The sequence below is a fragment of the Jaculus jaculus genome, chromosome 7 (genome assembly GCF_020740685.1).
Source record: "Jaculus jaculus isolate mJacJac1 chromosome 7, mJacJac1.mat.Y.cur, whole genome shotgun sequence".
NCBI lineage: Eukaryota > Metazoa > Chordata > Mammalia > Rodentia > Dipodidae > Jaculus > Jaculus jaculus.
In genome coordinates this window covers 55,242,940-55,819,655 of record NC_059108.1, presented here as the reverse complement: position 1 = coordinate 55,819,655, position 576,716 = coordinate 55,242,940, and the positions used below count along the sequence as shown (strand labels likewise).

The following is a 576,716-nucleotide window of genomic DNA, read 5'->3' as shown; positions in this document are numbered from 1 at the left end:
ACATCATTCCATACATGAAGAAACTATATCAGTATATAGGCTACCACTCCTACTTACACATGGGTATGTTCATAATCCCCATGGAACTGCAATGAAATGAACTTCAGGCAGGCTTGGGCTGTTCTTCATGACACAGTAGTAATTTTCAAATACTGATTTTAATGTTCTCCATTGATAAGAACAAAGTCATTTTTCTGTGGGGATGACAAAAAACTGTAGGAAAACTGCACCAAAAATTGACTTCACAGGTGCCTAAGTGAAGAGTGACGTTCTGGACATGTGGGAAAGTATAGTTTCCAGATCTCAGACTAAGTCAAGTATATATAGAAAGCTTTCCCAGCCGTGAAAGTTTCTCTAAGTAATTGTCTCAATAGGTTCACCTCAGGAAATTAACAGACCCCAGAACCAATTGAAATTCTCATCAATTAAATTAATTGACCCAGCAGGTTTAGCCTATTTTCCAATGGTGAATATAAAACATTTGTTCACAAAGAACTCCTTAAATCTGTTGAATACCTTACCTAGTCAACTTGTTGTAGGCTAAAACTGAAAGTTATTCATATGGAGAGCTTTACTAATACCAAACACCCTCCAAACAGGCAAACAGTCCTGAGTTGCTGTCAAAGGATTTGTCAACCAAACTTGGGCTTTGATATTTGAAATGTTTAAAATTTCAGGCTGGAGAGATGGCTTTGTGGTTATGCACTTGCCTGCAAAGCCTAAGGATCCATGTTTTACTCCCCAGGTCCCACATAAGCAAGAGACAATATGACACAGCACCAGGATACGCATACACAGAAGGTGATACGCACATCTAGAGTTTGACTACAATGGCTAGAGGCCCTGGTGTGCCAAATTCTTTCTTTCTCCCTCTCTCTTTCTTAAAAAGTATATCAGCTTGTCTACTCTTTATATTTGGAAATCGATATTCTGTTGCAATCTTCAGACTTCTAGTAACAAGAACTAATTAATACAAACTGGTATTATTTTAAGCTTTCTGCTCAAATTGAAAGTAATTATTAAGTTCTAACTCAGATTCTTTTACTTTTATTATACTTTTTTTGGTCAAATAAGGCTTTGCTGATGAAAATTAAGGAAAATGGATGGAAATTAACAGTACAAAGAATGTCAAGTTACAAGCAAAGTGTTCACAACCTATTCCACAATATAGAAAATGAAGGAGCACTTCCAAACTCATTCTGCAAAGCTAGCATTACCCTGATCCCTAAACTGAATAAAGATACAACCAGAAAAGAAAATGGCAACCCAATTTCCCTGATGAACATAGTGGCAAAGATTCTCAAGAAGATTATTGCAAAGAAAATTTATGAACACATTAAGAAGGTTTCCTATTATGTCCAAAAAGGATTCATTCTGAGGGTAGAAATTTGGGTCAACATATGTAAATTAATAATTGGGTGTAATTATATTTGGTGTAATAACACCCAATAAGTAAATATAGAGATAATATGATCATCTCAATTGATGTAGAAAAAAAAAACATTTAAAAAGTCCAACACGCATTCCTGATAAAATTCCTGGCAAAAAGTTGGAATAAATGGGACATATCTCAAAATAATACATACCATGCATGACAGAACCAATAACATTATACTAAATGGAGAAAAAACTTTGAATATTTTCTCTGTAAACAGGAATGAGGTAAGGATGTTCACTCTCCCCGCTTCTATTCAATATTGTGCTCAAAGCCCTATCAAAAACAGTAAGTCAACAAGATATTAAAGGAATAAAAATAGGGAAGAAAGAACTACCCTTATATTCAGATGACATTATTCTATACTTGAAAATCCCAGTAGAATGTATAAAAACTCTGAGAGTTAATGAATAATTTCAGTGACTTTCTAGATACAAAATCAGCATACAAAAATCAGTAGCTTTTATATACACCAATAATAAACTCACAGAGAAAGAAACAAAGGAGATTGTTATTATAAAACATCTTAATGACCTTCCTTTGGGTCTCTTTTTAGAAAAGTACAACATTCCCTCAGGGCATGAGATTTATTCTTGTTTTCTGTTTCACTATAGCATTATCTTACTGACTGGGAAATTTAGTCAACTTCACTGTTTCTGTTTTTCATATGAGTGAAATCAACTTAAAATTAGTATCTACTTGAGAAGTTTCTTGTGAATTTTTTTTTTTTAAAGAGAATACTTTAGTACCTTCCCTGTAGTTGGTGAGCACTTAGTAAGAGTGAGCTATTGTCACAAAAAATTAGAAGAGATAAGAGGGGACAAGAGGAATTCAAGGTGAAAGGAATATTGTATGCCAAAATATAAAAATGCATATAATGTAACACATGCAATGTAATGCCTGTTTCCTCAAATGTTTATAATTTATTTATGGAAGAACTGTTAACATTCTTTCTCCCAGCTTATTTAAATTTAAGCCACATTATCATTGTCCATGGTCATTCTCCTGTGCTCACCAGAGTGTATTAACTGTATTTATCTTACTGCTGGAATGCCTGTACATAAACCCTTTTCCTCTGGTTAATCCGCTAGCCTCTCATAACCATTATCTCTATTTTTGTGAGATCTTATTTTTAGATTATGCAAATGTGTGAGGTTATGTTGTTGGTCTTTCTGTAGTGGCTTATTTCACTTAGAATAATGATCTTCAGTTTCATCCATCCCATCACAATGTCAGGATTGCACTGTTTCTTTGTCTGGATTGCCAGTCTCCCCTGGTAGTGCTGAGGAAGGACCAGATCCACTGGTTCCTCCCAAGGGGTTGAGGAAGAGGGTGAATGTCGGACAACTCAGAACCTCGCCTAGTCACTGGAGAAAATCCACACTGAGTCGGGAGTCTTGTCCAAGCAGGAACTTGCTTTATTGTTACAGGTGGTTGCCTATATAATGTTGAGAACAAAGGCAGGAATTTTAGGATGGGGGGAGAGGTAAGGGCCAATAGTAAACTGTGACTATTGAAATGATAATTCCAACTCTGATGTGGAAGTAGCAGGCAAGATGCCATTAGGCATCTTGCTGAGTCCTAGCTGGCCATAGACAGGTCGCCAAACTTCCGCTAGGCTCAGGAAGTTCCACTAGGCCTCACATCCAGGCCACTCAAGGCCCAACATCTCCCCCTTTTGTTTTTGTAAGCATGGTGGAAAACATGGCCCCTATCTTAGGTTGTTTCCCTCTGGGGATCTTACCTATCACTGGGTACAATGTATCCAGCTCATTGAGAATCCACTCCATGACCTGTCTTAGGTTGTGCAGCCTGTCTGAGATCTTACCCATCATTGGCCAGATGGAGGGCGGAGGAGGGATGCTAATATGAGGACAGCCAGTCATATGAAGAGCCTGACACCTGAGTAGCAAGCCTATGATAACGTATTTCTACCTGATGAAGTTTTATTGCCTCTAGCCATTGGTGAATAAATTGTGTAATCTTATTAATTACATAAGGCCCAACAATGAGGAGAAGAAGGAGAAGGAGAAGGAGGAGGAGGGACCCAAGTATAGGGAGAAGGTAGGGTAAGAAGTAAGCCTGTCCAGAGCAGATTGTCCTGGAGGTCCCACCACCTCCTCTCCAAGACTTCCTGGAGCCTCTTAATCTTGTCCTGGATGATTCCCCATTTACTGGCATAAAAGCAGCATTTTTCATGTAAAAACAAGCATATGCCTCCCTTTTCAGCCATTAGTAGGTCTAGTCCACCCCTATTTTGTAGGACTATCTCAGCCAGGGAATCTAGCTGTTGTTGGAGATAGGTCTCCCTCTGATAAAATCAAAAGAGGGAATAGGGAGGGCCTCATTTCCAGGAATGATATCTATATCTGGGATTAGGGTGGCTGGGGCACAAAGGCCCATCCAATTGGTGGGTAGAAAGTCATAGGCCATCCCACCTCCACAAACATAAACCATCCAGAAGGTGGGCAGTGTCAAGCACTGGGCTCAGTTGTGGTAAAAGTACAGAAGGAAGGATGAATGTATCCCACATCTATACTGGAATTATTAAGGGAAGGCAGGGCCAAAATGCAAGTTCCAGCGAAACATTGGGAAAAGCAGCATGGGGATGGGGAAGGTGGATGAGCAATTTTTTTAAGGTCTTATGGGCAACTGTACTGTAAGCAGCCAGGGAGGCCCAGATTGGAGGCAAGGCCAGAGCAGGGTGAAGTCCATTTTATGAACAGTCCTCAGGGATGGTGACACTCCCTGGAGAAGTGATTGTCAGTGTCCCCTTGTTAGGACAAATATTTTAGGTCTGTCGCTGGTAACCAAATGGGTCTTTTTTCATCTTGAGGGAAGACACATTCAAACCCTCTCCCTGCTGTGAGGAGCGAGTCTGGTCCTCTCCAGGCCCCAGTCAATGGGTCCCTCCATCTTACCCAGATAGAACTGTAGGTAACAGATGCAGACCAATGTTTTTGAGAAGGGGAGAACTGTTTATTTTCTTTAGAAAAATTTAAAATATTTAGGGTAATAATGCCTTTTTTTAGTTGGTTGTGTGGGGGTAAGGATTCCCCTTTTGTTTTTGTAGTTGAAACTTGAGAGTCTGATTATATCTTTTAATGGTAGCCTGGCCCTGGGGGTTGTATGGGATGCCTGTGGAATGTGAGATTTTCCAGGTCTGGAGAAAATCTACAAAGGCCTTTTTTATGAAGCAGGGGCCATTATCTGTTTTAATTTTCTCAGGTAGTCCAAGGGTGACAAAGCATTGAAGCATATGGCTAATTGCATGTTTAGATTTTCCCCCTGCATGTGCCAATGCCCAGCAGGCACAGGAAAAGGCATCAACTAAAGAAAAATATATTTAAGCTCTTCAAATGGAGAATAGTATGTGACATTAATTTGCCAAAGATGATTAGGGCGGAGCCCTCAAGGATTGCTTCCTGTAGTTTGAAGTGGGGGTACTTGGAGGAAAGACTGACAGGACTTACAAGTCTGGACAATTTTTTAAGGTCCTTGACTGGTACCTGTAGAAACCTGTGCTTGAGACCTCTCCAGTTGACATGGGTCCATAAGTGGAAGCATGTAGCTTCTATAATAGTATTACACTGAGGCATAGAAGCCATTTTATCAGCCAAATTGTTTCCTCGTGAGAGAAATCCCGGTAAGTTTGGATGACCCCTGAGATGTTGAATAAAACTGGGGTTAATTCTTTGTTTGAGTAGGGAATGAGCTTGAATCATCAGAGGAGATACAGGGTTGAAGTCCGTCTAATATAGGCCTCAACCAGGATGGGTAATAAATTAACAACATAAAGGCTGTCAGAAAACAAGTTAAGCAGCTCTTGAATAGTGTCCAAAGCTAGAATGACAACAAATAGTTCTTTGAATTGTGCTGACCCCTCAACCTCATTGGAGACTGACTTTATGGGTATAGGCTCTTTTTCTTGTTTTAAGGGAGAGTAAATGACTAGGCAAGCCACCAGGCACCCTCCATTGGTAAACACGGTAAGAATGCCAGGGTTGGGTTGAGACATAAAAAGCCTGGGGGGCTTCCATTGTAACCTGGAGAAAGAAATCATCCATTTGTTGGGGCCATCATGGCAATCAATTTTACCTAGAAACCCCTCAAGAGCAGTAGCAACTTTGTTATTATTTCTCTGAAGCAAGGTGAAATCTGTTATCTTAAAGGGAGTGATGATAAAACGAGGTTCTGTGCCAAACAACTGGACAGAGGTGTCTCTGCTCTCGATAATGCAATCAGCAACCTGGTTGGTTATAGGATAAACTCTGTTGACCCCACCAATTGAGAGGTGGACCCATTGGATGGGCTCACCTTCCTGGACCAACAGTGTGGTGTATAATGTTTCCCCAGAGAAAATGTAGAGGGATATGGGCAAATCAGGATTGAACCTCTTTAGGGTAGTAGCATTTATAGCCTGTTATACCTTATGGAAAATTTGTTGATGACAAGGGTACAAAATTACCTGAGAGGAGAAGTTAAGATCCTTTACAAGGTCAAACAAAGAGGACAGCTCTTCAGTAGTTATGAGTATGCAAGGCCTTATCCAATTAACTTCTCCCAAGAGCTTCGGGAGTTGAAGCAAGGTGTAAGAATACTGAATATAAAGTTGTGGTTTAACAGGTGAAACTGTATCTAAGGTAAGGATCGAGCCCAAGATCTTAAAGGGAGGCACAGTTTGAACTTTCTCTGGAGCTACATTAAAGTTGTGAGTATGAAGGATAGTTAGACATTGGTGTGTAAGGTCCTGGAGTGTGAAGGAATCTAGGCACCCAAGAATAATATCATCCATGTAAATATAAAACACGGTATTGGGCAGATTGATAAGAGAAGAGAAAATGGATGACAGGTAATATTGACAAATGAGTGGGCTATTAGCCATGCCCTGAGGTAAGATAGTCCACTCAAATCTCCTATCTGGGCCACAAAAATTAACAGCAGGTACAGAGAATAAAATTTTTTTCATGTCTTCTGGATGGAGAAGGATAGAGAAGTAGCAATCTTTAATGCCAATGATAGTAATATGGTATATGTTGGGAATAGCTGGGATCCATGGGAGTCCCCTCCAGGGGGTTCTGAAAAGGATCATGCATTCATTGATCTTCCTTAAATCATGTAAAAATCTCCAGAACCCATTATGCTTTTTTATGACACAGACAGGAGAGTTCCAGGGACTAGTGGAAGGACGGATATGCTCGGCCTCCAATTGTTGATCAATAACTATGTGGAGTTGGTGTAACTTAGAAGAAGGGAGAGTCTACTGCTCAACCCATATAGGATCCCCTGGTCTCCACTGGATTTTAAATGGGGGGCGGTTGGCAGTAGCCTTTAGAATTGGGGGTATCCATTGGAGTACTTTTGTCTGAGTTGCTCAAAGTAGGGGTCATCTCTATAATTGGGATGACATTCCCTCTTTTCCTCAAACTGTTGTTGATATTCTTTTTTATCTAACAAATCATTATAAAAGGCTTTATGGTCAGTACTGATGAAATCCTTGGCATCTCCAATGATGTTTTGCCCCAGTAAGTTAGCAGTGATCCCAGTCACCATGAGAGGGCGGACTTTTCCTCTGTCCCCACCTGGGTCAGTCCAAGGGAGCCATGTGGCAGTCTCCCAGGAGGTTGACTGCCCTCTAACTCCCAGTAGGGGAGGGCTGGGCACAAGCTGTCACAAGAAAGGCACTTCCTCCTTTCTCAGGACCATTTGGTCTGCACCAGTGTCGATGAGAGTTTTGAATTTTTTTATTGCCAATATTTAAAATATTTGGGGTCTAAGGCTGGGGACCAGAGGGATGGTCCAATGGGCTTTGATGATCTCTTTCCCCTTATTTAATGGGACTGGGTGAAGCCCTGGGAAGAGCTTAAAGGCTTTCCCTATATGTCAAACTTCAACTGACACTCCTTAGCCCAATGAAACCTCTTTTTGCATTTAGGGCAGTGGATGTAAGGGGTGTTGGTTTCCCACCCAAAGGGCAAGGGAGGCTTTGTCTTGTTGGGGTGCTCCTTTTTAAAGTGGTCCTCATCCCTGCACCTGAAACATGTTGATTTTTTTTAGGATTTAACTGTAATACACAGATTGTAGTGGGCAAATCTTTCTGTTTATTTTCCTGAAGGGTGGCAGCCATGGCCCTAGCCTGATGGGAGATAGTGCCAACGTCCTGGGTAGCTACAATCCAGCTACTCATGGAGTTGTCCTTACAACCCGCACTGGTGAGGCTGTGATCGGCTGTCATCCTGTCCCAGACCAACATTCTAGTAAACTGATCGCATAATGGCCCTGGGGGAAATTTTCTTTGGAGTCTTTTTTCCACCCTATCTATAAATGTAGCCAGGTCCTCAGATGGTGTCTGAGTAATACCCATAAGGGGGGAGTTCAGAGGGTTCCTCATCAAGACTTTTCCATGCCGCCAAGCCCAGTGCCCTGACCTGGTCCCTATCCCGGCCAGGGATAGCCGCCTGTTGAGTGCCTGTAGCATATTGATCAGAGGTAACAGAAAGCATCCCAAAAGTTATTGGCACAGGGGGCTATTGATTTTGGTTTCATTTTGCTTGTGTATGGCACTCATCTTTAAAAAAGGCACACCACTTAATGTATAGGGTACCCGACAAAACAGCCCTGACTAGATTTTTCCAATCTTGGATTGTACAAGGGTGATGGGCAAGTCTGTGTAATAGGGTCTTAGCTCAAGGAGAGTTGGGTCCCTCCTCTGAGACTGACTTTTTAAGCTCCTTACGGTACTGAGTTTCCCACAGATACCAGGCAGCAGGGCAATTGCCCCCAGGATTTAGATTGATGGGAAATAAAAATGTAGCTTTATTTTCTGGCAGCTTGGAGGCTGAATATGAAGGAGGAGCCAAGGGGGTCTTGGTGGCTGAATATGAAGGAGGGGCCGAGGGAGTCCAGAAAGGGTTAGTTGGAGGAGGTGGAGGAGGTCCCCCAGAAGGCCAGGGAGCACTCTCAAAGGGATCGAGTGAGGAGTATAAATATGTACCCTTTTATGGGATTTTTAAAGCTGTATCTCCAGGAGGAGTGGCTGGATCAGGCTGTATGCTATCTTTTTCCTCTGTCTTTTGTTTATGTTTGGATGGCCTTGGAGGGAAGCAGTCCTTGAGGGCCAAGATCCTAGGGAGGACCCTTGAGGGGGGTATTTGACCCTTTTCCACATGCGCCCTACAAACAAGGGCCTCTACCTTATCCCACATGTCCCAATCAAAGAGATTTCCTTCTGGCAGCCATGGCGCCAGCTTAAGAAGGCAATCCCAGGTCTGTGGAGCCTGATTATCAATCAAATTAAGCCCACTATTCTTTAGGAGTGCCCTGAGAGATTCTAAGGAAGGATTGGATTTAGAAGTAGACTGTCCCATATTATAAAGTTGAGAGAGAAATGTCCATAAAATTAGGGCTATAGCAACCAACAGACACATGAGTACAACACAAACACAAGGATCCAAAAGATAGGTAAACATGTTGTACAAAAGCCACAAGTGCAGTTTGCCTGCAAACTGAAAGTGAAAGGAAACAGAAAGAGAATGAAGAGATGTTGACAAGCAAGTACAGGTTATAGAAGCAAAATTTAGCACATTAAATATGAAGACTGCCTTATAACTTATGAGGGTACACTCACCCGCACACCGATTGACCTCCTCAACAAATGCTTCTCACAGTCTGCCGGGTTCCCAGGGACCTATGTTGGGTGCCAGATGCCCGGCTTCCCTGGCAGTCAAGAAGCAATTAGGCATCTTGCTGAGTCCTAGCTGGCCAGAGACAGGTTGCCAAACCTTAGCTAGGCTCAGGAAGTTCCACTAGGCCTTGCATCTGGTCCTCTCAAGGCCCAACATCGATAATATCCTGTGACATATGTGAATTATGATTTCTTTTCCATTCATAGCACTTTCTGTTTTCCATTTGCCTACTGTGAACAGGGCTGGAAGAAACAGTGGAGTTTAAATTTCTCATTATCCTTTTTTTTTCTTTTTTTTTAACCCAGAATCAGGACTGACGAATCATAAGGTGTTTCTAGTATTAGTTATTTATTATTTTATTTATTTACTAGACAGAGAGAGAGAGAGAGAAGGAAAGGCAGATAGAGAGAATGGGTGTGCCAGGGCCTCTATCCACTGCAAATGAACTCCAGATGCAAGTGTCATATTGTGCATCTGGCTTGGGTCCTGGGGAACTGAACCCGGGTTCCTGGGCTTCACAGGTAAATGCCTTAACTGCTAAGCCATCTCTCCAGCCCACTACTCTTAGTTTTTGGAGGAACCTCCATACTTTTTTTTCTCCCATAATGGTTGTACCTGTTTTAAATTTGAAGAGTATAGATTAGTCTAGAAATTATTGTAAGAATTCGAATAAAAATAGGATCAAGGTATTTAATGGATTGTACATCAATTTAAATCGAACACTTTAAGAAATTAATAACCTTTGTAAAAAAATTTAAGAGAGAGAGAGAGACTGAGAAAGAGGAAGAGAGAGAGAGAGAGAGAGAGAGGCAGAGCCAACTTATGCATCAGGCTTATTTGGGTCTTGAGGAATCAAACCTGGGTCCTTTGATTTCACAGGCAAAGGCCTTAACTCTTAAGCCATCCCTCCAGTCCACAGAGCATTTTTCAGTTAATTTAATATTTAATTTTTCCAACCCTGAATTTTTTTTATCTGAGAAAATCAACGTACAATGTCAAGTAATGAACATTCAAGTTATAACACTAAGTATATTAAGGCTGGAGAGATGGATTAATGGTTAAGGCACTTTCCTGCAAATTCTAAGGACACATTTGGATCTCTTTCCAGATCCTTCTTAAGCCAGATGCATAAAGGTGAGGCAACTGCAAGGTCTCATATGCCCACAAGGTGGAGCAAGCATCTGGAGTTTGATTGCTGTGGCTGAGGCCCAAGTGTGCCCATTCTCTCTCCCTCTCTCTCCCTCTCTCCCTCCCTCCCTCTCTCTCTCTCTCTCTCTCTTTTTATCTCCCTCTGTCTCTCTCTCCCTTTCAAATAAATAAAAAATTAGAGTTAAAAAATAAAATAGAGCCAGTCATGGTGGCCCACACCTTTAACCCCAGAACTCAGGAGGCAGATGTAGGAAGATCGTTATGAATTCAAGGCCTCCCTGAGACTACCTCAAAAAATAAAGAAGAAAATAAAATAAAAGAACAGGTAAACATAATATAACAGTATCAAGCACACACACACACACACACACACACACACACACACACACACACACACACAATATCAGTACCAGAGTCAGAGGGCTATGTGGGTTATAGACAGTAAGATAGACCAGAAGGCAATGGACCCATGCAAATTGGCAGATAGTTATTGGTCTTATGGTCCAGCCCATAGATGAACTATGTCTTTAATAAAAGGTTACACTAGCGCCAGGCATGGTTGTGCATGCCTTTAATCCCAGCACACCCAGAGACTTCATAGTGAATTCCAGGTCAGCCTGGGCTAGAGCAAGACCCTACCTTGGGGAAAAATAAGTGAGGTTAGAGAAGGTTCTCTTGACCAGTATAAATACATTTCTATTTATTTGCAATCACCAAGATCTTTTAAAGAATGGTTTAAAAAAGGTTAATATTGCAGACTAGTTTTCTGAACTGGGAAAATTATTTTTCCCCCTTCATTTCTGTTTTAGTGAAAGCCAATCATGGTAATTAAGGAAGTTCTGTAGTATATGAAAAAATGTTATACCAACACCATTGTTCTTCACAGAGATAGAAGAAATGATATCAAAATTCATATGGAAAGGTAGAAGCCCTCAGATATCCAAATATATCCTGAGCAAAAGAAACACCTCTGGAGGCATCACTATACCTGATCTAAAGCTATATTACAAAGCCATAGTAATAAAAACAGCATGGTACTTGCATAAAAACAGGTGTATAGACCAGGGGAACAGAATTGAGGACCCAGACTTTGGGTCAATTAAGTACTGTTACTCGATATTTGACAAAGACCCTAACAATATAGGCTAGAAAAAACACAGTATCTTCAACAAATGGTGCTGGACAAACTGGATATCCATATGCAGGAGATTTAAACTTGATCCACACATCTTACCATGCACAACAATCAAGTCCAAATGGATCCAAACCTCAATATAAGACCAGAAACTCAGTTGCTACTGGACGAGAAAATAGGAAGAACTTTCCATGATATAAGACTGGGAAAAGACTTCCTGAACAAAACCCCAGTAGCATAGGATCTTAAACAATCACTCAACCATTGGGATCTCATAAAGCTGAAAAGTTTTGTTCATGGACAAACATACAATAAGCAGAGCCAATAGATTACCCACAGAATGGGAGAAAATGCTTGCTGCATAGCCAACTGACAGAGACCTAATATCTAGAATCTACAAAGAACTCAAAAACCTAAAAAATAAAAAGTCAAACAACCCACTCACAAAATGGGTCAAAGAACTGGACAGGCAATTCTGAGAAGAAGAAATACAAATGACAAACACCCACTTAAGAAAATGTCAAGAGCTGGATTCATCCCACATGTCCATCATTAGAGGAATAGATAACCAAGATGTGGTATATCTACATGATGGAATTCTATACAGCAGTAAGGAAAAAATACACAAAGAATTTTGAAGAAAAATGGTCGAATCTGGAATAGATCATTCTCAGTGAAATCACCCAGTCACAGAAAGATAATTATCATATAGTCTCACTCATATACAGCTCCTAACCTGAATCTACCTGAGATGCTGATATACCTAATAAGCATCTCAAGGGCTGGACAATACAGTGGGTTGGGCAGGAGGGGTGGGGATGGGGGACACAAAACTGGACCCAAATAGCAATGATACCATAAAATTCTACATCCTAAAAGACAGACTAAATGGTTGAACCTTCATTAGGCCCTTAGAGGGAACACCTCAATCACATGGCCCTGTAGAGAGTATGATGAAGACTGACCCTAATCTTCTCCTGTTTCTCTCTCTCTCTTTCCCTCATCTCTCTCTATCTCTTTTATATTACTTATCATTTTCTTCCTTCTCTTCTTGAGTACTGACCTGTAATTCCCAGTATAAGCATGTGGATAACATCCACAATGAGCTGTTGATCAGAGAAACTGTATTAGTCAGGATTCTCTAGAGGAACAGATTTACAAGAATGAATTATTTTAAAAAGGGGATTTATTGGATTATCTTACAGTAGTACAATAGCAGTTACAGGCCCGAGAATCACTGAACCTAGTAGCTGCTCAGTCCACGTGGCTGGATGCCTCAGCAGTCCTGACCCGGCACTGCAGATGGCACCGGAAAGCCTGGAGGCTTCCTGAGGAGCCGGAAAGCCTGGAGGCTTCCTGAGGAGCCGCTGGGTTTCGATCCACATGCGTCTTCAGTTGAAGTTGGTCTTTAGTCCGTATTGGTCTTCAATCCACACTAGAAGGTAGGGAGCAGCTCCGGCAGCCAAGTGGAAGGAAGGAAGGGAAAAAAAAGGGAACTCTTCTACCCAGAGCTTCCTTATATCAAGTCCCTCTCTGAGCAGGGCTGCCTACTCTGGGGGAAGGGCTCACCCTGGGAGAAAGACCTCCTCCTTTAGTTGATCCTTCCTAGAAGCAGCCTGTGGATTACTAAACAGATCAAGTTGACAACACCTTAACTATCACAAGTCCACCCCTTGTCAACTTGGCATCAAATCATGTCTTCTTACATCATACTTAATTTCCAAATGAAAACAGTAACAAGCTCATAATTCCACCTAACATCGCATAACTATCCCACGTACAACCGGAACCGCAAAATCTTCCCCCCAACACAAGCTTAGTCTCTAATACAATGGGTCTAATATAAATTCAACAGTTTAGCTAATGATACAATCTTAATATTGGTGTAGATACAAACACTCTGTTATCAAGGCAGGACAGAAACATTGCAATCACAGTCCTCATTTCTGTAACTGATCACGTGGCCTTAGCTGATATTTGTAACTGCCTTCTTCTACTACCCATTCTGTATTCCCTCCACCTTCAGCAAGCACCTCGGCAGGTCTTGGTTCTTTACCTGGAGGGGTAACCCATACCTTCATTCCTGAAGGATCTGGGCCATTTATCACACTACTTCTATTGGGTTGTTGCAGTCGTCCATTGACTTTGACAACAGGAAATGGTAACACTAACAGACACCCTAAAGGATCTCCTGCACTCCAGGCATACTCTTCCTTACCGCCATTGTGGAGGAGCAGCCCAATTTCCCCCTGGTAATCTGGATCAATCACCCCTGCAATCACTGTAACTCCTTTCTCAGCCTGTTCACTCAAGGGCATTAGGAGCCCAAAGTGACCAGGGGGAAGTCTTAGCTTCCAGTTCAATAGAATGTTCTTTGTGTCTCCTGGCAAAAGCACTCCCCCCTCTGGGACCAAGACTTGTAGTCCAGCAGAGTGTAAGGTTGCAGGAACAGGAAGCAAAAATCTAGCTAACGGGTCACTTGGGGTGATGGCAAGTGGGACCATTCCCATTTCCACCCCTTGATTCCTGGACCCGTGAATCCGGGCTATAGGAGAAACAGTACCATATATAGGACGCTGATTCAGAGCATATACAGCCTGCTGGAGGACACTCCCCCAGCCCTCCAAGCTGTTGCCACCTAGTTGGCACTGTAGCTATTTCTTCAAAAGGCCATTCCACCATTCTATCAATCCAGCTGCTTCAGGATGGTGGGGCACATGGTAAGACTAGTGAATTCCATGATCATGAGCCCACTGCCGTACTTCCTTGGTGGTGAAGTGAGTTCCTTGGTCAGAAGCAATGCTGTGTGGAATGCCATGACGGTGGATAAGGCATTCTGTAAGCCCACAGATGGTAGTTTTGGCAGAAGCGCTATGTGCAGGAAAGGCAAATGCATACCCAGAATAAGTGTCTATTCCAGTAAGGACAAAACGCTGCCCTTTCCATGATGGAAGAGGTCCAATGTAGTCAACCTGCCACCAGGTTGCTGGCTGGTCACCTCGAGGAATACTACCATATCGGGGGCTCAGAATTGGCCTGTGCTGTTGGCAAATTTGGCACTCAGCAGTAGCCGTAGCCAGGTCAGCCTTAGTTAGTGGTTGGGCCCTTGCATAGCCTGCATCTCTGCCACCATGGCCACTTTGTTCATAGGCCCATTGGGCAAGGACAGGGGTGGCTGAGGAAGGAGGTTGACCACTATCCACAGAACAGGTCAGCTTATCTACTTGATTATTAAAGTCATCCTCCAGTGAGGTCACCTTCTGATGAGCACTGACATGGGACACAAGTATCCTTATATCCTTTGCCCATTCAGAGAGGTCTATCCACATACACCTTCCCCAAATGTCCTTTTCACCAATTTTCCAGTTGTGCTCCTTCCAAGTCCCAGACCATCCAGCCAAACCATTGGCCACAGCCCATGAGTCAGTGTATAACTGCACATCTGGTCATTGTTTCTTCCAAGCAAAATGCACAACCATATGCACTGCCCGAAGTTCTGCCCATTGTGAAGACTTCCCTTCACCACAGTCCTTCAGAGTTGTCCCAGAAAGGGGCTGTAATGCTGCAGCTGTCCACTTCTGGGCAGTGCCAACATAAGGTGCTGAACCATCTGTAAACCATGCCCTAGATCTCTCCTCCTCAGTCATTTGATCATAGGGCACACCCCATGATGCCATAGGTGCATGCTTGGGGACAGAAGGCATTGCAACAGAAGTAGTAACCATAGGCATTTGGGCAACTTCCTCATGTAACTTACTCGTACCTTCAGGGCCTGCTCGAGCCCGATCACATATATACCACTTCCACTTGATGATGGACTACTGCTGTGCACGTCCAACTTTATGGCCTGGTGGGTCAGACAACACCCAGCTCATAATGGGCAGCTCGGGTCGCATAGTAATTTGATGGCCCATTGTCAAACGTTCAGTTTCCACTAAGGCCCAATAGCTGGCCAAGAGCTGTCTCTCAAAGGGAGAATAATTGTCTGCAGATGATGGCAGGGCCTTGCTCCAAAATCCCAAGGGCCTCCGCTGTGATTCACCTATGGGGGCCTGCCAAAGGCTCCAAACAGCATCCCTGTCTGCCACTGAAACCTCAAGTACCATCGGATCTGCTGGATCATATGGCCCAAGGGGTAGAGCAGCCTGCACAGCAGCTTGCACCTGTTGAAGAGCCTTCTCTTGTTCTGGGCCCCAATGAAAACTAGCAGCTTTCCGAGTCACTTGGTATATGGGACGGAGTAAGACACCCAAGTGAGGAATGTGCTGTCTCCAAAATCCAAATAGGCCCACTAGACGTTGTGCTTCTTTCTTAGTGGTAGGAGGGGCCAAATGCAACAACTTGTCCTTCACCTTAGAAGGAATATCCCTGCATGCTCCACACCACTGAACTCCTAGAAATTTCACTGAGGTGGAAGGTCCTTGAATTTTGGATGGATTTATTTCCCATCCCCTGATGCGCATATGCTGTACCAGCAACTCCAGAGTGGTTGCCACCTCCTGCTCATTTGATCCAATTAGCATTATGTCATCAATATAATGGACCAACATGACACCCTGTGGAAGGGATAGGCAATCAAGGTCCCTGCGAACTAAGCTATGACACAGGGCTGGAGAGTTAATATAACCTTGAGGTAAAACAGTAAATGTTTACTGCTGACCTTGCCAGCTGAAGGGAAATTGCTTCTGGTGGTCCCTATGGACAGGTATGGAGAAGAAAGCATTTGCAAGATCAATAGCTGCATACCAGGTACCAGGAGACGTGTTAATCTGTTCAAGTAAAGAAACCACATCTGGTACAGCAGCTGCAATTGGAGTCACCACCTGATTAAGTTTCCGATAATCCACTGTCATTCTCCAGGATCCATCTGTCTTCTGAACAGGCCAAATAGGAGAGTTAAAGGGAGATGTGGTGGAAACCACCACCCCTGCATCCTTCAAGTCCTTTATAGTGGCATTAATTTCTGAAATCCCTCCAGGGATGCGATATTGTTTTTGATTCACTATTTTCCCTGGTGGTGGGAGCCTCAATGGCTTCCATTTGGCCTTTCCAACAATAATAGAACTTACTCCACAAGTCAGGGAATCAATGTGGTGGTTCTGCCAACTGCTAAGTATATCTATCCCAATTATGCATTCTGGGACTGGGGAAATAACCACAGGATGCGTTTGGGGACCCAGTGGACCCACTGTCAGTCTAAGATTTGCCAAAACTCCATTGATCACCTGACCTCTGTAAGCACCTACTTTAACTGAAGGGCCATGGTGCTTTTTGGGGTCTCCTGGAATCAATGTCAATTCAGAGCCAGTGTCCAGTAGGCCCCGAAAGGTCTGATTATTTCATTTCCCCCAGTGTACAGTTACCCTAGCAAAAGGCCGCAGGTCCCTCTGAGGAAGGATAGGTGAAAGTTTAATATTGAAACTTTTGGCACTTGCAGGGGGGTCCTTCCCCGAGGGAACCCGGCCAACCCTTCAATCAAGGGGCTCAGGATCTGTAAACTGGCTCAAGTCTGGAAATTGATTAAGAGGCCTTGATTCTCTGTTGCTATAATTCAAAGTGGCTTTATGTCCCCTTGCTGTGGAACTTTTCTACTTATACAGATCAAGAAGAAACTCAGTAGGCTTCTTATCTATTTGACTTCTGGGAACACCATGATTAATCAGCCAACGCCAAAGGTCCATGCGAGTCATACCTTTATGTGCATAATTTTGCCTACACTGTCTATTATGAAAAACACGTTCACCCCGCCTTTGGTGATTCAGCTCTGCCACTTGGCCCTTGTTACCCCGAGATCCAGTTATGCTCATTGCATCTAAATCACCTAATGCAGCAACCGCAGCTCCCACTGTGAGGTCTTCTTTACATAAAAGAACAATGATAGAGGACTTTAAGTATGCTGGCACTCCCCTCACAAATCTGTTTCTTATGGTCTTAGTGAAGGGCACATCTTCTGGTCGCTCCCATTGTCGGGGCAAAGATGAGTTTACATGGCAAATCCACTCCAGCATTCCAAGTTCTCTGAGCTTTTTAATCCCTTCATCGACATTAAGCCAAGGGATATCAGACAGCTCAAGCGCATTCACAGTAGGCCATCTTTGGAGCCATACTTCAGTCAACCAATCAAATAAACTCTTGGCACCCCTTCCAACTGCATGACCTGCATTGTTAAATCTAAAATCTCTGCTCAATGGGCCCATTTCAGTAAATTCAGCCTGATCTAATCTTATGTTCCTTCCTCCATCATCCCATACCCTTAAAATCCATTCCCACACATATTCCCCATGCTTCTGCCTGTACAAGTTAGAAAACTCCTGAAGTTCTTTAGGAGTGTACCTCACCTCCTCCTGTGTCACACTTTCTATTTCACCTTTAGGAGCCTGCCTAGCCTTTCCTCTGGTTATAGGCCTAGAGGCAAAGATGGGTGGGAACTGAGAATCATCAGCATTTTCTGCTGATTCCTCAGACAAAGAGGGATGAATTCCCTCAGGCAAGGGTGGGGAAGATAATACTTCAGGGTGTGGGGGTGGGGATACAACTGCTTCTAAGGGAGGGCAGGTCATATTTTCATCCAAAACACCTTCTTCAGAATCTAACACTTCAATGTCCCCAGGTTCTTCAGGGTCTTCCCACACATCAACATCCCAAGTCACAGGATTCCCACTCTTTTCCAATCAGTGCCCTCACTTTAACTTCTGATAGTTGGTGAGGCTGGGATTTAAGCTTACGTTTCAAGTTAGGTAATCTCACAATGAGAGCTTGGGTTTGGTTTTCTGCAATTTGAGCCCTGTTCTGGCTAAAGAGGAGACTCTCCTCCAGGGCTCCCTTAGAAACCTTCAGATCATGTATGTGGGTCTTAAGCTTGGAATTTTCCTTTTCGAGCTTGTGCTGTTCCCTCAGTAGTTTGTCCAGAGATGCTAGAAGCAACCAACCAGCCTCATCATTGGTCTTACTTTTCCACAAATATTCAAATGTTTTAAATACAGAGTCACTAAATTCCTTGCTCTTCACAAGACATGAGTCAGGGTCAGCAAACACATCTATCTCATGGAGTTCTTTAAATAGTTCACACCATGAATTATTAGTGCCCTCTTTATTTCCAGTAAAGGCGCTCTCCTTATCACCAGTAGGGCCTTTAGTAGCACTGAAATTGGAGAGCCAACCCCAGATAGCACTAAGCCCACTAGAGAAATCCATCCTTACAATTCTGTTTCTCTAGAACCACTTCTGGTACCAAAATCTGTATTAGTCAGGGTTCTCTGGAGGAACAGAATTACTAGAATGAATTATTTTAAAAAGGGGATTTATTGGATTAGCTTACAGTAGTCCAATAGCAGTTGCAGGCCCGAGAATCACTGAACCTGGTAGCTGCTCAGTCCACGTGGCTGGATGCCTCAGCTGTCCCGACCCGGCACTGCAGATGGTGCCAGAAAGCCTGGAGGCTTCCTGAGGAGCTGCTGGGTTTCAATCCACGTGCGTCTTCAGTTGAAGTTGGTCTTTAGTCCATATTGGTCTTCAATCCACGCTAGAAGGTAGGGAGCAGCTCCGGCAGCCAAGTGGAAGGAAGGAAGGAAAAAAAAGGGAACTCTTCTACCCAGAGCTTCCTTATATCAAGTCCCTCTCTGAGGGGGACCACCCACTCTGGGGGAAGGGCTCGCCCTGGGAGAAAGAACTCCTCCTTCAGTTGATCCTTCCTAGAAGCAGCCTGTGGATTACTAAACAGATCAAGTTGACAACACCTTAACTATCACAGAAACCTACAAGTTTTCCCAAAAGAAGACAAATTTCTGTCAGAGTACTTGATGACCCACCAAAGTTTAGTGGTAAGACCCTACTGCGGAAGACACCATATAATGTTGGTATGTAACATGGAGTGTCCTGGCTGGAATCTGGAAGAGAGTCAGTTCCCAAACAGTTAACTTGTTTAGTGTAGAAGGTGCTACATGAGTGACTTGGGGAAAATGACCAACATCTGTCCAAGCAACTCGTGGTCTAAGCTAATCAGCAACAAACAACCTGATGTGATGCTCACACAAGGGCAATAGTGGCACACAACCATGGAGGGAAACCACGTGCTCTTGATTTGGCTAACTGATCCACTCAGTGGAACAGAACCCATAGCTAGAGCTGGGGGAATCAAGTCAGAACCATATCCAAAAATGAGCCTGCTCTCCATTATCAAGCTCCCACCAATTGTGGGCAATAAGATGTCCTACATGTATTAAATTCTCTCTAAAAAGACAAATGTCATCACTTTCTGTTGGAGAATCTGCTTCTCTTTTTCAGATGGATGCATATTCTAAGGAAAGAACCAGCCCATCACACCTCAAAAGGGCACCAGCTGAAACTAAGAGTATTTGGGGGAAATAAGCAAGAGTGCTGCTTCCTTGGTGAACCTGGTACCAGCACAAGGGTGAAGGAGACAGACACAGAGAGTAATCAACTCTTACAAAACCAGATATCCAGAGACACAGAGGTCCCAAGACCTCATCACTGAAGCAGACCTAAAATGAATCCAACATGGCTCAGGGAAATTTGTGGAAGAGGGGATGGAAAGAATATTAGATTCACATGTTGGGTCATTATTCACAAAGACAGTGCCTCGTAGCCATAACTGACAGCTAACCCTACAATGCACAATGCATATTCCGCAAAGAGGAGGGTCCCTGGGAAGGGGAGGACAGGAATGAGGCTAACAATGGTACCAACATGACTCTATACACTGTGCACATAACTAATTAAAAAAGTCACAAAATAAACTCTAAAATTATCAAATAAAAAAAGTTAGAAAAACACAATTAGCTCCTTCAGAATTTCATAGTGTCTATGTGTATGAGAAATTGACCCCACTAGCAGTGAGTAGATGTCTTTTTCCAATTCTATAAATCCCTTGTTTTTTCTGTGAAGTATCTATTTAATTAAATATATGCTTAGAAGAATAAGGTAATTTTAAGAACAATATGACTTAAGAACTACAAACAAAAAATAGAAAAAAAAATATTTGTCCTGATTTTCTGTTATTTAAACACCTTTAAAAGTCAGTTATTTAAATGCATATTATGTTATTGTCTTCTGGAATTATGTTTATATTACATAGTTAACACCATAACCTGGATAATTATTCACAAATTCCATTGATAATCAGTATTGTGGAATTTTTTAGCAAAGATATTATCTGTCCTTTGTGCTACTGAGAATTACTAGAACACATTGAAAAATATTGACAATGTAGTATTAATAAATTCAATTTTAAAATGCATACTGATTGTACCTATCATACAGTGAATGCGTAAGGTGCACTAACTTCTGAGGTCTCTTTCATAAGTGAAGATTATGTCAGTGACCTGAGTGTGCACAGCACCTGCAATTTAGCTGTTAACTTGGATGTTTATTCTTTTTGTCTTGAATAGTAGGGTATATCTTTTTTGTTCAAATAGAGTACTCATTTTAGTTTGACATCTGACCCAAAAGGTGTAAAGCTTAAATAGATCCAAATGAGAAGTGTGTTCTCATTTATGAGGGACCTTTGGTCTTGGCATTAGTAAGCTGTGATCATACCCATCCTGGAAGTGAGAAGATACTCACCAGTGGAGACATACACTAACAAACTTCTCCAGACATATCGCAGGGAGGGGAATACATTTAGTCTTACTGGATATTGCGATTTGTTTTCTTCTGTAATATCCAAATACCACTTACCCCTATCTTGTGAGTTCTTTATCTTGTGTTAAATTCTACAGTGTGTACTCACCCTATACACTATATTTTTCATTAATCATACCATCATGATCAACTGTATTCTTTATTTTATATGTGAATAAATGAAACAAATACTATAAAGTCTTTAGCATAGTGATTGAGAGTACCTAGTAAAAGTCAAATGGTATTATAATTGTTCTAATTTACATTTTATGATAATATTTTACAAAATAGGTTATATTAGTTAAAGAAATATGAAAATTATTTTGTCTAAATTATTTAAGTAAAGTGCCTTTTGTCCTAAGTGCTCTTTAATATTATCTCAGTTTTCTTATTAATACATCTGTATATATGATTATCAAAATAGGTACAAGTACACAGTCAGTTCAGCATAAATTTGATTCCTCCTCCATCTCCTCCACTTCTTCAAGGAAGACCAAACCATAGTTCAGTCAGCTCTCTAGGCAGAGTGCATGTAGAATTCTTCTCACATGTGAACTTCCCCCACAAATATATGACACACTGGCTTGGGAGCTGGACTGTGTTTTACTTGCTGGAGAGGCATGGAAACAATGTGACACCAGTATGCTACAAAGTGGGGAGAAGCCAATAAAGGTGAATGAAAATAACTCCATAAAATGAACTATTTAAATGAAATAAAGCAGAGATTTTGGATTCTAGCCATGTGCTCCCTGCCGTGTTAAAACTACCCCTAGAAACCAAGTTAAAATAAACATTTTCCTTCCATAAGATGCTTTAGCTTCATTTCTTTTTGTCAACAATGAGAAAGTAACTGCTACAGACACAACACAACATCTTTTAAAAAGCACTCCAAAGAAGGCTTAAAATGTGAAAAAAGTATCTTAATGTATTATTCTAACTCAATCATTAATTAAACTTGTTTCATTGGATTCACTTCTCAAATGACATTTTCTTTTGCCCACCATTTCCACACAAGAGTTCACCTGTACTGTCACAGCTCACAGATACCATATAGGCCTCCATTAGCCAGCAAGAAAATAAACAGCAAGTATCCTAGATTGAATTAGATATTGAAGGTACAAATTAAAATAGAATTCAAGATTCTAGGATCCTGAATTCAAATAACTTCTGATCTTACTAAGGTAAACAAAGCACACAAAAGTGAGAAACTTACCTGTACAACATATACTCAACTTCAAGACTGAGGGGTTCCCTGTGGAACTGTGGGAATTTTCAAAGACAGCATGTCTCTGTATATGTAGCAATTTAAGGCACAGCTTTCTTTGACTCCCGTTTATGGTGCTGCTCTGTAATCTCTTCATTTCTCCTAAACTCAGCCCCATCCCTCCTATGTCTTACTGTCTCTATTCTCCTTTTTGTCCCAGAGTTTCACTGCCTTTTGTAAAGATGAAGCATACATGAAAACAGCCTATTTTCAAGGTTATTCTTAAGGTCAGTTTTGAAAGTAGTTCTGAGAGTGTTCTCCTGAAATCATGCTCTGGATAGGGCGTGTTTAGTTATTCCACTAAACATGCTAGTTATATTACTTCACTTAATCCTTGACTGTGAGGTAGAGTGCTATTCCTATGTCCACTTAATAATTGAGTGAACTGAGTTTGAAAAAAAAGTTTTGTCATTTGCTTCAGATACATTGGTGAGCTTCTCAGGTGTCCTTTTTTCAGGTCCTTATGCTCACTTCCTCAAGGAAAGAGTCTCCATTCTCACTGGCAAGGTTGGCCAAAGGACTGGGAGGAAATAACAACAAGCAAGAACAGTTTGGGGGCTCCCATGCAATGTCTGCACATGTAAAATCCAGAGATGAGCTAGGACAGAGTCTTCACTTTACAAAAAATCTTTTTCTACTTACGAAATAGAAAATGGCATTATTGATTGAAGTTGAAGCATGCCATTGTGTGTTACAGACCACTGGTATTAAGACAAATAAGAACACTAACAGATTTTTTTCTCTTCTCTCCCCTCCTCTCTTCTCTTCTCCTCTCCTCTCCTCTCCTCTCCTCTCCTCTCCTCTCCTCTCCTCTCCTCTTCTCTTTCTTTCTTTTCTTGTGTTTGTGTGTGTGTGTGTGTGTGTGTGTGTGTGTGTGTGTGTAATGTGGTATATACTCTATGCACATGCATGTGGCCATGAGAGTGTCCCATGATCTCCCAGTTTGTTGTTTTAGGTGAGCACCTTACCAATACAGGACTGGGTTACAGATGCATGGAGCCAGGCCCAAGTTATGTGTGTTCTGGGGAACTAATTCAAGTAGTCTCTTGCTTCCTCAGATCCTCATGATGCACAGGAAGCACTTTTCATTGCTGAGCCATCTCATTTGTTTCTTTTCTATGATCTTTTTTCACTCTCTTCCTCTTAATTCACAATGATAAATTTTACCTAGCCTCCCAAGGGCTTTATCAGTAAGGGGTTGGGTCTGGGGTTTGGTCACAAACACATGAGGCTATGAGGACATTTTATATTCTACAGGAATAGTAGCTCTGAATAAGAAACAACAATGAAAATGAAACTCGTGTTTTAAGTTTAAAATGGTATAGTAGCTTGAGAAAGCTTGTATTTTCTGAAATTTAAACATCTTAACGTATCTGTTGACCATAGGGATATTTGAAAATGCTGGATCCATTAGCATTTCAGAGCTGTGCCATGGCTTTGGTGCATAGAATTTCTGGTTTCCTTAAGACAGATAATCTCAGGTACCTGTGCATATAAAACCCATCTGACAGGTGCTACTAGAAATGAGAATAAATGAAAGGTAATTTTTCTAGGACAAATCATGGAAAAACTTCCAAATTAAGGGTTTTAAATTTTCTTTGGGAACAAGAAATTACCTGCATAGTATTGCCTAGTGTTACCTGTCAGATAGCATGACTGGCATGGTGGTATTTTAAACTCTGATGGTACCTGGTATGTACCAGAAATTTTTGTTCTGCAAGCTTAGTTGAGTAGCAAAAATTTTTGAAGTGATATTATATTTATCTTTCTTTATCAAAAGGCAAACTTACTTTTCTTTCATGATCTTTAAATGGGTCCATACACTTTCTGCTTTTCTCAAATTTGAGTTTGAAGTAAGTCCAAGATTTGGAGAGGATGTAAGCTGAGTTTATTTTTATCTCAGCCTATTTCAATGTAACTATTTTCAGAATGCACTATTATCTTTTTTTCCTTTTTAAAAAATTATTTATTCTATTTATTTGAGTGAGAGAGAGAAAAAAAAAAAAAGAAGCAGATAGAAAGACAGGACAGATAGAATGGGTGCACATTGGTCTTCAGCTGCTGCAAAAAACTCCAGATGCATGAACCACCTTGTGCATCTGGCTTATGTGTGTCCTGAGGAATGGAATCTGAGTCCTCTGGCTTTGTGGGCAAGGGCCTCAAATGCTAAAACTTCTCTCCAGCTCTGCACTGTTATACTAGCACTGTTTTTTTTTTCTAATTTTTTTAATTTTTTTTTATAGTGCACTGTTTTTACTAGCCCCAGAAAAAGTTACAAAGGATACAAAGTGAAGGTCTACCTGTGGTAAAATGGTAATTTTGTTTTGTCTAAGTGTACTTTTCTTTTAGGAGGCCCCTGTGAAATAATGTAATGTTCTAAGCTATCCTTACATATGAGTTCCAATGTCATTTTAAACCTACTTTAATCTAAGCTCATCCTGATGTTTCTGGACTTAGTCGCTCGGTATTGTTATGTCTGTCTTTAGAACTTATACATATGAAATATCAGGACTTGTCTATCCTTGCTGTTCTTACTCTTATTTCAGCTTCAGTCAAAGCCTTGGCTTATTGTAATTCACCAGGTATGATAAAATAGAGCAGAATCTTGTGAACTTTTGCCTGGATATATTGGTGCAAATAAAATGATCCTATGATTTAAGACATGATTTGAGAACTTTTAGTCAAGTGAGTTACTCAGTGATGTCAAAAGAGTCATGCTATGTTTAACTACCCATATGACTAATATGACTCCAAATGACCTTATAAAATGCAATTGATGCAGCGTGTATGCATATGAAGTACCTATTTCCCATGCCCCTTTCAACATGGTTTGAAACTCCAACTTCATGAGAAATTAGTAATTGAGCTTAGGTTCTGAAGCAAATCTGATTGATTTCCTTTAGGCTGCTGATGAAGTTTTAACCTAGGCACATATTTGTAATTACTAAGAAAAAATAAAAGCTTCTTTCATATGGGTATTGACAGGGAAAAGAGTTTTCATTAGGATCTCTTGTAGCTCATTTTTATCTGTTATTTATAATTGTGGAAAACAATCACTTGCTTTACAGAGAGGGCATTTTATAACATCATGCATTTATCTATCATATTATCATTGAAGACTGCAAAATAAGACAGCTTGGCTTTGAGTTGAATTACAGTACATGCTCCGTGAAAGGAGCTGGCTCACTTTTCATAAAGAAACCTCAGGCACTGCAGAAGAAAAGGGCAAGTTTTTCACCTAATCATATCAACATGGTTTTAGAGGTTTACTATATTATTTTGCAGAAATATATGTATTCCATTGAAAAGATAGTCAAATATTAACTTTAAAAGCTAAATTTATAAAGCACAGAAATATTATTTATAATCTTTGAAGTCAATATGATGTTATTAAAGTAATTTAGGGTTAGTAAAAGGAAGGTATAAATAGCCCTACAGATCTTTGATTATGAAATATTTGACACATTACATTTCAGATGATGGGATAATTGTATCTGGAACACCTAGCATTTTAATTAAAATAACAGTAGTTCATTCTCTATGTTTTATATAGAAAATTCCTCTTTTTGTGTGTTTTTTCAAGGTAGGGTTTCACTCTAGCCCAGGCTGATGACCTGGAATTCACCATGTATCTCAGGGCGGCCTTTAATTCATGACAATCCGCCTACCTCTGCCTCTCAAGTACTGAGATTGAAGGCATACACCTCCACTTCTAGCTCATTAAATTCCTCTTGGTTTGGTAGGAGAATTAATATTAAGATAGCACATGGTTAAGTGTGAAACAAACTGGAATTGGAGACTGCTGGAATCAAGGATTTTAATATCTTTTTTTTTTGTATTCTAAGACTTTATTTTGATGATATTTACATAAAATATACTTTCAATCACTGAGTTCTTCCCCGTCACTTAAGTACGTGCTCTTCTTTATCCTTGGACGTTTGGAATCATCAGAAGCTGAGGGACCCCCAGGACTGGGCCTCATCTATTTTGCTCTTCTTCAATTTTGGCTTGCTGGAAAGCAATGGCTTGACTGAGACTGTCCAGAGCAGGACCCTCCCCATCTTCTTCACTTACTTCTACTTCTTCAATTTCTTCTTCTGGTACTTTTTTTTTCTTTTTTTCTTTCTTTTTTGGGGGCTCCCTTTCTCCAAGCATATTTTTGGGGCAGGCATAACTTAAGTGTCCACTTTCCCCACAGTCATAGCACTTAGATTTATCAAAGTAGTTTCTCCTGCGGATGAATTCAGCAGCTCTTCCATTATTAATAGCAATACTCGCTTTTATCACTCTACCAAATAACTGCTTGTTGTTTATTGCTCTTGTACAGTTTTGTGCAGAGTCTTTATCCAAGAATAAAATAAATGCAACCCCTTTATTCTTCCTGGTATCTTTGTCTTTCATTATAGTAACCTTCACAACTTTGTCATACTTGGAAAATATCCAGTACAAGTCGTTGCTTGTTAGGGAGAATGGCAAGCTGGATACATAAACTGTGCTCCTACTGGGAGCCAAGCCACCACTCATTTCTTCATTGGGGCCAAGGAGCACGAGCCAGGCCCGCTGTGGCTCAAACTGGACAAGTTCTCGGCGGACTCTGGCCGTCATCCCGAACCCAGGCAGGCAGGCAGGGGCCAGTCAGGAGACAACAGCAGTGGCCGCGCCCTCCCTGAGACCTACGGCCGAGCCTGTTTAATATCATTTTTATGTGATCTTGGAGAGAGGAAGTTAAGGCGATGTATGGAACAGTTAAGATCTTGCACTTAGCCGGGCATGGTGGCACACGCCTTTAATCCCAGCACTCGGGAGGCAGAGGTAGGAGGATGGCCGTGAGTTCGAGGCCACCCTGAGACTACATAGTGAATTCCAGGTCAGCCTGAACCAGAGTGAGACCCTACCTCGAAAAACCAAAAAAAAAAAAAAAAAAAAAAAAAAGATCTTGCTCTTAAGAAGAACCAGATTATTATATGTGACACTCTCTATGTCCTCACACAAGCTAGAAGACTTTGAACAAATCACTTAAATCTGGGTGCTTTAGTCCCTTTTTTATAAACCTGTAACAGTGAACATATCATAAAATGTACTGTTAAAAGTCAAAGCAGTATAAGTTCTAGCTGTTACTTAGAGTTCTGTCTAAAATGACACCAAAATATTGAAGAGAATTTCAACCTAGCATTTTGAGTTTTAAGTTCAAGTTGTTTGGCTCTGGTGCCCTCTGCTCCAACTTCATATTAACCTCACATAGTTAAATAAATATAAATGTAGTATAGGCTTTGTAAGGAATAATTGCACACGAGTAATTTGAATATACAATAGTATTATTTTGCTCAACAATAAAATATAAAGCAGCTGTATTTATTCCAAAGTACTGGCCAATCTGAGTTAAAATTACCAGTAACAGGGCTGGAGAGATGGCTTAGCGGTTAAGCACTCGCCTGTGAAGCCTAAGGACTCCGGTTCGAGGCTCGGTTCCCCAGGTCCCACGTTAGCCAGATGCACAAGGGGGCGCACGCGTCTGGAGTTTGTTTGCAGTGGCTGGAAGCCCTGGCGGGCCCATTCTCTCTCTCCCTCTATCTGTCTCTGTGTCTGTCGCTCTCAAATAAATAAATAAAAATGAACAAAAAAAATATTAAAAAAAAATTACCAGTAACAATAGGCCAGGCCTGGTGGAGCATGCCTTTAATCCCAGCACACAGGAGGCAGAAGTAGGAGGATCACCTTGAGTTCGAGGACCCCCTAAACTACATAGTTAATTCTAGGTCAACCTGAGCTTGAGCCAGAGCCAGATCCTACCTCGAAAAACAAAACAAACAAACAAAAAAATTTTTACCAGTAACAGTAAATTTATGGTTTCCAAAAAGTCACTGCAATGACAGAATATGCCAACCAGCCTCTTCTTGAGATATTTCTTGTGCTGTTAATGAGGATTCAGGATCATTGACTCCTCAAATCTCTGACTACAATACTCTCTGCTAGCATCTAGGTTCCCAGTGGCCCCACATCCAGTATGAGGGGAAAGCAGTCAACAGGGCAATAACTGGGGCTGGAGAGATGGCTTAGCAGTCAAGATACTTACTTTCTGCAAAGCCAAAGGTCCCAAGTTCATTTGCCCAGTACCCACGTAAAGCCATATGCACAAGATGGCATATGTACCTGGAGTTCATTTTCAGTGATTTTTTTCTTTTCTTCTCTTTCTCTCTTTCCTTAAAAGTTACTAGCTTTCAAAAACCTAGTGATCTGCTTGACCAGGAAATGTCACAAGCATAATTATACATGGTTCATACAGTGAAGTTCAATTTCTACTTCTATTCACATATCAAGTTGGCCAAATTTACCCAGGGATGGTAGAGAAGATATGGATAAAGATACTTCATTGATTTAATTTTGAAAATATATTCATTGTTTTTGAGATAAAGGGATTTATTCTCAATTTTTTTAGTAACTCTCTGAGGCAGGATTTCAGTATGTAGAGCAGGTTGGCCTCATACTCATAAAAACCACCTGCCTCTCTGCCTACAGAGAGCTGAGATTACAAAAATGTAACACCACTTTCCCCACCTAATTAAAAAAAAAAGAAAATAATTCCCATATCAATTATTCATTTAAAAGAAGCAAAGAAAAGCTTTAAGAGTTTTCAGAGTGCTGCTGATTTTTATTGGGTATTTTTTCAAACTCCAAGAAAATGTATAAAGTGAAACCTATACATAACAATTGCTTTGAGCAATAATATGGAATAATTTGTCAGGTTGTTGAAAATGATTATTCACCATCTAACTCATGAGAAGTTGAAAAGTATGATGTGAAAACAATATTTGAAATAGATAAGAAGTGGAAACAGTCTGTTTCTATCCACAGACCATTGCATTTAAAGCCTTTATAGGCATTGTCCCATGAACTTTTTAGATCTGATATAAGTGATGAGACAGCATGTATAGGTATAGATATGTTCATTGAGTTAGGTTGTGAGAAATGGAAATTCCATTAAAGATGGTTCAGTCTGATGGTGAAAGGATTTCATAGGATAAAATTTTCATGGAAGAGAATATCTGAGGTATATTTCATGGATTTCTAGGACAACCAAAATGTATCATAAAAATTTACTGAGAAATTTTTCTTCCCTATTTAGTTACTTTTGTATGTTGGATCATCCCAGGAAAGGAGTTAGAGAATGCATGGTTATCTAGGATGTAGAACTCACAGATTGAAAATAGACATCAACAGTCCATATATGCCATCTTCTATAGCTTGTCTGGAAGGTTGGTAATTCATCTTATTTAGAAACTATGCAACTAAGATCAACCATTTCCCATTAACTATGTGCTACTTTGTTTTGTGCACTGGGTAGAGTGGATGGAATAATTGGTGATCTTCCTCCATTACAACAACCTTATGAAGAAGGCAATATTATTGTTATATTTGAGGCAACTGAAATTTAGTTTTCACTTGTTCAATGTTAAAGACTTAACAGGTATTTCAAACTGTGAACTTAATGTGTTTGTATTCTGAATGTGAGCTCTTATTACCAACATGATATGGCCTGAGCAAGAAAGATAGGGAACTGCAGTTCTTAGAATAAGTCATGCTTATATTGAGCTGAAATCTGAATTCCTATAAATTTCCATAGCAAATGTACTACTTCTTTATCTGGCTGTTATATTGGGCAAAACAACAATCAGATTTCATTGTAACTTTTTTGTGTAAACATTTTAAGTATAACTTTAAATAGCCTTGAATAAAGCAATGAGTTTTCTGAACGATCACTCAATAAGGAATCTAGAGTAAATAAAATCCCCATCAAAAATATAACAATATTCTTCATTGAAATAAAAAAAAAAACCTAAGATTTATATGGAAGAGACCTATATTCAACCAGAGTAAAGGAGGTAGAGGTATCACCAAGCCTGAATTCAAGCTACAGTAAGATCATTAATAACAAAATAGAAATGAAGACTAATCAAATATGATGACTCAGAAATGATGCCACATATTGTTGATCATTTAATTCCTGACAGAGGTTAGAAAATGGAGAGCCTCTTTAACAAGTATTTCTGGAAAACTCATTATTCCCATGTAGCAGAATGAAGTCATATCACTATCTTTCACCCTGGATAAAATCTCAAAATGTATCATAACCTTAATGTTAGATTTGACACTTTGAGACTTGAGAAGAAAGTAAAATAAACACTTCAAGGTACAAGAATAGGCAGTCACTTTCTATAAAAGATCCCACTAGCTTGGAAAACAATAGCAAGAACTGACAAATAGGAGTTTGTCAAATTAAAAGCTTTTGCATAGCAAACAAACAAACAAAAAAAAGGTAACAAGGGGAGGAGACAACCTGTACAATGGGAACAAAATCTTTGTCAGCTAAGTATTTGATGATATCCAGAAATATAAACAACTTAAAATATGAATACCCAAATAGCAATCAGTCCAGTCAATGAATGAATTCAGCAGATACTTTTTAAATGAAGATATCAAAATTAAAAATACATTTACTAAAATATTTGCCATGTTTAGCTAGCAGAGAAATGAAAATCAAAAATACACTGAGATTCTATGATAGCATCATAAGAAGATCATCAAGAAAAAAAAATAGCTGGGCACTGTACATGCCTATAGTCTCAGAACACAGAGGGGGAGGCGGGAAGATTGCTATAAATTCAAGTTCAGCTGCACATACACAGGAAACTCTGCCTCAAAAACTGAACAATAAAATGATTAAAACATGAAAAGCCAACAAGAAATGTCATTGAGCATGTGGAGGAAAAGGAACCATTTAGACACCATCAGTGGGAATATAAATTAAACTAGAATTATGAATTCAGTATGAAGGTTCCTCAAAAGGCTAAAAATTGAATTAATTCTTACCCTTCTATACTTTTTCTGAGCATATACCTGAATGAATCTAAGTCAGCTTTCCATGGAGATACCTACACACCCATATTCATAATGGTACATCGGTAGTACTGGGGAATTGAATCCAGGCTGTCAGGTTTTAAAACAACTGCCTTTCACTATTTTACCATCTCTCCAGCCCAATTTTTATATATTTTAATAAAAATATTATAGCCATAGAGTCATGAAGAGATAGAGCAATTTTTTCTACCTCATCAGTGTGCTATCTTACCTAGATTTATCCAACACATAGGGTTGGGGGAGAAATCAATAGACAAGTTCTGGAATTGGCCTCCATATCCTTTAACAGATGAATGGATAAAGAAAGAATGTGATATATACATGTGATAGGGTTTCAGTCAACCACAAAGACAATTATGTAATTATTATGTAATATGTATGTATTATGTATTATTATGTAATTATGAAATTATGTAATTTGCTGTGAGGTATGTAGAACTAGATATCATTATTTTAAGCAAAAGAAGACAGACACACAAAATGCAAATTTTATACATTTTATTTCACATATGGGAATTAAGTAGAAAATATACCCAAATGATGGACATGAAAGTAAATGTGGACACCTAAGGATATATAGGAAGGATATCAGGGAATGTGATGGAGGGTAAGAAAATTTAATATAGGAGAATATGATAAAACTATTATACTCATGGATAGAAATATTATAATCAAACCCATTACTTTTCACAATTAATATGCTTTGAAATGTTTTTGTTTATTTGAAAGCAAAAAAAAAAAAAAAAAAAGAATGAGAAAGAGACAGTGTGGACATTCCAGGGCCTTCTGCCACTGGAAAACAAACAAACAAACAAACAAAAAAACTCCAGATGCATGTCAGGCTTTATGTAAGTACTGGGGAACTGAACCCAGGCTGTCAGGTTTTAAAAACAACTGACTTTAACTATTTAACCATCACTCCAGCCTGGTTTTTATATATTTTGGGAGCAATATTGTAACCATAGAGTAATGAAGAGATAGAACAATGTTTTCTACCTCATCAGTGTGCTATCTTACCTCAATTTATCTAACACATAGGGTTGGGGAATAATTTTTTTTTTTTCCTTTTCACCTGTGTGTGTGTGTTTGTGTATGTGTGGTGCATGAATGTATGCCTGTGTATATCCCCTTACAGGACCCTGTATTCTTATATGTAGCTCAGTGAGTTCATCTGCAGCCAGGTGCACTTGCCTTTGGTGACTGAAGCAGAAAGCCAGGTATCCCATTCCATAGTGCTTCCTCTTTCATCCATTCCTATTTAGCCATAATCTCTTACTCATCTTGGAGCTTGCTATTTTTTTCACAAACTAGGATAGTTCCCAGGTTTTTGCTCCTCTCTAAGACTTCAAAATCCTCACTACTATCTTGAAGTGTACAGTGTTGCTGTTATACTCACCCAATTACATAACAAAACCAGGCATCATTCTTCCTTTTTAATTACAACATTTCACCTGTAGAAGAATCATTCCACTTCTCCCCTTCTCCTCCTTAATCTCCTTAGCCTCTGACCAGTACTATTTTTAACTTGTTCCAACATATGTCCATTGTTGATATTGTTTTCTTTTCTTTGGAGAATTTGTAAAGCTTCTTTTCTATTTTTCTAATTTTAAATTTATCAATGATCATATAAATATGTGTATATATATGTCTATATAAAATTTACTTTGAGCATATTAACTCACATTCATTTCTCTTGTTCCCCACACCCACTGACTCCATTCTTCCCATGTAGTGCCCTTTCTACATTTGTGCTATACTTCTTTTGTGACCCACTGAGTTTAATTAGGGTTGTGTGCATAAACATGGGTAGGGGTTGTTTATCTACAAGAGCATGGGCAAATTACCACTGGCTATACCACCTCCAGAAGAATCAATTATCTTCCTCCACCTACAGCAGCCGTTAACTACCTTTAGTTTCTTACTGCAGAGTGGTGAAATAGTCCCATGTTATAAAGCACTTCTATATTTCCCTCTAGTAATTTTATAGTGTTAGTCTTGCATTTCAGTCTATTAGCTATGTTTTTGAAATGCTGATAGGTTTCACTATTTTGCATATGCATATTGATTTTCCTAGCATAATTTGCTTACATAACTATTCTTTCCTAGTGCATGTTCTTGACACTTGTGAAAAAGAATCAACAGCTGTTTGTACATATGCAGACTTTTTTAGGTTTTCTTTTGTATGAAAAGGCAAACTTTATGTGTTTGTGTTTATACCAGTACGATTCTGTTTTGGTATCTCTAGCTGTGTGCCATGTTTTGAAATCATGTAGCTTTAGTATTCTTGCTGCTTTCTTTATTTTTTTTGCAGGGAGGGTGAGATAAGGTTTCACTCTAGTCCAGATTGACCTGGAATTTACTACGTAGTCTCAGGGTGGCCTCGAACTCAAGGTGATCTTCCTACCTCTGCCTCCTGAGTCCTGGGATTAAAGGTGTGCACCACCACACCCAGCATGATTTCCTATTTTTGTTCCATTTAAGTTTTTTAAAAGTTTTTGCCGAGTTTTATTAAGAAAATTACTGGTATGTTGATAGAGATTTCCTTGAAAATGCATATCACTTTCAGTAGTGTGGACATTCTAACAATATCCCATTTATTTGTGCCCTTTTCAATTTTTCCAAAAATACTCTGTAATTTTTATTGCAGACTATTTACCTCTAATTAAAGTTATTTCTAGGATTTTTTGGGTGTGTACATGTGTAGTATGTGTGGTGATCTGTGTGTGCCGTTGTGTATTCATGTGAGTTTGCAGGTGTATGCATGTGTACAAGCTAGGGTAGAACATCAGGTGACCTCTGTTGCTTTCATGTTATTTCCTTGAGACACTCTAAGTGAACCTGAAGCTGCCATTGTTTCAATCAGACAGGATGACCATTGGGCTACAAAAAGTCTTCTTTATTCTGTTGCTGCTCTCTAAAGACTGTGTTTACAGGCATGTGTGGACATACATGGCTGTTTGATGGGATAATTTTGAACATGGGTACTGGGGATCTCTCTCTCACCATATATCTGTGTGTGTGTGCATGTGTGTGTGTGTGTGTGTGTGTTTGTTATCTTTCATATATATATATATATATATATATATATATATATATATATGGAGAGAGAGAGAAAGTAAACAGTGACAATTGCTTGTGCCTTTACAATTTAGATATTCTTTTTACTTTTGTTTTCTTTGCCATGATTCTGTCTATATACTATGTTCAGTAATGTGTCAAAAGTCTCTTCCTTCTGTTCTAAGAAATATTTCAACATTTCCCTATTTGTTTGAATATTGTCTGTTAGTTTATCATTTATAGCCTTTCTTGTGTTGACATGTAATTTTTCAGTACACAATTTGCTGAGTTGTTATCATGAGAGATATTGGATATGTTAAATATTTTTCTGTATCCATTAAAATGATAATGTAGTTTTTAATTTGTTCTGTTAATGTGAGCTCAGTAAAATTTGCATAAGCAGAATCATCTTTGTGTCTATGGAGTGAATACTGCTTCATCAAGTTGAATACTGTTTTTAATGTGATATTCAATTTGTTTTGCTAGAACTGTGTTGAGAAATTTTGTACCTAATTTTATCAGGCATATTGGTCTGTCATTTTCTTTGTTTAACTTTATTTGGCTTTAATATCAGAGTAATATTCTCAAAGACTAAGTTTGAAAAATTTCTCTTTTAATATTTGAAACACTTTCAAAAAATAAATAGGTTATTATTAAAATATCTTGTGGAATTCAAAAGTAACTCTACTAAATGTATCAATTTTCTTTGATAAGAAACATTTTATCATTTATTTAATCTTACTACTCAGTTTTGATCCATACATGATATCATGATGTCCCTAACATATTAGCATGACTTAATTTAACAGATTCCATTCTTTTTGTAGGAATCGGCAACTGATATGGGAATGAGAATTTCATTGGTTCCCCAATATTTTCATGCCCTGGAAGCATCTGGAGGAGTATAGTACTATTATTTCCAACTTAAGAGATTGGGGAAAAGCCTAAACTTTTGCATTTTGGTACAAGATGACTTGTGGGAATATTAACTGGTAGAGTAACTATAGTATGGAATTTCCTTAAAATTTTGAAATGAACTATCATATGCTCTAGCAATCTTACTACCTAGTGTATATTCAAATAAATTGAATCAGTATGCCAAGAAGATACATGACATAAAGTTTTTGTAGCATTACTTATGTAGATTTTATATATATATATATATTTACATATATAACTAAGATTTGACGTCATCTGCAGTATGTATAAACAGATGATAGATAAATAGTATTGTGCATTTATGTATGTCCTATACACATAAATATGTGTGTATTGCTACCTAATTACGTATTTTGTATACATATATGATACAATGCTATCCTTTCCTATGTAGCTGCATGCATGGAACTAGGGGCCATTATGAAATGCAAAATAAGCCAGGAACAAAAAGAAAAATACAAAATGAGCATATCCATATATGAAACTAAAGCAATTGAATTAATATGAGCATAGAATAATGTCACTAGAACCTTGGATATATAGAAAGTAATAAGATAGAAACAGGTTTGATAATCTATACAAAATTACAGTTATATAGGAGAAATGCTAGTTTTCTTTAGCATAGTAGGGTGACTACAGTCTAGAACCACTTATTCCATATGTTATAAAGTAAAAGAAAGTAGTTTGACATTTTTAACACCACAAACAATAAATACTTAAATAAATAACACAGATAATTACCCTGATTTCATTATTACATATTGAATACATATATTACATTTTAATACTGTCCCGAAAAATGACAATTATGTGTCATAATATATTTTAAATTCCTTTGTTGTGGAAAAAATGGAAAACTTCCTTTTTAGCAAATTCCTAGCAATGTTATTTCTAGTCTCAGCACAGCATTTGAGGACTACTGAACTAAGGAAGAGTATGGAAAAGGAAATTTCAAAGAATGCACCAGATCCTCACATAACACTATGTAAAGCCTTGAGGCTTGATTTATAATGTTTACTTTATCTCCCCACTTCCTTGGTGCTAAGAAGTGACAGAGGAGTGCTCAGGACTGAAATAGCTCAATCATACTTTCCATTGCTCAGGTTCCATTGCAGAAGAGATGGCGGAAAGAATGTAAGAGCCAAAGGAAGGGCAAGACTCCTTATAACGTGCTCCTCCAGACACAAAATGACCTGAATATCCATGACCTCACAGTGCCTGACACTACCTACACAAGATGATCATAATAGGAAGGAAAGATCAAAAGATCACGACATCAAAATAAAAGAGAGACTGATTGAGAGTGGGAGGGGATATGATGGAGAGTGGAGTTTCAAAGGGGGAAGTGGGAGGGAGGGAATTACCATGGGATATTGTTTACAATTATGAAAGTTGTCAATAAAAAAAAAAAGATGAATGCAGATGCTGCATACTCGTGGTTTAGGATCAGAATCTCTTGACTATCCTTTGAATTTTATTCATGAACAGTCATTCCAATTTGAGGTTATTAAGAACTAGTTGAAGAGCTTATGAAAATTATATATTCCTAGACCCTATTTGGACTCATTATACAAACATTCTTCACTTTGTGAGTTCTCTGGGCTACTCCACTGTGGGTCCCTGGCTCCCCAGAGGCACCCAGGCAACTATGGAGCAGGGTCTTGAGTGGCTCTGAGTGTGAAGGGAAGAAACATCCGGGTTACAGCTTCAGAAAACAGCTCATTTATTTGTCAAGGGACTGAGTTTTTATAAGCAGTTGAGAGAGAGCAGGAAGAAGGTCCTAAGTGGATTGGTGGGTTCAAAGGTTGCTTGCTGATGCCTAGAGATGTTCATTCCATCACATAGGGAGAGAATCAAGTGGCCTATGTAGTGGCGGGAAAAGGTATGGTGTACCAGTGGCAGGGGGTTTGGCTATGTGAAGGCTGCTTGTTGATACCATATAAGTAGTTTCCTAGGCAATTGACAAAAGGTTACAGAGCTATGAGCAAAACCTAAGTCTTATCAAACATTGAGGTGGCCTGGGCTGGAGATGGAGTGGCCCTACTTCCTGCCAATCTTGGGGCCTCATATTTTTGTCCAGGGGTCCAGGCTCACTGCGATTCCCAAAAATGGGGGGAGGAGCCTCCCTGCTAGTCTGGGACCCAAGATGTTTCAATGGTTCAGGTTGCTGTGACCTCTCCATAGCCTGGGGTCCTTAGTCATGTCTGACAGCTTAGACTTGCTTTAACCCAGTGTCTGACACTCCACTGCAGGTAGTATAGGACCAATATCCTGAGATAGATATGTCTCACACAGAAGCAGAAACCTACATGAACCTAAAGGCAAATTGTGTCCCAGAAGAGCTGAGTCAAGAGGAGAGACCATAAGATACCTATTTTCTCTTCAGATTTATTCAAAGTAGATACTGACTTTGGAAGAAGAAACAAAAATTAATATACTTCTCAAAAAACACCCAGCCCTCCATATATAGAAAAATACTAGATCTACATTATCTGAACACAGCTTAATCTGTGTTTGCCCATGTCCAATTTTACTTTGACATAATTTTCCTCTAGTGAGTCATACTAAAGAGTAATTGTCTTCCAATAGGGACTTATAAATGTTTTGCACTAGAAAGTAAGTGGGAAAAACCAAAAGAAGAGTGAGGGCTTTCAGTTCCCTATTATACAGTTATAGTGTTATTCTTCAATGCCAAAGATTCAACTCAGGGACTTGTGTATGTGAGGGAGTATTCAATTCCTCAGCTATATCCCTATCCACAGTTATACTCTCAACAATATGCCTAATTAAAAAAGCTACAAACATCAATTTTCTTCTTATTTTGTTATTCTGTCTGCCCATAGGTTTAAGAGGTTAGTAATGAATGCAGTTGTCATCAATGAATCATATCATAACTTTTCCTTAGTTATCCTATTATTTTCCCAAATGTAATTAAAATTAAACCACTTTTAAAGAAAGATAGGGAAAAATAAAAATTCTCTCAAAGTTCTTTCTGCTGACTGCCCATGGCTTTTTAAGGGCATGGAAATGATAAATACATTTTTTATGAGCACTGTAGGCAGACTTTGAACTCCTATCATAAATCAACTTACTATTTATACTACACATTAGTTTGGAGTGGAAGTCAAATCAATATCTATATAAATGCACATTATACTTTAGCTTTTAGAAAAAATAATGTCTCTCTTCAAATCATTTTCTGAGTGCTTTCTATTATAAGAAAATAGGTCCCGAAATATAAAATTACTTCTCCAAACCCTGTGTAGGGGCTTTCAATAAATAAATCCAAAAGAACTTAGTTTTCAAATTTCTCATGTTTAACTTCACATTCCCCATATCAGTTTTATCATTTATAGTCATATTCAAATCTTCACCAACTCCTACACTTGTTCCATGTTTCTCTATGCATATTAAGTTACTAGTTTTAATCATAGCTTGGTTTATCATCAGCCAGATCAACTTGATATACCACGACCTTTACTCCCAGAGGTCCATGAATGCTCATATTTGTTGAACATTCCAGAGCTTTCTAAGTAATGACCTAGAGATTAGTTTAAAATTGGAAGCATTTCTAAGCATTTACTTCTTTTATCTTGCAAGTGTCTTTGTGTATATAGTGTGTGATGGTGTGTGTGCTTATTCACATTTTTAAGCATGTGTGGACACATGCATGTGGGTACAAAAGGACAATCCTAGGTGTCATCCTCAGAACTGCCACCACTTTCTTTGAGACAAGATCTCAAAGACTAGTTTGCTCAGCCAGTGAGTTGCAGTCATCCTTCTGTCTCTATCACTTCAGTATTTTTTCATGTGTTTAATTGGCACATAATATTATACATACTTATATGTATTGTTTAATGAATGAATGTATACATTATGTAATGCTCACTTCTGGGTTAAAATATCTATCCATGCAGACCTTTATTTTTGGTGTGTTTTTAAAATATTTCAAAAGCAGTATGATTTTTGGAAATATGTAGTATGTTATTACTATTTGTTATATATGTATAATTATATATATAATAACTATATGTTATTACTACTACTATTACTGCATGACACAAGATTAACATGTAATTTCTTCTGCAGCATGATAATATGACATTTACCATCTGTAGCAGATTCCTTTTCATTGCTGTGTCAAAACACCCAACCAACAGTATCATATGGAAGGAAAGGGTTTATTTCAACTTATAGTCTTGAGGGAAAGTTTCATCATGACAGGGAAGGCTTAAATGAGCAGAGGCTGGCTTCCACACGTTGTCACCTTAGCTGGGTGGTAGCAGCAAAAGTGAGTGAGCTAGTAAACATCTACTAAGGCATATTTGCCGAACATCTTCCTTGTAGTAAAAATCAGCACCACAACAAGACTTACTTAGTACAGACTGATGGTATTCCACAATAGTACAAGGGTGACTGCTACATTGCATGCCAAATCATTAACAGAAAATACAATGAATAAGGACCTTGTTTCATAGTCTACATTTAAATAGAAGATGGCATACAGTGAAAAAGGAATTGGAAATTACTAGGTACTAGAGGACATTATATAGAAAGCCAAGCAACTTGATACTGAAGGCAAAACATCAATTGACAATGGGTGAACTTTATGGTTGAGGTATCCTTTCTGAGTAGGTAACATATAAGGTCAGCTCTAAATTACATGCAGAGGCAAGATAGTAAAAATTGGGAGTACAAAAGCATCCTGGAGCTTGATGAATGCCACATTCTCCTTAAGAAATTTATCTTCCTTTAAAAATTAGGACTGGAAAGATGGCTTAGTGGTTAAAGTTTTTGCCTGAAAAGCCAAAGGATCCCAGTTCAGTTCTCCAGGAGCCACATAAGCCAGATGCACAAGGTGTTGCATGCATCTAGAGTTCGTTTGCAGTGGCTAGAGGCCCTGGCATGCCCATTATCTCTCTTGCTTGCTCTCTCTCTCTCTCTCTCTCTCTCTCTCTCTTTCTGCCTCTTTCTCTCTCTCAAATAAATAAATAAAATACTTTAAAAAATTATTTCTAATTTATTCTTCACATTTCAGTAAAAGCAATCTTACTAAGTCTAAAGAGATTCATCCTTAACCTTGGAACCCTTTGTGAGTTCTCAGTACAAACACTTATCATGGCTTATGGAGATATCCATGGCCCCTGCTTAATTCTCCATTCCCAGTATTTGCAACTTCTTAGTTTTGAGCTCTGCTTTAACCATATTGAAGTATTTAGATTGTGCTTACAATTTTATCCAAAGTATTCCTTAGTTTTTGAAGTGTTTAATATCTGATGGCTTGAATTCAATTCCCCAGTACCCATGTAAAGCCAGATGCATAAAATGGCACATGCATTGGAAGTTCTTTTGCACTGCATAGGTCCTGGGTATGTACACTCTCTCTCTATTCCTCTCTTTGTTCTTACAAATAATAAATGACTACATTTTTTAAAAAGATTATTACAATGTGATAGAATATTATGTGAAAGGATTATTTCTGAGTGAAAGCTACACAGAGCCAATAACAATGTGATGAGAAGAAAAGTGATGCTTGGGTTTTAAATTGGTGTACAATATGAACCATACCAGGTGAGTAAAATAACCATGTTTTTAACAGCTTTGGAAGACTGAGAATGATATAAATAAAGTAAAGATATACATAAAGTTAATTACTTCAAAGCATTAAATTTAAAATATTATACTTCTAGAGAAAAAGTCTGACCAGGATAAAATGGTAAATTGATTGTACTGTTAAAAATCACCAGCTTCATTTCATTACTATTGCAATATATTTAGCACTCTCTCAAGTGTTTTAAGAGGCAAAATGCATTTAATCCTCATAAAAAATCCATGAAATCCCACCATTACCACTACTTTACAATTAGAAAAAGCAAATAATTGACTTAAATACCCAGTATCTCTTAGCAAGTAAGGAAAGCAAAACAAGCTCAGCTTACAAAAATTCACAAATTAGGGCTGGAGAGATGGTTTAGCACTCAAGGCATTTGCCTGCAAATCCTAGGGACTCAGGTTTGATTCCCTAGTACCTATGTAAGCCAGATGCACAAGGTGGCACATGTGTCTAGAGTTCCTCTGCAGTGGCTAGAGGTCCTGGCGTACCCATTCTCTCACTCTCTTTCTCTAATAAATAAAATAAAATAATTCCACAAATTAGACATGCAAACTTAATATTTTCTTTTTAAAAGGGTTAGTGTTCTTCACATAAAGCTGACATGAGACAAGATGTGCAGCACAGTGTAGTTACATATATTTTGGAACTAGGAATTAGAGACCAGGTCAGGTTACTATTGAAAAATACTACTGAATTTTTTCATCTAGGTAGAATAATATATGAGGGAAGCAAGACTGCATTCATTGCCTAACTAAATTGTTATTTTTATAGGTATTTTAAGTCAAATTTTATTTTAATAACTTAATTTCTTTAGCATATATTTCCTTTAATATTAATATTTAGGTTATATTAATATGTTAGGTTATATTAATCTAATAGTACATTTATTTTGGTATTTTACTGTGTAGGATTGAATATATCAAGTAGATAAGAATGACTTAAAATATTTGATATAAGAAATAGCAGCAGCACAAGCATTGCTCCCGATGATAGCCTGACAACTGCCTCCAGGAAAATAGCAACAAATACTGTGGTGAACCAGTGAACATCATAACAAAAATACAGAGAACTCAGCACTAATGGATAACACGCCTTCCAAGGCTCAGAGACTGTTGAGAAAAAGAGTATGGGTAGACTGTAAGAGCCACAGGGCAGGTCAAAATACCATGAGGCACAGCCCCACACCCAGACTGACAGAAGCCCTAATTATCCTACTGTGAACACCAATGATCTTACTAAGGAGGGCCCACAAGGAAATTCAGAATGGGTGAAAGGGGATGTAATATTATAACATATGTTAAAACTAACTAAATAAGAAGAATCATAAAACTTGTTGGATAAATTATTGGTTGAAAACACACTGAGTCAGGAAAATTAGATTTAATTACTACCTTATCTACATGATTGCAGTACAGAGATAATCTGGTATCTCATTCTTTTTTTTTCTCCTGAGGACTTCCCTCCACTTGTTGTATGATGCCCACACATTTGCTGGGAAATCTGGTTTATTCCACCAACTAAAATAGTAATTTCATTTTCAAAAAAAAAAAAAAAAAATATTCCTTAAGGTCTGCTTACAGCATTTTCAGGTTTCTCTAGTAAAAAAATTCCAAACCCTTCCACATTCCTCCTGCCAAACCAGTTTCAAATGCCTACAAACTGCAGGGTAAATTTCATCAAGGAACAGTCCCTCTTCTCAGTACCAAGTTTCTATATTGCTTACTTTCTCAAGGCCCCACTTCCTGTTTGCCCTCTACTTTCTGACTGTGTATGCAATGTAGCTAGCTCATCTTCCTGCCCCTGCTAACCACCAGGCATCCCCTGCCAGGAAGGAATAGATGCCTTTGAAGTTAGAAGCCAGGATAAACTTTTTTCCTTAACCTGCTTCTGGTCAGGTATTTAGTCACAGCCTTGAGAAAGTTAGCAGACCTTAAGGAAACATTCTGGCATGAGTTTTGACGACCAAAGGGCTAAGAAAAATATAGACAGTGGAGTCTTGGCTCAAAAGGTTTCAGAGGGGAACAAGTAATCTTTAAACTGTGCTAGAAGCCATTCAAGTTATAGTCTGGAATAGAATCTGGGTGCATTGTAACCACTTCCTGATAACTTGAATGAAACTGAATTAAAAAGTGTTGTATTAGTGTGTTTGAGGGAGAAAATTTCAGGCTGACTGATTTTATCTATACATGTCTACAGCAAGATAAAAGGAAAAAAGATATGAAAAAAGTACAATTTGGTAAAATAATAAGCAAGTTTAAAGTTTCTCACAAAAGCAGCTGTAAATGTTAAATAAAGAGATGAATGTAATAAAATAGAAACTCACTATTCACACTAGTACAATAGGAAAAGTGCCCTGGGGCAACATCCTATCCATTTTAAAGTTTAACTTGCATTATAACCCACTGTGTGTACAGGGTTAACCTCTCTGAAGCTACCCATGGAAGCTGAGGTTAGCAAGATCACTGCAAGAGAGCTGATACTCTGTTTTCCATGATTGCTGTGGGTTATAACTTCCTTTGCTTGTCAACTAGAACTCCAGTGTTTTCTACTGACACTCTGACAGGTGCCTCTTGAGCTTGTTAGTGGGGTAAAATCTCAGTTTCTTCAGAATTTCTTGGCACATCTCCCTTTTCTCAGCAAAGCTTTCCACGTGTATTTCATTTTGAATATTTCCTTTAATTCAAATATCATCATAGGACCATGAATATATTTTTGTCATAGCTATATCATTTAGGAATAGTGAAGGAAATGAATAAGAAAAATGTAATATGTTGGAGGTGGTTCCATTGGCTCTTCACATACTTCCTACCCATACTTCGAACATCACATTTTACAGTGGGTTTTCATACTTCCTGTAGCCATGGCTACTTTGTTCCATATACAGAAAGCTTCCCTCTCTCCTTTTTTTTTTTTTTGTTTTTTTTCATGACAGTTGGCTGCATGGAAATTCAGAGGTAAAATGTTCTCCTTGTATAACTGTTTTCAATCATAAGTTGCTTGGTCTAGAAGAAACACGACATATTTTAGGAAAAAGAAACTGAATAGATTTGAAGTATTGCAGGCAGATGAAAAATATTGATTGTTTTAGTCTCTAATAGTCTACATAAACCACAAGAAAAATGGCCACACAGTTAATACTTCTTTAAAGGTAGAGAGGAGATAATTTCCATTACCATATTGTTCTGATTTTCACAACTTTTACTACAATGAAAGGTCTAAGACTAATGCTAAAATATAATGAGCTACAGAAAAGATGATGGAAAGAGAAAATTAAGATTGGCTATATGATAAGAATTTCCACAGAAAGTATTGACTCATGAATATTTCTTAAACTCCTTATTTTTGGCTGCTTTGCTCAGTATACAGTTCATAGTTTGTGCAGAGCTGTTTCATTCTCAAGAGGGAATACCCAAAATTTAATGATAAACTGAGAAAGTATTTTGTATGTGCTACAGTTTCAATAATGTCATCTCCTCCTGATTCTTATTCTGTTTCAATTTTCACCAAAACATTCACTAAAGGCCCTTTTCATGGTGAAGACATGAGAGAGACACAATTAATAATATTTCAATATCATCTTGCTACAATAAATAGTGTTCTGCACAAATAGTTGTAAATTCAAATATATTTTTGTAATTAAGAGGAAAGAAATCAAGAAGTTAATAATATGGTAAAATGCTGAGGAACACAAAAAACAATTAACTAGTTTCTGAAGGCTAATTGTATTTGCAGTAAAAAGGAAATATCACCTTTCTGCTGATACACTGAGCTTTTGTCAATGCACAGTGAAAATCTGTTTATACCTTGGCAGTTGGGTCTTTAGTCAGGAAACACAGGGAAAGTACATTTATAAAGGAATTTGCAAAACCAAGTAAGGCAAAACAAAACTACATCAAGACCAGAATTTCATGCTTTTTCCTAATGGAGTCATGGCTGTTGCTAATAAATAGCTAGAAAAGTTCTCATTAGAAATAGAACTTGAAATTAAATGGGCATTGAAAATCCAATCTGAGCTCTAGTTAAGAACTAGTCATGTAAATAAAATCTTCTCTGTGGCTGCTGTTTGAAAGCTCAGATATTAAGCAGGGAGCATAAACACCTACACCCTTTATAATTTGATGATTAAAAAAAGACTATTAAGAAAACACAGGAATAATTCTGCCATTTCACCTTATAATAGCAGGATGCCCTGTCAAAAGCTGATGTAACCGTAAGAGAGGAGAATGTCCTGTATGTCTACAGAGTTGGATAAAATGTCTTATCTTTCCTGCAAGTTACTTCAAAGAACCTGAGGAGTTGTCCAATGTCTTCATCCACTATTGTCTTTCCCTCAATGTATCCTGCTTCTGAATAACTCTGCTTTAATTCATGGTAGGCAATCTTATAGTTATATCTGAAAGCTTTTCCATATGGAAAATTTACAATTTATAACTAGTATAGCAGTATGGTAAAGATGCTCCCCCCATAGGTTTTGGGATATGGGCTCAGGTATACATAGGAACACTGTGGATTGGAGAACATAGAGCAGGCAACTGGTGGAATTGCCGTTTTGTGGAGGGCCCCACATGTGTTAGTTACTTTCTCTTTGCTTTGACCAGAAGCAAGTTACAAAATAAAAAGGGAGTTATTCTGACCTACAGATTCTATTATGACCTCAGGAGCCAGAAGCCTGTGGTAGCATTGCAGCCCCAGTCAAGAAGCAGTGGTAAACAGGAAGCAAGGCCAGGCTATAAAGCCTAAGTCCTACCCTCAGTGACAGACTTCCTCCAGCAAGGCTTTACAGCTTTCTCAAATAGCACCACCATGTGGATCATGAGCCCATGGGGGAAATTTCACATTCAAGTCATAAAACTATAAAAAGAGTTGCTATTTCCTTAAAGCTTTTGTATATTCCCCAATATAATTAAAGTCAAAGTTAAAAGAAAAATTAACTTGAAAGCCAAGAACACAGATTTGAATATCTCCTCAGTAAATCGGAATAGACCTTGATTTTATGGAAAGCTGAAAAGTCCACAGCCAAAATAAAACTTTAAAAAAATGTATTCTCTAATGACTTGATTACAGAGCTCTCTGGGGTTGAACCACCCCTTACACATTGGCCAGGGCCAAGGTGAAACCACAGAGGGCTTGGAGAGATAAGCAAGAGTGTTGCTTTCATAGTGGGCTGAGGATACTCAAAAGGTACCCAATCAGAAATTCAGGTGCTACTGATAGCTCCACACTAAAGTGGACTTAAAACACATCCACCATGGCTCAAGAAATTTTGGAGAAGAGAGGGCAGAAAGATTGTAAGAACCACAGGATGGGAAAGGCTGACTTCTGCTCTCATAACTCATAACAACAACTCCCTGGTAAATACCAGCAATCCCACAGAGGAAGGCCCTCAGTGGGGTGGGGTCAGGGAGGAGGAAAATAAATTATGTTACCAAAACATAGTTTTGGTAAAACAAAGTTCCTACTTAATAAAAAAATGTTCAAAACAGTGTGAAATGGAAAGCCTCTCCTTTATTCTTCTCCCCTCCCTGGAGGAAATCAATGACAATTTCTCCCCGAAAAATGTTCTAACGGAGTAAGAAGCAGGACTTTTGCCATTGTACCATGTAGGTCACCAGAGGTATGTTCATATTTGCCTTAACATAAGGATAGACATTGTTGCAATCTGGTTCACATGGCTGGTAGAAATCACCCAACTAAGAGCAGCTTCTGGGAAAAAGAAATTTATTTTGGCTTAAAGGCTTGAGGGGAAGCTCCACGATGGCAGGGGAAAACGATGGCATGAGCAGAGGGTGGACATCACCCCCTGGCCAACATAAGGTGGACCACAGCAACAGGAGGGTGTGCCAAACACTGGAAAGGGGAAACTGGCTTTAAGCCCATAAGCCCCCAACAATACACTCCCTCCAGGAGGCATTAATTCCCAAATATCCATCAGCTGGGAACCTAGCATTCAGAACACCTAAGTTTATGGGGGACATCTGAATCAAACCACTACAGACATGGTAGCACTTCAGACCATGAGCACCCATGAAGTCAGTCCTACAGAAGCATCCACAGTGGCCAGCCAACACCCCATTTAGTCTGTCATCTTATCTTATCTACATCTTATTTGCTACCTCTATTTTCATCTCACCACTGCCAGTTTTTTTTCTATCTTAAAAAATGAGTTGCTTAATAGAAAGAAAAAAGGATTCAGAACAAGTTTCAGATCTTAAACACCATCATAATGACATAAATAATTTGATCCTTTAGGCCATTTTTCCAAATGTGACATGACAGGACTTGTGGCTCCTTCATAGAGGTTGAGAATAAGGAAATTCATTCATTTGCTTAATAACAATGTCCCACTAACACCTAGTATTATGTAATCATATTGATAACCAGCACAAGTTATAATGAACATTTTGACCAACATCCAGAGAACACAGTTATTAGATTTGAGGAGAAATGAAAAGTTCTCCCTAAAAGGTGATTGAAATCTATGTAATTGACATAAGGAATTTGCTCTTACAGGCAGAAACTTCTGCAGCATATAAATATTCATGGCTCTCATTTTCCTCAATATCTCATTTAATGCTTATCACAAATGACATCTCCACAGAGATCACTGATTAAAGAAAGAGGGACTTCCGGTTAAGATGGCAGTGTAAATACCAAAGTAGCCTGGGGGGAAAAGACAAAAAAAACTCAGCAAAATACACACTTTTAGTAAAAAGTGAGGTATATAGGAAATTGAAGTGGCAGCAGAGAAGTAGAAGAGATCCAGAGCATCCAGAGCCTGCACAAGCCGGCAAAAGTGGCCCCAGCAGCTCCGCCAACCACAGAGGCAGTGGTGCACCAGAAAGCTGCCAGGCTCAGCTCCAGCCACAGGAAAAGCCAGGTGCGGGAACTTCCAATCACACCAGCACTCTCCACAACTCAGGAAATGTGAAGGGACAGTGGCAGTGAGGAACGGAGGAGCAGACCAAGAGGTAGAAGAACATGTGGAACAGCAAGAGAACCAGAGCAGCTGCAGCACCCTCCCCTCCCCCACCACCTAGGCCCAGCTCCAGCGAACAGAGAAGCGGTCCCGGGACCCAGCCATGCCAACATGGGCCAACAGTGGGACGCAAGCAGGAGCAGAGTCCAGCAGCAAAATCAGTGGCTCTGGCACTGGTAACAGTGGCCCCAGCAGCAACAGACCCAGGAGTGGCAGCAGCAGCAGACCCAGCAGCAGTGGCTTAAGTGGCATCAGTGGCAGTGGACCCAGCAGCAGCAGCTTCAGCAGCAGCAGTAGCTCCAGAAGTGGCAGCTACAATAGCAGCAGCAGCAGACGCAGCAGCAGCAGTGGACCCAGCAGCAGCAGCTTCAGCTGCAGACAGACCCAGCAGAGGCAGCTTTAGCAGCAGCAGTTCCAGCAGCAGGGATGCTGATTTGCAGTGCTGCAGTTGCCAGGCTCAGTATGCCCCACAGGAAAAGCCAGTGCCCAGCTCCAGAAATCAGAACAGCACCTCGACGACCCAGGCAGCAACTTGACTGACACCAAAATCATCCAAGGTAACTGAGATTGCACCAGGGAGGGGTCTCACTTGGTCACAAGCTGACTTAGATCCCTCAACAGACCAGAAATCTTAACCTCTATGTTGATAGAGGCTCTGGTTGTTATAATAACTACTCTGGGATACATACTTGGGGCTCTTTTTGATTGAATGGGTACAGTGATTAGTTAACTTTTAGAACCTACCTGCATTTTACTCCACTCAGCCTACTTGAATATTCCCATAGCAGGGAAACTCAACCCCTAGGAGCACCTTTGTAGACACCCTGAGAGTCTTAAGAGCCACACCTAACACCTTAAGCTCCTACCCTGAAAATATATAACATCAAATCAATTGATACAGCTAAGAATACCCAGCTGGCTAGAAAATCCAAGCATTGACTTAATCCAAGATGCAAAAATATATACATTATAACACAAGAAACACTAAAAAGCAAGGTGATATAAATCCGCATAAAAGTATTAATGCATCGGAAATGACCTCCAGTGAGAACGAGTTAGAGGAAATGCCTGAGAAAGATTTCAAAAGAATGATTGTAGGGCAGGAGAGATGGCTTAGCGGTTAAGTGCTTGCCTGAGAAACTTGAGGACCCCGGTTCGAGGCTCTACTCCCCAGGACCCACTTTAGCCAGATGCACAAGGGGGTGCATGCATCTAGAATTCATTTGCAGTGGCTGGAGGCCCTGACGCGCCCATTCTCTCTCCTTCTCTCTATCTGCCTCTTTCTCTGTCTGTCGCTCTCAAATAAATAAATAAAAATATTTAAAAAAAAGAATGATTGTAAATATGTTCAAAGAAGTCAGAGAACAAATCAAAGGAGTCAAAGAGGAACTCAAAGAGGAAATCAAAGGAATCAAAGAAGATGCAGGACACTAATTTCATGAAATAAAGAAGGCAATACAAGTCATAAATAAGGAAATAGAAATAATAAAGAAAAAACAGTCAGAATTACTAGCAATGAATAACACAGTTAATGAAATAAAAAAAAAAAAAAACTCTGTAGAAAATCTCACCAGTGGAATGGATGAAGGAGAGGACAGAATATCTAAGCTAGAAGACAAGGTGGCATATCTAATACAGTCCAATAAAGAGAAAGACAAACTTATAGAAAAGAATGAGTGGGAATTTCAAGATATTCGGGACACTATGAAAAGATCAAATATAAGAATTCAGGGCATAGTAGAAGGAGAAGACTTCCAGTCCAAAGGCATAGTAGGTGTCTTCAACAAAATCATAGAAGAAAATTTCCCCCAAATTGGGAAAGAGGTGCCAATGCAGATATAAGGAAGCCTTTAGAACCCCAGCCAGACAAAACCTGGAAAGAACCTCTCCTCACCATATGATAATCAAACTTCCAAACAACACACCAAAGAAAAAATATTGAAAGCAGTTAGAGAGAAAAATCAAGCTACCTACAAAAGCAAGCCCATCAGGATTACAGCATATTATGCAACACAAACTTTTAAAGCCAGAAAGACTTGGAGTGATATATTCCAAGTTCTGAAAGATAACAACTGTCAACCAAGGTTATTTTATCCTGCAAAGTTATCCATTCAAATGGATGGAGAAATAAGGACATTTCATGACAAGAGCAGGTTAGAGTAGTATTTGAAGACAAAACCAGCTCTATAGAAAATACTTGATAGAATCCTCCATGCTGAAGAAAAGGAAAAGCACACATATAAGGAACCTGGAAAAAACAAGCAATACTCCAATACTAGTTAACACAAGAGAGCACAGGTAGAATCGGAACCAAAAAAAAAAAAAAAAGGCAAACATAAATATACACCTTTCAATTATATCTCTTAATATCAACGGCCTCAATGCCCCAATGAAAAGACATAGTTTTTCAGACTGGGTTAAAAAGCAGGATCCTACAATTTGTTGTCTCCAAGAAACTCACCTTTCTACAAAGGATAGTCATTATCTTAAGGTGATAGCTTGGAAGACGGTGTTTCAAGCAAATGGACCAAGAAAACAAGCAGGGGTTGCTATCCTAATATTTGACAAGGTAGACTTTAGTCCAATGTTAGTCAAGAAAGATAAGGCAGGTCTCTTTATATTGATTAAGGGCAAACTCCAACAGGAGGACATTACAATCCTAAACATATATGCACCTAACATGGGGGCTCCCTAATTCATCAAACAAACACTGTTAGAACTAAGGTCACAGTTAACACCAAACAGTGGCAGCGGGTGACTTTAACACCCCACTCTCATCAATTGACAGGTCATCCCGGGAAAAAATAGAGAGGCTTCTGAAATAATGAGGTCATAGAAGGAATGGACCTAATAGATATATACAGGACATTTCATCCAAAAGCTGCAGGATATACATTCTTTTTAGTAGCACATGGAACATTCTCTAAAATAGACCATATATTAGGACACAAAGCAAACCTTAACAAATTCAGGAAAATTGAAATAATTCCTTGCATTCTATCTGACAACAATGGAATTAAACTACAAATCAGTAGCAAGAAAGGCTATAGAGCATACACAAAATCATGGAAACTAAACAATACACTACTAAATGATGAATGGGTCAATGAAGAAAACAAGAAGGAAATCAAAAAAATTATAGAGTCAAATGATAATGAGAACACAACATATCAAAATCTCTGGGACACAATGAAGGCAGTTCTAAGAGGTAAATTTATAGCCTTAAGTGCCTATATTAAGAAATTAGAAAGGTCACAAGGAAACGACCTAATGCTTCACCTTAAAGCCTTGGAAAAAGAAGAACAAGGTAAACCAAAAATCAGTAGGCAGGAAGAAATAATAAAGATTAGGGAAGAAATTAATGAAATAGAAACAAACAAACAAACAAAATAAAAAACATCCAAACAATTAATGAAACAAAGAGTTGGTTCTTTGAAAGGATAAACAAGATTGATAAACCCTTAGAAAATCTGACCAAAAGAAAGACAGAAGAGACACAAGTTAATAAAATCAGAGATGAACAAGGTAACGTCACAACAGATTCCAGAGAAATTCAAAAAATCATAGGGACATACTATAAAAGCATATACACCACAAAGTATGAAAATCTGAAAGAAATGGATGCTTTCCTTGATTTATATGACCTACCTAAATTAAATCAAAATGAGATTAATCACTTAAATAGACCTATAACAAACATGCAGATCTGAACAGTTATCAATAATCTCCCAACAAAAAAAACCCAGGCCCAGATGGATTGACTGCTGAATTTTACCAGACCTTTAAGGAAGAGCTAACACCATTGCTTCTTAAGCTTTTCCAGGAAATAGAAAAAGAAGGAATTCTACCAAACTCCTATGAGGCCAGCATCACCCTGATACCAAAACCAGGCAAAGATAGAACAAAAAAAGAAAATTACAGACCAATCTCCCTCATGAACATAGATGCAAAAATTCTCAACAAAATATTCGCAAACAGAATACAAGAGTATATCAAAAAGATCATTCACCCTGACCAAGTGGGCTTTATCCCAGAGATGCAGGGATGGTTCAATATACACAAATCTATAAATGTAATACATTATATAAATGGGTTGAATGACAGAAATCACATAATCATCTCATAGGACGCAGAGAAAGCATTTGACAAAATCCAACATCCCTTCATGATAAAAGTCCTACAGAGATTGGGAATAGAAGGAACATATCTCAATATAATAAAAGCTATTTATGACAAGCCTACAGCCAACATATTCTTAAATGGGGAAAAACTGGCAGCTTTTCCACTAAAATCTCCACTGTCCCCATTTTTATTTAATATAGTTCTGGAAGTCTTAGCCATAGCAATAAGGCAAGAGAAACACATAAAAGGGATACAAACTGGAAAGGAAGAGTTCAAGTTATTATTATTTGCAGATGACCTGATCCTATACATAAAGGACCCTAAAAACTCTACTAGCAAACTGTTAGAGCTGATCAAAACCTACAGCCATGTAGCAGGATACAAAATAAATACACAGAAATCAGTAGCCTGCATATATGCTAACAACAAACACACAGTGGATGAAATCAGAGAATCACTCCCGTTCACAGTTGCATCAAAAAATAAATAAATAAATAAAGTACCTTGGAATAAACGTAACTAAGGAAGTAAAGAATCTCTTCAATGAGAACTTTAAAACACTCAAGCGAGAAATTGCAGAAGACACTAGAAAGTGGCGAAACATCCCCATTCCTAGATTGGAAGAATCAATATTGTGAAAATGGCAATCTTACCTAAAGCAATCTACACATTTAGTGCAATCCCTATCAAAATTCCAAAAGCATTCTTCATGGAAACAGAAAAAACAATCCAAAAATTCATTTGGAATCACAAAAAACCTCGAATATCTAAAGTAATACTGAGCAACAAAAATAAGCTGGTGGTATCACCATACCTGATTTTAACCTATACTACAGAGCCATAGTAACAAAAACAGCCTAGTACTGGCACAAAAACAGACATGTAGATCAGTGGAACAGATTAGAGGACCCAGATGTAAGCCCAAGTAGCTATAGCCACCTGATATTTGATAAAAATGCCAAAAATACTCATTGGAGAAAAGACAGCCTCTTCAGCAAATGGTGTTGGGAAAACTGGATATATATCTGCAGGAGGATGAAAATAGATTCTTCTCTCTCACCATGCACAAGAATTAAGTCCAAATGGATTAAAGACCTTAACATCAGACCTGAAACTCTGAAACTGCTAGAGGAAAAAGTAGGGGAAACCCTTCAACATATTGGTCTTGGCAAAGACTTTCTGAATACAACCCCAATTGCTCAGGCAATAAAACCAGAGTTAATCACTGGGACCTCATGAAATTACAAAGATTTTGCACTGCAAAGGACACAGTGAAAAAAGCAAACAGGCATCCTACAGAATGGGAAAAAATCTTCGCCAGCTATGTATCTGGTAGAGGATTAATATCTATGATATACAAAGAACTCAAAAAGTTAAATAATAAGGAATCAAACAAGCCTATCAAAAAATGGGCTATGGTGCTAATTAGAGCATTCTCAAAGGAAGAAATATGAATGGCATATAAGCATCTAAAAAAATGTTCTGCGTCCAAAGCCATCAGGGAAGTGCAGATTAAAACTACATTGAGATTCTATCTCACTCCTGTCAGATTGGCCACCATCATAAAAACAAATGATCATAAATGTTGGCGGGGATGTGGAAAAAGAGGAACCCTTCTACACTGCTGGTGGGAATGCAATCTGATCCAGCCATTGTGGAAATCAGTGTGGAGGTTTCTAAAACAGCTAAAGACTGATCTAACATATGACCCAGCTATAGCACTCCTAGGCATATATCCGAAGGAATCATCTCATTTCCTTAGAAGGACGTGCTCAACCATGTTTATTGCTGCTCAATTTATAATAGCTGGGAAATGGAACCAGGCTAGATGTCCCTCAACAGATGAGTGGATAAGGAAGATGTGGCACATTTATACAATGGAGTTCTACTCAGCAGTAAAGAAAAATGAAGTTATGAAATTTGCAGAAAAATGGATGGACCTGGAAAGGATTGTACTAAGTGAGGTAACCCAGACCCAGACCGCCAAGTGCCACATGTTCTCTCTCATATGTGAATCCTAGCTATCGATGATTTGGCTTCTTCATGAGAATGAAAATACTTAGTAGCAGAGGCCAGTAAGTTAAAAAGGAGACATAAAGGGAAGAGAAAGGAAGGGAGAAGGGTAATTAATAGGTTGATATTGTATATATGTAAGTGCAATGATTGCGATGGGGAGGTAATATGATGGAAAATGGAATTTCAAATGGGAAAGTGTGGGGGGGTAGACGAATTGTCATGGGATTTTTTTTATAATCATGGAAAATGCTAATAAAAATTTTAAAAAAAAGAAAGAATATAAGTATGGCCAATAAGAATGCTGTGATAGTACCAGCATGTGGCTATCATCCGCAATGAGCTTTTGATCAGAGAGAACTACAGGGTTTCCTAAAAGAAACAGAGATTTCTGTCACAGTACTTGATGACCCACCAAAGGTTAGTGGTAAGATCCTACTGCTGAAACCACCTTATGTGGTTGACACACAAAATGGAATGGCATGGCTAGAGGCTGGAAAAGAGTCATTCCCCAGACAGTCAGCACATCTAGTGCTGGAAGTTGCTACATGGGCGACTGGGGGAAAATGACCAATACCTGTCCAAGCAACTCATGGTCTCACCTACTTAGCAGCAAACAACCTGTTGTGATGCTCACTCAAGGGAAATAGTGGCATGCAGCCATGGTGGGAAACCAGCTGCTCTTGATTCGGCTAACTGATACCCTCAGTGGTACGGGACCCATAGCTGGAGCTGGGAAACAAGTCAGAACCATATCCAAACATAAGCCCATTCTCCACTATCAAGCAATCACCAGTCGTGGGCTACAAGAGGGCCTACACCTATTAAATTCTCTATAAAAGAGTAAGGCTTATCTCATCTGTCTGGTGCCAACACCCTACGGAGCCATCTTCCTAACCCAGAGTTCTAAATTTCTAACTAATCAAATTTGTTGCAATTGTTATTATTATTTTTTAGAATGGATATACCAGGGCCTCCATGTGCATCTGGCTGATGTGGGTTCTGAAGAATAGAGCCTGGGTACATAAGCTTTGGCAGCATGCACCTTAACCACTAAATCACCTCTCCAGTCCTACAGTTGTTGTTTAAAAAGTATGTATTCCAGGGTTGCAAAGTCATAGTTATTATTTTACACTATGTTATTTGTTTTTTTTATTTGATATCAGGCTGATGCTGCTTTTTAATAAACTATATTTTTGAAATAGTATTATTTGTACTTGTGAGTGGAAGGTATTTTATAAGGAGTATAAATACTTAGAAAATAAATGATATTTACATATGTAACATATTTCAAGTATACTGGTGAGAAGTTTTAAAGATTATAGATATTATCTTTCTGCATTTAAAAAAGGTCTATAAGTAAAAAATATTTTCCTTAATCAACATTTATAAAACATGGGTGAAATTGAAGGTTGTAGATTTTAGATATTTATATTTGAGGGCAAAAGCAAGGGTGCAGTTTTTAAAAAATGAGTCTGTTTTATCTTTATATTTAATAATTTATAGTATTTTGAATTCAAGGGGTATTCAGTAGTCTGTTTTGCCATGTTTATGCCCAGGATATAATGAAAAGAAAACCAGCCTCACACAAATCAAATTATCCTTTCCCAAAAGAGGCTAGAAATATTTCCTAAAATCATGATTGTTTAGACCTGTGGTAAATTGTGAAAAATCAGTACTTCATGAACTGGAGAAAAGTACCATTTGTAGTTGTTGAAAATCAATTTTAGCTCTCTTGTCTCTGATGAAGAAATATTCCTCATTCTAGAGAGCTGGCATTCCAATTCTGTTTTCTTTTCCTACTGGTCATTGTTATTATTGTCAAGGTGAGGTATCACTGTGTTCTTACAGATGTGTGGAGGTGAGAGAAGAGTTAATATCTTCCAGAACTTTTTGCATTTTCCATCAGAGGACTTTAAGTATTGAGGTTATCACAGATTCACAGAAAAATAATCCATTTTGTTTCTTCCCTTATGATTTAGTCTACAAATAGTATTTTTCATTTTCAGTTACACAGTACACAAATGCTTTGTATATAACTTCAGCTGCAGTTGCTTGTACTTAAATATAGATGGAATTAATAACAGTTACACTTGCCCTGCTATGGATCTTTCTACAAACACTGATAGCCATTTATTTCCTTTAAGGTGTCAGTATTGTGCAGCAGTTCTCAACTATGCTCTCAACTCTTACTCCTATGAATGTCAAGTACAAATGTCTCTAGGCAAAAGGCCAGGTAGGAAAAAGTCATCCATTCCTGACAGAAACTGTTTTAGAGGACAAATTAAATTATCACATGACCTTGACTAATTGAAAAATCTGGTGATAAAAGTAAAAAACTGCAGAACAATTGTAAATTTAAACAGATGGCAAGCAAAGTGGTTTTAATGGAACAAGTCATTACATACCTCTAAGCAAATTAAATCTTTTGTTTATTGACCTCTCAACAATTTTATCTTCCTGATTAATAATCATCTTTCATATTTTTGACGTGATAATTTTATGTCTACATAGCAACCATTCTCAAACTCATTATTTTATATTAATAAATGATTTTAGATTAATAAATCTCTAGTGACAGCTTAAATGGCCAAGTTAGATTAGAGTCAAGATTCATTATCTATTATGAAGCAAATTATTAGAAAATGAAATAAAGATTCTTTCTGAATCTGGATCAACAATTTCTTGATCTGTCTCTCCAGGCAAGCCTGGCCAAATTGGAACTAAAAAGTATAAATTTGTATTTTTGAACTATTGAAAATTCCTGCAATCAAACATTACTACTTTAACATTCTGACAACTTTGATTGGAGCTAGCATGCTTCCCAATATCTGCTGTAAAGCACTGAGAAGTTTTACATAAAAGAACAACAATCTGAGAGTCTCTTATCTTTCTTTTCCAATCTCAAACCACAATTTCTGTGTGCTTCAATTTCTACAATTGCACAATATCAATAATGGTAAACAGTTTATTTTAAAAACATATGAGTATCATTTTTTTTTTTTTTGGCTTGTTTTTCAAGGTAGGGTTTCACTCTAGCTCAGGCTGACCTGGAATTCACTATGTAGTCTCAGGGTGACATCCTCCTACCTCTGCCTCCTGAATGCTGGGATTAAAGGTGTGCCCTACTATGCCCAGCTATGAGTAGCATTTTTTAAATGTGTTTACCTTCTCTGATTTTATCAGTTAATACTAATTTAATTAGTAACTTCTCTGGGGACAGAAGCTTAAATTTTAAAACCTAGTAAACAATTGAAATGATAATATCTATTACATGTTAATGAATCTTGAATATGCATAAGATAACTTTAAAATTATGTTTTTTTTCACAAACAATTGATACACTATAATGTCACTTATGAAAACCTTCCTAGTTTGGTCCCATTCCTAGTTATATTGCAATGAACGTGTAGACACCAGTGTTATACACTGACAACCTACTTGTACTTACTGAGTGGACTACTGCTCATCTGAATTATCTTGAACTTTGAGGTTTTACATATCATTCAGGAAGCAGTGCAATTTTGTTATCACAACCTTAAAGAAAGGAAGCCTTAGGTGAGGCTGAACAACAAAAATGAGGTGGTCTATAAATCAAAGTCTATAAATCAAATTGAAGCCTCTGGATTTAAGAGGGAAATGTTTACAATTTGAAAGTCCAGGTTTGAGGGTTTGTATTTTCATCCTCAGTAATTTAGTCACATTTTACAAGTCAATGACTTGCAGAGAGCTCAGCAAGATCCATGTACTGCTCTGGAGTCAAGAAGAATGCTGAGTGGAAGGCAGTTGTAGGGGTACAACTATGGCCTTTTTGCCAGCCTTAGACCCTGGGGTAGAGACAAGAACCTCCAAGCGTGTCTTCACATAAGAGAACTGTGGAAAGTGGATTTTCTGCCATCCCTCTGTACCCGAGCATGCCAGTACTCTATAGAGAAAAAATACTATGTTGGTGACATGGACACTAATCTGTCTGGGTCTGAAACAGCATTACCTGGAGCAGCATTACAACTATATCCATTCTATGCCCTCCATAGTGACGAAGAAAAGACTGAAATCTCCAAAAGACCTGCCTCAAATATTAGACATGGCAGAGAATGGAAAATCTCAATCTTTAACTAAATGGTATACAAGCATATATAGGTAAGAAAAGGCTGTGATGACACAAATTATGTCAATGTTGAAAGGCATAGTGGATAGCAGAGAACAGCACAGGCAAGTGACCACCAGCTCGAGTCAGTTAAGCAGGACTGTTATGGATCCTTTGGAGTTGAGAAAAAAATTTAGACATATACTAGACAGAGCTTGAAATTGACTAAGAAATCCCTATCTCAAATTTTATATTTTTAAATTTTTATTTTTGTTTACTTATTTGAGAGAGAGAAAGAGGGAGATAGAGAAAGAGAAAGAATGAGCACATCAGGGCATCCACCCACTTACTGCAAACAAACTTCAGACTCATGGGCTCCCATGGGCATCTGGCTTACATGGGTACTGGGGAATCAAACCTGGGTCCTTAGGCTTTGTAGGCAAGTGCCTTAACTGTTAAGCCATCTCTCCAACCTCCTTATCTCAAATTTTAAAAGTTGAAGCACTTTCTTAGTTTACTCTGGATTCATAACCATTGAAATTTTAATGCTTGACACAAGAAAATTTAATGTGATAATGGGTAGTTTTGGATATTGATTTGCAGGTCATAAAAATTATAGTCATTTTATAATACAAACTTAACAAATGAAAAAGCTACCATTGTTTCTTCTATATTCTTAGGAAAATATGATTACCTCACTTTGTTTTCAGCAATGTAGCACCTATTGAGTTAAACCTTGATCAAGGAAAGACATATGGCGCAAATATGATCAAATTTATTATATAACAAAAAATAAAACCAATTCTAAATGCATATTATGCTATTTTAATGTTTGACATAAATATTTATTTCTCTATATAACTATAATGTATGTGTTATAAAGCCTTTGATTATTAAAAATGAAGTTCAGTAATGTTTTCTGCTTGATTGCTTATAAAAAGGACAATGGTGCTCCCAAAGGAAACCAGGATGGATTGTTTTAGAACAAAATGAGGTAACATAGTTAAAAGGTTTGAAAAACAGTGTCATTACAATATATTTGTTTCTATCTAAATGTATACTACTATATGTATATTAGTATTATGTAATATCTATATTATTAAACACATGACTACCTTTCAGGAAAGTACATATGTTTTCCAATGGTCAAAACTAGAAATTAGAATTGACTGCATTGAAGCTCTCTGAAAATTTAGATGAAAACACTAACTTGAGTACATCAGTTCTAGAAATTAAACCAAAACTTTAGAATGATATCAGTTCTCTCAGTCAGGCACATATTAAAATGCAATTCAAGAAAAAGGGGTTCTGCATTAAACTAATATTTTTCCATATGAAACCATGCCAGAGACATAAAGCATAGAATAGTCATGGCCTTTAAACTGGCAGCTGTATTTTCTGAAGTAGAAAAATATAAGGGGCAGCAGGAGGTATTATTGTCCTCAAGATAATATTTTAAATTTTTTAAATTTATTTTATTTTACTTATTTATTTTAACTATTGATAGAAAGAGGGGGGAGAGAGAGCATGAATGGGCACACCAGGGCCTCTAGCTGCTATAAATAAACTCCAGACACATGTGCCACCTTATGCATCTGCCTTCAGCCTAATCTTTACTGAAGCTTTGTTGAAGTAACTTGATAGACAAAAATGATAAATTTAAGATGTATAGTTTGATATGTTGATATAAGTATCATTGTAAAATGATTAGAAAGATTACCAGAGGCAAGTTAGTATGCCCATTAAGTCCCGAGGTACCTATTTTGTAGATGTGGGGAGAACACATAAAAATACTCTTCTAGCACATTTCAAACATATAACACTGTATCATTAACTATCATTATCATTCTATATACTTTGCATAGATGCAAGACTGAATCATCATTCCAAATACCAGCATGTTCCCATATCCACTCCACCTTCATTTTGTGATAATTATCATTTAAGTCTCTGCTTCTTTAAACTTAACTTGTTTGGATTTTACATATTAATGTGATCATACAGCATTTGTCTCTCTGATCTTGTTTATCTCATTTGATATAATGTCCACCAAGTTTGCCCACACTGTCTCAAATGAAAGAACTTTCTGTTGTAAAAGTAATATTCTGTAGTTTACATGGGCCACATTTTCTTTATCAATTCATTGTCTGCTTGTCAACAAGCAGATATTCATCCTTTGTCTTGGATACTTAGTATAAAGTTAAAATGCACATGGGAGTATAGATAACTCTTCAATATTTTTACTAAACATACATACAAAACTATACCACAAAACATTATCATATCCTCCCCATGAGCCAATTAAAATTGTTGCTAATTATGATCAATTATGGTTCCTATATACAAGAACATAGATGCAATATAATACATCAACGGGATGGTGGAAAAAACATATGATCACATTGGAAAGTACACATGACACCACCATGAACACACTGGACAAAATAAAAGTACAGAAAGAATATGTACCAACAAGATAAATCATTTATTATAAACATATAATAAAATATTTAGTTAGAAAAATCATACATTAATACATATTCTAAGACCTAGAACAAAACAAGGACACTCACTCTCACCACTTTTGTCCCACAAAGTGTTAGATGCCCCAGCCAGGCAATCAAGCAAGAGAGAGAAATGAAGAGTATTCACATTGTAAAGGAATGTCATAGGTCATTATATTCAAATTTTATGATTATATTTAATATTTATATAAGTGAATCCCCAAAATGCTCCTAGAATTAATACATTAATCCAACAAAGTTATGAAAGCAAAATAGGTATAAAAGTTAGTGACATTGCCATATGCAAGTAATAAATTATCTAAATAAGAATTCTGAAAGCAATCCCAAGTACAGCAACTATAAGAAAGAACCTAAGAATAAATTTAACCAAAGAGGCTAAAGATCTCTGTGATAAAACATTGAAGAAAATATTATAAAAGGACACAAAAAGTGGAAAGACATCTTGTGTTCATGTATTGAAAGAATCTATATTCTTAAGATGCCCAAACTACACAAAAGAATCTATATATTAAGGGGATGGTATTGTATATATGGAAGGAGAACAGAATATGGAGTAGAAATGCCTAAGTGAGATCATGGGAAGAGATTGAGTAAAGGAAAGGTAGGGGAGAGTTAATCAAAATCTAAGATGGCATGAACAAGACATATAGAAACCTACTTTTCTGGACAATGGCACACCCAGATGCCATAGATTATTACTAGAAAATTTTCAGTGTCAGGAATGGGATATCTTTCAGTGAATTTCTGGCCAGGGAGGTCCCTGATAACCCCAAAACATTATAGGCCATTGCTGAGGCTCTTGGTTTCCCACCAGGAATAGATGGTAAAACGTATTGCTGAAGACTCCACATACTTGGACTGCAAGGTCACTGAGAAATCCTGCTGGAGCTGAGATAAAAATCTCCTCTGTATAGACCAGCTGACAGAAAGCTGGAAAAAACTATGTTGCATTGAGCTCCATGGGAGAGAGTAAACCCCCCACTGGACATAAACAGTGGACACTGCAAGCCAGTACTAATAAGTAGAATGTTTCTAGACTATTCATTATTGTAGTGTAAAATCATTCATAGTAGTTTTCTTCATTCATTTATAATTTCCCTGGCACCCATTGTGATGCAGTCTTTTTGTTCTTGGTTAGTAGAGTTAAATTTTGAAAACCTTTTTTTTGGAAAATCAACTCCAATTTTGTCTAATGTCAATTAATTTTCTGCTTTTGTCTTCTGTAATTATCTCTGCTCTTTCTCTAGATCCTTGATATATAACTTTAGCCACCTCTGTTTTCTATTTCTTTTCTTTTTTATTCCTTCCATCCCATCACCTCCTTTATCCCCCCTCCTCCACTTCCATCCACTGACCTTTATTTCCTACTATTCCTTCTTTTGTGTTAGTCTCACACCCTTTACAATCATCATAACTTTTTGATGGGCCCAATATTATGCAGGTCTTGCGCCAGCAACAACATTATTACAAGGACCATTTTGTGTCTTGAAGACAGTGGTCCAAAGGACTACTCCCCATCCTTTGGCTCTTCCATACTTTCTGCCACCTCTGTGGCTATAGTCCCTGATCCATTGGAAGGTGTGATAGATCTGTCTCATTTAGTGATGGACACTCAATTGTTGCTTCTCAGCACTTGATGAATTTTGAGTCTCCCTAGAGTCACTGCCATTTGGAAAGAGAAACTTTTCTATCCAAAAGTGATAGCAGCACTAATATATTGGCATAAACATTTAAAGGGCAATTTGGTTGGCATGTTATATGCATGCAGCCAAACAATAACAGTAGCTTCCTCCAAAAGTCTTAAGGCCTTTCCAGCCATAGTCTTTTGACTTTTTTCATCAGGTGTGACTTCCCTCCCATGCAGCAGGCCTCATTCCCTTGAACTAATAATCCGTCATGCAGAATTTACTAAATTATCTCCAATTGGTTGCACAAAATTTTGGCACCAGAGTTCCAATTTAAAAGTAATGTTACCCATAGCAATGTGAAAAATGTTTATGAGATAATAATAAATTACAATAAATTTATATTAAATAATAATTTAATGGTCATTGAATTAGTTTAACATGTGTAAGATACTGCTCATGGTTGAGAATAGTGAGATATTATTTGGAGATTGCTACAATTTGAATGTTGCCTTCAAAACTCATCATATAATTGTATTTCTAACATGACATTTTAGATTTTAGGTGGTTAGTGGATTAATGATGTCTTGGAACTTAGTTAACCATGGGATTAATATTCCAATAAAAGGATAAATTCATGCTTTAACCTCTCTCCTACTCTTACTGTCCTTCTGTGGAAGGATGCATCATAAAGGCCTTCTCTGGAGGCCCCTTTCATACTTCAGCTGTGAGACTGTGTGCCAGATAATCAATGTTCTTTATAAAATGACCAACTATGAAGTAGTATATTCCAATGACAGAAAATGGACTAAAATGTAGATGAAGAAAAGCAAGACCTTACCACTAGGAATTTATTACTTATCCAAGGTATTCAGAGATAAATCCAAAATTATCAGAATCATGTCCCAAAATGTATAATTAATAGTAAAAGAGGTAAGGTAATTGGGGCCAGAACTCACACAGTAGCAAATGGCAGGATAAGCAACAAACAGGTTACAGATTATGAAAACAACCTGTAAAGGAGGAAATTGGATAGTTATTCTCTGCTATTAAAATGGGAAATATGTAACAAGGAAACAGTAGATATTTAAATCTTCTTCAATGGTCAATTTATATATGTACAATATGTTACTATATTTTGTTAAGTATTTCTCCAAACACTTTTTGAAAGTTCTTTATATTTCAAGTTTCTCAAGAAGCTACTCCAACAAATACTGGGAGCAGACTTTTCCTGGCATGCAAGATCCAGTCACTGAGTCATTTCCAAAGTAATTAGAAGTTCTGCTCTGTTACTTGCACTAAAATTATGTTCTTTCATTTTTGTTTTATTTGTTCAAAGCATGGGTTAAATATATCCTATTAGCATAAGACCCCTATTGGAACTGGGTAATTCACATGATGAAACTGAAACAAAAGCAATTTCTTTCTAGAAAATGAAATTACATTACTCATGTCCTTTCACCCCTCCCCAACCACATACATGCTTTTTTTGTTTTGTTTTGTTTTTTGTTCCCATTTCTCTTTTGTAGCACTAAGTATATCATTGTACTTTTCAGAATGGATAACCAATATCACTATTCTGTGAGTGGAAATTATACTTTGCAAGAAGAAACAGGAAATCAAGTTTATTATTCATAAAAAGGCCTACACCTATTAAATTCTCTCTAAAAAAAAAATAAGCATTATCCCATTTGTCTGGTACTAACTTTACTCTCTCCATTGGAGAATCTGCTTCTCTTTATCAAACAGACACAGATCCTAAGGAGAGGACCACCCCATCATACCTCAAAAGGGCACCAGCTGAAACTAAGAACAATTGGTGAAACAAGCAAGGGTGCTGTTTTCTTGGTAAACCTGCTACTAGAACAAGGGTGAAGGAGATTGACACAGAGAACAATCAACTCCTACCAAATCAGCTATCCAGAGACACAGATGCTCCCAACACCTTATCACTGAAGCAGACCTAAAATGAACCTAACATGGCTCAGGGAAATTTTTCAGAAGAGGGGGCAGAAAGAATGTCAGAACCACACATTGGGTCATGATAGACAGAGACATTTCCTCCCACTCATAACTGAGGGCTAACTCCATAATGCATGACCTCAACAAGGAGGGGCCAGGGGAAGAGGGGGAGGACATGGAGGAGGTTAACAATGGTACCAACTTAAGTGTATTTACTGAGTAAAAAACTAAGTAATACTTTTTTTTTTTTTTGAGGTAGGGCCCTGCTCTAGCCCAGGCTGACCTGAAATTCACCATGTAGTCCCAGGGTGGCCTCAAACTCATGGAGATCCACCTGTTTCTGCTTCCCCAGTGCTGGGATTAGAGGCATGTACCACCATTCCTGGCAGTATTATTTATTTTATGACAGAAACTTTTAATTAAAAATGAATACACTACTAAGATTTGTGCCAATATGACAAATATTAAGAAAAATATATATTGTTGTGGAGATTAAAGTATAGAAAAGAGACACCAAATAACTATGGCCACAAATAAATTGTGCTAGCAATATTATGATATACCTCATAGAAACTTATAAAAGCTTTATTTAAAGAACAAGAGAAGTAGTGTATAAAGATGGTATGGATGCAAGAAGGGATAAGGAAGAAATTAAGGGCTAATTGTTAATAGAACAAAACAATTTAGCTTACAATGTTAAAATAATTTAATATGTATATTCTTTTAAACCTAATAGACTAAAATATTGCACAATGTTAGCATATAAATTGAGAAAAGTGTGATGATATTCAGATTTGGTAATGTGAATTGAATTGCTCAGGTGAGTATAAGGGGTATATTATATAACTTTAGTTATAGTAAAATTCAAGTCAACCACTGGGAAAATTGTAAAATAAATTTAAAAACAAAAGAACTTATCTAATGTAAATATCTTTTGTAAATAGAAATAAGTGTTCTATCCCTTCAGTTGCCTAGAAAGAACACAGGGTATTAAAAGATCATGGGGGGCGGGGTAGGGAGGAAGGGAAGGGGAAGAATTACACAAACCTAATGCCAACATGAATACTTCTGGGTAGCAAACTAAAAGATACAGCCTTTAAGAAAAAGGAAGGTAAGCCAGACATGGTGGTACAGGCCTTTAATCCCAGCACTCAGGAAGCAGAGGTAGGAAGATCGCCATGAGTTCGAGGCCACCCTGAGACTCCATAGTGAATCCTACCAGGTCAGCCTGTGCTGGGCCAGAGTGAGACCCTACCTTCAGGAAAAAAAAAAAAAAAAAAAAAAAAAGAGGTGGTGATCACTCAGGCAGAAGGGTCCCAGAGAGGATGGAAAAAGCCTAATCCTAATCCATGAGAGCTGGTTTAAAATTCACAGTACCAGATCTGGGTTATACCCTACAGTGAGCTTTTGCTTAGGGAGACCCATGAAGTCCCCAAAATAATGCAGGCTATTTCCAAAGCACTTGGTTACCCACCAAAGCTAAATGGTAAGACCCTATTGCTGAAGACACCACAGACTCTGGAGACAGGACATTGAGAGATCATGCTGGAACTTAGATGGAAGTCAGCTCCCTTCTGGGAAGCTCTCATAGTGCTGGAAAGTGCTCTGTGAGCTGCTGAGGTTACTGACCACCAAAAGTGTGAATAAGCAGGAGGTCCTGCAAGCTATTAAATCAACCTGCCAGACAGGATGTACATACCTATGTAATAGTGGCACACAGCCTATGCAGGTAACCAATGTCTTTTTGATTGCATAAGAAGCCCACTCAGTAAGAGAGAACTTATATGTTGTTCTACTAGGCATTTTGATGCTAAAAATGACATAGTACAATAATGCCAGTCAAATTCAACATATTAAACAGCTTACTGGCTTTCTTCTTTTATGAAGGAGAACTTTTACATATATTTATTTTTACCACCAAATAAAATCTACAAATTCATTTGTAATTATTTAAATAAAGTGGGATCTACAATAAGGTTAAATAGTAAGTTGATCAATTACAGTCAGGAAGCAGTGGTGGCTCACCAGAGTGACCATTAATCTTTCACTAAGGAAAAGGCAATGCACTTTAATTTCATGAAATCTGTTCCCTTCATTGCACAGTATTGTTCCTCAGTTCACAGTGCACCTTTCTTACCCACTCCTCAGGCTTGCACAGCTCTCTTCTCTTTCCAATGTAAGAACCACGGGGGGGAAGGCACAGCATGAGGCATTGCCTTTCCCACTGAAACTGACTGGAGCATTCAGGAACTCCACAGTGACTGTTGATATCCCCACTGATAAAGGCACTTTGTGGAATGCAGAAAGGAGAGAAGGTACTTTAGAGGATAACTTGGTCAATTCAGCTAATTTCCAATATGTTCATATTTCAAATTTCCCAATAAAAGTATTATAAAACATTTGTTTTAACTTATCTGATGATGAAGATGTACTTTCTTCCTTTCTTGATGACTCATTAGCAGTATTTACTATTGTTCTTTATGTGTATCACCTGATGACCATTTATTTATCAATTCTGTTACACTTTATTTTTTGTGAAGAAGGTTGATTTCTTAGGAGCATATAATACATTTTTTTCTTCCAAGTGATAAAACCCTAAGAGAGTTCCTATGATGCATAGCAGAATTCTTTGCCTTGCTGTCAGACTCATGCACTATGCTGTTGGGCCAAGTGCATGAGTCAAACATATTTCACACAAGCAATGCTCATTGTCATAAAATTCATATTCATTTCCATTATTTTCTTTAGATTTTGAAATGTCAGCTCATAAACGTTCAACATAATTAACATGCTATTGAGTTGTGTGTGAAATTGCTGCCAAGTTATTTTCTACATATCAGAAAAAATAGCTCCTCAATTTAATTGACATTCTGGGCTCCTTCACTTTCTGCTTTGGTGTGTTCCACTTTTTACCAATAACTGAAAAGTGTTACATTTTTCAATAATCTCTTATGCAAAATGCATTCTAAAATATTTTTCAGTCACACCCACATATAGGAAGAAGTCTACACACTTGTCTGCTTAGTTTCTATAATTACATACGAAAAAGTTAGGTAGATATCTAAGTTTAAGGAATCCACCATAAGGTATTTTTTTAATCTAGTAGTATTTTAAGAAAAAGACATTTTTTATGGCATTTTGTAGAATGTCCTTTTCTCATCCCATGGTACTTTTTAAAATTCACTGGAAATTAATGTCAAATTATTGCTCAAATCTTTTAAACAGCCTTAGAAATTCTAATAAATATTATGGCAATGTTAAAAAGGAAATCAAGTAAAAATTCCAGTTCTTTAAATAAATAAATCAAATTTTGTCTATTTGAAAGATTAAAAACTTGCCTAAAAATATTACATGATACAAATAAATTCTACACAATATAAATGATTTCTACTTCCCAAACATTTATACCACATTCATTCTATTGGTATATGCAGTACATCATTACCTCATAGGCAAATGTTCTTACATATATTAAGGGCTGTTGTTCCCTTCACATTTCACTTTTGTGTGAGTTTTCATATATGTATGGGATTTTAAACTTTGAATTTTCCTTTACTGAGCCAGGCTGTATTTCAACCAGGAAGAACTTTCAGAAGATAAATATTGGTGCTTCAAATGGTTGATATTACATTTCCTAAGTACATAAGAAAAAAATTAATATTCTCTTAATTTACTGAATTCACTTCAAAAATGTTAATTGGAAAATGTTCTGCTTTCTCTAAAATAAATAAAAAAATACAACATAAAATGAATTATGCAAATTTTTGTTTTCAATCAGCCTGAAATGTACATCTCAACCTAAAGAAAATGGCTGTTTTCTCCATGATGTCACAGATTCTCTATACTCTCTTCCCCATTCCTTTCTTTCTTAAATGTCTCTGATAGTTTATACTTACTTAATTTTGTCATCTTTTGGGGTTAGATTTGTGAAGGTTCTACACCATTTTACAAAATCCAACAGGGGCTTAAGAGATGAAATGGTTAAGGTAACTTTCCTGTGAAGCCTAAGAACTCAGGTTCAATTCCCCAGTACCCACATTAGCTAGCTGCACAAGGTGTCACATGTGTTTGGAGTTTGTTTGCAGGGGCTAAAGGCCCTGAAATGCCCATTCTCTCTATCTCTTCTCTCCTCTCTCTCTCTCTTTCTCTCCCTCTTTCTCCCTCTCTCTCAAATAAATAAGTAAATAAATAAAATGGAGGACTTCCAGGTAAGATGGCAGCATAGTAGGCATGCCAAAGCAGCCTTGGCGGGAGTAAGCATAAAACATCAAAATACACTCTTCTAATGAAAAGTGGAGGTGCACAAGTTATAATCAACCACAGCAGTGAAGCAGAAGAGACTAAGGTCTTCCAGAAAGGAGGAAACTGGCCAGAATCCCACTGAGGCACAAGGAGCCCGGTTCTGCAAACCTGTCCTCCACCCCAGCCTTCATGGAGCTACAGGAGCAGAAACCAAGTGGAGGGATTTTCCACTCACATCAGTCTCCTCACCAAGTCAAGAAACCTGAAGAGGAAGACAGCAGGAACCAGCTGAGCAGCTGCTGAAGGAGAACACAAATGAGACCATCTGAGCAGGTCCAGTACAAGTCCAGGCATCCTACACTCTCTGATCCCCCAACTTCTAGTGCCATGGGAAACCTCCAGAGATCTCGTTCAGCCCCCTAATGCAGGACATCCAGCACAGATTAGATTATAGGAACAACAGATCCACAGCTAACCACAGAGAGATGGAGGTGGGCACTCAGAATTGGTGAGATTGGCAGCCATTTCATAAGTTAATAGGGCCTACTTACAAAAAGGCAGGTAGTCTTTCTTCACATGTCATGGCAAGTCATGAGTTAAATATTCTTGGTTGGTTTTGCCATTCTCAAATAAGCTGTACTTTGGGTTGACTATTATTGCCTTTGACATTTCCTGATTCATAGGTCCTTTGACTTTTTTTTTTTCTGTCATTATTAGCAGGCAGGACCTGTCTCAGCCCAAGCTGACCTGGAACCCATTTCAGTCTAGAAATTTCAACTTCCCAGTTGACAGGAATAAAGGTGTGGGGCAACACACACTACTAGGGACTTTGGCTTTATTAGATTATCTGATTGTTTAAATCCCCACTACTGCTTATTATACTCTGAGCCAGTTTGGATTGAATTCAACTTCTCAGTTGAATTTTAGAGGTTAACTATAAATTGTTCCATGCAGTATATGAATACTTGAAGGGGGCAAACACAACACCTAGGGTCATATCTGCTGTTTACTTGGAGTATATGTGTTACACTTGCCACCTTAACTTCATACCTTAAAGATTTATAAAGCCAGATTCACATGGCTCAGAATATAGCAGATAATTAGAAAACCCAAGGATCAAAATAACTAAAAGTGCAAAGATTTCAGCACAAGAAACCAAAAAGTCAAGAAAATACAATCCCATCCTGAATGATAAATTCATAAGAAATGACCCCCAGTGAGACTTTTTTAGATAAAATTCCTGACAAAGATTTCAAAACAAATGATTATAACTACACTCAAAGGAATCAAAGAAGAAAACAAACTCCTGAAAGAGAACAGAGAAAGACAACTTAATGAAATAGGGAGCTCAATATGAGACATGACTAAGGAAATACAAATAATAAGAAAATCAGTCAGAAATATTAGAAATGAAAAAAAAAAACAGAATAAGTCAAATAGTAAACTCTACAGAAAGTCTCACTACTATAAATGGATCAAAGAGACGACAGAATATCTAAACTTGAAGTCCAAGTGGCAGACCTAATACAGTTCAACAAAGAGAAAGACAAATAGGAAGACATGAATGGGAATTTCAAGACACTCAGAACACTGAGAACATACATAAAAATTCAGGGCATAGTAGAAAGAGAAAAATTTCACTCCAAGGGAATAGCAGGTATTTTCAACAAAATGATAGAAGAAAACTTCCCCCAAATAGAGAAAGTGATGCCAATACAGATACAGGAAGCCTTTAGAATGCCAGAGAAACTCAAGAAAATTCCTCTCACTGATATTATAATTAAACTACAGCATACACAAACAAAAGAAAATATATTCAATTGCTGGAAAGATGACTAAGCAGTTAAGGTGCTTGCCTGCAAAGCCAAAGGACCCAGGTTCAACTCACCGGGACCCACGTGAGCCAGATGCAAAAGGGAGTACATGCATCTGGAGCTCATTTGCAGTGGCTGGATGCCATGATGTGCCCATTCTTTCTCTCTCTGCCTGCCTATTTCTGTATCTCTCTCTGTCTCTCATATATATATTTCAAAACACTTGGAGATAAAATCAACTCCTATATAAAGACAAGTCCATCAGGATAACAGCAGGTTATTCAACACAAATTTTAAAAGCCAGAAGGGGGCTGGAGAGATGGCTTAGCGGTTAAGCGCTTGCCTGTGAAGCCTAAGGACCCTGGTTCGAGGTGCTTGCCTGTGAAGCCTAAGAACCGTGGTTCGAGGCTCGATTCCCAGGACCCACATTAGCCAGAAGCACAAGGGGGCGCACGCGTCTGGAGTTGGTTTGCAGTGGCTGGAGGCCCTGGCGCACTCACTCTCTCTCTCCATCTCTGCGTCTCTCTGTCTGTCGCTCTAAAATAAATAAAATAACAACAAAAAAATTTATTTAAAAAAAAGCCAGAAGGGCTTGGAATGATATATTCCAGGTTCTGAAAGATAAGAACTGTCAACCAAGATTACCTTATACTACAAAGTTATCCACCCAAATAGACAAAGAAATAAGGACACTCCGCAACAAAACAGGGTAAAAGAATATATAAACACTAAACCATCTCTACAGAAAATAATTGAAAGGGCCCTCCAGAAGAAAGAAAAGCATGCATATAAGGAACCAGGAACATATCAACCATATTTAAATAATAGAGAACAAAATAGAGTAAAGGAAAACCCAGAAGAACTACAAAAGAAGAATGACAAGAATAAATACACACCTTTAAATAATAACTCTTAATATCAATGACCTCAATACCCCAACAAAAAGTCAAAGGTTTGCAGACTAGATTAAATAGCAAGATCTTTATATTTGTTGCCTCCAAGAAACTCACCTTTCCAAAAGAGACAAACACTATCTAAGGGTAAAAGGTTAGAAAATGCTATTTCAAGAAAATGGGCTTAGAAGACAAACAAGTGTCACTGTCCTCTTATCTGACAGAGTATACTCCAAACAAGCATTAGTTAGAAAAGACAAAGAAGACCAGTACATATTGTTTAAAGGAACACTCCAACATGAGTAAACTACAATCCTAAACACATATGCACCTAACATGGGGGCTTCCAATTTCATAAAACAAACACTTTTAGAATTAAGGTCACAGACAACACTAAATTCAGTTGTAATAGGTGACTTCAACACTCCCCTCTCATCAATTTATAGATCATCACAGAAGGTTTAAATGAGGTCATAGAACAAATGAACTTAACAGAAATCTATAGCACATTTCAACCAAATGCAGTGCATTCATTCAGAAGCACATGGAACATTCTTTAAAATAGACCATGTAGTAGCGCACAAAGAAAGACTTAAAAAGTACTCCAAAATTGAAATAATTCCATGCTCTCTTTCTGATCACAATGTGATTAAACTATAAATCACCAGCAAGAAAATCTATAGAGCATACACAAAACAATTGAGACTAACAATACACTACTAAATGATAAATAGGTCAATGAAGAACTCAACCCAGTGAAAGTATCCCTCATAATAGATGGTGAAAGGAAAGTTTTCCATGAAAAAAGTCAACTCTGTGATTATATAAATAAATCCAAACCTACAGAGAATAATTCAGGGAATAATCCACACAGAAGAGTCAAACAGCCAATCTCAAGAGCCAACAAGAAAAAGATCACAATAATCAAAGTAAGACCAGGCTCCAAATAGTACAAAGCACCAGAATGTACCACACTGCATAAAACACCTCATTATTGGACCTCACAGTTATAATCTTAAATATTAATGGGCTTAATTCACCCATTGAAAGATACAACTTAACAGGGTAGATCAAAAAAAAAAAAAATGGGGCTGGAGAGATGGCTTAGCGGTTAAGCACTTGCCTGTGAAGCCTAAGGACCCCGGTTCGAGGCTCGGTTCCCCAGGTCCCACATTAGCCAGATGCACAAGGGGGAGCACATGTCTGGAGTTCGTTTGCAGAGGCTGGAAGCCCTGGCACGCCCATTCTCTCTCTATCCCTCTATCTGTCTTTCTCTCTGTGTCTGTTGCTCTCAAATAAATAAATAAATTTAAAAAAAAAATTTAAAAAAAAATGGAACTTTCTATCTGCTGTCTTCAAGAAACCCACCTCACCACCAAAGACAGACACCTCCTCAGGGTGAAAGGATGGAAAATTATATTCCATGCAAATGGAAGTAAGAAACAAGCAAGTGTTGTCACACTAATATCCAATAAAATAGACTTCAAACCAAATATAATCAAAAATGACAAAGAAGGCCACTTCTTACTCATCAAGAGAATGATCCAACATGAGAACATCACAAGCATAAATCTGTATGTGCCAAACACATGTACACTACAGTTTATAAAACAAAACCTACTTGATAAAAAAACAGAAATAAACACAAACACCAGCAGAGTCAGAGACTTTAATACTCCACTATCATCAATAGATAAATGGTCCAATCAGAAAACCAACAGGGAAATAATAGAGCTCAACAATAACATAAATCAACTAGACATAACAGACATGTACAGAACTTTTCACTCCAAATCTACAGATTACACATTCTTCTCAGCAGCCCATGGAACCTTTTCCAAAATTGACCATATATTAGGCCATAAAGAACACCTCCATAAATTCAAGAAAATTGAAGTACTTTTTGGCATTATATCAGATCACAATGCATTGAAGGTATAAATTAACAAGAGGCACATCAAGAAATCCAGCTCCTGAATACTGAATAACACACTTTAAAAAATTAATGGGTTATGGAAGAAATCAAAAAAGAAATTGTAAAATTCCTAGAAGTTAATGATAAAGAAAACACATCTTACCAAAATTTATTGGATACAACAAATGCAGTCCTAAGGGGAAACTCATAGTGCTAAATGCCTTCATAACAAAAACAGGGAGATTACAAATTAATAACCTAATTGTTCACATGATGACATTAAAAAAAAACAAGAATAATCCAACTCTAAGAGCTCCAGATGGAAAGAAATAATCAGGATTAGAGCAGAAATTAATGAGTTGGAAACTATTAAAACAATTTTAAAAATTGATGAAACAAAGAGCTGGTTCTTTGAAAAAAAATAAACAAGATTGATAAATCCCTGGCCAATTTATCAAGAAAAAAAGAGAAGTCTCAAATTAAAAAACAGAAATGAAAAAGGAAAGGTCACAACAGACATCATGAAATTGGAAGAATCATCAGGACATACTTCCAAAACCTCTACTACACAAAATTTGATAATCTGGAAGAAATGGATGAATTCCTAGCCATATGCCACCTACCCAAGCTAAATTCAGAGAAAACGAATCTCCTAAACAAACCTATCACAGCCATGGAGATTGAAAAGGTAATAGAAAACCTCCCCCAAAAGAAAAGTCCAGGTATGAATGACTCCTTAGCCAAAATCAATCAAGCCTTCATTTAAGAACTGAAATCAATTTTTCTCAAATTCTTTTGTATGATCAGAGATCAAGGAATCCATCCCAACTCCTTTTATAAAGCTAACATCATCCTAATACCAAAACCAGACAGACATGAAATAAGAAAATTATAGGCCTATATCCATAATGAATTTATTTATGTTTAAAATATTTTTATTAATTTATTTTATTAGAGAGAGAGAAAGAGAGAGGGAGGGAGAAAGAAATAGGTAGATAGAGAAAATAGGTACATCAGGGCATTCAGCTGCTGCAAACAAACTGCAGACACATGTGCCACCTTGTACATCTGGCTTACATGGGTCCTGAGAAATCATTCATCAATCCTTTGGCATTGCATGCAAGTGCCTTAACCACAAATTCATCACTTCATCTGCATAATGAATTTAGATGCAAACACCTTGAACAAAAGCCTCTCAAACTGAATTCATCTACATATCAAAAGCATTTTCTGACTTTATCTAGTAGGCTTCATCTCAGGGATGGTTCAACATATGGAAATCAGTCAACATAATATACCACATAAACGTGACCACTAGAACCACATGATCGTATCAATTGATACAGACAAGGCCTTTGACAAAATATAACACCACTTCATGATGAAAATGCTGTATATTTGAACAATATGAAGATTATATGTAAAGTACTTAAGCCCAAATAATAGTTAATGGGGAAAAACTCAAACAGTTCCAATTGAGATTGGAAACAAGACAGGGGTACCCATTCTCACCACTGCTCTTCAACATAATACTAGAAGTACTATCCCAAGCAGAAATACAGGAGAAAGAAATAAAAGGGATGCAAATTGGAAAGGAAGATATCAAGTTAGCCACATTTGCAGATGACATAACCCTATATCTAAATGACCCAAAAGTCTCCATCTCAACTTTTTTAAAAAAAATATTTATTTATCTACTTTTTATGACAGAGAAGGAGGAGAAGGAAAAGAGGAAGAAGGGGAGAGAGAATGGCTGTGCCAGGGCCAACAGCCATTGCAAATGAATTACAGATGCATGTGCCACTTTTTGCATCTGGCTATCATGGGTACTACAGGATTACACCTGGGTCCTTTGGCTTTGCAGGCAAATGCCTTAACCACTAAACCATCCCTCCAGCCTATCCATCTCAAAACCTTTGAAGGTGATTAACTTCAGTAAAGTAACAGGATACAAAATCAATGCACAAAAATGAGTAGCCTTCCTGTATGAAAATGACAAATATACAGAGAAAGAAATCTGTAAGGGTATCTCATTTTAAATAGCAACAAAATATTAAATACCTTTGAATGACAATAACGAAGAATTTGAAAGAGCTATATGATGAAAACATTAAAAAATAAACTTAAGAAAGATATCAAGGAGGACTTGAGAAGATGGGAAGACCTTCCATGCTCTTGGGTAGGTAGAATTAATATTGTCAAAATGGAAATTCCACCAAAAACAGTATATAGATTTTTATGCAATCCCAATAAAAAGTCTAGCATCATTATTAACAGAGATATAAAAAAGGTATTAAAAATCAAATGGAGCTGCAGCAATCCTAGGATATCCGAATATATCCTCAACAAAGGAAACGCCTCTGGGGGTATCACCACACATGATTTAAAGCTATATTACAAAGCCATAGTAACAAAAACTGCATGGTACTGGCATAAAAACAGAAACATAGAAAATGGAACAAAAATAAAGATTCAGAACTATGTCAAGTAACTACAGCTACTTGATCTTTAACAAATGTGCCATTAAAGTAGATTGGCTAGACAGCATTTTCAGCAAATGGTGTTGGACAAATTATAAAAAGAATGTACAAAAATGAAACTGGACCCACTCATCTCACGATACACAAAATTCAAGTTCAGATGGATTAAAGACCTCAATTTAAGACCTGAAACTCTTCTCCTGCTGGAAGAAAAGGTAGAAGGAAATCTCCATGATATAGGAGTGGGGAAGAACTTCCTGAACAAAACCCCAATATTCCAGGAAAGTAAACAATCTCTCAATCAATGGGAACTCATGAAGCTAAAAACTTTTGTACAGACAAACATACCATAAACAAAGCCAGTAAATTTCCCAATGAATAGCAAAAAAATCTTCACCAGAAATACCAATGACAGAAGCCTAATATCTAGAATCTACAAAAAACTCAAAAAAACATAAGCAATAAAAATCATACAACCCACTCCAAAAATTGGGCAGAAAACTGAATGGAGAGTTCTCAGAGGAGTAAAAAAAAAAAAATGCTAACACTCAAGTGTCTAGAAGCCCTGGTGTGCCCATTCTCACTCTTTTTCTCTCTGTCTCTCTCTCTCTCTCCCTCTCTCTGTCTGTAATAAATAAATACAAAATATTTTAAAAAATGAATCAAACACTTAGACAATAAATACTTCCAATTTGAAATCAGGGGATGAAATGTTTCTAGTGTTTTTAAAAAGAAGTGAAAAAGTCAGTACTTAAAAAAAAAAAAAAACTGCTTCCATAGAGAAATTATTTCAACATTATCAGGCTTCAGAAATTAAACTGAGATTGAGGGTAATAAACAGGAAACATACACAACAATGATTATCAAATCTTATGTTGTAGTTGCCTTCTCCTTGCTGGGATAAAGCACCTACTAAAAGCAGATGATGGGGGGAAAGGTTTCCATCTTGGCTTACAGTCTTGAGGGGGAAGTTCTATAATGGTGTCATGAGAAGAGGCTGGACATGACCTCTGCCACAGCAGATAGAAGCAGAAATAGGAGCATGAGCCAAACTCTTGCAAAGGGGAGATGGCTATGACACCTGTAGCCCAGTCCCCAGAAAGACATTTCAAGCAGGTCTTCACCTCCCAAATTGCCATAAGCTGGGGCAAGCATTAAGAACACATGAGTTTATGAAGAACATCTGATTCAAAGTACCATATCATAATAATCTTTACAAATGTAAATTAATATATCTATTTCATAAATCCATTATGTAGCAATAGTAGTTGAGAACATACATATAAATTCATCTTTATTAAAATTACATTTAAATTTACTATATAGATTTTCAAATCAGTAGTCTAGCCAATTTAAAGGACTTGGATGTTTTGAAAAGGTTACATTGGCCTTATTCATATTATAAGTTTGAGTTGATGCATTAGATTCTTCTAAGAATGTATATTTATAAATAATTTATGTATTTGAGAATAATGAAGTTAGGTAATAAATCCTTAAGCAGCTTCCAAATTTTCCCTATTATATTTATTGACTTTGTTGCTGTATTTTGATACTTTGTTTTTATTCTATTTATATATTGTGCAGCCATGATAAATAATAGAGATTTAGTATGGGCTGAGAGTACAATGAGAGAATGGGAAAGGGAAAGACAGAACATGGCTGTGGCTGCAGAGTGGCTTGGAGAAAGTAATATCCCACATGACAAAGAGAAAGTGAAAAGCTTGGGAAAATGCTGAACACAGTAAAATCATAGAACAAAAACACTCAAAATCTCAAACCACAAAATGTTATCATATGTGGCCTCTTTTGATCTTGGGTATCAGAGCCAGATTTAAGCTGCATTGCCCTTCAGAGCCCAGGGTTGTTGTGCCAGCAATGTGGTATGGCTGAAGAGCCAATATCAGATGTGGAGATTAAAATAGTTAAAAGAGAATCTATAGGCTACTAAAATGTGACTGATGCTAAAAGACACAAAGTGGGACATCTGGCAGAAATAATAAGTAAGTCTATAACTGGAGCTATCAACAGCTTAGAAACCAACCTGGTAGAAATTCAACACATTATCTGAAGAAAGATTAAAAGAAATGGCTGGGAAGATGACTCAGTGAGTAAAGTGCTTGTCACACAAACATGAGATTGATCCCCAGTACTCACATAAAAATGCTGAGTGTGGTGGATCATGCCTATAATCCCAGAACTAAATTTAGAAGAGTCTCTAGGGCTTGGCTGGCTAGAAAAACCAACAAAATTGGTGACCTCTAAATCAGTGAAGGATCCTGTGAGAACATGTCTCAAAGAAAAACCAAAAAGGAAATATGTAGAAAGAAACTGAAGAAGAAAGCAAAATACCCCAAAATACACATGTAGACATATGTGCATTCACCTTACACACAAGTACATGACACACATATAAATATGCACACACCACACACATACACATGCAAAAAATCCAAATAAGTAATTGGGATATATTAATTAATGAATTCTTTATCTATGTGACATTTCCTGGGAATCCTATGTACCTGCCTTTGGAGAAACTGTGTGAGAATGAAACAAGTCTTGTTGCTATAGAATTTAACATTTTTTTATTTTACATGGATTGTATGGAATACACAATAGACATGATATTCACTCACATAGAGTTTAGATGCAGATGCCTACAGAGAAACAAGGAGTAGAATTTGATGTTAGTAATGACCATATATGTGAAGCTGTTACTAAGACCATATGTGAAGTGACATGATAAGCACAAGGATTTAACAGAATGGTGGAACAAATTAGATGACAGTCTATTGAACATATAGCAAATAGTTTAATGTTCCTATACATTTATTGAATGATCAAATAAATGTATTATGAATGAATATTAGAAGCAATGTAAAGGTAGGATCAGAATATGTATGACTAGAAAGAGGTAGGTCTATCCTCATGTATTTAAGAAAAGTTCATAATGCAGTCATCCAAGATCCACAATGTTCTGAAATACATGGATTTAAAAGTTTGATGTATAGTGCCCTGAAATACAGTTTTGCATTGACATGTGCTGCCAATTGCCATAGAAATAAAATCACTTAAATTACCTGGGGGAAAGGGAAGCTTTATTCTAAAACCAGTGTCTTCTGAGACTGCTTTGAGAGTTCTGTCCAGTCCAGAGCATATTTACCTTCAAGATCAGACTAAGGCAAGTATGAGCAGTGGAATACACACAGCAGGGAACATAGTGAGGACATGGTACATGATTATTGCCAGATTGCTGGCTATCTTCATTCTTTTATTTTTCTTATGAGGACTTCTTAAATATTATTTTTAAATCATTCCCTACTAGAGAGTCTAAACTAGTATAAAAATACTTTGCCATTCTTTATTCACGATTTGAAACAAAAAAGAATGCCTCAGAACAATGTGCTTAGTGCCATCAAGCAATATCCATCACAAAGAGGACAAGGTCCTACCCAGAATCCTTCACAGTTTTTTGCATCATTTGTTCACAGCTTAACTAGATTAGCAAACAAATTATTTTAGATTAGCTAGTTTCAGAAAAAAGTAATTGTTACCACGTAAGCAGACATTATTTTGAGATGACCTTTTTCTTTTTGCTGCTTTTATTATCCCATACCTCATTATCACATTGTTTTCACAATTAAAAGCCCACACATGAAGCTGGGTCATAGTAATGCATCAAATGTCATTTTCTGTTCCTTTTCTCATTTGATATAATTTTCAATGTCTACAATAGAAATCACTCTATAATTTTGGAATAACCATGCAGAGTGTATTTGTGTCTAATTGGTGATATGTTGTAATGGAGGGAAGATAAAATTATATTATTAGAACATGGGAGGCTTTGTTCTCTGATGAGTGATTGCTCAGCACATTTTTTCTATGGATAAAGATAGTAAAACTCCACTCTGGTTTTCCTGGTATCTTAAGACATTGTTTAGGCCCTTAGCAGTTTACTTTGCACTGATCCTAACTAAACCCTTTCTATCTTAAAAAAAGAACCTCAATTAATATATATAAGAAATTCATGTTAATTGAAAATTTTAGTGCACAGGAGTACCCATGACTGTTTCATATATACATGGATTTTATCTAATCTTATTCCTAATCAGCAATTAAAATTAGACATAGAATTGAGGATCTTATAAATAGTTCCATACTATTCTGTAGTATGATAATGTGTGCCATTAAAATGTAAATCTCTCTAGTCAGTCAATGTTGACTCATTCCATTTGGCTAGTAAGTGCTTGTAATTCAGTCTTTAGTGGTTGGAGTCTCTTCAAGCAACTGACTTTCAATGTCCATTCATTCCTGGTTTTACAACTTAGATTAAATATGGTTCTGTACATCTTACAAACCTGTAATTTATTTTTCCTTGTGCCTAACTGGAGTAATCTATCTTTTCATGCTGATGCTGTTCTTCCATTCTCTCCTTAGATGCTCTGACTATCCCTGAAAACTTCCTCCCTCATAGGTGCTCTTTCTCAGCACTACACTTGAATCTTCTTCTGATGTTCCAACCCTTGAATTTGAACATTTGGTTTGGAATGCCATTGACAATCATTAGCCATTCCAATATCTGTATCATGATGCAAGGCTCCCCCGGCAGGTAGTGCTGGGGGAGGACCAGGCCCGCTGGTTCCTCCCAAGGGGTTGAGGAGGAGAGTGAGCGTTGATGGCCAGGAACAAAACCACCTATCCGGGAATCTCGTAAAAGCAGGAACTCACTTTATTGTTACCAGAAGTTGTTTACATAATGTTGAGAATGAAGGCAAGGATCTTAGGATGGGGTGAGGTGTAAGGGCATACCACGACCTCTGAGATGATTGGTTCTTACTCTAACTTCTTGTGCAGAAGTAGCAGGCCAGAGGCCACTCGGCCCCCTGCTGAGTCATAGCTGGCTGGAGGCAGTGTGCCAAACTTTAGCTAGGCTCAGGAAGTTCCACTAAGTCTCACTTCTGGGCCTCTCAAGGCCCAACATCTCCCCCTTTTGTTTTTGTAAGAGCATTAGTAACCATGGCCTCTGTCTTAGCTGGGCATCTTACCTGTCACTGGGTACCATGTGTTTAGCTCACTGAGAACCCACTCCATGGCCTGCCTTAGGTTGTCTCAGTTAGTCTGAGATCTTACTCATCACTAGTCACATGAAGGCAGAGGAGGTGGAAGTGGGTCATATGAGGAACTTAATTACTGATTTACCAGCCTGTGGTAATGTATCTCAACCTGATGGATTTTTATTGCCTCTAGCCGCTGGTGAATGAATTGTGTAATTTTGTTAATTATACAAGGCCCAATAGTAAGGATAAGGAGAAAGAGAAGGAGGGGCCCAAGTAGGGGAAGAGGTAGGGTAAGTAGCCATGTAAGCCCATCCACAGTGGGTTGTCTTGAAGGTCCCGCCATCTCCTCTCCAGGTCCTCTTGAAGCCTTTTGATCTCATCCTGGATGATTCCCGATCTATTGGCATAGAAACAGCATTTTTCCTGTAAAAACAAGCATAACCTCCCTTGGCCCCTCCTGTTTTGTAGGACTACCTCAGCCAGGGAATCTAGCTGTTGTTGGAGATCAAGGATAGTGTTGGACATGGCTTTTATGTCACTGATCAACTGGACATAGAGCTTTCTGTGGAGATGGACTGCCATACCCATCCTGGTTGTCCCAGTGGCCATGCCTGCAGTTATTCCCAACCCAATGAGTAGGGTCATATGGGCAATTGTAATTGTATTATTGGTGATTACTGTAAGCAGCTGGGGAGGCCCAGATCGAGGCAAAGCCAGCAATCCTATGCAAGGGAGGGAATTGTTTGGTTTAGCAGGGGAAAACCATTTTAGGAACAGTCCTCAGGGGTGGGACACTCCATGGAGGGGTGATTATCAGTGTCCCCTTGTTGGGGAAATATTTTAGGTCCCTCGCTGATATCCAAATGGGTCTTTTTTCTTTTTATCTTGAGGGAAGACACATCCAAACCCTCTCCCTGTTGTGAGGAGTGGGTCTGGTCCTCTCCAGGCTGCAGTCAATGGGTTTCTCCATTTGTCCTTAATCAAGCTGTATGTGACAGATGATGACCAATGTTTTTGAAATGTAGACATTTTTTTTTTATTTCTAGAAAAAAGTTAAAATAATTAAGGTGAATAATGCTTTCTTTTGCTGATCACAGGGAGGGCAATGATTCCCCCTTTTGTTTTTGTAATTGTGATTTAAATGTTTGGTTATATGTTTTAATGATAGCTTGGCCTTGAGGGTTATATGGAATGCCTGTGGCATGTGTAATTTGTCATGCCTTGAGGAAACTTGTAAAGTTTTGACTTACAAAGCAGGGGCCATTATCTGTTTTTACTTGATCGGGCAGCCTGAGAGTGGCAAAATATTGAAGCATATGACTAGTGGCATGTTTAGATTTGTCCCTAGCATGTGCAGATGGCCAACAGGCACAGGAGAAAGTATTAACTGATAAATAGCTATATTTAAGTTTTCCAAAGGGGGAATAATGAGTAACATCTGTTTGCCAAAGATGGTTGGGGCAAAGGCCCCAAGGGTTACTCCCAAAAGTTTGGAGGGGGGAACCTGGAGGAGGGGTTGGCAAAACTTATATGTCCTAATAATCTTTTGAAGATTTTTATTTGGCATATGTGGGAATCTTTGCTTAAGGCCTCTCCAGTTGGTATGGGTTAGGGAATGAAATTGGATAGCCTCTGACACAGTGTGACAGTGAGCCACAGAGGCCAATTGATTGGCCAAGCAGTTTCCTTTAGACAGGAAACCTGGAAAATTTTGATGGCCTGGAAGATGTTGTATGAAAATAGGGTGGACTCTTTGTTTGAGTAGGGCATGAGCCTGGATCATTAAGGGGGATATAGGGTTGGAATCAAGTCTAATGTGAGCTTTAATAGATTGGGCAGGGCAGTAGGTTTACTACATAGAGGCTGTCAGAAAATAAGTTGAATGGCTCCTGAATAGTATGTAGAGCCAGAACAACTGCAAAAATCTCTTTGTACTGTGGTGATCCCTCTATTTCCTGAGAGATAGACTTGATGGGCTCAGGTTTGACTACCAATTGAAAGGGGGAATATACAAACAGGGAAGACCCCAGGCATCCCAAATCTGTAAAGGCAATGAGGAAGTCAGTGTTGGGTTGAGGTAGGAAAAGCCTTGGGAGGTCTCCACTCCAACCTGGAAAAAGAGCTCATCCACTTATGGGGGCCATAATGGCAGTTGATGGTACACAGGAATCCTTCAAGTGCCATAGAGACCCTTACATTATTTCTTTGGAGCCAAGTGAAATCAGTTATCTTATATGGGGCAATAATAGTGTGAGGCTCAATACCAAAGAGTCTAATGGCAGTTTCCCTTCCTTTAATGATGCAATCAGCTACTTGGTTACTTAAAGAATAGACCCTAGGGGCCCCACCGATTGAGAGGCGAATCCACTGAATTGGCTTGCCCTATTGAGCCAATAGGGCAGTGGTCAGGGTCTCCCCAGGGAAAAAGTACAAGGAAAGAGGGAGATAAGGGATGAATCATTTCAGATTAGAGTTATCTATGGTCTCCTGGTCTCTATGGAGGATTTGTCTCTGCCCAGGTGCTAGGGTTACTTGGGATGAAAGATCAAGGTCCCTTAGTAGGATGAACAAGGTGGATAATTCCTCAGTGGTTATAGGTATCCAGGGCCTCATCCAGTTAATTTCTCCTAAGGGCTTCTGGAATTGAAGCAAGGTGTAAGAATACTGAATATAAAGTTGTGGTTTAACAGGTGAAACTGTATCTAGGGTAAGGACCGAGCCCAAGATCTTAAAGGGAGGCAACAGTTTGAACTTTCTCTGGAACTACATTAAAGTTATGAGTATGAAGGATAGTTAGACATTGGTGGGTAAGGTCCTGGAGTGTGGAGGAATCTAGGCACCCAAGAATAATATCATCCATTTAAATATAACAGGGTATTGGGGAGATTGATAAGAGAAGAGAAAATGGATGACAGGTAATATTGACAAATGGGTGGGCTATTAGCCAAGCCCTGAGATAAGACAGTCCACTCAAATCTCCTATCTGAGCCACAAAAATTAACAGTGGGTACAGAGAATGCAAATTTTTTCATGTCTTCTGGATGGAGATGGATAGAGAAGAAGCAATCTTTAATGTCAATGATAATAATATGGTATATATTGGGAACAGCAGGGATCCATGGGAGTCCCCTCTGGGAGTTCTGAAGGGGATCATGCATTCATTGATCTTCCTTAAATCATGTAAAAATCTCCAGGACACATTAGGCTTTTTTATGACAAAGACAGGGGAGTTCCAGGGACTAGTAGAGGGACGGATATATTTGGCCTCCAACTGTTGATCAATAAGTATGTGTAGTTGGTGTAGCTTAGACGAAGGGAGAGGTATTGCTCAACCCCTATATGATCCCCCTGTCTCCACTGGATTTTAAACGGGGGGGGGCAGTGACCCTTAGAATTGGGGGTGTTCATTGGAGCACTTTTGTCTGAGTTGCTCAAAGTAAGGGTCATCATTATAATAGGGATGACATTCCCTTTCTTCCTCAAACTCTTGCTGATATACTTTTTTTATCTAACAAATCATTATAAAAGGCCTTATGGGGCTGGAGAGATGGCTTAGCGGTTAAGCGCTTGCCTGTGAAGCCTAAGGACCCCGGTTCGAGGCTCGATTCCCCAGGTCCCACGTTAGCCAGATGCACAAGGGGGCGCACGCGTCTGGAGTTCGTTTGCAGAGGCTGGAAGCCCTGGCGTGCCCATTCTCTCTCTCGCCCTCTATCTGTCTTTCTCTCTGTGTCTGTCACTCTCAAATTAAAAAAAAAAAAAAAAAAAAAAAGGCCTTATGGTCAGTAGTGATGAAATCCTCGGCATCTCCAAGGATGTCTTGCCCCAGTAAGTTAGCAGTGAGCCCAGTCACCATGAGAGGGCAGACTTCTCCCCTGTCCCCACCTGGGTAAGTCCAAGGGAGCCACGTGGCAGTCTTCCAGGAGGTGGATTGTCTACCAACTCCCAGTAGGGGAGGGATGTGCACAAGCTGCCGGGAGGGGGCCACTTCCTCGTTTCTCAGGACCATTCAGTCCACTCCAGTGTCCATGAGAAGTCTGAATCTTTTATTGACAATATTTAAAATAATTTTGGGTCTAAGGCCAGGTACCAGAGGGATGGTCCAATGGGCTTTGATAGTCTCTTTTCCCTTATTTAATGGGGCTGGGGGAGCCCCAGGAGGAGTTTAAAGGTTTTTCCTATATATCAAACTTTGACCAACACTCCCTAGCCTAATGAAACCCCTTTTTGCATTTAGGTCAGTGGGTGTAAGGGGGTTGGTTGTCCCCCCAAAGGGCAGGGGAGGCTTTGCCTTATTGGGGCACTCCTTTTTAAAGTGGCCCTTGTCCCTGTACCCAAAACATGTTGATTTTTTAGGGTTTAACTGTAATGCACAGATGATAGTGGCCAAATCTCTGTTTATTTTCCTGAAGGGTGGCAGCCATGGCCCTAGCCTGATGGGAGATAGTGCCAATGTCCTTGGTGGCTACAATCCATCTACTCATGGAGTTGTCCTTGAGACACACACAGGTGAGGCGGTGATTGAAAGTGAAAGGAAAGAGAAAGAGAACGAAGAGTTCTTGACAAGCAAGTACAGGTTATAGAAGCAAAGTTTAGCACATTAAATATGAAGACTGTCTCATAACTTATGAGGGTACACTCACCCGTACATGCATACCAATTGACCTACTCAATGAGAATGCCTCACATGGGGCACCAGTCTTCTGGGTTGCTGTAGCCCCACGTTGGGCACCAGATGCTGGGCTCCCCCCTGCAGGTAGTCCTGGGGGAGGGCCTGGCCCACTGGTTCCTCCCAAGGGGTTGAGGAGGCGGGTGGGTGTCAACAGCCAGGAACAAAACCACATAGCTGGGAGACTCGTCAAAGCAGGAACTCACTTTATTGCTACCAGCAGGTGTTTATATAATGTTGAGAACGAAGGCGGGGATTCTTAGGATGGGGTAAGGTGTAAGGGCCAATAGCATACCATGACCTCTGAGATGATTTGTTCTAACTCTAACTTCCTGTGTGGAAGTAGCAGACCAGAGGCCATTTGGCCCCCTGCTGAGTCATAGCTGGCCAGAGGCAATTCCCCAAACTTTCGCTAGGCTCAGGAAGTTCCACTAGGCCGCACATCTGGGCCTCTCAAGGCCCAACATTGTCTCGTCCCGCAGGACCTAGTTATTCATGGGGGCGAGGAGGACCCTAACCTGAAATAAGATGGGCAAGAGAGAGAAAGAGACTCAAGCAAATGTACATTTGTCAAGAGTCCCATTTTATTGAGCCGGAGCGACCTTTTAAAGGGTTAGGGTTAGGGTTAGGGTTAGGGTTAGGGTTAGGGTTAGGGTTTTGGGTGAGGGAGGGGCTGGAGGAGGCAGGTGGTGGAAAGTTACAGAATCTTCTTGGCCTTTGGTCTAGGACAGTTTGCGGTTATTCTGAGAAGTCACAGTACAGTTCTCAGTCTCTGCAGTTGCCAGGCAGGATGTTAATCAGTTAGGTGTGGTGGGGTGGGGGGATGGAATCAGTTAGGTGTGGCTGGGTGGGGGTATGAGGAGAGGTCAGAAGTTGCTCAGGGCTTGTCTCTAACACAACATCATGACTCCATTGTCTCTTGGGATCATGTACTTCACTGTGTCTTCCCATATTCTTCTTCGTGTTTGTGCCATTTGAAGTTGAACTTCAATGGAAAACAGTAGGTAGTTTGTGAAGTGGAAATGACATGGCTTTCTTCCTGAAATGAAGAAACTGACATAGATTATTTATGCTAATAATGTTGGACCAAGACTGAAGGATGCTTTGTGGATGTTTTGCTATAATTATCCTTAATGCACTAAAATCTTCTAATTCTTCCAAGTGAAGACCTTGGTTTTAGATAAAAGGCTAGATTTCCAGAGGTTTTCTTACAATATCTTTCCTAGCAACAGCAAGGCTATATTTATTCTATTCCCATTAGCATGGTGGTGGTGGCTTGAATCCTGTGTTCTTCCAATGGAGCCTCAGTCTTTAGCAATCACCATGTTGATAAAGGAATTTGGTGTATTCTTGAGAGCAACAGAGTATTTTCTCAGTCTTTATTGGGCTTTTAACTCAGGAGTTAGGGTGCTGGACACTCACAGTTTTTCAAAAATTTCAGAGTCGGTGGTCTCCATGTTCATGTCCTGTGAATGAAATCCATGGAGGGTGAATTTCAGTAAGATTTCCTTATAGCACTTAAAAGAAGAAAATAAGGCAGAGCTCCTGCATGGCAGGAGATACCCTCAGAATGTTACATTAATTTCTAGGTCCACAGTAATTTTCTATCCACCTTACCCCCAATGTTGTGCTGCTGGCTTTGCCCAAAGTCATGTTTAGAAGCCAGTGCTCACATTTGGAGACTTACTTGTTAGCTGCTCTCTGCCTCAGGAGGCTGGTTCATAAATTCCATATGGTGAGTGGATCTCACCTGGCTGTATAAGCATATCTCCTGGACACCAGGGCTACCCACTTTCCTTTGTGGATGAACACCAAAGTCTTTGTTAAAAATGCAGATAATTAAATTCATCAAGAATGGAAAAACCCAAGATTACACATTTCTAAAACTCTCCCAGGTGCCAGTGGCAGTGCACACCGGTAATGCCAGCATTTGGGTGGGAGATAATCAGGAATTCAAGGCCAGCCTGGGATACATGTGATCCTGCCTCAAACACAATAAACAATAAATGAAGATGAAAACAAACCATCTAAGTGATCATGGTGAATAGGGCAAGGTAGCTTTTTCTGTAGGTAGTCTGCCTGACCAAGGAGATGCCACCTTACCTGCCCTGCTCCCATCTCATTCAAGATGGCTACCAGCAACCATTTCGTGGTGCTTCCTGCTTCTTCAAGTTTCTGGCCTGAGCACACCTGAGGGCAGGCCCCTCCTGAGTCAGCCTCTTAAGTCCACAATCAATAGGGCATCTCCCTTATATACCTGAGTCTGCTGATGAAGCTTATTCTAACTGGGTGTTTGGTCTGTGTAAAGGAACCTAACATGTGTGTAAATCTTTGGGTCTTCTTCCTCTTCTAGATGCCTGGAACATGTATGTAAGTTTCTTTCAGCTCCCCAGGCTGACTGGGAAAGGGGACAATTTCTTTTTGTACATGTGCTTTCCTCATTGTTCTTAGGGTGCTTTCTTGATTTGCTACATGTGTGACTTCTCTTTAAGCTCTGAGACCTTTACTATCTCTTTGTCTACTCTGACCCACTATGTGAGGGGAATCTTGTACTTGGGCTCTCCTGCCAGGCTGGAAAGGGAAGAATTTCTTTTAGTTTGGGCCTTTCTGCTAATCTCTTTAGATTCTAACTCTCTCTAAAGTAAACTATACAATATATACTTTTCTCATTTCATGTTTTCAATTCTTTGTTAAGTTGAACAAGAACCCAAACTTTGGAGTCCATGGGCCTGGAATCTCCTTCATCTTTCTGGAATTTAATCTCATAATTTATTCTTCTCTGAGTCCAGGCTTTTTAATTCTTGGACAACATGCACAAGAACCCAAGGTTTGGGATTCAGGAGCCTAGAGTTTTGCTGCATCCTTATGGAGGTCTAATCCTTCCCAGAGCTCTAGTCCCACACCACAAAGGGATGCTGGTCTCCAGATCATAGTTGAGAGCATATTTGGGAAACAATGGTCCTTCTTTAGGGATTTTGGTTCTGAGTTCTGTAGGAGAAGCCTAGCATTTATTCTTTATAAAAGTTCCTCATTTGCTTTAACTACACAGCTGAGGCTAAAAAGCACTTCTGTCATTGTATCTCACCTTTCTAGAATTGTCTGCAGAGGTCTTAATGAAATCAATTTTGAGATTGAAAATTGCATAGTTTTTCTTATTTACTAAATTATATGTTCAATTATTGGATGAAACAAAAGATTTGAAATATAACTTATTATGACAATAGATATAATAGTATATGATTTAAAATTCAGATCTACAAAGGTTTTTTAAGCAAGGCATGCTTCTTGAGAATTTCCTTCATTGAGATGAAAATCATTGCAAATATTCTTTTTCATATAAATCTTTGTCAAAAGATTAAATGGTTATAAGGAAAGAATTGGTCTTCTGAAGAGAGGTGCTGTGAGTCTGGCAATTTAAAGTTCTCTAAGGATGTCATGATGAAATTCTGAAGGACAAAAAGAAATATCTCTGACAGTTCAGTTTCTACCATCATGACTTAAGGCAGTCTCCTTAAAGAGTCCTGTGAAAGAGAGACATTATGAAATGTCCTGTTCTATATAACAGGAACCTACTGTTTTCTGTAGTACAATTAAAGCTTTTTGAAAGGATTTTCTGTCCTAAGCCCTTGACAGACCTTTGGTTTCTTAGAAAAATTATTTTACAAATTATGTCTTTGTAGGACATCAGGAACCTCCCTGGCCAAGAACTCACTGGAAGGCATGCCATCCTTGGCACTGAAAATTTTCTAGTAACAATCTATGGTTCCTGTGTGTTCCATTGCACAGAAAAGTATGTTTCCATATGATTTATTTATATCCTCTTAGATTTTGATCAGTCCTCCCTCCGTCTTTCCTTACTCAGTCTCTTCCCCTGACCTAATTTAGACATTTCACCCCCATTAATCTATTCTTCTACTTACATATATACAATACCATCCTATTAGTTTCCCCCTCCCTTTCTATTCCCTGTGTATCTCCTTTTTAGCTTGTAAACACCAGCCCCTCCAATTTCCTGAGTAATTCTTTGCAAATGCATTTGACAGTTTTACATACCCAATTGTCTTCAAGACCTGGGAGCATATACTACATTTGATTTTTAATCACAATGTGTCCTATTTCCTAAGATCTAAAATAGTAGTCTCCTAACTCCTATTGCGAAAACTCTAGAAGTCATATTTTCACTTTGACAAAGAACAATTAGCAAATTAAGGTGGTCTACAATTTTTTTCCATCCTATTACTCAAAACATCTGCCTTGGAAGTCACTTAAGTTACATTTTCTCTTAATGCAACAGTCTTGCATAAAGTCTTCTTGGCTGCAGACTTTGTAAACCATCATTTCTGCTTTGATACCAACTTGATGTTAAGTTTTCAGATAAAATTTTGAAAATGCTGAGTTTCATAAAGTTTCTTTTTTAACAGAGAATCTTGTTATTCTCTGATTTCTTTCCTACCAGCTCCCCCGTACTAAACCAGGAATATCTTTCTTATTTGAATCTTGTTGAATTAAATCATTGTAAGTCATGACCAAAATATAAATTCAAGCAGTTATATAACAAAACTGGCTGGAAATATTCTTCCCTTGTTGAATGAATCAATACTTACATAAACATAAAGACGGGATAACCATTGTATTGTGAAACTTTGAGAGAGCTCTTCAATCATGAATTTACCTGTGGAATATAGTTGATATCCTTTTGTGTCATACTTTCAGACAGGCTTAAACCAAACATACACATGAAGGTCTCTTACCTCTCCTGCTGACCAAAATATAGACAAGCAGCTCCCACAGCAGAGCAGCAATGAGTTAGCCAAACTCATTGTGAACTAAATTTCCTGGGGGGGAAAAATGCATCTGTTAAGCAGTCAAGGCTGACTAGAACTTCAGTGATTATGAGGAATTCAAATGTTGCAGGTCCAGAGCCATTTTTTCATGGGCTATCTTAGCCCTTTAAATAGCCATGTATTGGCTATCTCTGTTGTATGACCTGACATCTTATGACTATTGGGAAAAACTTTTGGAATGAAATGATATGAGAATGTGGGGTGTGATTGAGAGTGACAGAATTTTTCTCAGCTCTTGGTTGGGATGTAACTTGGGACTTAAGGTGCTGGAGGTACACATCCACACAAAACTTTGACAGTTAGTATCCTCAAGAATTTTATCTTATAAATTTCAACAAATGAAATACATAGATCATAGTGGATAAAATTTAGAAAAACTTTATTATAAAGCAAAAGAGAAGGAAAGAACACAAAAATCTTTTTGTAAGAAAGGAAAGGTTTCCTGGAAATGAGAAAGCCTGTCTGATGTTTAATAGGGGTCTCGTGGGGATTTACTTGATAGGTGCAGAGGTTGTTAGTTTAACCCCCATGCCATGGGTCTACGGTTTCCAGGATGGGGAGTAATCCCATTTATATTCTGAAAAATTTATATTCTGAAAAAGGACTAATCCTTCTAAGAAGGGTTAATTATCTCTTTTAGGAAAGGAGGAGCTCTTTTAGGGAAGAAGAGAAAAAGAAAGACCTGATCCCTCTAACATTTCTGGCCTCCAGCCAGTTGGAAGATGAGAAGAATCCTTTATGGAAAAAGAGAGAAGGGAGAAATGCAGTTCCCTTACAGACTCAAGGGCATTTCTTGCTTTTAATTTTGGGGCTCTGTTACTCCTAAACTGCCTTAGTACAAGCAGATACACCAAAATGAAAAAAAAAAAAGTCATCAAATATATATTGAGTCCTATAGCAACATTTTCCTATCTTTTCTATAACCAACTTGATTTTTCCACCAATGTATTTGAGAAATGTTTTGATTTATGATGTTCTATTACTGTAAAAACTCCAGGAATCTGTTGCTATGTTGCAGTATGGAATTTGGGCTAACCTAGGCCATAACCACATGTCCCTAGGCTAGGGCCACTCATATTTTACTCCAAAATTATCTATCTCTTATCCACTTTGAGGTGATAATTGTGTTTTTTTTATTGACACATTTTTGCAAACCTATGCTTTTGCTTTTCTACTGCTTATTTTATTGTTAGACTATATAGGTCCTAGGGGAGGGAAGATGGTTATAGTGCAGTGCCCAATATGCACAAATAAACCAGTTAAAATGACAAAATGCAGAATCAAAATTGTAAGTAGCCAGAGGATATTTTTATATCAAGGTGGGGGAATGTCTCCTTAGATAAAGGCACTGGTCAGTGCAAGAATGAGCACTTGAGTTTGCATACTTAGACATCACATAATAGTCAGAAGTATTGGTGCACTTCTGTAATTCCAGAAACCTACTTAGAAATCAGAAGCAGAGATAGGAGAATTTTTTGGAAGTTTGCTGACCAGCTAGCCTGGTGAGTATAGTGATGAGGTGGAAAGAGAAGACCACCATAAAAATTGTCCTTCATATACACACAATGACTTACATGTGTCATTCTCACACACACATATACACACACACAAATATCAAAAAGCATTTTTATGCCAAAATTAAATGTCAGTATCAACATTTTAATGCTTCAGGAAGGCCTAATAGTGAAAGTACTATGTGTTTTGTAAAAGGGGTTCTGGAAAGTCAGTTTCCCAGAGATATTTGGAAGATTTTTGTTCTACAATCCACAACTTCCTAGCTTTCATAGGATCGAGACTTTTCTAATTCTATGCCAGTAAGTGGTCTCTCATTTTGGCATTTTCAAGGAATTAAAATAAAATGTCAATAATATTAATTCTGCCTCTACAATTCACATGATCACTGATTAAAAGTTTTCAATTTCTGTCAATACATTTTCCCTCATTGGCTCTATTAATTAAAACATTCTAGAGATCCTACTGTATATTTTACCTCCTCCAGTCCATTATTCTCTCCCATCCAATGCCCTTACTTGTATCTTAGATCAGTGCAATAATTGTATAATTCTTGTTGAAGGGGAATATACTGTATAAACTATTCAAAATGCTTCACATATGTCAACTAATGTAATCTCTGTCATAGTCTTGTGAGGTATGTCTCACCATTTTATAGACCAGGACACTGTAATCAGAAATAACAAAGTTTGCAACTTCTGAATGGCAGAACTAAGTCTTACAAATCAACCCATAGATTTTCTGACTCTTAAAGTAATGCTTTTTTTTGCCTTGATTTATTTGTATATATTTGCCATTATAAAACAAATGGCATAAACATAACAGTCATCCTTAATTTCGTGAACTTGGGCCACATTATTCATATGTCAATTTCCTTAGCTTCAAACATGTTAGTTTGTCTCAAGCAGGCATGAAACAAACTAATTCAAAACACCGAGCAGTCATATTGGCTTGCCCAAGTCCCCTGTCCTCCCTACTCTCCCAACCAGTGGACTTTGCTCTTTTCTATACTGCCCAGAGGGCAGAGACTGAGGACTTTCACACTCCTAATTTTGGAAGCTCTTTTCACTCAATTACTATGTAAAGCAATTCAGCCTTGCTCCAACTTCCATCTCCAAACTATTTGAAAAGCCCAAGGTAGTGCTCAGTAACCAAGAACCTGATGTTACTAGGAAACCTCTCTTAAAATTCAAGGGAAGTTATAAAAGAAAATCTTCCCCCAGTTGCACATGCACCTGAATGACTGGGTATGAAGACACATGTGTATGTTTCTAGCTGTTTAAGAGGCAGGTGGGGAAAGAGTGCTGACCTAGAGGGATTCAGCCTGCAATGCATTCACTCTAAATTTAGCAATATGTTATGGAGTTGTTAAGAGATTTCTCACCATTGGGGGTACGAAGAATTCTCAAATGATGCTTCAATTCAGCCATGGCAGCATTAATGCACTGTTTTTAAAAACTACTCATCTAAACATAATATTTTATTGTCAATTTGACTTTAAAAAAAATTAACATTGCTTATTTTGGGAATTTGCTAGTAATTTTAATAGAAAAATAAAATATTTGAATTATATGATTGCTAATATAAAATGTGATGGTTTTATAACAAAATATTTACTTTTGATTTACAATATACTATATCTTTATAGATAATATTCTGTATTTTCATATATATTTCATATTTAACTTCCAATATGGGTTGGAGTTACATGTTTTGTTTCAGCTTATTTATTTATTTATTTATTTAGCCATTTGAAATGAAATCCTGAAAGGAATGCTGTTATTTTGGTGTTCTGATGACAAATACACAAATGCGCACTCTTATGTTAAGTCAGGCCAAAAAAAAAAAAGAGGAGTCACAGCAGGAGGGCGACAGAGACATAAGGAAGTTGGTCATCCACATTCCTCAAGGAATCACCCAGCCATTATCTTTGCCTAATAATGCCCCAGGTCTAGGTTTACTGACCCCCTTACCTCTCAGGTCACCTGGTCACTGTTCTGGTCTCACATCCTAGCTATTTAAAATGGCTAATGTAAAGAACAATGGAGTTCTTTTTCCTTCCTCACCTTCCCCCAACTGAAGAACTCTATATAGCCCACTATCCATAATATCAAAGTTGGCTGTGCTTGTTCTTAAGAGTCAGTTCTGGAAGCTCTTGTTTTTCCTGAATATAAGCTTCCATCTTCACCTCAGAGTGGTCTCCACAGTCTTGGTCACTCCTGAACCTTACACCCGGTGCTTGTGACTTGGAGGAGACTCCCAGTTGCCCTCTTGGGTGGCCAGACCTTCTTTTCCCATGACCAGACCACCAAGCTTGCATTTGACCCACTGAAGGCTTCAGACCATCTCTGCCTGGTACCAGCTTTCACATCTACCACAATTTGTCCTCACTCTTCTTCCCTTCTCCATCTCCTCCCTCCTTCTTTATAAGTGTCCCTCTCAGGTTGGCCTGCTGTCAGGTTTCATCCCTCCACGTGGAAGCCATGCTGGTATGCCAGGCTATATCTCTAGGCCACTTTTGGGCTCCAACACAAAAAGAGAAAGACTCATTCTCGAAACCTCAGTTCTCTTGCTCTCTGGTCAACAGTACCCTAAAGGGTGCCTTTTGGTTTGGTTACCATCTCAGGACACTCTCTCTCCTTCTCCCTCCTAAACTGTCATCATCCACTGCCAGCCACTTTCATCTTCCACAGCCAGCTGCTTTCACCATCTGGAGCACATTTGCCCTCCTTTCCCACTAAGAGGCTAAAAAGCCAACAGTTGTGACCTGTATGGCCTCTGTCCACATGGGAGGTGCAGGCCCCAGTCAACCAAATGGGCCAAGGGGTCATATTGGTGTACTGTGTTAACCCAATTTAAGCCCTGGCTTATTTTTCTCTCATCCTTGTTTTGCTATTTTCCTGTCTCCTTAAGAACTGAAAGCCTCTATGACTCTTGGATGACATTTTTCTCTGCAACTCTGCCTGGCCACAACATACGCTGGACAATGGGTCCAAATGGTCTGAGAATGATACTTTTGATTTCCAAATTCTCACTTATTAAAAAAAAAAATAACTTTTCCATTGTACAGGCAAAGTGGTCAGAAATATCCTATTTTTCACTCTACATGCACGGTTTCTCTCAGCTCTACCTGATTTTCTCACCAGGTCCTGCTAGCCATCTCACCCCAACAGCTCCTCCTGTTCCTCCTGCTCCCTCAGTCTCTCCTGAGCCCCTGTCAGGTAACAAGGTTTGGTTTTTGTCTCCGGAGTTATAAATAGAATAAAATAGGAACTTTAAATGGGAATGCATAACTTCTAAAACAAGGAATGAATGGGGACATGGTTGTGTAGGATCTATATGAAAAGTGCACTTAAAATGAATGTATGTGTATGAGTATGCATGGGGCTCATATGCCTAAGGCTGTACAATGATTTCTATTCTGAGCAGTGCTATTTCATTGTGGGGATGTTCTCCACCAAGCCCAGTATACAAGATGGCATAGCCAAATTTACTGTTGAATGTCCCCAGGAAGAAACGCTAAAGGTAATTAAGATCATAGGAAAAAAATACAAGATTTTCCTACTATTAAAATGTTGCAAAATGGCAGGATTGAAAAGCAGCCTTGTACATGAGGGAAGTCCAAAATGCTCCCTGGAATTTAGGAGGAAAAATAAAAGGCTCTTTCTAAGCTTCCCTACCTTGCAGAGCCAGGGACCTGTAAGCACAGGGAATTTCATGATCCTAACCCCAGCATGATGATGGGTAAATGCCAAGTCACAGTGAACAGATAAGGACTTCTTATAAGAAATTTGTAACTATTTTATGTTTACTTTATCTTTCTATGCTTCTGTGAAAGTACAAACAGACCTCAAAATTTATGCTTAAATTTAGAAGTACCCAATACTGAGTGTGTAAGGGAAATTTCTAAAGTTTATTATAATGTTTGAATCTGCTTTCATATTTCTTAAAAATGCATTTCAGGAAAGTTATGAGAAACGAAGTTCTGAAATCAATCAATGATAAAATCTATATGTATTCTGGGTAAATAATATAAATCAAATTTGATCTAATCTTTCTTTTTAAAAAAAATTTTTTTTATTTATTTATTTGAGAGCGACAGACACAGAGAGAAAGACAGATAGAGGGAGAGAGAGAGAATGGGCACGCCAGGGCTTCCAGCCTCTGCAAATGAACTCCAGACGCGTGTGCCCCCTTGTGCATCTGGCTAACGTGGGACCTGGGGAACCGAGCCTCGAACCGGGGTCCTTAGGCTTCACAGGCAAGCTCTTAACCACTAAGCCATCTCTCCAGCCCTGATCTAATCTTTCTTTAAAAAGTTATTTCAAGAAACTTTTATTTTTGAGGGGAAATATGGTCATATTAAAACTGGTATGGCAATAACAACAAAAGTTTTTGTTAGTAGTTATGGAATGAACTAATGAAAGAAGATAAACTGGAGAGAAAATTTTATATGTTGTGTTAAATGTTTGATGAAAAAGATTGTTACAGAGTGGTTACATTGATTTTAAATTCAAAGTATGTAGATGAAGGTATGAGCAAAGTATTTAGATGAAGATATGAGTAAGCTTAAACAGGTTAAAGACAAAGTGGTTAATCAGAATACAGACTTCATGACATATAAAATGACTATTAGCCTAGGACTTACATCAGACGAACAAAGTATGGCCCTGGCTGGTAGAAGGTTGGTATGGTATTCAGGTTGTAAAGTTAAGTTTAACTCATTGATGTTAATGTACTCATAATAAGGGCTATGGAAGACTGAATTTAGAGTACCCAACCAAGTTAGCTAGGCGCCACTATTTGTCAACCTTTTAACTAAGCCTTAAGGTTAAAATTCACTCAATATTTAATTCTCTCCTAAGGTTATTATAGCTAAAACCCCATGTCAAAAAATCTCACAGAGATATTATCTACTCTTTTTCCCTATTTTGTAAAAGTTAATAGACCACATTTGAAACATTAAATAGAATTTATCTGTCACACACCTAAAAGCTATTCACTTCATAGCCAACAATAAAAGAAAATTCTAAACAAAAGTTATGTTGTGATTTAAGATGTAATTCCTTAATTCCTGCAACAATCAGTCTTACTACTTTAGTTTTAACTTATGTCATTACAGAATAAGTTTACCTAATTATCACAGACAGAATTACAGAGTTGGTTATGGTTTGATGCCCCCGACCTGCAGGGCCAATGTTATGCGAGGTGGTCGAGGAGGGCTGCAACCTGAAAGAACGGGCGGGAAAGGAGACCAAGTGGAGGTTTTGTCAAGGTCTCATTTAATGTTTGATTTTTTAGCTCTTTTATAATCAACCAGCAGGTAGGGCAATAAGGGGGGGGGGGGGGGAGGGAGTACAAGGAAGTAGGAAGTAGGGCCACCTGGCCATAATCTTCTGGAGCATCTTCTTGGAATCTCTCTTGTGACATCTCCCAGAGCAGCTGTTTGTTCTCGGGGGAGGGGCTGCATGAGAGCTGCTAGTTCTCTTTTGTCCTCAGGGCAGTGAGGGGCCATATGAAGGCTGTTAATTCTTCTTTTGTCTTAGGGCGGTCAGGTCATGGTCTATGACATTCCCTCCCCCTTTATATAATTGAAATGGGTGAGGTACCCTGTCTTAGGCTATATGGTATGCTTCCAGTCCCAGCACCAGTTACTGAAGATGGCCCGCCTGTCTTAAGCTATGAGGGCTGCCTCCACTCCTGGATCCACAATAATCCCGTCATTGGCCGCGATCACAGCTCATGGAAGGTGATCCGCCTGTCTTGGGCTATGTGGATGGCCTCCAGGAAATGGGCCCTACAATATTCTCATCTTTGGCAGCGGCCATAGCTTAGCAATGTGCCCCTGGGCTTGGTACCATAATAATCCTGACATTGGGAGCCTCGAAACCATTTAGGGAATCGAAACCATGACCTGTTGTCAGCCAAGGGAGAAAACTCAAGTTGGGCCGAAGGAGAGCCAAGGGGTACCTCATGTGTTTGGCCCTCTTCTTCTTGTAGCTGCAATCTGTGGTAATGGACAGACACCGAATTTCTGGTGGCAGAATCAACTTGTTCTTTGACAAAAGAAGTTAGTCATTTAAATGCCCAAGGTCCAAAAGAAAGAAAAAGGAGGAGTCCTACTAAGGGACCAAGAATAGAGGGGAGTAATGTGGAAAACAGAGGAGAAGAGGAAAACCAGTTTTGGTACCATGACTCCTGCTTTTCCCAGTTATGCTTTAGTTCCTCCAAGCTGGAATGGACCTTGTCAATACTATTTTGAACTAGGCCAGTTTTGTCCACATAAAAACAACATTCTTCCTTAAGTGCAGCACAGAGTCCCCCCTCTTGTAGAAATAGTAGGTCTAGCCCGCATCTGTTTTGGAGGACCACCTCAGACAAGGATACCATAGAGTCCTTTAAGTCTTGAAGACCCTTTTGTAATTCCTGCAAGTCCTTATCTACTGCCAAAGAGAGTTGATTATATTGTTGTTGGGAGGTGACTAATGAAGCGATGCCTGTGCCTGCTCCAGCGGCACCCAACCCCAGGATAACAGCAAGAGTGATGGCAGTGATAGGCTCCCATTTGGCACGTGACAGAGATGTTCCTCCTTCCCAAAAATGGAGGAACTCATCTTTGGAATGTATTGTTAGCTTGGGCAAGAGTTGTACAAGGACACAATAATCTTTGTGAGCTAAGAAGGTGGAAGTTACAACATAAGGAGTGAGACCAGTAGAGCATGCGCAGTAAGTGCCAGCAGGGGCAACAGTATAGAGAAAGCTAGAGTTAACAACATGAGTGAGATTGCAGGTTGTTTGAAGGTCTATAGGGGGAAGCATGGACGGACCCAGGAGGCACACCGCACACCCAGATACCTGGGTGACCGTGAGGCCAACCCCATCTTGCCATCGCCACTGTAAAGCCATGGTATCATTGGTCACCGTTAATTCTGCATATAAGGCTATCCCTTCATAAAAAGGGGGTCGAAGTGAATAACATACCCAGCATTCCTGAAATTCAGATATATTGGTCTGATGTATGGCCTCTATAGAGGCGTTAACCATGGTCAGAATAAGGTCTGCTGATGAAGGCAATCCTAAAGGTAGGGTAGGTCGAAATAGAGTGACATCAGTTACAGCTTGTGGTGTTGGGGGGGGGGTGCAGGGAGCGGCTACAGACGCCATTACAAGATGGCGCTGACTTCCTGCTGAGGGTTGTGACGAACAACTCCCTACTTGGTCATATCCTGGTGACAGTCTTGCTTGATGCTGCGCATGCACATGATGTAATGCGTCCTGGGCCTATCCCGTGGCCCTGGGTGGTGGGTGAGCAGGTGGCGGCCAATCCGTAGGTGTCTCATAGTATTACACCCTATAAAAGCAGCTACACTCCTGCGCCCCGGCCCCTTCACCATCAACTTTCCTGTTAACCAAGAGGCTCTCCAATAAAGTGTGATCAAGAAGGATCTTCGTTTGCTGGTCGTGCTTTTCCTGCTGGTCAGGGGGTTCGCCGCAAAGTGGTGCCGAAAACCCGGGACACTGGGTGCCTTGTAGGCATCGGGCAAGGGGCTGAAGAGGATCCAGAACTTGACACACGGAGAGGAAGACCGCGGTAAGTTACCCCAGTCATGCTAGACCCGTATTTGATTCTTGCCATTTTTATTCCTGTGTGGTTCATTTTTCTTGTTGTCTGCTGCTCTTGGTACCGTTGTGACGAACCTGGAAGGGAGTGCCGCTGTTTTGAAGAGGATTAGCCTCGTGGTACGAATCAAAAGTAAAAGACCTTGGTAGATAACAGGGTTTTTCGATCTGTCGCACGCTGCCTTGCCCTCTTCTTCTGGCCGGTAAATTCGCTGGTAGATAACAGCGTATGCCATGGGCAATTCCCAGAGCGCGAACTTTGCATCCGATAGCTTTGTCCAACTCGTAAAGGAACTGCTTAAACAGAGAGACATTAAGGTCTCGTCCGCGACAATTAAAAAGATTGTTAAAGACCTGGATGAGATCGCACCGTGGTTTGCGGTGTCAGGTGATCTTTCACTCCTTACGTGGGAAAAATTGGGTCGAGATTTGGAGCGGGCAAAGAAAGAAGATAGAATAGGCAAAGGCACATTGCTGTTCTGGCGCCTTATTCATTCTTGTTTGAGTAAAAGGAACCACATAGAGATCATTAAAAAGGGCGGGAGGCTCTAGCAAAGCATCAGGATAGTCTTTCTGAGTCTGATTCAAATGGGGAGTCAAAAGTTAGGCCTAAGAAAAAGGGAGATATAAAGAAGGAGAAACATATACAAGATAAAGATAAAAGCCTGCAGGAGGAGCTTGAAGAGATGGGGGAAATGAGTCATCGCTTGCCTGAGAAAGGCCCTAAAGGGACCTTTACCACGCTGTATCCCCCTATTGAAGAGCTTGTACGTTTAAGTGTTTTTGAGACAGATGAGGACATCACCTCTAACTCAGACCTAGAGGAGGAGTAGGAGGAAGAACCATTACAAAAGGGGGGGGAAGGAATCAAGGAAGTCACAAAAGGGCACTATTCATCTCTGCCTAGGCGCCCCCTACTAACGAAAGGAAAGCAGGCCCAAGGGGGTGGATCTCTGCAATTAATAGAGCCGTCTGCACCCCCACCCTATAACTCCCCTGGGGACACATGCCGCTTCATTAAAACAAAAAACTCCCCTGGGGACACATGCCGCTTCATTAAAACAAAAACCTGGTCGCGGCTGGCCTCCGCTAGGAGGGGCTTCTATTATGGCTTCAAGAGGAAAAAAAAAAAAAAAAACAAACTCCTTGGGAGCCCGCGCTCTCCAATATTTCCCACAGCTGGTCACTCGACAAGCTTGCTTGGGGCTTAAATATTGTTTAATACATTTTACAAAGCTGCCTGACAGGCTTATCATTCCCTATACTAAGGAACAAGTAAAAGTTTTGTGTGGCACTGTGGATGATTGGAGCATTCTCATGTGTGCTTTCCCAAATGTCATAGATAATCATTACCCAAAGAGCCCTATTTTGTCTTTTGTTGAAAACAATCTGGTTTACTTTCCTAAAATCACTGTTCAGGAGCCTATTACATCAGCCCCTGCCATCTTTACTGATGGCTCAAAGTCTGGTCGTGGGGCCTACCTGGTACAGGGATCGGAGCCTATAGTAAGAATGTTCAGACCTGACTCTCCTCAGATTGTTGAATGCTTGATAGTCTTGGAGGTATTTCAGACATTCCCCACTTCCTTTAATTTGTTTACAGATTCCTTGTATGTGGCCAATGCAGTGGCTAATTTAGAGATCGCTGCTTCGGTTCGCTCTACTAGTCTAGTGTCTAATATTCTTTTACAACTTCAATCTTTAATTTTGCAGCGAACTTGCCCTTTTTATGTTTCTCATATTCGAGCTCATTCACTACTGCCTGGCCCCTTGTCTCAGGCTAATGACCTTGTGGATCGGGCCGCTAGGCTAGCCCTGATCTCCTTGGATGATCCAAAGACTTCGGCAACAGAATTCCATAGACTATATCATGTCCCTGCAAATACTTTAAGACTAAAATTTCCTATTTCCAGAAATGAAGCACGGGATATTGTAAAATCTTGCCAATCTTGTGTCACCTTTTTGCCTTCCCCACATGTGGGTGTTAATCCCCGAGGCCTACATCCTAGAGACCTTTGGCAAATGGATGTGACACATCTTCCAGAGTTTGGAAGATTAAAATACCTACATGTCTCAGTGGACACCTGTTCAGGCGTTATTTTCGCCTCTCCATTGGCAGATGAAAAGGTCTCTCATGTCAAGACTCACTGTTTAGAGGCCTGGGCGGCTTGGGGAAAGCCATGCCATTTAAAAACTGATAATGGCCCAGCATACACATCTGCTGGTTTTCGAGCCTTTTGCGCACAAATACAGGTAGCTCATGCCACTGGCCTTCCTTACAACCCACAGGGCCAAGGTATAGTAGAAAGAGCAAATAAAACCCTAAAAGCCCTTTTATTTAAACAAAAAAGGGGAATAGCAGAGGATGCAACCCCTAAGGAGAGAGTTTCTTTAGCCCTCTTCACTCTCAATTTTTTGATTTTGGATCCATATGGTAAAAGTACAGCAGAAAGACACAGTCAATCTAAGATTCCCATGCCCAGTGAAATGGTGATGTGGAAGGATGTCTTAGATAATAAATGGAAAGGACCGGATCTTGTGATGTTAAGATCCAGGGGAGCTGTTTGTGTTTTTCCACAGGACCAAGATTCTCCGCATTGGGTTCCGGCTCGCTTGGTGAAAACAATTATCCGACCCCAACAGGAGGCTCCTGGAGACGGAGATGCCTACCAGGATGGAGAGAAGGATGGAGAAAAGGAGAGCCTTATTGATGATCCTCATCCTGTGCCTGGAATGTAGTGGAGAACAGCGTTGGGGCATTATGTCTGCATTTCCCAAACCCATGCCAGTATATCACTCCGCTGTGGTTTTTCCCCGTTTCTTTACAACAGAGAAGGAACTGGGTCTTCCCATGGTGAAGAAAGACACCTTTTCCATTTCTATCGGAGAACAGCAGAGTTTCCAGGCATCGGGGACATTGTGCTTTACGCTTGATCCAACTTATGTGGACTGTATGGTCTTAAAGAAACAAGCCTTTGCTTGGTTCCACGGGGACATGATTTGGGAAAGAAATGACCAACAGAGACGTAATGATTGGTATGGTCCAGAGAATAAGACTTCCCAATATAAATTTGGTAACTATACCTATACTGAATTGGCAATCTGGCTTAATGGAACATTTCTGGTTGGTGTAAACATATCAGACAAAGCATACCAACCACAACTTGCTCCTCATTGTTGGGGAAGTGATGAAGGGGAAACCTGGCCGTGGTCTGACTGTCAGTTTACCGGTGTTGGCTGGACGAGTAAGGGAAAACTCTTTAATTTCTCCCCGGACATGAGGGGTCCCCATCCCTATCCGGCCTTATGGACTGGGGGATTTTTCAGACAAGATAGAAGGTATAATCCATTTTCAAAGTGGATTTTGTGTGGAACAAATGGAAGCTGTACTGATTTCACACCTTTTGTGTTATTACAGGGAGGACAAGTTGCTTGTAATAATGTAACTGCAGTCTTTAGTGAGAAGGAGCAGGTGGTGGAGGAAGCTGATGAGATCTGGGGTGCTTTATACAAAACTATCAACACCACAGGGAGAATTATGAGCATTGGACATGGGTGCCAAGCTAACGCAAGAAATGCTACTTTCTCCCCTGAACCAGTTTGCGTTCACCCACCGTTTATGTTTGTCCTCAGTAATTCCTCCTTTAGTAGTTGCTCCAATACCTCCTGCCTCTTGTCCCAATGCTGGGATGCTCCAAAGTTTAAGTTTGCTATGGTCCTTAGGGTCCCTTGCTGGGTCCCTGTGCCTGTGGAAGCTCCCAGCACACTGACTTTATTTAGGAATAAAAGGGATTTGGCATCACAGCAGCAGTTATAGCAGCCGTGGCTGCGATAGCTGCTGCCGCTACTGCGGCGGGTGTGGCCATAGCTTCCTCAGTACAGACGGCTGAAACTTTGAATAACTTGGCTACTTCTACCTCAGAGGCCTTAGACACTCAGACAGCTTTAAATTCTCACTTAAAGGGTGGTATCCAAATTTTAAACCAAAGAATAGATTTAGTCCAAGAACAGGTTGATATCCTTTGGCAGCTAGCTCAGCTGGGATGTGAATGGAAGTATAATGCATTGTGTGTTACTAGTGTCCCTTATGAAAACTTCAACAGAGCTGCTAATCTGTCTCGTAGTTTGTCGCTAGCCCTCTTGCAAAATTGGTCTAAGGAATTTGATAGGGAATTGGAGGAATTAAGACAAGCTATAGTACATATTAACTCCACACGAGTGGATCTTAGCTTGGCAAAAGGCTTTACTTCTTGGATATCATCTGCATTCTCCTATTTCAAGGAATGGGTAGGAACTGGAATGTTTCTGGTGTGCTGCCTAGGAGGGTGTATGCTTTGCCTATGGTTGGTCTGTCGCCTGCGAACCCAAACTAGGAGAGATAAAATGGTCATTTCACAAGCACTCGCTGCCTTAGAATGTGGCTCCTCTCCCCAAATCTGGCTGGCAGCCTTAAAGGGAAAATAGCTCCCCTGGCCCTTGCACCCTCGGGGTCTCAGAGTACCCATTGCACGAGGATGGGCAGGAATATGGTAGCTTTCGTTTGACCACCGCCTTTGCACTCTCAGGGGACCTGTCCCATTGCACTGAGGAAGGGGAGGTTGGACTTCTTCCCTTGATCGGTCAACACATCACAAGGTGCGGACCTGATCGGGAAGGCATGTTTTCTATTTATGCTTGGCCATTTTATTAAACAAAAAAGGGGGAGCTGCAGGGAGTGGCTACAGACGCCATTACAAGATGGCACTGACTTCCTGCTGAGGGTTGTGACGAACAACTCCCTACTTGGTCATATCCTGGCGACAGTCTTGCTTGATGCTGCGCGTGCACATGATGTAATGCGTCCTGGGCCTATCCCGTGGCCCTGGGTGGTGGGTGAGCAGGTGGCGGCCAATCCGTAGGTGTCTCATAGTATTACACCCTATAAAAGCAGCTACACTCCTGCACCCCGGCCCCTTCGCCATCAACTTTCCTGTTAACCAAGAGGCTCTCCAATAAAGTGTGATCAAGAAGGATCTTCGTTTGCTGGTCGTGCGTTTCCTGCTGGTCAGGGGGTTCGCCGCAGGGTGGGGTGTATATTTTTAGCTTGGCTGGGAGGGGGCTGATGAAGAACGGGATTTGGTCCTATAGCAACTTTAGAGAATTGAGGGGATTTTTTAAGAAGTTTAATTTTAAAAGTTAGACTGGGGTCTGTCCCAGAGACATATAACCTAAGGCCCCACTCAAAGCCTCTGTTGGTCCAATCCTGTCTTTTGCCTTCTGGCGTGAAGCTGATATTGAGTGGATTATACCACCCTTTTCTAGAAGAATCATGTCCGCATTCTGAATTTAGCGGTTTTGGATCAGAGACAGTATAAGACTTTTGGGGGGGGTTAAGTATGGTCTAATTAATTGAAGCTTGTAAAGAGCTTAAATCTGTAGATAATTGAGCAAACTCTTTTTGAAGCTTAAGCACATCCTGTAACTCAGCAATCTGTTTAGTGAGATGTTCTTTGGCACCAGTAAGGGTAGAGGGGTGAACCCCTGGAGGTAGCAGAGTGGGTAATAGAGTGGGTACACAAAACTGGGAGGGGTAAGGGGGCGGTGTGAAAGGGGGGACCGATGCAGCCGGAGGCCAGTCAGGATTATGGTATTTAGCAGCCTCCTCCTCAAGAGAGGTAGTGTCACCCGGATCAAGAGGCTCGGGATCACAATTTTTTGAAAAAACTGGGTTAATGAGGGGCGTACATTGAGAAGCAGTTTCGGAGGGAATAGGCTCGGGTAAAGGCGGATATAACTTTTCTATTGTTCGGGGGGCACCAGAGTTATTGGAGCTACAGCCCATATCGATAATGACTGACAGGCAAGGGGATTTCTCAGGAGGAGAAGAAAGCAAAACTAAAGAAACGCCATGTGAGAGAGGGCAGAGGCAGTATTCAGTGACAGAAAGGAGTTGTTTATCTGGATCTGAATGCGCTTCCTCCACTATGTCTCTTATGAGTCCCCAGTAGGAGAAAATCATGGAGGGAACAGAATCAGGTCCCTCCTCTAGAATACGGCAATTTAGGTCTTTACCGACTTTTTGCCATTTTTCAGGATGAATATCAGGACCAGAAATAATGAACCAGGGACACACTTTGTCAATGAAAACAAAAAAATTAACGAGGTCCTTTTTCGTAACTCTAATTCCTCTTTACCTGAGTGAGCTCTTTAAATCCTTAAGAAAAAGAGCCTCTTTACTAAGCTTTTTGCCCATTTTGAAAATTGAATGAGAATGAAAAATAAGGGCCCTGACTTACCATGTTCCGTAGCTGAAATCGCGAGCAACGAAATGGCAGGGCACTCTTCAAAATGTTTCTCGGTGTCCCGAGGAGATCTCCAGCGCAGTTAGTCATCCGGTCGAGACCCGTGCCTCGAGCCCCACGTTGGGCGCCACTTGCCCCTGACCTGCAGGGCCAATGTTACGCGGGGTGGTCAAGGAGGGCTTCAACCTGATATAACGGGTGGGAAAGAAGAAGGAGACCAAGCGGAGGTTTTGTCAAGGTCTCATTTAATGTTTGATTTTTTAGCTCTTTTATAATCAACCAGCAGGTAGGGCAATAAGGGGGGGGGGAAGGGGGAGGGGGTACAAGGAAGGAGGAAGTAGGGCCACCTGGCCATAATCTTCTGGAGCATCTTCTTGGAATCTCTCTTGTGACATCTCCCAGAGCAGCTGTTTGTTCTCAGGGGAGGTGCTGCATGAGAGCTGCTAGTTCTCTTTTGTCCTCAGGGCAGTGAGGGGCCATATGAAGGCTGTTAGTTCTTCTTTTGTCCTAGGGCGGTCAGGTCATGGTCTCTGACAGTTTGAATGTTTACAGAGTGTGCTACAAAATTTTGTATATGTTTGGAATTCAATATAGCTCTATAAAATTGATTAGGAAGAGACTAAAAATATTTCTTTTTGGCTCATTAGTTAATGGTGCTCATTTGCAAAGCCAGATGAACATAGTGGAGCATACATTTGGAAAGTGTTTGCAGTGTCAAGTGGCCCCTTCATGCTCATTACCTCTTTTCCATGACACTTATCTCCTTTTTTCCATTAAATTATGTCAGTTTAATCCAGTTACTCTATTCTTTTATTTATTTATTTAGTTATTTTTGGTTTTTCAAGGTAAGCATCTCACTCTAGTCCCAGGCTGACCTGGAATTCACTATGTAATCTCATGGTGGCCTTGAACTCTCTGCGATCCTCCTACCTCTGCCTCCTAAGTGCTGGGATTAAAAGCATGTGCCACCATGCCCAGCTATTCTTTGGGTATGTTAAATATAGCTAAATTAATTTTGGAGACTGACTTATAGATTGGGTGGAAAACTTACTGAGCTTTTAAGAGTGCTAAATCTTCTCAAAAATGTATGTATATAAAGGTATTCTAATTCTTATGAGCTTGAATAATTATAAAATTTTCCATGTCTTTATATTTATGTCAAAATGTTGCTACATACTGTATATTTCTGTCACCAGATCTTTTTGTTTTCTTTTTAGTTTTACTTATTTATAAGTGACAGAGAAACAGAGAGAGACAGAGAAAAAGAGAGAGAGAATGGGTGTGCCAGGACCTCTAGCCACTGCAAACAAACGGCAGATGCGTGTGTCCCTTGTGCATCTGGCTAATATGGGTCCTGGGGAATTGAGCCTCAAACTTGGGTCCTTAGGCTTCACATGCAAGTGCTTACCCATTAAGCAATCTCTCCAACCCTTAGCAGATCTTTTGTTCATAGTTTACTCTCTCTAGCTCATGTGCCTTAAATATGTAAACTGTACTTTTTGTTATTATCAGACTTTTCCAGATATCAATATATTAGAATATTGTAACTTGGTTTATACAAAATCATGATGTTTAGCTATCAATAAGCATGCATCACAATGCCTGGGTAACACTCTGTAATTTTAAGATGGCTCTTGTTTTGTTCATGATAGTTTGCTAGATGATAATCACTGAGGTTATAATTGAAGTCTTATAAAAAATGACTTACTGTGATTTTGTTTTTATAAAAGCTGAAAATGCTCCCCATGCCTTAGAAAAAATCCACTGTACAACCAGTATTAATATAGTTTGTCTAAGCTTCATGTAGAAGTCATAAATATTTCTTCAGATAAGCCTTAAAATAGTTCAGTGGTAAAAGGTACTTATTTAAGAAATTAAATTGTGTCTGTCTGTCATATTGTCTATAATGTATGTTAAAACCAGGCTTGCTTAACTCAAAAATGATCAAGTTTTATTTTATTCTTTTTTTGTTTGTTTGTTTCTTGGTTTTTCAAGGTAGGGTTTCACTCTAGCCCAGGCTGACCTGGAATTCATTCTGTATTCTCAGGGTGGCCTTGAACTCATGGCAATCCTCCTACCTCTGCCTCCCAAGTTCTGGGATTAAAGGCTTGTGACACCACACCCAGCTTTATTTTATTCTTGATCTATGTATAATCAGTCTCAGTAAATGTTTCACTTAATTAATTGTGTCATTTCTGGTATCTTAAGTTCATTTCTTATAGAGATATTGATACTTAAAACATGTTTCCTTCCCTAGAAAAATAATCATAAATTGTTGTTCTACTTCCACTTAGGGAGGGTAATTGGTACTTGCATTGATATACATACTAGCCAAAGTTGTTGTCAAACACAAATGCCAAGTTTTTATATTGTCCTGCTTTTTCCTGGAAATAATTTTTAGACTAAATCAATTGCCTTAAAGTCATTGATAAAATATTGTTTTCAGGGCTACTAAGATGTTCTGCCTATACTTATAACTGACAGATACTTAAAAGATAAAATGTATTCTATTTTCCAGATATACCTTGAACTGTCACCTGACAACCAAACTTAAATATTAATCAGAATGATTTTAAACTATTGTATCATTCTCCAACAAGTTCTGCTTTTATAATCAGATATGTACAGTCTCTGAGTGATTAATAACCATATGTAGAAAAAAAAATCAATTGGAAACTTTGGAGCTAAAAGGATAACCAATATTTGGTTACAGCTCCAAGGTCAGAAGCCACAGGAGATGATGGGGCACTTCTAGCCCCTGTAAGTTACCTGTCTTCTTGATTAGAGAGGATGTGGAGACCCAGAAATGAATTCTAAGTCAGTGTATCTGCAAAAGGAGAATCACATTGCAGGAAAATCATTCCTCCAGGCTTCTCAAAAGAGGGAGGGCCACTTGGTCAGCACAGCTGTCACTTTTTCTAGCAGATGGCAATGCTGAGAGTCATAGAATTCCACACAAGTCCCTAAAAGTCTCTCCTACAGTGTCATTAGTGACCTCCAAAATATACAGTTAATTTTGGCAGCCTACATTGTCTAAATCACTCAATAAGAAAAATATAACTGCAATATAAATAATGATTTGGACTAGTAGGTTCCCTTGTCTTATCATGACTTACAATACTAGACTCTAATATTAATTAATGCCTTCTGCCTCTGCCTGTCCCAGATTAACTTCACCTACCCTGACTCCAGCTCCTCCCATTTGCATTATCCAGAATCAGAGATATTCCTTGGGCCCTCTCCTTCCTTAGCCCTTCCCCTATCTCATCCAGGGTTAACTACACTGCCACCCTAATGGGTGCTCTCAAACTTAAAGTCTCTTGTGTTCTTACTCTTCCCCTGACCCCAAAATGCCTCTCTGCCTCCTATTGTCACAAGACCTCTATCTCTGTCCTCTAAATGGTCATCCTACCTTGACTCCTCTTGTTTGATGTCATAGTTGCTAACAGGAGTGACACACACTTTTATTCTCCCTTCTGTGCACAGATCCCATTACCCTCACCTTCTCTATAACAAGTGTCTACCAGTGACTTCCCTGAAGCCAGCTCATCACAGGGGTGATATGAGAGAAGTCTCTGCTTCACTCAGGATGAAGTCATAACAACATGCTACACTGGCACTGTTGATCTCACCACTCTGCCACCTCTGGCCACCATGTAACTGCCTCCTCATCCCCTGCCCTGAAGGGAGTCCCATTGACTGCATTATCCAGCCTCTACCATAAAGACTCATCCCCCTTAAGATAAGCATGAAAAATTAACCTTCATCACATATCATTAACAAAAGGTTGGAATGTTAGGTCAAGACAAAAATGGAGTCATAGCAGGAGGATGACAGAGACATAAGGAAGTAGATTATCCATATCCCTCAAGAAAGCACCCAGCCATCATCCCTTCCTTGTCTAAACAATGCCCCAGCTCTAGGTTTCCTGCCTCCTTATCTCTCAGGTCACCTGGTCACTGTTCTGGTCTTAAACCGTAGCTATTTGAATTGGCTAATGTAAAGAACAAAGGAGTTCTTTTCTCTTTCTCATGTTTCCTCAACTGAAGAACTCTATAGAGCCCACTATCTGTAATCTCAAAGTTGGCTGTGCTCCATTCTTGAGATTCAGTCCTGACAGCTGATGTTTTTCCTTAATATAAGCTTCCATCTTTGCCTCAGAATGGTCTCCGTGGTCTTGGTCACTCCTAAAGTTTATAACTTACACACTTAGCTTTCTGTGCCAACATGGCACTTCCCTAGAAGATTTAATCTTCCAAAATGAAAGCATAGCACAGACCCATTTACTGGTTAAAACATAGAAGTTTGGCAAGGGCTACTTGAAAAATAAGTAAGAGTTTCACCCTGGCATTTGTATGCCTTTGGGTGATTCATTTGTACAGAATCCAAGATTTCTGAAACTAACAAATTTAACTCCCACAAACAGAATAATATGCACTGCCATATTTTATTTTTACTTTTGTAACCAAGATATTATTCATCTACCAAGAGAAAAGTGAAGAGACTGAAGTAAAAATTGTACTTGTATATGTTGTTAGGAGGAATTATTCAAAAAAAAGGAGAAGAACATAATAATATAAGTATGAAGTGGTAGTATTCAGGACCATTAGAATAATATATTTCACTTACCAGAAATAGCAAGGCTTTATGGTTTGTAAAAGAGAAAGGACTAACTTATATATGAGAAAGATAACAGAATCAAACAAGGTTTTCATAAGGTAAGCTTAGGCTTATTGACACTAGCAATGAACACAATCCTTGAAGCATTACAGTTTTACATCACAGAAGCATTTTCTATGATATGATATTGTCTATGATCATGTTTTTATTTAGTATTGTGCATGTTACAATTCCAAACACATTTCAAAACATCAAAAAAAAAAAAATCATGGTTCCTCAAAACTAAAGCTGAAAATTTGAGGGCTGGAGAGATGGCTCAGCAGTTAAGGCATTTGCCTGAGAAGCCTAAGGATCCAGGTTTGATTCTCCAGGTTCCATATAAGCCAGATGCACATGAGTGCATGAGTTCATTTGCAGTGGCAAGAGGCCCTGGCACACCCATTCTTTCTTTGTCATGAATAAATAAATAAATAAATAAATAAGTAAACAAATATCTTAGAAAATTTGAGAATGACCTCTGTCATTTGTTAATTTCAGATGCAATAAACATTTAAATTAGTTTATTACACATTGAAATTTAAGAAATAATTGCATGATGAGAACTATAATGTAAAATAAATATTAGCAATACACAATGGCATGCTGTCTGTCATTCATGGGAGCTGAAATCCTATCACAGTGCTGTGCATGTGACATTCTAAGGCACTGTTACAATTGTCACAAAGAGCTATTGTCATTATCAGATGACTGGTGAATGAGACACAGTAATATTTAAAAGGATTTAAAAAGCCTTCATTACCCTAACAGATTACCTGTGAATAATTCTATATAAATGAATATGATATTTTTCTTCCAACAAAATTTGTAAAAAAAAAAAAACCAACAGTAAACATCTGAGAAATTGAATCCAGTTCTAAAGTTTGAACATGAAATATAAAATATAAACAGTAAAGAGAGAGAGATAGATCTTGTAATGGATTAATAACTCTAAGCACCCCATCTCTGCCTTCTACTTTATGTTGCTATCCTCAGCAGCCTTCTCATGCTATTGTTTTATAGATTGTGCTGATCATTCCTACCTTTCTACCACTGGATCAATGTGGTAATTTGAATCAGATATCCCCCATAAACTCATGTTTTTTGAATGCTTGATTCGTAAGTAGTGGGAATTTTGAATGTGGAGCCTTGCTAGAGCAGGTATGTAGCTGGAGCAAGTTAGGGGTGATATAGCCAGCTCCCTCTTGCTTGAGTTTGGTTCACTCTTGTACTGCTGTTTCCCACCTGTTGTAAAGAAAAAAGGATCTTCAATCTGTTGTGGCAAGGAAATGATGTCCAGCCTCTGATCATGTCACGCTGTGTCCCCTGTCATCATGAGTTCAAGAGTGTAAACCAAAGTAAAAAAAGTTCTTCCCATCAGCTTCTTTTGGCAGGGTGCATTTTCCCAGCAACCAGAAGGTAACCACAACAGAAAATTGGTAACAGAGGGGTGGGGTTGCTGGGAGCCTGTGAGTGTGGCTTTGGCCTTTTAAGAATTATTTTCAGGAGGAATATGAAAAGATTTGAAACCTTGGACTAAGAGATATCTTTAATTGCTACAAGTACAGCTTGATGTATTCTTGTGGGAGTTGAAAAACCTAAATGCAGAGAGAACTGAGGACTGTGAGGCCTGGCTTATGAAGGGAAAAAGAGCTTTGTCTGGGATGGCCTAGAAACAGTTCATGTGAGAGGCTTGCTGCATTCTTCATGTGTCACAATAATGTGTGCAGAGCTGACTTTACAAGAAATGGATTGGTGTGAGCAGAGAAAAGTTTGGGCTGGAAACAGCCTGTGTTCAGCTGTAATCATCTGAGATATTATTGCCTCCATTGAGAGAGGTTCAGATGGTTTGCATTGGAATAGCACAAAGAATGCTAAATCTTGAAACTGTAAAGAGCCTGATTGCTGAAGGAGAGGCCTGCTCTTCAGCTTTCTTCCCCCTGAAATAAAAAGTAGCACATCTGGTAGTAGGGGAGTATAATAAATATGGCATCACTGAATTTGAAATGTAGTTTTTGTTTGTTTGTTTTGTAAGTGGCCATGGGCAATGTGAGGCAGGGTTACTAGAGTAACCCTGCATAGAGGACAGGTGGAGCCATGAGGATGAACCATAGGTTTCAGTGGATTTCCCAATTTTTTTTGAGATTCTAAGACTAAAGACTGGCTACCAAGAAAGCTTCTGGCTCAGAGGAAACTCCCTGGGCTATGGGCAACCCAGCTCAATGGGCAGAATTGGAATCTAGAGATATCATTACTAGTCACAGATGTTGGACTTAGACTTACACAATTTAGTGTTTGTTCTCTTTGGTTTAGATTGGACATTGTTTCAACTTTTCCTTCCTATGCCCAATGCCATTTTTTGAAGTGTGGATGTTTTCTGTATCTTTATGAGATTTTTATGTTATAGGCTTACAGTTAAAAGACCTTAAAGTATGGGGATGCTTGAACACTGTTTGAATTGATAAAAATCTATGGGGAATACTTCTAGTACAAATGGTTTCAGCACAACCATACCTCACCACCTTGGGAAGGAAAGGCAAGAACTTTAAGGTTCATTGGAGTTCTTAGAGGTGTTCAGATCCTAGTAGACCTTCAGTAGGAGACAGTGGTGGAGCAAAGTAGGGAATACACTGATTTCCATGCCCTTAGGTAGACCACCAGTCCTTCCATCCCTTCAAGCAGCCATCCTAGCCACAGTCCCAGCTTCAGGTGCCTCCTGCACTAACCACAGGCTAAGTCGACCCAAACCAGCATGCTACCTTAGCTCCAAACATTAATGCCGTCCCACTTGCATCCAACCCCCCTCCAACCTGTGTGTGGACTCAGGCCAGCAGGTTAGTATTTGTACCTGCTCCTTGAATTCCAGCCACAATGCAGCTATACTCGTGAATGCCATCCAACTCACCACACCTCCCCAACCCCAATCCTCAGACTGAGGACAGAAGGCTAGTGTTCTCCACCCTCCCTAGGTGTTCCCACTACAGGAGATTTCCAAGCATGAAAACCATTCCACACACCACTGACTCCCCCCCACTCCCAGTGCACAGACCCAGGCTAGCAGGCCAGCATTGCCCCACCCTAGGCTTTCCTGCCACAGGGTACTCCATGCCCCCCATGTGTCACCTGACATGCAGCAGGCCCATATACATGGTCCCAATAGAACCACTGTCCCATCTCCTCACTCCTCAGCATCATGGAACCACCACACATTCCCATCCTTTCCCCTATGCATCCTAAATACACCACCAGTCTGCTTTGTCCCATTCCCCCTATGACTGTCTCCTTGAGCCACCTGACCATACAGTCCCATACCCCAAACCACTGAACAACAAGCCTGTTGTATCTGAATCCCCACCAGAACTTCACAGGCTTATTCCCTCTGACCAGGCAGTCACCATTGACAACAGAAGCCTAGTTGAAGCAAACATAAAAGGGAGTAATCACTAAAGACACTTGAAGGGTGGACTATAGCTTCATCCTAAATTAAATAATATTCCTACACTGTGATGGGCAGACCACAGCACAAAAGAACAAAACATGAAAAATCAAATGCAAGTAACTAAGTCCAATAAGATTGACCCATCCTACAATGGATGGCTCTAATCAAAACCTAGAATATACAATAGGATCAGAACCCCAAAATGAAGATACAAGCTGTGCAACCCCAGCTAAGTAAATAGCAGAAAATCAACACAAGGCCAATAATTGCATGAATGTTGTTCTTGCTAGATTAGACCTAGTAGATAAGAACCAGGAAGGGTTCCAAAGCCAGTTAAATGATATAAAGGAGAGAAAAAAAGAAAAAAAAAAAAGGGACCTTAATAACCAGCTACCTAAGCTTAATGGAGACATAAATACATGCAAGGATGAATTCCAAGAAACAGGAAAATCAGAAAATGACATAAAAAGGGAACTTGACAGAGGGATGGAAACTATACATTAAAAAGGATTGGAAAATGCAATCCAAATTGAACAAGCCCAAAGATGTATAGAAACTCTCAAGAATAGAGTCAACCGTGTGGTGGATAGAAACTCAGAATTGGAAAACAAAACACAAGAAACAGTTCATGAGTCCAAAAGTTTCAATAAGTTCAAAAACTTTTGTGAGCAGAACATGAAAGAACTGTGGGATACCCTTCAACATCTCAACATTTAGATCATGGGAATACCAGAAGGGGAAAAAATTCAGACCAAAGGCATGGAGAACTAGTTCAGGAAAATTATCAAAGAAAACTTTCCTGTTCTCTCAAAAGAAAGTACCATCAAGTTACAAGAAGCTAACAGAACTCCAATCAGACTGTACCAAAGGAGAAATTCTCTAAGACATATTATCATTAAGACTCTAAACATCAATAACAAAGAGAAAGTCCTAAAAACAGCTAGGGAGAAATAACATATTAAACATAAAGGAAATCCCACCAGAATTAATTCAGATCTCTCAATGGAAACTGTGAAAGCCAGAAGGGGCAAGAATGGAACACTACAATGTCTAAGAACTTATGGCTTCTCAACCACCCAGTATCCCTCATAATAGATGTTAAAAGAAAAAAAAAAAAAAACTTTCCATGATACAACTATATGAACAAAAGGCCACACCTGCAGAGAATACTTTAGGGTATTCTCCATGCAGAAAAATCAAATAACCAACCTCAAGTGCCTACAAGAAGCAGATCACAATAAGCAAACTCAGAGAAGGCACAAAAAATTACAAAGTCCAAGAACACACCAAACCACATAAACCACCACCATATGGCACAGATTCAATCAAACCTCACAGTTATTACCCTAAATATGAACAGCCTTCATTCACATAACAGACATAAACTAACAGGTTGGATCAGAAAATTTGACTCCCGCAATCTGCTGTCTTCAAGAAACCCACCACACTACTAAAGACAGACACCTCCCCAAGGTGAAAGGGTGGAAAATGATATTCCAAGCAAACAGAAATAGGAAACAAGCAGGCATAGCCCTACTAATATCAGATAAAATTGACTTCAAGCCAAAAGTAACAAACAAACAAAAAGGCCACTTCTTATTTACCAAGGAAATGATCCAACAAGAGGATATCACAGTCATCAATTTTTTTGCACTGAACACACATGCTCCACAATTCATAAAACAAAACCTCCATGACAATAAAACAGAAATAACCACCAACACCATCATGGTTGGGGAATTCAATACTCTACTATCAGTAATAGATAGATCATCCAAAGAGAATATTAATAGGGAAGTAAGAGAGCTCAAACAAAACCACAGATCACTTAGACCTAATAGACATCCACAGAACATTCTACCAAAATCTGCAGACTACACATTCTTCTCAGCAGCCCATGGAACCTTCTCTAAAATAGATCATATACTGGGCCATAAAGCCTGCCTCCATATATTTAGGAAGATCGGCATAACTTCCTGCATGATATAATGTCACAATGCTGCACTGCTAGAATCAAATCAGCTCCCCAAAACTGAATAACACATGTTTAAACAATAGATGGGTAGTAGACAAAATAAAAAATGAAATTGCAAAATTTCTAGAAATGAATGGCAATGAGAACACAATGTACCAAAACTTATGGGACAAAATCAAGGCAGTTCTCAGGGGAAAATTCAAAGCACTAAATGCCTTTATAACAAAGACAGATATCCCCAAATCAATAACCTAGCCATTGAGCTAAATGCACTGGAAAAACAATAAGAATCCAACCAAAAAAGCTCCAGATGGAAAAAATAATCCAGAGCAGAAATTAATGAATTAGAAACTATGAAAACTGTTGAAACAAAGAGCTGGTTATTTGAAAAAATAAACAAGATTGATAAAATCCTGGAAAATTTGATCAAGCAAAAAAAAAAGAGACCCTTCAAATTAACAAAATAATAAATTGATTAGGACTGTTCACAACAGAAAGAAGTGAAATTGGAAGAATCATCAGGATTTATTTCAAAAACCTCTACTCCACAAACCTGGATAATATGGAGGAAATGGGTGAATTCCTAGACACATACCATCTGCCAAGCTAAACTCAGAGCAGATTAATCTTCTAAACAAACCTATCATACCCTTCAAGATTGAAAAGGTAACAAAAACCTCTCCAAAAAGAAGAGTCCAGAATAAGATGGCTTCTCAGCTGAATTCTATCAAACTTTCATGGAAGAACTGAAACCAATTTTTCTCAAACTGTGCCACACAATCAGAGAACAGAGAAAGCTCTCCAGTTCCTTCTATGAAGCTATTATCACCCTAATTCCAAAACCAGGCAGAGATGCCACAAGAAAAGAAAACTATATACCTGTTTCCCTAATGAACTTAAATGCAAAGATCCTGAACAAAATCCTCACAAACCAAATTCAACAACACATCAAAAGCATTATCCACCTTGATCAAGTAGGCTTCTTCCCAGGAATGCAGGGGTGGTACCACATATGGAAATTTGTCAATGTAATACTCTATATACATAAACTTAAACACAAAACCCACATAATAATTTCAATAGATGCCAAAAAGGCCTTTGAAAAAATACAACATCACTTCGTGATCAAAACATTGGAAAGAATAGGCATGGATTGTTTATAGTTCAACATAAAAAAGTTTATATATAAAGCTCCTAAAGCCCAAATAATACTTACTGGGGAGAGATGGAAGGAATTTCCATTGATATCAGGAACAAGACAGGGGTTTCTACTCTCACTTCTGCTCTTCAACATAGTACTGGGAGTCCAACCTAAGCAATAAGATAGGCAAAAGAGATAAAAGGGGTACAAATTGGAAAGAAAGAAGTTAAGTTAGCCCTTTTCACAGATGACATGATTCTATATATGTGACCTGACTAACTCCATCTCAAAACTCTTAAAGGTGATTTACTTCTTCAGCAAAGTAGCAGGACACAAAATCAATGCACAAAAATCAGTAGCCTTTCTAAATGCAAAAGACAAACTACAGAGAAAGAAAAAAGTGATATTATCCCATTTTTAATAGCAAAAACACCCACCTTGAAATACCTGGAATAGCATTAACCAAGGATGTGTAAGACCTATACAATGACAACAAACAAACCAACCAACCACCACCACAACAACAACAACAAAAAAAACAGTCAAGAAAGAAATTGAGGAGGACTTGACAAAATGGAAATGCATCCCATGATCCTGGATAGGCAGAATAAACATGAAAATAGCAATCTTACCAAAGGCAATATACAGATTTAATAGAATAATAATAAAAAATCAACATTTTTCTTCACAGAGATAGAAAGAAAATTATCTCAAAATGTATATGGAATGGCAGAAGGCCTCATTGATCCAAGCATATCCTCAGCAAAAGAAACACCTCTGGAGACATCACCATACCTGATCTAAAGCTATATTACAAAGCCATAGTAATAAAGATATGGTATTGGCATAAAAACAGGATTATAGACTAATAAGAGAGAATCAAGGCCCTGGACTTTGGGTCAAGTAACTATAACTACTTGATACTTGACAAAGGTCCTAACAATGTAGGCTGGCAAAAAGTCAGCCTCTTCAACAAATGGTGCTGGACAAACTGAATAGCCATATGCAGGGAAACTCGATCCACATACCTTGCCAGAACAAATATCAACTCCAAGTTGATCACATATCTCATTATAAGACCAGAAACTTGGCTACTACTGGAAGAAAAAAATAGGAGGAACTTTCCATGATATAGGACTGGGAAAAGACTTCCTGAACAAAACCCCAGTAGCTCATGAACTCAGCCATTGGGATCTCATGAAGCTGAAAAGTTTTTTCACAAAAAACATGCAATAAGCATAGCTAATAGATTACCCACAGAATGGGAGAAAATTTTTGCTGGCTATCCAACTGACAGAGACCTAATTTCTAGAATTTACAAAGAATTCATAAAGCTAAACAATATAAAGTCAAACAACTCACTCATAAAATGGGACAGAGAACTGGTCAGGCAGCTTGCAGAAGAAGAAATACAAATGGCAAACACACACTTAAGAAAATGTTCATCATCCCTAATCATCAGGGAAATGCCATTTAAAACAAATATGAGATTCCACTTTAACCCGGTAAGGACAGCAAACATTAAGAAAGCAAATGAAAACAAATGTTGGTGAGGATGTGGAGAAATAGGAACCTGCATTCAATGATGGTAGGAATGCAAGATGGTATAACCACTATGGGAAGCAATATGGAGACTCCTACAAAGGGTGACTATAGTGGTAACAACAGACCCAGTTATTCCCTTACTGGGCATTTCCCCTAAAAGCTCCATGCCTCAGTTTAGAGAGATTTGCTCAGCTACATTGATAGCTGCTTAATTCATAACAACTAAGAGCTGAAATCAACCCAAATTTCCATCATTAAAGGAATGGATAACCAAGATGTGGCATATATACAAAATAGAATTCTACACAGCAGTAAGGAAAAATGACACAATGAAATTTGAAGAAAATAGTTGAACTTGGAACAGATCATTCTCAGCAAATTCTGCCAATCACAGGAAGATAATCATCACATGGTCCCACTCATCTGTGGCTCCTAACCTGAATCTGCCCGAGATGCTGACATACCTAATAGGCATTTTGAGGACTGGACAATAGGGAGGGTATTACAGGAAGGGAGGTAATTGTGGCAGGGGAAATAAAACTGGCAATAATGCCATAAAGTTCTATATCCTAAAAGACAGACTAAATGGTTGAAACTTCATCAGGGCCTTCATGGGAATATCTGAATCACAGTGCCCTGGTGAGGATATGATGAAGACTAACCTTAATCTTTTCCTCTTTCTTTCTCTCTCTCTCACACTCTCTCTTCTCTGTTTCTCTTTTATATTACCTATCTTTTTCTTCCTTATTTTCCATTGGTGCTAGCCTGTAACTCCCAGTACCAGCATGGGGTTAACATGCGTAATAAGCTGTTGATCAGAGAGACCTATAATGTCTCCCAAAGGAAGATAGATTTCCATCAGAGTATTTGATGACCCACCAAAGGTTAATGGTCAGACACTACTTCCAAAGATACCATATGCTGTTGGTATATGGAGTGACCTGGCTGGAATCTGGAAGAGGGTCAGTTCCCAGGCAGTTAACTAGCATGGTGCAAAAGGTGCTACATGAGCAACTGGAGGAAAATGACCAACATCTGCCCAAGCAACTCATAGTCTAAGCTACTTAGCAACAAACAACCTGACATGATGCTCATACAAGTGCACTAGTGGCACACAGCCATGGTGGGAAATCAACTGCTCTTGATTTGCCTAATGGACCCACTCAGTGGAATGGAACACATAGCTTGAAGTGGAAAACAGGTCAGAACCATATCCAAAAAGCAAGCCTATGCTCCAATACCAAGCACCCACCAATTGTTGGCTACAAGAGTGCCTACACCTATTAAATTCTCTCTAAAATAATACCAGCTATCCCATTTTTCTGGTGCTGCCTCCACTCTCCATTGGAGAATTTGCTTCTCTTTTTGAGATGGATGCATAACCTGAGGAGAGAATCAGCCTATTGTACCTCACCAGTGCCCCAGCTAAAACCATAGAGTAATTGGGAAAATAAGCAAGACTGGTACTTTCTTGGTGAACCTGGTACCAGCACAAGGTGAAGGAGATAGACACAGAGGACACTCAACTTCTGCCAAACTGGATATCCAGAGATACAGAGGCTCCCAAGACCTCAACCCTGAAGTAGACCTAAATCAAACCCAACATGGCTCTGGGAAATTCATGGAAGAGGGGGATGGAAAGATTGTTAGAGACACATGTTGGGACATTATGCAGAGACATTGCCTCTTCCCCATAACTGATGGCTACCCCCACAATGCATGATCCACATTCCCCAACAAGAAGTGTTCCTTTGGGGGGGCAGGGTGGAGGTCTAAAGATGGTGCCAACACTGCTGTATACATATTGTATATATAACTAATAAAAAATTAAAATTAAATAAATTAATAAATATGATAATTTTAAAAAAACTATGGGGACTGTAGGTGGAATGCATTTTACATCAAGTTGGCCATGATTTTATGGGGGCCAATTGTGGAATATTTTGGTTTTAATCACTGTTCTCCCTAAACTCATGTGCTTTGAATGGTTGGTACTAGGTTTTGGCATTTTTGGAGGTGGAGCCTTGCTTTTAGTGGTGTGTTTCTGGAGGCTGGCTTAGGGATGCTATATCTGCTCTCCTTTGCCAGAATTTGGTAACTATCATGTTGATTTGCTTAACAGGTTAAAAGACTAGTAATCAAAGATGATGGTCCCATTCTAAAGAAGACAACATGTCTTGCTACATATAATTCTATATTCTTAAATTGTATCAGCTTCTGTCTCATGCATTTTTATATAAGGTACATATATGGTAAGGAATGTTATTTGGAAAATGATCCTTTTTATCATTATGTAATTCTTTTTCTCTATTAGTTTCATCATTCTAAATGTGCTCTTTTTCAAAGTATTATACTCCAGCATTATTTGGTTTAGTTTAATGATGATATAGCCTTTTGTCCATTTATTTTAGCCTATTTGTATCTTCTTAGTAAAAGTGACTCTCCTGTAGACAACACAGTTGAGTGTAATCATCTGCATGTCACTAGCTGCATCTTCATTGGATGTTGTCACCTGCATGTCATATCTGAATCTTCATTGTGACATCTAGTTCAGAAATAAAATGATCATTGATAGAGTTAGACTTATGCCTACCAGAATATTTTCATGGCATTTTGTTCTCTCCCCTTCTTTTTTTTTTTTAATTATTTATTTATTTATTTGAGAGTGACAGACACAGAGAGAAAGACAGATAGAGGGAGAGAGAGAGAATGGGCGCGCCAGGGCTTCCAGCCTCTGCAAACGAACTCCAGACGCGTGCGCCCCCTTGTGCATCTGGCTAACGTGGGACCTGGGGAACCGAGCCTCGAACCGGGGTCCTTAGGCTTCACAGGCAAGCACTTAACCACTAAGCCATCTCTCCATCCCTCCACTTCTTTTACTGCATTTTTTTCATTTGTCATTACTAGTATATTTTGTTCCACTTCTCCCTACACAAGAAACAATTAAACTGCAATGTGCTCTCATCACTAGTTCATGTGATTATTATATAAATATGAACTGACTAAAATATATCATTTTGGTTTTTAGTATGATTGTACTTGGTATCATACTTTACATACTAAACAACATACTTTTCTCAAATTTCATGCTTTTGAGACAACCATTTTTACATATAAAAATTTATTTTATTAATTCTATCTTATGATATTGTATAATCTTATCTTTATTTAATGGACCTTACTTTTTATAATAATTAATTTTTACTTTTTGAAATGATACCTGGATTTTAGAACAACTCTCTAATTTATTTATGATCATGTATTAGAGATAGATATGTGGGTAAGAAGGTAGGTAGATATGTGTATAGATAGATCGAACAAACTTTTTCTGTGACTATATGTCTATATAAATCCATTAAAATATCTATTTTTCATGGAGTGAGAAGATAATCAATGGAATGCTTTTCTTGCAAAAATAGTGACTTGAGTTCTGTCCCTAGTACCCACACAAAATTCCAGGCATGCTGCAACATGAGTTTGTAATCCCAGTTTTTGGGAGACAGAGATAGGCAGATCCTTGGAGCTCCTTGGCCAACCAATCTAGCATATTTGATGAGCTACACAACAGCAAAAGGCCTTGTCTCAAAAAAAAAGGTGGACAGACTATTTGAGAGATTATTCCCAACATTGTATACACATGCATGTACATCCACACACACATCCAGTTGCACACATACACACATGCAAATAAACATGCACCTTACATACAGGCAATAATTAACAAAGAATATTTGTATTTTGAGTAGATATATGGGTGTATCTAATTTATGTGTCTATAAACAGTTTTCATGATGTTCTATTATAATCAATGTTATTCTGGTTTTATGAGGAAAAATAGATAACTTCACTTTTTCTTTCTATCTGTGACAATCTTTTGTGAAAAATTAATTTTCTTTCTTTTCTTTAATTTGGAAAGAACTTATAGCTAAAAATTTGATGTGGACTTTTGATATATATTCAATATTTTAAATAGTTGTGTCATAATAGTTTATAATTATCATGATTTCTCCTTTTTAATTTTTTCATGGAATATTTCAATACAGTCACATGTAGATTTTCTAACTCCTTTCTTATTTAAATTTTGCTTACTTCTGTGGAGAGAAGACATTGATTAAGTGGCTTCATGTCTATGTTATTTGTTGAAAATAAGCAACATAAAATAATATTGGTTAATGGTCTGTGAATACATAAAAAGAATGTGTATTGGTTAAATGTGCCATTTTCTGGTGTGTGTGTGTTTGAGAGGCATAGTGAGAGAGAGAGAGAGACAGAGAGAGAAAGAAAGAGGGAGAAAGAATAGGCATGTCAGGGCCTCCATTCACTCACTGCAAATGAACTGCAGATGCATGCACCACCTTGTACATCTGGCTTTATGAGGATCATGGGGAATTGAACCTAGGTCCTTTGGCTTTGCAGACAAGTGCCTGAACTGCTAAGCCATCTTTCCCACCCTTGTTTTCTTTTTTAATGAGAGAGAGAGAGAGATAGAGAATTGGTGCAAAACAGCCTCTAGTCACTGCAATCAAACTCTAGACATGATTGCCACCTTGTATGCCTGCATCACCTTGTGTGTCTGGCTTATGTGGGTTTTGAGAAGTCAAATCTGGGTCCTTGGGCTTTAAAGGCAAGCAACTTAACCATTAGACCATTTCAGCAGCCCAGTAAATGTGTTATTTTCTAAATATTAAGTAGACCAAATGCTTTCATTGTAATTTTTAGAACATTTGCCTGATTAATTTCCTGCTCCTTCTGTTTGGAAATGAAGATAGTAAATTAAAATCTCATAAGTTAATTGTTAATTTGTTTGTTTCTTTTATTTCTTGTCAGTTTTTCTTTGAATATTGGGTTTATATGGTATTAACATTATAAAATATTCCAACCTCGATCAGTTCATCCTGTTTAAGACCTAATGTAAGACTATCCTTTCAGGGATTACTTTTATAGCTCACTAACGCCTAATGTAAAATCACAGTAATTATATTAACCACATTTAGCATATACATAGTACACCCGTTTTTCAGGCTTTCAGTAATCTTACACAAATACCTATATTTGTAGTAAGTTGAACATTTTTGGTAAAATGATTTAACAGTAACAATATTTTCCTTATAGTTACTAAAACATGCTATTGACAATTCTTATATATGAATATTTATTTTGATCAAAGTCCTCTCCAGATCTTCTCTCTTGATTCCACCCTAGTATAACAAACACCAGTTTCACTACCTTCAGTTCCTCTACTATTTTGATGTGTTTTTTTCATCTTATTTTTGTCTTCTTTTGTAATCCATGTCATGTAGATGTGTCTAATATTGTGCAGGTAATGACAGCCACTTTGAGGTCATGACTATGATGGCAATCACCTGTCCAAAGTAAAATGTTGAAAAGCAAACCCCTTGATCCTCTCTCACTCTTACACTCTTTCCACCATCTCTTCTGCACCTTCCCTTGAGCCATGGCAGGTGTGATCAAGATGTCTCATTTAATGCTGAGCATTTAACTGTTGCTTCTTAGTCCTTTGATGAGTCTGAGTCTCTGCAGTAGCCACTGCCATCTGTGGAAAGAAGCTTCTCTGAACAAGAATGAGAGCAGCATTGCTATATGAGCATAACATGAGTTTTTAGAGGCAATTTTGTTAGCACAACATATCCATTTAGCAAAACAATAGTGGTAGCAGCCTCCTACTGCCTATGACTTTCCAAGACAGAAGCTTTTGACAGGGTTGCTGTACCAGGCTTGAATTCCCCCTCAGTGGAGGTCTTAATCCTACATGTACCATTATTACTCATTCTATGTTTCATAACATCATGCTTATCTTTCTTTTTTTTTTTTTTTTTTTTTGGTTTTTCGAGGTAGGGTCTCACTCTAGCCCAGGCTGACCTGGAATTCACTATGGAGTCTCAGGGTGGCCTCGAACTCATGGCGATCCTCCCACCTCTGCCTCCCGAGTGTTGGGATTAAAGGCGTGCACCACCACGCCCGGCTTCATGCTTATCTTTCTTATTTGTATTTCTTCCACATGTTTAGTGCTCCTTTATTCTTATTTCTTACACTTATATCCTTATTTATATGGACTTCTTGGACGGAATTGACATTCTTTTGCAATATACTTTTAATGGCTATTCCAAAACATTCTATTAAGTCCTTCTACTTAGGAAGTCTTACTTTTAAACATATTCAACAGTGAAAAATCCTCAGAATACATTCACTAACATTTTTTGCTTAAGTATATAAATTTCTCTATAATTCCACATGCAATGTGATGTATGATCAGCCCCTCAGGACTGGGGTTTCACAATTTGTGCCTTATCCTCTACCTTGATACTATTGTGTTAATAAGCTACTGAGCCAACTCCTCATGAAACCAACTAATTACGAGTGCAAAATATATCTGTAAAATATACTATGTGGAATATAGGTCTCTAAGATGGGTGCATTGTTACAACTAACTTAAAGTTTAATCTGCCTCAAAACCTGTATATTTTTTGAAAAATATTATTTCTGTTTTCACATTAATAGCAGTTGATGTTACTAGTTATGATTCCTCAGCAAAATCAAATACCAACATTAGGATACTCTAGTAACAAGATGATATTAGCAAAATAGCTAAAAATATAATATAGATTTGGCTTATGCAATTATTTTGTTTGTTTTCTGGGGGAAGGTCTCATTCTAGCTCAGGCTGACCTGAAAATTCATTATGTAGTCTCAGGGTGGCATTGAACTCACAGCAATCCTCCCACCTCTCCCTCCCAAGTGCTGGGATTAAAGGCATGAGCCACATGACCAGCTTGCCTTATCCAATTTTACGTTTCACTGAAGAGAAAACAGCCAAAATACTGTAATTCTCTGCAAACTATAAGTCCAAAACCATTAAAATACAAATTCATTTGTGATTTGAGCATAAAAATAATCTATGAACCCTTTCAATCCATTATTCTGCTCAGTGCAGCTAATGGCCCTTATGCCTGTGTAGAGCTGAAGTTATGTGAGAAGATGTACTTTGGGTTGTTTTTCATAGAATAAAAAAGATTCCTTGCTGTCTGAAAGAGAGCAATTAGGTCAAAAACAAATTTCTTATGTGTTTTGTTAGTAGAGAGTCCCAAAAGCATGCAAACTGCACATTTTCACAGCATTAAAACCATGACATCTAAACTTAGAAAACATTATAGATCCCTGAAAGCAATTAATCTCATACAAAGATGTTTCCTAAAACAAAAACTCAACCTTGCCAAAGTTTATAGTAAGCAATAACTCAATAGAATCTAAGGAACAAGTTTGATCTGACTTTCAGCCTCAGTAAATTCTACAATCTATGTAAGTTTCCAGAGTCTTCTCATTGATGTATTAAATGTCTTTCAGAGAAAGGTAAAACATTAGCTTATTTATCCAAATACAGAAAAATTCTCTAGTAAATTAGACATTACTTACTTCCCACAGTGTTTAAAACTTTACACTAATTTCATCTTTAATCACCAAATCTCACATGCTTAAAACTTTTGTTGAGAGTCTGTCATATAGTTCACTAGTAAAATGCTTGCCTATCATGCACATGAACCCTGGTTTTGATCAACTGTTACTGATTTGAATGTGGCATCTGGCCAGGAATGAAGGTGGCATTAGTCCTCGATTGATGTCCTTGTTGTGTTCATTCTCTTAGATGACTGTTTTCTCTCATTTCCCTGTCTCAGCAGGGTGCTCATATTTACTTGCTTCTGGAAATGAAATAGCATTTGATACTATGGAAATGGGGCTCCCAAGAGACTATGAGGATCAGCATTACAGACATGTGCTCTTACAGACATTGTATTTCCTGCTTTCAAATACCTCAGACTTCACATGTCTGCTACATTTTTGTCAACAATACGGCTATAGTAAAACTGGCATCCATTGTTATTACATTTTAATAGGCTTTTTAATTAATTTGTTTGTATAAAACTAACATTTTGTATGACAGTTTGTTTTGTACCATTGCATAAAACTTACAGAAATATTCATATTCATGTATTTAACATCATGTTTTGATATTATATACATTGTGGGTATCTAATTAAGCTAATTAACATATCCATGATCTCATATTTCTCATTTTATGTGGTGATAAAATATAAACTCTATGAATAATTTTCAAGATTACTAAATGGTAATATGAACAATAATCACCATGTTTCACTTATCACACTGAAGTTGGGAATCCCTTTGACCAGCATCTCCCTGACTCCAGTTCCTGGATCAACATATGTTCACTGCTGCTGTGAGTGAAACTTGTGTGTGTGAATTCCACATATATTTGAAATCATGAAGAATTTTTCTTTTTGTGTTTGGATTATTTCATTGAACCTGATGATGTTCATGTTATTCTATTTATCAAAATTATTAGACTTTATTAATTTTTATGGCATTATGGCATGTAATGTACATAGCACACCTTCTGTGTTTGTTTATCTACTGATATCCATTCAGGTTGATTGTTTATATCAGTTATTGGGAATCATTCTGGAATCAGTACAATAGTGCAGATATCGCTTCAGCATTCTGGGTTCATTTCTTTTGGAATTATAACCAGAAGTGGAATTGTGGATCATATTGGAGTTTTATTTTCTAATTTTGGAAAAATAGTCATATTTTCCTATAAAATCTATTTTAATTATAATTCCCACCAACAGTGTTTTTTAGAGTTTCTTTCTCTTCACATACTTGCCAACACTTTTATCTTTTGGATAACATTCATTCAAATAAGTTGAAGGGATTTTTTTTATACTGATTTAATTTTCATTTCTCTGTTACTTATGATGCTGAGCATATGTTCCTGTATGGGTTGTTCGACCTTACATTCCTTACGTTAATTTTCTCTAATCAGTATTCCTTTCCTTACATTAATGCTGATAGAGCAAGTACTACTTACAGTATACAAGCTCTTTCTCCCCAACCCTTGATTATAATGTTTAAATGTGCAAGGTTTAATCCACCTCTAGATATTGTTTTATTGATCTTCTAAAAGTAATTAATAGAAAGACACTTAGCTCTGGATCAGAGAAAGCAACTGCTATGAAATAATATATTTTCCATTTCTGTTTTCTGAACTGAACACTGGATACCTCTGCTTTCTCACCTAGGTGAACTTTCCCCTAGCTTTAGATAGTGTTTCCACTATTGTACTCCAAGTTCCCTCCCATTATGATTTATTTCTGTGTATTTTATTTCTCAGTGTAAATATGATAAAAATTTTAAAGCTTAATCTGAAATAATACCCTCTCTCCTTCATCTATTTATCTATCACCTCTCTCTCTCGCTCTCTTTTCTCTTCACATATATGTCCATCATGATAGGGAAAGAATGGTGACAGGAACTTTAACAATTCAGAATACAAATGAGGAAGCAGAGAGTGATGAATGCTGGTGGTCAGAGGCTTCTCTTTGATGTATCAAATGCCTTCAGAGAAATGTAAAACATTAGCTTATTTATCGAAATACAGGGGAAAAAAAGTACTTTCACTTATTCTGTAGTAAATTAGACATTACTTACTTCTGTAACTCTCAGAACTCTAGTTCCTGGATCAATATTATGTTCTCTGCTTCTTTGAGCTCAACTTGTGTGTAAATTCCACATATATGTGAAACCATATGGTATTTTTCCTTCTGTTTGGCTTATTTTACTGAAATTGATGACCTTCAGGTTAAATAGGCAAAGTGGTTCTTTGACTATTTTGACCTGCTTAATTTTTCATATCTTTTCAAATTCTATGTAAATGTGTCATTTGGCACCTTATGTGTATTTGCATGTATATATGGTGTGGTATGTATGCATATATGCTTAAATGTGTGGGAGAAGTATGCATGTGTATTGCTTTCTTGTTGTTATGACCAAGTGCTCAAGAAACTGCTTAAAGGAGAAGATTACTTCAGTTTATACTTCAAGGTTACAGACCATCATGCTAGGGAAAGAATGGTGGCAGGAGCTTAAAGCCAATCGTCACATTCAGTCTGCAGTGAGGAAGCACAGAGTGATGAATGCTGGTCGTCAGACAGGTTTCTTCATTTTAAATACATGACCCCTTGCCCTGAATTAGTGTCACTCACAGTAGAAATGGGTCTATGTATATCAATTAACCTAATCTATAAAAATACACAAACAAATATGCAAGATATTTGTTTCTAGAGTGATTCTAAATCTGGTCCAGTTGACAAGAAGTTATTATGCATATGTATGGGTATATTTGGATGCTAGAGGTCAAGAAATCTCCCTCTTCCCCTTGTGTTATGAAACATGTTGCCACTTAACCTAAAACTCAACAATTACTATGGACTGTCAAGGAAACATGGTCACAACCCTCCTGATTCCATCTTCCCTAGTACTGGGATTATAGATTAATGAAGCCATGCTAGTACATGGATATTTGGATTTGAACTATGGTCCTCATGTTTGCAGGGGAAACACTTTACTGACTACGCTACCTCTCCAAGTTCCTATTCTAAGTCTTAAGTAAAAGTTTACATACCTCTCTATATTAGCAAGGGTTCTCTAGAGGAACATAACTAATGCAATTGTTTGTATTAAAAGGGAATTTATTGGATTATTTTACCACTGGCCAACAATAGCAGTCTGCAGCACTGAAAGCCAAGAAACCTGATTGTTGCTCAGTCCATAAGACTGGAAACCTCAGCAGTCCTAATCTGGCATTGAAGGCATGGAGGCTTCATAGAGAGCTGCTGGTCTTCAGTCCACACTGGAAAGCAGAAAGCAGCACCAGCAGCCAGGTGGAAGGAGAAGATACTTTCCTTCCCGGAGCTTTCTTAGATAAAGACCCCTCCCATCCCACTCCAAGAGGGGCTGCCAACTCTGGAAGAAGGACTCACCCTGAGGGAAGGATTCCTAAACAGATCAAGCTGACACAAAACTTAGCCATCACAAGTCCACCCCTTGTCAATTTGACAGCAAATAATATCTCCTTACATCATACCTAATTTCCAAATGAAGATAGTAATAAGGTCATAATTCTACCTAACATGATTAAACTATCCCACATACAACCAAAAATGCACAATCTTCCTCCCTATACAAAGCAAGGTTCCTTGAGGAATGCTTAATCTCTAACATAATGCATCAAATATAAATTCAACAGCAGTTAACTAGTGATATGATCTTAATCAGAATTAAACACCAAATAAAGAAATAGAGGAAGAACAAATGCATCTTAATATTAGTGTAGATATGTACACACACTCTTAAAAAGTTAGGACAGAAACACTCATGGCAATTACAGTCCTTGTTTTTGTAACTGGTCACATGGCCTTAGCTGGGATTTGTAAATACCTTCCTCTACGATCCATTCTGTATTTCCTACAGCTTCAGCAAGCACCTCAGCAGAACCTGGTTCCTTATCTGAAGGGATGGCCCATACCTTCACTCCTTAACAAGCTGGGCCATTTATCACACTACATTGATTAGGTTGTTGCAGTTTTCCATTGACCTTAATAATAGGGCATGGTAACACTATGAAACACCCTGTAGCAGACAGCTTCAGGTTCATTGAGGTGAATTTCAAGACCAGAGACAGTTATGGAAGGAAGGGATTTATTGAAGTTTACAGATCCAGGGGAAGTTCCATAATAGCAGAAAAAGCTGGCCCTGCTTTCATAGGTCCAACAAGAGAGAGAGAGAAAACCACAACCCAAAACCCACACCAGACATCACACTTCAAGAATTCCAGGTGAAAGTAGACACTTTGCATATCTTTAGATTGTAATTTCAAGCCCACAACCACACCTTAACATCCTCCCAGTGACACCTCCTCCAGCCCAGCCAGGTGGCTGCAGATCCAAACTACAAACCAAAATAACACTGGATATTGGGGGACATCTATTCAAACTACCACAAACCCTAAAGGATCTCCTACACTCAAGACATACTCTTCCTTACTTCCATTGTGAAGGAGTAGTCTAATTTCCCCCTGGTAGTCTGGATCAATCACCCCTGCTAACACTGTAGTTCCCTTCTCAGACTCTTCACTCAAGTGCACCAGGAGTCCAAAGTGACCAGGGGGAAGTATTAACTTCCAGCTTAGCATAATATTCTTGGTGCTTCCTGGCTAAAGCACTCCCTCTGGAATCAAGACCTCTGGCTAGCAGAACATAAAGTTGAGGGAACAGGAAGCAAAAAGTTGGCTAATGGGTCACTTGGCTTGATGTTAAGTGGGACCATTCCCATTCAACCCCTTGATTCCTGGACCCATGAATCTGGGCTACAGAAGAAACAGTCCCATATATAGGATGCCAATTCAGAGCATATACAGCCTGCTGGAGAACACTCCCCCAGCCCTCCAAGCTATGGCCACCTAGTTGGTACTATAGCTGTTTCTTTAAAACCAATTCCACTATTATATCAAGGCAGCTGCTTCAGGATGGGGTACATGGTAAGACCAGTGAATTCCATGACCAAGAGCCCACTGCCATAATTTCTTGGCTGTGAAATATGTTCCATAGTCAGAAGCAATGCTGTGTGGAATACTATGATGGCAGGTAAGGCATTTGGTAAGCCCACAAACGGTAGTTTTGGTAGAATCACTATGTGAAGGAAAAGGAAATGGAAACCCAGAATAAGTGTCTATTCTATAAAGGATAAAATGCTGCCCATTCCATGATGGAAGTAGTCCAATGTAGTCAAACTGCCACCAAGGTGCTGGCTAGTCACCCCAAGGAATCCTACCAATATCAGAGACTCAAGTTTTGTCTCTGCTTCTGGCAGATTTGGTACTCAGCAGCAGCTGTAGCCAGGTTAAACTTAGCGGGAGTCCATGTTGTTTAGCCCATGAATAACCTGCATCCCTTCCAGTATGGCCACTTTTTTCATTGGCCCATTGGGAAATGACAGAGGTGGCTAAGAAAAGAAGTTTGACCACTATCCACAGAAAAGGTCAGCTTATCCACTTGATTATTAAAGTAATACTCTGATGATGTCACCTTCTGATGAGCATTGGCATGAGACACAAGTACCTTTATATCCTTTAACCATTCAAAGGGATCTATCTGCATATACCTGCCCCAAATATCCTTCTCACCAATATTCCAATTGTGGGCCTGCCAATGGCTGCAAAAGGCATCCCTATCTGGATCATATGGCCCAAGAGGCAGAGCAGCCTGAACAGTAGCCTGGACCTCCTGAAGAGCCTCCTCTAGTTCTAGGCCCCACTGAATACTAGTAGCTTTCTGAGTCACTTAGTATATGGGGTGGAGTAACACACCCAAATGAGGAATGTGCTTTCTCCAAAATCCAAATAGGCCCACTAGATGTTGTGCTTCTTTCTTAGTGGTAGGAGGATCCAGGTGTAGCAATTGATCCTTTGCCTTAGAAGGAATGTCCCTACATGCCCCATATCACTGAAGTCCTAGAAATTTCACTGACATGGAAGGTTCTTAATTTTGAATGGATTTATTTCTGATCTCCTGATGCACATATTCTGTACCCAACAACTCCAGAGTGGTTGCCACCTCCTGCTCATTTGATCCAATCAGCATAATGTCATCGATATAATGGACTAATATAACACTGTGTGGAAGGGACAAGCAATCAGAATCCCTGCAAACTAAGATATGACACAGGGCTAGAGAGTTAATATAACATTGATGTAAAATAGTAAAGGTGTACTCCTGACATTGCCAGCTGAAGAAAAATTGCTTCTGGTGAATCTTATGGACTGGCATGGAAAAAAAGCATTGGCAAGACCAGTACCTGCATACCAGGTACCAGGAGATGTGTTAATCTGTTCAAGTAAAGAAACCACATCTACTACAGCAACTGCAATTACAGTGACCAGTTGACTAAGTTTCAAATAATTGACTATCATTCTCCAGGATATGTCTGTCTTCTCAACAGGCCAGATAGGAGAGTTAAAGGAAGACATGGTGGGAACTACCAACCTTTCATCCTTCTAGTCCTTCATAGTGGCATTAATTTCTGCAATCCCTCCATGGATGTGATAATGTTTTGGCTTCACTATTTTCCCTGGTAGAGAGAGCTCCAATGGCTTCCATTTGGTCTTTTCAACCATAATAGCTCTCATTCTAACATGTCAGGGAACCAAAGTGGGACTTCTGCCAACTCCTAAGGATATTTATCCTAATTATGCATTCTGGGACTGGGGAAATAACCACAGGATGACTTTGGGGACCCACTGGATCCACTATCAGTCTAACATTTGTCCAAACTCCACTGACCTCCATAAGCACCTACTTTAACTGGAGGCCATGATGCTGTTTGGGTCTTCTGGAATTATTGTCAATTCAGAGTCAGTGTCCAGTAAGCCCAAAAAGGCCTGGTTATTTGCTTTTAACAAGTTTATAGTTTCCCTAGCAAAGGTCTGCAGGTCCTTGTGATGAAGGATAAGGACTAAGCTTAATTTTGAAGCTTTTGGGGATTGTGGGAGGGTCCTTCATTGAGGGGACCTGGCCACCCCTTCAATCAAGGGACTTAGGATCTATATACTGGCTCAAATCTGGAAAGATCTGGAAAGTGATTAAGAGGTCTTGATTCTCTGTTGCTATAAGTCAAAGTGGACTTCTATTCCTTTGCTCTGAAACTTTTCTGCTTATACAGATCAAGCAGAAACTTAGTAAGCTTCTTATCTATTTCACTTCTGGGAACACCATGATTAGTCAGCCAGTACCAAAGGTCTACGTGAGTCATAACTTCTGAGCAATGTTTTGCCTATGGTATCCATTACAGTAAACATACCTGCCTTCCAGCCAAGATGGCGACCACCTAACTGCACCACACATCCCCAGGAAAGAAAGGCAAGGCATTAAGGGTCCATTGGGTCTTTTAGGGGGAGAGCAATCTTTAATAGATTGCCAGTGGGAAGGCACTGAGGGGGAAAAAAACAGGGAATTTCTGATTCCCTCACTCGCAGGTAGCCCACCATTCCCCCCCCCCCAAGCAGCCCCCCCATACCCACAGTCACAGCTTCAGGACACCCCTGCATTTATTGTAGGAAAAGGGTCCCAGGCCAAAATAGTTCCACTTGCCTCACTGCACAGGGGCAAGTGCCCTGCTACCCCTGCCCACATGTGACCTTGAGCAGACTCTGCCTGCTGGCCCACTGGAGCTCAGGTTCCTCTGGTCCATTTGCCTGCCACATGCGAGCTGCCACCTATCCCATTTGTGCAAGCTTAGCCCTCTTAGCCCATTTGCTCACTTACTGCCACCCACTCACACCCAAGCCAAGGCCTATTCCACCAGCCCATGAGAGCTCAGGCTTACTCTGCCTGTTTGCCTGTGCCAGCTCAGGTGCAAGCCCCTCCCTGTCAGCTGCATGGGCTGACCGCCAGTGCCCTGTTGCAGGAGAGCTCAGACTGCTTCTGGTCCTAGTGTTCTGCAATGCACAAGCTTAGGCTGCTTCTGTGCTTGGTGCTTCAGCGTCCCTCTGAGTGTCAGTTCATGCAGCTTTGGCGCATCACTGTGTAAGAGATCAGGCAACTTTGGTGCCCTTGCCACACAGGAACTCAGGCGGATTTGGCATTGTGCCAAGTGAGACTTCAGACTGCTCGGCATCCACCTCAGGCTGCTTCAGCTTCCCACTATGTTTCAGCTCAGGCTTATCCACCCACCTACGTGTCAGCTCAAGACCACTTAGCCCATCTGCTTGTCTGGTGGCTATCGCAGGCCAGCTCCCCCAAGAGGCACCACTCCTCCTGCCCATCAAGACCACAGTCCTACTCTCCCTGCCCATAAACTGTGATAGGCAGACCACAATGCAAAAGAAATAAAATGAAAAATAAAATGCAAGAAAATCCAGCTAGATTACCCAGTCCTACAATGAACATCTCTAATCAAAACATAGTAGAATCATTAAGATCAGAACACCAAAATGAAGCTATGAACAATGCAACCATGACCAAGCTACTGGTAGAACTTGCATTTGTTTATGCCTTCATTTAGCATCACCAGCTGATTTTTGAGGTCCTCTTTTTTTTCACTCTTCTTCATATCTCTCAAATGTCTTTGAATTCCTTCCATTTTCTTATCTATTAGGTCTAGTCTAGTGATGGCAGCATCCACACAATTATAGGGTACCAGCACAAGGGTGAAGGAGATCAACACAGAGAACAATAAACTCCTACCAAATCAGATATCCAGACACCCAGAGGCCCCCAACACCTCATCATAGAAGCAGACCAAAAATGAAACCAACATGGCTCAGGGAAATTTTGCGGAAGAGAGGGCAGAAAGAATGTCAGATCCACACATTGAGTCATGATATGCAGAGACATTTCTCCTACCCATAACTGTGGGCTAACTCCACAATGCATGACCCATATACCTCAACAAAGAGGGACCAGGAGGAGGGGGTTAGACATGGATGAGCCTAACAATGGTACCAACTTGTATTCACTGAGTACAAAACTAATTAATAAAAATAAGTAAATTATTAAAAAAAAAAAAAACATGCCCACCTTACCTTTGGCCATTAAGTGCTGGCACTTGGATCTTGTTACTCCAAAATCCAGTTAGACCCTTTGCATCTAAGTCACCTAATGCAGCAACTGCACCTCCCACTGTGATGTCTTCTGGCAACTACTGGCAACCTTAAGTATGATGGGGCTCCCCTCAAAAATCTGTTTCTTAGTGAAGTGCACATCTTCTTGAGCTTGATTGTGGTGGCAAAGATGAATTTACATTGCAAATCCACTTCAGCATTCCAAGTTCTCTGAGCGTTTTAATCCCTTCATCAACATTAAGCCAAGGGATATCAGGCAGCTCAAACTCATTCACAGTAGGCCATCTTTGGATCTTTGGATAGTAAATGTGTACTACTGACATTGCCAGCTGAAGCAAAATTGCTTCTGGTGGATCTTATGGACTGGCATGAAAAAAAAGCATTGGCAAGACCAATACCTGCATACCAGGTACCAGGAGATGTGTTAATCCATCTTTAGATCCATACTTCAACCAACCAATCAAATAAACTCCTGGTACCTCTTCCAACTGCATAAGCTGTAGTGTTAAATCTAAAATCTCTTATCAGTGGGCCCATTTCAATAAATTCAACCTGAACTAATCTTATATTCCTTCCTCCATCATCCCACACCCTTAAAAACTATTCCCACACATATCCCCCATGCTTCTACCTATACAGGTTAGAAAACCCCTGAAGTTCTTTAGGGGTGTACCTCACTGCCTCTTGGGTCATGCTTTCTATCTCACCCTTAGAGGCCTGCCTAGCCTTATTTCTGGTTATATGTCTAGAGGCAAAGAAGGGTAGGAACTGAGGAGAATCAGTGCCTCCAGAAGGAAGGGTCATTGCTGGTTCTTCAGGCAAAGAAGAATTAATTCCCTTAGGCAAGGGTAGAGAGGGAAATACTTCACAGTGGGGATGCTACTGCTGCTAAGGGAAGGGAGGTCACATTCTTATGCAAAACAGCTTCAGCATATTAGATATCTATGTCCTCAGATTCTTCAAGGTCTTCCTATACATCCCATCCCAAGTCATAGGATCATACTCTTTTCTATTCAATGTCCTCACTTTAACTTCTGACAGCCTATGAAGCTGGGATTTGTGCTTGCCTTGTAAATTAGCCCATCTTACAATGAGAACTTGGGTTTGGTTTTCTGCAGTTTGAGCCATGTTCTGACTAGAGATGAGACTCTCCTTCAGGGTACCCCTAGAAACCTTAAGATCATGTATGCAGGTCTTAATCTTGGAAATTTCCTTTCTGAGCTTCTGCTTTTTCCTAAATAGTTTATCCAGAGATGCTACAAGCAGCCAGCCAGCATCATTTGTATTACTTTTCCATAAATACTCAAAAGTTTTAGATACAGAGTCATTAAATTGCTTGCTCTTCACAAGATATGATTCAGGATCACCAAATACATCTATCTCACAAAGTTCTTTAAGTAGTTCACACCATGGATTATTAGTGCCCTCCATATTATCAGTAAAAGTACACTCTTTATTACCAGTAGAGTTTTAATGGCACTGAAATTGGAGCGCCAACTCCAGAGGGCACCAAGCCCACTAGGGAAATCAGTACTTACAATTCTGTTTCTCTAAAATCACTTCTGGTACCACAATCTGTATTAGTCAGGTTTCTCTGTAGGAACAGAACAGATAGAACGAATTATATTAAAAAGGAAGTTACTGGATTAGTTTATAGCAGTACAACAATAGCAGTTTGCAGGCCCAAGAGTCATAGAACATGGTAGCTGCTCAGTGTAAGGGTCCAAGAATTGCTTAAGAAAGACCTTAGACTCAAATAGCATGTAAAAGCAAAGAGTGTTTATTCTGCAGAATCAGCCAACATGTGGGGTCAGCCATTCATACAAAATGGTGACCCTGATAGGAGCTCACAGGCTCCCTTTAAGCACAGCTAGAGGAATTTTGGCAGGCTTACGTAATTTTTTAAAATGATTGGCTAGGCAAGCATCAATTACAGTTTTGCATCTCTGATTGGTTGAGGCAGAAGGGTTGCAAAAAGGGAAGAAAGGGACTTGTCTCAGCCCCTGGGAAGTTATCTTTTCTGGCCACATGTCAGGATCACTGTTGATTAACAATCTGCCCATTCTCAGAAGTCTTGTCTGCCTCTCAGGGAAACTGGAACTTAGGCCTAGTTAGGGTGGCACCTTACTGAAGCCTGTCATTGCATCAGTTTCATCCCTTCACTCAGACTTTGTGGCTGGATGCCTCAGTAGTCTCAACCTGGTACTGTAGGCCTGAAGGCTTCCTTGAGAGCCACTGAGCAGCAAGCAGCACTGGCAGCCATGTGGGAGGAGAGGATTCTTTTCTTCCCAGAGCTTCCATAGATAAAGCTCCCCCTCTGAGAGTGGCCTCCCAATATGGGGGAAGGGCTCACCCTGGGGAAAGATTCCTAAACAGATCAAGTTGACACAAAACTTAACCATCATACCCTCTTATTAGGGACTGTCATGATTTCCATGATAATCATTCCAAACCATTCTTTGAGTAGTCTGCCCTTCTTTATTCTTCAGATTGTATTTGACACCAAGGAATATTTCTGAAGTACTTATAACCAAATCATCATCATTGTACAAAAAATTATTAACAAGATAAAGGTTAGGTAGATGGCAGGTTTTTTCATATATATGTTAGACTATGTTGTCCTCCAAGAGTGCACTTTCTCTGCTTTGTCTCTTCTGATTATTATTCACCAAAATGGAGCTTTTGCAATTTAATCAGTCTACCATCCTTTATGTGGTTTCCAGTCTCCTAGTGCACCTGTTCTGCATCTTTTTCAAATCCATTTTGTTTACTTTAATTTCCTACATAAGCTTGTATTATGGAGATGAAAAATTCATGAGCCTGCCTAGTTGTTAATTTTTTATTTAGTTTTAGTGTTTATGACAATTTAAATGTATTTAAGAGTTACATGTTTTCATCATATTATTCTTATTTTAGATAAAATCTACCCTTGTTTACTGAGAAATGTCATACTTATGAAATTCCAAAGTTTTTTATGATTAACAAATCTAAGCCCAACTTGCTATAATATGGCAGCATGTGACACTTGTATTTACATAATACATGCCACTTGACTTAGACTGAAGACAGTTTTGCAACAAAAAAACAGAAGTAGAGAAATCACTTGGTAGGTCAGTGTGAGTACATTATTTTTTGATTCTTATAAATAAATTGGAATTCTTATAAATATGATATGCATATGGAATTATTTAACTTAAAAAACTTATTCTATCCATATTTTTGTTGTTTTTTGATTTTTTGGGGTGGTTGTCATAGTCTTATTCTCACCTAGACTGGTATTGAACTTACAGAAATTCTAATTCAGCTTCCTGTGTGTTGTGATTAAAGGCATGAACAACCATGCTTAGCTATTTTACTTTTCTCCCCCTCATTATCTAACTCATTTTCAGTTTTATTTCTAAGAGTAGAGATGATAGCCCCATTCAAATTGATTCCATATGTGGTGTTCTGTATGCCTAAATATTAAATTCTAAAAAAAATCAGGTTCCTTTTATAGCATTATAGTTATTAGAGCTATGGATTATGAATATATTCTTAAATCTGTAGAACTTATGCACTTATATACTTAACTATGAATGCATAAGTTTATGCTGATAATGCTACAATTTGCCAAAAATAACGTGACTTTGCAGACAAAGCCATGAGGCTTAAAGAGTGCAAAATGTCTTATAAGTACAGTTCAAAAGTAGACATAGGTTGAGTTTTCTTGCATCTGTTTTAAAGTGAAAGGAAAATAAAGTATTTCCTGTATCCAGACAATAGCACTCCATATCACTGTCAGTGAATTTCCACACATTTTCTCAAATATTCTAATTGAAATACTTAATATAAACACAGGCACTGCTCTTTTTGGCTTTTCTCCTTTTCTGAACTTCCAGGTCTCTATTCTGGTAAGAGCCAGTCATGTTGGCCATGCTGGGCTGACAGCGAGGAGGGATCACTTCTCCCACACAGGGTCTTCTACATCCTTCTGCCTTTCACATGGCAGTAGCTCTCTGCACTTTTCTTCTCTTAGTTTAATAAAGACTCTTTAAGCCTCATTTAAAAAAAAAAAAAAAAAAAAAAGCTCTTTAAGAAATTGAGCACAAAGATACTGAAAAAGCATATTTACGTGGACTTATAAAAACCATGAATAGAAGCCATAGAAGCTCATTGTTAGGTCTGTATGAAAAATAATTTTATAAGATACAAATGGAAAATTAGAATTTTCATGTTGATCATACTTTCAAGAAAAGCAGTATAGTAAGTATACAGCCTTTGGTGCTTGTTTTCTTATAATATAGGATCAATCACATCTTCTCTGAGGTAGATTAGGGATCAAAAACGCATAAACTTAATTAATTTGTTATGATGAATGCTGCTAACATGTAAACTCAATTGGCTTTGATCATTTTTTTAAGTTTTGTACCTAAGAGGATGATATACCTTTCATAGTAGATGGCATATTTCTCCATAACATTTCATGCCATTTCAAGCTGTATTCTTCTTTGAAAGTAATGTTATTTAAGTTTTACATTCATGAAAATAGCTGAATATGATTCAGCACTTTTGTCATGGCATGTTACTGAGATGTTACTTTATTGGAAAGCCAAGCATTTGAAATGTATAAACCTCATATAAACACTCAACGTTCCTTTGGACCTCTATAAACCAGACCTGCTCCTATAGTATGACACTATCCTGAATTGCACGTTTTTCCTGATTAACTAAAACAGGAAGCCTAGCACAGCATGTTGGTCTGTGTACCAGTTTCCTGGAATGCCACAGCATTGCTGGAGTTTGAAAATGGTCTTTGATTAATACCTCCATTACACCTTCTTGAACTCCCAACTCCATGAAGATCTATAATTGTAATCTCTTTTCTACCTAATTTCAGAAATCTACTGCAGCATATTTTTTTGTTCCCAAACCCTTGATGTTATTCATGACAGTTATAACTCTTAATGGTTGTCATGTACATGAATTTATTGTTATTAATGTCTTTGCTATGCCAAGAAACAACTTGTGACATCAGTATTCCATATGCTAATCTGTTCATACATATCTCCAAAATGTCCCACCTGTAACATTATTGTCTTGTCATTAGTATACAAAGAAATGAGAATCCATCCTTCTATAAATTTCTTATGTAGAAAGTAGTGGATTAAATGAGACATAGCATATAAAACATTTACTTTTAGAAATAATAAACCACCAAAGACCTTCTAAGTATACAAGAACATTCCATCATGGATTTATATTCAAGTTCAGGCAACATTTTCCTTTTATTTTAATATTTAACTTTCTGTGGAGCTAAATTTACATATCAGTGTAAAATTTGTTAAGACTAAACATTTCTACATTCTACCTCTTTTATCTTCAAAAATTGCCTCTTAAAATAATAATTAAGGGCCAGGCATTGTGGCTCATGCCTTTAATCCCAGCATTTGGGAAGCAGAGGTAGGTGGATTGTTGAGACTTTGAGGCCACTGTGAGATTACATAGTGAATTCCAGGTCATCCTGTGCTAGAGTGATATCCTCTCCCGAAAAACAATAATAATAATAATAATAATAATAATAATAATAATAATAATGGGACTGAGAAGATGGCTCAGCAACTACAGTTGTTTGCTTTCAAAGCATACAGGCAAGAGTTCAGTTCCCAAGCCACTCATGTATGCCAGACCCCAAAAGGTGCAACCATCTGGTGTCTGGTGTCCATTTACAGTAGCAAAAGGCTCTGGCATCCACACATGCATGTACACACACACACACATATTAAAAATACTAACAAAGAACTATTAACAGAGAGTAACTGAAATTAAGTGATGTCTTCAAAAATAATTGTAGAACTTAACAGTTATCTAAAATAAGTCTGTTATTTTACTAAGAAGGAGACTCAGAAATAATTGGCATGAAAATTCTTACATAAAGTTTTAAGTCACTGCAAACAATGTCAAATTAAAAGTTAGCTTGACCAGTGATCCAGTTTGGATATTTTAATATATTTCTTAAAAGGAAAATTAATTTCCCTGCCAAATATGAACATTTTCAGCTGCTAAAGAGGCCAGTGTGGAATAAGTTTGTCCTTCTGGATGTCAACAAAGGAAATTTGGCTGAAACTTGAGGTCCTCAGAGTTCAGAACTGTACTAGATTCTAATAATTATAAGGACATTTTTCAGGGGTACAGCAGTAGTAATGGGGTTGTGTTGTTCATATGTTGTGTAAAGCACAACACTGAGAAATGGACAACTGTTGCTAAATTCTCTCCACAATTTATAGTAAGTACAGGTCAGGAAGGATCAGTTTCATACTCTAAGGCCTTAGCTCTTTTTTCATATGAAATGTTGCTGTCCGTTTATAAGATTAGGATGAGATATGATAAAATTGATTATAATTTTCTAGTTTTTTTAGTAAATGTTCAAGCAATATTGGAAGTTTGTATGTTGATATTTGTTATTCTCATGGATGGAAGACAACATCACAAAATGTATATTTTCCAGTTCCTTTTACTTCCTAACCAAAAAGATTATTGTAGGTTTCAAATAAAATTATAAAATACATACCACAAAACATGGTGAGTGTTAGGTCAGGATAAAATGGAGTCACTGAGGACAGCAGGAGGATGACAGAGACATAAGGAAGGAGGTCATCCACACTCCTCAGGGAACCACCCAGCCATTTTCCCTTCCTTGCCTAATATTGCCCCAGGTCTAGGTTTGCTGCCTCCTTATCTCCCACCTGGTCACTGCTCTGGTCTTACACCCTAGCTATTTCCCTTTCCCATCATCCCCAACTGAAGAACTCCATATAGCACACTATCTGCTGGAGGCCCAGGCACAGCCATTCTCTCCCTCTTTGTCTGTCAAATAAATAAATACAAAAAAATTCTGCCAATGTACAGGCAAATAGTCAAAATTTTCAGAAATATCCTATTTTTCACTCTGCATGCACAGTCTTCTCTCTGCTCTACCTGCTTTTTTCATCAGGTGCTTCTAGCCACCTCACCTCAACAGCTCCTCCTGCTCCTCCAGCTCCCTAAGCCTCTGCTAACCCCCTGCCTGGTAACAAGGTTTGGTTTTAGTCTCCAGAGTTGCAAATAGAATAGAAATTTAAAATGGGAGTGCATAACTTCTGAATAAATGAATGAATGAATGAATGAATGAATGTGTGAAGCGGAAATGGTTGTCTAGAGTCTGTATGAAAAGTGCATTTAAAATGAATGTGTGTGTATCAGTATGTACATAGCTCACAGCCCTAAGGCTGCAGAATGGCTTCTGTTCTGAGCAGTGCAATTTCATTTTGGGGATGTTTTCCACCAAGCCCACTGTACTAGACAGCATAGTGAATTTTTACTGTTGAGTGTCCCCCAGAAGGAACACTAAAAGTAATTAAAATCATAAGCAAAAATAAATTCTAAAATTTCTAATAATGTTCAAATCTGCTTTCATATTTTTTTAAAAAAATGTGTTTCAGGAAAGCTACAAGAAACAAAGTTCTAAAATCTATATGTTTACTCTGGGTAAGTAGTATAAGTGAAATATGATCCACTCTTTCTTTTAAAAAGTTATTTCAAAAGGCCTTTTGATGAAAAAATGGTCATATTAAAAAAGTATTGTGGTGGACGCAGAGCGGTTTGGTTGTTTAGGAAGCATCCTTGCTTAGGTAGGCAACTGCGGCACTTCTCTGCGCTCACACCGCTGCACAGCGATCAGACAAAAGGCCTGAGACTTCAGCTTTGGGAGAAAGAAAATGGCCGGAACAAAGCAGACTGCTGGTAAGTCTACTGGTGGGAAATGCGCAGGATGAATGCGAAAAGTGACTGTTCACAGACCTCAGTGATGTGAGCACCGCGGCTCAGGAGTGACAAGTTGCTAATATGCAGAAGGGATAGGTGATATTTCTTGCTTCTCATGATGCATGTTAGGGCTATCTTGTGAGACTTTGCTCAAAAAAATCTGCTAATCAAATACTAGTTATTCATGGTTTATGTACTGTTTTAGGTTTCAGGTTGAAGTTATATTTTACCCTTAAAGAGAAACAAAATATGCACTGAACAATGAGAGAAATTAATGTGAAAATATTTTAGAAATGAACATGTATTGGAGATATTATCAACACATATTAAGGAATAGTCTATGAGTCAACTGTGTTGATATACACCTACAATTCTAGCACTTGGAGATTCAAGAAGGTGGATCAAATGTTCAAGACCCATCTCTGCTGTATAGCAAGTCAGGCCAGGCTGGCCTACAGGAAACACTGTCAAACACACACAGAAACAGAGAACACACATAGGTGTGGTGGTTTGAATGTGAATGTATGTCCCTAATAGCCTCAGAAATTTTTGATTAAGGTTAAGCTTCCTCCTTAAGTCAGGCTATTTCCTACTATTGTTCATTTCTAACTTTATGTCTTATTATACCTTCATAAAGCATTAACGTTAGTCAGTACTCACACTAGAAAGGTTCATAATACCTATTATTTTAACAGGTAGATCTTATTTCATAAATAATTATTCACTGACATTTTTTTTCTTAAATGCTTGTATTCATCCTTAGATTGGGAATTCTATAGGAATAAAGCTTATTTGTATGCCACTATATCAACAGTGCCAAGCAGAATGCTTAGAGAATATTAGCACTTGTTTAAAATGCTTATTGGAGAAATGAATGAAAATGGCAGAACAAAAATAAATGGACTTTACATTTATTATGTACAAAAATAGCATTTCTCAAAATATGATAGAAGTAAATGTAACAGATCCTGAAGGGAAGAGCCAGTTTCCATGGGACACCCCTCTAACTGTGCTCTTGCTCCCCCTGCTGTCACTCATTCTTTTTCCTTTCATTGTACTTGATCCTCCTTCCTTTCACATCTTCTGTGCTTTTTCTATCGTTTTTTCTCTATTGGTTTATTTTGGGGAAATATGGTCATTTTCATCATATGGTACCTTTAACAAAGCAACGGGATGGCTGCTTGTACTGTCAGGGAGTTTTCACAGAAATTGACCTGCATCCATCCTATCACTGTACCTGTCCCTTAAATAATCTCCATCTAATTCCCAGTCTTTATTGTACCTGCCTCTTAATAGCTGCTGAAATTCTGAGAAGTAATTTAGGTGGTTTGTTGTTCATTTAAAAGCAATTTCCCTCCCAAAAGGCACCACTTCATTCATCATCACAGAAGACTCACATAAGAAGCTCAGAGCATCTCATAGTTCTCTTAATAAGTCAGTAATCAAAGCATAAACACATATCTTAATCTTTTTCTCAGTAACCCATGTATACTCAGAAGGAACAATATGACATCTCAGAGAACAAAATGGTTTATATGTCCTCATGGTGCCTGATGAGATAAATTTTTAAAACTTCCCAGGTTATTGTGCTTCCAAATGAATTTTAGGATGGTTTTCTATTTCTGTGAATAATGCCATTGAAATTTTGATTGGGGTTGTATTCAATGTGTAGACTGCTTATGATAAGATTGACATTTTCACAATATTGATGCATACAATCCAAGAACATGGGATGTCTTTCCATTTCCTAGTGTCCTCTGCAATTTCTGTCTTGAGTGTTTTAAAGTTTTCATTGTAGAGATCCTTCACTCCTTGGTTAGGATTTATTTCAAGGTACTTTATTTATTTATGTTTTTGAGACAATTGTGAATGGGAGAGATTCCCTGATTTTGTCCTCAGCATGTTTGTTGTTAGTATGAAGGAAGCACAAGAAACCTCAAATATCCAAAACAATTTTGAGCAACAAAAATAAGTCTGGTGGTATCATTGTACCTGATATCAACCTATATTATAGACCCATAGTACCAAAAACAGCATGGTATTGGCAAAAAATCACAGACAAGTAGATCAATGGAACAGAATAGAGGACCCCAATGTAAGGCTGGGTAGCTACAGCCACCTGATCTTTGTCAAAAATGCCAAAACTACTCATTGGAGAAAAGACAGACTGTTCAGCAAATGGTTCTGGGAAAACTGGATATATGTCCATAGAAGAATGAAAATAAATCCTTCTCTCTGGCACACCCAGAAGCCATAGATTGTTACTAGAAATTTTTCACTATCAGGAATGGGAACCCCACCAGTGAGTTGTTGGTCAGAAAGGTGCCTGATTCCCCCAAAACATTACCACAGCCATTGCCGAGACTCTGGCTTACCACCAGGAATAGATGGTAGGAACCTATTGCTGAAAATTCCATGTGCTTGTCCTGTAAAGTCACTGAAAAATCTTACTGGAATCGAAAATCTCCTTACCATAGACAAGCTGATGGCTGGTAAAAGCTATGCTGCATGCAGTTCCATGGGAGAGAGTGAATTCACGAGTAGAGATAAAGAACAGTGGACACTGCAAGCCTTAAATTTGACCAACAAGGCCAAATGAGCTAACAGGTGCAACAGTGGCATGTCTGTTATAGGGGAAAACAACAGCTCTCTACTTGCACTGGGAGGGAATACATGCCTGATACTGAAAAACCTATGATGGGAGGAGTCATGAGACCTAGAAGTGTAACACCTGCTGGTGTTTGGCTAAACACATATATTATGCTCACCAAACTGCCTGGTAAGTAATTCTTTTAACATTCATACCCATATATTAATGCAACTCTCAGGTTTGGTTAGAGATGCTTCTCCTTTAAGATGACAGTGACCTCTTAGATGACTCAGAAGGCATCATAACGCTGAGAAGTGACAGAGGAATGCTCAGCACTGAAGTACTTCTTTCACAACTTCCAAGGTTCAGGGTCCATTTTGAAAGAGGTGGAGGAAAGTATGTAAGAGACAAAGGAAAGATAGGACTCCTTGCAATGCACTCTTCCAGCAACTAAGTGTCCTACATATCCATGATCTTATACTTCTTGGCACTACCTACATAAGACTATCATAATAAGAGGAATAGACAATGACATCAAAATAAAGAGAAACTGATTGAAAGGGGGAGGAGATATGATGGAGAGTGGAGTTGTGAAGGAGATAGTGGGTGGGAGGGATTTATCATGGTTTATTGTCTATAATTATTATATATATACATATATCTTAAGGTTTCATAAACACACAGGTTATACAAATGCAATAGTAGCTCTTAATTTTAAGTGTGGAGTGATAATTAAATGTCAGAGTAGGTTCATCAATGGCCACAAATGTTCTGCTTTGATGGGGAATGTTCATAATGGGAAAGGCTGGTTAGTGGTGGCTATGGGATGTCAAGAAAATCACTTCCCATTTTGCTATATATCACTGAGAATCTAAGTGGCTTTAAAATAAAGTTTATGTAGAAGAATGCATATTATCAATTTCTTGTAATCACCACCATATGGCATACAACCATATTAGACTAAAAAGAACATTATAATAATACAGAATTCAGAAAAGAGTCAAGTGCACAGGACAGTGTGGTATCTACTGTGTATAATATCCTTATATGAACAGAAAACTGTATTTTTAAACATTGTTCCAAATTTAGGTGTCTATTTAGGAAAGAAAAAATATTGTATCCATATTTCATACCATGTCCCCCAAAAGACATGATTTGATTCCACAATCTAAATGAAAATACAAATATACTTTCTTTTCTAGACATTGCCAGTAATAACTCAATATTCAGCAGTCTTGTAAATATTCATATTTAAAACTTCTTCAGTGTTTAAAAACACACAGCAAATGAGAAAAAGGCTACATATACAAAATATTTCCAAGATACAACACAGAAAAAGGCCAAATTTCTTTAATTAAAAGAATCCTTAAACATAAAGAGAATTAGCATGGGAAGATAACTAAGAAAATGATCAAAATATGAACACTGTTCCATCAAGAAAATGCTCCTTAAGCATATGTACAGATATTCTAATTTACTTGTAATAAGAATGGAAATGAGGACAAAATAACTTGTCATCTCTTAGCTGTGAGACTATCAGGAAATCAAACCCTGAAAACACATCCTACTTACTGTGCAGATTGTGGGGAATGAAACACTCAAAACCTCCAGCAGGACAAGAACTTATAATATGGAAATCCACATGCATCAAAATGAAACACACCTGAGAAGTGCACACACCTTTACACTTTGACTCAGAAATCCCACTTCTAAGACTTTATTCTACTGACACATGCTGGTCAACACACAACAATATATACAAAAATTTATTTGAAACAGTAATGCTTGTATATACTTCAAGATTGAATTTTTTATGGAATGGCATCATTATGGAGTACTGTGCAGAAATATAACAAAAAGAAAATTAGCTGAGAAGTTATTCCAGGTTATATGATCAAGAAAGCTCATCAGCTGTCCTGGCCCAAGCCCATAATCTTAGTTTTGAGGAGTTGAATGTAGATAGACTGCAAGTTGCAACCCATCCTGGGCTATGTGCAAGATCCTGTCTCAACAAACAAGAATATAGCAAAAGGCTCAAGAGTATATACAGTATGGTACCTTTATGAGGGAGTGAAGTAGAAATTTTGTGCTCGTATATGTGGATAACTGTTTCTCTATTGAATATATAACTGACAAATTATGCAGATGGATATGAAGAAGGTGTAAAAGATGGAAAAATAAAAATAAGTTCTTTTCTACAGTTTTCTACACTTAAATAAATGTAGAAAGAATGACTAAATTAGAAAAATCTACAATTTTAACTTCCACAGTAATAATAAAGTTATATCAGGATCATGCACAAATTCTAAAAGCATTGTGGAACTATTGATAGAAATAAATAATATGTTAAGTTAAAAAAAGAGGAGGGGAGAGGTGAACACTAAAAGAAACTCAAGAATATACAATTTGCAAATCACAGTTGTATCCTGGGATTTTATCATAACAATAATTCTAAAAGACACTGTAATTAGAGAATTGTTGATATGTATAGCATATTAGATGATTATTTTAAATTAGGGTTAGTTCTATTAGACATTGAAAAGAATATTATTCTACAAAGACTTCTGCTGCATTTGCTTGGGAAATTATAAAATAGTTGCAAATTACTTTCATGCTCAGTAAAACATAGAGTATTTTTAGAAAAGTAAAGTAATTTGTAAAAAAAAAAAATGTTGGTATCTATATAGCCATGTATTGGTTGTGACAGGATTACAATCATTCAACTTTTCCCCAAGTCTGAATTAGTTGAAATAAAAATTTATAAAGGTCAAATTTTATACTACCTTGACATGATAGCCTTTTAAATGTTGAAATAAATAAGTAAAATAGAGACCAGTTTTCTGGAAAATGTATAAAGAATGCTTTTTAGAAGATTCTAAATTATCTACCTCCTATCTCCAGGTATTTGCTCAAATATCTTCAGAGGACATAGTTGTAGGGCTGAATTTTAGAATGAGAGAAATAACAATAATAATGTCTTACTGGGTTCAATGAATCATAGATTTCAAATGTGCCATCCTTCTCAGATGAACTATTATTTTTTTCACAAGTGGGATTTGTAGGAGAAGACAACAAACAAAAACATTAAACATCAGGCTTAACTGGACTGGGGTCTCTAATGGTCATCAGAAAATGATATGCCCTCTCTGAGCTCTGCTTTCCTCTCTTGTGATGTTCCTAGTCTAGTCTTCCACACTGCCAGATGCATGCTGGCTGCTCCAGCCCCATGCCTGCTCTCTTGCCATTGTAGCTGGAGACATTTTCTCTCTCCTCAAAATAATCCCATCTGTTTTGATTGTCTTTTCTTGGATTAGATACCAAAGCTTTTTAAAAAAAAATTAAAAATCTTATATTTGGAGACATCTGAGGCTCTGATTTACTGGGCTCTTTCTCAAACTGAAGAGTAATGATATTATTAATACCTGGCCTACTTTAATTGAAAAGACATCCATAAAGCAAAATTAGGATACTCTTAACATAAGAAGTGAGGATGAGTACAGGACTGATGAAAAGAACAGCTGTCAATTACCAGCATCGTGCCTTTTCTGGAGAGAGGTGTACACTTTAGGTTACTTTGGTCATATTTTATGACCTCAAATAAGTTACACAAGCATTTTATTCGCATAAAATTGTCTTCAATCAATATTCTCCTATATCTATTTGTTAAGATGAACTACTGAGGGTTCTAAGTTTCCTGACTGTACATTCATTTTGCAAAGTTGAACACATTTGCTATCTGATAGTTAATTACAAATTATAAATCATTTCCATAGTCATTTGTTTCTCATTAGCTTTTTTATTATTTAATTTCTAGTCATATTTCTATATGGTTAAATTAATATGAAGGGTAAATTGCTAACCTCCAAAGCAAAAAGATTCTAACTCAAGAATAATTCACTTTTAATAGAGAACAATTTTTATAGCAGTAATATTAATTTTTCTGGTGTATTAGATGCTTTTTATCCCAGTAAATATACATTCATTGGCACTGGCAAAATGGCTCAGTAGTTAAAGATTTTTGTTTGCCAAGTCTAATATGCAGGGTTCAATTCTTACTCACCCAGGTTAATTTGGAAGGAAAGTGTGGGAACCAGTTAGCCTGATGTTTCTTTGCAGTAGTAAGAGACACTGTCTGAAAGAAGATGGAGTGCAGACAGCTTGAAGGTGTACTCTGACTATGCAGACTATGCAAGTGCCCATAAACACACACATACAGAGACGCACACAAACACACACGCACAGTACCTTCTCTTTATTTGTGAGAACATTGTTAGAGATGCATGATAGGACACCATGTTAGAAGTTTTCACATTTCTACTCAACATAATATGATACTAAAAGCTTTTGTTTTATAAAACTATGTCAAACAATTGTTTGTTTGTAAATGCCAAGAGAGTAAGAAAGGGAATGTCAGTCATGGTCTCATGAGGCTATGACTCATATACTAGTTGATACTTTATAAATAACAAATATGTTGTTGCCAAGTCGTAAAATACCATAAAAGACATTCCCTTTATAAATCCAAGTCAATTAACATGAAGAAAATAAATGATAATATGATCAACAAATAATCAGTGACAGCTGGGTGTGGTGGTGCAAGCCTTTAATCCCAGCACTCGGGAGGCAGAGGTAGGAGGATTGCCATGAGTTCAAGGCCACCCTGAGATGACAGAGTTAATTCCAGGTCAGCCTGGACCAGAGTGAGACCCTACCTCGAAAAACAAACAAACAACAACAACAACAAAAAGCAGTGATAACCCTCAAATATTAAAACTTAGGATGATCAATCTGCCAGTATTCCTTCAACAAGATTGTCCAGATATACCAAGACCTTCAACTTAAAGGCGGCTCCTTTTTGGATTAAAAGCACTTCATTATCTGCCACCTTGTTGAAAGAGTGAGATCTCTTCTATGATATGGTGTTATGTTACAGAGTATTTCTGGCTCTCTTGCTTGCTTTGTCTGACCCAACTGTTTTTCCCATTATTCTGGTATTAAAACAGATCTGGTGAATTTTCTTGAGTAATTGAGTTTTCTTTTTTATTTCCCTGCAAACCCACTGTGCACTGAACAAGAGAATGAGCACTCAGAGGCAGAAACGAAGCCTCACAAATCCAGTACTTCCATAAGCCACTGGGACCTCCTTCATGGTCATTCTTAGAAAACCTGCTGGTGTGTTAACCAGATGTTCTACACAATGAAATTGATTTTCCCTTATATCTTGAAGATTGTCACTTTTTGAGGTATCCTTATGACTATGCCATTTATTTCACTCAAACTTCAAAGAAATTGACTTCTTTAAGCAGAGCCAAAATGTTTGTTTTACCAAAAAATAACTCTGGGGGCTCAGTAGTTAAGGCATTTGCCTGCAAAGCCAAAGAGCCTCTGTTTGATTCCCCAGGAGCCACATAAGCCAGGTGCACAAGGTGGAACATGCATCTGGAATTTGTTTGCAGTGGCTAGAGGCCCTGGCATGCCCTCTCTCGCTCTCTTTCTCTTCCCCTTTCTCTCTCTCACTCTCTCAAATAAACAAATAAATAAAAATTTTAAAAAACTGTATGGTTATGTAGAGGTTAGTGGAGAAGTCAGAAAACTAAATGTTTGTAGAAATGGTTCTCACCAGTGGTATGGACCTACTTAGTAAAGTGCTTGCTGTGAAAGCCAGGGAACATGAATTTGGGACCCCAGAACATATGTAAAAATTAGGGCACTGCAGTGAGTGCCTGTAATCCCAATGCTTGGGAGGTGGAGACGAAGAAATTCCTGAGCTTGCTGGTTGCCTATTCTTGGCAAACCAGTGAGCTCCAGGATCAGTTAGAGACCCTATCTCAATTAATAAAATTAAGAGTGTAAGGAAGACACTCAGTGACATCATCTGGCCTCCACATACAAACATACCAACACACATTCACACATGTAAGTACATGAACATGCACACACACACATTTTAAAAATATTTCCAAATGATAGAAATGACAAATTTTATCTAGATACCTATTATATTGTGATGATGCTTTAAGATTTAGAGATATCTTTACTAGACTTTCACTCAGAGTAACCTTAATCTAACAAAGCCACAGACAAATATATTTATAGATGAGAGTGCTTCAAACAAATGAAACTGGGCATTGTGACTTCCCTAAGAGGGGAGGATACTTAATAGGTTGATATTGTATATACGTAATTACAATGATTGTAATGGGGAGGTAATATGATGGAGAATGGAATTTCAAATGGGAAAGTGTGGGGTTGGAGAGGGGGGGAATTACCATGGGATATATTTTATAATCATGGAAAATGTTAATAAAAATTAAATAAATAAATAAATAAATAAATAAATAAAAACAAAAAAAAACCAGGAAACCAAAAACAGCAGCAGCAGTATCTCAGAACACTTTTTTTCACCAGGGAAGTATTTCTTCCATTTATTTTGCAACATTTCCCTTCATGTCCTTAACCTTCATCCTCACAGATACAATTTGGGAACTTTCAAGACACAGCAGTTTATTCACAGATGCCTTTCAGCTGCTGGCCAGGATAGGTATTTTCTGTCATCCCTCTTTTTTCTTCTCTCATCCTAAAAATACCCAAAGTATGAGAAAAACTGACAGATGTCTCAAGTTGCATTCTTGATAAGCAAAGCAGATGGGGGTGTCTGAGGCTTGCAGCTCTGCAATGGTTTGCCTGGCGTGATTCACAGCAGATAGTTATCCTCAGCCCAAGTGCTGGCTCCATAGCTGCCTCCAGGAGATACAATATTCCCTGATGTCCTCTATTTTGTGTGATGAATTTGAAAATATTGAGGCTCTACTGGGCGTGTGTGTGTGTGCATTTGTATATGTGTGTTTGTTTTGCTGTTGTTTTGTTTCTTTTATGTTTACTCAATAGAGAAGTGAAATGGTCTCTGAAGACAACGAATAAAATTTAACAGGAAACAAGGACGATTTTCTCCTCTGAAGCAATGTTATTATTTGCCTAAATACCAACAAGAGAACTCACTCACAATTAGGGATTAGCCTGAGGTGAATTCTGAGAATGAAGTGACTGTAATGATAAATACTTTCTAAGTTTTAAATCTAAAAGAAAAATCTTGAGAATAAGTGTGTTAGATGCATCTAGTCTATTTCTAGTCTACTTACAGTTTTCTACCACATGGGGTGGTGAAGTGAGTAGGTCAGAGCCAAGAAATTCTGGTGAATATAAACCATTTCACTGGCCAAGAACTCATACAGAGGTATTTCATCACTGGCACTGTTTTTTTTTGTTTTGGTTATTGTTGTTTGTTTGTTTTTGGAACAAGTTTATGACTTCTTGGAAAGTCATTTTCCTCTTATGCAAAGTGCCTTCATTAAAATTCAGTACCTGTTGTTTTTACTGTTCTTTAAGATGTTTTTCCAAATGTGTAAAACACTCAAAGATTATCATTATGTAATAAAACACAATGTGAGCAGGATATCTGAAAACTCATCACTCTTTTGTTCCAGATAAGTGCCAGCTGGTCTTGGAACTCGGTAGCTGTGAGTATCTTAAAAAGTCAGCAAGATCCAGTTTATTACAAAAGATATCATTCAGGTTAATTGTGTTCAGAAAAGAGCAAAAATAGCAGTATGAACAAGGGTTCTCCTCCATTTGCTCCACAGTCCATAGTCCTTCTCCATGGGTCATGGGTCCTCTTCAACTGTTTCCTCTCTCCAGCTTTGGTAGGTCTGTGGGGGGATAGTTTGTACTGCTCAGCCGATTTTGGAGCCTTGTGGAAGCAAGGTCATGTTGTTGCCTGCTATGTGTACTTACTGCTGGATTTGGCTACCTGTCTGAAAGGCCCCAGACGAATATTCGTTTATTGTCTGACCATTGGCCACATCTGGCTATCCAAAGGATCCCAGGCAGGGTGAATGGCCTCCATCTCCAGTCTATTTTCCTGAAGGAAAGAAATGTTCCCAGCATACTCTGGGGGAATAACTGCCCTCCCCTAGGGAAATCTGTTGTGTAGGAATTTCATCTGAATTGAAACATTCCTTCCAGGAGGAAGGAGGGAAGCTTATAAACTCAGAATGCAGATAAATTTATATGGCTCAGGAAAGTCATGAAACCAAGGTTTTATAGACAGTAACAGATAAAGAGTAAGAGGAGACTTCCAGTAGAGGCTAATTGTAAGTTGTTTCTTAGAGCAGGCGAAATGTATGGGAGAGAGAGCAGTGAATCCACTTGCATGAGTCATCGTGCAGACTAGAGTAGGTGTGCCTGCCTCTGTAAGTAGCCGCTCACTACTATAAGTAAGCCAGGTAAACTCACATTCTCAATAAGCTATATGGATACAACCATTTCTTTGATCTGTCCTAAGTGACTTATCTGGGGTGATTGCATATTTGTTTCCTTCCTTATCTCTAAGAAAAGCTACACATTCAGGTTTAGTCTTTTCTACCTGTACCACTGTCTTTATTCCTTCTTTCATCCTATGATAAACTACTGATGAAGTTTTGAAACCTTGAAAAGGGCTCCCTAGCAGAGCATCATCTCCCCCATCCCAGGAACCTTAGTGCAACACAAATCTTTCTACATTTGCCTTCAAATGAAGAGAGGCCCCATTCTCTGCTTCCCTGTTTTTTGATTTGTTTTGCTTTTCATCTCCTCCTAAATGTATGAATCTTATTTCTTGGTAGTCTAAATCACACAAACCTTCAAGAAAGATCACATCCCACCCTAGCAATGCCACAAATGCTCTCAAAGTCCCAGAGTCCTTCCTGAATTAACTTATTTCTTAACTTTTTGATGAACATACTCGTTTTATGTGCAGTGAACTAGGTTGGCATCAAGTAGTACCTCTCACATACTCTGTTAACTCAGTATTCCTAGACTTTCTCTGCTGTCTTCTAGTATCTGATATTCTTGATGATCTCAGGTAATAACAGTGTCCTTAATGGTTCTTATGACCCTGTGTATGGACTATTTAATCAGTGCTACATCAAGGATGCACATTCCCACACCTCCTGGGGAAAAGTAGCCAAATCATGATTGCCACCACAGTACACCCCTGAACTTAATAAGCTTCAGTTATTCGATAAAGGAAAATCCCCCCAGTGAGACTTTTCTAAAGAGCATGACTTCCTGTCTTCCAGCAATTTCCATTAGTTTCCTATATTTACTTTGACAATTATAGGGTCTCATCAACCCCTCTCCCTCATCTGATGAGAAATTGACAGATACAACCAGGTACAGGAAAACTCATCTGCTTTGAGTCCATAATTGTAACAGACTTGTATCCAGAAGATAGGCTCATTTCTCATCTCCTGCCCTTACACTTTCCACCCTTGCTTCTGCAAGTTTCATTAATCACTGAGGCTGTGAGGTAGGTGTCATGTTTAGGGTAGAGCACAAACTAGTTACTTATTCTTGATAGCTTGTTTGGGAAGCTTTGTAATCACCTGGCCTTTACATAAAGAAATTTCTGTGGCCTAGGCTGTGAGTAGTACCAGTCTATGTAAAGAAACAGAGTATTTAGAAGGTATAGCTGGAAAGTACAGGATTCCATTTCTAATTTTTTGAGCTATCTCCATACCAATTTTAGTAATGGATGCACTAGTTTGCATTCCTATCAGAAAGGAATAACTGTTTCTTCTCTTCACTACCTCACCCCACCACCAGTATTTGTTGCCTGATGATTATTAGTCCATTCTGACTGGGAGGAGATGTTATGTCAAAGGGTTTTAATTTGCATTTACCTAATGCCTATGTATATTGAATACTTTTTAATGTACTTATTGGCCATCTGTGCTTCTTTTGTGAAATGTCTGTTTATTTCATTAGTCTATTTGGTGATCGGCAGTTTTACTTTTTGGTGTTTCACAGTTCTTAATATATTCATGTTAATTCTCCCCATGCCCTGGGGTCTAGAATATACCTGGAAAAATTTATCTTCCCTTTTATAGTCTATTTACCTTGCTGATGGTTTCTTTTGTTATAAGAACATTTTAGTTTCATATAATCTCATTTGCTAATTTGTGGGGCTGTTTCCTGTATTATTGCAGTCATATTTAGAAAGTTCTTGCCTCTGCCTAGATCTTAAAGCATGCTGTCTAGTTTTTGACCAGCATTTTCAGTACTGCAGGTTTTAAATTAAGGTTTTTGATCCACTCTGAATTGATATTTATGCATGGTGAAAGATGCAGATCTATTTTCATTCTAATTTCATTATTTTGCCAGCACCATTTGTTGAATGGGCTTTTATTCCACTGAATGTTCTTGGCTTGTTTGTCAAAACTTAACAGGCCTAATCCAAACTAAGTAGATTTATATCAGGGTCTTCTGTTCCACTGGTCTGTATGACTGTCTTGGTTCCAGTACCATGCTGCCTTTGTCACTATGGCTCTGTAGTACAATTTGAGACCAGCCATTGTGATATCTCAAGCTGTGTTTTATCCTTAGGATTGTTTTGATTATTTGTAGACTTTCTTCTTTGTTTTCTTTCTTGAGGCAGATACTCAGTATAGCCTGGGCTGAATTAGAAATTACTATGTAACCCATACTTGCCTTGAACTCATGGTGCTGATTCTATCTTGGCCTCTCCAGGACATATATATATATATATATATGTGTGTGTGTGTGTGTGTGTGTGTGTATGTGCATATATATATATATATATACATATGCACACACACATACTACCATGGACATATATATACCAGGACAACATATGTCCTGGTATATATATGTCCTGGTATACATATGTCCATGGTAGTATGTGTATGTGTATGTGTATGTGTATGTGTATGTGTATGTGTATATCTATATCTATATCTATCTATATATATATATGTGTGTGTATGTATGTATATATATATATATATATATATATATATATATATATATATATATATATATATATATACACATACATACATACATACATACATATGCTACCATACTGGGCATACTGTGAAAATTTCCAAGCACATACCTCCAAGAGCCAACTACTGTTTCTTTTATTTTTATTCTTGGATCTTAGAGATTTATGGTTTGTTTTTATGAGCAATTATGCTTTTGAAAGCATTACAACCTTTTTTTCTAATAGTAATACTTTTTTGAATTTGTTTCAGATTAGAAATTTTAGTATCTAATATACTGGCATATATTTTAGCGTTCATCTACTGAAATTAATAGAATTTATGATAATAATGATTTAAAATATATGTGAAAAGGTAATGTAGAATCAATAAAATATTGCTAATGCATATTTACTTAGTTTTACTTGAATACTTTCTTGTCATTGTTATTACTAATCATTTTGTACATCGTTTATACATTTTTTGTTTTTTGGTATTTTTTAAATATTTGTACATTTCGTTTTAATGATAGTTGATATCAAACTATCAAGTACAGAAATCGATAACATCAAGAAAATATGATAGCATAGGAAATTGAATAAAAGTACTCTAAAACTGTTTAAAATGATACTTGGCCCCAAAATGTATTCTAAGAGATTCCATATCTATGAATACTAAAATATTTTGATTTTTGTTAACAACCCTCAAGCATTCTGGAAACATTTTTGCTTATTAAAATATGATTATTTAATTATCATCACAGTTTAATCCTGGGACAAAAAAATGTTCTTTTTGTTTAGCATTTAAACATGAACATTCATACAGTGGTGATATGCTAAGTAAACAGCAACTCTGAGATAGCATTCCTCATTCCTTGTGCTAGATAGAACACTGCAAGAAATATAACAAGGAAATAGAATATGCTGGAAAATTCCCTTCCAGGGAAATATTACAAGGGAGGAAAATATACTGACTGTGTAGGATATATCCTATAAAATTGTTATTTATGAACTTTTCTGTATTAACAAATCATTTGTTGGTCATATTCTCCTTGGGTTTTTCTTTTACATCCCCTGTAGATAGTTTCTACAATGCTGGGACAAACATACAAAAGAACACAGTATATTGGAGGAAGGGATTTATTTTCAGCTTACAGATCCAGGGGAAGTTCCATCAATGGTTGAAGAAGCTGTCTCCTATTCATAAATCCAAGCAGAGAGAGGAAACACCACCAGGTATCAAACACCAAAATTGTCATCATCATCATCATCAGTACAAAATCTGGCAACAAGCAGGACCCCCCAAACCCATAGCTCACTAAGCACTAAATGAAATATCTATAACACTCTCTTCAAAGCTAACAGAACATTGAGAAAGAACAGGTAGAAAGAATGTAAGAGCAAAACTTGGGGAAGTAGTACTTTTGGACATTATCTTGTCTACATGAACTGACCATTACATTATGACCTCAAAACAGTTGTTGCTACTTCTATAAGACCTCAACAAAATTTATCTTATTGACATTTCTACATGGATGACAGAACTGAGTAGAAAAATAAGGTCATCAAAATAAGAGGGTCTTAGAAGAAAGAAAGAATATAGCAAAGGGGGATGAGTAAGCAGGAAGCAAAGAAAGTATTGGGAAGGGATTACAATGAATGTACATTATCTTCATTTATAAAAATAATGTTTAAAAGCTTTAAAAATGTAATAAAATGAAAACCTACCATAGCATGAAATAAATTTTCCATTGTAGTTTTCTTTTAGCAGTGATGTAATTACACTGACCTCCTTATATTCACTTCCCAAAGATCTCTTATATCCACTTATAAATGTTTTCAGAGCACCCAGCTATGATTAAAATATAAAGAGTATATAGCAAGTGGCACAATGATTTTGATGAAACAGGCATGCATTAATCACATTGTCAGTAGAAAAAAATCCATATTCAAGTTGATAAGTCAGATGGTCACAGTACCTGTTCTAGAAAGCATTCTACTGTCTTAGCATTTAAAAAATAACAAATAGAACAATTTTTTTCATAAAAGCACTTAAAACATCATGGTTTGCTGCAGGCAACATGCAGGCCAGACTACATTTCTGACACTTCTCTCAAAAGTAGCTCTAAAAAACACTGCGTACTTAATAAAAGATAATCACTATAAAACATAGAGTATGAATGATATTTATTTTGCAAAATTATTCCAAAAAATTTCTAACCATTCTTCATTATTTAACATACTTAATACCTATTATATATTACAAAGATCAGTATAACATAGTCCTGTCCTCAAAAACTCCTGAACCCTTTGAGAAAAGCTGACATATTAGGTTATGATTATTACAAATAAAACCTAATGTAAATTTCATGATAAATCTTTTAAACAACTACTTTAAGACCATGGAGGAGTTTATAGAAAACTGTGTGGGAGTATTCAGAAGGATCACTCATCATGTCAACTTTGAGGCAGCTTTTAAAGATTATAAAAACTGGTCCAATAAATTAAAGGACAAAATATCAAAAGAAATAGTATACAAAAGTTAATCTATTGTTAAAATCATGACATATGCATGAAATGGGGGAAAATTCAATGAGCCTCCTGCTCCATATTCAGAATCATTATCCATTGTACCACTGGCCCACACTTAGTTAGCTTTCATTGTTGGAGGCCTGGAATGAATATTTTAAGGGGTGCCTATAGAATTATGTTGGGATGAGATTGCAAAATCATACAAATATGTTTATTATGGACACAAGTAAAAGAGCTTCAAGAATAAGATGTTATGCAAATATTTTAGAATTCTGTAATTTATGTGTTTATTATGGGAGGACTCAGGCAGCAACATTAACAAGAATTCTCTGGCAGTAGTTCAATTTAAAGAATGTTGAAGGACTTTGCAAAAGACTCTGGCTCCATGCTTATTCCTTGCTTAGTTCATGCTTCAGTTATTTGTCTATTGAATGGGCCTAGAAATTCACAGAAGGGTTAATAGTTTTTCCTGAAAACCAGGGAGAACTAAAGAGTTAATAACTATCCCTAAGGCTAGAAGGCCATAAAAGAAACAACACAGGAGTTCAGCCTGGCTCTCCTGATTGATGTACTCCTCTTAGCTCAGATGGCCTTGAGGGACCAGAAATCATCTGGTTATCTTCCCTCAGACAATCCTGGCCGAAGAAGCTTATTATGGGCAAGGATACAAACAGCTACAAGTTACTATCTACTGCATCTGGTATAGTCTGTTTATCTTAGGATCCTCCTTATAAACTTGCACCCTGGCCTGGCTCAGTGCTTCAGCCTTCATCCCATTGGAAGGCTGCTGCCCCCCGCTGTTTCTCTCAATAAACTGTCTATCTGTAGAGATCAAGTCTGGCGTTCTCTTTTGGTTTCTGTTGCACATTCCTGTTGTTGCTGTGACTCAGATTGGAGGCCTCCACAGCTTTCAAGCAATGCCCTCCCTTTCTTTTTCTCTCTCCTCTCTACCTCTCTGCCAATGTTTCACTTCTTCAGGAGCACAAAAACATGCTGTGCTCACTACTCTGAACTAAACAGCTACCTGTGACCTAAAAACTCCAGTTTTTCTAATTTAATACCTGGAGGCTTCTTCCTCTTTTTCTTCTTTTCACCCTCTCCCACTGGACTTTGAACTCCAGACTAGATGCCTCTCACCATGTGACCCACTGCATCCGCATTTTCAAGCTACAAATTCAGGGCAAGGTATTTGTTCTGGTCTGTGGTGGAGGTGTCCCACCCTGACCTTAGGAACTCCAGAAATTTCTCACTTTTTGGTCCATGGACAATTGGAGGCTCTGGGAGCCTCCCATGTATTGTTCCACCAGACACCCTAAGCATTATGAATGCAGGGATGCTCCTTCCTAATCCTTGGGTTGTGTTTGCCCTCCCTAAGCCTGGGAGATGTCCCTGGTGGTGGGATTGGCCACTCTAGTCCTTGTCCTCCAAAATGGGCTATAAATTATCTATTCCAAAAGACACTACATAGATGTGTCTTATGGCTAATTTAAAAGAGCTCTAATTTCCTGAGCTTCCATCTGCCAAATTACTCCTACTCTATTCAAATTTGGCCACATTCCATAGATAGTGGGTACCACTGGCCTAAATTTGATACTTTTGCTTTTAACGTTCTTATTGATCTTGATAACTTCCTCAGAAAACATTGGTCCAAGGTTCGCTGCCTTCAGGCCTTCTTTGCCTTCCATTCCTGCCCTTCCCTTTACACTTCTTGTTCTACTTAACAAATTCTCCTCTGTCACCAAAACCCCTCTGAAATCCTGCCCCTTCTAAAACTCTATCCCTTACACACAGTTCTGCCATCTGGCTATGACTTGCCAGTGTCTCTCACACAAAATTCAAGCCATCTCACTAAATCAAATACACACTATGCCTTCTTAAAAAGAAAAAAAGAATCCTGTCTTTACTGGGTCTCTTTAACTTCATCTACATATGGATACCTAATTTTTCTCTCCTTGTTAAAAGTTAAAATCACTACATAGCTTCTAGGGTTTTTCTTTTCTTTCCCCTTTCCCCCTTCTTTACATTACAATCCACCAAAGAAAAAATATCAACTTAAAATTCAAACCACTGGCTGTTGCCCTGTTAAGATTAAGTCCTCACCAATTTAATACATAACTAAAATTTTAAAAGGATGTCTCTCCATGTTTCATGTTGTCATGTCTAATGTTGGCCAATCATGTCATGTAATGTATTCTATGTTTCATATAGGCTGTCCTTATGTATGACTAAATTTATGGTTATTAATTGCTCCAATGCTTATTGTAATTAAATGTTCTGATGCTCATATATTTTAAGATGATGTTAAATTATAAAATCCAGGTTTACAATATATTTAAGATAATTAAACTGTATGTTTTTTGATAACTTGCTTGTTCATGCTTACTAGAACAATAGACATTTGTATATGAAATTCTAATTTGCTTCTACAGAAAGAGAAGTGTAGATTTTTTTTTGGATCAGAAAAGACTTTATTAGGTAAAAGACTGTTTTAAGGTATGTTATTAAAAGGATATGAAAGTGATATGGAAGGTTATGGAACTTAAATTGAAGAAGGTTTGGGTTGCCTATGGTAAAATGGATTAACTTATAAGTTTTCATTCTTTATATTTTTTCTCACCTTAATTGTTCATATAGTTCATACTTTACTCTTTGTAATAAGTTGATAAATTTATTTTTATTGTCATTTCTTAAATCAAAGTTAAATTGAGCTATACCTATATTTCCTACTCTTAAACTCTGACTACTGAAAAAAATTTAAATGTTTAACAAACTCAAGATTCATTGTAATGAGGTTTTTTTGTTGTTGTTGTTTATTTAAACCTCATCTAAATGTAACATAAAACACAAAAAAGTGAAATTAATATAACTGGTCTTCTAAATATTCAACAAAAAGAGGGAAGTCTATGGGGACTGCTGACCCAGGGCAATGGAAGACAGACAATCAGATTCCAGACAGTCTCTTTATCATTAACAATAGGGAAAAAAAAGTAAAATCATAAGTTAAAAAAAACAAATGGTCATATTGAAAGTCTTATGATAAGGACAATAAAAGATGAACTGACTAAGGAAGATAAATTGTAGAGAAAATTTTAGATGTTGATGAATGGTTCATGAAAATGATTGTTACAGAGTGGTTACATAGAGTGTAAGGTAAAAGTCTGTAGATGAAGGTATGAGTAAAGTATGTAGAGAAAGGTATGAGTAAGCTTAAACAGAAGGTTAAAGGCAAAGTTGATTAAGTCTTAAAGTACTTGATCAGATTACAGACTCCTTGAGATATGTAAAGTAACTGTTAACCTAGGGCTTATATCAGACTAAGAAAGGATGGCCCTGTCTAATAGCAGGGTGCTATAGCATTAAATTGGTAAACTTAAAAACTTTAACTCATTGATATTAATCTGTTCATGATAGTGGTTGTGAAAGACTGGCTTTAAAGTTCTCAACCAAGTTTGCTATGTTCATCTATTTGTCAACTTTTTACTATTTAATAAGATTATTATGTCTTACAAAAACAAACAAACAAACAACCACAAACAAAAACACACTGTAACCTTAAGATGGTCCTGTCTTGTTCATGCTGTTTTAGGGAGTGATTATCACTGAGATTATTATCTAAGTCTAATGATTTAGTCATTGTGACTTTGTCCTTAGAGAAACTGAAGAAACTTCTCCTGTTCTAGGAAAGCCCACAATCTAAAAACAATGTTAATGTAGTTTGTCTAGGTTTCTTGTATTCTACCAGTCATAAATATTGCCTTATGTTGTTCTGTTCTGTTCTGTTCTGTTCTGTTCTGTTATTTTATGTTATATGATTAAAGGTAGTTCAAGGAAAAATCACTTTAGGTTTATCACAGTGTCTCTAATGCATGTTCTAAACAGACTCATTTACCTCAACAATTATCAGGTTTAGCTTTATTCTTAAGCTGTGTATAATCTGTCTCAGTCAAGGTTTTACTTAAGTAATTGTCTCATTTCTTGTATCGTAACTTAACTGCTTATAGATATATTGATAATTAAGACGTGTTCCCTGCTCTAGAAGAATGATCTTGAATGCTGCTGTTCTACTTCCAGTTTGGTGGGTAATTGGTAACCACGCAGGTATCTAAACTAATCAAAGATGTTACAAAGTACAAATGCCAAAACATTATGCTGTCTTACTTGACATGTTCTGCCTGTACTTATAACTATTACACTTTTGAAAAATGAGATTTGCCTACCTTCTAAAACTCTATTTCTCTGTATTTCTCTTGCCTTAATTGTTTACTTAATTCAAACAATTCTCTGTAATAAGGTGATAAATTTATTTATAATATCATACCTCATATTATGATTAAAAGAATTTAAGGCCTCTTTTCCAAAGTTATGTCTTGTATTGTAATTAACTTTTATACTAATTATATCCCATACTACATGCCTTTTGTACTGACCCTATAGTTACTGTACTGCTTAAGTCATAGTTTGTATTACAGCTTCTGGCTAGGACGATAATTATCTTGTTTCTTCTTAACTCCACAACACAGCTACAGATATATCTCTACTAATTAACCATTTTTTCAGGCTTTGGAAGAGATTTCCCTGGACACACACTGATGTAAAAATAGACTGCTTCTCCACTCCATCTCTGATGTCAGCTCTGTAAGCCTTAGTCTCCCATATCAATATCAAGGATATTTTAACTATTTTTGTCTATTTATTTAAACTCTATCTAAATGTGACATAAAAATCAAAACTAAACCTTTATTTTGTTACATAGGACACCTGTTTACAACACTAGGTTTCTCAAGTGTTCTACTCTTATGTGTTTTCCTGTTGGGTAAGATTTTTATTTATTTGTTATAAACTTATTCCAATAAATAAAACTAGGCCTAATTGTTTAAAATATGTATTATATAACAAATGTAATTATATAAAACATAATTTTATCATGTTTATAAAATAAAAAAACTGGTAATAACAAATTATCAAAACTAATCAAAGTTTTAGTCTTTCATCCTAACATACTTTCATTAGTTCTTCTATCTCCTAAAGATAAGACTTTTTGATCTTTGGACCAAGTAAGTAAAGACCATAAACCTTCTATATTAAAGACTTACACACACAAACACTTTCAACCTAAGCTTCAGAATTACTTAACTTCTTAATATTTAAATTTAAAATAATTTAAGATTTCTCAAATATTGCTTCAATACTAAACTCTTATACTTCCTACATTACCTAAACCAAACTTTTATAGTCCCACAAATTCCAATTAACTTCTGATCCAAATTAATAACTCTTTCATCCTTACCTATCACCTATGTTATTATTATTATTATTATTATTAATTATTCAACCTTCCATATTATGTTCATATCACCTATAAATGTCAGGTCATATATTAAAAAAATTTATACATGGATAATAACCAGACAATAATGGCTAATAGATTTGACATGATCTAGATGTTTCTTTCCTATTGGCTCTGATAACTAGCACTCTTTGGAAGAATTACCCCCTTGCCTGTTCACAAAATCAATGTGGGATAATGGCCTACTATGTACACAAACTAAAAATGAAGTTTGGCAAATGAAAAACTAAAAGATAAAACTTCCAAAATCCACATCTATGTGACTAACACTTCAATGGTGGGCTACAGTGATTGTGGAGAAATAAATGTTACCAATCCAGAGCCAGAGCCAGTAATATTTTGGGCTGTATTAGCCTTTTAGTTGTCAATACTACTATTTCTCTACATGATCTAAATTCTCTCTGTCACAAACTAAGATATCTATTACTATAAGTTAAGAAATCTCACAGCTTTACTCCCTTCAAGTTAAACCTATACTGTCTCTGATATGTACTTTATTCCCCTGATTATGATAATGTATACCCTCTCTTTTGGTCCTTATATACTCAGCTGCCTCACTAAATTCCTCCAAGACAGAATCCTCATCTTCACTTCACAGTGAGTCACTGAATTCTTCATGGCCATTAAATATCAGCCCCTAAACATCCAACTTCCACAAGACTGTGTGGGACGCCCCAAGAGATCTACTGCCCCCCAGCAGGAAGTAACCAAATAATTTGACATCACCCCCACTCCTACCTTCACAGCCTATGACTAAGTGCCCCACTCATTCCCCATTCTCCTTAATATATGTGTATTATTATTTTTTTTTTTTTGAGGTAGGGTCTCACTCAAGCCCAGGCTGACCTAGAATTCACTATCTCAGGGTGGCCTTGAACTAGCAGTGATTCTCCTTCCTCTGCCTCTCAGTGCTGGGATTAAAGATGTGCGCCACCATGCCTGGAACTCCCTAATATTTTTTCAATCCTTCCAGAGTCCACACTGAAGGGTTAATAGCTTTCCCTGAAAACCAGAGGGAACCAAAAAGTTAATAAGTATCCCTAAAGTTAGAAGGCCATAATGAAAACAGGGGAGTTCAGCCAGACTCCCCTGATTGATGTACTCCCCTTAGAACAGATGGCTTTGAAGGACCATAAATCATCTGTGTATCTTCCCTTAGACAATACTGGCTGAGGAAGCCCATTCTGAACAAGGATACAAACAGCTACAAGTTCCTTACCTACTGTACCTGGTATAGTATGTTTCTCTTAAACTTGTACCCTAGCTTGGCTCAGTGCTTCAGCCTTCATCCCATGAGATGGCTGCTGCCCCTCACTGTTTCTCTCAAGAATCAGACTATCAGTAGAGATGAAGTCCAATGTTCTCTTTTGTTTTTCTCTTATACTTTCCTTACTAACTTAAGGATATAAAAGATACAAATATTTTAATTAAGAACTGTCAGATCAATCAGAGTCAAGTTCCTTTTAAAAATGGCAAATAAATGGAAGAGGGAGAAGGAAAAATAATCATACAAATAGCCATGAAGAAAACATAGATCACCTACAAAGGATCAGTTATACAGAGGTGCTGTCTTCACTCTCTTTTGGAGAATTTGCTTTTCTTTTTCAGATGGACACATACCTTGAGGAGAGAGTCAGCCCTTTCCACCTCACCATGGCTCTAGCTGAAACCAAGAGTAATTAGAGAAATGAGCAAGAGTGTTGCTTTCTTATTGAACCTGGTACCAGCACAAGGGTGAATGAGATAGACACAGAGAGCACTCAACTCCTACTAAACCAGATATCCAGAGACAGAGAGGCTCCCAAGCCCTCATCACTGAAGTAGACCTAAAATGAACCCAACATGCTTCAGGGAAATTCATGGAAGAGGTTCTAGAAAGATTGTTAGAGCCACAAGTTGGGACATTATGCACAGAGACATTGCCTCTTACCCATAACTTATGGCTAACCTCACAACTCATGACCCGCATTCCCCAATGAGGAGGGTCCCTGCAGAGGGGAAGAGGGGAGAGGACAGGGAGGAATCTAATGATGGTAACAACATGGCGTATACACACTGTGTACATCACTAATAATAAAAGAAGGACTAATAGATGGATGGCCAAAAAAAAAAAAAAATTATCACCCAACAACTTTGAGCAAATATTTGCTCAAATAAGCCTTATTTAATCATCAAAATCTCTCAAGAGCAAGAAGAAACAAATTTTTTACATGAATAAATATTATAAGTGTTTATCACCAAGAAATTTAAATGCAGACATTTCTAAAGACTGCTTTTGAGAAAGAAAGAAAATGATTCCAGAAAATAGCCTAAGATGAAGACATGTATGATAAAAATTTTAATTGAGTGATTTAATCCTCATAAAATACCTGCAATACTATTATCATTAGTATGATTTTCTAATTATTCTAATTAGCAAGATCAAAATGTTAGGAAAAAATCTTGATTGAAAACTAAAGTAAGTCAGGAAGAGCAAGATTGGAATAGTCACACAATGGTTCTTGCTATTCAAGATGGGTTAAGATTCTCATCACACTTCATGTGACATCGCCATGATGTATATAAACTTCCAAAGTACAGAACAATGCAGATGTAGCGCCATCCCTTGAGGCAAAGTACCCCACCCACCACCTCACAGTAACTTAATCATAGTGCACTCTACTGTCACCACAATATAGGAAGATGATTTTGTTGCTGTGGGTGATCATTCTTTGTCCTTCCTGCCTTGACCACCTTACTATCACATTACATAATGTTTTGGTAAAAGAAGCTCAATATGAGGATGCAAGTATAGACAATCTTGTCTGCAAATAAACTATATCACTCACTGGCTTAATGTTATATAGTCCTCTAAAGGGCAGATGATACATATGAGAACCTGAGGATGACACTGCATTGATTGGAGAGGAGTTGATGCTAAATATTTGCACTAGTTGGGAAAAAATAAAATCACCTGCCACTGTATGACACTGTGTTCTCTTTCAGAATAAAACAGTAGCATGGGAATCAAGGTCATTGAAGTCAGAGTAGATCTTCGCATGCTTGCTTTTCTTACTTCCAAATTTATCATGGACACAGGAGGGCTTTGGTTACAGGATAGGAATAGCCTTTATTTAGCAAACATTCTAAGGGTTCTAGTAAGCCTGAAGCATATGGAAATGGCCTAGGTGGCTATCAGTGCATGAATGGATGACAAAAATTGCATATGTATCAGTATATCAGTGTTAATTGACCATAATGTAGAATAGAAGTATGTCATTTGCAGGAAAATGAAAATCTTCATGTTAAGCCAAATAAGCAAGACACAAAGGCAAGAATTTCACATTTTATCTCATAAGAAATTTAGATCATTTTATCTCATAAGAAATTTAGATCAGAGGGAGAACATGAAAGTAAAAAGGGATATGTAAGAGTAAAGGTGGCTGAAGAAGGGTAATAAGGATGGAATATGACCAAGGAACATTATATTCTTGTATGGGAATTGCTATAATGAAAAAAAAATGCATTTCAAGAAAAGAAATGGCTTCATGACTGCCTTGTTTTCAATCTAATATTTTAAACAACTCTGTAGACCAAACAAATCATTAAACTGATTTGTTTCATATAATAAATTGTGTGTTTGCATAGAATTCATTATTTCTATGCTTCAAAATTCTATTTATAATTGGCTACCCACTAAAACAAAATTTTCATGAGGAATAATTTAAATTTTATCTTTTTCTTGATCTTTCCAATTTATTTCTTTATTACATTAATTAATAATAAAATATTAACCAATACATCAATGTTAAGTCTCTCTAATGCCTATAACCTAAAAGGAATTATAGAGCAAAATATCATTTAATTTTTATTATATTTATCTCTAGTTGGACACTAGAATCTGAATTTACTGAGCTCAGAGGTTTCTTTCATAATATTGTAATCCATTGAGTTTTGGTAAACTTCATGACTTGGATTAACTTCTCTTTATTTTTGAGTTTCTAACACCAAAATGAAAGCATGTACAATTCTCTATAAATGTGTGTGGAATAGAACTTAACAGAAGGTATTTAAGAAAAAAAGATAAGCAGCTCCACATAGGTTGGTACAGACACTTTACAATGACTTTACAAAACTTAGCTCAAAAAAGTTATTGAGTTGAATAGACATGTAAAATTACATTCAAAGGCCATGCCTGTATATTAGATATAAGTTTGCACAACTTTAGCTTCACAAACTGGTTTTCTCTAAAATTCAGATGTTTGGGACCCATGTTCACTTTTATTATTTTTAACTTTATAAGCAAGTAGACAAATAAAATTTGAAAATAATAGAATTAAAAATAGTATATAAATTTGGTTAAGGATTACTTTTAAAGCTGTCTAAGTCAAAGCTTCAAGAATTTATTGTCACCTCTTTTAAGTGTTAATTTACAAGTAGTAGCGAAAGAAATAATATCACTGTGGTGGTTTGATTCAGCTGACCCCGCCCCCCCCCCTCATAAACTTGGGTGTTCTGAATGCTAGGTTCCAAGCTGATGGACATTTGGGAATTAATGCCTCCTGTAGGCAGTGTATTGTTGGGAGTGGGCTTACTGATATTACAGCCAGTGGTTGGCACATTCTCCTCTTCCTGATGTCCACCTGATGTTGGTCAAGAGGTGATGTCCACCCTCTGCTCATGCCCTCATTTTTCCCTGCCATCACGGAGTCTGTAAGCCAAAATAAATCTTTTTTCCCAAAATTTGTTCTTGTTTGGGTGATTTCTGGCAGCAATGCAAATATGACAACAACAGTAATATTGGTACCAGAGGAGTAGAGTTGCTACTAGACAACTGACTGTGGTTTGGGCCTTTTGGAGATGATTTTCAAGAGGAATGTGGAGGGATTTGAAACCTTGGCTTAGGAGACACCATGCAATGCTGCAAGTACAGCTTAATGACCTATTCCAGTCAGAGGTGAAAGACCTGAATTCAGAAAGAACTGTGGACTGTGAGGTTTAGCTTGTGAGGGTGAGAAAGAGCTTTTCCTGGACTGGGGTAGAAACAGCTTGTGTGAGAGGCTTGCTGTTATGCCTGTGTCCTGAGAAATTTTCTATGCACAGCAGGTTTGCTTTGCATAGAAATAGACTAGTGTGAGCAGAGGAATATAGCTCAGAATGAAATCTTTGGGTAAAACTGCTGCCCATTCTGCTGCAATTGAGAGATTACCACAATTGATATTGAGCCAGCCAACCTGCATTGGGGCAACAGGAAGAATGTAGACTCTTTTGAAGGGGCTGAGTCCTTAAGGGGTGTTCTATTTTTAAAAGAACACTTTAGTAACCCCCCTGGATTAACAAGTTGGCATTCTACATGGTATTATGGAGTATAAGAAATGCAGGAGATAGTCATTGAGTTTGCAATGTGTTCTCATGTTTTGGAAATGGCTATGAGCAGTGAGAAGCAGGTTGGCTAGATGCCTACATGGAGACCCAGTGGAGCCCTGAGTATGGTTTGCAGTGGAGACCCAGTGGAGATGCCAGGACCACTAGATGGCTGTTAAGGACAACTGCTGACCCCATATGAAGTTTCCCAGGACTGTGAGTAGCCTAGCTGGAAGGACAGAATTGGAACTCCAGACACTTGTTGCTGGTTAGCATTATTGGACTTGGAGATTTTTCATTGACTAGAGTTGTTGGACTAGAAGCTACAGAGTTTAATGTTTGCCCTGGTTGTTTTAAATCTTGTATTGGCTGAATATGTCTTGCTATGCCCAGTGCTATCTTTTGCAGTGTGAGTGTTTATTCTCTGCCATTATGGGCTTTGGGGGGATTGATATTATGGCTCAGTCAAAAGATCTTGTGTTATGAGGATGTTTGAACATTATTAGGATTGATAAAAACCATGGGGATCTATAAAGTTGGACTGAATGCATTGCATTTTACATCACGAATTGTTACCAGTTTATGGGGGCCAGGAGAAGAATGTGGTGATTTGATTCAGATGATCCCCATAAACCTTAGGTGTTCTGATTTCTAGGTTTCCAGCTGATGTAGACTTGGGAATTAATGCCTCCTGGAGGCAATGTAGTGTTGGGGGTGGGCATATGGGTATTATAGCCAGTTTCCCTGTGGCAGTGTTTGACACACACTCTTGTTGTTATTGTCCACCTTATGTTGGCCAGGGGGTGATGTCCACCCCCTGCTCATGCCATCATTTCCCCTGCCATCATGAAGCTTCCCCTCAAGTCTGTAAGCCAAAATAAACCCTTTTCTTCCCCAAAGCTTCCCTAAGTCAGGCGATTTCTACCAGCAATGCGAGCATGACTGCAACAATCACCAAATAACAGATAGTAAAGATTGAGGAGAGGAAAAGCTATGGGGAAATGTGTGGCTATTTTAAAAAAATTGGTGATTTTTAAAAACTGTCTTTTGTAAGAAAGAGCTAGCTAGTCTGACAGAACAGCATTCTAGGCAAAGTTGGTGGGGGGGGGGGGTTGGAAATCAAGTACAGAGAACTAAGGGAGAAATTGTTTGACCTATTTGAATTACACAGGAATTTTCCAGAAGAGTTTTGTTGAAGTCCCTGAGGTAGGCAGAGGTTGACCAGGCTAGATTCTGGGCAGAGGGCAAGAGGTTGGATGTTACTTGATGTGAATTGCAAAGCAAAACTACCAAGCTGAGAAGACTGAAAAACTTTAATCTAAACCAGGGTATTGTTTGTTGAAGGAGGAAAGGGTACTAATAATAGTTATGCCCCAACAATAGGAGAAACTAGAACTCTTCAGAACAAACTAGGACATGCATATCCTCCGCTGAAGAGTGTAGGCAGGAGGAAGACACGGTGATTTACATTAGGAAGTAACACAAGGGAGCTCTGTTGAGATAAGACTTAAAAGAGCACAATGCTTCAGGCAGAAAGACAAATTAAAAGTTATTCCTGTGTTCCACTGATAAACAATTTTGATGTACTTATTCTTCCTCAGCCACTGTTGTGAGATGTGTTCTGGCATAGGGATTGAGCAAGGAAGAAGTATACACCTGTTTATGTGATGTAATGGACATGACATGGAATGAAGCACTGTCAGAGAATATAAGTCATTAATGACATTGAGTAAACTGAGTAGGTAAGAAAAACTTTCAAAAAAATTGTTATATAAAATTCTTTCTGAGAGTAATATTATATTCCCAAGTACCAAAAGGCAAATCTAAGCCCTGTGTTATACACACAGGCAATTAAATAAAGAAAACAATGCCGGGCATGGTGGCATATCCCTTTAATCCTAGAACTGAGGAGGCAGAGGTAGGAGAAATGTTGTGAGTTCGAGGCCACCTTGAGACTACATAGTGAATTCCAGCTTAGCCTGGGCTAGAGTGAGACCCTAATTTGAAAAACGAAAGGAAAAAAAAAAAAAAAGAAAGAAAAGAAAACATATTGTTTAATAGAATTTATCCAAATACAACTTCCAGAATAGAATTTGGCAGTAAATTTAAAAAAATCTAAAAGTTTACCTTTGATTAGAAATAAAGCCTAATACGATCTGGATGTGATGGCTCACACCTGCTATGTCAGCATTTGGGAGCAATTGTCATAAGGGGTTCCAATGAAAACCTGGATTCCAAATGAGTTTCAGGCCATAGAATTAGGCCCCTATCTGGAAAACTCTAAACAAATAAATACAGTGTAAGATTACATGTAAAAATATATATAAACTGGGTGTGTTGGCGCATGCCTTTAATCTCAGCACTTGGGAGGTAGAGGTAGGAGGATTGCTGCAACTTCAAGGCCATCCGGATAATACAGAGTGATTTCCAGGTCAGCCTGGGCTAGAGTGAGACCCTTCCACAAAAAAAACAAAAACAAAACTGTAAAATATAGTTTATATATTATGTATATAATTTAGGAAAATTCTTCCATCTCAATCTTCAAGAATCTTTCCATGACATCAATTCCCAAGAATACATAGAAAAATGAAAAACATAAAGATTTATTTTAACTTCTTAAGATGTGTTAATTTCTGTTTGACTTTTTGCATATCTACTGTCTATAGCTTCTTATTCTACTAGATTGAAGCTGATACATACTTGGAAATTTTAAGTTCTTTTTCTTTGTTTGTTTTGTTTCTTGAGGCAGGGTCACACTTCAACTCAGGCTGACCTGGAATTCACTCTGTAGTCTCAGGGTGACCTCGAACTTTTAGCAATCCTTTTATCTCTGCCTCCCGAGTGCTGAGATTAAAGGCGTGCACCACCAATGATACTGGTAATGTAAGAATCAACAACATTTATGTTCTCATCAGTAGGAAATTGGGAATGTGCCAATAGTTTCTGATATGTTTGAGAAAGCATCTAATGACTGATGCTTATGATTAATATTAAAATATTGTTAGGCTACTAGTAAAAGATATTAATTACGTTACCTGTCTGTATCTTAACTGCAAACATCGGATATGTAGTTAAGTATAACCAAATTTTTGTTAAAAAGTAAACAAACTAGATAGAAGGGATTTTATCTTTGGATTTTTATATAGGAAAAAAATATAGTAGAGAATGATTTCTTCCACAGTGAGAACTAAATATATACTTTGCTTCATAATAAAACCAATGTGAAATCACCATAAAATTAATCTCCACTTCTTTCAAACCACAAAATATAATAATTAACCATTGCTCATCCCATAAGCTCAAGTACAGTCACCAAGTATTGTTTTAGTCTTTCTAAGCTTAGTAGTTGGCCATTTTGTGGTCTCTTAGTAGTTGTGTTGCTTTGTAGACAACTGTGACTGGTCTTCTTCTTGTACATGCAGTCCCCATGTGTGGTTCAGCAATATGGCACCACACAAAGACTGAAGTGAATGGGTTTGTATTAGCCAGAGGAACTATCAAGGTCATTTCATAGGGCATCTATCAAGAAGTAATTTCAAGCAAGCGAGGCATAGAGGTGCATGCCTTTAATCTCAGCACTTGGGAGGCACAGGTAGGTTGATTGCCATGAGTTCAAGGCCAGCCTGAAACTACATAGTGAGTTCCAGGTCAGCCTGGACTAGAGTGAGGCCCTACCTTGAAAAACCAAAAAGGAAAAAAAAGTAATTTCATGTTATACATAGTTGTGTTTAAATTGGCATCAAAGTCACTAGGTTAATTGTTTAGTGTATTTCCTGGAAATTCTCAGTATCTGGGACCGGAATGATATGGTAGAGCTAATGGTGGTCATGGATACAGACAGCTCTAATGACAATATTAATCTACTGTTTATTAAACATGAACCAGTTGATTGCTAACTCAGACATTTAACTTTCTAGTCTATAAAATAGAACTAAGATACATAATCTTGGGGGTTACTAAGAAGACAGAAAAATTTCACTGGAATTGACTTTCGCAGTGCCAAGCACTGATTTGGAAATGGATATGCTTTGCTGAATTTCTATTGATTCAATGTATTTATTTGACACTAATGAGAAACTATATTAATTTTTTATGTTTTTATTATTATTAACAACATGTTTTGTATGGATACATCATATGTTGGTACCCTCTTTGCCCTTGTAGCTGCCCCCATTTCATTGGGGATGCTCCTCAATGGTATTTCATGTATTACCCATGGGGTTTAGTTTATGCATTGTTGGAGCAGCAGTCAGTTATTTTTGGAGGGAGGAATGCCTCTGGGCATGATATCTCAACCCGTGGCTTTTACAATATTCCTGCTCCCTCTTCCACCAAATTCCCTGAGCAGTGGTGGGTGAGTTTTAAGTCTAGGAGCCTCTGGATCTCTACTTTGGTAGGTATTGAGTATCCTCTGTCTCCTACACCCTGGCACTAATTATCAGGAACAACATGGAAGCAGCACTCGTGTTTGTCTCCCCACTTCCTCCGTGGCTTCAGTGTGGCTTGGCTGAAGTGTCAGGGGTAGTTTATCTCCTCTGGTCTTACTACCCTCTGAAAAAGAACAGATTCTCCAATGGAGAGGGAAGTTAGCATACTTTAAATGGGATAAGCATTATTAATGTAGGGAGAATTAGATGTGTTAGATTTTTTTTTTTAAATGATTGCCATCCTTACTGGAGTAAGGTGAAATATCATTGTTGTTTCAATTTGTATTTCTTTAATTTTTAGGGATATTGAACATTTTCGTAATTATGTGTTAGACATGTATAATTCTTCCTCTGAGAACTCCCTATATATTTTGCTACCCCATTTTTGGAGAAGGTTGTTTAATTTTTTATTGCCTAGATTTTTGAGTAATTTGTAGAGTGTAGATATTACGCTTCTGTTAGTGGCATAGCTGGTGAAGATGTTCTCCCATTCAGTGGGTAAAACATGGGCTCTGCTTATGGAGGCATGCATTATGACACAATATATGTTGTATTTTGGAAAAGGTTCCATGGGCTGCTGAGAAGAGTGTGTACTCTATATGGTTGGGGTGGACAGTTGTGTGGATGTCTATTAGATCTAGTTAAGTTATGGTGTTGTTTAGAGCTGTTATTTTCCATGTTGATTTTCTGCTTGATGATCTGTCGACTGATGATAGTGGAGTACTGAAGTCTCTGACTATGATGGTTTTGGTGTTTATTTCTATTTGTTTCTATTTGTTGTCGAGTAGGTTTTGTTTTATAAACTCTGATGCACCTCAGTTTGGCACACAAAGATTTATGATTGTGATGTTCTCATGTTGGGTCATTGCCTTGATGAGTAAGAAGTCACCTTCTTTGTCCCTTTTGATTACTTTTGGTTTAAAGTCTATTTTATCAGATATTTATATAGTAGCACCTACTTCTTTATTATTTATATTTCCTTGGAATATCATTTTCTATCCTTGAGGATGTCTTTAGTGATGAGGTGGGTTTCCTGAAAATAGCAGATAGGAGGGTCTAGGGTTTTTTTTTTTTTAAACCTTGTTAGCTTGTATCTTTTGATGGGTGAGTTAAGACCATTAATATTTAAGGTTATAACTATGGGTTTCAATTTAATCCCAGCCATGATGAGGTGCTTTGTGGGGTTTGGTGCTTTCTTGTGTTTTGCACTTTTTTGAGCCTGGTCTAGTTTTGGTTATTTTGAGCCTCTTCTTGGCAAATGATATTGGTTGTTCAACTGTTCTGTGTGGAGTATTCCCTCAAGTTGTCTCTGTAGGTTTGGTGTTGTGTTCATATAATCCTTTCACCATCTATTATGAGGGATACTTTTGCTGGGTAGAGTAGCTTGGGTTGGAAGCCATAGTGGTTTTTTTTTTTTTTTTTTTTTTTTTTTTGGCGGGGGGGAATTGGTTTTTCAAGATAGTGCTTCAGTCTAGCTCAGGCTCTACTAGAATTTACTATGTAGTCTCAGAGTGGCCTCGAACTCAGAGTGATCCTCCTACCTCTGCTTCCCAAGTGCTGGGATTAAAGGCATGTACCAGCATGCCTGAAAATGGAAGCCATAGTTTTTTAGACTTTGAAGTGTTCCATTCCAGGGCTCTCTGGCTTTCAGGATCTCCACTGAGAAATCTGAAGTAATTCAGATGGGATTACCTTTGTATTTAGTGAGTTGTTTCTCTCTTCTTGCTTTTAGCACTCTCTATTTGTTTTCATTGTTAAGAGTTTTAACTATGATGTTCCTATAAGACTTTATTCTTTTGTCCTGCTATTTGGTGTTCTGTGGGCTTCTGGTATCTGGATGGGCCTCTCTTTTGAGAGATTGGGAAAATTTTCTTCAATAATTTGTTGAACATATTGTATATGAATCTAGCCTATGTTTCCTCTCCTTCTGGTATACCCATGATCCAGATGTTTGGTCATTTTATGGTATCCCATAGGTACCTTGTATTCTGATCAGATGATTTTTTTGAACTTAGCAAATTTTTGGTCTCCCAATCAATTTCTTCTGTCTTGTCTTCCAGGTCAGAAATTCTGTCTTCTACATTAGTGAGGGGTTCTAGAAAGGTTTTTGTAAGCTCTATTTGATTTTTGTTTAAAATTTTATCATTTTACAACATGTCCACCTCTTATTTGAGATATGATTTAAATTCAAGTTCTGATTTTCTTGATGCTACTTGGAATTAATTCTTGCATTTCACTAAGTCTCCATTAAGCTTAATCAATTGGTCTTCAGTCTGTACTTGTCTTCAATCCATGCTGGAAGGTATCAGCCAGTTCTGGAAGCAAAGTAGAAGGAAGTTTCTTTAAATAAAGTCCCCCTCTGAGAGGTGCCACCAGCTCTGGGACAAGGGCTCACTATGGGAGAAAGACTTCCTACTTCAATTAATCCATTCCAGAAAGAACCTTGGAGACCCACCCAAAAGGGATGTCTGTGGATTACTAAACAGACCAAGTTGACAACACTTTAACCATCACAGGGACCCAGTGGCTATTCAATCAGGAAGGCAGAGCAAGGAGCCTATTTCCACACAAGCTGGCTGGATCTAGATATCCCCAAGCCAGCCACAGGGGAACCTACCGGGAACTGGGAACTGGGTGATGGTGAGAGGCAGGGAGATCTGACCTACTTACTCCATGCACACACCCTCTGGAGAAAGGGATCTGGGAAATCTATATTGAATTTTCTGTATGATTTTATTTTTCTTTGTACTTTTATCTCAGAATAGCTACTTAATAACTTAATTTGAAATTTCTTTTGACTGAAATAATCTTAAAATATTTATAGTCTAGAACAACCTTCTGAATAACAGCAGAATGTGATTTCTATTAAGAAAATATAGACAGGAGTTCCCTGCACAGTGTGAGGGTGGGCATGGCAGTCTAGAGTAAGTAGTCTCCCCCCTCCCATAGCCTGGACTGGAGTTCCCTGTGCAGTTAGTGTGAAGAAGCAGAACTGAGTTCTCCCCCTTCCCACAGCCCAGGTCTGAGTTACCTGCCCAGTCTGTGTGTGGGTTCTTCCAAACTCCCCAGTCTAGCTTGCCTGCACTGGTCCATGCCCTGAAGGGCTCAGCATGAAGTAGTCCAGATCCCTGTTCCTTTACTTCTCTTAGTTCCCTGGTTCTTGTAGGTCCAATTGTTCTTGTTTGGGGAGGCCTTTTGCTGTGGTATCTTGACTGGACACTAAGTACCAACATCCCTGTTCACCTGAGTCAGAGAGTGAATGGGCCAAAAGGTGCAAACTTGCTTCCTCTGAAATAAAATAATGGGTAGAAAATAATGCAGAAAAAGCTAATGGAAGTAAGAAAACTGAGAGACCTCCACCAAGGAAGCCTAGTTCCACTATGGAACCCTCCAATGAAATCAGAGAGAAATCAACAGAAATTCTTTCCCCAAATGAAAATGTAACAACCAATGAGACCCTGATTTAAAAATAAAAATTGCTGATCTTGAAGCAAACTATCAAAAACCAAAAATTGAATCAATGAAATTGAACAGAATCATGTCCTAGAGCATTCAGCTTTTGACAGTAGGCTTAACTTGATGGAAGAAAATGTTAGAATGCACCAAAGAGATATGAATAAATTAAGGTAAGTCAGGAAATGGAAGACCTCAACCACCTGTTGTTTAAGCTTAGTGAAGACTTAATCAAATGAAAGAATGAACTACAAGGAGCATCAATAAAGTCAGAATTTGAATTGAAATCATACCTCAAAAAAGAGATGAAAACCAAACTTCCAATCAAAATGGCATCTGCTGAACTGTGCTACACCTACCTGGGAATGAAAGGGAAATCATTAAGGGTTCACTGGGTCTTTTGGGGAGAGCAATCTGTAATAGATTGCCAGTGAAAGGCCCCAGGGGGGTGGGGACAGTGAATCGGCTGATTCCCTCACTCTATGGTAGGCCAGCAGTCCCCCAATGTCCCCAAGCCACTGCCCTAGCCATAATACCAGCCTCAGGATACTCCTGCACTTACTGCAGGAAAGGGGACCTAGGCCAGCGTAGTTCCACTTGTCTCACTGCACAGGGGCCTGCCAACACATGACCTTGGGGCTCCACCTGCTGGCCCAGACTAGCTAAGGCCCAATCCATCCACCTGCCCACCACTTGTGCTTTTGTGAGCTAAGGCCCCCACCACCCATCTGCCCATGCCAGCTCAGCATGCTCCACCCATCTCCCCATTTGTCATTCTAGCCATCCATCCAGGCATGAGTTCAGGCCCTTTCTACTTGTCCACTCACAAGCTCAGGCCCATTCTACACATCCGCTCATGCCAGCTCAGGCCCAGTCCCCTCTCTATCCACTGTGCATGTGAGCTCAAGCCACACTGGTCACCCTCCAATGCACAAGTTTAGGTGCGATCAGTCCATCTGCCCACAGTGTGCATATGACCTTAGCCCTGTTCCACCCATTTGCCGTGTAAGCTCAGGCCCAATCCACCCATTTGCCCACCATGGGAGTTCAGGCCACTCTGGACACCTGTCCAGGAGCAAACTCAGGCCTGTTCCACCTGTCCATGAGTGAGCTCAGGCCTGCTCTGCCAGTCTGCCATGTAAGATCTGGCCAGCTCTGCCCATCCACCCATGCAAGCTCAGGCCTGATACCCTCGTCTGTGTGCCTCGCACTCGCACATGAGCTCAGGCTGATCCTCCCACCCACATGGACAAGGACCACTCTGCCTATCTACTTGCCTGAGTGTAAGCTCAGGCCCAAGAGGCACCACTTCCCCCACCCATGGAGACCACAGTCCTACTCTCCCTGCCCATACACTGTGATAGGAAGACTACTGAACAAAAGAAGTAACATAAAATATCAAAAGCAAGTAAATCCAATAAGATCACCCAGTCCTACAACTGATGTCTCTAGTCAAAACATACAAGACACATTAGGATCAGAACACCAAAACGAAGCTATGATCAATGTACCCTGCCCAACCTTCTGGTAGAACTTGCAGAAAAGCAACAAAGGACCAACAATTATGGGGATGCTGCCATCACTAGACTAGACCTAATAGATAAGAAAATGGAAGGAGATCAAAGACAGTTAAGAGATATGAAGGAGAGTGAAAAAGACATCATCTGGTGATACTAAATGAAGACAGAAATAAATACATGGATGAATTCCAAGAGGCCTCAAGAAAATCAGAAAATTACATTAAAAGGGTACTTAGGAGAGGGATGGAATCTATACATAAAAAAGTAGTAGAAACCTAATTGAACAAGCCCAAAACGCTTTAGAAGCTTTCAAGAATAGAATGAGCCATGTGGAAGATAGAAACTCAGATCTGGAAGGCAAAACAGAAGAAATAGTTTGAGAGTTCAAAAGTTTTAATAAGTTCAAAAATTTTTGTGAACAGAACATAAGGGAATTGTTGGATACCCTTAAATGCCCTAACATTCAGGACATGGGAAGACCAAAAGGTGAAGAAATTCAGACCAAAGGCATGGAGAACTTATTTAACAAAATAATTGAAGAAAACTTTCCCACTCTCTCAAAAGAAAGGCCCATCCAAATATAAGAAGCTAACAAAACTCCAAACAGATAGGACCAAATGAGAAACTCTACAAGACACATTGTCATTAAGGCTCTAAACAAAAACACCAAAGAGAAATACCAAAAGCATAAAGGGAAAAGCAGCACATCACTTTTAAAGGTAACATCATCAGAATTACTTCAGACTTCTCAATGGAAACTCTGAAAGCAAGAAGGGACTGGAATGCAAAGTCTAAGAACCTATGGCTTCCAACCAAAACTACTTTACACAGGAAAAGTATCCCTCCTAGTAGATGGTGAAAGAAAAATTTTCCATGAAAATACTCAGCTTTACAATTGTATGAACACAAAACCAAACCTACAGAGAGTATTTAAGGAAATTTTCCACAAAGAAGAATCAAACAATCAACCTCAAATGCCTACAAGAAGCAGATCACAATAACGAAACTCAGAGAAGGCACAAACAGCTTCAAATTCCATGAAAACACCAAACCACATATACCAATACATTATGGCAGGGATCAAATCAAACCTGTCATTACCCTAAATATTAATGGCCTTAATTCACATATCAAGAGACACAAGCTAACAGGGTGGGTCAGAAAATTAGACCCCTCAATCTGTTGTCAACAAACAAACCCACCTCACCACTAAAGACAGACACCTACTCAGGTTGAAAGGGTGGAAAATGATAATCCAAGAAAATGGGAATAAAAAACAAGCAGGTGTTTCTATGCTACTATCAGAAAAAATAGACTTCAAACCAAATATAATCAAAAAAGACAAAGAAGGCCACTTCCTATTTATCAAGGGAATGATACATCAAGAGGATATCACAATCATAAATCTTTATGCACCAAACACAGGGGCACCACAGTTCATAAAACAAAACCTACTTGACAATGAAACAAAAATAACCACCAACGCCATTGATGACGTATTGACATATTGAAGTCGGGGACATCAATATACCATTATCAATAATAGATCATCCAAACAGAAACTCAACAGGAAAGTAAGAGAGCTCAACAAAACCACATATCACTTAGACCTAATGGTCTTAATTTATCCATCAAGAGACACAGCTAATAAGATGGATCAAAAATTAGACCCCTCAATCTGCTGCCTTCAAGAAAGCCACATCACCATTAAAGACAGACACTTCCTCAGGGTGAAAGGGTTGAAAACAATATTCCAAGCAAATGGGAATAAGAAACAAGCAGGTGTAGCTATACTAATATCAGATAAAATGGACTTCTAACCAAAAATAGTCAAAAAAGACAAAGAAGGCCACTTCCTATTTACCAAGGGAATGATACATCAAGAGGATATTACAATCATAAATCTTTATGCACTGAACACAGGAGAATCACAGTTCATAAAAAAAAAAAAAACTACCTGACAATAAAACAGAAATAACCACCAACACCATCATAGTTGGGGACTTCAACACACCATTATCAGTAATAGACAGATCATCCAAACAGAAACTCAACATGGAAGTAAGAGACCTCAACAAAACCACAGATCACTTAGACCTAATGGACATCTACAGAACTTTCCATCCCAAATCCACAGACTATGCATTCTTCTCAGAAGTCCATGGAACATTCTCTAAAATAGATCATATACTGGGTCACAAAGCCTGCCTCCATATATTTAGGAAGACTGACAATTTCCTGCATGATATCAGATCACAATGCTATATTGCTAGAAATTAACAAGAAAAGACCCCAGGAATCCCATCAACTCCTGGAAATTGAACAGCACACTTTTAAACAATCAATGGGTAGTGGATGAAATAAAAAATAAAATTGCAAATTTTCTAGAAATGAATGACGATGAGAACACATCATACCAAAACTTATGGGACAAAATGAAAGCTGTCCTCAGGGGAAATTTCATAGCACTAAATGCCTTCATAACAAAGACAGGGAGATCCCAAATCAGCAATGTAACAATCCACCTAAAGGCACTGGAAAAACAAGAAGAATCCAACCCAAAGAGGACCAGACAGATAGAAATAAATAAGACCAGAGCAGAAATTAATGAATTAGTAAGTAAGAAAACAATTAAGAAAATTGGCAAAACAAGGAACTGGTTCTTTGAAGAAATAAACAAGATTGAGAAACCTCTGGCCAATTTGATCAACCAAAAACTAGAGACACTTCAAATTAACAAAATTAGAAATGAAAAAGGAGAGATCACAACAGACATAAGTTAAATTGGAAGAATCATCAGGATGTATTTCAAAAACCTCTAATCCACACAACTGGATAATATGGAGGAAATGGATAAATTCCTGGACACATACCATCTACCAAAGCTAAATTCAGAGCACATTAATCTCCTAAACAAATCTATCACACTCATCGAGATTGAAAAGATAATGAAAAACCTCTCCAAGAAGAAGAGTCCAGGACCAGATGGCACCTCAAAAGAGTTCTATCAAACCTTCAGGGAAGAACTCAAACCAATTTTTCTCAAACTTTTCCACACAATTGGAGAATAGGAAAATCTCCCCAACTTCTATGAAGCTAGCATCACCCTAATTCCAAAACCAGGCAGAGGTGCCAGAAGAAAAGAAGACTATATGCATATTAAAAAAATCCTAACACACTGAATCCAACAACACATCAAAAACATTATTATCCACCTTGATCAAGTATGCATCATCTCAGGATTGCAGGGGTGGTTCAACATATGCAAATCTGTCAATGTAGTACCTCATATAAACAAGGTTAAAAACAAAAACCACATTTTCATTTCAATAGATGCAGAAAAGGCCTTTGACAAAATACAACATCACTTTATCTTCAAAACATCGGAAAGAATTGGCATGGTTGGTTCATACCTTAACATAATGAAGGAATATACAAAGCTCCTAAAGCCCAAATAATACTTAATGAAGAGAGACTGGAGGAGTTCCCATTGAGATCAGGAACAAGACAGGGGTGTCTATTCTTACCTTTGGTATTCAACATAGTAGTGGAAATCCTAGCTCAAGCAATAAGACAGGAGAAAGAAAGAACAGGGTTACAATTTGGAAAGGAAGAAATTAAGTTAGCTCGATTCTCACATGACATGATTCTATATGCAAGAGACCTGCAAGACTCTATCCCAAAACTCTCAAAGGTGACTAACCCCTTTAGCAAAGTAGCAGGATACAAAAATCAATGCACAAAAATCAGTAGCTTTTCTATATGCAAATGACAATGATACAGAGTAAGAAATAAGGGACATGGTGCCATTTTCAACAGAACAAAAATAAAATAAAATACCTTGGAATAACTCTAACCAAGGAAGTGAAAGATCTATACAATGAAAACATAAAAACACTCAAAAAAGAAATTGAGGAGGGCTTGAGAAAATGGAAAGACCTCCCATGGTCCTGGATATGCAGAATTAACATTGTGAAGATTGCAATCCTACCAAAGACAATATACATATTTTATGCAATTCCAATTAAAATCCCAATATTGTTCTTCACAGAGATAGAAAAATGATCTCAAAGTTCATATGGAAAGGCAGAAGACCTCAGATATCCAAGCATATCCTCAGCAAAAAATACCTCTGGAGGCATCACCATACCTGTTAGAAAGCTATATTACAAAACCATAGTAATAAAAATAGATTGGTACTGGCATAAAAACAGGAGTATAGACCAATAGAATAGAATTGAGGACCTGGACTATGGGTCAAGCAACTACAGGTACTTGATATTTGACAAAGGCTCTAACAATACAGGCTCAAAAAAGACAGCATCTTCAACAAATGGTGCTGGACAAACTGGATAACCATATGAACCATATGCAGGAAATTGAAACTTGATCTACTCATCTCACCATGTACAAAACTCAAATCAATATAGATCAAAGACCTCTATATAGGAACAGAAACTCAGCTACTACTGGAAGAAAATATAGGAGGAACTTTCCATGATGTAGGAATGGAAAAGACTTCCTGAACAAAACCCCAGTAGCACAGAGTCTTCAACCATCACTCAACCAATGGGATCACATGAAGCTGAAGAGTTTCTTTGCAAATAAACATACAATAAGCAAAGCCAATAGATCTCCCACAGAATGGGAGAAAGTATTTGCTGAATATCCAACTGACAGAGGCCTAATCTCTAGAATCTACAAAGAACTCAAAAACATAAATCTTTCTGTGACTGGGTGAGTTTACTGAGAATGATCTGTTCCAGGTTTGACCATTTTTCTTCAAATTTCATTGTGTCATTATTTCTTACTGCTGTGCAGAATTCCATCATGTAGATATACCACATCTTAGTTATCCATTTGTCTAATGATGGACCTCTGGGTTGATTCAACTTCTTGGCTATTACAAATTAAGCAGGTATAAATATCATTGAGCAAACACATGTTCTAACCTACTTAACAGAAAACAAACTGTCACGATGCTCATACAAGTGCAATAGTGGCACACAACTATGGTGGAAAAACAACTGCTCTCAATTTGGTGAACTGATCTGCTCAGTGGAATGGAACCCATAGCTGGAGCTGGGAAACACATTGGAACCATATGCAAAAATGAGCCCACTCTCCATTATCAAGCTCCCACCAATTGTGGGCTATAAGTGGATCTATCTCTATTAAACTCTCTCTAAAAAATAATGGCTACCACATTTATTTGGTGGTAACTTTACTCTCCATAAGCGAATCTGCTTCTCTTTTTCATATAGATGCAGAGCCTAAAGGGAGAATAACCCCATCATAACTCAAAAGGGCCCCAGCTGAAACTAAGAATAATTGGGCAAACATGCAAGAATGCTGTTTTCTTGGCAAACTGGGAAGCAGCACAATGGTAAAGAAGATATATGCAGAGAACAATCAAGCCAGATATCTAGAGACACAGAGGCTCCCAAAATCTGAACATAGAAGAAGACCTAACATGAACCCAACATGACTCAGGGAAATTTGTGAAAGGGGGTAGAAAGAATGTCAGAGCCCCACATTGGGTCATGACACAGAAATTTCCTTCTCTGCAGTACTGAAGGCTAACTCCACAATGCCCAACCCATATGCCCCAACAAGGAGGGTCCCTGTGGAGGGGGGAGGACAGGGAAAAGGCTAAATATGTTACCAACTGGACTGTATTGACTGAGTACAAGAAAATCAAATAGAATTTATTAAAACCTCTCTACAACCACCAGAGTTACTCATGTGGCAAGAAGAACATCTGATCTGGAAGGTATGACACGCACACAAATAACTAATCAGGAGGCCAAAATCTTTGCTGAGTTCAAAAATATGAAGTGAACAGAATATGAGGGAATTGTGGGACACTCGAAAATGACCAAATATCTAGATCATGGGCATAGCAGAAGGTGAGGGAATACAGACCAGAGACATAGAAAACATACTCAACAAAATTATTGAAGAAAATTTCCAAATCTTGGAAAACAGAGGCCCATCCAGCTCCAAGAAGCCCACAGAACAGCAAACAGGCAGAACCAAAGAAGAAACTCTCCAAGACACATTATAGTTAAAACCCTTAGCAGTGAAATCAAAGAGAGAGAGAGTTAAAAGCAGCAAGAGAGAAGAAATTCACAACAAACAAAGGTAATACCATTAGAATAACATCAGATTACTCCATGAAAACCCTGAAAGCCAGCTGGGCCTGAAATTGAACATTTCAAAGTCTGAGAAACTATAGCTTCCATCCCAACCTACTTTACCCAGCAAATGCATCCCTAATAATAGATGACAAAAAAAAAAAAAAAACTTTCCATCAATAAAGTCAACTCTATAATTATATCAACACAGAGCTACATATACAGAGAATACCTGAGGGAATACTCTGCACATAATAGTCAAACAATCAATCTCAATAGCCAACAATGACCAAACAGACCAGGATCAAAACAGTACATAACATAAGTAAGCACCCAACCACATAACACCTCATCATGGCAAGGATTAATTAAAACCTCACAGCAATAACCTTAAATATTAATCATCTTTACTCACTCATCAAAAGACAGGGGCTATCAGGATGGACCTAAAGACTGGACCCTTCTATCTGCTTTCTTCAAGAAACTCACCCCTAAAGATAGAAACATCCTCATGGTGAAAGGTTGGAAAATGATATTACAAGTAATGGAAATAAAAAACAAGAAGGTATTGCTATATTAGTATCTGATAAAATAGACTTCAAACCAAATTAATTTAAAGGACAAATAAGATCATTTCTTACTCATCAAGGGAAATATCCAACATGAGCACATCACAATCATAAATATATATGCCCCAAACATGGGGGTACCCCAGTTTATTTTTTAAAAAAGTCTACTCAACAATATTACAGAAATAAACACCAACACCATCTGTGGGGGGGGGGTTGATTCAGGCATCCCCCATAAACTTAGGTGTTCTGAGTGCTAGGTTCCCAGCTGATGGAGATTTGGGAATTAATGCCTGCTGGAGGCAGTGTATTGTTGGGGGCAGGCTTATGGGTATTATAGCCAGTTTCCTCTTGCCAGTGTTTGGCACACAATCCTACTGCTATGGTCCACCTTATGTTGGCTGGGGGAGGGGTGATATCCACCCTCTGCTCATGCTATCGTTTTCCCTGCCATCATGGGGCTTCCAATTCAAGGCTGTAAGCCAAAAAAAAAAAAAAAAAAAAAAAACAAAACAAAACAAAAAAAAAAAAAAAAAAAAAAACCACCTTTTTCCCACAAGCTACTCTTGTTTGGGTGATTTCTACCAGCAATGTGAACCTGACTGCAACAGTAAAGTGATATTGAGGAGTGGGATTGCTGCTAGACACCAGTGTGGCTTTGGCCTTTTGGAGCCCATTTTCAAGAGGAATGTGGAAGGATTGGAAACCATGGCCTAAGAGATGCCTTATAATGCTGTAAATACAGCTTGATGGACTATTCTGGTCAGAGTTAAAAGGCCTGAGTGCAGTAAGAACTATGGATTGTGAGGTTTGGCTTATGAGGGTGAGAAATAGGTTTGCTTGGTTTGGGCTAGCAGTTTGTGTGGGAAGCTTGCTGATATGCTTGTGTACTGAGAAGTTTTGCAGAGTTGCTTTGCATAGAAATGAACTGTTGTGAGCAGAGTGACATGGCAGACACACACACACAAATCTTTGGGTGAACTTCTGCCTGTGCAGCTTCAATTGAGAGATTATAAACTTTGAGATTGGACCAGCTGACTTGCACTGGGGCAAGGGGAACAATGTAGACTCTTCTGAAGGAACTTGAGAGTTCAAGGAGTCTCCTGTTCTTCAAAGTCTGCTTTATACTCCCCTGGTTTAAAAATTGACACCCTATTTAATATTGTGGAGCATAAGAAATTCAGGAAAGAGGGGGTCATTGAGTCTGAAACATGGTCTTGTGGTTTGGAAATGCCATGGGCAGTGTGAATTTGGTTTGCTGGATGCCTGCATGGAAACCACATGGAGCCATGAGGATGAACAATGGATTACAGTGGAGACCTAGTGGAATGCTAGAAACACAAGATGGCTGCTGAGGAAAGCTGCTGGCCCAAATGAAGTTTTCCAGGACTATGAGTAGCCTAGTTGGAGGTGAGTAATTGGAATGCCAGAGTCTTGTTGCTGGTTAGAATTATGGGATGTGAAGATTTATCACTGGCTAGAGTTGTTGGCCTTGAAGCTACAGAGTTTGATGTTTGCCCTGGTTGTTTTAAATCTTATATGGTTGAAAATTTCTTTGCTATGCCCAATGCCATGTTTTACAGTATAAATGTTTATTCTGTGCCATTATGGTTTTTTTTTGGGGGGGGGTGGTATTATGGCTCAGTTAAAAGATCTTGGACTATGGGGATGTATGAACATCATTGGAATTGATAAAAATTATGGGGACTTTTAAAGTTGGATGAATGTATTACATTTTAAATCATGGATGGTTATCAGTTTATGGGGGCCAGAGGAGGAATGTGGTGGTTTGATTCAGGTGTCCCCCATATACTTAGGTGTTCTGAATGCTAGGTTTCCAGCTGATGGAGATTTGGGAATTAATGCCTGCTGGAGGATGCGTATTGTTGTGGGTGGGTTTATGGGTGTTATAGCCAATTTCCTCTTGCCAGTGTTCGGTACACTCTCCTGTTGCTCTTGTCTACCTTATTTTGGCCAGGTGCTGATGTCTAACCTCTACTCATGCTATCATTTTCCCTGCCATCATGGAACTTCCCATTCAAGCCTATACACCAAAATAAACCTCTTTCTCCCACAAGCTACTCTTGGTGGTGATTTCTACCAGCAATGAAAACCTGACTGCAACAGTAAAGTGGTACCGAGGAGTGGAATTGTTGCTAGACACCAGTGTGGCTTTGGCTTTTGGAGGTGATTTTCAAGAGGAACATCATAGATCAACTAGACCTAAAGATACCTACCGAACTTTCCACCTCAACTCTACAGAATACACATTCTTCTCAGCAGCTCACAGAACCTTCCCCCAAATTGACCATGTAATAGGCTATAAAGCATGCCTTCATAAACTCAGGAAAATTGAAGTAACTTCCTGCACCATGTCAGATCACAATGCTTTAAAGCTAGAAATTAAAAAACAAGAGACACGTCAAGAACATCACCAACTCCCGTAGACTAAACAACACACATTTAAACAATGATTGGGCCAAGGAAGAAATCAAAAAAGAAATTGTAAAATTTCTAGATTTGAATGATAAATGAAAACACAACCTACCAGAAGTTATGAGACTCAATGAAGGCAGTCATAAGGGGAAAATTCATAGCCCTAAATGTCTTCATTACAAAGTCGAGAGATCACAAATAAATAACCTGACTGCTCACCTAAAGGCACTGTTAAAACAAGACATATCTGACCCAAAGAGCTTCAGATGGAAAGAAATAAACATGATTAGAGCAGAAATTAATGAATTAGTAACCAGGAAAACAATTTTTGAAAAATCAATGAAACAAATAGGTGGTTCTTTGGAAAAAAATAAACAAGATTGACAGACCCCTGGCCAAAGTGATTAAGCACAAAAAAGAGAAGTCTCATATTAACAAAATCAGAAATGAAAAAGGAGAGATCACTACAGACATCAATGAAACTGGGAGAATCGTCAGGGCATACTTCCGAAACCTCTACTCCACAAAATTTAATAATATGGAAGAAATGCATTAATTCCTAGACACATATCACCTACTCAAACTAAACTCAGAGCAGATTAATCTCCTAAACAAACCTATCACATCCATGGAGATTAAAACCACATGATCATCTCAATTAATACAGAGAAGGCCTTTGTCAAAATGCATCTCTTCATGATCAAAACATTGAAAAGAGTAGGCATGGAGCACTTATATCTCAACACAATAAAGGCTACATATAAAGGTCCTAAATCCCAAATAATTCTTAATGGGGAAAAACTCAAGGAGTTTCTACTAAGATTTGGAACAATAAAGGGGTACCCACTCTTATCACTGCTCTTTAACATAGTACTGGAAGTAGTAGCCCAAGCAATAGAACAGGAGAAAGCAATAAAAGGAATTCAAATTGGAAAGGAAGAAGTTAAGTTAGCCCTACTTGCAAATGACATGATCCATTCTGAAATTTCTAAAGGTGATAAATTCCTTAAGCAAGTACCTGGATACAAAATACAATGCACAAAAATCAGTAGCTTTTCTACATGCAAAAGACAAATATAGAGAGAAAGAAATGAGTGAGACTGTCCCATTTTCAATAACAACAAAATTAAATATCTTAGAATAACACTAACAACAAATGAAAAAGAACTATATAATGAACAGTTAGATGATATGATCAAGGATCAATGCTATTATGAACAATATTGCTAAAAATCAAGAATATTTTGAGATTCACTGAGGTTCTATTATAAGATCAGTGGCATTCCTGCCAAAAATTTATAACATGGATGAAATCAGAAAGAATGAGACAAACACTTGAGGGAGAGGGTATAAAACACTGATATGGACTCTGAAAAATTTTAGTCAAAGAATGAAGAGTTTTTTCTGATTAAATAAGATTAGAAATATAGGGTTAGAAAACACTATGTGTGATCTTGGATTGGATTGTTGAGCAGAAGACAATCATGTTCATAGAAGATATTTGGGGTATGACTAATAAAACTTAACTTCAGACTACAATGTAAGTATAAAATATTAGATGTATCATGGTATTAAGGACTATAAGGACATTTCTTTGATCTGTAGAAGTAAGCTGCATCTACAAATACACTGAAAAGTCAAGGAACAAATATCACACTCAATGTTTCAAAAGTATGCTCATGTTTTTATTTTATGAAGTAACATGGTTTTCTTTTATATAAATGGAATAAATAAATTGTTCTATAATCCAGGTTTTTTCACTCAACACAATATATTTTTTTTATCTTTTAGACATTTTATATCAGAAAATATTATTTAATTTTTTAACATTTTAATATATTTTATAAGCATTTGGTCTTGACCTTTCAATGTTATAAATAATATGCTATTAATCTTTATTATCCCTGGATCTTTATAAGCCTGCCAAATAGTTTTGTAATCGTTCCTAGAAATAAAACTGTTAGAGCAAAAAATATGAGCAATTTAAATAAAGGTAGTTTTCAATTTATCATGGCTCAACTTCTCATTTTTCAACTTTATGATATTGTGGAGGAAAAAGGCATATAGGAGAAGAGGCCAGGGTTTGCAGGCTGGTCATTCCCAGCACTATCTTTATGTGGTGAGGCTCTCTCCCTGTCTGTGCTAGGCAATGCAAGCTGCTGTAGCTCCATCAGCTGTTCAAGTCATGGGGACAAACAACCTGCATTCAATAGCACACTGTGTTGATGTGCTAAGACGCACTAGGTGTGTCTTCAACATATCACTTTCTATGTATCATAGATATAAGATATAACAACATGTGATCCCACAGTTAGTTAAGGACCATCTGTACTGATGAACGACCCTTTCTTACATTTTCTTTTTTTGTTTATTTGAGAACAATAAAATAATAAATTAACTAATGAATGGGCATGCCAGAGCCTCCTGCTATTGCAAACAAACTCCAGGATCATGCACCACTTTGTGCATCGAACTTTAACATGGGTACTAAGGATTTGAACCAGACTCTGTAGATTTCACAAGCACCTTTAACTGCTGAGCCATCTCTCCAGCCCCAAATGTATAGCCGAGGATACCCTCAAGCTCCTGAATCGCTTGTCCAGTGTCTTTTGCTCAAACAGTTTAGAGTGATGATCCTCCAAACCTTAACTGAAATTTAAATTCGCTCAATGCAGCAGTATCAAGCGAGGCTTCCAGCAGGTTTCAGTCATGTGTTTAGAACCCTTAGGAGTGGGATTAGGATTTTTTAATGAAGTGGAAGGCACTGTGTTCATTCCTTTTACTCTTCCAGACTTTCTGTCATGTGAAAACAATGATCTTGTCCTAGTAGGTGTTTCTTTAGACAGAAGTGTGTCCTTTGCTGGGCATAAAATGTTTGTCTCTTGATCTGTGATTTTTTTCAGGCTCCAGAAACATAAGCAATAAATTTGTGTTTGATGAATAATCTAGTCATGGTCATTTTCTCATGGCAGCATAAAGTAGGCTAAGACACCCTCCTGAAATCTGATTCAATATACCATCAACCTTTGACATTATATTATGATACCATTTACCACAGTCACTCCTTTGCATTAAATATTAAACTATAAAACTTTATCTAACCAACATATATCACTGTTGTCTTAATTTGGATTTAACAATATTACCAGTGGTCTTGAGGTTGAGCACAGCTAAGGAAGGTACACATGATCTAGACCTTAGTGTGTAAAAATCTCTGTCTCATCCCATTGTTTTCTTTGATCAACTGCTTATTAAACCAGAAATCCTTCTTGTGTGACATGGTTACATAGTCCTGTGTTGAATCTTAACTTTTTCCAGCCACACCTGCTTGTCAGATGATTCCTAACTTAGAAAGGGTTTTATTTACATGCTTTGACCTTATAATGATGTAATACTGATATACATTCCATTCAAATTATGATTTGAATTTTGGGATTTTTCTCTTTCCCAGAGCTAACACTATGTAGTGTGCCAATATGAATTTGGGCATCAGCAGAACACCTAACCATAGGCTGATGACTCTGTCACCACAGCTTCAAGTATTTCTTGGGCCCAGTATGCTTTAACTGAGTGCATTTATGGTGAGTACCTATCAGCCATTCTGCTCTTCATTTTCAGTATAGTACTCAACAAATTATGTAAAATATTTAGCACGACATTATAAAAGTTTTGTGTTATGCTCAATGTTTTATTCTGGACATGATAAAGTTATATGAGTTTTGTTAAACTATTATTTTCAATAGGTTACATCACTCTTTATAGTTTTAACTGGCAATAACTTTAACTACAATGGAGTTGTTGGGATGTAATTCTATTGTACTTTAAGGAATATGTGTATTTACAAAGTCTGTTTATTGTAAATGATTTAAAGTTTTTAAAAAATATATTTTGGGTTCTTTATTTGTTTATAAAATTTATTCTAGATGTTTTCTTCTACCTTAGAATTCAAAACAATTATCTCTGTATTGTCTTGTACTATATTTTAAATATTTCGGTCTTAATTTAGTAGTAATTTTTATATGGTATGAGATAGGCTGTAAATTGGTCCAGTTTCTGCATACAAGTTAACCCTTCTGTATTCCCCACACAGTGTCATTCAGACAATCCTTCCCTAGCACCAGCATTTGTGATTGAGGACTGCACTATGTTAGCAACTTGCAAATGTGATTTGATGGCTAAACACAGAATCCTGAGTTATTCAGAGTTGTGGTAACTTCTGTCAAGGGGAATGTTAATTGACTGTTCTATGCCTAACACTTCTTATCTGTAAAATGTGCATAAATAAAATTATAGTATATTATCATGCATAAAATTCTAAATATTTATCATATGATACATAGTTATTTATAAATTATTTCTATAATTATAACTCCATGTTTATATTTTTATCTTTTTTTGCTATATTTGCATGATAAATACTTTTGTTTGTCAGTTTTCTTAAGTATTACTCTTTGTTCTCTTTCAGAACAGTGGGTGCTAGGTTAATTATAAATATTAGATTATTTTGTGCAGTTGAGTAACAAAATAATAGAACATGGTATTTATACAAAAGTTCAAGTAAATTCCAAGGTGTTACTGTTTGCTCCACCCTCATTTTTCCTGAAGAAAAGTCATGCTGGAACTTACTGTCTATGTGAAACCCAAAGTGACCTTGACCGTTTGATGCCCTTTCCTCAGCCTCCCCAGGAGTGGGATCGTAGACATGCACTGCCATGCACACCCTGATGTATCAGCTCTTTTAGGATCAAAGGTCAAAGCTACTTATCCTAAACAACAAAATAATAGCTTCCAGCTCTTTAAGAATTGTTTAAAAAGTTTCTACTCTGGAATAAGTTTTGACTTGTCACACATTTCTCATATTCTCATTTTGTCTTATCACATATTTCTAATTCCATGTACTTTGTTATAGTAAATAATGACACAGTCACTATGTATGATTGTCTGGGATGAACTTACTTTTGGTATGCATCATTAGGAAACCATTATTCCTGGACAATATTACAGAGTTTTTAATTTCATGAAACAAGACAATAAATGACCACCATCCCCATCTCTTCCAAGATGCATTTTAGTAAAGAGGCAAGACATATTAGTGTGTGACATATAATTTTTTTACCCAAAATTTAGTAAAATATGTTCATATAATACATAATACATGGTTAGGTGACATGATACAATTATAACCATATCACTATTGTAGCCATATACATATATGTATGTGTGTGTATATTGTCAAAAGTTTGTGCAAAATAGACTAGCAAATTTTGTAGTACTATAATACTGTTATTGCTTGTTCTCTTGATTTACCACAAACAGCTCCAAAAACTTTAAGTAATTCAGTCAGCCTTCTGTATTTTTATATTTATGTTATAATTTCAGCTAAGAAGCATATCACTAGTTATTGTCATAAACACAGCCTGTTGAATACAAAGAATTATACTAATAGGCTGTATTTATTCTGTTACTAAGCTCAACCAAATGACAGCTTGAAATTGCATCAAAAATATAAGTTGTTGTACACTACATACAAAACCATAGGTTGATTCTGGAGCATGGACATAGGGTAACAGTGAACAGCCTTTCTTCCCAACAAGTGAGGCAGCCCTCCAGGATATCAGAGAAGCATAATCCAATGTTATTACAGCAGTGTACCCATCATCTGTGAGTTTCAATAGAACTGAATGAGCACACAGCACAGACTCACTGGGTTCTGTTAGCTATTGAATGTTATGCACTGAGTGACAATAAACACACACAAATGGACTATTGTTTTAGGAAGGATACCAATAATGGCTGATGTGCCGCATCATGTCATCAAAATAAACTGCCACAGAAAAAAATAATGACTTTCAACAAGGCTTGAGACATGTTAGGTACGTTCAGCTATGTGTGAAAAAAAAAGGAATATGAATAATTATTCATCATTGATAGTCTCCAAAATAACATGCAATTACTAAAAAGATAATTTGTATATGAATCACACAATGCCCATTTCACTATGTAGATATTAAATTCATATGTGGTTATTGAACAATAACAATAATTACAAAACTAGAACTAGAGCCCTTAGAATTTCATGATTTTTTTTAAAATTTAATTTATTAGTTTTCTTTTCAGTAAATACAGGCAGTTTGGTACCATTATTTAGGCTCATCTGTGATCTACCCCTTCCCATTAGACCCTCCTTGTTAATGAAAATGGGTCGTGCATTGTGGAGTTAGCCCCCAGTTATTGGTATGATAAATGTCTCTGCAAATCATGGCCCAACATGCGACTCTGACATTCTTTCCGCCCCCTCTTCCGCAAAATATCCTGAGCAATGTTGGGTTCATTTTTGGTCTGCTTCAGTGCTGAGGTGTTGGGGGCCTCTGAGGCTCTGGCTCTCTGATTTGGTAGGAGTTGATTTTTCTCTGCATTGATCTCCTTCCCCTTTGTGCTGGTATCCGGTTCACAGGAAAATATCACCCTTGCTTATTTCGCCAGTTCTCCTTAGTTTCAGTTGGGCCCCTTTTGAGGTATGTTGGGGCAGCTCTCTTCTTAGGATCTGCATCTGTCTGGAAAAGAGAAGCAGATTCTCCAACGGAGAGTAAGTTAGCACCCGGAAAATTGAGATAAGACTTACTTTTTTGATAGACAGTATGGTAGGTTTAGGCCCTCTTATACCCCGTGATTGACGGTAGCTTGATATTGTAGAGTAGGCTTGTGTTTGGGTATGGTTCTGACTTGTTTCCCAGCTCCAGCTATGGGTCTAGTACCACTGAATGGATCAGTTAGCCAAATCAAGAGCAATTGATTCCTCACCATGGCTGTGTACCACTCTTGCACTTGTGTGGGCATCAATTCCGGTTTTTTTGTTGCTAATTAGGTTAAACAATGTTTTGCTTGGACAGATCTTGGTCATTTCCCCCAGTGGCCTATGTAGCACCTTCTGGGACTAGACACGCTGACTGTCTGGGAACTGACTCTCTCTTGGCTTCCAGCCATGTCATTCCATTTTATGCGTCAGCTGCGTATGGAGTCTTCAGCAATAGGGTCTTACCACTGGCCTTTGGTGGGTCATCAAGTACTCTGACAGAAGTCTGTCATTGTTTTGGGAAACCTTGTAAGTTTCTCTGATCAAAAGCTCATTGTGGATGGTAGGCCCAAGCTGGAAGTGGGGGTAACAGGTCAGGGTCCACTAAGAAATTGAGGAAAAACATAACTAATATACAAGAGTTATAGAGGAGAGAGATAGAAGGGAGAAGGGGAGAGGGAGGGAGGGAAGATGTAGGAGATTTAGGTCAGTCTTGATCCTACCCTGTCCAGTGTCTTGTGGTTCAGGTGTTTCCTGTAAGGGTCTAGTGGAGGTTCAGCCATTTGGTCTGTCTTTTAGGAAGTAGAATTTTATGGTACCATTGCCATTTGGGTCCGGATTACTGTTTTGCACCCTTCGATTCCCTCCCTGCCCTCCCATCCATCTTATTGTCTAGTCCATGAGGTGCTTGCTGGGTATGTAAGGCATCTTGGGAAGATTCAGGTTAGGTGTTGCAGATGAGTGAGACTATGTGTCGATTTTTTTTCTGTGATTGGGTAAGTTCGCTGAGAATGATCTGTTCCAGGTTCAACCATTTTTCCTCAAATTTCTTTATGTCGTTTTTTCTTACTGCTGTATAGAATTCCATTGTGTAGATATACCACATCTTTGTTATCCATTCTTCTAATGATGGACATCTGGGTTGATTCCAGCTTTTAGCTATTACGAATTGAGCCGCTACAAACATGGTTGAACAAATCTCTCTGGCTTTTGGTTTGAAGGTTTTAGGGTAGATGCCCAGTGATGGTATAACTGGGTCTGTTGGTATTTCTATAGTCAGCTTTTTCAGGAGTCTCCATATTGCTTTCCAAAGTGGTTGTACCATCCTGCATTCCCACCAAAAGTAAATGAGTATCCATGCTTCTCCACATCCTCGCCAGCATTTATTTTCATTTTACCTTTTGATGTTGGCTATCCTTATTGGGGTAAGGTGGAATCTCATAGTTGTTTTAATTTGCATTTCTCTGATGATTAGGGATGATGAACATTTTCTTAAGTGTGTGTTTGCCATTTGTATCTCTTCCTCTGTGAATTGCCTGTTTAACTCTGTGCCCCATTTTGTGAGTGGGTTATTTGTCTTCTTATTGTTTAGACTTTTGAAGTTCTTTGTAAATTCTAGACATAAGGCCTCTATCAGTTGGATAACCTGCAAATATTTTCTCCCATTCTGTGGGTATTCTATTGGCTTTGCTTATTATATGCTTGTCTGTAAAGAAACTCTTCTGCTTCATATGATCCCGATGGTTGAGTGACTGTTTAAGAACTTCAGCCACTGGGGTTTGAAAGGCCTGAATGCAATAAGAACTATGGACTGTGAAGTTTGACTTATGAGGGTAAGAAAGAGCTTTTCCTAAACTGGGCTACCAGTTTGTGTGGGAAGCTTGCTGTTATGCCTGTGTCCTGAGAAGTTGTGTAGGATTGTTTTGTGTAGATATAAACTGGTGTGATCAGAGGGGTATGGCATAGAAAAAATGAAATCTTTAGGCCTAAATTCCTGTTCGTTCACCTGCAAATTGTTTGAGAGATTACGTTTGAGATTGGGCCAGCTAACCTACACTGGGGCAATAGGAAGAATGTAGATTCTTTTGAAGAGGTCTGAGTGCTCAACAAGTGTCTTGCTCTTCAAAGTCTGCTTTATTCCTGCCTGGATTAACAAATTGGCGCCCTACCTGGTATTGCAGAGTATAATAAATGCAGGAAAGAGAGAGTCATTGAGTTTGAAACATGGTCCTGCATTTTGGAAATGGCCATGGGCAGTATGAAGCAGGTTTGCTGGATGCCTGCATGGAGTACCCATGGGGCCATGAGGATGAACCGTGGGCTGCAGTGGAGAGCCCATGGAGATGCTGGGACCATGAGATGGCTGCCAAGGAGAACTGCCAGCCAGGATGAAGTTTTCCAGGACTGTGAGTAGCCTAGCTGGAGGGGAAGAATTCCAATTCCAGAGACCTGTTGCTGCTTAGAATTATTGACTTTGGCGATCTATCACTGGATAGAGTTGTTGGACTTGGAGCTATAGAGTTTGATATTTTTCCTGTTTAAATCTTGTGGTGGTTGAATGCTTCTTTGCTATGCCCAATACCATCTTTTGCAGTATGAGTGTTTATTCTGTGCCATTATGGGTTTTTTTTTGGGGGGGGGTTGATATTATGGCTTAGTTAAAAGACCTTGGACTATGGGGATGTATGAACATCATTGGAATTGATAAAACTATGGGGACTTTTAAAATTGGACTGAATGCATTGTATTTTATATCATGTATGAATATCAGTTTATGGGGGCCAGGGGTAGAATGTGTTGGTTTGATTCAGGTGTTCCCCATAAACTTAGGTATTCTGAATGCTAGGTTCCCCACTGATGGAGATTTGGGAATTCACGCCTCCTAGAAAGAGTGTATTTTTGGGGGCAGGCTTATGGGTGTTATAGCCAGTTTTCCAGTGCCAAGGTTTGGCACACTCTTCAGTTGCTATGGCCCACTTCATGTTGGCCAGGGGATGATGTCCACTCTATGCTCATGCCATCGTTTTCCCCTGCCATCGTGGAGCTTCCCCTCGAGCCTATAAGCCAAAATAAACTTCTATTTCCCAGAAGCTGCTCTTTTTAAAAAAAATTTAATTTATTAGTTTTCTTTTCAGCAAATTCAGGCAGTTTGGTACCTTCTTTAGGCTCATCTATGATCTAACCCCTCCCATTAGACCCTCCTTGTTGATGTAAATGGGTCGTGCATTGTGGAGTTAGCCCACAGTTACAGAAGCTGCTCTTGGTCGGGTGATTTCTACCATGTCACTGTAAAATGGGAGTACCAGAAGTTGGGTTGCAGTCAGGCAGGGTAAAATGGTGGTATGAGCAGAGAGTGGACATGTCCCCCTGGCCAACATAAGGTGGACAATAGCAACAGGACAGTGTGCCAAACACTGGAATTGGAAAACTGGCCATAACACTCATAAGCCCACTCCCCCAAATATACTCCCACTAGGAGGCATTAATTCCCAAATCTCCATCAGCGGGGAACCTAGCATTCAGAACACCTAAGTTTATGGGGGACAACTAAATCAAACTGCCACAATTAGCTATGTACACAATGTGTATACAGCCCTGTTGCTACCATCATTAGCCTCCTCCCTGTTCTCCCCCCTCTGCAGGGACCCTCTTCATTGGGGAATGTGGATTGTGCATTGTGGGGTTAGCCAGCAGTTATAGGTAAGAGGCAATGTCTGTATGCATAATGTCCCAACATGTGGCTCTAACAATCTTTCTGCCCCTCTTTGTCAAATTTCCCTGAGCCATGTTGGGTTCATTTTAGGACTACTTCAGTGATAAGGTCTTGGGAGCCTCAGAGTCTCTGGATATCTGGTTTGGTAGGAATTGAGAGTTCTCTGTGTCTACCTCCTTAGCCCTTGTGCTGGCACCAGGTTCACCAAGAAAGCAGCATTCTTCATCATGGAAAATATCTGGAGACTCCTAAAAAGGTTAACTATAGTTACTATTTAATTTTATTGACGCACAATATGAATAATCAAACTTAATTTAAAAAGTTAATATAGTTACCAGATAGAAAGAAAATGTATATAGCACCAAAGTGTTTTAAATTATTTAATTTGTGACTACTTACATACCATAGAAAGGTTTCTGAAAAAAGAATAGTTTCATATATTCGAATCGGGTAATTTTCAGTATATAAAAATTGAAATAAATTGAGAGTGCTTTTATTATTTTTGCCTCAAAGAATTGAAATCCAAAACTCAAATAAGATACTTATAATTTCATGAATCTAAAATTTAAAAATAATTTTATCTGTGTGCAAAGTGAAATGTGCATATTAAATAGGCTGATACTCCAGTTAAAATTTTAATAGTTCAGGGCTACAGATTTTGCTTAGTGGCTAAGGCATTTGCTTGTGAAGCCAAAGGACTCAGGATCAATTCCTTAGGACCCTGGTAAGCCAGATATACAAAGTGGTGCATGTATCTGGAGTTTGTTTACAGTGGCTGAAGGCCCTGGCATGCCCATTCTCTTTCTTTCTCAATCTTTCTCAAATAAATAAAATAAAATAAACTTAAAAAAAAAAACAAAAATTTAATAGCTGGGATGCAAAAGCAATAAAAAGGAAAGATACAAAATTTTTAAAAAGAGAATTTTAAAAATATAGAAGACTTTTTTTGTTACCTTGGTTTTTTTATTTTTTTTTTCATTTTTATTTATTTATTTGAGAGTGACAGGGAGAGAAAGAGGCAGATAGAGAGAGAGGGAATGGGTGCGCCAGAGCTTCCAGCCACTGCAAATGAACTCCAGACACGTACGTCCCCTGTGCATCTGGCTAACATGGGTCCTGGAGAATCAAGCCTCGAACCTGGGTCCTTAGTCTTCACAGGCAAGCGCTTAACCGCTAAACCATCTCTCCAGCCCTACCTTAAAATTTTTGAAAAATAGGAAATGACATTAAATGGGGGAAGTTGGGCAAAAAAAAAAAAAATAGTTAGAGGCAAAAACATGCTGCTTAAATTGTTCCTTTTTTCCCATTGGGAAGCCTATTGACCAAAAACAATCTAACCACTGATTTACTCTGTCTAATCTTTAACTTCTCATATCTAACATCTGTAAGGTCCACAACATAAAACTTTTGTTTTGGTTAAAAGTTAAATATAACATATATCCAATATCAAGCATTAAAATTGTGGTTAAAATACTCTCCTTTGTAATTGTTTAATAATGTCATTAATTTCAGAAATCTCTTTAGACAAATTTACTTTTATGTGTGTAATCTAGCCTTCTAAAGATAAATATGCATCTTGATCATAAAAAATAAAAGTAGGGAAAAAGGTCAACACACATATATATGAGGATTCCCTCAGACTGGAGTTATCATAAGTTAGGCACAGAAAGAATGCAGTAATTCAATTATCTTTCAGAATGTAAGAATTAGTGCCCAAATCTATGAAATGAGAAAAAAATTACATGTGACAAAGAAACATTCTTCTGTTAAGAAATTAGAAATCAGTGAAATAAGTAAATATTCATATTCATTTACAGACTTTTTATACTATAGAAATAAGAAGACACTATAAATTTATAAAATATTTTGAATTAATGTTCTTCCAGTAGTGAAGCCTTAAAATATATAAGTGAACTTTAAGAGACTACAAAGAAAGGAATTAATAATCTAAAATTAAGACAGAAAAATTTAAAACTCAACACAAAATATTAAAATAAACAATGAAAAATGTATTCTTACAAGAGGTTTGATGAGTGAATATACTTATGTAATGGACATATATGAAAACCCGCAGCATTAACTTGCTGAATGTACATTTTTTTCTTCTATTAATATCTGATTTTAAAAGAATATATTAGCCAGGTGTGGTGGCACATGCCTTTAATCCCAGCACATGGGAGGCAGAGTTAGGAGGATTGCCATGAGTTTGAGGCCAGCCTGAGACTACGTAGTGAGTTCCAGTTCAGCCTGAGCTAGTGTGAGACCCCACCTCTGAAAACAAAAAGAATATATTGATTATAAATATCAGAGAATGTTGCAGTTATTTTCTTATGATGATTCAGTTAAAACACTTTATTTATAAAAGATTTGGCAAATGAAAAAAGAACTTCACAAATATTAAGACTTTTATAAAAGTTATAATATAAGAAAGAAAAATTTTAGTACATATATAACAAGAGACTTAGAAGGAAATAAGAGAAGTGATATAAAATGAGATAAAGAAATTTTCAAAAATGATGTCAGAGCCGGGCGTGGTGGCGTGGGAAGGACTTAAGGGGATGGTGTCGTATATATGTAAGTAGAAGAACAGATTACAGGGAGTGGAATGGCTTAAGCAAGACCAGGGAAAGAGATTGAGTAAAAGAGGGTGGGGTGGGAAGGTCAATCAAAATTCAAGATATTTTGAATAAGACATATGAAAACCTACTTCTCTGGATAATGGCACATCCAGAAACTGCAGAAAGTTATAGAAAAATTTCAGTGACAAGGATAGTGTACTTACTAGAGAGTTGTTGGCCAGGGTGGTCCCTGTTGCTTCCAAAACATTACAAGCTATTTCCAAGGCCTTTGGTTTCCCATGAGAAATTGATGGTAAAACCCTATTACTGAAGACTTCACATACCTGGATGATAAAGTCACTGAGAAATCCAGCTGGGGCTGAGCTGAAAACGTCCTCCCTGTAGACAAGCTGATTGGAAGCTGCAAAAAGCTGTCCTGAATGCAGTTCTATGAGAGTCAGAAGTCATCAGCAATGAAATCTATGGACACTGGAAGCCTCAAGTTTTGCCAGCCAGGCCAAATGACCAAATGGGTGCATTAGTGGCACGTCTACTTGTAGGGGAAACCAACTGCTCTAGTTGGACTGGAGGCCTGCTCTATAGGAGGAAATACATTCCTGGTACTAAACACCTAAGCAAAAGCCTACTGCAGGGAGGTTATAAGCCTTAGGGATATAAAGCCTGCTCTTGTCTGTTTAAGTATATATATTATGCTCACCAGTAAGCACTACAGTAAGTGTTCATATTCACTTTTGGTTAGATAAACTTCTTTCAGATGGCAGTGACCATTGGGATGTCCCAAAAGGCAACATAGTGCTGAGAAGAAGTGACTGAGGAGTATTTAGCAAGGAAGCATCTATGTCACACCCTCCAAGGCTCAGGGTCCATTGCAGAAGAGGTGGTGGAAAGACTGTAAGAACCTGCCCCCAAAAAACGACTATAGAGATGCTTGCTTTATTATGTGTACAGACAATAATGCAAGGCCCCAGGGACTGCAGATCATTAGGGTAATGTGACACGACAAAATAAACAAAATAAATCCTATAATCAACACAACAAAAGTAGAAGTCTAGGAATTTCCTGATAAGAAATTAAAAATTATCATTTTAATACAAACCATGAATTGCAAGAGAATGTATACAGACAATTAAGCAAAAGTCGTAGGAAAGTTATAAAGTTCAACAATAAGAGACAAAATCATTAAAATTAATCACATAGAAATAACAGTTTTTAAGAGTACAACATTTAAAATATTTTTTAATTGGATTAAATTAATTAAAAAATAAAGAGCATAACCAAGCAGCAGATTGCATGGGTTAGGACATCAAGTTAGAAAACAATAGAAGTCCTCCTGTTATAGGCAAAAGCTATCTGAAAACTGAGACAAGTTGAAATGTTTTCTGCTAAAATCAAGGAAACATCCTGAATACTCACTTCCATGACTTACTGTAAATTCAAAACTGAAGGGCTTAGTCAGGTCAACTGATTAATTTAGCAAGATAAAGAATAAAATAGAGAAAGAAAGGAAAGAAGGAGAAAGAGAGAGAGAGAAAGGAAGGAAGAAAGAAAGAGACAAATCTAAGGAAAGAAAGAAGGTGGGAAGGAAGGCATCCTATTCACAAAAAATGAAGTAAATTCATTACTGCACCCAACATGATCATGTACATAGAAAATGCCATAGATGACACCAAAGAAAGCAGAATTCATAAATAAGTTTAGTGATTTTTCAGGGTACAAAAACCCATAGTATTTATAAACCTTAATAAAGAATTATCTAAAAAATGCAAATTTTAAAAAGTCCCACTTACAACAGCATTAAAATAATAAATATTTCGGAATAAATTTAATCAGGAATGAAATATTTTTAGACTGAAAACTAGACTAAGGAGGTATCTTAGTGGATAATTATTTGCAGCTCAAGTGTGAATACCTGAATTCAAATTCCCAGGCCCCATGTAAAAGCTGGAAGCTATGGAGGACTTCTGACATCCAAACATGCCTACAGAGAAATGAGTGGTAGAGACAGAAGAATTTTCTGGAAGCTCACAGGCCAGTTAGCTTGACAAATATGGCAGTGAAAATGGGAGGCCATGCCTCAAACAAGGTAGAAGGGAAGAACTAGAACTCAAAAGTCATTCTCTGACTTTCATCCATACTTATGGCATGCAACCACACACACACAAAGGAAGAGAGAGAGAGAGAGAGAGAAAGAGAGAGAGAGAGAGGGAGGGAGAAATTATAAAACTGATAAAAGAAATTGGAATAAAAATAAAGAAATGGGAAAATGTCCCATGTTCATGGACTAGATAGTGGCACACATCTATAATCCTTGCAATTTAGGAGGTGGAAGATGGAGTATGAGGAATTCAATGCAAGCCCAAGATAACTAGGTAGTATGAACCCAAATGGAATAAAAAAAGAGAAATGTTTAAAGTCCATACCACAAAGTGATATGCAATTTAATGTCCTTAACAAGTACTATTTAAATAAAAGTGGGGACAGTGGACACCCTTGTCTTGCTCCTGATTTTAGTGGGGAAGCTTCTAATTTTTCTCCATTTAGTAATATGTGGGCTGTAGGCTGTCATAAATAGCCTTTATTATGTTGAGATATGTTCATCATCAGAATTCTGATGACCTTTTTCACAGAAAATATTTAAATTATGTGAAACCACAAAAGACACAAATTACCCTCAAAAATCCATGAGCAAAAGAACTAAAGCGATAGGCATGGCATAACTGGCTTCAGGCTATACTGCCAGCCCAGCAGGGATGGCGCCAGGTGCCTTACTCTCAGCACTTGGAAGGCTGAGCCAGAAGGCTTATCAACTTGAGAATGACCTGGACCTTGGAATAAGACACTGTCTCAAAAACAGAAAACAAACAAAAATATTCCAAGGAAAGAAGAGGTTAGGCCAATAGAAAAGAACCCAGAGGCAAAATAATTCAATGTGTTCACCATCAATTGACCTTCAACAAAGGTGTTTAACATACAATGGGGAAAAGACAATCACTTCAATAAGTGATGTTGGAAAATTAAGTATCTATATGCTGAAGAATAAATTTTGGTAAGTTTTATCACATCATAAAAACCCACCTAAAATGCATTAATATATATATGATACATACATATGACATAAGCTTTAAAGCTACTATAAGAAAATATAATGATAAAAGTTCTTGGCATTGTTTTGGCAAAGTTGTTTCTAGCTGTAGCCCTGGGACCATAAGCAACAAAAGAAAATAAATAAAATAGTTATAGCACACCTTAACTCCTTTCCACAATAAAGGAAAAGTCATCACAGTAAAGACACAGCATAAGGAATGAGAGACAATATTTGAAATATAAGTCTTATAAAGGGTTAATACTCAAAGTGTTCGAGAAGCTCATACAGCTAAATGCCAAGAAAATAAGTAATCCAGTTTAAAAATGAGACAACAGCTATTCATAGACATTTTTCTGAACATTCAAATGACAAATAACTGGAAAACAATGTTAGATATTATTAGTTATTAGGGTAATTCAACTCAACATCAATGAGATATCATTTCATAACTGTTAGAATTATTCTTAAAAAAACAGGAAAAGATATGTCAAAAAAATTAAGGGAAAGAAAACCCTTGCACATTCTAGAGAGGGCTGTAAATCAGTATTACCATTATAGAAAACACTATGTAAGTTCCGCTTTTATCTAGTCAGCTCAACTTAAACATAAACAAAACATACCTCATCACACACACAAAATGTTTTCAACCTAAAAATAGGTAGTTTTGTCATTTACAACAACAAAGATGAACCTGAAGAACATTATACTAAATAAAATGTCATGTATAGACAAATGCTATATGTTGTATATACATTCTACAGATGATTGAATTGTTGAATAGAGATTGGAATGGTGTGTTCCTGGGGTGGCATGTGAAAGTGAATGCAGATACTTTGGGTAAAGGACACAAACTTTTCACCATGCACAATGATAAGTTGTGATGATTTAATATATAGTCTCATGACTATAGCTAATCATACTGTATTATATACTTATATCACCACTTTCACGTAAACTCAAAAATATGTGATGCATAGGTTAATTAGTCTTGTTTAGATTATATTACATAATGTACATACACATAAAAACATCATATTACACACCATAGGTGAATGCTACTTTTAATCTTTAAATATACCTCAATAAATTTGGGGAAAAACTTTAATTTACTAAGAGAAAATGCAGACTACGAATGTGAGCATTTTTAAAAAAAAATTCATTAATTAGTTTTGTATTCAACAAATACAGTCACTTTGGTGACTTTTGATAAGAAAGACTTACAAGGTTTCCTAAAACAAAGACAGATTTCTGTCTGTGTACTTGATGACCCACCAAAGGTTAGTGGTAAGACCCTACTGCTGAAGACACCTTATGTGGTTGACACATAAAATGGAATGGCATGGCTGGAAGTTGAAAGAGAGTCAGTCCCACAATGTGAGGAATATTTTATGCTGGTTTCTTCACACTCACTGGTAATTTCCTGAGATTGAGAATGGTTTGATGTGGAGTTTTTAGGAATAAGAGGTTATAAAAATTTCACCTGAGGAGACATTCATTTATTACCAAATGAAAACCCAGTTGTCCTGGTTTTGTAATTTGTGAAATAAAATTTGATAAAACTTATCAAAATTTAGACTAACAGGATATAAGAACTTGCCAAGATTAAATATGACCAATACTTCCATTTTTGCCAATTTTTTAGTTAATACTTTTACAAAACTCCTTTTATTCCTTATCTTATCATTCAGCAGATTTAGCATATTGATTGTGTTGTTATCCAGACTGGGACATGGTGCGTCTAGAAGTCTTTGTATAGTAGAAATGGAATACAATTATGGCCTCACGAAACTCAGTGTGTGTGTGTGTGTGTGTGTGTGTGTGTGTGTGTGTGTGTAGCATTATACTCAATCTCCATTTGCTATTGTTGTTGTTTCAGTTTGCAGTACTACGAATCAGACTCTGCGCCTTGTGCAGTTTTTATTAGCAGATCAAAGAAAAGCTCATTGCCCAATGGTAAACTTCCTATGAATAAAGTCAAAAACTTTAACTTATGTATTTAATGTTTTGATTAGTGAAAAATGTCAGAGTATATATTTATTTATTTATATATAATTTATATATATATAAATATATACACATTTTTATATATAATTTATATATATATATATATACATATATATATATATATATATAATCATTATATCTGGCAAAATATACTCTCATGCCATAGTACTCTTATTGTTTTATAAGATAACATTGAGTATATTGGTGTTCTTATTGACACTCAGAATAGAACTATCAAATTAGACAGTAGTAATTTATACGCATAATGGACATACACACAGCAGGCCAAATTTCATTTTGAGATTGATAAAAAGTTTATAAACTGATGAGGAATAAACATCTGGCACAAATTTCAAAGCTATGACTAGAAATTATGGAAAAGATTAAAATATTAGCCAAAGCAGGAAATCTAGTTAATAAAAATTTAGTTTAAATTTGTTTTGTTTCCTATTAAGATAGTGTTGTAAGATAAATTGTAGCCTAGTCCCCAATAAAGAAAGTTAAATTGACTTAAGACAGACCCCTATCCTAACATGACTTGTATCCTTATGAAATAATGGTTATGTGGAAACAGACACAGAGAACAGAACACATTGGAAGTAAAGAAGAATTAGATCTACCAGCCAAGAAACAAAATACTGTCAACCAAGCATCAGAAGCGAAAAAAGCAAGGTAGAATTGCAAGACAATAAATTTCTGCTGTTTAAGTCATCTAACTGAGATACAGTGTTACAGCACCCTTCAGAAACAAGCATGGAAGAGAACAATCAAGATTGTCCAAGTCAGCCAGGCATAGTGGCACACACCATGATCCCAGCACTCAGGAGGCAGAGGGAGGAGGATGACCATGAATTCAAGGCCACCCTGAGACTATATAGTGAATTCCAGGTCAATCTGGGCTAGAGAGAGTCCCTACCTTGAAAAATTAAAAAGAAAGGAAAGATTGCAAAGTATGTTGAAAGGATTATTACAAAGGGCAGATAATGTAAACAAAAGAAAGGTCTATTGGTGGCATGTGTTTCTAGAAATTTGGTGGAAAAAACTAACTCAGAGAATGTACATTGGAGGAAAAAATTTTTTAAAAATCTTATTAGCTAGGAGTGCTGGTGCACACCTTTAATGCCAGTAGGTGGGAGGCCGAGGTAGGAGGATCAATGTGAGTTTGAGGCCAGTCTGAGATTACATGGTGAATACCAGGTCAGCCTAGGCTAGAGCAAGACCCTAACTTGAAAAAAAAGATAGACACCTTATTAGCATTAACCTGTTATAAAAAATAATGTGTTTCATGTTGACATTTTAATTGATATATATCATATATATTATAATAATATTCAACCATTACTCTCTCTGTCCCTCTTTATCTAATCCTCTTCTTTTTCTCAAGTAGTCTCCCTTTTATTTTCATGACATATAAATGAATATGGATTTGCACATATATTTATGTTTTAGAAATCTAGATCAGCCCTAGGAGAAAAATGTGTGGTATTTGTCTTCCAAATGTGGCTTATTTTGCTTAATGTGATGATATCTGATTCTCTCCATTTTCCTGCAAATGACATAATTTCATTTTGTTTACACTAAATACAATTTCATTGTGTATAATATGTGCCACATTTCGTTTATCAATTCATCTGCTGATGGACATTAAGTCTGATTCTATAACTTGGTTATTGTGAACAGCTATAACAAATATGGATGTGTAGAGATCCCTGCCCTGTGCTACTTCAGTGATTTTGTGTATATTCCCAGCATACAATGTCTGGGTCACAGGATAGGGCTATTTTTAGTTTCCCAAGGAACCTCTACCCAGATTTCCATACTGGTGGAGCCAATTTACCTAGGCATCAGCAGTGCATACGTGTTCTTTTTGTTCCTGTCTCCTTGGCAGCATTTGTTTTTACTTTTTGTCTTATTAATGACAGCTGAATTCACTGGAGAAAAAGGAGTTTGAAGTGAGAGTGTTGGTTTGAATTTCTGTGATGACTATACATATTGAACATTTTGTCACATATTTTTTGAAAACCTTCATATTTTGAGAATTATCTGTTCATTTCATTTGTCTATTAATTGTATCATTTAGATTTTTCTTTATTTTTTAATTTCTTTATAAATTCTAGATATTTCCCTATGAGATGTATACTTGGCAAATATTTTTCACCCATTCTATAGGCTACCTCTGAACTCAGCTAATTGCTTCCTTTACTGTGCAGAAGCATTTTAATTTCATGCTATGCAGTCCTAATTATCAGTTCTTGAAATTATTTTGTACAGTATTGGAGTCCTTTTCAGAAAGCTCGTTAACTCTATTGCACAGGGAGAAAGATCAGGGTTTAGTTTCATTCTTATACATATGGATATACAGGGTTTTTTTTTTTTTTTTAGCACCATTCTTGAAAGAGGTTATCTTTATTTTCAGTATAAGTTTTCGGCATATTTGCTGAAAATAGGTTGTCTCTAGGTATATAAACTCAGTTCTGTATCTTCTAATGTAAACCATTGTTCCAAAACCATGAGCAGCATCATTCTGTTTTTGTTAGTAGGGCTCTATTTTTTCAGCATGGTGGGCTGGAGAGATGGATTAGTGGTTAAGGTGATTGCTTGCTAAGCCCAAGGACTGAGGTTCAATTTCCCAGTACCCATTTGAAGCCAGATGTACAAGGTGGTGCATGTGTCTGGAGTTCTTTTGCAGTGGCTAGAGGCCCTGTTGTGGCCATTCTTTCTTTGTCTCTCCTCTCTCTCAAATAAATAAGTAAATAAAATAAAATAAAGTCATCAAGAAATTGAGTAAGACTGGGCATCCTTGTATTCATTAAGTATCATGTTGGCTATAAAAATTGTCATATATAAGTATATAAGGTCTGATATGCTTGTTTTAAACTCAAAACTTTAATCATAAAAGGATGTTGAACTTTGCCAAAGGCATTTTATTCACTTATTGAGATGACCATGTGATTTCTGTCTCTGGGACTGTTTATGTCCTCTGTAACCTCTGCTTATAATGGAATCCTTTGAATGGGATGAAGTCACCTCAGTCATGGAGTATGATTTTTTTCATGTGTTGTTAAATTTGGTTTAAGAGTTCTTTATTGAGATTGTTTACATCCATATTCATTGGCAAAATTGGCTTATAATAGGCAATATTTTTGTGTTCTTATCTGGTATCGGGGTAATACTAGCTTTGTGAAATGAATGTGGTAGCATGCCTTCCATTACTGTTTTATGAAATAATTTAAGCATCACTGGTGTTTGCTTATCATTATATGTGTAGTAGAATTGGGCAGAAAATATTTTTGGTCCTGGGATACTTTCCATATGGGAGACTATATTATAACTTCATTTTTTTCGCTTTGTATGTATTTATTTGAGTTGTTTATAACCTCAATTTAAATATTTTGGTTCACGTATGTCTAAAATTTATACATTTCTTCTAGACTTTCCAATTTTTATACAAAGGTTTTCAGTGTATTCCCACAAGCATCCTCTTAATTTCACTGGTATCTCGTTTAATGACCTCCTTTCATACCTAATTTTATGACTTCAGATTGCCTCTCTGCCTCTTTCTTTTCTCTCTCTCTCTCTCTCTCTCCTCTATCTCTCATGGGGTAATTTGGCTAAAGGAATTTCCATGTTGGTTATCTTTTCATGGAACTAACTCTGTATCGTTCTTTCGGTTTCCATTTTTAATTTCTGTCATAATTTTTATTATTTTGTATCTGTTAAGTGTGAGTCTGTCTTATCATTGTTTTTCTAAGGCATTGAGGAGCATCATTAGGTTATTAGAGATCCCTGAAATTTTAAAATAATTTATTAATTAATTTTTATCTGAGAGAGAGAGAGAGAATGGGCACTCAAGGGCATCTCGCCACTGCAAATGAACTCCAGACTCATGTGGCACCTTGCGCATCTGGCTTATGTGGGACCTGCAGAATCCCATCTGGGTCTTTAGACTTTGCAAGCAAGTGCCTTAGCTGCTAAGCCATCTCTTCAGCCCAAGAGATCTCTAAAATTTTTAATGGAGACATTTAGAGCTATAATTTCACTTTTAGAACACTTTCATCATGTTTTGAAAGTCTTGCATGTTGAATTTTTATGTCCACTTAATTCTAGGGGTGTTTTATTTCTCTTTTAATTCCTTCAGAGATCTATTGCTTTTCAAATAGTGTATTTTTCAATCTCCATTAGCTTGTATATATTGAATAGTTTCTCCTGCTATGGATTTTTAATTTTACACCATTGTGATCAGACAGAATATAAAATGTTATTCAATTCCTTAATGTTCTAAAATGGAATCTACTAAGAAGAAATTCTATGGCCTGGGAAGAATATTTATTCTGCAGTTATTGGGTATTATATATCATATACAGTTAATATATGGTATATTTAAACTGAAGGTGTTCATTTGATCTATAGTGGCATTTAATTTTGATGTTTCTTTATTGATATTTTGTTAATAGGGCTCCAGAACAACCATAGTTATTGTGTTGAGGGCCAATTTTATTTTAATGTCCATTAATGTTTGTTGTATAAAATTGGGTGTACAAATATTTGGTATGCATATATGTAAAATTGTTACAAACTTCTCAATTGAGTATTTATTTTGTCAATATGAAATTACCTTATTTCAGACTGATTTTGACTTCAATTCTATTTTGTAAGATATTAGCATATCTACTCTTGACTGTTTTTGAATTCCATTTGATTATGATACAGTTTTGCATCCCCAAAGTATTGTTTATCTTTGCTAATAAGATGTATGTTGTGTAAATAACGTACTTAAGTTCTATTTTAAAATTTGATTCCCTAGACTGTGGGTTTTTATTGTTTAAGAGATATGACTAAAATTCAGAGTTATTATTAAAAGGGATGAATTGAGTTTTGTCATTCTATTGTTTGCATAATATTAGATACTTTCATAATCCTCACTTGCTTAACTAGTCTTCTATTTCAATTATAATTTCCCATGTCTTTATAGACATGTTTATATTTTTCTTCAGCTTGTAGTACTCCTTTAAGTATCTTCCATCAGTATAAATTAGCATTTATAACTTATTTTATTTGTGTTTATTCTGAAAGATTTTTTTATCCTCTAATTATTAAGAATAGATTCTTCTGAATACAGTAATATGGGTTATTTTCATTCAAGGCTTAGTCTCATAACCAAAACAACTTTTTAATACATGTTTTAATTATAATATAATTTGTAATCAATTAATTTTGAACATTAATATTAATTTCCCCTTATATTATCTGAGAAAGTATTAATTTCAAGATTTCTAATAATGTTGTCTTAGTCTAGATTAATGTTGCCTGTTGCATTGTATTAGTGATTTTTAGATTTGTGCAAATATTTGTTAAAACATGTAAAAATTGTATGGTAATATATATAATGATAGATTGACAGATAATAGAGAGATAATCTTGAAAATATAGATCAAAAAGTATTACTGAATAGTAATTTATTAACACATCTAAGAGTATATTAATATATATAAATACTACACAATTAAAATAAATCCATAATAATAAACCAAATGAGATTTTTGAGATGTTCTTATTGGTTCCACCAGAAACAGGTATATGGTTGGTACTTAAATGATATTACCTTGATCCACACAAATATGTTGACAATCAACGATGGGCTTGGGGATAGGAAAAGAATTAAATAAAGAAAAAATTCAATTACATACAGAATTAAAACAAAGGTCAGATTCATAGTATAAATGCTTAAAATTAAATGCCTACTCACTGGGACCAAAATACATTAATGATCAATAAGTCATTCCAGGCTAAATTTACATTATTTCTTTTGAGTTTTCAAGGTAAAGTCTTGCTCCAATCCCCGCCAATCTGGAATTCACTATGTAGTCTCAGTCTGGCCTCAAACTCACAGAGATTCCCCTACCTTTGCCTCCTGAGTGCTGGGATTAAAGTTGTGCACCAACATGCCTGGTTGACATAATTTTTGACAATGTTACTAGCCCTTTTGCTGAAGTTTCCTATTCAACAAATATAGGCAGTTTGGTACCATTATTAGGCTCATCCGTGACCTACCCCTCCCCATTGGACCCTCCTTATTGAGGTATATGGGTCGTGCATTGTGGAGTTAGCAGTTATTGGTACAATATATGTCTATTCATATCATGACCCAACATGTGGCTCTGACATTCTTTCTGCCCCCTCTTCTGCAAAACTTCCCTGAGCCATGTTGGGTTCATTTTTGGTCTGCTTTAGTGATGAGGTGTTGGGGGCCTCTGAAGCTCTGGATCTCTGATTTGGTAGGAGTTGACTTTTCTCTGTGTTGGTCTCCTTCCCCCTTGTGCTGGTATCTGGTTCATCAGGAAAACAGCACTCTTGCTTGTTTTGCCAATTTTCCTTAGTTTCAGCAGAAGCCCTTTTGAGGCATGATGGGGTAGCTTTCTCCTTAGGATCTGCACCTATCTGAAAAAGAGAAGCAGATTCTCCAACAGAGAGTAAGTTAACACCAGGACAAATGAGATAACCCTTACTTTTTTTTTAAAATTATTTATTTATTTATTTGAGAGCGACAGACACAGAGAGAAAGACAGATAGAGGGAGAGAGAGAGAATGGGCGCACCAGGGCTTCCAGCCTCTGCAAACGAACTCCAGACACCTGCACCCCCTTGTGCATCTGACTAATGTGGGATCTGGGGAACCGAGCAGGCAAGCGCTTAACCACTAAGCCATCTCTCCAGCCCCCTTACTTTTTTTAAAAGAGAGTTTAATAGGTGTAGGCCCTCTTGTAGCCCATGATTGGTGGTAGCTTGATATTGGAGAGTGGGCTTATGTTTGGATATGGTTCTGACTTGTTTCTCAGTTCCAGCTATGGAGATCAGTTAGCCAAATCAAGAGCAGTTGGTTCCCCACCATGGTTGTGTACCATTATTGCACTTGTGTGGGCATCACAACAGGTTACTTTCTGCTAAGTAGGTTAGACCATGAGTTGCTTGGACAGATATTGGTCATTTTCCCCCAATCGCCCATATAGCACCTTCTGGTACTAGACACACTGACTATCTGGGGACTGACTCTCTCGTGGCTTCCAGGCATGCCATTCCATTTTACATGTCAGCTGTATATGGTGTCTTCAGCAATAGGGTCTTACCATTAACCTTTGGTGGGTCATCAAGTACTCTAACAGAAATCTGTCATTCTTCTAGGAAACCTTGTAGGTTTCTCTGATCAAAAGCTCATTGTGGATGATAGCCACATGCTGGTACTGGGAGTTACAGGTCAGTGCCCACTAAGAAAATGAGGAAAAAGATAACTATTATACAAGAGTTAGAAAGACAAGAGAGAGAGGGAGAGGGAAGGAGGGAAGATGTAGAAGATTTGGGAAACACTAATATAGACCCAATTGGCAATGGTACCATAAAATTCTACTTCCTAAAAGGCAGACCAAATGGCTGAACCTCCACCAGGCCCTTATAGGAAACACCTGAACCAGAAGACACTGGAGAGGCTAAGCAGGATTTTGATGCGAAGTGAATTCTGTGAGATATTCCCTGAAAGATGAGACATTCACATATCCTGGTGTGTGAAGAAATAAAGTGTATAGAGTTTCAAAGTAGCTATCCATTCATTCTTCCTATTGCCATTGCTGACATGGAGACAGAGCCATTGCAGGCTGAAGGGTTTGTCAAACAATATTCATATGACATTGGGCTGGTTTCCTGGCTGCATTTTTCTTACTCAGGTAACACCCAACCTGCCATAAAAGGACATGTTGTACAGATATTAACAGTGGTGGCACTGTGGGTCATGACATTTAAGATGATTTTAATCTTTGTGACTTGAATTTGTTTCATCTGTGCATGAATGTACACATGTGTTCACAGGTGCTACAACATGCATGTGGAAATAAGAGGACATGGTATTTGCCCTCAGTTTTGGTCCTTGCTTTCCTTCCACTGTGTGAAGCAGGTGTGTTGTTGCTTACTGTTGTGAAGGCCTCATTAAGTGGCCCAGAAGATTCTCTGTCTCCACTTCCCATCCCACTGTGGGAGTGCCGGCATGACAGATGGGACTTACCAGAGTTCTGTGGATCCCAACTCAGGTCTTCAAACTTGTGACTAGGCAATCTCTCAAGCCTCCACTTTAAATTTTTATTATGCTAACAGTACATATTTGCTGGAGAGAAGCCACAGAATACTGTTGTAGGTGTAAATCAAATTCCTGGGTATGCTTGCTAAGATTCCCATGTTCTTGGGAATCAACAAATTTGGACAAGAGCATTGGAGAGATAGCTTAGCAGTTAAGGTGCTTGCCTGTGAATTCTAAGGAACCAGGATTGACTCCCCAAATACCCACGTAAGCCAGATACACATGGTGGTGCAAGCATATGGACTTCATTTATTTGCAGTGGCTAGAAGCCCTGGCATACCCATCCTCTCTCCCTCTCTCTCTCAAGAAGAAGAAGGAGGAGGAGAAGGAGAAGGAAGGAAGAAGGAAGAAGAAAGAAGAAAAGAAAAAAAGGAAAAGAAACTTTCCTCCCATCAACTGTTTTTGGCTGGTGCTTTGTCTTAGCAATAAGAAGGTAATTATAAATGCTTTTTCTCCAAGCCCTACTCTCCTGCCACAATATGATGCAGAAAATACTGTCTAGAGACTTTCACCAATGTGCTAGAGTTAAACACCAAATGTAGATTGATGGCAGAGATAACCAACTAACTGTAAAACATACAATACTAAGGAAAACAGCATGCTGTTATCTCTTTGGGTGCATCTCTACACTGCCATTCTTCAACTCGCTTGTAATTGGATAGGAGTATATGGATCTTTTACTTAGTGGACGATAAGAAATGATATATACTATGTGCAAAGTTGTTCCATGTGACCCTGCCATGAACAACCTTCATGCTGTCAAGTCCCATGCTGGCAGATAGATACTGATGCCACTGGTGACTTTGAAGTCCACATGTTGTAATGAAGGAGTATTCATCAGTCTGCTCTGGATGTCTGCATGAAGGCCATATATCATCCCAAACAACTGCAGGAACAACTGGATGAGAAAAACCCAATTGTTTTTTAAGTACATGAATGCTTGTATTGGTTTTGTCAGCCACTTCAACAACTGGTCCAATTTTTCTCTTCCTCTTCTACCTTCCCCTTCTTTCCTTAACCCATTGAAGTTCAGGTTACTTGCCTTGTTATTCAATAGCCTTTATTTCCTTTTCCCTCACTGCTGCTGGCCTGCAGTTCCCAAAGAATTTCTTAAAAGTCTCATTTGCAACATCTCATATCAATAATTCAATTTTATCATTTTCTCCCATTGTTAGAGTTGACCAATAATTTTACATTAGTAGTCTAATTTTATGTTCACATTTCTATCATTTAATGAAGGATTTCTAAATTCTAGTTCTTACATTCAGTTAGCTTATGGTTATCTTGATTTGAAGTGATTTCTTTTATCCTCAATTTTACTATTTCATGTTTCATTAGTCCATTATTAATGTAACCTTGATGAAAAGAACAAAGGTGTGTTATATATATGGCAAAGTCAAAATAGAATTTATCCAATATTTCATTTAAGATTTTTGAATCAAATTAATTCAGGTTCAGGTCTAGAAAAAGTCTGTTCCTTACAATACGTCTTAAAATCTTTAGGAAAATCATGTGCACAGGTAGAGAAGTCAACAGACATCAAACATGTGCTCCTTTGCTAGTGTGTCTTCACTCTCTCATCTCATATCTTCACTTTCCCAGAATTAGGGTAAAAAAAAAAAAAAAAAAAAACACTGAAGTCTAGAACCCTATATACTTGGCTGCTGAAATGAAGCTCCTTCCCAGAGGGGCCAAAGTCACATGCTTTTATATCCAAGGACCATCTCTACTATTGCCTACTCTGTCAAGATTCTAGGTTACTCAAACAGGTGTCAATATCCCCATTCATAAAGTTTTAACACTAATATGTGATGCATTCTAGGCTGATTTTCTATAGAAAACTTAATTTTTTCAGTTCTTCTGTTTAAACTGCAAGTGCCTTGAGGTAAGAGACCATGTCTCATTGTCATCTTTCTGCATTGCACTTAGCACAGGGAAATGCATATAGATGTTTGTTATATTTAACTTAATTGTTAAATAGCCAACCTAAATCAATGTTGTGATTCTGGTCTGTCCCTAAAACCCTGTTTCTGTGATAATAAGAAACAGTAAGTGCACTTGCTTTCAAAAATAAAACATGAATGCTGGTGACAAGAGACAGTAGTCTTGAATGCAATAAAAAGAGTTTTCCTTTTTTTTTAAATCACCAATAAGAATACCATACAAAAAAAATAAAAACAATAATTGGAAAACCTGGTTTTTCAAACATGTTCAAATATGTTCCAAGCTTTAAGTACTTAACTCAAAGTGTTTTGAGAATAAAATGCAGTCTTTGCATCAAACTTCTTTTCTTTGCATCAAATTTATCATGGTAAAAACAACTAACATTTTTCATCTGGTTTACTGTCAATTCTAGAAGTACTTTTTTTTTTTTTGCTGAGTTTTCTCCACTTACTTGAAACACTGACCTATATACAGTGATCGATTTATAAGGAATTTATTGTCCATCTTGAGTAGGTTTTGTATTGTCAGATACAATAGTTACATTTAGGCAATAAATATTTGTCTTATAGAAAACCTAAACTTAGGAAGGAGGTTTATAACATCTTTTATTTTTTCTTAGTGAATTACTGCTATGATTAATGTTTCAGGAGCAGCCATATAGAGCAGGCAAAACAGAATTGAAACAGCAGTGAAAATCCAGAAATAGGAGTCCACTTTCTGATCCTTGTTAGGGTAGTCAGCATCACATTGCTGTGATGAAGGCACAAATTATGGGAGGAATAGATTTATTTCAGGTTACATATCCAGGGGAAGTTTCATAATGGTGGAAGAAGCTGCCCCCTCTTTACATTTGATCTATGCAGAGAAACCACTACCTACCCCATAAGCTAGCACACTCCAGGAACCCCAGGCAGAACTCAATCACTCTGCATGCCTTTGGGCTAAAAATTATAGATCCACCTACAAATACCTTAGGGATGGACCTCAGGATATTCCCAATGACACCTCCTTCAGCCAGGTAGCTGAAAATCCAAGAAGCTTTAATAAAATTCCTGAAATATGTTGGGGGACATCCATTCAAACTACCATACCTTGTTACCCTGTAGTTTCTACCACAGAGCTTAAAAGAGACTAAGACATTAAATTAAAATATGTCTTATTATACATCATCAATTTTCATTCCAGCAGAAGAATTTTAATTATACAAGCAACAAAAATTCTTTCAAATTTTTCAGTTAAATATTATTCTGCCTGGCTACATAATGGAACATTATCCATCCATAAGAGAACTATATTTATAATACATGCTATACTACTATGTTAGGTGAAATAAGAACACACTAAAGAACAAATATTATAATATTCCACATATGCTAAATACATAGAAGAGTCAATGTATTGAATTGGAATGTCGATTATAAGATATAACCACTGGAGGAAAAGTGAATGGGGACCTATGAATTAGTGGTTATAGAATTTTCTGTAGAAGTTGATTAAAAAGTTAGAAAAACAGAATAGTTACTTATTGAATAAAATAATAAAGATAATAAATACCACTAAATTTATTACTTAAAATTTGCTAAAATTATAAATAATATTTTATAATCTGCCACAGTAAAATATCTGAAGAACTTAACTTAATGAGTACTGACATAGTGAAATAATTATATTGTATATACTGCATTTTCTTATTTAGATTTTATTAAATTAAAATTTTAAGTCTCTTCATGTATATACTGAACAATGAATATATGTTAAGGACTCTTATGTCTGATATTTCTTGGCTATCTTTAAAGCCTCCAGACTTTTAAATTGTAAATAACAATGGGATTCCACATGTAATCTAGCTCTAATAATTCTTTCTTAAATACTATGCTTAAATATTTCAAACTACTGACTTAATCATTGTTTGAAGAAACAAGTATGTATTTGTGGATGATGAAATATGGACCCTGGAGATTAATTTTCATGAATGATTTTCCTAATCTTTCAAAATATGGTAATTACAGTGAAAGGATATATAGAACATAATATATAAATGGAAAGTTACATAAAAAAGTAGATATAGTGTTGGACATTGGCAGGGCTCTTGGTTAAAGCAAACCTAAACTGCCTGACATGAAGGCTTCAGGTTATGGAGGGGTAACATCAGCCTGAAACTTGGTCATATCTTAGGGACTGGACCAGCAGGGGAGCTCTTCTTCCCATCCTTGGGGGTTGCAGTAAGCCAGGATCCTCATCCTATTCTTGGGCCTGAGCCTCTAGACAAAATCCTGGACCCCAAGATCAGCAGAAGTAAGGCCACTCCCTATCCAAGCTCAGAATACCTGGACTTTCAGATAAGTCTTAGGTTTTGCTCATAACTCTGTGGCCTTTGGCCAGTTGCCTAAGAAACTGCTTATCAGCCAACACCTTCACATAGCCCATCCCCCTGAGACCCTAGATTACCAGACCCACTATTGCCTACGTGCTGGAATGAATGTCCCCATAGACTAGCAATCTTTAAATCCACCAGTCCCTTTAGGGTCCTTTTCCCGCCCTCAGGGGCTTATAAATCCATTTTCTCTGACAATGAGCAGAGAACTGTTCACCTGAACTGACTCCCATGAGTGAGTGATTCTTTCTCTCATCACATGCACAACCTTGGTCTCCAGGATTGCCTGGGATGCCTTCAGAGGAACTGTGGCCCACCTGGAGCAAAAACCCAGGAACCCACAATAAACCACTACATAAGATAAAATGATACTTTATTGCTCTTAAATCTGTTTTAATGACCATTATTCAATAAATTTGTGTTGATATTTAATTCCAAGAAATTTTTAATGTATAATTTTATTATTGACAACTTCTATACATCAGAATAATAAAGATAATTCCCTGCCCTTCCCCACTTTCCCCTTCACAGCTCCACTCTACATCATATCCCCTCACTCTCTCCATTAGTTTCTTTTTTTATTTTGATATCATCATCTTTTCCTCCTATTATGAAGGTCTTGTGAAGGTATTGCTGGGCACTGCAAGGTTGTGGGTATCGTGGCCAATTTCTTTCTGGACAGTTGCTTTTTAAGGAGTGGTACTCTTCCTTTGGCTCTTACATTCTTTCCACCACCTCTTCCACAATGGACTCTGAGCCTTGGAGGGTGTGATGGAGATGTTTCAGTGCTGAGCACTCCTCAGTCACTTCTCAGCACTATGTTGCCAGTAGTCACCACCATCTGAAAAGAGAAGCTGCTGTAACCAAAAGTGAGAGTAGTATTAGTATATGAACATGAACATTAAATTTGGTACTTAATGGGCAGATTCATGAGTAGAAAATATGCATTTAACCATGCAAAAGCAGATTTTATAGTCCTAAGGCTCATAACCTACCCTGCCATAGACTTTTGATTAGGTTTTCAGTACCAGGCATGTATTAACTCCCATAGAGCGTCCTCCAGTCCAATTAGAGAGCCCTTGGTTTCCCCTAGAACATAAATGCTACTATTGCACCCATTTGGTCATTTGGCCTGGCTGGAAAAATTTGAGGCTTCCAGTGTCCATTGCTATCACCACTGATGACTTCTGTCTCCCATAGGACTGCATGCAGTGCAGCTTTTTTCCAGTTTTCAGTTGGCTGGTCTATAGGAGAAGGTATTCAGCTCAGCCCCAGGGGTATTTCTCAGTGACCTTGCCATCCAGCATGTGAAGTCTTCAGTAATAGGGTCTTACCATCTGTTTCTCATGGGAAACCAGGGCCTTGACAATAGCCTGTAATGTTTTGGAGGCAAAAAGGACATCCCTGGCCAACAACTCCGTGGGAGGAGTATCCCATCCCTGGCAATGAAAATATTTTAGTAACAATGTATGGTTTTTAGATATGCCATTATCCAAAAAAGAAGGTTTTCATGTGTCTTATTCAGAGTATCTTGAATTTGGATTGACCCTCCCTTCCTACCCTTCTTTTCTTCAATCTTTTTCCCTGGCCTCACTTAGGCCAATCCACTCCCTATAACCTGTTCTTCTACTTACATATATATAATATTATTCTATTAATTCCTTCACTCTCCTCCCTACCTTATAACTGTGTTCTTTTTCTTCTTCTTTTTTTGTTTTTGTTTTTGTTTTTGCTTTTGTTTTTTCAAAGTAGGATTTCATTCTAGCCCAGGCTGACCTGGAACTCACTATGTAGTCTCAGCGTGACCTTGAACTCACCATGATCTTCATACTTCTGCCTTCCAAGTGCTGGGATTAAAGGTGTGTGCAACCACACCTGTTTTCTACCTTACTGGCCTCTGCTACTGATTTTTGGTTTCAGCTCACACACAAGTCTACCCATTTGTAACTAGGATCCACATATGAGAGAAAACATGTGATGTTTGGCCTTCTAGGCCTGAGTTACCTTACTTAGGATAGTCCTTTCCAGATCCATAAACTTCCCAGCAAATTTCATTTTTCTTTACCACTGAATAGAACTCCATTGTGTAAATAAACCACATCTTTATTATCTATTCATCTGCTGAGGGACATCTAGGCTGGTTCCATTTCCTACCTAGTATTGTGAATAGAGCAGCAATAAACATGGTTGTGCAAGTATCTCTAAGGTAGTAAGAAGAGTCATTAAGATATACGCCTAGGATCTAGGATGCCTAGATCATATGGTAAATCCATCTTTAGATGTCTCAAGGATGAACAAACTTATTTCCATAATGGCTGTATCAGACTACATTCCCACTAACAGTGTAGAAGGGTTTCCTTTTTTCTGCATCCTCACCAACATTTATTTTCATTTGTTTTCTTGATGACAGCCATTCTGACAGGAGTGAGCTGGAATCCCAAAGTAGTTTTAATTTGAATTTCCCTGATGGTTAAGGATGTAGAACACTTTCTCAGATGATTATATGCCATATTTATTCTTTTCAGAACTCTCTATTTAGTGCCATAGCCAAATTTTAATGGGGTTGCTTGATTTCTTATTGTTTTGTTTTTTGTGTTCTTTGTGTATTCTGGATATTAATCTTCTGTCCAATGTATACCTGGCAAAGATTTTCTCCCATTCTATAGGTTTCCTTTGCTTTATTCACAGTGTCCTTTGCTTTACAAAAGCTTTGTAGTTCAGTGGTTGATTTGTGGCTTTATTCCTGAACAATTGGGGTTACATTCAGAAAGTCATTACTGATGACAAAGTGTTGAAGGACCTCTCATACTTATTCTTCTAGCAGTTTCAGAGTTTCAAGTCTAATATTAAGGTCCCAGATTCATTTGGACTTGATTCTCATGCATGGAGAAAGACAAAGATCTATTTTCATCCTTCCACATACAGATACCCACTTTTCCCAGCACCGCTTGTTGAAGAGTTTGTCCTTTCTCCAGTGAATTTTTTTTTTTTTTTGCATCTTTGTCAAAAATCAGAAGGCTGTATCTGCCTGCATTAATATCTGGGTCCTCTATTCTGTTACATTGATCTATGTGTCTGTGTTTGTGCTAGTACCATGTTGTGTTTGTTACTATGGCTTTGTAATATAGCTTAAAATTGGGTATGATGATAACACCAGCCTTATTTTTGTTGCTCAAAAAAAATTTTTTTTTTTTTTTTTTTTTGGCTATTTGAGGGACTTTTGCTTCCAAATGAATTTTAGGATTTTTTTCTATTTCTGTGAAGAATACCATTGACATTTTAATGGGGATTGTATTAAATGTGTGAATTGCTTTTGGTAAGATTGACATTTTCAGAATATTGACTCATCTAATCCAAGAACATGGGATGTCTTTCCATTTCCTAGTGTCTTCTGCAATTTCTCACTTAAGTGTTATAAAGTTCTCATTATAGAGACCCTTCACATCCTTGGTTAGAATTTATTCCATGGTACTTTATTATTTTTTGAGGCAATTGTGAATGGGAGAGATTCCCTGATTTCATCCTCTGCATGTTTGTGGTTAGTAAATAGGAAAGCTACTGATTTGTGTGTTTATTTTGTATCCTGCTATGTTGCTTAAAGTGTTCATCAGCTCTAACAGTTTGCTGTTAGAGTCTTTATGGTCCTTTATGCATAGAATCATATCATCTGCAAAAAATGATAACTGGATCTATTCCTTTCCAATTAATATCCATTTTATGAGTGTCTCTTGCCTTATTGATATAGCAAAGATGTTTATTACTACATTAAATAAAATCACAGACAGTGGACACCCCTGTCTTGTCCCTGAGTTTAATGGAAAAGCTTTAAGTTTTTCCCCATTTAGTATCATGTTGGCTGTAGGTTTGTCATAAATAGCTTTTATTATTTTGAGATATGTTCCTTCTATTATCAGTTTTTGTAGGAATGAAGGAATGTTATATTTTAATGAATGACTTTTCTTCATCTATTGAGATGATCATGTGATTTTGTCCTTTAGTCCATTTATATAGTGTATTACATTTATCGATTTGCATATGTTGAAACATTCCTGCATCTCTGGGATAAAGTCTACTTGTTTGGGGGTGAATAATCTTTCTGATATATTCTTATATTCTGTTTGCCAATATTTTATTCAGAACTCTTGCATCTATGTTCATGAGGGAGATTGGTCTGTACTTTTTTTTAAAAAAATTATTTATTTGAGAGCGACAGACACAGAGAGAAAGACAGATAGAGGGAGAGAGAGAGAATGGGCGCGCCAGGGCTTCCAGTCTCTGCAAACAAACTCCAGACGGGTGCGCCCCCTTGTGCATCTGGCTAACGTGGGACCTGGGGAACCGAGCCTCAAACTGGGGTCCTTAGGCTTCACAGGCAAGCGCTTAACCACTAAGCCATCTCTCCAGCCCTGGTCTGTACTTTTTTGGTATTTGTTTTGTCTTTGGTTTTGGTATTAGGTTGATGCTATCTTCATAGAAGGAGTTAAGTAGAATTCCTTCCTTTTCTATTTTATGGAAAAGTTTGAGAAGCAGTGGTGTTAGTTCTTCCATGAATATCTGATAAAATTCACCAGTGAATCCATCTGGGTATGGACTTTTATTAGTTGGGAGACTTTTTATAATTCCTTGCATCTCTGTACTTGTTATAGCTCTATACAAATGGGTTACCTCAACTTTAATTTTGTTAGGTCACATGAATCAAGGAAACCATCCATTTTTTTCAGATTTTCAAACATGGAGGCATATATATATATATATATATATATATATATATATATATATATCCTTAAAGTATATCCTTATGATTTTCTGAATTTCTTTGGTATCTGTTATAATGGTGTCAAACAGACACCTCTAATTTTATTGATTTCTGTCTCCTTTTTCTTTATTCTAGTCAGATTTGCTAAGGGTTTATAAATCTTACTTATCTTTTCAAAGAACCAACTCTATGTTTTATTATTTTTTTAGATTATTATTATTTTGGGGGGTTTTATTTCATTAATTTCTGCCCTAATCTTTATTATTTCTTCCTGTCTCTGATTTTTGCTTTGCATTGTTATCTTTTTCTAAGGCCGTAAGGTGAAAAGTTATGTTGTTTTCTTGAGAACTGTCTAATTTTTTATTTATTTATTTATTTTTTTTGAGGTAGGGTCTCACTCTAGCTCATGCTGACCTGGAATTTGCTATGTACTCTCAGGGTGGCCTGGAACCTCACGGCAATCCTCCTACCTCTGCCTCCCGAGTGCTGGTATTAAAGGCATGCACACCACACCCGGCTCTAATTTCTTAATATAGGCACTTAGAGCTGTAAATTTCTCTCTTAGAACTGCCTTACACTGTGCTGCCAAGGTTTTGGTATGTTGTATACTTATCATTGTTTGATTCTATAAATTTATTGATTTACTTTTTTATTTCTTCAATGACTCATTCATCATACAATAGTATACTGTTTAGACTCCATGAATTTGTGAATGCTCTATAGTTTTTCTTGTTGTTGATTTGTAGTTTAATCCCATTGCAGTCATATACAGTACAAGGGATTATTTAAATTTTCCTGTTTTTGTTAACATTGTTTTGTATCTTAATATATGGTCTATTTTGTAGAATGTTCCATGTGCTGTTGAGAAAAAAAAAATGTCTATTTTGCAGCATTTGGATGGAAGGTTCTGTAGACATCTGGTAGGTCCATTTGTTCCATGACATCATTTAATCCAGATGTCTCTCTGTTTATTTTTTGGCAGGATGACCTGTCAATTCATGAGAGTAGGGTATTGAATTCTCCCATGACAATTGCGTTTGGTGTTATCTGTGACCTTATGTCTAATAGTGTTTATTTGATGAAAATGAGAGCTTCTGTGTCATGTGCATATATGTTTAGGATTGTAATGTCCTCCTGTTGTAGTGTTCCTTTAATCAGTATAAAGTGACCTTCTTTATCTTATCTTTATCTTTAGTGAGGACTAATATTGGTTTGAAGTCTAACCTGTCAGATATTAGGATAGCAACCCCTGCTTGTTTCCTAGGCCCAATTGCTTGAAATACCATTTTCCATCCTTTCACCCTAAGATAGTGTCCATCTTTTCTTGAGAGACAAATTTCTTGGAAACAACAAACAGCATGATGTTGCCTTTTAATCCAGTCAGCAAGCCTGTGTCTTTTTGCTGGGGGGGGGGGCATTGAGTCCACTGATATTAGGAGCTATTATTTAAATGTATGTGTCTATTATTGACATTTTTCTTGTTTGTTAGTGCTTCCTGATTTGCCTTTACTCTCTTGTTTTAACTGTTATTTGAGTATGGTTTAGTTCTTCCTGTTTTGTCATGTGTGTACTTTGCTTTTTGTTCATTGTGAAGGATTCCTCAAGTATTTTCTATAGAGCTGACTTAGTTGTAATAAATTCCTTTAGCCTGTGTTTGCTTGTGGAACGTTCTTATTTCTCCTTCAATTTGGATAGATAGCTTTGTGGTATAAAGTAATCTTGGTTGAGTTATCTTTCAGAACTGGGAATACATTATTCCAAGCCCTTCTTGCTTTTAAAGTTTGTGTTATCTGCTGTGATCTTGATGGTTTTGACCTTATAGGTGACTTGTTTCTTCTCTCTAATGCTTTCAACATATTTTCTTTGGTTTGCATGTGTGGTGGTTTGATTCAGGTGTCCCCCATAAACTTAGGTGTTCTGAATGCTAGGTTCCCAGCTGATGGATATTTGGGAATTAATGCCTCCTGGAGGGAGTGTATTGTTGGGGGCGTGCTTAAGGGCTTTATAGCCAGTTTCCCCATGCCAGTGTTTGGCATACCCTCCTGTTGCTGTGTTCCACCTTACGTTGGCCAGGGGGTGATGTCCACCCTCTGCTCATGCCATCATTTTTCCCTGCCATCGTGGAGCTTCCCCTTGAGCCTGTAAGCCAAAATAAATCTCTTTTTCCCAGAAGCTACTTTTGGTTGGGTAATTTCTACCAGCAATGCGAACCGGACTGCAACAGTAAAGTGGTACCGAGGAGTGGGGTCGCTGCTAGACACCTGACTATGTGGCTTCAGCCTTTTGTAGCTGATTTTCAAGAGGAATGTGGGAGGATTTGAAACCTTGGCCTAAGAGATGCCTTGCAGTGCTGTAAGTACAGCTTAATGGACTATTCTGGTCTGAGCTCCAAGACCTGAATGCAGTAAGAACTATGAACTGTGAGGTTTGGCTTATGAGGGTGAGAAAGAGCTTTGCTTGGACTGGGCTAGCAGTTTGTGTGAGAAGCTTGCTCATTATGCCCATGTCCTGAGAAGTTGTGCAGGGTTGCTTTGCGTAGAAATGAACTGGTGTGTGCAGAGGGATATGGCACAGAAAGGAAAATCTTTGGGTGAATTGCTGCCCGTTCAGCTGCAACTGAGAGATTACCACCTTTGAGACTGGGCTAGCTGACCTGTGCTGGGGCAACAAGAAGAATGTAGACTCTTTAGAAGGGGCCTGAGTGATCAAGGAGTGTCCTGTTCTTCAAAGTCTGCTTTATTCCCCCCTGGATTAACAAATTGGCACCCTACCTGGTATCGTGGAGTATAAGAAATGCTGGAAAAGAGGGTCACTGAGTTTGCAACACAGTTTTGTGTTTTGGAAATGGCCATGGGCAGTGTGAAGCAGGTTTGCTGGTTGCCTGCATAGAGACCCCATGGGGCCATGAGGATGAACCGTGGCTTGCAGTGGAGACCCAGTGGAGATGCCGGGACCATGAGATGGCTGCCGAGGAGCTGCCGGCCCCGATGAAGTTTTCCAGGACTGTGAGTAGCCTAGCTGGAGGGGCAGAATTGGAATCCCAGAGACTTGTTGCTGGTTAGAATTATCAGACTTGAAGATTTGTCACTGGCTGGAGTTGCTGGACTTGAAGCTACAGAGTTTGATGTTTGCCCTGGTTGTTTTAAATCTTGTATTGGTTGAATGTTTCTTTGCTATGCCCAATGCCATCTATTGCAGTGTGAATATTTATTCTGTGCCATTCTGGGTTTTTTGAGGTTATATTTTGGTATTATGGCTCAGTTAAAAGATCTTGAACTATGGGGATGTATGAACATCATTGGAATTGATAAAAACTATGGGGACTTTTAAAGTAAGACTGAATGCATTGTATTTTACATCATGTATGGATATCAGTTTATGGGGGCCAGGGGCGGAATGTGGTGGTTTGATTCAGGTGTCCCCCATAAACTTAGGTGTTCTGAATGCTAGGTTCCCAGCTGATGGATATTTGGGAATTAATGCCTCCTGGAGGGAGTATATTGTTGAGGGCGGGCTTAAGGGCTTTATAGCCAGTTTCCCCATGCCAGTGTTTGGCATACCCTCCTGTTGCTGTGTTCCACCTTACGTTGGCCAGGGGGTGATGTCCACCCTCTGCTCATGCCATCATTTTTCCCTGCCATCGTGGAGCTTCCCCTCGAGCCTGTAAGCCAAAATAAATCTCTTTTTCCCAGAAGCTACTCTTGGTTGTGTAATTTCTACCAGCAATGCGAACCGGACTGCAACAGCATGTTTAGTAGTTTAATTATATCATGGTGAGGAGATTTTCTTTCCAGGCCTTGTCTGTCTGGTGTTGTAAAAGCTTCCTGTATCTGCACTGGCATTTCTTTCCAAATTTGGGGAAATTCTTCTATAATTTTGTTGAAAACACCTACTATGCCTTTGGGTTGGATTTCTGCTCCTTTACTACACCCTGAATTTTTATGTTTGATCTTTTGATAGCATCCCAAGTATCTTGAAATTCTCATTTATACCTTCCTATTAGCTTATTTTTCTCTATGTTGGACTGTGTTAGATTTTCTACCTGGTCTTGTTCTCTCCTTCATCCATTCTACTGGTAAGACTTTCCACAGAAGTTTTTATTTGACTGGAATATGTGTTTCAGTGATAGAATTTCTGCCTGTTTTTTCTTCAGTATTTCTATTTCCTTACTCATGTCTTGTAATGACCTTATTTCATTATGCTGGTTTCCTGTGTTCTCTTGAAATTCCTTCAGAAGTTTACTTCTTTAATTCCTTTGTTTTCTTCTTTGATTCCTTTGATTTATTGAGTATAGATAAATGAATATTTTTAAATCTTTTTTCTGGAATTTCATCTAAGGCAGTCGCATTGGGGGTCATTTCTGATGGATTTAAAATTTTTGGTGGGGTTGTATTGTTTAGATTTTTTGTGCTTCTTGTAGTATAATATAGTGATTTTTGCATCCTGATTTGAGTTGATGTTTGTAACTTCTAATTATCTGTATCTTGTAAATTCTAATTATCTCTTATCCTTGGAAATCCAACTTTATGTATCTTCAGAGTAACAGTTTAATGTGCCAAGTGTAGCTCTTGTTCTCCAGTCCAGCCGCAGAAGTAATCCTAGGTATTGGGTTTGCCTGCTATTCAACTATTCTAGTGGGCTGGGTGGAGCAATTTACTTGCAAAATTTTAAAATTCAACTGAGTAATATACACATTCAATAAAATCCAGCAGAATATGCAAATGGGGGGGACTGAAACAGGTAACCTTATAAAGCCAAAGTCCCTAAAGTTCTGTGTTACTCTACACCCATAATCCTGTCAGCTGGGAGGTTGAAATTTCTCTTCTAAAATGGGTTCCAGATAAACCTATATCTTAATCAATCCCTGCCCCTAATAGTGACAAGAAAAATAGAAAGGTCCTATGAATCTGAAAGTATCAACAGCAGTAAGAGTCAACCCCCAATTATAGCTTAATTGTAAATAGTAAAGCCAACAACAAATGTGTAACCCATAACCTGACATGGAAAGAGAGATTAGCACTTCCAGAGCAGGAGTATGTACCTGCTTCTTGTCAGTTGGTCTTACTACCTTTTGTGGTAGTTTTCAATCTCACCCATGCAAACTGTCCCCCTGTATCCCTCCAAGTTGTGCTGTGGAGCTGGTGCTCTGAACAGCTGTGCTCAATGCCCTACTGCTGGGGGCTGAATGCATTCTCAGGAGGTTCCTGGTTTTGATGGATGGTGGATGATATTTCAGGAAGCCTGGAGTTGTACTCAAACTGCTCAGCTGGTCTTGCCTGTTTCCCTTTCAGCAGCTCCTTAGCTGATCTCTGCTGACTTCCCTTAAGGTTTGATGAGGTTAGAAAATTTCTTTGGTCTTTGATCCTGCAGCTGGGGCTGTGGGCCAGGAGGTTTGCAAATACCTCTGTGGGCTTCTGGCTATTTTCCTCCTTTCTGGTAGATGTTGGTCTCTCCTGCTTCTCTGCTATGAGGTTTTGGAAGAAAAGTGTATTTTGCTGTGGTTTTTGTTTAAATCCATCCCTAGGCTGGTTTGGTGTGTCTCCTATGCAGCCATCTTACATGGAGGTCCAAGACTTTTTTAAATGATGTGATACATTTTTTTGTAAAGAAAAAATAATGAGAATAACCATCAATAAAGAGTACCTCTTCCTCTTCCTCTCAGGAAAGATGTTAAAGTTTAATTGTTCCTTTGTCTCCTTAAGGCTTCCATAGGTTCATAGCTATGGGTCAAGCATTGTCTCTTACAAAATAGGATCCTTGTGCAGTGGCCATTCTTTGTCTCTTCTTTTTTCTTTTAGAGGTAGGATCTCACTATAGCCCAGGCTGATGTGGAATTTACTATGTATTCTCAGAGTGGCCTCAAACACATGGCAATCCTCCTACTTCTGCCTCCCAAGTGCTAGTATTAAAGGCAGGCACCACCATCCCTAGCCCATTCTTTGTCTCTTCTGGAGGATACTTTGCAGCTGTATATAGTTGCAGATACATGGTTATAGTTTTAAAATACTTCAAGTTTCATCTACAGGTCATTTGTTAATACCTTTACCCTTTCAAATAGGATTCAACTACAGTGTAAGTCATTTTTTTATGTTATTTCCATGAGTCCCAAAGCTCCTTTCTTCTTATTTCTTCAGAAAATCATATCTTTAAAAAAATCTGCAATAGATTCTACAAAAAATAATTTAACAGCTGGTAGTGCCATTTGACTAAGTGTCACTGAATTTTTACCACCTCCATCAATTTCTTCTTCCTCCATACCTATAATTTTTCATGCCACTGCAGTGATCTTTTACTTTCTCTTTTCAATACAGGAACTCTACAAAAGCATTTGAAATTTCTGTAGTACTTTTCATGAAGGAGAAATTTCTTTACTTCATATATAAACTCCTTTGTACTTATGATATAGATATGGAACCTATTGTTCACATTTAGGTACAAATTGTTATGATGTTAATTAGATAAGTGAGGAAGCTAAGGCAATGTCTGTGTTATCTTTCTTTAAGCATGAAATAACTTCTTTCTGGGAAAATTACTTCTGCTCACTTTTTTTTTTAATAGTTGCAGCTATGTCTACCATACATGCAGAGCCTTCAGCATGCTTCATTTCTTCACTTGAAATTTCTTCCTTGGTGCCTCCACCTTTTTCTAACAGTGCCAACATTCCTTTAGTTAATTTGAGTCAACAGTACTCACCAAACTGCCTGTACTTGCAGAATAGAAAAATAATAAAAAATAAGTGAAAAAAAAACTTGAGGCTTAAAAAAATATTAAATAAATAAATAAATAAATCTTTGAAAGCAATTTTTATGAGATTTCTGATAAAATGTGCCTGATGAAAACATGTTAACTTTTTCTTTCCCACCAAAGTATTCTACAAGGATGAAAATATAAAGAAAAAAAATATATAGCCATACTGCTTGTAAGAAATTGCTACAATTTAAAAACAAACAAAGAAAACTTTGATGCAAAGTATATGTCAGCAGTAGTGTTTGCTTAGCATGTATAAGGCCTTAGGTTTGATTCCTAGAATTAAAACAAGCAAACAAATGTGCTCTGAAAGCTACTTATCAAAGAAAAGCATATTTCATATCAAATTAATGATATAAAGCAAGAGATAATATATACACTCATTAAGCTTTTTAACATTTATGGATTTTCTTCAATTAAAATGCCAGAGAAGTGGGTTTGGTATGTTGCTCAGTAGGTAGAGTATTGACCTAGCATGCAGTAAACCTTGGGCTTGATGACAAACACTATATAAACTGGACGTGGTGAAACATACCTATTATCCAAGCACTCAGGAGATATAATAAAGGAATCAGGAGTTCCCCATCATTGTCATCGGCTACATAATGAGTATGAGGCTTGCCTGAGCAACATGAGACCCTGACTATAAAATCAAACTGAAAAAAAGCAAACAAAACAGCATAATATTAGGGAACTAAGAATCACAAATAATGATACTTCTTTGGAACAGGAAGAATGGCAACAAAATGGACAGAACTGCTTAAAAATACATTTGAATGGTACCTTCATTACGCAGAGCAAGGTATGTTTAAAGAACAGAAAAGTTAAAATGATGAGAAAGGTGATGATAGGAATGCAAAATGAAAATGAAGATCTGAAATAGGGAGAAGAAAACAGAGTAAATGTAGCAGAAAATTTATTTAGAGAGGTAAATGAAATACACAGAAACTTGATATGTTAGCCACAGTGCCACACTGGAGAAACTCATGGACATCAGATGCTAGTAAAAGAACAGAAATTAATAAACTCACAATAAGGATGGCACTTCATTTCACTCAATGGTTAGTGTTTTTCTAAAGTCATAACTTAAATGTATTGGTGATATGAACTCACTGGGAAAGCAAATTTATTCCATATTGAAATTAACCCAACCAAGATAATAATGTATATAAATAAACCTAGAACAGAGAATCATTTTATAGTGCTAGTAGAGTAAGATACAAGGATAAAAGCAAATAAAATTTTGATATCTTCTAGATAGATTTTGAAAAGTTTATGTATACATGTAGTAATATTATCATACTTCAGAAATTAGGCAAATATTTTTAATTTTTTGCATTTTAAAACATGACTGGTATATATCAGTAATATAAAGCAATAAGTTTCATTATGGCATTTCTAACATGCATATGAAGTATTGGTTGATATTCATCACCATTACCCTAACATCCCACCTCTTGCACTGTCTTTCTTGCTTCCACATCCCTAATTCCTAACCACACTCTTTTTAATTTCATGTCTTTCCTTGATAAATTCAACATATGAGAGAAAACACCTAATTCTTGTCTTTGTGAGTCTAGTTTATCATGCTGAAAATACATGTTTATATCCTTCACCTTTGTGCTGCTTCCTGGTTCTCCAAGAAAACAGTATTCTTGCATGTTTCCCCAATTATTCTTAATTTAAAATCTGGGGCCCTTTTGATGTATGATGGGGTTGTTCTGTCCTTACAATCTGCATCTATCTGAAAAAGAGAAGCAGATTCTTTGACAAAGAGTAAAGTTAGCACCAGATAAATTTGATAACCATTATTTTTTAGAAAGAGTTTAATAGGAGTAGGACCACTTATAGCCTTTGATTGGTGGGAACTTGATAATCCAAGATCTCAAAATTGAAGCAGACCTAAAATGAACCCAACATGGCTCAGGGAAATTTGTGGAACAGGGGGCAAAATGAATGTCAAAGCCACACATTGGGTCATGATATGCAGAGACATTTCCTCTCACCCAAAACTGATGGTCATCCCCACAATGCATGACCGATATACCCCAACAAGGAGTGTCCCTGTGGAGAGGGAGGACAGGGAGGAGGCTAACAATGCTACCAACTTGACTGTATTCCCTGAGTATAAAAAAAAAAAAAAGTTTATATCCGGGTGTGAGTGGCCCACACCTTTAATCCTAGCATTCGGGAGGCATAAGTAGGAGGATTGTCATGAGTTCAAGGTCACCCTGAAATTACATAGTAAATCCCAGGTTACTCTGGGCTACAGTGAGACCCTACCTCAAAACAAATGTTTATTTAATATTTTAAATTGTTATTTCTTTGACAAACTCCTTATCCCTAACACAAGCAAAAGACAACAATTTTTTTCAAGTATGTAAAGAAAAGAAAACTATGAAACAAGTATGTAATACTATATATTGGGGAGGTGCATATGTGTGTTGCGTACATGCATGTGTATGTTTGTATTTGTGGATGAGCACACGTGTGTATGAGCACACAGGCATACATACTCTTTAAATAATTTGCTGAGAAAAGATCTTCATTTTAGCTTCCTAATTTGTCTAGTCTAGATGGACAGTTTGCCAAGGATACCCATCTGTGCCTTCCATGTTCTGGAATTAAAATGGGCTGCCACACCCACCTTGCATTTGCATGAATGCTGGAAATGTGAACTCTACTTCTCATGTTTGTGGGGCAAACATTTCTTTTTCCCACTGAGCCATTTCTTAATAGTATATTTTAAAATAGCCCCAATGATATATAATTTTAAAAGCAAAAACTTAATATAAATGCTCATTCCTAGTGAACAGGTTTGTTTGATGACACTGATAAAAACTCACTCTGAATTTTCATCGAAAGCATAATGTAGACTTCTGCTCACATGTCTGAAGGGATGCAGAGTAGACATATGGGGAAAGCAAGCACAGTGTCCTGTGAATTATAAAACACAAAATTGTTTGTTTTGTATACAAAATGATTGGAATATCATGGTAGTTTGAATGTATGTCCCTCATAGACTCAGGTGCTTTATTAAAGCTTCTTACTTGGGTCTCCAGCTGCCTGGTTAGAGAAAGTGTCACTGGAGTCCCATCTTGGGGTCCAGCATAAAGATGTGATTGGGGACAAATCTGATTTCCAGCCTGAAGTTATGTAAAACAGTCTCAGCTCTGGTGGGGTTTCTGCTGCTTGCTGCCAGTTCCCTGCTACTGCTTTTTTTTTAAAAAAAAATTATTTCATTTTATTTTTATTTTTTCAAGGTAGAGTTTCTCTCTAGCCTGAACTGACCTGTGCTTTTGGTTTTTGCTGGTGATTTGGTTGTTTCTCTCTGCTTGGGTGTATGAAAGCTTCTTCTTCCACCACTTGTGAAATTTGACCCTGGAAATGTAAATTTGAAATAATCCCCTTCCTCTCATAAACTGTGTCTGGTTTGGATGTTCATCCCAGCATTGTGGAACTGACTACAACAAAAACTTGATGGACAAATAAAATAGTGGACATACCAGCACACTTGGTGCTATGCTAATAATCAGATTAAAGTGAGATGAATGACAGACAGCACTTACTCCAGAGCACAGGAAATCTTTTCACCTGCTATGTGTATATTTGTGCATAATACAAACTGGCAACTGAAAGTGTCAGGGTGGCCTGGCAAAGGGGTCACTCACCTAAGCCTCAAGGTATTACCACTACTGTGAACAAATAGTTTTCCAACATCTGTGATGATAGGGCCTTATGAACTACTGAACCCTGTCTGTCTATGACCCTCTTGTCTCTCTCACACATTTTCAATGGCATCCTCACAGTAGTCCTATAAGTAGCATGGGGATAGGGACCCTATCTTTGATCACAATGACATAATTATTTCCTTTGTACTTTCATCCCTGCTTGCTCCTCCAAGGTATGAAAGGTATTGGTGGATCAACATGCATTATTTTATTTTATTTTTATTAGTTATGGACATATCAGTATGTAAACATCATATACTGGTACCATCCTTTCCCTCATCCCTGCCCCTTTTCCAAAGGGACCCTCCTTGTTGGAGATGCAGGTCGTCCTGATGGGAAGTATGAGTCATGCATTGTGGGATAGCCATCAGTCATGGGGAAGAGGCAATGTCTCTGTGCATAATGTCCCAACTTGTGATTCTAACAATCTTTCTGCCCCCTCTTATTTCTGACCCCTATTCCATCTATTTCACTCGATGGGCTCTTGGGAGCCCTTGGGTCTCTGCTTTGGAAGGTGTTGAATGTCCTCAGTTTCTATATCCTTCACCCTTGTGTTGATATCAGGTTCACCAAGAAAGCAGAACTCTTGCTCATTGTTGTATTCCGGTTTGCATTGCTGGTAGAAATCACCCAACCAAGAGCAGCTTCTGGGAAAAAGAGATTTATTTTGGCTTACAGGCTCAAGGGGAAGCTCCATGATGGCAGGGGAAAACGATGGCATGAGCAGAGGGTGGACATCACCCCCTGGCCAACATAAGGTGGACTACAGCAACAGGAGGGTGTGCCAAACACTGGCACAAGGAAACTGGCTATAAAGCCCTTAAGCCCGCCCCCAACAATACACTCCCTCCAGGAGGCAATAATTCCCAAATATCCATCAGCTGGGGAGCTAGCATTCACAACACCTAAGTTTATGGGGGACACCTGAATCAAACCACCACACTCATTTCCCCAACTCCTCTGAGGTTTCAGCTGGGGTGTTGGTGAATTGTGATGTGTTGTTTCTTTCCTCAGGTCCTGCTCTCATCTGAAAAACAGAAGTAGATTCTCCAGTGGAGAGTGAAGTTAGCACAGGTTAAATAGGATAACCATTATTGGTTTAGACAGAATTTAATGGGGGTAGACCCACATGTAGCCCAAGATTAGTGGGAGCTTGATATTGGAAAGCAAGATCATTATCTGAATATGATTCCGACTTGTTTCCTACTTCCAGATATGGGATCCTATCAACTGAGCTCATCTGTTAACAAATCCAAGAGCAATTGGCTAGCCACCATGGCTGTGTGCCACTACTGCACTTGGTTGAGCATTATGTCAGGTTGTTTGCTTCTGAGTAGCTTAGATCTTGAGGTGTTTAGACAGATATTGGCCACTTTCCCCCAATAGCTCATGTAGCACATTCTAGTACTAGATGGGCTAATTGTATAGGGACTGTCTCTCTTCCAGATTCCAGCAAGGTCTCTCCATGTTCTGGACTGACAGCATATGGTGTCTTCAGCAGTAGGGTCTTACCATTATCCTCTGGTGGGTAATCAAGTGAATTAAGTGCTCTGACAGAACTCTGGCTTGTTTGGGGAAACCCTGTAGGTCTCTCTAATCAACAGCTCATTTTGGGTGTTAACTGCATCCTGGTACTGGGAGGGAGAGGCCAGCATCAAGGGAAAACAAAAAGGAAAAAGAAAAACAAAAAAGAAAGAAACAGGAGAAATTTAAGGTTAGGCTTCATCTCACACTCTCCAAGATCCTTCCATTCAGGTGTTCACTCTAAGGTCCTGTTGAAGATCCAACCTTTTAGTCTACCTTCCAGGATATAGGATTATATGGTACCAGTTCCATTTGGGTTTAGTTTTGTGCCCCCCCAAACTCGTCCCCTCTCCTTAAGCCCTACCATCCCTATTGTCTAGGCCTTGAGATGCCTATTATGTTATGAGTTATATGTTATGGCTATGTTAGCCACTCAGATTGATCCAGGTTAAGAACCACAAATAAATGAGATCATTTCTCTACAAATTTCACTGTGCAATTTTTTCTTACTGCTGAGTATAATTCCATCATGTAGATATGCCACATCTTATTTATCCACTCATCCAATGATAGGCACCTGGGTTGATTCCAGTCCTTAGCTATTATGAATTGAGCAGCTATAAACATGTTTGAGCAAATGTCTCTGGACTGAGGCATGTAGCTTTTAGGGTAAATGCCTAGTAAGGGAATTACAGGACCTGTTGGTAACTATATAGTTAACCTTTTTAGGGTCTTCATATTGATTTACATAGTGGTTGTACCAGCTTACATTCCCACCAACAGTGATGGGGATTCCTAATTCTCCACATCCTTACCAACATTTGTTTTCATTTGATTTTTTTACTGTTTACTGTACTTACTGGGGTAAGGTGGAATCTCATAGTTGTTTTAATTTGCATTTCCCTGATGGTTAGGGATGTTGAACATTTTCTTAAGTATGAATTTGCCATTTGTATTTCTTCTTCTGAGACCTCCCTATTCAGTTCTCTGCCCCCATTTTGTGAGTGGATTGTTTGAATTTTTTTTATTATTTAGGTTTTTGAGTTCTTTGTAGACTCCAGAATTTAGGCATCTGTCAGTTGTATAGCCAGCAACTTTTTTCTCCCATTTTGTGGGTAATTTATTGGTTCTGCTTATAGTTTGTTTGTGCAAAAGCTTTTCAGCTTCATGAGATCCCATTGGTTGAGTGATTCTTTAAGTTCCTGAGCTATTGGGGTTTTGTTCAGGAAGTCATTTCCCCACTCCTATATTGGGGAGAGTTCTGTAAAATTCTTCTTCCAGTAGAAGAAGAGTTTTACATATTATATTGAGGTTTTTGATCCATTTGGACTTGACTTTTTTGCATGGTGAGATATGTGGATCTAGTTTCATTTTTCTGCATATGGTTATCCAGTTTGTCCAGCACCATTTATTAAAGATGCTGTCTTTTCTCCAATCTATGTTATTAGGACCTTTGTCAAAGATCAAGTAGCAGTAGTTTCTTGACCTAAAGTCTGGATCCTCAATTCTATTCCATTCTGGATATTATGCCAAGACCCTGCTATTTTTGTTACTATGGCTTTATGTTATAGCTTTAGATCAGGTATGGTGATGCTCTAGAGGTGTTTCTTTTGCTGAGGATATGCTTGTATATCTCAGGCCTGCTGCCATTCCATATGAATTTTATCATCATTTTTTTCTATCTCTATGAAGAATAATGCTGGGATTGTTATTGGTATTGCATTAAATCTGTATATTGCTTTTTGTAGGATTCCCATTTTTCACAATGTTAATTCAGACTATCCAGGAGCATGGGTGGTCTTTCCATCTTCTCAATTTCTTTCTTCAGTGTTTTTATGTTTTCAATATGTATGTTGTCTTTCACATACTTGACTAGTGTTATTCCAAGTTATTTTATTTTTTTCTTGTTGCTATTGAAAATGGGACAGTGTCAAGAATATTTTTTCTCTTTATCTTTGTCCTTTGCATATAGAAAGGCTACTTATTTGTGTGTGTTGATTTTTTATCCTGCTACTTTGATGAAGGAATTAGTCACCTTTAGGAATTTTGAGGTAGAGGATCTTGGGTCACTTACATATAGGATGATGTCTGCAAATAGTGCTAACTTGACTTCTTCCTTTCTAATTTGTATACCTTTCATTTATTTTTTATTCTGTCTTATTACCTGGACTAGGATTTCTAGTACTATGTTGAAGAGCAGAGGTGATAGTGGGCACCCCTGTCTTGTTCCTGATCTCAACAGGAATTCCTTAAGTCTTTCCCCATTAAGTACTATTTGGGCTTTCGTTGCTTTATATATAGCCTTTATTATATATTTATTTAACATTTTGATTGTGAAGTGATGTTATATTTGGTTGAAGGCCTTTTCTGCATCAATTGAAATGATCATGTATTTTTGTGATTAAGCTTGTTGATTAAGCTTGGTGTGTTACATTGACAGATTTCTGTATGTTGAACGATTCTGTATTCCTGGGATAAAGCCTACTTGATCAAGGTATACAATGCTTTTGATTGTGTTGTTGAATTTGGTGTGTGAGGATTTTGTTCAGAATCTTTGTGTATAAGTCCATTAGAGATATAGGGCTATAGTTTTCTTTTCTTGTTGTATCTTGTTGTATATTTTATTTTGCTTCTGATTATAAATTTGTATGATGATGTCTGATGTCTGTTTTTACTTTAATTTTTTATTTGCTCATGCAAACCTCTCTCCAAGGTTATAGAGTAAGAACATTCAAGCTACTATTTTAAAAATATGTATATCTCACTGAAATGCCAAAGTCTTATGAGTGATATATAATAGTTAAGGAGGTCAAAATTCACTGGAAACACATTATGTTTCTTAACAAGATTACAGGTGAACCAAATTTTCATCAGCATAATGTATAACATATTTCAGAATATTACTTCTGAGTACAATGGTTTTGTTTGTATTATAAGCAATTTGAAAGGTCACAATTTCAGTTCACACTGGCATTCATGCTAAATTCTGGGCTTCTTGGGGTCCATAAAAATCTTGTCTTTAATCTCTCATATACTACATGGAAATCTGAAAAATAGTCCTGAAAACCTTGTGAGTATAGGATTCATACACCTAAATATAGAAATATATATAAACTGTAAATGATTATTATATAATAGTACTATAAAATAAAATAATAAAATATAATAATTTATCTGAGTTTTGAATTATATTGACTTAAATAAATAATAACCAAGAAGTAGTATAATTGCAACAAAACAAAATGATAGTTGTTTTAAGCAATAATGGAGGTTTATTAATCTTTACTGTGTAAAAACGTTAAAAATAGATTTTATGGGATCATTCAAGGAGGCAGAGTACTCCTACCCTGCTGATTTTCCATGGCTTATATGAGTGTTTTTGCCTCATGACTCTTACCCTCAAACTTCTGCCTAACCACAAGAGCCAAGTGTGGGAGAAGAGTAGCAGATGTTTTGGTCTTCTTTGGTTGCCCTACAGAAATGTTACAACTACTGAACAGTGCTACAAAACCCAAAATTTATAATCACACTTTCCAGACTCAAAATCAGAGATTGGAGTTGATACATAAAATCACCATCAGGGCTAGAGGAATAGCTTAGCAGTTAAGGAGCTTGCCTGCAAAGCCAAAGGACCCAGGTTTGATTTCCCAGGTCCCACATTAGCTAGATGCTCAAGGGAGTACATGCATCTGGAGTTCGTTTACAGTGGCTGGAGGCCCTGGCATTGGCATGCCCATTCTCTTCCTCTTTCTCTCTGTCAAATAAATAAATAAATAAACATTTTAAAAAGTCACAGCCACTGATGAATATCTTGCTTTTTCTTTTGAAATATATATTAATTATATAGATTAATGGAATTCAGTGTGGCAAACTTTAAAAATTCACAAGCATTTTCAATAGCCCCAACCTACCAAATACCAAAGCTTAGCTCTGTGTAGCAAATGTGCTCATATCACTCACACTAGCCTATACTTAGTCAAATCATCTAACATAAACCTATTGTATATTAAAGTGCTGAATATCTCACATGATTTATGGAAATTGTACTTAAATGAAAAATAGAATGGTTACATGGATACACCTTTGCACTACTGTAAAGCTGAAAAAATTATAAGTTGAATAATCTTAAATCATTTAGACAGCCTTTTAAAGGTCTGTAGCTGGGTAGATATAAATTAGACTTTAAACATGGGGGTTTCTAGTACTGCAATAAAAAAGCAGAGAACTGACCAGAAACAGTTTTTGAGTATGCACATTCATGTTTATTGCAGGTTATTTTCTTATTTCTGTATCTAGAGTAGGAGTAGAAAAAAGAAAAACAGAAGTCTCTTCTATATCCTCCTAAAGACAACAGCAAAAAGAAAAGAGGATATTTCTTCAGGCCAAATTGTCAAGGGGATGAAATCTGCAAATACTTGGGCAATACTTGTGTTACACTCTGTTCTTCAGCTAAGTAGACACTGGTTTCAAATCCCAAGAGGAAATGATTAAATGTGCCAATGCTTTCACTTCTATTCTTGCTATCCAGTCTTTTCTAGTTTTTTAGTTTCTCCCCTTTCACTGAAGCAAACTCTGTCTAGCATCCATTCTGATGATGTTGACCTCTTAGTAGTTAGGCCTTTGTATGATCTTTCTCCTCAGTGTTGGCAGGATTTAATGATTTGTCTCTAAGTAGTTGTTAAGAGATTAGGTTAAAAAGAAACTATAAATTTCAGCTTGTCACTGTGTCCTTTACTGCATTGGCTCATTCAGTCTGAAGCAATAAAGCTGCTGTGCAAGTAGTAATGCTGTGAAGAAGCTCATGAGGCATGAAACAGGTGATGTCAACTAACTTCAGGTGAAGATTTAATACCTGTCAATCACCACATGCGTCAGCATGGAAGAACATTCTCCCCAAGTTCAGCCTTAACCATGCTTAGAGCCGTGGCCAACACTTTGATGTTTGACATTCTGGTGATTATGTCCAAGACAATGAGTGATTCACAGAACTAAGAAATAGTTTATTTTTATAAGAAAGCTCTAATAATTGTGGTATTCATCAGGGAAGAATTATTGGCTAATACAGAAAATGATACAATCAAGTAAAACTACACATCTCTACAAATTCTTTCTCTACCCTTTCTGTTCCACATAATGTAGTGTGTCATGTTACACTGCAAGAAATATTTCTTATCTACAGGGCAATATTTCATTTCTATCACTTTCATTTCCTAGCAGATTTTGTGTTATTATCAGCCTGGGTCATTACATAGACAGTTTCTGCATTGCTGTTTCATTATTGTCCATAAGTGTCTTATCTTATAAAACAAAAAAACAAAATGATAAAAACTCTGTCAACCCCAAATTCTGTCTGAAATTGCATTTTCTGGTTGTTTTCCAATGGATACTGGGAGTACTTAACTTAATTTTTGATGTACATAGAGGCTCATAGATAAAGATTATCTGACTCTCACAATCAAAGTCTTGGTCCTTACAATTTTGAAATGCTGAGATTGATAAAGACTATGGGGGATTTTGAAGTTGTACTGAATGCCTTTTTTCATTACGAGATGGCCATGATCCCATGGGGTCAGGGACAAAAGGTTATGGCTTAAAGTTGTTATATTTAGGTGTCAAATTGACAAATTGATTTTGATGGTTACTCTCTAGTTGTCAACTTGAGAGGATTTTGATTCACCATGGAACTAAATCTGTGTTTCTTAGGGATTTTCTAGATTACTTTAGTTGAAGTGGGAGGACTCATCCTATTCATAGACAGTATCACAACTTGGGCTTTGTTCTTTTGTCTTTAAAGGAGAAAGTAAGCTGAGCATTTAACATTGATTACTCTCCCTGCTGATGTGAAAATATGACACTAGCTTCCCATTTCTACCATGCTTTCTCAACCTTATAAATTCTACCTGCTGTAACTGAAAACCCAAAACAACCTTTTGATTCCTTAAGCTACTTCTCATTGGGTATTTTGTTTCAGCAATGAAAATTTAACTATAAACATTATGAAGAAGAATATAAAATATTGAAATAAATCATTCACAGATCAGAAAAGTCAATACCAAAAATACTATCAAAGAAACCACGCATTTAATGTAATCATAACTTCAGTGAAATTGTGCATTTAAGGTAATCACAACCATATTACTTTAAATATTAATTTTAAGGAAATAGATCATAATATTCATATAGCATAGAAATTGAGCACAAATACATATGGCTGATCGTGAGCAAAAGGGAGCATTTCCCTTTACATTTGTTAATTGGTATTTTTAATCTTACATACTTAAAGCAGCATTATTCCTGGTAGAAGGCATGTATAGTTTTGGAATCTGGTGCATCTGAGATAAAGAATTTCAAATAGGCAAGCATTGCACAGAACAACCAATAATAAGTGGATTTTGCAAATCATTAAAAATAAATAATGTGAACATTTTACTGTAGGCATGAAAAAATAGAAACTTATTTTACACAATGTATGAAATAGAAATTGGTGTATTTGAAAGTCATGAGAAAAACAAAGAGAAAAGACAATTGAAAATGCAAAAAAAAAATCAGGATAAAATTCTAATGGGAAAAAATTATAGAACAGTGTTGATATGACATTGTGTTAAGAATGAATTTCTTGAATAATGTATAAAATGGAAGAATTTTATAGTAGAGCCAACTACAAACTTCTAAGTGAAAGAATTCATCAGTTTTAAGTCATGTATCAGTGAAAAATATTGATAGTTCCTGTTCTGTTTATTTATGTTTTGTGTGTGTGTGTGTGTGTGTGTGTGTGTGTGTAGTCTGTGTGGTATGGTGGGTGTGTAGTATATGCATGTGTGTGCATCCACGCACATATTGCAGCTGTGCAGAGGCAGTGTCAGGTACCTTCTATCATTCCACCATGTATTTCCTTATGTACAGATGTGCAGATGCTAAAGAAGACATTGGATGTCTTCCTCTATCAACTTTTCTTAAAACAGACTCTCACTGTCATTTTCAGGATAGCTGGCCAGTGACCCTTAGCTTTTCTTGGGTCTCTGCTTCCTATAGGACTGGGATTAGAGGCATGTATGGCCACACCCAACTGTTTACATAGGTACTACTGGGGAATGGAACTCAGGGTAAATCAAGTTCCTAACCCTGTCCCTCATGCTTGCATGACATATACTTACCCTTTGTTCCATCTCTCTGTTCTTTTGTAAAAAAAAAAAAAAAAAAAAAAAAAAAAAAATCTTTTTATTTGCAAGCAGAAAAAGATAGCAGAGAGATAGAGAATGGGCTTATCAGGGGCTTTAGTCAGGCTACAACTGAGCTCTAGATGCATGCACCATTTTGTACATCTGGTTCTACTTGGGCACTGGGGACCCAAACTCCAGTTCTTAGGTTCTTGCACACAAGTGCCTTAACCACTGAGCATCTCTGCAGCACCATCTCTCTGTTCTTAAAGAGCTTGGAACTTGTTCAGAGCACACCATGAACAAATAATTTAAAACTTAGATAATAAACTCTAGAAATTATTTTGATATGTTAAAAACTGTTTTATATATGAAAATTAAACGTATAAATATTCCGAGTGAAAATATGATAGAACTGTGTGTACAGAATGCTATCATTTGTGTAGAATACACTTTATGTATGTATATGTCACCTGTTTACAACCCAGCTTTATCAGAATTTTTACGTCTGAAAATTTAAAAAGAGACAGAGAAATAGGCTAACTTAGCTGTTCTTTGGTTTGTTGGTTGGTCTTTTGGTTTGTCTTCTGTGGAAAAGGTACAAACCTTTTACACAAAAACTGTATTCACAATCTGTGTATTCTTATAATGTATTAACGAGATCATAATCACAGCTAATGTGTTAACCCAATCTGATCTATGCATTCAATTCCAAACCACATCTATGTGGGACTATTTTGGGAGGAAGAGACCAGTGGGAGCACTGGATTTGCGGGGGAGAGGGTATTGAGGGTGAGTATCTACAAATATACTGTCATACGTGTATGACAATCACATAATGCAGCCCATCATCTTGTAGAATGAATATATGTAAGTTTTTTATGTACTTTAGTTCAGAATAGAATTGAAGGCTATGTTAGCTACAAGGGGGAAAAGGCTCATAGAGGAAATGGACTTGAACAGGGTTATAATAGACTGATTTAATCAAGTAACATGTTGAAGATTTATTTCAAATTAGAAAATAAGCACATATAAAAATAAATAGAAAAAAATCAGTGACTTTTTGGGTACTCAGAAACTAATTATAAGTATGTGAGCATATGAGCATGTGAGTATAGCTTATGGATAGAATACTAGACAATCATCTAGCACACATGTGGCCCTGAGTTCAATTCCTACGAAAGAAAACAAATGCATGAATGTGTGTGTAGACAGATGGTTGATGATGATAGATGAAGGTAGATGATAGGTAGATGGTCAGCAAATGACCCAGAATATGTAAAAATGTTAAAAGGGAATGAAAAAACTAGAGGACTTGGACTACCCTATGTAAGACATTATGAAACTACAGTAAAAAAAAAAAAAACAAAAAACAAAAAACAAAAAACAAAAAAAAAAAACTACCTGCCATGGTTAGGAGAAGAAATGAGATAACTACACAAGTATACCAGAACAGTCACAAAACAGCCACAAAATAGAACCACATAAACATAATTAACTTATCTTTAAATAAAAGAAAAATGCTAATAAGGTGAAGTAAAGGTTGTTCAACTTGTTAAGATGGTGCTGGAACTTCATATTCATATTTGATAAAGATGAATGTGGACACATAAATTACACTATTGTTTGTTTATTTATTTTTTGGGGTAGGATCTTACTCTATGCCATGCTAATCTAGAACTCATGTTATGGCTCCAGCCTGGCGTTAAACTCATAGCAATCCTCCTACCTCTTCCTCTGAGTGCTGGGACTAAAGGTGTGTACCACCATGCCTGGTTAACTTACACTCTTAGCAAATGTAATTCAAAATGGATAAATAACCTATCTGTTAAATAAAAAGCTATGGTACTTCTAGAAGACAGCCTGGGAGAAAACTTAGATGATGTTTGCTATCACAGTATCTCTCTATATAGAAATAATATGATTCCTGAGAAGAATAATTAATAAAGCAGAATTTATGAAAATTTAGTATTTTTGCTCTGTGAAAGAAAATCTTAAGGCACTGGCAGTATAAGCCACACACTGGGATAAACATTGGCAAAGGATTGACTGCTGAAGGACAATTATCTAAGATGCATAACAAATACCTACAAAAATAAGAATATACATAATAAGATCTGGAAAGATAGCTCAGTGGTTAAAGACTTTTGTTGGCAAAGACTAACAGCCTGGGTTTGATTCCTCAGTACACATGTATTGCCAGATGTACAAATTAGTATATGTTTCTGGAAATTCTTTGCAATGGCAGAAGGCCCTAGAAAACCCATCCTGTCTCTCTATCAATTGCTTCTCTCTCTTAGTCTGTCTGTCTGTCAGTCTCTCTCAAATAAATAATTAAAAATAAAGGAGTACCTGATTGGTTAAGAGTTCCATTCTGTGGAAAGGAATTCATATTTGAAAGTGGGAAAAAAGAATTCTATGGAGACAAAGATTATGATCTAATGTCAAGCTCCTACTATTCTTTGGTTGAAAGAGGGACTACATCCATCAAAATTTCCCTAAATAATGCTTATCCAATTTAACCTATGCTGACTTCACTCTCTGTTGGAGAATCTATTTTTTTCTTTTTCAGAAGGCAGCAAGACCCAAGAAGATAAGCCACTCCTCACAATTCGGACAAGGCCCAGGTGAAACCACAGAGGGATAGGGAAGATGAGCAAGAGTGCTGCTTCCATGGTGAGCCTGACAAGGAGCACTAGGGTGAAGGAGACAGACCCTAAGTATACTCCATACTTACCAAAGCAGAGATACAGAGGCTCCTAAGAGCTCCTCATTGAAATAGACTTAAAACATACCCACCACTGCTCAGGGAATTTTGCAGAAGAGGGTGCAGAAAGATTGTAAGAGCCAAAGGCTGTGATGTCATGCCCAGAGGCCTTATCTGCCCCCAAATAACTGACTGCTGCTCCCACAATGCATAACCCACAATTCCCTGGGGAATACTAGCAACCCCTCTGAGAAGAACCCTCAGCCAAATGGAGGCAGGTAGGAGAGATAAGATGGCACCAACGTGATATATCTATGCAAAGTATGTTCTTAATTAAAAAAAAAAAAGTGGGCTGGAGATATGGCTTAGCAGTTAAGCACTTGCCTGTGAAGCCTAAGGACCCCGGTTCGAAGCTCAATTCCCCAGTATCCATGTTAGTCAGATGCACAAACGGGTGCATGCATCTGGAATTCGTCTGCAGTGGCTGGAAGCCCTGGTGCACCCATTCTCTCTCTCTCTCTCTCTCTCTCTCTCTCTCTCTCTCTCTCTCTCTCTCTCTGCCTCTGCCTCTTTGTCTGTTGCTCTCAAATCAATAAATAAAAATAAACCAAAAAAATACCATAGGAAAAAAGAGTGTGTGCATAATCAGATTAAAAATCATGGTACCCCCAAAAGTGGTATACATGAAAAAGAAGCATATGGAAAGATGCTAAACACTTTATGTCATCATTGCTATAAACTTAAACAATAATGGGATATCACTATCCAACTGTTAGAATGGCCAAAATCCAAACTTGGTAACACCAAATGTTAGCAATGTTGTGGAACAAGAACCCTTACTCCTATTTGGAAATCATTTTGGTAACTTCTTACAAAAATAAACATACTGTTATCATATGATTCAGCAACCATACTCCTTGTAGTTTACTCTAAAAAGTTGAAAACAATGCCTATACAAAAAACTGAGTGTGAATCTTCATAGAAGCTTTATTTATAATCCCCAGACTTGGAATGTCCAAAAATAGATGAATGAATTAAATGGATAATTAAACTACAGTCTGCACAGATAATTAGGGGAGAGAGATAGTCAGAGAGAGAAAGAAGAAAGAGGAGAAGAAAAGAAAAGGGTTATAAGGAAAAGACCACACATGTCACTTTGTGCATCTGGCTTATGTGGGCAATTGCGAATCCAACCTGGATCCATTGGCTTTGCTGGCAAGTACCTTAACTGTTAAGCCCAACTTTAAATTATTTTTAAGTGAAGGGTTGGCCATAAGCATACTCTAAATTTACAAGTTGATCTTAATTTTTAGTTGGATATCAGTTTAATAGTATAAAAAGAACAGAAGACCTAAAAATATGCTAATGAAATACCTAAGAAGGGACAGAATATGAGAACAAAATGCCAATAAAACAATACAAAGAGTTTACCACTCAAGAAATTGAAAGCAAGATTTTCTTATTACAAGTGCAGAGTTTTTTTTAATATCATATGAATTCTGATAAACATAACAGATAACACTTAGGAAGAGTCACTTGGTGCCGACCATTCTTCCTAAAGGTCTGGCATTATACCATCACTCTGTTAATCATTGTTTCAAAAATCACATTAGGTGAGTACAGTTATTTACTTTCTATTTTATACATGAAAGAAGTAAAGAACTGTCAGTAGACGTTTTGGTTTTGATACATAAACATCTCACATCCTTGATGAAATATATGATGTATGCATGGCAATGATATTAATATGTTGCTAGGGTTTAAAATAATATTTTAATTAGAATTTAAACCTTGATGCTGGTGATATTGGACTGAAAGGCATATATAATATTTAATCTTTAATTATGTTGTGTTAATATAAACACTTCCAGATTTTAAACATTACCAGTCTTACTTTTTAAATTTTTATCTAATTATTTGTAAGGTATGAGAGAGAACAGAGAGAGAGGGATGGATGTACCAGACTCTAGATACTGCAAAGGAACTCCAGATGTATGCACCATTTTGTGCATCTGGCTTTACATAGGTACTGGGGATCAAACCTGTGTCTGTAGGTTTTGCAGGCAAGTGCCTTAACCGCTAAGCCATCTCTCTAGCCCAAACATTAACACTCTTAATAATAGACTTAATTTTTCCCTTGAATAATCATTATTTCTAATGTGGGAATGCATTATATTGTCTGGCTCATAAAACTTGTAATTTATACGTCTTATCCATCATAGGGAAGTGCCTATTTCATCATCATAAAACACCTTCCTTCTTATCCATTATGTCTTCACTTCTGTGCAATTTTGATTGAGGTCCTTGCTTTATTTTTGTTTGTGTTTCTTGGTTTATGTTTGCCCATTCATCTACTTTCATGTCTGTCTGATTCTCTTGCAGAAATAAGTAGGATTCTAGAACTCTTTATTGTAATCACACCAATATATCTTTATTTTTCCCTTTGGAAATTAGTTAAGCATGTGTATACTCATTGATATGACAAGTATGCTTACTTTTGGTTCTACCTTGGTGTTTTATTTCATTTACAGTGTGTCTAATTTTGTGTTATTCTTCTTCTATGTGTATTTGTGTGTGTGTGTGTGTGGTTTTTCAATGTAGGGTCTCACTGTAGTCCAGGCTGACCTGAAATTAACTATGTAGACTTATGATGATCCTTCTACCTCTGCCTCCCAAGTGTTGGGATTAAAGAGATGCACCACCATGCCTGGCTCTTCTATGTGCATTTAATTATTTTATGAAAGTTTTTGCTTTGAACTTTCTTACTTTTAAAATTATTCCTTCATAAATTGTTATTCTTTATTTAGATAGACTGTATGTGCTGTATAGGTGATTTTATTATAATGAGAAATGATAAAATAACTTTCATTTTCTTCACACATTCCTCATTTAATGTAGTTTATTCAGTATTATCATTTCAATAGTATTTATTTATTTAGATAAAAAGAGAGAAAAACTTGAGAGAGAAAATGAGTGTACCAGGGCCTCTAGCCACCACAAATGAACTCCAGATGTATGTGCCACCACGTGCATCTGGCTTACATGGGTCCTGAGAATTGCATCTGGGTCCTTAGGCTTCACAGACAAGTGACTTAACCATTAGGACATTTCTCCAGCCTTCAGTACTTTTGTTGACTTAAATGTTTTGTCAGCATTGCTGGGGAGGTCAAGTTGGAAGGAGACCCTAAAAAAAATGTTGCTGTGCTGTTAATATCATCCTTTCTAATTGCTTAGCTTTAATGAATTTTAGGATTTATTTTTCTCTATAATTTCACAAATCAAGAATTGCTATTACAGATTTATAATCAAATTTGAGAAGAGAAATACTAAAAAAAATAAACTCAAAAGCAAATTACCTTACTAAGAAAAGGATGAGGGCTATCTTAGCCAGGTAAACCAAGTAACCAGAAAAATTAGAGATTTAATTAACTCTCAGAACCACCCCTTGCTTAAGCAGTTGCTAACATTTGTAAAACTTACTGCTCACCTACAAGGAGGACATCAGAGGGTCTAGTGAGTGGCAGGCCTCCGGCAGCCATTTTCTTTCTATGGTCTTCAGAAGCCTAGTGGTGGTGACTTTGCATGGTCCACTCGAGACATCTGGAGCCAGCAGCACAGGTCTTTGAAAGATGAAGTGCTCTGGAAGAAGTTATTTTTTTTCCCATTAATAAGCAAATGCTTCTCATTGTCATCATCAGGTAGATGTGGAATCAGATACTTTCATTAGCATATGGGCTCAAAGGGAAAGATTCCAATGTACAGATAATCAAGTGGGACCTTATACAGGAAAACCTAGAGGGTTGAATTAACATTAGCATGGGAGTTTTTATTAACATGTGGTTTGGCTTAATGTTTTAAACTGTTTTTTTTTTCTACACTCCGTTTACAATGGAGAATGGATTTATTTAAACGTGAATTCATTTGTTATGCAAGCCATACTTATGTAAAATAAAATGGCTAATTTTTTTTCTTCTGGAGACTAATCTCCTTCCAGCTTTATACTCTAAAGTACATGAAAGGTTATTTCATTTTTATAAAACAAACTATGCATGTGCTTTCACACTTGGGTCTGTGCGTGTGCGTGTTCACATACACTCACTCAGAACCTCTTTTCCTCCACAGCTCAGACAGCAGAAGAGAGATCACTTGGACTATTATTTTAAGTTTTACTAGACTTCTTTCTCCATTCATACTTTTTTAGAGGTGTGATCTATGTGCTCCCTGCCTATTGCTGACCCCCAACCAGCACGGAACGATTATGAAGCAAAAGCATGGCCCATTGAAATCAGTCAAATCCGATTATTTTTACATTTACTGATTGCGGATCTTCATTCCCAGAATCTCATTTGGTTCGAGGAGGCAATCAGTGTAGTACCTGTTTGTCTTCGCATCTTTGTGGTTTGCGAATGCCTGTGCAGGGTTGACTTACAACCCAGTAGAGCAAACAAAAATAAATCAACAATAGCAAAGCTGGCCAACACCAGTACAGTGTGGGGGTGGGGCTAGGTTGAAGCTCTACCAGGAAGGGATCCAGAAATACTTTGAATAAAATCGCTAAGTCGTGTTCTGCCCCCTTCCCACCGTTTTTAGAAAATTGGATAAAGGTGGGGGTGGGGGGTGGCAAAGCAGAAGGTTCTGGACTGCGTTCTGTCCTTCACACATACAACCTTTCCTGGCGACAGTGTGATCCGTCCGAGTAATCTGGTCTAAAGGCTTATTTTATTTTATTTTATTTTATTTTTTCCTCTCCCATTTTAGCTCAACCCTAGCGAGGAACACCACCTCTAGCCCAGCCCCACAGCTGCTCCAGGGGCAGCCAAGGCTGCCTGCATGGAACTCCCTGCCGGTGTCTTGAGGCTGGACCATCTGTGCCAAAAAAGCACCCAGGAAGGCAGACAGCAATAGAGAAATAGGGAACTCTACAGATGTCGTGGACGCCCATGTGTGGTCACTATTTGACCGGAAAGGGAAGAGAGGGTGGTGGGTGCCTGCAGACCTCCGCTGGGGAGACTCGGCGATGGAGGGAGCGTCGCTGTGCGCGCGCACAGGTGCCACAGGCCTGTGTCGCCAGCCTCCCCCTCGGCCCCCTTCGGCTCTAGTACGCCGCCGCGGCGGCCGAGCCCGGGTCACTCCCTGTTCCAGCGGCACGGAGAAGAAGAGCTCAAGGAAAGGGCGTGGAGGGGAATCGGGGCTGGTGGGGAGCACAGCAGAGAATCAGCTCCTCATCCTGGATTTCTCCGCCTAGAGCACGTCTGGTGAGAATCTTGGCTGATCTGCTATGCTCCTCCCCTCCTCCCAATTCAGGGCGCATCATTCCTCTCCCCGGCTCATCCCTCCCTCCCTCCCTCCCTTCTTCCAGGCTCCGCGTTCCCGCCCTCCCCCTCTCCCGCGCGCCCTCCCCTCCCCCTCCGCTCTGCTCCCAGCGGCGGTGGCTGGAGCCGCTTCGCTGGGGCGGAGATGGGCAGAGAGCGCGCGGGGAGCAGCAGCTCCAGAGCCTCCGCGCTCCCCGCCCTCGGCTCCCCGCGACCCCGCCGCCGCCACTGCCCCGGTGTCCCCGGAGTCCAGCCCGGCTCCTAGGACCGCGCCGCCGTCGCCGCCGCCCTGCCTCCCGCCGGCCAGCCAGTCGTGCGCCACGCATCCCGCGCGCCCCGGATGGCGCTGTCCCCCAGGGTCGGTGAGTAGAACGGGGAGCGCAGGGCTCGGCGCGCACAGCCGCGGTGGATGGGGAAGGCTGCCCACACCACCTGCTGGGATCCCCGCCAGTTCGGCCCAGGGTTTCCGGAGGCCAAGTCTTAGGGTCCCTGAGGGTGTGTTTGCTTTTCCTGAACCCCGTCCTCCCAGGGGCGCTACTCGCCACTCCCCGGGATCGCGCGTCACCTTCCAGCCACCACTGGAGAGGAAGCGGTGGATGACTCCGACCCTCGCCTCCCTCCAAACAGGCTCTCTGGTGCTCTACTGTACCCGGGTCTCCCGCGTTCCCAGTCCCCCTTCCGCCCGCGAGCGGACGTTTCTATGACGCTTCTCCACCAAACAGAGGGGAACTCCCCTGAACCACCTTCCCTCGTTGGCACAAGCCCGTCCCCAGAGTCCCCTTGTCCAGCCGTGGGATATTCCTTCCCGGAGTGGACTTCTCCCTCCCAGTGAGATCTGACCTCATTCTTTCGACCTGAGGCCGCCTCTCCAGTTCCTGACAGTCACCTCTGGAGAATGACACCAACACGCTGAGATCGTGGCTTAGGTGTAGTGTGCTTTTCTGTACCTGGGAGAATGATCACGCATGAAAGAGAAAAACAAAAATAGAAAACCTTTTTGGACAAAACTTTTTGTCATTGTTTTCAGGCGCACCACAATTTACAGCGCGCTGCTTCCTTCTACTCTTTTGCCCGGCTAATAGCTGAGGACAAGGAAGGAACGCCCCTTTTCTTACCTGTTCCTCTGCAATCCGGAGAAAAGAGCCCTGACCTACGGGCAGTGAATCTCAGAACCTCTATCCAAAACTCAGCAGTCTTTGAGGATACACTGCTTTGTCTGAGAAGAGGATAGTGCCAAACTTACCCTTTAGAATCATGTTTAAAATTGCAAGTCCAAGCCCTTATTTTTTCCCTTAGATTTAGTGGGTAAGGGAAATGGGAAAGGATTTAGAACACTGTACTCAGAAGCTCTGAATTGTGCTTGAGGTGCAGTGTGGTTTTTCAACATCCTCATAAGATTTCTTCGGAAATCTTGTTTCTCACTGTAGTTGCTTTGAGGTAAAATAGGCATCTGTGTTCAGTGAATGGATCATCACCAAGGGTTTGAGAGGACCACTAAGCAAGAAAAGAAATAATTTAAATTCATTTATTTGTATTCAAGATGCCTGTATACCTAAATCTTAATCAACCACACAAAATGTATTGCTTATATTCAAAGTTCTTATGAAAATATTCGTTTTTTACATGACTTTTTTTCTCTGTAGAACTCTTAAACATAGGTACTTAGGCTTCAAGAACACAATTTGGAATATTTAAAAATCAATGTCAGAAACTCAAAGTCCCTATTTTAAGTATGCAGTGTATGAATATTAATTTCTTGTGATTACTATAACAATTTCAGAGGCATAGGAAGTAAATTCCCATTCTTGCACTTGCTGGTGGTGGAGAGAATATTTGCTGTTTCACCTTAGAGTCAAATCTCTGTCAGTGAAAGACATGAAAAGGGAAATTTGGTTAGTGAGAATTAGCTTTAAAGAATCTCCCCTTTTCCAATTCCATGGATATTTATTATATTTTCTTTTAGCTCAAACTATATCAGATATTTTATTTCTCCTATCTTGCATAGACTAAGGCAAAAATGTAGTCACAGCAGTTTGAAGAAAATGTGGACGGCTGCATTAAGAGTCATGGGAACTAAGCGTCATTATTGGTTTTATGAAGTTGGATTTTTTGCTTAATGAAATTTCATGTTTGACTAAAAAAATACTGAGAACTACATGTTTACATTTGGGATTACTGCAAAAGTTCATATGTATGTATGACGTGTGAACAACAGGTGAGCTAGGTAGTGATCAAGGCAGCATTAACTTCCATAAAGATATTTCTTCTTTGGGTTGCAGTGCAGTAATTAATACGCTCAGTGTATCCAGTTATAATGAGTCTATGTTGAAATGGTACGTTGTAGTTGAACTAAAAGGAAAGCTAGGATTAATGCTAACTTATTTGTTTTTGTCTTAATTAATGATAAGTTTAAGGCATTGTATCCTAACATAGATTTAATTTGTGTTAAAACCTTCAGAATTATTTATGCATATATGTTAAGTATACTTGCAAGCTGTCATTCAGGATCCTTCTGAATTTACCGTTATTGTCATTATTTTAGCTAAGCAAATCAGCCCAATACTGCATATGGAGAAACAGGCACACCAATACATCTGCGCGTATCTCTGAGTACTACTAAACTGAACCTTTTAATGCTTATAATCGCACACCATCAAGATGACAGGTCTAAATTTTATGTTTGCTCTGGTAAAGAGAGATTAAAGATTACGGCAAGGATAGAAAATATTCCATCAACAAGTTGCCCTCAGTTGAATGGTCCATGTGAATCAATTTTGCTAAAGATGTGTGGTGATAAGAGAACAAAGCTGTGGAAGAGAAAGCAATAAGAAGGGAGGCAGGGAAAGAAAGTGTTATCCCATGTATAGTGGCTTAAACTAGAGCCAAATTACTGAGTGTCTCATAATGACAAGATGGTCAAGCTAAAGAAGGATCACATAGGATATTTTACAAATTAATGTATATTTCCATGGCTGATGTTTTATTCCCTTTTATGGCTATTTGCATTTTTATTTATAAATGCACAAAAGCCTATATAATACAGCATACAAATTTTGTGACTTCAAAAAGCCTCCCAAATCGCACTGGTATCAGTACATTGTTTAGACATTTATAATGGTTTTTCTTTCTATCTTCATTCTATTAAGGAATATTTAAAAAATCCTCAGAGATAAAACATGAAAATTGTTCAGTCTAAAATAATGTAATGATTCAACCAATGTTTTACAACTCTATCAGAGTAATACTCTCATAAATCAATACTAATGTTCAATTTATAATCCTACAGGAAGCACTATTTTACTGGGCATGGTGGCACATGCTTGTAATCCCAGCATTTGGGAAACTGAATCATGAAGATTGTGGGTTCAGAGCCGGGCGTGGTGGTGCACGCCTTTAATCCCAGCACTCCGGAGGCAGAGGTGGGAGGATTGTGAGTTTGAGGCCACCCTGAGAGTCCATAGTGAATTCCAATTCCAGGTCAGCCTGGGCTATAGTGAGACCCTACCTCGAAAAACCAAAAAAAAAAAAAAAAAAAAAGATTGTGGGTTCAAAGCTAGCTTGAACTGCATAGGGACACCCTGACTAATAAAATAAATGAATGAATGAATGGATAAATAAATAAATAAAACACTTAAATGCGTTATGTGACATGAAGTTACTCTGTTAACCATGCCTTTATTCATTTACATGTAAATTGAAAGCTTGTGATTAATAGAAGGAATCAGTGAATTTATTTATTAGAGAATATAGACAGAATTCCAGCATTTACTAATGACTTCTCCATGGTTCCTAGGTAGTTAATAGATACGAATTTGGTTCCAAATATTCTGGTTCCATGATAGATGTATCTTTCTATAAAATGAAGTTAGTTCCTCCTTATTCTATCAGAAAAAAGTAATAAGGATAAGTAAATTTTAGCTAAGGAAAGTGGAAAGTGAAATAAAACAAAAGGCCCATGCTTCTCTAGGCACCATCTCTTGAAGCTTAGTATTTAAGAAAACCAATCTTTCTGGTACTCCTTGTCACTTTCTTCTTCAACTTTGGGAAATACTTAAAATTGTGATGTAACTGTTCCACTCTAAAATGTTTAATACTTTGCATCATTTTCATTATCAATTACTTATTCATACAGTGTAAATTTCCCTTATAATACAGGATTCTTTGGACATTTTCACTATATCTGTGATGAACAGTGGATTGAAAAATATTTCTGAAAAACATGCTGATTTCTCTAAGCAAGTAGTGGAAGGAAATTTACAGTTTAATCTTTATGCTTACTTATTTTTTATGTATCACAGAAAGTTCACGCATCCCTGTGTTTAGTTTGTACTCGTAGGCTTGCCTCACATAGACTGAGGAGTTCAGGTAGTCAGGAAAGATAAATAAATCTGTTTCCCTGAGTTCCAAGCCCACAGTTGAAATTCCAGGATCTATTAGTTCTCTCTTCAATGATGGCCAGAGGGATCAGTGACAGTGAATTAATAAATCAGTAAGGAGCCATCATCTTTACTGGCTCAAAATAAATTTTGAAATGCATTCTTAGTCATGGTGGCTCTTCTGTGTCATCTTACCCAGGAAGGAAAACATGGTGTCATTGGTGACATATCTACCCATCTGTCTGTCTGTCTGTCTGTCTGTCTATCTATCTATCTATCTAAAATCATCTTGATATAAATATAGGTGACATAGATATAGATAGGTATAGACATCTTGACCCATGTTATGTACCAATACTGCATTATCAAAGGTGGCTAAACCGAAGACAGTTAAGGGAATCTGTCACCTTGGATTGATTGTTGTTGGGCTCCAAAGATGACTGGAAAATCTTCTCTTAAGTTTTCCTTGTTAAAGAAATTGGCTTTCTTTCAACCCCCTAATATGCAGATTTGTCTAACAGGAGAATTATATCTGTCTGGCTTGCATGAACTAAATTCTTTGAAATAAAATGCCTCCTCCATTAATTGAGGTCTTACTGTCTTGCAAGAACTTTTGCTATGAGGACATACTGAATAAACGCTATGGGCTGTGGTCATACATACCTGACTGTGGGACTGTAGAGACAGAAGACAAAAATAAGGAGTGTTTTTAAAGAAGAGCAGCCTCATATTACTAAACATGGATCCCCAAGAAACAGTAGATAAAAAACAATAACATAATCAAATCTGCCTTTTGCTTAATGTATAGAGACATGTCATTTTTCTGGCTTGATATTAAAATATATTTTTTCCTTAAAAATATAGAATTCCATCACTTCCTACCTTAATCCTTATGTCAACAAAATTTCTGACAGTACAGAAATTTATTACATATATTAGTTTAAAATGGGCTGGAAAGAGATATTGTATCTGCATATTTATAATCTTTTATTATTATTATTAATTAATTTATTTTTTATTAATGTTATTAGTTGTGTACTCAGCAAATACAGTCAATTTGGTACCATTGTTAGGCTCATCCATGTCCTACTACCCTCCCCCTGGCCCCTCCTTGTTGAGGTATATGGGTCGTGCATTCTGGAGTTAGCCCACAGTTATGGGTAGGATAAATGTCTCTGCATATCATGACCCAACATGTGGCGTTGACATTCCTTCTGCCCCTCTTCCGCAAAACTTCCCTGAGCCATGTTGTGTTCATTTTCGGTCTGCTTCAGCGATGAGGTTTTGGGGGCCTCTGGGGCTCTGGATATTTGATTTGGTAGGAGTTGCTTTTTCTCTGTGTTGATCTCCTTCGCCCTTGTGCCGGTACCCGGTTCACCAAGAAAACAGCACCCTTACTTGTTTTGCCATTTGTTCTTAGTTTCAGCTGGGGCCCTTTTGAGGTATGATGGGGTGGCTCTCTCCTTAGAATGTACGTCTATCTGAAAAAGAGAAGCAGATTCTCCAACAGAGAGTAAGTTAGCACCAGACAAATGAGATAATCCTTCCTTTTTTTTTTTATAGAGAATTTAATGGGTGTGGGCCCTCTTGTAGCCCATTATTGGTGGTAGCTTGATAATGGAGAGTGGGCTTATGTTTAGATATGGTTCTGACTTGTTTCCCAGCTCCAGCTATGGGTCCCGAACCACTGAGGGGATCAATTAGCCAAATCAAGAGTATTTGGTTTTCCACCATGGCTGTGTGCCACTATTGCACTTGTGCAAGCATCACAATAGGCTGTTTGCTGCTGAGTAGGTGAGACCATGAGTTGCTTGGACAGAAATTGGTCATTTTCCCCCAGTTGCCCATGTAGCACCTTCTGGTACTAGATGTGCTGACTGTTTTTCTAATAGACTCAATAGGTTATTATGTCATGAGGTAATTTTTGGAAGTAATGTAATTTTATATTTTAATATTGACTAGAAAGACAAAGTTTGTCTTATAACATGTACAGGAAAGATTACAGTTTTGAGTGGAAGAAGCTGTACTAATACACTTCATATCTTTATTAGAAGTTTATGTTCATAAATCATATTTAAACTTCACATGGTAATATAGATTGGAAAGATGGCCCCTGAGTTAAGGCCACTTCCTATGCTAGCATGAGGGAATGAGGAGGCCAGGGAAATCACTCAAATTTGATTCCTAGGACCCAAATAAACAGCTTATCATAGCCACATATGTCTGTAATCCTAGGCTTGTACAGAGATGAAACTGGAGAATCTCCAGGGCTTGCAAAAAAAAAAAAAAGGGGGGGGGGAAGCAAGATATGGAATCAATCAGAGACTCCAGCTCAAGTAAGAACAGGTAGAAGAATGATGGAGGGGGATGCAAGATATTCCCCTCCGGCCACTGCAGGCAAGTGCATGGGGTTGCATGAGCAGATGTATATATATATCACAACACACACACACACACACACACACACACACACACACACACACTGTTCTTGATAAAATTATATTCAGTAACAAGTGTTACATTCTGTTTCATGTAGAGCATAGACAATAATTTGCATATTCATGGAAAATAACATGGTAGTTATTACAAAATAATGTCTCAAAAGAGTTTGCAAAGGTGCCTGAATTTTGCACGAAGGATTTATCTTATGTATGTGAAGTTGCTGGTTCTTTTATCTTCATTGTTGGTTTCCTAAGAGGAAAAAATATTTGAAGATATTTGATTTTTATGAGTAATTAGTACATAATTCTCATAATTCTACATAATTCTCAAGTTGCTGAATTTGTTTTATGACATGTCTACTACTTCATGTTTTCACTCCATAGACTGTATAATTCAATGAGTTAGTTGAAGAGAAATCATCAAGAACAACAGGGAGACTTTGATGTGGAGGAGCCAGAAGTAAAGCTTCTAGAGATCATGGTTACTCACTACCAAAGGCCTCTAAGTTCTTCAGCTGCCACTTTCTGCTGATTTCTCAGAGCCAGGAAGGGCCATGTTTAATTCAAATCCCTAAGACTGAAATATTTGAAGGGGTGCCTGAAAGCTCTTGAAAGTTCATTTGGCCATAGAGGTAGTCCTATAGTCTCCCACTGGGTGGCTAAGCAGTTGCTACTGAAATGAATGTGTCAAAGGTATTGCTGACATTGACAGTTATTTCATATTGGAAATTCCGAAACTGGTGTTATTCCCTAGTATTTCTTACAGATATCTTGTGGCTAAAGGGGACCAGAGATCAAATACTCAGAGGTATCTGGTTTAAAATGGCAAATCTAGCAAAGGTTTAGATTTAAGGTCTTTGGGGCAATTTGATAAAGTATTTTTTCATGTAAAATTAAGATGCCATTGAAATCCAGTAGTTGTGCTGTTAGCATAAATTCACTATTTCTATTAGATAAGCTAGGTTCACAGGGCCCTTCTTCACCATGTTAATCATTTGAGTCTGACTTGATCAGTCTCAGAATGAAATAGCAGGCCAGCCATAGGTCTGAGATCAGGAGTTCACTTGTGAGGACAACGTAGTAGCATGGTCAAAGCTACTTCAGAAATGTACCCACTAGGCAGTTGCCTGCTGGGGGCGATGTGACCTATTCAAAATTTTAAGCATAATTTGTAAATTCTTTACCTGTCTCAGTAGATGCAGTCAGCAAATCGGGAAAGCTGTAGTTCATATTGTAATTAAGAATAGGGAAGCTGGGCATGGTGGCACATGCCTTTAATCCCAGTGCTCTGGAGGCAGAGGTAGGAGTATTGCCATGAGTTCAAGGCCACCCTGAGACTACATAGTGGATTCCAGATCAGCCTTGGCTAGAGTGAGACCATACCTCAAAAAAATAAATAAAAAACAACAACAACAACAAAAATAGACTAGGGGACCCAATATAGAGAGCAGGGTGCAGTCTGTTGGGCAGCTGACAACACAGGGTGTTTATTAATGCATCACTTAAAGGATTTAGACTTGGAGGGTTATTGATAAAAATGGCCAACTAGAATTTCCAAGTGAGAGTTTTAAGGTCTTTATCACCCAGCACTAAACATTATCACCATCATTATTAGTATTATTTAGAAACTTTCTAAGGCTACATCATGTGTTGGCACTATCATTCCCCTCCTCCCTGCCTCCATTCCACTGAGGACCCTCCTCAGTGAGATTGCAGGTATTCAGCATGGGGTTGTGGATTATGACTTGTAGGAGCAGCAATCAGTCAATATGTGTGTGGGCAGGGTCAGAAAGCAATGCCTTTGGATATTCCCTCCCACCCTGTGGCTCTAAAAATCTTTCTGCCTCCTCTTACACAAAATTCTCTGAGACTTGGTGGGTGTATTTTAAGTCTACTATGGTGTTGAGCTCTCAGCCGCTTCTGGACTTCTGCTTTGTTACATTTTGTGTAACCTCAGTGTCTGTCTCCATCACCCTGGTGCAGGTGGTCAGCCTGGCCCTGGAAGCAGCATTGTTGCTCATCTCACCAATACCTCTGTAGTTTCACCATTGTTTTGGTTAGTTGGTCAAAATAGCCAGAACATTTTCTTTTTCTTTGATGCCATACACACACACACACACACACACATATAAACATATATACATATGTATGTATATATACTATTGACAACTTCTATACTTACAGAAAACAAAACATGGTACTTTGTCCCCTCCCCTGCTTTCCCCTTCATAACTCTGCTCTCTGTCATATCCCCTCCTTCTCTCCATTAGTCTCTTATTTAATTTGATGTCATCATCTTTTTCTCCTATTATGAGGGTCTTGTGTAGGTACTGCTAGGCACTGCAAGGTCTTGGATATCAAGGCCAAATTCTGTCTGGAGAGCTGTATGTAAGGAGTGCTACACTTCCTTTGGCTCTTATATTCTTTCTGCCACCTTGCCAGGCTCCCCTAAGTAAGGACCAGGCCTACTGTTTCCTCCCAAGGAGTTGAGGAGGAGGACGAAGGTTGATGGCTCAGAACCTCTCCTAGTCACCGGAGAGAAACCACACTGAGTCGGGAGTCTTGTCGAAGCAGGAACTCACTTTATTGTTACAGGAGTTGTCTATATAGTGTTAAGAATGACGGTGGGTATTTTAGGATGGGGGGAGAGGTAAGGGCCAATAGCATACCGTGACTTTTGAGATGATTGGTTCTAAGCATGTGTGGGTGGGGACTCTAACTTCCTATGTGGAAGTAGCAGGCCAGAGGCCATTTGGCCCCCTGCTGAGTCATAGCTGGCTGGAGGCAGATTGCCAAATTTTATCTAGGCTCAGGAAGTTCCACTAGGCCTCATCTCCCCCTTTGTTTTTGTAAGGGCATTAGTCATCATGGCCCCTGTGTTAGGTTGTCCCCCTCTGGGGATCTTACCCATCACTGGGTACCAGGTATTTAGCTTGCTGAGAACCCACTCCATGGCCTGTCTTAGATTGTCTCAGTCAGTCTGAGATCTTACCCATCATCGAACACATGAAGGGCAGAGGAGGTTGCAGTGGATCATCTGAGGACCTTAATTCCTGAGTTGCTTGCCTGTGATAATGTATGTCAACCTGATGGATTTTTATTGCCTCTAGCCGCTAGTGAATGAATTGTGTAATTTTGTTAATTACATAGGGCCCAACAGTGAAGAGAAGGAAAAGGAGAAGGAGGGGCCCAAGTAGGGGGAGGAAGTAGGGTAAGAAGCCATGCAGGCCCATCCACAGTGGGTTGTCCTGGAGGTCCCGCCATCTCCTCTCCAGGTCCTCTTGAAGCCTTTTGATCTTGTCCTGAACAATTCCCAATCTATTGGCATAGAAACAGCATTTTTTCTATAAAAATAAGCATATGCCTCCCTTTTTGGCTGTTAGTAGGTCTAGTCCCCTCCTGTTTTGTAGGACTACCTCAGCCAGGGAATTTAGTTGTTGTTGGAGATAGGTCTCTCTCCAATATAATCAAAAGAGGGCATAGGAAGGGCCTCATTCCCAGGAATGTGATATCTACATCTGGGATTAAGGTGGCTGGGGCACAAAGGCCCATCCAATTGGTGGGCAGAAACTCATAGGCCATCCCGCCTCCACAAACATAAACTATTCCAGAAGGTGGGCAGTGTTGAGCACTGGGCTCAGTTGTGTTAATTGTTAGGGGAAGGCGGGGCTCAAATGCAAGTTTCAGAAGGAGAAAATGGGAAAAGCTGGATGGGGATAGGGAAGGTGGCTGAGCAAATTTTTAGGGTCGTATGGGCAACTGTAGTTGTATCATTGGTGATTACTGCAAGCAGCCGGGAGGCCCAGATCAGAGGCAAAGCTAGCAATCCTCTGCAAGAGAGGGAATTGTTTGGTTTAGCAGGGTGAAGACCATTTTAGGAACAGTCCTCAAGGGTGGGACACTCCCTGGAGAAGTGATTGCCAGTGTCCCCTTGTTGGGAAAAATATTTTAGGTCTCTTGCTGGTACCCAAATGGGTCTTTTTCTTCTTACAATGTTTTTCCATGGACAAAAATTCCATGAGCTTCACACAAGTTTATATCAAAAACTCCTCCTGTTACAGAGTTTTTGTACCTCAATCACTTCTCAGTACAAAAGACTATTAAGGCCAGCCAAATGGCTTCTGACACTGAATATACATAATCTTGCTTACATGTAGGTACTAAAGTCTTACTGCCAAAGGGCCCAGAGTTATGGATCCAAGGCCAGCCAAATGGCTCCAGACAATCCCCTCCACTTTTTTTTTTTTTTTTTTTTTTTTTTTTATGAACCAGGCCCTTCTGGTCCTCAGTGCAGAAAGATTGTCTTAGGTTGTCCTGTAGAATATTTAGGCCTTATCCGTCATCAGTACATGAATTCCATCATTCATGCCCTGTCTTAGGTTGACCTAACTTGAGAGAATCTTAACTGTCTTTGACTACCAGCCTCTGTAGCGGCTTTAAGATAATGTCTTAGGAATCCGGGGTCGGGTCTGTAACTGTAACCCATGTACTTCTTCATGGATATCCATAATGGATCTCGAGAGGCATTTAACAAGTATGGGCGGCAGATACAAATGAGCAAAGAACAAACACCTGTAGCAGCAAAGCTTCCAATCCAAGAAGTGAAGCAAGGCAGACTTAAAAGCAGATATTAAGTCATCAGCAGCTTTAGCTGCAGCAAAAGTAAGATGATTATTTTGTAAAGACAAAATCTCTGAATGTAACTGAATCAGATCCAAGGAAATATTATCATTATGCCAAATACTTCTTAAATGCTTTTTCCCAATGCTATTGGCTGTCATTATATTTTTTAGAAGTAACACAAATCCATTGAAAATCTACATGACACTCCAAACGATTTCTACCTTTCAACCCTAGTATCTCTTTGCCCAAATACATAACCACATCATACAGAGCGTTGGGAATCTTGTTGAAGCAGGAACTCACTTTATTGTTACAGGCAGTTGTCTATATAGTGTTGAAAATGAGGGTGGGGATTCTAGGATGTGGGGAGAGGTAAGGGCCAATAGTATACCGTGACTTTTGAGATGATTGGGTCTAAGCGCACGCAGGTGGGAACTCTAACTTCCTATGTGGAAGTAGCAGGCCAGAGGCCATTTGGCGCCCTGCTGAGTCATAACTGGCTGGAGGCAGATTGCCAAACTTTATCTAGGCTCAGGAAGTTCCACTAGGCCTCATGCCCGGGCCTTTCAGGAAGTTCCACTAGCCTCATGCCCCGGCCTTTCAAGGCCCAACACCACCTCTGCCATAATGGACCCTGAACCTTGGAGAGTGTGAGATGTTTCAGAGCTGGACACTCCTCCGTCTCTTCTACTCAGCACTATGTTGCCTTTTTGGGTCATCCCAGTGGTCATAGCCATCCAAAAAGAGAAGCTTCTCTAACCAGAAGTGAGCTTAGCATTAATATATGAATATGAACATTAAGTGTAGTGCATTCAGGGCAATTTGGTGAGAGTAATATATACGTTTATCCAGACAAGAGCAGGCTTTACGCCCCTAAGGCTCATGACCTCTCCTGCCATAGGCTTTTGATTAAGTTTTCAGTACCTGGCATATATTCCCTCCCATGGAGCAGGCCTTCAATCCATTTAGAGAGCAGTCGATTTCCCCCAGAGCAGACATGCCACTATTGCACTCGTTCAGTCATTTGACCTGTCTGGTCAAACTTGAGGCTTCCCGGGTCCACTCTGTTCACTGCTGATGACTTCTGTCTCCCATAAGGCTGCACACAATTCAGCTTTTTCCAGCTTTCAGTTGGCTTGGCTACAGGGAGAAGGTTTTCTGCTCAGCACCAGCTTGATTTCTCAGTGAATTTGCTGGTCAGGCATTTGAAGTCTTCAGCAATAGTGTCTTACTATCTGTTTCTCATGGGTAACTGAGGGCATTGGCAATAGCCTATAATGTTTTGGAGGCAAAAGGGACGGACCTCCCTGGCCAATGATCACTGGAAGGTATCCCATCCCTGGCACTGAAAATTTCTAGTAACAATTTATGGCTTTTGGATTTGCCATTATTCAAGAAAGTATATTTTCATTTGTTTTATTCAGAATATCTTGAATTTTGATTGACCCTCCCCCACATTTCTTTTATATAATCTTTCCCCCTGACCTCACTTAGGCCTTTTCCCTCCCTGTAATCTGTTTTCTACTTACATATATACAATACCATCTCCTAAAGTCTTTCCTCTACTTCTTCCCTTATAGCCTTTTTCTAGCTTATGGGCCTCTACAGAAGAACACTTTCTTTGAGTTCCAGAGGAATGGAAGTTGTGAAGTTGTCCAGATAATTTTTGGGAGCTGTATTTGGCAGGGGAAACCCTGATGAAAACTGTTGGTAGAAGTATGATAACTTCATAGTCAAAGCTATTGCAAAGGAAGTTTCTGACTTAAAAATAAATAATCAAGTACTTCAATATTCATATAACAGATAGATGAGATGCTCAAGCTGACTCCTAGTACCAATATCAAATAGTAGAGAAATGTTACCAATCCTCAGGATAACCTGATTACAGGTGTGCTGTGAATGTTGCTTTGTCTTTATCATCAGGAACCAGTAGTATAGAAAAGATGGTATTGGCATAGACAAAGATACATTACAGAAGTTTCACCTGTTAAGCAAATTCAATTACATGAACAGCTGGAACCATGTGACCAACAGCTGGATTTAATTGGACGTAATCCATTAAAGGTAATTTATTTCCTTATCCCTCTCACTGGCTATGTAGGCTGTTGTATTAAGATATTTCCTGTCTTCTGCATATGTTCCCTTCAAGTCTATAGTCAATCCTGGTGTCTCTTCTCTTAACAGTATGCACAATTTTTACTGCATTATGTGAGAGAAGTCATGGAAAGGTATTTATATGTCACACTGGCACATTTCTGTATGGGGTTTTCTAAGTTATGATAATCTTTTCAGGTACCTAATAAATGATGAAGAATAATATAAATGTGATTACTGACAATATGATCATATGTGGACACAGTAATAGAACATCAAATTGGTCTCAAAATTTCATCAAAATAGTATGCTACCTTCCCTTTCCCAGTATGATTCTTGCTTAAATTCCATCAGCTAATTAACACTGTTTTCATTTTGTGGGTACAGATAAAAAGGTGGCTATGGTATCTGACATATCCACCTTCCTGAAAATGATTTAACATACTTGAAGTCTGAACTCTCACAGTGGTGACTTTTTAAAGAAATTTACTTTAATTTGAAGCATTAGCCGCTCCATTGCATAAGACATACAGCTTTTTTCAACAATTTCAATGTCAAACATAGGATGTATTTTTCTGCAGAGTTAGTGGCCTAAATAATTTGTGTATTTTTTTAATGTCACTTCTCTCCCTCTACTGGATCAACTTCTAAGTCCTGACTGTGTTGGTTATTAGGAGTCCCAGAACTAGACCACATCTCATCCGTGATATTCTACAGGCATTTTCTTGTCTCAAGATCATCTCTCCAAGTAGAGTAAAGCTCTGTAATAGTGGCAAGGACCCATTGGAATGGGTGTATGTATGTATGTTTGTATGTATACACACACACACACAAATACACACACAAATACACACACACACACACACACAAACCCATCCACACCCACACACCACACCCACACACCCATGCCAAACAAACAAACAAACAGACTTTGAGAAGTCTTATGTCACTTGTAAACAGATCTGTGGAAACTATGATTGAATAATTTTAGGAGGAACCTAGCCATAAGATAATCCATCTGTTGTCATTTTTTCCTTAGTAGGTAATATGCTCCTTGACTCTTCCCATATGAACCAGTCAAGGTTTTAATGATTGATGTGGTATGTTTCCTGTGTTCACACTTGATGCTTGTGCTCATTTCTCTAATTGCTGTCCCAAGGGAACAGTACCATCTGCTATAAAGTATACATTTTAGTGCCACTTGTAACTATGCTATACATCTGAAATTTGTTCTCTAGACTGAGAAGGAAGTACTTCAATGATTAGAATAATTAATATCAACCAGGACAACATTCTGAATCTGCAGTTTTACTTATTTTTATACCTCACTAGCCTGGAAGAACCTCCTTGATTCTGTATCAATAACAGGCTAACAGGTGGGGGAAGGAGGGGCAAGGAGGGCCATTTACTGCCCAGTTGCTGATTTAAATTGGCTAACATGTTTGCAGCTGATTTGCATAGACTTCCCTGAAATCTCATAAAAAGTCCAGCAAAGCCCTCACTCTTCCTCATGCAGGGAGTGATGTCTCTGTGAGCCCTTTTGATTCATCACTAACATTAACTCTCTGAGGAGCCTGAGATGTTTCTCTGTTGAATGTTCTCATGAAAGCCTAACTTGGTTTCATAAAGCCTGGGAGAAGACTACTTAAAGTGTTTAGACAGGAAAATTTGTTGTTCATTGTAGTGAAAAGAGTATCAGCATTCTTGGGCTGATTTCTTGAGCCCCAGTTTTCATCAGCTGTGAAACAGACCATAAAATACCTGTATACTACAAGGTAAGTATAACAATTTAAGTGCAGTCTTTTGTAATGGACAGTAAGCATGCCTCCCTTTGTTCCAGAAAGAGATGTTATCTGTATATTTCTAGGCTATTTGCTTTTTAGGTATCTTTTAAAACTATTTGAAAACAACAATGTGATTCATAGGATGTGCAGAAATGTGGAAGACTCCTGGGAAATTATTTCCCAATGATGACAAAAGACTTCAAAAGTTCTTGCTTTAGCAGGTGCCTTATCAATGGAATGCTCGATGCTCATCCATACCACTTCATAATAGGAGGCTTTGAGCATGTGATACCTGAAAGTGATGAGTCGCTAACATAGCAACAAGAATGGAAGCAATTAGTACAAATATGTCACATTTAAGTGTAGCATTGGACTTAAATAAGTTTATCTTGACTATACATTATTGAAAAATGAAGATTAAGTAACTGAAATGTTCCATATCAGTAAGCCAAAATCTGAACCTAAACATCATGAGAAATATATATTGTATAATTATAGTGGATTAGAAAGAAAAATCATTAAGCAAAAATATAGTGTATATGTGTTGCCTTGCGTCTTTAAAACTTAGCACATGAAAACATGCCTAAAGTATTTAAATAATCAAAGGAAAGTTTCAATACTATTTTACTTTACTTAACTTCTAGGCTGTTTCTTCAAGACTGATCTAAGTGCAATCTTTTCTAATAAGGTTATCTTATACTCCAAGTTGGGAAATATACCTTTGTCTTTATTAGTACAATGGACCAGATTATGATGTGACAGCATCATGTTGACCTTATGAATTTATTCATGTCCTATCCATTGGATTGCTGTGAATTTAAACTTTGTTACTTACTAATCTTACCACTGTATTTTTAAGATATGTTGATTTTATTATCTTTTTAATTATTTGATAGAGAAAAGAAGGAAGAGAGAGAAAGGGAGTGAGAAATAGGAGACCAATTGATTATGGGCATACAAGGATCTCTTATCACTGCAAACAAATGCCAGATGAATGTACCACTTTGTGCATCTGACTTAACATGGGTACTAAGGAACCAAATTCAGGTCAGCAGTCTTTGCAGACAAGTGCCTTTTACTGCTGAGCCACCTTGCAGCCTTAATATTCCTACTATTAGTAGGTTTGCTCTAACTAAAGCCCTTCAAGTAACCAACAACTTGTAAAGATGAACTGAAGGTAAAAAAAAAAAAAAGTCCATTAATTTTAGTTTACTTTCAAATAATTATGTCTCACAAGGAATAATTAAATGAAAGACATGCAAGATATTGGAATTGGAATAGAACATTTTTCAGTTCATAATGGTCCTTGGTTGTTATAGCCATTCAAATATTTAAATCTTTTTTTTTTATTATTGTGCTTTTTCAAGGTAGGGTTTCACTCTAGCCCAGGCTGACCTGGAATCACTGTGTAGTCTCAGGGTGGCCTCAAACTTATGGTGATCCTCCTACCTCTGCCTCCCAGGTGCTGCTGATTCCTACTTTTATAACACAGTGAAATCTTAGCTTTTGTCTAGCTTGTATATTTTTAGCAATTGAAAGAGAAATCACAAGCCAAACACAGTATCTTGACTAAACATAAAATGACTTTAAATCAGTTATTAATATTATCCATTATTGACTTCAGTTTTTTGTTCAAATCTCCATTTGAAATTTCCAAAGCTTCTGACCCTACACCTATATTAAAGGAGAATAAATATGAGCTCACTTATCTTCCACCTTTTCCACTGATACACATATGTTCTCTCTTCATTTCTATGCAAGTGTTTTTGTTGTTGTTGGTTAGACTGAAAAGTCTGCCCATACCTGCCTTGGCAGTTTGTCACCATCCCATCTCAGTTGTCACCATCTGTACAAATCCTGAAGTCTGGAGCTCTTCTCTTTTTCTTTTACCTCAAACTTTTCAAATTCCTTGCTTACTCACATACTAAAAATAAGAAAAGCATAAATAAAATTTAGCCTCTAGGAAACATAGTCTTTCCTTTTCTGTAGTGAGTTTGAAAACACAGAGGAAATGATGGTCTTTCTTGCTCTTATCTTTTTGCTGGTTGCCCAAGGCTTATAGCATCTTCACTTTAATTCAAAAACTATGCTTTTACAGCTATTTTTCCAAGTCACTTCAGAAAGTTAAGAGTTACAAACTTTTGTGTTTTGATTAAAAAAACTTCCTTTCTCTTTTCTTAGTAAACTGTCTTTGTTTACTGTTTTGCTTCTACATAGTCTTGTTACTTTATTAACCAGATAACAAGGGGTAACTTAAGACTGAGAAAATAGGGCTGGAGAGATGGCTTAGCAGTTAAGTGCTTGCCTGTGAAGCCTAAGGACCCTGGTTCGAGGCTCGGTTCCCCAGGTCCCACGTTAGCCAGATGCACAAGGGGGTGCACGCGTCTGGAATTCGTTTGCAGAGGCTGGAAGCCCTGGCGCACCCATTCTCTCTCTCTCCCTCTATCTGTCTTTCTCTCTGTGTCTGTCGCTCTCAAATAAATAAATAAAAAATTTTTAAAAAGAGACTGAGAAAATATATATGCTACTTAGAGAATACAAAGATTGAAGTGAACCTGATTATATTTCTATGGGAGCATGAACAGTAACAATCATGTAAAAACAGACGAAAAATTAAAGATACTGGAATATATGGGAATACAAAAGAACTGTAGAGGGAAGCAGAAGTAAAGTAGCAAGTTATACAGTGATAAAGACAAAACTTTACCTAACCTGTAATAAGGTTCCATGGAGACAACCACATTCAAAGGAAAACAATACCACATACATCTATAACTAGATAAAAACTTGATTAAAATTTTCATACAACTAGCTAAGACAGAAAAGCAAAATTTTGTTTGTGCCCAAGACTGTTATTCCATAGGGAAGAAAGGTATATCCTATGTTCAGGCATGAATAATTAAAATATCTCTGCTATTTTATTCTGGGCTGTTTTAAGACATACCAAAATTCAAGGAAATAAAACCATTCTCAAGAGCCTAAAAATAAATGCAGACAGGCACGACCTGGAAGGTGGAGATTATCAGATAGAACAGTATAACTATGATTGATGCAAAAAAGAAAAGGAGCCAAAAAATAAAGATTGAAAGCAGCATGAACTAGAGGAAAATTTCATAGGAAAATAGAAAATATAGGAAAGATCCAACGAAAACAACTACAAGTAAAAGAAATCACATATTCTTGGATTGTATGTATCAGTATACTCAACATGTCTGAGAAACTATTATTGAATTTTAATACAAGTTTCAGATATTAATCAATCTGAAAAACAAAGGGACAAAAAGAGTAAATAAAATCAAAACACAAACAGACATCCAGAAAGAGGCTTCAAATGTTTTGGGACAATAGGAAACCATCTATTATACCTACACCTGAAGTTCAAGAAGAAAAGAATGGAAAAAGAAACAGTATTTAATTAAGGTAGAGAAGGATTGCACATATGCTAAGAAGGTGAAAGATTTATACAATCTGAAGAGAAACCAGAGTATTCACATATTTAATACCTTGATATTAGAACATTTTAGTACATGTATGTAAACAATTTGTGCAAATAAGATTTTGCATTATTACAAAGAGCTGCCATGCTACTCCATTTAATCTTCACAATAATCTTGCAGAATTGTTGAGATGGTCACTTTAGATTGACTAGCAGGTAACACAGTTATAACTAAAGGTTTTAGGGCTTATTGGAAGATGGCAGCTAGTGGAAATCATATTCGCAGGCAACCCACATGCTGGTAGAGTTAAGGTGGCTATACTGCATAGCAAATTGGCCCAATAACAAATGACCTATGATTATCTGTCCCCACTCATGACACACTAATAACTAAACAGAGGACTGTGTAGCTGTGGTCAATCCCAAAGAATTTGCATTGCTTTGACCTGTCCCATTTGCTGTTCATCAGAAATTTAATCCTGTAATATTTTGTTGAAGAATTGACTATATCTTCTGATAGTAACTGGTCCAAAATTTAAATAATTTTCTTCTATGCTCTCATTTTTTTCTTGTAATGTAGTTTTCTTTATATTTTACAGAAATTTTTGTTTGTTTGTTTTGTTTTTTGAGGTATGGTCTCATTCTGGCCCAGGCTGACCTGGAATTCACTATGTAGTCTCAGGGTGGCCTTGAACTCATGTTGATCCTCCTATCTCTTCCTCCCAAGTGCTGGGATTAAAGGCATACACCACCATGCCCAGCCAGAACTCTTAATTTTTGATAGGTAGGAAACTATCAGTAAGCTAGTTCTGTACTGCACTTAGGTGGAGAACCACAGATCCTTCAGTTGTTCAAATTAAGTAATGTCAGATAGAGGAATTCAGTAGCTCTGTAGCCAGACTTCGACTGTGGCTTTGAAATGTGCACTTCTTTCCTTAGATCCTCAGATACTCTACGTCTGCAATCTGTGAACTGATTTAAGGAGCTACACTTGACTATTATGTATTTAGGAGTACAGGGTTCTTTTTCCTATGAAGATTTTGTGAAGAATCTAGTTCCTTCTACTCGCTTAACAGTGTCTGTGATGACAGACCTCAGGAGAAACTTTCTCAGACTTTGTTTTACTTGGTTTGGTTACTGATAGTTTTGAATGAATAACTTGTTTACGTTTTTGTTTTTTTCTGTTTATTTATTTTGTTTGCCAAGGTATGGTTTCACTGTAGCCCAGGCTGACCTGGAGTTCACTATATAGTCTCAGTGTGGCCTCAGACTCACTGTGATCCTCTTTCTTTGGCTTCCAAGTACGGGTATTAAAGGCATGTGTCACCATGCTTGGCTGCAGTTTCTATTTATATGACTTAATCTATAAATGCTGTTACTGAATTTCATCTTTTTTTTAAAAAAAATATTTTTATTTATTTATTTATTTATTTATTTGACAGAGAAAGAGAGAGAGATAAAATGGGTGCACCCGGCCTCTAGCCATTGCAATCGAACTGCAGATGCATTCGCCGCCTTGTGCATCTGGCTAACTTGGGTCTTGCGGAATTGAACCTGGGTCCTTTGGCTTTGCAGGCAAACTCCTTGACTGATAAGCCATTCCTCCAGCCCCTGAATTTCATCTTCATTACCTTATTTGATAAGTAGGTCTTCACCTTATGATGCATTTAAATTTTTATTAAAGCAAGAAGCAGCAGAAAGAAATATAATGGGGTGCTAGAGGTTCAGGAAAGTCATTGAACCCCAAACCCTAGGTTCATGTCTAAATTTAAACAAAGAATTGAATAAAATAAGAATGACACAGATAATTATTAAATTATGATATCTGTTTAGGGAAATACAGAAGTAGGGAAAGCAGCCATGTGGCTTGAGAGCCACGTAGAGGGGAAACCATAGAAAAGACAAAAAGTTCAAAGAGCTCCTGTCATGTGGAGAGCAGGAGGGATAAAGAGCCCATGTGGAAAGTAGGGGCAGGAAGTCCTCCCCTCTGCTGACATAGCTGGGAGGATCCCAGGAGAAACCAGAAGATGGAGGTTCAGGAGAAGTCAGGCAGCACAAGCATATTACTAACATTACGGTGGTGGACCCTACCTTTAGCCTCTGGTGAGCCAGAGGGACAGCTGATTGGTTTGGACTAGAGGTTGTCTCAGGAAGAGGCCAGCAAAGTTCTGGGGTCTTAGCCACATGTTAGGATTAGATTTAAAGCCTAAGAGAGACATCCCTCCCAGGAGGGGCCCAGGTTGTTTGTCAGATCCTACTTTGATCTCAAGCAAAGTAGAGACCTTCCTGCCTTTTTACATTCAGGGGCTCAGTCACCCTAACTGCTTAACAAAAACAACCTAACACCCTTTCAAAAAGACATTATATATGAAGGGAGGAATAAATATATGTAACTCAAATATGCTCATATACTTTATAAATCTAGTGAAGAAGTTTTAAGAAATCTAATGAAGATTTTCTTGTAAAAATATCAGTTTAGAAGTTTTGGTGTTAGAAATGTGATAAGGAGAAATTTGAAATAATTTGAAATCAGCAGTAAAATTTAACATGATTTTTACTTTCAGAACCATCCATTGTTAGCTAGGTTATGAAAACCTAGGTAATGAACTTCTGAAACTTCATTAATATCCCTGCGTCCACTTAGTCTCACAATGTTTCAAGAACCAATTTAAGAGAGGACTTTCTTAGGCAGGCTTTGTAACCAGAGAGATAACAGCATCGTAGTGAGATAATGTGCTTTCTTTCCTAATGGAAACCTGAGGATCCATGAACAGTACACATTAGAGTAACTGCAGAAAACTTCAGGCCAGAATCACATCCTGTTCAACGCCCCTTGACAATTTTTGATTCCCACAAAGAAATTTCTATGCTGCTAGCCAGGAAAAGAACCAAACCTATTAAGAACAGTTACATGTGGTTTCAGCTCTCTACAATAGGAGGTGAAATTCTGTGTAATTAACTATATTCAGAAGAAAAGAAAAGAAGTTTAGAAGCAAAACACTCTGATAGTAATGCTGAAAATTCATGTTATCTGTAGTTTATAGTCACTACTAAGCTTTCTTCTCAGATTATGTTGAATTTCCCTGAATAAAAATGAATTGAAAATTAATCACAGACTTATGCCTGGGCTTCACTGAGCAGTATTGATCACTAATTAAAGCTGGTAAACAGTTAGTGTCTATTGAATAGAAGTGTTTCCCTGGCTGGAAGTAGCCACCTCTGGAAGGAGGTGTCATAATTCATAGACAAAATAAAACTCTTAGATGTGGAAATCCCTCCTCAGAAACAGCAAAGTCCAGAAAATATACCACTTATAATTAGTTAACTAGCCTGGAAATAAATTGTCCATATCTACCCAAACTGTGATCTGTCAGTTTCTCTTCATCTTAATATTTTTATGAAGCACAAGAAATACCAACTGACTTAGGCCATGAATAGAAATAATACTAGAAGCTCGGACTTTCTTTTTTATATTATTATTTTAAAAAGCTTCATATTTGTTTAGCTTTCTGACTCTATACTTGTGCCTTCAACACCTTCACCATGATTTTCTGCTCCTCAATAAGAACAGCTCGCTTGATCCTGTCACAGACACATTGAGCACACATGGAATCACCATAGGCCTGGCTGACATGTTTTTTTTTTTTTGGACAATCTCATAAGGACTTCTTTAGGTCTCATAGGACAAACCTCTCGAAGTCAGCCTGTGCACACACTGCATGCTGACTTTGGTGCTTTCCCAACCTTCTCAGTGTACAGGTAAACAGTTCTATTACAGGGGTTCTGAACAGCCTAGTTTTGTTAGAGGCTGTGTTGTAGGAAAACCTACAACAGACCATTCTGAGTATCTCTAAACACCAGCCCTGGAAAAGAAGATCTGACTTCTTAACACATAGACACCCAAATACATATAAGCATATGTATATATTGAAACAAATCTACTGATATATAAGAATATTTGAAAATGTTTTCACATACAAAAATTCACAAATACATAGAGTTATATAGAAGTATACACAGCTGTAAATATATTGAAAATGTATACATTTATACAGCCATAACTTAAAAAATTTAAGTACTCTAAATTCAGAAAAAAATCCTTGTAAATCAGAAAAAAATCCTTCTAAATCAGCTATATGTATAAACATTGAGATTTTATTTTAGAAATATAACACAGTGGAGACAAAATGCAAAACTATACAGAACTACACAAAATGATATAAGATAAGATAAATAGTCTAGATTATCTAATGAATCAAGTGACATGATTCAATTTGCAATGCAACAGAACAGAATGCTTACTAGATGCTATAAGGGCTGCTTAGTTCTGTACGTAGGAAACACTGACTATATACTTACTATCTATATTAATTCCTTTCTGGACTCCAACTGCAGAATTTTTCTTTTTTTCTAGGCACAAAGAATGTTAGCAAAACTCTGAACTCAAAGTGAACAAGAATGGATCATCTATTTTGTTTTCCTTTTTCAACTTCTAAGCATGTTAAGAAAAATTTGTTTTAGAACATTCCATGTTATTCAAAACTCCAGATGTAGGTGGTAGATGAAGTAGAGATGAGATGGCAACCACTGCTCAGAAAGCAGGAGAAAAATCACTAAGTGAACACTGGCAAACAGGCTACATTTTTCTTAAAGCTCTAGTCAGAGATTATCTACTAATTAACTCACATGAGGGCATAGAGCAGCTATTGGTAAGCAGTTTTTGGGAATAAGGTACTACTGCTATCTTCTCTGATCTAGCCTTCCCTTTTTAAAATACATAATGCATTATGTAACAAATAAGGGGGTGAAGGAGAGAGGGAGGTGCAAAAAAATGAAGGAGGGAGGGGGAGAGACATTTTATTTATGGAGCATGACTGAGCTTCTATTGCTGGTGTGAGACAAAGGACTGTAAAATATTTCTTCTATCCCATTTCTTCTCTTGGATCACTAAATGTCATTAAGCATTTATGTATAAAAATTCATCTCATTTCACCTACTTTGACACTCATAACCTTATTTTTCTCCTCTATCTTATTTGTTTTTTTTTCTTATTCCTTAATCTATATATATCTTATGTTTCTAATGCATTTGTTTTTTTCTGTTTTTAAGATGTTATTTTAGTACACAGGAGCTCATACTGTTATATACTTTTGTGGCATTTATTCCCAAGAACTTCAAATGTTGCCTTAATTTTAGGCAGATCTGATAGGAAAATTCAAGTTGAGCATATATAAATGAACATTTTTGATGTGAAATTTCTTTTATGTGTTTTGAGTCAGGACATTTACACTTTAAAAAATGAGATCCTAACTAAAACCTAAATAGTTTAATATGAAATCCTAATTTCATTATTAGGATCTTCTTTTAATAGGATATTTGCTTAAACATGAAAAGTTCTGGGCAGATTCCTATGCTACAATAGTACTTCATTATGAAGTCTAAACACTTCTCTGAAATTTGCCACAATAATTAAATAAAAACCTTGAACACTATTAATTTGATACATTGAAATTATTCATGAATTGCACAATCATTGATGAGCTGCATGATTAAGTCCTATACATGACTGATAATAGAACTTTTTAGCCAAAATAACATTTTCCTCTTTTCATTTTGCCATTGTGACCCATGCTAGTGATAGCTTCTGCTAAAACCATGTGTAAGTTATCATTAACTCAAACATAACATAATCAAAGAAGCACTTCTTCCTTCCAGAATCTTAAAATTTGTCTTATTAGAGAGCTCTCTATTTCATAAAATGTAAGTCCCCCCTTAAATGTTCTTTCTGTGGTATGTCTGTTCCATAGTACCTCGTGACAGAGACAAGATAATAGCTTCTTTCATCCTTCCTAATGGTTACCATATATTAAATACCTGAAATATATTTAAACCACACTCAATGGCTGTACTTTGTAAACTTTGCTGTTCATATAGGTCACCTGATGGTCATGTTAAATGAAGATTGTAATTCAGTATTGTGCTGTTGGACATGAAATTTCTGACCAACTCCTGTGCTACTTGCTGCTCTGGGAAGTATGCTTTAAATAGCAAGGATCTGGAAAGTAGAAAGCACCTACTCATGCCTTTTTAGTGGTACATGATGAATTTCTAAACCTTTATCCAGAGGCTTTCTGATTCTATGAATCACAAGAAATTAAGCATAAACTTTCATGTAGTTAAGTTCAGTTAATAGTTAATATATATAGTTATATAGTTAATAGTTAATATAATGCACTTATGACTTAATTAATGTATGTGGTAATTCATTTCATTTTTATATGAGTAAACAAAGCTCCAAAGAGGCTGAGATTATTTGCTAGGAAAACAGAGAGTTACAAATCTAGGACTTGCATTCATTTCTCTGTAGATTAATCCATGTTTTATGGTATTAGAGAATCTTTTAAGCTTTGATTAAAAAGGTAGAAATTTAATAATGCAGTAAGTAGTGAAATGATGAGGGAACACATAACCAGGAGAAAATGAAAATATTTATGAAGTTAAGTTATTGGAAAATTTAGGGATATTTGGCTTAGTATATAAGAAAAACTGATAGTATAAAAGTGTTGATAGTATTTACTGGCTTTGATAAGAAGGAAAGTGAGAAATGGTAAGCACTGTAAAGATGGAAATAGACACAAAGGCAGAATTTAAAGCTGATTCCCTGGGCTAAGTGATAGAACACTCCCTAACTCAAAACACTGTGTAGAGTCCCTAGTCCTGAGAAAGAAGGAGGAAGAAGAAATGGGAGACCTTTCAGATTATCTTTATCTATCAAAATTAAAATTGTGCCAACAATCATTAATTTTTAGTTTGAAAAACTTCACTGAATGTTAAAAACAGGTCAGGCAGAATCATCATATCTTCTCTCTAAATAAAGACACACACACACACACACACACACACACACACACACACACACACACATATTATGTTCAGTAATATACCCCTAATTATAAATACAAAGTGGCAAAGCATATGTTGTTTTTTGAACAAAACCTTGAGTATTTATTCATGCTATAAAATAATGATTTTTATGAAATTTCATAACTTATACAATGTACATTGATCACATTCAATATGCTTTAGTCTTCTATTTTCTTTTGGCTGGTATACAGAGATTTAGGTGTCATTCATTCTAGCATTTTAAATATAATTTGTTTTATAGATTCTTGTCCCCTCCTATCTCCAACTCCCCTCTCCTCCCCATATCCTTGCTTCCCTCTAATATCCTCCCTCCTTCTGTTGATATATCATATGTTTTCTTTCACTCTTCCCTTACCCTTCTTCCAGATTATCCTTTTATAATCACTTTTGGTTATAATTCTACCTTTATAGGTTTTACCCACACTTGTTGCCCCTTCTATTCAGAGATAGATAGATGATAGATAGATAGATAGATAGATAGATAGATAGATAGATAGATAGATAGAAAGAAAGATAGATAGATAGATAGATAGATAGATAGATAGATAGATAGATAGATAGATATTTCAAAGTAGGACCCATTTATCAGAGAGAACATGTGGTTTTGGTCCTTCTGTATTTGGGTTACTTCACTTAATATTATTATTTCCAGGTCAATCCATTATCCTCCAAATTTCATAATCTTATTTTTGTGTAGTGCTGAATATAATTTCATTGTGTATATGTATCAAATTTTCATTATCCATTCATTTGTCTATAGGCATCTAGTCTGATTTCACTTCTTAACTATTATAAGTAGAACAGCAATAAAGTTGAATGTATAAGTATCTCTGTAGTAGAGGATGGAGTCCTTAAAGTATATGTCCAGTAGTGGTATAGTTGTTCATTTTTGGTTGTTTGTTTTGATTTAGATTCTGTATATGAAAGAAAGCATGGGATATTTCCTTTCCTGAATGTAGCTCATTTCACTCAACATGATGATCTCAGCTTCCATTCATTTACCTGAAAAGACAGAATTTTGTAGTTTTTCTTCCATGGGTACATAATGATCTCTTATGTATATATTCCACATTTACCTTAACTATTTATCTGTTGATTAGTACTGTGACTATATAACTTGGCTATTGTGAGTAGTACAATGACGAACATAGATGTTCAAGTTTCTCTCTTGGATGCTACCTTAGATACCTTCACTATATTAGCTTTCTCCAGATATATATTCAGGAGTGATGAAGCTAAATCATGTTAGTTCTGTTTAACTTTTAAAGCAAACTCCATAGTGACTTGTAAGTTAGGTGTACCAGTTCACATTCTTACAGCACCTTTACCTCAGATCCAGCATTCGTTGTCTTTTTGGTTTGTTTGTGTTTTTGATGAACATCATTCTGACCAGAGTGAGATGGGATCTCAGGCTAGTTTTGATTTACATTTCCTAGGGGGCTAAATATGTCAAATAATTTTCTGTGCCTACTGTCCATTTGTATTTCTTATTTTGATTACTGTTCAGCTCATTGCTTGTTGATTGGATGACTTGTTCTTTGACTTTCCACCTTTGAATCCCTCACATATTCTGGATATTAATCCTCTATTTGGTGAATAACTAGCAAAGACTCTCTCATTTCATAGGCCTTCTGTCTACTCTGATAACTTTTTCTTGTGCTGTCAGAAGCTTTGTAATTTCTTGAAATGCCACTGCTCTTAGTTATTGGAGTCCTTTCAACACAGTCCTTGGCTCTGCCTTTATCTTGCAGTATTTTCTCTGTATTTTCTGCTACTAGTTTCAAAGTCTTCAATTTATCTTGATTTTTGTACCGTGTACCAAAGGGAAACCAAGTTTTCTTTTTCTGAATGTGGATATCCAGTACCCCAGGCACTATTTGTTAGAGGCCACCTTTTCTTTGATGTATGTTTTTAGCATATTTCCCAAGAATTAAAACACTATAGTATTTTGGTTTATTTATGGGCCCTTTGTTCTGTTCTCTTGGTCTACATGTCTGTTTTGTGTTGTTCCTTTTACTGTGGACTTGTAGTGTAATTTGAAATTAGTTAATGTGATACTTCCAGCATTATAATTCTTTTTGCTATGAATTTCTTTTGCTAGTCAGAATCTGATATATATATATATATATATATATATATATATATATATATATATATATATATATATATACACACACACACATATACACATACATACATACATACATACATATATGCATATATATGTGTATATATATCAGATTATCAGTAAATATTTTCAGATATATCTATCTATAGATAGATAGATATAGATATATCTGAAAATATTTACTCCAGAGCTGGAGACATGGCTTAGTGATTAAGGCACTTGCCTGTGAAGCCTAAGACCTCATGTTTGAATCTCCTGGTCCCATGTACACCAAACAAGCAGTGATACAAGCACATAATGTTGCACATGCACACAAAGCTCACGTGTCTGAAGTTCATTTGCAGTGGCTCAAGGTCCTGGCATGCCTGTTCTCTCCTTCCCATTCTCTGTCTCTTTCTCTCAAAAAAATTTTAAAAAATACTCTAGTAATATGTGAGATGAATAAGATAACAGTTAGTTTATAATACTCATGAAACATGTATATAAATACTGGACAAAATTTTATATATGGCTCCAATCCTAAAACATTAAGAAGGTTTTAGGTGATAAAGCAAATTATATCCTAACAGAGAAACCTGAGACATTTATCTAAATTTTCATCCTCACCTGCCTTAAGCAGAAAAAATATTATAGACATTGTCAATATGTCAATGATATAAAAATATGATTAGATGTTCTTTGTAAAGAAAGCAAAAATGTAATATAAAATTTGAAAAGGTATAGATTCCATTTAATGTCAAATATAGAATCAAATCCGAAAAAGAACAAAAGTTTTCAGAAAGGAAATCTTGAAAAGTTGCAGTTATCCATCACAGAGGTTCTCTTTCATATCAGGGTCAAGTCCAGTCAAGCAATGTTAGAGAGTAGATAAAAAATGTTTGGTAACAAATTCACATCTAAACTCTTGCTTTATACTGAATATAGGGTATTTAAAGAATTCAGAGGAATTTTTTTATGTTTTCATTGTATTATAGATCTTTCACTTCCTTGGTTAACATCATTCCAAGGTTTTTTTTTTTTTTTCCTGTTGTTACTATTAAAAATGGGACAATGTCCCTTATTTATTTCTCTGTGTCATTGTCATTTGCATATAGAAAGGCTACTAATTTTTGTGCATTGATTTTTTGATCCTGCTACTTTGCTAAAGGAGTTAATCACCTTCAAGAACTTTGGGATGGAGTCTCTCGGATCTCTTATGTATACAATGATGTCGTCTGTGAATAGAACTAATTTAACTTCTTCCTTTCCAAATTGTATCCCTTTTATTTCCTTCTCCTTTCTTAATGCTTGATCTAGGACTTCCAGTACTATATTGAAGAGCAGAGGTGAGAGTGGACACCCCAGTCATGTTCCTGATCTCAATGGGAATTCCTTCAGACTCTCCCCACTAAATATTATTTGGGTCTTAGGAGCTTTGTACATAGCCTTTATTCTGTTAAGATATAAACTGACCATGCCAATTCTCTCCAGTGTTTTGATCATGAAGTGATGTTATATTTTGTCAAAGGACTTTTATGCATCTATAGAAATGAGCATGTGGTTTTGATGTTTAACCTTGTTTATACATTGATAGATTTCCGTATGTTGAACCACCCATGAGTTCCTGGAATGAATTCCACTTGATCAAGGTGGAAAATGCTTTTGATGTGTTGTTGGATTTGGTTTGTAAGGATTTTGTTCAAGATCTTTGTTTCCAATTACATCAGGGAAGTAGGACAGTAGTTTTCTTTTCTTGTGGTATCTCTGCCTGGTTTTGGAGTTAGGGTGATACTATCTTCATCGAATGAGTAGGGGAGCTTTCCCTGTTGTGTGTCACAGTTTGAGAAAGATTGGATTGACTTCTTCCATGAAGGTTTGACAGAATTCAGCTGAGAAGCCATCTGGTCCTTGACTATTCTTTGTGGGGGGATGAGTGTAATAGATTTGTTTAGAAGATTAATCTGCTCTGAGTTTAACTTTGGTAGATGGTATGTGTCCATGAATTTATCCATTTCCTCCATATTATCCAGTTGTGTGGACTGGAGGTTTTTGAAATAAGTCCTGATGATTCTCCCAATTTCACTTATGTCTGTTGTGATCTCTCCTTTTTCATTTCTAATTTTGTTAATTTGAAGGGTCTCTCCTTTTTTGCTTGATCAAATTGGCCAGAGGTTTCTCAATCTTGTTTATTTTTCAAAGAACCAGTTCCTTGTTTTGCCAATTTTCTTAATTGTTTTCTTACCTACTAATTCATTAATTTCTGCTATGATCTTATTTATTTCTTTCTGTCTGGTCCTTTTTGGGTTGGATTCTTCTTGTTTTTCCAGTGCCTTTAGGTGGATGGTTATGTTGTTGATTTGGGATCTCCCTGTCTTTGTTATGAAGGCATTTAGTGCTATGAAATTTCCCCTGAGGACAGCTTTCATTTTGTCCCATAAATTTTGGTACGATGTGTTCTCATCACCATGCATTTCTAGAAAATTTGCAATTTCATTTTTTATTTCACCCACTACCCATTGATTGTTTAAAAGTGTGCTGTTCATTTTCCAGGAGTTGATGGGATTCTTGGTGGGTCTTTTCTTATTAATTTCTAGCAATATAGCATTGTGATCTGATATCATGCAGGAAATTGTCAGTCTTCCTAAATATATGAAGGCAGGCTTTGTGACCCAGTATATGATCTATTTTAGAGAATGTTCCATGGACTTCTGAGAAGAATGCGTAGTCTGTGGATTTGGGATGGAAAGTTCTGTAGATGTCCGTTAGGTCTAAGTGATCTGTGGTTTTGTTGAGGTCTCTTACTTCCCTGTTGAGTTTCTGTTTGGATGATCTGTTTATTACTGATAATGGTGTGTTGAAGTCCCCAACTATGATGGTGTTGGTGGTTATTTCTGTTTTATTGTCAGGTAGGTTTTGTTTTATGAACTGTGAGTCTCCTGTGTTTGGTGCATAAAGATTTATGATTGTGATATCCTCTTGATGTATCATTCCCTTGATAAGTAGGAAGTGGCCTTCTTTGTCTTTTTTGACTATTTTTGGTTCAAAGTCTATTTTATCTGATATTAGTATAGCTATACCTGCTTGTTTCTTATTCCCATTTGCTTGGAATATTGTTTTCCACCCTTTCACCCTGAGGAGGTGTCTGTCTTTAGTGGTGAGGTGGGTTTGTTGAAGACAACAGATTGAGGTGTCTAATTTTCTGATACACCCTGTTAGCTTGTGTCTCTTGATGGATAAATTAAGACCATTAATATTTAGGATAATGACTGTGAGGTTTGATTTGATTCCTGCCATATTGTGTTGGTTTGGTGTTTTCATGGACTTTGAAGGTTTCTGTGCCTACTCTGAGTTTGGTTATTGTGATCTGCTTCTTGTAGGCATTTGAGGTTGATTATTTGATTCTTTTGGAGAATTTTCTTAAATACTCTCTGTAGGTTTGGTTTTGTTTTCATATAATTGTAAAGCTGAGTTTTGTCATGGGAAGTTTTTCTTTCACCATGTATTATGAGGGATACTTTTGCTGGGTAGAGTAGTTTGGGTTGGAAGCCATAGGTTCTTAAACTTGCAGTGTTCCATTCTAGGCCCTTCTGGCTTTCAGGGTTTCCATTGAGAAGTCTGAAGTAATTCTGATGGGGATACCTTTAAAAGTGATGTGATGATTTCCCCTAGCTGCTGTACAATTTTCTCTTTGGTATCGTTGTTTAGAGTCTCAATGACAATATGTCTTGGAGAGTTTCACCATTGGTCCAATCTGTTTGGAGTTGTGTTACCTTCTTGTATCTTGATGGGGCTTTTTTGAGAGAGTGGGAAAGTTTAATTTTCCTCCAGATGTTAGCTTAGAGAAAGAAAGAAGTTCAATATGTTTTCACCAGCTGCCAGAGATCTTATTTTAGATTTAATGGTGAATGGATCCTATATATTCTTCAACATGCCAATAGTATCAGAGTGATCTGTGTATAATGTTTGAATAGGTAGAAATGACTTTGAAAACCTCCTTTTATGTGTCTTGCAAGTTTCAAATCTAATTTCCTGATGTTCCTCTTATGTTTTAATAACATAGACTTTTGTATTATTGGGATGAAAATGCACCTCATTTATGGCTTCAGCTTTCCTTCTGCATAGAGCACTTATTGTTCTGGATTGTAAATCTATAATTTGGTGTTTCTTCCTCTAGAAAACCTTCCCTAGATCACCAAGTTAAGACTGTCCATGCTTACTGTAATACTTCAATATACATGCCTTAACATCTCCTGCTTTATTCTGACATGAGAATGTGGCTGTCTGTCCACATTGGGTGTGTTTCATTTTTTACCTGTAGCACTAAAGTGACATCTTAAGCAGTCTTGAAATGTTTGATTAATTGAAATAGTTACCATTTAATTAAATGTTCCATCAGTGGAAAATAAGGATAGGGAAGTCCAAATACTACTAGTTATGTAAACTGCACACCAGAGACTTGGGAAATACTTCATAGACCTCAGAGTGCATTCATAGCAGTATCCCACTCCTGTTATTGTGGCAGGTATATCTGTGCCTACTGCCTACTCTCTGACAACTCATTAAAAAATTCACCCATTTCTGTCTCATTGAATAAAGCTGTGTCCTGATTTTATACTGTGCATTCAGTTTTCTCATTTTTTTTATTCTACTTCCTAAACTTGGCAGGTTTCTTTCTTTCTTTTTTTTTTAATTTTTATTAACATTTTCCATGATTATAAAATATATCCCATGGTAATTCCCTCCCTCCCCACCCACACACTTTCCCGTTTGAAATTCCATTCTCCATCATATTACCTCCCCATTACAATCATTGTATTTACATATATACAATATCAACCTATTAAGTATCCTCCTCCCTTCCTTTCGCCACCCTTTATGTCTCCTTTTCAACTTACTGGCCTCTGCTACTAAGTATTTTCATTCTCACACAGACGCCCAGTCATCTGTAGCTAGGATCCACATATGAGAGAGAACATGTGGTGCTTGGCTTTCTGGGCCTGGATTACCTGACTTAGTATAATACTTTCCAGGTCCATCCATTTTTCTGCAAATTTCATAACTTCATTTTTTTTTTTACTGCTGAGTAGAACTCCATTGTATAAATGTACCACATCTTCATTATCCACTCATCAGTTGAGGGACATCTAGGCTGGTTCCATTTCCCAGCTATTATAAATTGAGCAGCAATAAACATGGTTGAGCATGTACTTCTAAGAAAATGAGATGAGTCCTTTGGATATATGCCTAGGAGCGCTATAGCTGGGTCATATGGTAGATCAATCTCTAGCTGCTTTAGGAACCTCCACACTGTTTTCCACAATGGCTGGACCAGATTGCATTCCCACCAGCAATGCAGAAGGGTTCCTTTTTTTCCACATCCCCGCCAACATTTATGATCATTTGTTTTCATGATGGTGGCCAATCTGACAGGAGTGAGATGGAATCTCAATGTAGTTTTAATCTGCATTTCCCTGATGACTAGTGATGTAGAACATTTTTTGAGATGCTTATATGCCATTCGTATTTCTTCCTTTGAGAACTCTCTATTTAGCTCCATAGCCCATTTTTTGATTGGCTTGTTTGATTCCTTATTATTTAACTTTTTGCGTTCTTTGTATATCCTAGATATTAATCCTCTATCAGATATATAGCTGGCAAAGATTTTTTCCCATGCTGTAGGTTGCCTCTTTGCTTTTTTCACTGTGTCCTTTGCGGTGCAAAATCTTTGTAATTTCATTAGGTCCCAGTGGTTAATCTGTGGTTTTATTGCCTGAGCAATTGGGGTTGTATTCAGAAAGTCTTTGCCAAGACCAATATGTTGAAGGGTTTCCCCTACTTTTTCCTCTAGCAGTTTCAAAGTTTCCGGTCTGATGTTAAGTTCTTTAATCCATTTGGACTTAATTCTTGTGCATGGCGAGAGAGAAGAATCTATTTTCATCCTTCTGCAGATATTTATCCAGTTTTCAAAACACCATTTGCTGAAGAGGCTGTCTTTTCTCCAATGAGTATTTTTGGCATTTTTATCGAATATCAGGTGGCTATAGCTACTTGGGCTTACATCTGGGTCCTCTATTCTGTTCCACTGATCTACATGTCTGTTTTTGTGCCAGTACCATGCTGTTTTTGTTACTATGGCTCTGTAGTATAGGGTAAAATCAGGTATGGTGATACCACCAGCCTCTTTTTTGTTGCTCAGTATTATTTTAGATATTCGAGGTTTTTTGTGATTCCAAATGAATTTTTGGATTGTTTTTTCTATTTCCATGAAGAAAGCCTTTGGAATTTTGATAGGGATTGCATTAAATGTGTAGATTGCTTTAGGTAAGATTGCCATTTTCACGATATTGATTCTTCCAATCTAGGAACAAGGGATGTTTCTCCACTTTATAGTGTCTTCTGCAATTTCTCGCTTGAGTGTTTTAAAGTTCTCATTGTATAGATTCTTTACTTCCTTGGTTAGGTTTATTCCAAGGTATTTTATTTTTTTTTGATGCAATTGTGAATGGGAGTGATTCTCTGATTTCATCCTCTGTGTGTTTGTTGTTAGTATATATGAAGGCTACTGATTTCTGTGTATTTATTTTGTATCCTGCTACATTGCTGTAGGTTTTGATCAGCTCTAACAGCTTGCTAGTAGACTCTTTAGGGTCCTTTATTTATAGAATCATGTCATCTGCAAATAATGATAACTTGATTTCTTCCTTTCCAATTTGTATCCCTTTTATGTGTGTCTCTTGCCTTATTGCTATGGCCAAGACTTCCAAAACTATATTAAATAGAAGTGGGGACAGTGGACACCCTTGTCTTGTTCCTGATTTTAGTGGAAAAGCTTCCAGTTTTTCCCCATTTAGTAATATGTTGGCTGTAGGCTTGTCATAAATAGCCTTTATTATATTGAGATATGTTCCTTCTATTCCCAGTCTCTGTAGGACTTTTATCATGAAGGGATGTTGGATTTTGTCAAATGCTTTCTCTGCATCTAATGAGATGATCATGTGATTTTTGTCCTTCAGCCCATTTATGTAATGTATTACTTTATAGATTTGCGTATGTTGAACCATCCCTGCATCTCTGGGATAAAGCCTACTTGGTCAGGGTGAATGATCTTTTTGATATACTCTTGTATTCTGTTTGCCAATATTTTGTTGAGAATTTTTGCATCTATGTTCATGAGGGAGATTGGTCTGTAATTTTCTTTTTGTGTTCTATCTTTGCCTGGTTTTGGTATCAGTGTGATGCTGGCCTCATAGAAGGAGTTTGGTAGAATTCCTTCTTTTTCTATTTCCTGGAAAAGCTTAAGAAGCAATGGTGTTAGCTCTTCCTTAAAAGTCTGGTAAAATTCAGCAGTGAATCCATCTGGGGCTGGGCTTTTTTAGTTGGGAGATTATTGATAATTGTTTGGATCTCCATGTTTGTTATAGGTCTATTTAAGTGATTAATCTCATTTTGGTTTAATTTAGGTAGGTCATATAGATCAAGGAAATCATCCATTTCTTTCAGATTTTCATACTTTGTGGAGTATATGCTTTTATAGTATGTCCCTATGATTTTTTGAATTTCTCTGGAATCTGTTGTGATGTTACCTTGTTCATCTCTGATTTTATTAATTTGTGTCTCTTCTCTCTTTCTTTTGGTCAGATTTGCTAAGGGTTTATCAATCTTCTTTATCCTTTCAAAGAACCAACTCTTTGTTTCATTAATTCTTTGGATTGTTCTTTTTGTTTCTATTTCATTAATTTCTGCCCTAATCTTTATTATTTCTTCCCATCTACTAATTTTTTGTTTGCCTTGTTCTTTGTTTTCCAAGGCTTTAAGGCGAAGCATTAGGTCGTTTACTTGTGACCTTTCTAATTTCTTAATATAGGCACTTAAGGCTATAAATTTACCTCTTAGAACTGCCTTCATTGTGTCCCAGAGATTTTGGTATGTTGTGTTCTCATTATCATTTGACTCTATAAATTTTTTGATTTCCTTTTTGATTTCTTCATTGACGCACTCATCATTTAGTAGTGTATTGTTTAGTTTCCATGATTTTGTGTATGCTCTATAGCCTTTCTTGCTACTGATTTGTAGTTTAATTCCATTGTGGTCAGATAGAATGCAAGGAATTATTTCAATTTTCCTGAATTTGTTAAGATTTGCTTTGTGTCCTAATATATGGTCTATTTTAGAGAATGTTCCATGTGCTGCTGAAAAGAATGTATATTCTGCAGCCTTTGGATGAAATGTCCTGTATATATCTGTTAGGTCCATTCCTTCTATGACCTCATTTAGTCCAGATGCCTCTCTGTTTATTCTTTCCCTGGATGACCTGTCAATTGATGAGAGTGGGGTGTTAAAGTCACCCACCACCACTGTGTTTGGTGTTATCTGTGACCTTAGTTCTAATAGTGTTTGTTTGACGAATTTGGGAGCCCCCATGTTAGGTGCATATATGTTTAGGATTGTAATGTCCTCCTGTTGGAGTGTGCCCTTAATCAATATAAAGTGACCTTCCTTATCTTTCTTGACTAACGTCGGACTAAAGTCTACCTTGTCTGATATTAGGATAGCAACCGCTGCTTATTTTCTAGGCCCATTTGCTTGAAACACCGTCTTCCAACCTTTCAGCCTAAGATAATGTCTATCCTTTGTAGAAAGGTGAGTTTCTTGGAGACAACAAATTGTAGGATCCTGCTTTTTAACCCAGTCTGCAAATCTATGTCTTTTCGTTGGGGCATTGAGACCATTGATATTAAGAGATATTATTGGGCTGGAGAGATGGCTTAGCGGTTGAGCTCTTGCCTGTGAAGCCTAAGGACCCTGGTTCGAGGCTCGGTTCCCCAGGTCCCACGTTAGCTAGAAGCACAAGGGGGCGCAGGCGTCTGGAGTTCGTCTGCAGAGGCTGGAAGCCCTGGCGCGCCCATTCTCTCTCTCCCTCTATCTGTCTTTCTCTCTGTGTCTGTCGCTCTCAAATAAATAAATTAAAAAAAAAATTTAAAAAAAAAGAGATATTATTGAAAGGTGTGTATTTATGTTTGCCATTTTTGTGTGTGTGTGTGTGTGTGTTACTGGTTCTACCTGTGCTCTCTTCTGTTAACTGGTATTTGAGTATAGCTTGTTTTTTCTAGGTTCCTTATATGTGTGCTTTTCCTTTTGTTCAGCATGGAGGATTCTATCAAGTATTTTCTGTAGAGCTGGTTTTGTCTTCAAATACTCCTTTAACCTGCTTTTGTCATGGAATGTCTTTATTTCTCCATCTATTTGAATGGATAACTTTGCAGGATAAAGTAACCTTGGTTGACAGTTGTTATCTTTCAGAACTTGGAATATATCACTCCAGGCCCTTCTGGCTTTAAAAGTTTGTGTTGAATAATCTGCTGTAATCCTGATGGGCTTGCTTTTGTAGGTAACTTGATTTTTCTCTCTAACTGCTTTTAATTTTTTTTCTTTGGTTTGTGTGTTTGGAAGTTTGATTATAATATGGCGAGGGGAGGTTCTTTCTGGGTTTTGTCTGGCTGGGGTTCTAAAGGCTTCCTGTATCTGTATTGGCACCTCTTTTCCAATTTGGGGGAAATTTTCCTCTATGATTTTGTTGAAGATGCCTACTATGCCTCTGGAGTGGAGTTCTTCTCCTTCTACTATGCCCTGAATTCTTATATTGGATCTTTTCATAGTGTCCCGAATATCTTGAAATTCCCACTCATACTTTTCTATAAGTTTGTCTTTCTCTTTGTTGGACTGCATTAGGTCTGCCACCTGGTCTTCTAGCTTAGATATTCTGTCCTCTCCCTCATCCATCCTACTGGTGAGATTTTCTACAGAGTTTTTTATTTCATTAACTGTGTTCTTCATTGCTAGTAATTCTGACTGGTTTTTTTTTTATTATTTCTATTTCCCTATTTATGTCTTGTATTGCCTTCTTTATTTCATTATATTGGTGTCCTGCGTCTTCTTTGATTCCTTTGATTTCCTCTTTGATTTCCTCTTTGATTTCTTCTTTGATTGTTTTCATGTGTTCTTTGACCTCTTTGAACATATTTATAATTATTCTTTTGAACTCTTAGGCATTTCCTCTAACTCTTTCTCACTGGAGGACATGTCTGATGCATTAATACTTTTAGGTGGATTTATATCGTCTTGCTTTTTGTGTTTCTTGTGTTATAATGTATATATTTTTGCATCTTGGATTAAGTTAATGCTTGGATTTTCTAGCTAGCTGTGTATTCTTAGCTGTATCAATTGATTTGATGTAATATATTTTCAGGGTAGGACCTTAAGGTATTAGGTGTGACTCTTAAGACTCTCAGAGTATCTGCAAAGATGTTCTTAGGGGTTGAGTTTCCCTGCTATAGGAGTATTCAAGCAGGCTGAGTGGAATAAAATACAGGTAGATTCTAAAATTTAACTAAACACTGTACACATTCAATCAAAAACAGCCCCGAGTATGTATGCAAGAGTAGTTATTATAATGACCAGATCCTCTATCAACAAAGAGGTTTAGATTTCTGGTCTGTTGAGGGATCCAAGTCAGCGTGTGACCAAGTGAGACCCTTCCCTGGTGCAATCCCAGTTACCTTGGGTGATTTTGGTCTCAGTCAAGTTGCTGCCTGGGTCGTCGGGCTGCTGTTCTGATTTCTGGAGCTGGGCCCTGGCTTTTTCTATGGGGCAAACCGAGCCGTTGCTGCTGCCTCTGCTGCTGCCGTAGCTGCCACCACCGGAGCCACCACCGCTGCTGAAGCTGCCGCTGCCGTGTCCACCGCCGCTGCTCCCCCCTAAGCCGCTGCTGCGGGATCTGCCGCTGCTGCCACTCCTGGGTCCGCTGCTGCTGGGGCCGCTGGTACCGGTGCTGGAGCCGCTGAAGTTGCTGCCGAACTCTGCTTCTGCTTTGGTCCCGCTGTCACTCCAAGTTGGCGTGGCTGGATCCCGGGCCGCTGCTGTGTTCGCTGGAGCTGGGTTCAGGCAGTGGGGGAGGGGAGGGAGCTGCGGCTGCTCTGGTTGTCTCGCTGCTCCACGTGTGCTTCTACCTCGTGGTCTTCTCCTCTGCTGCTCGCTGCCGCTCTCCCCTCACGTTTCCCGAGTTGCGGAGAGCACGGTGTGAGGGGAAAATCCCGCACCTGGCTTTTCCTGCGGCTCGAGCCGAGAGTCTGGCGGCTTTCTGCTGCGCCGCGGCTGCGGCGGTTGGCCGAGCTGCCAGAGCCGCTTTTCCCGCCTGTGCAGGCTCTGGATGCTCTATAACTCTTCTACTTCTCCGCTGCCGCCTCAATTTCCTATACACCTCACTTTTTAGTAAAAGTGTGTATTTTGCTGAGTTTTTTTGGTCTTTTTCCCCCTAGGCTGCTTTGGCGTGGTACCTACGCCGCCATCTTAACCGGAAGTCCAGGTTTCTTTCTGTTGCAAAGACTGTGTAGACTATTTTCCTGTCCCTTGTTGCTTTTTATTTATGCCATTCAGACATTCCTTCTTCCACACACAGTTTTTCTCACTCACTTTATCAAAAGTAGTCATACTTCTCCATCATTTTCTACTATCCTATTCTATACATACTGTCTGAAAATTCCTTTTATTTCTCTTGCGGTGTTCCTGCTACAAATAAAGCTTTGTCCAGACAAAGACCATATCTATCAGTTCTTTGCTGTGCCTCTCACTTGAAACTATCTAAGCAAACAGCAAAATGATAATCATCTATGCATGTAGATACAATGGAGTTAATAACATTTATCTTTTGGATTTTTGTGAAATAGTGTTTCTAAAGAGTTTGTTAGATTAAAATATGTGAGAGATTGTATCTGACTTAATTAAAATGATTTCTCTGCCTCCTCTTTATTGTTTGCTTTCTTTTCTGCTTTTCTTCAGTTCTCCTTTCTAATATTTAATCTGGTTCCTATTATATTTAAAGTGCTAATAACGTATATCATATTGAGTATATAGACTATGGCCTAAAATAAAATGCTTAATTTATAAACTGGGCATGCTGTTGTATTCTGCCTTAATATGTAGGGATATAAACTGCTTGTCTTCATTGTTTTCATGTTTAACCAAGTAGAAGAGCACAGCTGTTGAAATGGCCCATCCATTTAAGAATCATTTAGAAAAACAAGACACCTATTATTAGAGATACTGGAACACACTCTGAGATGCTGAAACCCACTGAGAACTACAATAAATTCATTTGTTTATCTATCAACACAGTAGTTCAGTTGTGTGAGCTAAAAAGTACATTTGTCTATCAGCTAGAATTCCCTAAGTGAAAAGGTCCAAGAGAATAAAACTAAGGCATGTTTCAGGAACTACAAGTGTTCAAAAATCTTGGAACATAATGTAGTTAGAGAAGGAAAGGAAGAAAGTGAGTAAAACCTGAGACAAGAACTGGATCATCAAATTGTGAAATGGAAAATGATTGAGCTTTAATTTTATTTTGTAAGTAATGACTTCTATTCTTCAGGGTATCGGGAAACTAAGTAAAAAGTTTGAGAGAGTAAACCCAGATACAGAAGTCCACATGTAATAGAGGAGGGTGAGAATAACATAGTGTTCATGAGAGATATTTATGATTGGTTGGTGTTATTAATAACTTGAATGGCAGAATGGGGGAACTGAAGGCTAAAGAAGAGGGTTGGTGGTGACATTTGCCAAGATACTGGGAGGGGGTGGGTTTGTTTGGGGTTAATGTTCAGGTTTCAGCAGTTTCCCCCTACCTGAGAATTAGCATGTCTGCTCAGTTTTGTTACTATGTAAGTAGAATAGGTTGGAGAGGAGTAGGAATTAGTTTACCCAAATTCTCAGATTTGGAATCCTGTCTGTGACTGCCTGGTCATCACTCCACAATTAACTGCCCAAATTTTTAGTCCTTCTGTCCTTTACTCATATTTTGCTAGTATACCTCATTTCAGTTTTTATCTTTTTTTGATCCATGTTATCAAACAGAACTTTGTGAATATTATTTATATATGAGTATATTGTCCATCTAGGAAACTGGCAACTTCTTAAGGACAAGGAATACCTATACATGACACAGTCAGGATCACTGATACACAATTATTTTACCCATTAAATTTTTACATCAAAAAATCAGGGTGAAAGATATTGTATCACTAAATTGTTCCCTTTGCATTTGGTAGACTGCATGATTTGTAATTTATATGTAAAGTGTGTAAGCTTCATGTAAAGAAATCAAAACTGGACTGGAGAAATTGCTCAATGGTTCACACTTGCCTGCAAAACCTAAGGACTGGAGTTCAGTTCCCCAGGACTCATGTGAAACCAGATGTACAAGGTGGCACATGCATTTGGAGTTTGCTTGCAGTGGCTGTAGGCCCTGGCATGCCCATTCTTTCTCTTTATCTCTATCTATCTTTCTCTCTCTAACTCTCAAATAATTAAATAAATAAAATATTTAAAAAAGAAAAAAGTAAAATAAATCAAAATCGATATAATTATTTACTATTCCCTGAACATAATAGACTATGTTTAGGTAAATAATTCTCTATGTGGATTCCTTCTAAAGACATGTTTAAATATAACAAATAATAGCAGGTGTACAGATTGCTCTGAGTGAAAATGTTCTGAACCATACACCTCTATTGGTTACCCACCAAGGCTGGTAGTGGGACCTGAGAAAATAAACCACCCTTTCTATTTCAGCCAAGTCCCAGATGAAACCACATAGGAACTGGGGAGATGAGGAATAGTGCTTCTTCCATGATAAGCCTGACAATCAGTGCCACGGTGAAGGAGACAGATGCTGAGGATATGCACACTTACCAAAGCAAAGATGTAGAGGCTCCTAAAAGCTCTTCACTGAAGTAGACTTAAAACACATCCACCAAGGTTCAGGGAGTTTTGCAGAAGAGGGTTGGAAAGATTATAAGAGCCATAGGTAGGGATGTCATACCCAGGGCATTTCCTCCCCAAATATCTGACTGCTGCTTTCACGACACATAACCCTATGGGGAAGACTAGCAACCCCACTGAGGAGGGACCCCAGTGGAAAGGGAGCAGGGAGGAGGGAAAGGATGGCACCAACAGATGATGTATCCATACTAAGTATGTCTGTAATAAAAAAAGAAAAGACAACATTTCCTAAAATGTGTGTGTGTGTTACTAGGAATCAAATCCAGGGCATCATACACACTAAGGCTACTACTCTACCAGTGAGGTTCATACAACCCGACCCCACATTTTTTTTTTTTAAATTTTTATTAACATTTTCCATGATTATAAAATATATCCCATGGTAATTCCCTCCCTCCCCACCCCCACACTTTCCCGTTTGAAATTCCATTCTCAATCATATTACCTCCCCATTACAATCATTGTAATTACATATATACAATATCAACCTATTAAGTATCCTCCTCCCTTCCTTTCTCCACCCTTTATGTCTCCTTTTCAACTTACTGGCCTCTGCTACTAAGTATTTTCATTCTCACACAGAAGCCCAGTCATCTGTAGCTAGGATCCCCATATGAGGGAGAACATGTGGCGCTTGGCTTTCTGGGCCTGGGTTACCTGACTTAGAATAATCCTTTCCAGGTCCATCCATTTTTCTGCAAATTTCATAACTTCATTTTTCTTTACCGCTGAGTAGAACTCCATTGTATAAATGTACCACATCTTCATTATCCACTCATCAGTTGAGGGACATCTAGGCTGGTTCCATTTCCCAGCTATTATAAATTGAGCAGCAATAAACATGGTTGAGCATGTACTTCTAAGGAAATGAGATGAGTCCTTTGGATATATGCCTAGGAGCGCTATAGCTGGGTCATATGGTAGATCAATCTCTAGCTGCTTTAGGAACCTCCACACTGTTTTCCACAATGGCTGGACCAGATTGCATTCCCACCAGCAGTGCAGAAGGGTTCCTTTTTTTCCACATCCCCGTCAACATTTATGATCATTTGTTTTCATGATGGTGGCCAATCTGACAGGAGTGAGATGGAATCTCAATGTAGTTTTAATCTGCATTTCCCTGATGACTAGTGACGTAGAACATTTTTTTAGGTGCTTATATGCCATTCGTATTTCTTCCTTTGAGAACTCTCTATTTAGCTCCTTAGCCCATTTTTTGATTGGCCTGTTTGATTCCTTATTAGTTAACTTTTTGAGTTCTTTGTATATCCTAGATATTAATCCTCTATCAGATATATAGCTGGCGAAGATTTTTTTCCCATTCTGTAGGTTGCCTCTTTGCTTTTTTCACTGTGTCCTTTGCGGTGCAAAATCTTTGTAATTTCATTAGGTCCCAGTGGTTAATCTGTGGTTTTATTGCCTGAGCAATTGGGGTTGTATTCAGAAAGTCTTTGCCAAGACCAATATGTTGGAGGGTTTCCCCTACTTTTTCCTCTAGCAGTTTCAAAGTTTCCGGTCTGATGTTAAGGTCTTTAATCCATTTGGACTTAATTCTTGTGCATGGCGAGAGAGAAGAATCTATTTTCATCCTTCTGCAGATATTTATCCAGTTTTCAAAACACCATTTGCTGAAGAGGCTGTCTCTTCTCCAATGAGTATTTTTGGCATTTTTATCGAATATCAGGTGGCTATAGCTACTTGGGCTTACATCTGGGTCCTCTATTCTGTTCCACGGATCTACATGTCTGTTTTTGTGCCAGTACCATGCTGTTTTTGTTACTATGGCTCTGTAGTATAGGTTAAAATCAGGTATGGTGATACCACCAGACTCTTTTTTGTTGCTCAGTATTATTTTAGATATTCGAGGTTTTTTATGATTCCAAATGAATTTTTGGATTGTTTTTTCTATTTCCATGAAGAAAGCCTTTGGAATTTTGATAGGGATTGCATTAAATGTGTAGATTGCTTTAGGTAAGATTGCCATTTTCACGATATTGATTCTCCCAAGCCAGGAACAAGGGATGTTTCTCCACTTTCTAGTGTCTTCTGCAATTTCTCGCTTGAGTGTCTTAAAGTTCTCATTGTATAGATTCTTTACTTCCTTAGTTAGGTTTATTCCAAGGTATTTTATTTTTTTTGATGCAATTGTGAATGGGAGTGATTCTCTGATTTCATCCTCTGTGTGTTTGTTGTTAGCATATATGAAGGCTACTGATTTCTGTGTATTTATTTTGTATCCTGCTACATTGCTGTAGGTTTTGATTAGCTCTAACAGCTTGCTAGTAGAGTCTTTAGGGTCCTTTATGTATAGAATCATGTCATCTGCAAATAATGATAACTTGATTTCTTCCTTTCCAATTTGTATCCCTTTTATGTGTGTCTCTTGCCTTATTGCTATCGCCAAGACTTCCAAAACTATATTAAATAGAAGTGGGGACAGTGGACACCCTTGTCTTGTTCCTGATTTTAGTGGAAAAGCTTCCAGTTTTTCCCCATTTAGTAATATGTTGGCTGTAGGCTTGTCATAAATAGCCTTTATTATATTGAGATATGTTCCTTCTATTCCCAGTCTCTGTAGGACTTTTATCATGAAGGGATGTTGGATTTTGTCAAATGCTTTCTCTGCATCTAATGAGATGATCATGTGATTTTTGTCCTTCAACCCATTTATGTAATGTATTACATTTATAGACTTGCGTATGTTGAACCATCCCTGCATCTCTGGGATAAAGCCTACTTGGTCAGGGTGAATGATCTTTTTGTATACTCTTGTATTCTGTTTGCCAATATTTTGTTGAGAATTTTTGCATCTATGTTCATGAGGGAGATTGGTCTGTAATTTTCTTTTTTTGTTCTATCTTTGCCTGGTTTTGGTATCAGGGTGATGCTGGCCTCATAGAAGGAGTTTGGTAGGATTCCTTCTTTTTCTATTTCCTGGAAAAGCTTAAGAAGCAATGGTGTTAGCTCTTCCTTAAAAGTCTGGTAAAATTCAGCAGTGAATCCATCCGGGCCTGGGCTTTTTTTAGTTGGGAGATTATTGATAACTGCTCGGATCTCCATGTTTGTTATAGGTCTATTTAAGTGATTAATCTCATTTTGATTTAATTTAGGTAGGACATATAGATCAAGGAAATCATCCATTTCTTTCAGATTTTCATACTTTGTGGAGTATATGCTTTTATACTATGTCCCTATAATTTTTTGAATTTCTCTGGAATCTGTTGTGATGTTACCTTGTTCATCTCTGATTTTATTAATTTGTGTCTCTTCTCTCTTTCTTTTGGTCAGATTTGCTAAGGGTTTATCAATCTTGTTTATCCTTTCAAAGAACCAACTCTTTGTTTCATTAATTCTTTGGATTGTTCTTTTTGTTTCTATTTCATTAATTTCTGCCCTAATCTTTATTATTTCTTCCCGTCTACTACTTTTTGGTTTGCCTTGTTCTTCTTTTTCCAAGGCTTTAAGGCGAAGCATTAGGTCGTTTACTTGCGACCTTTCTAATTTCTTAATATAGGCACTTAAGGCTATAAATTTACCTCTTAGAACTGCCTTCATTGTGTCCCAGAGATTTTGGTATGTTGTGTTCTCATTATCATTTGACTCTATAAATTTTTTGATTTCCTTTTTGATTTCTTCATTGACCCACTCATCATTTAGTAGTGTATTGTTTAGCTTCCATGATTTTGTGTATGCTCTATAGCCTTTCTTGCTACTGATTTGTAGTTTAATTCCATTGTGGTCAGATAGAATGCAAGGAATTATTTCAATTTTCCTGAATTTGTTAAGATTTGCTTTGTGTCCTAATATATGGTCTATTTTAGAGAATGTTCCATGTGCTGCTGAAAAGAATGTATATTCTGCAGCCTTTGGATGAAATGTCCTGTATATATCTGTTAGGTCCATTCCTTCTATGACCTCATTTAGTCCAGATGCCTCTCTGTTTATTCTTTCCCTGGATGACCTGTCAATTGATGAGAGTGGGGTGTTAAAGTCACCCACCACCACCGTGTTTGGTGTTATCTGTGACCTTAGTTCTAATAGTGTTTGTTTGACGAATTTGGGAGCCCCCATGTTAGGTGCATATATGTTTAGGATTGTAATGTCCTCCTGTTGGAGTGTGCCCTTAATCAATATAAAGTGACCTTCCTTATCTTTTTTGACTAACTTCGGACTAAAGTCCACCCTGTCTGATATTAGGATAGCAACCACTGCTTGTTTTCTAGGCCCATTTGCTTGAAACACCGTCTTCCAACCTTTCAGCCTAAGATAATGTCTATCCTTTGTAGAAAGGTGAGTTTCTTGAAGACAACAAATTGTAGGATCCTGCTTTTTAACCCAGTCTGCAAATCTATGTCTTTTCGTTGGGGCATTGAGACCGTTGATATTAAGAGATATTATTGAAGGGTGTGTATTTATGTTTGCCATTTGTGTGTGTGTGTGTGTGTTACTTGTTCTACCTGTGCTCTCTTCTGTTAACTGGTATTTGAGTATGGCTGGTTTTTTCTAGGTTCCTTATATGTGTGCTTTTCCTTTTGTTCAGCATGGAGGATTCTATCAAGTATTTTCTGTAGAGCTGGTTTTGTCTTCAGATATTCCTTTAACCTGCTTTTGTCATGGAATGTCTTTATTTCTCCATCTATTTGGATGGATAACTTTGCAGGATAAAGTAACCTTGGTTGACAGTTGTTATCTTTCAGAACTTGGAATATATCACTCCAGGCCCTTCTGGCTTTAAAAGTTTGTGTTGAATAATCTGCTGTAATCCTGATGGGCTTGCTTTTGTAGGTAACTTGATTTTTCTCTCTAACTGCTTTCAATATTTTTTCTTTGGTTTGTGTGTTTGGAAGTTTGAGTATAATGTGGCAAGGAGAGTTTCTTTCTGAGTTTTGTCTGGCTGGGGTTCTAAAGGCTTCCTGTATCTGTATTGGCACCTCTTTCCCAATTTGGGGAAAATTTTCCTCTATGATTTTGTTGAAGATGCCTACTATGCCTCTGGAGTGGAATTCTTCTCCTTCTACTATGCCCTGAATTCTTATATTGGATCTTTTCATAGTGTCCCGAATATCTTGAAATTCCCACTCATACTTTTCTATAAGTTTGTCTTTCTCTTTGTTGGACTGCATTAGGTCTGCCACCTGATCTTCTAGCTTAGATATTCTGTCCTCTCCCTCATCCATCCTACTGGTGAGATTTTCTACAGAGTTTTTTATTTCATTAACTGTGTTCTTCATTGCTAGTAATTCTGACTGGTTTTTCTTTATTATTTCTATTTCTCTATTTATGTCTTGTATTGCCTTCTTTATTTCATTAAATTGGTGTCCTGCCTCTTCTTTGATTCCTTTGATTTCCTCTTTGATTTCCTCTTTGATTTCTTCTTTGATTGTTTTCATGTGTTCTTTGACCTCTTTGAACATATTTATAATTATTCTTTTGAACTCTTTCTCAGGCATTTCCTCTAACTCTTTCTCACTGGAGGACATTTCTGATGCATTAATACTTTTAGGTGGATTTATATCGTCTTGCTTTTTAGTGTTTCTTGTGTTATAATGTATATATTTTTGCATCTTGGATTAAGTTAATGCTTGGATTTTCTAGCTAGCTATGTATTCTTAGCTGTATCAATTGATTTGATGTAATATATTTTCAGGGTAGGACCTTAAGGTATTAGGTGTGGCTCTTAAGACTCTCAGAGTATCTACAAAGATGTTCTTAGGGGTTGAGTTTCCCTGCTATCGGAGTATTCAAGCAGGCTGAGTGGAATAATATACTGGTAGATTCTAAAATTTAGCTAAACACTGTACCCATTCCATCAAAAACAGCACCGAGTATGTATGCAAGAGTAGTTATTATAATGACCAGATCCTCTATCAACAAAGAGGTTTAGATTTCTGGTCTGTTGAGGGATCCAAGTCAGCTTGTGACCAAGTGAGACCCTTCCCTGGTGCAATCCCAGTTACCTTGGGTGATTGTGGTCTCAGTCAAGTTGCTGCCTGGGTCGTCGGGCTGCTGTTCTGATTTCTGGAGTTGGGCACTTGCTTTTCCTACGGGGCAAACTGAGCCGCTGCTGCCGCCTCTGCAGCTGTTGTAGGTGCCACCCCCGGAGCCCCCACCGCTGCTGAAGCTGCCGTTGCCGTGTCCACTGCTGCTGCTCACCCCGAAGCCACTGCTGCTCCTGGGTCCGCTGCTGCTGGGGCCACTGGTACCGGTGCTGGAGCCGCTGAAGTTGCTGCCGAATTCTGCTCCTGCTTGGGTCCCGCCATCAGCCCAAGTTGGCGTGGCCGGGTCCCGGGCCGCTGCTGTGTTCGCTGGAGCTGGGTTCAGGCGGCAGGGGAGGGGAGGGAGCCGCGGCTGTTCTGCTTGTATCGTTTCTCCACGTGTGCTTTTACCTCGCGGTCTGCTCCTCCCTCCGTTGCTCGCTGCCGCTCTCCCCTCACGTTTCCCGAGTTGCGGAGAGCGCGGTGTGAGGGGAAAATCCCGCACCTGGCTTGTCCTGCGGCTCGAGCCGAGAGTCCGGCGGTTTTCTGCCGCTCCGCGGTTGCGGCGGGTAGCCGAGCCGCCCCGGAGCCGCTGTTCCCGCCTGTGCAGGCTCTGGATGATCTATAACTCTTCCACTTCTCCGCTGCTGCCTCAACTTCCTATACACCTCACTTTTTAGTAAAAGTGTGTATTTTGCTGAGTTTTTTTTGGTCTTTCCCCCCCCCCAGGCTGTTTTGGCGTGGTACCTACGCCGCCATCTTAACCGGAAGTCCCCATTTTTAAATTTTGAGACAAGATGTCATTTATTTGCCCATGGTGTTGATCTTGCTATGCAGCCTAGGCAGGCCTCAAACTTTTCTTCCTCTCCTCTTAACCCTCTGAGAAGCTAGATCTTTAAATCTGACTTTACTATTTTTTAGAATTGTGAGTTTAATAATTTCACTTTTGTGGAGACAAACTTTCTTTAAAGTGAATTATGTTAGTAATTACTTAATCTTGAGAGGAAGCATTCCAAAATCCATTTCGTGAAAAGCTCCATCATACCTGGAAAGCTAATGTGAAAATCATGCATAGAAAGAAACAAACAAAACTAATTTTTCAGTAGTATCACTGAATAAACTAGATAAAATATTTTATTATACTGTCTTTATTTTTGTTTATTTTGATTTATTTATTTGAGAGTGACAGGCAGAGAGAGAAAGAGGCAGATAGAGGGAGAGAGAATGGGCATGCCAGGGCCTCTAACCACTGCAAACGAACTCTAATGTATGTGCCACCTTGTGCATCTGGCTTACATGGGCCCTGAGGAATCAACTGGAGTCCTTAGGCTTCACAGGCAAGTGCTTAACCACTGTTGCAGTCCGGTTCGCATTGCTGGTAGAAATCACCCAACCAAGAGCAGCTTCTGGGAAAAAGAGATTTATTTTGGCTTACAGGCTTAAGGGGAAGCTCCACAATGGCAAGGGAAAACGATGGCATGAGCAGAGGGTGGACATCACCCCCTGGTCAACATAAGGTGGGACACAGCAACAGGAGGGTGTGCCAAACACTGGCAGGGGGAAACTGGCTATAAAGCCCATAAGCCCACCCCCACAAAACACTCCCTCCAGGAGGCATTAATTCCCAAATATCCATCAGCTGGGGAGCTAGCATTCAGAACACCTAAGTTTATGGGGGACACCTGAATCAAACCACCACATTCTGCCCCTGGCCCCCATAAACTGATATCCACACATGATGTAAAATACAATGTATTCATCTAACTTTAAAAGTCCCCATATTTTTTTATCAATTCCAATGATGTTCATACATCCCCATAGTTCAAGATCTTTTAACTGAGCCATAATACCAAAATATAACCTCAAAAAACCCATAATGGCACAGATTAATATTCACACTGCAATAGATGGCATTAGGCATAGCACAGAAACATTCAACCAATACAAGATTTAAAACAACCAGGGCAAACATCAAACTCTGTAGCTTCAAGTCCAGCAACCCTAACCAGTGACAAATCTTCAAGTCCGATAATTCTAACCAGCAACGAGTCTCTGGAGTTCCAATTCCACCCCTCCAGCTAGGCTACTCACAGTCCTGGAAAACTTCATCGGGCCGGCAGCTCCTCGGCAGCCATCTCATGGTCCTGGCATCTCCATGGGGTCTCCACTGCAAGCCACGGTTCATCCTCATGGCCCCATGGGGTCTCTATGCAGGCAACCAGCAAACCTGCTTCACACTGCCCATGGCCATTTCCAAAACACAAGACCGTGTTGCAAACTCAATGACCCTCTTTCCAGCATTTCTAATACTCCACGATACCAGTTAGGGTGCCAATTTGTTAATCCAGGGGGGAATAAAGCAGACATTGAAGAACAGGACACTCCTTGAGCACTCAGGCCCCTTCAAAAGAGTCGACATTCTTTCTGTTGCCCCAGCACAGGTCAGCTAGCCCAGTCTCAAAGGTTGTAATCTCTCAGTTGCAGCTGAACGGGCAACAGTGCACCCAAAGATTTTTCTTTCTGTGCCATATCCCTCTGCACACACCAGTTCATTTCTACGCCAAGCAACCCTGCACAACTTCTCAGGACATGGGCATAAGAGCAAGCTTCTCACAAAAACTGCTATCCCAGTCCAAGCTTTTTCTCGCTCTCATAAGCCAAACCTCACAGTCCATAGTTCTTACTACATTCAGGTCTTGCAGCTCAGACCAGAACAGTCCATCAAGCTGTACTTACAGCACTGCAAGGCATCTGTTAGGCCCAGGTTTCAACTCCTTCCACATTCCTCTTGAAAACCAGCTCCAAAAGGCCAAAGCCACACAGTCAGGTGTCTAGCAGCAATCCCACTCCTCGGTACCACTTTACTGTTGCAGTCCGGTTCGCATTGCTGGTAGAAATCACCCAACCAAGAGCAGCTTCTGGGGAAAAGAGATTTATTTTGGCTTACAGGCTTAAGGGGAAGCTCCACGATGGCAAGGGAAAACGATGGCATGAGCAGAGGGTGGACATCACCCCCTGGTCAACATAAGGTGGGACACAGCAACAGGAGGGTGTGCCAAATACTGGCAGGGGGAAACTGGTTATAAAGCCCATAAGCCCACCCCCACAAAACACTCCCTCCAGGAGGCATTAATTCCCAAATATCCATCAGCTGGGGAGCTAGCATTCAGAACACCTAAGTTTATGGGGGACATCTGAATCAAACCACCACAACCACTAAGCCATTTATTCAGCCCTTTAAATTTCTTTTTTTGCTTATTTTAATTTATACTATTTGATATTCATGTTGACACAGAATTTCTCAATTATTAAGCAGGCAATAACTGAAAATTCTGGGGCAAATGCTTGAATCTTATTTTGTAGTGTCTTTTTCTGAATTAAACATCAATAAAATCACATTATTTGGACCAATAACTTCTGCTTATTCCTTTTGAAAAATGTTTCCTTTAGGAGTTGGAGAGATGGCTTAGCAGCTAAGGCACTTGCCTGCAAATCTTAAGGATCCATGTTTGATTCTCCAGGTCTCACGTAAGCCAGATGCACAAGGTGGCACATGCATCTGGAGTTACTCGAACTGGCTAGAGGGCCTGGCACACCCACTGTCTCTCTCTTTCTCTCTCTTTGTCTCTCTCTCAATCTCTCTGTCTCTCTCTTCCCTCTCTCTCTCTCTAATAAATAAGTAAAGATATGGATGTTTAGAAGTACATTGTTAATTATAACGTCCAGTGAGCCACATGGATTTTAGATAAACTTTTATTGTGTTAGTTTATGAAATAATAAGTACTTAGTAATGGCAATCTTAGAATCTCAGTATAAGTACATTTACACTTTTAGATAAATGTTCTGTGCAGTCATATATTGAAACTGTCATGTGACTATTTAAGAATGTTTCATATGCTAGTTGAATAATCTCATTTTATTAACTAAATCAGAATATAGAATCAACCTAAATTGGGTAGCAGTGAAAAAGTCAGAAAGAGAATGTTAATATGCAGTGTGTTAAGCAAGGAGAGATGCATCGTTTAGGAAGGTGAGGTTAACCAAACTGGTCTATCTAACACTTATAATCAGGGCTAAGGCATACATTTCTAACAGAATCACCTAATATACTCACTTTGTTAATTTGTTAATTACGTGCTTTATGTTTAGCATACTAAGTGTTAATTTTTTTTCTATATGTCACAAGGGTAGATAAGCAATTACATCCTAGACTGTAAAGACTGTTGGAATTTAACCACTGAAATACAAAGGAAAAAAGTCAAGGGATGTCCAGACAGCCCGCATGTGGTACTATGGTTCTGGGAAGGTAAAGGGTACCCAGGTACTAGATATGTTGTGTCTAATCCCCAGTTTGAGAACTGCCCACCACACTGTGCAGCCAGTTTACTGTGATGTAGCTTTCTCCTTGCCACAACAGCCCAGAGGAGGCATCACCCTTAAGACTTAGTCCATTTTACTTTTTGTAGTTTGTCTAAAGGGTCATGAACCAGTGTGGATGCTTATAGAAATGGGATGTTAGGTTGAACTTTAAAGACATCATCACAAATATAAAATGTGCCATGGTTTAGTGTCTTAATACCAGCTATCTGAATAAGGTTTTCAGAATATAAGTCATCAGACATGTAGGTGTGTAGATGAATATATATGTAATGGTTTATGTAATAAAATATGTTTTCACTATGAGTTCTAGTAAATAAATAGTTATAAAGATATTGTTGTAAAGCTGATCAAAGATCTGAACATTTCTCTATGTGAAATAAGACACATGAAATATATTAAGTCATATATAAGTATATGAGTTTATTTATATATTTACAAAGAATATAAACTTGTCCAGAAGCTAGATTGATGTATTGATTAGCATTTCTCTGGAAAATTTATATATGCCTCATAGAAACAAAAAGGAGTGATTATCAAAATGGAAAGTTTAGTCATGATTCATGCAATCAGTACGATCATATCTTCACAGTGCTGTTCGCTCCAGTGACTAGAAAACCTTATCCCTGATAGGGTATTCTTCTTCCTTTTATCTGATTAAATGGCAAATCTGAACTCCACTTGATGTCAATTTTTATTGAAATGAGGGGGACACAAATCTTATGGTTTAAAGCCAATGAAGTCTGAGAACAGCCCTCTTTGAAAACAAGAACTTGCAAATACATTTTCTTCTAATGTTACACAAAATAAATGTTAGGGAGAAGTTAGTTAGTTTGAAGCTGATATAGTAGAATCATTTCATTTCTACAAAGTGAATAAGCATATACAACCCTCTTGAGCTGCTCTTAGGACCATGAAAAGGGCCATATAAATTAGTTCAGGAATGTTTTAAGAATTATTCACCTCACATTACATCCACTTTGTTTTTAGGTAGAAAAAAAAAGTACCTACTGGAGAACTTTAAATGATGTTATGAAGTACAGTGGGGTTGCTCTCATGTTCTCTTTTAATGTTTTAAAAAGCAGGGTCTGGAGAGATCAGCTACTAAAGTGCTTGTCAGGCAAGCATGAAGACCCTCGTTCAAACCCTAATGTCCATGTAAAATGTGTGGTGTGATAAAATGTGCCTGGTCCTAGGGAGGTAGAGAAAGTAGGGTTCTTGAGCTTGCTGCCTACCTGATCTGGCCATCTCAGTGAGCTTCAGGTTCATTGAGAAACTGTTTCAAAAGCAAAGATGAAGTGTGATAGTTGAAGGCACTCTACATGAACTTCTGACTACCGCACACTTCTGCCCACACATCTCAGCCCACATCCATATGAAAAAATATATACAAATGCATGTATACTACAATCATTCTCATACCAGAAAAGTTTTGGTTTCATTACTGAGTTAATTAAATTTATCATGTATGCAATTTTTATTTTATTTTCCAAAATGAAATGTTTCTCAATTATAGGTGAAAGGAGCCTCACTTTTCTCCTCCCCCCAACATACAACCTATCTCCTTATTATAGCCTCCTTATCAGAATGACAGTCAAGTCCTGTGATAGAAAACACCATGATGAGAAACACAAGATGGCTGAGGATGTAGCTCAGTGCCCACAAGTCCCTGGGTGAAACATGATTCTGCACACAATAATGAGTAAGTGGAAAGATTAAAATTTTAGAAAGATAAATCTGGCAAAAGAAATGTGACAGTAAAATTGCAACCTATTGAATAGCTACCACAAAAATTTTGTGGAAATACTTCTATTTTCAGAACAAGATGTAGATATGTAAGATATTTATAAAAGATAGACAAAGGAAAGAGGTAGAAAATAGAGGGGAAAACAATTTTTTTTTTAAAAAAGACAAGTGGTAGGTCCTTTTATGAAGATGGAGGTTAGTGTGAGGATCTTTTTTGTCATATTGATTTATGTTTCCTATAATACAGAATGTCACATCCTAGAAAAGATGAGTGTATTCCCAAAAAATTAAGGATGAGAAAAGATCAACCCCTGTTTTCTTCTATATGAAGATGGTATGTAGAAGAGAGTAGAGAGGAATAGTTAGAAAAAAAATTAATATATAATAAAGTCAATAACTAAAATAAAGATTGACAATAATCTTGTGTCTTTACATTACTAACACTTTTACTTCATTAATTACAAACTTGTCAAGCATTTGCCAAAGCACTGCTGCCACAGAAAATATACTGTTGTAGTTACCTTCTCATTGCTGGGACAAAGCACCCAACCGAAATCAGCTGATAGGAGGAAAGGTATTTATTTTGGCTTACGGTCATAAAGGGATGGCAGAGAAACAGTATGGCATGAGTGGAGACTGGACATAACCTCTGCCACAGCAGGTAGAAAACAGCAGCAGAAAATTGAGCCCAATTCTGGCAACATAAGCTCTAAATACCCCAAGTCCATCCCTAATAGCACACCTCCTCCAGAAAGATTCCACCTCCCAAATTTCCTTCAGCTGGGGGCTAAGAATTCAGAACACATGAATTTTTTGGGGAGGTGGGCATCTGATTCAAACTATCCCCTATGCCAAGAATGAAGCTTAATATTCTTTTGAATTTAAGTACCAAATTCCATTAATTCACAATACTTTTCCGAGTCTATGGAAGAATGAGTTCTGAATGTATCCAACAGCTTTAAAATGGCTGTCCAGTTTACCTAGTCACAAAATTAATTCTGTACTTAGCATTCTGAATTGTCCTAAATTTTAGATAATTTTTCGTGTTGAAAAAGAAACAAAGTGATGCATGATTTTTAGGACATTAGGTCATTTCTCTTGTTTTATTAAGAAACTTCAAAACTACTACATGCAAAGTAATATTATGAATATATAAATGAATATAGTAAATGGATTAAGTAAGCCTTTCTATTCTCTAGTAAAATCAAGAGAGCACCTTGAGCCATCATTCAAGTAAGGAAAGTAAATATGTGAGCAGACACATGTAAATAAATAAGCACTTCTCCACTCTCCGAAAGACCCTGTGCTGCATACTACGTATTGAAGATTCCAAGTTCTCTTTGAAAGATATTCAATATAGTGACACAAATTGTATATGATATTTATTTCTAGTGTTAAACTATTCTACACAATTGCAAAGATGTATTACTTGTGAGCATAATATAAGAGATATAAAATTAATAAATCAGGTAAATGAGCTTTATTCTACCTTTGGAAAAGTTTAATATTAAGCACTGTGCATAATAAGCAGTTATAACATTATGTTACTGTGCTCTGTGAGGTAGCCTGAAGACAGAATCTTCAAGTATGTCAGCTCTAGTCACAATAGGTCTTGATTCCTTCTTGCCCTAAAAGTATCCATGAAGAAGGAAACACAGACAGGCTCATCTACTCATACAGTCAATCCATTCTTCCTTACTAAGCCCTTGGTTGGCACTAAGCACTATGCCAAGTTGGAGGGTTATTCCAAATATGAAAGGAGGAGAAATAGTCTTGGATTTTACAGTCTAGCACCTTTGTTGAGTTTCCAAATACTGTAACCAAGATCCAGTCTGCAGTCCAGTATGAAATGTGCCCCAGAATTTACATTTATTCTCTTTCTTGTTTTTAACCTATGATTTGAGAGTAACTATTATGATTTAAGTATTCTACTAGATCTTTAGAATATAAAAGTAAAGAGAAGTGTCTCTGTCTAAAGGATTTGCATTCTAAATAACAACGACAAGCCCTATAGCTGTAATCATTCTAAGCAAAAATATGCATATAGGACCCAATGCAGGGAATCACATAACAGTGCAGCAAGTAGATCCAACAGTGTTGCTAATGATTGTATATGATAGCATAAGATAAATTAAATACACTGCTAGTCTGAGAAGATGCACCTGTATTCTCCTGAGGTCTGGAGGAGTTTCCTTACATTCTCTTGGCATCTTGTGTGCAGTTCTGAGTTCTTGTGTTATACCATGTGTGAGCCCCATCCCCCATGTTCCCCTAGGATCTCTGTAGTCCCAGAGCTCTTAAGCTTCAGGATGTAGAAGTGGGAGGGCAGTTACTCCTGGCATCTTATGTGTTGTTCTGGGTTCTTAGGTTCTGGGATGTATAGGGACAACCAGGCACTTCTCAAAGCTTGTGTGTAGTTCTGGGTCTGTAGGAACATGTGTCTTTTTAATTTTATTTTTAAAAATATCTTATTTCTTTCATTATTTATTAGAGAAAGACATACACAGAGAGAGAGAGAGAGAGAGACAGAGACAGAGACAGAGACAGAGACAGGGAGAATGAGCATGCCAGGGCCTCCAGCCACTGCAAATGCATTCAAGATGCATGTGCCACCTTGCACATCCTGCTTACATGAGAACTGGACAACTGATCCTTTGGCTTTGCAGGCAAGCACCTCAATGCCTAAGCCATCTCTCCAGCCCTGGGCATGTGTTTTATGAGAAAATGCAAACTTAGGTTAAATAAATATTTCATGTCTAAAAACCTAAATTACTATATTTTAATCATTGCATTATCTATCTGAGGAAATGACTTATAATACACATAACTTCATGTAGTAATAATCATGAAATGAATTGGTTAGAAAAAACAACTTCATCTACATTTTCACTATCAATTGTTTCCTTTCTAATGCATAAAAAGTTAGAAAACGACAAATATTGTGCCTTTTTTCTTTTTTCTTTTTCTTTTCTCTCTTTTTTTTTTTTTTTTTGGTTTATCAAGGTAGGGTCTCACTCTAGCCCCCCAGTCTGACCTGGAATTCACTAGGTAATCTCAGGGTGGCCTAGAACTCATGGTGTTCCTCTTACCTCCTGAGTGCTAGGATTAAAGGAGTGCACCACCACCCACAGCTGTCTTTCATTTTTTATGTAACATTACTACATGCTAATGAGCCGTGTATAACAGCAATCTGAAGATGGTTGGGATTCCTCAATAAGGCATATCCTTAACTCATTCTCTAAATAATTAAGATACACCAAGGAATACTGAAGTTAAATCATTAAAACACTTAAAAGATATTCAATATTGGGTTGGAGAGATGGCTTAGCTGTTAAGCACTTGCCTGTGAAGCCTAAGGACCCCGGTTTGAAGCTTGATTTCCCCAGGACCCATGTAAGCCAGATGCATAAGGGGGAACATGCATCTGGAATTCATTTGCAGTGGCTGGAGGCCCTGGCGCACTCATTCTGTCTGTATCTATCTGCCTCTTCCTGTCTGTCTGTCACTCTCAAATAAAAATAAATTTATAATTTGCAAAAACTATAAAAAAAGATATTCAGTATTATCAGAAGCCATAATGGATATTAGTTGATTTTGAATATTATTTTCAAGTTCTCAATTTGTATCTGTCTACTCTCTAAAGTTAGGTTGATGCCCATTGTTCATATTCTGAAATGAAGAGCTTCTTTGCTTAATTTTATGCAGAAAATTAGTGTAATGTAAATACCAAGTAGTTACAATACACGATATAGTTAGACACTGTCAGAAGTTGGGCAAGAGGTGAAGAGAGAAGCAATGTATGGATGAATCTGACACAAGGGGTGAAAGTGCTACAGATCTTAGTCTCTCTATTTCAATCCTGTCTTTGGGAAAGTTGTCATTTGATTACATGCCATAGAGGTTCAGGGGAGGAAACCTCCAGAGAGAGAGAGGGAGAGAGTGAGAAAGAGGAATAAGAATCAAGTCTGTGGAGATTATATATACATACATACATACTACATACATACATACATACATCACACACACACACACACACACACACACACACACACACACACACACACATACACACACACTAGAAGAAGTACCTAAAGGAAAGTACCACCCTCTTCAATAGTTATATGTAGACTATGAAGCATCAGATAATTTTTTCCCCAAGAAGTAGAGATGACTTATAAAAACCTGTGTTTGCTCATTGTGGTGGTTTGATTCAGGTGTCCCCTATAAATTTAGGTGTTCTGAATGCTAGGTCCCCAATTGATGGCAATTTGGGAATTGGATCCTACTGGGGGCAATGTATTATTGGGGGAGGGCTAATGAGTGTTATAGCCAGCTTACTCTTGCCAGTGTTTGGCACACTCTCCTGTTGCTGTTATTAATCTGTTATTGCCCATGAGGTGATGTCCACCCTCTGTTCATGCCCTCATTTTCCCTTGCTATCATGAGCTTCCCCTCAAGTCTGTAAGCCAAAATAACGCTTTTTTCCCCAAGCTGCTCTTGGTCAGGTGTTTTATGCCAGCAATGCAAACCTGACTGTAACACTCATGTTTACAAAAATTAGTACAGTGTTCATCCAAGCCAAAAGAGTATGTTTATGTATATATAAGAAATATGATATGCTTTTATAGAAAAAGTATGACATTTCTTTATTTTAAAATAATTGTTATTCTGTATATTTAATGTATACATGCTATTATATGATAGATATATAGAAAACTAACATACTATTAGCTCATATAGTTACCCCTCTTTCTGAGTTTGGCACTTAGTAGCAATGATGTCTTCGACAAGGCAGCATCGGATGACATCTGGGAGGATCTTGTCTAACACATGTTTTGTCTTTTTTACAGTACTCAAAATTGAGAAGTCTGAAATTAAGGCTCCAACTATTGTCTGTCTCTGGAAACATGCCCTGCTTCTGAGGTGGTGTTGTTAATCACTTCCTGAGGGGTACCACTTGGTCCTTACACAATGGAAGTGTATGGATATGCAAACCAAATGTTCTGCATAGCCTCTTTCCAAGGACATTGATCTGACTACAAAGATAGGACCCCTCCTGGCCTGATCTCTGCTTAAAAGCCCTACTCCTTTATGTCACTTTAGCAACACTTAAGTTGTGTTGGAGACATATTCAAATCATGGTAGATCCCTTCTTATTTTAAAAGTTTCTGCTTTTTCTTAAAGTTTCTGCATGTTTGCCCACATTCCCACTTTAATTGTATCTTCTCACACTTCTACTTCATTCTTTTTCCCTTGTATTTTCTCCTTCTTTTAATAGTCTAACTTAAGGTCTCTGACAAACTTCATCTGTGCAGCACATGGAACTGAAACGAGAGAGGGAAGCAGCCTAAACAGCTCACAAAACCAAAGTATTCTGTCTCAATTTCTTCATACCTATGCCTTCTTCTTCACCAACAGAATCAAGGACAAGGTCACAACGAGAAATTGCTATTACTCCTCAACATAAACCTATAGCCAACGGGTTCAGTCTTCCAATGAGAAAGCAAAACATTTTTTTTTTTTCATTTTTGCCTTTACTTGAAATTTTATAGACTGAGAGAGGCCAATAGCCAAGTGCTGGCAATAGAAATACACTGGAGTCTTTTTAGAGGACTTTGGAAAATTTGAATTTAAAGGGTAGAACATTGAACTAAAATGTAAAGGACCTGTTAAAGCTCCTTACATACACTATACAATTTTCTCAAGATATGTCTATTTTTGCTTCATTATTAAGCTTTCATTCACACAGGTATATGAGCTTTGAGCATCTCAGAACAGTTTTCAAATCTGTAAATTAAACACATGACCTTTTTTAGGCTGCAGCTTTATCTTGCTTGATCTTGTTGGGTGCTGTTCTTCTAGAAAGAAGGATCAGTAAGCAGAGGGGCTGTCACTGATCCCTGTTTTCCAGAACTGGAAGCCCAAAGCACTCGGGTTGGTCACAGTTCTGTTCTGTTGTGCTATTCCATTTGTTAGTAGGTAAAAACTTTGCCCATTCCCCAGAAGGCAGGACCTTCTGTTCATAGTTGCCTTAGATAAGCATTCATGCATGGTTCAGAAAGCTTGATCCCTCATTGAGCAAAGCTATGGCACTATAAAGATGCCAGTTTAATTTTTTTTTTAACTTCAAATGTTTTAAAGCTAGAAAGGAGCTCTCACTGCTGAGGCAGTCATGAAAGAAAACTCTTTTGACAATCCCTGGAACAAGTGGATGGAGACAGAGTGAAAGTACAAGGACTGGGAACCTGGCACTCTTCCAGTACAACAGAAAAAGCCACAGTTAGAAGTAATTAAACACTTTGGAAATCCCTTTGAAGACCTAATGCACTGCAACTTTAAAAATGAATCAGAGCTAAATGCATTATAATTCCATGTAAGAAAATATAAATAAATATTTTGAGTAGTGAGTAAGGCATTTACACATGTTTAATGCAGTGAAACCGAGCAGGACCACCATTTGGAATGCTGTTACTTGGATGAGACAAATTAAAAACCTGGCAAAGACTTACTTTTTGTTATTTTGTGTCTTTAATACCTTGCATGATCTATGGCAATAATATTATCATATTGATTATCCTTGCTTTGTAGCATTTTATATACTGGAAAAGTTAATTTGAGCATAGGAAAAAACGGTACAATACAATTTAACTACAAAATGTCCCACATTTTCACATTGTGCCTAATGATAATATAAATCAGTTTTAGGTATAGCTTATTGTCTAATGATATCTCATTTACCTGGAAAATATAGAAATGGATTTTAGATTTGCTAATAGAGCACACTATATTAGTTTTGAGTATCTTGCTACATGTAGTATAGGTATGAAAATCATTGATATTTGAAGAATTTAGTACTAAATCAAATATGTGTAGAGGACAGTAATGTTTGAGATCTATCATGAAGAAGTACTGAGTGTTTATCAAGCTGAAGCAAAAGTATTTTCTATTAGATGAAATCTAAGATGTTGCATATTTTAGGACATGAGATCAAGATCATGCAATCCTTACTTAAATTTGTTGGTGGATACTTTCCATATTTCATTATTCTTATTTCTCCATCTTAATCTGTGGAGAGCCCATTTGTAGGGGCTGAGGAAAATGGAAGGTTAATTACTGGTACATGCCTGTGTACATGACCTTACCAGCCAGCTGATGCTGTTTGTCTTGGAGCAGTATTTTCACTTTGGGAAACATGCTGTGCAAGCAAACTGGTAACCTAGAACACATACATTCCATGCTAAAGAATAGCTGATGCAGTGGAGCTTGACAGACCCCTGGATCATAAATGATGAAATCTCAGAAACGAGTTTGGAAATTATTTAAAGTGACTTCCCATTTCATTACATCATTCATTACTCTGAGGCATAGCTCTAACTGATACTACCTTGAAAGATGATGCATCTTCAGCACTTGTTTTGAATATAGTTTGTGGAATAATTTTTCAGCTTTTCCCACAGTATCCTCTCTTTACATGGGATTTGTGTGTGTGTGTGTGGGGGGGGGGGTTACCTCTTTTTCTCAAAGCATGACTATACAGCAATGAGGGTGATTTTCTTTAGTGAGTCATTTCCTGTATTTGAAGACAGTTCTAAAATTAGCATTTCTAAATTATTCTACATTGCAGCAGCATGGTTGGATTATGAAGGTGAGTATTTTAAGTATGTGTGGAGGGAGTGTGCATGTGTGTGTGTTTAGGGTTTGGGGGAGAGCCCAAGGTCTTACACATATTAGAGAAGTGGTCCTCCATCAAGTCCAAGGTGAAAGTACTGAATGATATTTCAGTATTCATTTGATGTCAGCATGACAACATGTTGAGTATAATCTTAATGCTAGAAAAGTACATAACATATTTTGTCTATTGTTTGTAGAGAAAAATAACCTAATTTCTTCATGAAAGTACTGCCTGTCAAAAGTTCTTCTGGCTACGATTTATTATCTACACATAAAAAATGTTCCTGAGCCAAATTAAAACTCTGTTTAGTGTCAAATTAAACAATGCAAACTCAGGGTAAGAAAGGCTTTCCCATGGAAATAAACTGCATAATATAATAACCGTTTAAATGCAGAATATTTGACAAAACATGAACATGTCATTTTATGTGTCATAGAGTATTGTTGTAACAACATTTGTAGAGTAATTTAAATTTAAATATAAAACACACAACATTTAGAATCATTGAATTCGGAAACAGTATTTGCATTTTAGGATCATTAATTTATGAGGATAGTTTTAAAAAAAAACAGTTTAAGTATTTGAACACATTCTTATCTTTAAATTTTTATTAAAGGCTTTCTATAACCTACCACATCCTTAACTAACATCTAGAAAGTGAGATTTTACAAGTGGGACATTAACCACACTTAGATTAGGAAAAAGACCATGCTGGACTTTGAATTGAAATTTTTAAAGTAAATATGGTGTTTCCATTTTATATTTTTTTGTTACCTCAACAGTTTTATAAACAGTCAAATATATAAGCTTGCAACTACATATTAAAATATATTTTATACCTGGTGTGCTTTAATAGAGGTAATAATTGCATAAAGTTTTATTATGGAGTTATAGGAAGGCATTAAGACATACAAATTTGTCTATTTCTAAAACTGACTACTATGAACCATAAATAATAATATATTTTATACTGGTAACATTGAACAGATTCTACAGTGTAAATCACTCTAGAATTTTACCACCTTTTGTTTTCAGAAGGACTTAGTGCCTATGGAAGTTTTTTAAGACACTCTTTCACCTGTTTTCTCTGGAGAGGGGTAAGTTCTGATAATCATACCATGTGCTAAAATTTTAGAAATTAACTCTTCTTGGAATTTGTAGCAGACAGCTTCAGGTCACTGAGATGACCTTCCAGACCAGGCACAATTATGGATGAAAGGATATTTATTGAAGCTGACAGATCCAGGGGAAGTTCCATAATGGCAGACTAAGCTGGCCTCTTTTCATAGGTCCAAGCAAAGAGAGAGAAAATCCACAAGTCAAAAAGCACAAAAGCCACCCTGCACACAAGCACACTTTAGAAACTCCAGGCACTTTACATATCTTTAGACTGGAATTGCAAATCCACCACCACGCCTTAAGGGTGGACCCTAAGATCTGCCCAGTGACACTTCCTTCAGCCAGGCAGCCCCAGATCCAAACTACAAACTAATAAATCACTGAATATATTGGTGGCCATCTATTCAAACTACCACAGGATCTTTTTAGCATTCCCAGAGTCTGAAGCATCTAGTCTAGTTTTGCCCACACTTTCATTTTACATTGCTTGCTGTTTCATATGGGCCTTTACCACAAAAGAATTGTTTTGCTTCCTAGCACCTTAAATTATATAAAATTAAAAAAAAATGTGTTTGTGTATGTGTGGTTATATGTGTGTGTGTGTGTGTGTGTGTGTGTGCGCGCGCGCGGGAGAGAGAGAGAGAGAGGGAGGGATAGAGGTGCTAGCATAGATATACCAGAGCCTTCTGGATCTGCAAACCAACTCCAGACACATATGTCACATTGTGCATCTGGCTTTATGTGAATATTGGGAATTTGAACATGGGAAAGCAGGCTTTTCAAGTTAGTTCCTTTAACCACTGAGCAGTCACTCTAGCTCATGACATTTTTTTACATGGTTTCCTGTTTTCTTATAGTATCTTCTACTTTGAATATTTAGCTGCCTGTGATTGTTATTCCTTTTCTTCATTTTAATCTATATCTATATATATTACATATATATATAATATATAGATATAGATATTATATATATATATATATAATCTATACCTAGCCACTTGGCATTTTTAATATTACTTATGCTGCAATCCTCTCAGGAGCTGATTATTTAATTACATTTAATCATAAGCAAATTGAGAAAGCTGTTAGCCAACACTTATTATTATTATTATAGGCACTCTCCCAGGACAGTCTCTCAATGAACCAATGCCACTGTTAACAAAAGCACTATTGCATATAGCCAGAAATATGATTTCATCTGGCATGATCCACATTTGCAAGTGATCATAGTCATCACTCATGTGGACCGGTTGAATTAAGTAACTTAACGATTCAACATTTAACTATGCCAGAGCTATAACAGTGTTATAATCAGGCTATGATAATACTCAAAGTGCCTTCAAGGTTAAATATCTATTGTAATGTTAGAAATGGAAAACAGAACCTAATAGGCATTAGATGTTGTATTTGCTGCCTTTATTAAAAACTAGAACTGAGAAAGCTGATGGATAGATAGAGAGATGGACAGAAAGGGAGAAAGACATCAGGTGTTAAGTGCCTTGTGGAAAGGTAAGGACTGGACCTCATGGTGAATGTACTAATCATACAGTTAAGAAAGGAGGTCTTATTTGTGGAAGGCTGTAAGAATGTTCCTGGTATAGAATTGTTTCTGGCAAACAAGTTCAGAATCTACAGATTCATGCAACATGAGAAGTATGCAAGTTTGCTTCTTATTTTGGGTATCAGATGTGGACACTTACTAAGCTAAATGCCCCACCGGTGAGTAACACACTTTAAAAGCAATTGTGACTTGCAGGATCAGACATTTCTGTGCTTATATTAAGTAAGGGGTACTCAGTTTTGTTTTGGAGGGAGAGTTTTTGGAAGAATCTTGCTGATGTCAACCATGCCCTGTACCCAAGCAGAAGCAATGAAGAGGCTACATCAGTTTCACTGAGAGTAGGACATAAAAATGTAAATATGTATATTCCAGTAGATATTCAGGCTATCAAACTATTTATTGTCACAAAAATCTATACCATTAAACCACAGAATAAGTTATTCTTTTTACAAAGTTATTTATTAATTTGAAAACAGAGGGGGGGGGAGAGAGAGAGAGAGAGAGAGAGCGAGGGAGGGAGGGAGGGAGGGAGGGAGAGAGGGAGGGAGGGAGGGAGGGAGGGAGGGAGGGAGGGAGGGAGGGAGGGAGAGAGAATGAGAGATGGGCACCCAGGGCTTCCAGCCACTGGAAACAGACTGCAAATGCATGCAACCATTTTGTGCATCTAGCTTTACTTGGGTACTGGGAAATTGAACCCTGGTCATTAGGCATTGCAGGCAAGTGCCTGAAAAACTGAGCCATTTCTCCAGCCCCAAATAAGATTTTTTTGAAGTTTTTAATTTTCATTTCATTTTTCATAGAATTAATAATAGTATTATTAAAGTGGATTTTCCCAAACTAATATGACCCCCTGCCTGGGGCTTCACTTTTCTCTTAAAAAATCCACTATGGTAGAGAATGATATCTAGACCAATTTTTTCAGAAGGGCTAATAAGGACATGCAAAATTTCTACCCAGCTCATGTATTCAGAACCTCTAGGTTATTTTTTAAAAATATTTATAGCTGTGTTTTTTTTTTTTCTTAAAGAGAATAAATCCAAAGGCTGTGTTCTTCAAACCATCATATACTAATTTACCAAAAAATAAAACCTACTTCTTACATTCATTGATTCTGCACTGCGCCCAAATGTTTTGATAATTCATCTCTATACAGTTCGTTGGGAAACAAAGGCCAGTCCCCAGGTGTTATCTCTCAGCTGGCACAATAGCTCTGGACCAAGCTCTTCAGACTCAGAATGGAGGTGGTCAAGATTCAGAAGCTACATTTACTTATACTGCCCTAGTGACCAGGAATAACCAAAATGTTTGAAATTATTTTTATGGTCAGAAAAACAACTGAGAATAAATAATCCCAGGAATACCTCATAGAAGGAACACAACTAATATGGAATGCATTCTATGAGATCCAGAAACATCTACTTCAGTAAATCCATTTTCAAGGCACATTCCCATGATTTTTACTGTCTGTTATGGAAACCTTTATGTAAAGACTTTGACTTTTAGAAATGGTGTGTAGCACTATGCTGGTATGTAACATTAGAGTAATCCAGGACCTCATTTTCTGTTATGCCAGGTGGTAGTGGCCTTGCTGGCCTGTCAATCTTGGCATGGTGAGCCTCATCACTGTCTTTTGGCTTTGAATGTGTTGACCTAGCTGCTTTTGACTTCCACTCAGTGTCATTCTTTCTTTTGTCTAAAGATGACTTCGCTTGCTCTTTGGCTTTCTTGTCAGACAATTTGCTCATCTTGGGCTACTTGAGCTGCTCTCATATCCATATGAATCACCAGAAGTTCTTTTTGCAGTTTCCGGGCCATTTCAGCACCATATCATTCATGATCCCTGTGAGTCACTCATGTTGGAGTAAAGATAGTTACTTTCATTATTCTTGGTTTCATTCCTCTGTCTTCATAATAGTAACTATCTCCATAAGCATTGCCTCCAGAGAATTTGAGAATGTGTTTCTTCCACTTTTTCTCTTCCTATAACTCCTTTCCTTGCAAAAGGGGAGCTATGTTCTCATCCTTCTCCTGAATGAATCATCTTTCTGCCTCAATTGCCAGCTCCTCCTGTATCTCCTGAGCAATTTCACAGTTTTGTTCAAGATCTTTGTGATGCTTCTGGAGCTGAGCCTGGGCTTTCAAGTCTTCCTCTTGGAGCTGCTTAGCAACCTGGAGGTCATGCTGGAACAAAAGGTTCTGCTGAATGATACCAAATGAGGCTCGAACTCTTGTTCCTGAAGGCCATGAGACAGGGTATGGTCCTCCAAGACAGCAAAATCTCAGCACACTCCATGCCGGGCAGTTTGGACTGCTGGATGCTCACTTCAGCTATGTTGGGAGGGGGTCTGCTGCTTGCACAGCATGGCACCCAGCTAGCCCACGCCCTCAGGCCATGGCGCCCAGGGTGACCCAGTGAAGTGCTCAGGGTCTAGGGCTTGGCGACCCTACCTCCAAGGTAGCCCCCCCCCCCAGGCATGTATCCCCAAGATAAGTTTTTCTTATTGTTACTGAAATTCAGTGGGAAAAGTCTTAAATGGTACAATTATGAACTGAAAGATGCAACATTTTGTTATACTGTAAGGTCACACTGTACATATCTGGATCCATTTATAACTAACAATAACACAGTCACTGCCAAGCTGAAAAGACTTAAGGTACAGGGCAGGCAGATATTGGTGGAATAATAGCTTTCACATATATCAGCTTAGAATTTCTCACTAGAAAAAAAAAATACTGCTTGTCCATTTTTAGTTCGTTGTGATATGAAATCCAATCTACACCTCACTATTCTTGTTATTGCCATCACAGTAAACCTATTGTCTTGTAGCTCAGTGGGAAACAAGCGTCTCTGGGCTGCTTACTGAGACATGGCCTGTGAGCCTGGGAGAAGTTCTGGAGGTCAAAGATAATGTAGGACCGAGACACATGAAAAGTGACAGGTTTTCATTAAACATCAATCGTACCACATTAACGATGCTTCATAGGCTGTAATTGACACACATGGTAAGAACAACACATAAAATATGAGAGGACTGATTAGAACCAGGGTGCTTCCAGCATCTTTTCATTCTTTGTAGGAGATAGTGACACACAGCCACAACTTTAAATTTTCTTTGATTCTCTATATACAAACAGATTTAAAAGTACCTCTAATGTTTTAGAATGATTGTGCCTTGAATCAGATTGATTTAGTTTTGCTCTTGGCATATTTATAACCAAGATCCTACCGAACCATTCTTCATTTTCATCATGCACTGTAACATGCATGAAAACATGCATACACCTTACTCCTTTTACTCCTGATCTCTTTTTGTATCAGATAGTCTAAAACTGGATGTCTAGTAAATCCCAGGATTGAGAAAGCTAGTGTGCTGTGGCAGGCAAAACAATGCAGAGACTATGCTTATGAAGAAATATTGGGGTGCAGGACATTATATCTCACAATACCTTTCTTGGTCAGCTACATAAAAATCTGTTTAGACTATAAAAATTCAGACTCTGTGGTGGTTTGAATAGATGTCCCCCAATATATTCAGTATTTTATTTGCTTTTAGTTTGCATTTGCAGCCATCTGGCTGGAGGTAGTGTGACTGAGTAGATCTTAAGGTGTTGTGGTGGGTTTTAGGTTTCAATCTAAAAATATGCAAAGTGTGCCTAGCAGGAGTTCCTGAAGTGTGCTGTGTTGTGTAGCTTTTAGCTTGTACTTTTCTCTCTCTGCTTGGTCCTGTGAAGGCAGGCCAGCTTCTACTGCCATTATGGAACTTCCCCTGGATCTATAAACTTCAATAAATATCCCTTCCTCCATAACTGTGCCTGGTCTGGAAGTTCATCTCAGTGAACCTGAAGCTGTCTGCTACAGACTCCCAACTTGATGCCAGAGTTAGTGTAAAGATCATAAACGTTCATTTTCATCTGGTGCCATAACTCCATGGCACAGGGTTAACTAGTATTCAAAGACCATGTGTTACACCTCCAGTGCCACCAAAACATAATTTGTATTTTAAGCAAATAATCTCTACAACATCTGAGAACAAACACTTGTGAAAAAGAACACTGGATTAGGTTTTTCAGAAAAATTACTAGTGCAATATGGCTTTGTTTTCTTTTTCCTTTCTGAGTTTTACAAATAGTATATGCCTTGATTTCCTCATCCATAATAAATGACAAAGTTAATTTTCATAGATATTCCATGTCTAACTAGTACAATTTGTCAACTACTTTTTTTTGCTTTCTTTGTGATTTCAAATTATTGTTTTTAATTTTTAATTTTTTATTAATTAGTTTTATATTCAGCAAATACAGTCAGTTTGGTATCATTATTAGGCTTATCTGTGACCTACCCTCTCCCCTTGACCTCTCGTTGTTGTATGTGGGTTATGTATTGTGGAGTTAGCCAACAGTTATGGGTAGGATAAATGTCTCTGCATATCATGACCCAATATGTGGCTCTGACATTTTTTCTGCCCCCTCTTCAGCAAAATTTCCCTGGGCCATGTTGGGTTCATTTTTGGTCTGCTTCAGTGATGAGGTGTTGGGGGCCTCTGAGGCTCTGGATCTCTGATTTTGTAGAACTTGGTTTTTCTCTGTGTTGGTCTCCTTCCCCCTTGTACTGGTACCTGGCTCACCAAGAAAATAGCATCCTTGCTTGTTTGACCAATTTTTCTGTTTCAGCTGGGGCCCTTTTGAGGTATGATAGGGTGGCTCTCTCCTTAGGATCTACATCTATCTGAAAAAGAGAACCAGATTCTCCAATGAAGATTAAGTTAGCACCAGACAAATGAGATAACCCTTACTTTTTTTATAGAGAATTTAATAGGTGTAGGCCCTCTTATAGCCCATGATTGATGGTAGCTTGATAATGGAGAGCAGGCTTATGTTTGGATATGGTTCTGATTTGTTTCCCAGCTCCAGCTATGGGTCTCGTACCACTGAGGGGATCAGTTAACTGAATCAAGAACAATTGCTTCCCCACCATGGCTGTGTGCCACCATTGCACTTGTGTGAGCATCACAACAGGTTATTTGCTGCTAAGTAGCTTAGACCATGAGTTGCTTGGACAGATATTGGTTATTTTCCCCCAGTCGCCCCTGTAGCACCTTCTGGCACTAGACACATCTGACTGTCTGGGGACTGACTGTCTTCCAGCTTACAGCCAGGCCATTCCATTTTACTTGTCGACCACATGAGGTGTCTTCAGCAGTAGGGTCTTATCACTAACCTTTGGTGAGTCATCAAGTACTCAGACAGAAATCTGTCTTTCTTTTAGGAAACTTTGTAGGTCTCTCTGATCAAAAGCTCATTGTGGATGACAACCACATGCTGGTACTAGGAGTTACAGGTCAGTGCCCACTAAGAAAATTAAGAAAAAGATAACTAATGTACAAGAGTTACAGAAAAGTGGGGGTGGAGAGGGAGGGAGGGAAACTGTAGAAGATTAAGGTCAGTCTTCATACTGTTGCCAGTGTCTTGTGTTTCAGGTGTTCCTTCTAAGGGCCTGGTGAAGGTTCAACCATTTGGTCTGCCTTTTAGGAAGTAGAATTTTATGGTACCATTGCTTTTTGGGTCTAGATTTGTGTTTCCCACCCCTCCGCTGTCCTCCCCTCTCTCCCCACCCATCCTATTTTGTAGTCAATGAGATGCTTTCTGGGTATGTAAGGCATCTTGGGTTGATTCAGTTTAGGTGCTGCAGATGAGTGAGACTATGTGGCAATTTTTTTTTCTGTGATTGGGTAAGTTCACTGAGAATGATCTGTTCCAATGTCAACCACTTTTTGATATTAATGTTTTCAAATGAACTATCCATGAAACAGTGCTTTCTTAGACCCTGCCCTGCTGTTCTTCCTTTCCTCAGATGTTCTGTGATCATAAAGCCTGTGGTCACAGACACAACAACACATACAAAATAGAATGGTATTTATTGAGAGCAAGGCAGTGGTTACAAGTTCCTGGCAACTCACTCAAGTTTCTAAGCAATTGGCTGTTTATTTATCCAGCTAATGAAGTAGGATGTGACTAGTATGTTAATGATGTCATGTGTCTTGAATTGCAGTACATGAAGTTTCTTGTGAAATTATGTGCAATTTAAAGAAGTTTCATTCAAATTTCCCCATTATTTTGTTTGTTTCTCATATAGGAAATATGCACATGTATATATAGGCATATATGTATATATGTGTAGTTTGTTTACAATGGCTGGAGTTCTTGGCATGCTTGTTCTCTCTCTATCTGCCTTTCTCTCTCTCTCTCTCTCTCTGAAGTAAATACATTTAAAAAATAAATTATAATATTTTAAAAAAGAAGTTAGGCAAGATCTGATAATTAAAATAAAAATATATCTGTATACACATATATTTTTATTTTAATTATCAGGAGAGAGTGAGAGGCAGATAAAGAGAGAGAATGAGCGTGCCAAGACCTCCTGCCACTGTAAACAAACTACAGATGCATATGCCACCTTGGGCATCTGGCTTCCGTGGGTACTGGGGAATCAAACCTGGGTCCTTAGGCTTCACAGGCAAGTGCCTTAACAAGTAAGCCATAACCTCGGGCCCTTGTCTAACTTCTTACTTCAGAATTTGCCATTTTGTATCACATACTACAAAATTTATAGTAAATTTTCTGGGAGAAGACTTAGCAATTATGAGTTGTGAGATAAAAATACAGACTAGATTGCCAAAAGATAATGGTGGCTGACTGTGAGATAAATGTCAAAGCAAAGTCACTGCAAAGCCTGGCCATCTATCAAAAGTAAACACTGGAGAAATGCAGGATACATTTATCAAGCAACTGTTCTACTAAAAAAAAAACAACAACAACAAAAAAAACCTTTTGTTTTCCTCAACCTTGGTAACATATGATTTAGATGCTGTCATTTTACCTGCCAGAAGTTTGTGTACCAAAATGACTTGGGTCACTGCTGCATTATTTAGAGTTATATAACCTTGATTTTTGAACAATTGTGTTTTTTCTAAGGAAAAAAATCCTGTAGTAAGAAAACAATTAAGAAAGTTCATTGGTTTGACTTAGATTTAGTTTCCTTTTTCCACTAAAATTGTGATTTTTTCACTTATTTACTAAAGGTGTTTTAGTGGATAAATATTAAAATGCTTATTTACTAGCTATTTGTGGTAAAAACTGAAATAAAAGTTACAACCTAGAGCAATAATACCTAATATTTCAGTTCAAGAATATGATTCCATCAAGTATATAGATTAAGCATCTTATGCTAGGTGGGTATAATCTATGGAAATAAAGTATAAATCCACTATATATTACTATGAGCCACCACTATTCATGACCTCATAGTTTCTGACACTACCTACAAAAGACCATCATAAGAGGAGGAAAAGATCATGGCATCAAAATAAAAGAGAGACCGATTGAAGATGGGGAGGGGATATGATGGAGAATGGAAATTCAAAGGGAAAAGTGGGGGGAGGGAGGGTATTACCATGGGATTTTTGTTTTATAATCATGGAAAATGTTAATAAAACTTGAGAATAAAAATAAAAACTGAGTGGAAAACTAACTGGTAGAAGAGTCATTTCATGGAATCGCATTCTGCAGTCAAGTGCATAAAACTCTATGTGTGTATCAATGTAAATAAACCTCATACAAACAAGGAACAAATAAAATAAAAATTAAAAAAAGGGATGGCGATGGCTGTTCTCTTTCTTTTAATGGATTTCCCCACATTCCAACTATGATGATGGATTTGGAATCCATTTAACTTTTTAACACTATAAAATTCACAGACCATCTTTTTGAAATTAAGATCACATTCCAATAATCAGTAAGCTGACTCAGTATTTGAAAATTTTGAAGATCATGTTTAAATATAAGTATATGTTTGTTTATCTACATGTGTGCATACTTTTCTTCCAGAAGTATGTCTCTGTGTCTTTATTTAGAGAGAGAAATAGTAAAACTTGTCAACACTTTTCTCTGTATATTGCACCTAGCTTTGGGTTGCCAGCATAAAACACCTGACCAAGAGCAGGTTGTGGGAGAGGAAAGGGTTTATTTTGGCTTCCAGAGTTGAAGGAAGCTCCGTGATGGCAGAGGAAAACAATGGCATGAGCAGAAGTTGGAAATCACCTCCTGACCAATATCAGGTGGATAACAGCAGCAGGAGACAGTGCCAAAGAATGGCAAGGGGAGGGTGGCTATAAGACCTGCAAGCCCACCCCCAACAATACACTGCCTCCAGAAGGCATCAATTCCCAAATTTCCACCAGCTGGGGACCTAACATTCTGAACACATAAGTTTATAGAGGCATCAAACCCTGCCTCCATAAACTTATAATAATGTAAAATGCAATGCATTCAGTCCATCTTTAAAAGGCCCCATAGATTTTTATCAATCCCAATGATGTTCAAACATCCCCATAATACAAAGGTCTTTTAACTGAGTCATAACACCAACAAAAACTATAATGACACAGAATAAACATTCACACTGCAAAAGATGGCATTGGGCATGACAAAGAAATATTCACCCAATACAAGATTTAAACCAAACAGGGCAAGCACCAAACTCAGTAGCTACAAGTCCAACAACTCTGACCAGTGACAAGTCTCCAAGTCTAACCAGTGACTAGTCTGCAGAGTTCCAATTCACCCTTCTAGCTAGGCTACTCATAGTATCAGAAAACTTCACCCAGTGCCAGGAGCTTTCCTTAGCAGCCATCCTATAGTCCTCACATCTCCACTGGGTCATTGTATCTCTACTGCAATCCACAGTTCATCCTAATGCTTCTTTGCTCATGCCCACAATGACCAAATTCTGCATAGGATCAGTGGCAGTATTCTGTCAGCAAGATTGTCTTATTATAGGAAGCTAACTGGTTAGTGCACTAGAATACTTCAGGAGTGGACACTAACCTTGTATCCATATTTGGAGGCATATGGGCTGTTTTAAAACAATGTCTCATATGGTATCTATGGTAGCTGACTGTCAAAATAGTGTGTTCTGTAAGACATTTCTAATGTGAATGGTGAATTTGAAAGAATAATGTGCAATTAAGAATCTAATCTGGGAGGCTGGAGGGATGGTTTAGCAGTTAAGGCATTTCTTGCAAATCTAAGGGACCCAGGTTCAATTTCCCAGGACCCATGTTAACCAGATGCACAAGGAGGCACATGTGTTCGTTTGCAGTGGCAGAAGGCCCTGGTGCACCCATTCGGTCTCTCACTCTCCCTCTTTCTCTGTCAAGTAAATAAATATAAAATATTTCTAAAAAGAATCTAAGCTAGGTTCATAGCTCAGGGTTAAAGCTTTTACCTACTTTTACACTACTGAAAAAAAAGTAAAAATGCAAAAAGTAAAAATTGCAAGGTCTGGTAGACTATGCTCTTAAACAAAGCACTCAAAAGGCACAGGCCAGACAATCAACACAAGTTTGAAGCAATGCAGCAAAGACTACCCCTCAAAAAATACAAAACAATAAACCAAGAACTTATAGTTGCATATCTTTCCAGGCAAATTACTAATTTCTGCTTCTTTTTTCCCAGAAATGAACACAGAAAATAAACTATAGAAGTAAAATGGTTTTAATCATGGGAGCTGAGGTACTAGAAGATGAAGTTAGTAGTGACCTTGATGAATAGTGGAATGTGCACTGACTGCAACTTGGAGCACTGGGCACTGTGTCAGGTTGACTATTGCCACACACACTTGACCTGAGTCCCATGCTTCATTTTCCTGAAGTATGAAATCAGACATAAGCTTTTAAAAGCAACAAGGCCTCTTTCCTCTAAATTTCAACAATAGACACTTCAAATTTATAAGAGTATTAACAGATAATTTCATTAACTCAATAAAATAGGTTCTATTTAATCTTCATTTCTTAATACAAGAGACAGGGTTAGAGCTATTAATTAACTTGAACAGGTTTACATCACTGCAAGTGGCAGTCAAGGTCCAAACTCAGATAACTATATCCCAAGGTGAAAACTACTTCACCACTCTCATTGACTCCCACCTTACTTCCAGCCAATATTTTAATCCTCAACTGTCAGAGATTATGTCCACCTGCTTGCAAATATATACACAGCACAATTGTTCAATGTTCATCACTGTTATTCTCTGTAGCATGTAGCATATTGTCTTATAAGTGTCTTTGTAAAATGCACTCAAAGATAACAGCTTTCCTTGATGCATGCAGTTTGTGGGGTCTTTCAGAAATCAAGTAGGAAGATCATGTTCAACATTAGTGGATAAGAATGGTTCAAAATACATAGTTCACTCTTAGGCTGGTGTATACTTCAAAATGGTGTAACATAGCTATTTAATAATGTCTTTGTTTTCCATTTTTTTGTTTATTTTTATTTGTTTATTTGAGAGTGACAGATACAGAGAAAGAGGCAGAGAGAGAGAGAAATAATGGGCATGCCAGGGCCACCAGCCACTGCAAATGAACTCCAGATGCATGCACCTTCTTGTACATCTTGCTAACGTGGAAAATGAGCCTCGAACTGGGATCCTTAGGCTTCACAGGCAAGTGCTTAACTGCTAAGCCACCTCTCCAGTCCTCCATATTTCTTTCCATCTTGCATCTTTTATTACACACGCATTGAACCATCCTTAGTGTTAATAGTTAGGTATATTAACTGCAAGCAAAGCTTACTAAAATCTGGGAGGGAACCCTCATTTTAATCTGTGACTATGACAATCAGCTTCAAGTATCATTAATCAACAACTTACTTTGTTTTCTTAAATATACAAAATAATCTTAATAAATAATTTAACTCTTTTAACTGATTAGGGCTGTAGAATATCCTTAGCTTTTTTGAAAAGATTTTAAACCCCAGCACTGCACAGAGGTTATAGCTCAGTGACAAGAGTGCTGGCCTCGCATGGGCTTGATCCCCAGCAATACCAAAAAAGAAAAAAAACAGTTGACATGTAGTAAGAGCAAAATACACATATCCAGACTTCAGATCTGACTCTGAGAGCTAGAACATAAGTTTCCCTTCCCAGGTAACTTAAAATGTAAATAACTGCTTTAAGTCCCACTGAAAAGAAAATGTGCAAAGTTCCTGGTACAAGTTTAGTGTTAAACGTTTTTTAGTCCTGTCATTCTACGGTGGAACAGAGACTGGATTTTGTTTGTTTTCCGAAATTATTTCACAGTCTTCCTCCATTTCAAAGTTAAGATTCACAAAGGAACTGGATACTACTGTTTCTGGTTGGTCTGTCTGCACAATGGACTCAGCCTGCATCTTCTTTTGTTGGTACTGTCTTTCTGCTTCTTCAGACATCCTGTTTTCTTCTTCTTCTTCCTCTTCCTTCTCCTTCATCTGGTAATACTTATTAATGGCATGTTGTTATTTTGGGGTACTGATGCCCAAAACAAATGCAATCTTCTCTACAATAAAGTCACACACTGAGAGGGTTGATGTGGCAGCCCGAAGCATGTAAAACCATAAGTAGGGGCCCCAGATAAGTTTTGCTTTTCCACTCCCGACAATAACATTTTAGTTGTTGTTTGTTTTTGGATTTTGAAGGTGTTGCAGTCAGGTTCACATTGCTGGCAGAAATCACCCAACCAATCGCAGCTTGTGGGGGAAAGAGGTTTATTTTGGCTTACAGGATTGAGGGGAAGCTGCAAGATGGCAGAGGAAAATGATGGCATGAGCAGAGGGTGGACGTCACCACCTGGCCTCCATAAGGTGGACAACAGCAACAGGAGAGTGTGGCAAACACTGGTGTGGGGAAACTGGCTCCCTCCATTTTTTAAATAAAGACTTTTTTTCCACTCTCTGTATAAAGAAGTTAACTGGTTGATGCCTTTGGGAAGGTAAGATTTTCTGAAGTTATCACTTATTGTTTAATCTCAATTAAAATATTTTAACATGAAATGCACAAAGGTAACTATGTACAGTTTAGTGTGACACTGACAACAATCTGTATTTAATATGCTTTCTAGTGTTTTGAACTAATTATAATTATATTCTGTGCATGAGCCTGACTTGTCAGGCACATCCAGAGCTAGTATATGCAGGTCCTAGAGTTAGGAAGGAGTCACTCTACCTGCCCTTAACATTCTTTCTGCCTCTCTAGAGAGTATCCAACATCAGAACACATAAAGACATGTGTGATGCCTTGTAATTCAGGCACAGGAAAAAATACATTATTATACCTGGATGTGGAGGAAGGTACAAATTAGGAGATTTTTACTAAAAGTGAGAATTGAACTGTTCTCCAAGGAAGAGATGAAGAATGGTATTCCTGATGACAGACATGAGGTCAAGTAAAAGCCTAAAGATCTGTGATTATGTGTGTACTGTGTATGAGATTAAAGAAAATGTAGGTTTGAATATTGAGGACAAAATAGAGAATTTTCTTGAATGTCACCAATATCTAGCCATTAATATCTTACAACATGACCAGCAGGGATAAAAGGTTGAGAAGGACTATGGGAGGAAGAAGAACTTTACAGTAGCCTGATGAAGTGAAACCAGTGAGGTGCTCGCAATGTCTCCCAAGCTGCTTCTTCCTTGACAATGTTGCCTGTCTCTGCAGAATTGCCATGCATACCCTCATACAGGAAAAACTCCAGCTTCTTTGGATGAGAGTCACTCTCTCACTCCCAGTTTGAATCTCTGAGGTAGCAATGAAGATTGTCAAATTAAACAAATCCACTTAAATTTTCAATACTATGGGGCTAGAGAGATGACTAAGTGGATAAAACACTTTCTTGCAAAGCTTAATGACATGGGTTTGATTCCCCTAGTACCCAAATGCAGAAAGTGGCACATGGATCTATAGTCTCTCTCTGCCTCTCTCTGTGTTTCTCTCTGCTTGCAAATAAATAACTAATAGTATTTTAAATTTTTTTTTTTTTTTTTTTTTTGGTTTTTCGAGGTAGGGTCTCACTGTAGTCCAGGCTGACCTGGAATTCACTATGGAGTCTCAGGGTGGCCTCGAACTCACAATCCTCCCACCTCTGCCTCCCGAGTGCTGGGATTAAAGGCGTGAGCCACCACGCCCGGCTTTAAAATTTTTTAATACTAGGGCTGGGAAGATGGCTTGGCAGATAAACCACTTGCCTATTAAGCCTAAGGACCCAGATTTGATTCCGTAGTACCCATTGTAAGCCAGATGCACAAGGTGGCATATGCATCTGGAGTTTGTTTGCAGTGGCTAGAGGCCATGGGATTCCCATTCTCTATCAGCCTCTTTCTCTCTCTCTCAAATAAATATTAAATAAAATTAAATTAAACAAACCCAACACTATAGGAGAACAGTGTAATTTTTTTTCTTGCAAATTGATTCAAATCCTTAAAAATTTAGATATAAAAAAGCCTTCCTAGTGAAGGTATTTTAATCATTAGCCAAAATGGTTACCACTGATTCTACCAGTTCTCAGAAACCATTATCCTGTTATCTCAATGACTATTTTCGACAATGTCTTATTTCCATTTTTCCTGGGAGTTTTACTGTCAATCTATAGCATATTAACTCTTGAGTAATTAAGGGGTCACCTTTGACATTATAATTGGCTTTTATTGATAATATTAATACAAGTTACAAAATACAATATAATATATTTTTATCATATTCTATAGTGTACCTGTGTATTGGAATGTGATGTGTCTCAAGCTATGTGTCAGTCCTGTGCATGGCTAAAAATACATAATTTTATTTTATTTTTTTTGTTTGTTAAGACAAATCAGTATTCAAACTTTGAGTCATTTCTTGAATGGAGTTCAAAGAGCACCATGGAATACCATTGACTTATGACTTACCATGAAGCATAATTCATTAGTATCTGGAATCCAATTTTTACTTAATTGTAAAACTTTTGCAAGAAACTCTAATTGGCCTATTGGCATACTACATTTTTTCCTTTGCATTTGTGTATGTGTATGGATATAGAATGTGTCTGTGATATGTGATGTATATGCACATGTATGCAGAGGCCAGAGTACATTTGATGTTCTTTTATCACTCATCTGCACATTTCCTTAAGATGGGGTCTCTCCCTCAACCTGGAGCTGCTGTCAGTCAGCAACCTCCAGCCATTCTCAGTTCTCTGTTCCACTGTGAACTGGGTTTAAAGATGTGTAGACATTTTATTGCATGGGTCTGAAAAAATCAAACATAGCTGGCGCAGGCCTGGGAGCCCCTCATGCTTAAGTGGCAAGTGCTTTTAGCCACTGAGCCATATCCCCAGCCTCTTTTATAATGGAATTCTTTTAAAACATTTTATTATTTATTTATTTATTTGTTTGTTTGTTTATGAGAGATACAGACATACACACACACAGGGAGAGAGAGACAGAGTATGGGTGCATTAGGGCCTCCCACCACTGCAAAGATGTCTAGAGGCATGTGCCACTTTGTATCTGGCTTACACTTGGTACTGGAGAATCAAACTCTGGCCATCAGGCTTTGCAAGCAAGTACCTTTAACCACTGAGCAAGCTTTCCAGTCCTAAAATATCTTTTATATATCACATTTGCTCTCACCTCCTACTTTATGGAGATTTCCTAAGAAATATTCAGTCTCTGTTTTTTTTCAATATTGGCATTCCAAAACCAGGTCATTGAAATCAATGTGGTTACTAATCCAGGTACCAGATTTTTTAGAAAATTATAATTTGATTGTATAATCAAATCAAGCATTGTAACTATAAAAGAAAATGAATAGTTTAATTAGAAGGTTTTAGCTTTTAGACAGTGTATGCATATTGAACTGATACATACAATATGTATGTATGTCTATATATATATATATATATATATATGCATATATATATGTATGTGTATGTGTATACACACACACACACACACACACATCTGTCCACATACATAATCTGGCATATATACATGTATATATATTTTTGTTTTGTTTAGAAACTGTTAACATTTATACATCACATGAATTGGAAATACAAGTTAATTGTGTTAAAAAGGGAATTAGTCAACTCTTGATATTCTCTTTGAATGCCCTAGAAATGAAGTCATTGACTAGAGCCCGTATCCAATATTTCCATTTTACTCTTTCACATTTAGCCCCTTGAAGAAAATGATGTACATTCTGCCTTGTAGAAATGAAGTTTAAAAAAATTTTTTTATTACTTTTGTACTCAGTGAATACAATCAAGTTGGTACCATTGTTAGCCTCCTCCCTGTCCTCCCCCCTCTGCAGGGACCCTCGTCATTGGGGAATATGGGTCATGCATTGTGAGGTTAGCCATCAGTTATGGGTAGGAGGAAATGTCTCTGTGTATCATGACCCAACGTGTAGCTCTGACATTCTTTCTGCCAAAATTATAGCTTGTTTTCTGGCAGAAATGAGGCAGTTTAGGAGTGGCAGGGACCTACAGTGAATAGGTTTCTCTTGGTTAAACATGGGAATTGTCCTTGTGCCTGTTGGAGAAAAGCTAGGTCATCATACTTTTCTACAGGTTAGAAGACAACAGGGACTTGCCTTTCTTTATCTTTGTCCCCTCAGGGAATTTTTCCATTCCCTTCCAAAAAGGCCCTTCCTAGAGAATTAAGATTTCTGGGAAGATGCCTTTTTTTCCAGAAATCCTGACCCCAGACACCTGAAGTAAGCATTAGTTGGCTAGACCAGATGCCCATATATGGGGCTCACATAAAAATTTCCAACTCAAGTCTTGAGGAGGGCTTCTCAAACCTCCTCTTTCCTTCCTGGGCAAGAACTCTGCTTTAATTCCTTCTCCTAAGTTCTGGTCTTCTCAAACCCCATCTTGCCTCCATGAGCTCTATTGTCCTTCCTTCCTTCCCTTAAGCTCCCTGTCTCTTAAAGTTGTGCCTCCTAAAGGTCTAAGCTATAATGTATATGTGTGTGTATGTATATATATATATATTTTTTTTTTCTTTTTCCCTGAACTTTAGCCTCTCATCTGTTATTTCATTCATCAGCTTAATAAGAAAAGAATTGGGACACCCCTAAATTTTGATTCATTGGCATATATTGGTGCCTGAGCAGAAGAACCCCAAATTTCCCATATGAGACAGATATTATATAGACTAGGAAACTTTTGATGTAAGTGTATGGCTGAAACTAACTTTAATTAATCCTTGTTTAAGCCCTTAAACTGCCACTGCTTCATCAGCTATCAAAATCTGTTAGAAGATTCCTTGAATTTCATATCATTTCTACTCACTGACTTGACAAGTGGTCAATAAAGTGGTTGGTAAGACTTCAATGTATGTTACACACACCAAGATAAATAAAAGAATAACCTTACTTTTCTCTTGCTATGTGTCTTGCAGTAGGTACGGACACAAATTTATAACCACAAATGGCCATTAATACATCCATTGTTCTTCCTCTTAAAATATACCAGGAAAGGGAATATACACAAGCTGGAGCCTTTCACACTATGTCACCCACCTATTATTTACTATAAATAATGGCATGACTGGGCTAGGGGTTTGAAGGGAGCTGTGGCACGGTTCCTTTCACTAGGAGCCCAGTTGACATAGGAATGCTTGAATTTTGTAACTGCTTAAACTTATATTAGGAAACAGAAGAAAGCCATTCTTGAGTGGGGGACAAAGAAGGAGAAACTAAGGACAATTGTTAAGATTTCTTTACAAAATTTCAAAGGTAGCAGATTTACTTGATAGACCTATATGCTGGAAATGGAAAATTAACTGAGGGCTTTCCAACAGCTACTGAATTTATTTCTTCCACTTTGTAGATTTAAATTAAAGCCTCCCCTCACTCAAGGAGACAAATATCAGCTTTTTGAGTTTTTACCCAAAGTTTGTCTTACTTAAAAGAATGGAAATCGAACTGGAGAAGCAATGGGATTTCTTTCACTAGGAAATTGAACTGCTGTGACACAAATACAGTTGATGTTTCTTAACATGTATAAAATTGGTAATTAAAATTGTGAATAGATTATATGGATATAAGACATAAAAAATTAATAAAATCAACATCTACACTATTCACATCATAACTTTTTTAATATTTAGAAAATTATATTTTGCACACATGCGTGCATGTTTGTGTATGTGTGGAAATGCCAGGTCCTCATGTCTCTACAAGTCGAGAATGCACCATTTTTTTGGTATCTGACTTTACATGGGTGGGGGGGCTCTGAGCAATTGAACCCTGGCTGGCAAGCTTTGCAAGCAGGCACCTGTAACAGCTGAGTTGTCTTTCAAGCCCCCGTGTGGTAGTTTGGATGGGTGTCCTACAATAGATTCAGGAGTTTTTTTTTAAGCTTTTAGCTTAGATCTCCAGCTACTGGCTAGAGGAGGTGTACTGTTGGCAGATCCTGCGATCCAGCGCTAAGATGTTACTGGAGACAGATATGAATCCCAGCCTAGGAAACACAGAGTGCTTCGGTTCTGCCTGGGTTCCCTGCTGTTTGGCTTTTGTGTGTGTGTGTGTGTGTGTGTGTGTGTGGTGCATTTTCTTGTTTGTTTGTTTGTTTGTTTGTTTCCATTATGGAACTTCCCCAGAAACTGTAAGCTTCAATAAATCCCTTCCTCACATAAACTGAGCCTGGTTTTGAAGTTCATCCCAGCAACGTGATTTTTCCCTTGAAATGTTTCCAACAGTAGTTGGTAAGTTTCCAAACCTACCACAAGTAACACCCAGCAGCAAATATTGGTGACTTCACTTCACAAATTGGGACGCTTGATATATTTCATACAAATAACTAGACTATAATAAGGAAACTTTTACTATTAATCAAAGGTATTATTTTTTATTATTTTGAATTGGTTAAACATTTTATCAAAGACATGTGATTTCGTAGCTCAAGCCTAGTAAGCAATACATTCTAGTAAACGAAATTCTAGTCAAAGACAATATTCATTTCCCTGCCAGTCGCCTTATTCCTTGCGGTTGATACCAAGACAAAATAATCAAAAACACCTTATCATATGTTGTTCTGGTTTTCAATATTACTATTACATGAGACCATATTTGCATTAATTATTAACTTTGCTTTATGGTAATTGACTTGAGAATTTTCACAGGTATTGCCTCAATACATGCATACACACATCCCCTTTAAAACCAAAGCCCAACCTAAAAATAATAGGAAAGTTAGTGGTTGGCTTTTATATATTTTGGTAATTATTTAACATTTTATTTATTTATTTGAGATAAAGAGAGAGAGAGAGAAGGAAAGAGGCAGATAGATGAGAGAGGAGAGAGAAAGGCAATGGGTGTGCCAGGGTCTCCAGCTTTTCCAAACTAACTCCAGATGCATGTGTCACTTTGTGCATCTGGACTTAACTGAGTACTGGTGAAATGAAGTCAGGTCCTTAGGCTTTGCAAGCAAGCACCTTAACCACTGAGCCATAGCTCCAGACATCCTGGTGATTTTATAGATAATGCATTCCTGGTCTAAATTTTTTACTTATATACTTTTTATTGCTTAAGAAATTATTAATAATTTATTTCTTTATTTTTATTTATTTAAATGTGTGTGTACTTATTTAAATGGGAGCACCAGTGTGTCTTATTATTGTAAATATATACATTTTATTAATTTGTAATCAGAGAGAGAACAGGAAAGAGAGAGAGAGCAAGAATGGGCAGTTCAGGGTCTCCTGTCACTGCAATGAACTCTATATGCATGTGATACTTTGTATATCTGGTTTTCGTGGATACTGGGGAATCAAACCCAGGCTGTCCACCTTTGTAAGCAAGTGCCTTTAACCACTGAGAAAGCTCTTCTCTTATTATTGAAAATAAACACCAGACTTATGTGCCACTTTTTTTGAGCCTAGTTTTATGTGTATTTTGGAATCAAATCCTGGCTGATAGGCATTGCGAGCTTGTACTTTTAACCACTAAGCAGTGTACCAGCCTGAATACTTTTTATTATTGTCTGTGGTTTTCTATAAGGCTATTCCTAATATTTCTAGTTAATCAAACTATCAAAAGTTTTAAAATGATTTTTTTAATACTCAGATTTTTTGACAATGCACTACCAGTTCCATCGTTATCTCTCTCTCTCCCCCAACAATATCTAGTGTTCTCCTGTCTTCATTTCCTTACTGTGATTTTTTTTTAAATCTTTTTCTGGGGTATAATGTAATTACTCATTATGATACTGATTTACATGTTCCCAAGTCTCCAATGTATATTTTCCAACAATCTATTGTTCATTTGCAAATCTTCATTGAGGAGATGTGTATTTGGATTTGTAGCCCATTTTTATTTACATGATTTAGAATTTTCCATGCGATTTTTTAATATTTATTTTTATTTATTATTTATTTGAAAGCAACAAACAGAGAGAAAGAGGCAGAGAAAGAGAGAGAGAATGGGCGTGCCAGGGCCTCCAGCCACTGCAAACGAACTCCAGATACCTGCGCCCCCTTCTGCATCTGGCTAATGTGGGTCCTGGGGAATCGAGCCTCGAACCGGGGTCCTTAGGCTTCACAGGCAAGCGCATAACTGCTGAGCCATCTTTCCAGCCCCACCATGTGATTTTTTTCTTTAATTATTTTTTTACTGACAACTTCCATGATTATAAACAATACCCATATTAATTCCCTTCCTCTCCTCACTTTCCCCTTTGAAACTCCACTCATATCCCCTCTCCCCTCAATTAGTCTCTCTTTTATTTTGATGTCTTCATCTTTTCTTCCTATTATAATGGACTTGTTTAGGTAATATCAGGAACTGTAAGGTCATGGATATCCAGGCCATTTTGTGTCTGGAGGAGCACATTATAAGAAGCCCTATTCTTCCTCTGGCTCTTACATTCATTCCGCCACCTCTTCTACAATGGACCCTGAGCCTTGGAAGTTGTGATAGAGATATTTCAGTGCTGACCACTCCTCTGTCACATCTTCTCAGCACCATGGTGCCTTCTGAATAATCCAAAGGTCACTGCCATCTGGAAAGAGAAGGTTCTCTAACCAAAAGTGAGAGTAGCATTAATATATGTGTGTGAACATTAAAAAGAGTGCTAGCTGGGAAATTTGATGAGCATAGTGTATACATTTATCCAGACAGCAGCAGATGTTAGGGCTCATGACTACCCCTATTGTAGGTTTTCATTATCAGGTATGTATTCCCTCCCATGGAGTGAGACTCCAGTCAAATTAGAGGACTGTTGGTTTCCCCCATAACCGATGTGCCACTATTGCACCTGTTAGCTCATTTGGCCTGACTGGCCAAATATAAATCTTGCAGTGTCTACTGTTGATTATCATCACTGGTGATTTCTGTCTCTCCCATTGAACTGCATGCAATGTGGCTTTTTCTAGTTTTCTGTCAGCTGGTCTACACAGAGGAGGTTTTCAGCTCAGTTCCAGCAAGAATTCTCAGTGAGCTTGCAGCACAAGTATGTGTAGTCTTCAGCAAAAGGATCTTACTATCCCGGATGGGAAATCAAAAGCCTCAGCAATGGCCTGTAATGCTTTGGGAGCATCAGGGACCTCCCCGACAAGCAACTTACTGAGAGGTACTCCAATCATGGCAATGAAAATTTTCTAGTAACACTCTATGGCTCCTGAATGTTGCATTGTCCAAAAAAGTAGGTTTCCATATGACTTATTTATTTCCCTTTAGGCTTTGACTAGCCTTCCCTCCACTTTTTCTATACTTAATTTCTTCCCTTAACCTCACTTAGGCCTTTTCACCCACATTAATCTGTTCTTCTACTTACATATATATAATACCATCCTATTAAGTCCCCCTCCCCTTCCTGTTCCCTTTATATCTCCTTTCTAGCTTTCTGGCCTCTGCTACTGAGTTTTATTCCTACTCACATAGAAATGCAATCATTTGTAGCTAAGATCCACATATGAGAGATAACATGTGGCATTTGGCTTTCTGGGCCTGGGTTACCTCAATTAGTATAATTCTTTCCACATCCATACATTTTCCTAAAAATTTCATAACTTCATTTTTCTTTACCACTGAGCAGAACTCCATTGTATAAATGTACCACATCTTTATTATCCACTCATCACTTGAGGGGCACCTAGGCTGATTCCATTTCCTAGATATTGTGAATAGAGCAGCAAAATACATGGTTGAGAAAGTATCTCTAAGGTACTGAGACAGTTCCTTAGGATATATGCCTAGGAGTGCTATAGCTGGGTCATACGGTAAATTTATTTTTAGTTGTCTCAGGAACCTCCACACTGATTTCCACAAAGGCTGGACCAAATTGCATTCCCACCAACAGTATAGAAGGATTCCTCTTTTACTGCACCCTTACCAGCATTTATGGTCATTTGTTTTCATGATAGTAGCCACTCTTACAGGAGTGTGATGAAATCTCAATGTCGTTTTAATCTGCATTTCACTGATGATGAGAGATGTAGAACATTTTTTATTTTATTTTATTTATTTATTTATTTATTTATTTATTTGAGAGTGACAAACACAGAGAGAAAGACAGATAGAGGGAGAGAGAGAGAATGGGCACGCCAGGGCTTCCAGCCTCTGCAAACGAACTCCAGACGCGTGCGCCCCCTTGTGCATCTGGCTAATGTGGGACCTGGGGATCTGAGCCTCGAACCGGGGTCCTTAGGCTTCACAGGCAAGCACTTAACTGCTAAGCCATCTCTTCAGCCCTAGAACATTTTTTAGATGTTTATGTGCCATCTGTATTTCTTCTTTTGAGAACTCTCTATTTAGTTCCATAGTTCATTTTTTAAATTGGGTTGTTTAATTTCTTATTATTTAACTTTTTGAGTTCTTTGTATATCCTAGGGATTAATCCTCTTTCAGATTTATAGCTGATTTTCTCCCTTTCTGTAGATTGCCTCTTTGCACTATTCAGTGCTTTTTGTTTTGTTTTGTTTTGTTTTGTTTTGCCATGCATAAGATTTGGAATTTCACAAGGTCCCATCAGTTAATCTGTGGTTTTATTCCTTGAGCAATGGGGGTTATATTCAGAAATTCTTTGCCAAGAGCAATATGTTGAAGGGTTTCCCCTAATTTTTCCCATACCAGTTTCAGAGTTTGTGGACTGATTGTAAGGTCTTTGAGCCATTTGGACTTAATTCTGGTGCAGGGAGAGAGATAAGGATATACTTTCATCCTTCTACACGTAAATATCCAGGTTTCCCAGCACCATTTTCTAAAGAGGCTGTCTTTTCTCCAGTGAGTATATTTGGAATTTTTGTTGAAGACCAGGTGGGTATAGCTACTCAAACTTCCATCTGGATTCTCTATTCCATTCCATTGAACTACATGTCTGCTTTTGTGCCAGTACCATGCTGTTTTTGCTACTATGGACCTGTATTATAGCTTAAAATCAGGTATGATGATACCACCAACCTTATTTTTGTTGCTCAAAATTGTTTTAGACATTTGAGGTTTTTTGGGGGCTTCCAAGTGATTTTTTTGGATTGTTTTTCCTATTTCTGTGAAGAATGCCATTCATATTTAGGTGGAGATTGCTTTAAATGTGTATATTGCTTTTGGTAAGATTTCCATTTTCATAATATTGATTCTTCCAATCCAAGAACAAGGAATGTCTTTCCATTTCCTAGTATCATCTGCAATTTCTTTTTTTTTTTTTAATTTTTATTAACATTTTCCATGATTATAAAATATATCCCATGGTAATTCCCTCCCTCCCCACCCCCACACTTTCCCATTTGAAATTCCATTCTCCATCATATTACCTCCCCATTACAATCATTGTAATTACAGATATACAATATCAACCTTGAGTGTTTTAAAGTTTTTATTGTAGAGATCCTTCACTTCCTTGTTTAGGCTTACTCCAAAGTACTTTATTTATTTATTTATTTATTTATTTATTTATTTATTTATTTATCTTTGATGCAATTGTGAATGGGAGTGATTCTTTGATTTTATCCTCTTTGTGTTTGTTGTTAGCATATAGGAAGGCTACTGATTTCTGCATATTTATTTTGTATCCTGCTACATGGCTGTAGGAGTTTATCACCTCTAACACTTTGCTGGTAGAGTCTTTCAGGTTCTTTATGTGTAGAATCACATTATCTGCAAATAATGATGACTTGATCACTTCCTTTCCAATTTGAATCCCTTTTATGTGTGTCTCTTGCCTTATTACCATGCCTAAGACTTACAGCACTATATTAAATAAAAGTGGGGACAGTGGATACCTTTATCTTGTTCCTGGTTTGAGTGGAAAAGTTGCAAGGTTTTCTCCATTTAGTATTATGTTCATTGTAGGCTTGTCATAAATACCCTTCATTATGTTGAGATATGTTTCTTCTATTCCCAGTCTATAGGAGTTTTATCATGAAGGGATGTTGGATTTTGTCGAATGCTTTTTCTGCGTCTAATGAGATGATCATGTGATTTTTGTCCTTCAACCCATTTATATAATGTATTACATTTATCAATTTGCATATGTTGCATATTCCTGAACCATCATCTATCTGAATGGATAGCTTTGCAGGATAAAGTAGCCTTAGTTGACAATTGTTATCTTTAAGAACCTGGAATACATTATGCCAAACCATTCTGGCTTTGAAAGTTTGTGTTGAGTAATCTGCTATGATCTTGATGGGCTTGGCTTTGTATGTAACTTGATTTTTGTTTTTAACTCATTTCAATATATTTTATTTGATCTGTATTTTTCATAGTTTAGTTATAATATGGCAAGGAGAGGATCTTTCCAAGTTTTGTCTGTTTGGTATTCTAAAGGTTTCCAGTATGTGCATTGGCATCTCTTTCCCAATTTGGGGAAACTTTTCTTCTATGATTTTGTTAAAAATGCCAACTATGCCTTTGCAGTTAAATTCTCCTTCTTCTGTATCCTGAATTCTTATATTTGATCTTTTCATAGTGTCCTAAATATCTTGAAATTCCCATTCATGCTTTCTTATTAATTTGTTTTTCTCTTTGTTGGACTGTATTAAATTTGCCAAGTAGTCTTCTAGTTTAGATATTCTCTCCTCTCCTTCATCCATTCTAATGATGAGATTTTTGACAGAATTTTTTATTTCATTGACTTTTTCTTCATTGCTACTAATTCTGACTGGGTTTTCTTTATTATTTCTATTTCCTTATTTATGTCTTTTATTGACCTCCTTATTTCATTACATTTGTTTCCTGTGTCTTCTTTCTTTTCTTTTTTTTTCCTCTTTGGTTTCTTTCTACATATTTATAATCATTTTTGGAAATCTTTCTCATGCATTTCCTCTAAATCAATCTCACTGGAGATATTTCTGATAAATTAATACTTTTTGGTGGATTTATATTGTCTTGATTTTTCTGTGTTTCTTGCATCATAAAGTAGTAATTTCTGCATCTTGGATTAATTTTATGCTTTTATTTTCTAATTATCTACAGTATTATTAGATGTGTCAATCAATCTGATGCTATTTATCTTCAGGGTAAGAACTTATGGTGCTAGGTGTGGCTCTTAATAGTCTCTGAGTAACTACAAAAATGACCCTAGATGTTGGGTTTGCCTGCTATCAGAGTACTCAAGTAGACTGAGTGGAACAGTATATAGGAATATAGTAAAATTTGACTAAACAATGTACATAATTGATAAAAAGCAGCACAGAGTATTTAAGCAGGAATACGTATTATGACCACCAGAACCTCTAAAAACCTCACAGTCCCTTAGGATATGTGTTGTCCCACACCCTTAATCCTATCAACTAGGAGGCTAAGATTTCTGGTCTATTGAGCATTCCAAGTTAGTTTGTGATCAAGTCAGACCCTTTCCTAATGAATGACAGAAGAGGAAACAAAGGTACTATAAATCAGGAAGCACCAAATAACAAGTCCCAAATGTAGCTTATCTGAGAATGGCAAATCCAACCATCCATCAGATTTAACATATAATTTATCTTGACATGGAATTTGCCATTAACACTTCTGATTCAAGCCTATATACCAGGCTTATTTGGCAGCTACTGACCTGATATGATCCCAGTTACCTTTTGGGATGGTTTTGGTCTCAATTATGGTTTACTCCTGCTTGAGTCCCTCTTTGCTATGCTGTCAGTTCAGGTAGGCTGGCTGGGTCAATGGACCCCTACTCGGATCACATGCTCCAGGTGTTATGTAGGTGAGCTCTCTTCCCCAGGTCTCTGGTGCTTGCTGGCACTTGCACTGGTGGTGGGGGAGGGGAGGGTGTGGATGGCTGAAGTTCTCCTGCTGGTTCTCAGGATCCACTTCCTCACAAGGGGTCTCATCTCTTGGTCCCTGCCATCCTCCTTTATGTTTCTTGAATTTGTGAGGGGCTCTAGTGTGAGTGAAGAATCCCCTCACCTGTCTTTACCTGTGGCTCAGGCCAGAACTTGCGGTTGTGGCTATGTGGACCTGGTTCTGCTGATGCTGGAGCCACTTCTGCCTGCTTCTGTGGACTCTAGATGCTCCACATATCTCCTAATTCTCTGCTGCAGTTGATAATTTCTTATACTCCTTACATTTTAGTGGAAGATTCTATTTTTCTGGTTTTTTTTCTTGGGCATGCTTTCTACACTGCCACCTTAACTGGAAGTCCAAGGAAATTTGTTATTCCTTCATTTCATGTTTGTATTATTCTCTGGTTCCAGTTCTGTAGATGGTCTTTGTTTTTTGTTGATTGTATTCCTCTTCTCTATAGAAATTGTTTACTTTGAATGAATCACATTCAAAATGCCAAACTTTTTTTAGATGTTTATATGCCATCTGTGTTTCTTCCTTTGAGAACTCTCTATATAGTTTCATAGTCCATTTTTTAATTGGAATGTTTGATTTCCTATTATTTATTTAGTTTTTGAGTTCTTTGTATATCCTGGATTATATCTTGGATATTACCCTAAAGAACTGAAACCAATTTTTCTCAAACTCTTTTGCATAGTTAGAGACTAGGAAATCCTCCCTGACTCCTTTTATAAAGCTAGCATCACCCTAATACCAAAACCTGACAGAGATGTATCAAGGAAAGAAAACTATAGGCCTATATTCCTAATGAACTTAGATGCAAAGATCCTGAACAAAATCCTTGAAAAGCAAATTCAACAACACATTAAAAGCATTATCCACCTTGACCAAGTAGGCTTAATTCTAGGTATGCAGGGATGGTTCAACATATGGAAATCAGTCAATATAACACACCACCCAAATAACCATGTGAGCCACATAATCATCTCAATTGATTCAGAGAAGACCTTTGTCAAAATACAACAACACTTCATGATCAAAACACTGCAAAGAGTAGGCATGGAGGATTTATATCTCAACATAATAAAGGCTATATATAAAACTCCTATGGCCCAAATAATACTTAATGGGGAAAACTCAAGGAGTTCCCTCTGAGATTGGGAACAAGATATGGGTGCCAACTCTCACCACTGCTCTTCAGCATAATACTAGAAGTACTAGCTCATACAATAATACAGGAGAATGAAAGAGAAAGGATTCAATTTGGAAAAGAAGAAGTCAAGTTAGCCCTATTTGCAGATGATATGATCCTATATGTTAGTAACCCAAAAGTCTCCACATCAAAACTTCTAAAGGTGATAAGTTCCTTCAGCAAAGTAGCAGGATACAAAATCAATGCACAAAAATCTGTAGCTTTTCTATAGGCAAAGGAAAAATATACAGAGAAATAAATCAGTGAGTTTGTCCCATTTTTAATAGCATCAAATAAATAAACACCTTGGAATAACACTAATCAAGGATATGAAAGACCTATATAATGAAAACATCAACAAACTCAAGAAACGGAGGAGAACTTAAGATGGAAAGACGTCCCATGCTCCTGGATAGGTAGAATTAATATTGTGAAAATGGCAATTCTACCAAAAGCAATAAACAAATTTAATGCAGTGCTAATAAAATACCAGCATTATGCTTCACAGAGATTGAAAAAAATGTTCTAAAAATTCATATGGAATGGGAGGAGGCCTCAGATATCCAAACATATTCTCAGCAAAAAAAAAACAAAAAAAACAACCACCAACAAAACCCTCTGATGGTATCACCAAACCTGATCTAAAGCTATATTACATTGCCATAGTAACAAAAACAGCATGATACTGGAATAAAAACAGAACCATAGACCAATGGAATAGAATTGAAGACCCAGACCTTAGGTCAAGTAACTTCAGCTGCTTGATCTTTCACAAAGTTGCCAGTAATGTAGACTGGAGAAAAGACTGCATCTTCAACAGATGGTGTCGGACAAAATGGATGAACATGTGTGGAAAAGTGAAATTAGTCCCACTCATTTCACCATACACAAAAATCAAGTTCAAATTGATTAAAGACCGCAATATAAGACTTGAAAGTCTTCAACTACTGGAAGAAAAAATATAATATACAATTGGAAAAAGACTTCCTAAACAAAACCCTAGTAACCCATTAAATTAAACAAGCACTTAACCAATGGGATCTCATGAAGGTGAAAAGCTTTGAAACAAACAAACATACTATAAGCAGAGCCAGTAGATTACTTAATGGGAGAAAATCTTCATCAGCTATACCACTGAGGGAAGCCTAGTATCTAGAATCTACAAAGAACTAAAAAACTAAACAATAAATCAAACAACCCACTCCAAAAGTGAGGCAGAGAACTGAATAGGGAGTTCTCAGACAAAGAATTCCAAATGGCTAACACACACTTAAGAAAATGTTCAACACCCCTAACCATTTTAAGGAAATACAAATTAAAACAACTATGAGATTCTACTTTACCCCAGTAAGGATAGCAAACACTAAAAAATCAAATGTAAACAAATATTGGTAAGGATGATGAGAAATAGGAACACTTTTTCACTTTTGGTTGGGATATAAGATGGTGCAACCACTATAAAAATCAATATGGAGACTCCTAAAAAGGATGAATATAGAGTTACCACCAAACCCTGTTATTCTCCTACTGGGCATTTACCCTAAAATATCCACATCTCAGTTCAGAGATATTTGCTCAGCCATGTTTATAGCCACTTAGTTCATAGCAGCTAAGGACTGGAATCAGCCCAGGTGCCAATTATTGGATGAATGGATAACCAAGGTGTGAAATGTCTACACAATGGAATTCTACTCAGCAGTAATAAAAAAAAAACCACACATACACAATGAAATTTGTGGAAAAATGGTCAAACTTGGCACAGATAATTCTAAGTGATCTGTCACTCACACAATCACAGAAAGACAATCATTGCATTGTCTCACTCATCTGTGGTTCCTAACCTGGATCAGCCTGAGTTGCTGACATACTTGAATGGTATCTTGAGGCTTGGACAATAGGGAGGGTAGAGCTTGGAGTAAGGGGAAGGGTGGAGGGAACACAAGAGTGAATCCAAATTTAACTGGTACCATAGAATCCTGTATCCTGGAAGTTACACTAAAAGATATAACCCTCAAAAGGACCTTAAGGGGAACATCTTAATTGAAGGGCCCTTGAGAGGGTGAGACAAAGCCTAACCTTAAATTTCTCCTGTTTTCTTTCTCCTCTGTCTTTTTCATTTTTCTTTTCCCTTGGTACTGGACTGTAGTTCCTTGTATCAGGATGTGGTCTACATCCCCAGTGAGCTGTTGATAAGAGAGACCTACTAGATCTCCCAACACAAACAAGTCAGACTTTTGTCAGAGCCCTTGATTACCCACCAGAGGTTAATGATAAGATCCTACTGCTGAAGGCGCCATGCACTGTTGTCACAGACCATGAAGAGACCTGGTTGGAATCTGAAAGAGAGCCAGTCCAGACAACTAGCCCATCTAGTTCTGGAAGTTGCTACATGAGCCACTAGGGGAAAGTTGCCAACAACTGTCCAAGCAACTCAATGTCTAAGTGACTCAGCAGCTAACCTGATGCAATAGTGGCAACCAACTGCTCTTGGATTGGCTATCAGATCTGCTCAGTGGAAAAGAAAGCATATCTGAAACTTGGAAATAAGTCAGAATCATATCCAAATAACTATTTTCCTTTCCATTGTCAAACTCCCCCTAATCTTGGGCTATAATAAGAGGGTCTACCTCCTTAAATTCTTTCTAAATTAATAATGGTTAACCCATTTAACTTGTGCTGATTTTACTCTCTGTTGGAGGATCCTTTTCTTTTTTATAAGGGCGCTGAACCTGTGCAGATAAACAACCCAATGCACTCCACTCTAGCCCCAGCTGAAACCACAGAGGAATTTGGGAAATAAGCAAGAGTGCTGCATTCTTAGTGAATCTCATATCAGCACAATAGTGAAGGAGATAGACACTGAGGACACTCAACACCTATGAAACCAGAGATCCAGTGGCTCCCACATGCCCATCACTGAAGTAGGCTTAAAATGCATCCATCATGGCTCAGGGAATTTCACATAAGAGGGTGAAGAAAAATTTTCAGAGCCACAAGTTGGGACATTATGCACAGATATATTGCCCCTTCCCCATAACTGATTGCTGCCACCATAATGCATCCATCCCCATGGGGTTGACCTTCACCCCAAGGAGGATGGCATCTTCAGAAAATGGGCAGAGATGAGGGAAAGAATGGTACCAACATGTGTTGTTTACATACTAAATATGTCCATATCTAACAAAAATTTAAAAATATGCACTTTTTTCAACTTGTACTTCAACATCACATGTGCCTACTCTGTCCATCCCACTCCAACATTACATGTGCCCCTTCATTCTATCCCTGCTCCAGTATCACATGTGTTTGTTCACTCTATGCCCACTCCAAGATCACATGTGCCTGACCTCTCCATCCCCACTGCTGAGGTCACATATGCCCATTCTCTCCACCACCACTCTTATAGCACATGTGCCTGTTCTCTCCATCCCCACAGTGTCTTAATTTGTGCTCGTTCTCTCCAGCTCAACTCCAACATCAATGTATCTGTTCTCTCCATCCACACTCCAACAACTGGCTAAACTGTTATTTATTTTTATTGGTTTCAACATTTGTAGAAAATCTAATGACAAATATACAACATGTATATATAAATTTAATAGATTTAAATGAACATCTCACTGTAGAAATACTAATGTATTAATAATCTAAAGTCCCTCAAATGTCCTTGCTGATCAAATTATCCCGTTTTTTTTAAAAAAAAATAGAAGCTCAGATATTTGCATTTTTCTTTTTTTTACGTTTTTCAAGGCTTACGTCACTCTACCCCAGGAATTTATTTTGCTTTGGGTCATGATATGCAGAGACATTTATCATACCAATAACTGTGGGCTAACCCCAAAATGCATGACCCATATACCTCAACAAGGAGGGGCCAATGGGAAGGGGATAGGCCACGGATGAGCCTAATAATGGTACCAAACTGTCTGTATTTGCTGAATACAAAACTAATAAAAAAACCAAAAAATTCAAAAAATATATTTCTTCCTATATCTGGATTCCATATAATAGATTTTATTGTTTTGTTTAAATTTTTCCTAGCATGTCATGGTATATAGCCTCTGTTACTTGCTTAATTCAGGTACTTAATTTACTGTGGTTCTCAAAATTGGGCAATTGTAATGTCTCACAATTTATGTATTGATTATAATTTGAGGTATTTGATTGACTTCAATTTTTTCTTCATGTTTTGTTATTGTGATAGTAGACTTTAAACAATACTTCCACAAACATGTCTGTAAATTTTATTTTGTGAAAAAGTGCGAGACCTCCAAATTACATATATTTTACATCAAAATATATTATAAATTCACAATATGTTATTTGTATTTTTCTCTATGCAGTACAAGTTATGGTATAGCTATTAAACTTCATAGAAAAGATATGCACCTATCCAATGTATAAAGTTTCCAGAATTCATTCCTTTTGGCAACTTCTCTAAGTCATCCTTGAATGTGTCTGCTGCTAGAGACTTGCTGGCGATTTTAACTTTTAGATGTATAATGAAGAAATTCCTTTTTTTTTTTTTTTTTGGTTTTAGTTTGTTGAGGTAGGGTCTCACTCTAGCCCAGGCTTATCTAGAATTCACTATGGAATCTCAGGGTGCCCTCAAACTCACAGCGATCCTCCTACCTCTGCCTCCTGAGTTCACGCCTGGCTTGAAGAAATTCTTTATTAATCTTCATTACTCAAGATCTCTTCACTGATTATAGAATATTGATTTTCACTATATTAAAATGTTTCCTATAGGTAAGGCTTTTATTGTTTCTGGTTAGAAATAGGTCATTTTAAAAATGTTTGTTTCTGGGTACCTTTTTGTTTGGTTGCTTTAAAAATGTTCTTCCTTCAGCTTTAAGCCAGTTGATTATGATATATTCTGATATAGTTTCATTTTCTATTTCTATGGGTGTGGTGCACCTGCATTTCTGCATATGTGCTTTCATGAACATGTGCAAATGTGTATAGAGGTTCATATGTGTGAATGCATGTGTAGGCCTGAAGTTGGTATCATGTGTCTTCCTCAGTCACTCCCACTTTACATACAGAGACAAAATGGCTTAATTAACTCCAGAGCTCACCAATTAGGCCAATTTAGCCAAACAGTTTGCCTTGAGGGAGCCCCTGTCTCTTCCTTTGACGTCTGGGACACAGGTTGGCTGCCATATGCACTTACTCAGCAATGACGTTGGTGCTGGAAATGTGAACTCAGGCTCTCCCCCTTCACAAGCAATTTATACACAGAGTCATCTACCAGACCCCTTCTTTATATTTCTTGGGCATGGGATGTTGAACTTCTTGCTTTTGTAAATTTATAATGTCTATCACATGTGATAAACTTTCAATATTTACTTAAACTTATTTCTGTCCTCCACCACTTCTATACTTTTGAGGACTTCTAATACATGTGCACTATGTGATTGGAAATTTTACCAGAGTTACATGCTTCAGTGTTCATTTTTCTCTGTGTGTTAAAAATTAGTTACTATTGCTATGTCTTGTTTTACTAACCTATATTTTGCAATGACTTATATATTGCCATTCCCATTTAGTGAATTTTTATTTTAAAATACTAGGCTTTTTCCTCTAGAAGTTAATATGAAACTTAAAATAATCCTCCATGTTTCTGCCCTTCTTCTACCACATTGAACATATAGAACATTAAATTTTCCAGATTGCTTGCATGATTGGTTATCTTACATTAGGATTTATATTCGGTGAAATTTACCTACTTGGAAGCTATATGACCCTGTCCTGCAAAGAATAGCTTTTAGATTTTATTAGATGGGTACACAGCAACCTTTACTGAAGGCTACTCTTTTTTTTAATTTTTATTAACATTTTCCGTGATTATAAAATATATCCCATGGTACTTCCCTCCCTCCCCACCCCCACACTTTCCCATTTGATATTCTATTCTCCATCATATTACCTCCCCATCACGATCATTGTAATTACATATATACAATATCAATCTATTAAGTATCCTCCTCCCTTCCTTTCTCTTCCCTTTATGTCTCCTTTTTAACTTACTGGCCTCTGCTGCTAAGTATTTTCATTCTCACGCAGAAGCCCAGTCATCTGTAGCTAGGATCCACATATGAGAGAGAACACGTGGCGCTTGGCTTTCTGGGCCTGGGTTACCTCACTTAGTATAATCCTTTCCAGGTCCATCCATTTTTCTGCAAATTTAATAACTTCATTTTTCTTTACCGCTGAGTAGAACTCCATTGTATAAATGTGCCACATCTTCATTATCCACTCATCAGTTGAGGGACATCTAGGCTGGTTCCATTTCTCAGCTATTATAAATTGAGCAGCAATAAACATGGTTGAGCACATACTTCTAAGGAAATGAGATGAGTCCTTTGGATATATGCCTAGAAGTGCTATGGCTGGGTCATATGGTAGATCAATCTTTAGCTGTTTTAGGAACCTCCACACTGATCTCCACAATGGCTGGACCAGATTGCATTCCCAGCAGCAGTGTAGAAGGGTTATTTATTTTCACATCCCCACCAATATTTATGATCATTTGTTTTCATGATGGTGGCCAATCTGACAGGAGTGAGATGGAATCTCAATGTAGTTTTAATCTGCATTTCCCTGATGACTAGTTAGGTAGAACATTTTTTGAGATGCTTATATGCCATTCGTATTTCTTCCTTTGAGAATGCTCTATTTAGCTCCACAGCCCATTTTTTGATTGGCTTGTTTGATTCCTTATTATGTAAATTTTTGAGTTTTCTATATATCCTAGATATTAATCCTCTACCAGATATATAGCTGGTGAAGACTTTTTCCCATTGTATAGGTTGCCTCTTTGCTTTTTTCACTGTGTCCTTTGCAGTGCAAAATCTTTGTAATTTCATTAGGTCCCAATGATTAATGTGTGGCTTTATTGCCTGAGCAATTGGGGTTGTATTCAGAAAGTCTTTGCCAAGACCAATATGTTGAAGGGTTTCCCCTACCTTTTCTTCTAGCAGTTTCAGAGTTTCAGGTTTGATGTTAAGGTCTTTAATCCATTAGGACTTAATTCTTGTGCATGGCTAGAGAGAAGAATCTATTTTCATCCTTCTGCAGATATATATCCAGTTTTCCCAACACCATTTGCTGAAGAGGCTGTCTCTTCTCCAATGAGTATTTTTGGCATTTTTATCGAATATCAGGTGGCTATAGCTACTTGGGCTTACATCTGGGTCCTCTATTCTGTTCCACTGATCTATATGTCTGTTTTGGTGCCAGTACCAAGCTGTTTTTGTTACTATGGCTCTGTAGTATAGGTTAAAATCAGGTATGGTAATACCACCGGCCTCACTTTTGTTGCTCAGTATTAGTTTAGATATTCGAGGTTTTTTGTGATTCCAAATGAATTTTTGGGTTGTTTTTTCTATTTCCATGACGAATGCCTTTGGAATTTTGAGAGGGATTGCATTAAATGTGTAGATTGCTTTTGGTAAGATTGCCATTTTCACAATATTGATTCTTCCAATCCAGGAACAAGGGATGTTTCTCCACTTTCTAGTGTCTTCTGCAATTTCTCTCTTGAGTGTTTTAAAGTTCTCATTGTATAGATTCTTTACTTCCTTGGTTAGGTTTATTCCAAGGTACTTTATTTTTTTTGATGCAATTGTGAATGGGAGTGATTCTCTGATTTCATCCTCTGTGTGTTTATTGTTAGCATATATGAAGGCTACTGATTTCTGTGTATTTATTTTCTATCCTACTACATATGTTTTGATCAGCTCTAACAGTTTGCTAGTAGAGTCTTTGGGTCCTTTATGTATAGAATCATGTCATCTGCAAATAATGATAACTTGATCTCTTCCTTTCCAATTTGTATCCCATTTATGTGTGTCTCTTGCCTTATTGCAATGGCAAAGAGTTCCAAAACTATATTAGATAAAAGTGGGGACAGTGGACACCCTTGTCTTGTTCCTGATTTTAGTGGAAAAGCTTCTAGTTTTTCCCCATTTAGTAATATGTTGGCTGTAGGCTTGTCATAAATAGCCTTTATTATATTGAGATATGTTCCTTCTATTCCCAATCTCTGTAGGACTTTTATCATGAAGGAATGTTGGATTTTGTCAAATGCTTTCTCTGCGTCTAATGAGATGATCATGTGATTTTTGTCTTTCAACCCGTTTATGTAATGTATTACATTTATAGATTTGCGTATGTTGAACTATCCCTGCATCTCTGGGATAAAGCCTACTTGGTCAGGGTGAATGATCTTTTTGATATACTCCTGTATTCTGTTTGCCAATATTTTGTTGAGAATTTTTGCATCTATGTTCATGAGGGAGATTGGTCTGCAATTTCCTTTTTGTGTTCCATCTTTGCCTGGTTTTGGTATCAGGGTGATGCTGGCCTCATAGAAGGAGTTTGGTAGAATTACTTCTTTTTCTATTTCCTGGAAAAGCTTAAGAAGCAATGGTGTTAGCTCTTCCTTAAAAGTCTGGTAAAATTCAGCAGTGAATCCATCTGGGCCTGGGCTTTTTTTTAGTTGGGAGATTATTGATAACTGTTCGGATCTCCATGTTTGTTATAGGTCTATTTAAGTGATTAATCTCATTTTGATTTAATTTAGGTAGGTCATATAGATCAAGGAAATCATCCATTTCTTTCAGATTTTCATACTTTGTAGAGTATATGCTTTCATAGTATGTCCCTATGATTTTTTGAATTTCTCTAGAATCTGTTGTGATGTTATCTTGTTCATCTCTGATTTTATTAACTTGTGTCTCTTCTCTCTTTCTTTTGGTCAGATTTGCTAAGGGTTTATCAATCTTGTTTATCCTTTCAACTCTTTGTTTTTTTTAATTCTCTGGATTGTTCTTTTTGTTTCTATTTCATTAATTTCTGCCCTAATCTTTCTTATTTCTTCCTGTCTACTGATTTTTGGTTGGCCTTGTTCTTCTTTTTCCAAGGCTTTAAGGTGAAGCATTAGGTCCCTTACTTGGGACCTTTCTAATTTCTTAATATAGGCACTTAAGGCTATAAATTTACCTCTTAGAACTGCCTTCATTGTGTCCCAGAGATTTTGGTATGTTGTGTTCTCATTATCATTTGAGTCTATAAATTTTTTGATTTCCTTCTTGATTTCTTCATTGACCCATTCATCATTCAGTAGTGTATTGTTTAGTTTCTATGATTTTGTGTATGCTCTCTAGCCTTTCTGAATACTGATTTGTAGTTTAATTCCATTGTGGTCAGATAGAATGCAAGGAATTATTTCAATTTTCCTGAATTTGCTAAGATTTGCTTTGTGTCCTAATATATGGTCTATTTTAGAGAATGTTCCATGTGCTGCTGAAACGAATGTATATTCTGAAGCATTTGGATGAAATGTCCTGTACATATCTGTTAAGTCCATTCCTTCTATGACCTCATTTAGTCCAGGTGCCTCTCTGTTTATTTTTTCCTGGGATGACCTGTCAATTGATGAGAGTGGGGTGTTAAAGTCACCCACCACCACTGTGTTTGGTGTTATCTGTGACCTTAGTTCTAATAGTGTTTGTTTGACGAATTGGGGAGCCCCCATGTTAGGTGCATATATGTTTAGGATTGTAATGTCCTCCTGTTGGAGTGTGCCCTTAATCAATATAAAGTGACCTTCCTTATCTTTCTTGACTAACGTTGGACTAAAGTCTACCTTGTCTGATATTAGGATAGCAACCCTTGCTTGTTTCCTAGGCCCATTTGCTTGAAACACTGTCTTCCAACCTTTCACCCTAAGATAATGTCTATCCTTTGTAGAAAGGAGAGTTTCTTGGAGACAACAAATTGTAGGATCCTTCTTTTTAACCCAGTCTGCACACCTATGTCTTTTCGTTGGGGTATTGATGCCGTTGATATTAAGAGATCGCATTGAAAGGTGTGTACTTATGTTTGCCATTGTTTTTTTTTTTTTGTGGTTCCGGTTCTACCTGTGCTCTCTTGTGTTAAGTAGTATTTGAGTATTGCTTGTTTTTTCTACGTTGCTTATATGTGTGCTTTTCCTTTTCTTCAGCATGGAGGATTCTATCAACTATTTTCTGTAGAGCTGGTTTTGTCTTCAAATACTCCTTTAACCTGCTTTTGTCATGGAATGTCCTTATTTCTCTGTCTATTTGAATGGATAACTTTTCAGGACAAAGTAACCTTGGTTGACAGTTGTTATCTTTCAGAAGTTGGAATATATCACTCCAAACCCTTCTGGCTTTATGAGTTTATGTTGAATAATCTGCTGTAATCCTGATGGGCTTGCCTTTGTAGGTAACTTGATTTTTCTCTCTAACTGCTTTCAATATTTTTTCTTTCGCGTGTGTGTTTGGAAGTTTGATTATAATATGGCGAGGAGAGGTTCTTTCCAGGTTTTGTCTGGCTGGGGTTCTGAAGGCTTCCTGTATCTGCATTGGCACCTCTTTTCCAATTTCGGAAAAATTTTTTCTATGGTTTTGTTGAAGATGCCTACTATGCCTTTGGAGTGGAATTCTTCTCCTTCTACTATACCCTCAATTCTTATATTGGATCTTTTCATAGTGTCCCGAATATCTTGAAGTTCCCACTCATACTTTTCTATAAGTTTTCCTTTCTCTTTGTTGGACTGTATTAGATCTGGCACCTGGTCTTGTAGCTTAGATATTCTGTCCTCTCCCTCATCCATCCTACTGGTGAGATTTTCTACAGAGTTTTTTATTTCATTAACTGTGTTCTTCATTGCTAGTAATTCTGACCTGTTTTTCTTTATTATTTCTATTTCCTTATTTATGTCTTGTATTGCCTTCTTGATTTCATTTAATTGGTGTCCTGCATCGTCTTTGATTCCTTTGATTTCCTCTTTGATTCTTTTGATTTGTTCTTTGACCTCTTTGAACATTTTTATAATCATTCTTTAGAAATCTTTCTCAGATATTTCCTGTAACTCGTTCTCACTGGAGGACATTTCTGATGCACTAATACTTTTAGGTGGATTTATATTGTCTTGCTTTTTAGTGTTTCTTGTGTTATAATGTATATATTTTTGGATTAAGTTAATGCTTTGATTTTCTAGCTAACCGGGTATTTTTGCTGTATCAATTGATTTGATGTAATATATTTTCAGGGTAGGAGCTTAAGGTGTTAGGTGTGGGTCTTAAGACTCTCAGAGTATCTACAAAGATGTTCTTAGGGGTGAGTTTCCCTGCTATAGGAGTATTCAAGCAGGCTGAGTGGAATAAAATACAGGTAGATTCTAAAAGTTATCTAAACACTGTACACATTCAATCAAAAACAGCCCCAAGTATGTATGCAAGAGCAATTATTATAACGACCAGATCCTCTATCAACAAAGAGGTTAAGATTTCTGGTCTGTTGAGGCATCCAAGTCAGCTTGCGACCAAGTGAGACCCTTCCCTGGTGCAATTCCAGTTACCTTGGATGATTTTGGTCTCGGTCAAGTTGCTGCCTGGGTCGTCGGTCTGCTGTTATGATTTCTGGAGCTGGGCACTGGCTTTTCCTGCAGGGCAAACTGAGCCTGCCAAGTGTGGCCCTGCAGATCAGCACCCCTGCTGCTGGAACTGCTGCTGCTCAAGCTGCCACTGCTGGGTCTGTAGCCGCTGCTGCTGAACGTGCTGCTGCTGGACCCACCGCTGCTGCTGCCTCTGCTGCTGCTGTAGCTGCCACTGCTGGAGCTACCACTGCTGGTGAAGCTGCTGCTGCTGTGTTCACTGCTGCTGCTGCCCACTGAAGCTGCTGCTGCTAGGTCTGCTGCTGCTGCCGCTCCTGGGTCTGCTGCTGCTGCTGGGGCTGCTGTTACCAGTGCCAGAGCCACTGATTTGCTGCCGATCTCTGCTCCTGCTTGGGTCCCGATGTCGGCTCAAGTTGGCATGGCCAGGTTCCGGGACCGCTGCTCTGTTTGCAGGAGCTGGACTTAGGCAGTGGGGGAGGGGAGGGAGCCGCAGCTGCTCTGATTCTCTTGTTGTTCCACGTGTTCTTCTACCTCGGGATCTGCTCCTCCGTTGCTCACTGCCGCTCTCCCTTCACGTTTCCTGAGTTGCGGAGAGTGCGGTGTGAGGGGAAGCTCCAGCACCTGGCTTTTCCTGTGGCTGAAGCCGAGCCTGGTGGCTTTCTGGTGTGCGGCGGTTGGCCGAGCTGCCGGAGCCACTTTTGCCAGCCTGTGCAGGCTCTGGATGCTCTGGATCTCTTCTACTTCTCCGCTGCTGCTTCAGTTTCCTATACACCTCACTTTTTAGTAAAAGTTTGTATTTTGCTGAGTTTTTTTTTTTTTTTTTTTTTTGGTCTTTTTCCCTCCTAGGCTGCTTTGGCATGGTACTTACGCCACCATCTTAACCGGAAGTCCTGAAGGCTACTTTTAACCCTAGTAATATCTGTGTATCTTCTCAACACTTGAGAAAATAACTATGAGGTTTTTAAAATTTTTATTATTTGTTTGTTTTCAGTTTGCCTGACTATATCACAATGTATCACTGTTTGTATCCCCAGCTGTTGGTTCTCTTTGAATGGTTGTGATATCTTTAGTATGCACAACGTGGTTAGAGGGAGTGGATCACTGGGTGTGGGTCTTAAAGTTTTATAGTTCGACCTCACTGTCTGTTGCTCTCTGCTTCCTTGCTTTCTGACTACTGAGAGAATGTGACCAGCTGGCTTCTTGCTCTTGCTGTCAGTGCTGTTGCAGTTACATTCTGCTTGCTGGAATAGAGTACCTGACAACAAGCAGCTAATGGGAGGACACCTCTATTTTATTTTGGCTTATAGTCTTCCAGGGAAGTTTCATGATGGCAGGGAAAAGATGGAAGAGCAGAGGCTGGACATCATCATTGCTGCAGGAGTTGGACAACACCAGCAGGATAGCCTGATTCTGGCAAGTGGTTGCAGGCTATCTATAACACCCATTAGTCTGCCCCACAGTTTAACTCCTCCAGCAAGGCTCCACCTCCAAAATTGTTTTCACCTTGGAACCAAGCATTTAAAACACTTGAGTTTATGGAACAAGTCTAACTCAAGCCCCCTACATGTCTCCCCTGCCATGATAGAATATATTCCCAGGAACTGTAACCTAAAGGAAACTCTTCCTTTATTCATTCTGTAGCTTTTTCAGATATTTCAGCACAGTAACTAATGCAGGAGCCATGTATGAATACTGAGAATTGTTGCTTACATTCCCCTTCATGATTATCTGATATACTCTGGGTAGTTTCCTCATCCATGGTTACTAATTAATATTGAACAGGCCCCAAGAGGGTCTTTTGCATGTATCCAGAGCATTGGTTTGGTGGAATTATTTCCTCTGGGATGCTCTTCCCTGAGCTCTAGACAGTTGGTCTATTGTTCTTGTAATGAATATATTTTCCTTCTGACTTTTTGAATTCTTCTTTATTGTTTCCATTGAAAGCTATAGAATATTTTTCTAATGAACAGGCTCGAAAATAAATTTATGCCATATTTCAGTTTTACCAAAAGTATAACAGTAGTCTCAGTTCTATATTGTGGCCTTTCTGTTATCTCACTTATTTTTATTGTTGGAAATTTTTGGACAGTAACTTTGATATTTCACACAAATTTCATTCTGTTCTATAATTGAAGGCATTTAATAAGTACCATTTGTATGTAGAGTTACTTGAATGATATTAACTCTGTTGTTTTAACTTATGACATACTTTTCATTAACTTTTCTACCAAGTTGAAGTGAAAAACTTTTGCAAATACTAGAACATAAAATGATAATTAAATATAATGAAATAATGCCAATAATAGGTTTACTTATCAACAGAAAACATGCTGATCCTAAAAGATATATCACTGGGAAAATAGAGTAAGAAAAATAAATAAGCTAACAAAAGAATAAAGACTGGCTAAAGTGTGACTGCAGGTGTTTTTAAAATTATATGTACACTATGGGATAGTCAATTTTGAGACGGTTTGGATAATGCATAACTTCCTCCATTGAAGGATATCCTGACCTTATACCACTCCTGATATGAATGCAGTAAGAATGCAAAGCATTGTTCATGAATTCTTCCCATAAACATACTTCAGTCATGTGTACTCATGCAGTTACACCATCTTTGCACATATGTTCTTCATGTAAAAGAGTATTTCAGAGACTGGTATATATCACCATAAAAGTGTTTATAAATCAATGAATTAAGGGGCAGAGGACATATAAAAATTATTTAAGATTTCACAATGATAGGGACAAAACTGTAATTAACATAGTACATCTCTGAAGTTCAGGTGTACTACTAAGAGATACTTTTCTCTACTTTAAGCCATTGCTCCGTCAAATGTGCTGTACTCTGAAAAATTCATGGTCTGATGAGTTTTGGAAATTCTTTTATAGTATACTCAAAGAGATCAGAAAAAGTTTTTAGTATAAAAGCTCTTTCATTGCCTTAATTCTGTGCTTTTCAAGTGACCTTTAAACAGGGATGATTTTTTAAATGTAAAATATTCCTGGTAGCTGTGCCAGGCAAGAGGGAGTTAAAAGTTTCAACTTTTCCTTTAATTTTTGCTTTATTTTGTTTCATTTTCTTTCTTTACTTTGCCTGTTTTCTGTTTCCCACAGATTTGTGTTTCAGGAAGATAATTCTGAGAGCAGCCTCTGGCCCTGCTTACCCTACCTATCCTTCTTCTGATCAAACATTGTTCTTTCAGAACATCCAGGCCCTGATTGTTTTATGCACAGCTCTAACATTGCCATATCTGTGAAGTGTCCTGTCTCCTACAAATTGCTTGCTCATACATATACGAAACATGAATAGTGGTACAAGGAAATATAAATAAGTGACATTCACCTGTTATGAGCACCATATTTATACCTATTTCCACACATCACCAACCTCATTTAATGTCACAAGACTACTTGTTTTATTTTCTTCTTTGCTTCCCTCCAAGATTGATATTGTTCCTCTGGTCTTCCTCATAGAAAAAGTTTCCAAAGAGATGTCTGCACTCACTTTCTGCCTGCTTTATTCACTCTTTATCCTTGTAAGGAACTCAACCAGGTTTACCCACCATTCACCGCATTTCTTTGCCAGCAGATGAACAACACCAAACTGATGACTCCAGACACAACCTCAGTCTCCTTTTTCCTTGAATATCATTAGCATTGGAGGGACAAGCTAGTCTTGATTTCAAAATTCAACTCTATCTTCATTTTTCCTAGAATAAGATATATTTATGATTTTCCTACATATCACCAGAACCTCCAAGTTCATCTACTTTGCCAGTTACTTTAGTTTCTGTATCCTGCCCTTGCCTTCAGTGGTCACTCAGAGTGACCTTTTATTTTATTTTATTTATTAGTTTTCTATTCTGCAAGTACAGGCAGTTTGGTACCATAATTAGGATCATCCGTGACCTACCCCCTCCCTATTGGCCCTCCTTGTTAAGGTATATGGGTTGTGCATTGTGGAGTTAGCCCACAGTTATTAGTACGATAAATGTCTCTGCATGTCATGACCCAACATGTGGCTCGGACATTCTTTTCACCCCCTCTTCCACAAAATTTCCCTGAGCCATGTTGGGTTCATTTTTGGTCTGCTTCAGTGATGAGGAGATGGGGGCCTCTGGGGCTCTGGCTTTCTGATTTGGTAGCGTTGATTATTCTCTGTGTTGGTCTCCTTCCCCCTTGTGCTGGTATCCAGTTCATCAGGAAAACAGCACCCTTGCTTGTTTCACCAATTTTCCTTAGTTTCAGCTGGGGCCCTTTTGAGGTATGATTGGGTGGCTCTCTCCTTAGGATCTGCATCTATTTGAAAAAGAGAAGCAGATTCTCCAACGAAGAGTAAGTTAGCACCAGGACAAATGAGATAACCCTTACTTTTTTAATAGGTGTAGGCCCTCTTGTAGCCTTTGATTGATGGTAGCTTCATATTGGAGAGTGGGCTTATGTTTGGATATGGTTCTGACTTGTTTCCCAGCTCCAGCTATGGGTCTAGTACCACTGAGGGAATCATTTAGCCGAATCAAGAGCAGCTGGTTCCTCAACATGGCTGTGTTCAACTATTGCACTTGTGTGGGCATCACAACAGGTTATTTGCTGCTAAGAAGGTTGGGCCATGAGTTGCTCGGAAAGATATTGGTTGTTTTCCCTGGTCGCCCATGTAGCACCTTCTGGTACTAGACACCCTGACTGTCCTGGACTGAATTTCTCCTGGCTTCCAGCCATGCCATTACATTTTATGAGTCAGCTGCATATGATGTATTCAACAATAGGGTATTACCACTAACTTTGGTGGGTCATCAAGTACTCTGACAGAAATCTGTCATTCTTTTAGAAAACCTTGTAGGATTCTCTGATCAAAAGCTCATTGTAGGTGATAGCCCCATGCTGGTACTGGGAGTTACAGATCAGTGCCCACTAAGAAAATGAGGAAAAAAGGTAACTAATATATAGGAGTTAGAGAGGAGAAAGAGAGAGAGAGAGAGAGAGAGAGAGAGAGGGAGGGAGAGGGAGAGGGAGAGGGAGAGGGAGAGGGAGAGGGAGGAAGGGAAGATGTGGAGGATTTAGGTTAGACTTGATCCTACCCTCTCCAGTGTCTTGTGGTTCAGGTGTTTTTGTAAGGTCCTGGTGAAAGTTCAGCCATTTGAACTGCCTTTTAGGAAGTAGAATTTTATGGCACCATTGCCATTTGGGTCTAGATTAGTGTTTCCCAACCCTTCGATGCCCTCTCCTCCCTCCCCAGCCCTCCTAGTGTCTAGTCCATGAGATGCTTGCTGGGTATGTAAGGTATCTTGGGTAGATTCATGATAGGTGCTGTAGAAGAGTGAGACTATGTGGCGATTTTTTTTCTGCAATTGGGTAAGTTCACTGAGAATGATCTGTTCAAGGTTCAACAATTTTTCCTCAATTTTCATTTTGTCATTTTTTCTTACTGCTGTATAGAATTCCATTGTGTAGATATACCACATCTTAGTTATACATTCTTCTAGTGATGGACATCTGGGTTGATTCCAGCTCTTAGCTATTACGAATTGAGCCAATACGAACATGGTTGAGCAAGTCTCTCTGGCCTGTGGTTGGAAGGTTTTAGGGTAGATGCCGAGAAAGGGAATAACTGGGTCTGTTGGTATCTCTACAGTCAGCTTTTTCAGGAGTCTCCATATTGCTTTCCAAAGTGGTTGTACCATCCTACATTCCCACCAACAGTGGATGAGTGTTCCTACTTCTCCACATCCTTGCCAGCATATATATTCATTATTTGATTTATTATTTGATGTGTGCTATCCTTATTGCAGTAAGATGGAATCTCATATTTTTTTAAATTCTTTTATTTTTTATTATTTTTATTTTTTTCTTTTCACAATTTTTATTAATATTTTCCATGATTATAAAATATCCCATGGTAATACCCTCCCTGCCCCCCCCCCCCACTTTGCCCTTTGAAATTCCATTCTCCATCATATTACCTCCCCATCTCAATCATTGTACTTACATATTTACAATACCAACCTATTAAGTACCCTCCTCACTTCCTTTCTCTTCCCCTTATATCTCCTTTTTAACTTACTGGCCTCTGCAGCCAAGTATTTTCCTTCTCACGCAGAAGCCCAATCGTCTGTAGCTAGGATCCACATATGAGAGAGAACATGTGGCACTTGGCTTTCTGGGCCTGGGTTACCTCACTTAGTATAATCCTTTCCAGGTCCATCCATTTTTCTGCAAATTTCATAACTTCATTTTTCTTTCATTTTTCATTTTCATTTCATTTTTCTTTACCGCTGAGTAGAACTCCATTGTCTAAATGTGCCTATCTCTGTGAAGAACACAAGGCCATGGGAGGTCTTTCCATTTTCTCAAGTCCTCCTCAATTTCTGTTTTGAGTGTTTTTATGTTTTCATTGTAGAGATCTTTCAGTTCCTTGGTTAACATTATTCCTAGGTATTGTATTTTTTGTTGTTGTTGCTATTGAAAATGGGACTATGTCCCTTAATTCTTTCTCTGTATCTTTGTCATTTGCATATAAAAATACTACTGATTTTTGTGCATTGATTTTGTATCCTGCTACTTTGCTATAGGAGTTAATCACCTTCAGGAGTTTTGGGATGGAGTATCTCAGGTCTCTTATATACAGTTATGTCATCAGCGAATAGAGCTAACTTAACTTCTTCCTTTCCAAATTGGATCCCTTTTATTTCCTTCTCCTGTCTTATTACTTGAGGTATGCCTTCCAGTACTATATTGAAAACAGAGGTGAGAGAGGACAACCCTGTCTTGTTCCTGATCTTAATGGGAATTCCTCCAGTCTCTCTCCATTTAGTATTATTTGGGCCTTTGAAGCTTTGTATATTGCCTTTATTATGTTAAGATATGTACCAACTATGCCAGTTCTCTCCAATGTTTTGATCATGAAGTGATGTTGTATCTTGTCAAAGCCCTTTTCTGCATCTATTGAAATGATCATGTGGTTTTTATATTTAACCTTGTTTATGTGGTGTGTTACATTGACAGATTTCCGTATGTTGAACCACCCTTGTGTTCCTGGGATGAATCCCACTTGGTCAAGGTGGATGATGCTTTTGATGTATTGTTGGATTCGGTTTGCGAGAATTTTGTTCAGGATCTTTGCATCTAAGTTCATAAGGGATATAGACCGGTACTTTTCTTTCCTTGTGGTATCTCTGCCTGGTTTTGGAATTAGGGTGATACTAGCTTCATAAAAGGAGTTGGGTAGCTTTCCCTGTTCCTCAATTGTGTGGAATAGTTTAAGGAAGATTGGATTGAGTTCTTCCACGAAGGTTTGATAGAATTCAGCTGAGAAGCCATCCTGTCCTGGACTCTTCTTTTTGGAGAGGGTTTTTTTTTTTTTTTTTACTTTTTCAATCTCCATGAGTGTGATGGGTTTACTGATGTGATTAATCTGCAATGTGGTTAGCTTTGATAAATGGTATGGATCCAGGAATTTATCCATCTCCTCCACATTATCCAGTTTTGTGGAGTAGAGGATTTTGAAATAAGTCCTGATGATTCTCCCAATTTCCCTTATGTCTGTTGTGATCTCTCATTTTTCATTTTGAATTTTATTAATTTGAAGCATCTCCTTTTTTTGCTTGATCAAATTGGCCAGGGGTTTGTCAATAATATTCTTTTTTTCAAAACCAGCTCTGTGTTTTGTCAGTTGTCTTAATTATTTCCTTGATTTTCCATTCATTAATTTTTGCTCTGATTTTAATTATTTCCTTCCTTCTGGAGCTCTTTGAGTTGGATTTTTCTTGTTTTTCCAGTGCCTTTAGGTAGATGGTTAGGTTATTGATTTGGGATCTTTCTGTCTTTTTTATGAAGGCATTAATTGCTGTGAATTTTCCCCTGAGGACCGCCTTTGTTGTGGCCCATAAGTTTTGGAATGATATGTTCTCATTGTCATTCAATTCCAGGAATTTTGCAATTTCATTTTTTATTTCATCCACTATCCATTTATTGCTTAAGAGTGCTGTTCAGTTTCCAGGTGCTGGTGGGATTTTTGGTGGGTCTTTTGTTGTTGATTTCTCGCAATATAGCATTGTGATCTGATATCATGCAGGGAATTATGTCTATTTTCCTAAATATGTGGACGCAGTCCTTGTGACCCAGTATATGGTGTATTTTAGAAAATGTTCCATGGGCTTCTGAGAAGAACGTGTAGTCTGTGGATTTGGTGCATACAGCTTATGATGGATCATTCCCTTGATAAGTAGGAAGTGGCCCTCTTTGTCTTTTTTGATTATTTTTGGTTTGAAGTCTATTTTATCCGATATTAATATAGCTACGCCTGCTTGTTTCTTCTTCCCATTTTCTTGGAATATTGTTTTCCACCCTTTCACCCTGAGGAGGTGTCTGTCTTTAATGGTGAAGGTGGGTTTCTTGAAGGCAACAGATTGAGGGGTCTAATTTTTTGATCCATTCTGTTCGCTTGTGTCTCTTGGTGGGCGAATTAATGCTTTTAATATTTAGGGTAATGACTGTGATATTTGATTTGATCCCTGCCATATTGTGATGGTAGATGTATGTTGGTGTTTTCATGGGCTTTGATGTTTTTTGTTCCTACTCTGAGTTTGGTTGTTGTGATCTGCTTCTTGTAGGCATTTGAGTTTGGTTATTTGTTTCTTCTCTGTGCAGAATTTCCTGAAATACTCTCTAAAGGTTTGGTTTTGCTTCATATAAATGTAAAGCTCAGTTTTTTCATGGAAAGTTTTTCATTCACCATCTATTATGAGGGATAGTTTTTCCAGGTAGAGTAGTTTGGGTTGGAAGCTATAGTTTGTTAGACTTTGGAGTCTTTAATTCCAGGCCCTTCTAGCTTTCAGGGTTTCAACTGAGAAGTCTGAAGTAATTTTGATGGGGTTACTTTTGAAAGTGGTGTGCTGTTTTTCCCTAGTTGCTTTTTTGATTTTCTGTTTGTTGTCAATGTTTAGAGTCTTAATGATAATATGTCTTGGGGAGTTACTCCTTTGGTCCAGTCTGTTTGGAGTTCTGTTGGATTCTTGTTTCTTGATGGGCCTTTCTTTTAAGAGACTGAGGAAGTTTTCTTCAATTATTTTGTTAAATAAGTTCTCATGCCTTTGGTCTGAAATTCTTCTCCTTCTGGTATTCCATTGCTTCTGATATTAGGATGTTTAAGTGTATCCCACAATTCCCTCATGTTCTGTTCACAGGAACTTTTGAACTTACTGAAGTCTTTGAACTCTCGAACTTTTTCTTCCATCTTGTCTTCCACATCAGTGTTTCTATCCTCCACTTTGCTGACTCTATTCTTGAGAGCCTCTAGAGAGTTTTGGACTTGTTCAATTAAGTTTGCATTTCCTACTACTTTTCTATGTATCCTTTCCATCACTCTGTCAATCTCCCTTTTCACATCATTTTCTTATTTTTTTGATGATTCTTGAAATTCATCCTTGCATTTCTTTATATGTTCATTTAGTATGGCCAGCTGATTTTTAAGGTCCTCTTTTTTTTCACTCTCCCTCAAACTCTTAATCTCTTTTAACTCCTTCTAATCTGTTATCAATTTATTCTAGCTTAGTGATGGTAGCATACACAGGATTATTGGTCCTTTGTTGCTTTCCTGAAAGTTCTACCAAGAGGTTGGTCAGGGTTGCATTGTTCATAGGTTCAATCTGATGTTCTGATCCTAATGACTCTTCTATGTTTCGGTTACATGTATTTTTCTTTGTAGTACCTGCTGATCTAACTGGATTTTCTTGCATTTGATTTTCATGTTATTCCTTTTGCGCTGTGGTCTGCCCATGACAGTGTGTGGGCACATAGGTGTGTGAATCAGCCTGAGCAGCAGTGCCATGGGAATCTGAGGCAGCCTGGGGCAGTTGCTTAGCAGCCTGGGCTTTGGCTCCCAATTGCCAAAGCTGCCTATCAACTGCCTGACAGGGGTGCCAAAGTTGCCTGAATCCTCAAGCGGTAAGGTATTAAAGCTGCCTGCATTTGAGCTTGGATGGGGACTGAGGTACCAAGCCCTGAAGCAGCCCAAACTCTGGCTGGGAACACTGGGACATGGAAACAGTCTGCACTCCCCTCCCACAGGAGAATGTGGGATGGCTGGGGATAGCACCGCAATGGGGCTTGGGATGGGGGGGGGGGGCGAAATGAGGCTCCACCGTTGAGGTGCAGCAGTGAGGTGACCAGCTGTTTGGTGGAATGGGTGTTCTACGCACCTGTGAGGGGATCTGCAATTCCCTGTTTCTCCCCTCTCTGAGCCCTACCACTGACAAGAAGACCCAGAAACACCTTAATGTCTTGCCTATTTTTCCCTGGGATTTGCAGCACAGCTAGGCGATCACCATCTTGGCCGGAAGTCCTCTCCAGTGATGATCTCATCTAAGCTCATGTTGATCATTACCGCAAAGAGCACTGACCCTTGCACCAGGCTGTCTGTCTTTGAATGAGAGCAAAACTACTTTGTTAGAGATATAGCCTGTAGCAAGTAAGCTATCTCTGTTTCTTCATATGAAAAGTAGAAAATATAACAGTACCTATGTCAAACAACAGAGCATTAAATAATTCCTGTGAAAAGGTAAAGCATCATGTCTGGCATTATATGTTTGTTGACTTATTATCTATACCCTATTGTCATACAATGTATTTAGGCTATATATCTTCATAAAATTGTGAACCATATATCCAACTACACATACAACCTCTCTGCAGATTTTCTGTGTACATTTCAAATTTATTATGCATAAAATAGAAATTTTATCATTACCCTTAAGTCTAGTTAACTCAGGGTCAAGGAAAACAAATAAATTGTTCTGTTACACAAAAAAGAAAAGAAAAATTTAATACTTGCCTACTTCATGACTAGATGGAATGAATACCTACAGGCTTCGCACTGCCCCTTAGATTTCTTTTTATATTTTATTTTTTTAATATTTTATTTCCTTTAATTAATTAATTTATTTATTTGAGAGAGAGAGAATGGTCATGCCAGGGCCTCCAGCTGCTGCAAATGAACTCCACATGCATGTGGTACTTTGTGCATCTGACTTATGTGGGTACTGGGAAATTGAACTTAGATCCTTAGGCTTCACAGGCAAGTGCCTTAACCACTAAGCAATCTCTCTGGCCTCCCCTTAGATGCTTTCTTCTAAGCATCTCCAATTATCTCAATTTATTACAAAGCATAGTTTCTGAATCTCTAAGCTCCATTTACTCTCTTTTGATATCCAATCTTTGGTGCTTCAATTACCCTCTGTGTTTTGGAGAGAGCCATGCTTCTGCGAATAGCACAAACACGCATGCACACACACCCTAAGGAATATGCACTTCTCATTACAGTGTAAGATTCCTTTAATGTTCCAGGCAACTTTTCTTTCTATGATTCATAACTATCTTTCATTTAGCAAAAACTCTAATAGATTTCTTTTTATATGAAAAACTAATTAGCTGAAGTTTTCCATTTTTATACTCTCTTAGTGTATTCTCAAATATATCTGTGTGTTTTTGATACAAAATTCCATTGTCAGATTCCTTTTGTTATGGTGTCCAAGATTCTTTGAAAATTACATTGCATGGTATTTACAGTCATCCCCAAATTCATTAAACAATGTCTTTATATAATAGTTTGTATTTAAATGACATAAAATTCATTTTATTTAATTCAGATAGAATTTAGTAGTTTCATTATTTAAAATGCTCCATTTTCATAATCTTTCTTTTTACAGTCAATGCTAAAAATGAGACATTGAAATTTCAAAAAAATTGGTAAAGCGTCTGATTAGTTTCTTTTAGTCAGTTTAACAAATCTGGAGTCACTTGATAAAAACTTAAAGCAATACACCTCTACTTAGTAAAATGCAAAAATTCTGAAAAGTAAATGTGGCCTGAAAACATAGGAGCACTAGATCCTGAGTACAAGCAAGGACACAGGAGTCAGTGTGCTCTTTCTTGTTCCAGTCTGGCCTCCTCCCCACCCCAGAGTCCCTGGGCAGAGGAGCAGGCAGCATCTCTGGAGGGAGAGAGGCCCATCTCTGCAAGTGGGCACCCATTAGACCTGACCAATGGCAACTGACCCTGAGCCTAGAGTTTCCACAAAATACTTCTTAGATATCAGCTCACTGAGCCTGACTGACCTTCATTTCAAAAATTTGCATTTGTCAATAACTGTCTACAGTTATTCGTGAGCTCCCTGCTAAAATTCCACACAGAGCTGTCAAGGTGCTGACCTGTCAGTCAACATCACTCTCCCTCAGGGATGCACATTAATTGCCCACTGTGTCAGCCCACTTGCCATGCTGCTCCTGGCCTTGTGATCTCCTCCTGTTCTGTGTGCAGGCTGGGCCCTATGTTCTCCTCCCAGGTCAGTGTGCAGGTGTGGGCCCTGTCCCATGGCTGTGCTGCAAGCTGGATTCCTAGGCAGGAAAGCACAGGTGTGGGTACCTCAGGACATCTCTGATAGCTCTTCCCATTGTTTCTGTTTTCAAAGTCATGTCCACATACAGGACTGAAAAGACAGTGCTTGTATCCAGTTTCACACTTTCACAGGCAATGTGACTGGACTCACAACCCATTATCCTAAGTTTGTCCTTATGTTCCATTGCCAGTGTGCCACATCCCAATAATCCACCAGAGAATAATGCTAAGTTCTGAATTAAAATAGGAAATAAGGCCAGGAAATAGGATCAACTATTGACCTCAGGAAATTTAAAAGCTTCTGTTGCCAATTAACCAATTGAAGTTCACCATGGAAGAATATCATCTCCAGCTATTCATCTGACAGAAGTTTGATATTTAAGATATACGAAGAAGTTAAAAAACTAAACAGCAAAAAAACCCCAAAATCAATTAAAAAAATTGCCTAAGGAACTAAACAGAGAATTCCCAAGGAAGAAATATAAATGTCCAATAAATTTTTTAAATAATTTTTTATTGACAACTTCCATAGTTATAAACAATATTTTTTTAAAAGTCCTATTTGTGTTTCTCTCTCTCTCTCTCTCTCTCTCTCTCTCTCTTTCTCTCTCTTTTATATTACTTATCTTTTTCTTCCTTCTCTTCTTGGGCACTGAACTGTAACTCTCAGTGCAAGCATGTGGCTAACATTCACAGTGAGCTGTTGATCAGAGAGACCTAAAAGGATTCCCAAAAGAATACAGATTTCTGTCAGAGTACTTGATGACTGATCAAAGGTTAATGGTAAGACCCTACTGCTGAAAACACCATATGCTGTTGGTATGGAACATGGACTGCCCTGGCTGGAATCTGGAAGAGAGTCAGTCCTCATGAAGTTAGCTCATCTACTGCCAGAAGGTGCAACATGGGCTACTGGGGGAAAATGACCAACCTCTATTCAAGCAACTTGTGGTCTAAGCTACTCAGCAGCAAACAACCTGACATGATGCTCACACTAGTGCATCAGTGGCACACAGCCATTGTGGGAAAACAGCTGCTCTTGATTTGGCTAACTGATCTGCACAGTGCAACAGAACACATAGCTAGAGCTGGGAATCAAGTCAGAACCATATCTGAAAATCTGAACATGAGCCCACTCTCTGTTGTCAAGCTCCCACCAATTGTGGGTTACAAGAGGTCCTACATGTATTAAATTCTCTCTCTCTCTTAAAAAAAAAAAAAAAAAAGACAAATGTTATCCCATTTATCTGATGCTAACTTCACTCTCTGTTGGACAATTTGCTTCTCTTTTTCAATAGATTCAGATTCTAAGGATAGAACCAGCCCATCTCACCACATAAGGGCTCCAGTTGAAGCTAAGAGTATTTCGGGAAATGAGCTAGAGTTCTGCTTCCTTGGTGAACCTGGTACCAGCAAAAGGGTGAAGGAGATAGACACAGAGAATGCTCAACTCCTACCAAACCCGATATCCAGAGACAGAGGCTCCCAAGATCTCATCACTGAAGCAGACCTAAAATGAACCAAACATGGCTCAAGAAAATTTGTGAAGAGGGGACAGAAAGAATGTTAGAGCCACACACAGTGGGTCATGATACACAGATATTGCCTCCTTCCAATAACTGATGGCTCACCCCACAATGCATGACCCATATTCCCCAATGAGGAGGGTCTCTGCAGGGGAGGGAAGGAAGAGGCTAACAATGGTACAAATTTGACTGTATACACTGAGTACAAAACTAATTTTAAAAAGTGTTCAACATAATAACCCATTAGGGAAATGCAAATTAAGACTACTTTGAGATTCTACACTCTACTACTCTCTCTTTTTCTCTCTTCCTATGCCTCTTTCTATCACTCTCTCAAATAAATAAATAAAATATTTAAAAAATAAAATAAGATAAATAAAAATAAAACAGTAGCATAGAATTTTTTTAAAGCCATGATTTCCTCTATGTTTTGGCCAGAATAGTATCACTTGGGTCTCCCAGTGACTTCTTGTAAGCATGTTGGCATGTTAATTTTAAGCAGAGACCACAGTGAGTCAAAGAAGGAAGGTGACTGTCATGCTTCATAAATATGGATATGCATAATGTTAGATTCTCAAAGAAGCTGAAAGTAAAATATGAAGTAAAAACCTTAGCAACCAAAGACGATTTCACTTCAGGCTCTGTGATTTGTCAGAGTTCAGTACCAAATTTCTTCCCAATTCTGATTGGGAACACCTTCCACAGAAAAACAAAAGCTTAAATTTGGACCCAGTGACCCTTGGCATTTATAATTAAGACATGTTGGTCTCTAAATTAATCCTCCTCTGTTTGGGTTTCCTGGTACCTTCTGAGCATGGGTTCATCAGTAGATATCATGAGCTTCTGGAAATTTGACACTTGAATCACTTTTGTTTGACAGTGAACATCAGCTCAAGATTAAGCAAACTAGCTGTCCTATCACTATGCCCTCACCTCGTCCTCAAAATCATCTTAGGATTCTTCATTTTGCAAATTTCCTTGAGATCTAGGTGATCCAAATAATGCCTAGCATCTTTATGGAGCCATTTCTCTGAGATTCAGCTGCGTATCTCACCAGAGTGGTCTGACGCTTTTGCACAAGTCTTTGTCAGTGTTTACTACATTATAGTACATACAATGGTGGTGCCTATTTGCATAGATTTAGCCATATATGAATTGTGTGTCTTGGAATTGTAACTGAAAGATGATCTCATCCTTATAGAACTAAAATTTCATATTAGAGTGGTCAGTTTTCTTCTTTTACCATTGCTCCTTTAGATTTCTTTTGGAAATATCAGAAACAGTATCTGATTAGTACTCTTAAAACAGTTGTCCATTACTTGGAGTGCCACCCTTACAGTCCTATGGAATGAAAAAGTGTATGAAAGCCACAGTGCTCCTGCATATTTACACATTATGCTTTATAAAATTTACATTGAAATGTCTGTCTCCTGCCTGATATTTATAAACAAATTAGTATATATAAATGCAGTATGTAATGTCTACTTTCTGATGCCCAGATGCAAACCCACTTTTTCCAAATCCCAACTTCTATAAAGACTCATCAATAAATAGCACATAGTTTCAATCACAAACTGGATAGTTTAATGGAAGGAGAACACAGTGACCTTGTACATTATGTGCATTCTTTATTAATTGAACTCTAAGCTAGCCCTTGAGATTTTATGCAGTCTACTACAGAAGGGTCAATGGAATACCCATAAATCTACTTGCATTTGTTAGTTGGCTTTGAAAATGCTAATGTTGAGTGAAAAGTGATTCAAGTTATTTATAATACAATAGCAAAACAGATGATTTACAGGGCAAAGATATTTGAAAGAAAAATTAGAATATTTGTAATGACAGGAAACAGTAGAAGCTGAACATGATTCTATTTTTTTTTTTTTTTGTAGTCTGTGTAAACAGTCAAGTTGGTACCATTATTAGCCTCCTCTCATTCCTTCAGATATATGGGTTGTGCATTGTGGGGTTAGCCTTTAGTTTGGGGTAGAAGGAAATGTCTGTGTGTCATGACCCAACTTGTGGCTCTGACATTCTTTCTGCCCCCTCTTTCGCAAATTTCTCTGAGCCATGTTGGGTTCATTGTAGGTCTGCTTCAGTGTTGAGATCTTGGGAGCATCTGTTTCTCTGGATATTTGGTTTGGTAGGGGTTGATTGTTCTCTGTGTCTATCTCCTTCACCTTTGTGCTGGTTCCCGACTTGCCAAGAAAACAGCATTCTTGCATGTTTCCCCAATTATTCTTAGTTTCAGCTGGGGCCCTTTTGAGGTATGATGGGGTGGATCTCTCCTTAGGATCTGCATCTACCTGAAAAAAAAGCAGATTTTCCAACAGAGAGTAAAGTTAGCACCAGATAAATGTAATAACTATTGAATCTTTTTTCTTATCATAAAATTTCCTGAGAATTTCTTTCATAAAATTAGAAAAACTAGTAATGTTTCATTAAAACTTATATTTAAGGAGTTATTTTAGGATAGAACATAAATAATGCAGGCAGTATCCTCAAAAACAATCTGGAGCTGGAGAGATGGCTTTGTGTTTAAGCACTGTCTGTGAAGCCTAAGGACCCAGGTTCAATTCCCCAGTACCCATATAAGCCAGATGCACAAGGTGGCACATGTGTCTAGAGTTTGTTTACAGTAGTTCTATCACTCTCTATATCTGCTTCTTTCTCTCAAATAAATAAAATAAAATATTTTTTAAAAACCAACTTATTTTAATGGAGAAACATAATATGAACAGCATAGACAATATAGTACAAGATAAAATATGAAATAAACATGATATAAATATGAAATAAACTATGGGGGAACAAGGGATTCAAAGATGGAGTTTAATAAACAGGTAAAGATTTGGGTTCTAATGAAAGTTATCAGAATTCCACTAGTTTTAAAGGAAATGCTTAGTAAAAGCAAAATTTTACACAAGAGCTCTAGAAATATCTAAAGATATAAACTAATTTTAAAGGTCATACTGACCTCTGTAACTGGGGTAGTGAGTGATAAAAAATAAGGCTAGATGTATAGGCAGGGTTAAAATTTCAGGACCATCCTTTCCTTTTCATGTTAAGCTGCTGAAATTTTAACCCCAAGGTAAGACATTACCAAATGTGAATTTTGGAAAGACCAGAGCTGACCTGACTTTAAGAAATTATAAGTAAAAAAATGCAATTGCCCTAGTGAAAGTGATGAGTGGAACTCATGGCTAGAACTCAACTTGTGCCATGCTCTCTACTGTCCTTGATATGTTGAAATTTATTGTTTTATGTAGATTTGCCAGGAAATTGGGGGCTAACTGAAAAAGTGATGGCTAAAGTTTTATAATTAATATTTATGTTGAAACTTCCGTGTTTAATGTAAGTTATATTCAAAAAGTTAAATGGTGATATGAATTCATATTGTCCCTTCCACTCAACTATTTGAACTAACACTATTTCCTACTTTGAGGGATTTCCCCTGGGATGTGGAGGGGATGGAAGATAAGAGTATTATGTGCCATGCCCATACTTGAAATACATTCCATGAATCTGTTTTTAGTAGGGAATTCAGATTTTTTTTTGGGGGGGAGGTTCAAGGTAAGGTCTCACTCTGGCCTAGGCTAACCTGGAATTCACTGTGTAGTCTCAGGGTGGCCTCAAACCCCTGGCGATCCTCCTACCTCTGCCTCCCAAGTGCTGGGATTAAAGGCATGCCCCACCACACCCAGCTGCTCATTCTTATGATTACCAAAGAATTTGAGAAACTAGGATTAAAGGTAAAAACTCAGTAGATCCTAATCTTTAAACACTGGTTATTTCTGGGTTCTGCCATACTCTGGAAGAACCGGTTCAGAATTACTGGTTTTCAGAGAAAATTGCTCAAGGGTGAGGAGAGAGAATATAAACATTCTCAGAATGTCCAGAGTTTCAGAGCTTGTCAAATACAGCAGGCAACACATGCCAACATCAGTAAGCCTCTGCCCATATGTAATTCTTTCCTTCCTACTTGTTCTTCCCTCCCACTCTTCCTTCTTTCCTGTTTCCAATGGCTTCTCAGTATTGCCAGAAGAATAGGGGAGGGGTAGTATTTTCAGGATAATCACATCTTAATCAAAAGTCTTCCCTACTCAAGCATGCTTTTACCTGCCTTTAATTTGAGGCCAGCCTGGGACTACAGGGTGAATTCAGGTCAGCCTGGGCTAGAGTAAGAGTCTGCCTTAAAAAATAAAATAAAAATAAACATCTTCCTTTATGCCATTTCTCTGACTCATTTTTATAGAATACTCCTAAAAGTATGTGTTTAAAACCAAAGAGCTCTTTTGTTGTTATTCTTGTTGCCATAGATAAAATGAAAAATAAAGGCAGGAGTGTTACCAACCATCTTTCTTTGTCATACAGTCCTCCTTCTGGTCCCATGAGCAATATACAGTCCTTATTTTTGCTCTACTTTTTATTTTTTATTTCCTGGTCATTTTATCACACAGGGTCTTTAGCATCTGAGTTCAGGAATCTAAGAACCATGTGAGTAATAAGAAGTGAACATCAGTCATTGATTGTAGCCCTAGAGTTCAGTTTGACCATTAGCTGGGTGTGGTGGCACATGCCTTTAATCACTGCACTTGGGAGGCAGAGGTAGGAGGATTGCCATGAGTTCAAGGCCACCCTGAGATTACCTAGTGAATTCCAGTTCAGCCTGAGCTAGAGTGAGGCCCTACCTCAAAAAACAAAAAATGAAAAACAAACAAAAAAAAATTAAAAATTCCTGATGTTCAGTTTTGCTATGTCCAAGTCTGGGTTCCAGTCTAGCTATATCAACATAAGTTAGATGACTTGGGATAAGTTACCTAACTCCTCTGTACTTAATTCAAACACAGCATTCTTCTATAGACCTCTTCATATGATTCAATGACAATATAGACCATAAACCTCCCCAAAACATATATTTTTGTGTATTCTTCATGTATACTTCCCTTAAATCCATGGCTGTCTATTGCTTTTTTACTCACGGTTCTTAGTGTCAATGAGGATCAAGCTCTCAGCAGATTTTAGAGGCCCTACAATGGCCAGGCCCTTGCACACCACTTGCATGACCTCTATTGTCCTTCCTACCTCTCCACTCCACTAAAATCACAGTATGTTTTTTAGCCTCACACTCCTTTATCCTGCCCTGTTTGTCTCTGCTCATTCTGCAGTGCTCATCACCATCAGCATTTGCCTGGCACAGTGTACTTTCTATTAAGCTCCTGACAAATAAAATGGAGTGCTGCTCGTTTTGTGTTTCCAGTCAGATATTTTATCCAACATTTTCCGTTATTCTTTCTCTCCTTTCTCCCCTAGACTGTGAACCTTCCAAGGGCATGGAGAATGTGTGGGACACTCTGATATCAGTAGCATCTAGCAATTCTGTTACGCCATGGGTATTTAGAAAAATGTATTTTGAAACAGAGGGATTGAAGATCCAGCCTAGTGATTGTGAAGCTGTAAAACTCCATTTAAAGTACTGCCATGAGAATTGATGCCCTGACCTGTTCTAGCAGCAAACCTCATTTATTACTGCAAATGGCATAACGTGATTTTTGTTATTTCTTCAAAACTCAATGTCCTTAACACATCTAGTAAATCAAATTCAAGAATTTATTGTATTGATGGAATTGTTTTGGTTATATTTCAGATGTTTCTAACAGCATCATTTTGTGTCATCTTGCTACATAATATTCCATCTTACTATCTCTCTATTTTTATCTTTTGCATCAGGTTGTGTTGTTATTAATCCTTTTCATTGTTTTGATCAACTAATTAAATAGTATTTGAAAATTACATAAAACTAATATGTCTCTAGTTTTCTGTTTGGTTGATTTGTTTTTTCCCAAATCCACTGTGTCTTATAGAAATATTAATTTTTATCACATTAATACCTCTACAGAAAGAAGCAGTGCCTCCAAATTCAGTTGCATTTATGAAATGATACAATTAGGTAATCAGGCTTATACTTTATGCAAATATATTATTCAAATACAAATACCTCTTTTTGTTATCACTGTGTGAGCCTTCCTTAGCTCCACTACAACAGTGCTCTTTGGATGGGCTGTGCCTACTAGACTTGCCCCTCTGCTAAACACACACTACGTGAAGGGGCTTGTTCAGATTTTAACCAGATAATGTTATCCCCCCAATCAAAACTCTTCTGTTTCATGGTGCTATTAGAAAAAAAAAAAAAAAACTGAACCCCTTAGAATGATATTCAAGGCACACAGTTTGCCTTTCTATCCTGTCACTGTGCCTTGGGTCACTATAACTATAGGAACACTCAATAATTTTATTATTGAATGCACATCATTTGTGACCCAAGGCTTTTAAACCAAAAGTTCCCTCTCTAAATACTAGGTCCTTAATATAATCCAACATGACCTGCTCCATCACTGCTTACCTGACTGTTCCCCATGTGGGCCTGTCATCTCCAAGTTCTGCTTCAGCTGTATCTGACTAATTCCTGCTCATCTATCTGTCATGGATTTTGGTAATAGCCTCTGTAGTGTCTCTGCCACTTCCTTCTTCTGATACCTGGCTAAAGAAGAACATCTCATAAACCTCTGGGGCTGAATCAATTTTCCCTTAGGACAACTATTTTCACCCTTGAACACTTTATTCACATTGTATTATATGAGGTTGGAGATGGAGTTTGTAGGATCAGGAGAAGTCTGGACCTTGGCAAACTATTGAAGAGACCAGTCTCCAAAGTTGGATATTTATACCCTAAGAAGGAACTGGAAATATTTGGAAATCCTTTCATTGAATACTGCTATACTTTAAACTATACATCAAAATTATACTGTCAATGCCTGAACCAAGTGTTTGTTGCAGCTCTCCCACATGGTAGGCAGTGCCTTGCCTGCTATGGGAAGAAAGACTAGCAGGAAGACACAAAAATGAAATGCATTGCCATTATTTGATGGGCTTATACACAGTTGTAGGGAATGGAAGAGAATTATTTTCTCTCTACCTGAAATAGACAAATAAGAATATAAATAATAGTAACAATACTCAAAACATGATCAATAAAAGTAACATAATCTTTCACTGAGTTTTATTTATTCAACATGGTAAATGACTAAGTCATAGCCAAGACATGGGAGACATGCACAGTTACATACACACACACACACACACACACACACACACACACACACACACCTGAGATTCCTAAGTCATTACTATCATTCCAGACAGAATCCTAAGTGTTTGGTTCTTGGAAAACATCAAATCAGATGATATTGGGTAATAACAGGTACAATGAGAACATCTATGGCTTCTAGAACTAAGAAAATAACAAAAAGACTACCAAAATGTAGAGGTGTACAAATATTATAATCATTATACAACCAGTGGCTCTAAGAACAAATGCCTTTGTCTATTCTTTCTTGAATTATGAAAATTTTGATTGTTTATTCAAGAATTAGAGATGATAGACAAAGTGCTGCATTTTTAGTTTTATGTACTTAGTATTCCTTGGCATAAAATACACAGTTGCAATTGAACAAATTCCACAAAGTACCAACTATGTCATTATTCTTTTCAACTTTAAGGTTTTTATAATTCTTAACATAGACATGTGAGGTCTTTGAATTACCATAATCCTGAAATGTGAGAAAATTAAAACCCATCTTAGAATATTACTTTGATGATTATGCAACAGTCATATATGGTTATACCACCCTAAATAAATATAAAAATATAAAGTGATATATCTATAATTTCTTTCATGTCTGCAAAATGAATAACTAGAAGAGATTTAATTTTAACAACTACTTATTTATCCGTATGTGGCCTCTCTTGAAATGTGTATTAACTAATGTCAGTGTGTATATTTTGAGTGAGGAAATACTAAACCATGGTGTGATGGACTTACTTTCTTGTTGCTGAGACATAGCACACAACCAAAAGCCACTGATATGAGGAAATTTTTTTTTTTCCAGCTTACAGTCTTCATTACAGCAAGGTTCTACCTCTCAACTTGCCATCAGCTGAGGATCAAGCACTTAAAACATGAGTTTATGGGGCTACATCTGACTCAAACCATAACTCAAGACTTTGTATACAACCTCAAACAAATAAGATAAAATTTTATTTTTAAATATACTAAATTCAGGAAGAAAAATAATGAGATTTTGTGAACCTCAAATTAAACAAAAATGTATGTGTATGTACATGGCACCTGATGAATACTTTTAGTAAAATAACAGCTTCTAGAGTGTATTCAAAAATACATTTTATATTAGTTACCGACATACTCAGTATGTAAACAGCATGTATTGGTACAGTCCTTTCCCTTATTCCTACTCTCTCTCCAAAGGGACATTTCTATTTGGGGATTAGGCCATCCCCATAGGGATTATGTGTCATGCGTTGTGGGGGTAGCCATCATTTATGGGGAACAGGCAATGTCTGTGTGTATAATGTCCTAACTTTTGGCTCTTAACAATCTTTCTGCCCCCTCTTCCATGAAATTCCCTGAACTATGTTGGGTGTGCTTTAAGTCTACTTAAGTGATGGGCTCTTGGGAGCCTTTGGATCTCTGCTTTGGAAGGTGTTGAGTGTCATCAGTATCTATTTCCTTCACCCTTTTTCTGTTATTAGGTTCACTGAGAAAGCAGCACTCTTGCTTATGTCCCCAATTCCTCTGTGGTTTCAGCTAGGGCTGGGGTGAAGTTCATTTATCTCCTCAGGTCCTACTTCCATCTGAAAAAGAGAAGCAGATTCTTCAAGGGTGAATGAAGTCAGCACAGGTTAAATGGGATAACCATTTTTAGATTAGAGAGAATTTCGTGAGTATAGAGCCCCTTGTAGCCCAAGATTTGTGGGAGTTTGACAATGGAAAAAAGAATAGTTACCTGGATATGATTCTGACTTGTTTCCCAGTTCCAGATATGGTCTCCTTTCCACTGAGTGGATCTGTTAAGTCCAAGAGCAGTTGGCTACCTATAATGGCTATGTGCCACTATTGCACTTGTGTGAGCATCACCTCAGGTTGCTTACTTCTGAGTCACTTAGGCTTTGAGTTGTTTGGACAGATGTTGGCAACTTTCCCCCTGTAGCTCATATAGCACCTTCCAGCACTAGATGTGCTAGCTGTCTAGGGACTGGCTCTCTTCCAGATTCCAACCAGGTCTCTCCATGGGCTGTGCCAACAATGTATGGTGTCTTCAGCATTAGGGTCTTACCATTAACCTCTGATGGGTAATCAAGGGCTCTGACAAAAGTGTGCCTTATTTGTGTTGGGAGATCTAGTGGGTCTCTCTGATCAACAGCTCATTGTGGTTGTAGACCACATCTTGGTACAGGGAAATACAGTCCAGTACCAAGGGAAAGAAAAAGGAAAAAGACAGAGAAGAAAGAGAAACAGGAGAAATTTAAGGTTAGGCTACATCTCACCCTGTCAAGAACCCTTCAACTCAGGTGCTCCCTCTAATGTCCTCTTGAGGGTTATACCTTTTAGTGTAACTTCAAGGATCTAGGATTCTATGGTACCAATTAAATTTGGGTTCAGTCTTGTGTTCCCCTACCCTCCCCTTTCCTCCAAGCTCTACCCTCCCTATTGCCCAAGCCTAGAAATGCCATTTGGAAATGTCAGCAACTTGGGCTGATCCAAGTTAGGAACAGCAGATGAGTGATACAATGCAATCATCTTTCTGTGATTGTGTGAGTTCACTTAGAATGATCTGTCCCATGTTTGACCTCTTTCATACAAATTTCATTGTGTTATTATTATTTTTTCTAAACTTCTGAGTAGAATTCCACTGTGTAGATATACCACATCTTGGTTATCTATTTGTCCAATGATGGGCACCTGGGTTGATTCCACGTCTTAGCTATTATGAATTGAGCAGCTATAAACATGGTTGAGAAAATATCTGAACTGAGGAAAAATACATTTTTGACAGCAAATAAACTGGTACAATACAGTTTAGGAAAGCATTATCTTAAGGTGAATCCTGAATATATTCTTGGATCTAGTGTTTTTCTATAAATATGTTTACTTTTGATGAGTAAAGGTGACATATATCATATTTATAAGATACTTGATTTTTTAAAAAAATATTTGAGTGAGATAGAGAGAGAGAGGAGCAGGACGAAGAAGAGGGAAAAGGGAGATAGTGGGCACACCAGAGCATCTAACCACTGCAAACCAACTTCAGATCCATGTGCCTCCTGTGCATCTGGCTTACGTGGGTACTGGGGTATCCAACCTGGGTCCTTAGACTTTACAGGCAAGCATCTTAACCAATAAGCAATCTTTCCAGCCCAGATATTTGATTCTTTCCCTTTTGTTTTGGCTATTTGTCTGTATATGTAGTATACAGATAGTGTAACCAACATGTTCTAGTAACATACTTGTATATTTCTCTCTTTTAACAGATTTAGAATGTGATAACTGAAGGATCTGATAATATAGTGAAGTCATTTGACAACTGTCACGCTGCTTCCTATGATATGTTCTCTATATTGTAAGTATGAGCTCACTTCCTCAAGTCAACTTGTAATAATGCATTCAATTAAAACTTGTAGGTAAGGCATATTTTTTCAGAAAATTTTGTTATTAATAATTCAAAATATATTCAATGTAGAATATATGATTTTCTGAAAATGCAGACAATACTGTATTGTCATTTGAAAAATGACAATAATTGCTTATCATGAAAGCATAATGCAGTGACTTTCATTAATTTTTTATAAATGTTATACTTAGAGTTTACATACTCTTCTTTGGGTTCCTAGAAAAAAAAAATGCATTAATCCCAGATGGAAAATTTTGTGCTGCAGTATTAAAAGTTCTTGGGGGCTGGAAAGATGGCATAGCAGTTAAGCACTTGCCTGTGAAGCCTAAGGACCCCGGTTCGAGGCTCGGTTCCCCAGGTCCCACGTTAGCCAGATGCACAAGGGGGCGCACGCGTCTGGAGTTCATTTGCAGAGGCTGGAAGCCCTGGTGCGCCCATTCTCTCTCTCTCCCTCTATCTGTCTTTCTCTCTGTGTCGGTCGCTCTCAAATAAATAAATTAAAAATTAAAAAAATATATTTAAAAAAAGTTCTTGGAATGGATTCCATAGATATAGTTTGTACTTAAAATGTAATTCTAAGGTAGTTTATTTCTACACTAGTCCATATTAGTTATCTTTTGAAAATGAGTTTTAATTCTTGGTTAATAATAGCAATATTCTTTAATAATTCACAGATAAGTGTATAATCTCTTTAATAAATGTAATGAAAGATAGGAAAAGTGTCCTCTGCAATAATATGGACTTCTTACTGTTCTTTTCACATCACTAAAAGTTAAAGGTGATAAAAGCTTTGATATGCTTTTTTTTTTTAGTTAAAGAGCACTATGCATTAAGATGACTATAAATAATGCTGATGCTTTCTACATTTCACCAACAACTAGTAGAAATGACTTCAAACATTTATTCTTATCATGAAATAATGATTATTTGAGGCAATAGAATACACAGAGACACTTCTCCTACCCATAACTGCGGGCTAACTCCAGCAATGCATGACCCATATACCTCTCAACAAGGAGGGGCCAGAGGGAGAGAATAGGACTTGGACAAACCTAACAATAGCACCAACTTGACTGTATTCACTGAGTACAAAAATAATTAATAAAAAATTAAATTAAATTAAAAAATAAAATAGATTTACATGCTAAAACTAAACAAAACAAAAATTGAAAAAAAATAGAAGTACTGGACTTGATTTGAACCTGACACAATATATGTACATGTCAAAACATCACATAATGCCTAAGCAATGTGTCAATAAGAAATAAAAATAGGGGCTGGAGAGATGGCTTAGTGGTTAAGCACTTGCCAGTGAAGCCTAAGGACCCTGGTTCAAGGCTTAATCCCCCAGGACCCACTTAAGCCAGATGCACAAGGTGGTGCATGCATTTGGAGTTCGTTTGCAGTGCCTGGAGGCCCTGGAACACCCATTCTCTCTCCCTCCCTCTCTCTCTCTCTCTCCTTCATTCTCTCTCTGTCTGTTGCTCTCAAACAAATAAATAAAAATAAAAATAAATTTTAAAGATAAAAATAAAGTTCAAAAATAAAAAAAAAAAGAAGAAGTTCCAAGCACTATGTACCATCACACAGGAATGAGATTAAGCCCTGGCAAAATCTATCCCATTATTATAACCCACAGTTTAATGTAGGCTGGAGTATCAGGAGATCTAGATCTGTATACACTGGGTTACTAAATCCACATTTCAGCCTCACTCTTTATTCTCCCAGTCTGTTTTTGTTCCAGTTCCTGTTGGAAGTTATAAAATCTACTCTCCCATGGAGTAGAAAGTAGTGAGCCTTATGTCCTTCCCAGAGAAACAAGTCTATGAAAAAAGAATTCTATTTTTAGGTTTGAGGATGGTGGTAGATAAGTTACTTCCATTTCATCTGAGCACACTGAGTGGATTTTGAAATAATAAATATTTTCTTATGATTACATTAACAATGTAGAAAGAAGCAGGTGAAATAGACTTTAGTACTATGTTTTGTTTTTACCCCAAGTAATGAAAGTGCAATCATTTTAAAAGTTTAAAATATTGAGATAACATATATATATATATATATATATATATATATATATATATATATATTCAATATTGTCTTTAAAATCTAATCCATGCTTATTGAACATCTCAGTTGAAACATTTTGTTTTCTGCACTCTTGATCAATTTGAGGAAATTGAAAATCTATCAATAAGTTAGGTCTGACATAATGGCTTGGTAGATAAAGCACTTGCCACTTAAGCTGGAGTACCCAAGTTTGAACCTCAGACCTTGCATAAAAATCTTGAAGCAATGGCAAGTTTCTGTAACTGTATCACTGACACAGTGCGATGAGAGGCAGATACAGGAGAATTTCTCAGAATCAGTAAGTATGTTAGCAAAACAAATTTGACTACACATATTTAAGTTTTCCAGTGACGAAATTAAGCATAAATTTTTAAATTTAGTTTACGTTTTTGAGGCACACTAGTCACATTTCAAGCACTTAATTGTAGCATGAAGCTAGTGGCTACAATATCACACAACTGTGTCTCAGCGGACTGACACTGTAATGTCACAATCCTACCACCTAATGTATTTTGAAGGGTGACTTCATAGAACATCAAAAAACATAAAATTTTAAATCTTTAATGAAAGAAAAATATTAAATCCTAAACCTCTGACTTAAGATGAGGTCTTATAGAACCACATGGTTTATGAGAAATTAAAATTAAGAAAGAACACAAGATAAAACTTTGAAGCTATGATTCCTATATTTGTACTAGTGAATATGTTCTATTAGAATTGAAGGAACAAGCAAATCATAGACCTCCCATTATAATGAATTAATCCAAAGCTTAAGTAGAAACTAAAGCATTAAAAATATGATTCGAAAGACACATGTGAAAGAATGAAACTGTAAGTTACAGATACAAATCACACATCTGATTTAAAAATGAACCATGTAGTAACATGTATAGAACTCTTAAAACAATATTAACATAACTGACTCAGTTTAAAGTGAGTAAAATATCTTAACTTCATAGACTTATGGTTGACTAAACATTGCATGAGGAAATTTTCTACCCCATTACAATTAGGGAAGTGAGAATTAAAACTATAATAAGATATCTCCAATACATATTGGGATGGACAAGACCAGAAACCTGACATGACCAAATGTTAATAAGCCATGCAGAGCCAGAAAGTTGCTCCTGCATCACTGCATGCACTGGAGGGGATTCACAGGGCAAAACCTGGAAGATACTCTTTCATCAGTGGAGGAGATTCACAGGGGCCAACCAGGAAAATTCTCTTCCAATTTTGGTGAGAATTTACAGAGGACAACCAAGAAGATGCTCTTTATCAAAGGAGGGGATTCACAGGGGAACAACCAGGAAGATGTTCTGCTACTGATGAGGATTCACAGGGCACAATCAGGAAGGTGCTCATCCATCACTGGTGAGGAATCACAGAACATGCCAGGCAAATGCTCTTCCATCACTGGAGAGGAGAGGCTTCACAGAGGACAACCAGGAAGATGTTCTTCCATTACTGAAGGGGATTCATGTGGGCACAACCAGCAATGTTCTTCCATCACTGGTGAGGAGTCTTAGGCAGACAATCACCTTGAAAAACTCTGTACATCATTTATATAAGCATATATACATATGTATTATATATAATTATATATATATTATATATTTCATATATATATATATATATATATATATATATATAGAGAGAGAGAGAGAGAGAGAGAGAGAGAGAGAGAGAGAGCAGCAACTAGTACATTGATAGTCAAACATGCTACAATGTGACATGCAATTAATACTCCAAACTTACAACCATCACAGCAACCTAGCATCATTAGAAAATCATACACCTAGATTTGGCATGTGCAGTATAGTTGTTGCTATGTGTATATTGCTTTGAAACTTTTGTAAACTTTGAAAGATCATAAAAGGAATTGTAAGTTAGGGATCAGTTATATGTACATATTATATAATCCAACAAGTCCATTGCTAGGCATTCTCACCAGAAGTAAAAATTTAATTTAATTTGAAACATATGTGAATAGTCATGACAATTTTAATGTTTTTAAATGTGGAAATAACCAAGATGATGACTTCAGCCAGACATGGTAGCACATAACTGTACTTTCAGCATTTGATTATGTCTGGAGGACTAAGGCAAGAGAATCATATGTCTTAGACCAGCCTGGCCTACATAGCAAGTTCAAGGCCATCCTGTACTATATTGTTAGACTCTGTCTCATACAAACAAATAAATAAACACACAGACAAAATTTGTCTGTAAGTGGTGAACAAGAACAAACTAGTACATCTACAATGTAGTGGTTTGATTCAGGTGTCCCCAATAAACTTAGGTGTTCTGAATGCTAGGTTCTCAGCTGATGGAGATTTGGGAATTAATGCCTCCCCTGGTGGCAGTGCATTGTTGGGGACAGGCTTATGGGTATTATAGCCAGTTTCCCAGTATACAGCCAGTGTTTGGCACACTCTCCTGTTGCTATTGTCCACCTTATATTGGCCAGGGGGTAATGTCCACCCTCTGCTCATGCCACAGTTTTCCCTTGCTATGATGGGTCTTCCCTCTAGTCTGTAAACCAAAATAAACCCTTATTTTTCCCAACAGTTGTTCTTGGTTGGGTGATCTCTGCCTGAAATGTGAACCTGACTATAACATATACAATAGTATTTAGTTGTCAAAAGGAGCTACTTTGTGCATATTATGGATAAATCACTCTTTTTTTCTCCCTTCTTCCCCCCCTCCTTTCTGTCTTTTCCCCTCCCCTCCTTTTTATTATTGGGGATTGAATCCAGGGCTTCATGCATGCTAGGCAAGCATTGTATGACTGAGCTATATCCTAACGCCCAAAGACAAGTCCCAAATGCATTCTGACAAGTGAAAGAAAGACTGTCCTTTTGGAACTTTACTGAAGGACAAATTATGCATTTGTCAAAATGCACAGAACTGTGCATACAAAGCTAAGCCATGGGGAAAAAAATAAATAAATAAGGTCGAAAGTGAGCAGTACTGGGTCACCTAATGTAGAGGAGAAACTGTGACAAGTGAAAGTAATCAATTATAAAAGTAAAATATGGCTTCCCTGAGGGTGTGTAGGAAAGGATATACTCTAACTTATTTTGGAAAACAATAATATGCCAAGATTAACTACATGCAAAACAGTAGATATACTGCTCTCTCATTGATTTATTTCCCCTCAAGAATACAGATAAGAAATTCTGAAACCATTTTTCATGCATATTGTGTTGTGTACACATGGAAATAAGCTACTGATAGTAGAAACAAATCTTCTCATGCCAAAAAAAGTTGTAAAAACAATAATAAAAAAATGGGTGATGGATATTTTGTAGTGCTAGACACAAAAAGCAGATACCAATGTGAACTCCTTTTGTTTTCGATAAACATTCAGATATGTAAACATAGACATGTGGGCACATAGATATACATACACACTTTATCTCTGTCAGAGGTTCCTAGAAACAGGGACAGTGCATTGTAACAAGCACACTCCATGTCTGATTCCTTCATCTGAGTGACATACACCATCACCACCACAACAACAAGCCAACTGGACCTCCACAAATTAAAGGATGCTTCTATGACCAGGACAAGAAAACTTGAAAGAAAAGCCTGAAGCATCGTGGAGTGCAAAAAAGAAAGGAAAGAGTGACGAACACAGAGACATGTCAGAAAGATAAAACCAGTGAGAATGGTGCTCAGTAACTAATAGTACAACACTTCAAACAACAGCCCAAAGATCATGTCAAGTTGTAACCTAGTCCATAATGTAGAAGTTCTTCAATTCACACTCATCTAAATAATTATACAAATACATACTTTAAAATTCCAAATATTATGTACAGTTACCTATTCCAAAAGAGTATAGGCTTGTGTTCCTTTGGGTATAGGCTTATTTATACAGAACAGTGACTCTATTCTGTATAACTATACTGACTCATTTATGTAGAAGAGAGTAAGAAAAGGAGTGGGGAAGGTAAGTTTTCCATGGAGGAGCCTTGGGGACAGCACCTTCCTCATATGATCAAGTTTACCATTTCCAGTGACAATATAGCTCAGTCATACAATGCTTGCCTAGCATGCTAAGGACATAAAACTTTTGTAATACCCTTCCTTCAAACCCATAGCCATGTGGAATCCATAATGAAAACAACAGACAAAACTAAACTGCTGGAAATACTGTGAGAGTAGCCTATACTCTTCTGAACTCCCCAGGAAAAATTTACCCATAAAGCTGAGGGGGTGAAAAGATATGACTTTTTGTTATTATGTAGCTTAGATTTTATTTTGAATGAGGGCACTAGTGAGAAAACTGATGAAATTTGAATTAAACCTCCTGTGATTTTAGTTGCTGTTATTGTATAAATGACCTTAATTTTGACACATATGCCATGTCGTATTAACTGGGGCAAGATGAGGCAGAGGGACATAAAACACCATGAATATCTTACAATGGCTTGAGGTTGATTTTTGGTCAATCTTTGGTTTTTACAAATCAGATAAGTTTTTTCATGGGCTTATTAATGCTCAGAATTTAAAATGAAGAAATAAGAGTATAAGAAACTTGATAATTCTCAGCTTTTCAATCTTCAAATCCATCAGAATGTCCACTGTAGGGAGAATGTTTCAAATGGGAAATATGTGGGAAGGACTTCAGTAAGTCCTCCTCAAAGCTTCAAACCTACTAGAGGCCATACAGAAAAGTCCATACAGAAGATTAATGTGTGTCTCAGGACTTCACTTATAGTTCAAATCTTGAACTATACCAAGTACATAGTGGAGAAAAAAACCAAAACAAAACATGTAAAGCCAGGCATGGTGGTGCATGCCTTTAATCCCAGCACTCAGGAGGCAGAGGTAGGTGGATCGCCATGAGTTTGAGGCCACCCTGAGACTACATAGTGAATTCCACATTCAGCCTGGGCTACAGTGACACCCTACCTTGGGGATAAACAAACAAACAAACATAAATGTGAGGAAGGTGGCAAGGGCTTCAGTTGGAAGGTCAAGTCTTCATGTTCATCAGAGAGTCCATATAAATGTCAAGAATATGACAAAGAGCTTAAGTTAGGGCATTAATTTTGGGGTACATCAGACTTCACACTGAGGAGCAGCCAAACAAGCATGACATGTGGAAAGAGTTTTAGGTACAGTTCTTAGTTCGTATTTTATTAGACATTAAGATGTTTTCACTTAAAGAATCCTAATATATGAGAACATAGAAGTGGAGACTGGAGAGAGAGCCCAGTTGGTAAAGTATTTGCTCCACAAGTGTAAAGTCTTGAGTTCAGGTGCCCAGAACTTACTTAAATGTAAAGTGGGCATGGTGACCATCTATAATCCCTATACCCCAGAAGACAGAGGCAGGATCTCAAGGGCAAGCTGGCCATATAGAGTAGATGATTTAGAAAGCTCTGGGTTCAAATAATAAACCCTGACTGAAAAAGTAAGTTGAAGAGCTATTGAGGATGATACCCAACATCAACCTCTGGCATTATACATGTGCACAGACTTGCCAACATACACCCACCATGTACATATGGCATGTACACAAACACAAAAGATCATAAAGTAAGTTATTTAAATAGTGAAATGTTAATATCACAAAACATTTATCATGTCCTTTCTTAGTTAACAATATTTACTGGAATAATTTTGTTAGATATTTATATATTATATGTCTTATTTGAACAGAAAGACTAATTTTATGAAGCAAAGCACACCAAACCTTGCACATGGTGATCCTTTTCTTTAATACTCTCATCACGGTAGTTACATCTGCACCTTTTGTAAGAGTGATCCCCATAGATTCACATGATACAGTCTATTGGTGAAGCTTTCTTGGGAGGCCTTATCTGAAAAAGAGAAGCAGAATCTCCAAAGGAGAGTAAGTTAGCACCAGGACAAATGAGATAACCCTTACTTTCTTTTATAGAGAGTTTAATAGGTGTAGGTCCTCTTATAGCCCATGATTGATAGTAGCTTGATATTGGAGAGTGGGCTCATGTTTGGATATGGTTCTGACTTGTTGCCCAGTTCCAGCTATGGGTCTTGTACCACTGAGGGGATCAGTTAGCCAAATCAAGAGCAGTTGGTTCCTCACCATGGCTGTGTGCCACTGTTGCACTTGTGTGGGCATCACACCAGGTTATTTGTTGCTAATTAAGTTAGACCATGAGTTACTTGGGCAGATATTGGTCATTTCCTCCAGCGCATGCCTTTAATCCTAGCACTCAGGAGACAGAGGTAGGAGGAAGAGTGCAGTGAGTTTGATGTCCCCCCCCTGAGAATAGTAAATTGCAGGTCAGCCTGGGCTAGAGTGAGACCCTACCTTGATGCACCCAAAAAAAAAAAAAAAACAAGTTATTAACTATTGCCATGGTTTGTTATGACAGTTTTTTAGACTTATTCCTTTTATGTATAGTTAAAACTATTTTTTTGCTTTAATAAATACCTACTAACCTTCAAAAAAATTCCCAGAAAATATGAATTTTTATTTTCAAATGGGTCTTAAACTTTTATCTTTAAAGACTGTGATTTCCACTTTGCTTTATTCTAAGAAGATAAGAACACACTTTACACTGATTTAAAAAATCTAGAAAAGTAGTATGGCATGAATATTTATATAGCAAATATGAAGAATGAGGAAAGGTAGATATAAACTACCTTATATTTTTATTGAAAACTATGTATAATAGTCCTGTGAGCTTTAAAGTTATCATTATAGATTACTCTGTTTTTAACTTTTTTTTTGTCAATTGGTAAAGTTTATTTCATAAGCAATTTAAAGCCATGTACAATGTAAATTCCAATGCATTAAAACTACTACTGGAATGGTTCTGAGGTATCACTGTTAGTGTGGAAATGTCACTATATTTTTATGTGGAATGAAATGCGACTCTCATGCCTTTTATTACATGGAGCTGTCAGTGCTGACTACAAGGGCATTATATAGCTTTTAGAAAATCATCTTGCACATGTGTTAACTGACTTGTCAACACTGACAGTGATTTGATTGGTTGATTATTTATAAGCTCATCAAAATAAGGGTAGCCTTGGGATGGAGCTCAAGAGCTGAGGAATTTGAGGTGCATGCTACTACCTGCCGACCTCCCTTTCACCAGAAACCCAACCTATGATTCAACTCACTTCCAAGGGAAACTAGTGCAAAAGGTATCCAAGGTAACCTGTCAGCAGGTTAATTTTCTTGTAATGTTTAAAGAGTTAGATATTTTTTCTTTTAAAATTCATTTATAAAAATAAATTTCAGTTCGAGACTTAGGTACCAAATTGTGGCTTAATTTAGTCATGATGGTTGCGCTATAAAGTTGTGAAAAATGTAGCTGAAAATGTGTGCATTCTGGCTCATTGGATGCTGGCACCCTCTGCTATCACAACCCATCACAGTTAACCAAAAAATAAACATAGCTGCCTAATGAAACCTTAAGACTGTCTTTGTCCTCAAACTCCCACAAAATTTTAAGTCTTAGACATCCATCACAGAACTTTCTGTAACCATAATACATTCATGATAGAGGATGAAAGGCCTGTAACGAGCTTAGGAGATACTGATTCATGGTGTCTGGGCAGACCCAGAAGCTCAGAGGAAGTGGCCACCCATGCACTGTGCGGCTTACCCAAGTGCTTTGCACTAGAACACGGTCAGAAGCCCCTTGTGCAATTTGTATCTCAGAGCAACAATAATTTGAGATGCAATTGGAGAGGATCAGCAAGTCCTTTTACTTTTTGTGCTGTGAGAAGACAGCTAGCCTGGCCCACCTCAGGGAGCCGGCGTGTGGCAGGGCACTGGCCACTATGTACAGGAGAGAGGAATACTGTCATGTGGAATGCCAATATGACTTACTGCTTGGAATTGTGCTAATATCAACCTCTCTGTCAGCCTGACTTCCCACACAAGAAGCTTTCTGCCTTAGCCAGGAAATATTTGAGGATTGAGAGCCTGAACTAAGAGAGCTTCCAACTCCCTATCTACACACCCAAAAACAACTTTGAGATTGTTGTCCTTTCTGGGTGCAAATGAGCAACAGGTGGACCTGTCACAATCACATGACATCAATCACTATGAACACAGCATTCAGTTGGTGCTACAAGGTGATGTATCAAAAGTCTGACCTACTGTGAACTGAAACCTAGTAAGTGAAACTACAGGAAGGATCTCGAGATGGTCCCACAGCGCTGCTGGAGGAAGGTCTCCTCTGGACACAGAGGCTCAGATCTCATTGATAGTCCTTTCAGAAGTGCAGTACTCAGAGGGGCCTGGTGAGGACATGTAGAAAGATTGTGTCTTCCTTTTCAATCGAGCTCTTTTGTTGGCCAACACCAGGCTGTGCCGGCTTGAGTTGATGATTTCCGAAATGATCTTTTTGCAGTCTACACACACCTCCATCGTGCTCCAGTCCTCCATGAACTCTTTGGGAAACTGGAGTTCTTCATCTGACTTGTCCACTGACTTAGACTTGGAGGAAAACCTGGCAATGCTCCGAAGTGGCCGATGGTGACTAGTGGAGGGCTTTTCAGATCTTGTACTTTCCCCTCTTTGCAAGGCAGAAGGTCCCAGTGAAAAGATAGGTAGAGTAGAATATGGCTTGGATGGCAGCCGCATCTTTTTGCAACACTGTGAGCACACGGGCCTTTCCTTTCTTCAGAGCCGTGTAGACATCTTTATACCGTTGGTACTTTTCCAGCTCTGCCTTCACCAGGACCTGGCGGATGTGCATAACTTCCTCCACAGTGAGAGCGAGGCATTCCACTGGGTAGCAGAATTCCTCGAGAGAGTGGGAGCTCTGCCTGGGTGGTGGGAGAAACTGCCTCATATTTGTAGGCGTCTCCTTCTCAATGGAGTGCCGTCTCTGGGGTTGCTGCCGTCTCTCTGGCTGGGGTGTTGATGAAATGGGCAAGAATTTTGGAGGCTTTCAGAAGGCTCTGCGAGATAAGACTCCCACTTCATATCAAAATCCAAGTGCACCTTCTTTTTATATTCTCCCTTATAATAATAAAGTATGAAAATTCTTCCTTCTATGTTTATTAAAATATTTGTGCCTAGTTATTATTTTTTTTTTTGTTGTTGTTGTTTGAGGTAGAGTCTCACTCTAGCCCAGGCTGATCTGGAATCCTGTTTTTAACTTTTAATGCAATCATGTTATTACAATATTTATCTTTGTTCCCTTTTATTTTATCACATTTTCTTAAAAATAGTCTTAAAAATAATAATAATTCATTATATTATGTGTAGTCACATTTTTAATTCACTTCAATTTTTATACCCTATTAACAAGATGCTAATTTAAAACTGGTGATTTAAATGTAATTAACCTTCTCTAAGACTTATTATAGAGATTTTTATATTCTTATATTTAGGGTATCATAACTCATTACAAAAGTTAACTGCTGTGTTGCTATAGGGTAAAGCAAAATATTATTCCACATTGGTTTCCTAGGAGAACAATTTCAAACCTTAACTGTGCTTAAGATAGAGAGATACTTTCTGTGAGAGCACATCACTGACCCTTGAGAAGAAAAGGAGAGATGTGTGAGGCATTCCTGTACAACACTGGAATTTTGATAAACTATGGAATGGTTGGATAGAATTCTTTTATATAGAAACCACAACTTATACCTATGTTTCTCCTGTTATTACAAAAACATTAGGGCAATGTTTAAGAACTCAATGAAAATATATTTCTTTAGAATTTATTCACTCCAGAATGTACATAAATAATTGTCCATATTTCTTTTGACTTTAATCACGAGTACACACAACTTTCCCTGGCATAATGATAATTTTGTGATTGAATTTGCTTTTAATACTGTCAGGGACATTTTTAATAATCAGTATGTTATAGAAACTCTTCATAATGTCAGTTTGCTCAATTTTTCTTATGATTAGGTTTTCATAGGTGTTCCTATTTATGACTATAAATATGATAGAAACTAAATATTGGTCAGTATTTTGTGCTATTTGAAGTCATTTTATTTTTTAAAGGAAGTAGGATTTAAAAGGAACCAGTATCAGATATCCACAGTCTACTAGGTATATGGCTATGTAGTCATAAGCTTTCAAATCTTTGTTTTCATCAAATAAGAGCTAGAACAAGAAATGGGGCTTATATTAAAGAGTTGTGGGGACTCAAAGCAAAAATGCAAAATACTTATTTAAATATCTAGAAAATAAACCATCTAGACAAGGAATACAACTGTATATATTCTTTTTACAACTGCATAAATTACTGTTTCCAAAAGGTTAAAAATAACCCTAAATTTTATTTAAGCAGAAAAATATAAAACTGAATTTGGGGCTAGAGAGTTAGCTTAATGGTTAAGGTGCTTGCCCACAAAGCCTACAGACACAGGTTTGATTCCCCAGTACCTACATTAGCCAGATGCACAAGGTAGTGAATATATCTGGAGTTCATTTGTAGTGGCTACAGGCCCTGATCCACGCATTTTTTCACACTCTCTCTTTCTGCTTCTTTCTCTCTCATAAATAAAAAAAATTAAATTAATAAATTAAACACATTTTTAAAGATGTATTTATTTATTTATTAAATTTTTATTATCATTTTCCATGATTATAAAAAATATCCCATGGTAATCCCTCCCTCCCCCACCCCCAACACTTTCTCCTTTGAAATTCCATTTTCCATCATATTACCTCGACCTCTCAATCATTGTACTTACCTATATACAATATCAACCTATTAAGTACCCTCCTCCCTTCCGTTCTCTTCACTTTATGTCTCCTCTTTAACTTATTGGCCTCTGTTACTGAGAATTTTCATTCTCATGCAGAAGCCCAATCATCTGTGCTAGGATCCACATATGAGAGAGAACATGTGGAGCTTGGCTTTCTGGGCCTGGGTTACCTCACTTAGTATAATCCTTTCCAGGTCCATCCATTTTTCGGCAAATTTCATAACTTCATTTTTCTTTAACGCTGAGTGGAACTCCATTGTATAAATGTGCCACATCTTCATTATCCACTCATCAGTTGAGGGACATGTAGGCTGGTTCCATTTCCCAGATATTACAAATTGAGCAGCAATAAACATGGTTGAGCACGTACTTCAAAGGAAATGAGATGATTACTTCAGATATATGCCTAGGAGTGCTATAGCTGGGTCATATGGTAGATCAATCTCTAGCTGCTTTAGGAACCTCCACACTGATTTCCACAGTGGCTGGACCAGATTGCATTCCCACCAGCAGGGCAGAAGGGTTCCTCTTTTTCCACATCCTAGTTTATCCTTTCAAAGAACCAACTCTTTGTTTCATTATTTCTTTGGATTGTATTTTTGTTTCTATTGAATTAATTTCTGCCCTAATCTTTATTGTTTCTTCTCACCTACTGATGTTTGATTTGCCTTGTTCTTTTTCTAAGGCTTTAAGGTGAAACATTAGGTCATTTACGTGCGACCTTTCTGGTTTCTTAATATAGGCACTTAAGGCTATAAATTTACCTCTTAGAACTGCCTTCATTGTGTCCCAGAGATTTTGATATGTTGCGTTCTCATTATCGTTTGACTCTATAAATTTTTTGATTTCCTTCTTGATTTGTTCATTGACCCATTCATCATTTAGTAGTGTATTGTTTAGTTTCCATGATTTTGTGTATGCTCTATAGCCTTTCTTGCTACTGATTTGTAGTTTAATTCCATTGTTGTCAGATAGAATCCAAGGAATTATTTCAGTTTTCCTGAATTTGTTAAGATTTGCTTTGTGTCCTAATATATGGTCTATTTTAGAGAATGTTCCATGTGCTGCTGAAAAGAATGTATATTCTGCAGCCTTTGGATTAAATGTCCTGTATATATCTGTTAGGTCCATTCATTCCTTCTATGACCTCATTTAGTCCAGATGCCTCTCTGTATTATTTTTTTTTCCCATGATGACCTGTCAATTGATGAGAGTGGGGTGTTAAAGTCACCCACCACCACTGTGTTTGGTGTTGTCTGTGACGTTAGTTCTAATAGTGTTTGTTTGATGAATTTGGGAGCCCCCATGTTAGGTGCATATATGTTTAGGATTGTAATGTCCTCCTGTTGAAGTGTGCCCTTAATCAATATAAAGTGACCTTCATTATCTTTCTTGACTAACATTGGACTGAAGTCTACCTTGTCACATATTAGGATAGCAACCCTGCTTGTTTTCTAGGCCCATTTGCTTGAAACCTCGTTTTCCAACCTTTCACCCTAAGATAATATCTATCCTTTGAGTTTCTTGGAGACAAAAAATTGTAGGATCCTGCTTTTTTACCCAGTTTACAAACCTATGTCTTTTCGTTGGGGCATTGAGGCCATTGATATTGAGAGATATTATTGAAAGGTGTGTATTTATGTTTGCCTTTTTTTTTTTTTTTTTTTTTTGTTCCGGTTCTACCTGTGCTTTCTTGTGTTTCTTGTGTATTTGAGTATTGCTTGTTTTTTCTAGATTCCTTATATGTGTGCTTTAGCTTTTCTTCAGCATGGAGGATTCTATCAACTATTTTCTTTAGAGCTGGTTTTGTCTTTAAATACTCCTTTCACCTGCTTTTGTCATGGAATATCCTTATTTCTCCATCTATTTGAATGGATAGCTTTGCAGGATAAAGTAACCTTAGTTGACTGTTGTTATCATTGAGAACTTGGAATATAACACTCCAAGCCCTTCTGGCTTTAAAAGTTTGTGTTGAATAAGCTGCTGTAATCCTGATGAGCTTGCTTTTGGAGGTAACTTGATTTTTCTCTCTAACTGCTTTCAATATTTTTTCTTTGGTTTGTGTGTTTGGAAGTTTGATTATAATATGGCGAGGAGAAGTTCTTTCCTGGTTTTGTCTGGCTGGCTTCCTATGTCTGCATTTGCACCACTTTCCCCATTTGGGGTAAATTTTCTTCTATGATTTTGTTGAAGATGCCTATTATGCCCTTGAAGTGGAATTCTTCTCCTTCTACTATGCCCTGAATTCTTATATTTGATCTTTTCATAGTGTCCTAAATATCTTGAAATTCCAACTCATACTTTTCTATAAGTTTGTGTTTCTCTTTATTGGACTGTATGAGATATGCCACCTGGTCTTCTAGCTTAGATATTCTGTCCTCTCCTTCATCCATTCTACTGGTGAGATTTTCTACAGAGTTTCTATTTCATTAACTGTGTTCTTCATTGCTAGTAATTCTGACTTTTTTATTATTATTTCTATTTCCTTATTTATGTATTGTATTGCCTTCTTGATTCATGAAATTGGTGTCCTGCATCTTCTTTGAGTCCTTTGATTTCCTTTTTGACTCCATTGATATGTTCTTTGACTTCTTTGAACATATTTATAATCATTCTTTTGAAATCATTCTCAGGTATTTCCTGTAACTTGTTCTCCCTGAAGGTCATTTCTGATGCATCAATACTTTTAGTTGCATTTTTATTGTCTTTCTTTTTAGTGTTTCTTGTGTTATATTGTATATATTTTTGCATCTTGGATTTAGTTAATGCTTGGATTTTCTAGCTAGCTGGTTATTCTTTGCTGTATCAATTGATTTGATGTTATATATTTTCATGGTAGGAGCTTAAGATGTTAGGTGTGGCTCTTAAGTTTCTCAGAGTATCTATGAAGGTGCTCCTAGGGGTTGAGTTTCCCTGCTATAGAAGTATTCAAGTAGGCTGACTGGAATAAAATACAGGTAGATTCTAAAAGTCAACTAAACACTGTACACATTCAATCAAAAACAGCCCCAAGTATGTATGCCAGAGTAGTTATTTTAACAACCAGATCCTCTATCAACAAAGAGGTTAAGATTTCTGGTCTGTTGAGGCATCCAAGTCAGCTTTTGACCAAGTGAGGCTCTTCCCTGGTGCAATCCCAGTTCTCTTGGATGGTTTTGGTCTCCGTCAAGTTGCTGGCTGGGTCATCGGGCTGCTGTTCTGGTTTCTGTAGCTGGGCACTGGCTTTTCCTGCGGGGCAAACCGAACCTGGCAACTGTGGCCCTGCAGATCATCACACCCACTGCTGGAACTACTGCTGCTAAAGCTGCCTCTGCTGGGTCTGTTGCAGCTGCTGCTGAAGCTGCTGCTGCTGGGTCCACCGCTGCTGCTGCCACTAAAGCTGCTGCTGCGGGATCTGCTGCTGCTGCCGCTACTGGGTCTGCTGCTGCTGGTTCTGCCACTGTTACCATTGCTGGAGCCGCTGATGTTCCTGCCAGACTCCGCTACTGCTTGGGTCCTGCTGTCGGCTCAAATTGGCGTGGTGGGGTCCTGTGACCGCTGCTCTGTTTGCTGGAGCTTGGCTCAGGTGCTGGTGGAGGGGAGGGAGCTGCAGCTGCTCTGGTTCTCTCACTCTTCCATGTGTTCTTCTACCTTGTGATCTTCTCCTCCGTTGCTCACTGCCACTCTCCCTTCACGTTTCTTGAGTTGCGGAGAGCTCCAATGTGAGTGGAATCTCCCCTCACCTGGCTTTTCCTGTGGCTGGAGCTGAGCCTGGTGGCTTTCTGGTGCATCCTGCCACTGTGGTCGGCGGAGCTGCCTGGGCCTCTTTTGCTGGCCTATGCGGGCTCTGGATACTCTGGATCTCTTCTACTTCTCTGCTACCGCTTCAATTTCCTATACACCTCACTTTTTAGTAAAAGTGTGGATTTTGCTGAGTTTTTTTGATGTTTTTCCCCCCTAGGCTGCTTTGGTGTGGTACCTACACCACCATCTTAACCGGAAGTCAAATTAAACACTTTTAAAAACTGAATTTGTTGCTTACTAAAGGAAGAGAAATTATACCAAGGAGACATAAATTATCAGATTGTGCAGATTTATGAGGAAGACTAATTTAGTGATTAGTAGGTTTAGTCTGTTGATGTCACTTGCAGTGACTTGGTCTCTGAGGTGAGGATGTCATTAATTAATGAACTCTCAGAAGTGTGTTTTCTTCAGTTAGTCATTTACTGATCCACTGTCTCTCTGAAGCTTTGGTTTTTACTGTCTGGTTGACTTGAAAATGTGTGTGCACTAAGGTGCCTGTTGTGTACTTTTTAAATTCATGTGAAAGACATTCAGGAGCTTTCAGAGCTGTCACTGATTGAGGAGGCAGGTTTCAAGCCATTGCTGTGATTTCTTAGGACAGCTACAAAAAATTCTACCTGTACTAAGAGTAAGGGAGAGTGTTATTCTCAAAGCTACATTTTAAACAAACATAGAAGACAACAAAACATGAAGTTAATTAAGAAAACTGCCAAGAAAAAATCTCTATGATGAAGAGTAGGAAATAATTAGAAATTTGTTTTAATCAGTCTTATTCTGTTCCCAAATAATGTTTCACTTTTATGTAATTTAATGAAGTTGTCAAAAGCACCTTATTTCCTACTTAACTATGAAAAGCTCAGTTTTGTTTTTTTTTATATTTGTGGAAACATAACTTTTTAATATGCATCAAACTCAAGGTCTTTCTACCTCAGCCTTCCAACAAGTAGGGATAACAAGATTATATCACTGTGTCAATTTGCTATAATTATAAACATTATCTTTAAAAAAAAATGCTTTTAGTTCACATAGCTGATTATCTGTAAACACACTCTCTTTTAGAATATTTGATGGTCTCTGTGTGTTTTGTACCCTTTTTCTAATATGAATTGCACTACTTATTGAACTTATTCTAGGCTGATTTTAGACTCTTTTCTTAGGATTTTCTCTGCAGTTATAAATCCTTTCCTGTCTGTCATTTGCCCAAACTTTTGGTCTACTGTCCTCAACAATTTTGAGTTCCTTACATATTTTCTTTTAAAATAGCATTGTCGGGCTGGAGAGATGGCTTAGTGGTTAAGTGCTTTCCTGTGAAGCCTAAGGACCCCAGTTCAAGGCTCAAATTCCCCAGGACCCACGTTAGCCAGATGCACAATGGGGCACACGCGTCTGGAGTTTGTTTGCAGTGGCTGGAAGCCCTGGCACTCCCATTCCCTCACTATCTGTCTCCTTTTCTCCCTCTCTCTCTGTCACTTTCAAATAAATAAATAAAAATGAACAAAAAAAATATTTAAAATAACATTGTCTTAGTGAAGTATTAGCTTTCCTCATTCTAATTTGACCCTTTGTTCTTCTGCTGTATAAACAATGACCCTCTTCCTCTCTTCTTCTGGCAACATTTTCTCTTGTTTGTTTTTGCTTTTGTTTTTAGGTAGGGTTTCATTGTAGCTCAGGCTGACCTGGAATTCACTCTGTAGTCTCAGACTGGCTACGTTTTCTAAAACAGGTCTACTTTTTTCTTTTTGAGAATTATGCTAATAATTATAGTAGTTGCATCATTGCTTGAGGCATCTCTGTGCTGTGTTCTGCTGATCTTTGAGAACTGATGCAGCAGCATCAACAGATGTCTTATGCTAGTTTCACTCTTGAAGATAGCTTCAATCCCAAGTTTAGATAAAGTAACTCATCTCTTTATTTACTGGCTAAAATAAAATTTCCTTGGTAGTGAAAACTTTTTGATTATCACCTTCTATATCTGTAAGTATACATTAGTTCACATAATGTCCATGAATGTTGAGGCAATTTAATCTCTGCATTTGTGAATTTCCATGTGTTAAGATATGGCCAGGCAAAGACTCAGAAATATGAACTGGTGACTAAAACAGAAATATAGAGCTGGCATGGTGGCTCACACCTCTAATCCCAGAATTGAAGAGGCTAAGGTAGGATTGCTGTGAGTTTAAGGCCACCCGGAGACTACAGACTGAATTCCAGGTCAGCCTTTGCTAGTCAGAGAGCCTACCACAAAAATCAAAAGAAGGAGAAGAAGACCAAGAAGAAGAAGAAAAAGAAATATAGTGTGGAATAATTGAGAAGAAAAACTTAAATCCAGAATGGGGGTGTTCAATCCTTGCTAGTTTTAATAAGTCATGATAAACTAATTTTGTAAAAATCTTCTGATTTTAGTTCAACTTGATGGGTAAAAATTTCTGTCTCTGGAAAATATTAATTTTAAAGAGTTCCATAAACAAACTTGAAATCAGTAATTTCAAAAGAGGTTCAGGCTGGAGAGATGGCTTTGCAGTTTAAGCACTTGCCTACAAAGCCTAACAACTTGAGTTTGATTCCAGTACCTACATCAAGCCAGATGCCCAAAGTAGTACATGCATCTGGAGTTTGTTTGCAATGACTGGAGGCTCTGGTGTGGCCACTTTCCATGTCTGTCTCTCTTTCTGTATCTCTCTGCTTGCAAATAAATAGAATTTTTTTTTTAAAAAAAAAAGAAGTTCAATCACTTTGGAGGGTTAAATGTAAAATGTCCCTCACAGACTCACATATGTAAATACTTAATCCACAGCTGGTGGTGCCATCCTGTAATGTTGTGGAACTTTTAGGAGGTAAAAATCTTGCTAGATGAAGTTTATCATTGGAGGTGGGTCTTGAAGTGTTATAGCCTACTCCTGCTTAGCATTCTAACTCTCTCTACTTCCTGCTGGTGTGAGGATGCCATGATACCTGTCTGCTCCTATAGTGCTTTCTACATAATGACTAATAATGACTGACTCTGCCTTCTGGAATTGTAAACCAAAATAAACAGTTTTCTTTCCTTACTTGTTTCTGGCCAAGTAATTGTCTTAGAAATGAGATAGAAACTGATATGGATAATTTATACTAAGAAGTGGGGCTATTTCTGTCATAAACCTGACAAGGTGGTTTGTGAACCTTTGGAACTGTTTTGTAGGAGACCTGTGGAGTTATTAGAACTTTGAACTAGAGAGGCCTTACAATGCTGTAATCAGAGGCGGCTATTCTGGAGATAGTGAAAAACTAGAAAGCTAAGGAAAGGAAAAAGTGTTTCAGCAGGAACTGGGATAGAAGAAATTGGTGTGATGTTTTATCAAAGAAACTGGCTATATTCTTCCCATGTCCTGAGAATTTGAGTAAAATCTAAGTTAATAATAATAGTAGTAGAGTAATATATTTAGAACAGGAAATATGAAGGCAGAATAACAAGAAATATCAAGGCAGAATAATATTGGACTTATGATATCACTTCTCTTATTTTCCCTAATTTAAATCTACAGTGAAATCTGGGAAAGTATAGAGCAGATAGATGAAAAATAGAAAAGTTTGGGACAGGAAGAAATGTAATCAACTTTGTTTTCCCATCACAGAAACTGAAGCCACTTGGCCGGTAATTGTTAAAGAGATTATTTTTAAGATAACCCAACCTCTCTGCACTGGAACAACGGGAATGACTTCCTGAGAACAAGACCCAACCTATTGAAGGCTCAAAAGGAAGAATGCATTTCTTTTCTTGTGAAAGGGAAAGACTTGAATGGAGAATGCTGACTGAGTCCTTTGTTCTCCAAGCTCAGCATACCAAGGTGGTTATTACTGAGATCCAAGGCCAGGCAGTAGTAAAACTTGGCAGGGTTATCCTGTGGTACTGACTGTAGAGGACTAAAAAATTCAACATATGTATATATCGATATACATATGGTTTGATGTATAGTGTTCCATTGTTCTACTAAGTCACTGAGGTGAAGTATTGTCAGACAAGAACAAGTCCCTGCAAGGAGGCTCTGTAAAGTCACTGAATGAAGTTGTGAAGGTGAACTTTAAGTTACAAGGGAGAACTCAGGATGTTAGTGATGCCAAAACCACGGCATATCTTCCAAGAAAAACTATGAGAATAATCCAACTTGCAACAAAAGGAGGCTATAGATAGTACAACTTAGGTACCCAAGGACTTTGGAGCACAGAGGAGTTTACCACAAGTCCCATATAGTAGACAAGGAGCTACAAAACTTTTTATTTGCCCAGCTGGTTTTGGGTCTTGCCTTTGGCCAATCAGTCCTTGTTGTACCCCAATTCCTCCCTTTTGCATTAGGAATGTTCATTCAGTGGCATCATATGCTAAAAGTATGTAACTTGTGATTTGATTTTATAGGGCTCACAGTTAAGACCCTGCCTTAAGTCTCTACTGAGACTTTATAATTTAGACTTTAGTAGTGTTGAAACTAGTAAAGCTATGAGTACTTTTAATTTTTTTTATTACTTTTATTTATTTATTTGAGAGTGACAGAGAAAGAGGTAGAGAGAGAGAGAGAGAATGGGTGTGTGTGCCTGGGCCTCCAGCCACAGCAAACGAACTCCAGATGCACGTTCCCCTTGTGCATCTGGCTAACATGGATCCTGGGGAATCGAGTCTCAAACCAGGGACCTTAGGCTTCAGAGGCAAGTGCTTAACTGCTAAGCCATCTCTCCAGCCCAAGGACTTTTAACATTGCACTGAATGCATTTTGCTTCATGAGATATGGAGAAGTCCATGGGGGAAAGGAGTGGAATGTAGTGATTTAAATGTAAGTTGTTCTCTATAGATTTATGTTGGAATACTAACTCCTCAGTTTGTGGCACTATACTTGATTTCAAGTTATGCTACATAGCCAAAGTAATGGAAATAGCATGGTAATAGCACAAAAGAAGACAACTAGATTAATGGAATAAAATAGAAAATGTGTATATCAGTCCATTCACAAAGATGCCAAAAATAACAATTGTAGAATAGATAACATCTTCATCAAATGGTGGTGAGAAAACTGGATGTATATGTGCAGAGGAATGAAGCGAGATCTTTCTCTCTCACTTGTACAGAATTCTAAATGAATCAAAGGTCTCAATGTTAGACTTGAAACTGAAGCTTCTAAAGAAAAACTAGGGAATACAGTACATGATGTAGGCATATGTAAAGATTTTCAGAACAGTGATCTGGTTGCTCAGGAAAAACAGTCAACAAAGTGACAAATGCAACCTCATGAAAGTAAAAGCTTTTGCACCAAAAAGGAAATTGCCAAATGAGTGAAGAGGCAGAGTGAGAGAAAATCTTTGAAAACTATGCATCTGACAGAGGATTAGTATCTACAATATACAAAAACTCAAAAATTAAATACAAAGAACTCAAAAATATTAACAAAGCAAACAATCCAACCCCCTTAAAATGTGCTAACAGAGTTCTACGAAAACATGCATAACCAACAAACATTTTTACAGAGTAGTCAACACCCCTGTTTTGAGTTACTATGTCACTACACTCAAAGTGGCTGATAGCAAAGTATTAAATATTAAATGATAACAAATGCTATAGATACGGTGGGAAAAGAATAACTTATATTTACCATTGATAGAACTGCAAACTAGTGCAGCAATTATGGAAATTAATATGGAGTTTTATCAAAAAGTTAAAAATAAAACTATATATGACTCAGCTAAATATACCTCTGGGTGTATACCCAAAGGACTCTACCCTCTCCTAAAAAGATACTTGCTGAGCTATCTTTATTGCCTCCCTGTTTAAAATATCTAGGAAATGGAATCAGCTTACACAATTGATATTTAAGATATGTTATATAAATACAAGAAAATTATAAAATTAATAGGAAGATTGATACAACTGAAAAATATTACACAGAGTGAGGGTCCTCAGGCTCAGAAAGACAAAAGCTACATGTTCTCTCCTCTATGTGGATTGTAACTTCAGATTTCTATATTTGTTTATATAAGTTGGAAAAAAGTATCTGTAAGGGCCTGGAAGTTAAAAAGACAATGAAGGAGGGGCATAAAAAGTCTTAATGGAGGGGTAGCAGAACATAAGTGATACAAAAGTAGTGGGAGTAACTTGTGAGAGGGAAAGTTTTAAGCAGGAATAGGGGTGAGAGGACGATGTGATGAGCAGAATATCAAGGACTAGCTATAAAAAAAAGCCACTTGGCTCCTACTACTTGGACAACCAACTTAAAATATAAATTAAAAAAAAAAAACTGAACAAAGTTACATACATGTGTGGTAATTAATTAATTAATTAATCTCGATTAATTATTGGTTAGGCAGGCTACAGAGGCCCTTAAAACAGTATGTTAACTCCCTCACTGTTATGTTTCATGCCTACAAAACCCACATCATATAAATGCTGCTGCCATGATCTGCTGACCAAATCATCACTGTACAAGATCCTTCGAGGAACCCTCTAAATAAAAGAGGGAGAAAGATAGTTTTAATCATAAGATCACAGAAAATAATAAATTTTAAGAAAGGAATAGATTAACAATAGATCAGGAAGGACCTATTACATCCAACATAGTAAATCAATCAGAAAATCCTTAATAATAAGAGAGGGGAAAAAATAGAATAAACCATAATGCCCCTGGAGTGGTGTTCCATGTCTTTAATCCCAGCACTCGGGAGGCAGAGGTAGGTGGATTGCCATGAGTTCAAGGCCACCTTGAGACTACATAGTGAATTCCAGTTCAGCCTACCAAAAAAAAAAAAAAAAAAAATTGCAACCAGTCAGAAAAACCACAAACAAATTGACAAGAATTAATAAACATTTCTCAATAATATTCTGAAATATAACTGGCTACAAATAACCAGAGACACATGGTATGGCTAGTAGGATTGAAACACTAAATACAACTGTCTTTTGTCTCTAAGGAACTGATCTCACTGGTCAAGATGCCCATGAACTGAGAGTCAGAAGTTGGAAATCAATCTATTAAGGAAACAAATGTTCAAACAAGCTTGTGTAGCTATTCTGACATCTGATAAACTTCAAACCAAACTATTCAGAAAAGGTAAAGAAGGTCAGCACATATTAATAAAGGGAATACTTCATCAATTATGTATACATATGCATAAAATATTTAGGCTCACAATGTCATGAAACAAATACTATGGGTTATAAACATCCACTTAAGCCTATACAGTTGGTTACTTCAATACATTATACTAATCTTTAGATATACCATCCAAAATAATTCAAAAAAAGACACCTCTGAGTTAAACTGTATCATAGATCAAATGGACTAAACAGATAACTAGAGAATATTATATGCCAAAGAAACAGAATATATATTTTTTCTCAGAACCAATGCAACTTTTTCTAAAATAAACCACATTCAAGGGCAAACCCCATGTTTTAATAAATATAAAATAATCAGTATGATTACTCATGTATTATCAGATCATAGTGCAATAAAACTGGAAATAGGTAGTAAGAGAATTCATAATAACTACATAAATACTTGAAGACTAACCAATGTGCCCTGGAGTGAACAGTAAAAATTGGAAGAAATTTAAAAAATCCTAGGATTAGCTGGGCATGGTGGTACACCCTTTAATTCCCAGCACTCAGGAGGCAGATACAGGAAAATCACTGTCAGTTTGAAGCCACCTTGAGAGCATACAGTGAGACCCTATCTCAAAAACAAACACATAGACAAACAAAAATCTAGAATCAAATGAGATAAATGGAATCAAATCTTCAAATCCACCATAAGAAGGAAATGAGGTAAAAACTAAAGGCATAGAGACCTCAGTCAATGAAATTATAGCAGAAACGTTCTGAATATGAAGAAATAACTGGATATACAAACACAAGGGACATTTTGAAATCCAAATTAGAGAAAAATCTTCCTATACTGTCTTACAGTAATTAGACCAAAAATAAAGTAAAGAAACAATATTAAACGCTATAAAAGAAAAATACCAGCTCACCAAAGGGAGAAATGGGTTGTATAATTAGTAATAGTAAAAGACAGAAAATCATGGACCAACATGAAAGTAGATGACTGCCCACAAAAATAGATGTGTGTTTTTATGTGCATGTGAGCGCATATGTGTGTGTGTGTGCACTGCAGCATCTCTTACTACTGCAAATGAACACCAGCTCAATGTGCCAGTTTTTACACCCAGCTTTTTGTGGGTTCTGGAGCTTCTGACCACTGAGCAATCCCCCATACCAAATGTGATCTCTTACTTAACATGATAAACATAAGAGCATTTAGTGCAAGCACAAACTAACACCATGCTCATAGGTGAAACAACTAAGATAGAATCCTCAAGTCATTCTCACCCCAGATAGAATGGCTGTTTTCAAGCAAACAAGAAAAAATGCTGGGTAGGAATGTAAACTGTATCATCCAGTATGGAAATCATTGCAGAGGTTTCTCAAAGTACAGATTAGAATTGCCATAACACCCAGCTATTCCATTCTTGTGTATGTGTCTCAAGGATTTTCAATCAGTACAACACAGATATATGCTCATTCACATTTGTTGTTACACAGTTCATAGTAGCAAGAAAATAGGACCAGTCAAGATGTCCATGAACAGATGAATGAAGCAAATGTGATAAAAAAAAAAAACACAATGCAATTTGCTTAGCATGGAAAAAAAAAAAAAAAGAAATCATGGCATTTGCAGGAACAGAGCAGGGATGGAAGCTATGAGTAGATCAATAGTATGGACTTCAACCCATCTAGCCTGTCCTACTTATGGCAACTGCTAAATGCCAGGTCTGCCTGCAACAGACACCAACACTGAACCCCTAATATAATACCATGCCAAGAGTGACACCAGTCTGCAACCTGGTGGCAACCTTGCGGACTACTTCCATCATGGAAAGTGTAATATTTTGACCTCACTGAATAGAAGCTTAATTGGGGTATTGATTTACAGTTTCTGCATGCCATGCTTCTGCCCCAACTCCCAATCCTAAACTAACAAAATGATTTAGCCACCATCATGAGATTGCACACAGCCTTGTTTCTGACCAAAGAATTCATCACATAGCCAAAGGAGTGCGGCAGTGGCTTCAGACTCATGGAATTCATTGATCTTACCTTGTCCCTCAACATTCTAAAGCAGCTGGCTTTATTGAATAGTGAAATAGCCTTTGAAAGAAATATTTATAGCACTAAGTGGCAATTGTCAGGAGCACTGGAGCAGATTCCTCCAGAAGGATGCATATGCTCTCAATCAGAATCCCAATTATGTTTCAGGAGGTAAGTAGTCAGGATCCATAGGTTCAGAAATCAAGGAGTGGAAATGGAAATGGTAGTACTCAGCTCCAGGTGATGCTAATCAATTTTCTCACTTTTTATTCCTGTTGGCTTATGCTCTGGCAGTCTAGAAGTCTTTGCTCCAAAGTGGAGTAAAATAGTACTTTTGTCAGGAGGTTATAGATACATATATATTCATATATATATTCCATTAAACTGGAAGCTAAGACTTCCCCTTGGCTACTTTGAGCTCCTGTTTCCCTTGAGTCAGCAGGCTAAGAAAGGAGTTACAATGCTAGTGATAGATCCAGAACACCAGGGTGAATTTGCATGAGGAAGAATATGTCTGGAGTTTTGGAGATTCTTTAAGGATCTTTATGTTATCATGCCCTGTGATCAAGGTCAATGGGAAACTATAACAACCCAACCAATGTAGTGTGATAAGTGGCACAGATCATGCAAGAATGAAGGTATGGGCCACCTCTCTAGATAAAAAACCAAGTCCTGGGCTGAAGAGATGGCTTAGTAGTTAAGGTGCTTGCCTGAGAAGCCTAAGGACCCAGGTTCAATTTCCCAATACCCACATAAGCCAAATGTACAATGTGGCAAACGTGTCTGGAGTTCCTTTGCAGTGGCTGGAGGCCCTGGCATACCCATTCTTTTTCTGTCTCAGTCTCTCTCTTTCTCTCATAAATAAAAAATATAAATAAAATATTTATTTTTAAAAGAACCAAGTCTGTTTAGGTGTTTGCTGAGGGTGGAGACAATACCAAATGAGTAGTAGAAGAAGGGAGCTATAGATAACAAGTAAGGCCATATGAGAATTGTAATTGTCATGAGTGCTTCTGTTTTGTTATGTGTTTGTGTATATGTACAAGTACATTAAGATGCCTTTGTTTTCCCTCTATTTCTTTACTATATAATTAATGTCAACTAAGATGATATCATGAGTTCAATGTTGTTAAATCTATCTTTAAATTATTGAATATTAGAGATTAAGCATTACTCGAGGTTTTGCCACACATATGTATATGTATTCACATGTGTTTACAGTTGCAAATTACATAATTATATCAAGTTAGGATGAATTACAACCTTATTATCTTATTTGGAAATTAACCATGACAAAAGGACATGTGGTATGTTGCCAAGTTCAGTTCTGTTGTGAAATTGATCAGATTATGCATCAAGTAACAGATCTACCTTTTGGAGGGGTCTGTAATGGTGTTTCCAAGAAGGGCTGATGGAGGTAGAAGACCTTTCCAGTGGAGGATTATATGTAAAGCTACAGGAAAACACAGGACCTTTGTCTTGCTACCCTTGCTACTCATGGGTGCATGACTCTATGGTGTTATCTTTTGTGGACACTGGAGTCCAGTTTTGTCAGCCTTCCATTGGAGAATTAAGACCAGTGGCTGTCAAGAATCAGGCCTTCAGTGCCAGATTGAAATTGAGACATCCAGCCTCATTGACTGAGTAGCTACTAGGTTCCCCAACTTTCCATTCTGCAGACAGCCATTGTTGGACCATCCAGCCTTTTAAAACACATATTCATTGTACCAGTTCTGTTCCTTTAGAGAACACTGACTAAGAACAACTGGATATCCATATGTTAATTGAAATAAGTCAAACTCATAAATACAAATACAATATGCTTTTTTCATATATAGAACCTAGACAAAAATATGTATGTGTCGTGCTTGTGTGTGTGTGTGTGTGTGTGCTTGTGTGCGTGCACATGCACATCCTGAAACTAGAGAGGTGAGGGAGTTACAAGATGGGAAAAGAACAATGGAATGCACATAAGAAGAAAGCAGAACAGGGTTTATTTGAGGAGAGAAACAGATAACAAGCAGGAGAAGAGAGGGATAGAAAAGGGCATGGGCTAGAAGGATGAGTTTGGACAGGTAAAATTATACATACATGTGTGTGTGTGTGTGTGTGTGTGTGTGTGTGTGTGTGTGTGTATGAAATGCCATAATGAAACCATTATTTTGAATGCTAAGTTAAAATATGTAACTGAAAAATAATGAATATATAAAGCATGAGAAAAGAGCAAATCAAATTATTTAGTATTTAAAAGCAAATTTCAACAAAACTAAGCAATCTTAGTTATCTTTAAATCACATATACATGTATATAGATATATAAATAGATAGATAGAGAGAGTAGTATATATTATTTAGAAATCTCTAATATGATATATGCCAGTGGGACTAAATATAATTAGCTCTTCCTTTCATAGAGACGAATGGAACCAAAGGTTAGAAAATTTATATTTATAAGTAATTATGTATTTACTCCAAGTACTCCTCAGACTTATTGAAATTATAATAATGAAAATGAATTCTTGATATTGGAGAGATGGCTCAGCAACTAAAGCTGCTTGCTTGAAAGCCTTTTTCTTTTCTTTCTTTCTTTCTTTCTTTCTTTCTTTTTTGTTTTTTTTTTTTTTTCCAGGTAGGGTCTTGCTATAGCCCAGGCTGATCTGGAATTCACTGTGCAGTCTCAGACTGGCCTAGAACTCATGGTAATCTTCATACCTCTGCCTTCTGTGTTCTGGGATTAAAGGCATGAGCTACCACATCTGGCTTTGAAAGCCTTCTGACATGAATTTGATTCTTCCTAAAAACCACAGAAGGCCAGATGCTAAGTGGTATATGCAGCTGTGACAATGACAGACAGATCCAGAAAAGTCCTGGAGCTTGTGAGTCAGTTAGACTGGCATTCATTTACAGAATCAAAAGGCCCTGTCTCATATGCTTCAAAGAAGGTATAAGAAGGGCATAGACATCTTGAGGTTTTCCCCGATATGAGCTCAGTGGTAGGCACACACTCATACACACATACTTACATACATACATACACACATCCCTAAATAAATATATAAATAGAAATTAAATATATTCTTATACTTTCTTTTTAATTTTTTTATTAGCATGCAAAATAATGGGTTTGCTGGGCATGGTGGTGCACGCCTTTAATCCCAGCACTTGGGAGGCAAAAGTAGGAAAATCGCCATGAGTTTGAGGCCATCCTGAGACTACATAGTGAATTCCAGGTCAGCCTGGGCTAGAGTGAAACCCTACCTTGAAAAACCAAAGGAAAAAAAAAAAAGAAAAGTTTCATTCTGGCATTTTTGTATGTTTTTATGTGTGTGTTTTTATGAATCAGGCCAAAACATAAACTATATAGTAAATACATTTCTTTCACAAAAAATCTCAATGGTTAATTATCATTGAAAAAACAGTTTATATTTTGGGATATTTCTTGTCTTACATAACTAAATTTTTTACATTTCCCATTAAATGTTTAAGTGGGAGAGTTGGTGAGAAATTCAGCACCTTTCTGAATGCTAAATTGTAATGTTTATATTCTGAAAACAGTATTTGTTTGACAAGAAATTAAAACTTGTGAGTTTTAGAAATGAATAAGTGGAATTAACAAAAAATTAAGACCTAATTATATTTGTGTTAGATACTAATTTTATACAATTTTATAACTATTATAAGTAACCTTTAATGCTGCTACAGCTCAGTCAGAAAAACATACAGACAGCTGTGACTGAAGTTAAAAAACATACATTTGTCTGAGTCCAGAATGTAATGTGGACACATTTTCTAAAAGACTGTTCTAGTTGTGGGGGTGGGGAGCAGGATCAGGGGAATCAAAAGATGACAGCAGTCTTAGACACTTCTGGACATGATTCTTGATGATCCTGGCCTCTGCTGTCCACAGCAGCATGAGATCCCCTCAACTTACTTCTAATCAGCAATCTAGAAGGGTAAGGAATACTTTCATGGTGAGATTAGAAGGCAACAGGTGGCCATTTCTGCAGTTCCTTTGCCATGTGTGTAACTTTGTCTTGCTGGCAGAGCCATGAGAGAGACTGTTCATCAGGAGCACTGGAGAAATGAGCTTCCTTGCAGAGCCAGCTATGCCAAGGAAGTCCTGTGGCATGAATTATCAGGAGGCATGAGGTTTGCACAGCAGCCTGTAACAACAAAGTGAACCGGCTGAGGCACTTGTAAGGGTGTCTTTCCTAAAGCCAATCACAGTTGACTTGACACCCCCCATGAAAACTGACCAGTTGCACTTGAGCCTGAAGAAGTGAAACACTAACGCAGATGATTCTGGAAAACCCAGGCTCTGACCCACAAACTTGTGAAATAATGACAGTATGTGAATTTAAAGCAAAAGAAAGCCTGGCATGGTGACTCATGCATTTGATCCCAGCACTTGGGAGGCAGAGGTAGGAGGATCATACATACATAAAATATCAAATGATTTTTTTTCAGCTTTAAGACATTCTAAATTATAATGATTTATGATTTTTTTGGAAGGTTATGTGATAATCTATATTTATTCTTCCAAAATTGGAACAAAATAAATTATAAATTTGAGCGCACATAATTGCCAATCATGGGTTTTAAAAACCTATAACTCTGAAACAAATGCATTTTCCTGGGCCCTTAGAGAACATGAATTGACTCGCAAGTTTCTCAAATTATATAAAAGGGAATTTTTTCCAAGTAATTATAATACAGAAGAACAATGAAACTTAGACATGTTTAAGTCTCATTAATTACACCATAAACTAGGTATCTAAGATGTCTAGGAAAATTGTATAGACACATCCTTTTGTGAAACTTCCTCAGTAGGTGCATATGGCCTAGATAATGAAGGAATGCAGATTCAATGCATTATTCAGCTTGTGTGAAAGTTCCAGATACTTCTGTTCCTACAATAATGCATATCCAAACTGCCTTTATTTATTCTTTTTCAAAGAATTTAAAAAGCAATTTTCTTCTAAGATACTAGTCTCATAAATTTTGACACAAGTTTAATTAATGAATTAATTTAATGATTTATGTGTGTGTGTGTGCGTGTGTGTGTGTGTGTTTCTGTTCTCTTCCTAAAGTTTAGGCCAGCCTTGAACTCACATTGGTCCTCCTTTCTCAGCCTCCCATATTCTGGGATTACAGGCCTGGGCCACCACACCTGGCTTGTGGACTCTTGCTGTTTTAGAGAAAATTGTTGACTTTGAGGAATCAGCATAGCCTGGAGATTATTCATTTTTAGAAATCTGGGTGTTATTCAACCTTCATGTGCTGGTTTAAGAATTACATGAGAGAGCATTATATTAAGACCATGCCTAGTCACTAGGTGTATCAATCAGATTCACATTGCTGATAGAAATCACCCAACCAAGAGCAGCTTGTGGGGGAAAGAAAGAGGTTTATTTTGGCTTACAGGCTCCGGAGAGAAGCTTCACAATGGCAGGGAAAACAATGACATGAGCAGAAGGTGAACATCACCCCCTGGCCAACATAAGGTGGACCATAGCAACAGGAAAGTGTGCCAAACATTGGCATGGGAAAACCGGCTATATACCAATAAGACTGCCCCCAACAATACACTTCCTCCAGGAAGCATAAATTCCCAAATATCTGTCAGCTAGGAACCTAGCATTCAGAACACCTAAGTTTATGGGGCATGCCTGAATCAAATCACCACATTCCACCCCCGGCCACCATAAACTAATAACCATACATGATGTAAAATGCAGTGAATTCATCCAACTTTAAAAGCCCCCATAGTTTTTGTCAATTCTAATGATGGTCATACAACTCCATAATCGAAGGTCTTTTAACTGGGCCATAATAACAAAAAAAAAAAAAAAAAAAAGCCTCAAAAAAAACCAAAAAAACATAATGGCACAGAATAAACATTCACACTGCAAAAGATGGCACTGGGCATAACAAAGAAATATTCAACCAACACAAGATTTAAAACAACCATGGTAAACATCAAACTCTGCAACTGTAGCCATTGACAAATTTCCAAGTCTGATAATTCTAACCAGCAACAACTCTCTGTCATTCTAATTCCGGCCCTCCAGCTAGGCCATTCATATTCCTGGAAAATTTCACCTGGGACCAGCAGCTTTCCTTAGCATCCATATCATGGTCCCACCTTCTCCACTGGGTCTCCACTGCAATTCATGGTTCATCCTCATGACCTCATGGAGTCTCCATGCAGGCATCCAACAAAACCAGCTTCACACTGCCCATGGCATTTCCAAAACACAACACAGTGTTGCAAACTCAATGACCCTCTTTCTTGCATTTCTTATACTCCACAGTATCAGGTAGGGTGCCAATTTGTTAATCCAATGGGGAATAAAGCAGACTTTGAAGGACAGGTCATTCCTTGAGCACTCAGGCCCCTTTAAAAGAGTGTATATTCTTTTGTTGCCCCAATGCAGGTCAGCTGGCCCAATCTCAAAGGATATAATCTATCAATTGCAGTTGAATGTGCAGCAATTCACCCAATAATTTTTCTTTATGTGCCATATCCTTCTGCTCATACCAATTCATGTCTATGTAAAGCAACCCTGCACAACTTCTCAGGACATGAGCATAACAGCAAGTTTCCCACACAAACTGCTAGCCCAGGCCAAGCAAAGCTCTCTCTCACCTTCATAAGCCAAACCTCACAGTTCATAGATCTTACTGCATTCAGGTTTTTCAACTCTGACCAGAATAGTCCACCAACCTGTAATTATAGCACTGCAAGGTGTCTCTTAGGACAAGGTTTCAAATCCTTTCACACTTCTCTTGAAAATCAGCTCCAAAAGTCCAAGGCCACACAGTCAGATGTCTAGCAGCAATCCTACTCCTCAGTACCACTTTACTGTTGCAGTCAGGTTCGCATTGCTGGTAGAAATCACCCAACCAAGAGCAGCTTATGAAAAAAAAAGTGGTTTATTTTGGCTTACAGGCTTGAGGGAGAAGCTCCACAATGGCAGGGAAAGCAACAACATGAGCAGAGGGTGAACATCACCTCCGTAAGTTGAACCATAGCAAGAGGAGAGTGTACCAAAAACTGGCTTGTGGAAACTGGCTATAACACCCATAAGCCTGCTCCCAACAATACACTCCCTCCAGGAGGTGTAAATTCCCAAATCTCCATTGGCTGGGAACCTAGCATTCAGAACACCTAAGTTTATGGGGACACCTGAATCAAACCACCACAACACTAGCTTATACAGAGTCTTCAGCCAACATGAGCAGTGAGTATTCTATTGCCTATCAGTTCATTTGTCAGTTTTGTTCTAAAATGTTTTAACAGTTTCTTTTTCAATTTAAATATTATACCAACCATTTGTGGGAAAAATAGTGAAAAATGGATAGAATGTAAATGTCTAAGTTGATCTTAAATACATCAGCAACAGAGTCATTTGTCAATGTTATTTCTCTCCTGTCTCTCTATAAAAATCCCACGTTTCCTATGATACATTGCATTTAACACCCTAACATATATCAGAAGCATGATTACATAAAATTGTGAAATCCTTTTATTGTTACTTGCTGTTGCAGCCTGGTTCGCCTTGCTGGTAGAAATCACCCAACAAAGAGCAACTCCTGGGAAAAAAGATTTATTTTGGCTTACAGGCTCAAGGGGAAGAACCACAATGGCAGGGGGAAATGATGGCATGAGCAGAGGGTGGACATCACCCCCTGGCCAACATAGGGTGGACCACAGCAATAGGAGGGTGTGCCAAACACTGGCATGGGGAAACTGGCTATAAAGCTCATTAGTCCACCCCCAACAATACACTCCTTCCAGGAGGCATTTATTCCCAAATATCCATCAGCTGGGGAGCTAGCATTCACAATACCTAAGTTTATGGGGGGCACCTGAATCAAACCACCACATTCCACCCCTGGCCCCCATAAACTGATATCCGTACATGATGTAAAATACAATGCATTCAGTCTGACTTTAAAAGTCCCCATACTTTTTATCAATCCCAATGATGTTCATACATCCCCATAGTCCAAGATCTTTTAACTGAGCCATAATACCAAAAAAATAACCTCAAAAAACCCATAGTGGCACAGAATAAATTTTCACACTGCAAAAGATGGCATTGGGCATAGCAAAGAAACATTCAACCAATACAAGATTTAAAACAACCAGGGCAAACATCAAACTCTGTAGCTTCAAGTCCAGCAACTCTAACCAATGACAAATCTTCAAGTCCGATAATTCTAACCAGCAATAAGTCTCTGGCATTCCAATTCCGCCCCTCCAGCTAGGCTACTCACAGTCCTGGGAAACTTCATCAGGGCCGGCAGCTCTCCTTGGCAGCCATCTCATGGCCCTTGCATCTCCACTGGGTCTCCACTGCAAGCCACAGTTCATCCTCATGGCTCCATGAGGTCTCAATGCAGGCAACCAGCAAACCTGCTTCACACTGCCCATGGCCATTTCCAAAACACAAGGCATTAATTCCCAAATATCCATCAGCTGGGGAGCTAGCATTCACAACACCTAAGTTTATGGGGGACACCTGAATCAAACCACCACAGTTGCCGTATTTTATAGTGGGCAATGATTTATGTAATATGTGCATATGGGTGTAAATACTGCATATTGATATTAAATATGTATTTATTAAAAATTATTTGTTAAGTCTGGCATGGTGGTGCATGCTTTTAATCCCAGCACTTGGGAGGCAGAGGTAGGTGAATCGCAATTAGTTTGAGGCCACCCTGAGGCTACATAGTGAGTTCCAGGTCAGCCTGGTCTAGGGTGAGACCCTACCTTGTAAAACCAAAAAAAAAAAATCACACACACACACACACACACACACATATTTGTTAGAGAAAGAAAGAAAGCAATAGATGAGTGGGGTAAGGTAGAGACACAGAATGTGTGTGTGCATGCCAGGGCCTCCTACCTCCGCAAACTCCAGACACATGTGTGACTTGATACATCTGATTTTACATGGGGTGTGGGAAATGGAACCTTGGCCATCAGGCTTTGCAAGCAAGCACTCTCCATGACCCAACTCTCCAGCCCTGAAATATATTTCTTAACATGGGTAACAGTCAGAATGTTTAAATGCAAATTGCCAAGAAACGGTAAAATTGAACAGGTAGATCTACTAAGAAAACTTTCTCACATCCCAAAACAAAAATTTGCACTCCAGTGGGGATTAACTTATCTGGAAGCTTTTAAGAATGGACTACAGGGATACACGAAAGGAGACCAGCATTGGCTGGAATCACTGCAAACATGTGAGGAGTCAGCTAATGTTGTTTTTGCAATAATGATATTACTGTTAATAATGCAAGCATTTCTAAAAATTAATTAAATGTTATCTGCACACATTATATCTGAAGCTTACTGATTGAAAAGTTCTGGGCCATAACATTACCACCTTCCTTGAGTAGTGGGTAAATTTAAACAATATAATTCAGTCTGAATTGAATGCCTCATACATAATAAATTTTCAACTGTCAGCAGCTTGACCAGCCGCTAGCTCTGTAGATTACCTACACTGGTCTTCTTTCATTTTGTCTGGTTTTCTATAGTTGCATGGCTAATCCATTGTTATATTTTTTTTTAAATCAGGTCTCAAGTAGAAAGCAAATTTTGCTATGCATTCAATGTGATGATATTTACTGTATTCATGTATCTTTCTTACTATTAGATAAAAATATCATTTCTTGTACATTATTTCATGGAATTATATGTGATCAATGCCAAAATAACCTCATTTTACAACACAGAATAATTTAAGGCTAATAAAGACCAATAATTTGCCAAAATCTCACAAAAGCTAGGATTATAAGCAGGACTAATTGATTTTAAAATCCATGCGTGCAACTTTTAATGTACTGTACTACCTGTCACAGTCAGCCTCACATTGCTGGGATGAACTTCCAAACCAGGCACAGTTATGAGAGGAAAAGATTTATTGAACCTTACAGATTGGGTGTGGGGGTTCCATGATGGCAGATGAAGGTGGCCCACTTTCACAAGTCCAGTCAGAGTGAAAACCATCACCAACACACAAACAAGCACATTCCAGGAACCCCAGGCAAAGCTCAAGCACTCTGAATATCTCTAGATTGGAATTCCCCAAATATACCTTAGGGCCCTAGGATCCATGCACAGTCACACTTCCTCCAGCCAGGAGTCTGGAGATCTAGGTTAAAATTTATTAAAATAAACTCTTGAATGTATTACAGGACATCCATCCAAAGTACACACTACCTCTCCCTTTCTTATATACATTTTAGATTTGTAATAGCATTTAGAAAATTATTTCAACAAAACAACTTAAATTAATTTGTGGCAAATAATCTGAATTACATTTTGTACTCCCAACTCATTTCTCCCATGTCTCGATTTATTATATAACTTTATCAATTAGCTCCATGACAGTCAACCATAATGATACTTTCAAAAAGATACAAGTCACTATTACTGGGACAACACAATGCAAAGTTAAGGAATAATAGGTTGCCTCAACAGATAGCAAAACAAACAAATTATTAAAATAATTAATAATTTAATAATTAAATAATTAACAAATGAATTTATTGACTGTCACATAATACTAATGGTAAGCTAATACAGAAGGGAAGATTTCAGTTGTGTACTCAGATTGTGGTGGTCTGACTGAAGTGCCCCCAATGTACTCATGTGTTTTGAATACTTAGTGCCAAGCCGGTAGCAGTTTAGGAAAGTTATGGAGAATTAGAGAGGTGAAGCCTTGATAGAGGAGCTATTGTTCATAAGCTTTGGGATTTGGCTACATTTATCCCAGCTCCAACCCCATTGCTTAGACTACTTCTTCATGCTGATGCAGAGGTGTGATGCCTGGCTGCCTGCTCCTGCCATGCTTTCCCTGCCTCAAAGAAGCTTCCCTTTGAAGCTGTAAGCCCAAATAAATCCTGTTACTCCATAGGCTGCTTCAGGTCAGGTGTCTTTTCCAGCAATGGGGAAGTAACTGTTATAGTTACTGATACATTTCTCTACAGCAACCCAAAGCTCAAAGACATACATTAAATCAAGAGTAAGCATGTGTGTATTGTTCATAAATATTTATATAACTAACTGAAAATTTCTGCTAGTAGTGTTATTTTTAGGACCCACTTATTCCTTTGAAACATATTTAAGCTTGAAACATTATTCTATTTATATTAGAAATGAATGAGCATCAAATATTGTACACAAGGGAATGGTATTATTAAGAGAATGCCAGAGGCTTACATTAACACCAATACTAAGATTGTATGAAGTTAATATATCAATTGCAAGCTAAACAAATTAATTCTGACTATTATCCAACATAGAGGAAATTCTGAATATTGAGGACATAAAGAGATGGACACTAGGTATATTTTGTAAGGATATGAACTACAAATGTCAAATTCTATTTATTTTTCTTTGTTGTTGTTTGTTTTTGCCTTCTCCAATATGCTGGCTTTTGAAAGGAAAGTCATGGGAGTGCAAGTGATAGGTAATAGCTATTTGAATGGATGTGAAGTTTTCGTCACACACATGGTGGATACTACCATTCTATTGAACAGTATTGTAGTTAACAATACTACATTATGGCATTAAAATTGTAAGAGATCTTACTTTGTTTTCTTCCTGCAGTTTATATATATATATATTAGTTATGTACACAGTGTGTGTACAGTCATGTTGATACAATCATTAGCCTCCTCACTGTCTTTCCTCCTTCACAGGGACCCTCCTCATTGGGGAATATGGGTCGTGCATTGTGGGGTGAGCCATTAGTTATGGGGAAGAGGCAATGTCTCTGTGCATAATGACCCAATGTATGGCTCTAACATTCTTACCACCCCTCTTCTGCAAATTTGCCTGAGCCATGTTGGGTTCACTTTAGGTCTGCTTCAGTGATGAGGTCTTGGGAGCCTCTGTGTTTCTGGATATCTGCTTTGGTAGGAGTTGAGTGTTCTCTGAGTCTATCTCCTTCAACCTAGTGCTGGTACCAGGTTCACCAAGAAAGTAGCCCTCTTGCTCATTTCCCAAATTACTCTTGGTTTCAGCTGGAGCCCTGTTGAGGTGTCATGGAGTAGTTCCTTACTTAGGTCTGTGTCCATCTGAAAAAGAGAAACCAATTCTCCAACAGAGTGAAGTTAACACCAGATAAATGGGATAACCATTATTATTTTAGAGAGAATCTAATAGGTGTAGGCCCTCTTCTAGCCAACAGTTGGTGGGGGCTTGATAATGTAGAGTGGGTTCATTTTGGATATGTTTCTGACTTGTTTCCCAGCTCCATTCCACTAAGAAGATCAGTTAGCTAAATCAAGAGCAGTTGGTTTCCCACCATGGCTATGTGCCACTATTGCACTTGTGTGAGTATCATGTCAGGTTGTTTGTTGCTGATTAGCTTAGACCTCGAGTTGCTTGAACAGATGTTAATTGGTCATTTCCCCCCAGCTACTTATGTAGCATCTTTTGGCACTAGATGAGCTAACTGCCTGGGGACTGACTCTCTTCCATATTCCAGCCAGGTCACTCCATGTTCTGTACAAACAGCATATGGTGTCTTCAGCAGTAGGGTCTTCCCATTAACCTCTGGTGGGTCATCAAGTACTCTGGCAGAAATCTGTTTTCTTTTGGGAAACCTTGTAGGTCTCTACAATCAACAGCTCACTGTGGATGTTAGCTACATGCTAGTACTGGGAGTTATAGGCCAGCACCAAGGAAAAGAAGGAAGAAAAAGATATGTAATGTAAAAGAGATAGAGAGAAGAGAAGAGAGAAAGAGAGAGAGAGAAACAAGAGATGATTAAGGTTAGTTCCCTCTAAGGACCTGATGAAGGTGTAATCATTTAGTCTGTCTTTTAGGATATAAAATTTTATGGTACCTTTGCCATTTGGGTCCAGTTTTGTGTCCCTCACCCCCACCCTTACACTCCCCTCCTGCTCCACCCTTCTTGTCTCATTCTAGAGATACTTATTAGGTATGTAAACATGTTGGGTAGATTCAGGTTAGGAACCACAGATGAGTGAGACTATGCTATGTTTATATTTCTGTGACTGGGTCAGTTCTCTGAGAATGATCTGTTCCAGGTTTAAACATTTTTCTAAAAATTTGATTATGTTATTTTTCCTTCCTGCTGGGTAGAATTCCGTGGTGTAGATATACCACATCTTGGTTATCTGTTCATCTAATGATGGACATCTGCGTTGATTCCAACTCTTAGCTATTATGAATTGAGCAGCTATAAACAAGGTTGAGCAAATCTCTGTGAACTGAGGAGTGGAGCTTTTAGGATAAATGCCCAGTAAGGGAATAACTGGGTCAGTTGGTAATTCTATAGTCAACCTATTTAAGAGGGTCCATATTGCTTTCCAAAGTGGTTGTACCATCTTACATTCCCACCAAAAGTGAATGAGGGTTCATATTTCTCCACATCCTTGCCAGCATTTGTTGTCATTTGATTTTTTTTTTTTAATGTTTGCTGTCCTTACTGGAATAAGGTGGAATCTCATAGTAGTTTTAATTTGCATTTACTTAATGGCTAGGGATATTGAATGTTTTCTTAAGTGTGTGTTTGCCATTTGTATTTCTTCCTCTGAGAACTGCCTGTCTTTTGCCCCATTTTGTGAGTGGGTTGTTTGACTTTTTATTGTTTAGGTTTTTGAGTTCTTTGTAGATTCTAGAAATTAGACTTCTATCACTTGGATAGCCAGCAAAAATTTTCTCTCATTGTGCAGGTAATCTATTGGCTCTGCTTTTTGTATGTTTTTCTGTGAAGAAATGTTTTAGCCTAATGAGATCCCAGTGGTTGAGTGATTTTTAAGATCCTGAGCTACTAGGGTTTTGTTCAGGAAGTCTTTTCCCATTCCTATTTCAAGAAAAGTTCCTCCATTTTTTTTTTCTTCTAGTAATAGCTGAGTTTCTGGTCTTATATTGTATTCTTGCTACAGTCTTTAAAAAGAAAGAACAAAAGAAAGCAACTTTAAATGATGAAGTAGAAAATAAATATTTCTTCACAAGACCAATAATATCATCTGTGTGATTCCAAGTGATCCCCATGCAGCAAAGTTGTAGTGATACCTTCCACAGCATACATAGCTTGAGCCTCTTTTTAATTGCTAGAAATTTATTTTTTTGAGATGAAAATAATAGGACTCTTTATAATAAGATCAAAATAAAATACTTGTGAATGACCTGGTCAATTTCAATTTGACTTTTTTTTTAATACTTGGTGATTTTCCTTATTGTCTCTTTGCCTAAGAAATATATTGATGCGCTATCATTGCTTTATTTAATACTCCCACCTATATGCTGCATTAGATTAGGAAACATTATATTGCCAGACTGAAATATCATCCAAGAGTAAGTTACAAATAATTTACCTTGACTTTCCTGATGGTTGAGTGGGCCAAATCATTTAACATTTTAGCTTCCACATGCCATGTTGACTTACTATCTGAAGTACCAGCAGTTTGGTTTGCTGAGAATGATCTCAGTATGCAAATCTATGCAAAAGATATGCAGAAGGTATGTTGTAAATACTGACAGATATGACTGAAATTTAGATACAATTTTGCCAATAAGAAAACTCATTATTCCTCTTTATTCTGAGTCATATTCAACATCATTTTGCCTGCAGCCACAAAATAATTGTGTAGTGTTTATTATTCTTTGTCTCTATATTTGAATTGCAACATTTCCATGAGTCTAAAATGTAATTCTTTGGAATACTGAATGTTCATGAACTAATATGGAGATGTGACAAGACCAAGGCCAGGCTAAGAGCATCTTTGTCCTCCTAATGATTTCTATGTTTGGAAGAAAGATAACTTTCCTGCAAAGCAACAGGAAGAATCATGCAAGTGTAGCAGTGTTTCTTATGCAAAAGAGTAGATGCCTTGTAGGATTTAAAACAAGAAAAGAAATAAGGCTGGAAAGATTGCTTAGTGGCTAAAGTACTTGCCTGTGTAGCCTAAGGACCCAGGTTTGATTCCTTAGTACCCACGTAAGCCAGCTGCATAAGGTAGCGAGTACATCTGGAATTTGTTTACAATGGCTTGAGACCCAGGCATGCTCATGCTCATTCTTTCACTCTCTCTCTCTTTCTCTCTCTCCCTCCCCTTCTCTCCCTCTCTCTTTCTTCCCCTCTCAAATAAATAAATAAAATCAAAAGAACTTTTACTTTCAAACCATAAGCCACTCTCAAATACATATTTAAACAGTTTACATTAAAAAATACTTCATTTGTTTATTTGAAAGAAAGAAGAGCAGAGAGCGAAAAAGAGAAAGAGATAGTGAGAATGGGCATACCAGGGCATCTAGCTACTGCAGATTCCAGATGCATGCGCTGCCTTGTGCAAATGGCTTTTTGTGGTTACTGGGGTATCAGACCTGGGTCATTAGGCTTTACAAGAAAGTGCCTTAACCACTAAGCCATTTCTCCAGCCCAGGTTTATATTTTTATATTTATATTTCCTTGTGTTAATATAAAGTTAAAATTTAGATGCATGGTCATCGGAGATAAGTCAGCAAATATTTATTAGAAATATCAATTCAAGACCTACTCTGAGGTATTTTGAAGCATAAATCATGAAATCCAACTTCTTTCCTCAAAGATTTAAAGTAAAGTTCCCTCACTCTCATTTAAAAATTCTAAATCCTTCATTTTATGCTTTTATTTAAAAGAATACAGTAACCTAAAATAGCACATAATACTTATTTTCAAACAATCTTTCAAGAGACATATTTTTTAGCCAATTGTATTCCTTAACAAAATGAAACTGTAGAATAATATGCAGTCCTCAACACCAAAGCAATACCTTTTCCATACAAAATATAAAAGGTAGGCTAAAGGCATAATTCAATGGTAGAATGCTAGTCTTGTATGCCATAGGCCTTGAATTTGGTCCCACAGAACCATACACACACGCACACATAAAGGTATTCTAATATTATTCTCCTTTAAAAGGAAATGTGCTCTAACACTTGAGTCTGGGACTGAAACAGGGATAACACAAGTTGAACCTTCTGGGTCTCATTTACTAAGAAGCAATGGAATATGAAAAGGCCTGGCAGAGTCAGGACCAGTCCAAAGAAAAAGGAACAATAAAATACTTGGATCAGCAAAATACATCTTCCCACATCTGAAGTGAATTTTTAAATATCTTTATTTATTTATGTATTTGAGAGGGATAGCCACATGGTGAGATAGAAAATGGGTGTTCCAGGGCATCTAGCCACCATAAAACCATAAAACTCAGACACATGCACCACCTTGTGGCTCTGGCATTATGTGGATAATGGAGAATTGAACCTTGGTCCTTATGATTCACTAGCAAGCACTTTAATGATTACGCCACCTCTCCAGACCCACATGAAGTGAATTTATGAACTTATGTTTATATGAATAAATGATCAGATATATAAGTATGGAGAAAAGACAAATCCACAAATAAGAATTTTCAATATGTATTTTCTTCTTATGTAAGTACTCCTCCCTTCTCATGTAAATAATCCAGCTACAAGAAGGAGCATAATGTTCAAATCTTTGTGTGAGATTCACATAATGGCCTCCTCCCAAAGAGTTCTATATAACATGATGAGAATAGGAACCTTCAGGGATGAGATTTGATGAACACTGCTTCTGGAAGAAGACAAAAATCATTATCAACACTAAATGGTGTTGAGAGAATATCTTTGTGTGATGTGACATAGATGGCACCTAACTACTTTGGCTTTCCTCCAAAGCCCATGTTTTCATTCTAACCAGAAATAGAATATCCAAAAATATAAAGCAAGGAATTTTCTACAAAATACATGACCAAGTACCTACTTTTTAAGAATAAAATCCCTTTAGTTTACAAGGAAAATGAAAAGTATAATAGAACTTCAGAAGAGAAAGGAGAAAGGGAAGTAAGGATGGAGATTTATTATTACAGATGGATAGCATCAAGGTTGAAGACACACTTAACCATTTGACATTCTGAAAATTTTCTCAGCCTAGTCTATCAGCAGTTCAGAGACTATGGATGGAGCAGCCAAGACTGAGATGGCTTTAATAATAAGAAACCATTTTTGTCTGTAATATCTCTTTTATCACTTGCCAGTGTAACATACCAACCTTTTAAAATTTCCACAGATGAATTTTCATACTCAATTTGTATACCTTTCCTATAATATTTGTTTTCACATTAAAGTAGAAATTTCCTTTCAATACTTCAAGTAGGTTTACAGTTGTCAAGCAGCAAGTGCCACAGGAATTGGAAAAGTTCATCAGCTGCTTACTGATGGCCTACAACGCAGATTATACAATCTCATTTTACTCTTCACAATTATAAAAGATTGACGAATAGCTTGGCACTAGTATTACATGTATTAGACAACAGGAATTCTCCCTTATCATCTACTTTCACTGTTATGAATGTTTATATTCTTCAATTATAATGGTCTAATATCCTAAATGTGTGATGTATAAAGCACAGATATTCATTTACATTTGAGTGGTGAAAGAAATGTCTGTGTGTATATAAACTAATACTGAAAGTTTGGCAGAGTGGTTTTTCAACTCCTTACATAGCCCCTAACATGCACAGAATGCTGTAAATCTGATGAAGATAATGTGAATGATATTTTATAATGTTATTTTGTATGGTGTTGATTTTGTTTTGCCTCATAGTATGTCAGCAAAAAAAAAAAATAAAATAAAGTAAAACTCCTCATATTAAAAAAAAAGAAATGTTTTGTATGTCCTCTTTTGACTTTAAGATTACATAATACTTAAATGAAACTTCCCCAGCTTCTGGGTAATAAGGAAGATATTTTTTTCTACAGAATATCCATTTTTGTTTTATCTAGATAGAGATGAATTTCTTTTCATTTTTTGGTGAGAATTAAGACTGCAAATTTTTTCTATAAAGCATTTCATTTGTATCAAGAAGGTTCAAACATGACACTATAGAATCTATCTTTTGTCAGTTTCTTCTGAAAATTATGACTTATAGTTGGTTTTCATATTAATCTTGTTGGAAAAATATAGATACAATGTATAGTTTATCACATCATTTTTAAAATATAAATTTTACTTATTTATTTATTAGAGAGAGAGAAAGATGCAGACAGAAAGAGAGAAGGAGAGAATGGGCATGGGAGGGGCACTGCAAACGAACTCCAAATACATGTGCCCCTTGTACATCTGACTTACGTGGGTCCTGGAGAGTTGAACTGGGATCCTTTGGCTTTGCAGGCAAATGCCTTAACTGCTAAGCCATCTCTCCATCTTTGCATCATTTTTATTAATATTGGAACATTGATATTTCTGTCAACCTTTTTTTCAACTCTCAACACAGAGGAAAAGTGTTTGAAAGTTATGTGAATTTCAGAAATGTTGTCTGCCTTGACCTCTAAGTTTCTTTCCTTTTACAAACAAAATGTTTTGGTAAATCTTATAGAAAGGATGTCTGCCAAAAATATTTTGAAAGCAGTAAGATAAATAGTACAAAAATTAAGTAACATTAAAGCTATGAAGGATATTTTATGCCTTTCTAAAATATGCTTTTCTAAATTCCTCTTTATAATGACCACTTTGGTAGCAACATGATGAATAGAACTGAAGATTTATTTAGGGAACTTTTCCAATATACAAAACAAACAAAAGTAGTTATAATCATATTTAAAAGAAGTAAGCAGAGAAAATGTATAGAAATGTCAGCATGTGGAGACTTGCTGGCCAGTAAAGGGTTAGATTTGGAATGTGAATTATACTTATAGTTCAAGTATTTGGTATGTGCTGAAACAACTCAAAAAATATCAGATACAGAAGAAGAAATGAGAAAATAGAGAATGATTGCTAGGCTTTAATCCTTTAACCTTTAAACTTTTAATCCCAACACTTGGAAGTCAAAGATAAGAGGATTGATGTGAGTTTGAGGCCATCCTGAGACTACATAGTGAAATCTAGTTCAGCCTGGGCTAGAGTGAGACCCTACCAAAAAAAAAAAAAAAAAAAAGAGGGAGAAGGGAGAGAATGTTCTTTCATTTACATAAGGTCAAGAAAAAGGTTATGCATTTTTGCATATAGAAGCATCAAATTCAAGGGAAACATTCTAGGCCACCAGTATTCCTGGTGAAGTTGTTATAGATGGGGGACCACTCAAATCTACTAGTCAAGATATGAAATGTAGCAACAAAAAGCAGCAAGTAAATGGCAAGTCATTGAGATACCTTTACAGGTAAATGATCTCAGAGTAAAGGAACATAGGTCTTAAGTGTGGGAGAATGTGGAGGAGGCATAAATTATCAATATTACTGAAAACATCAAGCAATACCTATATGAACAATTAAAACTGGATTCAATGATGATGTGTGATTAGAGTTAGCATTAATTTCTTAAAATAGTAAGACAAAAGCCAGATAAAAAAATTAGAAAGGAGGTATGGAAGTCAGGATAGAAAATACATAAAATTATTTCCAGAAACTTGACATTGATGAGAAGAACAGTGCTAAGATGGTAAACAGCAGACACACGAGGAGAAAACACTGAAATCAAAACAAATGAGTAGATGGCTGATTTGTATTCTTAGAGAAATAGGAAGAGATAAAAGTTAAGAGGCATTCACCTTTCATGATGACTAAAGGGAAAATGTTGAAAACACATGTAAACAACTTGGTAATTTTAAATACAGATATTGAGAGACTTTCTGTCTATAGGATTTTTTTTTCTCTTTGAAGTAAAAAAATGTCTTCTGCTAAAAATGAGCAGAAATTTAATTCACTGTGGATTTAGGAAAGTTCATAAAGTGATGAACATGCTTATCTGAGAAATGATGAGAGTGGCTTTTCAGGCTATAAAGGATATAAATGAGCTTGGGACTGTGAGCTGTATGGACACCATGGCATTTGCTTGCAGTTCTTTATAAGTGATCAGTAGTTTGAGTGCAGGAATGTGGAGACATGAAATATGGAGACAGATGGATCGAGGACTTCAGTGAGATTTTATCTGTTTAAGAGGATGGAATAAAATAGGAAAAAAATGACACAGACATGAAGCACATTTGATGAAAGCAAGGAGGAGAGAATTTGCAGAGTATTTAGTTTAAAATAGTATAAAATCAGAAGTGGAGTTTGTTGTATGGAAATGAGGATCACAGTTGAGGAGCACTCAATTTGCAGTTATTGCAATTGGTGAGATTAAGCAAGTGTCTACCATATTAGAATATTGATAATGTTCTTATGAGAGCAATTCCAGGGAGCCACCATGCCTGTCTTGGCATGCAATGACATAAAGTGAAAATGACCCTGACCAGATACCTAAGCTTCCAGTCTCTGGATCTTGACCTTCTCAGCTTCCATAACTGAAATGAATTTCTGCAGTTAAAGTGTAAGTTACCCTGGATATGACATCTTGTCAAATAGCCTGAGATGAGGCTCTTGTCCTCACTAGCTTAACTTGTTAGGGTCATAGCCCAGAAGGAAGTTATGAGCACTCTAAATAATTAGGTCTTATCTACTGTATCCTATTCTGACCTAGTTCAGTGTTAATGTCCATAAACAAGTAACTTTACCTTTGTATACTTGAGTATCCCTACTGAAAATAAATATATTCTGTGTAAGTTTTCTTTGAGGATGAAATAATATAATGAATTTAACTTCTCTATACAGTGCCATTTGGCAAGGATGGCCTCACAAAAGCTGTTAGTGCTGCTATTTGTCATATACAGTGTAAGGAAATTATTAGAGCCATCAGGAGCATTTATTCACAGGCATTTTATGCAGTAAGCTTTCCAATATGTATGACATGTCAGACCCTACATTAGGTACTAGGAAAACAAAAAAACAAAGGTAGTGAATAGTTGTCAAAGACTTTTAGTCATTAAAATAGTAGGAAGGGAGAGGAGATGCATAGATAGCACAGTGGTCAGAAAAGGTCCGTAGGCATAGGAAGTATTTTTTATAGCGTGGAATTCCAGAAAAAGAGGTTAGCAAGGGAGAAGCAAAGAGATGGAACTCGTGCTTTTGTTCCGAAAATTGCCAGACTTTTGGTATGGCCAAAGAGGACAGGTGGTATCAGGTCACAAGGTAGATAGAGATAGACCAGAAGCTGACTAACTAAAGCTGACTGTTATAGGATTCCCCACTCTCTCCATTTCTTCTTTCCCTCTCTTCTTCCCTGCTTCCTTATTACTTCCCTTCCATTCTTTCTCTTTTCTTTGCTCCTTCTCTTTTTGTTTGCTTTTACTTCCATCTTTCTAGCTTCTAATATTCTCTGTTTCTAAATTTCAAATCCTCATAAATAATATGTTCTCAGTACATGTTTGTTAAATATAGGCTGCTGTGTTCTCAGTATACGTGTGATAACTACAGGGCTGCTGTGTCCTCAGCATATGTGTGATAACTGCAGGACTGTTCTGTTCTTGGCATATGTGTGGTAACTACAGGGCTGTTGTGTTATCGGCATATGTGTGATAACTACAGGACTGTTCTGTTCTTGGCATATGTGTGGTAACTACAGGGCTGTTGTGTTCTCAGACCACAGGGCTGCTGTGTTCTCAGTATATGTGTGGTGACTACAAGGCTGTCATGTTCTCAGCATACGTGTGATAACTACAGAGCTGTTGTATTCTCAGCATAGGTGCGAAACAGGGCTGTTGTGTTCTCAGCATACATGTGATAACTACAAAGCTGTTGTTTTCTCAGTATACATGTGAAAACTATTGAATGCTGTGCTCTCAGCATCTATGTGCAAATTATAGTACCACTCTATCCATAGCACACGTGTGCTAACTACAGGGTTGTAATGTTCTCAATACACATGTAGTAACTGTAGGGTTCTTACCAGCAAATAACTACCAGTATTTATTCAACAAGGTTGTTTTAAAATGTGAGGATATGAACTTCATATGTGAGTTGGAATTTTAGATAGCATGGCTAAATCATGTAGTTTTGGAAAAAGTAGGAATACATTATCCCATTCCAAGTTGGAAATGGACCTGAATCAAATCAAGAGAAAGGGCAACATGAGAATAATTTTAAGAAGGATCACTGTTTCTATGTCACTCCAACTATGTTTGCTTTCTGCCTCTTGGAGACTGTTGACTTTGGCTCTACACCTGCCTCACTGTGAGGAGGTAGTCATTCCTGATGTAGTGAACAGCACTGCTCAATCAGCCTGCCCTTCCTTTGTTTGGTGAGCCTGCTCACCCCTCTCTAGTCCAGCAATGTCAACCAGTGTGTGCTTTCTCAGCATGCAACAGTGGGCACATATCCCCATGCATATCAACAGTGGGAAACATTCGATTACATCAGTAGTAACTCTTGTTTTTAGTAAGTTTCCTACACCTCCTGATGATTTTTTCTTTCAGTGTAGTTGAACAATGATAATATGTGCTTGCAACTTCTAGTGTTTCCTATAAAGAACCTCAGTCATTCGTATGGGAAAATTACTTGATCAATGTTATGCACAGCTATTATATCTTTCTCTACAGATAGGGGGGAAAAAAAGGTATATGCCAAATTGAAGCAGATGGAAAATCAGACTTCTTAATTAGAAGTGAAGGCATAATTAGATGTAGCCTCCAACAATTGGTTAGAATTAGAAGCATTTAAGTGTGTGAAAAATCAAATACTGCCTGGTGATGCAATATCCTTAGTTTATGCTAAGTAGGTTTTATGGAAGGCTAAGAAAGGAGGAAATCTGCCTGCTAACTTGATTAAAAACATGATGAATGTCTGTTATTTCAGCTATTAAGACTTGAGGAAAGCTAATTAGAAAAAAAACTAGAAATAAATTTTATATTTAGATATATTATCAAAATAGAATTATTTATAACAATTGACGATGTGTTTCATAAATACTAGAAAATAATAGATATAATTCTACCTCTCTTTAAAATTAAAGAAAAGACTAAATTAGAATTATCATTACTTATGACAAAGAGTTTAGTTTAATCAGTTGGAATGGCTTGAATGTGAATGTATGTCCCCCATAGCCCTGGAGATTTTTGATTGAAGTTCAGCTTGCAACCTTTGTTTCTACTGGATGGAGTCTTGCTAGGGAAGATGTGTGTCACTGGGTATGGATCTTCAGTCTGGCCCTACTAGGTGTTTAGAGAGCCAGCTTGAGCTCTGGATATTTGTGCTTGTTGGTGTTGGTTTCTCTCTCTTTCTGCTGTGAACTCTGGAGTAAGCCAGCATTGTCAGTTGTGGTAGAACTTCTCCAAGATTCTGTAACCCTGAGATAAACCCTTTCCTCCCATAAACTGCTTCTAGTCATCTGTTTGTCCCTTATCATAGAAAGTAGACTGAAAGAATTCCACTTGCCAAAGGCATTACAAAGCATAGTCCCATGACTTAAAGAATATATCCATTTACTGCTTATAATATTCAGTTACTAATCCAGTCAAAATTATTAGAAGACACATCCCTTTTGCTTTATATATTCAGTACATAGACACAAAGAACTTATTGTGTGACATGCAGGATGTCATACAAGGGGTATAAAGCAGAAAATGCAAGAAAGGAAACATTCTATGTCCATTCTATTATAAAATGGAAAAGATAAAAAGTAAATAAGTATATAAGATTCTGGATAGTCTGTAAATATAAAATAAATATGAGGAAAATTCAGGCTGGAGAGATGGCTTAGCAGTTACAGCATTTGCCTACAAAGCCAAAGGATCTTGGTTTGATTCTCCAAGAACCAAGTAAGCTAGATGAACAAGGAGGTACATGCATCTGGGGTTTGCTTGTAGTGGCTGGAGACCCTGGCATGCCCATGCTCGCTCGCTCGCTCTCTCTCTCTCTCTCTCTCTCTCTCTCTCTCTCTCTCTCCCTCCCTCTGTCTCCTTCCCTCCCTCTTTCTCTCTCACATAAATAAATAAAAATATATATAGAAAAAGAAAACTTGATGTATGTGGGTAGGTTTCAGTTTTAGAAGAGTGGTCAAAACAGCTCTCACTGAAGAAAACTGCAAATGAAGATTTGAATAAAATTAAAGACTATATGGGAAGGCCTTTAAGATATATGCAAAGGTCCTGAAATAGGCAAGTGCCCAGCCTAGTGAGATCACTGGTGTGGATAACATATTTAAAAGGATAACAAATTAGGACCATGGTATAGGTCACCAGGTTACAGAGAAGATTTTGAATGCAAGCTAGTTTAAATAGTTGTGCTGGTTTGATTCCCAAGTGTGTTTCTCATGTGTTTTGAATGCTTTATCTCCCAGCTGTTGAATTTGGAGGTGGATCGTTATTGGAATAGATGTGTGGCTAAAGCTGGGCATTGGAATATTATGACTCAGATTCTACCTTGCCAGAGCTCTGCTTGCTCTCTTTTTTCTGCTCTCAACCGACTATTGTAAGAAATGATATCTACCATCTATTGTTCCACGTTTTTCTGATACCATAAACCTTCCCTTCATGACCATAAACTCCTTCCTCCCATCACCAGCTTTTGATTTGGTGCCTTGTCCCATAAATGTGAAGTTAACTTACAACAGAAAATTAATACCAAAGGAGTGGAACCATTACTTCTAGAAATCTGATCATGTAGCTTTCAATCCTTGGGAACTGATATGCAGAAAGAATTTGGAAGGATTTCAAACCTTGGACTAAGATATACTTCCTAGTGTTGTAAGTACAGCCTGATGGATTCTTGTGAGAGTTAAAATCTCTAAGTGCACCAAAGAAAAACCAACTAAACAAAAAACGTTTTGGCCTACAGAATCATGGCTTATAAGGGTAGGAGAGCTTTACAGGCCTGGGATAGGCCTGGAAAATATATGAGAGGCTAGCTGAATCCCTGAGAACATTATCGTTGTTGAGTTTAGAAGAAATGGACTGGTGTGAGTGGAAAGATATGGTGAAGAATAAAGTGAAAGTTTCAGACTGGAAATTGCAGACTAGTTCAGCTGCAACTGTTTGATAGATTCCTACCTTTGAGGATTGTTTCATCTCTTCTGCATTGTGACATTAGGAAAAAATGCTGAAGAAGCTTGCTTGGTCTTCAAATCTGGCTTTATTCCACCCTGGATTAACAAATTTGGTAATAACTTCTGGTACTACGGAAATATAAACAAATGCAGGAAACAGAGGGTAATTGGATTGGCAATGCATGCTTTCAAAATGGCTCCCAGGCAAGGGGGAGCAGTGTCATAATCCCTGAATGGGCTACAGCATGGCATGGAACCCTATATTGCAGTAGAGACCCTAGGATTTTGGAGATGCAAGAATGACAGAATGTTTGTCAAAGAGAGCTGCTGACTCAGTATGGATTTCTTTTCTGCAGGCTGTAGGAAGCCCAGGGGAAGTATCTGGACCCCAGAGATATCTTCATGGGTCATAGATACCAGACATGAAATGCAGAATGTGCTATTCGCCCTGCATTAGTTCAGCCTTTCTTTGTTATGCTTACCTCTGCAGTGGAATGTTTACTCTATGTCATTATGTGTATGTACCTTGTGTTTTGATTTTAAAAGGTTACAATTAAAACACTGTCTTAAATGAGATTTTGTACTTTTAAACCATGTTGGTTCTGTTGATGATTTGTAAAGTTGGACTGAATGCATTTTACATCATGAGATGGTGAAGCCCCCCCCACCCCCATAAGCTAACATGTTTTGAATGTTTTATCCCAAGGCAGTGTCAGTTTGGGAGATATAACCTTATTGGAGCAAGAGTGTTGCCGAGCATGGTTTTGGAGTGTTATAACCGAGCTCTCCCACCCACTCCCACCTTGCCAGAGCTCTGACCACCTTCTTGCTACTGTTTTCTACCAGTTGTGGCAAGATAGTGATGTTCAGCCTCTGTTCTACCAGATTGTCCTGCCTTCATGAAGCTTCCTCTCAAGACTTTAAGCCAAAATACCTCTTTCCTCCCATCAGCTACTTTTGGTCAGGTGTTTTGCCCAGCCACAGAAAGGTAACTATAGCTGAGAGGAAGCATTGACTAGCTTTCAGCAAAAGATTAAATTATCTGTCCTATCCTGTTAGTAGGAGTTTCTAAATGTGTGGGACTGAACCATGTAGCTGTGTACAATTCCCTTAGTGGTCTAGCACATTATCTATGATGTAGGACTTCTGTGTTAAGTCATGGTTCTGAAGACAAGTGCAATCTGCTTATTAATTCACATGTATACTTTTATCCTCTATTGCTTAGCCTGCATCATGTCACATGCAAAATCTGACATTTGGAAAAAATCTAAGTGTAATGCAAAAGAAAACATGAAGGGTTTTATCTTGAAAGACCAGTTTAAATACCTATATTTACTAAAAAGTGTCTAAGAACAAATTAAATGTTCTTTCATGCATCTTATATATGAAAAATACATTTTGCTTCTCCTCCTTGAAAAAAATTACATTAACAATGGAAAAAAATCAGTTCTTAACTGTCACTTTGTCAAAGAATCAACAATTTGTATACCTCCTCATTGTTTTCCACATCGCCATAAAACAACATTACTAGTTTGTAAGTGTTTTTACTGTAAAATAGTTAAATGAATTTTGAATTTATTGCAAGAATTGCATCAAGGGACCAGAAAGAGTTGCCCCCAGGTCTGCCCCAGCCATGGTTTTATTGCTGGTAATTGACAAGCCCAATTGCACAACATTACATTTGGAACTGAAAATCTTCTTTGAATAGCTCTAATTTAATCAGGCTTACTTTAGCTCCCTTATTATTTCATAATAAAGAATAAAATATCTTACAAGTGAATGCATTTCTTCCAGAAATTAAATAGAAAGCAAAGAATTCATAGGCCAGCAAGTACTAACCTACAGTACAAACTAACTGCCTCTCACATGCAGGGAGAAGCAGTTCTCTCTCTCTGTTTTTTTTTTTTTTAAAGAAATATTAGAATAGCATAATCTTTTTGCCCAATTTGTACATGTACATAATATCTTCAAGATTATTCTAAAGAAAAATAAAAAATGAAAACTGTGAAATACAAAAGTGCTATAGGTATTTGTGTTTTGCTGAAAAAAAAGAAAACTTTAGGGAACTTCTGACTATCAACTTTGAGCCTGAAGAAAGACATATGCCTTCTCATCTGTCTAGAAGCAGCAGGAACATTTGCCACTTGCAGCACCCACAGTGAGGACTTGTGAAGTTTACATCCTTCTCATGTTGAGTGAAATTATAAACTACCCCAGGTGACTCCCACATCTCAGGCAAAGTGTACCAGCATAACTGGGGATAGCCAGCCATGATACACTTGTGCTTACAGAACTAATCCTCAGGAGTTCTTTGAAGATATAAGAGCTGTGTTGATAAAAAATGTGTAGTATCCAAGATAAAGTTAATATTTTAATTTAAAAAGTGCATGTGGTTACACAACAGAGATATAGGTAAAAGAACCACTGCATGTAGGCTAAAGAACAGTTTTGTACCCAGTTAATACAGTCAAGTTGGTACCATGTTAGCCTCCTGCCTGAACACCCCCTTCGCAGGACCCCTCATTGTTGTGGAATATGAGTCGTGCATTGTGGGGTTAGCCATCAGTTATGAGTAGGAGGCAATGTCTCTGTGTATCATGTGGAAAAGTTAGTTTTAAATCAGACAAAAAAAAAGCAGATGGAGGGGCTGGAGAGATGGATTAGCAGTTAAAGGTGTTTGCTTGTAAAGTTGGTGGGCTGGGGTTCCATTCCCCAGCATCCACATGAAGCGAAATGCACAAAGTAGTGCATATATCTAGAGTTTGTTTGCAGTGGCAGAAAGTCCTGGCCCACCTATTTACTCTCATTCGCTTTTTATCTTTCCTCCCTAATCTTGCTCTTTCTGTTTTAAATAAATAAATAAATAAAAAGAAGTTGAAGATTCTGAGAACCTGGTAGCTGCTCAGTCCACAAGTCTGGATGCCTCAGCAGTTACAACCTGGCACTGAAGGCCTGGCATACTCCTGGAGAGCTGGTGACCTTCAGTCCATGATGAAAGGGTGTAAAAGTTCGGTTCCAATGTCCACAAAAGATGACAGGAAAGGTGTAGATGCACTTGCCAGCAAGTAGCACCAGCAACCAGGCAAAAGGCCCATTCATCAGGAAGTTCTTTATGTATAGCCTACCACCAGAGGGCTGCCCAGTCTGGAGGAAGGTCTTCCTTCAGCAAACCTTCCTGGAAATGCCTGCGCAGACCTATCCAAGTGTCTTTCACTGAATTCTTGTTCTGATCTGGTGGACAGCAGAACCCTCGTAGGGGTAATTACAACAATGAGTACTCTCCTGCATCAAAGCTGACTCAGATTTCTGGCTTTGTCTAATTTTATAGGTTTATTTCAGTAAAACTCACATGGTATACTGAGTGACACTGTGGAAATAAGCTATGAAGGTCTTCTATTTATGGCTAGGTTTTCTTTTTTAAAATATAGTTTATTTCCCTTTATTTATTTGAGAGAGAAAGAGAAATAGGCAGGGGGAGAGAATGGGTATGCCAGGGCCTCCAAATGTGTGTGCTCACTTGTGCATCTGGCTTACATGGATCCTAGGGAATCAAACTTGGGTCCATTAGCTTTGCAAGCAAGCACCTTATCAACTAAACAATTTCTCCAGCCCTATGCCTAGGTTTTCTATGCTTATGTTGATTCCATAAAGACAAAGCTGGAGTGGACTTGGAAAAGCTGAAGTTGGTATCATTTTGCACTTCCAGACACATATTCTGTAATAGGATAGAGAAAACTTAAAAAATAAATTAAATAACTCCTAAACTAGTATAAAAAATATATTTTAAAAGTAGCATTTTCTTTCTGTACAAATCCTAATAAAATTCTCATTCATTGCACTTTGCACTTTAATGAAAGATTTTAAAGCATAGGCCAGTAAATTTCACACTACTTGAAAAAAACAGACTATTTTCGTTATATACTTCCCTAGCATCATCTTGCAGGGCCAGTACTCCATGAAGTTTTTTAGATTAAATTTAATTATTCTATCACTGGAATGTATTCATTTTTAATGAAGAACATGATTACTAATTTAAATGACATGTAGCTGAGTTTAAGACTGACAAAAAAGTGACAGTTGGAAACCACATGAAACATTTTTGGAATAAAATGAAAATATTTGCTTAAAATATAGTCTACCATTCCTTTTTAGTCCAAAATGAGTGAATTCTTTTAACACTTTAAAAAAAAAAAGGAAAGTAAAGTTCTGGGGCTGGGGAGATGGTTCAGCAGTTTTAAGCCAGACTATACATGCTCTATTCCCAGACTCCACACAAAGAGCCAGAAGCAGAAGCCATGTAATTCCAGCAATGTAATCCCAAAATGGAAAGTGGAGATTGAAGAATTTTCCTGGAAGCTTGTGGTACACACAGCAAAGAACAGCAATGGTAGAGGGAGATTGTGTGAGAAACTGCCTCAAATGAGCTAGAAAGGAAATTACTCACCTGGAAGTTGTTCCCTGACCTCCTGCCTCACAGTGCGGCACGTGTATGCCCGCATTCACATGTGTACACACACACACACACACACACGTATTCTGAGTTCTACCAACAGCCAAGTATTTTGTGCCTGAATTCTTAATAATTCCACTTCTAGAGCAAAAAATACATTCTGTCCACCTAGACTTTATTAGGAAAGATTGAACAGGTCCAAGAATAATAATACACAAAGAAAAAATGGAGTAAATTGGAGAGTTTGTTATAAAGTACTATGAGAATGTCAGAGAATTTCAGACAGAGCAATCAGGTAGCAGGGAAATCATTGTACCAAAAATAGCATTTATGGTGTTGGACTTAAAAACGTGGATGATACAACATTAGAGGGCCTGACATGAATAGTAATCATCAAGCTTGTATAAGGCTTGGAGGGTTTTAAGAAAGGAACAATAGCAAGAGCTATGCTTTGGGAGATTTCTTTCAGCAGCTATGTGTCAAACAAATTGAAAGTGGTGCTGGCTTAACAGCACCTTAACAGGGAAAAAAGTTATAGCAGAAAGAGAGAATCCATCCACCACTGAGCATTGACCTGCATCCACCTGAAACAGAGCATGTAAAGACTGCTACATTCTTCCAGAACACTCTCCACCTGTGAACAGTCCAAAACTCTGTAAACAGGCGCTAGGGAGCAGGTAATGAAGTCCACATAGATGCCCGTAGGATTCAGAATGGGACTAATAATACTCTAGCACTCCCACTTCGTTCTTATAGGTTTTGCAGTTTTATAATACATGCCCAATTCACTGTGAGATTTGAGTTGTGCTACTGATATTATCTTTATCACGTAACAACAGATAGAAAAGGCGTGATTCCATAACTTAGGCTACAGACAGAAAATAGAATGCTACTTGATATTTTAGAAGTATGATTTCCCAAGTTGGGAGACTTCATAACAGCAAGAAAATGTTTCAATATAAAATTATCATAGAATGAACTTTAAATTAATGTTAAATTTAGGCTGCAAGTAAAGTGAGGAAAGCCCTGCTTAAGGCTCAAATGCTTTGGCTAAACTTAATAATGTTATCCTTAGGGTAACTTCTACTTCAAGATGAGTCTCATTCTATAGGTCAGCCCCTTATAATTATATATAATGGATTTTTTTTCCAAAATACTTTTTCCTATGTCTAAAGGAGATAATCTCATTTTAACAGAGGAAAAAGAAAACAATCTGTCAAAGTAGGGAAGAAATTGTACTTGCCTATCTTGTCTTTGCTGCCTAAGGTGAAGTGAAATTGTTTGCCTGTTATCAGACCAAGTGCAGGCATACTAAGGAAGCAGCCTTTGTATCAGGTAGAGACATCAGCCTGGTCTTGCCACCTCTTTCAGCACTCTGTAAAAGCCTCAGAGCACATTCATAAGCTAGTTTAGTTTGGAAAAATCAGTCCCCAATATTATGCAGAACAAAACTGTCATTAAGTTATGAGTACAGTTCCATTACAGGCAGATTCACTGTCTTCACCCCTGTGAGCTTTGAATTTCAGCCAAGATATTTTAGACCTAAGGAATATTTTACTTTCTCTCTCGCCAGAAAGCAGCCGACCAATACAGCATATTGTACATAGTAAAAACACAGCTGTGCTCTCTGGAACCATTTCAAATCCCTAGAAGCTGCTTCCTGTCCTCTGGCCATCTCTCAAGCTCCATATAGTCTGTGAGGATGGAAATCTTCAAGGAATACAGGGAAGGATTTTTGGAAATGAAACTGAAATACATTCAAACTTGAATCAGGGAACAGTTTTGTTCACATGCCAGAGATTATAAGAAAAAAAAATAGATAGAGTTTTATTTAGTCCTATTGAAACTGTTCCCATTATTTCAAAGCAAGAAACCACTGGGAAGAAGCAACCAGGGATTCTGTCCCTATCATTGTCTTTTCTCATGAATCTTCTCCTGCTTTGTTGTGTTCTCTATTACCTGTTTACATGCTAGTGATACAAACCTACAAATTTAGTTCAGATATCCCTGCAGTTCAAGTATGAATAATGATCTGGATATGCAGACAGCCATTCTTTTCATGGGCATCTGGCACCCACACTGGCACTTACAACACTGTCACCTCCTGTGGTGGTTTGATTCAGGTGTCCCCCATAAACTTAGGTGTTCTGAATGCTAGGTTCCCAGCTGATGGATATTTGGGAATTAATGCCTCCTGGAGGGAGTGTATTGTTGGGGGTGGGCTTATGGGCTTTATAGCCAGTTTCCCCATCCCAGTGTTTGGCACACCCTCCTGTTGCTGTGGTCCATCTTATGTTGGCCAGGGGGTGGTGTCCACCCTCTGCTCATGCCATCGATTTTCCCTGCCATCGTGAAGCTTCCCCTTGAGCCTGTAAGCCAAAATAAACCTCTTTTTCCCAGAAGCTACTCTTGGTTGGGTGATTTCTACCAGCAATGCGAACCGGACTGCAACAGTAAAGTGGTACTGGGAGTGGGGTTGCTGCTATTTTCAAGAGGAATGTGGGAGGAGTTGAAACCTTGGCCTAAGAGATGCCTTGCAGTGCTGTAAGTACAGCTTGATGGTCTATCCTGGTCAGAGATGAAAGACCTGAAGGAAGTAAGAACTATGGACTGTGAGGTTTGGCTTATGAGGGTGAGAAAGAGCTGTGCCTGGACTGGGCTAGCAGTTTGTGTGAGAAGCTTGCTCTTGTGCCCATGTCCTGAGAAGTTGTGCAGGGTTGCCTAGCGTAGAAATGAACTGGTGGGTGCAGAGGGATATGGCACAGAAAGGAACATCTTTGGGTGAACTGCTGCCCGTTCAGCTGCAACTGAGAGATTACAACCTTTGAGATTGGGCTAGCTGACCTGCGCTGGGGCAACAAGAAGAATGTAGACTCTTTAGAAGGGGCCTGAATGCTCAAGGAGTGTCCTGTTCTTCAAAGTCTGCTTTATTCCCCCCTGGATTAACAAATTGGCACCCTACCTGGTATTGTGGGGTATAAGAAATGCTGGAAAGAGGGTCATTGAGTTTGCAACACGGTCTTGTGTTTTGGAAATGGCCATGGGCAGTGTGAAGCAGGTTTGCTGGTTGCCTGCATAGAGACCCCATGGGGCCATGAAGATGGACCGTGGCTTGCAGTGGAGACCCAGTGGAGATGCCAGGACCATGAGATGGCTGCCGAGGAGCTGCCGGCCCCGATGAAGTTTTCCAGGACTGTGAGTAGCCTAGCTGGAGGGGCGGAATTGGAATGCCAGAGACTTGTTGCTGGTTAGAATTATCGGACTTGAAGATTTGTCACTGGCTAGGTTTGCTGGACTTGAAGCTACAGAGTTTGATGTTTGCCCTGGTTGTTTTAAATCTTGTGTTGGTTGAATGTTTCTTTGCTATGCCCAATGCCATCTTTTGCAGTGTGAAAATTAATTCTGTGCCATTCTGGGTTTTTTGAGGTTATATTTTGGTATTATGGCTCAGTTAGAAGATCTTGAACTATGGGGATGTATGAACATCATTGGGAGTGATAAAAACTATGGGGACTTTTAAAGTCAGACTGAAAGCATTGTATTTTACATCATGTATGGCTATCAGTTTATGGGGGCCAGGGGCGGAATGTGGTGGTTTGATTCAGGTGTCCCCCATAAACTTAGGTGTTCTGAATGCTAGGTTCCCAGCTGATGGATATTTGGGAATTAATGCCTCCTGGAGGGAGTGTATTGTTGGGGGTGGACTAATGAGCTTTATAGCCAGTTTCCCCATCCCAGTGTTTGGCACACCCTCCTGTTGCTGTGGTCCATCTTATGTTGGCCAGGGGGTGGTGTCCACCCTCTGCTCATGCCATCGTTTTTCCCTGCCATCGTGAAGCTTCCCCTTGAGCCTGTAAGCCAAAATAAACCTCTTTTTCCCAGAAGCTACTCTTGGTTGGGTGATTTCTACCAGCAATGCGAACCGGACTGCAACACCTCCTGTAGTATTACCTAAACTGAATTCTAAGAGTTCCTATCACTGCCTTTCTCTCCCACTGGTCAAAATCTCTGAAAGGCATTGTTTATTTTGTTTGCCTTTGGATGCCCGGCTCCTGATACATAGCAACTGTTCAGTAAATAATTTTTGAATTAAATGAATCAGTAGAGTGGGATATACATCATTGTGGGCAATAAATGTTCATAAAAGGCCCTTAAGCAATTTGATCTCTAGACACTTAAGATTTAAGTTAAGGGGCTGTATTGAGACCTATTTAACTGCCTACTTATGGTAACAGCATAATGGTTCATTATGCGTACATATATTTTTTATTGACAACTTCTATACCTACAGACAACAAACCATGGTATTTCCCTCCCCTCTCCTTTCCTTCCCCACTTTCCCCTTCATAGCTCTGCTCTCTGTCATATCCCTCCTTTTCTCCATTAGTCTCTCTTTTAATTTATGTCATCTTTTTCTCCTATTATGAGGGTCTTGTGTAGGTATTGCTAGGCACTGTGAGGTCTTGGATATCAAGGCCAAATTCTGTCTGGACAGTTGTATGTAAGGAGTGGTACCCTTCCTTTGGCTCTTACATTCTTTCCACCACCTCTTTCACAATGGACCCTGAGCATTGGAGGGTGTGAGATGTTTCAGTGCTGGACACTCCGCCATCCCTTCTTCTCAGCACTATGTTGCCTTTTAGGTCATTCCAGGGGTCATTGCCATCTGAAAAGAGAAGCTTCTCTAACCAGAGGTGAAAGTAGCATTAATATATGAGTATGAGTAAGTGTAGTGTTTTCAGGGCAATTTGGTGAGAGTAATATATTCATATATCTAAAGAAGAGCAGGATTTAGACCCCTAGGGCTCATGACCTCTCCTGCTGTAGGATTTTGACTAGGTTTTCAGGACCAAGCCATATTCCCTTCCATATAGCAGGCCTTCCGGCCAATTAGAGAGAACTTGGTTTTCCCCATAGCAGACATGCCCCTATTGCACTTGTTCAGTCATTTGGCCTGTCTGACCAAACTTGAGGTTTCCAGTGTCCACTGTTTTCACTTCTGACGACTTCTGTCTCCCATAAGGCTGCAGACAGTGCAGATTTTTCCAGCTATCAGTTGGCTGGGCTACAGGGGAGAAGATTTTCTGCTAAGCAGCAGCTTGGTTTCTCAGTGACTTTGCTACTCAGGCATATGAAGTCTTTAGCAAAAGGGTCTTACCATCTCTTTCTCATGGGAAGCCCAGGGTCTTGGCAACAGCCTATAATGTTTTGGAGGCAAAAGGGACCTCCCTGGCCAATAACTCACTCAGAGGTATCCCATTCCTGGCTCTGATTTCCACAATGGCTGTACCAGATTACATTCCCACCAACAGTGCAGTAGTATTCCCCTTTTACCACATCCTCACCAATACTTATTGTCATTTGTGTTTGTTTGTTTTTTAAATTTTTTATTTATTTATTTGAGAGCGACAGAGAAAGACAGAGAGAGAATGGGCGCACCAGGGCTTCCAGCCTCTGCAAACGAACTCCAGACGCGTGCGCCCCCTTGTGCATCTGGCTAACGTGGGACCTGGGGAACCGAGCCTCGAACCAGGGTCCTTAGGCTTCACAGGCAAGCGCTTAACTGCTAAGCCATGTCTCCAGCCCTCATTTGTGTTTTTTGATGGTAGTCATTCTGATGGGAGAGAGAATCTCAAGCTAGTTTTAATTTGCATTTTACTGATGGCTAAGGATGTAGAACACTTTTTTAAATGTTTATATGCCATCTGTATTTCTTCCAGTGAGAACTCTCTATTTAGTTCCATACCCCATTTTTTGACTGGGTTGTTTGATTTCTTATTGTTCTCTTTTTTTGAGTTCTCTGTATATTCTGGATATTAATCCTCTGTCAGATGTGTAGCTGGCAAAAATTTTCTCCCATTCTGTAGGTTTTTTCTTTGCTCTATTCATGGTGTCCTTTGCTATACAACAGCTTTGTAATTTCATGAGATCCCAGTAGTTGATTGGTGATTTTATTTTTTGAGCAATTGGGGTTATATTCAGAAAGTCATTACCTATGTCAATATATTGAAGGGTTTCCTCTACTTTTTCCTCTAGAAATTTCAGAGTTTCAGGTCTGATATTAAGGTCCTAGACCCATTTGGATTTGATTCTTGTGCATAGAGAAAGACAAGGGTCTATTTTCATCTTTCTACATATAGATACCCAGTTTTCCCAGCACCACTTGTTGAAGAGGCTGTCTTTTCACCAATGAATATTTTTGGCATTTTTGTCAAAAATCAGATAGCTGTAGCTTAGCTGACTAGTTTAACATCTGGGTCCTCTATTCTGTTCCATTGATCTACATATCTGTCTTTGTGCCAATACCATGCTGTTTTTGTTACTATGGCTTTGTAATATAGCTTAAAATTGGGTATAGTGATACCACCAGCTTTAATTTGTCTCACAAAACCGTTTTGGCTATTCAAGGTCTTTTATGCTTCCAAATAAATTTTAGGATTGTTTTTTTCTACTCCTGTGAAGAATGCCATTGCAATTTTAATGGGGAGTGCAGTAAATGTGTAGATTGCTTTTGGTAAGATTGACATTTTCACAATATTGATTCTTCCAATCAAAGAACATGGGATGCCTTTCCAGTTCTTTGTGTCTTCTGCAATTTCTTGAGTGTTTTATATTTTACATGATAATTTGGTGTATGTCTATCCATGAGTCAAATATTATTTCAGGTACAAATAATACAGTGTTACTGACCACTCCACTGATGGAATTGGGAATGGAGAATTACTGCCTTTCAGAAAAAATGTTACTGAAAATGCATGTTCATCCAAAGCAGTACCTGTAAAGCATAATATGAAATGTCTCATTTACATATGTCAGCTAAGAAGCTGAGTTTTGCCTCAGAGAGGAAAGGCAAAACTTATCTAGGTTTCTTTTGGGAAAACTTTGAAGATCTGTTGGGGAACAGCATTAATGTACACTAAAGTTTTAGGCATAATGGAGAAGCTATTAATTCTTATCAGAAAAATTACAAGGGCTTTCAAACAAGCTCATCCTTCCCTTACTAACGCATGTGTGGATTCTAAACTGAGGTACTTGCAGAAATACTTAATTGTCATAAATAGTTGGCATGATAAATGTTCAAGAATATGAATTCCATAATAACATACAAATGAACACATTTGGAATAGCATCAAGTCAGTTCATCTGAAACTGACTCTTTTCATTCCATTTGCATGCTGCTTCATGTCTTCCTGCTCTCTTTTGTTGAAATAGCATAAGGAGCTTAGTCACTAACTGTTGCCAGACATTAACCTGTATTTGAAGAATAATAGAAAAAGTGATGTTTCACTTTCTTAAATGTGTGATATCCTGTGGACTTAATATCAGGAGAAAAAGTTATCAATACTTTATAAATATTTTCTTCAGCATGGAATCAAGAATTATAGTGAAAGTCAAAACAACTGCACTTACATTTTAGCCTAAAAACAAAAAGTCACATGAGTTCTGTGAGGAAACACTCTACAGTGTGATAATGACCATTTTATTTCAGACCCTTGGTTCAGACAAGACAAAAGTAGTAGCCTGTTATATGAGAATATGGGTAACACTGTCTACTTCCTCAGAGTCCTCATATTTTTTTTTACTACATTTTGAATCTTCTCTGATTTCTTTACAGTTTTAGATTATGAATATTAGAATGATCATTTGTGTTTTAATCTCCTCTCACTTTCTGAAATATTTCTTTTGCTAAATACTGGCCAATAGTCAATCCCAATGTAGAGAGTAATCAACTAATTTCTCAATTAACCTGGAGAGGAGTTGCTGTGTTTATCTCTTCTCCAGATTTGTCAGTGTATTACTGCCACACTATCTCTATGACAGTACTAGTTTTCATGGTGTGTAAAATACAGAGCAACAGATGTTTTTAATCCAATTTCAAATAATTTTGATTACATTTGTGTCCACATAATGATAACAGTTCTTTATGTTACACAAACTATTTTATAGTCACCGTTAATAAAATTCATTGTGCTTCTTAGGGTCAAATTTTGATAAGGATGAAATATACAGACATGTGGCCAAGTCCCATCTACTGACCCACCTCTGAGGAATGCTGGTACAGGTGCTCTTTTTTCATTGGTTATCTACATAGTTTATGTAATTGGGAAAGACTTTTGCAAATGACTTATTCCACAATTCTTCCTTTATTTGGCCACACAGCATTCTGGGAAGAATTGGGCTTCTCTCACCTGAATCTCTACATTGACATCCCAGCCTCCAGTATAAACTTCTATTTAAAGACACAGCTCTATCAATAGAAGGTTAAGGTCATTATTTCAGGGCATTAATTTATCAGTATCCTTTCTAAAAAAGAAAGACATCAGGGTTAAAAGTTCATGAAGGAATGACTATTCAAAGTGTTTGCAGGAGGGTAGTCTTTAGCAAACCAATTATTAGAGAGGCCATTGAGGAAGCCAACACTGACCATACTTTATTCTCTGTCTCTAGAACTTGAGAAAAATAAGTTTATGTTTCTTCTGCCCAGTCTCTAGCATTTTCTTGTTAGCTTCTTGTACTGAGAAATATCAGAATGTTGAAGCAATTAATTTCTGACTCTGTGATGGTTAATCTTGATTATCAAGTTAACTGGATCAGGAATTATTCCAGAATCACCGAGAAGACAAATCTCTGGGCATCTGTGAGGAATGCCTGGATCAATTAGAGGTAGGAGGACACATCCTAAGTGTGGGTGGTACAATTCCACAGGCCAGGATTGCAGACTGAGCACAAGGAGAAAGCTAGCTGAACATCAGCATTCACCACTCTGCTTCCTGAGGGAGGCTGCGCAGTAACCAGTTACCTCAAGCTCCTGCCATGCCTTTCCTCATGATGGCCTGTGTTCTCAGACTGTGAGCCAAAACAAAACCATCATGTCTAAAACTTCATTTGTCAGGTGTCTTGTCACAGCAATACAATTAACTAACAATGACTTCATTTTATTAAATAATTATTGTGTTGATTTACTAGAGTTTCATTATGATACTTTTACATATGTATACCTCATATATATGTTATATATTTATGTTTAAATTGCACTTATGAAAGAAAAACTGGTATTTATCTTTTTTGCATATAGCTTCTCTTATTTAATGCTAATGTGAGAATTTCTAGAACCATCAATTTTCCATGGTGTATATACCACATTTTCTCTATCCATTCATCTGCTGATGTACATTTATTTCTTAACATATTTTTGTTAAGTGCATTCTATTTCTGATTTAGAACTTGCTTTTGTAGCTGGCTACTTTTTCATTTATTATTTATTTATTTATTTATTTTTGAGGCAAGCCCAGGAGACTGCCTTTTTTACGTGAGATTAAGAGAGAGAAGTGGCGTGTCAGAAACTCTAGCCACTGCAATTGAACTCCAGATGTCTGTGCCCTCTTGTGCGCATGTGAGACCTTGCATGCTTGTGTCACTGTGTGTCTGGCTTACACAGGATCTGGACAGTAAAACATGAGTCCTTAGGCTATGCAAGCAAGCACCTTAAATGTTAAGCCATCTCTACAGCCCTACTTCAAAATTTTTAAATCAAAATCAAACTGCATCATTCAGCTGTAATTTAGAATTTTGTGATTATAGCAAAGAGAACTGGTTTTTACAGAAGCAAGTAGTTATTTTCACAGTGATTTAGCACCACTTCCCATACTAAGTGATATACTTTCATTACCCAATGGATTATGTAATGCAACTGTGAGGATATAAATTTTTGGATTTCTAAGTCAGATAATTTTTCTTCTAACCTACAAATACTGTGAGCAAACTTATCATGATTCCCTCTAATATTTTTGTTGTTGTTTATTGGTACACCTTTCTCTTTGGTGTCTTGGGAATATTCCTTTTCATTTATTACCTTTAAATTTATTTCTTAGGTATGAAATATAAATGAAATGGCTCATTTGAGGCATGCTGCGATTGGAACCTGGATGTACAACTTTTGACTGCCTATGACACAACAGTAAAATAATTGGCAAGAAATATTAGCTTAAATGTTCTGTACTTTTTCTGTTGCCATTAACTTTAGTTCAATTCTTTGTTAGAGTAAAGAAAAGGAAGTACAAGGCAAAGTTTTTGACTCGAGCTGTGTCCTCAAAGGAAATGAATATTCCATGCCTAGCCCAAGAGAAACACTTTATAAAATCATGACTGGCTAAACAGGCTAAACCAGATTAGAATTTCTGCTGGGATTTCTGTCGTATGTTCAGGAATTCTATGTAATGCGATTAACATCTTTACCAAAAATTTATTTCCCTTAAATTATGAAATGAATAAGACAATTCTATCTACAGTGTTTCAGAAAGTCATTAAAAATATCACAGAACTGTGAGCTCCTCAGAGTATGTGAAGTAAATACTTAATAAAATCAAATGTAAAGATGTTTAGTTTTTCTCATAATGTTTCTATTATTATTAGGAAGGTCTTTTGTTTGTCTTCTGGAAAAAAATGCCTAATAAAACTTATACTGCATCACAGTGAACAATGTTTCATGATTTTGAGGTGTTCATACATGTTATAAAAAGGTTCAGTTTAGGATATATTCTAGAAAAGTAATGGTATTTACTGAACAACTTTCAGTCAGGAGAATTTTAGTATTTAGACCTCCAAAATTCCAGGGGAGACTATAAAACTAAGGAGTCAAAATTGTATATACTCTGCTTTTATATAAATTTTTTCCTAATTAAGAAATGAATTCATTTCTTTGTAAAAATTATTCAGTCCTGCAACTTTAATTTGAACTAGTAAGAGTTGAATGCAGTGCAGCCTGCGTCATACTTTTTCCTCTACCGATGATTCAGAGATCATTTATTCTACAATCCACCAGCACCTCTTGATCTTTAGAAAAAGTTTTGTTACAAAAAATGTAGATTTTTTGCATAATGATACAAATCAAATGAAAGAAGTACATTTATATTTATAGCAAATGTGATTCCCATAGCTATTTTCTCTCTAGCTAAAATTTTATTTTTATCAATTATAATATCCAACACTTTAGTCTTACTAACAAAACAAACATATTAGAAAATTAGACATGATTTCAACAATTATGGCTTTTTAAAAAAGTTTTGTTTATTTTTATTTATTGAGTGCTAGGATTATAGGTATTAACCACCAGACCTGTTTGTTTTGTAATAATAAAATTGAAAGTTAACTGGACATCCTAAGAGATCAGGTATTCCATACTTGACATTTTTGTTGCTGTTGTTTATAAGTAAGGCCTCACTCTGTGATCTAGTGACCTGGAACTCACTCTAGTCCCAGGCTGGCCTTTTACTCCTACCTCTCTGCCTCCCAAGTGCTGATATTAAAGGTGCGTGCCACCACACCCACCTGATACTTGACTTTAAGCAAGCCCAGGTACAAGCAACATTTGAAATGTTGCTTTAATGGTGTTTTATGTTGTTTTCTAGTTATTTCATTGAATCTCTTTGATGGTATCAATGTCTAGCTTCAGTAACATCCAGATCCAGCTGGACATTAACTTGCATGCTTTGTCAGGGTGTTAGCACCAATGAATCCAAGAAGAGAGCTAAATGTTCTGCATTCTCTGTTTTTCCAAAGTGAACTGAGAGAAGTCTACAGACAATACCTTAGGACACAAGTCACCAACCATTCCAGTTTGAAATGGTGCCATTATCTTAATCTTCAAAGCCTTGCTAGCTTCACTGCACCTCAAGGAAAATATGACAATAGTCCAAAGTGATGAAACATTATCCACCCTTAAAGTGTTTTCTTTGTGGCAAACATCTATGCTAATGTGCTAAGAAGTCAATAGTACTCCTGGTGCTTAAACTTACAACTCACTCACAGACTTATATTAAGGAAGAACCTTTCAAAATGTTTGGTTTTAGTATGGTGGTATTACTTGTCATGATAGTCAAGGGTTTTTCATTCAGAAATTTGTTGTCCAAACTGCCCTAACATAAATCTATACTGGCATGCTGATGGCTTCTTAGCAGATATATTCATCAATTTGTAGGAAGTATCAACATAAATGATGAAAGCCACTAACACTTATGAGAAGAGGTGTCATGATCTGTTAATTATTAAAATTGACACCAAAATTGTAAAAAAAAAAAAATGTACACTGAGGAAAAAATAAAACTTCTGGAGATAACAGTCATTTGAATGTTGCTGCATGCACAGGACTCAAGTCACCCAAGGGCTAAGCTGTTGTGCCACCCAGTATGCAATGTCACAGGAACAGCCTATAATAGCACCCAGTGATGACTTTTATAGCAGCAAATCTTTTTAGATGTCATAGGACTTTGAGTGTGAATCTGCAGGTCCCCTGAGGATACTTGCAGGACCCTCATGGAAAAGCTTTTCTGGCCCTTCCATTGGTCTACAATGCCAGTTCTAACAAAGCTTTTCAGGACTCTTCATAATAATTTCCATAGTGGTTGTACAAGTTTGCACTCCCACCAGCAGAAAATGAGGGTTCCTCTTTCCCCACATCCTCACCAACTTTATTGTCATCCAATTTTTAATGATTGCTACCTGGAGTAAGGTGGAATTTAAATGGCATGTAATTCAAAAGATAAATCTTGTCTTAGATATTTTAATTAGGTAGAAACTTTGTATGGACACATAAGGTATTGGTGCCATCATTTCCCTCCTCCTTGCCCCCATGCCACTGAAGGTCCACCTCAATGAGATTGCTGGTATTCAACCATGTGGTTGTGCCTTATGAGTTGTAAGAACAAAAGTCAGTCATTGGAGGAAGAAAACAATGCCTCTGTATATTTTCTCCCACTTTGTGACTCGTACAATCTATCTGTCCCCTCTTCCACAAAATTCCCTGAGCCATGTGGATGTGTTTTAAGTCTGTTTTAGTGTTAAGCTCTCAGCAGTTTCTGGATTTCTGCTTTGATACATTTGGGGTATCCTCAGTATCTGTTTCTATCACCCTGGGTCAAGGTGTCAGGCTTTCCATGGAAGAAGAAATCTTGCTCATCTCACCAATTCTTCTGTGATTTCACCTGGGATCTGGCTCATGTGTGAGGGGGGTGGTTTATCTCCTCCGTTCTTGTTGTCTGAAAAAGAAAAACAGATTCTCCAATGGAGATTAAAGTCAGCATAGGTTAAATGGGATAGGCATTGTTAATTAAGACAGATTGTGATGGGGGCAGTCCCTCTTTTGGCCAAAGACTACCGGGAGCCTCTCATTGGAATCCATGATATTGGTCTCCGTAGGATTCTGACTCAGTTCCCAGTTCTAGTTATGGGTTCCTTTCCACTGAGTTGATCTCTTAGCCAATCAGAGATCCATTGGTTACCACCTAGGCTGGGTGCTGCTATTGCACAGGTGTGTACATCTTGTCAGCCTAGTTGCTTTCTTATAGCACTGTCCCCTGCTAGCACACAGGTTATTGGCCATTTTCCTCCAGCAGCTCATGTAGCACTTTCTAGCACTATACTGATAGGCAATCTGGGAACTGGCTTCCTTCTACATTCCAGCTGGATCTCTCATGTGGTGTCTTTAGAAATAGGGTCTTAACTTTTACCTCATGTGGGTAATAAAGTGCTTTGACAGAAATCTGTCTTAATTTTGGGACCTCATAGGTCTTTCCAATCAACAGCTGAATGTGGGTTGTGACCAGTTGCTGGTACTGGGAATTAAGAGCTAGAACCAAATGTTTTAGGGTTAGCCTTCATCCCACTGTCTCCAAGGCCCTTCTTACCAGATGATCTCCACATACTCCTACTGAGGATTATATTATTTACTCTGCTATCCGGGAGGAAGGTTTCTATGTTGCCAGTTCATTTTGGATTTAGTGTTTTTGTCCATCGCCCCTACCCTCACATTCCCTTTCCCTCAAACACTTCCACCCCTATTATCTGTCCCTGGAGTTGCCTGTCAGGAATGCCTCCAGCTCAAGTTGTTCCATGTTAGAAACCACAGATGAGGGAGAACATGTGGAGTTTATTTTTCTGTGCTTTTGTAAGTTTGCTTAGTACAATCTGTTCCAAGTTCATCCATTTTCCTACAAATTTCATGATATCATTTTTTCATTACATACCACATCTTCATTTTCCATACATCAAATGATAGTCATCTGGGCTCATTCCATTTCTTAACTATTGTGAATTGAGCAACTATAAACATGGTTGAGCAAATATCTGTACAATAAAGAGTGGAGCCTTTAGGGTAGATGCCCAATAAAAGAATATCTGGGTCCATTTGTAGCTCTATTTTCATCTTTTTAGGAATACCCATATTGATTTTCACAGTGGTAATACAAGTTTACCCTCCCACCAGCAGTGAATGAGGGTTCCTCTTTCCCCATATCCTAATCAACACATGTAGTTATTCAGTTTTTTAATGATTACCATCCTGAGTAGAGTAAGGTGGAATCTCATAATTGTTTTAATTTGCATGTCCCTGATGGTTAATATTGTTGAACATATTCTTAAGTGAGTATTAGCCATTTGTGTTTCTTCCATTGAGAATTTCCTACTCAGTTCTCTGTCCCACTTTTTTGAGTGGGTTATTTGAAATTTTTATTGGTTAATGTTTTGAATTCTTTGTAGATTCCAGATATTAGACCTCACTCAATGGTTTTATTGGCAAGGACTTTCTCCTATTCCGTGGGTAGCCTGTTGGCTATATTTATGCTTGTACAAAAGCTTTTTAGCTTCATGAGCTCCCACTGGTTGAGTGATTGTTTAATTTTCTGGGCTAATGGGGTATTATTCAGGAAATCTTTCTCCACTCTTATATCTTGGGGAGTTCTCCCTCTTTTTCTTCCAGGTGTTTAAGAGTTTTAGGTATTATGTTATGGTTTATGTTGAGGTTTTTAATCTATTTGGAGTTGATTTTTATTCATGGTGAAAGGAGTAGATCTAGTTTCATTTTTCTACATGTGGTTATCCAAGTTGACTAGCAACATTTGTTGAAGCTGCTGTCTTTTCTCCAGTGTATGTGTTGGCTCCTTTGTCAAAGGTCAAGTAGCTGTAGTTGCTACTTAAACTTAAACAATAAACTTAAACACAAGAACCACATTTCATTAGATGCAGGAAATGCCACAAACAAAACACAGTATTACTTCATGATCAAAATGCTAGAGAACCTAGACATGGAGGATTTATATTCTCAGTACAATAAAAGCTATATAGGCAAATCATTTAAAGCCCAAATTATACTTAATGGGGAAAGACTCACAGAATTCCCATTAAGATTAGGAACAAGACAGTGGTACCCACTCTCACCACTGCTCTTCAACATAGTACTGGAAATCCTAGTCCAAGCAATAAGGTAAGAGAAAGATATAAAATGGATAAAAATTGCAAAGGAAGAAGTCAAACTAGCCTTATTTGCAAATGATATACTCCTGTATACAAGTGACCCAAAACACTTTACTATAAAACTTCTAAAGGTGATAAATTCCTTCAGCAAAGTTGCAGGATACAAATGCAACACACAAAAATCAGTATCCTTCCTATATGTAAAACATAAATATGCAGAGAAAGAAATCAGAGAGGCTGCCCCATTTTCAATAGCCACAAAAACATAATCAAATACCATGGAATAGCACTAACTAAGGATGCAAAAGGCTTATATACTGAAAACTCGAGAAGAAATTAAAGAGGATATGACAAAAAGAAAAGACCTTCCGTGTTCCCAGATAGGGAACATGATAGGATTAATATTGTGAAAATGGCAATCTTACCAAAAGCAATATACAGATTCATCACAATACCAATAAAAATCCCAGCATCATTTTTCACAGAGATAAAAAATAAATCTAAAACTTTATATGGAATGGAGAAGGCCTTGTACATCCAAAAAAAAAATATCCTCAGCAAAAGAAGACTTTATCACTGAAGCAGACCTAAAATGAACCCAACATGGCCCAGGGAAATTTGTGGAAGAGGGGGCAAAAAGAATGTCAGAGCCACACATTGGGTCATGATAGGCAGAGACATTTCCTCCTACCCATAACTGATGGCTAACCCCACAATGCATGACCCATATTTCCCAGCCAGAAGGGTTCCTGTGGAGGGGAAAGGGCAGGGAGGAGGATAACAATAGCACCAACTTGATTATTCACTGAGTACAAAACTAATTTAAAAAACTGAAAAAAAAAAAGAAACATGTCTAGCCGTATTACCATATCCAATCTTAAGCTATATTATTACAAAGCCAGAGTAACAAAAATAGCATGGTACTTACATTAAAAAAGTCATATAGACTGATGGAACAGAACTGAAAATCCAGCCCTTAGGTTAAGTAACCACAGCTACTTGATCTTTTTTTTTGTTATTGTTTTATTTTTATGGGGTTTTTTTTTGGTTTTATTTTTTTGAGGTAGGGATTCGCTCTAGCCCAGGCTGACCTGGAATTCACTGTGTAGTCTCAGGATGGCCTTGAACTCATCATGATCCTCCTACCTCTGCCTCCCAAGTGCTGCGATTAAAGGTGTGCACCACCACAACTGGGAGACAGCTACTTCATTACAGAAATGTGTAGTTTGGTAATAAGTTTAAATTTCATGCTTTGTTAAGTCATTTGTTACGACCTCTATAATTTCTTCTTACCTTTCTACTTCTTTTTAGGTTACTTAGGAAGTTGGGAAACTGTTAGAGTTAGGGTATTCTCTTCAGGGCAAATAGTTATGAAACAGACAATCCTTTACCTCACAGGGCAAGCTTTTTTTTTTTTTAATTTTTTTATTTATTTATTTGAGAGCGACAGACACAGAGAGAAAGACAGATAGAGGGAGAGAGAGAGAATGGGCCCGCCAGGGCTTCCAGCCCCTGCAAACGAACTCCAGACGCGTGCGCCCCCTTGTGCATCTGGCTAACGTGGGGCCTGGGGAACCGAGCCTAGAACTGGGGTCCTTAGGCTTCACAGGCAAGCGCTTAACCGCTAAGCCATCTCTCCAGCCCAAGGGCAAGCTTGTGATATAGAGATTCTTCAAGGTATGTTTCACAGTGCTTCTTTTTCCTTCCCTTTCCAGATCTGGAAAGTGACCCTGACTTTTCATTGTGATAATATTGTAGGGTTTCTAGAGGTAAAGTCTAAAAAATATGGGAGTCATATAAGACTACAACTCTTACAAATTTCTTACTGTCATGCTAGTCTACATTTACCTGGACCAGTACATGAATGTTATTCTTCTGACTAGAACTCCTGGAGCTTCTGCCCCTCCAGGTTTCCACTCATAATTTGCTCTGTGACTTATATTCTCTAATAAGTCAAGAAAAATCACTGAGTCCTGGAGATCTTCCTTGATAAGGAATTTGACTTGAAACCTGCTGAGTTGAATCCCTCAGAAGTGTGAAAGTCAAAAGTAATTAATTTTGAGTTCCTCAGTTTTCAAGCTCTTTGTATATTGTAGCAAAAACTGGAATTCCCTTATGTGGCTACTTCAATTTAAAGATAAATGAAATAATGTTATATAAAATTTAATGTTCTGTTTCTTAGTTAATCCAACCAAATTTTAAGTGCTTAATATCCATGTGAAGCTTGTGGCTACTGTATGTGGTATTGCCTATTTAAAGCTATGAAGATAAAACTCTGTAATAAAAGTGGTTATTGAAACATTACACATGCTAGCGAGAAAAGGTTCAGGCCTCAGGATAAGTTCCACAACCACAAGCAGCAAGGCTACACAGCAGTAGTAAATCTTTTTCTTGGACCTATAAACCAGTAGCATTTTTATAAGGAACACTTGTGAATAGAAACAAATAACTGGAGCAGGTTAAGTGCTTGTCATACAAGCATGAGGACTCAGTTCACATACCCCATGTCTGCTTAAAAACATTTGGCATGATGATGCACAACTGTAATGACAGTACTGGGGACATGGAGACAGGAAACCCCTGGATTCGTTGGCTAGAAACTCTAACTAAATCAGTGAGTTTTAGGTTCAACAAGAGACCCTGTCTCAAAGAATAAGGTGAAGCAGTGATTGAGGTAGACTTCAGACATCAACTCCTTGCTTTCTTATTCATGTGCACACACACACACATATACAAACACAAAGGCACATTTATGTTGAGCCTGCCTCAATCAAGAAGATGAAGGTGAGGAATAATGCAAACTAGGGAGTTTGGGAATAGAATAGTCCAAAAGAAGCACCTGTTGTCTGTACCTGACAGCCAGGAATGTTCACATGTAAGTATGACTTTGTGGTACCTGGTGGTACTACCATGGAGTTTCAGGAATGTGAAATAGCTTTTCTGTGGTTCTTGCTAGCATTTATTGACTAATTACATTCCCTTATGTCTCTTCCCTGTTTAACTTTGAAGACTTTTATTAAATTTAGGATATCTTAGAACTTATTTATCAAAATATTCTCATCATCATGGAAAACACTATTGTCAGAGCTGGACAAAAACAAAAAATATTATAAGGGATTTATTCTCATGAAGTAATTAGAGTAATGACAAAATGAATTAGTATAAGTCAATTTAGGTAGAGATTGTAAAGTTTTGTTTCCAGATTACCCTGATCAATCACTAGATGATGAGAAAATATCAGAGAAGAGGCTAACTGATGAAGAGTTGACTTGTAGTGATCCCCAGAACTTAAGGTAAGAAGTGGTCCCTATGGAATTCTGACAATGATGCTACTATCAGAAGCTTGACTGGTAACCCAGGTTACCATGGTTCATCATGATCCAAAGACTTTTCAAGTTCTATCATCTAGTGATCATAATATTTGAAACTTCTGCAAGTGCCTTTAAAAAATTATTTTATTTTATTTTTCTCAATTTTTTAAACATTTTCAATGATTATAAAAAATATCCCATATTAATACCCTCTGCCCCCTTATCCCTTTTGAAATTTCATTCTCCATCATATACCCTCCCCATCTCAATAAGTCTCTCTTTTATTTTGATATCATGATCTTTCCCTCCTCTTATGATATTCTTGTGTAGGTAGTGTCAGGAACTATGAGGTCATGGATATAGAGGCCATATTTTGTCTGGAGGGAGCACATTTTGAGGAGTCCTCCCCTTCCTGTGAATCTTATTCTTTCCGCCAACTCTTCCGCATGAGACCCTGAGCCTTGGAGGGTGTGATCAAGATGTTACTTGGTACTCTAATCAGTTCTTTCCAGCACCATGTTATCTTCTGAGTCATCCCAAGATCACTGCCATCTGAAAAGAGAAGATTCTCTACCCAAAGTGAGAGTAGCATTAATATAAGGGTAGGAATATTAAGAGAAGTGCTTACTGAGCAGTTTGATAAGCATAGCATATGCACATATCCAGACATCAAGATGTTCATAGGATCATGAACTACCCGTTTTAAGTTTTCAGCATCAGGAACATATTCCGGCCCTTGGGGTGGGCCTCCAGTCCAATTGGAGGGCAGCTGGTTTCCACCATGACAGACGTGCTACTATTGCACCCATTGGCTCATTTGGCCTGGCTGGCCAATTATAAGGCTTGTAGTGTCCACTGTTAAGTATCTTCACTGGTGGTATCTCTTTCTCCCATTGAACTGCATGTAGAATGGCTTCTTCCAGCTTTCTGTCAGCTGGTCTACATGGGGGAGGTTATCAGCTGAGTTCCAGCAGAATTTCTCAGTGGCCTTGCAGCCCAAGTATGTGGAGTCTTAAGCAATAGGGTCTTACCATCTATTTCTGGTGGAAAACCGAGGGCCTTGGCAATGGTCTATAATGTTTTGGGGGCATCAGGGACCTCCCTGGCCAACAACATCCCTGGCACTGAAAATTTTCTAGCAACAATCTATGGCTCCTGAGAGTTCTATTATCCAAAACCAAAGGATTCCATTTTATTTATTTATAACCTGTTATATTTTTATAGATTTTTATTCACCATCCTCCACCTTTCCTTTAATCTATATCCTCCGCTGACCTCACTTTGGGCCTTTTTCACCCCAGTTAATCTATTTAATACTTATATATATACAATACCAACCTATTAAGTACCTTCCTCCATTCCTTTCACTTCCCGTTGTATTTCCTTTTTAGTTTACTGGCCTCTGCTACTGAGTTTTTTTTCCTTCAAACACAGAAGCCCAATCATCTGTAGTGAGGATCCACATATGAGAGAGAGCATGCGGTGCTTGGCTTTGTGGGCCTGGGTTACCTCACTTAGTATAATCCTTTCCAGATCCATCCATTTTTCTGTGAATTTCATAACTTCATTTTTCTTTACCACTGAGTAGAACTCCATTGTATAAATGTGCCATATCTTCATAATCCACTCATCAGTTGAACATCTAGACTGGTTCCATTTCCCAGCTATTATAAATTGAGCAGCAATAAACAGCGTTGAGCAAGTACTTCTAAGGAAATGAGATGAGTCCTTAGGATATATGCCTAGTGCTATAGCTGGGTCATATGGTAGATCAATCTTTAGGTGTTTCAGGCACCTCCACAATGATTTCCACAACAGCTGGACCAGATTGCATTCCCACCAGCAGTGTAGAAGGGTTCCTCTTTTTCCACATCCCTGCCAACATTTATGATCATTTGTTTTCATGATGGTGGCCAATCTGACAGGAGTGAGATGGAATCTCAATGTAGTTTTAATCTGAATTTCCCTGATGACTAGGTATGTAGAACATTTTTTAGATGCTTATACGACATCCATATCTCTTCCTTTGAGAACTCTCTATTTTGCTCGATAACCAATTTTTTAATTGGCTTGTTTGATTTCTTATTGTTTAACTTTTTAAGTTATTGTATATCCTAGATATTAATCCTCTATCAGGTATATAGCTGGTGAAGATTATTTCCCGTATTGTAGGTTGCCTCTTTGCTTTATTCACAGTGTCCTCTCCAATTTGTATACCTTTTATGAGTGTCTCTTGCCTTATTGTTATGGCTAAGACTTCCAGTACTATATTAAATAAAAGTGGTGACAGTGGACACCTTTGTCTTGTTCCTGATATTGGTGGGAAAGCTTCCAGTGTTTCCCCATTTAGTAATATATTAGCTGTAAGCTTGTCATAAATAGTCTTTATTATATTGAGATATGTTCCTTCTATTCCCAATCTCTGTAGAACTTTTATCATGAAGGGATGTTGGATTTTGTCAAACGCTTTGTTTGCATCTAATGAGATGATCATGTGATTTTTGTCCTTTAATCCATTTATATAACGTATTACATTTATCGATTTCCATATATTGAACCATCCCTGCATCTCTGGGGATAAAGCCTACTATCTTTCTGATATATTCTTCAATTCTGTTTGCCAATATTTTATTGAGAATTTTTGCATCTATGTTCATGAGGGACATTGGTCTGTAATTTTCTTTCTTTCTGTTTTTTCTATCTTTGCCTGGTATTGGTATCAGTGATGCTGGCTACATAGAAAAAGTTTGGTAGAATTCATTCTTTATCTATTTTATGGAAAAGTGTAAGAAGCAATGGTGTTAGCTCTTCCTTGAAGGTTTAGTAAAATTCAGCAGTGAATCCATCTTGGCCTGGCCTTATTTTAGTTGGGAGATTTTTGATTTTTGTTCAGATCTCCGTTCTTGTTATAAGTCTATTTAAGTGATTAATCTAATCTTGATATAATTTAGGTAGGTCATATAAATCAAGGAAATCATCCATTTTTTTATACTTTGTGGAGTACGTGCTTTTATAGTATGTCCGTATGATGGCATCTGTTATGATATTACCTTTTTCATCTCTAATTTTATTAATTTGTGTCTCTTCTGTCTTTCTTTTGTTCAGATTTGCTAAGGGTTTATCAATCTTGCTTATCCTTTCAAGGAACCAACTCTTTCTTTCATTGATTCTTTGGATTGTTTTATTAGTTTCTATTTCATTAATTTCTGCCCTAATCTTTATTATTTCTTCCCATCTGCTGATTTTCAGTCTGCCTTGTTCTTCTTTTTCCAAGGTTTTAAGGTAAAGCATTAGGTCATTTACTTGGACCTTTCTAACTTTTTTTTTTAAATTTTATAAGTGGCCTTTATTTTGCATCTATTGAAACAATGCAGTCTTGCATATTTAAAAAAAAAAAAGTTTTTCATTGAGAACTTTAACTTATGAATATATTGCACTTTGGTCATGTTCCCATCACATTATCTTCTTTTGTCCTCACTCCCATAAATTCTTAATATAGGCACTTAAAGCTATAAGTTTACTTCCTGCACTGCCTTCATTATGTCCCAGAGATTTTAGTATGCTGTGTTCTCTTTATCATTTGACTCTATAATTTTTTTGATTTCCCTCTTGATTTCTTCATCAACCCATTCATCATTTAGTAATGTGTTGTTTAATTTCCATTATTTTGTGTATACTCTATGGCCTTTCTTGCTATTGATTTGTAGTTTGATTCCATTGTGGTCAGATAGAATGTAAGGAATTATTTCAGTTTTCCTCTTTTTGTTAGGATTTGCTTTCTGTCCTAATATATGGTCTATTTTAGAGAATGTTCCATGTGCTGCTGAAAAGAATGTATATTCTGCAGCATTTGGATGAAGTGTCATGTACATATCTGTTAGGCCCATTCCTTCTATGACCTCATTTATTTCAGATACCTCTTTGTTTATTTTTTTCTGGGGTGACCTGTCAATTAATGAGAGTGGGGTGTTGAAGTCACCCACTACCACTGTGTTTGGTGTTACCTGTGACCTTAGTTCTAATAGTGTTTGTTTGATGAAGTTGGGGGGCCCATGTGAGGTGCATGTATGTTTAGATTGTAATGTCCTCCTGTTGGAGTGTGCCCTTAATCAATATAAAGTGACCTTCCTTATATTTCTTAACTAATGTTAGACTGAAGTCTACCTTGTCAGATATAGGATAGTAACCCCTGCTGTTTTCTAGTCCCATTTGCTTGAAAAACTGTTTTCTAACCTTTCACTCTAAGATAGTGTCCATCCTTTGTAGAAAGGTGGGCTTCTTGGAGGCAACAAAATGAAGGATCCTGCTTTTTAACCCAGTCAGCAAACCTATGTCTTTTCGTTGGGGCATTGAGGCCATTGATATTAAGAAATGTTATTGAAAGGTGTGTGTTCATTTTTGCCATTTTTGTTTGTATTTCTTCCAGTTTTACCTTTGCTCTCTTTTCTTAACCAGTATTTGAGTATTGCTTGTTTTTTCTAGGTTCCTTATATGTGTGCTTTTCTTTTTCTTCAGCATAGAGGATTCTTTCAAGTATTTTCTGTAGAGCTGATTTTGTCTTCAAATAATCTTTTAGCCTTTTTATTGTTTTCAAGGAATCTCCTTATTTATCCAGCTGTTTGAATGGATAGCTTTGCAGAATAAAGTGACCTTGGTTGACAGTTGTTATCTTTCAGAACTTGGAATATATCACTCTACGTCCTTCTGGCTTTTAAAGTTTGTGTTGAGTAATCTGCTGTAATTCTGATAGGCATGCCTTTGTAGGTAACTTGATTTTTCTCTTTTACTGCTTTCAATATTTTTTCTTTGGTTAGTATGTTTAGTAATTTGACTATAATATGGCGAGGAGAGATTCTTTCCAGGTTTTGTCTGGCTGGTGTTCTAAAGGTTTCCTGTATCTGCATTGGCACCTCTTTCACAATTTGGGGGAAGTGTTTTCTATGATTTTGTTGAAGATGCCAACTATGTGTTTGGAGTAGAATTTTTCTCCATCTACTATGCCCTGAATTCTAATGTTTGATCTTTTCATAGTGTCCCAAATATCTTGAAATTCCCACTCATACTTTACTATAAGTTTGGCTTTCTCTTTGTTGGACTGTATTAGATCTGCCACCTGGTCTTCTAGCTTAGATATTCTGTCCTCTCCTTCACGCATTCTACTGGTGAGATTTTCTACACAGTTTTTTATTTCATTAACTGTGTTTTTATTGCTAGTAATTCTAAGTGGTTTTTCTTTATTATTTCTATTTACTTATTTATGTCTAGTATTGACCTCTTTATTTCATTAAATTGGCATCCTGTGTCTTCTTTGCTTTCTTTGGTTTCTTCTTTGACTTCTTTGAACATATTTGTAATCATACTTTTGAAATCTTTCTCAGGCATTTCCTCTAACTTGTTCTCATTGGAGGTCATTTCTGATGCATTAATATTTTTTGGTGGATTTATGTTGTCTTGATTTTTGGTATTTCTTGTATTATAATGTATATATTTTTGCATCTTGGATTAGTTAATGATTGGCTATTCCAGTTAGTTGGGTACTATGAGATGTATCAATCAATCTGATGTTATATATCTTCAGGGTAGGAGCTTAAGGCTCTAGGTGTGGCTCTGAAGACTCTCAGAGTATCTGCAAAAGTGTCTGTAGGTGCTGGGTGAGCGTGCTATGAGAGTATTCAAGTATGCTAAGAGGAACGAAATGCAGGCAGATTCTAAAATTTAACTATATAGTGTACACATTCAGTGCACAACAGCACAGAATATTTATCCAAGAGTAGGTATTATGACAACCAGTTCCTCTGTCTGTCCCTTAGCCTGTGTGGTGCCTCACCCACTCCCTTAATCCTAACAACAAGGCGGTTAAGATTTCTGGTCTGTAGAGGGTTCCAAGTCAGCTTATGACCAGGTGAGACCCTTCCCTAATGTATATCAGAAGAGTAAAAAAAGCCACTATAATTCAAGAAACAATAAATAACAAGCCCAAACTGCAGCTTATTTAAGAATGGCAAATTTGACCATATATCCGATTTAATATACAATTTATCCTGGTATGGAAGTTGCAATTAGCACTTCTGGTTCAGGCATATATACCAGTTTTATTAGGCGGGTACTGACCTGGTGTAATCCTAGTTACCTTTTGGGATGATTTTGGTCTCAGCTGCGCTCTTGATTGGGTCCCTATTTGGTGTTCTGTCAGTGCAAGTAGGTGTAGCCAGGTGCCTGGACTGCTGGTCTGTTCCCAAGGGCTGGGCACAGGCATTAGGGAAAGGGAGGGAGCTGATGCTGCTCAGTTTGCCCACTGTTCCACGTGTTCTTCTACCTTGTGATCTGCTTCTCCGTTTTTCACTGTTGTTCTCCCTTCACATTTCTTGTGTTTGCTGAGAGCTCCAGTGTCAGCTGAAAATCCCCTCGCCTGGCTTTTCCTGCAGATCAAGCTGAGACTGCCACCATCTCATGCGTGATCCTGCCCCACTGGAGCAGCATCTTCCAGCCCATGCGAGCTCTTGATCCTCTGGATCGCTTCTACTTCTCTGCTACTGTTTCAATTTCCTATATTCCTCACGTTTTAGTAAAAGGGTGTATTTTGCGGGTCTTTTTTCTTTTTTTGGCATTTTCCCCCCTAGGCTGCTTTGGCATGGTACCTATACTACCACCTTAACTGGAAATCTGCAAGTGACCTTTACATGTGAATTTAAAACTGTCTCTATATTTTTGTTTTACTTTTGAGAAATTCTAATTAACTACTAAACTTTTAACTTTCATTTGTGATTTTGTGTGATTGAAAATATTTCTGCAGGAGAAATGATGATTTAACCTATGAATGATCTAAAAACTATTTTTAAACACCTGCAATCCAAAATCAAATCCAAGCACAAGGGAGAAATCACACAATTTTCTTGCCTCTGAAAAATGTAGGAGTAGATAGAAAAAGGATGAAATTGTTTATACTTTTCATTGTATAGACTCATGGAAATGACAGATTTAATAGCTCAAAACTTTAAGCTAGTTATACTCCAAGGTAATGCAGCATTGGACTAAAAGACATGGTGACATAGATTGTACATACTCTGTTGTTCAAAAATTATCTCACTAACATAATATGATCACTTAAAATACTTGTTTTCTTTCTGTGTAATGGTGCCTTTGACTTTTAATTTAAAAACATAGATGTGACTACTGTGAGATTCCTAGTAGAAACCAGATAATTCCATTGTTAAAACTTCTGCTTTTTAATTTAAGGTAATGGCTTTATATATTTGATTTTTGTTTTATGTCCATCATGAAATAAGAGCCATTAACCCACGGATGGAATTGGCTGAAAGAAATAAAAATTGCATATATTATTGACTTTTTAAAATATAAGGTCTGTGCCAGTAAGTAGTACCTAGTAAATGCATGTCATGGAATACATTGACTGAGAAAGCTTGCTCCTGCTTAAATGCTTTCATTGCTGAGCTCCAGTGAAAATGTAAATTGGTTACTTTATGGTTGAGAGAGGAATTAGAGTAAAGAAAAATCTGAGGCTACTTTTGGAGCTAGAAGCTACCGCATGTGACCTTTAATCCCCAATAAGCAGCCATGAATCCTCAAATTTCAAAAATAGAAATTAAAAATGAAAAAATATATATATTGAAAGTTTTAAAATCAACCAGAAGGAAATATGTGTAGGTGTCATTGACAACAATAACTTTCAAAAATATGTAGAGAGAAAAGTAACTTCATAACATTATAGGTTTGGTTATGGGAAAATATGGAAAATGCAATACTGTTAACATATATTCAACATTTGCAAGGCTCTAGACACCAAAGCAATTGCTAGTTCATTCAGCATTGTTGAATTGAAGAGAGGAAGGAAGCTCTGAATAAGGAAAGCAAATCCGGGAGAGCTGAAATATAGAGGTCACAAATTTAATCCCAGGGTTATGTTAATTTGAAACTGAAACATTACTTCCTGAGAGGAACAGGAAGGAAGTTCCACAGACTCAAGAGGTCAAGAAGTCTAGGAAAGGATTGTGAGACCTCACCTTAAGGCAATATCAAGGTAACAACTGCTTGGAGGGGAGAGACTCTGAATGAACTGCTTATAAGTATTGTAGTGTGCTTTCCAGCTGAGATGCCTGCAGGGTGTGCAGTGTGCTCCAGAGACATAGCTTCTCTGAGTTGTCACCTTTGCTGGGGTGGGCTTCCTGGTGATGCAGTTGATTCACAGCTGCTATGGAGAGGTCATCACCTAGGATGGGATGAGACTTCCCATGGTGTGGCTGCCTTGTAGTCATCTATTGCTTGTGTAAGCAACCTCACCCTCTCTGTAAGTAATCCCAATAAACTCATTGGTTCACCAAAACTGGTTCTGGTGCAATTATCCTTTGGTCTGTCATTTGTGCCCTATCTAGGAAGAAGAAGTGTTCACATCAACCCAAGAGAAAAGTTTTCCTGCATCAAATGTATATGCATGTGCTATTCTAGACATGTTAGATAGTACCTTGAGCAAAAGGAAAAAGGTCCCCTGTCTCCTCATAGAGTTTACTTTCCAGTAGAAGCTGGATGCAATGAATAATAACCTACCATATATGTAACTCATGATACCAAAAGTACTAGGTGACTTAAAAGAGTAAAGAAAACATATAGAGAATACCATCCATATAACAATATGTGGAGTTCACTTAAACATTGGAGGGAGGGGAGGACTTCATGAGGTTGGGTTGGAGAGAAGCCTCACAGGCAGAAAGAATAGCTGAGGCAAAGCATGAGAGTGGCAAGTGCTATTGTGCTCAAGCCATACATGGGAGCCACTATGCCATAAAGAACAAGTAGGGGCCATGGAAGGAGCGAGTGAGAGAATGTTCTTAGAAATCATTTTAAAAAAGCTAGTGGATACATATATACACGTAACAAAGCCAACAGGAATTTGTCATAAATTGGATATTAGCAAGAGGCAAAGGTAAGAGTTCCCCATGCACTCTGAAAGGATGAAATTGCCATCAAATAAGATAGGGGATGACATAGGTGGAGCAGATTTGGTTTGTGAGGTTTTTGTATTTTCTGTAGTCTCAGAGGAAAATTGATTTTTCATTTGACACTTTCTTATTCCTCTCAGAAGAAAATTGAAATGTCTATGGGGCAGCTGAATAGGCTAATAGAGTAGGCAGTGTGATCAATGAGCCTAGAGTTAAGAAATGGTCTCCTCTGGAAATAGCCATTTGGTTATTTGTCACATATTTATTTTTTAAAACTGCTATTATGAGGGATGGAGAGATAGTTTAGCAGTTAAGGCACTTGCCTGTGGAACCTAAAGACCCAGGTTTAACTCCCCAGAACCCCCATAAGCCAGATATACATGGTGATACATGAGCACAGGTGGTGCATGCATACAAGGGGGCACATGTATCTGGATTTCTTTGAAGTACTTAAGGTCTGGCATGCCAATTCTCTCTCTCTCTACATAAATAAGTAATGTAAAAATGGCATTATGAAAGGCAGGAACTAAGCCCAGAGTGTGTAAGAAGGACAAGAGTGATCCACAAAGGAAAAAAGGAAAAAAGAAGGAGAAAAATGTTAGGAAATGTGGTATAGAGAGTTTATGCAGATTTAGGAAAAAACACATTTAGCAACAGGGAGAGAAGAGTTTTTTGAAGTAGCAAAGGGAAATATATGATTTTAATATATTTAATAGAAAAAGCAAAAAAGTGAAGAAATGTAAAAATGTGAGTAACTAGGTCAGAGAGTTTTGCTTGAAATGAGAGAGTGAGTTGCAGGACAGTAGAGTAGAAAGAGGCTTACCTGATTACTTTTTAAGATGGGAGACTTCCTTATAGTATGATGATAACATAGAAAATAAATAAAAGATTAAATGATTATAGAAATGCTATCAATATTTTTTGTTAGGTGAAAGATGATGGAAATTCCTGATCAAATCAAAGGATTGGCTTATGGGAACATGAAGCAAAGCAGGGTATACTAGTGTGTTGACTTTTGCTTTCCATATATTGTTAGTCCACTGTTGTGTAGATAGTTACTTCCTGATTCTTATGAGGAGGGAAAGTGATAAGATTCAGGAATTAAACTTACAAGGTTGAGAAAGCTTCTGAAACAAGATTAACAAGATTAACAAGAAGCTATATGAGGTTCACAAGCAATAAACCACTGCTCAGGAGCAAGACTCCCAGACCAGTCTAACTGTCTGCAAGATGTACCCTGAGTTCCTGGCTTTTGTGAGCCCAGAAGTAGACTTTTCAGTGATGCAACTGCCTCTGAGTCACTCATGCTCCTATACATAACTCGTGATGGTGAATCATGGTTGTCAGTTTGATAGCATTTAGAACCACTATGAAAACAAATCTCTGTGCATGTCCTTAGTAAGTTTTTTAAGTTAGGATAATTGAGGTGGGAAGAGCCACTCTATTTATGGATAGCACCATTCTATGGGTTGAGTGTCCTGAACTGTGTAAAAAGAAAGCTAGCCAAGCATAAACATTAAGCCCTCCCTCTGATTCATGACTGTGGGTTCAGTGTAACCAGCTGTTTCATGTTCCTGCCCCCATATTTTCCCCACCATAGTGGACTTTGTCCCTTTGAACTGTCAGCTGAAAAAAAAAAAAAATCCTTCCTTAAGTTGTTATTGTCAAGTATTTATCCAGGCCACAAAAAAATCTGTTTCCTAACCCCAGTGAGCTCATTGGTTCACCAAGATAGACTTTGGTAAGCTATTTCGGGCCTATCTGGGATGAGTGATATTTCTTCATGTCTTCACAAGAAAAGTCACACAACACTATTAGCATCTGAACAGGGACCAACAGCCCCAAAGATGAGTAGAAAGGGAACAACTACATTGTGCCTGTATAGAAGATGAGGTCTGCAATGGGTGGAGCAATACTCATGAACCTTTCTTCCCATCTGGTATGTGCTGTTGTGCCTCCTTTGCTGCAGTGGCAGGTGCCAGCTCCTTGCCATGGATGATAAACCATGTAACCAAGGCAAATCCATCTGAAACTGGAGCATCCTTGACATGCATTCTAAGGTGACTATCTTTCTGTATATGGTATGGGGTGTCATACCTGCCTGATAAATGGTATCTGCAATGAGAGTATGAAGTGATTTCTTCAAAACAGCTAATGAATTTGGGAGTATATTACAAGTCCTAAATATAGCATGTATGTATTGGGACTGTAAGCAGGCTGGTGGGTCAATTGCTTTGCCTCTGTCAAATAAACTGAGGCTCACATATTTTTCCAGCAAGAATTTGCTCACATAAGGGAGGAATTAAAATACTTAAAAGACATGCATATTGCATCCCCTGTATTAGCCTCTGATTTTTCTAGAGAAATGGGGTTGTGAAGTGGATATAAGATGGTCTTGGCTTTCCATTTCTTAGTTTAAGGTTTGAGGCAGTGAAAGATAGTGAACATTAGATCCATGCTGAAGTCCACTTCTTGAGAGTCAAGCTCTTGGAACCCATGGGAACAAAGAATCAGATAACGAGAAAAAAGAGAACACATTAGAGGTGACAGAAGATATCATCTAAGTCTACCTTTTAATTCATAGGAAGGGAATGTTCATAATTAAGACTATAAAGAGAGGATCTGAATAACAGCTAAATTCAGGAAACTATGAAATCAGGGAATACTTATTAGCATCTGCACTGCTTGAATTTGGAAAGATGTTTAAACAAGCATTATAAGAGCCTGTCACGGCCTGTCTCATTGTGGGTGCTGTGATCATTATGAGTGCCATGTAAGTGAAAAAAGAGAAACTGAATAGCATAGCTACCTACCCCTCCCTGGGATAAAAGCTTTATAACCTGAAACAATCCAAGGGAAATCAATCCTTAATGGACTGGCTCATAGAAGCCTCACTCCGCCACCAAGCCTGTTAGGGTTCACCAATAGCACTCCACAATGAGGAAACAGGATGGATCATGAAAATGACTGTATTATGGAGGGCTAGTGGGGAAAATGTCTTCCTTCATGCTTCTGTACCCAAAGGTTCTTTCTTGACAATACAATTGACATAAGTAATGAATTTTTTCATGCTGTATTAGAGTTACATGACATTTATTTTAGTATGCTGTTAGCCAACTAAAATCAACTGGCATTTGCTCAGAGTGAACAGTAGAGGGAGACACCTTTAGAAAAATGTTTATGTAATGCTAACCCATGAGTGTAATTTGCAAAAGTATCTAGCAAAACACTAAAGACAGCAGCTAAGGATTTTAAATGAAGGCACCCTGTGTGAATGGAAAAAGTCACTCACAGGAACTATAGGGTTGGTGAGTGAAAAATTTAAGTGTTAGGGCTGGGCTACCTTCTTATGACTTGTTGGCAAGGAAGGGCCCTGCTGTTTCAAACACTATAAGGGTCTCTCCAATGCTGTTGATTGCATACCAGAACTAGATAGTAAGACTCTATTGCTAAAGATAACATATGCTTTTGTTGAACAACATGGAGAATTCAAACTGAGACCCACTTCCACTGCTACCAGCACTATAAAAGCACTGTGTAGTCTGCTGGGGAAAAATTCAACCTGGTTCTGGATCCGGTGTGCTACACTGCCAACACACCAGGCCAGATGTGTCTCTTAGAATAGTAGTGGCAAAACTTATGGGTGCAAACAACTACTTTTTGGTTGCATTTAAGGCTTGCCACACAGAAGAAAACTCCTATCTGGCTCTGTAAGCCAAGGCAAAGATCTGTATCTAGGGAGATCTTAGATCCCAGTGGGGAAGCAGCTGCTATTATCTTATTAAATGTGCTTGTCAAATTGCTTTCTAAATATTGGTTGACATATATTACTAATGTCTTGGTCAATCATGGACGGAGACTTATTTTTTTTAAATTTTTTATAAATTTAATTTTTTTTTTCTTTTCACAATTTTTATTAACATTTTCCATGATTATAAAAAATATCCCATGGTAATATCCTCCCAATCCCACCTCACACTTTCCCCTATGAAATTCCATTCTCCATCATATTACCTCCCCATCTCAATCATTGTACTTACATATATACAATATCAACCTATTAAGTACCCTACTCCCTTCCTTTCTCTTCCCTTTATATCTCCTTTTTAACTTACTGGCCTATGCTACTAAGTACGTTCCTTCTCACAGAGAAGCCCAATCATCTGTAGCTAAGATCCACATATGAGGGAGAACATGTGATCCACAATGAGGGGCCTAGGTTACCTCACATAGTATAATCCTTTCCAGATCCATCCATTTTTCTGAAAATGCAATAACTTCATTTTTCTTTAACGCTGAGTAGAACTCCCCTGTATAAATGTGCCACATCTTCATTACCCATTCATCAGTTGAGGGATATCTAGGCTTGTTCCATTTCCCAGATATAATAAATTGAGCAGCAATACACATGGTTGAGCACTTACTTCTGAGGAAATGAGATGAGTCCTTAAGATATATGCCTAGGAGTGCTATAGCTGGGTCATATGGTAGATAAATCTTTAGCTGTTTTAGGAAGCTCCACACTGATTTCCACAATGGTTGGACCAGATTGCATTCCCAGCAGCAGTGTAGAAGGGTTCCTTTTGTTCCACATCCCTGCCAACATATATGATCATTTGTTTTCATGATGGTGGCCAATCTGACAAGAGTGAGACGGAATCTCAATGTAGTTTTAATCTGCATTAGCTCTTCCTTGAAGGTCTGATAAAATTCAGCAGTAAATCCATCTAGACCTGGGCTTTCTTTAGATGGGAGATTTTTGATAACTGTTTGGACCTCCATGCTTGTTATAGGTCTATTTAAATGATTAATCTCATCTTGATTTAATTTAAATAAGTCATATAAATCAAGGAAATCATCCACGTTTTTCAGATTATCATACTTTGTGGAGTATATGCTTTTATAATATGTCCCTATGATATTTTGAATTTCTCTAAAATCTGTTGTGATGTTACCTTTTTCATCTCTGATTTTATTAATTTGTATCTCTACTCTCTTTCTTTTGGTCATATTTGCAAAGGGTTTATCAATCTTGTTTATCCTTTGAAAGAACCAACTTTTTGTTTCATTAATTCTTTGGATTGGTTTTTGTTTGTTTGTTTGTTTGTTTGTTTCTATTTCATTAATTTCTGCCCTAATCATTATTATTTCTTCCCATCTACTGATTTTTGGTTTGCCTTATTCTTCTTTTTCCAAGGCTTTAAGCTGCAGCCTTAGGTCGCTTACTTGCGACCTTTCTAATTTCTTAATATAGGCACTTAAGGCTATAAATTTACCTCTTAGAACTGCCTTCGTTGTGTCCCAGAGATTTTGATATGTTGTGTTCTCATTATTATTTGACTCTATAAGTTTTTTGATTTCCTTCTTGATTTCTTCATTGACCAATTCATCATTTAGTAGTGTATTGTTTAGTTTCCATGATTTTGTGTATGCTTTATAGCCTTTCTTGCTACTGATTTGTAGTTTAATTCCATTGTGGTCAGATAGAATGCAAGGAAGAATTTCAATTTTCCTGAATTTGTTAAGATTTGCTTTGTGTCCTAATATATGGTCTATTTTAGAGAATGTTCCATGAGCTTCTGAAAAGAATGTGTATTCTGCAGCATTGGGATGAAATGTGCTGTATATATCTGTTAGGTCCATTCCTTTATGACCTCATTTAGTCCATATGCCTCTCTGTTTATTTTTTCCCAGGATGACCTGTCAATTGATGAGAGTGGGGTGTTAAAGTCACCCACAACCACTGTGTTTGGTGTTATCTGTGACCTTAGTTCTAATAGTGTTTGTTTGATGAATTTGGGAGCCCCCATGTTAGGTGCATATATACTTAGGATTGTAATGTCCTCCTGTTGGAGTGTGCCCTTAATCCATATATAGTGACCTTCCTTGTCTTCCTTGACTAACATTGGACTAAAGTCTACCTTGTCAGATAGTAGGATAGCAATCCCTGCTTGTTTTCTTGGTCCATTTGCTTGAAACACCGTTTTCCAACCTTTCACCCTAAGATAATGTCTATCCTTTGTAGAAAGGTGAGTTTCTTTGAGACAACAAATTGTAGAATTTGAGACAACAAATTGTAAGATCCTGCTTTTTAACCCAGTCTGCCAATCTATGTCTTTTCGTTGGGGCATGGAGGCCGTTGATATTAATAGATATTATTGAAAGGTGTGTATGTCTGTTTCCCTTTTTGTGTGTGTGTGTGTGGCTCCGGTTCTACCTTTGGTCTCTTGTGTTAACTAGTACTTGAGTATTGCTTGTTTTTTCTAGGTTCCTTATATGTGTGCTTTTCCTTTTCTTCAGCATGGAGGATTCTGTCAACTATTTTCTGTAGAGCTGGTTTTGTCTTCAAATACTCCTTTCACCTGCTTTTTTCATGGACTGTCCTTATTTCTCCATCTATTTGAATGGATAGCTTTGCAGGATAAAGTAACCTTGGTTGACAGTTGTTATCTTTCAGAACTTGGAATATATTACCCCAAGCCCTTCTGGCTTTTAAAGTTTGTGTTGAATAATCTTCTGTAATCCTGATGTACTTGCCTTTGTAGGTAACTTGATTTTTTTCTCTAACTGCTTTCAATATTTTTTCTTTGGTTTATGTGTTTGGAAGTTTGATTATAATATGGCAAGGAGAAGTCCTTTCCAGGTTTTGTCTAAAGGCTTCCTGTGTCTGCATTGGCACCTCTTTCCCAATTTTGGGGAAATTTTCTTCTATGATTTTGTTGAAGACGCATACTATGCCTTTGGAGTGGAATTCTTCTCCTTCTACTATGCCCTGAATTCTTATATTGGATCTTTTCATAGTGTCCCGAATATCTTGAAATTCCCACTAATACTTTTCTATAAGTTTGTCTTTCTCTTTGTTGGACTGTATTAGATCTACCACCTGCTCTTCTAGCTTAGATATTCTGTCCTCTCATCCATTCTACTGGTCAGATTTTCTACAGAGGGTTTTTTTTTGTTGTTGTTTGTTTTTTTTGTTTTTCATGAACTGTGTTGTTTATTGCTAGTAATTCTAGCTGGTTTTTCTTTATTATTTCTATTTCCTTATTTATATTTTGTATTGCCTTCTTTATTTCATTAAATTGGTGTCCTGCATCTTCTTTGATTTCCCCTTTGATTCCTTGATTTCCTCTTTGATTTCTTTTTTGATTCCTTTTATTTGTTCTTTGACCTCTTTGAACATATTTACAATCATTCTTTTGAACTCTTTCTCAGGCATTTCCTCTAACTCATTCTCATTGGAGGTCATTTCTGATGCATTAATACTTTTAGGTGGATTTATATTGCCTTGCTTTTTAGTGTCTCTTGTGTTATATTGTTTATATTTTTGCATCTTGGATTAAATTAATGCTTGGACTTTCTATCTAGCTGTGTATTCTTAGCTGTATCAATTGATTTGATGTTATATATTTGCAGGGTAGGAGCTTAAGCTGTTAGGTGTGGCTCTTAAGACTTTCAGAGTATCTACAAATGTGTTCCTAGGGGTTGAATTTCCCTGCTATGGGAGTATTCAAGTAGGCTAAGTAGAATAAAATACAGGTAGATTCTTAAATTTAACTAAACACTGTACAGCCACTAGTATTTATGCAAGAGTAGTTATTATAACAACCAGATCCTCTGTCAAAAAAGAGGCTAATATTTCTGGTCTGTTGAGGGATCCAAGTCAGCTAGTGACCAAGTGAGACCCTTCCCTGGTGCAATCCCAGATACCTTGGATGATTTGGGTCTCAGTCAAGTTGCTACCTGGTTCGTTGGGCTGCTGTTCTGATTTCTGGATCTGGGCACTGGCTTTTCCTGTGGGGCAAACCAAACCTGGCAACTGTGGCCCTGCAGATCAGCACCCCCACTTCTGGAACCACTACTGCTGCTGCGGAAGCTGTGGCTGCTGGATCTATCACCACTGCTGCTAAAGCTGCCACTGCTCGGTCTGTCATCGCTGCTGCTGAAGCTACTGCTCCTGGGTCCACCGCTGCTCTTGCCTCTGCTGCTGCTGCTGTAGCTGCCACTGCTGGAGCCACCACTGCTGCCTCTGAAGCTGCCACTGCTGGAGCCGCCGCTGCTGCCACTGAAGCTGCTACTGCTATATCTGCCACTGCTGTCTCTGAAGCTGCTGCTGCTGGGTCTGCCACTTCTGTCGCTGAGGCTGCTGCTACTGGATCCGCTTCTGCTGGGGCTACTGTTACCAGTGCTGGAGCCACTGATGTTGCTGCCGGACTCTGCTCCTGCTTGGGTCCTGCTGTCAACTCAAGTTGGCATGGCCAGGTCCCGCGACCACTGCTCTTTTTGCTGGAGCCGGGCACAGGCAGTGGGGGAGGGGAGGGAGCCACAGCTGCTCTCGTTCTCTCACTGTTCCACGTGTTCTTCTACCTTGAGATCTGCTCCTCCGTTGTTCACTGCCACTCTCCCTGCACGTTTCTTGAGTTGCAGATAGCTCCAGTGTGAGTTGAAACTCCCCTCACCTGGCTTTTCCTGCAGCTCAAGCCAAGCCTGGCAGCTTTCTGGTGCACCGCCGCTGCTGCCACCGCTGCCGCCATGGTCAGTGGACCTGCCGGGGCCACTTTTGCCAGCCTGTGTGGGCTCTGGATGCTCTGGATCTCTTCTATTTCTCCGCTGCCACTTCAATTTCCTATACACCTTGCTTTTTTAGTAAAAGTATGGATTTTTCTGAGTTTTTTTTTTTTTTTTGGTCTTTTTTCCCCCTAGGCTGCTTTGGCATGGTACCTACGCTGCCATGTTAACTGGAAGTCCCTCAAGACTTATTTTTTTAAATGTAGTTGGCAGTGGTGACTTCAGAGACTTATAACAGGTCGAACTCCAGGAAATAAATGACTGTTCCCATGGTATGTTGTCTCAATACACAGGCATAGGTAAAGCAAAATGGTGGGATATCTATATCACTCTCACCAAAGTTCAAGGAACATCACAGAAGTACACAAAGTGTAAGAACCAGAAGAAAGGCTGTAGCAAGGTATAGAAAATTGAAGCACTCCTTTCTGAAGGGTCAAGAGAGGTTCACGGGACTCAGGAAGTTATATAAACTTTTAAGTGTCTAGAAGTATACAAAACTCACAAGGCTCGGGAAGCATCTAAAATATATCAATTTGCAAGACTCCTCCCCATAGCTAAATAATAATGATTATTATATGCCCATGGGTGTATATAAACATTAATAATTGCTTTAGAATGATACTCTTATAGGCAAAGTTGCCTGGAAATTGTGCATAGAGCCATAGGTTTGCAACTTTCATGGGTAGTTACCCATACTAGGATACGTCTGTCAGTGATGTAACTACCAATGAGCCACTCATGATGCTGTAAGCATTCCCAATAAACTCACCAAGCTGCACCAAGGAGGCCTGGGTGGAATTGTTTTTGTCCCTTATCAGTGTCCTACCTGGGGTAGGTTGTTCACATTTTCCCACCAACGTCTCACATCATATAACAATGAGAGAATGAGTAATACTGAAACACGAAAGGGTAATCTGGATGTGATCTCATAGTATCCGTTGTGGAGACTCACAAAATAGTGAATATTACTTTTCTTATGTATTTATGAAAACTTGAAACAAATATATTGATTTCAAGTTTAACATTAAATTAACTTGTGTTGATGGTTTCAGTTGTAACTTGATTCCCATTTAAATATAATAAAATAACATCATTATAGCAGAGTGTTACTTGAGGACTTGAAGAACTAGTACGAATAAGGCACACACCACAGTTATAAGCACATGTTCAGCAGTCAGTAAGTGTCAACTGTAATTATAAGTTAAATGGAACTAAATCACAGTTCTTAGTCATAATTGCCTTTTTGGTGGATGTGTGGAGGGTAATTTTAGTGTTGATTCAGTTTTATTTCTCTATTTTGGGGGCTTCCATTTCTATTCAAAATTAGAATTAGGCTTTTATCTCTCAGTGAGTCGGCTTCACTGAAGATGTTTAAAATCATTTTAAATTTAGATAGTCTGTTTTTCACTTTAGAATTTTTAATTGAAGAATTTGTTTACAGTGTAAAGGCACCAGACTTCCCCTTCACATTCGCATGTCTTTTTAAATGCTGTATCACATAATATTTCTACTTCACTCTTAAATTATTTTTAACTCACTTGGGGAAATTTAAATAAACTTTAAAAGTATTTTTATTTATTTGAAATATGTGTGTGAGAGAGGGAGAGAAAGGGAGAGAGACTAGGCACACCCAGGCCTCTATCCATCGCAGACGAACTCCAGGTATATTTGCCATCATGTGCATCTCTTATAGTGGGCACTGGGGAATTGAACCAGGTTCCTTAGGCTTTATGTGCAAGTGCCTTAACCCCTAAGCTATCTTTAGAGCCCTCAAATCAACTTTAGACTGTACTGACGAAGTATAATTAATTTCATATGGTACAGGTGAGTGAAAGATTATTTTTCTATCAACCAAATCATTTTTTAATTTCTCATCAGCCTGTAAAAAAGCTATTTACTCTCACATGTAATTATAGTGCAAGTCATCCTGACTTACTGAAATAACAGAAGCCCTAAGAACAAATAGGACTCATTTGTAGCTCAAATTAAGTTAGATAATAAAACATGCTTGCATTTTGATATGATTTGAAATGCCTAATGGAATTGCAAATATATTATTTCGTAGAATAAAATGTACATTCACAGCATAAGAAACTCAAACTCACTTTGCATTTTAAGTTTCTGTTATTCATAAGTAAAAGTCATGAAATCATGCAGGAAAATTGGATTAATACTCAAATTTCATGAGAAGATTCAAGGGAATTTGGTATAAATAGTTCACAGTGTTCACTGTAGATCACTAGGGTTAAGTCCTTTATTTGATAAATGTAGAATCTCAATTCTAACTATAGTGGAAGTTTAAAATATTATAACTAAGATGTAATAGTAAGAGCAGGTATTTGCACTAGCCATAACTGGACAAAGAAAATCCAAATTAATTCATCAGGACATGAATTACATTATAACAATATCAAAATGCCAGTTCATTTTTTTTCAAAAGATTAGCTAATAAGCAAGTTAAACTATTAAATGAATAAAATCTCTACACAAATACACACATATGCATTCATATGCACATATGTTGTTGAATAGGACTGCAATAAGACTGTTACTATCATTTGTAATCAATTTTTCCCTACCATATTTATTAGTAATTACTAAAAGTCAATAAAATTGTAATAATGGCAAAAGAGCCATTATCCTGAGAGCAGCAGGAAATCTATTTTTTCTAGCTGTAATACATTTGATAACCTGGAGAATGAAGCATTGGGGCTTCTGCTCTGAGTCAACTGAAAACACTAAAATTTCCAGTTATCTAAAATGTCATGTTTTCTGTTATTCAAAATAGTGATTTAGTACACATATCTAGTAATTATCTGTTTGGGGATGTATATGATTTGTTCTTCCTGCTGTCTTTCTTCTCCCCTTGAATTCTAACTGTTGTGGCTTCAATCCTCTTGAAAACAAAGACTGAAATGAAGATTTTACTACCAACAATAAGGTGTGGTTAGTTGGTAGACTCCAGTGCCAGTGTACCAATAAATTTAGGGTGTCACAGGATCCTTGTCTTATGAATCTAAAGAATTAAATACTTGGACCAGTGGGTAAGGTTTAGAGAGACTTTGTTACATTAAGAGAAAGAAAGAGAAGAAAAGTAAAGACAGCTCCTTCCCAGTGAAAGACAGGAGGAGGTAGAGAGCTTACATGGAAATAGTAGTTGGGGTCCCCCCATGTCGGACCAGCATGTCCAAGATGAGAGAGGCTTATCAGATCAGGAGCCTGAAAGTTCAGGAAAAATGAAGAGCCAAAAATTTATAAAAAGAAAAAAAAAAACTAAACAAACAAAAAAAATAAATAAATAAAAACAAGACTTGCCCACCTGGCAAGGATCTATTTATAATCTTATCATGGTGGGATTTACCCTCAGGCTCAGTTGAGTCAGAGAGAGAGCTGATTGTTCTGGGCTCAGCCATTGGCTCCTGAGTAGGTGTTCCGCCTTTAGACCCTCCATCCTGATGAACTACCTAATCTTCTGTTACTAAGAAATCAGAATGGTAAACAGAATAAGGGGAAAAGATCAAAAGTAAAAACTGAATCTAGGATGCTTTGTCAAGTTGGCCAACAACCAAGTGAATAACATTGAAATCCATCTCAGAGGTATCTGCCTAGCAGAGAAACAAATGCATTTACTTATGTGATCCCAGCTGCATTTATCTAAAGCGAAGGATGCAGATATTAATTGCCCATCACTTCTTAATTGTTCATGCATGCCTTCTTGGCAGGTTCCCAATACTATGCCACAGACTATGTTAGAAAAGCCTGTAGAAAGCAAACAGCTGGTACCCTGCCCAAAGAAATACATTGTGGAGTCCCATCTGCCACCCCTATGGGAATACAAATAACCCCACTGAGGAGGGACCTCAGTGAATTGGGACAAAAGAAAGGATATGAGTATAACCTGATGGGAATATGACCAACATCTGATGGAATCATACAATAAAAGTTCATAATCAATTTTTTTCATTTTTTATTTATTTATTTGAGAATGACAGACACAGGTAGAAAGACGGATAGAGGGAGAGAGAGAGAATGGGCACACCACTAAGCCATCTCTCCAGCCCCATAATCAATTTTTAAAAAGATGGTCAGAGCCACAGAGTGGGGAGAATAGCCTGAGGCACGGTCCCCCAATGCCCCACAGGGACTGACTGAGGTCTTTATGACCCCACAGTGAATTCAATAATCCCACTGAGGAGGGCTGCAGGGAATTAGAAGCAGGAATAAAGGGATAAAAAAGTATAACCTGTTATAAGTCAAATTTAAATAAATAAATTTTTAGAAATAAAAGACTAATTGGAAAAAAAGGGATTCAATGCAGGGTAGATTTGAGAAGGCAAGAATGCGGTAGGGCAATTATCACGGTTCATTATCTATACTTACGGAATCTGTCAATAAAAAGTATAAAAACTAGTAGAGTGACTTGATGTAGGGAGGAAGGAAGTAGAGAAAGGAGTAGGGGATAGGGAAAAGACAGAAGGAGGTGAGGTGACTGACCTACATACATTTTGTACTTGAATAAAAATTGTCAAAAAATAGAAGAGGATCTAGCTAGAAAGAAGGTATTCAGTTAAGGGGGCATATGAGGGGCAAAATGGATGGTGATAGGAGGGGACTATCATCATAGTATACTGTATATAGGTATGGATATTGTCAATATGTGTTTTTAATTTCCTGAAGCAGGGAATAGAATGGAAGAGGAGGTCATAGCATGGTGAGGTGGGGTATAATACTTGACTGAAACACTTAGCTTCTTTCTCTTGGAGTTTAGACTCTTAAGTGCCAGACTTAGGGCTCCCAGTCATTTTAACTTATTGTCACTCTTTCATTACCAAGGTGCTTTTTTTCTTTGATACAAGACTTTATTTGGGGGGCCAAATAATAATAAAAAAAAAAATCTCTGAAATTAAGTATTAAATGCTAAATTTAAGGAGGATATTTTTGTTTATTCTTGGGATTGTATCCTATACTATTGAGAGTCCTGTCCAACATATCTTACCTATAACTTTCAATATTTTCTCTAATATTTTCCTCAAGTAGTTTTCGCATTATTGGTTTTCATTTGGGTCTTCAATACATTTTAATTTATCTTTGTAGAGGGCGAGAGATATGACTCTAATCTCATTCTTCTGAGGGTTCTTACCCAGTTTTGCCAGCACTGTTTGCTGAATAGACTGCTTGTTTTTTTGTTTTTTGTTTTTTTTGTTTTTCCAGTGTATGCTTCTGAGGTCTTTGTCAAAACTTAGAGACATTAGCTGGTTGTATTTAAGGATCCTCTATTCTGTTCTATTTGTCTATTCATCTATTTTTGTGGCGGCACCATGCTGTTCTTGCCTCAATTGCTCTGTAGCATAATTTTAGAATTAGTATATTTCCAACAGTGTTTTTTTCTACTAAAGATTGATTCTTTTTTTTTTTTTTTTTTGATTTATTAGTTTTCTTTTCATCAAATACAGGCAGTTTGGTACCATTGTTTAGGCTCATCTACAATCTACCCCCTCCCATTAGACCCTCCTAGTTGATGTAAATGGGTCATGCATTGTGGAATTAGTCCCCAGTTATTGGTATGCTAAATGTCTCTGCAAATCATGACCCAACATGTGACTCTGACATTCTTTCTGCCCCCTCTTCCGCAAAATTTCCATGAGCCATGTTGGGTTCATTTTTGGTCTGCTTCAGTGCTGAGGTGTTGGGGGCCTCTGACGCTCTGGCTCTCTGATTTGGTAGGAGTTGACTTTCCTCTGCGTTGGTCTCCTTCCCCTTTGTGCTGGTATCCGGTTCACAGGAAAACATCACCCTTGCTTGTTTCACCAGTTGTCCTTAGTTTCAGCTGGGCTCCCTTTGAGGTATGTTGGGGCAGCTCTCTCCATAGGATCTGCATCTATCTCCAACAGAGAGTAAGTTACACCCAGAAAATTGAAATAACACTTACTTTTTTGATAGACAGTTTGATAGGTATAGGCCCTCTTGTACCCCATGATTGATGATACCTTGATATTGTAGAGTGGGCTTGTGTTTGGGTATGGTTCTGACTTGTTTCCCAGCTCCAGCTATGGGTCTAGTACCAATGAGTGGATCAGTTAGCCAAATCAAGAGTAGTTGGTTACTCACCATGTTTGTGTGCCACTATTGCACTTGTGTGGGCATCACGTCAGGTTATTTGTTGGTAATTAGATTAGACAATGAGTTGCTTGGACAGATACTGGTCATTTCCCCCAGTCACCCATGTAGTGCCTTCTGGAACTAGACATGCTGACTGCCTGGGGACTGACTCTCTCCTGGCTTCCAGCCATGCCATTCGATTTTGCGTATCAGCTGCATATGGAGTCTTCAGCAATAGGGTCTTACCGCTGGCCTTTGGTGGGTCATGAAGTACTCTGACAGAAGTCTGTCATTGTTTTGGGAAACCTTGTAGGTTTCTCTAATCAAAAGCTCATTGTGGATAATAGCCCCAAGCTGGAAGTGGGGGTTACTGGTCAATGCCCACTAATAAATTGAGGAAAAACGTAACTAATATATAAGAGTTAGAGAGGAGAGAGATAGAGGGGAGAGGGGGAGAGGGAGGGAGGGAAGATGTAGAAGATTTAGGTTAGTCTTGATCCTACCCTCTCCATTGTCTTGTGGTTCAGGTGTTTCCTGTAAAGGTCTAGTGAAGGTTCAGCCATTTGTTCTGACTTTTAGGAAGTAGAATTTTATGGTACCAATGCCATTTGGGTCCAGATTACTGTTTTCCACCCTTCGATACCCTCCCCGCCCTCCCTTCCATCCTATTGTCTAGTCCATGAGGTGCTTCCTGAGTATGTAAGGTATCTTGGGTAGATTCAGGTTAGGTGTTGTAGATGAGTGAGACTATGTGTCGATTTTTTTTCTGTGATTGGGTAAGTTCACTGAGAATGATCTCTTCCAGGTTCAACCATTTCTCCTCAAATTTCTTTGTGTCGTTTTTTCTTACTGCTGTATAGAATTCCATTGTGTAGATATACCACATCTTTGTTATCCATTCTTCTAATGATGGACATCTGGGTTGATTCCAGCTTTTAGTTATTACGAATTGAGCCACTACAAACATGGTTGAGCAAATCTCTCTGGCCTGTGGTTTGAAGGTTTTAGGGTAGATGCCCAGTAAGGGTATAACTGGGTCTGTTGGTATTTCTATAGTCAGCTTTTTTAGGAGTCTCCATATTGCTTTCCAGAGTGGTTGTACCATCCTGCATTCCCACCAACAGTGAATGAGTGTCCCTGCTTCTCCACATCCTCACCAGCATTTATTTTCATTTCACTTTTTGATGTTGGCTATCCTTATCGGGGTAAGGCGGAATCTCATAGTTGTTTTAATTTGCATTTCTCTGATGATTAGGGATGATGAACATTTTCTTAAGTGTGTGTTTGCCATTTGTGTTTCTTCCTCTGTGAATTGCCTGTACAACTCTGCACCCCATTTTGTGAGTGGGGTATTTGTATTCTTATTGTTTAGACTTTTGAGTTCTTTGTAAATTCTAGAAAGAAGGCCTCTATCAGTTGGATAACCTGCAAATATTTTCTCCCACTCTGTGGGTATTCTATTTGATTTGCTTATTATATGCTTGTCTGTAAAGAAACTCTTCAGCTTCATATGATCCCATTGGTTGAGTGACTGTTTAAGAACTTGAGCCACTGGGGTTTTGTTCATGAAGTCTTTTTCCATTCCTATATCATGGAAAGTACTTCCTAAATTTTCTTCCAGTAGTATTCGAGTTTCTGGTCTTATGTGGAGGTCTTTGATCCATTTGGATTTGAGTGTAGTGCATGGTGAAATGTGTGGATGAAGTTTTAGTTTCCTGCATGTGGTTATCCAGTTTGTCCAGCACCATTTGTTGAAGATGCTATCTTTTTTCCAGTCTATATTGTTTGGGCCTTTGTCGATTATCAAGTAGCTATAGTTGCTGGACCCCAAATCTGGGTCCTCAAGTCTATTCCATTGGTCTATACTCCTGTTTTTATGCCAGTACCATGCTGTTTTTATTACTATGGCTTTGCAGTATAGCTTTAGATCAGGTATGGTGATGCCACCAGAGGTATTTCTTGTGCTGAGGATATGTTTCGATATGCGAGGCCTTCTGCCTTTCCATATGAAATTTAAGATCATTTTTTCTATCTCTGTGAAGAACACTGTAGGGATTTTAATTGGAATTGCATTAAATCTATATATTGCCTTTGGTAGGAATGCCATCTTCACAATGTTAATTCTGCCTGTCCAGGAGCATGGGAGGTCTTTCCATCTTCTTAAGTCCTCCTCAATTTCTTTTTTCAGAGTTTTTATATTGTCATTGTATAGATCTTTTACTTCCTTGGTTAACATTATTCCAAGGTATTTTATTTTTTTTGTTGCTATTGAAAATGGGACTATGTCCTTTATTTCTTTTTCTGTGTCTTTGTCATTTGCATACAGAAATGCTACCGATTTTTTTTTTTTGCATTGATTTTGTATCCTGCTACTTTGCTATAGGAGATAATCACCTTCAGGAGTTTTGGGATGGAGTGTCTCGGGTCTCTTACATATACAATCATGTCATCAGCGAATAGAGGTAACTTAACTTCTTCCTTTCCAAATTGTACCCATTTTATTTCCTTCTCCTGTATTATTGTTTGGGCTAGGACTTCCAGAACTATATTCAAAAGCAGAGGTGAGAGAGGACATCCTGTCTTGTTCCTGATCTCAATGGGAATTCCTCCAGTCTCTCTCCATTAAGTATTAGTTGGGCCTTTGGAGCTTTGTATATTGCCTTTATTATGTTAAGATGTTGACCGGCCATGCTGATTCTCTCCAATGTTTTGATCATGAAGTGATGTTGTATCTTGTCAAAGGCCTTTCCTGCATCTATCGAAATGATCATGTGGTTTTTATGTTTAAGCTTGTTTATGTGGTGAATTACATTGACAGATTTTCGTATGTTAAACCACCCTTGTGTTCCTGTGATAAATCCCACTTGGTCAAGGTGGATAATGCTTTTGATGTTTTGTTGGGTTCAGTTTGCGAGTATTTTATTGAGGATCTTTGCAACTATGTTCATTAGGGAAATAGGCCGTAGTTTTCTTTTCTTGTGGCATCTCTGCCTGGTTTTGGGATTAGAGTGATACTATCTTCATAGAAGGAGTTGGGTAGCTTTCCCTGTTCTTCAATGGTGTGGCACACTTTTACAAAGATTGGTTTGAGTTTTCCATGAGGGTTTGATAAAATTCGGCTGGGAATCCATCTGGTCCTGGACTCTTCTTTTTGGGGAGGTTTTTTATTACTTTTTCAATCTCCGTGAGTGTGATGGGTTCATTGAGGTGATTAATCTGCTCTGAGTTTAGCTTTGGTAGATGATATGCATCCAGGAATTTATCCATCTCCTCCACATTTTCCAGTTTTGTGGAGTAGAGGTTTTTGAAATAAGTCCTGATGATTCTGCTGATTTCACTTATGTCTGTTGTGATCTCTCCTTTTTCATTTTGAATTTTGTTAATTTGGAGTCTCTCCTTTTTTTGCTTCATCAAATTGGCCAGAGGTTTGTGAATCTTGTTTATTTTTTCAAAGAACTAGCTCTTTGTTTTGTCAATTGCCTAAATTGTTACCTTGGTTTCCAATTCATTAATTTCTGCTCTGATTTTAATTATTTCTTTCCTTCTGGAGCTCTTTGGGTTGGATTTTTCTTGTTTTTCCAATGCCTTTAGGTGGATGGTTACGATATTGATTTGGGATCTTTCTGTTTTTTTTTTTTTTTTTTTTAATGAAGGCATTGAGTGCTATGAATTTTCCCCTGAGGACTGCCTTCATTGTGTCCCATAAGTTTTGGTATGTTGTGTTCTCATTGTCATTCAATTCCAGGAATTTTGCAATTTCATTTTTTATTTCATCTACTATCCATTTATTCTTCAAGAGTGTGCTATTCAGTTTCCAGTTGCCGTTGGGGTTCTTGTTGGTTTTTTTGTTGTTGATTTCTAGGAATATAGCATTATTATCTGATATCATGCAGGGAATTATGTCAATTTTCCTAAATATGTGGAGGCTCTCTTTGTGGCCCAGTATATGGTCTATTTTAGAGAATGTTCCATGGGCCGCTGAGAAGAATGGGTAGTCTGTGGATTTGGGGTGGAAAGTTCTGTAGATGTCTGTTAGGTCTAAGTACTCTATGGTTTTGTTGAGCTCTCTTACTTCCCTGTTGAGCTTCTGTTTGGATGATCTGTCTATTCCTGATAATGGTGTGTTAAAGTCCCCAGCTATGATGGTGTTGGTGGTTATTTCTGTTTTATTGTCAAGTAGGTTTTGTTTTATGAACTGTGATGCCCCTGTGTTTGGTGCATACAGATTTATGATTGTAATATCCTCTTGATGGGTTGTTCCCTTTATAAGTAGGAAGTAGCCTTCTTTGTCTTTTTTGAATGTTTTTGGTTTGAAGTCAATTTTATCTGATATTAATATAGCTACACCTGCTCTTTTCTTATTCCCATTTGCTTGGAATATTGTTTTCCACCCTTTCACCCTGAGGAGGTTTCTGTCTTTAGTGGTAAGGTGGGTTTCTTGAAGGCAGCAGATTGAGGGGGTCTAATTTTTTGATCCACCCTGTTAGCTTGTGTCTCTTGACGGGTGAAGTAAGGCCATTAATATTTAGGGTTATGACTGTGAGATTTGATTTGTTCCCTGCCATGTTGTGGTGGTAGAGGTGTGTTGGCATTTCCATGGAATTTGAAATTTTTTCTGTCTACTCTGGGTTTGGTTGCTGTGATCTGCTTTTTGCAGGCATTTGTGTCTGGTTATTTGTTTCTTCTCTGTGGAGAATTTCCTGGAATACTTTCTGTAGGTTTGGTTTTGTGTTCATATAATTGTAAAGCTGAGTTTTGTCTTGGAAAGTTTTCCTTTCACCATCTATTATAAGGCAGACTTTTGCCGGGTAGAGTAGTTTGGGTTGGAAGCTATAGTTTCTTAGAGTTTGCAGGGTTTCATTCCAGGCACTTTTAGCTTTCAGGGTTTCCATTAAGAGGTCTGAAGTAATTCTGATGTGGTTTCCTTTGAAGGTGATGTGCTGTTTTTCCCTAGCTGCTTTTAGGATTTTCTCTTTGGTGTCAATGTTTAATGTCTTAATGATAATATGTCTTGTTGAGTTTCTCCTTGGGTGTAGTCTGTTAGGAGTTCTGTTTGCTTCTTGTATCTTGATTGGCCTTTCTTTTAAGAGACTGGGGAAGTTTTCTTCAATTGTTGTGTTAAATAAGTTCTCCATGCCTTTGGTCTGAAATTCTTCTCCTTCTGATACTAGGATGTTTAAGTGGATCCCACAATTCTCTCATGTTCTGTTCACAGGAGCTTTTGAATTTACTGAAATTTTTGGACTCTCGAACTGTTTCTTCCATCCTGTCTTCCAGATCAGAGTTTCTATCTTACACTTCGCTGACTCTATTCTTGAGGGCCTCTAGCAAGTTTTGGACTCGTTCAATTAAATTTGCATTTTCTACTACTTTCCTATGTATCACTTCCATTGCTCTGTCCAGCTCCCCTTTCACCTCATTTTCTGATTTTCTTCATGATTCTTGGAAATCATCCTTGCATTTCTTTATGTTTTCATTTAGTGTGGTCAGCTGATTTTTAAGGTCCTCTTTTTTTTCACTCTCCCTCAACTCTCTTAGCTCTCTTTGAATTCCTTCCAGTGTCTTATCATATTGCTCTAGCTTAGTGATGGTAGCATCCACACAATTATCTGTCCTTTGTAGCTTTTCTGTCAGTTCTAGTAGTATGTTGGTCAGGGTTGCATTGTTCATAGCTTCCACTTGATGTTCTGATCCTAAACTTTCTTTTATGTTTGGGTTAGATGTAATCCTTATTGGACTGGGTGATCTGTCTGGATTTTCTTGCATTTTATTTTTCATGTTATTTCTTTTGCGCTGTGGTCTACCCATGTCAGTGTGTGGGCAGGTAGGTGGGTGGAGCAGCCTGGGATCTACCTTAATGATAATCCAAGGCAGCCTGGGACAGTTACAAGTAGCCTGGGTTTTTGCTCTCTCTTTCCAAAGCCGCCTATGTATAGCCTGACAGGGGCGCCAAAGTTGCCTGAATTCTCACCCAGTAATGCACCAAAGCTGCCTGCCTTCTAGTTTGGAAGCGGACTGAGGCAGCAAGTCCTGAAGCTGCCCAAACTCTGGCTGGGAATATACGGACCTGCAAACTCTCTGAGCTCTCCCGCCTCAGGGGAGTGGGGGATGGGTAGCGATGGACAGGTAGGGGATGGCACCTGAGCCAGTGCTAGTGACTCAGTGTGGACTTGTGTGGCCTTGCTATGGGACTGGGCCCACTGCACGTGCAATTGTAGTGCAGAGGCAGCTGATTCAGGCACGGGATCAGGACACAGTAGAGTCTGGCCGGCAGGCAAGCGATTGGAGCACAGCAGCAGGGGGTCTGGCAGCAGCTTAATCAAGGCAGAGGCCGCCCCTGCAGGCGTGGCAACTGAGCACAGTGTGGCTGGCCAACACGCACGATCAGAGCACAAAGGCGGATATCCCCGTGCGTCAGCACAGTGGGCTGGCAGGCACACGATGGGCTGGCAGTCACGCAAACAGAGCACAGCAACATGGTGCAGGGCTCTGGGCACAGGGTGCGGGGTGCGGCGCATGGCGGCTGTATGTGTGGGGGTATTCTACCCACTCCAGGGGGGATGCGTGCTTCCCTGTTTTTCTCCACTCTGTGCCCTGCCACTGGCAAGAAGACCCTGATAACCCTTAATTTCTTGCCTTTCTTTGCCCAGCGAGCGTGGGTGTTGCGGGGAGCGCCGGGGCTGGGGAGTGCGGGCCGGGGAGCACCGGGTCATGCCGGGGAGCCCTGGGCGCAGGGTGCGGCGGGGTTTGGGGCGCGGGGATGTGTGCTTCCCTGTTTTTCCCCACTCTGTGCCCTCCCACTGGCAAAAAGACCCTGTTAGCCCTTAATTTCTTGCCTTTTTCTCCCTGGTATTTGGAGTGCAGCTAGGTTGTCGCCATCTTGGCCAGAAGTCCTGAAGATAGATTCTTTATTTGTGACCTTTTGTGCTCTCATATGAATTGTTGGATATTTTTCTAGTTCTGAGAAGAATGTCATTCTAACTGATTGTAATTTTATTGAATCCGTAGATCATTTTTTGTAGGACAGCCATTTCACAATATTGATTCTCACAATTAAGAAGCATGGAAGTTCTTTCCAAAGTTTACTATATTCTCTTATTTATTGTTTCAATATCTGAAACTTTTCTTTGTACAGGTCTTTCACATCTTTAGTGAGGTTTATTCCTAGGTACCTTATTTTGGGGGATCTACTGTGAATTCCTAATTTCTGACACAGAAAGTTCACTATTGGGAAGCTATTGATTTTTCTATGTTGATTTTGAGTCCTGCGATTTTGTTGAAAGTTTTTGTTAAATCCAAAAGTTTTCTGGTTGAGTCTGTAGTCTTTTAAGTATAGAATTGTGTCATTAGTAATTTCATTTCTTCCTTTCCTATTCTTATTCATTGTATATCTATCTCTTATTGCTGTACATAAGAATTTGAGTATCATAATAAATAAGAATAGCAATAATGGGAACCCTTCTCTGTTCCAGATGTTAGAGATAATGTTTCTAAGCTTTTATCCCATTCAACAGGAGATATAGAGTTGTGATATTTAGCTTTTATTTCTTTGGTGTATATTTCATGTATTCCCAACTTCTATAGAACTTTCATCATGAAGATGTGTTGAACTTTCTTTCTGAATCTACTGTGAAGTTCATGTGATTTCTGTCCTTAAGATATGTTAAACCAATATTTCAATCATAGGAAGAAACCAACTTGACCATGATGTATGATCTTCTTAATGTGTTCTTACATTTGGTTTGTAAATATTTCATTGATAATTTTATATGCATATACATCAGGGAAATTGTTGTGTAATTTTCTATTTTTGTTAGTTCCTTGCACATTTTTGGTTTCAGGATAATAGTGGAATCAATCATAGGCAAAGTTTAATTTTTTAAATTAACTTATTTATTTATTCATTCATTCATTCATTCATTCATTCATTGTAGGAGAGAGATTTGGTGTGACAGAGCCTCAGTCACTGCAATCGAACTCCAGACACTTTTGCCACTTAGTGGGCATGTGCAGCCAGCCTCACACTTGCCTCATCTTTATGCATTTGGCTTATATGGGATCTGTAGAGTCAAACATGGGTCCTTAGGCTTTGCAGGAAAAGGCCTTAAACTCTAAGCCATCTCTCCAGCCCTAGAATGAGTTTTATAGTGTTTTTCCCTTTTTATTTCGTGAAACAATTTAAGAAATGTTAGTAATATATATTCCTTAAAAGTTTGCAAGAAAATTGTCAATAAATAAAATAAAATAGGAAAAGAGTTTGATAGAACTTGACACAGGTTCAGAGCCTCCTATTACAGGGCATAGTAATAGTGGAATGTAGACAGAGCCTTCTTTACAAGGGGCATGTGGAGATACCCTTATTTACATTTAATATACATTTTATTGCTGCCAAAATGCTTGTGGGTGATTGTATATGAATCTAGAAACAATTCCAGGTGACTTTTTGTTCTCTTTTTTCTAAAAGCAATACCAAAGTGCTTACATTTACCTTAGCTAATGCTACTCAGCTTTATAATGTTTTATCATTGTTGAAGTAAGACATTCAAAGTGTGTTTCTACATTCAACCACCATGGTTTGGAGATAGCCGCCAATGCCAAGAAGGAAAATAATCCTGCTATTTGAACAAGTATGAATAATTGTTGAATGTTTAAGGCTAAGAACTGACAATTAACTGCAAGCCAATAAGCTCTTTACTGAATTCAAGATCAAAAGACTTAAATTCTTTGAAGAGCAGCTCACTCCACAGCTTCAGCTCTTCCAGTTGCTTTTGTTTTCTTGCAAGACTCAACCCTCTAGAGGTAGCAAAAACTGGCTTTGAGCTTTCAGACCTCCTGCCTCAGAATCCCGAGTGCTGGGATGATAGGTGTGCTCCACCATGCTTGACTTGCTTCACTGTTTATGAATGTACTTTTGTCACTGTTTTCAAGGTGATTTCACTTTTTCCCCTGAGACATCCATTTCATAAAAGTCTTTGATAAACATAGAATCTGTTTAAGATTTAGTCACAATTTCATAGTCAACAGTTTAGATTCTTCTTTTGTCAATATCTGTTGTCCAAAAGGACTGACACTGTGGAAAAATCAAATAAATCAAATGACACAATTCTCAATGTAGGAAAGAGCTATATTCTATGAGAACTACCAGACAATAAGGATGAGTGAAATTTCCCAGGTCCACTGAAGTATTTTTGAACATTTGAAAGAGATTAGTTTTAATGGGTTGGATTCAAAATGGATAACTGGGGATTTGTGGAAAGACACAAAATGGGAAGTTTTAATTTCAACCAATAGAAAGGCATAGGAGATGTTTGCTTTGCAAAGAATAATGAACAGAGAGTTATACAGAGGGACATTATTCTGTCCCATTCAAAAATATCTTAACATTTCCTTCAGTACTTCTCTGTTACATTTTTTTTTTTTTTTGATGTTGTTAAGCTGACTCACTTGCAACTTAAAGTTCTGCCTTAAATATCCCAATATGACCTTATTCATGTTAGCAACTCTCGCTTTCTGGTACTATACCTGATTTTATTATCTTCAAAAAAAATTTTTGAGGGACTTCCAGTTAAGAAAGCGGCATAGGTACCATGCCAAAGCAGCCTAGGGAGGAAAAAGCCAAAAAGAAAAAAAAAAAGAAAAAAAGAAAAATACACACTTTTAATAAGAAGTGAGGTGTATAAGAAATTGAAACAGCAGTGGAGAAGTAGGAGAGATCCAAAGCATCCAGAGCATGCATGGGCTGACAGATGCGCCTCAGGCGAGGTGGATCTGTGCACCAGACCACCTCAGCAGTGCTCAGCTTAAGCTGCAGGTAAAGCCAGGCAAGGGGATTTTCCACTCACACTGGAGCTCTCCACAAAGTCAAGAAATGTGAAAGGAGGATGGCAGTGAACAGTGGAGGAGCAGATCACAAGGTAGAAGAACACGTGGAACAGGGGGTGAACTAGAACAGCATCATCTACCTCCACTTCCCCACCCACAGTGACCAGCCCTCAGGAACAGAGCAGCAGTCCAGAGACCCAGACACACCTACTTGAACTGACAGAGCACCAAAGACGGACCCAATCAAGAGAGCAGCTGAGACCAAAATCATCCCAAAAGGTACTGGGATTATACCAGGTCAGTACCCAGCTAATAAACCTAATTGCATCTTCCATATCAGGATAAATTATATGTTAAATTGGACGCACGGTGAAATTTGCCATTCTTAAATAAGCTGTATTTTGTGCTTGTTATTTGTTGCTTCTTGGATTATAGTGGCTTTGTTTACTCTTCTGATATACAATAGGGAAGGGTCTCACCTGGTCACAAGATGACTTGGAACCCTCTACAGACTAGAAATCGTAACCGCCTTGTTGTCAGGATTAAGGGAGTAGGTGAAGCACCACACAGCCTAAGGGACAGACAGAGGAACTGGTTGTCATAATACCTACTCTTGGATAAATATTCTGTGCTGTTGTGTACTGAATGTGTATACTGTATAGTTAAATTTTAGAATTTGCCTGTATTTCATTCCTCTTAGCATACTTGAATACTCTCATAGCACGCTCACCCAGCACCTACAGACACTTTTGCAGATACTCTGAGAGTCTTCAGAGCCACACCTAGAGCCTTAAGCTCCTACCCTGAAGATATATAACATCAGATTGATTGATACATCTCATAGTACCCAACTAACTGGAATAGCCAATCATTAAATAATCCAAGATGCAAAAATATATACATTATAATACAAGAAATACCAAAAATCAAGACAACATAAATCCACCAAAAAGTATTAATGCATCAGAAATGACCTCCAATGAGAATGAGTTAGAGGAAATGCCTGAGAAAGATTTCAAAAGTATGATTACAAATATGTTCAAAGAAGTCAAAGAAGAAACCAAAGAAAGCAAAGAAGACACAGGATGCCAATTTAATGAAATAAAGAGGTCAATACTAGACATAAATAAGTAAATAGAAATAATAAAGAAAAACCACTTAGAATTACTAGCAATAAAAACACAGTTAATGAAATAAAAAACTGTGTAAAAAATCTCACGAGTAGAATGCCGGAAGGAGAGGACAGAATATCTAAGCTAGAAGACGAGGTGGCAGATCTAATACAGTCCAACAAAGAGAAAGCCAAACTTATAGTAAAGTATGAGTGGGAATTTCAAGATATTTGGGACACTATGAAAAGATCAAACATTAGAATTCAGGGCATAGTAGATGGAGAAAAATTCCACTCCAAATGCATAGTTGGCATCTTCAACAAAATCATAGAAAAAACTTCCCCCAAATTGTGAAAGAGGTGCCAATGCAGATAAAAGAAACCTTTAGAACACCAGCCAGACAAAACCTGGAAAGAATCTCTCCTCGTCATATTATAATCAAATTACCAAACATATTAACCAAAGAAAAAATATTGAAAGCAGTCAGAGAGAAAAATCAAGTTACCTACAAAGGCAAGCCTATCAGAATTACAGCAGATTACTCAACACAAACTTTAAAAGCCAGAAGGATGTGGAGTGATGTATTCCAAGTTCTGAAAAATAACAACTGTCAACCAAGGTCACTTTATCCTGCAAAGCTATCCAGTCAAATAGAGGGATAAGTAAGGACATTCCAAGCAAAAGACATAGGCTTGCAGACTGGGTAAAAAGAAGGATCCTTCAATTTGTTGCCTCCAAGAAACCCACCTTTCTAGAAAGGTTGGACACTATCTTAGGGTGAAAGGTTGTAAAACAGTGTTTCAAGCAAATGGACCTAGAAAACAAGCAGGGGTTGCTATCCTAATATCTGATAAAGTAGACTTCAGTCCAACATTAGTTAATAAAGATAAGGAAGGCCACTTTATATTGATGAAAGGAACCCTCCAACAGGAGGACATTACAATCCTAAACATATATGTACCTAACGTTACGGCCCACAAATACATCAAACAAATGCTATTAGAACTAAGGACACAGATAACACCAAACACAGTGGTAGTGGGTGACTTCAACACTCCACTCTCATCAATTGACAGGTCATTCTGGGAAAAAATAAACAAAGAGATTTTGGATGTACTAAATGAGGTCAAAGAAGGAATAGTCCTAATAGATATCTAAAGGACATTTCATCCAAATGTTGCAGAATATACATTGTTTTCAGTAGGACATGGAAAATTCTCTAAAATAGACTACATATTAGGACAGAAAGCAAATCTTAAGAAACACAGGAAAATTGAAATAATTCCTTACATTCTATCTGACCACAATGGAATTAAAATAGAAATCAATAGCAAGAAAGGCTATAGAACATACACAAAATCATGGAAACTAAATAATACACTACTAAATGATGAATGGGTCTATGAAGAAATCAAGAAGGAAATCAAAAAAATTATAGAGTCAAATGATAATTAGAACACAGCATACTAAAATCTCTGGGACACAATGAAGGCAGTGCAGGAGGTAAATTTATAGCTTTAAGTGCTTATATTAAGAAATTAGAAGGTTCACAAGTAAATGAGCGAATGCTTAACATTAAAGCCATGGAAAAAGAACAACATAGCAAACCCAAAATCAGCACATGGGCAGAAATAATAAAGATTAGGACAGAAATTAATGAAATAGAAACTAAAAAGACAATCCAAAGAATCAAATAAACAAAGAGTTTGTTCTTTGAAAGGATAAACAAGATTGATAAACCCTTAGCATATCTGACCAAAAGAAAGAGAGAAGAGACACAAATTAATAAAATCAGAGATGAAAAAGGTAACATCATAACAGATGCCAGAGAAATTCAAGAAAGCATAGGGACATACTATAAAAGCATATACTCCACAAAGTATGAAAATCTGAAAGAAATGGATGATTTCTCTGATTTATATGACCTACCTAAATCAAATCAAGATTAGATTAATCACTTAAATAGACTTATAACAAGCATGGAGATCCGAACAATAATCAAAAATCTCCCAACTAAAAAAAGGCCAGGCCCAGATGGATTCACTGCGGAATTTTACCAGACCTTAAAGAAAGAGCTAACACCATTGCTTCTTAAGCTTTTCCACAAAATGGATGAAGAAGGAATCTACCAAACTCTTTTCTATGAAGCCAGCATCAACCTGATACAAAAATCAGGCAAAGATAGAGCAACAAAAGAAAATTACAGACCAATCTCCCTCATGAAAATAGATGCAAAAACTCTCAACAATTGGCAAAAAGAATACAAGAATATAACAGAAAGATCATTCACCCTCACCAAGTGAAATTACAAAGATTTTGTAGTGAAAAGGACACAGTGAAAAAAGCAAAGAGGCAACCTACAGAATGGGAAAAATCTTCGCCAGCTATATATCTGATAGAGGATTAATATCTAGGATATACAAAGAACTCAAAAAGTTAAATAATAAGAAATCAAACAAGCCAATTAAAAAATGGGCTATGGAGCTAAATAGAGAGTCCTCAAAGGAAGAAATACAGATAGTGTATAAGCATCTAAAAATATATTCTATGTCCCTAGTCATCAGGGAAATGCAGATTAAAACTACATTGAGATTCCATCTCACTCCTGTCAGATTGGCTACCATCATGAAAACAAGTATCATAAATGTTGGCAGGGATGTGGAAAAAGAGGAACCCTTCTACACTGTTGGTGGGAATGAAATCTGGTTCAGCCATTGTGGAAATCAGTGTGGAGGCTCCTAAAACAGCTAAAGATTTATCTACCATATGACCCAGCTATAGCACTCCTAGACATATACCCTAAGGACTCATTTCCTTAGAAGTACATGCTCAACCCTGTTTATTGCTGCTCAATTTATAAGAGCTGGGAAATGGAACCAGCCTAGATGTCCCTCAACTAATGAGTGGGTAAAGAAGATATGGCACATGTATACGATGGGGTTCTACTTAGCAGTAAAGAAAAATTAAATTATGAAATTTTCAGAAAAATGGATGGATCTGGAAAGGATTATACTAAGTGAGGTATCCCAGGTCCAGAAAGCCAAGCACCACATGTTCTCTCTCATATGTGCATCCTAACTACAGGTGATTGGGATTCTGTGTGAGAAGGAAAAAACTCAGTAGCATAGGACAGTAAGCTAAAAAAGAGATACAAAGGGAGGAGAAAGGTAGGGAGGAGGGTACTTATTAGGTTGGTATTGTATATATGTAAGTAGAAGAATAGATTAACTGGGGTAAAAAGGCCCCAAATGAGGTCAGGGGAGGAGCTTGACTGAAGGAAAGGTGGAAGCAGGGCTGTGGTGGTTTGAATAGAATAGATGGCCCCCAATATATTCAGTTTTTTGTTTGTAGTTTGCATCTGCTGGCTACCTGGCTGAAGGCAATGTCACTGGGTGGATCTTAAGTTGTTGTAATGGGTTTCCAAGTTCAATCTAAAGATATGAAAAGTGTGCCTAGCTGGAGTTCCTAAAGTGTGCTGTGTGGCTTTTGACCTTTAGACTTGTATTTCTCTCTCTGCTTGGTCCTGTGAAGGCAGGTCAGCTTCTTCTGCCATTATGGAACTTCCCCTGGATCTGTAAGCTTCAATAAATCCTTTCCTCCATAACTGTGCCTGGTCTGAAAGTTCATCTCAGTGAACCGGAATCTGTCTACTACAAGGGCTAATCAAAATCTAAAAGTATATAAATAAATCATATGGAATTCTCCAGCTTTGGACAATGGAACCCTCAGGAGCCATAGATCATTGCCAGAAAATTTTCAGTGCCAGGGATGGGATACTTTCCAGTGAGTTGTTGGCAGGGAGGTCCCTATTGCCCCCAAAATATTATAGGTTATTGCCAAGGCACTTGGTTTGCCACAACAAATAGATGATAAGACCCTATTGCTGAAGACTCCACATACTTAGGCTTCAAGGCCACTGAGAAATCCTACTGGAACTGGCTGATAACCTTCACCATGTAGACCAGCTGACAGAAAGCTGGAAGAAGCCATTCAACATTCTGTTCAATGGGAGAAAGAGATACCACCAGTGAAGATACTCAACAGTGGACCCTGCAAGCCTTATAATTGGCCAGCCAGGCCAAATGAGCCAATGGGTGCAATAGTGGCATGCCTGTCATGGTAGAAAACAATTACCCTCTGAATGGAGTGGAGGCCCACTCCATGGGGGGGAATACATCTCTGATACTGAAAACTTAAAGCAGGGGTAGTCATGATCCCTGGGGGTATAACATCTGCTGATGTCAAGATAAATGTATATACTATGCTTATCAAACTGCCCAGTAAGCACTTCTCTTAATATTCATACCCTTGTATTAATGCTACTCTCACTTTGGGTAGAGAATCTTCTCTTTTCAGATGGCAGTATCCTTGGGACGACTCAGAAGGTATCATGGACCTGGAAAGAAGTGACTAGAGTACCGAGTAACATCTTGATCACACCTTCCAAGGTTCAGAGTCTAATGCAGAAGAGGTGGCAGAGAGAATGTAAGAGACAAAGGAAAGGTTGGACTCCTGACAACCTGCTTCCTCCAGACATAAAATGGCCTGGATATCCATGACCTCATAGGGCCTGACACTACCTATACAAGACCATCATAAGAGAAGGGAAAGATCACAACATCAAAATAAAAGAGAGCCTTATTGAGATGGGGAGGGGATATGATGGAGAATGAAGTTTCAAAGGGGAAAGTGGTGAGAGGAAGGGTATTACCATGGGATATTTTTTATAATCATTGATAATGTTTTTAACAAATGAGAAAAAATAAAATAAGATTAAAAAATATTTCCCTGACTTTATTATAGTGTCTGCCATGGGAAACAGTTTATCTTCTTTACTTGCTAGATCAACATGAACATGTAAAATGTTCCACATCAGTGTTATTAACCAGTTATTTATTCAATAAGTTAGCAAATCTGGCAAATATATGACTTTGACTCTGGTAAGAGTTAGGACATCTCTCACTTAGCTAGACATTTTCTTGGTTCATGTTCTTGCTAAATGTAAAGTCTTTTCAAAACAGAGAAAAATGAGCTGGAGAGATTGCCTAGTGCTTAATGTGCTTTCCTGTGAAGTCTAAGGGTCCAGGTTCAAATCCCCACTACCCACATAAGCCAGATGCAGAATGTGGTGGTGGTGCATGCATTGGGTTTCAATGGCTAGAGGCCCTGGCATGCCCATTCTCATTCATTTTCCCTTTCTTTTCCTCTCTCTCTCTCCCTCCATCCCTCTCTCCTTTTCTCTCTCTTTCTCATAAATAGAATATTTTTAAATGCTGTATTTTTATGATCTTACATCTCTCTTAAAGTATGATTTTCGAAAATGAATCAGCTTGTCTTTTTAAACATTTTTACATTTTTATTAATTTATTTGAAAGACAGAGAGAAAGAGGCAGATAGAGAGAGTGAGAATGGGCACTCCAGGGCCTCTAGCCACTGCAAACAAACTCCAGATGCATGTGCCAACATGTGCACCTGGCTTATGGGGGTGCTGGGGAATTGAACCTGAGTCCCTAGGCTTCTCAGGCAAGTGCCTTAGCTGATAGGCTTTCTCTCCAGCCCTTTTGTCTTTTAATTATACAATATGTTATCTTAACATGCATATTTCTCTAATACTCTCTTCTAAAAACTACTATCTTCTTATGTCATTGGTAAGAGTTTTGAGTTCTTAAATAAATGTGGTAGCCAGATGGTCAGTAAACTATCATTTAAAACAAACTTTTGCCTAACAGAATAGTTAGTTAATAATTTATGCCAATTGTTGTCTTAGTTTTCTAAAAAAATATATGAACTTTTATTTTGTGACTTAGAAATAAAGGAATGTAGCACTTATTGGATCTTCTAAAATAAACTTAACATATACAGACTAACACAGAAAACAGAATCCTAAGACTTTATAAACTACCTCAGCATTCTTGCAGTCTGAGATCAACCCATGCAGCTTTAAAATCCATAAGCAATCTACCAGAGTTAAGTAAGATAGATGTGACAAAGTAAGATGTGACTGTTCACCTGCCCCATAAAAGAAAACAAAATTAATCCAACAGCCCCAGCTTTGTATTTAAAGAGCAGCACGTTATTATGAAGAGGTGTGTTAAATCAACTTAGATTGCTATTAAAGAAAGGACAACCAGGTGTGGTGGTGCATACCTTTAATCTCAGCACCTGGGATGCAGAGGTAGGAGGATGAGTTCAAGGCCTCCCTGAGACTACAGAGTGAATTCCAGGTCAGCATGTACTAGAGTGAGACTCTACCTCGAAAAAACAAAAAATTTAACAAATAAACATTTTTTTAAAAGTCAATAACTCTTTTTCAAGTATATGAAAAGACTTCTTTGAAGAATAACCAAATGTTTTCCAGTCACAGGCAGAATTAAAAATAAATTGTTGCAAATAACAATAAGAAAGCTGTATATTGTACTTAAAACTTTTTTAAAAAAAAAAAAAAAAAAAGAACCCTCTCCACTGTATCAGGCTATTGAAATGCAGCAATCATCCTTCACTCTAGGACTCAGGACAGAACTGCTTGGAGACAGAGGGTAAAGGAACTAGTATCTGCCAGGATTTTTTCCTGATATAAATAGACATCCAAAGAAAATACACAGACTGCTACCACAATAATGAGATGTGTGCACTCTGATCTTGCCCCGTCTCTTCATCATAGTGCTTGTATTTGAGACCATAAATAAGATGATAAAGTAAACACAAGAAATGTATCTAGGTTAGTAAGGTTGAGGAAAATAGAAATAAATAAAGGAAGATAGAAAGAGATCCCAGTTAAAAATGATCTGAGAAAAATAGGAAACCCAAAGACGTCCTTTTTTAGAATCCTTGTTTTTAAGGTCCTAATTCAGAGACCTAGAAACCAATCTAAACAAAACCTTGAAATTTAATGCATGCCATTTCATATGAATGCATGTTTTTCATGATCAGGTTTTAAGTCATCCATCTATTGTAAAAGAGCAGGTGACCAGCATTTCTAGATCTTAAACTGAATGTTGTTTTAGAGAATTGCGTTGCTATGCCAAACATGATGTTGCCTGACCAATGAGGCATTCCTCTGGCATCTCACCACTGGAGTTAGACCTAGAAAATACCCTAGATTTTTTTCATTGACTATTTAGAACTAAAACAATAAATAAATAAATAAAAATGCCCTTTTGGCTTTCAGTTCCAGGACACCACATTGAAAATAATAAATCTTGGAGCTCATCAAAAGGAAAGAAGCAGTACCTGTGTGAGGCCATGAATCTATTAACTGCTTCTCTCTGTGTGTGGTCAGTTCTGCCATTATTGAGGAAAAGCATGGAACTATGTTTTCATTTACTCATAATATAATTATTCCATGACTACCTGTGATGGTCATGTATATGCATATATAACCAACACCTAACAATGTAGATTTAACTGCATGTAAAGATAAAATGTAAAGTTGGTTCATCAAACTACCCTGGCATTCCACATGAATAATCAAACATCAACTGTAAATAAATAAACATTAAGTTTAAAAATAAATTTAACCTGATGGTTTAGGGTTGCATACTGTTTCTATAGAAGATAGTAATTATTTTGTGCTTGCAGGCCATAGGTCAATGATGGATAAATATAAATATTAATATTATATATTGAACATTGACAACATTGGCAACCCTTATTCTCAGGCTTGGATTTAGATTGCTCCACATCATAGCATCCTTGTCATCTTCTATAATTGTTAACAAATCCCTTCTCAGAAAGATATATAGGTGATAAGTGATTGATAGGTGACAGATAGATCATTCTATGAGCTCCACTTCTCTAGAAAATCCTTCTGCTCAGCTTCTTTTGTAGCTCCTCTTCTGTTGCTGTAGCACAAAAGCAGTCTTGACAATTTATGAATGGATAAGCATAGCGATTGTTTATCCCCAGTAAACTCTTATTTTAAAAATAAGCAATTACTATATTTGTCCACTAGGCACATATTTTGCTAACCATTGATTTAAAATGATTCTTGTTTATTATTTTGAATGTCTTTATTCTTTCAAATATTCTCATTTTACCTACTTTTCTTTTTTAGACAGAAGACAATGAGGGTTAATATCTTTCTCTCTTGTATTGGCTAACCTTAGTCATTCTGTTTTCTACTTGCTTATGGCTCTCCTAAGGATTTAAGTTTTGGTCTGGGACTTCTTGAAGCAGCCCAGCTGTGCTGGGTTCTCTTCACCTGTGTGCATTACCTTTTGAAGGTCTGATGTGGTCACCAAGTGTGTCAGACCAGACATTCTCCACCACATTATGGCAATTCCTGGTGGCAACTTTCCATGCACACCTACTTCCCTTCTAAAATATTTGTGATAAGGGACTATCTAAGATTTCAGGTATTTGACTATGTTCTCTATGTTTACTTTGTTCCTGTGATTTGTGGGATACCTGCCTACTTCCCTGTTTTTAATACTAATCTAAATTATCTGTCACTCCCCATTAGGCCAAAGTGCACAGAACTTCCCTCTATCTTAAGTCTTGATATGCTCAAAACTAAGAATAAAAGTATCTGGTGTCTTCTCTCAAAATAATAATTGATTTTGCATTTTATATTGTAACTTAGAATCTAAATCTTTTGCTTTCCTTTCACTTTTTATTTCTTCTCTATTATATCCTAACCAAAACACTGCACCCTAATGATCCATTGTGTGGAGAGGCCAGGTGGAATATGATTATGTACCTAAAAAACCTAAAGAGAAAACTTAATTTTCTTACTCCACAACAGCTTTTCTACCTAGGGATTACTCTCATTTGGAGTGAAAGCTGTTTCAACCAATGTACTATACAGCAGGAGACACGCATCAGCTTCTGTTTCTATGCCTAGGACTCATTTAACCACTCCTGAGAGAATCAGAAAGCTAGCTAATGCTGAAGACCTAACTGATGCCACAGCCCCTTCTGTAGCCCCACAGACCACTTTAACACATTATGTCAATTGTCTCTGGCAACCTGCTTCCTTGCTAAGCTACATGTGAAACAAGGGCTCTTGTGAAGGCATAGTTCCCCTCAAACCACTAAATATGAGGTCTGTATACATGTGTTTGACTTTTTATTTCTGGGACCAAAATACCTGACAGCCTAAGGGATGGAGGGTTTATTTATTTTTAAAAAAAAATTAATCAATTTTTTTTTTTTTACTAATTAGTTTTACACTCAGTTGATTACAGTCAAGTTGATACCATTGTTAGGCTCATCCATGTACTACCCCCTCCCCCTGACCCCTCCTTGTTGAGGTATATGGGTCATGCATTCTGGAATTAGCCCACAGTTATGGGTAGGATAAATGTCTCTGCATATCATGACCCAACATGTGGCTCTGACATTCTTTCTGCCCTGTCTTCAGCAAAATTTCCCTGAGCCATGTTGGGTTCATTTTTGGTCGGCTTCAGTGATGTGATGGAGGCCACTGGGTCTCTGGATCTCTGATTTGGTAGGAGTTGATTGTTCTCTGTATCAATCTCCTTCCCCCTTGTGCTGGTACCCATTTCACCAAGAAAACAGCACCCTTGCTTGTTTTGCCCATTGTTCTTAGTTTTGGCTGGAGCCCTTTGTGGTATGATGAGGTGGTTCTTTCCTTAGGATCCGCATCTATCTGTAAAAGAGAAGCAGATTCTCCAAAGGAGAGTAAAGTTAGCGCCAGACAAATGGGATAATCTTTATTTTTTATAGACAATTTAATAGGTGTAGGCATGCTTGTAGCCCACAATTGGTGATAGCTTGATAATGGAGAGCAGTCTCATGTTTGGATATGGTTCTGACTTGTTGTCCAGATCCAGCTATGAGTCTCATTCCACTGAGGGGATCAGTTAGCCAAATCAAGAGCAGTTGGTTTCCCACCATGGCTGTGTGCCACTATTGCACTTGTATGAGCATCACAACAGGTTATTTGCTGCTAAGTAGGTTAGACCATGAGTTGCTTGGACAAATATTACTCATTTTCCCCCAGTCACCCATATAGCACCTTCTGGCACTAGATGTGCTGACTGTCTCTGGGAGGGTTTATTTTTACCAAAAGTTCCCTTTTTGGTGGCATGCTCCATGTGGTTGGGTAGAGCATTATGGTGGCAGGAGTTTTGTTTGTTTCTCGAGGTAGGGTCTCACTCTAGCTCAGGCTGACCTGGATTTCACGATGTAGTCTCAGGGTAGACTCAAACTCAATCCTCCTACCTCTGCCTCCCAAATGCTGGGATTAAAGGAGTGTGCCACCACACCCAGCTGATGGGAGATTTTTGGCCAGAAAAACCTTCATTTGGGTGTGATGGCAAATGCCTTGAATCCCAACACTCTGGAGGCAGAGGTAGGAGGATCACAGTGAGTTCAAGGCCACCCTGAGATTACATAGTGAATTTCAGGTCAGCCTGGGCTATAGTGAGACCATACCTCAAAAAAAAAAAAAAAAAACACTAAAAACAGCAAAAACAAAAACAAAAAAAAACCCTTCATTTAATAAGGAACAGGAAGCAGAGAAAGAAGAGACTGGAGAACTGATACAAACTTCAAAGTGATGCCCTATATGATGGTCTGGATCAGATGTCCTTCATAAACTCATATGTTCTGAATGCTTGGTTCTCAGTGTATGGCAATTTGGGAGGTGAAGCCTTCCTGGAGGAGGTGTGTTGGTGGGGGCAGACCTAGTGCTATAGCCTGTTCCCCTGTCACTATCATAATGCTGTTTTCCACCTGTTGTTTCAGAGGTGATGTCTAACTTTTGCTCATGCCATGCTTTCCTATATCATGATGAAGCTTCTTCTTGAGACTATAAGCCAAAATAAAACCTGTCCTCCATCAGCTGCTTTTGATCAGGTGTCTTGTTCCAGAAATTAGAAGGTAACTGCAACACCCTAGTTACCTACTTTCTCCAAGTTCTCATCTCCTAATGTTTCCAGAACCTTCCCAAACAGAGCCATTGGTTGGAAAATAAGAATTCATTATACAAGCCTATAGGGACCATTTAATATTCAAGACACTTGACTGGACTATGAAGTCCTCTCAGACTTTTCATAAGGTCTATAAGTTTAAAAGAGAAAATAATAGTAACAGTGCTGTTCCTCTACAAATATTTGATTTTGGACAGTTCCTTATGTAACCTGTCACATAGTAGAGGTCCTGTAACACTAGGCATTTTAGAATCATTATTCCTTGAATAACATATACATGTATACAGGCATCTCTTTTAACAGAGCAGAAGCTGTCTTTTTTTTTTTTTAGCAGCCTTTCTTTACTCAGTGTGAGAGACTTCTATTTTTATTTATTTTGTTTATTAGCTATGTAAAATATGTTATATTAGTTAGATAAAATAATTGGTTTCACTGTAACATGTTTTTGTATAGATACAGCATTTTGACCATGTTTATCCCTTATTCTATAACTTCAATCTTGATCCTTTTCCCAAATAGGATCTTCTAGCTTTAAAAAGGTCTAGATTGCCATGTGTGGTGGCTCATGCCTTTAATCCAAGAACTTGGGAGGCAGAGGTAGGAGGATTGCCCTGAGTTCAAGGGTACCCTGAGACTACAAAGTGAATTCCAGGTCACCCTGAACTATAGCAAGAACCTGCCAGGGGGAAAAAAAAATAGTCTAGATGAAGAACAAATTTTAGTGCTCACCTGCATAACATTCTGCTCAACCAGAACTCTCAGGGCACAAGGAGCACAGGGCATGAGGGCAGAATCAGGATGGGGAGAAGGATATAAAAGGGCATGTGCCAGAAGAGGCAAGACAGGCCTCCTGGCTCAATTTAATATTAAGCAGTGCCTTTGTGGTTTAATTTACATTTCTTTTTCAGGATTAATCTTAATCCTCTTGCAGTGAATTTACAGTATTTCTCCTAAGATTTCAATATCACAGCTAAATTTTTTCATTTCATGAGGAGACATTATATTATAGAGACTTTGGCCAGATTGTAAAATATATGGTTTACATTCTTTTTCATCACTGTGTGTGTGATTTTATTAATAATTGAACTACTGTCTATTTCAAAATACCATCAAAGTACGCTACAAAGCTATAATATTTGACAATAATAACAATATCTTCCAAAGAATATAATTACTAGATTATCTTTTATTGTCATTAACACAAATGATCATGGATTGCTTCCACTTTAGCCAACATTTCCTTATCAACTAATTAACCTGCCAACTGTCTGACAATCATTACTAAAGAAAAGATAGCAAGGGCTCAGTGTGGTGGTGCGTGCCTTTCATTCCAGTGCTCCAGAGGCAGAGGTAACAGGATTGTCATGCATTTGAAGCCATCCTGAGACTACACTGTGAAAACCAAACATGAAAAGATAGCATGGACATGAGTGAGGGGTTATTTACCAAAGCACTTGGAAGAAGAAGGGTCTCAGTGGAAATGGCATGGGATGAAGAGTCAAAAGAAGGTAATGAGAGAGGATTATGATGAAAATACATTATATACATATATAAATGTTAGCAGTAAAAAAAATCAAAAATGTTCAAAAACAGAAAAGCTGGTTATAGGATTTGAACTATACCATCATTTTCGGAGTTCTTATGGGTTTTAATTCATTTGATTTACTCCCTAAGAGAGTTAACTTAAATAGAAATGAAAGAAAAATGAGCTTCTGTTACGTGTCTTCTTCGCCTTTCAGTGCAGTGCATAGTGTTATTTAACTCAGTGAACATAATGGAGAGGTATCAGTTTCAGTCCTCACTGATACATGTTTACTGTGTCTATATTTAATTTATATAAAATCTAAAATGAGCAATTAATTGAATCACATTATAAAGAAATCATATTATTGATTAAAGGATCGCACGTGTATTGGGATGTTATAGTTATTATCTAACAACAACAAAAAATCCTTCTGCGGTTTTTCTTCCTTTAAGACATCCAAAGGATATGGATCTCCTTTCATAGCATGAGGAATTGAAACCTATACTCTCAATGCAATAACAAAGATTATAGTGGAAATTTACATATATTGGGCAACTTAGGTGTTGTCACACATATTTTCACATGATCATAGATGATTTTTTTTATCTCAAGAGATTTATGGACAAGTACTGTTAGAAAATTTGAATGTTTACTTGAATTTTCACTAAGCCATTTTTTTTTTTCATTTTCAATGCATTTTTGGGCTCCTGTTATAAGGAGATTTGCTAGGCATAAAAAATAAGAACACTTCCTAAAATTTAGGTTCTAGTAGGAGAGGAAATCAAATAACTATGGTCTCATAGTACAAGCACAATTTATGAGAGTCCAAAGCAGCCTTGAGAACAAAGAGATATAGCTGAGATTAAAAAATTAAAATGCATCTGCTATTCAGCAGTGTTTGTTTTTATAGTACTTTCTGTGTGTCTGGTATTTTTTTGAGACAGTACTTTATAGTCAATTTTGTATCCATTGAAAAAGACTAGATCATAAACATGAGTGTAAACAGTTAATGAGGATATGCCATATGCAAAGCCTTAAGTGGATTAGTTAGCTAGCTAATGGGAAAAATGGAGTTTCAATGGGTAGGAACAGTGAAAATGTGTGGAAAATTATTTACTCCCAAAGAGAACACCTAAGAAATGTGTTTTCATAAGTTGAAGGTACAAGCTAGGCAAACCACATTGGAGAAAATTAGTTTCTTAATCTCATGAAGCCAGATTTGCCTATAGAGCATACTGCTTATGACAAAATAATTGTCCAGTAATGACTAAAATATGGAACAAAATCATTAAAATGGACTAAATTTTCTTCTTCATTGAGACCAATGACAAGTGTGACACATTCATGCTGCAAAACAGCACGTGCTTTTTGTCAGAGGTGACCTACTACATGATAATTGAGTAGGTTACCCAATGTAAAATCTTTCTACTATTTCTCTGAGGAAGTACAGAGTGTTTTTCATCACTACTTCTATGTGTTGAATTTTATATTCATGAATATTAAATAAAATAGAAAAATTTTGCCATTTTAATCCATGCATGTTACCATTCATGGTTACTGAGTACCTGTTATGTGGTAGGGACTGCCCAAGGTTATTTATGTATATCATTTCATTTACATTCACAAATATTAGAGTAGTTATTCTCATATTTCAGTGAACAATGGATACTTGGAGAGATTAAGGTTCTAGTCCCATTGTATCAGAAACACAAGTTTATGACCTCAATTTTTTATGACTTCCATGTGGTAACCATCCCCATATATACTTAGACTATGAGTTAGGAGCTCAAATAGGAATTTCAGGGAATATTTAATCTGTCCATGATAAGGAATAGTACTGCAATTTATACCTTTAAGGAGAAACAGAATTGAACCCAGGAGAAGTAGCAGAAAAACAAAATCAAAGGACACTGCTATTGCTGTTTTTGCTTATTTAAAAAAAATGCTGTAGGACTGGAGAGATGGCACAATGGTTAAAGATGCTTGCTTACAAAGTATGACAGGTCCAAGTTTGGGTCCACAGTACCCACATGAAGCCAGATGCACAAATTAATAAAACATAAGGGCTGGGCATGATGATGAATGCCTTTAATTCCAGCACTTAGGAGGCAGACATAGAATAATCAGCATGAGTTCAAGGCCAGTCTGAGACTACATAGTGAATTCTAGGTCAGCCTAGGCTGGACCCTGCCCCAGCCAGCGGGGAGTTGAACAAGGACTCAGGGAGAAGCCAACCTGAATGGGGGAGGCAAGCAAACACAAGAAGGAGACCAAGCTAGGTATTTGTCAAGGTCTCGAAGTTTATTTTTACACATAGGTTTTTATAGGGTTGTAGGGGGAAGGAATCATAACCAGGCCAGAGATCACAGGGTTACTGGTTAAATGTAATTTCTTTGTTTCTTCATCAATTACCAGCAGCACCAGGAGAGGCTGTCACCAGGCATAACGGCTCCTTCATTTCTGGTAATAGATCATTAGATGAGGAAATAGAAACTTAACTTGCTATATGGCAGTTTCTGTCAACATGGCTGAGGTTTGGTTCATAGCTCCCAACATCTCCTCCCTTCTTTTATACAAAAAGAGGGGGAGGCCCGCTTTGCAGTGGTGGGCATTAACCAACTGGGTGAGTAGGGACTCCTCCCGTGGGATGTCTTTTTCCCACAATCTTTGGCCCTTGGTACCTTTTGGGGAGGGGAGGCAAGGCCTATGTGGCCAGAGAGTGAGGCACAGCCTTAATGATAGCAGTTATGGTACCAACCTCCATGTAAGTCAGGTTTTTCTCTCAGGGAATTCAGAAACGGTCAGAAAGGGACCTTCCCTTGCGGTGCTTTGCCTCACACCCATGTTGGTGTCCCTATCACACTCACTTTATTGTGTGCTGATATGCATAGGTAGCTATTTGGCCATGACAAGTAGACTGCAGCAATAGCAGAGGTGTAGAGGACAGAGTATAGTAAATAAGTACAGAATGTAAGATCAAGGGAGAGTGACAGCTTCAGGTGGTAGGTCTTCAGTGGCAACGCCTCAATCCACCAGCTCCAGTCTGATAATGAATCTGCAAAGGCAGCATCTTAGTAGCATCAATCTGTTGACATATAAAAGACATGATTTTATTTATAATAATAGGTCCGATTGTGAGTAAGAGGATTAAAATAAGTAGAGGTCCTTCCAGCTTTGTCCTGTTAGGAAAAAAAAAAAGGAGAGTTTCTCAGGGAACTGTTTCTTCCCTGGATATGTGAGATGTCATTGGAGGATCATCAGCCTGTTTTACAAATCTCTCTGGTAGCCATCTCGCAGCATTTTCTTTGGTGTTAGACAAGCATACTGATTCTCAGCCCCAAATGAGTACTGGGTTTGGGCCATTCCATTTTAAGGTTAAAGGATCTTTCCACATAGCTTTGGTGAAGGTATTTTTTGTGTTTGTGTGCCAAAACCAATCAGCAGCTGACTTTCCTTGAGCATCAAGGGTTAAAAAGTTTAAGACAAAGCATGATGAAGAATGTTTTGGGGGGAGCTTTTAATGGGATATAAATTCCCCATTTTTAACTTTTGGAGGGTATGTTTAATAGTTTGATGGGCTCACACAACAATTCCTTGACCCTGGGGATAGTATGGTATGCCTGTAATATGTTTAATTTGTAATTAATGACAGAAATTTTGGAATTTTTTTTTTCCAGTATATCCAAGACCATTATCAGTTTTAATAATTTGGGGCTTTCCCATGACACCAAGGCAATTGAGTACATGAGCAATGACATTTTTTGAAGCTTCTCCAGCATGGAGGCTGGTGAAAATGAATCCACTAAAGGTATCCACAGTAACATGGAGGTACTTAAGATTGCCAAATGAAGGAACATGTGTTATATCCATTTGCCAGACCTCACTGGGAATTAAACTTCTAGGATTTATGCCTAAGTGGGGAATGGGTAGGAGGGTGACACAGTTTGTGCATTGTTTGACTATCTGACAAGCTTGTTCCCTAGTGATTTTTAAAAGAAGACACAGGTTTGAGCGTTAAGGTGATATACAGAGTGAGCTGCTTTGGCCTGGGCCACAGGAAAAGGTCCCTTCATGTCAGGACAACTTTTGCAAGCATTTTTCAATCATTTACTGAAAGCCAATTATCACTCAGGGCCTCTAGTAGGGTCATGGTAAAGGGAGCAGTAGGTCCATAAGAGGAAATGGCACTTTTTAATTCCTTGATATGTTTGAATTTTAAATGGTGATACTGCTGGGGCTTAATAACAATACTTTTGTTCCCATCTGGTTCGCTATCATCATCTGAATCAGTGGATTATTTAGAGTGTTTATCTCCTTCAGAGCCTTCCTCCCCTGAATCTGTTTTTGCCCCACTTGTCTTAGGTGCTGAACAGGTTAAAGAATTTGCTCCTGCTTTCACTTGGGCGTGTGTTATTGGAAACGCATGAACAGTCTTAGGTTGTTTGATTTTAGCTTTGATGTGCTGTACAGGTGCACGAGAGGGAGAGTGGATTTCTAGGTTTAAGTCATGGAGTTGTTTAAGTAAAGTGGCCTTTTCTTTTTTAACTGCAAGGAGAGATTTTAGTGATTAGGCTTCCCAGGAAAGTTGGCGGGTTGCCTGTTGAATGACTGCTTCTAAATCACAATCAAGAGTTACAGGGGCACAGAAGTGACATGACTTAGGCTTGTAAAGATAAGGTGGAGGGTCTGCTATGGGGGCTGTGGGAGGTGGCCAGTCAGGGTTGTGATATCTGGCAGCCTCATACTCTAGCACTGATTCCTCATCTAGGGAAAGGGGTAGTAGGGGGAGGGGTAACTGCAGATTTGGAGAGAATAGGATAAATGGATTTAAGGGCCGGTGGGTCATCCTCGGGCATAGGAATAATGAGAGAGGGGCACCCTGAAGGGGGATCATTTGTCTTGCCTAGCACCTTTGCCTGGGAGTTGCCACCGGGATGCTTGCCTGGAGGTCAGGGCGGCTCGGGGGAGGGAACTGCCACAGCAGCAGCAGTAGCCGCTTGAGGATCCTGATGGCTGGAAGTTAGTTCATGTATGGGAGGGGGTTGGCTAGGTTTAAGGTTATTTATAAGAAATAATTTTCCATCCTTAACAACTTGTGAAACATCCAGTTGACATCAGTGAACTTGAAGGACGTCATTTATTAAGTTCCAATATGAGAAGATTTGAACCGGGACTTTTTCAGGGCCAAAAATGTTATAATAATCTTTTAAACAATCTCCCACTATCCCCCATCTTTTTTCATCAATGGTACCTTTCCTGGGGAAACCATGGACATAAATCTTCTAAGAAGAGGAAAAAACATACAAGATCTTTTTTCTTAATTTTTGCTCCACGAGTCTTGAGGGAGTCTTTAAGTCCCTGGATAAAAGTTCCTGTTTACTTAGTGTCTGTCCCATGATAGAAAAGGAAAGAGGAGAAATGGCAAGATCAAAGGGCAATGTTCCTGGTCGGAAAACCAGCATGGGGACTCCCCCGTGGGCCTAACCGCAATTCTAAGAGCTGGCAGCCACTCTTAAGAGCATTTACTGGCTGTTGCATACCCAGTTTTGTTGATAGGAAGAGAGGCTAGATAGGAGGTCTTTGCCAACACCTGAATGGGCTGTCGGGACTTGCACAGGGATCTAGAGACCCTCAGCCAATGCCAGAGGGTAGCCCTGGCCAAGAGGCTTCAGTTGCCCTGTTGCTATGTTGCAATTCCACGTGAGGGCACCAACCGAAAGTAAAAGGAGGAAAAGAAGTAGAAAGAGAAAACCTGCAATTCTTGTGTCTTGAAATTTGACTAAATAGTCTTTACTTTAATTGCCTAAACTTTGTCACTTACCTCAAACAGATCAGTTTCACAGGCGGGCTTCTTCTGCATCGATCACAGTGCAGGTCTGTATTACAGGCGCGGACTGCCTGCAGTGACCTCTATGCAGATCTTCACTCACCCCCCTGGTGGGGTGGCGATCCAATGGCAGGACGGCCGTCCACTCGAGTGACGTGCAGGTTTTTTCTTCATACCCCAGGCCCCACGTTTGGGCACCACTTGCCCCAGCCAGCAGGGAGTTGAACAAGGAATCGGGGAGAAGCCAACCTGAATGGGGGAGGCAAACAGACACAAGAAGGAGACCAAGATAGGTATTTGTCAAGGTCTCGAAGTTTATTTTTTACACATAGGTCCTTCCAGAATGTGTATAACAAAAATACAAACCTTCCGAATGCCCTATCTGATCTACTTCAAAGACCATTCAATTCAAGGGCCTTACTGATAGTTTAAAGATACAATCAGTGCCCTTAAGAGGCAGAAAGAGACATGAAGCATCTATGGAAGCATAGCTTATGGACCAGAAAAAGGAAGAGCTCCCAATGTCACCTCAAACAATGCAGAGTGAGTAATTTATGAAGCATCTGGATTCAGAGTTAAAATAGTTGGACAAGCTACGTTACATCCTTTAGGAAATCATACTTCATAGATCTACCAAACTGTGGTTTGTTTACAGGAAGCAATAATAAAGCAAGAACTTCTTCCTCATAGGAATTCATAGATAACAATTCTCCTTCCAGCAAATTTTATTTAGTCTGCTTACCAGGAAGTCAGGTTATTATGCTTACAAGGAGATTAGAACATGTTACGAACTCTGTCCTTGTCCTCTAGGACCTTCTACCCAGTATGCAGGAGGGACTAGAGTGGGGGCTTTTATGCTTTACCCCCCAACATTACACCATTTTTATTTATTTACTTGCAAAGAGAGAGAGAGAGAATGGGCATACAAGGGCCTCCTGCCCCTATAAGCAAACTCCAGACACATGTGGCACTTTGTGCATCTGGCTTTATCTGGGTACTGGAGAACTGAACCAAGACCATCAAGCTTCACAAGCAATTGCCTTAACTGCTGAGCCACCCCTCCATGTTTTTGAATCAAAAGAATGAGCCAATCTAGGTAGTGCAAGTCTATAGCAAGTCTATAACCCCAGTGCTTTTGAAGGTGACATGGAAGGGATGCAAGATTTGGGAGTTCAGGAAGGCTCTCCCAGAATTTATAAACCCCATGTTTTGGATTTTGCCCTACATTTAATAATTAATAAAGATGGACTCAAGAAAGATAAGTTATAAATTGTTAAGCTTACTGTGGGGAAATCACAATTTGTGGGGTTTATTTAAGACAAAATGAGGTTTTAAGGGAAAAACTGGAATAGAGCCACAAACACATAGACTTAAGAGAAACTGAGACTTTTAAAGAGAAATTAGAGTAAAGCTACTGGCATGTGTAAAGTATAATCTAGGAACCCATATGGGGAGACTTATGAGGAACCAACATGGCATCTGCCATGTGTCTTTAGAGAAGTTATGAAGACAAAGATGAGGCTCAAGGAAAAAAAAAATGAGAGGACAGATATCAAAACAGAGACCAGGTGATTCAGAGGAGAAATGAGTAATGATGAGTTACAATTGTGGTTATCCCCAGTTTAAATAAATTACACAGGTAGCAAGCCTTGAGATGATGAGCACACCCACATGGTAGATCTGGAGGGTAAGGAAAAAACACACTTGGTAGACTAGAGACCCAAGGAAAATCATGCACAAAATCAAAGTAAGAAGTTACCACAAAGTATAAAGCAGACTAGTTACCCAGATGAAAAAAGAGTTTACACTCTCTCCCCTCTCCACCCAACCAGGTTGGGTGAGGGGGCAGCCAGACTTGCTTGTGTCCCTGTGCCTAGAAAAGAAAGACAGAGCAGAGCAGCAGAGCCAGATAAAAGAAAAACAGCAGAGAAGAACTGAGCATGTGGAGTTAGCAAGAGAGAGAAGACAAGAGCCTTTACAGGCAAGAAGACCTGATTGGTTGGTAGGTTTGGAAAGCAGATTTCAGTACCTGCCCACCTGGCACACCTGTCTAGTTAGCATGCTAGACTGTGAGCAGCAGGGCACACTGTAGATCAGTCTCCATCAACACTGTTGTTTTTTTGTTTTTTTTTTTGTTTTTCTACCCAGTTACTTTCTTGTATCAGGGTGAGATGGCATGTGGGGAGACATCTCTTGGACCTCTCTTTGGGCCTCAATCTCTAAGCAACACTTTTTTAAAAATTTATTTATTTATTTATTTATTTATTTATTTATTTATTTATTTATTTATATTGAGAGCAACAGACACAGAGAGAAAGACAGATAGAGGGAGAGAGAGAGAATGGGCGCGCCAGGGCTTCCAGCCTCTGCAAACGAACTCCAGATGCATGCGCCCCCTTGTGCATCTGGCTAACGTGGGACCTGGGGAACCGAGCCTCGAACCAGGGTCCTTAGGCTTCACAGGCAAGCGCTTAACCGCTAAGCCATCTCTCCAGCCCTAAGTAACACTTTTTAAAACTAGCTTTCTCCAATCCTTCTTCAGAAGGATCACAGATTCTAGGCCAGATTTCCAGTAAGATGGTGGCATAAGTACCATGCCAAAGAGCCTAAGGGGGAAAAAGACCCAAAAAACTCAGCAAAATACACACTTTTACTAAAATGTGAGGTGTATAGGAAATTGAAATGGCAGCGGACAAGTAGGAGATCCAGAGCATCCAAAGCCTGCAAAGGCCAGCAAAAGTGACCCCGGCAGGTCCCCTGACCGCAGTAGTGATGGCACACCAGAAAGCCCCCAGGCTCGGCTCGAGCCACAGGAAAAGCCAGGTGAGGGGAGCTTTGACTCATACCAGAGCTCTCTGCAAACTCTAGAAACGTGAATGGAGGGTGGCAGCGAATAACGAAGGAGCAGATGACAGGGTAGAAGAACACATGGAAAAGTGAGAGAACTAGAGCAGCATTGGCTCCCTTCTCTCCCCCACCATCTGTGCCCAGCTCCAGCAACAGAGCAGTGGTCCCGGGACCTGGCCACTACAAGTTGAGCCGACAGCAGGACCCAAGCGGGAGCAGAGTCTGGCAGCAACATCAGCAGATCTGGCACTAGCAACAGTGGATCCAGCAGGAGCAGATCCAGCAGTGGCAGCTTCATTGGCAGCAGCGGCAGATCTAGCAGCAGCTTCAGTGGTAGCAGTGGCAGTTCCAGCAGTGGCAGCTTCAGAGGCAGCAGTGGTGGATCCAGCCGTGGCAGCTACAGCAGCAATGGCAAAGGATCCAGCAGCAGCAGCTTCAGCAGCAGCAGTAGCGGTTCCAGCACCAGAGGTGCCAATCTGCAGGCCCACAGTTGCCAGGTACAACTTGGCCTGCAGGAAAACCCAGTGGCCAGCTCCAGAAATCAGAACAGTGGCCCAATGACCCAGCCAGCAACTTGACTGAGACCAAAGTCATCCAAAAAGGTAACTGGGATAGCACCAGGGAAGGGTCTCACTTGGTCACAAGCTGACTTGGATCCCTCAACAGACCAGAAATCCTAACCTCTTTGTTGATAGAGGATCTGGTTGTTATAATACCTACTGTTACATAAATACTCTGTGCTGTTTTTGATTGAATGTGTATAGTGTTCAGTTAAATTTTAGAATCTACCTATATTTTATTTCACTCAGCCTACCTGAATGCTCCCATAGCAGGCAAACTCAACACCTAGGAACACCTTTGTAGATACTCCGAGAGTCTTAAGAGCCACACCTAACAACTTAAGCTCCTACCCTGAAGATATATAACATCAGATCAAATGATACATCTAAGAATACCCAACTAGCTAGAAAATCCAATCATTAACTTAATCCAAGATGCAAAAATATATACATTTTAACACAAGAAACACTAAAAAGCAAGACAATATAAATCGACCTAAAAGTATTAATGCATCAGACATGACCTCCAGTGAGAACAAGTTAGAGGAAATGCCTGAGAAAGATTTCAAAAGAATGATTGTAAATATGTTCAAAGAAGTCAAAGAACAAATCAAAGGAGTCAAAGAGGAATTCAAAGAGGAAATCAAAGGAATCAAAGAAGACACAGAACACCAATTTCATGAAATAAGGAAGGCAATACAAGACATAAATAAGGAGATAGAAATAATAAAGAAAAACCAGTCAGAATTGCTAGCAATGAGGAACACAGTTAGTGAAATAAAAAAATCTGTAGAAATTCTCATCAGTAGAATGGATGGAGAGGACAGAATATCTAAGCTAGAAGACCAGGTGGCAGATCTAATACAGTCCAACAAAGAGAAAGACAAACTTACAGGAAAGTATGAGTGGGAATTTCAAGATATTGGAGACACTATGAAAAGATCAAATATGAGAATTCAGGGCATAATAGAAGGAGAAGAATTCCACTCCAAAGGCATAGTAGGTGTCTTCAACAAAATCATAGAAGAAAATTTCCCCCAAATTGGGAAAGAGGTGCCAATGCAGATACAGGAAGCCTTTAGAACCCCAGCCAGACAAAACTGGGAAAGAACCTCTCCTTGCCATATGATAATCAAACTTCCAAACACATACACCAAAGAAAAAATATTGAAAGCAGTTAGAGAGAAAAATCAAGTTACCTACAAAGGCATGCCCATTGGGATTACAGCAGATTATTCAACGCAAACTTTCAAAGCCAGAAGGGCTTGGAGTGATGTATTCCAAGTTCTGAAACATAACAACTGTCAACCAAGGTTACTTTATCCTGCAAAGCTATCCATTCAAATAGACGGAAAAATAAGGACATTCCTTGACAAAAGCAGGTTAAAGGAGTACTTTAAGACAAAACCAGCTCTACAGAAAATAGTTGATAGAATCCTCCATGCTGAAGAAAAGGAAAAGCACACATATAAGAAACCTGGAAAAAACAAGCAATACTCAAATACTAGTTAACACAAGAGAGCAAAGGTAGAACCGGAACCACAAAAAAAAAAAAAAAAAAAATGGCAAACATAAAAACACACTTTTCAACAATATCTCTTAATATCAATGGCCTCAATGCCCCAATGAAAAGACATAGGTTTGCAGACTGGATTAAAAAGCAGGATCCTACAATTTGTTGTCTCCAAGAAACTCACCTTTCTACAAAGGATAGACATTATCTTAGGGTGAAAGGTTGGAAAATGGTGCTTCAAGCAATTGGGCCTAGAAAACAAGCAGGGGTTGCTATCCTAATATCTGACAAGGTAGGCTTCAGTCCAATGTTAGTCAAGAAAGATAAGGAAGGTCACTTTATATTGATTAAGGGCACACTCCAAGAGGAGGACATTACAATCCTAAACATATATGCACCTAACATGGGGGCACCAAATTCATTAAAAAACACTATTAGAACTAAAGTCACAGATAACACCAAACACAGTGGTGGTGGGTGACTTTAACACCCTACTCTAATCCATTTGCAGGTCATCCCGGGAAAAAAAAAACCAGAGAGGCATCTGGACTAAATGAGGTCATAGAAGGAATGGACCTAACAGCTATAAACTGGACATTTCAACCCAATGCTGAGGATATACATTCTTTTCAACAGCACATGGAACATTCTCTGTAACAGATTCTAGGCCATCTTGGCCTGTATAACAAAATCCTATCTCAGAAACAAAGAGAGAAGGAGAGGTTGAAAAACAAAACAGCATTCAAACCACATTATTTGCAGTTATCATTTTTGTTTTGTTTATTTTATTGCTTAATTCATGTTTTTTTTATTATTGTTTTTAGTTGGTGTGCAGGGATTTAGGCATCATTCATTCTTGTATTTTCAAGTACCATTTGTTTTCATTTCTGTCCCACTATGTCTCTTCTTACATTCAGCAATACAGAAAAAAGAACAATTTATGAAAATAGATTTGGAAATTATGATATTAAATGAAGTGACTCCAACTCAGAAAAACCAAATTCACATGTTCTCTCTGGTATGTGGGTCTTACCTTATAAGTGCTCTAAGTGTGAATATCTAGGGGGGCAAGTGTGAATTAAGCCTATAACAATGGAATCATAACAAAATATAAAGAAATTAATACAAAGCTATGAGCTGGATGAGAGGGGTGGAAGGGCAAAATGATACCTGCAATCATCACTTTTAAAACTATTCATTACAACAACCTGGGCAGAAAATATTATAAGCCAGAACACAGGTCTAGTAAATGTGACAGCATGTCTAGAGACTAAATGTACCAACTATCCAGATGAAGAGTTTATGGACTTGAATATATAATAAGTTCCAGTTGGTTGGAGCCCTGGAAGGTAAGTAGTTGTTTGTGGAAACAGAGGACAGAGGCAGTGTGGTGCAGAAGATCCTTTAACAGAAGATGAGAGAAGTAGGTTTTATCTACTTCTGATAAGCCATGTACACATGTGTGCATGTATATCATACACAGAAGTTGATTAGGGTTTGTGTATCAGTAATCACCCTTTCTTCTCAAAAAGCTGAAGGTACAGTAATACATCAAACCAAAATGAGAGATGTATGAGTTTGTATGTGCCCGTGTGTGTGTGTGTGTGTGTGTGTGTGTGTGTGTGTGTGTAACATTTCCCTTGGTTTTCACTGCCTTGTTGTTAGGATCTAAAAACCTAACAGTAATCACAGTAATTCTGATGCTAATGGCCAACTTATGAAAGATGACCAACCTCCAGGAGTAAAAGCATGTTCAAGAAAAATGGAATGCAGCACCCTGAGTCCTGTCTACTGCATCCCCTGAGGAATGTGAGCCAAACTACACTATGGCTCCATGTCAGACATGATTGCCTTGGCTGAAACTGAGGCCAGCAAATGGGGTTTCTAAAATGAATAGAGACCCTGATTAAGAATGAGATATGGTAGAGAAGGGGAGAGCTGATGAAAGAGTATATGGAAGAGGTTAATCCCTGAGCTGGAAAGAAAATTTCAAAGAGAATGAACATAGAAAGTGTACAAAATAAAAGAGCTTATGGTGAACTGAAAAACAAAAAGCAATTGGTAGCTCTGTCATTAATGAAAGCAAATATCTAAGACAAGAAGGAAAAGGGTAGAAAAGGGAAGCAAAACAGAAAAATAAACAAAACTATTCATTAGTCTGCCTAAGGACAAAATCACTACAGAATCTAATCAGTGAATTGATGTGTGCTAGATAGTGTCCTTAGGAACATTCAGGAAAAGCCTTGGTGACCCAAGATAGGATAATTTGGTAGTAAATTCTCTAGGGTCTGAGGAAGCATAATAAAGGCTTCCCCATGGAAATGCCAGAGATTATGTTTAAATATCTTTGAGAGAGGTTTATAGAAAAAAATTTAATAGCATTCCTGAGATCAACCAGTGTCTTCTTGCCAAAAGTAAATGGCATCTCGCCCAAGACAGGGGGCATCTGGCTCAGAATCTAATGGGGAGAATTGTGGGAACAAAGAACAGTAATGCCCATGAGTAAGGCTTAATACAATTTAAAGTTTCAAGAGAATCTTTGAAAAGGAGGTGATGAATATATAAAAGTTTATAGTACAAGGCAAAGTATAACAATGAAAGAATAACGCTTTTGTTTTTAAACTTGTAAGAATTCTTACCATAAAAACTGTAAGGAGGGATTAAAGTAAAACAAAATAAGAAAAATCATAAGCAATTCAAATTATGAAAATTAGATAGTATTCTGAAAACTTTGAATAATTCCAAACTAGATCACGCTATCAATAGATACACTATAAGGGAAGTGAGTTATTTTCTGAGTGTGCCTGTATAGATTAATAATAGTAGCAAATTAGACAACCCACCAAATGCCTAAGCCCACAGGGGAGTCAATACAGGGACCCAAAAAAAAGTGAAGTAGTTTGTTTGAAAATTTGAGAATTTATGTACTGTGTAGCATTTTTTTTTTAATTTTAAAACCAGATAATTATGGAAAATTTTGAGAGATTCAAGTCATATACTTTTTATATTAAAGCGAGGAAGGAGAATACCAATTAGGTTCTCTGGTTGTTTCAAGCAATAAAACCAATCATAACTAATATAAACATAAGTGAAATTTTATTGAAAAATTGTGTAGCTCTCAGAGCTGAGGAAAATAAAAGCCAGAAAGGTGTAATCCAAAGAAGTGTCATTAACTCAGGACTTCCTAGGAAAACTTACTATGATTGATCAGTTGTAACATTGTTCACAATTGATACTTCTGCTCCAGTTTTATAGACACAGAGAATATTAGAATTATATGCTAAGCACTGAGTAGAGAAAGAAAAGATGTTTCTCTATAGTCCCAAGGATTGTGCGCAGAAGAGGAAATTGCCTAGTAGGAAACTTGGATGCTATTATCAGAGAGGAAAGCTAGGATTGAGGACATAACTCAGTGGTAGAGCACTTGATGACACATGTACAAGGCCCTGGGTTCAATCCATAAAACCATCACACAAAAGAGTACTGGAGAGATAGCTTAGCTATTAAGGCATTTGCCATCATATCCAAAGGAACAAGGTTCAATTCTCCAGTACCCACGTAAATCCAGGTGCACAAAGTGGAGCATCCATCTGGAATTCACTTGTAGTGGCTAGAGCATGTCCTCTGACTCTCTCTCTCAAAAAATAACTAAATAAATAAATATTTTTAAAAGAGAGCAGAAGAAACAGAGAAGGTTTTGTATATATAGAGAAAAATGATTAAAAAGTGACAAAACCTGGGAGAGTTATATCCAAATTGATGACACCAACAAATATGTCGAAATAATGCTTTAAATATAATATTGTTGTAGCAGTTTAATTCAGATATCCCCATAAGGTAATGTGTTCTGAAAGCTAGGTCCCCAGCTGGTGGTAAATTGGGAATTGGATCCTCCTGGAGGCCTTGTATTATTGGGGGCATGCTTATGGGTGTTATAGCTAGCAACTACTTGCTAGTATTTGGCACACTCTCCTGCTGCTATTATCCACCTGATATTGGCCAGGCAGTGTTGTCCACCTTCTGCTCGTGATATTGTTTTCCCCTGCCATCATGTAACTTCCTTCCCTTTGAATTCGTAAGCCAAAATAAACCCTTTATTCCCACAGGCTGCTCTTGGTTTGGTGTTTTCTGCCAGCAGCACTAAGCTGACTACAACAGTTGTTATATCATATTATTATTATTATTATTTTTACTGACAACTTCCATAATTATAAACAAAAACCTCCCCCCAGATTACTTTTTACAACTCCACTCTCCATAATACCCCTTCCCCATCTTAATCAGTCTCTTTTTTCTTTTGATGTCATCATTGTTTTTTCCAATTATGATGATCTTGTGTAAGTAGTGTCAAGCACAGTGAGGTCATGGATATCCAGGCCATTTTGTGTCTGGAGGAGCATGATGTAGGGAGTGCTACCCTTCCTTTGGCCCTCAGATTCTTTCTGCCACCTCTTCTGCAATGGACTCTGAGCCTTGGAAGGTATGACAGAGGTATTTCAGTCCTGAGCACTCTTTTGTCAATTCTTCTCAGCACCATGGTGCCTTCTGAGTCATCCCAAGATTGCTTTCATCTGCAAAGAAAAGCTTCTCTAACCAAAAGGGAGAGTAGTATTAATGGATATGAACATTTAGAGAAATACATAGTGGGCAATTTGGAGAGCATAATATATTCATTTATCCAGGCACCAGCAAACATTACACCCCTAGGGCTCATAACTACCCCTGTCATAGGTTTTCGGTATTAAGCATGTTTGCTCCCACGAAGTAGGCCTCCAGTCCAATTAGAGAGTGGTTGATTTATCCATAACAGACATGCCACTATTGTATCCATTGGCTCATTTGGCCTGGCTGGTCAAATTTAAGGCTTGCAGTGTCCAGTGTTGAGTATCTCCACTGGTGATTTATCTTTCTCCCATTGAACTGCATGCAACATAGCTTTTTCCAGCTTTCGGTCAGCTGGTCTATATGGAGGAGGTTTTCAGGTCAGCTCCAGCAGGAATTCTCAGTGACTTACAGCCCAAGTATGTGGAGTCTTTAGAAATCGGGTCTTACCATCTATTCCTGGGGGGAAACCAACAGCCTCAGCAAAGGCCTGTAATGTTTTAGAGGTATAGGTGACCTCCCTGGCCAACAACTCACTGGAAGGTATCCCATCCCTGACACTAAAAATTTTCTAGTAACAATCTATGGCTTCTGGGCTATTGTCCAGAAAAGTAGGTTTCCCATATGGCTTATTCATACCTTCTTAGATTTTGATTAGCCATCCCCCCCACCTTTCCTTTACTCAATCACTTCCCCTGACCTCACTTAAGCCTTCTCATCCCTGTTAATCTATTCTAATTACATATATCCAATACCATCCTATTAAGTCCCCCCTCCCTTTCTATTCTCTTTATAACCCCTTTCTAACCGATTGGCCTCTGCTGCTGAGTTTTATTTCAACTCACATAGAAATCCATAATTCAAGTATACAGAGAAAGCAATAAGTACACATTCCCACTTGGGTTCATTTTTATATTTGCACTTACTTAGCATAGTACTTTGTGCATCCATGCATTCACTCATACAACATATGGAACATTTATTAATTATGTACTATACTATAGTAGTAAGGATAAAGTCCACCATGGAATTTACATTCTGGTATCACTAATGGTTGTATTTACCAACTGCAGCAGGCAACAGTGTCAATCATAGATTACAGTTATCAGGTGTCCAGGCTGTAGGGAGATGGCCTGAGTTTGCAAGTGTGTTCTGCTACTTGCTAGCTATGTGGTCTTGTTCAAGTTGCTTATTCATTTATGTTGCAATTTCTTTTTCTTTTTTTTTAAATACTTTATTTAGTTATTTGCAAAGAGAGTGAGAGGTGGTGGAAAGGGAAAGAGAATGGTTGCACCAAGGCTTCTGGCCACTACAAACAAACTCCAGATGCATGTAGCACTTTGTGTATCTGGCTTTACATGGGTACAGAGGAATGTAACTCATGTCATTCAGCTTCTCAGGCAAGCACCTTAATGGCTAAGGCATGTCTCCAGCACCTGTAATTTCTCTATTAATAAAATAAGAATTTAATGGGTTAATTCATGTGTTAGTGTTTTAGTGTGTGAATGAAAGTGCCCAAATTAGTGTTTGGTAATAAACATCATATAAGTACCAGGTATTATTTTGCTATAAGCAACTGATATAAATTTAACTCATTAATAAATAGCCCTTAATTGTAAAGGATGGAGGCTAGGAAAATCCAGACAACAAAATGCGAAGTGCAAATGTGAATGGGTTATTGATGTTTGTATTCTTTGTTCAACAAAGGTTGTGGAAGGCAGGAGAGAACATAACTTAATGGTTAATCTACTTACTTGTATCTCTGGCCCTCAACCCACTCATCTGTGAAGAAGACATGATAGAGGTCCCTCTCTGTAGCTGATCTGTGAGGATGAAAGGAAATTCTGTGTCTGAGAGTGACCAGTGATTAAGTTGTAACCTGATCGCATGGACTGACATTACTTCTTTACTCACTTTTTAAATTGGTGGATTTTAGAAATGACTTAGCATAGTTTAATTTTTTTCTAACTTTTAAAATGTATATAGATTTAATGAAATGGCCATTTGTAACCATGCTAGGTAAAGTTTTGCCATTTCATCACAAATCAAAAGATTTAAGTAAATTTTGATCATGGAATTTGTATAATCCATGAAACACTGGTGTACTGTAGAAAGATGACATTGCAGTACTTACTGCAATGTTGCTTAGTCAGTGCATCCTGAGATTTGGAAAACAATGGAGAGTTTCCAAGTCATTCAGCTTTTCAGACAGGGTCATGTGCAGCTAGAGTCCCCAAACCCACTCCTGAACTGCATTTTAATATTTCTCAAATCTCTACTTGCTAAGTTTTATATTTAGAAAATCCTTCCTGTCTTCTTCTGGTAACAATAATTGACATCATGAACAAGCTTCTTCTTTCTTCCATGTTCTGAAATGACTTGTTACTTAAAAGCAGTTACTTAAAGATCCTTAAAATCCCTGTTTATTGAATTATTGGTTGCATTCTTGCTGAACTGTTATGGCCTATTGTTTGTTTTCAGTTATCATTCATGAATTCCATTTCTTTAACTATTAGTTTGTAAATGAAATCTTTTGCTATTTTCTTGTGCTGACATTGGCATTTCTTCAGCAGTGCAAAAATATAACCATTCATTTTATCAGAGTTTTCAGATGTATTAGCATAAAATAACTCAAAATATCCATTTCTAACTTTAATCCAAACCATATCAATAATTATTTAACCTTTGATATCTACTTTGAATTGCCCTAGATTATCCTTTCCTGAAGTTTACATTGTTATTTCCAAAGTTTGTGATAATATTAATCACCTCAGCCTCTGTTTCCTTTTGTTAATTTTTCCTTCTTATATCTTGGCTTCTTCTTCTTCTTTTTTTTTAATGGTAGGGGCTCACTGCAGCCCGTGCTAACCTGGAACTCACTCTGTAGTCCCAGGCTGGCTTTGAGCTCACAGTTATCTTCCTACCTGTGCTTCCCAAGTGCTGGGATTAAAGGCGTGCATCATCACACCCAGCTATTTCCTTCTTATTTCTTTAGCTTTGTACCATTGTACTTTGTCTAGGTTCTTGAGTGTGACTCAAACAGAAAAGTTATATACAAAAAGTTCACAATTTTCAAAGTTTTTTTTTTTTCAAAGTTCTATTTAAGCCACAAAAACTGACATGTGTTACCTGCAAAGGTCACTAGGCAATTGAAATTTCCTTTGCAGTTCCTTTCCAATTAGTGTAAAGGTTAACTAATAGTTCTTGGACATATTTAGTATATGCATTTTTGCTGATTTCTTCCATTGCTGACTACAAGGACAGAATCTAGTTTTGGTTTAGGTAATTAAGTGAAAGGTAGTTCCTCTCTGTTCTTGAACACTATGCACAGAATGTTCTATATTAATTTTGATCAATATTTAAAAATACATTATGTATCTGAAATTGATGGAGCATACTATTTTGGTTAGAAGAACAATATGAGTTTTAGAGGACCAGTAAGAATATAAGAATGTTGAAAATGTATTATGTGTGATCTTTTTATCTCCATGTTCATAAAGAACCACCAACATAAGAGGAAAGACTTTTAACTTTTTTTTGTTTATTTTTATTTATTTATTTGAGAGTGACAGAGAAAGAGGCAGAGAGAGAGAGAGAAAGAGAGAGAGAGAGAGAGAGAGAGAGAGAGAATGGGCACGCCAGGACTTTCAGCCACTGTAGACGAATTCCAGATGCATGTGCCCTCTTGTGCATCTGGCTAACATGGGTCCTGGGGAATCAAGCATCAAACCAGGGTCCTTAGGCTTCACAGGCAAGCACTTAAACTGCTAAGCCATCTCTCCAGCCCAAGAGGAAAGACTTTTCAAGACTTGACTTATCTCTTCCACCATGATCTCTTAATGAAATGCATGTTTCTGTTGAGAATCAGTACTTTCCATTTCGTAGTACTATGTTTTAATTGTAAAGAAAAGTGCACTAATACCAAATGAATGAAAATGGTGTTCCAGTGACAATAGGATTTTTGATTACTACATCCCAGTAAGAACTGGGTCCATTCATCAGATATTGAAAGTAACAAAATTGTAAGGAGACAATTTTTTTTTAAATAATGAGAACTTTCCAATTTGTACAATGTTCTTATTTACAAAAATAAGATATGAAGACATGTGATTGATTAATCCTGATGCATTTGTAAATAGTCAAGATAAACATATTGAGAAGCAAAATATTAATGTTTCTAAAAATGTTTTCATTTCCCTCTGAACTACAAAAATTGCTAACCTCAGAATGCTGGTAAATAAATGGACATGTCAACTAGGGAATGTTCACAGTCCACATGGAGTATATCAATGCACAAATAATTCAATAATTTAGTGGTGACAGAGTTGGTGTGGGTGGCTCTGAAGAAACAAGCAACTTGTTTTGAAGAACTGCAGTTGCATTTAGATATGATTCCAAGTCATCCTTTGTAGAGAAGAGCTCTGGAAAGCTTCCCTTTAAAAGCAGTCACTTGAAGCTATACATGGTGGTGCATGCCTTTAACCCCAGTGCTTGGGAAGCAATGGTAGGATTACAGAGATGTCCAGGCCACCCTGAGACTACATAGTGAATTCCAGGTCAGCCTCGGCTAAAGCAGGACCCTATCTTGAAAAACCAAAAACAAAACAAACAACAACAACAAAATACTCACTTGCCTTAAATTAAACCTCTATTTTTCTCAGTGTTTGTGATCACAGAAAAGGAAATATACTGATTTTGTGATGTTTATCTTATGCCAACTGCTTCTCTTCAGTTGTTTTGGTAGTTTCTTTCTTTATCCTCACCCTTACCTTCCCGTCTTTCTCTATTCCACAGAAAAAATTATGACATCAACATCCAAAGGCATCCTCCGCCCATTTTTAATCATCTGCGTTATTCTGGGCTGCTTCATGGCATGTCTGCTAATCTACATCAAGCCGACCAACAGCTGGATCTTCAGTCCAATGGAGTCTGCCAGCTCTGTGCTGAAAATGAAAAACTTCTTCTCCACGAAAACTGATTATTTTAATGAAACTACTATTCTGGTGTGGGTATGGCCCTTTGGGCAGACCTTTGACCTCACATCCTGCCAAACAATGTTCAACATCCAAGGATGCCATCTTACGACAGACCGCTCACTGTACAACAAATCCCACGCGGTCCTGATCCATCACCGAGATATCAGCTGGGATCTGACGAATTTGCCTCAGCAGGCTCGGCCCCCCTTTCAAAAATGGATTTGGATGAATTTGGAATCACCAACTCACACTCCCCAAAAAAGCGGCATCGAGCACTTGTTCAACCTGACCCTGACTTACCGACGCGACTCAGATATCCAAGTGCCTTACGGCTTCCTGACGGTGAGCACAAGCCCCTTCGTGTTCCAGGTGCCCAGCAAGGAGAGGCTGGTGTGCTGGGTGGTCAGCAACTGGAACCCTGAGCACGCCAGGGTCAAGTACTACAACGAGCTCAGCAAGAGCATTGAGATCCACACCTACGGGCAAGCCTTCGGAGAGTATGTGAATGACAAAAATCTGATTCCCACTATATCCACTTGCAAATTTTATCTTTCCTTTGAAAACTCCATCCACAAAGATTACATCACAGAAAAGCTCTACAATGCTTTTCTGGCTGGCTCTGTGCCTGTTGTTCTGGGACCATCTAGGGAAAACTACGAAAATTACATCCCAGCAGATTCATTCATTCATGTGGAAGATTATAACTCCCCCAGTGAGCTTGCCAAGTATCTGAAGGAAGTTGACAGAAACAACAAGTTATACTTGAGTTACTTTAACTGGAGGAGAGATTTCACTGTCAATCTTCCACGATTTTGGGAATCACATGCATGCTTGGCTTGTGATCATGTAAAAAGGCATCAAGAATATAAGTCCGTTGGTAATTTAGAGAAATGGTTTTGGAATTAGAATTTCCAATCATGTGCACATTTCATGAAATATTTCAATAATCAAATTTTGAAGATTCAAGTTTAGAGGCTAAAAAGAGAAAAAAAAATTACTTTTATTTTTATCATCCTCCCTGGGCTAACATGTATAATTCTATGGAAAATTTGAAGAGCTCAGCATTAGCAATCACTTTAGTTGATTTTTAATTTCCCTATATATATATACCTAAGTATGCACATTGAAACATAATTTATTCTGCACTACCATTTGTAAATTCTTTTTTCACACTTTATAATTGCCTATAATGTAAGTTAATGATTTAATTGTTAATGCACTAAAGAGCTCTTTAATCTATTTCTTGAAATGAAGATGAACATCTTAAAATATGAAAGATTTTTACTAAGTATTATAATACCTAGTTTCTAGTTTGCATAATGTTAACAAAGAAAGAATGTAATCTAATTGAATTTTAACTTTTTTGACTTCAGAGTTCAACAAGGTGTGTAACTGATCTCTTTTTTACCTGTTTACCACATGTGTGGAGGTAGCACCAATCATGCAGTTAATAAGAAAGGTGTGGGTTGGAGAGATGGCATAGCAGTTAAGCACTTGCCTATGAAGCCTAAGGACCCCGGTTCGAGGCTCGATTCCCCAGGACCCACGTTAGCCAGGTGCACAAAGGGGCGCATGTGTCGAGTTCATTTGCATTGGCTGGAGGCCCTGACATGCCCATTCTCCCCTGCCCCCTTTCTCTCTCTCTGCCACTCTCAAAAAAAAAAAAAAAAAAAAAAAAATTTAAAAAAGAAAGAAAGATGTGAGGCAGAACTGTGTTTTATGGGAAGCTATTAAGACTTCACATTGATTTTCATTAAATTGATTTGTAAATGTAGACTCTTACTCTCCTGGTCTTAGCGCTAAAATATTCAAGACAATTTTAAAATGCCATTTGTTGTGACTTTCAGTCCCTGGTAAATTATCCAAACACTGAAGAGAATCCACAGTAGCAGAGGGAGGCAGATTGCTGTGAATTCAAGGCCAGCCTGAGACTACACAGTGAATTCCAGATTAGCCTGGGCTAGAGTAGAGCAAGACCCTACCTCAAAAAAAAAAAAAAAAAAAAAAAAAAAAAAAAAAGAACGTGAATAGTTTGCTCATATAACAGCAAAAATTCTTTCCATTTACATAATTTTAATTACTTATTGATTTGAAATATTTTTTCCAAAGCCTCAGAGTTTAAGTTTTATTTTATCACATGGATTAATACACATAATATGTTAAAGGCCAGACTTATCATTTAAGATTTTTAAGAGAATTTAAATAGCATTACTATAAATATGTCAAACATCATTTAATATAATACAGCAAGGGTCTGTATGAAATGCACAGTACTTACAAGAAATAGGATCTTGTGCATTTGATGAATAAATAAATTAATAGTAGTGAAAGATCATGGGTAAATTTTGTTTGTTTCAAAGAATTGACAGTTCTAGCCTATAGGTTGTAATTGGAGATGGTGTTTTATATTACATTTTTAAATTTATCCATTCACAGCACATGTTATGTGGTATTCAGGGCTTTACAAACCAATATAAACTTATCATTAAACTAAAATTTCTGACAATTTTTCCATTAACTTTCAGCTACCTACAGAATTTCTACTCTGTAAGTTTAGAGAAGGGTAGGGCTGGGTATAAGCAGATGTAGTAGGTAAGAAAAGCCAAAAACTAAAAACTTCAAAGAGAGCCGCCACTCAATCTCTGTCTATATTTCACTTTATTCAAACACCCATCAAAAAACTTATAATGTTCTGATGACATCCATTTGGGTCTCTATGTGACTTGTTCTTACTATCCTGTTATCTGTTGATACCATCAGAACTCAAACTCACAATCTTCTATGCCAGATAGAAAGACAAAAGAAAAGGAATTTCAGTTGAACAAGAATTGTGCCATCTGGATTCCATGTTTCTGTGGTACTCCCAATGAAATCCTATGATTCACTGTTGATGTCATAAAATGCTATAGCGAATTTCCTTCATTGTTTAGCTACTTAAATGTTTCTCAGCTCCAAAGATCTGTTCCAACATAGTCTTATATAACTCTTTCATCCTCATATTATTTCTTCTACTTATCAAGAAGTAGTATGTTTACATGGATGTCCTGCTAACACCTTCACACACAGGTATTTGATTGCTAAAACAGTTTATATACATTTTTGTACATTTATGTTTTTTTGTTATTTTTTACATGTGAAAACATAGGATCTGGAGATAACATATCAATACCCTAGAAAGTATAGGTTTTCTTCCTGCTTTTGCAAAAGTAGATGCAGATGGTTTCAGACAACTGAGACTGAGGGCATTTGCCTGTTTCATTGACTATGGATTTGTTCTCTTCCTTGAACCAAGACAATAATTACATGGTGATAACACAAACTTAAGCTAAGACAATGATTATTCAGCTAGTACATCTCTATTGCCAAGCCCCAGAATTTTAAGCTTTCTGAATTTGAAGTGCCACAAGTTAAGTGATTCTTTTAGTTCAGGTCTATGAGTTTTAGGTTTGGAAGAATTATAAAAATGTTTATAAACTCATCTCTTCTTCCTGTTTGTGAGTGAGCTAGATGCAGAGACATTATTCAGGACTTGAGAAAGAGGGGGAGGTAGAAAGAGAGAGAAAGAAAGAAAGGAGACATGTTACAGCTTCTGATAATAGGTAATATTAGAATCAAAGGGTTCCATTGTTTTTAATTTCACATTGCTTACTGTCATATTCCTCATCAGACAGACATGTCTCAATTTCTATAAATGTGAACATCTTGTTGGCATTATTTTTGTTTATAGGATAGTAATTCTAGAAAAACTTCAGCTTTTGTATAAATACAGTAAAGAAATCAACAAAATGTTAACATTTTTTCTGATGTAAATATTTAGGCATTGAACTTTAGCAGAAGATGGGCTTTCCCTGCATGTAAATGAAATACAACCACCAAGAAGGCATTTGGTTCTCTCACACTCCTTTTTATTTATTATCCTGTGGGTCACAGTTTTATGTAAGTCTATCTCATGTGAAAGATATATTGTTTCAGACAAACTAGCTTGCTACTGATTATAATAATATTTAACAATTACATCTGGGGATAAACTATGGCTATAAAAATAGAACAGGCCATGTAAAAATGTAGGAAGCCATAGAAAGGCATTGTCATCAGTACTTTGAATATTTAAATATGAATTGTTGGCCTTATTAGTAAAAATAGATAAAACTTATTGCAGATCTTATTAATAATAATACATACTGAATTAATAATATCTAGAAGTATTAGCATTATACTTTAAAGAAGAAAAAGGCTAGCAGTCATATATTTTAACAACCAATAATTTGGTGATATATGATAAAACAAATTATTGGTAAGCATTACATTGAAACTTTTATATTTATGACAAAAACTTGATAGTCCTAGAATACATATAAATGTTTACTTTGTGACAGTTTAGACAGCTAAACATTTGAGGTAGAAAGAGACAGGATATTTAGAATTATTTGTTAAACATTTAAATTCTTGCCTTTAACTGGGGATTAATTATGTATATTTTCAAACTAGTTTCCATGAGTCCTAAAGTAATAACCTAGAAAGTGTTTGGACGTGACCTAATAATTCACAAGTGAGTTTTAGCTCTATACATTATAACTTGTGTTTCATCACATCTTTTGGGTCCCTTTAATTCTAATCTCAGGTGGAAATTTCTTAAAAATTATGAACACACTTCTGGATATAACACTTTTCAGAATCTCAAATAGGCAGTGTCTACTATATAGGATTATCAAAAATGCTTGTTAAATGACTAGTGCCAGATTCTTGGTGCTAACAGGAGATAACTTTTATATTAGTTTTACTGGATACCTTGTTGCCTGGGCACAGATGGAAGACATTATAAGTCCTTCCTACCTTATCACATTCTAGGACCTGAAAGAACTAAAATTATAAGATTAGACCTCAAAGTTGTTAGGAGTCTACTCAAAGATTAACATACCACCTGTTTATAACAGAAAATAAATTAGCATGTAAGGAGAATACAAACTAAAACATCATGATGGGTGAGGAGAAATACAGCTTAATTCCTCCCAATCTCCTTAACTTTTTTCTGTGTATTGCCAGTGTACTGAAAACAGTCAATTTCCAAGATTTCTTATTCCAGATACCTCTTTTCCAGAGATTTTTTCACTTAGAATGCTCAAATAGTATGCAAATTTTTGTTGCTTTTAGTAATTTATATTAAATTTATCCATATTCATTATGTTTTATAAAAACAGTTAACAGAACCTAAATGAGAGACACCCTGCTAAACCAGAAATATTAACAATTATAAGTGCAAGAAACTGTAGCTTTGTGGAAGCCACTTTACCTCCTTGGCCACTTTGTTTCTGAGTTCCTTCCAACTCCGCTTCAAATAGTACCTAACTTGATAAGCACATGGATTTGAAATTGAAATATCCATTCCCATCTCAAATTACTTTTGGAAGTAAACATTCCAAAGAGATTTCCTTCTCATTTCTCTACATAGATAGTTAATGCATAAAATTAAGCACTTGAACATCTGGGGAAAAAAAAATCTTGTTTATTGAAGCTTGGAGTGTAGCAAGTGCCCAACTAATTAATCCTTCTCCTTTATCTTCATTTCCCCCTTAGGTCCTTTGTAAATCACTGTTCATTGAGACCCCAGTTGCATGCAAAAAAATCAACCACAGATTAAGCATTACTCTAATTTTGGGCTCTTTTTTGTATTATCCAAATACATACTATAATAATCTAAAAATATTTTTGATGCAAAAATCATGAAGGCAGTCAAAACATAAAGCAATTCACAGTTGACATGAATAAAGCTTCACTTGAGGAAAGCAAATATCATACATTTAGAAAATTTACTTATTTTGATGCTTATAGCTAATTTATGTGCATTCACTTGACTCACTTCAATTTAAAAAGACATTTTACATATTAGCCACTTTTTGTTAGTGTTACCTGATCTATAATTAGCAGTGGTGTTTACTGATTATACTGATTCCTGGGCCCTACCCCATGCAATTAGAGCTTCCTAAACTATGAAAATGAAGGAAGAAAGGAGGGAAGGAAGAAAGGAAGGAAAGGAGGAAGGAAGGAAGGAAGGAAGGAAGGAAGGAAGGAAGGAAGGAAGGAAGGAAGGAAGGAAGGAAGGAAGGAAGGAAGGAAGATTGATTAATATGTGCCTGCTGACATTATTGACCAAGAGATCCTCCCATCAACCCATGGTTTTCAAAACTTATATGTCTTAGGGACTTCCTAGAGAAACTGCATTCAAATGGTTTAAATCACTTGATAGATTAGATTACTATAATACATATCTTCTTATTCTCTAGGTATGAGCTGGGGTTGGAATCTGCATTTGAAAAGTCTCTGTAATATTATGATGAATTACTAGTTCTGAGGTCTGTATCCTACCTGTTAAATAAGAAGTACACTATACCCAAGTAATATAAGGTATGAGATGCTGCATTTCTGTAGATTGCCTGGAATATTCCTAAATGCATTAGTCTTTCTGTTTCCAAATTCAAAACATTCCTTATGCCTGATAAAGTCATATACAATTATGTTATTCTTAAACTAGTCTTGTGATTTGGAGCAAACTATTGACAGTCTCTAGATGTATTTTCATGGTATAAATGGTTGATGCCAGTACTGCTCTAGCCTGGATGTATACCTAAAATCATCTGGAGAGTCTTTGAAATTGTTAATGTGCAAACATCCCTTCCAAAGATCTCATCCAGTTGCTTTGAGATAAGACACAATTGATCAGATGTAAAATCTCCAAATGTAGCAGAAGGTCACAGACTACCACACTGTGGGTAGGCAGTTCTCAGTGTGGAGGAACAGAGCAGAATGGAGGTAACAGTTACTAGACTCTCTTATAGCCACCAAATATTATAGAATCTTATTCTATGATCTGATTCTCATTGCATTTAATAGTGCGTTTTGCTTTCAATGACAGGTAGGCTATACCAATGAATTATATCACTGTGAATTTTTTTTTTAATCACAGATTTAGAAAGAAATCTGATCTGTGCTATTCCCTAGCTGTGAAGAAGTTACCTGGCATGTCTGCATCAAATTTTGCATCTGTAAAGTGGAGGTATCATATTTATAAGATAACAAATGAAAGTATCTTTAAAATATTAGATGATTACAGGTGGTGCATGCTTTTAATCTCACCACTTGGGAGGCACAGGTAAGAGGATAGCTGTGTGTTTGAGCCCACCTTGAGACTACATAGTGAATTCTAGGTCAGCTTGGCTATGAAAATATCCCACCTTGAAAAAAATCACAAAATTATATGTTTGCTCTAACACTGAGCTATATATCAGCCCAATTATCTTGGATTGTGTGTAATACAAAGCCATATCAACATTTCATCTCTAAACTCTGAAAATATTAGGCTGGCTGCTTATAAGAATCACAGGAAATTTAAACAAGATGAAGGACTAATCTTCATAAGAAAAACAAATCAGTATACTGTGGAGCATGCATTCTCATCTTCCCTAATTAGGAAGTAATGAAAAGGGTAAGGGGAGATGGTAGCAGTGGTAAAAGGCATTGCTTGCAGTAGTAAATACACACCATTTCTTAAAAGAATTGAAATGAGCAGGCCTAATTTTTCTTCCCAGTTATGAGCAGTGAGTGAATTAATCAATTTAGTTTATTATCAGCTAGTATAGATTGAGTATAGCTGATATGGAATAGTAGGATGATTCTCAAAGAACATTTTATGGTGAGGAAATTGGCCTTAGAAATATCCAACCACTTGACTAAACCCTTTTCCTCAGCTGCTCCACCAGTGCAGAGCTGGTTAAGGACATATGACAAAATAAAAACAAGCTTCTATCTGCTTTTCTTTAAAGTAAAACAAAAAGGAAAAGTCTAAAACTTATTTCTAAAATGTTGGAATATAAATTTATTAAACATGAATGTAATTGATTGGTAGAGAAGACATAAAATCTAGCCATATTCAGACTTCTGGTTGCTAACTATAATCAGTAGAATTTTGACATGAACAATATCAACTGTGTATGTGACAATTTTTAGGTTGAGTATACTAAAACAAAATTGTAGGTCTAAGAAAACCTTTTATTTTTACAACTTGAAAATAGTTATATTCAAAATAGTACTTTAAGTGGTTCTTAATTATGGTCCTCTAGAGGACTCTAAAAATGCTTATTATTCAAATGATAATAGAAAACCTCAAAGTTGAATTAGTTTTCTGTGCTATCTGGGAACCAAATAATCTTGAATTAGTTATATGTATAAAGGATGTTTAAGAAAATCTTGCTGGAATTCCATTGCGTGAAGCAAATATAAATTTCCTAAAATGCTATGAGTGATTTCAACAGTCTAAAATTGTAGATGCATGTGAACTGTAGTAACTTTTATACATCTCATTGCATTTTTGATTAACAAGTGTGCAGGAGACAAAAGCAAGCTCCACAGAAATATCTCAATGTCTCAACTTACAAGTCCAAAGTTCCAATTAATAAGTCAGGGCTACTTATTACATAAGAAATATAAGCCAATGATTACACAGACTTCAGTCTGAAACTAGCCTTATCAGCTACCTTCACACCCACAGCTGAGATGATCTTGAAGATGTTCTGGTCAAGGTGAGGTCTCCATGGAGAGCTCATCTGGAGTAGGGTATATGTCACCAAGGACTGAAATGATACCTAGCCTCTCACATACTTTTATTCTTTAAGAGCCCTGTAAAGCTCTGAATACCTGATTATCTGTATAAAACTGGGAGAAGTCTACTTATTAGAAAACAGTTTATTTAACACAAGTGTTTTATATATTGTTTGAGAAAATTATTCAAAGGACAAGGATTATAATGTTTCAGACAAGGAAAGACAGAAAGAGTATGGGTGTGGGAGAAAGCCACAGACAAGGGACTGACTTTCAATTATACATACTATGAATTTACATCAATGAATGCCCACAGAGATTAACAGGCTAATTGCCAGGATAAATGGAGATAAGAAAAGTATAATGTAAATGATACATCTTCTATCCTTCAATAAAGAGTGACATGTTTACAACTAGTACCATGACAGCAGCTTCATGAACAGTAAATGGAAGGTAATTATGCCTTTGCTCTCATCCTTTTCCTGTCCCTTAAAATTGCATGTGATGGCAGTCAGGGATAATACACTAAGTGTGACAATATAAAAAATAACATTTCTATAGAGTCTCTTAAGTTTTAAAACACATGTAATGCAAAAGTAAGAAGAAGTGCCATTTCCTTTCAAAAATACAATGGCAAAGCCAGGCATGGTGGTGCATGCCTTTAATTCCAGCATTCTGGAGGTAGAGGTAGGAGGATTGCCATAAGTTCAAGGCCACCCTGAGACTACAGAGTGAATTCGAGGTCAGCCTGAGATAAAGTGAGACCCTACCTCAAAACAACCAAAAAAAAAAAAAAGAATACAATGGGGGAAAATATGAATGAAATTATCAATATTATCTTCCCTGTAATGATGTGGTTTGTTTAGGATGTATAAAAGCACATGTTAAAGGAGAGCATTTTGTACAGAAAAGGTAAAGATGTAACAATATACATCTAGATGCAGGTTCACAAAGAGCATAAAGTGAATAGTGTTAACAAAAGGTGTAGTAAACACAGGTCGGAGGCTGAGGGGAAGCTCTCAGCACCTATGGTATAATTCACTAGCATTTCTGAGCCATGGATTCCTCAACTGGTCTAAGGGTGATGAACTGGACACTAAATGACCTAAGAAACTTCATAAATCTTGACATTTATTAGAAATCCTGGTTTAGGGCTGGAGAAATGGCTTAACGGTTAAGGCACTTGCCTGCAAAGCCAAAGGACCTAGGTTCAATTTCCCAGGACCCACATAAGCCAGATGCACGAGATGGCACATGTGTCTGTCTGGAGTTCATTTGCAGTGACTAAAGGTCCTACCATGCCGGTCCCCTCTCTCTCTTTCTCTCTCTCTCCCCATGTTTCTCTCAGAGAAATTTTAAAAAATGAAAAAAACAAAAATCCTGGTTTAGCTCTATGGGCTGCTGTATCTCCTGGTAGAGTTTTCCTGCTTTTTCCCTCCATGTGACCATGCTTCTGCTCCATAAGAAACTAGAAAGAGGGTGTGGAGGAGAATTCAACAGATAATATGTTACAGAGATTAATTAGAGAGGTACTAAGGAAAGCTGCAGGGACTTTCTGCAGCTGATGGATGGAGACTGCCAGCTGTCTCTACATCCTCTTCAAGACTGCACATACAGACCTTATACCAGCATATTTTCCCTGTCATTGCAATATGATCTTGAGGATGAAGACTTACACTCAAGTAAAGGAAGCCAAAACAATCATACTGAAACTACAAAATGTGCCAATCCTAATGTGTGAATTGTAAGTCAGTAATCCATAAACTATTTAGAAGGCAGCTGTATGTTTTACTATTGTAATATAATTTTGCAATATTGTCCTGTCAAATTTAAAAATAGCCTGAAACAACGCCAAATGTACAGTTTATAGGTTTGTGTCATTCCAGTGAAGGATTGAATTGCATTGTGAGAATTGTGCTTAATGCCATTAACTTCCTGTGGGTGTTGTGATGCAGACCAAGCAGGGTAATTGTAAGCACATAGTCATCTGGATTTTTATAGATAAAATCACACATTGATCAGAAATCACTTTTCTACTTATTTTTTTGTAGAGTATTTTTCCACACTTGAAAAAACATGATTATTTTATATCAGACATCAACTTTTCTTTAAAATCTTATTTTAGTAGCCAATGCATGTTTGCAATAAGATGTTAAATATTATATGATAATATTAAGGTTGTGCTTATATTAAATGCATGCAGTGATGACTCATGCAGCTTCATGGGTGGAGCTTACACTGCAATGCACATGCAAGCTTCGGCTCAGTCTGAGCATGCTCACTTTTTCTCAAAAGTCCTTTGTGAACATTTGGTGACATGAAAGCTTTATTCTTACTGTAAACAAGTCAATGAGCCAGTAGGCAGTACTGCTCTACCTTCCCACACACACACACACACACACACACACACAAATTTTACAAAATATTGTTGTAAATTTTTCCAAAAGACTTCTTGGAGTTGTTGGCAATAAGATGCAGCAAATAAAATAACTTGATGGCAAATTAGACAATTTACTGTAAAGTGAATTAATATTATATAGCATATGAAAATAATCATTTTAAATAAATTCTATTCTAAGTATACAATATTTTGGCAGCTTCTTCTATAATCAAGAAAATATATATATATGTATACCAAACACTGCCAAAATCAGTACTACTGCCAATGTGGAAAAACACTTAAAGTCAGACCTGCACAACCCTAACCTGAGCAATACTAGAACATCCAGGCAGTATTATTGATAGCTTGTCAGTGCAACTGGGGGGATAGATTGACCTAGCTAGTCCTTTGCTTCTAAATAGCTAAGTAGTTCAAAAATTTATAAAAGTGTGAATTTTGGCCTCAGAGACATGCCTTTACATAATTTGCAGTAATTTTTGAAAACAAAAATCACTCCATTCAGTTAAGGGTGTTTTCAGGGGTTTTGCTTTATTTTGTTTCAGAAAATAAGTATACTTATGTTTTTTGAGAGGCTTTGATTCCAAACAGGTATTATGTGTAGACCACTCCTTCCCTGAATGAAGTTATTAACTTAGGATGATAGATAAAGGCTAAAAAAACAGCTTCTAGTAGCTTGAAACAACAGTATAAACATTTACACTGTTGGAAAGTAATATCATTTCTATTTTATTAAAACAATGGAAAATCTATTTATACATTTATTTATATATTTATTTATTTACAAAAGATTTGTTCCTTTAAATTGAATTTTAACAACTTCAATGAAGTTAATGTAATGATAATCAAAGTCAACTTTGATTACTATAGTAAGTTAAACTCTTGTAACCCAGTCTTGTCTCCTGGAAGTAGAGCAGCCAGTGCTAGCAATATGAAGGCCACCCAAGATGCTGCATGTGTGTGAGATTCAGGACCTGTACTCTTTGTTTGACATTACATGGTTCCTTTCATTGCATCAAACTGTAAATAACAACTTTATGGCAGCTAAGCAAATATTTTAACAAGCCATGCAAGGCAAGATGCCATAGGAAACCTGTATGTTCAGCACTTTGGAGAGATTGTATTTTCCACAAATTAAACTGGAGATGCCATTTGAAATTTCATTCCTTTAAAATTGCTATTATGCTGTATAGTTCTGCTCACTGTTGTCTTTCTGGGCTTATAAATATATGATGTGACTGCTATGAACTTGTGAAATTTGTTTAGCAATTAGTAATGACTTCACCAATCTGTGTAAAGATTCCAAGGCAGAAATAAATGTATAAAGAATTTGAGTTTATATATGTAAGAACAACTTTCTTCAGTCATTTTCCTATATTTGGTGTATATACCTCACTGATTTAGCACTGGCATTATTCCTTGGATATGTAAATAATGATGTTCTATTCAGGCCTAATGATTTCCTGTAATGTGAATATTTAAAATAAAATAATTAAATTTAAATGTACAATAGTTAGTCCTGGTTGTTTATGATGTTCACATTCAATAATACTCAAGATTTTACTTTGGCTTACATGAAAATCTAGATCATCTGACTAGATTGAATTAAGAATTTAAAGCTAAGTAAATATATTCACTAAATTTTACATTCATCATAGCTACCAAATCAAAGGATAATAATCAGTAAATGTATGTAGAATATAAACAAATTTATTTTCTTAATCTTGCATTATTTTAATGGGCTCAATATTACAATAAGACCTTTTGTTAATAGGACTAGTTTGAATGGGGAGTGATGGAATTCTACCTTCACCCTTGCTTTGAAGACATCTCACTTTGTTATCCCCATCCTCTGACAGTCTACAGACTTTCCTTAATCTTTCTACCTAGGCCTATAGGATCAACAATAGCGAAGGTTCTAAGTGTGTATATCCATTGTGGACACCCTTCTTCAACCATAAATTCATTTCTTCTGATTTTTCTCTAATGTTCCAACAATAGGCTAACAAGCATAGACCACTGTGAGGGAATTTCAGTACATACCACCTCTCCATCCAGTCCATTATACACTTAATGGTAGTGTTATAACTTACACTGCATATGTTAAAACCTGAGAAACCATCCTTAATGTTTGTCTTCTTCCTCACACGGAATGGATAAAATATCTCTTAAAGACATCACTTTTTATTCTTATCATTGCCCCATTATGCCAACTTACTTGTAGCTATTACCTTCTTATTGCTGCAGCTTATGGAAGAAAAGGGTATGTTTCAGCTTACAATTTGAAGGAAAGCTTCAGCATGGCAAAGGACACAGCTGAGCATCACATCTTGTCACAGAAGCAGGGAAGAAACAGTAGTGTGAACCAGCTGCCACTGGCAAGGGGGCAGGAGTATATAACCCCAAGAACCACCCCAGAGACACATCTCCAGAAAGTCTCCACCCCACAAAGACTCCACAACTCTCTTAAAGTGACGCCAGCTGAGGAACCTATGGATAAAGTTTTTTCAAACCACCACAATACCTTTAACTTTTTAAAACTATTTTATTTTATTTTAATGTTTGATGGTTTCTGGAATTTGGGCTTATTTTCCTTCTTAATTTTGGCAACATATCCAATATTACATGTATTCAAATTTTAAAGTGTTTTGTTTCTATAGAAATTGCTAGAGAAGAAAAAGAAAAGGTGGGCAAAATGCCATCACCTATTTGGAAAAAGTTTTGGTTTCCCTCAAACTAGTTCTATGCCCCCAAATGATGTTAGGATGCTTGCATAATGATAAGCTGAGTTGGCACTATCAATAACTTTCTTTATAGCTGAGAAATACCAAAGCAAATTCTGCCCTATATGCCATCTTGTTGGTATTTGCTTAAGAGCATTTGGACACTGTGAAGTGGTCACAAATTCAGTTTCCTTCCTGTCTCTCAGAAGTATCTATTTATATTCTTGTAGTCTTCTGTAATGAAAGCTTCTTTCTTTGTCTACCCAATAATATTATTTTAATAAAATTTTAATTTTAATAAAAATGTCATTTTTTAGTAGAAGATAATTTAAATTTGATTAGAAGAACTGAAAAATGTACTGGGGAATGATTTATTGTACTGTTTATCTGTTTATAAACTTGACTTATTGACATAATTTTTCACTGAAGGCATTTCAGTAATGACTTGGTAAGTTTTTCACTAATTTTATATCTTCAATTTTATAGATCTATTTTCACATTTGTTTTCTTTTCTTCCAAGTTTTTATTAACAACTTCCATGATTATAAAAAATACCCCAGGGTACTACCCTCCCTCCTCCAACTCTCCCCTTTTAAATTCCATTCTCTATCATACCCCCTCCCCATCTCAATCAGTCTCTCTTTTAATTTTGATGTCATGATCTTTTCCTCCTCTTATAATGGTCTTGTGAAGGAAGTGTCAGGCACTGTGAGGCCATGGATATCCAGGCCATTTTGTGTCTGGAGGGAACATTTTATATAAGTCCTACCCTTCCTTTGGCACTTACATTCTTTCCTCCCTTCCTTTCTCTTCCCTTTATATCTCTTTTCTAGCTTACTGGCCTCTGCTACAGAGGTTTTTCCTTTTCACACAGAAGCCTAGTCATCTGTAGCTAGGATCTACATATGAGAGAGAACATGTGTTGCTTGGCTTTCTGGGCCTGGGTTACCTCACTTAGTATAATCCTTTCCAGATCCATCCATCCATTTTCCTGCAAATTTCATAACTTCATTTTTCTTTAATGCTGAGTAGAACTCCATTGTATAAATGTGCCATATCTTCACTATCCACTCATCAGTTGAGGGTCACATTTTTTTAATTATTACTTTCTTAAGTTAGGATACAAACTATGGGATTTAATTAGGACATTTTCCTAATGCAACATCATTGTAATGTGATCATATTCACATTTACTATCTTCCCTTTTCCCTCTCCCTTCCAATATTTTTGAATATTTACTGTGTCCCAGGTACTGTTGTAAATCTTTTATGTGTATTAATTCATTTAAAAGTGTAGTGGAGAGGCTGGAGAGATGGCTTAGCAGTTAATGCACTTGCTTGGGAAGCATAAAGAACCAGATTCAATTCCCCAGTTCCGACATTAAGCCAGATCCACAAGGTGGTGCATATATCTGGAGTTTGGTTGCAGGAGCTAGAAGCTCTGTCATGCCCATTCTCTCTCTCTACTTGCCTCTTTCATTCTTTCTCTCTCAAATTAATTAATTAATTAATTAAACAAACAAAATAAAAGTGTGTGTTTGTGTATGTGCATATGATGCTTGGCACAAATCAATGGTCCTTTTACATGCTAGTCAAACACTTTGCACCTGCACTCTATCCCCAGCCCAACTTATTTAATGTTTACAACAATTCAATAACAATGTCATTACTATTCCTGCCTTTTTGAGATGAAGGTGAGAAAACATACGCAAGCCTCTTAGCTTGAAGTGGAAGATTTGGGAGTTGGATGTGAGCAGCCCAAACCACAGCCACCTCTTCATACTGCTTCTCTTAATCAAAACAAAGATGCTGTCCATCACATCCTGGAGCTGGCCCTGAGTGTGGATAAGACATATAAAGCCTTATAAAGATGCATCTTGTGCCTTTCTCAGACTGGCCTTGAACTCACATGATCCTCCTGCCTCTTCCTCCCAAGTGCTAGATTAAAGGTGTGTGCCACCACACGCAGTTGCTAATAATTATTCATTGACCTTATATCATGCTGCAGTAAATCAAATCATGCTCCTTCAACTCAAATCAAGTCATTAATTCTCACTCCTTAACTGCTAAGCCATCTCTCCAGTCCTATTCTCTATCAGTTTAGAAGAAGTTATATATATTCTGACCCTTCTGTATGTGTGTATGTGTGCTTGTATGTGTGAGCACATGCATGCTTAGTGTATGTGCTCATGTGTGTGCATGCATATGGAGCCAGGAGGTCACTATCAGGTGTCCTCCTCAATCACTCTCTACTTACTTTTCAAAACAAAGACTCTTGCTGGACCTAGAGCTCACCAATTTGTCTAGATGAGCTAATAATTTAGCCCCAGGGATTCCATGTCTCTGACCTCCAAGCACTAGGATTACAGGCATGTACCACCACACCCAGCTATTTTACATGATTACTGGGAATCTGAGCTCAGGCCCTCATGCTAGTATAGCCAGCACTTTACTCATGGATCCACCTCTCTAGCATTCTTGCCCTATTACTTAAAAAATGCACTAATGCCTACTTTTCATGAATATATCACTCATCACCCAAGGTTATTCAATATATTGTCTCCCTCCCCTTTCCATTTCTGTCCTCTGTATTCTATCCCTTTACTTACCTGTCCTTTCTTACAATCCTCCCTACTTCTCCTCTGTCCCAGCTTCCTGACCTCTACTTCTGACTCCTACTCCAACTAATTGATTCAAAGCTAGGACTGGAAAGGATAAACAAAACTAATGACATTTTGAATAAGAAATATAGAAACCTACTCCATCATTAGTTAATTAACATATAATTTTAAAATGAGAGGAAGAAAGAAAAAGACAGAATATTTTGGCAGAAGTACCCTGCTGGGGTGGAGAAAGCTTGACTGACCCTGAAGTTGTCGATAATTACAGGTAAGTTCCAGTGCCAGAGGTAAGTCATTCACCAAAGACTTTTTGGTTGGGGAAGCCCATGAGACCACCCCATCTCATTCACACACACATACATGCACACACACACTGCAGGCTATTTTGCTAATGCTCTTCTTTACATACTAGAACTCAATAAGACCCTATTGTTCCACAGGCTGTGGTAACAGGATGTTGAAAAAATCCCTGAAACTGACCTGGAAGCAACCTTATTGCCTGGGTAGCTGCCATAACACAGGAAAGTGTGGAGTGGCCCTCTAGGAGAGAAAAATAATCAATAGTCTTGAGCAGAGGATATTGCAAGCTTCATGATCAACCAGCTAGGCAAGATATGCCATTGGGTACAATAATGGGACATAACTTGAAAGGGGAAAACAACTGCTCTCTGGTTGGATTTGAGGCCTACTCAGTTGGAAGGAATTCATGCATGGTTCTTAAATCTGAGGCAGAAGCCTATGCCTCAGAAGGACATAGACTTTAGAGGACTGCCTTCTAAAAGCATATGCCCATTGATGAATGCTGTTCTCATTTTTGGTTTGAGAAACTTCTTGGTACAGATTGCAGTGAATAGTGGGGAGAGTCAAGATTCATCAGCTGATAAGAAAAAGAGAAAGTCCAGTGCTTAGCACTAGAAGGGTCACCTCTATCCCACCTGCCTGGTCTCAGGTCTCGGGCAGCATTGCAGAGAAGGTGGTGAAAAGAACATTAGTGCTGCTCTCAGTGCTACCCAGACAAGCTTCTTTATAGATATGGCAGCAGACATCAAGGAGATGCTGGAAACAAGAAGCTGTTGAAAGCCCATTCCTAAGTGTTACATCTCAATGGTGCATTCCAAGGCTTGCCAAGGAGAGGGCTAAAAAGAATGTGAAAGCCACATGGTGGGAAAGAGTACTTTGGGGCACTTTCCTCCAGACATGAACCGACTGGCACATTCATGGGCTCAGTGGTTGCTGTTACCCCCACAAGACCAGCACATTTCTGAGTCCATTGGAGTTATGGCATGGAGGATGGAGGACACCAAAAGGAATGAGACATAAAAACATAGAAAACAGAAGAAAGACTACTTGGAAAGAGAAGGATTTTCAGTGGAATGAGGGTAGAGGTGAGGGGACAAAAGAGAGTCATGGCATGGGAATATGATGAAATTATAATATGACAATGAATTGCAGTTCTCAATAAAAATGTTAATATATTTTGCCTTCAACATTTTCTCTTTCCCATTGAAAAGTTTATACACTTGTTCTCTACACTTATCTAACTAAATTCTTTATTCAAAGACTATTTCAAAACCTACTTTGTGAAAACACTGATCACTTTGCTTGCTTGTTCTGTTTCTAGAATATATACAAATCATAAAGCATCTTCCCTTGATAATAATATTAGGATGCTCTTACTTCATCATACAGGATGCTTCCTGGGCATGTGTCACAGAAGTGAAAATAAAGTGGGCCTGGATAGGAAAGAAACAAGAATTTACAAAATTTGGTGAAGTTAATTATTAAAAGGCAGTTTACAACCTATTACCAAAAGAGGAATTTTATCTATACACAGTGAGGAATCAATCACAATTCATAATGCTTGGGTTATTTTTGGAAAAATTACTGATGAGTTAATATTTCAGTTGAATTTTCTTTCCATATATTTAACTGTTCTACTGTTTAGTTTTCTTATTGTTGACAATGTTAAGTGTAGTTATCTGAGACTTTAAGGAGTTACTGTTTTGGCACACATAAAAAAAAGTTAAAGGGGCTGAAGAAATGGCTTAGCAGTTAAGGCATTTGCTTGCAACGCCAATGGAACCTAGTTTGATTCTCCAGGACCCATGTAAGACAGATGAACAAGAGAACACATGCATCTGGAGTTAGTTTGCAGTGCCGGTAGGCCCTGGAGTGCCCATTCTCTCTCTCTCTCTCTCTCTCTCTCTCTCTCTCTCTCTCTCTCTCTCTCTCTCTCTCTGCCTCTCAGTCCCTACTATGCATAATCTGGTAAAAGAACAAAGAAATTATTTCTGGATGATCAGTATTTTCTTTGGTATTGCCAAAATTTTCCATAATCTAAATATTATTACTAAAATCTATAAGCAAGCTGATCATTCAAGATTTTAATTATTCAAACCACAAGTACTTCATACAGATTTATAGTTTATGGTCTATGACTTTAGAAACATATAGCATGTATATGACCATTTATTAAAGTGCTCAACACTTGCTACTTGTTTTAGCAAGTTAGCATGCTTACAAATGATCATTCATTATGACCACTGAATCAAAAGATACCTTTTAAATATACTTGTGGTAGTTTAAATAGATGGCCTCCAAAATAATCAATGTTTTATTAGTTTGTATTTTGGATTTGCAGCCTTCTGGCTGGAGGAGTGGGAAGATCTTAAGTTGTGGTGGTGGGTTTGAAATTCCAATCTAAAGATATACAAGGTGTCTAGTTCCTGGAGTTCCTGAATTAGGCTGTGTGGCTTTTGAGTTGTGGCTTTTCTCTCTATGTCTGGTCCTGTAAGAGCAGGCCAGCTTCTTCTGCCATTGTGAAACTTCCTCTGGATCTGTAACCTTCAATAAATATCCTTTCTTCCATAAATGTACCTGGTCTGGAAGTTCATCTCAGTAAACCTGAAATTGTCTGTCACAGTACTCATATTAGGTTACTGTTAAATACTCATTCTTTTTGTCTTTTGTATATAAAAGTAGGTTAGTAGTCGAAAACATTTAAAACTGATTCATAAAAAAAAAAAATTCTTTTTCATAAAATCAGTTTAGCTTTCAGAAAAGTAATGTTCCAAGTAGCACCCTTTGAGAACTCCTGCACTAAGGTCAGCTGATTTTGCTCTAAACTAGATATTGCGATTTAGTCTCTTCAATGCTTGTCATTTATATTAGATGATTATGGTCTCTGATAAGGTCTAGACCCAAGAAGTCATAGTTACTCTAGATTAATACTCTATGACCATCTTAGAAATCAACATAACACTTTAGGAGAAAACTCCCACAGGCTATGTAGTCATAACATTCAATCTGTGTCTGGCTTTCTAGTCTAGATGCTCAATATGATGCCACTAACTAGGTTTTTGCCAACCTACCTATGCCAATCCAGTTTTCTTATAAGACTCCCTAATGGAATGTGTTTCTAAAACATTTTGTGAAATCAGCAAGGAAATATCTTATAACTTGGGACTGGTGCATGTTCAAAAGTAAAAGATACACTAAGCCTGAATTCAGCTCACATATGCATAATGTATAGCATCAGTGAATATATTGGACACAATTCGTGGTCCTTAATCATCTTCCAACCTCAAATGCTCACTTGTGTGAAATAACGAAAATGAGTTGATTCTGCCAACTGAAGCAAGACAGAAACTACAGAGATAAATCCAGTGTTGGATACAAAATGAAAGCTTGGTCCCTAGCTACATATTAGTCGACAGACAAGAAATTATTTTCCAGGGTCACGGAAGAGACTAGATTAAAGGAGAAAAGAAAATCAATATATTACATATGTGAAATATAATATAAAGCAGGAAGCTAGAAAGTATCAGAACTGGCAGGATTAAGCTGTAGGAAGAAGAAAGTGCTGGAGAAGCAGGTGGTTAGGAATGCATTCATCTGAGCAAAGACTCATGAAGACTAAACCAATATTCCTCAGAGCGTGGGAGTTACAAGCAGTTAGGGCCTCAGGCATGTGAACTCAACTGAAGGAAAGACTAGGAGCTCAGTGATCAGAATGTAGCCCAAAGGTGAGACCACCTCTTTAGTGTCTGTAGAAGGCTTCATAATTGACCTGGCCTATATTTGGACAAATCTGTGAACTTGTAGATGCTGCTATAGCAGCTCCCACACAGCAAAGCTAGGAACTCTGAATTTCCTAATACCACTCAATTTGGAAATCTGCCCAAGTACAGTAATTTACATTTTCTGGTTGCAGAGAGGTTTAATAGCAAAACTTCACTCTAGTGAAGCTACAAATATTAGAATGACTTAAAATACATGCTCAACAACTCACATGAGGTGAATTCTTTCTCCAAATAGTGGAGTATACTTAATTATTTATGCCGTAGTGGCACACAGCCATGGTGGGAAATCAAATGCTCTAGATTTGGCTAACTGATCTGCTCAGTGGAATGGAACCCATAGCTGGAGCTGGGAAACAAGTCAGAACCATATGCAAAAATGAGCCCATTATCAAGCTCCCACCAATCATGGACTACAAGAAGGCCTACACCTATTAGATTCTCTCTAAAACAATAATGGTTATCCCATTTATCAGGTGCTAACTTCACTTTCCATTGAAGAATTAGCTTCTTTTTCAAATGGATGTAGATTCTAAGGAGAGAACCAGCCCATCACACCTCAAAAGGGCTCCAGCTGAAACTTAGAGTTTTTGAGGAAATGATCAAGAATGCTGCTTCCTTAATGAAACTGGTACCAGCACAAGGGTGAAGGTGATAGACACAGAGAACACTCAACTCTTACCAAGACAGATATCCATAGACACAGTCTCCCAAGACCTCATTACTGAAGCAGACATAAAACAAACCCAACATGGCTCAGAGAAACTTGCAGAAGAGGGGGCAGAAAGAATGTTAGAGTCACACATTGGGTCATTATGCACAGAGACATTGCCTCTTACCTATAACTTACCCATAACTGTCAGGTAACCCAACACTGCACAAGCCATATTCTCCAATGAGGAGGGTCCCTGAAGAGGGGGGGGACAGGGAAGAGGCTAACAATAGTATTAACATGGCTGTGTACACACTGTGTATATAACTAATAAAAAAATAATTTATTCTGCTGAAGACACATTTTACCCAAGTATCCATGGAATGCAAATGCAAAAAATATATTTTTTTGATAATCTGCATAATACACTAGTTATCTCTCAAAAAGTTGGGCATATAATTTTTATTTTCTGTGCTAAATACATTTAAGACATCTAAGATTCTTCTCTTAAAACTGAGGAAGAATTATAAATTAAGATATTTTGTTCTCACATTAGTAATAAAAAAATTAACAATCTCAGTATAATAACTATTTTAAAATCAAATCACAATTCAATGCCTCTGTACTATGTATATAGGTGAAGGGACCAAACTGACACCATGAGAGGCTTCAATACGGTGCCACCCTAACTAGGCCTAAGTTCCAGTTTCCTGGAGAGACAGGCAAGAATTCTGAGAAAGGCCAGCTGTTAATCAACAGTGATCCTGACATGTGGCTGAAAAAAATAACCTCCCAAGGGCTGAGTCAGTCTCCGGAGACATGTCCCTTTCATCCCTTCTGCAACCCTTCTGCCCCAACCAATCAGAGATATACAACTGTAATTGCTGCTTGCCTGGCTAATCATTTTAAAAATTACCTAACCTGCTCGCCATGAACAGCGTCGGGGAGGCTTGCACTGACATGAAGCGGGAGTACGACCAGTGTTTCAATCGCTGGTTTGCCGAGAAGTTCCTGAAAGGGGACGGCTCTGGGGACCCGTGCACCGACCTCTTCACGCGCTACCAGCAGTGTGTTCAGAAAGCAATAAAGGAGAAAGAGATTCCTATTGAAGGACTGGAGTTCATGGGCCATGGCAAAGTTAAGCCTGAAAGCTCTTCTTGACCCTGAAGATGGATTCCTCACATTAGGAACAGAAAGGAGTCTGGATTTTGTCAACAAAGGCTATGAAGATAGACGTGGAATTTGATGAGTTTGGGATTTTTGTCTCTGCCTTCTGGATTTTCCTGCTTCTAGAAGATGATGAACTGTCATTCTTGCTTTGAGATGATTTCTCACTTGGAGAAATGTGCTAAAACTGAACAATTTCTTGGGATTATGGTTGCAATACATGGTCTGTAATCAGCTTTAAATACGCCTTGTATGTAAGTAATGATGAACTGGCCAAGGTGATCTTGATTTTTGCTGCAAAGGACCTTAAGTACACTCTATGGGGGTCATTGTCCATGAAGGCAGTCGGTTAGGACCTCTTTTTCCTCTCAGGGAGCTAATGCTCTTAAAAGGGGCGGGGCCCAGGCACTACGGTTCCAATCAATGGGGAGCACGGTTTTATTTTTATGTGGTAATAGTTGATTGTTGGTGGCCTGTGTTAGTGAAGGGGAGGAAGCTTTTAGCAGTGCCTGCCTTAACCCGAGTTGGATGACCAACTCAAGAGTTCACAGCATGGCTAACATTTACCATGCTTGGTTGCCAATGAAGAAGCACCTTCATTACAAAGACCTGCTGCTGCCGGTTTTCAACTCAAGCTTATCTGCACATCATTCAAAAGGAAAAATGCTGCCTCTGGTCAGATGCAGATGTGGGAAAGGTGCTTGCTTTTATCTGTCTACTGTGCCCTATATAATATCTGTAATCATGAAAATGAAATAAATTGTAGCATTAGTTTTTATTAAAAAAAAAAAAAAATTACCTAACCTGCCTGAAATTCCCCTAGACCTAGCCTGCCAAAACCTTAGTACCAATCAAAAGAGAAGGGCTAGAGTGGCTTTGCTCCTGTGGTGCTCCTGTGAAGCCTAAGGATCCATGTTCATTTATCCAGGACCCATGTATGCCAGATCCACAGGTGACACATGTGTCTGGAATTTGTTTATAATGGCTGGAGGCCCTGATGTGCCCACTCTCTCTATCTGCCTCTCTCTTACACAAGTTCAAGCAGAGAGAAAGAAGCCACAAGCCAAATTCCACAGCACACTGCAGGAGCTCCAGGCACTTTGCATATCTTTAGATTAGAATTTCAAATCCACCACCACACTTTAGGATTCCAGTGACAGCTCCTCCATCCAGGTGGCTACAGATCTAAATTACAAACTATAATAAAACACTGAATATATTGGAGGACATCTATTCAAACTACCACATTTCACCCCATCCTCCAATGAATTTGTTATGCCCAATTCTCGGCAATCCCCAGTGGCCACCAAGGAGAACCAAACACATATGCAAGGGCAAGGACTTTAATACAGGCTTAAGCTTGGTCTCTTGACTTCACCAACGCAGTGGGTTCCTGCAAGAGCCCTGAGTAGTGAGCGGGTAGGGTTTTTATAGGGATTTGAACACAGAATAAGGGGATGGGAACATGATTGGTTGATTTAAACAGTAACTGCACTTGTACTCTTCTGATTGGCTTAGGATTGGGGGGGGTCAAAGTTGGTAGGAGGGAGCTAGGTAACTAAGCAACAAACAGCAATAACATTTGTATGTATTTCGACTGGCCAAGACAGGGGAGTAGGTGGGATAAATCTCTTAATTGGCCGGGGCAGGGAGGTAGAAGGGACAAGTCTTTGCAAGTCTCAGGTGTCCTGGGCAGGAGGCAGGGCAGCTGCCTCTTTGTTCCTTTGTCTAAACTGAAATTTGCAACTTAGGCCTAACCAGGGCAGCATTCTACTGAAGCCTGTCATATCACCATTCAGTTTCTGGGTCCTTCAAATTCATAACCATCTTACATTGTCAAAGTTGTATTCAGTCCAGTTTAAACACCCCCACAATCTTTATCAACTTTGGATAGTCCAAGCCCAAGTGTCCTCTCAGATTTAAGATTGTCTGATAGCTATGAGTCCTGTAAAATCAAACAAGTCATATACTTTTAACATATCAAGGCAGAGAGTCAACAATTCCAATGGTTATAAGGCACAAGAGGGAGAGCCTGGAACAATGCAAACTCAACAACCATAAATCAAACATCAAATTTCCTCATTCAAGTCTGATATAACCAGGGACTAACAGCCTCCAGATTTTCCAATTCTACCCTTCCAGCTGGGCTGAGTAGCCAGGGAAAACTTTCATCCATAGCCAATAGCCTGATAGCCCTTGCACAGTCCTATCATATCTAAAACATCTTTGAGTCTCTGTGCAAACCACACTACACCTTCTAAAGACTCTTCCAGCCTATTCATTAGAGTCATCACACCCTACCTGTATGCCGCATCTCAGAAGCAACTCTTGAAACCATGTGCATTTCATGATCATACCACATATTTTTCATGCTTCTGAAACCAATACCAGGTGTTCAGGACCCAGCTATATTCTTAATTCAAGGACACAATAAATCATTACCTTGAAGAACAGGTTCCTTCTCCAGTCAACTCTTTCCGAGTTTGCATTTCTATGATAGTCTTTCCTCAGGCATCCTCTACATTGTTTTAATTTTTCCTTTTTTATCTTTTATTTTATTTAAGAGCAACAGGCAGAGAAAGAGGCAGAGAGAGAGAGAGAGAGAGAGAGAGAGAGAGAGAGAATGGGCCACTGCAAACAAACTCCAGACGCATGCGCCCCCTTGTGCATCTGGTTAACATGGGTCTTGGGGAATTGAGCCTTGAATCGGGGTCCTTAGGCTTCACAGGCAAGCGCTTAGCCACTAAGCCATCTCTCCAGCCCCTCTACATTGTTTTAATGTAAAGCACTTGGGCAATCTTCCTTAAAATTGCTAATATGTTTCACAATAGCAGCTTCAACCACCTAAAACCAGTCTCGATGCCTGTAATTTAAATTTGCTTGAGGTTTTCCCACCTAAAATCTGAAATCTCTCGTCAAATATCTTTAGTCAAGCATATCTGTGCATTACAAATTTAACTTTGATCAAACTCTCTGGGCCACACAGCCAGCCATTATGCCAGTAGCCCAGTTCCAATAGAGTCCTCTGCAATCTATCCTTCCCTTTAGAAAGTTCATAAGTCAAGCCTCCAAATTCATAATCCAAGACTCCAAATATAATTATTGCTGCACTTAGCATTCACAAACTCTCGTCAGAATAGTTCATGAAACTTGGCTTACCACTCCAGAAGGCATCTTCAGCTGTAAGTAGCAACTCCATGCCATTCCTCCAAAACAAAATTTTAAAAGACCAAAATCCACATGGTCAGTTTCATCTCACTCCATGTTCTGGTACCAATTTCTGTAGCAGACAGCTTCAGGTCATTGAGATGAACTTCCAGACCAGGCACAGTTATGGAGGAAGGGATTCATTGAAGCTTCAGATCCAGGGGAAGTTCCATAATGGCATAAGAAGTTGGCCTGCCTTCACACATTCAAGCAGAGAGAAAGAAAAGCCAAATTCCACAGCACACTGTAGGAACTCCAGGCACTTTGCCTATCTTTAGACTAGAAATTCAAATCTACCACCACACCTTAGGGTCCCAGTGACACCTTCTTCAGCAAGGTGGCTGAAGATATAAATTAAAAATTATAATAAAACACTGAATATATGGGGGGGCATCTATTCAAACTACTATAACTTTGACACAAAAGGACCAAAGTTCAATTCCCTAGGACCCATGATATCCAAGGTGGCACATGTGTCTGGAGTTCATTTGCAGCTGCTGAAAGACTCAGTGTACTCATTCTCTTTCTATTTGACTCTTTATATCTCTCAATGTCTGTCAAATAAATAAAATTAAATTAAAATAAAAATTATAAAAAGAATTACTATTGCTAAATTTAAATTATGATGATTACTATGGCTTATTATGTTGCAATCCAAATCTTTTTCTAAAATGCATGATTAACCAGCAGATTATTCTTCAATCACATACAGAAATTAAAATGTTAACATATTTCTCACCTGACATTTTATTTTTGCTTTGTTATTTTTTTGAGACAGTCTCACTATATAAATCAAAATGCCTTCAAACTCACTGTGTAGTCCAAGCTGGCCTCAAATTCTTGATCCTCCTGCCTCACATTCCCAGGTGTTGGGGCAACATGTGTATGCCACCATGCCAGACCCTCATATGATATCTTAGAAAACTAAAAAATTGTATTTTCAGTAGATTTGTCCAATATATGATAACCAAATAAGTTATTTTTCTACACGTTTGAAATTTAAGATTTTTCAGTTTGTCATCTTACACACTCAATAATTCCTCAACATGGGGAACTCTGTGGATGGAAACCTTTTTAAAATATTTATTTATTTACTCATTTATTTATTTGAGAGAGATGGAGAGAGAACAAGAAAGAAGCAGAGAGAGAGAGAGAGAGAGATCAAGAGAGAAAGAATAGATGAGCAAGGTCCTCTAGCCCCTGCAAACAAACTCCAGATGCTTGTGCCATCTTGTGCATCTGGCTTACATAGGTACTGGGAAATCAAACATGGGTATGTGGGCTTCACAGGTAAGCACTATAACTGCTAAGCCATCTCTCCAGCCCAGAAACCTTATTTATCATCCAAACACTAATTTTTATGTTATAATATTTATTTATTTGCATTATTAAAAAAAAACTTTATACAGGGGCCAGAGAGATGGCTTAGCACTTAAGGTGTTTGCTTGCTTAGCCAAAGGACCCTGGTTCGATTCACTGAGACCCACATAAACCAGATGCACAAGGGGGTGCATGTGTCTGGAGTTTGTTTGCAGTGGCTGGAGGCCCTGGCACACCCATTTTCTTTCTCCCTCTCTCTGCCTCTTTCTCTCTCTCTCTCCCTCAAACAAATAAATAAAAAATAATGTTAAAAAAATCTTTATACAGCTTTTTGCAGTTAACTGGCTATGGATTTTGAAATGCTAGCTAACCTTAAAAGTGATACTCTCTTTACATTTAAATCGATGACTTGAAGCTAGAGAGACTGCCCAATGGTTAAGGCACTTGCTTCAAACTGATGGCACAGTCATTCCCAATTTGACTTCAATTCATATATTTTTAATTCATAAACTTTACTTTAGAGTCATAATATTTAGTTTATTTCAATCAGTAAAAATTTCTTGACAAACTTCTTATAAGCCATATAGATAACTTGTTTGTTGAATAAATTTTAAGCCAAATACAATATTTGCCATCTAAATAAATAGATTAAGCAAGTACATTAATATTCTCTGTGAAATTAGTTTTGCTATTAAAGCTATTTTCTGATTTCCAAATTTTAAACATGATACATAAGTATATAATGTTTCTATGTAATACTCTAAGAAAAAGGTAAGATCCTTTTAGAGCTAGCAGGTATAAAATTTTTAATTGAAATTAAAAAAATAACCAATATAACAAATAATTATGAACCAGATTGATCCCCAAAGAGTTCTTAAATGACTTGGGATAACTAAGGTTTGGGGCCCAAAACAGGGCTGACTGGAATATTCCCAGTGCTCACAGTATAGGTAGACATGTGTGAGTATGAATATCTGAATGCCTTGAGATGTCAATTTATGTGTTTGTATACTCTTATGTATGTGGCTATCTACCAGGGTTTTTGTGTGGGCAGATGATCGTCTTCTCTTTATCAGCTTCATACTTCATTCTTACTGTTATGGAGAGAGAGAACAACATTGATCCTGACTTAACAGTCTAGATCCAGGTGCCCATAGGTATGACTTTTGTCCTACTCAGGTCAGCTTTTCAGTGAGTACTGAGATAAGAAATCACTGATCTTATTGGACATCCCTTTAGATCTTCATAATAATCCTCACAAAGTTCATATCTTATACTGATCCCAATATTTCTTACTCTATAGTGAAATCCAAATGATTACAATAGCAAATATGCCTTTATGATTTTCAGTGAGACACAATATTCTAAGTTCTGAATATGTATTATTTTGTTTAATATTGACCACAATCTACTGTTCTATCATGCCTCTACTTCCCTGCAACCAAAAAGTTGGGAAAAAAATTATCCATGGCTACACACTTAGAAAGAAGTAGAATAAAAATTTGAGAGCAGCCTTTATTGCTGCAAGACCTCAGTGCTCAACCACTAAACTCTGTTTGGAACAATTGGGTTAAATGAGGTTTAACCCAAAACTGATTGATTTTTTTGCTATATAATTTCTTCCAACTAACTTCTAACAAGTTATGGATTATATATTTACCAGATAAGAAAATAAAACAAAGTTTCCCAAACATATAGCCATCAACTTTTTATTTTCATGAACTACCCAATGATAGTAGCAGAATATTCTTTGGGACTGTAATAACTTGCTTTCCATTTTCAGTTAATAAAAGCACTACACAAGAAACCATTGATTCATAAGGAATGGAACAAAAGTTAAGTCTACTTATTCTGATTGCTATAGCTTAAAAATCATGTTGAAACAATCCCCAAATCCATAACTCAATGTTATTTGCAAGTGGTACCTGTGGGAAGCAATTGAGATTGGATAAACCCATTGGGATGATACCCTTACAAAAGGTTTGATGATTTTATGAAAAGATTTCTGAGTCCACAAAGACCATGATGTGTTCCTCTATGCTGTAATGCAGCAAGAATATTCTTATCACATCATGCTCTTGAACTTCCAAGCCCTTTTGAACTATCAATTAGTATGACTTGAATTTTTTCCCCACAATTTATTTTATTTTATTCTATTTTGTTAAGTTTTTCAAGGTAGGGTCTCACTCAAACCCAGGCTGACCTGACTATTGGTAGCCTCAAGTTCTCAGAGATCTACATACTTCTGCATTCCTAGTACCGAGATAAAAGGCATGTGCTATCATGACCAGCTATTTTTTGTTGACAACTTAGATAGATAGATAGATAGATAGATAGATAGATAGATAGATAGATAGAGATAGAGATAATATACCATGATAAAAATCACCTCCTACAACCCTCTACTTGCTCACTCCTATAGCTCCCCTCCACTGAATCCGTCTTTCCAACTGGTCTCCCTTGTACTTTGATCATTTTTTTTTTCCTCCTTTTTCAGGTCTTGTATAGGTAGCATCAGTCACTGTGATGGCCTCTGTTCTTGAATAAATTATGCAGTCTTAAGTTTTTATTTTTAACAACAGAAAATGTACTATGACAATGGTTTAATTTTTTCACATACTTTATGAAACTAATGAATGTAACAACATTAATAGATAAAATCACATATGTTGCCTGCAAACAAATTCTTCAAATTACTTTAAAATAATCAATACCACAGAAAGAAAATAGCTTGTTTTCAGGCAAATAGGGGTTGTAAAAGAATGTTTTATCATGAGTTTTTGCTTCAGTGACTTTAGGACAAATTAAATGTCCTAAACTGAAAAAAAAAAATGTCAATTTGTTAATGCCCAGGGCATAATGCTCCAAGAATTTATCCTATGAATGACTAGTAACTTTGAAAGTGTTTAACTACTGTAATTACCTTAGGGTTGCTGAGACAAAACAGAAAACCAATAGCAGATGATGGAAGAAAAGCATTTATTTTGGCTTACAGTATCAAAAGGAAACTTTATTATAGCAGGAGAAAGCATATCATGAGTGGTGTCTGGACTTCACTTCTTCCACAATAAGTGGAAAGAACAGCTAGAGAGTGAGCCAAACTCTGATAAGAGGGAGTTGGTTATAACTTTCCTATGCCCATCCCCAGAAATAGACCTCCTCAAGCTAGGCTCCACCTCCCAAATTGCCATTGGCTGGGGACCAAACATTCAGGAACCACGAATTTATAGGGTACACATGCACATTCACATTACCACAGCTAAACCGATTGACAAGACAAATTACAGTGAATTTTTTAAAATTGGGCCTAAAGAAGTAAGTTTTTGCTAGAAATATTATCCTCAAGTAGATAACTTAGAGTGTAAAGAGACCACATTCAGAGGAAGGATTTGAAATGCACATGAAATGGTTAGGAAAAGGCATAGAAAGGGTATGGCCTTTAAATTGGACAGGGTTTAGGGCAAGAGAGGAATAAATTCTAAAAAGAGTATATCAGGACTTACATATAGAGATGAGAGAATACAGAGAAGAAAAGTCATAGTTCCTGGTGGCCCATGTCTATGAACAGAGGAACCAGTACCAGCCATGAGATTCCCTTAGGCAGATCCTCTTGGGCAGAGGACATGGTGTGATGCTGTTAGCACAGCATGGGAAACCTGACCTTCTTCCAGCATTATGATTATCAGCTAGATATGACCTTACTCCCTGCACATCACTGGACATATTTAGGAGATATTTTCAGCTGTCATAACTGTTTTAATGTAGGATTTCTTATTAAAATAATTTAAAGTCTTCACTGTAACACTATATTTAATATTTAAGACTAACATTATTGCTACAATACACTGCTTATTAACAATTTAATGGAAAATTTTAAGAGTTTTGTTTCTGAAATCAATAGATTATATGCTTTAGAGAAAAACATTCTGAATGTAGCTAAAATGCTGGATGACTATAAAGATTGTATTTTTAATATCATTAAGTGGTTGGTAAAGCATTCAAAAGCTAAGAGACTAGAAGGTACATGAATGCAATGTTTTTCACATAATTGGGAAAGTTGCCCTAAGGGCTTATCCAATTGTAAGCTAGTAACCACCTAGAGCAAAGATGCTTTGGATAATTAATTTGACAAAACTCAACTGTCAGCAACCATCAACTATATAATCCTGCTATGCTTTCCTGGTCACCTAGGGTAGAAACAGAGGGTGGAAATTTAGGGAGACATGTCTGCACATTAAGAACAAAAAACCAAACTGTTATGTACAAAAAGTAGCCAGAGCATTTGAATAGACAATTGAACTGCATACCAAAGCCCACCTTGAAGGTACACAGGCCAATAGTGATTTCGGAGTTCTAGAAGAAGCAACAATAATAAACAACGGGAGAAAAATTCATCATTCCCATCAACCAGTTATTTCTGTAAACAGCCTTCCTGATGCAATACTTATTACAGAAAAATTAAAGGGCAAAATAGGGAGACAAAACATGAATAAAAGTCAAACCAAACCACTTATTAAAAGCCAGTAGCAACAGTTACAGAAGACCTAGACCCAAGAACTGAGGAAAAGAAAGATGAGAGAGAATGAGATCCAAATTTTACAAAGAATCCCCTAGAAGCATCTGACAGCCCAGCCGAGCACTCATCAATCAAAACATCTGTGTGAGTAAATTAACTGGTGGCCAGAGGGAAAAAGTTAGCCAGTATAATCTTCCAAACACAATACAACAATTCTGTTGTGACTGTGCTCCTGCCTTAGTACAAAGAGAAGACTTGACATCCTCAAGATTTCCAATAGAGGAGGAAGTTCTAGTCCCCATAGGAAAGAAAGCTAGAAAGCTAGTCTAGTAAGAGTATTCTCTAATTCCTCTTATCAAAGCCTAAAATCGAGCCTATGGGAACCAAACTATTTCCAAGTTATGTAAAAGGTCCAAAACAATGACCAATAATATCCATAGGGCTTAAAACATATTGTCAACAATACAATATTTAAACCATATCTGGCATAAAATCAAAAGTAAAAAACAAATTAAGCAGAAGAAAGTCAAGATCAGGACAAACATCAAAGATGTAGAAATGGAAAAATGTATTAAAGAATATCATTGAAAGCTTGATTATTCTATAATGGATTAGTGAATCTCTGGCAATGCTAATAAAGGGGAAAAAAGAGAAGAGATGATGGAAAGATGGCTCAGCAGTTAAAGGCACTAGCTAGCAAAACCTGATGGCCCAGGTTTGATTCCTCAGTACCCATGTAAAGCCAAGATGCACAAAGTTGCACATGCACCTGGAGTTTATTAACAGTGGCAAAAGGTCCTGGTGTGCCCATACTTACTTTCTCTCTTCCTCACTCAATGAATAAATAAATAAATAAATTTTAAAAGAGGGAGAGAGAAAGCATAAACTACTGAAATCACAAATAAGGGGAATAACATGACAACAGATTCTAAAGGCAGAATGGAATATCATAAACAACTTTACCTCAATAATTTTCATCCTTAGATGAAAAAGACGTCATATATATATACCGGACCTTCAAAGAAATTTTTCATCCTAAATGGCTTCCTGGAAAATTCTAAACAACCTTTATTCAAAAATGGAAGATGTCATGTCCTTATCTTGATTTCAGTGCCTTCACAGTGTATGAGAAAAGACTTGTGCAGTTATATACTTTAAATATATGAATTATGTCTACTTGGAAATGTTTTAAAAATTATATGCCCATTTATAGAAACTAAACAATGTTCAAAGGAAAATGTTTAGTACTTAGTAAAAAAATGAAACTAAATGGATGCTAAAGTATTGTTTTACTGCTCCCACCAATTTTGAAGATAAAAAGATCAAATAAAGGCTAACAAAGTTGTATATGTACTAGAATATTTTCATACTGTTTGTGGAATTAGTTTTTATCAATCATGTGGAAAACAGGAAAACATAACAAATATGTGATATATATGTATATGTATATGTGTGTGTGTGTGTGTGTGTATATATATACATATACATATATATATGAATATGGTAACATATATAATACATGTGATACACAACAGTATTAAAATGTGATATATGTTAACTGTATAAATATGTACAAATAATGGTATGCATTATATCGTATGTGCATAGTTGTATATAAAATATCTGTTTTAGTTTAATACTAATTTTCTTTAAGAAATTTTTTATGCTCAAAATTTATCTTAACAGTCAAGAAGGAGCTCTCTGGATCAATATAATTACTTCATTATGCAAAACAGAAAACAATGGAAAAATCCCCATGATGAAGAGAGATTTTCATAAATCATGTCACTGATTCATTATGAAACACTAATTAAGACAGAAAATGTGTGAACAAATGAAAATGTAGATGTCACTCTATTATGCACATGTTACATTTTAACGATATTAAATTGTGTATTTATGAATGAGACAACAAAGTCTGTCTGTAACATGTCAAAATAAAAATAGTTTTTCTATAATTGGAACAATATTGGTGATTTACAATTTCTCCTGTCACTATTACAATTTTTTCGAGGGGGGTTTCATGGTAGGGTCTCACTCTATCCCAGGTTGACCTGGAATTCCCTATGTAGTGTCAGGGTGGCCTGAAACTTGCAGAAATCCTCCTACCTCTGCCTCCCAACTGCTGGAATTAAAGTTGTGTGCTTGGCACTCCATTTTATCAAAATGTCACTTACAAAATAGATTCTATTCTCTTTATGAGTTATTCTTTCTTTGATACAACACTTTTTAACTTTTTTCTATATATTTCTATATATTTATTTGCTAGCAGATAGAGACAGAGAAAATGGGTGCACCAGGGCCTCCATCCCCTGCAAATGAACTCCAGACACATATGCACTTAGTGCATCTGGTTTTATGTGGATACTATGGAATCAAACTTGGGTCATTAGGTTTGCAGGCAAGCATCTTAACTGCTGGAGCCATCACTCCAGCCCTGAACTAACACATTTTAATGTAATTCTTGTACATTTTGTTCTCCTAATTTCATCAGCAAGTGGCAGTCATAGAACTAACTTCATTATATTGAAATGTATTAGCTGAGTGAGTTGGTGATGAATGCAGTAGTGCATATAAATGTAACAAAGACTGTAGTTGGGGAAGTATCTGTTAGGATGGTGCAGTCTATATAATACACCAAAAATAGTAAATTGTGAGAAAATTAGCAAAAGCAGCAGCCAGTATAGAACTTGGCACAAATATCCACAGAAACTTGTCTCTTGCACTGTCAATTGACCATTCATGGAGATTGCAACAGACAGGATTTCAACAGAACCTTGTTTGACTAAAGAAGAGACAATCTCAAAATAGTAAGAAAGATATTCTCATTTTCTCTCTCTCTCTTCATCGCACTCATCATAACTCCAGCAAGTAGGTGACATTTGAGGGAAGCATAGTGGTTCAGAAACCCACCAATCATGTCTTTCATATTACTAACATTTGTCTTTATGTTAATATATATCTTCAGTGAATTTGAAAACTCAGACTCAGAGAGAAGCCCTCACTGCTCTCTGGAGAAGAATGGGTTGTACACCAAAAGGAAAATCTCAGATGACTTTGTATACCCCCTTTAAGCAAAGCTGTTCTTACTCTTGGTTGGATAATCTGCTTTATTTTACATATGGCAGTGAAAATGGAGGAGTGTCAAGATTCATCTACAAAAGAATAAGGATAACTGAGTGTCCACCATGTTGCCAGGGCTCAGGAGAAATTGCAGAGTAAGAGATGACATGAACATGAATACTGCCTTCACTGCTAGTCTGATAACCACTTCCAGCATTATGGTAACAGACACAGTGACCAATCAACACCTATCAAAACAGAAATACAGAGGCTGTAGACACTAAACTAGACTGACAACAGACCTGCCATGGCTAAGGGAAAATTTCGGAAAAGGAGATGAAAAGATTGTAAGAGTCACAGGGTGGGTAGCAATACCCTGAGACACGGTCACCCTGCTACTGCACAGGAACTAAGTGAGGCCTTCATGCCCCACAGTAAATACCATACACTATGAGGGAGGGCCTCCAGGGTGGTGGGGGCCAGGGCAAGGGGATAGAAGAGTATAATCTATTATATTTTATGTAAAATAAATTTAAAAGAAAACACTAGGAAGAATCACCCCAAAACCAAATACACTTCCATTTTTACATGTTTGGCTATGATTTTTGTCATCTGTAATCCAAGTTATATTATAGAAGTCTGCATTTAGATCACTAGATGTTCTATTATGTTATTATAAAAAACATGCTGTATCAAATTTACTGTATGTACATGGCTCCTTTCACAGTTCTCACACAAACTTCTGAAATCTTCTAGGAGTGCTATGGACACTGTGAGTGACAGCACATGTTTTATAGTATGTGTCACTGTAAAATAATTATCACCATTATGAACTGCTATGGAGGAAAGATGAATTTCTAAGACAATCTATAAGAGCTCTTTGCTTGCAAGACTATATAATGTTACTCATAAAATAATGCTAGCAAACATCATATTGTATAATTTAAGTTTGAGGCACTAAATTATTAAATTCACTTTTGGAAGAAAAAGTGTGTAACTCTGAACTGCTTTCTCCATTTTTAGAAAAAGCTGGCTTTGGTGAGGATTAATTTATCAAATCTAAATTAATATGAACATTGGTCTTTATGTATTAGGTCCTACCACAAAATTATCACTCAAAAATTAATAGTGTTATACACAACTAACCTGAAAATTTTTTAAATGCAAATAATTTATTGATCAATTCCAGTGTAGAAGCAAGGGCAAAGTCTATAGAACACTGGTGCCCAGGGGAATGCTTGGTCTACTGAAGGAACACTGATATCAAACATACTCCAGTGTATCATCATCTCCTCAGAAGCTTATAATGGGTCTGTAGTGCAAGCAGAAACAATGTGGTTAAATGCAAATGCTAAATAATGACATGAAACATGAAATAGGCTCATCACTTTGAAACGGCAGAAATAATATGAGCCAGTTTGTGTCAAATTCCTTAGTTTCATAATTAAGTTAGAGAAGTCAAATAATTTGTGCCAGGTTCCTCATCATTGGTAGAATCAGTATGGAACTCCTAATGCCTGGTGCTCTTCCCACTTGCCTCTACAGTCATCCTTCTCTGTCATCTCAAACAAAGGCCCAAGAAACCAGGTGTAGTGATACACTAATCCAAGTACTCAGGAGTAAGCTCAAGACCAATCGAGACTGTATAGTAAATGTGACATCAGTCTGGGATACATTGTAAGACACTGTCTACAACAAAAAGCAATTTCAAAATATTTTTTCTTTTTTATTATTAAGTAATCAATTATATTCATTACTAAGCAGTAGAAATTGAAATATGTCAATTACTATTATTCTTGATCTATAAGCCAAGATTCTTGCAATCTTCACTTAGGAATGTAACTGTGATTTAAAAAAAAAAAAACCTTTAAATAAGTATTTTTAATTGTTTCTATTTTAATCAAAGTGATTTATCTATTAATTCTTAAGACATTGTTGATTAATTAGCATTTGTTCTTGTATTTGCATTTTACATGGAAGTATGCATAAAATTATATCCTTGCCTAATTAGTAAGGATTGATTTTAGTCTTCACTGCAAAAGTATCTTAAGTAGAAACTGACAAAGTAATAAGTGCAGGGTGTTACACCAACTACCGTGGTTTTTTTTTTTTTTTTTTTTTTTTTTTTTTTTTTGTTTTTTCAGAATCAGAAGAGATGCTAAGGTTGTTGAGCTTCAATAGAACAAAGTTACTGATGAAGAAACAAAGTCCCAGGATCATTCCCAGCCATACTACTGTTACAGCCAGAAAAGAAATACAAATTTTATGTCTTACTTATTCTTTCCAAAATTATTCAATTTGCTCAGCATATGTATCTGAATATTGAAAGCAACAGGACTATATTCTTAAACTGATAACTATATAAGTATAAACTCTGACTGACTTTATTGATATTTGCACCTTGAAAACATTTTAAGTTTAGAAGGTATAATAAATAAAATAGATCTTGGGTCTTGCAGTAGACTGTATCTGACTTCCCATGTTAAACTACATTCATTGAGTGTACTCATTTGTTTCATAAGCCAAGTGCCAGCCTAGAAGAATGAACCGAGTAGAATAAAGAAAACAGGGATAATAAAATGGGAAAAGAAGTATAAATGAATCCTTTATAAGAAATTTTAGGGCTGGAGAGATTGCTTAGTGGTTAAGGCACTTGCCTGCAAAGCCAAAGGACCCAGGTTCGATTCTGCAGGACCCATGTAAGCCAGATACACAAGGTGGAACATGCATCTGGAGTTCATTTGTGAATATAGAGTCCCTGACTTGCCTATTATCTCTCCCTCTCTCCCTCTCTCTCTCTCTCTCTCTCTCTCTCTCTCTCTCTCTCTCTCTCTCTCTCCCTTGCTCAAATAAATACAAAAAATTTTAAAAATGGGCTGGAGAGATGGCTTAGCGGTTAAGTGCTTGCCTGTGAAGCCTAAGGACCCTGGTTCGAGGCTCGGTTCCCCAGGTCCCACATTAGCCAGATGCACAAGGGGGCACACGTGTCTGGAGTTCATTTGCAGAGGCTGGAAGCCCTGGCGCACCTATTCTCTCTCTCTCCCTCTATCTGTCTTTCTCTCTGTGTCTGTCGCTCTCAAATAAATAAATAAATAAATTTTAAAAATAAGTTTGATATTAAAATAATTGAGTACCATTTTTGGAATGAATAAATGGATCATGAAGACAGGTGATTATAATGGATTAAAGAGAAATTTGAGAAGCATAATTGATTAGACACAAAACACCAAATGTAGATTTCACTACAAATGAAGAACCTATTTACATACAAATAACTAGCCTGGAGGTTCGGAAGAAAATGAGGATTTAAAAATTACCTTTTTATTTATTTTTTATTAATTATACACTTTACTGTATGAACAAATTACATGTTGGTATCATTCCCCAAATGTTATCCCCTCCCTTCTGCCCCCATTCCACTGAAGGTCCTCTTCAGTGGGGTTATTGGTATTTACCTTGGGCTTATGAATGCATCAATCAAGTCTCTGTAGGGGAGGGTGATATTGTCTCAAGATATACCTTCCCACCCTAGGGCTCTTACAATCTTTGTGTTCCTTCTTCCACAAAGTTCCCTAAACATGTGTGTTATAAATCTACTTTAGTGTTGAACTTTCTGAAACTTCTGGATTTCTGCTTTGTGTGTCCTTAGCATCTACTTCCATCTCCCTGGAACAAGTTGTAAGGATAGCAGAGAGAACAGCACTTGAGTTTAAAATGCCACTTCTTCTGTGATATCTTTAATAAAAGATAAGGATGCCCAGTTTTTGTTAGACAACAGATAGCCAATCAGCAGCACAGATCTTCCCATATACCTAAGGCTCAGAGTACCACATGCTGATGCATGCTCACATGCATGCACACTGAGCAAATAAGAGAGGGGTGTGTACAAAAACTTTTCTTACAATGAAGCAGGTGCCTGAAATTGTCTCTTGTTTGTAGTGCTTCCAACAATCACCAGTCTCCTTCTACTCCAGTCCCCACCCCATCTTCTCTCAGCCCAGCCCACCCTTCATGATAGTGGTTCAGGGTTCTAAGTCTGTGCATGCTCCGGTGGAATCATTCAATCCTATTACTGTTGCAGCATTAAAGGAGTGACACAGTGAACTTGACTTCTGAGCCACAATGAAGGAAGAACATCACACATGGAATGACAGCCACTTATTCTAGTCTTCTTTCTCAAAAGAAATTATTCCATTCCATACCTCAAATAATGCTGCACTTGAAATAACTGGAAAATAATTTAAGCTTTTGTGAATGTTGTATATATGTGTGTACAAACATGCGTGTGTTCATGTGCATGGGTGTGCATGTGGAGACCAAAGTTTGACATTGGCAATCTTCCTGAATAGCTCTCCACTTTATTTACTGAGATAAGTTTTCTTACATGAACCCATAACTTTCTGACTCAGCTAGTATAATTATCCAGCTTGCACTGGGAATCCGTCTTCACTTCCCAAGTGCTAGGATTACAGTCTTGCAATCATGGCCACCCAACATACAAATGGCTTCTGGGATCTAAACTCTAATCTTCATATTTGCATGTCAAGTACTTTATCCACTGAAGTATTTCCACAACCCCATAGTTTTTGAATAGTGAATTATCTTTATCCCATTTTTGCCTAGAATTAACAAATGTATATTTTGGCCAGATATTGATTGATACTATTGCAAATTGTCAATCATGTACTTAGAGTTTATCTGTCAAACAACCTTGACAACTCACATTCTGGGTCATGGACTGCTTTAAGAATAAGTAAAACAAACCTTCTTTGATACAAACAGCCTAAGGTACACATAGGAAGTCGCTCTCATAATCTATATTACTAGTCTGACTCAGTATCTTACTAATTTTCTTTTTTAATGTTTTATTTTTATTTATTTATTTGAGAGAAACAGAAGCAGAAAGAGAGAAACAGAGAATGGAAGCACCAGGGCCTCTAGCCACTTGCAAATGAACTCCAGACACATGCACCACAGGATGTACCTGGCTTATGTAGATATTAGGAAATGGAACCAGGGTCCTTAGGTTTTGCAGGCAAGCACCTTAACAGATAATCCAGCCCTCCACCTTTCTGACTACTTTTCTTTAAAACAACCCTTGAGAGAAAATGACAAGGAACTCTTCTTCAGAAAAGGAATTTGCATCCTCTAATTGGAGCATATATGTGGACTTTGCAAATCAACAACAAAAGTACATAAAAGCAGTCTTCTAACTCCTTGTAGCCAGTATACTAATGTGGATACACAATAGCTCAATGCCTTACTCACTGACCACAGGATTCAATCATGTGGCTGCATTTCTCCATTCAGCTTTGATCTACTAACCTTGATATTTTACACCACTTAAATTTTATTACTTGGAAATTACATCTAATTTATCTCCACAAATACACTGGAATCGAATAAATGATATGTAAATCACTAATCAGGTGGTTTTAAGCCCACTTTTTAATTATGCCTATGGTAATTTGTCTAACAGATATATCACTGTACAATCAAATTAATGTATATAATAAATTCTCAAGTGGTTGCTTTGCTTGAGCACAGGGCCCACTGCATACCAAGTAGTATCACTGTGTTTTCAGATCCCAGATCCGATGCATTCCTACAATGAATGTTCTTTCCCCTTTTGTCAGGAGTTGGTAACTTGGATTCCATGTATGTTCTTCTTTTGCATGAGAAACGCAAGCTCATACATGACCAAAATTTTTTCATGGACCTTTTAAGTTGTGTCTCTATTAGTATCATCTTACCCAGCTCACAAACCTGCCTGATCTTGAGAATTCTCAGGGCCTTATTTATAAGCTCTCAAAGGGCTTCTTTGTCAGTGAGAGCAGTCCATCTGACTAGAGATGATGACAGAAGTTGGCAGAAGAAACTGATCAATAGCTCTTTTTGTATAGGACACTTCAGTGTGGAGACAAAAGCACCCGGTAGATTAATTAATCCTTTCTAAGCACATGAAAACTTGCATAAAGTCATCTTATATGGAGAAGGAGTGAATCTGTCTTCAGCTCTCAAATGCATTTGTAATTTGTCTTTCAATTCTTCAGCAGCATCCTTAGTAAAATTGAGTTAATATGTGTGTCTTTCACTAAAAATTAATAACTTCAAATATTTCTCACTGAGCAATGTTGAAGACATCATGCTCTGCTATGTACTACTGCCAAGCCTTAATTGCTGGTTATCCTAGCCACATAAATAAATCATACTCCTGGGATACATCCTTTTGAATTATTCAGATAAAACTGCTGCTGCCATATATTAAATTTTACTGAATATTAGATGAATCTTACTTAATGTTAAGATGAAATAGAGATTTTATATTAAGTTACATAAAGTCTGATATATTATTGTTTGATATTACTATAATTATAGTTATTGTCTCATATAAAACTACAAATTAGGGCTGGAATGATGGCTCAGTAGCTAAAGGTACTTGCTTGCAAAGCCAGGTGGCCTGGGTTTGATTCCCCAGTAATCATGTAAAGTCAGATGCACAAGGTGATGCATATATATTTGAGTTTCTTTGCAGTGGCAGAAACACTGATGTGCCAATTCTCTCAGTCTCTCCTACTCTCTCTCTCTTTTAGCAAATAAATAAATAAATAAATAAATATATTACTTAAAAACAATAATAAGAGAGCTGGAGAGATGACCCAGATTTCAATGTGGCATGGGATAGTTGCTGTAACTGCAACAAAATACTTAAAATAACAAATGTACAGGAAGAAGTGCTCTTGTTGGCTCACAATGTAAGAAGTCTTATCCCATTGTCTCTTGACCCTATTGCTGCCATAGAGCATCAGGGTACAGAAGACATAGCAGAGAAAACCCATGACAGCAAGGAAACAGACCATGGAGGGGCCAATGACAATATCTACTCCTCAAAGAACACACCATGAGTCATCTACTTGCTCCAAGCAGGCCTTCATGTCCTGAAAGCCCATTTGAGAAAGACACACATAGGGAATAGTTTATCCCCTCACAACACTGCTTAGCTCAAGTAGTAAACACACCCCTTTTATATTTTATATTTGAGTGAGAAACATAGAGAGAGAAAGAGGGGGAGAGAGAGAGAGAGAATAGGTGCAGGAGGGCCTTTCAGCCACTGTAAACAAACTCCAGACATGTGGCCACTTTGTAGCTCATGTGTGATATCATGAGCTTGCATCACTAAGAATCTGGCTATGTGGGACCTGGACATTTGAACATGTGTTCTTAGGGCTCAAATGCAAGCACTTTAACTGCTAAGTCCTCTCTCCAGCCCCACACCCTTGTCTTAAATGATACAACTAGCAAAGTAATGGGACCCTGAGCCCCCATCTGTACTAAATTGCTATAATCTCCTCCCTACACTGGGCTAGTTTCCTTCTGCTTTGTGATTGGTACCCAAGCAAATATATTCTTAGATCCAAGATTGGAACATCAGTGGGCCAACCAGTTTGAACTAGTTTTAGGTGCATGCACACAAGACAGTCTTCTAGGTAAACTTTTAGAGAAAAATCTCTATTTACCATTTGATATCCATGTATAACTGGACATACATATTATAAAAATCATATGCATCATAAGAAGGAACATGTGCAATATATTATATAGTTCAAACCTGTCAATCAAATCATTGGACCACTCATACTATGCCCCTAGCAGCTGATGCATCCTCCCTAAAAATCCTACAAATTGAACACCCAGATTACTTCTTAAGCTGTTGAGAACGCTCCAATTGAGTGGCCTACTGATGCTTTTGCAAATGTTTATCTCCATAACTAATTGTGTGCCTTTCTTCAATTCATTGAATAAGATGCCAAGGACCTGGGACACTCAGAGACCATTGGTAGCACATTCTTCTATGAACTCACCAATGTGTTAATGCACTGATGAAGTTAGTACACTCATCATCCAATAATTTGCCAAAAGTTCCAATTGGGCAGAAGTCATTTCATAGCCAAAACATAACACTTATCTTAACTGATACACTAAATGGATAGAAAGTCAGTTGTACTTTGAAGAACCAAAAGACATTAAAAACCAGTGTCGCCTAATTGAGAATTAAGAACCACTTTAAAATGATGTTAACCATCACTAGAAGTAGAATACAAGTTTGTTTCGATACACAGAATGTTTACTAAACTCTAAACTTGATAAAAACCAGATAGCAAACAAATATTGATAAATCTAAGTTGATTACAATCCATACAGCATTTGCCCTTTTGGGGTTAGATTTTTCTTTTATTTTATTAGTTTTGTATTCATCAAATACAGGCAGTTTGGTACCATTATTAGGCTCATCTGTGACCTACCCCATCCCCACTGGCCCCTCCTTGTTGAGGTATATGGGTCATGCATTGTGGAGTTAGCCCACAGTTACTGGTAGGATAAATGTCTCTGCATATCATGACCCAACATGTGGCTCTGACATTCTTTCCACCCTCTCTTCCACAAAATTTCCCTGGGCCATGTTGGGTTCATCTTTGGTCTGCTTCAGTGATGAGGTGTTGGGGGCCTCTGAGGCTCTGGATCTCTGATTTGGTAGGAGTTGATTTTTCTCTGTGTTGGTCTCCTTCCCCCTTGTGCTGGTATCCAGTTCATCAGGAAAACAGCACCCTTGCTTGTTTCACCAATTTTCCTTAGTTTCAGCCGGGGCCCTTTTGAGGTATGATGGGGTGGCTCTCTCCTTAGGATCTACATCCATCTGATAAAAAGAAGTAGATTCTCCAACGGAGAGTAAATTAGCACCAGGACAAATGAGATAACCCTTACTTTTTTTTATAGAGAGTTTAATAGGTGTAGGCCCTCTTGTAGCCCATGATTGATGGTAGCTTGATATTGGAGAGTGGGCTTATGTTTAGATATGGTTCTGACTTGTTGCCCAGCTCCAGCTATGGGTCCCATACCACTGAAGGGATCAGTTAGCCAAATGAAGAGCAGTTGTTTCCCCACCATGGCTGTGTGCCACTAGTGCACTTGTGTGGGCATCACAACAGGTTATTTGCTGCTAAGTAGGTTAGACCATGAGTTGCTTGGACAGATATTGGTCATTTCCCCCAGTCTCCCATGTAGCACCTTCTGGCACTAGACATGCTGACTGTATGGGGACTTACTCTCTCCTAGCTTCCAGCCATGCTGTTCCATTTTACATGTCAGCAGCATATGGTGTCTTCAGCAGTAGGGTCTTACCACTAACCTTTGGTGGGTCATCAAGTACTCTGACAGAAATCTATCATTCTTTTAGGAAACCATGTAGGTCTCTCTGATCAAAAGTTCATTGTGGATGATAGCCCCATGCTGGTACTGGGAGTTAGAGGTCAGTGCCCTTTAAGAAAATGAGGAAAAAGGTAACTAATATACAAGATTTAGAGAGATGAGAGAGAGAGGGAGAGGGAGGGAGGGAAGATGTGGAAGATTTAGGTTAGACTTGATCCTACTCTCTCCCTTGTCTTGTTGTTCAGGTGTTTCCTATAAGGGCCTGGTGAAAGTTCAGCCATTTGGTCTGCCTTTTAGGAAGTAGAATTTTATGGTACCATTGCCTTTTGGGTCTAGATTAGTGTTTCCCACCCCTTCGATGCCCTCCCTACCCTCCACATCCATTCTAGTGTCTAGTCCATGAGATGCTTGCTGGTATGTAAGGTACCTTGGGTAGATTCAGGTTAGGTGCTGTAGATGAGTAGATGAGTGAGACTATGTGGTGATATTTTTTCTGTGATTGGGTAAGTTCACTGAGAATGATCTGTTCCAGGTTCAACCATTTTTCCTCAAATTTCATTTTGTCATTTTTTCTTACTGCTGTATAGAATTCCATTGTGTAGATATACCGCATCTTAGTTATCCATTCTTCTAGTGATGGACATCTGGATTGATTCCAACTCTTAGCTATTACAAATTGAGTTTTATTTAGTTTAGAATTATTACCTCAAGATCATTGCATGGTAGTATTTGATTGTATGCACATATACTGGCTGTTTATTCAAACTTGTTGAAATATATTTGAAGCTGGGTATGATGACACATCCCTATAATACCAGCACTTAGGAGACTGAAGTTGATGGATGCCTATGAGTTCCAGGCCAGCCTGGGCTACAGGGCAAGTTGACAATGAAATTAGAGACTTGCTCTCTTCCCCTCTGTGATCTTTAGTCATATCCTCACCAATGAGGACTGTAATCCTGCCTAGACCTCTTTCTTTATGTGTAACCTCAAACCTGGTGTAATAGCTGTTTCTTATTTATCTTTTTCTTCTTATATTATTTCTCCAATATCCTATTACAACCAACAATTCTTTGTCCTTTCTTTTTCTATATTGGACACTGACTATCACTGTATGAAAAATCCATGACAAGAGGGTGAAGAGATGGGTCAGGGTTGAAGAGCAATGTCACCTAAGATAAAGGGCCTGTGAAGCTTGAGTATGATTCTTTAGAACTCAAGCTAAAAGGAAAGCTAGGTGTAGCCATGCACACTTGTAACCCCAGGGCACAGAGGGCAAAATCCGGAGAATCACTGAGGTGGCTATTTTAATTAATGGTTTATATCTCAAATGCCCCTTAAATGCCACATGTTGATTTGGTACTGTCAGGAGCTGGTAGAAGTCAGAAACTGGGAATGCATCCTTGAAGGACATACTGAGACCCACCCCTTCCTCTGTCTCTCCCTTTGCTGCCAAACTCTCATGTGATAGACAGTTTTGTTTCTCCACGTGCTCCATGTCTCAGGCCAAAGGCAACAGGGCCAACAAACCATTGTCTGAAATCTCTGAATCTGGACACAAATAAGCCATTCTTCCTGCTAATTTGGTTATTTCACATTTTTGTTATAGTGACAGAAAATTGAGTAGTACAATATCACACCCAGAAAGAGTTTTTGGACAGCCTTTATCCACATCATATCCTCACTTGTTCTAAGTTTTGTATCATATAGGAACAGTTTCAGGCTAATAGTATAAAGAAGCACAAGGAAAATTTAAAGCATAGTTCCTTCAAATCTACTCCCATTGCTTCCCTAGGCCAAACTGTGCTTTGGGATGGTCTCACTCTTGGTCCTTAAATCCACTTTCTATCACCCCAGGGATTTTCCATGAATTCCCCTCTGATTACCTAAGACCTGATTTTCTGGATCTTTGTAGTTAACTTTGGGACAGGACCCAGCATGCACTATTCATTTTTTTATCATTATTATTAATATTAATAACATATTTTGTATGGATACATACCATGTTAGTGTACCCTCTTTTCCCTAGTCCTTGCCCCCATTCCACTGGTGACCCTCCTCATATTGACTGAAATTAAAGCCAGCTTATTTTTCCCTTAACATAATGAATAAATAAGTAATTATGAAATTGAGTTATTTTAAAAGCATTTCATAGGCCCACTAGACTAGAGCTGAAGAAAAATGCCACACCAAAGGCAGAGTATTATTTTAAAGATCTAATACATTGGGATTTTGGTTTGCTTGGTTGTTTGTTTGAGAGGTAAGGTCGTTCTCTAGCCCAGGCTTACCTGGAATTCACTATACTCTCATGCTGGCCTCAAGCTCAAAGAGACCCTCCTACCTCAGCCGACTGAGTCCCAAGTGCTGGGATAAAAGGTGTGTGCCAACACACTGAGCAGAGGTTGGGGAAGGAATGAATGAGTGGGCACAGCAGGGCCTCTAGCTGCTGCAAAAACCTTCAAAGTGCATGTACCACTTTGTGCATCTGGCTTAATGTGGATACTGGGGAGGAATCAACCTCAGGTCCGGGTAAGTTTTATGGGCAAGCACCTTAATCACTGAACTGTCTCTCCAGCCCATACATTGGGATATCTTAATAAATATAATTATTACAATTCACTTTTAAATTTCACCCCAAAAAAGCAAACAGCAATGTGAAGCCACTTTGGGAAGGAGATTTTTAATTATTTTTGAAATGGGTTTCCCTATGTAGCTTAGGATGGCCTCAAACTCAACATCCTCTTGCTTTGGCATCCCAAGTGATAATGTTTCAGTTGATCACCACACCTGACTGGAGTGAGATGTGTCTAAACAATTCATGTACTGAAATCCTGGTGCTCTGAAATGCATGCCATGCAGGGTTGAAGCCTCTTCCCAGGTCTGATGCATATAAAAACTCATCAACCATTTGTATAGACTCTGGGAACATCAAGAAATGTGCAGGTCAACAACACTGAGCCATATTTTCAGAATAATCAAAGCCTTCAAAAAGAACAGAAATACTCCTGAAAATGTAACTGAGCTTCTTGAGAAACTTGAAGTTTTTGCTCCAGTCATGTGGGACATAGGGTAGATTTGGGCCTCTAGGAAAGGCCTGGCATTTCAGGAGGTATGCTTCTGCACTTTCAATTTTTTTTTCATATCTCCTTTGAACTGTAACTGGCTATCTAGCCACATATGACCTCGAACTCTTGATCCTACTGCCTCAAACTCTGAGTGCTAATAAGATTATGAACTGTAGCCACACACCCCAGTTTATGAGTTTGGTCAAGTATGATAGGCAAGCATTCTACCAACTGAGCTACATCCCCAACACTTCAATGTAGCTTCACCAAATGGGTTAAAAGAAGTGAACAGAGCTTCTAAGCCAGGAAGAGATGCTGGACTACAGGATTCAATCACTAAGAGCCAATCTCTCCTGGACACCCAAAAGTGCAGGGAAGTCACCAAGTAGGTGGCCCCAGTTCAAGGCTACTCAGAGATTCTGGAGAGGCCTCTGGAGGTATGGAAGTATCTGAGTTGCCTATGCCCTGGGTTTTCAGCATACTAGGCCCTAGCAGGGACTCAGGAGCTTTGTTGGGTCAGACTGCAGTCCCCTAAAACTCCAAAGAGTGGCCCATCCAGAGCCAGCACCTTCAGGAGCTAGGAAGTTCATAAGCTTCTTCCTTTGCTCCTCTCCCCAACCCTTCCTTCTACCATCTCCTGATACACCCCTCCTTTATTTCACACAAGTTCGATCCTTACTTCCTGTACATATTATTAGATATGGGCAGTTTTTTAAGGTATACTGCTTTGTTCTTTGCTAAAAGAACACAAAGGAAAGAACAATGAAGATACAAAAAGTGAAGGGAACAGATTCCTGGGCATTCTAGTGCCTGTTCCCTGGGGTGCCCTGACCCAGCCCCCTTCTCTTCAACAATACCTGAGACTATACTCAGGTCAAGAAAGTACTGGAACCAAACCATTAGTTAGGCTGTGTAGACTCCCTGGGATCAAGGAATGAGGTGACAGGTGAAAGACCTAGGGATAGAGCACCAGCCAGGAGTGCTGCACACCACGATGCTTTTAAAAGACCCTGGAAGCAAAAAGCCTATGCATCAGGAACACCACTGCCACCCTCACTACTGTAGCACCCACTATGGGGTTGTGAGAGCTGCCAGCACCTCCCAAGGTACCCTGCCTTGAGCTCAAAGAATACCTGGGCACTTTGGTTAATGTGCAAAATCAAGGCAGAAGTAGCAAGATAGTGGATTATTAATTGAAATCCTTGAAGGATAATTAACAGGTTTTTCCAGCCCATCTGCCCCTCAGTCTGTCGTCTTGCCCCCTCTTCTGCTCCCATTCTGACCTTGCACACTTCCAGCTCTAGATCCTGAGATACAGGCATAGACATAACTCCTTGGTCCCACTCTCATTTGGCAGCATGAGTGCTTTGCCATTTCCATACCTTAGTGGCTGTAGACAGCAGAGGTTGAATGCAAGTGCCTCATTTGGGACCTCTGATGGACACCAGCAAAATATCTCTGGCCCCAGAGCACCTCATCTTTAGGATCCTAAGGACATGGACCCTGTGCTTCTGTCCATAATAGGAACAGTTCTGAGGAAAATATGCATGCTACCCCATTCTGTCTATCAGAGACCTGGGGACCATGGATACCACTCCTCCTTCGCATTCCATCATCTTACGCTCTCTTCCTGTCAACAACATTTGCAAGCACAGTCCCACCTTCTACCTGAAACCTGCAATCCAAAGGTACAGACTGGAGCTCCTCCTCATCCCATCTCTGGGTTGTTCAGTGGGCAGCAGCATGAGAATTCAGCCTTTATGAGGAACCATGTTTTCCCAGCAGTCGCTGTGAGCCTTCTAGCACCAGAAGCCCAATTTCCCAGTGACAGCACAAGGCAGCTTGGATTTGCAGGCCCAGCACCGCCTGTTGGCCTTGGACCACCTTCCACTATCCAGGTGGCTAGTGGGAAGTATCCACAAGCTTCCCATGCTTTCATTCCTCCTTATGCCTTTTCCTTCACTGCAGGAATGACCAGTTATTGGATGAACTGCTCACATACTTCCCATAGTACTACACACACTGGTGTCTTCACACTTAATCCTAGAATGTCTGGCTCTGGACACAAGTACCCACTGCTTGCCACAAGACCCCAGGCACTTCAGACTTCATCCTTCCTGAAGGCTCTGGGGACTACAGCTCCTGCCAAGCACACCTGCTTAGTGGGACCAGTAGGCCCAACAAGTGGAGCAGGACTGAAGGGGATAGCTAGTATCACTTCTGGTTTCAGTATTATTTTGAATATTTGGTGCACAACTAGTCATACCAAGCAGGCTGTACAAAGGGGTACCAGTTCTTATCAGACCAGGGGGAGTACAAGGATCCTCTTCTGCCCTTCCTGGCCAGATCACCAGCTGGCCTGATTCAGCTTCAAAGGCAGCATGCTCTATTAAAATACAATTGAAGGACAATGGAATGCACAGACTTCAAACACACAATTTGATGTGTTGATACGTGAGAGTCCCAAAGACTAGTTATCACAATTATGAAAATGAATGTGTTGGTCACTCACAAATGTGTTCCCATGCCCTTTGAAATTGTCTTCTATCCATGGTTCCCATCTTGTCTCTCTACATCTTTGCCACCTTGGAAGTATTGTTATTTCTGGAAATGTAAATAAATTTAAACAATGCTGCCTCTTGGAGATGGTTTTTCATCAAGCATACTTACTATGACTATAACCCATATTTTTAAAGACATTAATAGTTTATTTTGCTGAGAAGTACTATACACATACCAAAGTTAGTTAATCATTTGTGTGATAGTATTTGTGCTGTTGTTTTCAGTTATTAAAAGTTAAATGTATTAATATTCTTATATAAGAATTTATAGAATTAGTGGCTGGGGTATATACTTAGTACATGTTTAGTTTTGAAATAAATCTGAAGTGATTCACCACTACAAAAATAAAGTTTGCTAGCCAGGTGTGGTGGTGCATGTCTTTAATCCCAGCACCCAGGAGGCAGAGGTGGGAGGATTGCCATGAGCTCAAGGCCTGAGAGTACAGAGTTAACTCCAGGTCTGCCTGGACCAGAGTGAGAATGAAAAACAAAAATAAATAAATAAATAAATAAAGTTTGCTAAAACAACAGTGATTCTATCTGGTTCTGAACTTCTTTTTGGTAGGGGAAACTTTAATTGCTGCTTCAATCCATTGCTTGTTATGGATGTTTATATCTTAATTTATATCTTAATTTTTGAAGGCCAACTGTACTTAAAATTTATACATTTCTTATAGATTTTTCAGCTTTTTTGAATGTAGGCTTTCAGAGTATTTCCTAATGAACTTTTGGATTTCTACTGTAGTCTACTGTAACGACTCCTCTTTCTTCTGTATTAACAGTTTTGGTCATCTCACTCTCTCTCTTTGTTTTGGTTAGTTTACTATTTTGTAAAATTGATTACAGTAGAAATGAAAAGTACAACCTTTTGTTAACAATGCATAAAACTGGTTAGAATTAATCTAATAAAATACAAAACAGTCATACCACAGCATGTTATCTAGCCTATAAAGATCATAGGATGGAAAAAAAAGAGAAATCTCCCAAATTCATTTGATTAAAGAAACATACAACTGGAACCCAACCTAATAAAGATTATAAACTAAAGCAAAAGAACACAATATCACCAATTAATACTAGGGGAAAAAAGCAATTAATATAAATGAAGGGAGATTCAAATGCACTCAAAATGCTGAGAACAACTAAAATATTCAAAGCTCCCACAGGAGGGAATTCATAATACAATGGGAACAGATTATCATCCTCTTTCTTTTCCAACTGCTCTTCTTATTCCTTCCCCAGGAATAGTCCCACAGTGGTTTTTTCTAATTAATTAATTTATTTATTTTTATTAATTAGTTTTGTACTCAGTGAATACAGTCAATTTGGTACCATTGTTAGGCTCACCCATGAGGGTATCAGTTAGCCAAACCAAGAGCAGTCATTTCCCCACCATGGCTGTGTGCCACTATTGCACTTGTGTGAGCATCACGACAGGTTATTTGCTGCTAAGTAGGTTAGACCATGAGTTGCTTGGACAGGTATTGGTCATTTCCCCCAGTTGCCCATGTAGCACCTTCTGGAACTAGACGTGCTGACTTCCTGGGGACTGACTCTCTTCCAGCTTTTAGCCATGCCATTCCATTTCATGTGTCAACCGCTTAAGGTGTCTTCAGCAGTAGGGTCTTACCACTAAACTTTGGTGGGTCATCGAGTACTCTGAAGAAATCTTTCTTCTAGGAAACTTTGTAGGTCTCTCTGATCAAAAGTTCATTGCAGATGGTAGCCACATGCTGCTCCTGGGAGTTACAGGTCAGTGCCCACTAAGAAAAGGAAGAAAAAGATAACAAATATAAAAGAGTTAGAGAGAATAAAGAGAGAGAGAGAGAGAGAGAAGCTATAGAAGATTAAGGTCAGTCTTCATTATAGCCTCTCCAGTGTCTTCTGGCTCAGGTGTTCCCTTTAAGGGCCTGGTGAAGGTTCAGGCATCTGGTTTGCCTTTTAGGATGTAGAATTTTATGTTACCATTGCAATTTGGGTCTAGATTTGTGTTTCCCACCTCTACCTTGCCCTCCCCTCCCTCCCCACCCATCCTATTGTCTAGTCCACGAGATGCTTGCTTTCATAATAAACATGATATACTTTGATCATAACTCCCTTATGTTATTTTCATTGGTGACCCTTCCCCCCTCATGTCCCATTGAACCCTGTCATCTTTCCAGCTAAACCCTCTTCTCTTTTGATGTCTTTTTGTTTTTGCTGTCCTCTATCCTCCATGACAACATGTTGATGGTACAATAAGTGTGTATCTTAAGCAAGTAAGGACAGCTACTGTGAGGTCAACATGGTGTGACTTTGTTCTAGAAGTCAGAGTTCCAAACCAATCTTCCTCATTCTTTGCTCCTACATTCATTCTGACACCTCTTTAGAGTTGTTATTGAACCATTGGAGGGTATTATGGGCATGTTTTAAGCCTCCCTAGCAGTCACCACCATCTGAAAAGAAAGATTTTAACCAAAGTGGAAGCAGCACTAATACATGTATCAACATGTATGTATTTAGAGGCCAAAGTGTGGCCAGACTATATCCATTTAGCAAAACCAATGTAGTACCTCCTCCCTTAGATAATGACCTTCCCAGTCACATATGCTGACAAAGTTTTCAGTATAAAAAATGAATTTCGATGCTGTCCTCACTACTTGGCCTGCCAGGCTGTGTGGTACTGGGTAGGGATGACTGCATTGGTCCTCACCTAGCTAGATGCACTCCCCAACCCAGACCAGTGTTCACACTACCTAGGCACTGGGTAAGGTTTCCTAGTGTCCAAGTGTGAGTTTCTCCTGCATCAATTCAGTAACACAGATACAATCCAAGCCCATACAAACACAGATTGGGGACTATTAGTGACTAGGCCCATTTGATGTTGTCCTCATTCCCTGCAGACTTCCAGCACCCAATTAGCAGATGGAGCACTAGCCACCTGGATCAAGGCTGACCAGACCACTCAACACAGGTTCAATAGATCTGCTGTTAATATACTGTCAGCAAGACAAAGGGACTATGCCCACAGGGGCAAACCCCAACAAAAAACACATAACATAAGAAACTGAGGCAAGATAATCGCACTAAGAACACCTACTCCCATAGTAAAAGCAGCCAATGAAAATGGCATAGAGGAAATTACAAACAACAACAAAAAACCCTCGAAAATGCAGTTATGATAAGCATATTATACAATTTTAATGAGGTATAAACAAACATGAATGACATGAAAGAAAATAAATGACAGAAACTAATAGCAGAATGAACCTAAAAAGGACATGATCAAACACATGAATTAATTGCAAGAATTCACAGAGAACCAACTACATTCAATAAGAAACCCAAACCAAAACCTGAAAAGGGAATCCAATAAAGAGATGGAGACAGTGAAGAAAAACCTAATGGAAGTAAAAAATGAAAAAGCTCAATTAGAGTTCCAGCCAAGATGGTGACAGCCTAGCTGCACTGCAAGTCCTGAGAAAGAAAGGCAAGACATTAAGGGTTCACTGGAGCTTTTAGTGGAGAGCAATTTCCAATAGATTATCAGTGGGAGGGCATGAGGGGGGGGAACAGGGAATCGCAGATCCCCTTGCGGGTGGGTACTCCCCCAAATAACCACCATGTCTGCCGCCACTGCTGCTGAGCACTGATTGATTCCTGCATGTGGAAGCTTAGTCTATTCCACACACTTGCCCATTTACTGCTGTAGCCATTGTGTGTTCAGCTATTCATGGCAATAACAGAGAATCCCTGATTCCCTCAGAAGCAGATAGCCCACCCTTCCCCATATCCACAGCGCAGCTGAGTGCAAATCAATCTCTGCGCATGGAGGTTAGGCTGTTCCACCCACTCACTCACTTACTGCTCCTGCCGCTGCACGTTCAGCAAGCCCAGTCCCACAGCAACTGCCATATAAGCTCAGACTGTGTCTCTTGCTTGCACCAGCTCAGGTGTCATCCCCTACCTGTCTGCCATACTGGCCATCTGCCATTGTCCTGTGGTGGGGGAGCACAGACTGCTTCAGGGGCCCAGTGTTCTGGGGCAGAGTTTGGGCTGCTTCAGTGCTTGGTACCTCAGTGTCCCTCCTAGCTTGAATGCAGGCAGCTTTGGTGCATTACCACTTGAGAATTGAGGCAAATTTGGTGCCCATGCCAGGCAGTAGACAGGCAGCTTTGGCAAGTGACAGCCAAACCCCAGGCTGCTTGGCAACTGCCCCAGACTGCCTCAGATTCCCATTACGCTTGAGCCCAGGTTGATTCACCCACCTATGTGCACATACACTGTCATGGGCAGACCACAGCCCAAAAGAAATAACATGAAAAATCAAATGAGAGAAAATCCAGATAGATCTCCCAGTTCTACAGTGAATACATCTAACCCAAACATAGAAGAGTCATTAGGATCAGATCATCAAATTGAAGCTATGAGCAATGCAACCCTGACCAACCTACTGGTATAACTTGCAGGAAAGCAACACAGGACCAATAATCATGTGGATGCTGCCATCGCTAAACTAAAACTAATAGATAACAAATTGGAAGGAGTTCAAAGAGAGTTAAGAGTTTGAGGGAGAGTATAAAAACAGAAGACCTTAAAAATCAGCTGGCCATGACAAATGAATACATAATGACATGCAGGGATGAATGCCAAGAATCATCAAGAAAATCAGAAAATGATGTGAAAAGGGAGCTTGACAGAGGGATGGAAATTATGCATAGAAAAGTAGTATAAAATGTAAACTTAATTGAACAAGTCCAAAACTCTCTAGAAGCCCTCAAGAACAGAGTCAGCCAAGTGGAGGATAGAAACTCTGGTCTGGAAGGCAAGATAGAAGAAACAGTTCAAGAGTTCAAAAATTTCAATAAGTTCAAAAGTTCCTGTGAATAGAACATGAGGAAATTATGGGATACACTTAAATACCCTAATATCAGTATCATTGGGATACCATAAGGAGAAGAAATTCAGACCAAAGGCATGCAAAAATTATTAAATTATTTAACAAAATACTTGAAGAAAATTTCCCCAGTCTCTTAAAAGGAAGGCCCATCAAGATATAAGAAGCCAACAAAACTCCAACTGCATCAAAGGAGAAACTTTCCAAGACATATTGCGATTAAGACTCTAAATATTGACACCAAAGAGAAAATCCTAAAAGCAGCTAGGGAAAAACAGTGCACGACTTTCAAAGGTAACCCCATCAGAATTACATCAGACTTCTCAGTCGAAACCCTGAAAGCTAGAAGGGCCTGGAAAGAAACACTGCAAAGTCTAAGAACCTATGGCTTTCAATGCAAACTACTCTACCCAGCAAAAGTATCCCTCATAATAGATGGTGAAAGGAAAACTTTCCATGAAAAAACTCAGCTGTACAACTATATGAACACAAAACCAAACCTACAGAGAATATTTCAGGAAATTCTCCATAAAGAAGAAACAAATAACCAAACTAAAATGCCTACAAGAAGCAGATCACAACATCCAAACCCAGAGTAGGCACAAAAAACTTCAAAGCCCATAAAAACACCAACACACATCTACCATCACAATATGGCAGGGATCAAATCAAATCTCACAGTCATTACCTAAAATATTAATGTCCTTAATTAACCCATCAAGAGACACAAGTAAAAGGATGGATCAAAAAAATTAGACCCCTCAATCTGTTGCCTTCAAGAAACCCACCTCACCACTAAAGACAAACACCTCCTCTCAGTGAAAGGGTGGAAAAAAACATTCCAAGCAAATGGGAATGAGAAACAAGCAGGTGTAGCTATATTAATATTGGACAAAATAGACTTAAAACTGAAAACATTCAAAAAAAGACAAAGAAGGCCACTTCCTACTTATCAAGGGAATGATACACCAAGAGGATATTACAATCATAAATCTGTATGCACCAAACACAGGAGCACCACAGTTCATAAAACAAATCTACTTGACAATAAAACAGAAAAAACCACCAACACCATCATAGCTGGGGACTTCAATACACCATTATCAACAATAGACAGATCATCCAAACAGAAACTCAACAGGGAAGTAAGAGAGCTCAACAAAACCATAGAACACTTAGACCTAACGGACATCTACAGAACTTTCCATCCCAAATCCACAGACTACACATTCTTCTCAGAAGCCCATGGAACATTCTCTAAAATAGACCATATACTGGGTCACAAAGACTGCCTCCACATATTTAGGGAGATTGACATAATTCTCTGCATGATATCAGATAACAATGCTATATTGCGAGAAATCAACAACAAAAGACCCATCAAGAATGCCAATGGCACCTGGAAATGGAACAGCACATTTTTAATCAATAAATGGATAGTTGATGAAATAAAAAAATGAAATAGCAAAATTTCTGAAATTGAATGACAAACAGATACATTGTACCAAAACTTATGGGGCACAATGAAGGCAGTTCTCAGGGGAAATTCATAGCACTCTAAGCCTTTATTAAAAAAAAAAAAAAAAAGACAGAAAGATCTCAAATCAATAACCTAACCATTCACCTAAAGGCACTGGAAAAACAAGAAAAATCCAATCCAAAGAGCTCCAGAAGGAAAGAAATAATTAAAATCAGAGCAGAAATTAATTAATTGGAAACCAAGGAAACAAGACAATTGACAAAACAAAGAGCTGGTTCTCTGAAAAAATAAACAAGATTGACAAACCCTTTGCCAATTTGATCAAGCAAAAAAAAGGAGAAGCTGCAAATTACCAAAATTCAAAATGAAAAAGGAGAGACCACAACAGACATAAGTGAAATTGGGAGAATCATCAGGACATGTTTCAAAAAACTCTACTCCACAAAACTGGATAATGTGAAGGAGATGGATAAATTCCTGAATGCATACCATCTATCAAAGCTAAACTCAGAGCAAATTAATCACCTCAATGATCCCATTACACTAATGGAGATTGAAAAAGAAATTTTAAAAAACCTCCCGAAAAAGAAGAGTCCAGGACCAGATGGCTTCTCAGCTGAATTCTATGAAACCTTCATGGAAGAACTCAATCCAATCTTCCTAAAACTGTGCCACACAATTGGAGAACAGGGAAAGTTACCCAACTCCCTTTACGAAGCTAGTATCACCCTAATTCCAAAACCAGGCAGAGATACCACAAGAAAAGAAAACTACCAGCCTATTTCCATGATGAACTTAGATGCAAAGATCCTGAACAAAATCCTCGCAAACCGAATCCAACAACACATCAAAAGTATTATCCACCTTTACCAAGTGGGATTCATCCCAGGAAGACAGTAGTGGTTCAACATATGGAAATCTGTCAATGTAATACACCACATAAACAAGGTTAAACATTAAAACCACATTACCATTTTGATAGATGCAGAAAAAGCCTCTGGCAAATACAACATCACTTCACGATCAAAACATTGGAGAGAATTGGCATGGTTAGTTCATACCTTAACATAATAAAGGCAGTATACAAAGCACCGAAGGCCCAAATAATACTTAATGGAGAGAGAATGGAGGAATTCCCATTAAGATCAGGAGCAAGACAGGGTTATCCTCTGTCACCTCTGCTTTTCAATATAGTACTGGAAGTCCTAGCTCAAGCAATAAGACAGGAGAAGGAAATAAAAAGGATCCAATTTGGAAAGGAAGAAGTTAAGTTAGCTCTATTCGCTGATGACATCATTGTATATGTAAGAGACCCGAGAGACTCCATTCCAAAACTCCTGAAGGTGATTAACTCCTATAGCAAAGTAGCAGGATACAAAATCAATGCACAAAAATCAGTAGCATTTCTATATGCAAATGACAAAGATATAGAGAAAGAAATAAGGGACATAGTCCCATTTTCAATAGCAACAAAAAAATAAAATTCCTTGGAATAATGTTAACCAAGGAAGTGAAAGATCTATACAATGAAAACAAAAACACTCAAAAAAGAAATTGAGGAGGACTTGAGAAAATGGAAAGACCTCCTAAGCTCCTGGATAGGCAGAATTAACATTGTGAAGATGACAATCCTACCAAAGGCAATATACAGATTTAATGCAATTCCAATTAAAATCCCTACAGTGTTCTTCCCAGAGATAGAAAAAAATGATCTCAAATTTCATATGGAAAGGCAGAAGGCCTCACACATCCAAACATATCCTCAGCAAAAGAAATACCTCTGGAGGAATCACCATACCTGATATAAAGCTATATTACAAATCCATAGTAATAAAAACAGCATGGTACTGGCATAAAAACAGGAGAATAGACCAATGGAATAGACTTGAGGACCCAGACTTTGGGTCAAGCAACTATAGCTACTTGATAATCGACAAAGACCTGAACATTATAGGCTGGAAAAAAGACAGCATCATCAACAAATGGTGCTGGGCAAACTGGATAACCACATGCAGGATCTGAAACTTGATCCACACATTTCACCATGCACTACACTCAAATCCAAACAGATCAAAGACCTCAACATAAGACCAGAAACTAGAATACTACTGGAAGAAAATTTAAGAAGTACTTTCCATAATATAGGAATGGAAAAAAACCTCCTGAACAAAACCCCAGTAGCTCATGATCTTAAACAGTCACTCAACCAATGAGATCACAGGAAGGTGAAGTTTCTTTATAGACAAGCATACAATAAGCAAAGTCAACAGATTACCCACAGAATGGGAGAAACTATTTGTGGGTTATCCATCTGATAGAGGCCTAATCTCTAGAAAATATAAAGAACTCAAAAATCAAAACAGTAAGAAGTCAATCACGCCATTCATAAAATGGGGAAAAGAGCTGAACAGGCAGTTCACAGAGGAAGAAATATAAATGGCAAACACACACTTAAGAAAATGTTCATCATAACTAATCATCAAAGAAATTCAAATTAATAAAACAACTATGACATTCCACCTTACCCCAATAAGGATAGCAGACATCAAAAAATCAAATGAAAATAAATGTTGGTGAGGGTGTGGAGAAGTAGAAACACTCATGCACTGTTGGTGGGTATGTAGCATGGTACAACCACTTTGGCAAGCAATATGGAGACTTCTGAAAAAGGTGACTATAGAGATACCCACAGACCCAATTATTCCCTTACTGGACATCTCCCCTAAAACCTTCAAACCACAGGCCAGAGAGATTTGCTCAAACATGTTTGTATTGGCTCAATTCATAATAGCTAAAAGCTGTAATCAACCTGGATGTACATAACTAGAAGAATGGATAACTAAGATGTGGTATATGTACACAATGGAATTCTATAGAGTAGTAAGAAAAAAATACACAGTGAAATTTGAGGAAAAATGGTTGAACCTGGAACAGATTATTCTCACTGAACTTATCCAATCACAGAAAAAAAGATCACCACATAGTCTCACTCATCTACATCACCTAACCTGAATCTACCCAAGATACCTTACATATCCAGCAAGAATCTCGTGGACTAGACACTATGCTGGATGAGCAGGGAGCAGAGGACATTGAAGGGGTGAGAAACACAAATCTAGACCCAAATAGCAATATACCATAAAATTCTACTTCCTAAAAGGCAGACCAAATGGCTGAACCTTCACCAGACCCTTACAGGGAATGCCTGAACCACAAGACACCGGAGAGTGTATGATCAAGACTAACCTTAATCTTCTACATCTTCCCTCCCTCTCCCCCCCTTCTCTCTAACTCTTGTATATTAGTTATCTTTTTCCTCATTTTCTTAGTGTGCACTGACCTGTAACTCCCAGTACCAGCATGGGGCTATCATACACAATGAGCTTTTGATCAGAGAGACCTACAAGTTTTCCTAAAAGACAGACAGATTTCTGTCAGAGTACTTACTGACCCACCAAAGGCTGGAGGTAAGACCCTACTGCAGAAGACACCATATGCAGTTGACACATAAAATGGAATGGCATGGCTGGAAGCCATAAGAGAGTCAGTCCCCAGACAGTCAGCATGTCTACTGCCAGAAGGTTCTACATGGGCAACTGGGGAAAAATGACCAATATCTTTCCAAGAAACTCATGGTCTAGCCTACTTAGCAGCAAATAACCTGTTGTGATGCCCATACAAGTACAATAGTGGCACACAGCCATGGTGGGGAACCAACTGCTCTTAATTTGGCTAACTGAACCGCTCAGTGGTATGGGAGCCATAGTTGGAGCTGGGAAACAAGTCAGAACCATATCCAAACATAAGCCCTCTATCCAATATCAGGCTACTTTCAATCATGGGCTACAAGAGGGCCTACACCTGTTAAACTCTCTATTAAAAAAGTAAGGGTTATCTCATTTGTCCTGGTGCTAACTTACTCTCCTTTGGAGATTCTGCTTCTCTTTTTCAGATAAAGCCCCCCATGAAAGCTTCATCAATAGACTGTATCATGTGGAAGACAAATTATCAGGGTTTGAGAACAAACCAGAGGAAACAGATTAGGAGACCCAAATCAATGACAAGATCAAAAATATATATTATAAGAAAGTGTAGACTTCCGGTTAAGATG

General features: G+C 37.9%; 3 protein-coding genes and 2 pseudogenes across 5 annotated transcripts; 2 read left to right on the top strand and 3 right to left on the bottom strand.

The window, feature by feature from the left end:
• Nucleotides 1-26,285: 26,285 nt before the first annotated feature.
• LOC101612096 (zinc finger CCHC-type and RNA-binding motif-containing protein 1-like) lies at nucleotides 26,286-26,831 on the bottom strand. The gene has a single exon (XM_045155492.1). The coding sequence runs from the start codon at nucleotides 26,829-26,831 to the stop codon at nucleotides 26,286-26,288; it is 546 nt and encodes a 181-aa protein (XP_045011427.1).
• Nucleotides 26,832-250,285: 223,454 nt separating this feature from the next.
• On the top strand, nucleotides 250,286-518,219 carry Fut9 (fucosyltransferase 9). Of its 3 annotated transcripts, none has more exons than XM_004663651.2 (3): nucleotides 250,286-250,356; nucleotides 376,066-376,154; nucleotides 516,898-518,219. In XM_004663651.2, the coding sequence occupies exon 3, from the start codon at nucleotides 516,906-516,908 to the stop codon at nucleotides 517,983-517,985; it is 1,080 nt and encodes a 359-aa protein (XP_004663708.1). In that variant the 5' UTR covers nucleotides 250,286-250,356; nucleotides 376,066-376,154; nucleotides 516,898-516,905; the 3' UTR covers nucleotides 517,986-518,219. The 3 variants fall into 3 exon arrangements, with proteins under 3 accessions (XP_004663708.1, XP_045010476.1, XP_045010475.1); XM_045154540.1 differs by lacking the exons at nucleotides 250,286-250,356; nucleotides 376,066-376,154 and adding exons at nucleotides 483,482-483,519; nucleotides 508,419-508,519; XM_045154541.1 differs by lacking the exons at nucleotides 250,286-250,356; nucleotides 376,066-376,154 and adding an exon at nucleotides 483,471-483,519.
• On the bottom strand, nucleotides 315,520-381,878 carry LOC101599499 (annotated as a pseudogene).
• Nucleotides 386,488-479,918, bottom strand: LOC123462303 (annotated as a pseudogene).
• A 20,854-nt stretch (nucleotides 518,220-539,073) lies between the features above and the next one.
• LOC101611028 (TP53-regulated inhibitor of apoptosis 1-like) lies at nucleotides 539,074-539,497 on the top strand. The gene has a single exon (XM_045154542.1). The coding sequence runs from the start codon at nucleotides 539,074-539,076 to the stop codon at nucleotides 539,302-539,304; it is 231 nt and encodes a 76-aa protein (XP_045010477.1). The 3' UTR covers nucleotides 539,305-539,497.
• The last annotated feature ends 37,219 nt before the right edge of the window (nucleotides 539,498-576,716 follow it).

Excerpts from the sequence above, each read along its gene's own strand:
- LOC101612096 (XM_045155492.1), bottom strand. The coding sequence starts at position 26,831 with ATGAGTGGTGGCTTGGCTCCCAGTAGGAGCACAGTTTATGTATCCAGC.
- Fut9 (XM_004663651.2), top strand. The coding sequence starts at position 516,906 with ATGACATCAACATCCAAAGGCATCCTCCGCCCATTTTTAATCATCTGC.
- LOC101611028 (XM_045154542.1), top strand. The coding sequence starts at position 539,074 with ATGAACAGCGTCGGGGAGGCTTGCACTGACATGAAGCGGGAGTACGAC.